Below are 510,287 nucleotides of genomic sequence, written 5' to 3' on the forward strand. Positions count from 1 at the left end.
GTGGGGGCCCTCTAGCCTGAAGTCCTACCTTCGTCAGCACAAACACAGTCAGCATGGAGAGAAAAATAACCTGGATCCCCTACAGAAGTAAGAAGTCCCATTTGTCTCAAATTTTGGCTTCGAGAGACTTGTGAAGCAACACATATTGTCTCTTTTAAAGCTGTGGTAACAAATGCTCAATAATGATTATGTGGGGTCCATATACCATCTTTTCTCAATACCCAAAACGACTTGATGTCTCTGTCAGCACGGTACCTGAGAAAGGCATTTCAAGTGTAACAACAAGTCTTTGAAATAACTCTGGGTCTCTGTGCCCTTGGTCAGCACGCTTGGCCGGTCCATGGAGAACTCTGTGCTTGGGAGGAAGTCAGCTGGGGTCCGCCCTCCAGGCCTGCTTTCTCGTAACTTCCTCTTCTCTCCTTGTTACCTGCCCACCAAGTACATGGAGCTGGCAGCACCTGGGCTCCCCAGCCGCCCGGGCATCGATCACTGTGGTGCTTTACAGACAAAACAAAACCAACTCAAGTCTAGGCTTTGTCCGGGCCCCGGAATCAGCTTCTGTGGGTGAGGGAGGCATCCAGCCAGGCACATGCATTTAACAAAACAGATTCGATGGGCAGTCAGCGTTGAGAACTACTGGTTGGCAAGATGTGAAACCTGGAGGATAAGTCAGTGAAGGGCAGGTAAAATAATTGGGGTTTACTGATTTCATGAGAAACACATATTCAGCTACCCAGGAGGAGGCTGAATCTTGAAGAAAGCTTTGCCACTCAGCTCCAGTGTCACTCTTCTTCTACCCAAATTTGTAGGAATGAGTAGATGCTGTGTTACTGAAGCCAGTCCCAAAGCTAGTTCCACACAGTGGGGGCCTGTGTCATGAACTGGTCAGGGGAAAGGAAGGATTTGTTCCTGATGGACGAGTACTCGAATAAGCCACTAGGGGGCGATATTGCCAGCCCTTCACTCGCTGTCACAGTAGCTAATTTTATTTTCATGCAAGGATTTTTAATCCCATTATAAAAGTAGTATATTTGCCATACACTTTCATGTTTATTACTTTATATATAATGGCTATTTTGTTGTTCCAATGAGTTACATCAATCCAGGTCATATATCCAGCCAGAGCACTGCATGGGAACATCACGTACATGTAATGGGTTTAAAAGGTGTTTATGCTACAGGTATAATGAATTTGAAGAAGCTAACCTCAAAAAGGTTTCTTACTAATTTGTAAACCAAAGGACAACCTTAATGACATTTTTCTACATTAGCAATATAACTTCCGCTGTGCCTCACAGCTATACAGAGATACTTGCGCAAAGATTTGTTGCAATATTTAGACATGGCAAACAAGACTGGAAATCATCTAAGTGTCCACCAATAGGAGATCAGCTAAATTATAGTACAACTGTACGGAGGACTGTTAGGCGGCTGATGGCAGGACCTCCACTGCTAAGGAAAGATGTTCCAGTGCAAAAACCAAGGAGTAGGACAGCAGGTGAAGTCTGATGTCATATTCCCTGTGGGCTGACAGGGAGCTGAATATGCGACCCAGGGATAAGCAGGCACTGTGCTGGGACAGGAGGGTTGTTTGGCTCTGGGACCATATCCTCGGGATCAGCAGAAGGGGAATTGTGGTGAGGTCATACCAGGCCCCTCCAGTTTTAGATATCAAGCCAGCACATCATATTAATTTTGGGCCTTATACCACACGCTGCTGCATGGAAGACTGGAGAGAGAGTCGTCCTTGATGGTGACAAGGGACCTGAGGCACGTAATCAAATGATTGTGGTTTCCTGCCAATCAAATGATGATGTTTCCCTGCCAACATGGCTGCTGGGTGTGTGGGACGGTGTGAAGGACGGAGGAGGCGGGACAGCCACCAGCACAGTGGGAAGGGCATGGACTTGGGAGCTAGAAAGGGTGGGGGTTTCATTCTGTCTCAACTGCTGAATTGCTATGTGACTTTGCACATTTTATGTCAATTTCTATAAAATAGGGATCCAGCATTTACCTCATGGTTGTAAGGACTGAGTGAAATAGCTGTGTACCTTTCTCTTAAGCTGGGACTTCCATTTTCTGATGGGAGAAATTGACTGATAGCTGAGGAGATATTTAATCACTGTGTTAGGGTTCTCCAGGGAAACAGAACCAAAAGAATGCATATATATAGAGAAAGACATTTGTTAAAAGAAATTGGCTCATGTGATTAAGGAGGCTGGCAAGTCCAAAATCCACAGGGTAGGCTGGCAGCCTGGAAGCCCAGGAAAGCCAATGTCGCAGTTGCAATCCAACGGCTGGCAGGTGGAGATGCAGCAGAGCCAAAGGTGCAGAGGAAGCCTGAAGGCAGTTGCCGTAGGATTCCCTTTTGCTTGGGAAGACGGTACTTCTTGTTCTATTCAGGCCTTCAACTGATTGGACAAGGCCCACCCACATTATGAAGGGCAAAGATTACTCAAAGTTCATTGATTTAAATGTTAATCTCATCCAAAAATTGCCTACAAATTGACACATGAACCATTACAACCACCACCTTGGTCCAACCTTGGGAATTGAGAATGCACGCAGCCTGGCAAGCTGACCAGCAGACTGAACCCTGAACAGCACTGAATCTGGATCCCTCATCCACAGCTAATTTGGTCTCCTAGACATTTAGGAGAATGCCCCTTTTCCATCCGAATATCCTAATGAACAAAATGAGAACAAGTGACACTCCGAGGACCTCCAAAAGAGAATTCAGGAACCACTGCAACAGCATGAAAGTGCTTTCCTGTGAGAGGAACCACCCAAATCACCTGTGAGTTAACTTGTTGCTGCTGAACCCAACAGAGCACAGGTTCTCAGCAATCACAGGGTGAAGGTCACAGCTCTGAGGCCGGCCAGCCTGCCTGGGCTTGAATCCTGGCTCGGCCCCGGCTGTATGACCCCGGGTTTGTTGCCTAACCTCTCTGAGCCTTGCCTTTCTCAACTGTAAGATGAGGTGACAGCAAAGCCCCGCCTCACGGACTTAGGGTGTGGATTAAATGAGAACCCATGGGTGGAGTGCATGCACAGTGCAGGGTGCTCCCAGAGTGAGCCTCAAAACACCTCAGCCATTATCACTCCTTTTCAGACTTCCATCACCTTCACCACTGAACGTGACCCCTCTGAGTGCATGTGCAATGGGGGTTTGGGTCTCAAACCAATCTTTGGGGTTCACATTGTTCATTCTATTTGACCTTTAAGATGCCAGAAGCTATAAAATTACTATCTCAAGAGCCTTTCTTGATAATTGGACACTGCCATGAAAGCTGGTGTCAACGGAACTCACACTAAACTGGGGAGGGAATGCTTTTGTTAGGATGGCAGGATTTGCACCGACAAAGGAGCACCTGCCATGAAGAGTGGGCTGCGTCCTGGGGTACTGTGGGGGAGGCGGAGCTGGGTTCTAGGACGCTGTTTGGGAGTGGGAGATGAACTGATTCTTGAGCTGTAGTCATTGCCCCCAGAGGAGATGGGTTTCTGGGGTACCCAACCAAGGAAGGCCAGGACATGGCCCTGGCGAAATGACTGATGCTAAGAGGAGCCGACCTTGGATGGGGTGGAGCTGTGAGTGGAGCCATGAGTGAGCCTATAGCAGCTGCAGAAATGACAACATCATTCACTTCTCTAGGCCTACAAGGCGCTCAGTGAGGCACGCTCTCACACAGAATTGTCAACAAGCGTTTAAAACAGTTAGTACTTAGAAACTAACCAAAAAAAAAGTAAAGTTCGATCCATCAAGCTGGTGTGAAACAAAATTGCAACCTATGTGAATTTATTTGCTAGGGCTGCTGTCATAAATTTTAAGGGTGTTTTAAAACAACAGAAATTTATTCTGTCACAGTTCTGGAGGCCAGAATTCTGCAACCAAGAAGTCAGCTCCCTCTGGGACTCTAGGGAGGATCCTTCCTTGCATCTTCCAGCTTTTGGTGGCTTCCGGCATTCCTTGGCTTGTGGCTGCATCACTCCAGTCTCTGCCTCCCTCTTCACGTGGGCTTCTCTGTGTCTTCTCTCTTCTCTTACAAGGACACCTGTCATTGCAATTAGGACACACCCTAATCCAGAATGATCTGGTCTTGAGATCCTTGATAATGACATCTGCAGAGACCCTATTTTCAAATATGGTCACATGCTGAGGTTCCAGGGGGACATGGAATTTGGAGGGACATGATTCAACTGTCTGTGCTATGTATGCCATGAGATGGACCTGGGAGGAAAGTGGCTGGAACATGGAGACCAGTTTCCCAGTAGATGACGACTAAACCCAAACCATGAAATAACTACTTTAAATTGTTGGAATGCGATTGCCTTGGGAAGTGTGAACTTGAGTAGTGCTGGCTGTGTGGTGTTAAAATTTAACTGAGAAAATTTGAAGATCTAATTGATTTTATTAAATAATTCATGAATCAGGCAGCATTGCGTCTAGCAAGCAGAGATACTCCCAGAGGTTACATAAGATGCAAGACCTTTATAGAAAGGAGGTAGGACAAGGAAGTCATCAGCAAGAGAAAAATGAAATTTCAGTGGAGGAAAGCAAGAGCTCAGGTGATGACGGCTTCTCATTGGCTGAACTGTGGCGTTTCTATTGGGTGGGCTTGTTGCTGGGCATGAGGAAAACCTTCCTTCCCCTTGCTGAAATAGTAAGGTAGGTGCACTTCCTGTTTGGGAGCTCTATTCCTGTTGGGGTCTGTAACTGATGTTTTCCTGCTTGGGGTAATTGACACTGATAAGCAGGGCATGGAGAGCATCCAGTACTGGCCTTCCCGACTCCGGTTTTAGTTGAGGTTTTCTTTAATTTTCACAGTGGCCATGGTATGTCGGCACCCAGAGGGACTGCTTTAGCTCACTGGGTCCTCACAACAGGTCTGGGAGGTATGAGGAAACTGAGGCGGGAAGAGGGTAGGAAATGCTCAGGTCTTAAAATTACCACTAGTTAACTGGCTAGTAGCCATCTGGCTCCGAAGTCTGTGCTCTCAACCACTCACTAGGTTACCAGGATTCTGTCTTTATATAAAGACGCCACATAAGTGTCCCAGGACCTGGCTTATCTGGGTGAAGGAGAAACTCCAGGAGATCAGGTGGAGTTCATCCATCATCAAGCACTGGTTTTTCTTTCACCATAAAGGAACTGAAAGACATTCTGTCTGGAGCCCACTCCCCATGCAGGCACCGATCGCAGCTCAGCTTTTCTGAGCCTCAGCTGTAAGACGAGAGTTGGACTGGGTCATCTCTAACCCACCGGGCAGATGGAGACACGGCCCGTGAGAGGGCCCTGAAGTAGGAGGATGAGGGCATGCGCAGTGGAGTTGGAAGTGAAAGAGAAAACAGTTTCCTGTCTAGACTGGTCCCCACCCCGTGGAGCAGGTGGTCCCAAGGGACAGCAGCGCCCAAGGACAGTGGCACAGGATAAAAGAGGGAAGACCTGTTTTTCAAAGTGCATTCACATAGGCCGGCGTGAGGGCTGACATTTAAGCCAGTACTTGAAATAGGAGGAGGGATGGGGTCGTCATTTTAGACAGAGGAAAGAGCCAGAAAGGCCCTGAGTCGGGAAGACCTGGCCTGTTTGAGGAATGGACAGACAGATGGACACCCATGTGGCTGGAGCTTTGCAAACCAGCGGGTTTATGGTGTGTGATGAGACAGCACAGTGGCTGTGGAAAGAAGCTGGAATGTATTCAAAGTGTGAAGGGAAACTTTGCAGTGACCTGCTCTCTCCTGCATTTTAGAGAGAACCTATGGACACAGCGTGAAGGATGGATTGTAGAGGAAACTACAGTCAGGAGGCTACTGCAATAGTCCAGGCAGGGGTGATGAGCTGGGCCAGGACGCTGGACCAGGGAGCAGCGGGGCGGGCACACCTGAGGAGTGTTTTGACCACTGCAGCAAGGAGGTCAAAGGAAAAAACTTCCAGCTATAAGATAAATAATCTGGGATGTAATGCACAGTATGGTAACTACACTTAACAGTACTGTATTGTATATTTGAAAGTTGCTAAGAGTAGATCTTAAAAGTTCTCATCACAAAAAATGGTAACTGTAGGGATGGATGCTAACTAAACTTTATTATAATCATATACGTATATCAAATCATGTTGTATACCTGAAACGAATACAATGTCATGTGTCAATCATATCTCAATAAAACTGGGGACAAAAAATGGCAACTGTGGTTATTTGCTATTGGTGTGAAATTCTAGAACTCCATTGTTGGAGGGTCCTACGGATTTGTGTTCAGAGCAGGAGGCAGCCAGCCGGGTGGGATGGCTCATGTCTGCCCCATTTCCCTTAACCCTACAGGAGAAGGGGGGACAGAAGCCTGGAAGCGTAGGTGCCCACACTGCCTATACGAGGGGCAGAAGCCGAATTTGCTTCCAAGAAATGGAGCCCCAGGGCGGGCTCTTTACCACCCACAGTTCTTCTCATAATCCACCCTCCTCCTGGTGCAGGGAGACGGTGCATCGCTGCTTCATCTCGCTTCGCCTCAGCTTGAACCCTTTCAGTGACGGGAAGCTCACCACTTTGTGGGGAAGCCGGTCCATATCTACTTAGCCTAGGTAGCCAGTTCTCCCACCTGTGGCATCAACCCACTTCTGGTTGTGTCCTCTGAGCCACAGCAAGTAGCCTGCACCCTCTTTCCAGTATTTCAGATAATACTACCTCCCCGTTTGGGACTTTTCTTTTCCAGGCTAAATGCCTCAGGAAGAGCGGGACCTCCTAACCTGTAAGCTGCCAAACCACCGCACGGCCCTGGAAGGTGGGACCACTTCAGCAATGGAGGAAATGACAGCTTCATAGGCAGCCTGGCCCGAATGACAAAACCGGGTCTGTTTGGTCTGGGCTCCAGTGAGTCACTGGCTATTTTTACTTCTAAGTCCAGAGCTTCAGCTTAACTGGGGGCCCCCCGTTTCCTGGCTGATGAAGCAGATGGAAGAAACACAATCTGGCGGCCTGTGCAAAATGCAAGGCCCAGCTGGGCCTGGGGGGATGCCGACTTCGAGCTCAGCGGGGTGACCCAGAAGCCACCTCTGTGCTGTCGTGTCCCCCGCACCCTGCATAGCCTTTGCCTTGTCTTCTGCTTGGTCTCTTGTGCCTGTCTGTCCCCCAGGGAGACAGCATGGGGAACTGCACACCAGAGTTCCATTTCCTGGTGCAACGTGGGGTTGTTTATTGTGCTGAATGAAATGAGAAAATTGAAAATGGAGCCTTGGTTGAGATGCCCCCAAACACCACCTTTGAGTGGGAAGCTGGTTTCTGTGGGCAGTCTGTCCTCAGCTCAGCTCTGTGTCACCAAGGAGTCAGGACTGGTCTTCTTTATGGTCTCCTTTCTGCCCCTGGATATGCCCACTTCAGGCTTTAGTGCTGGTAGAATGTGCAGTGGAGGTCGTGGGTGAGCTCTGCAAAACCCAGAATGTTCTGTGGAGGGCCTTGAACACAGCCAGCAGAGGGAGGATGAGGCGCAGGCTGAGTCTCCACCCCCACCCTACCCCCACCCCCGCTGCTTTGATGGATCTATTGGACTTCCCTGGGGCCAAAGAACTGGGATCCCTGGGATCCTGGCCCGCTACTGGGCAGCTGTCGCCTTGGACAAGTTACGTGGGGTCTCTGTGCCTTGGCTTCCCTTAGGAAAGACGAGTGTGCTGATCTTTCTGTTCAGTGAGGATGAAATGAGAGTGCAGAGCTTTCTATGTAAAAAGCACTCATCGAGCATCAGCGTTTTGTTTTGCTTTTATATTTGAAAACCATTGATAGAAAATCTATCTGTTATCTCGGTCTCTTGGAGCTGGCCCGTGTGCCTGCCCAGACGACTCCCACACCCGTCACCACCAACAGAGTCTCCAGGGGCTCCTGGGAGCCTCCCCTTTCCTGCCCTTCTCTGGGGTGGAGGCTGCCACCAAGCTCACCACCAAGGGACATTTCCAGAGGGGAGGGCACTTTCCTCCCGTTCCATTTGTCCATCACCCCACCACTCCTGACTGTGAGCTCACAAAAGCCGGGACCATTAAAAAAACAAAATTGCTGGTGTGTGTGTGTGTGTGTGTGTGTGTGTGTGTGTGTGTGTAAAATTTACTATTGTAACCATTTTTAAATGTACAATTCAGTGGCAATTAATTATATTCTTCATGTTGTACAACCATCCATCCATCCATCCACCCACCCACCATCCACGCGTTTGCCCATCCATTTCCAGATCTTTTTCCTGACCCCAAACCGAAACTTTGTGCACATTAAGCATTAACTTCCTAGTCCCTTCCCTCTGTCCCTGGTGACCTCTATTCTCTCTCTGACTCTATGAATTCTCCTGCTCTAGATATTTAAGTGGAATCATATCATATCTGTCCTTTAGTGACTGACCTATTTCAATTAGCATGTTTTTGAGGTTGTTCGTCTGTGTCGCAGCACGTATTAGAACGTCATTCCTTTTTTGTGACCGAATACTATTCCATGTGTGGATAGACCACATTTTGTTTATCCTTTCATTTGCTGATGAACACGTGGGTTTCCACTTTTTAGCTATTGTTAATAAGGCTGCTATGAACACTGGTATACATGCATCCGCTTGACTCTCTGTTTTCAATTCTTTGGGCTGTATACCTAGAAGTGGGATTGCTGGCTCATCCGGTCTATTGGGTTGAATTGTGTTCCCTGAAAAAGATAATGTTAAAGTTCCAATCCCTAGTACCTCAGAAGGTAATTTTACTTGGAAATAGGGTTTTTACAGAGGTGATCAAGGTAAAATGAGGTCATTAGGGTGGGCTCTAATCCCACGTGACTGTGTCCTTATAAAATAGGGAAATTTAGACACAGTGACAGACACACACAAAGGGAAGACACTGGAAGAAGATGGCCACCTATAAATAGCCAAGTAATGCCTGAGACCACCAGAAGCTGGGAGAGAGGCATGGAGCAGATTCTCTCACACAGCCCTCAGAAGGTACCAACCCTGCCAACACTTTGACCTTGTACTTCTGGCCTCCAAAGCCGTGAGAATAAATTTCTGTTGTCTAAGCCACACAGTCTGTGGTACTTGGTTACGGCAGCCTTAGCAAACTAAGATAGATGATAGCTCTGGATGTAGCTGTTTGAGCACCTACCAGACTGTTTTCCTCAGAGGCTGTACTACATACTTTATATTCTCACCAGGAATGTATGAGGGTTCCAATTTCTCCACATCATCACCAACACTTGTTGTTTTCCTTTTTTTTTTTTTTAAGTTTAGCCATCGTAATGGGTAAGTAGTGGTATCTCATTGTGGTCTTGATTTGCGTTTCCCTAATGACTGATGATGCTGGAATCTTTTCATGTGCTTATTGGCCATCTGTATATCCTCTCTTCCTCTTATTAAAATCCCTAGTGCATCGCATAATGTCTGATATACTCGGTAAATGTACTTTGATTTGTGACCAGGACATCCCTGGTCTTGAACTTCCCAGCTGCCTTCATGAAGTGTAGACACTACCTTGGGAATGTTGCAGAGCGCCATCCAGTTTCTTCTCAGTGTGCAGAGCAGCGATGCCAGAATTCCTCGTGCAGCCTGTGCGATCAGCTCCCACACTCCCCTCTGACCTGCTTCTTACATCTTCTCTCTTCCATTACTATCAGGATGACCTAGAAATACATTGTCCAAACTTTTGTGAGGGACATTGGGATAACAAGCCTCACCTGTCCCAGCACGCCAGGTGATGAGGTCAGCCTGGTCATCACACTTCAGCCACTCTGGCCGCCCATCTTCCTTGGAAGACCAGCTCTTTCCCTGTGCAGGGCCTTTGCACCGGCTGTTTCCCGTGCCTGGAGGCCCTTTCCCTGCCCTTCACCTGACTGGCTTTGTGCGGGCCTCTAGGTCTTCAGACTCGTTTTCTAGCTGAGACCAACCCGTCATTCTCTCACTACTCCATGCTCATTTTCTTCGTAGCTTGGATCACAGTTTATGCTTAGAAATGCATTTACTTTTTGCCTGCTTACTCTAGACCAAGTATTTCCCTTTCATATGGAAAAAAAAATAGAACCAACTTGTTGCATGGTGCCTGACAAAAGCTAGACAACCAATAAATAGCTGTTGAATGAATGAATTGTTCACTGAGGTAAGGACGGCCCTGTTGTGCAACTCTACAAATGACAGCTGGGAAATAATGAAAACTTGGCTGAAGAGACACATTCTGTGAAGAGTGAACTCACAAGCTGGAAAACATTAAACCAGCAAGGAATGTTTGTCTCTCAAACTTCTCTTTAGCCAGAGTGTTTGCTGGGTTCATTGCAAACCTTGGTCATTTCTCTCTAAAAGCTGTTATGCAAATGGCTTCTTCACAGTAGCCTCTCACTTGTCTATCCACCTGTTCACCTACCACACCCACCATCTACCCCCCCACCATTCCAGCCAACAGCCGTCTGTCCATGCACCATCTACCTGCCAAATAACCTCCACCACTCACCATTCACCTCCCTCTCACGTTCCACCCTCCCATTCACTGACCACCACCTACCCATCCACTCGCCACTCACCCTTTACCCACCCATGCACCTCCCATCCCACTCATTACCCATCTCTGGTGCTTGGGCACATGGCCCCTGTTGGCTGTAAATATTGCCAGTGGGAGCAGTAGTTTCCTTAGGGCAGTTTCTATTCGCGGTTACATGCATTCAAAACAAGGAGGAGATTTCTGAGCTTTCCCTCCGGAACTCACTGGTTTGGGGATCAGGAAGACCCTGGCCCAGTCGCAGGTTTGGTTACTGTAAAGATCAGCCCATGGGTGTGTCTGTTTGGACCCTGTGCCTAAAATCTCCCACCCACGGAGAGAGACATCGATGGCCCTTAACGGCTCTTAAAGGGCCCTGGAGCTGTGCCCTGCACCCACACCCCCAGGCCCCGGAGTAAGAAACAAAGTGTTTGGATTGTTGGCCGAGACTTCAGAGCTGCTGTGTCCGAGCCCTCATTTACAGAGGAGGAAATCTGAGCCCCAGTGTCTTAACGTCCACCGGAGCCAGGAGCTACCGTTACCAGCGCCCAGCCTGAGACCTGGGGACCCTGCCAGGCAGAAGCCCAGCCTGAGAGGGGACACGATTCTGCTTTCTGGAGGGCTTCCCTTGCCTCACACCGCACGCGGACTAGAGAGAGCAGCGTGCATACATGCCTTGTAGCTGGGACCAAATGGGGACTTGCTTTGTGTCTTAACATAAGGATGATGACACCTGTTGAATAAGTCACATCAGTGCCATCTGGGGTTTGGCTTGCTCTGGCTTATCTTATCCCTGAAAGATAATGTTAAGTAAGAGTCCATGGCAAGTGGAAGCCAAAGCCCTGGTTCAGGAGGGAGAGGTTTCCAAGAATTAGCCCGGTGGGTTAAGGGCCCACAAGGCCCAGTAAGGGAGTCATACAGCCCCATGGGCTCCCGCCTGCAGCCTCTTAGCGTTCACCGACACCCGCTGAGCCGTGTGCCTGGACCAAAGCACCCTGCGGAGAGCTGGGCTACCCAGTGTTATTCTTCTGGCCAGAAAAACTCAGGCTGTTTCCCAAACTCAAAAGCACACCTCGAAAGAGATTGCCTGATCAGCTCCCTGGCAAGTACATTGCCCACCCACCCACCATGTCCTGCTATGGATTTGACCTTTCACGGGCTTATTTATTTAGTCCACGTAGGAAAAAATGTTCTTTTGGACATAAAAGGTAGGGAAAAGAGAGGAAATAACAGTAGACATGCAAAAAATCAAAAGGCAGTGACTGGCAAGCGTTAATGAAATGCCTGTTGGAAAGGTTCTTTTCTTCCTTTGTAACAAGTCCAAGGTTTGACTGAGACTCTCCCCTCCCCCAATAATGCCAATGGTCAGTGGAAAAAACATGTTTTTCCAAGTGGGCCCTGTTTGCAATGACATTCTGAAACACGAAACACTGCAGCTGACGTCACTGGGCTCCTGGATGAAGGTACCTACGAGCTACGTAACCAGTGAAAGTTGAGATTTCTCCTGCTGTGTCTGTGATTGGCTCCCATTTTCCAGCCTGGGGACCACAGGTGGTGTCAACTGTCGGAGCATCGGAACAGCTCTTAGATTTATGAATTTTCTTTTTTCCTTTAAAACAATTGAAACAGGGCCCAGTTAGGACTCCCACAAAAGAGGCTTTGCAGTGTCCCTGGCCTCACTCTCCCTGCCATGGAACTTAACAACTGAAAAACCCCCTCCTTACAGTTTGAGCTTGAAATGTCCGCTGTCCAATTCCTTGCTTTAGATAATTACCATGAAACTTGTGCTTGCTTATGATCACAATACCCCTCGGTTACTGATCACAATCTCGATGGCCTAGCATCCTTTCCAGGTCACTGTCATCACTGCTCCTGGGTTGATGACCACGTTGGAGCCACACCGCCAGAGGGAAGACTCCATGCAGACCCCTGGCACATCACGTGGCCTCTGGAGGAATGCCCAGATTTTCCGTTAAATATCCCAGGCTGGTCTGAGAATGGAAAGCAGTTTTTGGAGCTGTTAACCCGCTGCGTTCTCAGACCACCGGTGCTCTGATAATAAACGTTTATTCGATGACCCAACTCCTGTGTTGGTCTATTGGCGGAGCGGCGCAGGCAGCAGGAGCCCCGGACTCGTTTGGCCTCCTGTTTCAAAATCACTCTGGCAGACCAGCATTCAGGCAGATTAAGGGAACAGGAGAGGATCCCATGGCTTGATGAGTTTTGAGCACATCTACATGTCTGTTAACAGCTATTATAATTTCCAATTTAGTCGGCAGGTGGGGGTGTGAGGGGTACAGAAGCCAGACCTGGCATGCTGTAAGATATCAACAGCTAATACTGGTCTCCTGAACAAATGATGACTGATGAAGTAAACTTCAAATTGTGGCTTAAAAAGAGGTCACCTCACTATATATATTGAAGTGAATTCCAGATAGTTGAAGGGTTTAAACATAAAAACGACTTCATGTGTGCTGCCTCATGGTTACAACGTAGCTGCACACCTCCAGCATTACATCTGTGTTCCAGGCATTGATTAAAAAAAAAAATCTACTAAAATGACTTCCTTGAAGCTTTCGCAACTTCCATCTATATTTAATTGGCCCAAATCTAGCTGAAAGGAAGGCTAGGGACTATAAATGTATTTCTTTGGGAATGTTGCTATTCCTAAACAAAACTGGAGTTCTGTTAGTAAGAAAAAAATCCTATTATAGAAAGGATAACAGGCACACTACTAGTAGCATCTGCCCAGCGTTTTGTTGAGTGATTGTAAGGAGAAGAAAGAACCGAAAAGACCGAGAGGTCAATGATACTGTTTTCTGCACCGGGGGATCCTAGGGCTGGAGGCCACACCGCTATTTGAGCTGTGTTGCTTGAGGTGCCTGTGATACTTCCGAGTAGAGAAATCAAGGAGGCAATGGAATACACATACCTGGAGCTCTGAGGAAATACAGATTTGAGAGAGAGCAGCATATGAATGAAATTTAAAAATCATTGGCTGGATGAAATCACCAGGCACAAAAGAGAAAGTCAAGGAGAGTGGCCTGCATCAAGGAGGGAAGGAGAGCTCAGAGAGTGCAGTAGAGTGAGCAGTGAGCAGGAGAAGACCAGGTGGTTGCAGTGTCCCCAGGCTCAGGAAGAGGGTTCCAGGAGGGGGGAGTGGTCCAACATGGGACTTGGCTGCTGAGATGGTGAATGAGGACAGAAGACTGAGCAATAGTTTTGGCAAAGTAGGGCTGCTCTGACCCCATAAGAGCTTTTAGTAGCTGTCTGCTGGATTTAGCTTGCTTTATTTAACTATTCCCCTAATGGTACACGCTCAAGTCATTGTTTTTTCTCTCCTTTCCCTTTTTTGCTAATGGAGACAATGCTACAATGAATATCCTGCAGATATTTTTGCAAAGGTGAAAATACTTCTTTTGGGTGAGGCCTAAAACTGGTGAGTCAGAAGCTATGCATGTGTTACATTGTAATCCTTATTTCCAAATACCTACAAACTGATTGTACTGACAAACTGACACATTGTTGGAGAGAGTGTACCACTAAGTTAAATCTTTCCTAAGCTGGTAGTAGGGAAAGATCTTGTTTTCATTTGAATTTCTTTTTTACATTGGTCATTTCTATTCATATCTTTTCCCCACTTCTCTTTTCTGTTGTTTTTTAAAATTCTTGTTGACTTGTCAGAGCTCCTATATATATGTATTAAAATTATCTTCTTTATGGTTTTTGTTTTTTTAAGGTTTTTTTTGCCAACTTTAAATTCTACATTTATCATATAGATAAATACTTTTTTTTTCTTCCTTTCTGCTCAGAAAGGCCTTAATCACCCTAAGATTACAAAAATAATCATTCCCTTCTAGGTTTTATAATTTTTTAAAAAAAGATTTTTATCAAAATATAGCTAACATACAATATTATATTAGTTTCAGGTAACATCATAGCTATTCAACAGTACACACCTAGCACTATACAGAGTTATTACCACATTATTGAATTACATTCTCTATGCTAAAGAAGTGATCACCATGATAAGTCCAGCAACCATCTGACACCACGCTATCACAATATTATCGATCTTTTTTACCATTTAAAAATTGTTCAGTTAGACTGGACATTCAATATTATTTTACATTAGTTTCAGGTGTATAGCATAGTGGTTAGACATATATATAATTTAAGAACTGATCCCCCTGACTGGTACCACCTGGCACTATATATAGTTATTACCATATTATTGATTATATTTCCTATACTTTACATCCCCATGACTATTTTGCAACTACCAATTTGTATTTCTTAATCCCTTCACCTTTTTCACCCTGCCCCCAACCCTCCCTCACATCTATCACCCGATAGATCTAGTACCCATCTGACACCATACAATATTATTGACTATATTCCTTATGCTGTACCCTATATCCCCACAACTACTTTGTAACAACCAATTTGTACATTAATGGGAAGGACTGACCCTCGGGTTCATTGGTTGTGAGGACTGGCCTTGACTACAGTGGAAGAGTTGTGGTGCAGGGGCTGACCCTACAGAGCAGGGTCTACCTCAGCTGGGCTCTGGTGCCTGCCCAATCCACCCCTTGGATTTGTTGTTCTTGAAGGTGTCTGGGTGATGCTTCAGCTCATTTTGAAGCTGGCCACTGGGGGCGCTAGTCCCAGGACCACCTTGGAGAGGATCTGTTGCAGGTAAAGTTCAGCCACAGACCATGCCCCACCTGGGGCCACCCAGTGGGAGCCAGAAAGAAATCTGCAGATGGCTGCCGCCCGTACTGTGCTTGGAAGCGCCTTGACAGGCCAAGTTGAGAACCAAGGCTGGCTGCAGCTCATGCTGGCTTAGGGCTGCTCAGCCAGAGGTACGGTGCACACTCAAACCAGATGCTGGTTGTTTGGGTTCCACAACCTTTGAGAGACCCTAGGAAAGTCTGCAGCATGAGCTAAGGCAGGAGGTTTATACAAAAAAGTCACTGGAAGAGGCTTGGGTGCGTCTGAAAGTTGGGTGGGGCGGCATCTCAAATTGCCAGGGCATGGGGAAGGAAAGGTGGAGACTCAGCTATGGAGGCTGCCTGTGTCTGCACGCCGAAAGGGGGAGGACTAAACAAAGCAACAATGGCCTCCACCAGCTCATTTGTCCAGGAGAAAGCTGCCTCTCCAGCCCCCGTCCCAAGCCAGACAACTCGGTTCCCCATCATATGTCCCTGCTGTCTTTCCAGGTACTACCCCAGCGCTGGAGCTCAGGGTAAGTCCTTGTGCGCTGGAGCTCAGAGTAAGAGGAGCAGCTGGGACTCCAGCTGCTGTCCGTCTCACTCAGTCACAATCTCCACTGGTTTTTACAACCAGAAATTATGGGGTCTTCTCTCCCCATCACTGGAACCCTGGGATGGGGTGGGGCTGGGACCTCTCGCTTCTTTGGGGGTTAGGGGGTACCTCCACAGCCGAGATATACCTCCTGATTTTTAATGGTCACACGCAGGTGTGGGACCGGCCTGTTTAGCGTCTCTGCCCCTCCTACCAGCCTCGAGGTGGCTTCTCCGGCATGTCCTTAGCTGTAGGGCTTTGGTTCAGCAAGATTTTAGGTGATTCTCAGCGATGGTTGTCTTGTAGTTTAGTTGTAATTTTGGTGTGGCTGTGAGAGGAGGTGAGCACAGCATTACATACTGTGCCATCTTGACAGGAACCCGGTTTTATAGTCATTAAGAGTGAATATTTGTTCTATATGAAATTTATTTTGGTGTCAGAAGTGAGGTTCAAAGCCAAGCTTTATTTTCCAAATGGTTGGCCAGCTGTTTCTACACCATTTTTTTGTGTAATTTATCTTTCCCCAATTAATTTATGTTTAAGTGTTTAATCCATTTTGATTTAATTTTTGTGTATTATGTTAGGTAGAGGTCCACTTCATTCCTCTGCATATGTTTATCCAGTTTTCCCAAGACCATTTGTTGAAGAGACTATCCTTTCCCCATTAGATGCTTTCGGCTCCCTTGTCAAATATTGGTTGATTGCATATGTGGGGGTTTAATTCTGGGCTCTATTTTGTTTCATTGGTCTATGTGTCTTTATGCCAGTATTATACTGTTTTTATTTCAGTAGCTTTGTAGTATACTTTGAAATCTGGAAGCATGATACTTCCAGCCTTGTACTTTTTCCTCAGGATTACTTTGGCCATTTGGGGTCTTTTGTGGTTCCATACAAAATTTAGGACTTTTTTTCTATTTCTGTGAAGAATGCCACTGGCATTTTGATAGGGGATTGTGTTGAAGCTATAGATGACTTTGGATAGTATAGACATTTTACCAATACTAGTTCTTCTGATGCGTGAACACAGGATGTCTTTCCATTTGTGTCCCCTTCAGTTTCTTTCAGCAAAGTCTTGTAGTTTTTGTTATACAGATCTTTGACTTTCTTGGTTAAATTTACTCCTAGGTATTTTATTGTTTTTGATGCTGTTGTGAATGGGATAGTTTTCTTTCTTTTTCTTTTCAGATGTTTCATCCTTAGTGTATAGAAATGTAATTGATTTCTGTATGTTGATTTTCTATCCTGCAACTTTACTGAAATCATTGACTATTTCCAACAGTTTTTTGGTTGAGTCTTCAGGATTTTCAATATATAGAAGTATATCATCTGCAAATACTGACAATTTTACTTCTTCCTTCCCAATTTGGATGACTTTTATTTCTTTGTCTTGACTAAATGCTGTAATTAGGACTTCCAGTACTACACTGAATAAGAGTGGTGAGAGACCCATAATGAGCAAATAAATCAGATCATTAATCAAAAACCTCCCAACACAGAAAACCCCAGGACCAAATAGCTTCACTGGCAAATTCTACCAAACGTTCAAAGAAGAAATAACACCAATCCTATCAAACTATTTCAAAAGATTGAGGGGAAGGAAATACTTCCAAACTCATCCTATGAGGCCAGCATTACCCTGATACCAAAGCCAGATAAGCACTCCATAAGAAAAGAAAACTATAGACCAATAGTCCTGATTGATATAGAGGTAAAAATTCTCAACAAAATATTGGTAAGCTGAATTCAAGAACACATAAAAAGGATTATACACCATGACCAAGTGAGATTCATCCCTGTGATGCAAGGATGGCTCAACATATGCAAATCAATAAATGTAACATATCACATTAATAAAATGAAAGATTAAAAAATCTCATGATTATCTCAATAGATGCAGAAAAAGCATTTGACAAAATACAACATCCTTTCATGATAAAAACCCTTGGCAGATTGGGTATAGAAGGAACATACCTCAGTGTAATAAAAGCCATATACAACAAACCCACAGCTAGCATTCAATGGAGAAAACTGAAAGCTTTTCCTCTATGTTCAGGAACAAGACAAAGAGGCCACTCTTTTATTTCTCCTTTGAACGCTGACTGTGCATTAGGTTCTGCTACCAGTGGCTTAGAGGGAGACCATGGGGCTGGAGGAGGGCAGACCTGTGTCTTCCTTTGCTTGCCCTCCGGGTAGTGTCACCTTGTGGGCCCTCACTCTGGCAGCAGTAGCTGGTACCAGTCTGCACTTCCTAAGCCAGCTGCCCTGGACCCATCGGAGTTCCCAGCTCTGCAGACCTGCCCTCAGAGCTTCCAGATGTCTCAGTCAGCTTCCCAGTCCTGCAGAGGACTGCTGCTTCTGGCACTTACTTTCTCTGCATTACCTCAGTGGTGCATTACCTGTATTGGTCTATGCCCACACATGCACATAAAAAAAAAAAAAAAGATCATTTTAAAGAAATATTAATCTAATCCTATTTTACTAAAATATTTTTCAAGTTTTAAGAACATTTTAACTTTTTAACCTTAAAATTATTTATTCAATTTTTAATATTTAATACATTCCCATGGTTCACAAAAGGTACAAAAGGCTATATAATAAGCAGCTTTAATAAAATATATTCTTTCCACCCTGGTTCTCTGCTTTCCTTCCCCAGAGGCAACTAAAGTTATCACTGTCTTGTATGTCTTTCCAGAGATACTTAATGCAAATACAAGCATCAAGAGCTTTTTTTCTGATTTCTTTGTTTTCTTCTTCTTCCAATTAGAAAAGGCAGTGGAAGCTTATCAGATATCATAATGGCTCTACTTGAGATAGTCATATTTTTTTGTTTCTTTTTTGACCTACTAAGACCTCTGAGATCTATTTTGAATTTACTAAATGTATTTTTTCCTTTTTGATCTATTTTGAATGAACTCATTTATGATGTATATTTATCTTTATGGGATCCATTTGTTAATATTTTATTAAGCATTTGTATCAATACTTATAACTGAGATACTGAGATCGGTGTTTGTGTGTGTGTGTGAGAGAGAGAGAGAGGGAGGGAGAGAGAGAGAGAGAGAGAGAGAGAGAGAGAGAGAGATTGAGAGAGAGAGCTTTTTAACTGACTTTGCCATTGGCGTTTGTGTTAGTGGGTCCAGCCGGCAAAACAGAAGCCATACTAGGTGTGCCCGTGGGATTTAACACAGAGCACTACTTGGCTGCCGATGGCGGTCTGAAGAGGTGCAATGAGGCTAGTACAGGTCGCAACAGGAGAACCTGGAGGTTGGAACCAGCAGCAGCTACTCGTTTCCCTCCAGCGCCTCCTGCTGGAATCTGAATGGCAAAGGGTGCGGGTCCCCCGGAGCCAGCCGACCACAGAAGGGTAATTTTAGACCCAGGAGACTGAAAGAAGGGGCCTTTCCTTCTTTTTCTGTGCCACTGAATAGTTAAAACAACCTCGAAAGCCCCTGTTCTTTCAAAGTTTGAAAGAATTCCCGTCAAACCATCTGAGCATGAGGCTTTTGTAGGGAAATAGGTCATACAGTTTATACAATTTTTACCTAAATTACTCCTGAATTACTGAGTCAGGCTTTCCATCTTTTCTTCAGTCGGTTGTAGTCAGATATACATACTTTCCTAGAAGACCATTGACTGGCATACAGTTGCCTAAAGTATTGTTTTATAATTATTTCCCATATTTAGTCCTGATTTTATGTATTTGTGCTCTCATCCCTTTAAAAAAAAAAAAAAGTAGTCAAGCTATTTTGTGGTCTTTCTACTTTGTTCTTCAAAAAAACTAAATCTTGAATTTGTTATCCATTCTTCTGTTTTTTCACCTTATGTTTTAAATTTTGTATTAATTTTTCTAGTTTTGCCCTTAGAATGCTTGATTCATTTTTGCATGAAGTGTTTAAGGATATGGTTATTACTTTGCCTTCAGCTTTAGCCCTATCCCACGGGGTCTGATATATAATCTCCTCATTATTGTAATTTCCTAGATAGGCTGCTGTTCTAGTTTGATTTCCTCTTTGAAACAAGGAAAAACATTTTTCTTCCATTTCCGATAGGTTGGGTATTAATATGTGTATATTTTTGCTTCAACTTTATTATTGTTAGTTTTATTGTAGCTTTAGAATGTGGTTTCCATTTCACTTTTTTGGAATTTATTGAGGTTTTCTTTGTGATCTAATATATTGTAAAATTATGTAAGTCCTTTCTGTTTCTGAAAAAGACAGTGTACTATATGTTTTCTTTCTTTTCAGGATACAGAATTAGATATGCATATGTAAAGTCAACCTTGTTCATCCTATTATTCAGACCATCTATATCTGTTTTTTATTTTTTGTTTTCTTGTCTTACTTGATGGTAGGGACTGAAAGAAGTGAGTTAAAATATCTTACTATGAATGTATTTTTCCATTTTTTTTAATAGTCCATGAGAGATATCTTTCCATTGTGAATTATGAAATTCATCATGATAAAGTGACACTTGTGTATAACTTAGTGAGTTTTCTTTGAATGCAGATTTCTCTGATATTAATATTATACACTTTCCCTTGCTTTATGTTTATTTACCATCATTTTACCCATCATCTACCTATAATTTTAGTTTTGGCTTTTCTAAGCCACTTTGTTTTAATATATCAGCATAGTTAGATTTTTAAAAATCCATATGAGAAATTTTCACCTTTTATTAAATTAATCTGATTATAATTATAAATGATTACATCTATCTGAAAACACTTTTTGATGTATTTTTAATACTTGCTGTTTTTTCTGTTTGCACCTTTTGCTATGTTGAGTTTTTTCTTCTTTGAATTTACAAGGCATATAGTCTGTTTGGGTTCTAATATTTACCTTTAAAACTTTAAATAGTGTTTTTAAGCCTATTTTTTCACAATATATCAATTTCAGTAGCATTACCATTTCTCTTTATTTTCTCCTATAAAAGATGAGAAAATTAGGGGAAAAAAAAAGGATGAGAAAATTAGTATTCTTGGACTATCTATTCCCTCTTCCACAATTTTATTCCTTATTTTGGAGTATTTATGCTACTTTATATCATTGTCAATTAAAAATGATTAAATAGTCTCCCCTTTCCTAAGAATTACAACAATTATATTATTGTTAGAATTTCTGCATTATTTGGATGTGATTTATATTTAGTAGATTCAATGCTCAGTTCTTGTTTTTCATCCTATAACTTCCCCACTTCTCAGTATTTTAATTTTATCTCTCAAACAGATTACATCGTCAGGTAGATTTTTTAAAAATTTTATTGAGATATAACTGAGGCACACTAAACTGCACATATATAAAGTATATAAAGTACACACACAAATAAATATACATCTGTGAAAGCATCACTGTGTTCAAGATAAAAAAACATTTCCATCTGAGGAAAAGCAATTATAGAGGACAGACAACACAGATATCCAAGTACATGTAATTTTGTAGATCTAAAATAATAGAATAGAACAAATTGAATAGAAAAGAAATTAAAAAACATAATGAAAGCCAGAATTCCTAAAATGAAGAAGGATAGAAATTTGTACATTAAAAGAGTTTATCATTTAGGACAAAAATAATAAACAGCTATACACTCAGAGTGAAATTATTGAAAGGCAAGGTTAAAGGTAACATGGCAGAGTTACTGTGACCTACTAAAGAGAAATTAGTTAACTTCAGATTTCTCCTTAGCAATTTTAAATGAAAGAAGAAAATGGAACAATGTAGATTGAGGGCTTTGTTTGAGGGATATTGTATGACCCAGTTTTTCATAGCCACCCAAGTAATCATTCAAATGACAAGGCAACAGAAAGATGTTATCAAATTGTTAGACATTCATGAACTATATCATTCGTACATTCTGATCTAAAATACACTTGACTGCAGCTAACATAATACCAAATGGTAGAAAAACTGAGTTGTTTTCTCCAAGGTTGGGAATAAGGCAAAGATACTCCTACTTCTATTCAACATTGTTCTGGCGGTTACAGACCTTGCAATAAGGCAAGAAAAAGAATGAAAAGGCAGAGGGGTCTCACCAGAGTGTCTGCAACGTTGTTCTATGTCTTTCATCTTCTAGTCCATGGTCCCCTTTTATTCGTATTTTAGTCTTTTTATGTCCTGGGATATTTTCTCTACTTTACACTCCAATCCTTCTATTTAATTTTTTTTAATGTATTTCTTTTACTTAAAATTTTAAATACTCTATTAAAACATTTTAAAGTTTAAGAGCCTTTTCTATCTTCTGATCTTTTCCATAACATTCTATTCTGGTGGATGAAAGAAGATCTTGAATTTCTCTGAGAATATAGAATAGAGATTTTAAAACATTCTCTTCTCTTCCTTGAATTATGCGCTTCCTCTGGTATCAGTTTTTTCTCTTTTTCTTTTCTCTCTCTTCCAGGCTACAGGTTTTCTTCAAATGTGTGATACTTCTATGAAGCACAAGGCAATACAGAGCTGGCCAGAGTGTTGTTTTTGTAGGCAGGGCTTGTCAAAGGAAGGCTTCCCTTTAGCCAGAGGGAGAAGGAAGCTGGTTTTACCCCAGAGACTTTTCTAACGCCAGAAGTAGAGGGCTTCATGGTGAGGTGTTAGCACCTATAGTAGCTGCCTCATGAGTCTCTCCCCACTTCAGTTGAATTAGAAGAATCTTCTGCCTGTGTATGGTGGGAGTGGTGAGAGCCAATAAACAAGTAAACCCCTGATATTTCACATTTTCAGCTCCACTTTCCTCCTCTTCTCCTTCTGTTTGTCAGCCTTCATTTTGAATATCCCTGGGGTCTGCCCTCGGTCAGGTTCATTCTATCAATTGCAGACCCTCCAAATGGACTTGTGTCTGTGCCTCCCATCACGCTGATTAAAAAATTATATTTTTCACATCAGCTTTCTGTCTTCAAGATGGCCCTTCTCCCATTCTCTTTGTTGTTATATATTTATCCTTTTGTCATTTACTATTATTTTAATGGCATCCAAGAAGGGATAGGCATTTAAACACATAAATTTAGTCTGCTCTCTTGAATTGGAAGCTCCCAATTTAAAAAGATTACTTTGGCTGTCTCATGGAAGGAAGTGGAAGAGTGAACAGTATTCTAGAACTGTCCAGAATTGTTATGACCCTTGCATCATTATGAAATGACCTACTTTATAGCTGTTAATATTCTCTGCTCTAAAATTTACTTTGTCCGATATTAATATGGCCACTCCATCTTTTTTTAAAAAAATTAGGGTTAATATTGTGTATTTTCCTATTCTCTTAACTTACTTTTTTTTTTTTTTTTTTTAAAGATTTTATTGGGGAAGGGGAACAGGACTTTATTGGGGAACAGTGTGTACTTCCAGGACTTTTTTCCAAGTCAAGTTGTTGTCCTTTCAGTCTTAGTTGTGGAGGGCGCAGCTCAGCTCCAGATCCAGTTGCTGTTACTAGTTGCAGGGGGCACAGCCCACCATCCCTTGGGGGAGTCAAACCGGCAACCTTGTGCTTGAGAGGACACACTCCAACCAACTGAGCCATCCGGGAGGCATCTCAGCTCAAGGTGCCATGTTCAATCTTAGTTGCAGGGGGCGGAGCCCACCATCCCTTGCGCAAGGAGTTAAACTGGCAACCTTGTGGTTGAGAGCCCACTGGCCCATGTGGGAATTGAACCGGCAGCCTTCGGAGTTAGGAGCATGGAGCTCTAGCCACCTGAGCCACCGGGCCGGCCCTCTCTTAACTTATTTTGTCTTTATTTTCAAAGTGGGTTTCTATGTAGATAGCATATAACTGAGTCTTGCTTTTTTATCCAGTTTGACAGTCAGTATTTTTAATTGAGGTATTTAAACCATTTACATTTAATGTAGTTGCTGATGTGGTTATGTTTACATCAAGAGGACGTAATTCTAGTTTATGCACCTAATAACAGGAGCTCTAAAATGCATGAAGTAAAACCTTATAGAACTTTAAGGAGAAATAGACAGATCTTCAATTTATAGTCAGAGATTTCAACACTCCTCTTTCAATAATTCATAGAACAAATAGAAAATCAGGAAAGATATAAAAGAATTGAACAACACAGGACAGGAAGAAATAGTCAAGGAGTCAGTCAGAAAAGTCTGGAGGGATTGGGGACCCTAATTTGTGTGAAGAAGACTTTTGAGAGGGAGAGGAGCTGAAAGGAAGCAGGAGAAGTTGGAAATAGACACCAGTAAGTCAGAGGATTTGGAGATTTTAAGGTGGGAGAAGGTTAAAGCCTTCTCTTTTACTTTCTTTTTTTAAAAATAAATTTTATTGGGTGATATTGGGGAATAGTGTGTTTCTCCTGGGCCCATCAGCTCCAAGTCGTTGTCCTTCAATCTAGTTGTAGAGGGTGCAGCTCAGCTCCAAATCCAGTTGTCATTTTCAATCTTTAGTTGCAGGGGGCGCAGCCCACTATCCCATGCAGGAATTGAATCGGCAACCTTGTTGTTGAGAGCTCGTGCTCTAACCAGCTGAACCATCCAGCAGCCCCTCTGGAAGCTCAGCGGCAGCTCATTGTCTTCAATCTAGTTGTGGAGGGCACAGCTCACTGGCCCACGTGGGAATCCAACCAGCAGCCCTGTCGTTCAGAGCTTCCGCTCTAACCAACTGAGCCACCTGGCCGCCCAAGCCTTTTCTTTAAATATGAATGAAAAGGCTTTGCTTTCATGAAAAGAATTTCGTGCATGAAATACCAGATATGTAGATGTTTTAGAATAGCATAATCGTAGGTCAGAGCTACTCCCCAAAGACCCTGCTTTGACCATAACTGTGACCTCACTTGGGCCAAATAGAAGAATGTGTTTCTCTCTGACATCTATTATTGACTCTCCTAGTGAAATGAGGTTTAGCCTCCACCTAGGAGAAAGGATGGGTTCTTGGGTGCCATACAAAATGCATCACCCTACATATTCCCCTCCCTTTCAGCTTTAGTCCTGTCTCTTGCCCAGTTTCCATAGAGTGGCCCAGGGTGCCAGGAGGCCTTGTTTTTACATACAAAGTATTCTGGGAAGTCGTGTGTAATGGATTTTTAAAATAAGAGAAGTCATATGTAAAGAGGAATTGCATATCTAAAGGGATTCAGTGGTGGTATGCTTTTGTAAAGCACAAAGCCATGCATTTAATCACGAGAAACTTGTTGAGGAACTACTGAGTATAAAGCCATGGGGATAGAAAGGTGACTAGAACGGAAGTTTCACCATCTATGGAGACGGGCACACGGTGAGTTGTAAAGAAAACAAACACAAAACATCCCAATTATAAGTTTCTACTAGGATAAATGATCGTAGAATGAATATAGCTGGGTAACTACCACCCAGGCCAGGAGAAGGAACATAACCAGCACCCAGACGTCCCCCAAGTCCTCTCACAATTACCAAAGTAATGGTACCAATTTACATCCTCCTTCCTGGAAATGTAAGTTGCAGTTGGTTCACCTTGTCCACACTTTTGTGTTGTCAATCTTTTGTCAGTCTTTTAAAATTTTAGCCATTCTAGTGGGCAGATAGAGGTATCTCATTGGGGTTTTAATCAGAACCAGATTTGATTTTAGAAAAACAAAGCATGTGATATTCTCATGCCTGGGCATTACAGAGCAATTCACAATCATTACAAAGGTGAATGATGCATCTCATAGCAGAAGAATCTGTGGAGCTAGGGATGGAAAAGAGGCTGCCACCCCCTTTGAGAAGGTTGTCTGGGAAGACGGCTGGGAATCAGGTCCCTGTTCAGGCTCCAGGACTCCCAGGTGTGGCCCTGGGCTCTCCATTCCCACCACCTCCTCACCGTCCTGCCACCAGCCCGCGTTCAGCAAGGTGGCAGGTGAGCTCCTCCCAGAGGCAGGCCCCAGCTTCCCCAGACACCTGTGGAAGCGACTAGACCAAAACTCTCCTGTGTTTTCCTGGCTGTTACATCCTGCCTTCTTGCTATTTATTATGCTGGATGGGAAGCCTATGCAAATGCTTTATTTTGGAAAAATGCTTGGGATGACTGAAAAAAAACCCCAGACCTCCCCAGAGCTGGAGGCAGCTGATGCTCCTGGCAAGAGCTGGTAGGCTGCCCTGCTGGGACGGAAAGCTCTAGCAGGTCAATCATTTACCCAGCGGGACGGCAGGGTGCTGAGCTTTCACATAGAAAGCCCCTCAGGAGAAAGGAATGAAAGTGTGTGTTGTGCTCGGCTTTCCTAGGGGAAGCTGGCAGAGCAAGAGGTGTGAGGAGGTCACAGGTGATTTGCCCGCAGGGGCTGGCCCTCCCAGATTTATGGGGCGATCTCCACCGGCCTTTCCTGGGCAGGAAATGGGCTGTTTGCTAATGCCTTTCCCCTGCCACATACACCTGCAAAAGCCAGTGGGTGGTATTTTAAAATAATTTACTAAATGAAATTTCTGTGTTTTCTTTTGGATAGCGGCCCAGTAATTGGCTTTGTGCTTTTTAATTCAAGAAGTGGCTTCAAATATACAGGACATCAGGATTCAATCTCTGTCTCTCTCTGTATCTCTGTCTCTGTCTCTGTCTCTCTCTCTCTCTCTCTCTCTCACACACACACACACACACACACACACACACACACAGACACCGCCCCCCGCCACATCCATACCTGTGTCTCCTCTTAGGTGAGAAAGGGGTGAGGATACCATAGGAGATGTGGGGTGGCATTTTTTTTTAATCCTAGAAGTCTTACTTAAATGTGTTGTACCCACTTGCCATCCCCCACCCCCATGCTTCCTCTACTTGCTCCTTCCTTTCCCCACAGTGACCCAAAAGCTATGGAGCATTGCTAATTCTAATTTCACTTGTCTAAAATTGATGTTTCCTGAAGAAAAACAAAAGTGCAATGGGTCTGCCCTTACTCTTGGCCTTGGTTTAGCAAGTCCCTTCCCAGGCACTTGACCTTTCTCCCTCCCACCTGTCTGTGGAATGTGCAGTGACAGCCAGTGTTACCTGGCCTGAAACCCATGACAGGGGTATCTGCTTACCAGTGGTCCTCCTGGCCACTAGGGGGAGCTGTCTGTGTGGGCATTGCAATTCATTTCCCCCAGGGCATTGAGCTGGCTCTTACTGCACGTGGGCAAACAACAAAGTTCCTAGGTTTATCACTGTATTCATTGGACAACTAGGGGCAGGGACACTTAGAATTCATGACGGACCAGGTTTCTTCTCTCTTCAGAAATGGTGCTCAGCTCCACCCTGCTGTTCTGCTATCCCCCAAACCCCAACACACACATAACATGCCCCCTCCCAGGTCCCTGGGTAGTCCTCAGAGTTTTATTAAATGAATTATCACTTATGTGCAGAATGAAATTTGAATTTCCGGTTGCATGAACATCTTCTTAAGTGAAGGCTTTTTTTTTTTTTTTTTTAATTGGGATAACTGACATGGTAGTGACATGGTATAAATTTCAGGTGTTCAGCTTTCTTATATGACATCTGTATACTCTATTGAAGTGGAAGGGTTTTAAATGTATCTTCCACTCACCTGAGCAAATTGCTTTACTTTGGAGGGTATTTTCACCCTTGTGACTATTACTATGGAAATCATACTTTCACATCAAATTACAGTTGTTGCAAATTTCTTAAAGTATCCTTTGTGCTCTGAAATTGCTGCTTTGAAATTGCAGTATTTATTAGACCCGCTGTTGGATGTTGTCACTGAGTGTATTAATAAAGGAGCAGAAATATTACTGTCACACTCTTCAAATATTTGGATAATGTATTTCAGTACAGCAGATTTCGTTTCGAAATCTTACGTATTTATCTTTCTTTGTATTTAAAAGTATTAATCTGAGGTGCAGTTTATAATCACAAAGGGCTCTGGGTGCTACTCCAAATTCGGTGACAAGACCCTGCTCTGTTATCTACGGAGGAATCTGTAACCCGGTCTGCCTAAGTGTTTACGCATAAAGATCAGGAACATACATATTTTTCTTCAGGGCAGTCACACCCTTGTGAGCTGGAAGCAAGAATGTCCTCATTTCCGTAAGGATGTTCTCATACAGAGTCGTTTACTCCGTCCGTTTAGCAGTCCTCAGCAAGTTCCTTTACTTTCTAAGCCCAGTTTCCTCGTCTGTGAAACGAAGCAGATTGCAGTGCCTCTATGTCCTGTTACTTGAAGGAGGTAACTGAACACCGCAGGTGGCTCCCTTCTTCTTGGCTTCCAGAACACCCTCCTTTTGGTTCTCCTAGCTTACCGGGCATGCCTCCTCTGGCTGCTTCCCTACAGCCTACATCCACCCCCCAGCCTCTAAATGTGAGCCGGTCCTCACACCAGCCATTGGCCCCTTTGATTCCTCACCTATGTTCACTTCTAGTGGCATCCTTTCTAGCTCATGGCTTAAATGAATGACATTCGTGGGCTGATGGCTCCCAAACTGATCTCTCCTTGAATTCCAGCTGTCTATGTCTAAAGCCCCACTGGACATCGTCACTGGAGATCGCTCAGACCGAACACATGTAAAATAATCTACCTTACTGGATCTGAACTGGTGTTTCCCGGCAGTAATTCCCGCCTGTTTTCAGGGATTTTTTTTGCTTTCCCGTTCCCGAATCCGGAGATATGAACTGTTTTTGGTTCTCCATGCTGAATCATTTCCACAAAGTGACAGCCAATAAATACTACCAACCACCTGGTTCAAGGAGCCGATTTTCCCGATTTCCCGATCAACTTTTCTCGGGATTTGGGAATGGGAAAGCGAAAAAAATTCCTGAGAACAGGTGGGAATTCCCACCTGGAAACCCTAATCAGTACCTCTTCTTTCCAGAGGCTTCCTCATTTCAGAAAACGGAACCCCATTCTTCCAGTTGACCCAGCCCCAAATCTTGACATCAACCTTTAAGCCTCTTTTTTCACACCCCACAACCAAGCTATCAGTGAATCCTGCCAGCTCTGCTTTCAGGTACATCCTGATCCCTTCTCCGCACTCCACTGCTACTGCCTGGTCCAGACCCACATCTCTCGCCTGGATTGTCACCATCCATGCTGTTCCCTCTGCCTGGCAGTGAGAAAGCAAAGAGGCACCAAGGCCGGAGAAGTGGGATGGATTTGTGGCCAAGCATTGGGCTTTGGGGCAAGGCATTCAGGGTGTGAATCCTGGCTCCGTCTCCAGTTTATTGCTGTCAAATAACAGACTGTTATCATGTAAATTGTGAATGTGCCATGGTTTTCAGACTATTTCCATTCAGGGCAACAGTGGCTGACATGAAAGCAGGATTCTCTGGGACATTTCAGAGGCCTTCAATTTCTTTTCTTTTTCAATTTTTTTAAATTAGTTTCAGGTGTACAAAGCAATGTACTAGTTAGACATTTACACCCCTCACAAAGTGATAACCCCCCCCAATGCACTACCCCTCTGACATCATATATAGTTGTTACAATATCATCGACTATCTTCCCTATGCTGTACTCCACATCCCGTGGCCATATAAATACATATATTTAATTACAGTTGACATTCAATATTATTCTACTTCAGCTTCAGGTGTACAGTGTATTGGTCAGGCATCTAGACAGTCTGTGAAGTCCAGTGCCCATCTGGCACCCTACATTATCTTTACATCATTGATTCTATTCCCCACACTGTATTTCATATCCCCGTGACTATATTGTGACTACTAATTTGCACTTTCTAATCCTTTCATCTCCTCCCCCGTCCCCAGCCATCTCCTGCCATCTAGCAACCATCAGTTTTTTCTCTGTATCTCTCAGTCTATTTTTGTTTAGTTTGCTCATTTATTCTGTTCTTTAGATTCCACATATAAGTGAGATCATATGGTATTTGTCTTTCTCAGTCTGACTTATTTCACTCAGCATAATATTCTCTGGGTCCATCCATGTTGTTGCAAATGGTAAGATGTCATTCTTTTTTATGGCGAGTAATACTTTATAATATATACATACCATAGTTTCCTTTTCTAATTGTCTGTCGATGGGCATTTTGGTTGTTTCCATATCTTGGCTATTGTGAAGAGCGCTGCAATAAACATAGGGGTGCATATATTTTTTTGAATTAGTGTTTTGGATTCCTTTGGATAGATACTGAAGAGTGGAATTGCTGGATCATAAGGTAGAGGCCTTCAATTTCAAAAGGCGAAACCCATGAGAGACATTAGGGTGTGTTGTCCGAGAAGGGGGGCATGCAGTTGCTTTGAGTGTAGGAGGGGCATGGCTCCATCGCAGGAAGTGGCTTCCCAGAGACGGCCTCGGACAAAGGTTATTTTTCTCCAGGGTTCCGCAGGATGGAAGATTCCAGTGCCTACTCACATACAGGGCCAGGGCAGGGCTGGGGCATGACCTGGAGGACTGTGGGGAAGGATGGGCGGGGGCCTTGGAACAGCATCCGTAGGTTCCAGGCTGTGAAGGCATTGGCGCCCGGCAGTCAGCAGGTAACCAGGGTGCCCCAAGGACCAAATACTGAGCCTCACCCCTTCCCCAAGTCCAGGGACCTCTCAAATGCAGGTGGAGGGAAAAAGAAAACATGGCTGGATTTAGACCTCTCTGAGCAGAGCCAAATTAGATTTATGAGAAGCCAAGAAATGTAGCATTTTTTTATCCCATGAGGGTCCTGTTGTAATTTATAGCCACAACAGTGGTTTTCTAGAAAACATCGGAGTCTGACTCATGTTTCCTTTTCATTCTGAAATTTGGGATTGTATATTGTACCTCCAAAAGGAGCCCATACTTTTGTCCTAACAACCTTGGCTAAGACCACCTAGTCCTGAAGATTTGGGCAGCAGCAGGCATCCACTAGTGATCCTGGGGGTAAGTGGCCAAAGAGGGACTTGAAGGATGTGAGGTTCTTGCCTTGAGAGTGAACGAGAGCAAAACAGCAAGAGGAAACTGCATTCTTATACCGTGTTACTTGAGGGAGGGAATCAAGGCCTTCTTCAGATCTACTTCCTACTTGGCTGGCCAGCTGTAGGACAGAGCTATCTGTGTGTAACTTCCTGTATGTCACTTTCAGTGTGTCACTTCCTGCTTTCTACAGGGATTCAAACTTGGATTTCTGAGTCTGATATCATGTTTCATCTAATCCAGCCACAACCAAGTTAACAGTAGCTCTGTGGAGTGATGTTACTGGAAAGAACCAAATATGGTCACGAATAATCCACTTAATTATTTGGAAGTAGTTTGGTCATAAAAATAATTAGACTATAACCTTTACTTGAGTTAACGTATTTGCCCCCTGCTTACCTGTCTGGGTTCGGATCCTGGGTCTTTTCCTTACTACTGTGTTTCCTTGAAAATAAGACCTAGCTGGACCATCAGCTCTAATGCGTCTTTTGGAGCGAAAATTAATATAAGACCCGGTCTTATATCATATTAAAATAAGACCGGGTCTTATAATTATTTTTGCTCCAAAAGATGCAATAGAGGTGAAGGTCTGGCTATGTCTTATTTTCGGTAGTTTTGTGACCCTGGACAAATAACTTGATCTCTATGTGCTTTAATTTTATCCTTTGTAAAATGGGATTAAGAATAGTATTTATCTCATTGAGTTCTCATGTATCTCATTGAATCATATTTGTAAACAAAAGTATTCCTGGCACATAGTAAGTGCTCAATAAATTGTAATCACTATTATTATTAGTCTTTTACCTGAGTAGGAGAGAGGGGCATGCTTCATTTTAGTAGTGACAATTTAGAGAAAGAGTTTGGAAAAAGCTATTTTATTTTTTCTTTAATTTGTAATAGGTCTATTAATTATAACTTTACTAAACATTCTTGATTGTGACCATTGAGATAGAACTGATAATATCATTCCGTTTTTAGAAGATTTTAATTCTTTTTTTTTTTTTTTTTTAAGGAGGGCGCAGCTCACAGTGGCCCATGTGGGGATGGAACTGGCAACCTGGGTATTATTAGCACCACGCTCTAACCAACTGAGCTAACCGGCCACCGCTTTAATTCTCTTTTTTTATTGATTCAGATTTATTTATTTTTATAATTTAAAGAATAGGTAAAAATTCCTTGTTTTTATCACAATAATGACCTTTCTTATATAAATCCCTAGCCTTCCAACAGATGGGATGGCAGATCCCAGCCCTTGTAGCTTCTCTGTGGTCAGAAAAAGGCTAAAATGCATGGCATCCCCTCCTGTCAAACAAATGTGGCACTTACTGGCTGGGTCAAGAGGTCAGCAAGAAACAGAAAATATGTGTAGGGCTATTCCTTAAACTGCCCACGTTTTAATGTCGTTAGGAAGTTTTAATGTTGCTAGATCTCATCAGTGGTGTGGTTGAGGAGGTGTAACTGGGAGACCTAAAGGACTCAGAAGAGGGTTGCTTGGGCTCCCTCCATGTCTACCACTGACGCACGATGGCTCTCTTTCCCACAGTGATGGCTGGAGCCCTGGTGGCCCTGCTCCAGGAGCCCTTGAGAATGGAGGGATTTCATGTACCAGGCGCTCTGTGTGCAGGTCTCGGCTCATCCCTTCCACAGAGTGGGGTGTTTCCTTCCACATTCAGTGCTTGAGGTTTAGACCACAGGCAGGTGCAGGGTGCCATCGGGGTACATCATGGACAAGGCTGTGAAATGAATGGACACAGAGCAGGACCAGGTTCCCTGGGCTACTTGGGAGTAGGGTGAGTGTGTGACCATTACAGCTCTCTGACCACGTGATTTAGATCACAGCCAGAAAGCATCGTCAGTGTTCCTAAAGCAGTCAGACCTCATCCGGCCCTCCCAGCAGTCTTTCCAGCTAAAGGAGCAGTCAGTAGACTCTCATACCTGCTCTGATGGCAGCTGCCATCATGCTTCTGTTCCAGAAAAGAAGCTAATGATATCCTGCCAGGGCCCTGAGAGTGGCAGTGCTCCTAACTGAGCTCCTTGCAATGCCTGGAGAGCCAAGCTACCAGGCACCTTTCGCTTTGTCTCTTTCTTCTTCTGACTTTTGCTCCCTTACTAGTGGGGGCCTACTGCTCACCGGTAGAAAAGGACATTGTCTTTACTTTGTGATTTATGGCGATTATCTTTATCCCAAGGAAGCCCTGCCTTTGGCGCCTGTTCTGGGTGGGTGTTGCTCAAGCGTCTTTTGGGTGAATATCAGCCCGGCCATCCTCTGATTTTCCCATCATGGGTGGGTCGGGGCCACTCCCTGAGTGTCCCTATGCTTTGCAATCTGGAGCCTGGACAGTGCACTGACTGTGCTCACCAGCCCCTTAGCAGATAGAATACCGCTTTGGAAACAGAAATGAGTACTATCCACTTCATAAGCAACCACATCCAAAAGGTTTATTCCTGTATTGCAAATAAACCCTACTCACCAAACTCCCATTCACTTTTAATTCGGCTGTCATTAAATCACCCCCATAAATATATATAATAAATACAAAAACAGAAAGGGTTTTTTTTAGTTTTTTTTTTTTTTAAGTCTTTGGTATATAGAGCTTTACTCCTCTCCTTATTTTCCCCTCCTTCCCGGTGTTCTAGGCCCATTTCCTCAGTTCACATTATTCCTTTGGACACAAAAAACAGCCCAGAAGTAAACTTTGTGCCGGGGTCCTGGGTCCTGGTGCCTTTTGGGGCTCCCGGACTTGGGGACTCACACATAGTCGTTCAACCTGTACCCGCTGTAGGAGGCTGAGGTGACCGAGGGGGCCCGGTTGTCCTTGTAGGCGGTGGGTGGCCGGTAGGAGGGCGCAGTGGCCGCGGTGGCGGTGGTGGCCCTGGGCTGAGCCTGCGAGGGCCTGGAGGGCGCCTCGTCCTGGCAGGCCAGGCAGAGCAGGGTGCCGCCGATGAGCGACAGGGACGAGGAGATGAAGCCGAGGTACAGGGCCTGCCCGATCTCGAACTTCATGCCGCTGGGCAGCAGCGGGTTGTAGAAATTCTGCACCACGTCGTTGGTGGTCCAGGACACCGCCACCATGCACAGCAGGCCCGCCAGGATGAAGAGCGCGCCGCCCAACACGGCGAACGTGGTCTTGGCCGGCGTGCCCTTGGCGCAGCGCGTGCACTTCATGCCCACCACCGCGCAGGCGCAGGCCACACCCGACAGCAGGCAGGAGATGACCATGAGCGCGCGCGCCGCCTGCAGGTCGCTGGGCAGCGCCAGCAGCGAGCGGTAGATCTGGCACTGGTAGATGCCCGTGCTGTGCCACACGCACTCCATCCACAGCCCCTTCAGGTAGGACACCGCCGTCAGGATGTTGGTGCCCACATGTGCTGTCCTGCGCCAGTGCGGCAGGATGGTGGTGATCAGTGTGCCCACCATACCCAGGAAGCAGAACAGGAAGCCCAGGATCTGCACGGCCGTGCTGGCCATGGCCCCGCCGGGCAGCTGCTGCGCTGGCTCAGGCACCCGCAGGAGTTCTAATGAAGACAGGGAGGCAGCAAGGAGAGAAAGGAAATGGGTTAAATATTATCTTGGTGTATTTATTCTTGCCACTGGAACTGAGTTTCCCATAGGCAGTTGCTATGACAATTCACATATTTAGAAAAGTAGTTTCTGAGACTTCATTGGGTGAAAGAATAAACTGCTCCTCTATGCTGCTTTCCCTGGAAGCAATGACAGCAGGAGCCTGGCTGGCCTGTGTTTCCAGGACCCCAGCGAAGGGCATGCCAGAGCCCCCATTTCTGACCTCTCAGCACTTGCCAGTCACGTTTGGTAAGTCCTACCTTGTGTCTACTCCCAAACACTTCTGACACATTTAAATCTCATTTCATTCCGTGCTGTCAGTAATCACTTCATTTGTTAAATCAACAAATGGACTGACAATTGTTAAGGTGTGTCTGCTTAGGACTTAGAAAATCGCCTTAGACTGCCTCCAAAATGAAACAGGGAGACTTCCCTATGTGCTCAGGTAGGAAGGGTTTAGCATCCAAAGGATGGTCAGATGCTGCTTTCCAGAATCCGAGAACTGGATGTGACCTTGAGAGACACCAGAAGCAGGGATTACCAAGGTCACCAGCTCCTGAGGTGTGCAGCCAGGATGACAAACCAGTGATTCTCCCCAAACCAGAGGCACCACCCCTCACACCACTCTGCAGAGGGGTGGGCTTGTAACAAAACAAAGACTGCTACCTGGCTTTCAGAGCCATTTTAGAGGTTTAAAAAAATTCTAAGCATGGCAAAATCCAGAACACTTCCTGGAGGCAAGGACCCAGCACCTATGTAGTGCCAGGCATATAGGGGATACTTAGGAAATCTTGGGAGGTAGGGAGGGAGAGCAGAAATACCTCAGTGGATACCACTAGCTGCTCTCTCCTGCCTGGGCACTGTGTCCACCCCACCCACTGGGTGACCTGGGGCCTCTCTCTGGGGCTCAGCTTCTCCTCTTTAAAATGAGGGTGCAGGGCTTCATGGCCCCAAAGTGTCTTCTGGTTCTGCAGAGAGATAAAGAAAGCTTCTGTGCTGCTGATGAATCACTTCAGCTCTAACCCCGGGAAGAATTCAGTAGGGACACCTGCTGCCTCCTTCTCCTCAGAGCAGAGGAACGCCTGGAAGCCTGCAGGGGTCACACCGTGGGCTGGCAGGGCGTCTCCCAGGCGAGGCAGATGCTCGCTGTGAGCCGTCCCGGGGGTGCCACAGGCCTTCTTGTCTTTAATTCTGGGCCCATCGTGAAGAAATCCCCTACTAGATCACGATGAAGGATTTGGTTAGTAACAAGCAGTCTTCCATTGGGAGCCTATACCATCACCTTTTTAAAAAAAATATGGACTTAAAAACATATCCAGGGCTTAAATGCCTTAGCATTGTAGCAGGCAGTCCTTAGCTCTGGTGCACAAACAAAACTAGGTAACAACAAAACATCGTGGCACCGCACAGGACGTGCAGTGGTCTGTCTGGTGTGGGGAGCAAGTCTAGGGATTTCGCCGACATTTTAAATGATTACTTATAGTTCAAGACCCAGTTTTCTTCACATACACTTCGTGCTGATTGGCCATATGCTTCTTGTCACCATTCTGCTTTCTTTCGGAAGTCGTCTTCCTTCCTGCCACTCAGCAAAGAGCACTATGTGCAGGTGCTGGGCTGGGGAGACCCTCCCCGCCCCCAGTGTCTGCTGCTCAGGGGAAGCAGTCCAGGGAGGAGGTGGGACCCCCAGAGGAGGCCGCTCTGACGTGTGGGGCCAGGGCTGCTGCCAGCCGACCTACCTACCCCATGCACGGGCGCCCGAGCAGAGCTGACACTGGAAGTGCCCATTTATTCCCCCCAGTAATCCAGTGAAGCAGCATCTGTTGCATTCCATTTTACACCTGGGGAAACTGGGTGCAGGCGATGGAAATCCTATGCCTGGTCTGGCTAGTACTTTCCACAGTCTGTTTCCTTCAAACACTGTCCTTCTCAATTCAGTAGGACTGAAGTTAGGCAGAGGGCCTGAGGCGGTATCACTAGTGCTTTCTGGGGAGGTGCCTCTCCTCCCTGAAGATATCCCGGAACCTTGGTTCCTTCGATCCAGTGGTTCGGTGGCCAGGGTGACCAACTCTTCTGGTTTGCTGGGGACTGAGAGGTTGCCCAGGACAGGGGACTTTCAGCATTGAATCCGGGACAGTCCCAGATAAATCAGGAAGGCTGTTTCCTCCAGGTAGTAGCCCAGACCCTGTGGGCTTCTCCCAATGGCCACTGAGATCCTTCCAGGCCCTCGTGAGGTGGCGTCCTGGCTGGTGGCTGCACAGGCTGTCCCTGGTCCAGGGCATTCTGACGCTTCTTACAGCCCTTGCTTGTCAAGGTCAACCATTAAGTACACTGATCCTAACTTAGGAAAGCAGGGGCGTAAAAGCTAAGCCTGCTTGACCCCATTAGTCTAGGGAAGTGGACCAGAAGTTTATTGGAGGTCTAAATGTTTATGGAGAGCAGTGAGGGCTAATTTTAGAAACCATTAGGTTGCTATTTTTAAACATGTGCTAGAAGGAGTTGCTAATTTAAGAAGTGAGTGTTAATGAGAACTCCCAGACACCAGCCCCCTGCCCTGCCCCCAGCCTTGAAGGTACCAGCAGCTTCCACTGGCATTAGGTCATAATTCAACTTCCCAGCAACTACTTTTCACTTTGGGGCCATTCATGGAAAAACAACTTCAAATGAATGTATCGCCTTGGAAACCACATAAAACGCATCCCTGATGCTCTGGAAGGAACTTGCCCAGGCGTGCCCAGGAGGGGCCATGGTGTGGGGATCCACTGGCCATGTAGGGGGCCTGGCTCATCTATGGGAGACCCTTTTCCTGCAGCCCTGTGTGTGCTTGTGGAAGCATTTGCTGGAGAGATGTGAGTCCAAGACAAATATGGTTCCAAGAATCAAGTTACAAGAAGATGGTGTCAGTCTGAGTGGGTGCAGCTGATGTAACAAGATGACACACTCCAGGAATAAATGTCAGGCCTTGCATTTGGATTCGCAAAGCCCCAAAGCACGATCCTGGGTGGGCAGTATGGGGCTTAGCATGTTTGAGCAGGATTTAGGGCAGTGTTTCCCAACGGCTGCTGCTTGGAACACTGTGTTTGCCAGATGTCTTGTGTGGAGGACATAAAGCCAGGTAGATTTGAGAAAAGCTGGTAACTGTAGGATTTCTCATCGCTCCGAATAAGCAAATTGTGTATTTCCCAGAAAAGTCTCCTGGCATTTTCTAAACGTACTGGGCTGGAGATGTCCTCCCCGCACTTTTCCAAGGAACAACTTGAAGTGAAATCACTTTGGAAAGTGGACATCCACTTTGGGCAAGAGGATGTAAATTCTTTGAATGTTTAGCAGAGCGATGAGGAGATAGGGCTGCTAAAAAAAAAAAAAAAAAAAGAAGGGCAATTTGGTTTTCAGGAGGGTGAATGAGCTCAAATAGGAGAGCCAGCTAGACGCTCTGATTTACCACTGGCAGAGGGTCAGCAAACCCCAGGGCTGCTAAGTAATGTGAAAATCTGTGAAGGACAGCTGCAAAAAACACCAGAGCTGCTGTCGGCACCCCCAAACTGGATCTGGTTTTGTGAGCACCAGATCTGAAAGGCAAGAGGTGTTTTTCCACTTTTACTTTGTCTCCTTCCTCTGTTGTCTGTGAAATGTCTCTGTAAAAAACATTGTCTGTACAAAAACCTTTTTTTTAAAAGGAAAGAATTAAAAAAAAAAGGCAGTCCCCTCCAGGACATACTGTGTTTCCCCGAAAATAAGACCCAATCTTATATTAATTTTTGCTCCAGAAGACACATTAGGGCTTATGTTCAGGGGATGTCCTCCTGAAAAATCATGCCAGGGCTTGTTTTCCGGTTAGGTCTTATTTTCGGGAAACATGGTAGTGGCGCTCCCTCTGTCGTGCTCACCTCCCAGCCTGCCTGGACCTCAGCAGTGTCAGCTCCAGAGCTTTGTCTCCAAATTAGGCGTCATTTGAACAGCAGTGGCCAGTGGGGCTAGCCTGGCCAGGACAAGGGACAGATGGGTTGTTCGCCCAGCCCCTGCTCCTGCCTTTTTACTGTTCGGTATCCCTCAGCCCTTATTCTGAAGAACTTTCCTCTGGACACACATTGCTGCCTTTCCCACCTGTGCTGCTGAAGGAAGTGTCAGACCCGGGTCAGGAGTGGAGCACGTCACACGGGGGGACGTCAGGCCCAGGCCAGGCAGGTTGGAAGTTTCCTTACCCAGAACCTGCTGGGCCCTCCTGTCCGGGTGAAGAGTTGGATGATTTGGCCACTCATGCCCTGCAGTCAGAGCGGATTTAGAGCCATCTGGGAACGGGTCATTACACACATGTCTGCCCCAAGGGCTCCTGACGTGGTGTTGGATCCATGGTAGTGACAGGTTAAAACTTTGTTTCCTAGAGCTTTATCGGGAAAACGCAGAGCTGCCGTTAAAGGAACGTGGCCCTTGGACTTGGCGAGAATGCAGATTTGCCTTAACTTTGATGTTCAGCAATTTAAGAAAATGTCTGGTTCAAAAAACTCTGTGTCCTTTCTGTCACCCCAGCCAGACTGCCTCTTCATTATTGTTTAGATATTCCATAAATGCTGGAGTTTGAGAACCAAGAACAAACTCAAGGGAAATTAGGATTCACATAAATGAGATAAATTAGCAAAACCACCCAACAGGAGAAAATAAAATGACTTTTATGCTATATCAGAATGAAATACCTCCAATGAGGAATTCCTAAATATCTGTTGAATACTGTGTTTCTTAATAAGGTAGAAAGCAAATGGATCTCTTTTCCAGAAGCTTACTCCGGAGGTGCTATTTTAGTACATCTTCCTATACAAGTATAAATGAATTATGAGAAAGTGATCAAGTAATGCCTTGGAAAAACCATTTCATATTCACTTAGGACGGGCCGTCCTGTGTGTTTTTGGGCTCTAAAAATGAAGTTTCCTTCATTCATATCCGAAACTTCCTGTAACTTTCCGTGGGTTATTTTTCAGACTGGCAGGCATGAGTATTTTAAATTTATGAGGACTTCTATGCCATCTACATACGGGACAGAAGAACTGCAGTCTTTCCGAGAGGCAGAGACAGAATAACTATATGACTAACTTATTTATTAACATGATAGTTAGGGCGTGCTAAGTGTTATTTGGGACGACCAATATGAAATATCTTGCCCAAATCATATATAATTGACAATTTAGTCTCTTTTGGATGAGTAAAGAAAAATCTATTTTTCATAACAAGAACTGGTTTGGGGAAAGCCACATTAATATAAGTGAAAATCGTGGTGTGTGGTTAAGTGCTTGCAGAGGCCATTGTCAATTCAGCGAGATTGAGCGAGCTATTGATTTAGTGAAAAATTGTAAGCTCAGTTACCACAACCATAAAAATCCTAAACCATTTCCCAGGAGACATTCTCTCTCTAATTTCAACTTACCAGATTTCACTAGACCCCATTAAAAAAGGCAGTAGTAGATCCACATTTTAAAATGAAATTATTGAATTTCATTTAATACAATACATTGCTGCCTTTGCATAGCTTCTTTTCCTGATATGATGGTTGTGTAGATTTGCTGTTGTTTTTCATTTTTCAATGAAAACTAAAAACCTGCTAGCCAAGAAAAATATTAGAAACGTAAAAAAAACAAACAGACAAGGTTCTAAGGGTATTTTCTGAACTGTTACATGATAATTAAATGAGTAATAGTTTAAGTGTTCTTTGGGGAAGCTTTATATAAGGGCTGTTAAGGGTTGCATTATGTCCCCCAAAGAAGATATGTTGAAGTCCTAACTTCTAGTGCTTCCAAATGTGACCTTATTTGGAAACGGGGTCACTGTAGACGTAATTAGTTAAGATGGGGTCGTCCTGGAGTAGAGTAGGCCCCTAAACCAATAAGACTGGTGTGTTATAAGAAGACAGCCATGTGAAGACACAGAGAAATAGGGAGGATGCCATGTGATGACAGAGGTAGAGACTGGAGTGCTGCAGCCACAAGCCAAGGCACACCAAGGACTGCCAGCAACACCAGGAGCTGGGACAGAGTCCTGGAACAGATTCTCCCTCAGATCCTTCAGCAGGAACCAACCCTGCTGACATCTTGATTCTGGACTTCCGGCTTCCTGAACTCTGAGACAATACGTTTCTGTTGTCTGACGCTGCCTAGTGTGTGGTACTTCATTTCGGCAGCCCTAGGAAACCAATACAGGGGACTAGCTGAATGACAGCATGGGGAGTTATAAGGAAAAAAGCACTCATGTCTGAAGACAAGAAGTGGGTCCCCTTCCAGAACAAGCATGGAGCATGGCCTGGTGGCTTCACATCTGTCATGGAAAACAACAAGGCAGTGGTTAGCTTCATGTCCCAAAGTGTGGAGGACAAAATCCAGGGAGAGGTTAGAGGACATGGAGAAGGAAGAATTTGGAAGGCCCTCTGTACTTGGGAAAATTCAAGAGCAAGTGCCAACTACAGTAAGCCACCCCTATGGTGATCAAATGACTCAGCTTCTCCAGTTTGGAAAAGCATATGAGTCCATTGATCCCCTGAAGAGTTTGGGGGCTCATTTCTCCAGTCTGGATATAATTGGCTGGGTCGCACCCAGAAACATGGCTGACCTTTTCAGGCTGGATGTCTGGTTTTCTTAAATCAACAGGTCTTGGTTTCATAGACCATAAAAACCCAAATTTGGGGTGCAGGCCAGTTTGAATAAGGTGACTCAGACAGCTGCCCAGGCTTTCCCTCGGAAATCCAGTAGAGCTCAGTGGGGCCTCCCTCTGGGACTTACATCAAAACAGAAAGGAAAACAAGCAACAGGACACTGTCACAGCTGCACTGAAAACCTCCATGAATCAGATAACTATGTTTTGCATTTTGTAAGCCTGTGAAAATTATGTATTTGAACATTGAACTGGGAATATATTGCAGTAACAAAAAATGTGTCAAAAGCAAATAGAAGACCGAGATTTACTAATGTTAAATAAAATACAGCTAAAAATGATGTTTGATGCTCATTCTCTGTAAATGTAGCCTTTCGAGCCCAGGTGCACAGAAGCTGTTACTATTAATGATAAGAGTAAAAATAATCACAGCTGAATATACCGAGTGTTTATGTAAATACCAAACGTGCTTTAAATGCTTTCATTGGCATTATCATTGGCATTGAGATCACCCAGGTAAGAGATTCTGGCAGGGACAAAGACGGCTGCTGAGAAGAGGTCAGTTTCTAGGTACATTGTGAAGGTGAGACAGGGAAGTTTTGCTGATGAGTTAGCGGTGGGGTCTGAGAAACAGATGTCAGTTGTGCTCCAAGGTGTCAGTCTTGGGCAACTGGAAGCATAGAGTTGCCACTTATTGAGAGGGTGATGACAGTGGGAGTGGGAGGGTCTCAGTTTGGAGGGTGAAGGGCAGAAAAGAGCGGACGTGTTGAGTTTGAGATGCTCTCACCACCCAGTGGGGCTACCATGGTTGGATATCTAAGTGTAGAGTTCAGGGAGGGGAACGGAAGTAGCGAAGTCCACTGGGGACTCAGCAGGATAGAGATGGCACTGAAAGCCCTGAGACTGGATGAGAGCCCCTCGGGAGTGTACAGCAGGAGCCTGACCACTGAGGCCAGGAACGCTCCAACATCCGAGACTGGAGTGAGAAGGAGGAGCGGGGACGAGGCAACTCAGAAGGAGAGTGGTGAGTGAGGACAGCGTTCCAAGTCAGAGAGAGTGATCCACTGTGTCAAGTCAAGTCATCAGATAAACCAAGTAATCCGAGCACTGAGAAATGACCACTGAATATAGCACCATGAAGGAAACTGGAGACTTTGATAAGCACAGTTTCGGTGGAGCGATTGGAATGAGTTCAAGAGAGAATCAGGATAGGGGTACAGGAGAGAATGAGCCCAGAGAATTCTTTCAAGGACTTGGACCATCAAGGGGAACCAGGAAATGAGGCAAGAGTTGTTAGGATGAGGGTTCTGAATCTGGGGTCGAAGCGCACAGAATGCAGGGCACCTGTCAACTGAATGAGAAAGAAAAGTTGCATGTTTTATTTCATCAACCTCTTGCTGACAATGAGCATTTCCTTGTGTTATGAATATAAGGTAGCCACCTATAGCAATATGACCAGTGCCTATGACTTTATCACCGATAGGAATCACTGACATTTTTCTCGTAGGGGTCCCAGACAACGGGAAAGATCGTTTACCATCGTTGCTGTTTCAAAATTATGGTAGGTGTAAGACCCCTGCGAGGTCCTGTAATGTGGTGTGTTATTAGAGAAGCACATAAATTACTATGGACAAAATGGTGTTAACATGTTTTGATCATTGTATTTCAATATAATTAGCTTCCTTGATAACCCTGTGTATTGTTTTATACATTTCAAAGCACTGTTTGGAGAAGAGATGCATAGGCTTCTCCAGCTTGCCAAAGGGACCCAAGGCAGAACAACAACACCACCAAAAACCAAAACCAAAATAGTTCAGAACCTCTGCCAGTGGGATGTGCAGTGAAGAGAGGATTTTTGTGTTGTCGTGAAGATGAGAGAATCTGAAGCATGTGTGTGTTCCTTTGGAGATGGTCCAGGAAGAAGGGAAACACTGGATGTCGGAGAGATGTCCTTGAATGGAGGACAGGTGCTGCATTCCAGAGCAGGAGGGCGCCAATGCAGGGAGCCTGTGAGATGGGGCAGTGGGCACTCGTGCACATTTCAGATTGTTCTAATTTTCTCAGGGAAATAGGAAGCAAGATGATATGTTGAGAAGGAAGATGGGGGAGGAGATGTTGAAGGTTTGAGTGGGAGGGGGAAAGGGTGCCATGGTCACCCAGGAGGACGAGAGCGTGACTGGACTAAGGGTCAGGTGTCCATGTGAGGTGCGGGGTCATGATGGAACAGGGAGATTATCAGCTGCTGGCCAGCCTCCTCCAGCACGGTGAGGGTGCCGCATGGACAAGGGGCTGGACTAAACTCAGTGGGGGTTTTTCTGAGAGAAAATGATGAAGGAGAGAAGGGAAAGGGTGATGAGCGTGTACACAGAGGAGAGATGATCATGGTGGACAGTGGACTCGAAGCTGGGAAGCAGGGAAGTGAGGACATGAAGGTGTGGGCAGGAAGGACAGGAGATGGCGGCCGGAGACTGGGACACGTGTGAGCGTGCTGGGCAAGCAGCAGAGTAAGACTATGGGAAAGGGTGGGACCACCACGGAGGGTGGAGGAAAAGTCCAGGGAGGAGAGCAGGTGGAGGAATTGTGGGAAGGACCACCCGTGCGTATGGCACCATCATGAATTACGTAGAACAAGTTGCTATCTGCTTGTTTCACCCATTGTTTGAGAGGTAAATCTCCCTAATCGTTGGCTTAATTTGTGCCTGTGAAGGTGAGATGAGAGAAAGAGAAATATGGCTAGAAAGAGGAATGGCACAGAGTGTGCGTGTCTGTTAAGTCGTCTCCTTGTTGTGGTCGAGCAAATGTTGGCCTCGGCCTTAATCCTGCTCTCTCTGTCTTTCATTCACAGGCCTGCCATGTGAAAAACGTGTCGTTCCTAGAAATTAGTCTTCAACTTCTTTTTTCATAAGCCATCCATCTTTCCTTGTCACCTGACACCTTGTTCTTTTCTGTAGAACAAGAGGGTCCTGAAGGATGGGGCCTGGCACACTGAAGGCTAGGAGGGAAGACCCTGGGGCTGGGGGTTACCTCGGAAGAGAGCCCGGAAATGCACATACTGTATACTTGTATGTGTGACCCCAGATAACTTTGAAAGATGAAATAAATTACAATTTCGTTTGTTCGATTTTCTCCTTCTCCTCTTTCACTCACAGTTGCAGGCAAGTCTTTGTGGGAAAGGAGCTTCCTGGTGTGTGCGTGGGGAGAGGTGGCTGGCCCTCACCCAGCTGGAGGCAGTTCTGCTCTGGTTTCACCCTCCTGCTCCCCCAACTCTGAGTGTTCCAGCCAAGTAACCCGAATCCAGTGGCTCTCCACCCTCCCAAGGTGTCAGCATCCTTGGAGAGCTTTAAAAAGATCTCGATGCCCGGGCCACCCAAGAGAGTACCATCCACTGAGTAGGGTGGGGGCCACACATGGGAACTTTTGACTCTCGCTCCCAGGTAATTTGAATGTGCAGCCAGATTAGAACCATTGTCTTAATGGATGTGACTTGTAAAGATCCTATTGGGAGCTTTAAAAGAGTTAGAAACTGTTCAGCACAGAGTTACAGCACAAATGTCCATTCCACTTGCTGGCTCTGCCTGTTGACTCTGCGCTTTCTCTGGCATCTCCCAAGTTGGGGACAGTTGTGCCCAGTCGGTTCTTCTCACTGTGCTGAGTGTTATCTGATCTCCCACAAGCCTTCGCTCTCACCCTGCCTCTGCTTCAGATCCTCTTCTCATCCACAAGTCCCACCTGTGTTCGACTCCCACACCCTCTTCATTCATCCTTGAACCTGCACCCCATCTACTGTGTTCTCCTTTGACAACCAAGCATCTAGAAAGAGGTGTTTTCCCTATTCATCGCTCTGCTGTCTGGCCCTACCCCCAACCTGTTCTTACCATCCAGGTCCTCTTTCTGGGGCCCCAGCCCCTCTTGGACACTCAGCTCACCTCATGTGTTACTCTTGGCCATGAAGTTACCCCTCCGGGCATTTATGTTACCCTGGCTGGCCCTTGGGAACAAAACGTCTCCTGGCCCCAAAGAATGACACTCGTGGTGGTGAAGAACACGACCGGGTCAGTCCTTGGGGGGAGGACAGTGATACTTTGATGTATGTGTATCTAAGACATTTCAGAAGTTTAGAATGAATTGTGTCAGGTGTGAGATTTCAGATTGCGGAAGTCCTTGTAAAAGCAAAGGCCTTGAGGTAAAATAGCACATGGCGTTTCTAGCTAATTCTTCAGATATACGCAGGGCCAGGTATTGCCTTTTCCCTGAAGGGTACGGGGTGCCATCGGGGATCTGTGCCTGCTGTTAGGACTGGCTACATAATTTACAGAACCCAGCACAAAATGAAAATGTGCGGCCCTTGTGTAGAAATTACTAAGAATTTCAAGATGGCAACCAGAGCGCATGAAACAAAGTGCGGGGCCCCTTCTAGCGTGGGGTTCTGTGAGACCCTGCGGGGGGCAGACCCAGGGAGCCTGCCCGCCTGTTACAGAGGGACCCAGGACCCCGACACTGGGGTTTTTCCTCCCTTCAACCGACAGATACATCTAGTTTGAATGTTGAAAGGACCAGCATTTTTGCAGTGTTCTGCAGAATAAAAAACATGTTTCCTCTGTTTACTTTTTCTTCATGTAAGTGTAGCCCAGATACCTCCATAAATATCTGCCATGGAGGAGCCTTTCGAAAACAAAGCTATTGCGGGTCTCCTGTGGCCAAGAGTGGCCGCCAATGGAAACAGACCTGGGGTTCTAAATCTCAGTTTGCATTTCTGCCTTGTTCTAGGGAAGCTGTAAGTGCTGGGCGAGTGTGTGTGCACATCCAAGCCCACAGTCCTCAGAGTGGCTTGCTTCTTGGCCCAAGAGACTCTGCTCAAAGCCTCCCTGAGCTCTGGCAGGGCCCCCCAGCCCCTAGGGAGGGAAGAGGACCTGGTGAATGTGTGCCAGCTTCTCCCTTCTTTCCTTTCTCAGAGTCACCAATAGGGAGGCTCTCTTAGCACAAGCCCTGGGTGCCCTCCCAGCAAATGGCCCCCAGTGGAAAATTCCCTGTGCGTTGCTGCTGTGGGCCGCCCAGGGGAAAGCATGTGGCCCGGGCTACCACTCGTCCTGCAAGTAGTGTGAGGACCCCTTGCCTGAGTGGGAGCTGTGATCAGCTGTAGGACGAGTGAGTTTAAAAACGCCAAGAATCACTCCTCAACTGGCAAGACTAACTGTCTGCTTTTAAGAAAAGACATCTGTAGAAGCCTTGAAAACAGGCTTTTAGATTTCTTGTTCTGTGTCATGGAAGATATTCTCTGATATAAGCAAGAAAATGATATTTTTAAACAACAAAAAGCAACATTCAATGGTATTGATCTTTTTAAAAAAAACACAACTAACTGGAAAACAGTAATTTTTTTGTGGCACCTAAAGAAGAATCTGTGTTGCTTCCTCTTTACAGATTTCTCTGCAGATGCAGAAGACGCATCGATCCCATTACACAGACAGGTAATACCCAGTAAGCGTAAGAGATTTTCGCAAAGCAGATGGAGCCAGATAAGAATGGAGGCCAGATTCAAGTCTGCCTAATTTTGGGCAAACAGCTCAGCCTTACGTGACTCACCTGGCTGTCTGCGTCCTAACAGCTGCTTCCCAGAGCCGTCTAGAAGATGCTGAGATAACGTATGTAAAAACCTGTCAGCCCCATAAGGAAGGAGACCCAGCAAATGCAAGGTATATGCTACAGAAGTTTTATCGTCGGTACAGAGAAATTGGTTCCTGACTCCAATGAAGCCGGCCCAGGTACAGGGCTGGGCCCAGACCCAGAGCTGAGGTACTGGGAGCACGTGACCAAGGGGCTGTTGTCTGGTTTCTAAGACTTCAAAGCAAAACTGAGTGATTAAGAGATTTTTGGCCTTAAGAACTTCAGGAATTAAATCACTTGGTGGAAATGTGCAGCCAAAACCCAGGGCCCTGAGTGGCTCCCAGGTTTTGGGACCCTGTCAGGGCACTAATCCCAGATCCCTTTCTACTTCGCCTGTGGCCCTCCCAGCAGGCCTTGGCCTTCCCGCCCATCCTGGGAAGACCATGGCAGCTGCTGGAGATGTGGGGCTCAAGGTAGCTGAAGGATTAACTCGCATATCAGATGGCGTGGAATTTCCCCTCTGCAGTACCGTTTTTTTACCCTTACTAAGAGAGATCTATAACTTTCCCACCCCTTCTGCCCTGCCTGAGTGTGTGTGTGTGTTGGGGGAGGGGTAGAGGTTGAGGTGGAGGATAAGGCTCCCCAGTCTGGAAGCTCTGACCTCTCACGGCGCAGACAGAACAGGAACTACGATGATGAGCTCCCCAAGCTCATTCTGTCTCCTAACACTCAACAGATTCCATCCTTGCTTGCAGACCCAGGCCCCGCCAGCAACAAAAGAATTCTCCACCTAAACACTCCGAAACCAGATTCTTCTCCTTCCTGGCTCCCTAGGAGCCCAGCTGCCTTCACACTCAGCCTTCCCAGGCCCAGCCACCTTTCTGCAGAGGGAGGCGATGACCACTTCACCTGAAGCATGCTCGCCCACCCACAGATCTGAGCACGAGGGGGGCCTCACAGTCCTGAGACAAATGACTGTCAACCCCAAACCCTCCCAGCTCATAGCCTCACCCCAAACTCACACGCAGGGGTTTTTGAGTCCCTCTGGCCTCATCAGGTCCCTCACCCGCGTGGCTGGCTTGTGTGAAAGGACTCCACAGGGGAGCTGCCGCTCTCGTCTTCCCTCTTCCACTGACGGGAAGCTTCAAGGCCCAAGTATTTGAAAGAAGAGTGTCTAGACAATTACCGTGTATGGCACACGTGTCATTTGGTTGGATGGTTAAGTGTCCCCTGTGTGACAGAAGGCAGCTGGGCCAAAGCAGACATTCAGGACCAACCAGAAAGGTCATTTCTGCACTTCGGGAAAATGCCTGATAAGTCTGCTCATACTGTTTCCCCGAAAATAAGACCTACCCCAAAAATAAGCCCCAGTTCAGATTGTCAGCCAGACGGATACATCTAGTACGTTATAACGATGTTCCAGAAGAAGATGACATGACTGTATTTGAATAAATGCAGATTGTTGTACATGAAAAAGTAAAACATCCCCTGAAAATATGCCCTAATGCGTCTTTGGGAGCAAAAAGTAATATAAGACCCAGTCTTATTTTCGGGGAAACATGGTAGTCATGTCCTCCCTGAAACACCCTGCAGTGACCCTCCAGGGCTGGCAGGATACAGCCTAGGCCGCCCAGCCCGGCTTTGAAGGCCGTCCACAGTCCAGCCCAGTGGCCCGCCCTGGGTTCACTGGCTGTGGCCACTCACACCTCTGGGTCATGGCTCCCCAGTGAACAGCCCACTTCCTGTGAAGCTGATAGCCCCACGCAGACTCTCCTGCTGCCCTGACCCCTGCTCCGCCTCTGAGCCCATCACCTGGCAGTTATCCCCACACTGCTTTGGACTTGCACCATATTGAGCTACTCAGTTTCTCAGCCTGCACTGGGTTCTGGACACGTGGCAGTGAATTTTGATCAATGTGCAACTGTTTTGTTTTTGTTTTTGGCTACAATTGCAGATGTGGGCAGTTTGGTGTTGTCTGTCGGTAGAGTGTGGGGCTGTGTGGGTCGTGTGCAGTATGGAGCGAGGCATAGTGTGCAACGAGTTGGAGATAAGAGACTTGGTGAAGAAGGGGGCTTTCCTGGGACACATGAGAAGTTTGTCCTGAGAGTCCAGTAGGGCTGGGATAGTTCTTCTGAAAGTTAGGACAGCACACGAGCGTGGCCGGGGAACTGGGCCATGCTGGGAAGGCCTCCAGCCCCGTGGGTGAGCGGCTGCCCCTTCTGGGATTCAGAATTGCCCAGAACCATGATTTGACTTGACACGTGTGTTCATCCCTGTCTCGTTGGTTCCATCACGGTGCTGTGAGGGCAGGGACCTGGGCTTCTGTGTTCCCTCTGCAGCACTCATCGATCTGTGTGGCTTGGGTTGGTGTTTCAGAAAGGACCCAGTGAAGGAACTCGTGTGTGCTAATGGCACTGGACGTGGATCAGAGCCTGTCCCTGTGTCCCTGGTGGTGATGGTGAGGAGAAGGAGCGTGTGTGGCAGTGCTGGGAGCTCAGAGCAGGAGTGAGTGCAGTGTCTGTTAAATATTAGTGACGGAGGATTGATTCACAACCCCAGTCCACATAGCGTTGTTTGGTCTCCTCTCTGTAAGTAATTGTCATAAACACAATCATCCGTAGTTCAGGGTCATTCATAGGCCCAGATCAACGTCTTCTAGTTAGTAAATATAATATATAGCAAAATGCACCCACACTGTAATTTGATGCTAGGAATTTTGGGGGAATTATTTTTATAATACTGCCTTTGAGGTAATTTGGCTAGAAATAATAGGTTTAATTTACAACTGCCTTTGATTTCTTGGCACTCCTTGTATATCCTTGGGAAATCCTGCAGAGAGAGAAAATGCAAATCCCAGATTGTTTTAAAATATTTTGATATTTTTTAGGAATACTACATTTAATAATGAATGAAATGGACATAATGTAATGTCGTCTAGACTTTTTTTTGTTAAACCTTTATTAATCTTGATTTGATCTGGAATGATTCATGCCTATTCTGGGCTGAGGTGTGAAACCTCCCAGGCCCATGGGCCTGGCCTGTGGCTCCTGATAGACGGAAGAACCTTTCCTGGGCCAGAGGACAAAGTCAAAGGAACACTGTGTGACCAATCTAAGTAAAAAGATGTCGACTCATTCTTCAGTCATCAAGTATTTATTGAACTCCAGCATGTATGAGCAACAGGGTCTGGGTGAGCAGGACGAACGCTAACACTGCCCTTCAGAGTGTGGGGTCGCAGGCCCCGCCATCCACACCAGGGACAGTTAGCAGGTGGGGGGTGAAGCTTGGAGGCTCCAGCCCTTTTCTCCCACCCAGAACCCTCATCCCCACTCTTCCCACCAGCCATCAAAGTCTGCCCTTGGATCTGTTTTTAAACTCTGGGGTATAAATGACTCACAATGGCTCAACATTTTATCCCTCCCAGGAGGTATTTTTAAGTCTAAGGGATAAAGATTTCACAGTGAAATTTCAAACACCAATCAGGGTGTAAAAGAAGATTTGGGGGAGAAGGGTCATGAGCATTTTCGTAACACCCCTAAAATCATTCCACTGAGTTAGGGTGACCTCGATCCTTATGGATATGATGGAAACCAGTAGATATTTCAGACTAGATAGTGGAGGGATGCATGAATGCATGGATGGATGGATGGATGATGGATGAATGGATGATGGATGAATAGATTACCTTTAGTCTGATCTCAACTGGTCTTGACCTATTTTTTGTTTCCTCATGGAAACCGGCTAGGGTCTGACACACATTAGGAAGTCAGTAAAAGTTTGTTGAGTGAACAAGTTAGTGAAAGGGTGGTTATGTGTGCAGTGAGCCTGTGGTTTCGGGTACTACTTTGGGCTCCTTTTGATTTGAGCAACACACAAGCAGGCAACTTGAGTCTGTAGTTAGAGGACTCTTAGCTATCTTACTGGGATGAAGACCATTGTAAAACTTGACCTTGCTCAACTTACCAACAGCTTATCCTGTCAAAGTCACTAGACTTCCATGGAAACCTTTGTTCAAGGTTTCATGTTAACTTTGCAGAGTCTGACTTTGGTGAATAATAACAAGGGTACTGAACATTTAATAAGCACTCGTGTGCTAGTTTTAAGCACATTACATATATTTACTAATTTAATCCTTAAAACAACCCTTTGCTTTACACACTGCTATTAATCCCATTTTATGGAGGGAGAAATGGAAATAACCTGCCCAAGGTCATGGTGGAGGCAGGATTTGAACCCAGGCCTCAGTGTCTGGGTTCATATAACCATACACCCGGGGGTGCCAAAAAAATGCCTACACATGACTTGTATTCATCTTTTGTTGTCGGTATATATTGAGTAGTACAATTGTAATACAGCTTTTTCCTTTCTTAAAATGTGTATACATTTTTTGGCACCCTTGTATATCATCTCTCTGAAATGAGCTGGCAGCTGCAAGCTCTCCCTGAAGCCCTGCTACAGCTCTCACAGTTCAGCATCACTACCACCTCGTCTGCACTGACAGGTGGAATTGTTTCTGGCTCAGGCCTGCCTCCCTCTCGGCGGGGTTCAGGGCATTGTGGAGAGGGCCGATCCCATACCAGCTACGCATCTCGTGGCCCTTGGCGGCACCGGGAGCATAGATGCATCATTTGCTTTCAAACCATGGATCTGTCTTCACAGGAACCGCCCGGCTGGGCCTCTGAGTGCTCCTGACCCTGCTGGGGTAGCAGGTCTGTGTCCAGTGAGGTCTAGAGGTCGTGTGCGTTCCAGAGAGCAAAGCTCCAGGCCGCGGCCCTGTCTGAGGCCTCTTTGGAGCCATGAGGCTCGTGTCAACTGGGGTACACCGTCAGCCTTGGAAAGGGAGCCCCCGTCTTTGATTAGAAGAACAGTGAGCTCAGGGTTTGGAAAAGATGTCGTTGAATGAGTTGATGGATGGTACCCATCACAGAAGGAGAGTTTTTGTCACCCCATCTTGGAGAGTGCTGTTGTGGGGGCCAGGATGCTAAGGTGCTGGTTTGGGGGCTTGGGACCTTTTGGGGTCCTGGCGTTGATGATGGTGTTATCTGGGAAGGGACCCTCTTGGTGGAGGAGACCCCTTCCAATCCTACTGTTGGCTTGCGTAGGACGAGAAGTCAGAAGCAGCTCACTTGCAACAAATAAAGAAGCAACGAACCTCAATGCCATTCTCACCCTGCACGGGCCAAGGGGACCTGGCAGGTCCGTGTCCAGTGTAGGGATGGGCTGTCTCTTCTCTTTACTGAGGAGGGCTTAGGAGTTGCCGATCCACTAGAGGATGAGGGTGGGGGCAAACCAGACCACCCATGCTCAGATATAGTCTGGATTTAGAATTGGGGCTCTGGGGCTGTTTTGGAAAAAAAGATACTTTCTCTAGGAAAATACCATGGAACTGCCCTAAAAACAAGTGAGGTAGGAACAGGGTGAGAATCTGATCATTTACAATGTCCATTAGATTCTAGAGTGAAAGCTTCATATTTTGGGGATTCAGGATCATACTTTTAACCTAACGAATGAATTGTAAAACCAGACTGTACAATCAGACTTAGAAGTTTAGTACTCTTTCACCAAGTAGTCTTAAAATTTGGCTGGTGTGTTAGGTTCCTGGGGCTGCCCTAACGAAGTACTACAAACTGGGTGGCTTAAGACAACAGAAATTTATTGTCTCAGAGTTCTGGAGGCCAGACATCTAAAATCAAGGTGTCAGTAGGGCCACCCTCCCTCTGAGACACTGAATAGAATCTTTTCCTGCCTCTTCCAGCTTCTGATGGTGGGCATCAGTCTTTGGTGTTCCTTGGCTTACAGCTGTGTCATTTCAGTCTGCTTGTTGTCACATGGGGTTTTCCCGTGTGCCTCCCTCTTCCCATGGCATTTTCCTCTTATAAGGACAACAGTCATGTTGGATTAGGGCTCCCAAATGACCTCATCTTAACTTGATGACATCTGCAAAGACCCTATCTCCCAAGGTCACATTCACAGGTACCAGGGTCAGGACTTGAACATCTCTTTGTGGGGGACAGAATTCAACCCATAACAGCCAGTGATAGCTGTGGCTCACTAGTTACTTACCTCTGGTTCCCTTATGTGGAAGGAGACTGATTTTCATTAGGAACAGAAGAATCTCATTTGTCAACTGTGGTACTTGAATACAGGTAAAATCAAGAGCGAACGGTACTGTATCAGAAATTGCAGCACTCAAGTTCACTTCCAAGTACAAAGCAAAAGCAAGATGCCTTCCTAATCTTATGCTTTGTTTTCTGAAGCTGCCCCTCGGGCTGCCCCAGGACACCCTCTCATCCTGAGATAAGTGACAATAAATGGAAACCAAGCAACTGTCCAGAAGCCACACAGCCTACTGTGGGAGGACCCCTCATTTGCCATCAACGATGAATTCTAATATTTTCCTGTTTCTTGAAATAATCCTTCACACGCAACTAGGGTTAATAATGCTTCATAGTCTACTTAGAAAGTGAGTCAGATAGAATTTTCCTTAGAACGGACATCTTCAAATAGAGAATAGAAAAGTCAGTTGATGACAATTGTATTTAACCGAGAAGACCAGTGGGGAAATGAATTAAACAGGTCCCTTTTATTCTCAGAGGCTAAGTGTGTTTTAGTTCAGATTGGCGTCCTCAGGACATAAATATGTTGGCTAAAGCTGCTCAGTTGGCATGGAATGGCACGTTATTGACATTCAAGCAACATGTCTGTGAACTATGACCTCACTTTTACTTACCTGGTGCCCATACTTTAGCTGACAACAGTCTCAGCAACAGACATTTTGACATAATCCTGTATTTGCTAATTGCTTTTTTTGTACTCTGGACATGGGAAGATTTAACCCTTTGGATGAGCTAGATACCAGTAACTTCCCAACCAAGGTGCTCAGGGGATCATCTGATAAAGGAAAACCAAAAAATTATGTCTTAAAATATAAAGAGATAAAAAGAATTGAAAGTGGGGACTCAAAAAGATATTTGTGCATCCATGTTCTTAGCAACATTATTCTCAGTAGCCAAGAGGTGGAAACAACCCAAATGCCCATCGAAGGATAAATGGATAAACAAAATGTAGCATATCTTTACAATGGAATATTATTCAGCCTTGAAAAGGAAGGATATTCTGTCACATGCTACAACATGGATGACCCTTGAAGACATTATATGAAGTAAGCCAATCACAGCAGTCAAATATCGTATGATTCTACATATACAAGGTTCCTAGAGTGTTTAGGTTCATAGACAGAAAATAGAATGACGGTTGCCAGGGGCTGAGGAAAGAGTGGACTCGGGAGTTAATGTTTAATGGGTGCAGAGTTTTGGTTTGGGAAGATGAAATAGTTCTGGAGATGAATGGTGGTGATGGTTACACAATAACGTGAATGTACTTAATGCAGCTGAATTGTCCACCTAAAGCTGGTTAAGATGGTGAGTTGTATGTTATGTGTATTTTAACACAATAGAACACACACACACACACACACACACACACACACACCATACTGGTCTTACGTCAGTCAGAGCTGGAACACCCCACCCAGTGTAGTCTTATTAGCAATCCATGAATTTACATGTAAGGCATTTCACTGGGATAAATGTTGTCAGATATCAATCAAAATGACACTTTTCTCCTATTTCTGGTTTTGATAATTCTGAGCCAAATGCCAGATCCAGCCCCTGACCCACCTGGGAGGTGACCTTCCTGCTGTGAGCCCTCTTTCCATAAGAGTGCACTGTGGTTAGGCCCGTTCAGCCCGGTGCGGGCAGGTCCAGCTGTCACACAAAGAGGCGGGACCTGGTGAGCAGGGTGGCGTCCGTCGGGTGGGGCCAGAGAAGACTGTCAGGTCATCCACCTGCCATCTGGACTTCTCCTAATTGCTACCCTCTTCATGCACAGGAGGTCTATTGACACTGAATATCACACCTCTGGGGTGCCTTACGCCTTATAATTTACTAAGTGCTTTTACACAGGCTGTTATTTAATCAGACAGCTCTGTGAGGCATCTGTTATTATCTCTAGGCATCTTGTCCAGGCCTCACAGCTGGTCATAGAAAGATCTGGGCCTCACCCGAGGCCTCTGGTCCAAGCCCCAAGTTCTTTCCTCCACAGGCGGCCAGCCCAGAGTTGCCCCGAGTGGGTTCAGGGTGGAGCTCTGTAGGCAGGCACTGCGCACTCCATCAAGGTTCGCTGAATAAACAAGTGTGGGTCTCAAGCACAATTTTCCGGAAGTCTTTTCTCCACTCCCGGTGCTAGCTTATGTCCACAACAGCGGAGGGACTGGGATGACTTTGCCAGGTCCTAGCTTGAAACACCTTGAAAATACCTGGGTTGCTACAGATTGGACAGTGTGGATGAGAAAGTCAGAGGCTCCTGACACACACTTAGGGACCTTCAGGCTGTTAACCAACGGGGAGGAGTACGTACTCTGAATACTCAGTTAGATAGTTGTGGAGCGCAGTCTGTGCCCTCCCCTCCCTTCTGCTTTCTGTCCCTGCTCTCTTTCGCACACACATACACGTGTGTGCACATGAACACATGTGCACACGTGAGCACGTGTGCCCAGGCACAGGTAGGGACACGTGCTCACACATGCACACACACAGACACACACATTCTTTCCTGAAATGACTCTGGATAGCAGCAAAGTCAAACCTTTCTACTTCTCTGTAAATAAGGTCAAAAGGATACCTTCGAGCCACAAGACCTTCCTTCCCATTATGTCAGATTAGGTGGCTGCATGGCCCTCACCATTTTCAGGAGGAAACATTGGGCAGTGGCTTCCCTGAACCGTCACTCCAGCAAACAAATTCAGGTCGCAGGGACTGCAGAGTTCATTCCCAGTCCATGAACTAGGGTCCTCAGATACCATGAGGCACTTCACTCACAATGTCCTGTGTAAGGTTTGTGCCCCAAACCAGCCACTTTAATCTCTATTGTCAGCTCCTCATAATCCAGAATCTCCCTTCTCAGCCAGAGGCCTCTTCCATAAAGAGGTTAACTCAAAAATGAGAAAGAACACTCAGAGCTTGGGAGAGCAGAACAGCCAGGAATGGGTGTGTTTCAGTGAGTCAGCGAAAATAAGAAAGGAGCCCAATGTCCGACCTAACACCACCATTTTAATTTCCAGGTGTTTTGGGGTTTTTTCATGTTGGTTTCACAGACATTTATGTTTGTGGAGAAGACTGTATTTGCTACAGAACGTTGCTGTGTCCATTTATCCAGGTAATAAAAACCATCTGCCTGAAATCCTTTTTGGAACAAGAAGGGATATAAACAAATAAGCAAATGGTCCTAAATGATCGGGGGGACGGCGCGGGCTGTTTCAGAAAGGGAGCGTGTGGGCGAGCCCAGAGCCAATGCTGCAGAGCAGTGTCTGCAGGAGCTGCTGACTTCTGAAAGGCTGTTAGGAAAACACATACAACTTCCAAATAAATACAGCACATCCTGGCAGGATGGGTGAGGAGCCATCATGCTCTTCCCGAATGCCCACTCTGTGCTTGGGGTTTTACCAGGGAAGCCAGAATGCCATAAAGAAGAATTAACTCAGGAGTTCCTGTATTGGGTTGAATAGTGTCCCCCTACAACTCAGGTCCACCTGGAACCTCAGAAGGTGACCTTGTTTGGAATCAGGGTCTCTGTAGATGTAATCAAGCTAAGATGAGGCCGTATTAGATTAGGGTGGGCTCCAAATCTAATGGCTGGTGCCCCGATAAGACGAGGAGAAGTCATGTGAACACGGAGACAGAGATGGGGGTGATGTAGCGGCAAGTCAAGGCACACAGGAGTGCCGGCAGCCACCAGAAGCTGGACCAGGCCAGGCAGAGCCTTCAGAGGGGTCGGCACGGCCCTGTAGACACCTTGGCTTTGGACTTCTGCCTCCAGAGCTGCGAGAGAATAAAGTTCTGTTGTTTTAGGCCTCCTACTTTGTGGTGATTTATTATGGCAGGAAACTCACAGGAAACTCACACAGCCCCTTTCTGGCTAGGAGCTGTTTAGGTTGGGAGAGACGGGCCATATTAGAACCAAGAAGTTGGTCAAATTCTTGGCCCTTAAGTTAGGAGTTGAGGGCCAGGGGTAGGACAGAACTCATCTTGAAAGAAGACTTGTTGAGCCAGTTTTATTATGTTTGTTTGTTTGTTTGGTTTCGTTTGGTTTTCTGCCACCTGAGAAGAGAGTGAGACTTTTCTGGGCTCAAGGAGGAAAGAGAGCAGCGTCAGAGTGAGACTCTGGGAAGGGGCCCGGTCCCCTCTTCCTGGTCTCAGGGTCAGCTCCACACATAGGCAAGGTCACCCTAAAAGTCCTGGCTGAGTTGGGGGTCTGTAAGGAGAGAGGGCTGCTCTTCCGGCTGCCCAGGTGGCAAGGCATGGAGGAGAAACAGCAAGAAGCATTAGGTTTGGGACTTCTGATATCCAATACAGGTTCTATGTTTGCAGTAAGACAGTGCTCTTGAAGGCCAGGCATTGGCAAGAGATGATTTTCAAAATTCTTTTAGTTCCTATTACCATGTAAATATCCAGGCCTGGAGATTTGATCTCCGAGGTTCATATAACCCAGAAAACCCAGGACACTGCATACAAGTTTCTGCCATGAGGAATGTGGGAAACGTAATTATTCCAGTCCTGGTGGATGAGGGCAAGAAAGGAGGCTGGGGTCATATACGTTTGTTCAATTGCCCCCAAATTGAACATCCTGGGGGACCCCAAGGAAAAGGGGGTTTACTTCTGCTCCTTGTTTGGAATTCTTGGAGGAGACGATCCCATCCCAACATGGGGGTGGGTGGGAATTGGGGAGCACAGCGTGGTTGCAGGAATGTGGGATGGATGAACTCAGTCAGTATTCCCAAGTGCCTTCATGCCTCTGCAGCATGGAGGGGACCCAGGGATCCTCGCATGTCCTCAAAGCAGGTATAGCATGCAGCTGAGTCCTACTGGGAGCCAATGGTTGTGAGGAGCCTGCCTTGGTCAGGGATGGAGTGGGTTATCTCACCAGACCGTGGGTGGGAGCTCCAAGTGGCGTGGTCACATGAGAAAGCCCCCAAGGCTAGGCCTTCAGCCCCTTTCCTTTGGCAGGGGCGTCACCTAGATGCTCAAAAGGCCCACATGGTTGGCTACCTGTCACATGCTCACCAGGACTAGCACGGCTTCCTGGTGGAAGAGGCCAGTGCAGGGACTGGACGAGGCCAGGAGACCTGTCCTCTCCCCGTGGGGACCTAAAGCCTCCCTGTGCACTGGCTGCCATCTTGGACATGAGGGTGGGGTGGAGAGAAAAAGCACTGATGAGCGTTGAACTCTACCAATAAATACTTCCCTAATGGAGCCCATTTTGATCAAAAATGATTGTTTCAACCAGAAAGGATGGAGATAATATTAATGACAAAGTCCCCTCTGCAACCGTGGGAGAGGGGCTCACGAGGAATAGAACTAAGAAGCTTCGTGGCCCCCGTACCCCTGAATGGGAGAAGTGACTACGAGTTCCACCACCGATGCATGGAAGGATGACGGTTATGGACTGAGCTGTGTAACCCCCCCGTCCCCCAATTCCTATGTTGAAGCCCTAACCTCCAGCACCTCAGAACGTGTCTGTAGTTGGAGATGGAAGCTTTAAAGGGGTGACTAAGATAAAATGAGGCCAGATGGGTGGCCCTGATCCAATGTGACTGGTGTCCTTAGACACGGCCACAGAGAGGAGACACAGAGGGAAGGCCATGTGAAGACAGGCACAGGTGAGAGTGACGCTGCCACCAGCCAAGGGACACACACAAGGATTGCTGGCCACGACCGTCCGACCAACTGGAAGCTGGAAGAGGCCAGGTGGGATTCTCCCTGAGAGCCTCGGCGCGAGCACGGCCCTGCTGACAACTTAGCTTCCGACGTTCGGCCTCCAGAACTGCGAGAGAATACATTTCAGTTGTTTGAAATCACCCAATTTGTGGTACTTTGTTAGGGCAGCCCTAGGAAGCTAAAATACACCTGTTCTGTAGAAATCAAGGTTTCCGAAGGAGGGAGCTCAATCTAAGTGGCTTTAGAAGCCTTTCTCCTGAGAGCAAGTTCCTGCATGTTTATAACCAGGTGGGAAATCAGGGCATGGGAGGCCTCAGGGCCCTCCCCAGCATCTCTGGTTCCCCTTCCCAGTGTAACTCATCTGACCTTCAGCCCTAAGAGCAAATGCTCCACATTTACTCAGGGCTCCCTCTACCCAATTGAGAAGGAAGTAAAAGAGACCCAGAAAACACAGGCTTTCTTTGCTCTCCTACAGGAAGCGGCTCCATGTTGGTTTTCTTTTCTCTTCCCTTTGAATTGATCTTTCATATCTCCAATAACTCTTATCTTTCAGCAAACTCAGGCAGGCCCAGCCAGAGCTGTGAAAATACCAAACTTCAAAGGTTTCGCACAAATCCCCTAAAAGGCCTGACCTCAGCCCAGGAAAGCCGGAACGAGGCCGAGAAATCACTCCTTATTTCATCGCCATGTAACCGAGACGTTGTTCCCCCTCGCAGGTCACATCTGTCACCTTAACTGCCCCCTCCGGCGTCCCAACCACCTCGAGACACCTGCGTCATCCACCCTGCAAGGACTGAGTTACGAGCCAAGCTCCCAATCTGCTGCCAGCGACGTGGAAGTTATTCCAGGGGCGCCATCGCTGGGGGGGCCTCGTGGGGTCTGTGGTTTAATTTCCTTTGCTGTTTTCAGGGTCCTATCGAAGGAAATTGAGGGAGGTGATGGTTCTCGTGGTGGTCACTCTTCAGCCCCAGCCACTGTGGTGACAGCACAATGACATTGTTGACAGGGAGGGGATGATTTTGTGAGCCAGAGAAGTGTGAGTGGGGAGAGAAGAAAAAAAGTAAAATAATAATAATAATAATAGTAATAATACTGCCTTCCCTCTGGTCCTCGAGGCTTAAAGGTTGACCTTTCCTTCCACATGGAGTCTGATTTTACTTCTCTTGTCTGGATTGAACTATTAGAGGCCAGTAGGATCACCAGTGGGAAACAGTCATGCGGCGGCAGGTTGGTTGAGACAAACGAGAGATTTCCAGTCTCAAACAGGATACGTGCATTTAAGTTCCACAAACATGTGGTGAGTATATACTGAGCACCGTTAGGTGATGGGAACGTGAAATCTGATGAGACTGACAGCAAACTTTCTTCCCCTCCCCCCTGGATAAGACACACGCACAGAAACTAGCTGTAGCATAAGGCAGGCCAGAGAAAGGTGGGAGCACCCCTTAGCTGGGTCCTTCAGCTCCAACAAAGAGATGATCAAAAAAACCTCGGTTCTGGATTGGGACCAATCCAGACGCTGCGGCCGCCTGTGCAGCGTCAGCGTGTACATACATGGACCTCATGGGGCTGAAATCCAACCAGGGCTCAGCTGGCCAAGCCTTATTCCCCGTAGGAGGGGTCATGTCCTTTTCTTCAAGTGGCTCACTCAGCAGGGGCACTTTTTGTAATTCAGCCACCCAGACAGGGGTGTCTTTTTACAATCCACCCACCTGGATGAGGCGCCTTTTTTCCTGATTTGCACAGTCTGGGTGTGCATGAGTGGCCCTGATATAACAGAAGGGCAACCTTTGTGTGGTTGCTTTTAGGAAATTTCATGGAGGGAGGGGGAGAGACAGAGAGATGGTATCAGTGATGGCAGGCCTCGAGAAGTAAGTGCCATAACACACACTGGTTTGCGGGTACAGGGGACCCTGAAACTCGGGGGAAACTAGTCTTTAGAGTTTTCGTGTGAATGGGGGCCATTCTGTCTTCAGCCTTCTCCAGTTCTGAATTTATAGTGGAAGTCCAGGACTATAATTTAGTGGGGAAAATGTGGGCATGGTGTTTTCTCTTTGAAACAACCCCACATCTAAATGGAAAAACAAGGCCTGTTCTTTACAATCACTTGGTACACATTTAATAACCAGAAAAATTCTTTCATTTCCGGAGGAGGCTCAGAAACCTTTATTAAGCATGTGGCTACTGTGTTATCTGCTTAGGAAATCGTGGAAGAGGGAATAAGAAGGTGTGCAGGGAATTCAGAGTGGGGGGACTGCTGAGTCCACCACTTCCTCCTCAGGGGACTTGGCCCCTTGTCCTTGGGGGACACTGTTGGAGGGAGATACGATGCCTGCGGGATCCCTGGGGCTCAGCCTTGCCTCAGCAGACTCCGCCAGGGCCCTACCATTCTGTACTCCCAAGACACTTGTCCTCACTTTCTTTTCTTCCTCAAGTCTCCTGCATAAGTTTCCTGGGGACTGCTCTACCAAATAACCACAAACTGGGTGGCTTAACACAACGGAAATTTATTCTCTCACAGTTCTGGAGGCTGAACGTCGGAAATTAAGTGTCTTTAGGTCCACACTACAAGTCCAAGATCAAGGCGTTGGTAGGGTTGGCTCCTTTTGGGGGGCTCAGAGGGAAACATCTGGCCGTGCTTCTCTCCCAGCTCCTGGTGGTTGCCCGTAATCCTTGGTGTTCCTTGGGTCGCAGACGCATCACCCTGATCTCTATTTCTGCCATCATCCTTTTCCATGTGTCTTTTCTCCTCTTCTTATAAGGACACCAGTCACATTGGAGTAAGAGTCTACCTTACTTCCGGATGGCCTCTTCTCAAATCTCCTAATTCCATCTGCAACAGCCCTTTTCCAAATGAGGTCACATTCTGAGGTTCTAGAAAGGACATGAATTTGGAGACGGGGACACTATTCAACTCAGTACACCCCCATTCGCCACTGACATTGAAATCCATGGAATTCATCCCTGGCAGCTCTAAGCCTCACAGCTCAGCTCATCTCTGACGGCGCCTGTCCCAGCAGCTTTCTCTTCTGTTCCAGAAGAAGCCCTTCTCTTAGCATTCTGTTCCTTGTAAGAAATCCATTCTCCCTTTACCTATCGAAGCAAGACTAAACTCCACCTGAGTTTTCAACACCCCTCCGCACCCCAGGACATGCATCGTCCTACTTGATGTGTTTCCCACCCTCCACTTCTTCCAGCTCCTGCCCTTCTCTGCCCTCCATCCAACACACCCTGGTCAGACTGCTCTCTTCCTCTCTTCCAGCTGGCCCTTCTTTCCTCAGTGCTGCTTCTGCCCATCAGGTCACCGTGCTGGCACACAGTAGGTCTCCGTCCATGCTTGTTCCATGGAATGGGATTCCCTGCCCTCTTTCTGGTTCCAGCCCTGAAAGTGAGGCTCCTCTGAATTCTCCGTCAGTCACTCCATCTCTGAATTCCCTGCTGCCTCTCCAATTCGCTGGTGTTTCCCCAACAAACCTTTCCCCTAGGTAGGTTTTAGGCTTTTTGAAAACCAAGATGATGACATACCTTCTGCCCCCACCGCACAATCCAGGGACTAAGAAGATTCAGTAAGTTTTCACTTAAAACATACAGAGAGGCAGCCCTTTTGCTCTATGGGCCTGGCTCCCTACAGAGAATTAGCCATTAGGGAGTGAGTCCATTTGGAACATGAGGACAACACAATCGGGGTTAGACTCGAGTTGTTATATACGTGTTTAGCGTTTCTGAAGGTGGACCTGGGGTCCCCCGTTTTTGTACCTGTAGGGTTGCTGAAAGGTAGGTTCCAGGGCTCCAGCCCACACCTACTGAATCAGAATTTGAGGAGGTGAGTCTGGGAGTCTGTGTTCCTGCGTCAGCCCTGGCCCAAACCAGGCGAATCTTATGCATGGTAAAGTTGAGAATCATGGATCTTGACATGTGGACAATAAATATTGATTCTAGATGCACTAGTGGAGCTGAAGATGAACTTATAAGTGACTTCTTATAGCTCATGGAACCAGGGGGGGCAAAGCCAAAAATGACTTTTGCTTCCTAGGTGATCAGTTGCTTTCAGGTGTGCCCGGTATCCCAAGGCAGAGTGACATTCTCACAAAATCGGGGACAGTTGGGAGAATCTGGAGGTCTCCTGAGTGACCTGTGGACAGTGTGGAGCCCAGAGCCTGCCCTGGCCTCAAACAGGGTCGCCCTGTCTTCCCATCCTGGTTCCCCCAAGGGGGAGAATCAGAGCCACTGCTCATTTATAATATTTGCCTTGCTTTGGAAACACCTCAGGGCAACTCAGGATAGGTTTTCACAGCGGTGTTTGACTTGGCTTAGTTGCACAGTTCCCGCTTTTTAGTCTATTTATTGCGTTAGCACACGGCCCCATATCCAGGAGCCCAACACCAGGCCTAACAGAAATCAGGGGTAGGCAATTGAAAGGAAACGCTGGGAGGTGCTGAATTGTACTTGCCCATACCACCTTCTCGGCCTGGAGTAACCTGAGGTCAGGCTGGGCATCTGGCTGCCTTGGACTTTGCAGCCTCCGACCTCTCGCTGCAGCCTGGGGACAATATGACCCATCCAGCCACTGCCTGACCTACAACAGGGTCCAGAGGATTATTTCCCCAAAAGGCGATATAGTCCATTTTTTTAAAGCTTTTATTTTGCTTACATATTTACTCTTCTTTTATAAAATTTAACTACCTTTCAATAATAAATTGCTGATCCCTCTTCATGTTTATGCTCAAGCTTCAAATAGATGTCACATTACATTTTAATATTCTATCCAAGGAATCCAAAAGGGGTTAAGCTATTGATTAAACACGGATCCCCATGCCTTGACCTTGCCCCGCACAGCTGTACAGGCTGGGAGAGGCGGGCCGGGAGGGGTTAATGGTATTATGCTGCCTCGAAGGTGCTGGAAAACACCATCTCCTGACTTTTTGCAATGAGCCAAAAGCAGGAAGAAGAAACGACCCTGAGTAACAGTCATTGCTATTGCACCGGCTGCCTATTACGTGTTCCATATTTACAAACAACTCTCACGTCCACAATAGCTGAAGTTGGTGTTGTTACCCCAAATGTGCCTGTTGGGGACCAAGAGATTTGGCGACTTCAGTGACTTGCACAAGATTCCAGAGTTAGCAAGTGGTAGGGCCCGGAAATGAACTGGGGCCTTGCTTCTCCAAGCTGTTGCTCATGAAATGCTATGTGGATTCCTTACGAGATCTGATGAGGCATCTCACATTCTACAGAATTCTACCAAGGTTAAGAGCAATTGGGCAATCCGTGTAGTACGCTTAGGGGTCAGTCCTGGAATTTGCAGAGTTCACTCTCAGCCAAGGAAAGAGGATTCCAAGGAAATGATATCGTAGGTATTTTTTTTCCTTAGTGGATAGACTTTGCTAGAGAGGGTTATGGTCTGTTAAAGGTATATCACTGTGGCATCTTGTAAATTTTATAGCTACTGTTTTACACTTCATCAGCATTCCTGATCTTGTTGTGGTGCCCACTTCAAACAACACTGTGTGAATAAGTATGTAAGAACCAAATGCAAGCTGAACGTTACTTGAGCATACGTTAAGTGATAATGTTTTTCGGAATAATTTTTCTCTTAAGTATCATGATTTTAGTGTTATCCATTATTGCTTTAATAAGTAGAGTTTCTTTGCATTCATAATTATGATAGTTATAAGAAACAAGAGTTGTTTACTGTAAAACAAAACACCGACTATTTCTCAACAATTAAAAAAATCTACATAATCTTGAAAGCATCTGGCTTGAATGAAGGAAAAAGTTCTCAGCCCAGGCTGCACATTAGAACTTAAAAGCTTGGGAAGCTTCTGAAAATTCCTAATGTGTGGGCCCTATTCCTAGACCAGTTGGACCAGAGCTAAGAAGTGTGGTCTGGCCAGTTAAAGTTTAGAAAACTCTGCAGGTGATGCTAGCATATAGCCGGTGTTGAGAACTGCTGGGCAATTACAGATTTTTAAATTCATGGAGTTAAGTCTGTCTGATTAATATGAATGCATTAATGTATCATAAAGGACAAAGATCTACATTATGCATTACAATTAAGAGTTTTGAATATATACAATTAAAATATATGCAATGAGTATAATATACGCAATGAGTCGATAAGTTACATATACAAAATATATGCTCAATAAATATTACTAAAAGTAATGACTGAATGAACATCCCACAAAGTTTCATATGAAATATCCTATTTTGACGAAACTAAGATGTTAACAATTGTAAGATGAAGTATCACTGAGAAAGAAAAAAAATTTTAATTAAACTATGATGTGCCATATATTACAAGCCACACCCCAGTTTAAAAAAATGTTCAAAACAAGAAAACATCTGAGTCTTATAATTGATGAAATACAGTACTTAAAAATTAACTATATTTTATTTTGCTTCCTAGTCGATTCCAACTGTTGTATCACTAATGTCCGCTAGATGCTGCTGTGATCTGCTACTTCAGGTCCCAAACGGAAATCTGAAAACCAGTTTTCTCAAAGTATTTAAAATTGAAACGGGCCGCCCCTTTGAAAGACAAAAGACTTAAAAATCTCATATTTTGAGAAGTCACTGCTTGTTATTTCCCTTGTATTAAGACCTATGGAAAGTAGTTCACAAACTGTAAAATTATGTAAAAAGTGAATTGAATTGTTTTAATGGCTTGATGCATTAAAAAAAGTACTATTGCTTCCTTTTTATCCACGTGCCCAGATTTTACATTTCACTTGTCTGCAGTGCATTATAGAGAAGAGACAGTAATAAGAAGGCTGATGTTAACTTTAAATCAAATAAAAAGAAAAGCTTGCAGGAAAGGATATCATGTCTCCTAATTTGAAGGCAGCAGATCATGGTACTCTGCACACGTGAACTCCTGCTGCCCACGACAGGAAAAGCTGAGTGGGAAAGGAACTGGGATCCACAGGACAGGCCCCCGAGCTTAAACCCAAGCCCAGTATTAACCCTGGGGATTGACCCAGGGCTTCCATGGCTGAAAACCTGGACAACTTTCCCTGTTGGATGCGAATCGCTCTCCCAGCAAAATGATAGAGACTTGAGGGCCAAAAGGAAGCCCGCAGAAGCTTCTGGAGATGTGCATAGGGCAGTGCCACTCAAACTGTTCCCCGTCTCCAATGAGACGAGAACAGAAACTGAGAGGAATTATTTCAAAACTTGTATAGCAAAATAACAAAGTAATTTGGGTTGTTAAATCTAACAAAAAGAAATTTGGCTTGTATTTTGTATGTCTTTATTTTTCATTGTTTGAGTACTTCAGTATTTCTAATATGTTACACAAGTATCGGTCTATAAGAGATTGGAATTTTTTTTTAAAGCCGTCTTTTAGTTCAGATAGCTTGGGAAGCATTACAGAAAGCCCACCCTGAGCTGTGGAGGGGGAAACCCAGAGCAATGGCCTTATCGAACCCATTACTCTAATAATTTTCAAGTGGACAACATAGATAGAAAAGGGCTGAAGAGTAGAAGCATTTTTATTGTGCAGGACAGGATGACTGGAGAAGTAAAAAGAAATCCTAAGATCAGCTCGCCTTGGGAAGCCCCAGGCTCTGAGCCTGCAGTTGGAGAACTCCCCCGGCTCTTCAAGCCTCAAAGACTCTGCACCATCACCGCCCCCCACCCTCCAGCTGTTCCCCTTGACCAATGCACACACAACAGCAAGTCTAAAATTGACCTTGGGACAAGAGGGACTCATGTGGCTGCAGTGAAAAGAAAATACAAACCCACTCAGAATTGCCCAAATCTTGTATATTTAGCTTCAGAGGAGAAACGCAGAGAGAAGTCTATAATTAAATTCCTTCTTGGCTTGATCCAGCCCAAATCAGCTGGCATTGACGGAAGGGATGCTTAAAACACCAGAGTTCCATTTATGGATAACTGACTTGGCTATTTTGCTTTTTCTAAAAAATGCTCGGTAGCATTGTCCTGCTGTTGGCATCGGTTTTTTTTTGGAAAGCAATTTGGTAATAATGATCAAAATGTAAATTGTGAATACTCATAAACCAGCCGTTTTTCTGCTAGAAAAAAACTTCCTATAGTTATACTCTTAAAGCAAAAAGGCACCCATGACACAATATCCAATATATGTTTACTCTTTATGAGAGAGGAGAAAAAAAAAACAGACTAAAGCTCAATGTCCTTCAATAAGAGGCTTGTTAACTTAGGGCACCCACACAATAGAACAGAACGCACCATTAAGAGTCATTGCTTCTCTAGTACTAATGCGGGTAGAGTCCCAAGGCACAATTTTAAGTAAAGGAAGCAAGCTGAAGTGCCACGGTACAGTATGATCCTATTTGTGTAAAAAGGAAGCATATGCATTTCGGTCATGCCGAGAACCTTTCCAAAAGCTGTTTAAGCAGCTGTTCACAGTGGTCACCTCCGGGAATTGGAGCTTAGTGTCAAGACTGGGGAGAAGTGCTTTCATTTCTAATATCACACCCTTCTATACTTTTTTTAAAAAATATGTATTAATTTAATAGGTAACATAGCATCTATTGCAGAGTATCAAGAGTTACAAGAACTGGCAACTATTAGTCAGCTAAAGATATAACCTGAAACAAGGGGTTGCGTAAAATGGTCCTGCTCCAAAGGCCGAGAGACATCGACAAAGAAAAAAACCACAACTCTTAGATTGTTCTTATCCATGGCCGAAGAATAGTTTTTAGTAACAGGCAGCACCAATCTCAGGGGACCCCATAAATGCATTGGAACGTGTGTGGTAAGGGACCCAAGGCTTCCAGCCAACATGGACACCACCAGGTGAAAAAGCCCAGAGACAGCTGCCCAGGTATATAATTACTATGTGGAAATGGAACGGGCAGAAAGGAGATTGGGTTGGTGAAATAAGTAAGAAATGGTTGCCTGGCCCTGCTTCATAAAGAGGGGCAATGTCGTAGCTACCAGCGGTGCTGTTACCTTTTATAAATGGGACTCACACATTTCCTATTTAATTCTACCCCACACAGTGCCAATGGTTGGGATACCATGGATTTTGGAAATACTTTTCTTAAACGTTACATATAACTACAACTACCACTACTACTACCTCCACGACTACTCCCGCCTCCCCCACGCTCTGCGTGCTCGTCCACGAGAGCTGGGGAAGGGGGATCCCTTCCACTTTGGGGCCTCTGCACAGCGCCCTGTGCTGTTAACCTCTCGGCTAAAGAGTATTTCCAGTGCTGTCTGGAGGTGAGTGTGTTCGGCGCTGCTTACTCTTTGGCCCTTCTTTCTGCCACTTATTTCATGATCTAGGTAACAGATTTGACCCATAGTTGCATGTAAAAGGTGTTCGAGTGATCGTTCTGGACTCAAAGAGACAAAGGAAGAATATTATGCTGGGTGTGAGAAAGCCAGTTTCCAGGCAGCTCGCGTTGCCTTTACGAAGTGGTGGAGGAAGCAGAGGGTGAAGTGTAGGGAGCCACGGGGGACAGGTGGAAATTCTTTGCAACTGTAATGAGTGTCGTCAGCAGCACTGCAAGCCTGGGAGAGAAGACCAAGGGCATGTGCAGGGCTGTCAAGGCAGAAGCCAGAATTAAGCATATAAAGACCCAAAGAGCAACCTTTCCCCACTTCTGGGCACCTTCTATGTCATGGCCTGTCTGACATACCTTGGGAGGCCCCAGGTTGCCAGGAGTGGTGGGCAGGGGGCAGGCGAGCACAGAACCTCCCCCTACAGGAAGCTCAGAGCGCTCAGGCCTCCCGGTGCACTTGAAAAGAAATCACGTTTCCTTTCCGCCAGGTGGGCCAGCTTAAGGGCTGCAACATCTTTGAAAACGGTAGCAAGATACAGAGACGTTAGTCTTTTCCAGACTGCCCTCAGGGGAAATGGCGGGGAGAGGGAAGGCACACTTGAACAGGGCCTGGGATGAAGGCTTCTGAGGGCATCACCGGGTATTGCCTGCTGACACAAGTTGGTGCCCTCAATCGGGGGCTTTTGTTTTGCTGACAGGGGGCTGCAAATTTCAGGGCCACAGATGAATTCTCTGAGGTGGGGGAGAAGCTGAGACTGCCCCCACTTCCCAAGCCTTCCTTCCTGTTGAGCCCTTCCTTTATTTATTTAGAGCACCCAGCCTTTCCTCTAAGTAAATGTTGAATAGATATTTTAAAAGCACCCATTTAAACAATGTCAAATTGTTTTACTGTCTCCACCTGGCTCTGGGCACGGCTGTTGTGCTTCCTGTGTCATGTCCTGACTTTCGTGGAGGAGCAGAAGGAGGCCCTGGCCCTGCTGGTGGGGGATACAGGCACTTCCGCCGAAGCTCATACCGGAAACCCACAGGGAGAATGGCCTGAGGCCTTACTTCGGGCTAAATAGGAGAATGGTAGAAGTTTGGCCATGCAGTTTTCCACAGGGAAGCAGTTGTCGAGACGGGATGGGATTGTTTAGACCCAGAGAAAGGGAGCCACGGTGACTTGGCTGAGCTATCTATTGAGGGTCTCCCATGAAGAAGATAGATGTGGTGGTGGGGACAGAGTCACTGTTGAGAGGTAGTGCTGTCCTACAGAAACGTTCTCTCCGTAACAACCTCAGAAGTCCAGAGCTTCCTCTCTTGAGGAAAGCAGTACTCACTCCCTTGAAGCACTGGTTTTAGATTGACAACTTAGAAACCAAAGTCTGTTTACCCGTCACCTACACAGGCTGGCAATCCCCAAAGAACTTAAAGATTTCAGGCCCTACTGTGGACATGCTGCATCCCCTTGGGTGTCACAGGCGATGTCCAGCCTCTACTATAGCAAATGGTATCAACACCCAGAGCCCAGTTACAGCCAGGGCTCCGTTAGCTCTTGTTATGCTCAGATGTGGTGAGCACAGCTGCGGGTTCAGGCCCAGCAAGCAGGGCTTCCAGGACATTCTCCCACCAGTCAGACTGGAAATACCGGAAAAGCAAAGGTAGCTGCCCTCAGAGGCAGTGCTGGTATTTTCTTTCCTTTTGGCCAGTTCAGTTTTAACTAGAAACTAGAATAATAATTATAATGATACATGTTTACAGATTTTAACTATTCCCTTGGAGTCCTCTTTTTGGGGAAAAGCGTTCTACCCACCTCATACATCAGGAAAACAAGAGGCCATATGGTCTGGCTGGGCTGGGTGGTCGCTGGTGTCAGTAGGAGAGTGGAGACCTGGACTTCGACAGTTCTTGGCTCCTTGGCCTGTGTCCAGATTGCTGGGCCTTGCACCCCCTAGAAAGGTAACACATGAGAAATTGAAGTGGACCAGATCATAAACTATCAGGAGCAGTTGGTTCTAGTTAGGAGGGCGGCCCCATGGCTCTGCCTGTGCCTGTTTCTCTAGGAAGGACAGGCCTGGAGAGGAGGAAAACCCATTTCTCCAGGACTGTTTTGCCCATCTTTAATGACCAGTTAAAACTAAACACTCTGTAGAGAAAACTCCTCTTAAAAGAAAACTCCAAGTTGCTGGGAAGGTTTCATCTTTCCCTTTTGAATCCCAAGTTCTGCTGCCATATAAATCAATGTTGGCCTGAAAAAATATATGTCTATGGAAACACCTACATGGGGTATTGGGGACACCAGTACCAGGGCATGGGGTGGAGTATGGTACCCCCAGCCAAATCCCTCGGGTCATGCTCTGACTTACTTATTACAAACCCTCTTAATCGTTTTTAACAAGAGTTAGCTAGGTTTTCTCCTGACTCTGTCTTCTCTGCCAGCAATGTTTGTGTCAACAAACTAGGGTGAGGTAGTAGATGTAGATCAAGGAACAAGGAACAAGGGTAATCAAGGTATTTGACGGTCATGGCTATTTAAAAGTAAGGAAGGTGGTAGAAACCCAGAGGGAGGCAGGTTGGGAAGCTTCCAACCCCAACAGAGGAAGACATACGCGTATATGAAACAGGCAAGTCAGCCAAGAAATCCAGGCTGTGTTACCAGAGAAAATAGCTTGTGTCTTTTATAAGTGAAGAGCTTGGGTCAAGCATGAGCCTTTCAGAGTATATCAAGGCAGATTACCAGCCCTGTTTGGAAGCGTAGCCTTGCCGTTACAACGGATTTTCCCTCCAAAGCCATCACAGGCATTTACTTAGTCTTGATTTCATATTGTCCAACTCTCATATGTGGACACCCTTTTTCCCCAATTCAATTTTAGACTTCTTAGTGATAAGGACCAGAGTTTTCATAATCAATATTAATAAAAATGATTGATCAAAAAGTTTTCCCTTGTGTGTTATTAGCCAAGGGACATAAAGTAATTTCAGAAGCCTCATTCCTATTGCTTGATTTCCTTTCATCATTCCAGGTTTTCTGTTGAAGTGCAATTTCTGAGAGTCCTCCCCAATGCAAAGAGCACATCTGGGAGACAGGTGTTTCTTTTCTTTGCTCCATCACAATGGTAATTTCTTCGGCTACTACAGGAAGCTTGGCAGATTCAGAAGTACAAGGCGCCCACCAAGGCCTGAGATGAGTTCACTGACGCTATCAGCAGGTCTGAATGTCAACATCTGCTTAAAGTGTGATTGCCCTGAGAGGTTCATCCCTTCCCAAATGTGGTTGGCCTGTTTTGAGGTGAGAGCCTCAGATTGAAGTAATTTCTCCCCACCAAAGGGTCTAGAATAGGTTTAGTTGTAATCTATTTTATGTAGTTGTGACTGCCTCAAGAAACCTGAAAAGGGTTATTAAGAGTGTGTGTCTAGGCATATGGATAACTGTTCCAGCTCAACAGTCTGCGAACACCATTAGTAGCCTTTGAAATGGTTTTCCAGGAAGCACAGGCTGTTAATAACTCTGCCTGATGCTCCAGTGTGAGCCAAACAACGAGATAATGTATAACTTTGCAAGTAGCCCCGGCCCTCTGAATTGACAGTCTGCTCGGAGACTGAGAAGGTGTGCCATATTGAGCCCAGCAAACGTTACCAGAGGAACAGTGGAGCATTATCAACTCTCCCTAACTGGTAGATTGATTTGTCACTGTGTTGATAGACAAAAGAGTGGCCAACCGATAGACTGTGGTGCTGTGTCCCTTCCCCTGGCTCACCTCAGCCAGAAGTGCTGAGACAACTTTTACGTGGCTAGCGAGAGAATCTTTCCATCGAGAATCATCAACTGACTTTCACTTTGTAGGAAAATACTGTATTAAGTGTTTGGAGATAGAAAAATATGCCCTCAGGATGTTTATAATCTAACTGGAGGGATAAGACCCAAGATTGAAAAGCTAGTGAAAATGCAAAGCAATGGAATATCCACCGTATGGGATAATATTCAGCGTCTCAAGTGAGTGAAGTGGATCTCTTAGTACTGAGAACTAAGTGGGAAAATGCCAAGATCTACGTGGAAAAATACCAAGATACCATCTATGTAAAAATTAAAGCAAAGCACCTATGTATGTATGAACATATGCAAATGCATAAAGGGGACAGGAAGAGATCACACCAAAATAGAGACAGAGTTTCCTCCTCGGGAGGGAAATGAGATGAGCGAGGGAGGTGAAGGACACCTTTCATATTTTTACTCCTCGTATTTCTGTATTGAGTAAATTATTTAGAACAAGAAAATATTTATATATTTCTTCTGTAAAAAAGGAAAAGAGTGAAAAATCTAACAACAAAGCAAGTACACGAGCGATACCAAGGGGTGACCCCATGAGTAAGTACGGTAGCCCCACAAACTCTGCAACTCCCCTGGCCCCCCTTCTCCTTGTCTTCAGAACCAAATTTTGCTCAGGAATGGGTGCATGTGTCTCAGATGATACCTAGAAAAAAAAAACACCGATAAAATCATGGTGGTCCCATCCCTCTGCAGTGGCTCCTTGAGCCTGATCATGTGGTACAATCAGGGCCAATGAGATTTAAGGGGCTGTCCAAGGGGCTGCTGGGTAAAGTTTTTGCTCTTCAAGAGAGGATTGAAGGACATAAAGCATCTCTTCTCCCTTCTACTGGATATCACAGTGTCTGGATGTGATTACTGGCAGTGGGGCAGCCATCTTGTGCCTCAGGGAGCTACCCTGGGGACCAAGTCAAATGCTGAGGATGCTGGTAGAAAGATGGTGAAAATCTGAGTCCTTGAAAACATTATGGAGCCACTGAATTAACCTACCCTGGAGCTGCCTCAGGACTTCTGTTCCAATGAGAAGACACATTTTTCTTTTTGTTGAGGTGGGATTATCTGTTGCTTGCAGCCCAATGCATCCTAACTGACACACCAGTCAGCAGGAACCCTGTCTGAGGCCTCAAGCCCCTTGGGCACATCTGGGGGTACAGTTGAGTCCTCAGGAGCATGCCCCCGGGCACTAAAACATACTCCAGAATGGAAGAGGGGTCATGAGTCCTTGTGGCTTGGGAGAGAGAGGGAGCCTTGGGAGGCAGGGAACTCATTCTGAGATAGGGGCACCCATTCCCCTGTGGGTGCCCCTGTCTCAGTGGGTGAGTGGGGCTGCAAGTATGAGGTAGGAAGATATCCAACAAGTGGTCCCTCCGTCCGGTCCATGGGGTTTGATACACGTTGCTAACAGAGGCAGGAGCTGCACTTGGGAGGCCTGAAGAGCCATCACTACCTAAGGCTATTTGGAGGGAGTTTCCTTCCTGCACCCGTGGAGTAGAAGCCCCAAACCTCTCCTGGGGGTGTGGGAAAGGAGAACATCCACAGTGAGTGTGGGGCTGGGGCAGCACCACCAGCAGTGGGGTCCCAGCATTTGGGAGGTGGCTCAAAGCCACCCCACAGTGGGGAGGAGGTGAGAAAGTGGGCAAGGCACCCCACTGTGGGGGTTCCCAGGACCCCCCAAGAATTTCCCCAGGAGCAGTGATGGTTTTGATTGGTTTGTAGAGGAGTCTATCTGAATTAAACTCCAGTGACCCCAAACTGCTGTTGATTTAAAATGCTTTAAACTGGGATAATCTCTTGCAGTGTTGGAACTGGGCCCCTGAAAGGAGAACAAGGAAATGAAACCTTACTTATTGCAGTTGCTTCAGAAAGAAAGAGAGAGAGAGAGAGAGAGAGAGAGAGAGAGAGAGAGAGAGAGAGAATGGGATGATTTCTCATTTAACCTGGTCCTCTAGAGGGGGTGGCTGGTTTCTACATGGGCTCTGAACACCAGCCCTTGCATGGAGGTACCTGTTTCCTTTGCAGGTCTCACCTCCAGCTTGAAATCAATCACCCCACTCTCTTGGAGTGAAGTCAAGGAAGGCTTTACTCTGGAATCTCAAACTCTGAGAGGGTAAAAAAGCCCAGCCCCGCCTTTGAAACTGATCTGTGGAACTTCAAGTAAAAGTGAAGGTGCATCAGGGGCTAAAAATGCTCAACTCAAATTGCATTAAAAAATTTTCCCGAATCACACCCATTAAGATGGCTGTTGTACAAAGCAAACAAACAAAACAAAAATGAGAAACAGAAGCCTGGTGTTGGTGGGGGTGTGGAGAAATTGGAACCCTTGGGCACTGCTGGTGGGAATGTGAAACGGAACAGCCACTGTGGAAAATAGTATGGAGATTCCTCAAAAAATGAGACATAGAACTACCACAAGACCTAGCAATTCTACTCCTAAATATATATTCCAGAGAATTGAAGGCAGGGACTCAAACAGATACTTGGACACCAGTGTTCATAGCAGCATTATTCACAAGAGCCAAAAGATGTGTCCAATAAATGGAATATTATTTAGGCTTAAAAAAAGAATGCAGTTCTGAGACATACCACAACATGGATGAACCTTGAAAACATTGTGCTAAGTGAAAGAAGCCAGACACAAAGATATTGATCTAGATATTGAGCTATCTAGAATACTCAAATTCTGTCTCTGACAGGAAAAAAGAATGGTGGTTGTCAGGGGCTGGAGAGGGAGGAATAGGGAGATATTTTTTAATGAGCACAGAGTTTCTGTTTGGGATGATGAAAGAGTACGAAATATGAATGTACTTAATGTCACTGAATTCTACACTTAAAATGGTTAAAAAAGTAAGTTTCATGTTACATGTATTTTACCACAATTTTAAAAATGAAAAATTATAATTAATGAAAAATATTATAAACATTCAGATGCCTAAAAATATGCTAACTGTTCATCCATTGGAGACCACCTGTGTATTAAATCGGATTTCCTTCTTGCTTTCTCTTTGTGCCCACCTGGGAATCAAGCTTCTTCCAGCATTTCTCTGAGGGAGTTTGCATCTATTGCAAATAAGCCAGTGGTGAGGAAGTTTGTATCTCCTGCATTGATCTTTTAAAAATTCAGATTTGATTTAATCCACTCACATAAAATTGTGAGAGCATAGTTATAACCTGCTCTTGTCACAGCCATAAGAGCCAGTTATGTAAAAACACCTCGTGATATGCCCGATCATGATATAATATTTGTCATTTATTGTAAGTTTTTGATGCTTCTTGTCTGACTTTTATATTTATGAATAAGAATATACATTACCATTAAATACTGTCAGTGGTTCTGCTTGGGAACAGAAACTTCCTTCTTTCTCCTCTTTCAAGCATCTGGACAGTTTAATCAAAGAGCACCCTGACAGAACCATCTGGAACTTCCCCTTGATTTCTGTACTCATCAAAATACACAAATGTTATCCATTTGAACTCGTAAAATAAAATTTTACTAGTAAAATACTATATTAGTTCCAAACATTGGGGTTTCTATAAGATTCAACTTCCAAAAAGTTTCTGCTGATGAAAAAAACGATCACTGTATTTGTTCAAATCTCATTTGGTTCAATTCAGTGAACATTGATTCAAGCCTTTGTTCAATGATTAGCTGAACATGCAGTGAGTTTGTGGGGGATGAAAAGTAAAAGAGTGAAATTTAGATTGTCTGCAAGTTATTTTATATTTTAAATGGTTGGAAAAAATCAAACGAAGAGTAATATTTTATGACATGTGAAATAGTATATGGAATTTAAATTTCAGTGTCCATAAATAAAGTTTTATTGGAACACAGCCACATGCATTCATTTATGTATTAACTATGGCTGATTTTGCCCCACCACTGCAGGGTTGAGTAGTTCTGACAGAGACCATACAGTCATAAAGCCTAAACTATTTACTATTTGGCCCTTTACAGAGGAAGTTTGCCAGCCCCTGCCTTAGGCAATAGCTGTATCCATGTGAAGTCTGAATACCAAGACCTGAGACACCCACCATTCATTCTGATGTTGCCAACGTTTTGGCAGCCTTACCACAGTTGGTCAATCTGTATCAATGCTTCTCTATCCTGGGATAAACCAGCCCCCAATGGGGCATTCAGAAATGTGTGGGCACAGCTTTTATTGTTACAGTGATAGGGACACCATAGGTGTTGACTAGACAGGAATGAAGGACGTTTAACATCCAATAATGTATGGGACAGCCTTGCACAGTGGAGAATAGTTCTGCCTCAAATGTCAATGGCATATCCATTGATAAACAGTGATCCAGACAATTACCCTGATGGTTAATTTTATGTATCAACTTGATTGGGCCAAGGTGCCCAGATAATTGGTCAAACATTGTTCTTTGGGCCTTGAGTAAAGCAAATGGCCCTCCAGAGCATGGGTGGGCCTCACCCAATCAGTTGAAGGTCCCATTAAACAAAGACTGAACTCCCTGAGCAAGAAGGAGTTTTGCCAGCAGATGACCCTTGGACTTAAACTGCAATGATTCTCTGAGTCTCCAGCCTGCTGGCCCACCCCGCAGATTTTGGACTTGCCAAGACAGCAGAACGATGTGAGCCAATTCCTTAAAATTATCTATCTATCTATCTATCTATCTATCTATCTATCTATCTATCTATCTATCTATCTATCTATTTATCTATCTATCTATCTATCTATTTATCTATCGTCTATCTATCTATCTACACAAGCAGACACACACACACACACACACACACCCCCTATGTGTTCTACTTCCGACTAATACAATTATCCAAATTTTCCGATTTCTGGTCTGAAAGTGATTTTCAGTCTACCTATTCTTGTGCTTTGCAAATTCACCCTTTTCCAATTTTCCAAACTTTAAAAGTGAGATAAAATTGCAAATTTCATCTTCTCAAATGATAAAAAAAAAATCTTTCACACTCCTGCACCTAGGACTTTAATTCAACAACGTGGAGTTTAATTGAACAAATGTGTGTTGAACACCAGTGACACACTTGGTAGATGCAGTTAGGGTGTGATGCAAAGATAAGCTATAGTCTCTGTTCCAATTCACTCAAAATGTAAAGAAGGAGACTGCTAGGCAACACGGTTCCATGGATACCAGGCTGGTACTAAGCAGCCCCACTACAGGAGTACAAATCGGGGCCTGCAGATGTGCTCGTGGGAAGAATCGTAACTCCGACCAACACGGCCGTGGTACCAGTGATGCCTAGTTTTATTTTTCTTCTCCTTTTTCCTTTTGGACTATTGCTCTCCATTTTAGAATTGGTAAAAGCAGTGAGCTTTTCTGGTCCAGATTCTGACCTCTGAACCCAACTACCTTCACAGCAGGAGGCCAGGACTTCACCCAATTCAGCTGCTGAAAAGGAAGGTACTATCTATGTTGGTTACAAACCCCATTTGTACCTGGGTGTAGCTAATTTTCTTTTCTTTGTTAAGATGTTCTTGTGTTACTTTTTCTCACCCAAAGTAATTGCACTATTACGTTCTCATGGTAAAGATGGAAACCATACGGCAAAGAAAGTAAAACGCGGAAATCTCCTGTTACATCCGTTCTCAGTTCCTCATCTCATTCTTTGTAGCGACAAAAACCTGTTGTCTGGGTAAGGCTTCTTTCTGGCTGCCAGGGAAGGAAACCTGCTGACGTGGGTGCCACTGGCCAGAGCAATTGCTCCCTCACTTCCAACCACTCAGTTCGGTACTTTGAAGAGAGTTCAACATGTACAGAGTTGTGTGAGGACATCTGATTCAAATGTGAGAGCCACTGACATCAGAGAGGGTATATCAGTTTCCTGGGGCCACCGTAACAAATGACCACAAACTAGGTGGCTTAAAACAACAGAAATTAATTTTCTCACAGTTCCGGATGGGAGTCTGACATCAAGGTGTTGGCAGGGCCTTGCTATCTCGGAACTAGGAGAGGATCCTTCCTCGCTTCTTCCAGCTTCAGGAGGTTGCCTGTGACCCTGGCATTCCTTGACTTGTAGACACATCACTCCAATCTCTGCCTCTGCTGCCACAGAGTGAAAGACATGTGTCCTGTGTCTTTGTGTCTAGGTCTAAATTGCCCTCTTCCTATAAGTATATCAGTCAATGGATGGTGGCCCGCCCTACTCCAGGCTGACCTCATCTTAACTGGATTCCATTTGCAAAGATTCTATATCCAAATAAGGTCACATCCACAGGCATCATGGATTAAGACTTGAATATCTTTTTGGGGGGGGGCACAATTCAACCCACAACAGATACAGGCTTCATACTTCTAAACAATTCACCAGGAGCCACAATGTTCCCAAGCAAGACATAAGGAAAGATCCGAGGCCTGTCCAGCCCTGCCCTCCACCATTCATTGTACGTGGGTGCCATGGCTTGAGGCACTTGTGGCCCCTGGGCAGAGAACAGAAAACAAGCTGTCCATCTTTATCAGACCTCAGACATGGGGCAGGAATGAGCCAGTATGCCTAAGACACTACCCTTCTTTCAGCTCTCCCCTTGGAGCAGGCTCACTGCTTTGTGGGCTACTGCAGGAGATTGCTGACGTCAGCGTGCGAGCTGGTGGAGCTGAGGGCTCCAAAGGGCAGTGGCTTCAGAGAAAGGCCAAACTTTCTCAAAAAGCTGTCATTTCAGAAAGGAAGAAAAAAAGTCTACCTTATTATTATTATTTTTCTTGATAGGTGCCGAGTATCAAAGATTTAAAAACTTGGCTCTGGCCACAAAGTGTCTGAAAACAGAGGCTGTTTTGTACAGATCAGATTCTTCTTAAACCCCCAGGCCATCCAACGGGCTCCTGGCAGCGTCCGAGGTACCACGTGGAGGTGGCCAGGGGATTGCTCCGGGAGAAGCAGAAGGTATCACATGGCCGCTTCTGGAATCCACCTGGAGGAGAATGGCCTGCTGGGGGGCAATGGGGGAGAGAACAAAGGTAGGGGGTGGGTGGGAGCATTTCCCACAGGGGGCTTTGCTCCTTTCCGGCTCACCGACACACATGAGAGGAGAGTTTACTGGCCTGATGAATATCCATTTAGTACAGAAATACAGCTTCAGACATACCGTCTTGTAACTAGAGCCACCCAAACCTCTGCTTCTGAATGTTCCCATGGCAAAGACACAGATTTTCACAACATTCCAAGAAAATCCTGAAATTGAGTCCTGTAGATGACTTGGAATTTTTTTTTTGGGGGGGGGAGGGGCAAAGAAATAATATTCCATGTGTCACAGGTTGCATCTGTATGCGTTGGTATTTGGAGAGCAAGGACTGAGGTCCAAGCTGGTGTTGGGGCTGGGGGACTGGATGGGGGAGCGAAGCGACCCTGACAGAGATAGTGCTGGGCTGGGGGCCCCCAGGCCGGCTGATGGGGAAGCATCGGGGTATGGAGGCAAGAATGCATCCATCATCCCACTTCCCCGCCCCCCACTTCTCAAGGGAAATGCCAGCATTGTTGTGATTTCCCTACTAAAAATCATGTTGGAGAATATTTAATGTTTTACATACGAAGGCCAGAGGCTGCTTTCATGTCCTTAGGCTGTAGACTTTTCTATCAATCGCAAAATGTCAGCTAAAAAAAAAAAATCTCTCTTATTATATGAAGTTTATTCGTGCCTGAACTTTAAAAAGTCAGGCCTGCACCTCCAAACGAAATCTTCGCTCTCCTCTGTGTGGATTACACTGACTCCCAAACTGAGATACTGGCAGGCTCCCTGGCACCTATGCTTATTATAAAATTCATCTTCTTTTCACGTCCAATATAATCAAGGCAGCCACACCCCACGCTCAGCCAATTTGGCCTTTCTTTCCCCAATTCCAGACCCCACTTTGGGCGAGAAAACATGTAATTACACTGGTGGGCTTGGAGCCTGTCATGAAATAAAGTGAATCAGAACCACAGGGGAAGCTCAAATGTGCATCCTGACTTGGCACACAGGTCCTTTCTTGTCCTTACTTATTAACTTTGGGGAGACACTGAGAGCTCTCCAGGATGGGCGGGCGGTGCAAACATTCTTGCCCCAAACCCAGAACTCCCCCGCCTCCGCCCCACCCCCACCAGAGCCTGTGGAGCCGGGAGTGCAGTCCTGCCCGGTCAGCTGCCCTCCTTTTCAGGAGCTCCAGGCAGCCGGCATCTGGAGGACGCGGTGATATATGCCTTCCAGAGAACAGGATACAGATGCTCGGGGGCGGTAACCTGAGAACAGGGCGCGAAGATGCTTCTGTCCCGGAGTTCAACACATAAATTACAAACCACGATTTCAAATTCGAAGGCAAGTATTGCCATTTCTCTCTCTCCCAAACTTTGACCTTTTGTACTCAAGGTCAGTTGGAGAGGAGTATAGCTGTTACCCCAAGAGGACTTCTCATTCCATTTCAGCCATCTGCTGGGTGCCCAGCAAACAATGAGTTGGTCTGTCTCCCGTGACTAGGTCGTGAACAGTGAGCGCCCCGCCTCCCCTGCCCTGGCACCGGCCAGGCACAGATCCCTCGTGTTCATGCCTGGTCTTTCCTGGGAGCAGCAGAAGGAATTGGGCAGGGGAAGGGAGCTGGGATGATATGCACACAGGCCGGCAGCTGTCCATGACATTCAGAGATAAAGCCTGAGACCAACCAGGGCACTCGGCAGGGGCCGTCCCCTCCCCACCCTGTTCTTCCCAGTGGCACTCACTGAGTGTCCCCTCTCCTTACCCCACGCTTCCAGTCTTCCAGCTCCAGGGAGCAAGAAATGAGCCCGAGTGGGGCAGGAACCCCACAAACATGAGGGCCACGGTCCCCGTGTGTATTTCTTCCCAGTGCCTTTGTGCAGAGCAAAAAGACTGCTTTAAATAACACATTGGTTTCCTGCACAGCTTGTTGTGGCTTTTCTATACTTTAGAAAGCACTGATCCATCTCTTGAAACTTCTTCTGGACACAGCTAAGTGGGGTGTATGTGAAAAGGAACATTCTTAAGCTAAATTTTTTAGATGGCTGTGTTCACCTCAATTTTTGCAAACAAGGGATTGCACTCAGGACTTAAACTTAAATTATGGGGTGACCGGATTGCTCAGTGGTCGGAGCACAGTGCTTATAACACCAACGTCGTTGGTTCGATTCCCACATGGGCCAGTGAGCTGTGCCCCCCACCCCCACAACTAGATTGAAAACAACAACTTGACATGGAGCTGATGGGTTCTAGAAAAACACACTGTTCCCCAATAAAAAACAAACTTTAATTATGAAAACAATCTAAGAGGTTGCCCAGTTTAGGTGGATGGAAAATGGGTCAGGTACCATCCCAAATGACAAATGGTAAAGGATGTCCCCATCATTTGACAGTGTGTTCTGAGATGCTCCAAACCCACTGGCCCCTGAAACATTATGTACAGAACAGTGGAGCCATAACATGACAGAATGCAGAGACATGTGACTCAGTCCTGGGGCGTGACACCACAAGACGCTCAATGTTACTGACCATCAGGGAAATGCAATGTAAAACCACAATGAGCTATCGCCTCATTCCTGTCAGAAGAGCCATCATCAATAAACCAACACACAACAAGTATTGGGGAAGACGTGGAGAAAAGGGAACTCTTGTGCAGTGTCAGTGGGATTGCAAATTGGTACAACCACTATGGAAAACAGTATGGAGGTTTCTCAAAAAATTAAAAATTAAAAAAAATTAAAAATATGACCCAGCAATTTTACTTCTGGGTATTTATCTGAAGAAATCTACAACACTAATTCGAAAAGATATATGCACGCCTATGTTTACTGCAGCATTATTTACAATACTTAAGATATGGAAGCAGCCTTAATGTCCATCAATAGATGAACGGATAAAGAAATTGTGTTGTATTTGTACAATGGAGTATCACTCAGCCATAAAAAAGGAAATCTTGCGGCGGCCAGATGGCTCAGTTCGTTAGAACGTGAGCTCTGCACAACAGGATTGCCAGTTCGATTCCCACATGGGCCAGTGAGTTGCACCCCCCACAACTAGATTGAAGACAACGAGTTGCTGCTGAGCTGCCACTGAGCTTACGGAGGGATGGCCAGATAGCTCAGTTGGTTAGAGCGTGAGCTCTCAACAACAAGGTTGCTGGTTCAATTCCCACATGGGATGATGGGCTGTGCCCCCCTGCAACTAAAATTGAAAATGGCGACTGGACTTGGAGCTGAGCTGCTCCCTCCACAACTAGATTGAAGGACAACGACTTGGAGCTGATGGGCCCTGGAAAAGCACACTGTTCCCCAATATTCCCCAATAAAAAAAAAGAAGAAGAAGAATGAAATCTCACCATTTGCAACAACATGGGTGGACCTAGAGGGTATTATGCTAAGTGAAATAAGTCAGACAGAAAAACACAAATATCATTTGATTCTCACTTATATGTGGAATCTAAAGAACAACATAAATAAAACAGAAACAGGCTAATAGATACAGAGAAAAAACTGATAGGTGCCAGAGGGGAGGGACATTGACACGGGGGGAATGGGTGAAAAATGTGAAGGGATTAAGAAATACAAATTTGAAGTTACAAAATAGTCATGGGATGTAATGTACAGTATTGAGAATATAATCAATAATGTTGCAACAACTATGTATCGTGCCAGGTGGGTACTAGACTAATCGGGGGGGATCACTGCATAAATTATATAAATATCTAACCACTATGCTGTACCCCTGAAACTAATATAAAATAATGTTGAATGTCAACTGTAATTGAAAAAAAAAATTAAAAAAAAAAAATACTGGGGCCTGATAGCCCTCTAGGAGCACAAGGAAGCCTCTTGTAGACCCATCCCCCACAGCAGTGCAAGCCCCTGGCAACATTCATCTGCCTTGAATTTTAACCTGCATGGGGAAAATGGGGGAGTCATTTATGCTGAGAAATTATGTTCCCTCCCTTTCCAGCGAGGCCTCACATGACCAAGGTGGAGGTCCAGAAGCCAGAGGAATGGTCAGTGTGAGTGCCATGCGATAGCCAGGATTATATATCCAGAACCTGTTGGATCTGGGCCCAGTAGGGTGAATGCAGCCATTTGGTATTCAAATGTTACATTCAGACACAGCCAACCATCACTTTCCAGCAGGACCAGTGGTGTTTGTTAGGACGTGAAACAAGAGCCATGTGGAGATGTCCTGCCAATGTCCTCTAGGCCAGGCATGGCACACAGCAGGACTGGGACTGGACCTAGGGTGAGTGAGGGTCCAGAGATGCACATGTTTTCTCAGGTCATTCTAGTACATGCCGGGGGGACAATGTATAGATGCAAGGTGCCTTCAACTTGGCCTTCCCTCGGCTGCAGGACCAACTTGACTCATGCCCTTGGAGTTCTGGGCCCTTTGAGAGCCTTCCTGATTTCCTGCTGCCCATGGAAGCTGCTCTGGGGACCTTTATACAGCTGAGCAGACCCTTCCCGCCCCCACACACAACTGCTCTGTGAAATATGCCAGGCAATTATCTCCCAGGGAGAAGAAATGCCATGGCCTCTTTAGCAGGGTTGCCCACACCACTCAATAATCAAATCACCACTGACTCCCTAGTCAAGGCCCAGCCTTGTGACCTCAAGAAAAATATGAGAGAGAGATCCTGATGTCAGGGATGTGTGATCAGGTGTGGAGCCAGAATCGTGCAGACAAGGAATAGATGTCAGTCTGCTGAAATATGCTGGAGGAGTTTGGGGGCAGGAGGGACCAGTGGGCTTCATAGAGGAGCTGGACACCGAGCTGACTCTTGAAGGATGAAGAGGTCAAAGCTAATGGTGGGGAGAAAAAGGAGGCTCTGGGTCCAGGGGAGCACAACAGTGGTCAGGGATGGGACACTGGGAGAGTCGGAGGGGTTCAAGGAATCCCCAGGCCAAGGCAGAATATGCAAGTGATAAAAGAGGAGATGGCATGAGGCTGGAGGGATCAGGAAGGCCAGACTCAGGGGGACTTTTGGAAACTCAGTGTAGTTTGGTGACTTCTTGAGTGGGCAAGTGGCAGGATGGGAAGGGTGGAGCTGGGTCTGGCAGGCACTGTAGGACGCTCTGAACATGGCTGACAGATTAGATACCCTCTGGTGGCACCAGGCATTCCCTAATGAAGCACCACTGACAAGATTTGACCCACCAGCTACATGACGGTGCTGTACGCGGAAGTCCAGGCTGTCGGAATGGTGCCAAGGAGCCACAGGTATCATTAACTTCTTTATGGGGAATTATCTGCTGCTAAAACGTTAGTGCATCTTTAAAACATGAGCTGTAGCCCCACTCCCAGCCCAGCACACTTCCATTATGGGCCCCCAAAGCACGGCCCTTGGGCCAGAGGGAAGCAACACCATGAGAAAAGAGGGTACATTTATTTTGGCCCATCCAGTCTCCTCTGTCTGACGTTTCCTCTTACCTCACTGCTGTCTCTTCCAGTGAGATATTCAAGGACCTTATATTCTTTCCTTCTTCCCAGAAAGATAGATTCCAGAGTTTTAAGGAATCTATACAGGGATCAACTAATCCAGAGGTCAGAAATCATTTCCTGTGAGCCAGATAGTAAATGTTTTAGGCTTTTTGGGCCACACAATCTCTGTTGGAACTGCTCAACTCTGCTATTGTAGTGTGAAAGCAGCCATGATGATACAGAAACAAACAGCAGGCCTGTGTGCCAATAAAACTTTATAAAAATAGCCAAAGGGCCAAGATTTCCAGTCAAGGTGGTGGAATAGGTAAATGCTGTGCTTGCCTCCTCTCATAACCACATCAAAATTACAACTAAACTAAGAACAACTATCATTGAGAACCACCTGAAGTCTAGCTGAACAGAAGTCCTACAACTAAGAATAAACAGAAAAAGCCACTTTGAGATTGGTAGGAGGGGTGCAGATGTGGAGTAGGCTAGTCCCATACCCATGTGTGACCCTTAAAAATCGGGACGATATCTCAGCTGTGGAGGTAACCCCTGAAGAACGAGGGGTCCCACACCAGGATCCCCAGCCCCGGGTTCCAGACAAGTCCCCACAAATTCTGGCTCTGAAAACCAGCAGAGATTGTGGCTGGGTGAGATGGAGGGCAGCTGCAGGCTGCCCACAGATGGATTCACTCACTGACAGACTCACTCACTCTGAGCTCCAGTGCTAGGGCAGCAGCTTGAAAGGTGCCGCGGACATATGGGGAAGAACTGAATTGTCTGGCTCCAGGGTAAAGGATGGAGGGGCAGCTTTTTCCCAGACAGAGGAGCTGGTAAAAGCCATTTTTTCTTTGTTGAGCACTCTCCCACACACACACACACACCTCGAGTTCAGACACAGGCAGCTGCCATATCTGAGTCTCCATCAACCTGGCTAATGCTGTCTGCCTCACTCTGGTGATTCTCTGAGGCTCCACCCCACCCAACTTTTGGACACACCCAAGCCAATTCCAGTGGCTTTTCCATACAAATCACCTGGTTTGGCTCATGCTGTGGACTGTCCTAAAATCTCTCAAAGTTCACAAACCCCAAACAAGCAGCATCTGGCCTCAGCCTACCCTGTACTTCCTGTTAAGCAGCCCCAAGCCCAGCACTAACGCAACCAGCCTCAGTTCACAGCCTAGCCTCTCCCAGGCACCTCCAAGTCCAGCACGGGGGTTGGCCATTTGCAGATTGCTTTGTGGTTCATTCCAAGTGGCCCTGGGCAGGGTGCAGACTGCAGCTGACCTTGGCCTGTGGTGGGGCCCTTCCCAGGAGGCCCTGGGGCTAGCATGCTCAATAGCCAGCTTCAGACCCAGCTGGAACACCAACCAGCTACCTCCATGGATGACACACCCAAAGGGCAGACTGGGCAGAGAGCAAAGCCCTGCTAAAGTGAGTTCTGTTCCATAAGGTCAGCCCCTACACAAGAGTTTCTCCAGTGTAGTCATGGCCAATCCTTACAACTAGTCAGCCCAAGGGATAATCCCTTATGTTGACATGCAGACAGCAACCAAGGCTCAACTACAACAGAAGGGCACACACAATTCATGCAGGAAACACACTTGCAGCACCCGGCTCAGTTGACCAGGGAGACTGTGCCACTGGGCCCATAGGACACCTACTACATAAGGCCAGTCTACTAGGATCGGAGACTACTAGGATAGTAGAGTCTAGTAGGATAGTAGCTCTACCTAATACATAGACACAAACACAGGGAGGCAGCCAAAATGGGGAGACAAAGAAACATGTCCCAAATAAAAGAACAGAACAAAGCTCCAGAAAAAAAAACCAAGATGAAACAAAATGGAGACAAGCAATCTACCAGACAGAGTTCAAAACACTGGTTATAAGGATTCTCAATGATCTCAGGGAGAACTTCAACAAAGAGATAGGAAACATAAAAATGGATAGAAAATATAAAAAAGAACCAGTCAAAGATAAAGAATACAATAACTGAAATGAAGAATATATTAGCAGGAATCAACAGTAGATTAGATGAAGCAGAGGATTGAATCAGCAATTTGGAGGATAAGGTAGCAGAAAACACCCAATAAGAACAGCAAAAAGAAAAAAGAATCCAAAACATAAAAATAAAAAAAAAATGAGGAGAGTAAAGGAGTCTCTGGGACAACATCAAGCATACCAACATTTGCATTATAGGGGTACCAGAAGGAGAAAAGAGAGAGCAAGGAAGTGAAAACCTATTTGAAAAAATAATGTTGGAAAACTTTCCTAACATGGTGAAGGAAATAGACATACAAGCCCAGGAAGCACAGAGAGTCCCAAACAAGATAAATCCAAAGAGGCCAACATCAAGACACATCCACAGCTTAAAATGCCAAAGCATAATGACAAAGAGAGAATCTTAAAAGCAGCAAGAGAAAAGCAGGTAGTTACCTACAAGGGGGCTCCCATAAGACTGTCAGTTGTTTTCTCAACAGAAACTTTGCAGGCCAGAAAGGATTGGCTCAAAATATTCAAAGTGCTGAAAAGCAAGGAACAGCAACCAAGATTACTCTTCCCAGCAAAGCTAGCATTTAGACTTGAAGGACAGATAAGGAGTTTCCCAGACAAGAAAAATCTAAAGGAGTTCATCATCGCCAAACCAGTATTACAAGAAATGTTACAGGGACTTCTTTTAGAAGAAGAGGAAGGGGAAAAAAAGAATAATAAAATAGCAATAAGTACATATCTATCAACAATTACTTTAAATGTAAATGGATTAAATGCTCCAAGCAAAAGACATAGGGTGTCTGGATAAGAAAACAAGATCCTTACATATGCTACCTACAAGAGACTCACTCCAGGTAGAAAGGCACACACAGACTGAAAGTAAAAGGATGGAAAAATTTATTTCATGAAAATTTAAAAAAAAATCTGGGGCAGTGATACTTATATGATACTTATACTAGACAAAATAGACTTTAAAACAAAGGCTATAAGAAGAGACAATGAAGGACCCAGTAATCCCACTTCTGGGTATTTATCCAAAAAAATCCAAAACACTACTTTGCGGGGACATGTGCATCCATAACTTGCAGCATTATTGCAATAGCCAAGATATGGAGGCAACCTGGGTGTCCATCAGTGGATGAATGGATAAAGAAGAGGTGTACATATACAATGGAATATTACTCAGTCTTAAAAAAGAATGAACTCTTGCCATCTGCAATAATATGGATGGACCTAGAGGGTATTGTGCTGAGTGGAGTAAGTCAGACAGAGAAAGACAAATACCATATGATCTCACTTATATGTGGAATCTAAAGAATAAAATAAATGAACGAACAAAATAGAAACAAACTCATAGATACAGAGAACATTTTGATGGTTGCCAGATGGGAGGGGGTTGGGAGGATGGGTGGAAAAGGGAAAAGGATTAAGAAGTACAAATTGGTAGTTACAAAATAGTCACAGGGATATAAAGTACAGCATAAGAAATATAGTCAATAATATTATAATAACCATGTATGGTGTCAGATGGGTATTGGATTTATCTGGGTGATCACCTGGTAAGTTTTATAAATGTTTAATCACTATGTTATACACCTGAAACTAATATAATATTGTATGTCAACTGTGATTGAGAAATAAAAGCATTAAAAAAAGAAACCAACAGTCAGAGGGCTGGTTCTGGCCTGTGGGTCATAGTTTGCCGACCTCTCATCTAGTGTTCAACATTCTTATTTTACAGACCACGAAGCTGAGCTCCAGAGACATGAACTTACTCAACCCATACAATTCAACAGCTGGAACCAGAACTCAAGATGCCAGGTCCTCAATCTAAGTTCTATTTTTACCACTGCCACAGCTTCTTCGTCCTGGCAAAGTGGGGTTCTGAGAAAGACTCAGAGGTTTGGAAATTCAGTGGGACCTGTGGGATGTTTGTATTTCCACTGAGGGAAAGACAATAAAGACAGATAAATGACTTTGTTATTATTTTTTAAAGTATGTTCACCCAAATAAAGTTAAACCCTGCTCGGCAGCTATGGGCGCATCATGCTCATGAGGTTGGCCTGGCCATGATACCTGAGACAAATTTCATTAAACCTGAGATGGTTTAAGTATAACTCATCTTTCCTCTGGGCCTTATCATCTCCTACTGAGTAGCACAATCCACGTCGCTACTGAAATCACCACTCTGTGTGGTGTACGAAACCCAGCAGAGACAGGCCCTCCTCTGCGTGGTGGGGCCACGAGGCCGACCTCCTGAGACATGAGACTTGGATGGGCCAAACCTTGGCTCTGAGGACCATGGGAGACGAACTGAGCTTCTCCTAAGTTTCGGTCATGTTCTGTAGTAAGAGTCCCTTACTATTGTCATTGTCAACTACAGGTATCGTGTGCCCCGAATCAGAAGAAAGCACTTTAAAGGGGAAAATTTGGGGGTCCATGATACACGGGCAATGGCCCAGCACTCTGAAGCTTAACTGTCTTTCCTCTCGGATGTGATAATTTCGTATATTCCGACCACCCTGTCAGCATGTCAGACTTAAAATATTACACGTGGAATAATGAAAAATTGCCAACATCTCACCACCATCTTTTGATTAATGGGTAGTTCCTCAGAGATTGATCAGTTTGTTTGATTTTGTTCCTCGGAGTGACTGATGGCTATTTTAAAAAATACTTAGCTTTAGCGTTACCCTCCGTGAGATAATTTTCCTATGCCTTGTGCAGCCCCGTCCAGAATAATTGGACTTTATTACCTTCCTTCCATGCATGAACTGAAGTTCCCTGGAGAAGCAAAACAGATTCAGACTTTGTTGCTTTAATATTTCCATGTAGATCAGCTGCTGTATTCATAGAGTGGTTCTGACCAGATGGCCAGCTCGCCTTGTAGTGCCATTTCCCATTTCCTGTCTATTACTCACTGATGGAAAATGATGTGACATGAATTCCCCATTTTGGGTAATATATGGTTATATTCTTGTTGTACCTGCACTAAAGATAAATGACTTATCATGCAATCAGTTCTTAAGTCCTTAGGGAGAACATAGGAGAAACAACAGTTCACCGTGTTTGGCAGGAAAAGGGAATTGCATTGTTAAGGCATACATCAGGACATCTAAATTTAATTTTCTAATTTTTTTTTTCTTATTGCTTATTTTTCTTTTCCTTAGAGGGGGGAAAAAGCCTTACTATTGCCGCTTAAAACATTTAAGCTCAGGTTTTAGAAGGGGTCCTCAAACACCCTGGTTTTGGTCTCATCCCAGGATGTCCCTTTTCTAGACACAAGTCTGATACAGAGATGAGGTGGCAAAAATTAGTGGAAAAAAGTCCAATTTGATCATCCAGACTGACTCAAACATACTTACTTCTTGTTCAAAGTTGTTTTAACATTTTTACTTTTTAAACATTAGTTATTACTTTTCAATACTTGTCACAATGTTGTCACTACTATAAGTTCACTCTTGATTTTCTACTTCTCTGGTTGATCTCACCCTTGAAGGTGATTTTCTTTTAGCTGTCACTCCCTTTAATTACTATTAGAGATGAGTAAGTAAAAATGATAACCTTATTGCTAAAATATGCATAAGTAAAACTAACATTTCTTCAACCCATATCATGTGTGAGGTGGTGTGCCAAGAGCATTCCCCACTTAAATCATTTAATTATGACCACTGTCCTTTGGGGTGAGGACTATTATTACCATCACTTTTCACTTAAGGCAAGTGAGGCTGGAGAGGAACACTAACCTGCCCAAGTCCCACAGTCCAGGGGGGATTTAAACCCATAAATCTGATTTCAGGCTTTTAACTTCAGTGCATTGAGAAAGTCAAGTGCTGGGCAACTCTCCTTTCTGGAACATTCCAACCTTTCCCTTTTCAAGAAGGCAGCTTATGACTTCCCGTTACTGCTCTTCCTCCTGGGATGCAGGTCTCTTCCAAGCCTGGTTCTCACTGAAGGAAAGAGCTAAGGAGCCGGACTGGGATTCTCTCCCCATCAGTCGAGCCTGAAAAATGTGGGTCCCTTGAGCTGTCCACCCATGCTGTTCCTGTCCTGGAGATGAGCGATTCACCCTGGACCCCAGGTTGGCTGGTAAATCAATTTTGCTCAGTGAAATACTCTCCATGTTGGAGGCAGCAGAAGGTTCTGGAAACGACTTCCTCCCTCCTCCTCTCCCCCATTTCTACCACAGGCAGAACCAGCTGCAGAGTGAGCTGCAAACTTGCCACAGCCCTCCATGCTCTTAGCTCAGGGAGAACGCAAGCCAGGATGCCCCTGACAGCGTTCAGCAAGAGAACTCAAACGTAGAAGGCCGCCTGTCCGGGGGCGTTGCCCCGAAGGTAACCCAAGCCTTTTATAAACTCATTTGTATTCATCCAGACGGCTGTTTTGGCTAGAAAGAAATGCTTCTTCCTCACTAGAATTACAAATAATTTGAGCAGAAAGCTACAGGCAAGACATATTAATCATGTTTGAAAGGATGTATCTTTCCATACAAAAGGTTCTCTTAAATCAATAAAAATTTCCCCAGTCTCCACTTATATCTAATGGTGGTTTCTAACGCAGAGAGAACGCACAGTTTACAGCGTACTTTGTTTCTTCATCTCAATCCCACCTCCTCTGCAGGTGAAAAATTCAGAACCTTACACCATATATGTCCCCTTTTCATCACAGTCTTCCTTGGTAACTGGTGTGAGGTTACAAGGGAGGAACCACTACGGAAATTTTTCCATAATATTTTCCCTTATCTTTTATTTGTATTTGATAATCTAAAAAAATTAGCACCATCTGATATATGAAATATGAGATATGGAATTTTTCCCATTATATTTTTCTTATTCCTTATTTGTATATGTTAGTCTAAAAAATTAGAATTAGCTGACATACGAAATAAATGCAGCAAACAAAATGTTTAATGCAGAGCAAAACACTGCTGTATAGTATTTATATTACGTTAATGATGGCGATGGCAGCCTGCTTGCTCTGTCCCCCTGCCATGGACCCAGCATACCAGATACCCTAGTGGGCAACTCCCAGGCAGGTGGGTTTTGATAGGATGATTCAAAACGTTAGCATTTCCGTTATTCGTTTATGTTACACTCTGCATTTCAGTTAAAGATTAAGTCTTTGCATCAGGTTTTAGCTGAAAGGCAGGCTTCGGAGGGATGTGAGTATATTCTTTATTTTAAAAAAAACAAACCCTCACAGATAGAGTTGGGTTTATTTTTAACAGAAGCACTGTGGGAAGCTGGTTTGCAGATTCCATTTCAGCCACAGGCTGTGCTCTGCAAACAAGGAAGCAGCCGTGAGTCTCCCTAATGTAAACGTGTATCAGGTGGTGGGGTCTCTGAGGGGGCGACCCCCCCTGCACAGCGATCCAGCCAGGGGCTGGTCTGCAGCAGCTCTGCCTTCTGTCTGACCTCACTTTACACAGTAGTTTCCTCAGACAAGCTCATGTGCCACTCCTCAGGCAGGCCCACCAACCTTCACTGAGCACTTACTATGTGCCAGGCATTGTGCATGGGTGCAGGGGAGATCAATAAACACAACTGTGTCCCTGTCTCCATACAGGTAGTCTGGTAGAAGAGACAGCTGTAGAAGTGAGTGAGGGGGTTCAGGGCCGATCACCCCAGCATGTGCCACTTTGGCTTGTGGATTATTTCGAACTGGAGACAATCAAGGCCCACTAGATTCAAGATGAGTTTTTACCTCCCCCCTTACCTGCCTAAAAAAATTTAGGTTGGGGCCTGAACCAGGAAGAGAGCTATTACCAGAGAGAACTTGCATCAAAAAGACTTATCTACATGGCATGACAAACGTTTGTTTACCGCACATCTGCCTTTCTCATCTTCCTGTCTTCCTCCTTCTGAAGTCCCAGACCCTCACCCCCGTCTCCTTAGCTCAGGATGGCATATAAGCTTCAATTGTCTGACTGTCAGAGAGGCTCTCAGGTCTTTATGTGGTTCTCATATGTACAAAATTAAATTTGTTTTTCTCCTGTTAATCTGTCTTATGTCAATTTAACATTTAGGCCAGCCAAAGAATCTAGAAGGGAAGAAGGGAAACATATTTTCCACCCCTACACAGTATTTATTAGGTTATGGTTAGGGTTTGGATTAGATTAATTGTAGTTATAATTAAGGGAAGGCTGTATGATACTAAAAACATAATTAAGCAAAATCCAGGTGAACAGCGATACAAGTGCAGGTTACAGACACAGTGGAGGGAATGATGAATTCTGACAGGTAGAGGGGCAGAGACAGCCCCTAGTACGGGTGACAGCTGATAGGGCTTTGAAGAATGAACAGGTGGGAAAGGGGCACTATTTCAATCAGTGAGAAAAAGTTATGTTCTAGATTCACTGGGTGGAGTCAAGGAGGACAGCCTGGAGGAGGGGGGATGGGAGACCACAGGAAATCCTTGAACAGCCCAAATAAAGAAATAAGTGCTTCATCTGCATCGATGAACATGGAAAGATGCCCAAGACAGACTGTTGACTGAAAAAACAAGATGTGAAACAAATTACATTTAAAAACCTCACTAAAAACCCCACTAAAAACATATATACATATATATGTGTGTGTGTGTGTGTGTATATATACATACACACACACACACACACACACACACACACACATATATATGTGAGCATGTGTGTATGTGTGTATCTTATATGTCTGTAAGTTCATTTTTTAAAGGTCTTTATTATGTGTATACTCCAAACCAATAATAGTCTCTATGAGGGGCAGGAAGAAATTAGGATTGGGGGTGGGGGCCAGGGTGAACTTTGTTTTTTTTTCTGTAATGTTTATTTTCTTTAATTAAGGAGAATATTTTTTGTATTACCTATGTAATTAGTTATATCTTTTTAAATTTAATCAATAATCTATTTACTTTTCATTATAACACGTGGCACGTAAGGATATTACGTTATGTCCGCCTACATCTAGGTTTGGTATTTCAAATTCAAATGGATTCTGGAGAAACAGAATTACTGATCCATAAAACCTAGAGTTCACTGAGTCTAATTCTTTCCTTTTCACAAGTGAGGAAATGTGGGTTTCTCATGGTCTTTTTGTTTATAGACACAGGAAGAACGTAAAATAATTCATGGAAAAGTCATTGTTGCCTTTAAGCTTTCCAGGATGCTATGAAAACTACATTAAAGATTTTTTTTCTTCAAAAAAATTCATTCGCCCAACCGCAAAAGCCACTTTCTCTGTAAAGGGGACACTCCATTACAACAATGCGTGAGTGTGACACACTAGTAACCCAGAAGCCACCTCAGGTCCAAGTGACCTTGACATAAGCCCACCTCAGGTCCTCATCCTAGCACCAGGGATTTTCCGAGCCCTTAGGAAACGCTACACAACAAAGGGGGAGCGGGGACTTTTATCATGAGGATAGAATTCTAGCCTTAAAAAAGTACTTCAAACTTATTTCAAAAGTGAGATTCTAATCTAAGTCTTGCAGGATCTCTCATTCAAAAGCTATTTTGGTGGAGTTGAGAAAGGATATTCTCTTTGGAGAATATGGTGAGAAAGAGAAATCAGTATTTAGACTAAAGAAAATATTTAAGTTATGGTCAGAAATATATTTGTGTATAAATGAAAAAAAGGATTTTTCCTCCTTAAATATTCACAGCTGGCTCTGACTATGTAAAGTTCCTACGCTACCAAATGACTCAACTTGTAACTTCTGTATTGGTAATTGACATAACGCATTAAGGGCTATCTAGCTCTTTGCGTCACGACACCCCTGTTTGATTAAGGTTTATTTTACTAGCCCAAAGAGACTCACATGTTTAACATCTGTGATGCTGCTCCTGAAATTCTGCGCCATAAAACAAGTAGATTCAGTATAGTCTGAGATTTCAGAGCGTAGCAACCAGTTGTACAGAAAACCCATTTAGAGGGGCTGGTGGGTAATCAAGCAGGGCTGAGCTCACGCGGGACTGCACATCTGGCCACACCTTCCCTCAGCAAGTGTGGGAAGAAGGAACTGGCGGCGCCAGAGTTCAGCTGGACAGAGAGGGTCGGGGACATTTAGCATGGGGAGGGGTCTGCTCTGTTGCCATGGGGTTGGGTGGGAGCTCCAGTGCAGTTCACGTCTTAGGTATTGGATTGTGGAGACAGGGTACGACCCACTCACACCCATGTTTTGTGGCTGTGTTTGCAGATGCTCACAGCTTACAGTCGTGGACTCAGTGTCCAGGACGAGAAGAATTAAGTCAGGCCCACCCACCTCTGGCCTATCACTGAGCCTTTAAAAATATGACTATGTAGACGCTGTACCAACATGGGCATGGTCAGACCAAGCCAGAGAGACAAAGAGGAGACAGAACCCAGGGCGGCAACAGCACTATGGGAACAAATTGGTAAGACCCGACCTGCTCACGCAGCCCAGGGCCGGAACCCAACACAGAAAAATTGCAATAGTTCAGTTTACTGGGTGAAGTGCTTCTTTTCTAAAAACATTCCATTCTATTCATTGAAATGAATAATTTTATGTTATCTGAATGGAAATGAATCCTTTTAAAGACAGAATCCTTAGTTTTTAGGAATCCTGGGGGACGTGTGGGGGAGGCGATGACGACAACACAAGGCCGAATGAGAAGAGTTATGAAAGGAGCCTCGGACGACCCTGTGGGAGCGGGAGCAAGAGCATGAACTTCACAGCTCTGACAAGTACAGGACGACAAAAACATACGGCTTCCGCACAACTCCCAGTGCCACGTCTCCCAGTGGGGCTGATCCCCAGACAACCTCCAGGTCACTCTTCCACGTGAATACACATTGTGCTTTAGGTGTAAATGCATCAGCGAGAGGCTGGGGTGACCGAATCACCATGGCACTGTGCCACCGAGATGACCCACAGACTGCTTCCTTCCCTGCCAAGGCCTGACCACACCTGCTCAACACCCTACACCAGGAGCCAGCAGCCTCTAACGTATCTGCCATTGCCAGCCGAGGTGACCCATTGTCACAAAGCTACCCAGCTCTGGGTTCATTCGTGTGATGGCCCATGTCCTTGTCCCTCCTCCAACACTTCCATTTCAATAACTTGACAAAGCTTTGGAGGAGCTGGCGCATCTTTCACAGCCACAGCAAGAAGAAATGCAATCACCTTTCCCCTGTGATGGCAGCATTGAACCATTGCAAACCAGGAAGGGTAGCAGCCAGCCGTGCTTTTATTGTTGAATTACAGCCACAGACGTGTGATTTGTGTAGGAGGAAAAGGAGGGTGACATAATAGCCTTTGTCTAAAAACAGGGCAACAGTTAATTAAATTGCAGTACATCTATTCCATGGAAAACCACTTATCTATTTTTAAAAAATGACTTTGTAAAGACTATGGGTGTTGGGAAAAAGCACACGATACAAAATTAGGTGAGAAAAGGTACAAAATTGTATTCAAATTATGTTTATAAATATGAAGAAATATCTTTAAAGACTGGAAAGGAATACAAGTGTAGATATGTGTTTATACATATACATCTAAATATAAATACATGTATGATCACAAGTTTTATTGTCAAAGGGAATAAACAGTGTGTTGACAGAGAACAGCGGGTTTGTGGAACGTCTGAGCAAGTGACTTAGTTGGCTTTCAGGAATCGTGGGATCATGAGGAGTCCTTTTCTCTATTGCCAAAAATTTCTATGACATCATATATAACATATAATCGACAAGTGATATCTGAAAGAACATGAACTTTGGTTTTTTGGCAGATAATTTCCAAAGTTCGAACAGACATATGAAACCGTGCAGGTTGCAAGGGGCACACTTCGCAGCCCACCCACTCCGGTGGCCTGGCTGGAGGTGGAGGCAGGACGGCCTGAAGTGGGCCAGACTGAGGCCCTCCCTCCTCAGAGAGAACAAAAATCCATCCTCACTCTCAGGCCTTCTCTAAACGTTTTCCAGGGGAGGGAGGAAAGCAGCATGTCTGTGCTGTTCTGAGCTCTGATTCTGCACTTAAGCAGACAGAGAAATATTTATCAGAAAATCTTGGTGAGTCTGCAGGTCCAGTGTGACCACGTCTGCACACAGGGTGTTGGACGGCTGCTGTCTGTCTTGGGGAGCTCACAGCTCAGGCTCTCTCAGCTTCATCTCTGGGGGCCAGCGTTACCAGCACTCTATTTCTCCCCAGAGTCCGGCGAGGATCCAGGTCTGGCTGGGACCTGCCGGCTCCTGAGGACATATCCAGGGGAACTGAGGACAAGGGCCAGGGCCGGGCAGTCCAACGCATCCTCAGGGCATGTCACTTGTCTGCCTGTATCAGGTTAGATGCAGAAATCCACTTATCTGGAGTGGACTCAACGATTTCACTGTGCTACATTTTAATATGTCCTTGGCATGGACTTTTGGTATTACAGAAGCAGCTCAATGAAGGATGTCCCCAGGGTCGGCCCGGTGGCTCAGGTGCTTGGAGTGCCGTGCTCCTAACGCCAAGGTCACCAGTTCGATTCCCACATGGGCCAGTGTGCTGCGCCCTTTACAGCTAAGATTGCAAACAACGGCTCTCCCTGGAGCTGGGCTGCCGTGGGCTGTGGGCTGCCATGGGCGGCCAACCAACAGCCGGCAAGCTGTGTCCTACACAACCAGACTGAGGAACAACCGCTTGAACCGGAGTGGGGGGTTGGGGAGATAGGCGGAAGAAGGGGGGGAAAAAAAAGAATGTCCCTGAATCATTTATGAAGCTATTAAAGTGCTCCTTATTTTGTTTGATGTCATTTGTCTAAGGGTCCATGGGACAAATTAACTTCATAAATCTAGTGTGAGTAAAGCTCATGTTTCCTGAAGATGACTTTTAAAACGTTTTTGTTTTCATTTTTGCTTTTGGCAACCAGAAAACTAAAGATTTAAATCTCCTGTTTAGTTACACTGACCACATTCATTTATGTTTATGGCATACTTGTCCCCTCCAGCCCATCTGCCATCCTCGTACATGTCAAAAAACATTTTTCTTTTATTCAACAGAATTTCTTTTTTATTGTCAGCTGCCATAAATCCTTTACAGGGGCACACTGTTTGCATGTAGTCTGCATAGCACCATATGTGGAGGAAACTGATCACTGATAGAGGCACAATCTCATACATTAAACAAGACTGTGAAGATGTTTCAACCAAAACCACATCCACATCCAGGACTAATCCAGCACACGGGACTTTCTATAAGACAACTGCACTGGACAGTTCAAAAGCGAAAGCCAGAAAAAGAAGGCTGGGAGACTGTTCTGGATTGAAAGAGAGAAAAAGACACAACAACCATTATGTTGACCTTTGATTGGATCTTGGTTCCAGAGAAAAAATGAACAGCTATATAAGACATTTTTGCTGCAACTGGGAAAATGTTAATATGACTGGATAGTAAATGTTGACGTCAGTTTTAATAGGTGTGATAATGATATTGTGGGCATATAGGAAAATGTCCTCCGGACAATAAAGCATTTATTACGAAGTATCATAATTATTTACGATTTACTTTACATGCGTAAGAAAAAACAAACAAAGCGTATGTGTGTATACATAGATACATATATTACCATGTACTATATACATGCAGAAAGAGAGAACAAATATGGCAAAATGTAAACTACCACTATACTCAGTCTGACAGTCTCCAGTCGTTCATTGCACTCTTCTTTGATCTTTGCTGTGTGTTTGAAAATTGTCACAGTAGGTTGGGCAGAGGTATACAAGAGTCCAACACTTACAGATCAACCAAAGATATAGTGAACCTGATGACAAATCATTTTCTGGACCCCCACATATACCCCAAGCAACTTAAAGGGTTGCGGCAACTGGTAATGGATTCAGGGAACAACATAATACTTAGTAAGAAAAAGGGAAGCAACATCACCACAATTTTGCCCCATCCCAGTATGTAGGGCAGATCGTGGAGCAGCATGGCAGGGAGAGGCAGGGGCTGGTGCTGCCCAATGGCCACCATCAGTAGGAGAGAGAACCGCCGAGCTCCCTCCAGGCTTTGTGCACCCGCTCCCTCGGGGAGGCTAGATTTGGCTGCCTCGCCAGCGGTCCAGCAAAGCACATGGATGCAATGGTTCAAAATGAAGCCACCTCTATTGAAACCCATTTCTTTCCATAGTCACCCAAACCCAGTTATGGACAGAAATAAAAGCAGTAGGAAGCCCCTGTCACCTGACCACCAGCACCTCTGCAAAGGTCCCAGTCAGATCCTTCTCAGATCAACCCACCTCCCGGAGGGTGCTTGTCACCCGTGCCTGACCAGGGATGCTTTCTCTGACCCACGTCTCTGACCCCGTGCCTGACCAGGAATGCTTCTCTGACCCAGTGCGGAGCCAGACATGTTATGTTGACCCCACTCCAAACGGTTGGCTGGAGAGTCGCTGTTGCTACTCACATTACTTCAAGGGGTGGTGAGAATGAGCTTTGAATCACTTATTCATTCAAGAACATTTGTTGAGCACCTACTATGTGCCAGTCACTTTGCCAGGTGAGAACATACATTTGTGAATTAGTCAGACAAGGTTTTTGCATTCATGGTGTCTAAGGTCTAGTGGGAGATGCAGGCAATGATAGAAGCAAACAAACAAATATATGTGAGCTGATCAACACATGCATATAGATACATCTCATTACAAATTGATTTATTCTCGAAAGGATATGAATGGGGTGCCATTGAATAGTGGTGTTTCCGTCTCCCATTGATGTTGGACACTGGGCAACCCCATGCTCTGAAATCTCGCAGCGCAGGTGAGAGCTGGGAGAAGAGAGCCCCAGGTGCAGCAGCTGCATGAGGTGGGCCAGGTCAGATCAGAGGAGAATGACCCAAGGTAAGCCTGGACAAGTGACACTGGCCAGACCTTATAGGTGGACAAGTAGCTGTGTTTATTCTAAGTAGATGGGAGGCCACTGAATCGTTTAAGCAGTGACTTAGGTTTTAAAACATCACCCTGGTGGTTCTGTGGGAAGTTGATTGCAAGTGGCAAGAATGGAAGCTGTTGCTGTAGTTCAAGTGACACCTCCATTCCTTACACTAGGACAGTGATCATGGAGTGGAAGAGAAGTGGGCAGATTCCACAAACATGTTGCCAATAGATTTGACAGGCTTTGCTAGTGGGTTTTGTGTCGGGGTGGAGAAAAGGGACACCAAGGGGGCGCGTCTAGGTTTCTAGTTTAAACAAATGGTGGTGCCAGTTAGGGAGAGAAGGACCGCTAGGAGTTTGCAGACTGCTGCAGAGAACATGGAAGTCAAGAGTTCAGACAGTTTTCCTTCTTCTGAAGGACACCTTCCTTCTTCTGGTTGGTCAGTTAATCAGTTTGGAATTTGCTGAGGGCTCACCACGTATCAAGTTCTACACATTTACCTCGGTCATTTTTTTTCTCAAAGCTGATTTGAAAGATCTTGCGATAAAAGTCACAGGTACAAGAACACTATTGGAAAGGGTGTGTGTGTGTGTGTGTGTGCGCGCGCGCGCGCACGCGTGTCTGTGTGTGTACCACTTGAGAGCTAGTGGCAGACTTTCTAAGATTTTTAATAAACCTCACACACCCGCCGCCTCCTGCCTGGAAAATTCTGACTTCACTTGCTTGGAAGAACAAACCTCACACAACAGAGCATCCGGACCTTGTTTATGTCACAGCGAAAGTAAACAGACATATGAACTCCTTTCTTTCTGTCCTCTGATCAGCTGATCCCCCTGTGACAGAAAGCCAGGGAGCCCTCTCTTACAACACAACCTACTTACTGGGGAACCCCAGGTGCTGTAGGCTCCTGGGGCTGGTCTGCACAAGATTCCATTCTAAATGTCCCCGAGGCTGGGGAGTAAAAAGAAACCCCGCTGCCTGAGTTGGAAGCATTTTGGAGGTGCGTGGGATAAGGTCACGCTCCCCCACCCCCTGACCCCAAACTCACCCCTCCTGGGAGGCTTCAGACCGGTTCATGGCCACTCATGGGTCTGTAGCTGGGACACAGCACGCCCCTTTCCCTCCTGGGAAGCCGTGCTGAGCCCCGGAGCAGTCCCAGAGCACTGGGGCCTTGGTGGCCCACAGGTGGCCCTGCAGAGCGCAGCAAAGGCACGGGATGAATAATTGACGTGTTGGGGTGGAATTACCGCAGTGGGTTCCGGTCCCTCCCGCAGCCCACACCTGACCTGTGGCTGCACCAGCCACTGCCTTGGGGAGTACTGCCCTCTCAGAAATGGCACCCTGGCCCGCACACGCAAAATGCATGGCCTTCTGGCTGAGAACATATTTACATACTCCATTTCAGGCTCAAGTGCTTGCGCATAAAACAGGATTAATTAGTACAACCTGGCAGGAGAGATGTGAAAATCCCAGCAGGCTGTGACCCTCACCCACCCACCCATGGGAGGGCGGAGGGACCCATCTGCTGGGTCTGGGGCGGCCCTTTGGGGGTGGAGGGAGCCCCAAATTCCAAACGGAGGTGCTCAAAGAACAAGTGGCTGCGCTGCCATTCTCTGCTTTTTCTTCACTAATTTTTCCCCCCCAACAGATATTTAGTGAGCATTTACTATGTGCCCGGGCTGTAAGGAGGAAGGGGAAAGGATACAGCAGTGAACAAAACAAGAGTCTGCTCTTCATGGAACCTCCATCTGGGTGGGGGCCGGGAGGAGGACAGAGACAAGCGATAAGAAAGTGACGCAGTGTGTGGGGATGATCTGAGCAATTACGGGGAAAGGGTAAGGAGAGTGATGGCGAAGTTAAGCAAGAGCTGCCTTTTCCGCTAGCGGTTAAGATTCTTACTGTAATTTAATCCCTCTACAGTTATGTGCTGATAGCGCTGTGACCAGTGCTTTAGCACTCTGGCTTTGTGTAATTGTCACAACAACCTAATGGCACGGGGAGCCCATTTTACAAAAGAGGAAATTGAGGCAATGGGTCCCCAGGCCACGTAGCTAATGATCAAGTTGGCACTCGAACCCCAGCAGTTGGCTCCAGAAGCCCACTCTAAAATGCTGTGCTGTAATATAGATAACAAATATATAATATATAAAAGTATGTGAATGTATATAACAAGCATATATTTTTCCTCCTCCTTTCCAATTGTGTGGTAAAGCCAGAAATAACTTAATATGCATGAAAGCACTTTGGTGTTTCTCCTTGTTCTTGCCAAAATTTCTAGTTGATTCCTAAAGTGGGCACAAGAATGTATGATTATAGGGGCCACTTACTAGGTGAAGAAACTGAACCACCCAAGAGACCCCAAGTTTCCTCCAGCCAGGGCCTATGTCACCGATTCTGCCTGCTATGCTGAGCCACACCTGCTCTGGCTGGGACGGTAGTGGCCGGGTTTCAATTTGGGGACCCAGTGGGTGACACTTGAGAAGACAGAGTGACACCAGCACCTGGCTCCCGCCAACCAGGTTTCCATTACAAGGGTGCTGCCTGCTAGCCAGGTGGGTGGTGGATGCCCCCCAGGAACAGTGGGAGATGGGGAAGGATAACCCCATGCCCTGGTCAGGTCACTGCCCTGGGTCCCACTCTATTGCCATGCACCACTCTTTGAGAGGACACAGCACTAAGGGTAAGGATAGTAGCCTTTTCCTGAGTGAAGGGTGCCAAGGAATCCAGCACCTGCGTGCAGAAGCAGGGACAGCCAAGACTCCTGGGCATCCAGACTCACCCACAAAGCAGATCTGGCTGGATTCTGGGGGCCCTAGAAATGTTAGCCCCTGAGCCTAGAACGAAGTTCCCCCAGACCCCAGAAAGTCACCCGTGCCCCCACCACCTGACTTCCCATTGGAGGAGTAAGAGCAGTTGGAAGGAGCAGTAAATCTGAGGCTGGGGACTGTCTTGTCCATCAACCACAGGCAGCTATTCCCTCCCCCACAGAGTGCACTCTCAGACACCCAATGGGCCAAACCGAAATTTCCCGGTGTTTTCTCCAAATATGCCATGGATGTTGGAATGAACTCTACTCCTCCTTCCTGCTGACCTGACTGCAAATCAGCTTTTGATGGGGTTGGACAGTTTGGAGAGACAGACAGCGATCACGCTGAAATACGATGACAGGAGCAAGGCTATAAGGACCCCAGTGAAGGAAGACATGTGCACTGAGCAGCCATGTGAAAACAATTAGGACAATAAATTTACTAATTGCTGAAAGTACCTTAATAACAAAACCACAGTGCTCTCTGCTATTAATCCTAGTAGCTGCTGCTCCAGCGGGTGCCAATTGGATTTTACTTGCTGGAGGGATTGTAAAGATCAGGACAGTGCAGGAGTGTTTGTGGATGTCAAGCAAAAAAGCTTGCGTGGCTTTTGGTGATTGGAAAGTCACAAGATGTGGAACATAGCACAGGGAGTAGAGTCAGTGGAATTGTAACAGCTATTTCCAATGTCAAAAGGGTAGTAGATTGGGGTGGGGGATTATCACTTTGTGAGGGGGGTAAATGCCTAACGAGGACACTGTTCTGTAGCCCTGAAACTAATAATAATAAAAAAAACATAAAGAAGAAAGGAAAGTAAACAACTCTCCAGCCTCAAACCAGTACAGGGGATTTGGGGTTTGAGGCGTTTCTTAAACCTATGGAGAGAGAGGAAGGAGGCAGGACCCTCTTGCCTGCTATGACTCTCTCTTGCTTTTTGTCAGAACTTTTGCACTTTGTACATTCAAACCAGAGCAATGGGAGTCACTTGGATTTTGGAATCTTAAGAATTGATTTTGAACAAGTAGAGATTCAAACACAGTATTTTAAAGAGTCTGGGAGTTTTAAGGCTGAATAGGTAGAAATGAGGGACCAAGTAGAGGCAGGGACACACAGTCTTTGGTTGAGTAAAGAGCCTTCAGTCTCTGGGTACCCAAGTCTTTGGGGGGCTGCTTGTTACAGATAACTCTCCATCAGAAATTCGGCACAGCTCCGTGGTCTCAGCAGTAAATGCAGTATATTTAGAGCCCAGGAGGGCCCTTATACCCCCAGAAGATCAAAGACAACCAACAAATGTGTCACCTTCAATAATTCACCGGTATACAGTTTCCCCAAATAGGTGAGTGCTTTGTGCCTGCATTTCTCTTAAAGTTGCCCAAGTCTTCAAGGATTGGGATCATTCAATCCTCATTGCTTTTCCTCTTTGAAATACTCAGAAAAATATAAGCCAAAGTATTTTTGTGAACTATGTTTGTATCTGCCTTCATATCTCTACGGGACGTTGCATTTACAAAAGCTGGGAGTTCTGTCGGTACTTTACTGGAATATTTTATCATTGCAACAAATAGTTTGTTTTCCAATTAAAATGATCATGGCCTGAAATTTTGGAGTTTTGAAGGTCAAGTTTGCTTCTGCTAGAACGTTCCCAGGAGATGTCCAGGCAGCCCTGTTGGGAGGCTGAGAGGACGAGGGCTGGGAGGAGTCCGCATCTCTAACTCTTCTTACCCATGAGACCTCACTGAGGATGGTCAGTTTCCCCAAGAGCCCTTAAGTCTTCTTACCAGCTGCCAGAGCAAGAACCAGCAGGGCCAGCCTAAACGGGTTTCCCTGAACAGCCTCCTTCCAGGAAATAGTCGGAGGTTGTAACCTTGGACTCCCTAACAGTTTGGAGAGAAATCATATTTCCGAGGCTGTCGAACCTCTAGCTACTGTGAAGTTTATTCTCGGATTAATCCAGCTCTCCCCACACCTGCATATGGGAGTGCCTTGTTTTCAACTTTTACTCAGTGGCACGGTAGTCACATGTTACTGACCCACTTCAAAAGAATACTTGTGAAGAAAACCAATTCTGAGGCAGGATCCTCGAGTCTGATTCAGCAGGTCAGGGGAGCCGTATCTGCCCTGCTTTGCATCAGGACAATTGCCCTACAATTCTTTCAGATTTCATTGCTCGAAAGAGCTGTGCGTGTTCTGAGCAGCTGGCTTATTTTTTCGTCACTAGACACTGATGCTTCTAACTAGTCTCGTTACATCTTTGGGTAGAGTGCAAGAATCTCCAGTTCAAATCCACCCCCAGCAAAATGGACAAGATCTTAGCACATGAGTTTCAGGTCTACTAATTAACCGCTTTTGCTGCCCTTGGCCTCTGTCACGCTTTCTTCCACATAGGCACTTATCCTTTTTATTACGAAAAATTTCAAACATAATGTAAACATTTATCTTTGTATTGTAAAAAATGTCAAACGGACATAAAATAGCAAACATACTATAATAAACCCTCATATATCCATCACCAACCTTAATGATTTTCAACTTTGAGCCAATCTGTAAATGTTTATTTTTAATCTTATTGGAGTTTTGAATCTTTGTAAGTCCCCCAGATTCTTTTTCTAATGAGAGGGAGAGTACATTTTAAATAACCACAATAAATCAGTGGTTCTCATCTGGAGGTGATTTTGCACACACACACACACACACACACACACACACCCCCCACACCCATAGGACACTTGGCAATATATGGAGACATTTTTGGTTGTCACAGCTGGGCGGGGCAGTGTGGCATTGACATAGAGTCAGGGATGCTGGTCAGCCTTCTAGGACCCACAGGACGGCCCCCACTGCAAAGAGTGATCCGGCCCCAGACAGCAATCGTGCCGGGGCTGAAAAACCTCACAGTAAGTGACAAGGAGTATTTTTCAAGCTAGAACATTCCTAGGAAATCAACTTTGAATAAATCAAACCCCGCATTTTCAAGTTGAAAAGTTTTCCAAACCCCACAGGTTTGGAGGCTTCTAGTTCCTTCGTGGTGCATGTGCTAGAACACCAGGAAGAAACTAGTTAGCAGGGGTTGTGTCTGGGGCGGGGAACGGGGGGGGGCGCCTGGCGGACAAAGCAGGATAAAAACTTTTTACTCTGTACGTGTTTGTGTCTTTCATATTTTATAGCGTATGCATGTCTTATCTGCTTGAAATAGTACCTTTGAATAACATGGAGGATGTGTTTTCAAAGGATTAGAAAACGCAAAATTCTTATTTAAAAAAAAAAAAAAAAAAAAGCTTTTTAAATGGTTGTGTAAGGAGACCAGAAAGAACCTTCCAAAAGCGCTTTCCTGTGTGAGCCTGTCAGACACAAGTGCAGCTCAGCAAAGCCCAGGGGCCATTAAGGGAATCAAAAACACGTGGAGGGATGGCAGCTTGGTCCCCGCATGATGGATCAATTGTGGGAGAGCGAAGTTAAACGAGATGGTGCCCATGCCAAGCCCTGACACTAATGACCCCTCAGCTCCGGGAGCGGGTCTCCCAGGGCCAGGCAGGGAGGGGTGGGGCGACCTGCAGCCTCGCAGGGCGGCAGTGCAGGCAGGGAGCAGCCCCAGGCCTTGAGGTTGCGCTTGGCCTGATCTGTCAGAGGAGACAGCTATGGTGAGTTGTAAATGGTGTTGGAAGTAAGGTGAGCCCCTTGCTTTTGTCAAAGACAACAGTTCTCCAATGGGCCAGCACAAAGGCTGCTGCTCTGCGCGGGTTCACAGGCCCTCCCACCTCTCCATCCTCCTCTTCCTCCAGGTTCTCCCTGCCCTCTCAACTCCAGCTCCCAAGGCCTTGTTTGAGTCCCTCGTATTCACCGTGCTCCCCTCTACCACGGGGCCTTTTCATATGCTGTTACTCCTCCCAGGCACACTCTTCCTTCCTCTCTTTCCTGGTTAATGTCTACTCATGTTCACCTCCTCCAGGAAGCACTCCTTGACTGCCATGGTAGGTCATTGGGACCTTCCTCTCCTAGCACTTAGAGAGATACATCTTCATACTGTTTGTGTAATTACTTGATAAACATGTCTCCCCACTGATATCTATGCTTCATGAGAGCAGGGTCTGAGTCTAGTTTATTTGCTTGACTGTGGAGCAGCACCTCGTACATACTTGGAACTCAACAAGTATCTGCTGACTAAGGGACCCAATGAGTAACAGAAACAGTCCTGCCCCAGAGGTGTGCATCACCAAAAGCTGGTCAAGGCACTCCTGGGAGAGCAGACAAGATGGGAGGAGCAAAGGGGCCTCCAAGATGTAGGAGAAGTGGGCAGCCTGGAATCTTCTGTGACTTCGCCAGGGGAGGGGGCCGACGTGTGGCCAGGTCTGTCTCTGGCAGAGGACACACCTGGATCAGTACCCTGACACACCTCCACTTCCGTTTCTCCCCTCTCCTACCTGGTCCTGATGGAGTAAAGTAGATGTCACTGACGCTCCAGTGATGAATTCATTGCCTCCCTGGGGTTGGTCAGGGGACGTGGAAGCCCAGGGGTGGAGGAGCTCAGATTGCCCAGCACAGTCTGGGGAACATGAGGAACTCCCTTCCAAGATGACACATGAGCGAGGGGACGGGTTCTTGCCTTCTCTAACCGTGGTGACCTCAGACTGCACTGGATGCCCCTTCTCTGGGCTCCCATAATGCCCTGGGCATAGTCCAGTTGCAAAGCGATGGTGATGGTGACCTTGTTATATGTCTGGTGCTCAACTAGGCTGTGAGCCCCTGAGAGCAAGACTGGGGTTTTCCCCTCCTTGTAATCCCCACTCCACGCACAATGCCTCAGTTATCAAGGCGCTCAGTAAATGTCTACAGTATGGGCTTCCCACTTTATCTTGCGTCAGCATGCCCACAGGGTTAATTTTTGGTAAGTTAAAAAAACAACAACAAAAACTTATCCAGCTTGCCATGATTTCTGTCGCATGAGCAAAAGTAGAGAACTGAAAGAAAGGGAGTTTTCTTCAAACGAGGCTTTTATACTCCTTCAGGTGTTCATTAAACACACACACGCACACACACACACACACACACACGCACACACACACGCACACACACGCATACACCTCAGCTACCGAGAATTCTTGTGGAAGCCAAAATGGTAGACGTGTAAGAAAATGTTGTAAAATGAGAAAGATGTATTTGGTGCTGAAAAGTGAATTGATGAGGAGAAACTCCGTGTGGGCTCCCGGTAAGAGGAGCTGCCCTTGAGACGCAGAGGCCCCACTGGCAGGTGTGCGGGCCTCCCTGGGAGAGCCCTGCAGAGGCCCTGGAGGACATTTTTCCTTCACTCGCTTTCTAGAGACCAAACCGCTTCTGGAATGTTTCCCATCAGAAGGGCATGTGGGGCGAGAATTGCTTCTGGGGTTGTCCCAGCCACGGGCTGAGCTGGGAAAGGAGAGGCCGTTTTCCGAAACCCCAGTCAGCCACTCACAGCCACTTTTAATCACACCAAGGGTGGGGCTCTCAGCTCTTGCTGACGCTAGAGGAAGTCACCTGTCCCAGGTAAGGACGCTGGCGCCAAGGACAGATTTGAATCAGAAAACTTTCTCTCTTCCTTCAGGTTTTCACTCAAGAGTCACCATCTCAGGAAGCCCTGTCCTGGGCAGCTTCCTTCATGCAACCCCTGCCTGGCCCCATGGCACCTACGTTCCCTTCCCCCATACTTAACTTTCCTCCTGAGCAGAGGTGGCTCTCCAGAGGCCATGCATGTTGCTGGTTTTCTAACATCTCTCACCTTCCTGGACTGTAGGCTATAATGAGACCCTCGTCTGCATTGCTCACTGTTCTGTCCCAGCATCCAGAACACGGCCCGGTACTTAGATGGTGTGACGTCCGTATCTATTGAATGGCGGAAACAATGAATGAACTGGGAGTCATGAGGGCTGCCTCTTGGAATGGTGACATCCCTGCATTTGGATTCATTTAAAAATATTGTCTTTTGAGATGCCCCAAAGACCTACATGGCCTCATTCTATATTTAAATTTCAGTGAATTTGAAGTATTTTTCTTTTGAAACTATATCAAGTATTTTACAGTGACCCCACGATAGCCAAGACATGCTGCCATTTCAGTGAGGCGTGGCCACTCTCACTGGGACCCAAAAGGTTGAGTAAACTTTTTCTTCATTGGTGCAGAATGAGATATTGTACAGACTTCGCTTTATACTTTTTCAGAGTGAGTGCCTCAGGGCAGAGTTTTAATCATTGAGGGAGAAACTGAGCGGCCCTAAGGTAAGTGGTTTGCTGAGAGTCATCCTGTCAAGAGAGATCAAAGGGGGTGGCCTAACCCCATCTCTGCTGGGGTTTCTCAGGTGCATCTGCAAAGTTGGCCCTTGCATTTATTTGTGTGCCCAGCACTTGTCCCATCCCTGCTCTTTATACAGAGCTGCCCCCGTTGCCAAACTTGTCTACAGCGTGGGCCCTGGACCACCTCCCCTGGTTCTTCCCAGTTTCAGTCTGCAGGTCACGGTCCTTATTCCTGGCCTTCTCCTGGCCTTCTTGGTAACCCGTGCAGAGGTCCCTGCTCCTCTCTTTCTGTCTCTGCTTGCTTCCTTATGTCAGCAAAAGCCACCACGCTAGACGAGAGACAAGTACGTGCCACATGCTCCCTACAGAGACTGTGGTGGGCGGTGTCCCCAATGATGAGAAAACAGCTACTCGGAGTTACTGCCCAGGCATCTGACAGTGTGACATCCCGTTCACACCCACAGTCTGGACAGTTCGATAAGGACGCAGCTTAGGCTTCCCGCCACAAGTTCCCACTTTGCTTTTCCCGGGGCACCTTTTAAAATAACCACTTAGAGCTGAGCCTGTAAACAGTTAGTGACCTGGGCTCCAACCACTTTATAAGTAACAGGTGTTTGCTGCCCTGATCGCCTCTCTCTGGACCTGGGACGGAGGACTGCCCTTCCCCCGGCTCACTGTGCCCCTGTTTCTGGGGTCTGTAAGTAACAAACCTTGTGACTTGACTTCCTTTGTGTGAATGTACTGACACTGTGCCTTCACTCAAAACGGCCCTGGGGCTTTCACTTCCCCAAAGTGACAGCTTGGATGCTGAGGAGCCCCCTGCCGACCCCGTGTGGGTGGCTGTGTCTCCTGCAGCAGGTCACAGTCTGCATGCTGTTCATTTAATACACCAGCTCCAGCTCCCAAACACCCCACCCCCCAAATTCATGTTCATGGAGAAGCTCAGAATGTGACCTTATTTGGAAATAGGTTATTCGCGGCTGTAATTAGTTAAGATGAGGTCATACCGGAGTAGGATGGGCCCTTAATCCAAAATGACATTGTCCTCAGAAGAAGGCTATAGAGAGACAGGGACACACAAAGACAGAGCGAGGAGACCGGGTGAAGATGGAGGCAGACACTGGAACGAGGCTTCTACAAGCCAAAGCCAAGGCTTGCGGGAGCCGCCAGAAGCCACGTGAGAGGCACGGGAGGACCTTCCCTCAGAGCCTCCAGGAAGAGCAGCCCTGCACACACACTGTGATTTCGGAGTTCCGGTTTCCAGACTGGGAGACAATCACTTCCTGCCCTGTGAGCCGCCCAGTCTGTGTACTTTGGTACGGCAGCCCCAGGGAACTAACACAGAAACTCCATGGCATTCTCTGGGCCTCCCTGCTGGGAAGACGGAGGCCCCAAACAGATAGGCTGTTGGCCCTCCGATAACTGTGTGCCCTGAGCCTCATCCTCGCACGCGCTGGCCCGTGGGACTGGGTCCTAAACCTCCTCTTAGCACTATCAGTCTTTCCACTGCCCAGGTTCCTTATCTGACTGCCCTCTTCAGCCCCAAAACCTTGATCATCATTTTGTTCTCTGCTTTGGACCGGGTGCCTGGCACGGGGTAGAGGCCCACAGATCGCTGCTGGATTACAGCCAGCACATTCTTTCGGGAGGAGATGGGTCACAGCAGTCAGGGAGCTGCTTTTCTGACCTGGGTCTGAGACACAGCCTGGGGGCCAGGCATCTCCGAACCCGCTCCATCACCCCTCATGGACACCCCCGATGCCCCAGGCACGATCCCTCAGCCGGTGGTTCTGCAGGACCACACCAGGGGGTCCAATTTTCATGTGCAAAGAAAAATCGTGTCGCAGAAAGTTCTCCCATGCTGTTAGAAGCCCTGCAGCAGACAGCAACTCAGTCCAACACTTTCTTGTCGGCTGGGATGCGCCCACCATGACCCTGTCAGTTCTGCCACTCCCAGCCGCAGACATCCTTCTTGGCTGCTGTTTCCATCATTTTGAAAGGACTGTTGGGCGGGGGGAGGAAGTAGGAAAAGAGGTTGTCTCATGTGAGATTTCTACAGTTTGCTAACAGTAAAAAATGGCAGACGTGATAAAGTTACTACGTCCATCAGTCATCCACCCCGAAACATTTGCAACTGATTATGTTGTGCAGAGTTGGCACGGAGTCCTGAGGTATTCTTGTAAGCAGCTTGCTGGCACGAGCCAAAGGCAGGGAAACTAGAAGGTACCTCTGAACGTTCAAAAGAAAAATTCTCCCAAGTCATAAAAAGGATATGGAGACGGGCAGTTGCTTTTCTCAGCAGCAAAACATCCAATCGCTGTAAAAAATAGTAAGAAGAATGGTTCTAGTGAAGGCAGAGATGTGTGTGTTTGTGCTGCCTACGTGAACAGACAAGTGGACTTTCCGAGGCCCTGTCCTTGTTAAAAGATGTCCCACGTGCAAAGGGGAGCTGATGGTTGTGTTGAATGGGTGGACTTTCGGACACTTGGGGCGCTAGCTCACACTCACCGCCAAGCGCGTGTTGACCTGATGCAGGACTCATTAACCTATGAGGGTCCCTGTTGATATTTGCTGGAAATTATTGCCCAAATGCTCTCATGTTGGCTTTCCAGAGATGGCCACGATTGAGCTGGATTAAGACTCATACCTGAGCCAAAACCCAACCCTACTTTTGGCCAAACTAGCTTTTACTGACTTAAGAAGTAAATTTGAACCTCTATCACACAAAATGAAAACAAAACACCTTGCTGAACTGGAAAGGCTCTCTGCATTTTCTAGAACGAATGTATTGGAATGCCCACAACTCTTCTCTCCACTGGGAGGAAGCTTACCCTCATCGCTGCTCTGAGTTTGAATGCCTTTACCTGCCTGGGCTTTGGGGATGCAGAGGCCCCTCCTGTCTTCATCTCTAGGTGGAGCATGTCAACTGTCTTGCCCTGAGGAGCTGGTAAGGTAAGACACGCCAAGCCCTGGGCACAGGCCTGACAAATGGTACTGTTTCAGCAGGGACTGGATGTGCACCGGTTCTTCTGGAGGCTGCTGAGCCGTGAGAGGCATTGCATCACAAGGTCGCTGTGCCCGCAGAGGAGCCTGTCCAGTGGGAGGACTCACTTCGAGGTGACCGAGGGAACGGGCAGCACCTGCTGTGGTCTTACTTCTTGCTTTGATGGGCTCCTGGTTTACTGAACTAGGAAGTACAAGGGCCAAGGTGAAGGTAGCTAGAGCGATGGATTTGAGCACAGCAAAGGCCGCAGCCCCAGAAAGGCGGGGTCCCCTCTTGTGCACAGACACTTGGGGGGGGCGGGTCTTCGGCCCAGCCAATGCGCCTTCCAGCACATATCTGCTTGGTGCCCCTCCTGAGCCAGCGTTCAGGGAACCCGACAGCCAGCCCCAGCACCTTTTCTCCCCATTTCCTGCCCCCACTTTCTGCGGAGCCCTGTGCCCACTCTGGAGACTCCTTAGCTTCCTAGAACCAGGCTTGGCTGCACTCAGGGGAGGTGAGTGAGTGGGACACCTCTCCCTTTCACGGTCAGTTACTCTCCCCAACATGGATGGGACACCGGTCTCCCTGGTGAGCCACTGGCAGGATCCTGCTACCGTCAATAGAACCTGGAGGGAGATATTCTCAGACTGTCCCAGTTCCTGTGCTTGAGAGGGATGAGGTGACGTGGCCAGACCACACCATTCCATCCAAGCCCTCCTGGCTCCCACCGCCTCCTCCAGTCAGTCCAGTTCTGTTCCTGCTCCCTCCTCCCTTCAAGGAACATTGATTGCTGCCTGGTCCCTGGTACTCCAGCAGCACAGACCCTGGCCCTGAAGATGGAGTTGTGCATGAAGAACTGCAATGCATGGTTAGAGGTGCCCCGTGGGACAGAGAGAGAGGTGGATAAAGGGCCAGTGTAATAACATAAATGACCAGACACAAGAAGTGCTCAGTGCGAATCAGTCCTGCCTTGTTCTGAGTGCTTCACTCACAACATCCACAGACAATACCTATTATTATTATTATTGCCATTTCCTAAATGGGAAAAGTGAGGCACAGAGAGGTTAAGAAACTTGCCCCAAGTCACACAGTTGAGATGACGAGCCTGAGATCTGAGGTCGGAACCGTTATTCTGGGGTTTACATAACAGTATTTCCAGCAGTACAGGCCTACCAATGTCCCACCTCCCCAACTATATTTTAAGTTCCTGAAGGGCAGAGGAGGCCTATTGGTCCCCACAGGATGTATTCTCATCCTGAAGGCTCTTAATAAACATAGATATATCCTGCCCCACATCTACAGCACTGAGATGCCTGAGGCAGCCTGGGAGGGATCCCCCAAATCTGACGGGTCTCCCATGACCCCTTCCAATTCTGAAACCTCCCCCAAATCACAGCCACAAATGCTTTTCACCAAACTCCATGTTTACAGGACTGTTTCCTCTTCTGGTGGGCATCCCAGCGCACTGCAGGTCCCCGAGAGCAAAGGTCAGCCTCTCTGACGTCTCCTGGGCTCCTGGGGCCCTCGTGGACATTTATCTAATGAACGAATGAACACCTCTAACTCTACGTGACTGAGGAGTCTAGCAGTCTGTTTTTCTAGAATGCGTGGAACAGCTCTGCGAACTCCGAGAGCGCGGCTGTTCTAGTATTTGGAATGCATTAGGAAGGGTTTCAAACAAATTGCCAAACGACAACAGGCAAAAACCGCCTTGGCTTTGCTAGAAATCCCTGGAGAATGCAAACCAGAGGCGGGGCTGTGGGCGGTGACCCCCGCGCGCGCGCTCTTCTCAGCGCAGGAGTCAGTCCCGGGGAAAGTGGGGTTTGGCTGCCTGCGCCCCGCCCGAGGGTGCGCCATTAGGCTTCAAAACAGAATTTATCAACGATTTAGTCTCATTAAGTTGTAAGAAAACAGACAGCGTGTTCCAAGGTCGTAAGTTTTCTCAAACGTTTCCAGTGTTTTGTAAAAGCGAAGGAGTGTGGGAGCCCACTGGGGCTTGCTGGCGTGATGGATGGATGTGGAATTTGTGAGCAGCTTTTGCAGGCCGTCTGGAAAGCCAGCTCATTCCAATACAACCCCAGGGGCTACAGGCGGTTTCTCTTTCTTAAGTGAAGACTGGTCAGTTGGTGTGTGTGACGACGATCTCCAAAGACATGTGGGTCCCACCTAGCATTTTTAGCGTTAACAGACGCTTCCAAGACAGCAAATGTGGACGCACATGGCCAGTCTTGCCCTGCTTTTCTGTAGGTGTGTGTGTGTGTGTGTGTGTGTGTGTGTGTGTGTGTGTGTGTGTGTTTACTTGGGCGCACACACACCCACAGTCCACTCTGCACAGTAAACCTGATTTGGGGGGCACTTCCTCCGGGTAAGGGATCTCAAGAAGTTTTGCTTTGATCATTTCCCATCCCGCATCTCCAGTTTTATCCCCAGAGAAGTCGATCCACAAACATCAGCCCCACATCGCAGAGTTCCTGCAAGGGCATTTTGCAGCCTGATCGATGGTGAGTAATGTCATTACTGTAGCCCCCGCCCCAGTGTGGGGGATACTTGCCCAGACCCTCACTGGCTGCCTGAAAGTGTGGATATAACCAAACCCTATTCATATGAACCAAACCGTTACATTTTTTCCTATACATACACATGTACTTATGGTAAAGTTTAATTTGTAACTTAGGCACAGTAAGAGACTGACCATAATAAAATAGAATAATTATAACAATGTACTGTAATAAGAGTAATGTGAGTGACTTCGTGGCCATTATTAAGTAAAAGCCAGGTTACTTAAACACAAGCTCTGTGATACCCCAACAGTTGATCTGATAACTGAGAGGGCTCCTAGGTGACTGGAGGGGGCGGGGGGGGGAAGGTGGGGACAAATGCAGTGTGGAAACACCAGACAAAGGGATGTTTCACATCCTAGGCAGCATGGAGCAGGACGGCTGCTCAGACGAGCACGCGATTTAAAACTTATGAATTGTTTATTTCTGGCACTTTCCATTCAATATTTTCAGACTCTGGTTGATGGCAAGTAACTGAAACCACAAATAAGCCGGGGTGGGGTGGGCTACTGTACCTCACTTCCTGATGTTGAGTGTGACTGCCTTATTTACTGGCTGGCAGAGGAGAGTGGCAGCTACAGCTCTTCTAATTGCAGTTTACGGTTCTCAGAGCAGAGAGACGTGTTGATTGCTTCTCTGGAGCCCTCAATTGACCAAATGTATCCTCCAGTATTTTCTAGTTAAACCAGCCTGCTTTACAGGTTGGAAAATCTTCCACTGATATCATACTCACCCAGGGTCAGACGTCACCTGAGTCAGAAGTCTACCCAGCGACAGAGGTGCAAAGGAGGGAGATGACCCTGGAAGCTGTGCACCTTTTGGTCCCCTCCATTGAATCCCTTTTCTTGGGGTGTCATGGCCAACAGATTATGGGTGTGGTCAGTGAACCACAGCTTTTGAGTCCAACAGACAGTGGGTTGGAAGTCTAGCTCTGCCCTTCCAGGCATGTGACCTTTGGCCAATTCCCCAGCTCGACTCTCTGTGGTCTCTTTCTGTGCAGAGAACGCTGTTGGCCTCAGCAGATGGCTGTTACCGTGTTTCCCCAAAAATAAGACCTAGCCGGACAATCAGCTCTAATGTGTCTTTTGGAGCAAAAATTAATACAAGACCTGGTATATTATATTATATTATAGCAAAATAAGACCAGGTCTTGTATTAATTTTTGCTCCAAAAGACGTATTAGAGATGATTGTCTGGCTAGGTCTTATTTTCGGGAAAACACGGTAGCATTAAACGGGACAAATGACATAAAAGCGCTTAGAACATTGCGTGAACGAGAGGTACCAGTTCCTGTGAGTTCTCTCTTTGCCTACAGTTGTCTGCCTGAAAAAAAGGTCTCAGTAAATGGAATTGTGTTAACTTACACCAGTTTTGTCCAAATATTTTGTCTCCGATTGATTTTCAGTTGAAGAGGCTCCGATGAGAGTATGTTTATGTGAGATGTTTTCCCTCACTTCTGGGGTGATTAATTATCTCCAACACATCACTTACATGGTTTGGGGAGGTTATTGTTTGAGGGAATCTGAGGTAAATAGATCTATCTGAATGTGCAGCATCCTCAAAATTCGAGAATATTCCTCGGTAACGGACTGGTCCGGTAAATGTGGGTTTTTCTATTAGGTTGGTGCAAAAGTAATTGCAGTTTAAAAGGTTAAAAATAATTGCAAACACCACAATTACTTTTGCACCAACCTAATAATATATGGGATCTGTATACAGATATTTGCCTTTAAAACGATCGCCGTTGACAACGCGCAGGTCGTGATCATGGTGCCCTGAGGCGTAAGCTTCCTAAACTCAGAACGTGATCTCCCTGCTTCGCGAGGTCTCACTTCACGGGGACCCCACTTGTGTACTCCTAACACATTCCTCCTGCGGGGCCAGCGCTCACATCTTTCAAGTCAAGCTTGGCAGCCTGTCAGTCTTAAAGCCCCACTCCAGTTACCCTTTAGGACATGCCCCTCCCCTCAGAGGGGTAACACGGGTTGTGGGCGGGTGAGGTGCCAAAGAGAAGACTTGAGAGATGCCCTGGAGGTAAAATGGGAAAAAAGTCATTTTTATTCCAATACGGAGTGCAGGCAACGTTGCAATATTGTTTATTTTTTCCAAATTAATCTGACCTTCCTCTGTAAGTCCCTAGTCACTGGGTTGAAGGGGGAGAAAAAAATGTAGTATTTAGTCTGGTTTACAACCTAGTCCCAGCCATAACCCAGTGATTCTTGAACTGTCTGTGTGGTAACGGAACCCTTTTATTTTGTTTGTTTCTCTTTAATTTCCAACTGGTTACAGATACTTTCATGAAATCCAATAGAAAAGAGTTACTAGATAATAAAATTTAAAAAGACATACAAAGTACCAGTCAATTTTGTTTCCCCTGATCGGTTTCAATAAACATGAAATTATCCTGTCAAATTGCTACAAGAGCTTCTGGATAGCTCCCCTCAGTTTTTGTACTTCTGTCATCCCCTGCTGGCAACAGTTTGAGGACCCGCCCCAGTCCTCAGACCCACTGGTTTAAACAGTCTCCAAAGGTTTATCTGGACCTGTCTGGTTCCATTCTCACCCCTGTGTCTCCTCCAAGGTGCTGTCTAGGAAAATGGAGGAAAGAGGAGGGCTCAAGAGCCCTCCGTTGTGGGAAGAGGCCTGGTACTAATACAGGTCCGTGGGTTGCAGTTGGCCAGCCAATGTTCATGGCTGATGAAACCTAGGGCTGTTCCTTCTTGACTAGTCAGGACCAAGTGGCCCTGTACCATGGCTTTGGGTACAGCAGAGGACATTCAGGGAGAACATTCTGGGGTTCTGCCATGGCCTCCATCTGTCTCTGGACATGCTCTGATGCACATCACTTGGTGCCCACCATAGAGGGCCACCTGGCAGACTCTGCCACTCAGTTAGCTGTCTAATGGCCTCATTCTGGTATCACTGGACTCTGCCAGACAATGCCCCTACATCCTCTTGTTTTGTCAGGGGCTCTCTGTGTTGGTGAGGGACCACCCAGCAGAGTGATGTCCCCCAAAGAGAGAGCGGCATGAACTGTCAGCCTGTGTATTCCCTTCAACTTAGTGCAAACACTTTCCTCCCTCTGGATCTCTTCCAGGAGAGGTGAGTTGGGACCCACACATTTCACTACTAATTCCTTCTGCCAGACACCTACGTCCCACAATCCTCCAGAGCTGGAAGGAGCAGGGGCCACTCCCTCCTTCCTTCTGAATATAAAACTCTATGATTTAGTCTTCCATGCCTGGCTCAGAGTATGCCAATGGATAGAAAAGGATTGAGGGAATGCTTTCTCTCAACAATAGTTTACTGTCCAGTTTATTGTTTTGCTGCAAAATCCTATTTTGAGTGGCAGAAGCTGAATATTGTTTTTTCATTTTCTTTGCATTCCTTCCATGATACTCTTAAATCTCTTAATGTATGAAAATGCCACTAGGATGATGAGGATTGCCATTATCACTATCATCTGTGAGAGGTGACATACCGGCCAGTTAATGTATTCGTTAGGGTGATTTCTCTGATTAATCCACCCGCATCCAATTTCACGTAGGGAAACAGAAATGCTGAAGGAATAGGACTAGGACAGGTAATATTTGATGAGACAATGGGGCCTGCACTGTGGGGTCCTTTCAGCAGACAGCAGTCACCACGAAGACCCAAGGACAGGAAGTAGGCTGCAGCAAAAAGGTGGGACCCCAGGGGAAATCGGAAAAGATAAACTTCGCCCACTTCATAATTCTGCTCCGGTTCATCCTTCAGCTGAATACTAAGCTTATTTTCACTTCTGGCTCAAAAAAACATAACCGTACTTCTTCTGGAGCATTCCTGGGGAAAAGGACCCATATTCCTTCCTAACATGAAGCCCCACCAATTCTCCACAGTGGATGGCTTCCAACCCACATGTCACCTTGTATTTATGATTTACTCATCAGTTTTGCTTTAGAAAATAATTTTTAGTAACCTCTAAAGAAATACTTTCTCCCTTATCTTTAAAATATTCAAATGACCTCCCCCCACCACCACCCATTCTGTGCTCTTTTTGCCTGAACAAATTACATCTGGCCTCTTTCCTGCCTGGGGAGTGGACAATGACCGTGTGGGAAGGAGACTTGGCTTGTTCTCAGCACAGTGTCTACTTGTCAAGCTGTGTAGTTTTGTGGTGAGCCCACTGGCCTGGGAATTCTAATAACCCTGGCTTCATGGGTAATTTGGGGTAAGTTATTCATTCTGTTCTTCATTTAGCTCCTCTGCAAAATGGGGCAAATAATAACAGCATGATTTTGAAGCCATAACAAGATGATGGAAATAAAAGTGGTCACCTTCATCTAACCATGAACTTGGGTGCCGCACAAACGTGGACTGAAATGTTATCATTCTTCAGGGGAGTCACATTTCATGAAGAGCTCCGTGTTTTACTTTTTTTTTTTTCTTAAATAAAAGAAGTAAAGAAAAAATAAACAACGACAGCAGCCTGAGATTCATGGGTTACCTTCTCTGCTTCTTGTTAGAACGGAAAAGTGTCACACTGCTTTGAAAAGTTAATCACAGAGGACTTTGAAGGGTTAGATCTAAGCACAGTTACAGGTACTATAGGAAAAATATTGTGGTCAGAGTATCTCCATGCATTATTTGGGTTTTAAATCCTAAATCACTACATAAAATACATGGTCTGGTTTAGGCTACCCAACTAGACATGTTGGCCTGGTTCCCTTTCTCCAGAGCTCTCTCCTAATAACCAAACATAAAAAAGCAGGGCTTTTTTCAAAGTTGCAAGTCAATGTGCTGTAAACATGGGTCTGAGGTTAGAATATTGAATTCCATGAATATCAACAATCTGTCTTACCCCATTAATCAGAGGTTTACAGTCTCTACAGTCTTAAGAGCCATGGGGCCGTCACTGATAATTCTCTGTCAAAGAGAAATGTAATCATCTAGACATGTGCTCGAAGAGGAATTTTTTCCCCTTGTTGATTTTATGTAGGAAATAATTATTAGAAAATGTTGGCTCACATGGTGGCTTAGAGGCTTGGGGAAGAGGCCTCATGTTGGGGATGGTGGAGACGTGGGTGACACACAGAACCCTTGGACAGGGCTCTGCAAACCCAAAGAGATTCAGCAATTTGTTGGGCTGGGTCTCCCTGCGCGTGGTCTCCTTTGGGACCTATTCCAGAGCAGTGAAATGAATAATCCTCCAATTCACTCCCTGTCCCCCAGGCGCTATTATCCTGTATTTGAATTATGTTATCAAGAGACAGATATTGGTTCAATTCCGGTCCCCCAAACTCTAAGGAAATATACTCCATTCCTGGCGGAAAAGTACATTTCATGACCTACAAGCCCGTGGTTCTTAAGTCTGGCCTCTCTGTTCCCCAGCCAGCTCCACCTTGGTTCTGTGTAGTCCTTGGAAATGCCAAAGATCGGGCAGGTTGGGAACGTGCTTCCGTGACAGCTCAGCCTGACACCAAAGGGGATTCCAGTCAGTGTCTAGGTCCCCCAAGGTCAGCACAATTAACCTTCTTTGCCTTCAGATATAAATTTCCCATTGCACGTTCCATGGTACGTGTCAAGAAGGTTACCTGACTGTCTAAGACAGGTGTGGTCCTGTGTGCTGGGCTTCAACATGTATGCAAGGGTGGCAGGCACCAGAGAACTTCTAGTTATAGCTAAGCCATGCCGAGCTAGGAACAAAGGGTACAATTTTAAGGAGTTTGCTTAACCATTTGGGGGAGGAAAACACTAGCACCTCCAATTTGGGGCCTTAAGACTACAGAGCTCTCAGAAAAACCCATTCCCAATGTCTAGGACAGACGTGTTTTCATCTCACATTTCGTTGGCCATCACTGAGAAGTGACGCTGAGGTACAGTCGTGTTAGTTAAGTCCCTCTACAACAGCAACAAATTATATGTATATGATTCTAAAGTCACTTTCAGAGTGTTTCACTGAAAACCTTAGGTGTCCTGTGTTGCTGCTGATAAGCAAAATAATTTCCCACCAAAGATGTCCATGTCCTAATCCCCAGAACCTATGACTGTGTCATGTTATGTGGCAAGGGCCAGTTTAGGTTGCAGATGGAATTAAGGTTGCTCACCAGCTGGCCTTATAATAAGAAGATTATCCTGGATTATCTGGATGGGCCCAGTGTAATCCCAAGGGCCCTTCATTGTGGAAGACAGTGGCAAAGGGTCAGTGTCAGAGTGATGTGATGTGAAAAAGACTGGACCAGCCATTGCTGGTGGAAGAAGAGGCCATGAGCCAAGGAATGCAGGCAGCTTCTAGAAGCTGGAAAATACAAGGCAATGGATTCTCCCCTAGAGCCTCCAGAAAGGAATGCAGCCTTGCTAACACCTGGATTTTAGCCCAGTGAGATCCACTATCGACCTCCACAACTGTAGAGAATAAATCGGTGCTGCTTTAAGTCACTCAGCTTGTGGTAATTTGTTACAGCAGCCACAGGAAAACTAATATAGTTAGCTGCCTCAATGTTTTCCTCTGATCGACACAAGTTACAAAAGAACGAATTTTGGTGCTTTCCAGGGCAAGTCAGGTGGGAACAGAGGTTTCGAGAAGAGGTTGGCTCCGCCCAGCACGGGATGGATTTGAGACAGCAGGTGGATAAGCAGTTTTGTCTCTCCACTTGCCTCTACCTGTGGTTTGTGAGGACAAGCATGAGGTCCCCACGCTCTTTCCCTGGTTCTTTTGAAAGGTGGCCGTCTTGAACACCGTAGCCATTCGTTCTTCAGAAGCAGCCCTGCAATCTTCTTAAGAGTACGGTTGACCTTGAACAACACAAGGGTTACGGGGACCAACCACCAGTGCAGTCAAAAATCCATGGGTAACTTTTAACTCCCCCCAAAGTTTATCAATAGCCTACAGTTGACTGGAAATAGTACCCGTAACGTAAACAGTCGATTAACACATATTTTGTATGTTACATGTATTATATACTGTATTCTTTTTTAAATATATATATTTGTAATTAAAGTTTATTGGGGCATATACTGTGTTCTTACAATAAAGTAAGCTAGAGAAAAGAAAATGTTAAGAAAATCATAAGGAAGAGAAAATACATTTACTGTATTTGTTGAAAAAAAATCTGCGTTTAAATGGACCCACACCATTCAAACCCGTGTTGTTCAAGGCTCAACTGTACTATGGTTTCCATTTTTCCCAATGTGTCTTTTTCTTTAAAAAATTCTTTTACTATGTAGCCCTGCCTTGCTGGAAAGATCCATAAAGTTCCAGACTTCCTTTCCTGGTGGTGTACTTGTCAGCCAGTTCTGGGGGTGGCAGAGTAGCCTTGCCATAGAGCATGTGCCAATTTCCATGGTGTAAATGCTTCCAAGTTAATGTCGCCGAATGCAGAGGTGGGAAGAGATGCCCACAGTTGGAACTGGACAGGCTCCAGCACGCCCTGAAGAATGTCTGAACCCCCCAAGAGGACTGTTTAAGGGCAGGGCCCCTGGGCCTTCAAAAAGCACCAGCCCACTGGCAGCAGTTCGGCCCTTAATAAACAGCAGTACGCAGTCTTTCAAAGCAGTTGTGCTTTGTTTTACAGCCAGTCCTGTAACTACATTCCCTCACCCGCCTGCTGCAGCTGCTGAGGACCAATGGGAATTCTGAAAAGCCAAAGAGCAGAGTCACAGCAGCCATGAGCTGATTAAAGACACTGGTCACTAGTGGTGAAGACCAGTTTCAACTCTGGAGTGTGCATTCTCTAATTCTGTTTTCCTCTTTATAGTTATTTTCCAGTCTAGCTTGATTCCATAAGGTTATTTGAAAAGCACTGAAACCTGAAACCATCAGTCTTTGGGAAATTATTAAGAGCGCTTTGATCATATAAGCATGTCTCATTTTATATCCATCATACCTACGCAAACTAGTAAGTCTCATTTCTACCTCTGACTTGTCCAGGATCTATTAGTAATTTGATATGAAATGCTTAAACCAGTTTGTTGGAGGAATTCTAACACACATATAGGAGACATCATATGTATGTAATAAAATGACCATTGACTAGCAATTAGGTATATGAGAAAGGGAATAATGTTACCTACTCATACGCTTGTTTGAAAGAGGAAGGGAGTGAATATTTGTCACTCAGGATCACAGTAGGTGCTTTAGAATAGTTTGTTAAATAAATATAAACACTTAAATATGACTTTTTAAAATTGAGAACTTAAGAGGTCTTTGACTTGGGAGAACTAGTCAAATATCACCCTACACTATCAATGCAAATCACGGCATAATCAAATAATTTCTCCCTTGCGTTCTTTTTCACTGACGCTTTTTTAAATTTTATTGCATTTCAGTGAAACTGGACACTCGCAGTGACTCTGTCCTCTGAGCTGGGCTCCTGGGGCCGTATGGTCACCGCAGCCCACCCGTGTAAGCTCTGACCATTAGTTTATGACCTGCTTCATGCAGCTGCTCTCTGCGTGATTTAGGTGGCCTTGGCTCCATATCTTCCAAATGTGGGCACCAGCAGGCTGCCTCATGCAAAAGCATTGTCTTTTTCGCACACCCACACAACACACACCTAAATGAGGGGGCCCATTCACCCTGGGCTCCACATTTCCCTCCAAATTAATTCCAAAGGCCAGGTGATGGTCTGGCCTCAGCAGGCCCCGCTCATTGGGTTCAGGATTATAAATCAGGGGCCTCACATCGATGGGTGAGGAGGCCGGAAGACATCTGTCTGGCCGTGGGAAGAAGGAGGTGCTTGCAAGCCACTGGGCTGACTGCAAACTCTTAAGCTCCGGGGACTGGGAAGGTTGGGATAAAAGGAAAAGGTGAAGATTAAGATGGTGGAGCTGCACTTTCCAGAGCATGTCTTCATCCCATTGTGAATTGATCTGCAGCCCTGGATTTCATCAACTGTGTAATACCTCAAAGACAGCCTGACATCTCATACTCACCAACAATTAGGAGGCTGATCCGAGAGGCCTGCCCTGCCCCAGGACGGAGCTTGGAGGGTGTGTGCGTCCTTATAGAAAAAGCTCTTGCCTAGAAATTGAATCCAGTTTCTTTTTCCTGTGTTTGTTTTGCAATCCACCCTTGGAAGGCAAAGCTGATGTAGGAAAGCCGTAATTCTCCAAGGCACACCGCTTCAATTAAGAGACAGAGAAAGCCAGAGGGGCCCAGAGCTTCAGGAGGAGCCAACCATAGATTAATGGATGCTCAAGAATGCTGCCTTCGAAGCGGGGAATTGCTGATTTATGTCTATTCACATATTCCGAAGCACTTAACTCACGGTGTTCCTTAATCATAGCGTGACTACACGACCACTTTCATTTGGGGGGGATGGGGTGTGAGGGTCTGTTTTGTTGGTTGAGCTTTGATAAGTTAGCTCTTTATTACAATGCTTTGGGTTCAAACCTCTTTGTAAACTGAGAACGCTTTCCATCTAGTCCCCTCTCTCCTCTCGTCCCACATCTAGCCTCCTTGGCTATTCTTCATATGCAAAACACTTTCTTCCTTTGAGCCTGAAATAGTCCAGGCTCCATGCACCTCAGTCCCAGGTGTATTTTACCCGGGGTGGTTTGAGCCAAATCAGCTCAGCCATTTTTTCTATGGATGGGGGAAGGAGGGAAATCAGTGTTTTCCCCAGGTTTAACCAAAGTCATCTATTTTTCTTTTTCCATTCATTTGTTTCACTCAGAGGACATTTCCTCAGCACCTACTATGTGGCAGCTCAATGCCAAGCAAGAGAGATCCGGTAAGAAAGAAGATTTTCCCCTTTTCACCTGAGCTCGCAGTCCGCTGAAGGAGACAGATGAGGAAACCAATAATTACAACAGTGACAGGCCTTGAGGAAAGGCAACTAGGAAATGCTTCCAGGATGAGAGGACCCCGGAGCTGAATATTAAAGAACTGGGAGTTTAGCGAGTGGATAGGTGAGCCAGCTTGGACACGTGAGGGAACTTGGCTTATCCCAGGAGCTGCAGGTAGCCTGGGCTGGATGGAGTGTGGGGTGTGGGCCTGGGCTGGTGACGTAGACAGAGGGTCCTACCTGCCATGCATGTGACACAGGATGCACTACTCTGAACGCCCTTCAAGAAAGGCCTCGCTGCCCCGAGGCGGGTCTGCCTCAGCTTTTGAGCCCAGGACACGCTGTCCTGAGGTGCCCCAGCCAATGGCTGAGCAAGGAGGAAGCACAAGGTCTCAGGCATTCCCACTCCACTTGGGGCTCCTCTAATGGGCAGTCTGTGCTTTGGGCTCCTCTAGAGCCTCTGGCATGGGGGTGGAGAGAATTTGAACACAGTACCACTCACAAACATACTGGACAAGCCATTTTATGGAAGTGACTGTCATTTGAATCCAATAACTAATCAACGTACTCAATTAACCAATTTGACCTTTTCTTTTGTTTATTGCTGAATTAAGTGGTACTATGTTAGTATGCTAAATCCATTTACACCAGGAAAAGGCAAATAGTATGGCATTTACAATATAAGGACAGTGAATTATTTTTATTTCAAAGTTTCCAGCTATTAAGACAACTTACTCTAAAAATTCGTAACAAAAGGAGAAATGTTTAGTTATTCATCAAAGTTACAAAATAGTCCTGATTTTGAGGAAAACTCTTCATTATGAAAGAATGCTAGCTAATAAATATCAAATAAATGACAAAATTAGAAAACCACCATTTTGTAATCTTGAACGAAATGACTCATTCAGCCAAGAATCATCAGTGGAGTTTGGAAATATTTAGGGAAGAGTTGATGGGGAAACTGATAACTCACAGATGCAGAGACTTGCCTGCCCCACAAATGACTTGCTAGTCATAAAAGTGAAAGATAATTTTATAAGGGAAAGATCTGTGGGAACCTTCTTTGCGCGAACATCAATCTTCACATCACTGAGAGTGGGGGGACCTGGCACCGATGTGATGCAGTGATGGTTTCTTGGCCAAGAAAAAGGTTTAGCCTGAAATAGAACTTAAATATATCCTTAAAATATAACTGCCACTGTACAGGAAGTGACTGGAGAGTGGATTGTCTGTAAAGACAACCAATGCAGTGCAGGCTGTGGCGGAATATATTCCTATTTTTAAAAGATACTTGCTAACTTACCTAGTAACATAGTGTCATTACTACATTATCGTAGTAAAGTCTGTAATTTATTTTAAATTACAACAACAACAAAAAAAAACCAGATTGTCCCAAATGGTGGCGTAATATAAACCGTTGTTCAATCTGGATGGTGAGTATAAGGTTGTTCGTTAGATTACATTGTTTTCTGCATGTATGAAATTTTTCATAATATAAAGTAAAAGAGGGAGATGCTCAAGATAAAAAAATTTTTAAATGAAAGCTCCTAGAGAACACACCTACTTTTTACCAAATATTTTTATGGTTCTGTGTAGAAAGCTGCATATTCTTAGGTTTTGCGAAAATGATATTCCTGGTCCAGTTTAGAAACAATTCAAATTGAAAAAATTAGCCATTCAGGGAACAGAATGCTCAGCATGCTTCCTATACCACCCTTGCTGCAGTATATTAGTGAGAATAATTATGTCAGGGACGTTGAAAATTATATAAGGTAGTAGGACAATTAAAGGCTTTTTAAAACCTCCGCCTCCGTCTGTTGTAACCCAGAGCTTATTCAATGTAATGGTTTTCCAACTGTTGTTTCCTGCGTTGTGTTCTCTGCCCACGACATGGTCAGTGGTGTGCAGAGTGGCATAAAAGAGCCAAGAATGTGTGTCCTTCAGTGTGCAGAGACAAGCAGTCATCATTCTCACTCCACTTCTACGGGAATGGACCCCAGGGTTCAGAGCAGGCCTTGGGGTTGGAAGATTTCCAGCAATGGAAGGGGGGAGATGCCTGTGAAGGAGTGAACTTCACACCCAACCGCAGACTGCAAAGATGGAGATTCTTGGAATGGAATGCCTTTTGGAGCTGAAGAACATACTGTTACCTCCAGGTGCCCTGATTGATGTTGAAGGACCCTGCCAAATGCCGTTCTCCAGACTGGAAATTCCAGGATAGTGCTGGTACTGGAGAATGACATTTTCTTGGAATGTCACCAGGAGTTATAAAGTACTCTCCCCACCCCTACGAGTCTAAGGTATGAAGGGTAAAGGTCAACATATAGAAAAGTTAAATGATCATAAAAACATCAGTATGGATTTAACTGGGAAGAATCTGCAAAGGATGGCGTCTCACTGAATTGTCTCAAGCCCAGTTCGTAAGGGCTCCCTCCTCCCTCAATCAAATCAGATGCAGCAACAGGACTGGCAAGTGGAGCCTGCACTGAAGCACAACAGGTTTTGTTTTACAAGTGTCTCTGATTCTGCAATCTGCAGCATACAGAGGACCCTTTTGCAATTCTGGTGCCAATGCTCCCTGGGCTTGTTATCCAGGCTTTTACTGCCCGTGGTTGGGTTTGTTTTGTTTTGTTTGGGAGTCGCTATGTAATTCCAACTCTGGCGTCATCCACATCTGTGCAGGGGGCTTGTGTGATTGTGAACTGGATGTGCTCCTCAAACAGCAGGGGGCACCCCGAGGGCACACCATGCACCCTTCATATGCAGCTTGATGTGGCCCGTCACATATGGATGATCTGCTCTCTGCGGAGGCTGGACTTGGAGCTGTTTCTCCAGACACAGAGCTCCACACCCTTCACACAGACCCCCATGGTGACGAGGGATTGAGGAGAGAACTTGGCCTTCTTAGCACCTCTCTTAGCTGACACAAAAGATTTATTACCACCCCTCCAACATTACATGGTAATAAGTGACAGTTGGTATCATTTCTTATCAGCCTAAGAATTTTCAAGTCTGGATAAATTCCTTTTTTCTGTACCCAGTGAGTGTCGGGAATTATGATTGCTTTTTAAACAGATGCTTTGGAAGTAATGGGTCAAAAGAGTGGGCTCCAAAGTCAAGAACTTTGATTCAAATTTTATTATCTGTGTGACCTGGCAAATAACTGAATCTTAGCCTCAGTTTTCTCATCTGTGAATTAAATCTAATGATGATACTAATTTCATAATGTCTTTGAGAGGAATGAATGAAGTGATGCATGTAAATTGCTTAGCTTGATTCCTGGTATACAGTCGGCGCTCTCTGAATAGTCTCAAAAATTTTTAATTTTGCTCCTTCCTGTTTGATGCAAAACCTGAAGATGTGATTTATGAAGTGACAATTGGAGGGTATTTCAAAATCATGTCTACTGTGCACACATAGGAAGTACAGTGTAAGAATTGAAGAAAAAAATGACAGTAGTAGGTATTAATGCTCAGTTACTGCAATTTGAAAGGTGTATAGACAAAGGTGTGAATTGTGAGTAGTTGCAAAGTCTTGGGGCCCATCTAAGACTGGGTGTTGTTTGAAATTTGGCAGTTGATATAAAGGATTTGTTTTATGAACTTTCCTCTGTACACATCATCCCATCAAAATTATCCACCACCACCACCATCACCACCACCACCACAGCAATAAAACCTTTAGAACCTAAGAGATATTAATAGATGGCTAAAACAGTAACACCTATATTTCTTAATTTATTTACTGTCTAATTAGCCTTAAATTATTTATTTTATATCAATAAAACCCTAAGGAGCTACAAAAAACATCACTAGAATTACATGAATTTAGCAAGGTCATGATATACAAAGTCAGTACATAAATATCAGTTATATTTTTATGTACCTGTGACAAATGTTTGAAAATGAAATTTTAAAAATCAACACCATTTACAATGGCATTCAAAACTTTAAATACCTAGAAATCAATCTACTGAAAGATGTATAAGACCTCTACATGAAAACTATAAAACATTTCTGAGAAAAATGAAAGAGATCTAAATAAATGGAATATTTCCATGTTCATCAAATGGAAGATTCAATATCGTTAAGATGTCTATTTTTCCTAAACTTATATATTGTTTCAACACAAACTCTATAAAAATTCCAGCAGGCTTTTTTTGAAGAAATAAATGAGCTGATTCCAAATAGATCTACAATACCCAAAATGAGTTTGAAAAAATAATACAAACTTGGAAGACTTAACACTATGTGATTTCAAGATGTATTATAAAGCTGCAGTAATCAAGACACTAGGGTATTGGCATAAAGATATACATATAAATCAATTGAATAAAATAGTCGATCAGTAGACTGACCTATAGATAGTCAATTGATTTTCCACTAAGATGCCAATGGAGAAAGAAAAGTCTTTGTAGTAAATATTGCTAGAAACGGAATATACCATATTTATACAATGGAATACTATTCAGGATAGAAAAGAATGAACTATTGATACACCCAAGAACATCCATGGTTGACAGAGACTCCAACCTCAAGATAAAACGAAGAAGAGGTGGAATTTATAAACCACAAGCGCAACTCACCGTGTTGGTGTCTCCCCAGCCCTGTCCGGTACTACATCAGCATGTTCTTCCGGGATCCTATTAAACATCTTACTCAGCCTCTGGCCCAGGTGCCCCTTGGCTCCCAACTCCTGCCTGGCTGGGTCGCGTGCGCTCTCTCCGTAGCTTCCCCCAGCTTGACCTCAACATCAATCAGATCCACCTGGCCTCCCGGCGTCAGGCCTCACATTGCTCCTTCTTCCTGAAGCCGAAGGGCAGGAGTCTCTGCTGGTACTCAGCTTGCTCCTGCATGGATGCCTCTCCGCCTTGTGGCAACACCTAGTTTCAGCTATCAACGCTGCCCTTTCAGTACCTGCCGTCTCAACTCTGTCCACTCTAAAAAGGGGCCAGTGTCTCTCAGGACCAGCTTAAAGAGTCACTATTCTCTTAACAAAAGGCCAATCAAATACTAAGATGGTTTCACTGACGTCTCTCCCGGCTCAAATGACCTGTTTTCTTAGGCCTCATTGTTTCTGGTCACTGCTGGTGCCTCTTGGTGTTCAAATTCTGAAGAAAGCCCAGACTGAGAATGGTGTTAGGAAACAGGAAAATATCCGGAGGAAAAGCAAGGGTGTGAAGGGTGGAGGAAAAGCAAGGGTGTGAAGGGCGACTCATGGAAGAAATGCATACAGCAAAGCAGTCAGCATTGAGGCCCAGAGAGAGAAGAGAGAAGAGACAGGGAAGAGGTAGCTGGGGATGAAATCGACCCAGGAGGTGAGAAGAAATACACATGGAAAGTGACTCCTTAAAGATAGGTGAAGGCCAGGAAAAAACAAGACCATAAAAAAAACAAAACAAAACAAAACAAAAAGGGAACTTGATGATTAGGGTTAAAACTTTTTTTTAGGGTTAAACCTTTTGTTGTCAGGGAAAGGTGAAGGGACAAAAAGCTTCTTTTCCCCATCTGTTTTCTGCCCGGGTGACTTTCCATAGCACACTCACCTCCATTTTCCCGCATGGCCTCATCCTAATGACCAAAGCCAAGCAGGCATTATAGTCTCAGTTGTTCAAGCTGAAGCCCAGGGTCTAGAAAGCTTAGATATCTTGCCCATTGGGAGGCCCAAAGTTAATCTAGAGCTTGACTTAAAGTTTGATGTGCTCTTCCTTGTTCGCCGTTCATTCCTACCTTGCACAGTCTGTTCTCCAATTCAAGTTGGATGGGCAATAGAACGCCTGCTGGCGTCTCCAGTGTGTGAGACTCTGTCCTTGGCACCAGGGCGATTCAGCATGGCGAACTTGCAAGCCAACCAGTCTTGGAGGTGGGCAGGTTTGGGTTTGAGTCCCAGCTCTGCTCCTCATTAGAAGAGGGTCATATGCACTCTGAATTTCTGTGTTGGTCTCTAAAATGAGGCTAGAAGTACTTGCAGGATTAAGCAAAAGAATGGGTATAAAGTGACTAGTGCAATGCCTTGCACTCAGGGATTATAAATGGCCCCCAATCTTCCCTGCTCCTTTGCAATGGGACAGGCAGCTTCCCATCAGAAGGTGGTGTTTATTTCTCCATTCTTTGACCTGGGCTTGGCAGGTGATTTGCTTTGGCCAATGAGACATTATAAAATGTGACACCAGCAGACATGAAGAGTGGGTATGCTGGGCTTGTCTTCTCCTGCTGCCTGGAATCTGTAACCATCATGGAACAAGGGCAGGCTACCCTCCTGCGGGATGAAAGACCATGTGGCAAGAGACCCCAGCCATCCCAACCTTCAACCTGAGGTCCCAGAAATGGGAGTGAGGCCATGCTTGACCATCCAGCCCCAACTGAGCTGGCTCAGACAAGAAGAATTGCTCCCTGAACCCAGAAAATCATGAAATCATAATATGCTGGTATTATGGTCGTCATAATCACAATAGCTGTTCATTATTTTAAGCCATTAAGTTTGGGAGTGGTTTGTTACACAGCAAAAGCTGGCTTGTCCAGCAGCTAATAGCTGGTAATGATAACCACCAGTTATTGAGACGTGATTAACACCAGGCACTCTGCTAAGCACATCCCAGTTCACCAGGCTGAATCTCCCTGGTACCCAGGAGAGACTCTTCAGCACCAGAGACGCCCAGTAGATATCATTTTAAGAATTTTTAAAATTTATTTTTACTGTATCTGAACCCAGAAAGCGTAACAGAATACAAAAACATAATCAAGGAGCACAAGTTAAAAAGAAAATGCAAGTGTGGGAGACATAAAATAAAACCAAGCATAAACAAAAAACAAAAGCAAACATAAATATCTATACGGTGGTTGTGGGGAGGTATATTAGTCTGCGAGGGCCGTCATAACAAAGTACCACAGTCTGTGTGGTGTAAACAACAGCAATTTATTTTCTCACAGTTCTGGAGGCTAGAAGTCCCAGATCAAGGTGTCGGCAGGTTTGGTTTTTCCTGAGGCCTCTCTGCTTGGCTTCTAGATGGCTGTCTTCTTCCCATGTCTTCACATGGTCTTCCCTCTGCGTGTGTCTGTGTCCTAATTTCTTCTTCTTATTAGAACACCAGTGATATTGGATTACAGCTTACCGTAAGATCATATTTTAACTAAATTATTTCTTTAAAGGCTCTATCTTCAAATACAGTCATATTCTCAGGTCCTGGGAGTTAGGGCTTCCACACATGAATTTGGGGAGGGGGACATAATTCAGCTCATAGCAGCAGAAAACCAACTTTCTCTAAGCTTTCCACAGCCAACACCCACGGGAAACCTAGACAATTATACCAGTTCATGTCCATAAGTTCAGGAAAAAGTGAACTACCTAGGAGCTAGCACTCAGCCCAGACAGAGTTTCCATGCGCATTCACATAAAATGGAATGAAACAACACCTCGATACTTCTGTTACAACAGAGACAATGGTAACTTACAAAAGGTGTCCTCTACACCCACTCTCAGCATGGGCCAGTGGTGCAAGACTGGAGAGAATAGTGGTTTAATTAAGTTTTCTCAGCTTTGTTAAATGAAGGAGTAGCCACTACACAGGGTGGCGATCAACCTCTGGACCAGTCTTTCCACTAGAGTGGCTCCATGTCTTTGGATATTAAAGGGGTTTTTAGTATTTAAAAGAAGTTTCCATTAAAATACAGCACCATTGTTGAAGATGAGAATGACCCAAGCCTGCCTACTGAAGACCCCAGAGGGCAAAGGGAGAGAGAGAAGTTTCTAGACCAGCGATGATGTGTGCCAAAAGCCAGCTTCCTTTATTTCACATTTTAGAGGACATACAACTTAAACTCCCAGCATCTTTCCCATTGTACAGTGGGCATGTTTATGATGACTCGCTCCCATGGCCCCTCCTAAGGGACGATAACCTTGGAGAGGCCCTCTGTAGACAGTTATGCACATGTCTGCAGCGACCCTCCTCTTCTTGGTCTTAGTTGATGATTGACTGACCCAGGGGCTCTTGACCCACGTATTGGCCAGAAGACCTGGCACAGTAAGATGTGCTTGGCCGATGAGATTCTCTGTCTCTCAGAGAAAATGGGCCAGATGGTAGTGCGAGCTGCTGTTGTAAAGTTGGACCAGAGCCGTCAAGGGTTCAAGCACAGACTGAAATGATGGGGAAGCAGGAACTACGAGGAAACAGAAGAAGCCATAAGGCATTAAAAATAACAGAGCACACTTCACACCCATTTGGAAGAGAAAATATTATCAAAAGAACAGAAAATAACAAGTGTGGGTGAGGACGTGGAGAAATTGGAATCACTGTGCATTGCAGGAGGAAATGTAAAATGGTGTGGCCACTGTGGAAAACAGGATGGTAGGGCCTAAAAAATTAAACAGAGAATTACCACGTGATCCAGCAATTCCACTTCTAGGTATAAACCACCCAGAAGAATTGAAAGCAGGAACTCAAATAGACACTTGTTTTCCATCCGTACCAGAAATTGTGAATTAAGAAATGAACACCGTCTTTGAGCAGAGTGAAGACATTTTATTAATCGAAAGCAACACACTTTGACGGGGACGATGGAATGTCCTGAGCTGAGGAAGGCTCCACCCAGGACTCACAAAATACGGGCTGGATGGCTGCAAAGGCGTGATGGGAAGGAGGGTGAGGCAACACCATAAATTTGAAGAAAGGGACAGATGCATATGTAACTTATAAATCTCAGAAACGATAAATAAAAGATTAGGAGTGAGAAATGGGATGGCTCAACAAGGTGTTATCTGAATGAATACACTGAAAAAATTTCACAAGGATTAGGTAGAAAAAATGCAGCGTTTCCCCTTTAACCAAAAGAGACAAGAACTCGCTGAGGAAATACGTTCTGCTTGAGAATGGCCGTGGCAATTTTTCAGTAATAGAATCAGACATATCTTTTTTGGAGGGAAAGGGAGGGAACCTAATAAATGGCCTCCATCTCTGTGGGCAGGATGTCGATGGACAACAGACGCCAAAGGCAGGCACGGATCCCAGAGGAGAAAAGATAAAGCTGAGATGAGAATCAGGCCCACGCCAGGGACCGAAAACAGGAACATCCAAGGTCAGATTCGGTCTTCTCTGCTCTGCCTCACCTCCACACAAGGACGGGGTTCCATGAGGCAGCTCCCCGACCCGCCAGCGTGTCCCAGTAAGTCTCCACCCCTTGTTGACCCAACACGCACCACTTCGCCTCAGACCAGGAATTTGACATAAGTTCTACCAACAGCAAACGGCTGCCAGGAAAGGGTTTTAAATCTCCAGGAACAGAAGCTTCTTTTTTACAGCACATTCCATTACCTTGAAAATTAAACTTGGTAATGACATAGAAAGAACCGCAGCTCAGGTCTCTGTCCCCAGCCCCCTATCCCCACCCCGATGACAGCAGAGCACCTGGCAGAGACCCTGAATGGGCTGTCAGCTCCTTAGCAGCACCTGGAAGGATAAGAGGGCGGGCACCTTGTCATGACTGTCCACTGATCCCCAGACACTCTCGGTCCACATGGGCTGTCCCCCACAGCCCCTTCCAGCCGTCCTGTGGTGTGCGGTTAAATTAACAGCCTCAGCCAGACTTTCCTTCCTGCCCAAGAGTTAGCCTGGGAAGAGAGTGGGGGACTGGGTTTGAGGGAGGAGTGAGAAAACCCCTCCTGCTACATGTGAAATGCAGGGAGAGTGTCCTCGAGCTTCCTGGACAACCTTTGGGGGCCTGCCTGGCCACTTTTCACAGCAGCCCAAGAGGAATCGAGGTATTTCCACAGACAAAGCGCTCCAATCAGGGCTGTGGCTGACAGACTGGGGAGGACTACAAATGTCTAGGAGACGTGGGATCTCACTAGAGTCAAGTCATAGTACCTCCCATTCCCTGCCATCACCGCGTACAGGTCCAACGGCATCTGATAATTGCCGTTCCTTCATCTTCTCTCCACAAAGAAACTCTACCTCCTCCACATGGGTGGCCACATGCTGGACTTTGCCATTCTGGGGGCTCCAGGACGAACACTTGCTCACCTCTTCTAGACCCAGCTGTTTGCTGGCAATCCTGGGCGTTGCCCAGCTCGTGGAAGCATCACTACAGTTTCTGCCTTCATCATCACATGGCTCTCCCTCACTGTATCTCTGTGCCCAAATTTTCCTCTTCGTGTAAGGACACTGGTCATGTGGAACTGAAGGCCCACGCTAATCCAGGAGGACCTTATCAGAACTTGGTTACATCTGCAAAGACCCTATTTTGAAATCAGGCCACATTCGGAGGCTCCAGGAGGACACGAATTTTAGGGGGATGTTACTGAACCCAGTACAGTAACTGAAAGGTAAGGAATGCTAGAACTTTCAGCTTTGTAGGCATAGCCAATTTTAATTACAGCGTCCTAGTTTCCTCCCCGAAGCAGTTTGAAAGGACCATGGTTCCCCCTTTTCCATTCAGTAAACCTGGTCTAACAGGCAGCCCTCAGTTTTCAAATAAAGGCGTTGTCCAGAGCTGCAGCGGCAAGGACAGTGTTAGCAGTGGCTGTTGGCCGGGCCAGGCTGGCAGGCTGAGGGAAGCCCCTCAGAGTCCTCCCAGTTGATGGAGGGTGTTAGCATAAATCCTGCCTCTCTTTGCTCCTTCCTGGTTGGTCAATTTGAAAGGAAAAACAGGCTGTGAGCAGTGAGAGGCCCCCGTTTTCGGTTTACTCTTAGGAGAGAACTGGATCTCCAAGGTGGGCTCTCCCTGTGGGGTGGGGGCTTGAGGGCCTGCCAAGGTCCACCGCACACCCCTGCCTAAATCTGGGCTTCGGTATTAGGGAGCTTATTTGTCACAGACACAAGCCATATTCTCCATCCTAGACTTTACCAGTGACAAAGGTGATCTTTGGGACGCCTTATTCCTTCATCTCGTTTCTCAGTTGCTTGAGAACTTGGGTAGAGAAGTGTCTTGGGCACCCCAGACAGAGACATGCAGAGCTTGCTTTTCACACTAATTATCTTTTGAGCACTTTACACACAATCCATCCACGTCAGCCTCACTCCCTTAGCACCAAAAAATATACCTGAGGCTGAAAAGGAAAGCGCCCCACCCTAGCAAGCTTGAACTTTCCATGAAAGGCCATGAGAGAATTGATTGTTCCTCCCGTATTTTATAAAGGAGCCAGGACAAGTTATGGAAAGGAGTTTAAGTGAAAATCTTCCAAACACCAAAATCTCAAAGGAGAGGAAGTAGCTGGCCACCCCCTCGGCTACGTTCATCCTAACAGAGCCTGTTTCTGTACAATAGGCTTCCACCATTATCTATTTGTAGAAATGTACAAACACAGCCAGCATACTCTGTGCCTGTGGAAAGGTCTGGATCAATATGAGCGACAGAAGAAGGAAGAAAAGAGAAAAGGAAAGATTTTATCAAGCCTATTTACTTTAAAGATACCTTAAAGACCTGCACAAACACACCTGCTTCTTCAGTGCCAGGGGAGAGGCGAGCAAACATGTCTCTCCTTTAAAAGAAATGTGTGGAGAAAGAGACATTGTAGCCATGGAGCCAGTCACCCCCACACCCCCCACACACACTAGTGCTTGCATCTCTGTAAAGGAAAGCTTAGAAGCCTACTCTTCAAATCAATTTTTTTTAAATGAGCCAGTGATCATTGTATTAACTAGGTTCTGTATTAACCTTATATCACACTGGGGACAGTGGGCAGTATTTAATAACTGGATTTCTAGGGAGGAAAACCCTGATTTGTAGCATCTTCCAATTTCTGTGGTGTAAATACTCCCAGAGTAGTTGATTTCAAGCTAGAATGTGAAGTCATTGAAAGGGGAGTCGTGAAGGGATGTGAGGTACCATGTGTCATCACACCATGCGTCCACTCTACAAATATAATGGATGCAAACAAGGTCTAAAGCATAGTAACAGGAAAATGTTCTAAAATAATTAGGAAGTCATGAGTTTTGAGGATTTCTTACCTACATTTTAAATATAATTTATTTCGTTGTAAGTTTATATATTTTAATTTTTAATCATGACTGTTTAACGATCAGCTCATAAAATTCCTGAAAATTAAAAAAATCGGCTGGGGTAGGAACAAGCCACTCCAGCACACATGGCAGCCTGGCGGGCTTTTTAAAAATACCAAAGACCCAAATATATGGTGATGGAAGGAGAACTGACTCTGGGTGGTGAACACACAATGTAATTTATAGATGATGTGATACAGAATTGTACACCTGAAATCTATGTAATTTTACTAACAATTGTCACCCCAATAAATTAAAAATAAATTAAAAAAAAGAGAACAAAAAAAAGAGAAAAAAAATACCAAAGACCCCTTTCTCCCTCCCACCCACAATTGCCCGAGTCCCACTGAGCCAGAATTCCCCTGGATGGGGACCACACAGGCATGGTTTCAACAGCTCACCAGGGGGGTTCTAATGGACATCCTCAGGTGAGAGACACTGATGCAGCTCACAGAAAGGGAAACTGAGGTTCAGAGGTTTAAATGTCCTGTGTGGTTAACATTTGACCAAGCTGGGGAATTACTTAGATTTTGTTTGTTTTACACCCCCAGCCCGCCCCAGCCCTGCCCACCCCCGTTACACGCAAGTTGGGTCTATATTTGAAATATTGTGCCTTGTATTATCGTCCATATAGTAAGACCTCATTACTTTTTAATTATTTTAACAATAGCTGAACTAAAGTTTACCCTGAAAAAAAAGACTTAACAAGGAAATTCATAGGTAAGCGAGACTAACAGGAGACCACATCAATGTTCTCAAGAAAGGTTTAAAACTAGCTTTGTATCTCTTTTTATGCAAACACTGTATATTAATAACAAAAAATTCTTATTCACTCACAAAAGAGGCAATGTTTAAGTTATTCTTTTTACTTAAAACATAAAGTTTCTCTGCATAGCAAGATTATGGATGGTTTTCATTTACTGTGATTTACTCTTCTATATTTTTTTCTGTTTTCTTCAGCAAGCATAATGTTGTAATACCGATATATACTTTAACATTTATTTTTATAATCAAGGAAAAGTTGACGTTATAAAAAAAATCGATTTTATTTCTTTCTGCACCTAGACTTGTCACAAATGCAGTCTGTACCCCTGCCCCCCACTTCCCCTAACAGCTATTCTGAAGAGAGCAATGAAAGGCGGCTGCTGAAGCCCCAGCCCTTCTCAGCTTTCCTTTTAGGATTTTTCCTTACTCTTCCCAGGGCGTTGAGGATAACCTCCTCCAAATTCCCCATCCTTCTCTAGGGCTGTGGGACAGGACATGGGACAGGACACAGTCTGTCCTGTTCCCCATGGGACAGGACACAGTCTGCTGAGTGTCCCACCCAAGCTGCTCATAGCAGGAGGAAGCCCCCAGCTCCCACGGGCTTGGAAATGGTTACCACGGAGCAGGCCCCAGGCCAGTTTCTCTCTTAATGTTAGTTGAGAGAACATCCTGCTACTAATTGTGAGCTCATCCCCTAAAGATATGAAATCTGAGTTTCCGTGGAAGCCAGTCCACTTAAGCCATGTACAAACAAGAACACGACTAAGCTAAGAACGAGGCCTGCTGATTCCGGTATCTTCCCTGTCCTCTCTCTGTGTGTGTTAGAAGAGGCTTCTCTTCTCGGTACTGAAGACAGGCCGCTGGAACCCTGCTGATCACCCTTGTATAATCCCACAGTGGAAAGAGTGCCCTTGGTGAGTATCCAGCTGGAAACCCAGGAGACCAAAGTCCTGAAGGGGACCAGCTTTTCACAGGTCCGTGGCTTCCTGAACGGACCTCACCCTCAGGCCAAAGCCGCTGGTGACAGCGCCAGAAGCTGAGTGTGCTGCACTGTGGGTGTGCTACGCTGCCTGGAGGACCTGCCAAGGGGAGGCCTGCATTGTTTTCCTTAGAAAAAGTGCACCCCCCTTATTCTTTTCTCTTCCAGGTGGGCCACACTCTTTGGTTCAAGAAAACTTGAAAACCATTTTCTTCTCACACTCCAGGCCGCTTCTGGTTTCTGCAGCCACAGACCTTCACCCCCTTCTAAGCCACTCTCGCTAAACCCCACTTATAATCCAGACTCTGTGACACTTGCTTCTTCCTGTGAGAAGGCCACGTCCATTGGCACACTTTCCCACCCTGACTCCTCCATGCCTACCCTTCCTGACACCTCACTAACACTGGGGACAGTCATGGGGAGAGTTGTGCCAGCATCCCCTCCTCTGCCCCATCTGATGTATATTGGGGAGGTAACCACATGACCTCTGAGCACCTCAATGGTCTCACTGGCCAGCTGGGCATAATGATGTCCACCCCATGGATTACGTGAGTGTTCAAGGAGCTACTGTGTATACAGCACTCTGTCAATGGTTCAGGCCACCCCAATGCCTCCTTCCCTGCAGACCCCTCCTCTGAGTGCCCTGGGTCCCTGTGCTGGCACAGTCATCATGTCTCCATGGCCTTCGTATTATCAGTAAGATTGTCAAATAAAATGCAGGACCCCCAGTTAAATTTGACTTTCAAATAGACAACCAATAAATTTTAGTATATGTGTCCTGTGCAGTATTTTTATTCACTAAACCCGGCAACCCTAATTTAATGAAAGTACGTGTGTGTCTTGAGGTTGGACACCAAGTCTGATTCATTTGTGCTCCCCACTCCCCCAGCCCTCCTTCCCCTTCCCTCTCTCTTTTCCCCTCCCCCTCCCCAGTTTGGTCCAGTGCCTGGCGCACAGAAGCAGTGTCCAATAGACACGCGGTTCTCAACAGGGCCAGTACTGCCCCCTAGGGGCTGTTTTGGAGATTGAAGGAGGCACTTTTGATTGGCCAGATTAGGTGGAGGGAGGAGAGGGGGTCCTGGAATCTAGAGGACAGGAGCCAGGGACATGGCAGGCCCCCTGAACAGTAGCTCCCAACAGAAAATTGTCCTTTGTCCCATGCACCATTGATGTATGAGTGTCTGCACCTAGAAACTAACTCTTTATGAGTAATTTTGCACACTATTTTCCAGGAATGCAGCTACTGTGTGAAGCAAGGGAAAACTGCATTTGTTTTGTTTGGAGCCAAGGGATCTCCATTATGTCAGAAATCATTGCACCTGTAGTTTTGAAACCCCGGTACCACACCCCCGTGTCAGTGCACCTTTGTAGCTATAGGTTCACCCCACTGCCTCTTTCTGATCTCTTTTGTCTTCAATGGCCAAGCACACCAGGCATTGAAGACACTTTATTTTATTACAAAAAACCCACTTTCCTTTTATTTCTCCTTTGTATTGCACATAATGTGTTATATAAATTTACTACACATATATATATTTATTTCAAATTCTGTGCTGTAATACATAAATGTGATATGAGGCTGCCTTATTATCTATGATTTTCATTTCAGGGCAGTAAAGGGATTGTTACAAAAGGTTACCCATGGAATCTCTATCTTGACTGTGCTGGTGGTTACGCGAATCAACGCAAAATGGCATAGAATTATACACACATCGTTCCGATGCTAAGTTCCTGGTTTTGATACTATACCATAGTTAGATAAGCTGTAACATTGGGGGACACTGGGGAGCGCCACACTGGAGCTCTCTGATTATCTTTGCAACTTCTTGCGCATCTTGAATTATTTCAAAATAAAAACAAAAATAAAATTTTTAAAGGAGGGGATGTCACCAACTCCGACTTCAGGTTGACACCCAATTACCGAGTTTCCCTGAAAATAAGACCCAGCCAGACAGTCAGCTCTAATGCGACTTTTGAAGCAATAATTAATATAAGACCCGGTCTTATTGTACTATAATACAAGACCGGGTCTTCAATATAATATAATATAATATAATATAATTAATATAACATAATACTGGATCTTATATTAATTTTTGCTCCAAAAGTCGCATTAGAGCTGATTGTCCGGCAAGGTCTTGTTTTCGGGGAAACAGGGTAGGAGGTAAATTTGCGTGGGTCCTCCTCCTGCCTGAAGGACAGCTCCGGTTCGTATTGCAAATCCACTGCTGGAATAATCAAGAATTCTTCGTTTTGGGAAAGCCTGCCGCAGGGAATGTGTAAGCACAAGAGCTCCATCCATCTCCTGCTGGTGTAAGTGGGGAGGTGGGTTGCCATATTCTTGCCCTGGTCCAGTCCTTGGTTGTTTGCCCCATGGTTTAGTGGGATCCGGGATTCAAAGGTCTGTCCTTCACACAAAACCCAGACCCTGTAGAAGTACTGCAAGTACGAGCAAGCTCAGAAAACCAAAATGGTCTTGGCACGCTGTCCCTTCCACGTTGGCCAAGACTCGTCCTCCATGACTTTCCCCCTTTCCAGCCCCTGGCCCGGAAACCTGACACAGACCCCCACCCCACACCCAGCCTTAGCTTTGGCTGTATCACTCCCTCTTATATTGGGAGTCTTCTCATCAGCCTGAGCTGATTCGATCACTTTACCCTCCAGGTCATAGACTTGGGTCACATCTTCTAGAAAATAAGGAAATGCCTCAAATGTGAAGTAATTTTATTTTGGAAGAAAAAGGGGGTTGAGAGAGATGCGTAAGTGTGCACTTCAGAATTCATGAAGCCCACTCTCCATCCCTGGCTCTGTTAGGCGCTGAATATACAAATAATGCACCGTTCACGCGTCTACCCCCCAAGGATTCACAGGCTGACCGACAAATCGGCCTGCCCTTCCCCCGCAGGTATTCCTGGGACACACACCCACCTGTGAGCTTCCCGTTGTCCTCATGAAATTAAGGTGGACTGCTTATCAGCCAAAGAGGAGAGCTGGGATGTACACAGGGAGAGGGAGAGCAGCGAAAAGTTGGGAAAGAAGGGAAAAAAGGAGGCAGGAGAGGTTGACAGGGAAGCCTGATGGTGTTTCCTAGACAACGTTTGAAAATGAAATGCAACCTGGTCTCTGTGGGCTAATGGCCAAAATGCAGGCCCCGTGGCTTGTGTTACAGGTCGAGGTTTCTCTGTCTCTCCCCTGTTTCTCTCCCTCTTCCCCTCCTCCGCCTCCACGTTATCCCAGGATGACCTGCCTTCCTGACAATAGTGTCACCCTGCCTAAGATTTGGATTTGGGTGTCTTATGAATAGATTTATAGGAGCGTGTCACAGCTTTAACAGTGAAATTCTCACGGCAGCCCTTGGTGAAAAGCCCCCGTTTCTGTCCCCTCCCTCCCTTCACAGTGTTTCTTCCCCTCTATTAACCTCTCACCTCCCATTTCTCTCTCACTTCATTTATTCCCTTTTGACTCCCTCTCCCTCCTCATCCCACAGCAGAAACTGTGCCATATTTTCTCCTCGACAGTTAGGCAGATTAATTAATTAATTTTGTGAAACACCTAGAACAGTACACGGGGACATAACGCAGAGGGGAAATGACCTGCCGTATTTCTCATTGTCCGTGCTCCTCAGGTAACTTCACAGCCCAGGAAAAGGCCTCATCTCTTTCTTTTACAGGCCATACAACAAGGGTCGGCAAAGTATTTCTGTAAAGAGCCAGATGGTAAATAATTTTTGGCTTGCAGGGCATACTGGGGTCTCTGTTGCAACTGCTGAATACCTAAAGGAACGAATATAGCTGTGTTGCAATAAAACTTTATTGATCATAACATTCAGTGGGCCAGATTTGGTCCACGGGTCAGAGTTTGTTGACCCTGTTGACCCTTGCTAAAGGAGGTTAAGGAATCTAAATGCCAGAAGCTTTTTTGTAGGAGTCCCTGAAAAGCAATATGGGGTCCCTTTCCTTTTTTCTAGCAGGGTATCCTGGGCTCTTCCTAACGTCGACACCCCAATGCAGCTGGTGTTTACGCGGTTCTGCCCGTCCCAGTAGCCGTGGGTCTTGGACACTGGCGAGGCTGGCTGTTCCTCATGCTCGGTAAAAACCCAGAACGCCCCTGTGGGACTGTGCTTCTCTCTGATGTGTCGTTCATAAACTCTCAGGAACTGGCCGTGGGTTTTGAGAATGTTTTATGACTACCTCTTGCTGAGCTAATGCCAAGCCTCCAAAGACAACGAGTGGGGAGAGCCTGCTCACTCTGCTTCATAGAAAGGGACAATCTCTTGCCTGTGAGCTCTCGTGCCCCCCTCCATCCCGGTGCATTCTTCAGTGGCCCACATAGGACCAGCTCCAATGGCTAATGACAAAGGATCCTGGTTGGGAAAGACACAGGCCCTCAGGGGTCTTGTTATGACAGAGGCAGTTCCCAAGGCAAAGGCTCCCTCAAGCTTTATTCGTGCGTTTTCTGACTTAGACTAACCCTCAGTGATAGATTACGTTTTCAAGAATGAGAGTGTTGGTCTCGCTTTAATTTATCCGATGAACAAACGGATGCAGTTAATGTTTTTTTCCTCCAAGCAAAGACTCTTCAGAACAGGATTTTAAAACTCCTTCAAGTGGCTTAGAGAGAGATTTTCCTCCGAGTTGAAGAGCGTATTGGACAGGTACTAAACATGCTGGCTTTCCTGAGTCGGTGATATGTAGCCTTGAAGGTGAAGTGAAAAGTCTGTAAACGATGTTTTGTAAAGGAAGTCGGAAAAAGATATGCAAGAAAGGAAGTGGGGTGGGGAAGAAAGGAAGCCAGGCTGGCGTGCAACAAGGTTTCACTCCCTACCTTCTTGTATTCTCTTAATTGTTGAGCCATATAAATACTGTAGCAAGACAGAAAACTGATTTAAAGATAGAATAAGAGTGATGCTGTTTATTGCATCTCCAACCCAGTTGGTTACTTGGCCACGTACTTGATTTTCTTCCTCTGCCCTGGTCACGGGGACACCCCTGTCCTATAATTACCCACAGAGTTTGCCAGGCATCAGGGTGGAGAGCAGCACTCACTGGCCAATGAGATGGGTCCTCGCTCTGGTATTAAGGATACTGCCTGGTTCCACCCATCACAGTTACCTGAAGGGCTACCGTGAAATTTCCAGAAACATTTGAGCTGGCTGATTTATTTGTTCAATGAGCTAAATAGCACTTTAGAGGAGCAGTCTAGTGGGTAGCCGGTTAGCTCAGTTGGTTAGAGCGTGGTGCTAATAACACCAAGGTTGCAGGTTCGATCCCCACACGGGCCACTGTGAGTTGCGCCTTCCTTAAAAAAAAAAAAGAATAGAGGAGCAGTCAATAGTTTCAACAGGGACATGTGGGTGTCATGGGGATCTTAGAGCCGTGTGGACTTAGGCAAGGAATTTGGGGTCCCTGGGCCTTCGTCTACTCCTCCGTAAAATAAGGAAACCTGGAGTTGGAAGAATCATGAGCCACTGTCTTTAAGTCCCTCAGTGAGGAGGCTCAAGCTCAGTAAAAGACAGAACAACCTTCTGGGGGGAGAGGCCAGGCCACTGCCACCCCCGCCAGCTGCTCTGCCTCCTTAGTTCCTGGGCTCTCCCATTAGATGGTCAATGGGCTGACCACTCTCTACCTCGTCTCTCTCCCCAGGCCTTCTCAGCCTGGGGGACAAGTCCCCTTTCCCCCTTTGCTCCCCCCATGACCAGCATTCACCACTCCCCACCCCCACCAACAGCACCCTGAATTACTTTTCCTGGTGTACCACAATCTGCCTTTGCACGTGACCTTGTTTGCTGGGTTGGAGCTGGCCCATCAGAGTCTCTCTCCGGAAATCTGAATTTTGAGCAGTGGAGCTCCAAATTGGAAAATGGTCCCCTCCCATTCCACCCGCCCCACTCGGTTCCAGGGACTCACCAGTTCCTTCCCACCTACATGCAAGTTCAGGCTCTTCCTCCGAGGATGTTCCTTCCTTGTGAGAAAGGCTCCTCTCCTCCATGCTGATGCCGCCAGCAGGATGCCTTCCTGGGGCTCGGGCTCTGGCTCTGAGGGTGGGCAGATCCCCTGCTGCACTGTGAAGCACCCACCAGCTTGCATCTTCTGGTAAGTGTGCACGTCTGTTTCCAACGTCGTGCCATGCTCTGGGAGGCTTGGGGCTGGGTGCCAATTATCTTCATACCCTAGCCTCTAGGACATTATATGGCTCATGGGCCCTAAAACTGTGCTTTGAATGAGGAGAATTTATTGTGGTGGCCCATTCGCTCACAGGAGGGCATTACAGAGCAAATGCCACCAAGACGCCACAGCCTGGCAAGTGTGGCATCCACCCTGGGCAGGAAATCCTCTCTGTGAGCTTGTGACAGAGACAGCCGTCCTGTCACGTCCAGCTGGAGCCCACCCTGCTCACATCACATCTGGAGAGCGTTAGGGTCCCAACACCTTCCTAGAAAGAAGTGTCACTTGGTGGAGGCAGTCGGGGACCACCCACTCCTGATCTGCTGTGCAGAGCCAGGTATTTAAGATGATCCTGGGTGCCCCTCCCACGGATGTGCCCTCCCACAAGTCCTACAAGGAGGAGCTCTAAGACAACTCAAAGGGCTGGCAGGGAGCACCAAGGGTCAGAGATGAGACCCAACCTGACTCCTGCAACCCTGGCTTCTTCAAGGCCGGGACATGAAAGAGGGACCCGGAGGAGGCACCTTCCAAATATGGCCCGGGGACCCGACTCCTGGACGGAGAAGCTGCCTTCTCGGCTGCCCCTTGGCCCTTGGAGGCCCCACCTTCACCTTCACAGAGCCAGGAGGGGCTGAGGGGGTCTGTGTGGGCTCCCAGGCCTGCCCACACCCCCACAACGGGGCCTGCAGAGCCCAGGCGGATCTCCAGATGATTCCGGCAGAAACTCCACCACAGCCAACTGGCGCTTGAGGAAACAGAGGGGCTTTTGACCTAATTATTCCCAATTGGTTGTTTCTATCGATCACATTCTCTTGATAACTGCCTGACTCCCCACTTCTAGGCGGGGGTGCAGTTCTCGCGTGGGATAAATGGGGTGTGACGCTGAGAAGCGTGCAGGCCCTTACTTTCCACACACTGGGTCTTTGTGGAGTACTGTTTTGTTTACTGCCATTAAAATGAAAGGAACACAACCAGGGAGCACGTGGGGGCCAGTGGGGCGGTGGTGGGGGGCTGGTGTAAGCTGAGCTGGGGCCCGGCCCCCGTGGGACCCCGCCATCTGGCCCAGACCCCGCTCACTCGGCCACTCACTCGGTGTTCGCAGACCCTGATCCTGTGCAGAACCCCGTGTGTGGTTCTCTCCCTGACTGCATACCAGGGCCCCGGCCTCTTGGCCTGGCCGTCAAGGCTCCGCCACGCTCCCTTAGCTCACGTCTCCATTTCATCTCCTGCTGCTCCATTCAAGCTCAGTCACTATTTCTGGAAGAGACACTGTGAATTGCCACCTCGGCCCCTTTGCCTAGGCCAGCATCTCTCAGCAGCCCCAGCCTTCCTGCTGTTCGCAGTCCACGCACCGTCTCTCCAGCCTCCGGGGCTCATCTCAGCTCTCGCCTCCTCCAGGGACCTGTGCCCACCACCCACCTGCAGCGTCACTGGCGCCTCCCCGCCAAACTCCTGAAACACCCAGCTGCTCATCACCTGACTGCGTTTGCTGTTCAGAGCCTGTCCCCTCGTTTCTGTGTCCTGGCTTCCCAGCCAGCCTGTGAACTCTCGGGGGGCTTCCTGTTTTGGTCTAGATCCCAGCACCTATCGACACATCACACTCATACAGCGCTCAGTGCACCCGTCTGCTGGCTGATAAAATAACTGGCGGACAGTGGCACTCCAATGGCGTCCACTCCCTTTAAAGAGCAGACCCAGGCTTCTGCGCTCTCCCCCAGGCCGTCCTCTCTCTCTCACAGGGACCCACTTGGCTCCAATCCCACCGAGCGTCTGATGCGTGTGAGGCTCCCAAAGCCAGCCCAACAGGAGGCCTCAGCGGACTTGAGCTTCACCCCAACTCGCGCCTGATTCCTCTGTGCGGACACGTGCCTGGACAGTCGTCTCAGGACTCTTTGGAAATGAAATGCAAACAAGATGGGTTGGGTCCTATGGGGACATTGTCATCGAATGCTACGGAGGACGTGCAAACCGACCTCCTTGTTTTCATCTTTTCACCACAGTCACCAAGAGTTGAGTTGATTGGACAACTAGGCCATCTCTGTCACTGATGTCACCGTCTCCCAAATGGGCATCTCTACCCCTCGTGTCAGACTTGGTGAGCTTCAATGAACCTCAAAACTTCTGTGGTATAACTTCTATGTTCCCCTAAATCTGTGGCTCTCAACCAGGAGGGATTTTGCTTCCCTGCCTCCCGGAAACATTTGGAAATGTCTGGAAACAGTTTTGATTGTCACAGCTGGGGGGAGGGGTGCTACTGACACTTAATGGGCAGAAGCCAGGGGTTCTGCTAAACATCCCACAGTGCACAGGACAGTCCCCACCACAGAGAGTGATCCGGCCCCAAATGTCATCAGCGCCGAGGGTGAGCGCCTGGCTAGGATTCTGGGGTGTGTTCAGGAATGTCCCACAAAGTGAATCTTCTAGATGACCCATCTGTTTGATTTCCATGGTGAGTTGACACCTTCTGCCGCTGCCAACAACATCCCAGTGGAACGAGGAAGGAAGACCCGGAGGAGGCTTCTAGCTTGGAGAGGAGCCAAAAGGCGCACACCGCCCACCGTAAATGAAAGTGGAGGGAAGCGCAGGAGGGCCACTGCCTTTCTGTGAGCCTCCCTTTGTCACAGGAGGCTCCTGATGAAAGGTTGATGAGAGACACGGAAAGAGAGCACTTTTGTTTCTAAGCTTACAGGGAAGGGCGGAGACATTTTCAATGGAGCCAAACCACACACACCTCTATTGGGCCATGAAGAATGTGCACATCAGTGAGACACAATATTGCACGTGACTCAGCTTTTCATGCCCATCGCACACATGGCTTACCAAATGAAATGCAAAGGCTTATTTGTTTAGTGGAAATTCTCAAATAATGGCTCTGCCTGTTGCAGCAGGTAAAACGTGTAGTTTAATTGTACTAGAGTTTTCAACACAGGATTTCTCTGTTTGACAATATTTGAACAGATGGTGTGTGTGGCAGCACCTACGACAGTGAGATGCCGGAGTGGCTTCCAGCCCGAGAGCCGGATCCAAATGGCTCCTATTGTTGGCCCATATGTTTACAGAACCCGGAAGACTCAAAGACCGTGCCTTCTGCGTTACTCATACACCACTGGTCTCATTTTTGCCGGCACTTTCCCCCTGCAGTTTATAGAGTGCATCGGTTAGGATAGCTTTCAGCTGCAAACCCAACTAAGACTGGCGTAAGCAATAAAGGCAATCGATTATGTCAGGTCACAAGGAGTGAGAGAGAGAAAATCCCAGGGCTGTGGCCACGTGGCTCATTGATATCACTGAGGACTCTTCTTCTGCTTAGGTATTCTCAATAAGTTAGAGTTTCATCTTTAAACTCATCACCTCATGGTCAGAAGATGCCTCTGAGGCTGCCAACATCTCAAACAGGAAAGAAAAAGTGGTCAGCACTTAGGGTGACCAACCAGCTCCCTTTGGCCAGGACTGAAGGGGGTTCCCTGGAAAGTCCAGGCAGACTGGAACAAGTTGGTCACCCTGTGGCCCTCTTTTATGAGGGAAGAGCATCTCCTCCAGATGCCCCAGCACATTCTGCTTGTGTCTTCTGAGCAGAACTAGGTCACAACCTCATCACTAGCTCAGTGACTAGAAAGAGGCCTGGGGTTCCCTGTCAGGATTCACCCCCAGGGTCAGGGGGGAGGGCCTCCCCCAGGCTTGCCCAACACTCCAACAGAGTTGGTGTTCTATTAGTCAGAAAGAAAGAGAGGCACCGAACTTTGTCAGAGTGCTCAAGAAAAATGTAATTTCTCCAAGTAATCAAATCTTACCAATTGAGCAAAGTCTTATAGACTGCTCATTCATTCATTGAACAAATATGTGGTGAACACCGAGTATGGACAAGCCTAGCCTGGGTGCTGGGAAGTGTGATGAGTAGTTCCAAGGAGCAGAGTTGCAGGGCCGTGTAACAAGAGAGCTAACTAGTCAGGGAAGCCTTCCTGGAGGAGGTGACTGTGATGCTGAGACCTCAAGGGAGGATAGAATTTGCTAGGATATGGGCAGGAGAGGAAGAACAAAGGGGAGGAGGGCATCCACTGCTCTGCCTGGGGGGGTAGGAGGTGGACGGGTCTATGTTGGAGGTGCCTGGCGGGTGCTCTGGGGAGACCTGAAGGATTCTAGAGAGGGGCCCGCGTAGGTAACTATACCCTGGGTCCCTGGGTGTGGTCTGCTCTGCCTGCCCCAACCTGAAGCGGCTTCACTGCTTCCTCTCACTCCCCAGCCTCCTGCAGAACAGGCCTTGCTCCCCCACTCCCAGGTGTCCTGAGGGTGGCTCTTCCTGCCCCACCCCCTTCCTCATCTCTGGAGAAGGAGTGCCTTTCCAGAGCAGATGGCTCTCTCCCTCTCTGCCTCTGGAAAACCAGCCTCCTGTGAGCGGGTCAGCCGTGCTCAGTTTCCATGGGACTCTGAGGAAGACACTTGCCTCCATTTTGTGGCAAAGGATTATGGGTTTCATCATTTAAGCAATGGAAACGGTCCAGGGGTGTTAATCAAGGGAGCGAGGGAGTCAGAGATGTGTGTAAAAACCATTCTGGCCTCAGTGGGGACACAGTAGTATCCCCGCTTTCTTTCACCCTTTTATGCCCTTGACAAAGCCACCTTAAATCTTTTCAGAACAACATGGCTGTAAAATACCACAGTTTTTAAAAAGGGTTTTCACACATTATCTTATTTGAACTTCAAAACAACCTCACTTGAGTGCAAATCCCCGCACTATCGATTACTAGATGTATGACTTTGGCAAATTAACTTCTCTGTTCTTCAGTTGTTTTCATCAGTAAGATGGAGATTATTATACTTATTTCAGAGGGCTGTTGTAAGAATTAAATGGCTTAATACAAATAAAGTTCATAGAGACTGTCTGGCACGTAGAAAGTGCTCAGTAAGTGTTACTGCTTGTGGTAGTTTTAAAATAGGGCCGCATCTTTTTTTCACTCCTCCCTTTGCAGGGACGAGGCAGGGGACACAGTCTGTGTCCCCTCTGCTTGAATCTGGGTGGGATTTGTGACTGCCTTGGACACTATTTTACAGAAAAAGCGTGACTTTCAAGGCTGAGTCATAAAAGGTCATGCCCTTCTTCCTTGTTCACAGGGAACACCAGCTCTCGGAGCCCAGAACACCAGGTAAGGTCGACCTCCCTGACACCGGCCACGTGGGGGCGCTCTGGTCCACAGTCCCGCTGAGGCCAGCCTCCTGGGATCTCTGACAGGTGCCAGATATCAGAGTCCCTCCGTCCATACCAGCCCTTCAGCTAGCTGAGTGCCACCAAGGACTTCCATCCATCAACACCATGTGCAACAGAAGACTTGCCCAGCCAAGCCCTGGCTGAATTCATGACTCAAAACCAGGCGCTATAATAAAATGATTGTTTTAGGTCGTACAGTGTTGGGGTACTTTGTTACACAGTATGGATAACTGGAACTCTACTACTACAAATACTGTTATTAGTAATGCTAATACTATTATTACCAGTATCAGTATTAAAAGACGGAGAAGACAGGTACTATCGTGCTTTCCTAACAGAGCAGGAAATAAAGGACAGAGAGTTAGGGTTTGACCAGGTGAGTCATGAACTCAACTAGTCTCCGGGGTTGGGCGTCCCTCTCATTGTCCAGCACAGCCTTTCCATGGAGTCTTGAACAAACTATTTCTGGCTGGTGAACTGCCCTGTAGAAAGCAGCAGAAATATTCCTGTCAACTATTTTTCCGGGACTCAGCCCCCAGGAAAACTACTCATCTTATCTGATCTGGCCCCAAAGAGCACATCAGATCCCTATATAGTAAATACCACCACACTAATAGTCATCGTTAAAAACACTACAAAATTCAAAGCCAATTCAAATGCCAAACTAAGCACTCCCCTCTTTTTGAACTGAAATAATATAAAATCTAAATTCCTGGTTTCCCCTGAATATAGAAGAGTCTTGACAAATCTGACTTCTGTAATACACCAGCCAAGGAGGTGTAGGGCTCTGATGACTGTCTGTCTATGCCTTCCATCTGTCAAAGTGAAAGAAAACGACACAGTGTTTTTAATCAATATTTATGTAACACTCACCAAAAGCTGTACTTATTGAAGTAAAATATAACCTTTCTTTCTTTAAACACCTTTTACTTGTTATTCACATAGGAAATTATTCTTTCAGAATTAGCTACATCTGTCAGCCCAGCATTCCTGGCTGCCCCATAGAAAGTTCTTACTCTATCCCACCTTCTCAATAACTTTCTCTTTAGCTTAGGTTTTATTTATTTTTGACAACTCCCCAGGGTTTCCTGACAGGAGAAATCTTTAGGACTGGAGTAATGTGGTTTTTACATTTAGGGCTACCTTATTATTATTTTTTATTAGTGTTTTCAACTCAGAATAAAACAGTGGGACAAAGCCACGCCAAACGCAGTTTGTTTTTTATTAACGGTTCCACGGACCAACATTTATTTTCAGCCTTAATGTTCCAAGTTTCTCGTCTCCTTTGTCGGTTTGAGAGGTTCCCTGTGTATTCTCAAATGTGTTTTTGTTGGATCAGCACAGGTTACAGCTCTGTGGCAGGAAGCAGGGGTTAAGTAGATGAAAATTCATCAGATTCTGTCTGTGCAAAGTTCTGTGCATTCACTTCCATTGTTTCCTCATGAGCGCTATAAATTGATCAGCATGGAACCGTCTCCTTTCAACCATCCATCACGGTTTAGAACCCCTTATCAATGGGTGGGTTTTCCAGCTTTAGGCCTTAGCTAAAAAACATGGATTATTGCCTTCTGCCATCTGTCCCATGTCTAACAGTCCCCAGGCTCTCCCATCTATTGAGCCTGTCCCTCCCTGTAATGCCCTAACCCTATCTTTCCAGTGACTTGGAATTACTTAGGTTAGTCTTGGAGACTTCCAAAGAGAATGTCATCCCCTCAGGCAATGGCAGGGTGGAGATCTTCCTTACCCACTTGGAAGAACATATAAAGAGAGCCACAGTCTAGCTCTGGGGGAGGGTGGTCCCTGGAGAGGCTGGTGCTTCACTTAGACAATGGGTTTGACCAACCTGCCTCAGACACCGGGAGGCTGTGTGAACTCCCTTTGGGGTTTTCTGGAGGCAATATGATGTAAGGGGAAGCCGGAGATACAAACTGTTTTCCCAAGACTAAAAGCAAATACATTGATTGAGGTCTTAACCTTGCTTTTTCCTTTTTTTAAAAAAATTTGCAAGCCATTCTTACACACACACACACACACACACACACACGCAACCATTGCTAGGTTCTCTGTTGAACACCTAAGGTGGCCTAGGCCCTAACTTGCAGGCTTACTGTGATATTTTCCAGATTTAACTTTAAAATATATATTATTTATTGTACGCTGTCTTCTTCCAGAGAGGGTTTAAGGCAGCTCTCGGAAATATATAATCATGAAAAGCTGATTCAGCTTCTTGGTTTCTGATGTTCTGCTGTAAATGGGAAAAAAAAAAAAAGTTTTGAAGTCCTCCTTTTCATTATAGAGTGAATTATTCAAGATGATTACCTTATTTTACAACAAACAGACGTTTTCAGTAATTGAATGCAGTTTAGTATCTGTCCAAAATTTCCTTTAGACCTTATAAATTATAGCTAATGTATGTTTTTGTTTCTTGCAAACCACCAGGAAATCTGACGTCATCGTGTTAATTATGCAGAAGGAAATGCTTTGCATGGGCAAAATTGGACAGTCACAAGATTTGGATCAGTGCCCACAGGACAGGTCCTCTGTTCTGACCCCTCCCATGATGTATCCAATTGTTATTTTATTTCCTTCAACGCTGAGGCACAGAGCTTCCTATGAGCCACTTGAAATCTCATACATACTTCTGTGATTTATCAAAATATTCAAATGTCACTTCTTTACGTCCAGTTTATAAATAAACTTTTGCCGTATTTTTGGGCAGAGCTGAGTTTACGTACTCGAGCCAGGTCAGGCTTTGCGGGGACTCCACAGCACTTTGTGACCATGAGGTTAATTCCACTCGACCAGTCATTGCTGTTTCCTGAAGTGTCTGCCGTGTCTCTTCCCAAACAGCCCTCCTGGATGGACAGATTCTAGAGAAAGAAGGAGAGGAGACATGTTATGCCATCTGGCATGGACACACCCACCTGCATAGCCACTCACTTCCACCTTCCTACTTTTGTTCAGGTAGGGATGGGGAGAGCTACTCTTGCCAAGTCATTCACACTGGGCAGCAGGTGGGTCCCTCCAGAGAGGAAGTAGCTCCTATTGGTTTCCCTCATTCCTACACCGGGCATTTCTCAGACCTTGGCTTTTTTTGAGAAAGGCAAGCAGAGCTACCCGGTGCCTCCAGGAGCCCAGGGCGCTGCAGGCCCACCACCTGCCATGGGTCTTCCTGCCCTGCTGTGTTTGGTGACTTTGACACACAGGATCTCCCTGTGGACGGGACACTGTCACGCACATTTTACAAATGAGGAAATGAGGACCTACAGACTCACAGAAACCAGGATGCTCTAAAGATGTGCCTGGGATTTGTTTTAAATGGTTAGACATGCAAACACAGAAATGACTGTCAGGAAGGAAGGAGTTTATACTCACAGCTCCCTAGAAACAGGAGGCACGATGCCAGGCAGGGCCACACAGGGAAGCATCAGAGTCGGTCAGGAGGCAGAAGGCAGGAGAGGGGAAAGCACGGCCCCTCGTCTTTCCTGGGGCATGCGGGGAAGGCAAGGCAGGGAACAGTCAACACTTGCCCTTGGCAGGTGTGAATCATTACGGTGGGCTCTGGATTATAGGGCTGTCCCTTGCTGTCTGGTCTCCGGCCCTGGTGTGATTTAGGGCACAAGGAATATTGACTTGGCTGTGCGAGTCAAGTCTAGGAGATGGTTGAAGTGTGGGCTCAGGGTTAGGTGGTTTGTGTATCAAAAGCATGCTTGCAAGAGAGTCGTTTGCTTCCTCTAGGAATTAGCTAGTCCTCGGAGGGGTAGTCTCTCCAGGATCAAGGCCCCAAATGCAAGAGCATCAATAATACAGAAAATTGAAAAACAGTCGGTACATAGAGCTTGGCTTAAGTGTGTGCAGCTAATAAGGAGCAGAGCCAGGGTTCAGACCCGGACTGCCCAACTCCAAATCTTCATAGAATTCAACCTGTGAAATGTTTCTCAGCCCTGCTACCCACAGCCAGTTAACAGGAGCATGGGAGCCAATGAAGGTGTGTGTCCTACTCTTGGGGGCTTGTTCTTGTTAAGGAGTAAAAGACAGAGAGAAACTCAGAGGCAAGTTTAGGATAGCTGTCCTGTGGAAAAATCACCACAGTTGATCAATGGTACTTTCAATACCTAGGGGACATGGATGTGTCCAAGGAGGCTTATGATTCATCTTTTCTATAAATTAACAATCTACTCTTCCTGCTTTCCTTCCTCCTTTTTCGTGCATCTTTGGGCGAGGAGTCAAGTTTACTAAGAAGGACACATTGGTTTAGCCAATATTTATGTGCACACCTAAGAGATTTCTGAGGCAGAAGAGTGGTTGTCAGAGCTCAAGTTTCTAGAGAGTTCTCCCATATGTTGGAAAGTCATCACTCTAGGTTACTTCTGTGCCATCATCCATGTGCATACCCACTGTGCCCCTCGACTGACACATAGGTGCACAGAGGTCTGGGGACCAGCAAGGGACACATGAGAGGCGCACTGAGAGAAACAAATTGGTCTAGGTCAGCACTGCCCCGTAGAAATACATGCACACCACAGAGGTAATTTTAAATTTCTGTGAGCCACATTAAAAAGATAAAAAGAAACAGGCCAGATTAATTTGAGTAATCTCTTCTACTTAATCCATTTTGTCCCACATATTATCACTTCATCATCTAATCAATGTGAATTATTAATGAGATGTATTTTACGTTACTTGTTTCTCACCAAGTCTTGGAAATCTTTGTGTATATTATCCTTGCCGCATATCTCCGTTCTCACAAGGCACGTTCAAGTGCTCTGCTGTCACGTTTCATGGGGCTGATGGCTGCCATCCTGGCCAGTGCAGATATAGATAAACAAATCCGAGGACATTGGTTCTCTCGGTTTCTATGGGCGGGATAGGGAAGAATTGTCCATCTGGACATAAAGAATTTAAGGAAGCTGCTGGGCTGACGATGAGCATTAGAACAGAAATGAGACCGAAGAGCCAAATGTATTAAAGACGGAAATAGAACACGCAAGAGAAGCTCAGAAGAAGGAAGACTCGGAAATGCTCCATTGAAGGGCTTTGTCCACTGTGTAAGCTCTGAAGACACATCACCCCACGAAGTTCTCACAGCTATCTCTGTCATCTGAGGAAACTGAGGCCCACAGCACACGTACAGCTAGGAGGTCGGGACCACAGGATTCAAAGCCACATTTGTGTGACTGCGATGCCGCCCTGAAGTTTCAGTAAGGCACCACGGGGATCAATTATGTTTGCGCCAAGGTAGAAAAGTTTCTGCTGGAAAGGTTTGTGAGTAAGTTACTATGGATTTCAAAGTAACTGGTTCTGCGTGGTTTTCATCCCAAGACCGACTGGAAAATTTAGGCAGAATAACATCCTCATTGTAACTAGAGGCCAGGCATCGCTCGTCGGCAACTTTACTCACTCCTTCGGCAGAAAGGCATTTTTGAATTCAGAATGGAAATATCTTTAGTGTTTTATTTTTAAAGGAAGTGCATGTCCATTATAAAATGTCCAAAAGCATAAAAAAGAAGAGCTTCCGAAATTCCTCTTCCCATGCTGCCAGAATCACTACAGATGGTTTTGTATAACTAGAATAAAGAGGGTCCACACAGTACGAACTATTGAGTAGCTGCTGTTTTCGTTGCACATCATCTCCCAGGAGGCTTCCCATGGCAACACCTTCCATGCAGCTTGTCTTTCTTTAGGGCTGTAGACCGTTCCGTGGATGAATAGGCAATTTCCGTTTTCCTTTCATGTGCATGGGAGTTGTTTCCAGTGTCCAGATATAGAACCACCCCCGCAATGAGCATTTCCCAAATGCTCATCCATCTCATGTGTCTCGAGGTATTTCCTCAGGACAGATTCACAGGGCAGGTTTTAAAAGATTGGTGTCACCATGCAGGTTAGGTTGAGCCACACCCACCGAGGGTAAAATATCCCCATTACGGTAACAGTACAACCCGCATTCTTGGCTTTGTCTGTGCCCACCATTGAAGGATCCCCCCAAGCCTCCTTGAAGCATCCCCCAACAATTCTACACCTGGGAGGTGGCACAAGGGCCTCTAGGCCACCTGCAGCCTCCTCCACTTTCTTCCTCTCACCTTCCCTGTGCCGATGTTATGAGATGTCAACAGCCCAGTTCTCTGTGCTGAGGACCCAACTCCCACCTCTGGTGCCGCAAGCCTCTGAGCTGACAGAGGAACGGCAGAGTAGTCCGCCTGCTCTGTCACATACAGTCCAAGCGCAGCACTGCCCTGGCTCCCGCTGTCCCCATCCACAGACATGACAGTGTAGGCAGACTGGAAGAGTCGAGAACCCACGTGCTGGGGCAGTATTATTATGCTAAGCTGGTCTGGCAGCTCTGCTGGCTCTTACCGTTGATGGGGTCTTTTTATGGGGTTCCTCAGGCCTCCAGACCTCTAGACTCGAGCACCCACAGGCTTTGGAAATGCCCAAACCCATCAAAATACTAGAGTGAACAGGCTTCTTGCTGTGTCCCCACCACAAACTGTTGACCTTCAGTCTCTGGGGGAGTGACAGGCGCCAGTGGAGGTTTGGTGGGGAGGAGTATATGGGCATCTCCACATGCAGAAGGCTGATGACGATGGGGAACTGGAGGGGACATCTCAGGGGTGAGGCCAGATGCATTTAAAAATGTTGGAGTAACAGAGCTGGAGGGAACCTGAGCTGGTGTATTAGTAGGTGTCGCTGCTGTAACAAACAGCCCTGAATTCTCAGTCGCTATAATTGCAAACCTGTCTTCCCCACTATGTTACAGGGTCTGCTGCTGTGGCCCTGATTTATACATCTTCTCTCTCCAGGATCCATGCTTAAGCAGCCCCATTCTGGCTGTCAATGCAGAGGAATAGAGCAGCAGGGTGGGTAGAAGCCGCGACAGAACTTTTGCTCACGTGTGGCTGAAGTCTCATCACGTATGTCCCATTGTGAAGCAATCCCATGGTTAGACCCTAAGCCAACGTGGCAGGGATGTAGGACCCTTTAACAGGGAAAGGAGAGTGAATAATTGTGACGCCAACTCTAACACATGCAGAAGGCACATTCCTAACTCTGCTATACACCTGGAGAAACTGAGGCACAGTGAGGGGAAGTGGCTTGCCCAAAGTCCATGTCCACTTAGTAGCAAAACCAGGTCTGACACCAAATCTCCTTTCAATCAACCCAACGCCCTTAATCCCACACCCAGAGTTTCCACAAATGTCTTGCAAGAGATATTGACAACAGTTTATTATAAGACAGAATCTCAGAGCCTTTAATGCCACCGAGATTTATGACTCTGCAAGTCAGAGAAGTGGGCTCTAGCTTTTCCCAACTTTTCCCAACTTCTGACCACAAAACCCACAGAACCAGCTGAGGAGAAGCTCCTGGGGCTGGCACTCCCAGGAACACACTTTGGGAAACAGCCGTACCACACCAGCTAATCAAATCGACTCTAATGCACCATGAAAAACATGGAACTTAAAGTTTTATGTCACTATAAGGAATGTTTTAAAATAACATAACCGTCCTATAAATTCTTCACAGCTTAGAAATAGACACAACTTTCCTTTTTAGAAAGTTCACATTACTTTGTAAGGCCATCATTAATTTTGATTATTTTTTCCACTTTCATTTCTTTCTCAGTTGCAGCCAAATATGTAATAAATGTAATGAAATAGATATTCATACAGTCTTTGGTGGATGAATCATGGGTCTCTGGAAAATGTGTTTGCCTCTCTAATACAAGTCTTTTCTTTTTTCTTTGATAAAACAACAAATATTACATAGCATTTCTCAACAACAAAAATATGTTGTAACAAAACGAAAACCTGTGCTTTGATGTGATAATGGCAACACATCATGTCATTCTCAAGACATCTTAAAGGGTCGTAATAGCCCCTGGTTGGAGATGTGGAACTATTCTGAAAAAAGCTACAAGAATTAGATCATCTCAGATCATTAGCGTATTTTTTTCCATGATGATTCTTTTGATCTGTAACATATGTGAAATTAAAATAAACTTTATATGGTTTTGGATTTCTCCAAGCCCTTCAAAAAGTAAAATCCTATTCAAATGGCTCAAAAATAAAACTGAGATCCACTCCACTCACCCTTTAAAAGAATTTTCTGACATGCTGGAACAGGCTAGGACAGTCAGCTCGCTTTGTGCTCGCAGGTTCCTGGGTTGGAAGAGGCCTGAAGGCCCCGACTGGCTCCCCCAGGGCCTGTGTCTTCTCGGATGCATCCCTCCAGGTCCCCACGCAGGCCCCACGGACAGAGCTCTTTCTTAGGATAGGTCGAGTGGCACAAAACTGCCCTTGCATGCAACCCCGACACTTCCCTACAGTTTCCATTTCTCGGGTAAGAAGAAAACGTGTCTAATTCCTCTGTTCCATGAGTGTCCGTTCAAATATTTCAAGACCATCATCTTCCTCCCAATCTTCTCTTCTCCAGTCAAACCTCTGCAGCTGGGTTGCTCCCGGCGTGAAGATTTCTGGGGCCGTTCAGCTGCTGGAGACGGACACTGGCTTAAAGGAGCCCCATGGGCCCATGACACCAAGAAGGGGCAGAGACGTCTAGAACTACTGCACCCCAGCAAGTGGGGGCCAATTGAGGGCAGGTGGTGTCAGAGCCACGCGGGCCTGGGGGGCCTCCCCTCCCTTACTGCATAATGTTACCGTGACTGTGCCCCACACTGCTGTGGTGACAGAACAAGACCCAGCCTCTGTCTACGTGGCCTTTCCTCTTAGGCCGAACAAGCTGATGCATTTAAACGTGTGGGTGCATTAGCATCATTTGGACATATCCTGAGTTATCTATATAACCTGGTAACGTAATGAGAAATGTGCTTGTCACTGAGAATTCGGGGCTGTTTGTTTCTGCAGTAACTCTGACTCATACACCACCAGCTAAGGGCCCTTCCAGATATAGATATATTTGTATATACACAGAGACAGACACACATACTATTTAGATCACATCCATAGATTTGCGTAATGTTACTATTACCAGTCCAGGATGACGTGGTTTGTCATTTTTATTAGCAGTCTGCATTAAATCCAAGATTTCAGTTTGGGCGAAGGTGGTCAAAAGGTACAAACTTCCAGTTATAAGATAAATAAGTCCAGGGGATGTAATGTACAGCATGGTGACTATAGTTGACAATACTGTATTGTATACAGTGGTACCTCGGTTTTTTAACGTAATCCATTCCGGAAGACCGTTTGAATTCTGAAACGTTCGAAAACTAAGGCACAGTTTCCCCATAGAAAGTAATGCCAAATGGATTAATCCATTCCAGACCTTTAAAACCCACCCCTAAAACTGCTATTTAGCATGAATTTTACTATCTAATGATACCATAGATCCATAAAAATTTATAGCGTTCATAAACCGAAATGTTCATCAACGGAGATGTTCGAAAACTGAGGGACTACTGTATTTGAAAGTTGCTAAGAGGGCAGATCTTAAAAGTTCTCATCACAGGAAAAAAAATGTGTAACTATGTGTTGAGATGGATGTTAACTAGACTTCATTGTGGTGATCATTTTGTAACTCATACATATATCAAATCATTATGCTTAACACCTAAAATGAATACAATGGTATATGTCAATTATATCTCAATTAAAAAAAATCCATATAAAAAAGGATTTGTTTTCCAGATAGCATTGAAAATATATTTAACATATTATAATTGTTTTAGACTTGGTGTCAAAATAAAAGTCTAACCCAATTCCTGTTTTACCAGATCACAGATTTTTCAGATAATATATGGGCTTCTTTCCTCTTCAGGGTTCCTTTTGGAATCCCATCCAATCCTGCTTCTGTGACAGGTCGAGAGAAAATAAAAGTAGGTTAAAGAAGAGAGTGTGGTCAGTCCTGCTTGGTCTTCATCAGGGCCTGCTCAGGACCCTGGTGGGGTTTCATCCTGAGAGCCGAGAGCCTGGCATCCTCATGTCCACACCTGCGTGAGCTGGGAGTCTCTCTACTTGCTGGGGTCTGACCACCTCCCGGTCCCACTGGGAACAGTAAGCCAGTTTTGTGAAGGAGAAAATAACGTTTTAACCAGCGCACACACCCTCACCTCTCACGCCCACAGTTTCTTCCTAGAGGGGACACTGGGGACACAAAACCCAGAGGTGCTGAGTGTCCCTGAGGAGCCCACTCCTCCAGCCACACCTCTCTCTTCCATCACCACCATCCTGCAGGTGCCTCCCTCGGATCCCCAGGTGCACCGTTCTGCCGAAATTAGACTCCATAGGACAGGACTGCAGGGTGTACGGGAAGCCACAAGCAAAGGCCACTTGCTTTTTCTCGCTGCTGGAGGGGAAGTGGCCGTGGAGTCAGTTAGCCACTTGGACTTGCTGGAAATCACAAGATGCTGAAATACCTTATGGGTGATTAGTGTTGTGGCAGCATCTGCTTTGTTAGGAGAATCCTGAACTCGCCTGCATGATGCCCAGGGTGCCATCTACACCCACCCCACTAGGGAGCACAGAGCAAACAGTGTGTGCTGGGTGCATATTTTTCTAATGGGACAGTAAGAAAATACCTGCTACCTGAGAGGTTTCTGTAAGGCAGTGAATAAGCAGCTCTACATGTGGGTTGCATTATCCTCAGAGTGGAGCCTGGCTTTCTAACACACACTAAACAGAGTCTGCAGGAGGGTGAGTTTAATAAAAACGGGAACTTTCACTAGTACTTACAGGCAATAAAGATTCAAGCATCTCGAGTGCTTAAGGACAGGCTAATTGCTGTGTCCCTACACCCCTAAAGAGGCTGTTCCAAAAGACGGCTGGACGCAGGGAGACAAGCGCCCGGCAAGCCTGTGGTGAATGCAGCTTGTGAAGGTTCTGAAGCGATGCTCCCTCGGAGTGCTTTGTGCAGCTCAGAAATCCCTCACCGTCTGCCAGGCCAGGCCCAGCGATAGTCTCCAGTCCTGTGTGAATCTCTGTTCTGTGTTTATGATGCTCGCTCACGAGGAACGCATCTATCTGGACCCCACTCGTCTGGCCCTGGAAGAATTGCTTCCATGTGTTTGTGTTTATGGTGATGGCCTAGATTTAACTGAGGTCATCGCAAGAGGCAGCTGGATGGAGATAGCTTCTGCATTCGGGCTGAAATCATTGTCAAGGGCGGGGCTCCTTTTGTCACCCGCAAGCCCAATACAAGGTCCAAGGGAAGATTTTTTTTTTTTTAAGAATATACTGCCACGGGAGAAAAGGCCATTAAAAGATCGCTGGCTTACTCTTCCTAAAATGAATATTACACAACCCAGTGGCTGCTACTAGGAAGTTTATAGCCAATTCAAGGACAAGTCTCAGTAATGACCTGGGCTCTGCTTTCTATATCCGCTTCCTCCTCATTTGCACGGTTTTGGGGTTTTTGTTGCGTTACCATTGCCATACATGTTATTTGGTTTGCTTGTACCAGCAGCTTCCAAGCCTTATTAGATAGAGATGGCGTATAAATAAATAATGCTAGATATTGCTAACTCCGTAAGTAAGTTTTGTTCCGTACGTCTGCAGGAGATCACTCTGGTGTCTGGAGACACCCCCGTGGCACCAGTGCATGGTACCCGCTAATAAATGTCTCCAAGACATTTCCTAATCTAGAAATGTGGGGAGAAGGAATCCTGGTTAGCTTAATGCAGGAACCCTCTGATTCTGTGAATGGAGGGCGTAAACACCTAAAAAAGTCTTTTGCAAATTGCAAGTGTCCCCCCAATCCTGGAAACGATGGGGCACGCTGTCGTCCTTTCTATAAGAAATCTTTTCCGTCAGACTGTACCTTCACCCTACCCCTCCCAAAAATATTCATTTTGTAAAAATTCCTAGTTAGAACCTTTGTGTTGTCACTGATTACGAGAAGAACAGTTCCTAGAAGATAATTAACACACTGAAGCAGAAACCTCTCAAAAAGGGGATTAAATGTTGTGGTTTCCCCTATTTTCCACGACACCGCCTAATGACTAACCTATTGTCAACCACACACAGGAGCCGGAGAGGAGCTTAAAATTAACCCCACCCCATATCAGTGAAATCATACGGTTGTAACAATTGTCACCCCAATAAGCTTTAATTAAAAAAATTAACCCCACCCTAATTTAAGATTTTTCCAGTTAGAGACATGAGGAGCTGGGAAGAACCAAGTTCTGCGTGATGGTAAGTTATTCTCGATGTTCTGATAGCGAAGGATTCTAGTCCCCACTCTGTCCTTAGTAGCTCTGTGACCATCGAATGCCACTTTTCTTCCTGGCCGTGTTTCCTTATGTTTGATATCAGAGACATGTCTTAGATTATCTTAGTCTCTTATTCTGAACCTACTGCCTCCTGGTGGAACCAGCCATTCCTAGAATTGCTGGCGTGCGTCTTCCTAAGGGGAGTATTCCAAAGTGTCCACCAGGCGGCGCCTGACTCACTGCAAAGACTGGCTAGAGGACAGGACAAATTGGGCAAGTGGAGTGACCCCAGTTCTCCCGTTCACTCCCAGAACAATTCCAGACATCCAAGAATATGAGGTCCTCCTAGGGGCTAGGCTAGAAATGCACCGTCTCTACCAACCTGTTTTGCAGTTTATCCACACCTCTGAGCAGCTGGTCTGGACACCTCTGTATTTCGGAAATGTCTGGCATTTGGGGTCAGCTGCTTATGTGAGAAACAACATTTCAGTCCATTCACTTAGGATTCTAGAGGAAGCCAAGAATCTGGGAGCTGGTTGAAGTTGAAAAAAAGTCTCTGTCTCTTACCTTCAATCCCTGGACACAGAACTGGGCTTGTGGCCAGCAAGACCACTGTCATTTAGAGGAGTGGTCAGGGGGGTCCTGGGTGGTGGAAAGGAGGGCAGAGACAGAAGGGTGGGGGGGAGTGTGCCAGTGCTATTCTCCCAGGGTGTCCTGAATGCACATCCATTCATGGAAGTGGTAGTCAACCGTGGATAAAATACACTGTTTTGGACACTGCTATTTGCTGCTAGGAACTCATGCCAAAAAGGAAGTCTCTGTGGCTCCAGTGAGGCCTCTTGGATTCTTTGGGGTGCTGTCTAAGGCTTGTGAAGAACTTCCTGAGCTGTCCCATCGGTTGTGTGTCCCTCAGAAAGACGTGTGAAAATGGGAACCATCAGTACCTGTGAAGGTGACCTTATTTGAAAATCAGGTCATTGCAGATGTAATTAGTTAAGATGAAGTCATTAGGGTGGGCCCTTAATCCAATATGACTAGTGTCTTTATAAGAAGAGGGGATTAGGACACAGACGCAGACACCCAGGGAGGACGCCATGTGATGACAGAAGCAGAGGCTGGAGTGATGCGTCACAAGCTAAGGAACCTCAAGGATTGTCGGCAACACCAGAAGCTGGGAGAGGCAAGGAAGGATCCTCTCCTCTAGGATTCAGGTGCTGACAGCTTGATTTCAGACTTCTGGTCTCCAGAACGGTGAGAGACTACATTTGTGTTGTTTTTAGCCACCTGGTTGTGGCAATTTGTGCAGCGGCCGCAGGAACCTGATATACAGTGGTCTTCCTCTTCTGCTCCAAGAATGATCACTGTCCCTTCCTAAAATACTCTTCAGACTCGGCTGCTGAGGCTCCATCCCAGTTTTCCTTCACTTGGTGAATACATATTTATTAAGCACCTACTATGTGCCAGGTACTCTGCTAGGCCAGGGCCAGGGCTACAGTGACAGAAATGGTCTCTGCCCCAGGGAGCTTACGATCTTCTGCTAATTTATGTCTCCTCCTTTCTTCCTTGTCCCACCAACTAATGTGGGGTCCTCCAGGTTCTGCCACTACCCTTTGAAGCTTCTGTCACAAGGACAACCCCTAAATATATACCTCCATCCTGTCCCTCCATCTCCTCTCCTCCAGACCTGCCTTCAATCACTGCTCCACGATTCCCCCTGGGGTGTCCTGCCAAGGCAAATGCCTTCCTCCCTCGGGCGTCCCTATTCCCATCACAATAATCACCTTCTCCGGGTGGAACCCCCTACCTGGCAGTTGCCCTTGACTGTTCCATCTGATGTGCCCCCCCAGGTCCCCCCAGGCTTCCTTCCACCTCATTCACTCCCCCTCCTGACTCCCCCTGGCCCGTCTCTCATCACCTTGATCTGTGTGTGCCATTCTGATGTGGATGAGTCGTCTGAAAACCTCACTTTCACACGCACGCCTCACATCGAAAACCCCTGATGGTGCTGGACTGACTCCAGAACGGTGCTGGGCTCCTTAGCAGGGCAGCCAGGGCTCTCCTGACTGGGATCCCAGCACCACGTGCCCCTACAGGCATCCTCCATCTCTGCCAACCTGGGCCACTCGCCATCCTAAACACACCCCAGCTCCATCTTCCTTCTCTCCTCCCTTCCCCACGCCCTCAAGCTTCCATAATCCAACCCTTCCATCCACTGGCCCAGCGTCAATCTCGCCTCCCTGGGGAATGTGTTCTTTCCTTGTCTGGAATGCTTACGGGGTCTGGAGCAGGCCCTTACCCGTCCTCCAGGGAGCCTGCCTCCCGCCTCTCCGTTCTGAGAACCTATTTTGAGAGCCATCCCAGGACACCATGGCAGTGCCACCTGCCCACCCTCTCCTGGCCACCATTATAGGCCTGGACCTAGTGACGGGCCTCAAGGTGGTCAGAGTCCCACAGAAAATGTGGAATCAGGATAGGAGATTTCAGCTCTTGGGGAAGATGTTATCCTTCGTGTTAAAAACGAAGGTCTTTAAGACAAAGATGGAAATAAGGTGACAAGCTCAGTGTGGTGCTGAGAATACATACCCGTCCCCTGGTGACCTCTACTGTCCAAAACCACCTAGGCCCCCCTGCTATGGGTTGAAGTGTGCCCCCCCCAATGCACATATTGGCGTCCTAACCCCCAGGACCTCAGAATGGGACCGTATTTGGAAATAGAGTCACTGCAGATGTAATTAGCTACGATGAGGTCACCCTACTGGAGAAGGGTGAGCCCCTCATCCAATGACTGGTAGCCTTAGAAAAGGGGAATTTGGACACAGACATGCTTAGAGGGAAGATGACGTAAAGACAGAAGACGGCCATCCACAAGCCAAGGAGAGAGGTCTCAGGAGAAACCAACCCTGCTGGCACCTTGATTTCAGACTTCTAGCCTCTCTGTACTGCAAGACAATACATTTCTGTTGTTGAAGCGCTGATTTGTGGCACTGTGATACAGCAGCCCCAGAAAATGAATACACCCCCGTAGGGAAGACCTCCTCTCCCCACCAGCTTCTCCTGGGAGTCAGACGTTAGGCTGGGGAGGGATGAGGGAGGGGGTTGGGGAGGGGAGAGGCAAGGGGTGCGAGCAGCAGGTTGGTTCTGGGGACAGAGAGGCATCAATTTAGGAAGAGCAAAGCATTCTTGAAAAGGGGTGGGAGTTCAAGTCGGGAAGGAGTAACGGAGGGATACTGGCAAATGCCCTCAGAAATCTCCCAGCCCTTTGCCCTAAAGGACAGCATTTGTCCCCAGTGCCCTCAATCAGAGACATGCTCACTTCCTAAAGAGAGTTACTGAGCTCTGCTTTTCATGGGTGGAGTCGGGGAAGTGGGGATGAAAAAGCTGCCGTCTTCCTTCTCTGCCCTGCTTTTCTTCTTCCATTCCTTGGTCATTTCTCCATTCACTCAACACTTAGGAAGACCGGCCATATGCAGACACGGTGCTGGCCGTTGGCTCATGTGTCGCACCCTGACATGGAACGGACATCAGGGCACCTTCTGAAACTCAGCATGGCATCCACACGTGTGGCTGGTCAGCAGGCAAAAGCCCTGTGACCCTGAGGTCGGCCCTGGGGCAACAGTTGCCGGTGAGACTGTGGCTCTTCTCGGGCACACAGCATTTGGCATAACTATTCTCGTTTTAAGATGCTTTTCAAAGGAAAAGCGGAGACCCCGTCTCTTGGGACATTCCAACCCACTGCGGCAAAGGGTGAGCACCATTTTCCCCGAAGGGTGGGCTGGTGGCTCATCCTAGAAGGACTTCCTGGGCACGGCGGCCATCAGCAGCTCTGGCTGTGAGTCTTGAGACCAGACATGACTGGCCACTGGGCAGGGAAGGCCAGGAAGCCTGAGGCCTGTGCCCCAGGTGTGGCAGGTGGTGAGGGGCAGATGGGCCCCCGGGCTGGAGACAAGGCCATCCCAGAAGCAGAATGCACTGCGTCCAGGCCCAGGGACAGGGCATCCCCGCCAGCAGGGAGAGGCCTGGCCGACCACCGTGCAGTACTGGGGAGTCCTGGCCTGGGACCCAGGAGGAGCAGCAAGTCCGGGATCTGGTGAGGAAGACAGCTGGGCTGGGAGAAGGCCACAGCAGGGACAGGCTGCAAGGCAACAGGCCACAGATCAGGAAGCAAAGGGCAGGCCTGGGAGAGGGGCAGTGATGGGAAGCAAGGTCAGGTCTCCTGAGGATACACTGGGAAGTTCACCAGTGGGAAGCCGCTGCCCAGGGAGCAAGACCTCAGTCGAGCATCCTGGCCTGGATACTCCAGAAGAATCACATCTCTGGGGGGAAAAACCACGTTTTCAGAAGTGGACTGGCAGAAGGAGAAATTTGAAAAGCCAAGCTTCTTAGTGTAGGGCAAGCCGTCCTGCCTGAGGTCAAGACCCAACTAGGAAGGGTGGGGATGTGAAGGGGCATGGGGGTGCATGGAGCAGGTATGTCAAGCAGTAGTGGAAGGAGGCTCGGACACGGCCTGCAGCCAGGCCTGGGTCCGGCCAGGGGGAGAGCCAAGCTCTGGGGAACCAAACATTCCAATGGTCTTTTGTGTCGTCCCAAAAGCTATTGAAATGCTGCCGACAATTCAGTGTCTTAACACCTGCTCTCAGAATGCCTTTCCCCCGCTCCCACCCTGGCCACAGCAATCTAGGAGAGCCCTTGGGTATAGAAAACACACTCTTTTTTCTTTCTTTTTTTACTCTTTAGGATTAACATGATTTAATTTCATTATCAGTCTTACAAGTTGCTGAGGTTGGGCAGAAAACAGACTCTTCTTAATGCCTACAGACCTGAAGTGGGAGAACTGATTGGCCGTCAGCTCCCAGCGAGCCCATACAGGGCCAGCCCGGGGGTGGGGGGAGCCGCCCTGATAAGGGAGGAGAAGTCTTATTTGGCCTCCATCAGAGTTCTTGGGAGAGATGGAAAGAAGTGGGTGGTTAAGCAGCTGACATTGAAAATTGACCTACGTTGATGTTTGAGTTACAAAAACCCATTAACGGAGAAGGCTAATGTTTAGCTTTCTGCTGCCATTGATAAGGGCAGGGAGCTTGGAAAGTCACACCTTTTACCATTTCCTGATCTGGAATAAAAACAGCTTCTTTGTCCCCACTGTAGACAGACAAATTTGGGGTTTTATTCTTTAGTGAGTGTGATCAATCTACAGATAGTTCGTCTTTCCTTGTAATTCTTAAAACACAAACAAACAAACAAACAAACAAACAAACAAAAGCATGCCACGTGCTACCCTGTAAGGGAGAATGTGTTGGCAGAATGGTCTGGATTTCTGCAACGTCGCCCTTCTCCTTCTCCTACCCTCGGCCCACTACTCCATTTTGGAGAAGTGTTGGCAGAGGTGACTTCTCTGGATGATAAATTCCACAGACTCCCAGCTCCACAGTCTCAGCAGGCAACACTCATACAGGCACGTAGGTGAATGGCTGATTCTCATTAAGTCTGAACGCCAGAAACTTCTAAGCAAAATGTCCCCTTCTGCTTCTGGAACTGATTGGTCAAGGAATCAGGCAGCCGGGCCGATAGCAGTGATGACACACCTTTGCCTCGGACACAAAGGCTGGCTGAGGACCTAAGACACCTGGACGCTCCCCATTCAAGCCCAGGCACCCAGGTTGGTTTCAGTCACTTGGGTGATGCAGGTGCAGTGTCGCCTGAAACAGACAAAAACAGTGAGTTGTTCCGGTGGGAATTACCTGAACAACAATCACACTGGGGCTCTGGGTTCTTTTAATTTTTTTTTCCTCAAGAGAAGCAGAAGCTACCGGGCCTTTATTTTAGCTTTATCACACATAATTTTCAAAATGTTTCCACATTAAAACGATAGTGACTTTTCTTGATTTATCGGCTGTAGACCAAGATTTTATAACTTACAATGATGAAAGATGAGTGATTTCACTTATTTATAATAACCCCCAGCACCTCCACCCTCTCTCAATTTTTGTTAGTTGTATTTTAGTTTTTGTTCTTTGAATGATTATATTTAATAACCCTAAACCAGTAATTCCCAACCAGGGGCCATCCTCTTGGGTGTGTGTGTGTGGAGGTGACATTTGGCAATGCCTGGAGATAGTTTTTGTTTGTTACAGCTTGGGGGGTTGTTAGTGACATCTAGTGAGTTAACAATGCTGCTAAACGCCCCACAATGCACCTGACAGCCTCCACGACAGACAGTTATGCTGCCCAAGTCACGACAGTGCCAAGGCTGAGAAACCCTGCTTTACACAATACACTAAAAATCTCTTGATCCATCCATCACCTTTAGACAATATTGGACTTTGCATCATCTATGATGAAGAAATGTGGCCTCTCTCCTTCACTTCATCTCTTCCTTCTTTCCTTTCAGCCAAGTCAAGGTTTGATCATCTGCGTTCTATTTAGAACAATAACCGAGAGTTTGGTCTAAAGGTGAGTTCTAAAATCCAAAACCTGACAAATAGTGTTTACATCATCACGATTATGTAACTACCGTGTTTCCCGAAAATAAGACCTAGCCGAACCATCAGCTCTAATGTGTCTTTTGGAGCAAAAATTAATATAAGACCCGGTCTTATATTATATTATGTTAAATAAAACCGAGTCTTATATTAATTTAATTTAATTAATAAGTCTGGCTAGGTCTTATTTTGGGGGAAACATGGTGTGGATTTCTGAACCTTGTGATGTGACCCAACCCACAGAGAAGGAAATGGGATCCTTTGCCACCAACTTGGGCCCCTCCAAGGAGACTGTCAACTGGATTCTTTCTTCTTATCCCCCATCCAAAGCTCCAATCATTCCCCCACTTCGGTGTGCTTCACTTTGAACAGTGACTTCCTTGTACAGGTTCTTGGTTCTGATGGAGTTTGAACTATCTTTTTAAACGTTTGTGCACAAAAGAAGCAGGTTCCTTTGCCCGACCATGAGGTCATCTACTGTGTTTCCCCAAAAATAAGTCTGGGTCTTATATTAATTTTTGCTTCAAAAGACGCATTAGGGCTTATGCTCAGGGAATGTCATCCTGAAACATCATGCTAGGGCTTATTTTCTGGTTAGGTCTTATTTTCGGGGAAACAGGGCAGTCACACTCTTTGTTAAGAGAACCTAGTTTCACCTTACAGCTGTACTTCCCTGACACCTTCTTTGCAATGCTTGCTTCCTAGATCTGGTTAGTGCCTTTCATCCTCATATGTCTTTTCCATTTTCTCCTGGGATAGGGTCATTTTTTACTGCAGCCTTGACTTCCCTTCATTGGATTCTTTCTAAATCCAAGAGATGGTACGTCCAGGGTGGGTAAGTGCCAGACTGGAGCCCACTCTCCAGGGTCACTACCTAGTACCTGCGTGACCCTGGACAAGTTACCTAATCTTTCTATGCTTCGATTTCCTTCTATATGAAATGGGGGGTTATGATGACAAATGTAGTAATCTAACTAAGGGTAGGTGTGACGGTGAACCTAGGTAATTCATATAAAGTGTTTAAAACAATGCCTGGCATTTAGTAAGGCCTCAATAAGTGCTAGTTATTATTGTCACTATTTTACTGGAGTATATCCTTAAGTAATTTTTCCAGACAGAGTATGTGGCTGGTAAAAACTTCTGAGTCTTTTTATGTATGAAATGTCTTTATTTTGCCTTCTCATTGGATTGACAGGTTGCTAGATATAAAGTTCTATGTTTAAAATACTTTCCTTCAGAACTTTGAAGTCATTGTCCCACTGTTTCCTAATATCCAGTGTTGATGGTGAGAAATCCAATGTAGATCTGAGTCTTGTCGTTTTGTATTTGTTCTTTGCATTTGTGAGTTGTTAGGTTCTCCTATTTATGTTTGGTTTTCTGAAATTTCACAAGGGTGTGTCTAGGTGTGAAATGACCTACTCAACTTGTCCAACATTTGTTGAACACTTTTTAGCTGAGCTTGTGTTTGTCTTCCACTCTAATAGGTTTTAAGCTCTAATAATTTCATTCCATTATTATTTCTCTTGAATATTTCCTCCTTTCTATTTTCCCCTTTTGTATTTTTGGAACTGCCATCTGATAAAATCCTGGACTTACTGAATTAATCCTCTATGTCACTTACGTTTTCCTTCTTATTTTCCATATTTTTATTCTGGAAGATTTCCTTCCTTTACTTTATCTTCTAGGCCTTTTATGCAAGGTTTTATTGTGATAATAATATTTTTAATTTTCAATAATTCTTCCTTGTTCTCTCAGTGCTCCATTTTTGGAGCAATTGTACTATTTTTTGGTACAATAGCTTCTAAAATTTTTCTAAGATACTTAGTAGAGGCTTGGGTAAAAATTTTGTTTTGAGTTATTTGTTGTCTAATTTACCTATGCTTTCTCTGGCATCAATTATTCTGTTTGTCACCTTGATCCTCCTATTGGTTTTTGTTTGTTTGTTTTTAACGTAAACTAGTAAAGTCCAGTAGGTCTGACCATCTGCCTGGAAATTGTGAAGCATTTGTTCTTTATCATCTCACCTTCTCTCCGTCTCTCCTTCTCCCTACATAGACCACTCCCTCTTTCCCTCTACTGGACTCTTTCCCCAGGCAATTAGCCCACCCAACAATTCCAACAAGTCCACACTTATAGTGTGAGCCAGCCTGAAAAATCTCTGCAAGGGTTTCAGTAGCAGTGAGGCAAATACCCAAGGATACCCCCTTCGTTCCAGGTTATCACATTTCCCAGGTAACCAGTAGGTACTTGTTGCCTGTCCAAAGTGTGGACCATCATTTTGTGACCAAGATGTTAGAAGCCCTGAAATTGGTACACCCAAGCAGCCCAAAGTATCCTGTACAGTCGGCTAGCATCCATACATATAATCTATCTGGATGTGCTACAACCTAACTGACCAGGCTTACGAGTCCATTTGATACAGTGGTCCCTGGTGAACCATATGGCACAGTCAGATTGCTAGGGGGTCACGCATAGCAATCAAAGCAAATCCTGAGTGTGGAGACTTAAGGCACTTGCATGCAATTTAGCAATAGTTCATAGTCCCAGATTCATGCCTAGAGCAGAAATGCTATTTTCATTTCTTTATACCTTTTAGATAAAATGGGATCTCAACAGACTGAGGGCTGGAGACGGAGATTTCAAACAGCCAACAGAATCCTGTGATTAACATGGAAGGTTGTTGGATGTGTTTTCCGCTCCAAGGGGGCTGCAGTGGGGACTGAGCAGAGGTTATTTATTACCAACTAACTGATTTACTATCAACTTTAATGCAGAATTACATTAAAGCTCAACTATGAGAAACAAGAGAAAGAATGCTGCTCAAGAGGGATTTTTCAATGAAAGAATAAAAAAATCTACTGGTTTCAATGGCAGTAGTGAAACAAGAATATTTTAAACTCTGTGCAACCAAGGAATTCAACGTTTACCTGCATGCCATGTCCAGGTCGACCATTCTCCAGCAAACTAGTAAACTCCAGAAATGGGCTTGAGAGTAAGAGCAGTGTCTGGGCCTTGGTCTATATTCTTTTTTGTTTGTTTGTTTGTTTGTTTGTTTGTTTTTTAAGTGTGTTTTTCCAGGATCCACGAGCTCCAAGTCAAGTAGTTGTTTCAATCTAGTTGTGGAGGGCACAGCTCACAGTGGCCCATGTGGGGATTGAACCAACAACCTTGTTGTTAAGAGCACTGCGCTCTAACCAACTGAGCTAACTGGCCTCCAGTCTGTATTCTTTTATTGACTAATTCATGGGATCCCTTTGACTACTATTAATATGTTTTTCCACTACTTAAAAAAAAATAAGTTCAATTTAATTATTCTGGGTTAAATACATTTGGCTCTCAATTTCTCCTAGAAAGTGGAAGTTGAAGAATCCTTTTGCTGTTCTTAATGAGCTACCTTATCCGTTTCCTAGGGTTTCCATAACGAAGTACCACAAACTGGATGGCTTAGAACATCAGACACTTACTCTCTCACCGTTGGAGAGGCCAGAGGTCCAAAATTAAGGTGTTGGCAGGGTTGGTTCCTTCTTGGGAGCTCAGAGAGAGACCTGCTGCATGCCTCTCTCTCCTCACTTCTGGTGGTTGTTGGCAACCCTTGGAGTTTCTTGGCTTGCAATTATGTAACTCCAATCTCTGTCTCTATTGTCACGTGGCCCAGGTCCCTCTGTATGTCTATGCTTCACACGGCCGTCTCCTCTGTGTGTGTCTCTGTGTCTATTCTCCTTTTCTTATAACTTACATTTTAGTTACATCTGCAAAGACCCTGTTTCCAACTAAGGTCACATTCACAGGTACCAGGGGTTAGGACTTGAACATCTCCTTGTGGGGACATAACTCAACCCACAACAACTGCCTCCCAAGTCCTACAAACACTACTTGGGTTCTATCACAGGAAGCGTGGATCCAGGGCCTTCAGAGGAAAACTCCTAGCTCCCGATCCCGAGTTCTCAGCCCATGACTGCACTTACTGTTTCTAACAATGACACCCAAGGATCCTAAAGGTTGGTTATGTTGAAATATGTCAAAGATGAGCTCCAACCCTGATGTACACAGAACCTCCAGAATCTAAGCTCTCAGTGCTGGTTCCAACCAGCAGGCCATTGTCTCGGCCACTCGGGTATGTGGGGACCTGCCCTGATGCTCGCCTTGCCACAAAGCCAGCATGATATGAGCCGCCTTCCTCTGCTCGCCTGTGAAACCCTCCATGACATGTGGAGCTGTTGGGAGCATCTAACAAAGGGCAGGATGTGGCTTTGCATGGTAGTTTGAAATGACTGAGAAAATATATACTGTGTTTCCCCGAAAATAAGGCCGAACCAGAAAATAAGCCCTAGCGTGATCTTTCAGGAGGACATCCCCTGAACATAAGCCCTAATGCATCTTTTGGAGCGAACCTTAATATAAGACCCGGTTTTATTTTCGGGGAAACACGGTATATACCAAAATGTGAGCTGAAATAGGCTGTCCGGATGCTGAGTGTCAATGCCCAGTGGATCAGTGTTTAACAACTGCGGCCACAGGCCGTCAGTTTCACAGGGCTAATTTGAATAATGTTCCCAACTGTGAAGGCAATGCAGGAAAAAGTGGTGCATGGATGGGCTTATGGGTAAACATAGAAGTGATGGGGAAAAGAAAAAAACAACCCCGGGGGCGGGGGGAAAGGCTAAAAAGAAAAGTAAATGTACAAGTGTACCTCTAAAGTCCCACAAATCTGTAGGGATTTGTAACTCAGGAAAACCCTAAAGTGAAACACAAATCAAAAAGGGACCAAGAGCCATAATCCACATTCCTAAATAAGTTGTCTTTTCCGGTAATGAAAAAAGAATAAGACTGCAAACATACAATATCTCTCTCCATCGTTGCAGCTTCTTTCATTTCTTTCTTAAAATATTACAAAGCAAACAATTCCTGCATTCTAATCCATTATAAACCAGTTCCATATCTAATCAACTTGAAGCCAAAGCCATATGGGCTGTGCAAACATGAAAAAAAAAGTAATTCTAAGATAAGCAAAACAGGAAATTGGAGGTTGATGATGAAACTGATACCCGAATGGTAATCTGAGCGGCAAAGTCACTAAACCCTTCCTGCACCATAAACAGGATTTCTCGGGATGTTTCCTTTCCCTTCCCTTGCGATTTGGCAGTACGTTGCACCAGTTAGTGCAAATCATCATCTTTCTCTTTCTTACCTCCCTGTCGGCAAATTGTGCCCCGGCTGCAGGATCCGTGCACCAGGCGTCCCCATCTGCTCTTGCTGAAGTCTGTGTGGTCCGCCCTTCAGCCAAAGCTGCCAGGGAGAGGGCAGATGGATCCACCTTGGTTTCCCAGTGTCTGCTGCAAAAGCCAGTCTGTCTGTCTAGACCAGGTGCTATTCACACTTTGGTCTCAATCACTCTTTGTCATGGGGTGTGTGTGGGGGGTGGCGCGCTGTGCTGTGCCTTGTAGGATGTTTAGCTGAACCCCTGGCCTCTACTCACTAAACGCCAGTAGCTCATCCTTCAGTGGTTCCGATAAAAAAATGTCCCCAGACAGCGGCAGTGTCCCTGGGAGGGGGCGGCCAATGGCCCAAGGCTGAGAACCACTTACTGTGAAGGAAGCTTGGCTAGAATGAGCTCAGATCATGCATTTTGGATAGTGTTGTTTCATTGGCCTTCATAGACAGAATTAGTTACAATGTCTTGGACTTGAGTGTCACCTTCTCCCTGAGGTCTCTCCTGATTGCCCTATGTACACTCACCTACAATTTCTGTCATTTATTTACCAGGTTTGTTGTTTACTATTCTGTCTCTCCTGCAAGAATAGATGCAATTCCAGGCACATAGTGGGTGCTCAAAAAACATTTTTCCAGGAAATCAATGGATGAGAACTAGTCCCACATGATGCAGGCAATGAAGAGATGTGTTCTCCATGCAGCCAGGGTGCTGGGTGACGTAGCTCTGGGTTCTCTGACTCAGCGGGGCCAGAGCCACAGGCTCCGGGGTCCTGTCCCCTGCTCTGCTTCTCACCCAGATACATCAATGCCCACAGCAGGAGAGGAGGGATGGTTCCTCCCCACCACCCACTCCCCAAATCTCTTTACAAAAGCAAGGCACTCTTCCATAGCCCCCAGGCAGGTCCCCCCCCCCACACACACACACACACACACACACACACACACACACACACACATCTCATTGGCTCAGACTGAGTCCCAACTTCACCCCTGAATCAATCGTCTGACAAGGACATGGAACAACCTTGGTCGACACAGAAAAATCAGGTTCACTCCTCAGCTGCAGACGGAATACTTTTCCCCGAAGCGTGGAGACCTAACCAAAAGAAGCAATAAAGAGGACGAAGGGGGAGGTCACCAAGCGCAGTCAGGCTCTAGGAGTGAGGGGACAGAAAAGATAGGTGCCTGCGCAAGTCACGCAGCCAACACAGTTTTGCCCTGAGTAACACTCCTCCTCCCCAGGTCCTGCCTCCTCTGGCTGCTTTTCATCTTAGTGCTCATCCTGTGGACCCTTCCTCAGGGCCAGGGTGCCAGCAGTCACTAACCCTGACCCTAAGGTAGGGATGGCTCACGGTGTTACCTTTCCCTGGAGATATTAGGACTTTCCTGGGCACCTCAATGTCTTAAAAGTCTTTCATATCCAAAGGAATTAATCTCTAATGGCCAAATATCGAATTAGTGGGTGCGATACATAAGGATAAAGGAATTCTCTAAACATCCCTCAAAGCACCCCTCAAAGGCTTAGCTCCCTCTACCATTTCATCAAGTCAAAAGAGAGTCCCCACCGTCTGTGACCAAGTTTTCTGACGCCCCTCTGGGCCCCCTCACTGCCTTGCTCCCACAGCACCCCCATGCTGATCCACAGGAGGGGCTAAGTATCTCTGTTGAGTGAATGCATCAACTCCCTTTTTTGGAGTCAAGGCTTCTCTAGTGCAGGGCATCATAGGACCTGAGCTACTCATTTTTCCTGCTGTTTCCAGGATGGTACCTTGCTGAAACCCTCTGGCCCTATGGCTGGGAGAGACAGAATCTGAAACCTGGGATTCATCCAGATTCCTATCCCCAAGGCTATTTCCATCCCTTGTAGACGGGCAACAGTGTCCACAAGGAGGCTGACACCTGGGGTCCTGTGCATCCCCCTTCCCCAGGCACCAGATCATCTGAGGAGGACACTCCTGCCAGCAGATGTGGACAGTGCCAAGCCTTGGCCAAGGACCAGGAGGGCTTATTAACCAGAGCAAGCAGGCCTGCATTGTTCCAGCTGAAAAAATGTCCCAGGTTTCCGGCATCTGCTGGGTGGGGGGCAGGTGATGTAGTGGAAAGGGCTTCTGGCTGGGACCCCAGCCCACAGAATCCCACGGAGTTACAGCTTCCTACCTACCTGGTGTGTCAGTCAGGGCTCCCTAGAGAAACAGAACCAATAGGATGTGTGTGTGTGTGGAGAGAGAGAGAGAGAGAGAGAGAGAGAGAGAGAGAGAGAGAGAGAGAGGTTTATTATTATAAGAAGAACTACCTCATGCAGTTATGGAGGCTGTGAAGGCCCAAGATCTGTAGTCGGCAGGCTGGAGACCCGGGAGAGCTGATGGTGCCATTCCAGTCTGAAAGCTGGCAGGCTCAAGACCCAAAAAGGGCTTATGTTTCAGTTCAAGTCCAAAGGCAGGAAAAGAGTCAGGTCAAGGCAGTCAGGCAGGTGGAGTTCCCACTTCCTCCTGGGAGAGTCAGCCTTTTTGTTCTATTCAGGCCTTCAACTGATTGGACGCGGCCCACCCACATGAAGAAGGGCAACCTGCTCTACTCAGTCTACTGATTTAAATGTTAATCTCATCCAAAATACTGTCACAGAAACACCCAGAATTATGTTTGACCAAATATCCGGGCACCCTGCGGCCCAGTCAGGTAGACACCACCACACTGGAGACCTTGGGAGTCTCAGTTTACTCAACGATACAGTGGGAAAGTAACGGCCCCCACTTCAGGGGCTGTTGGGGATTAAATGAGATCGAAGGCATGAGGTGACCGGCATCTGATAGGCAAGCAGGGAACCCAGCTTTCTTCCGATAGAGCATTCACAGCGCCATTCTCCGACGGCGCTCCCTGCTGCATCGACTCCACGGGCCTGGACCACACCCTGTTCTGCCGGTGGCCTGAAGACTTGATCTCAGCAGCCTCCTATTTTGCTCTGAGGCCTGGCTTCATGGTAACAGACCCAACCTGCCAGCCCAACCCCTTGGCTGCCTGGCATGTGAGCTCAGGCTGCCCCACCTCTGGCCAGCACCCTGGGCCCTTGTGCAGCTGGACCTGAGCTGGCGCTCCTTCTGCCATCCTGGGACATCCGAAGAGTCCCAGAGTGGATAGGGCAGCTCCGCTCCACATGGTCACTCGGGAACCCAGGTGCCTTCCCCTGTGTTGTTCCCCAGACCCCGGTGGCTTTCTCATTGTCTATGTGCCTGAAGCTGAATTGTCACCAAGTCTGGATTCCAGCCAGCAGGATGGGAAACAGCATGGAGGATATGAGACCTGGGTAGGGACATTGGTCCCAGACTCAGAAACAGCACTGATGTCCCCACTCATGCTCCATTCGTGGGAATTTAGTCCCGCAGCCACACCTCACTCAAGGAAGCCTGGGAAGTTCAGGAAGAAGGGAGTTGCGATTTCGGTGCACAGCCAGCCGTCTTCACCAAGCTGTTTTCACTCATTTCCTGAGTGCTGGGCCCGGCTGTGGGGACAGAGGGACACTGCTGTGTGGCAGCTGTGCCTCCAGGGACCCAGAGGAGGCACAGACCTGCTCAGGGAGTGGTGATGGTGTTGCTGTGTGACTAGCACCCTGGTCTAGGATTTCACCAGCTGAGAAATAGCGCTGATAAGTACAAAATTATATAAAAAATTAATCCTCTTAATAAATAGTAAAAAATGATGACACCAAACCATTTAGTCATGAAACATTTAGATTAACTTCCAATTCCTTCAATATGTTACTATTTCTCTCTCTCTCTCTCTGTCTCTCTCTCTCTCTCTATATATATCTATATATATATCTCCTATTGGTTATATGTGTATATATATGTGAGTATATATGTATATATGTATATTTCCTATATCTCTCTTTATTGATTCTATTTCTCTTGAGGACACTAACATAGGTGTCATTTTTATTTCAAAACTTTCCTCCAAATTAAAGAGACAACTGACATAGAGTTTTGATGATAAATCATTCCTACTCATTAACATTTGCTTGTTCTCTACATTTAAAAAATTATCTTTCTTGTTTCTTATGTCCCTGAGTTGACCACCAACAAACTCAAAATTATTCTCCTCTTATCATATGATCTCACTTATATGTGAAATCTAAAACAAAAAAATAAATGAATAAACGAAACAAAATGGAAACAGACCCATAGATACAGGGAACAAGCTGATGGTTGCCAAAGGAATGGGGGTGGGGATGGGAATTTTAAAAAATAAACAATTAAGGTAAAAATAAAAATCGACTTTCTTTTTCAGCAGCAAACTGGAAATTGTCCTTCTAAAAATTTCTGTCCAGCCTCCTGCCAGAACCAGGAAAGTACTGATACAGCCAAGCAGTAAGTAGCATCCATTCCTTCTGTCAGCCTTTACTAAGCACCTACTATGTGCAGGACCTATGCTACGTGCTCAGCAAAACCAAACATGGCTCCTGCCCTCCCAGCAGGAGGCAGGCATGAGTCATATTTATTTGGGATTTTTAAATAGTCTCAGAGTCCCAGTCACAGAGCAAAGATTCAATAAAGATTTTAAATTGTGCATGTATGAGTAAAAACAAGAGGGAAAAAGAGGGAGAGAAAAAGAGTTAGCTCCTGACATGCCCAGTAGGAACCATTAAAAAACAAGCCTCCATCATTAGTTTCTCAAACACTTCATTAGGGAGAGAAAAACAATTTGTTTTCCTCTTGAGAGTCAGTACAGTATTGTTTTTCAATGTTTCAAACCCATAAGTAAACACCCTCATTTATAAAACTCCATTTCATCCAGAATCATCTGAAACGCACATTTATGCCTCTTGGCCAAAAAAAAAAAAAAAAAAAAAAAAATTCTGAACAGACTTTGGTGACCATTTCATCAAACCTGAGAGGACAGAGGGGGCTCAGCTTTCAGTCTTTATCAATGTTGGAAGCAGTTCCACGCCTGGGTGTTACCTGATAGCGTGTACAGGGCACAGGAAATGCTGCCAGCCAGGGACAACAGGGGTGAAGGTACCGGGGGAAGAAGGGTCATGAAAGAAATTTGGAGCAGGACATTGAAAGGTAGAGAAAAACCCTTCATTGTCAAAGCGAAATAGGATTAATAACAGCCTTACAAGTAGTCCAAAGTGGGAGACTGTTTATTTACGTAATTCCACACCAGCGAGAGAGTTCCTCAAACAGCTTATTTTAGGAGCACACCCCAAGAACACTAACTGAATTACCTTTCCCCTAACCTGCCAGAAACCAAGCTCCAAATTTATTTCTCTGCTTACTGTTTGCTTAACTTTGCAGGGTCAAAACGCCATTCATAGCAGTGGATGACCCATCAGCTCAAAGCGCCTGCATCGCAAACCTCACTGGCAGCACAATTTTACTCTTGTTCCTAACACACTGTTTACGTGCTGCTGCAGATGTTTCTTGACAATCTTCCTCTGGCCCGTTGTGGTTCCCGGGTGTAGGTGGAAGGGAGTTTTGCAGTAGTATTTAATCACTTCCCGCCGAGGGAGTCACCTTTTTCTGTGTGCATAAAACCAGGCAGGAGACATAGAGGCAAAAAGGCTTCCTGGTCACAGAAGACCAAGCGTAACAGAGTCAAAGGCAATTGTTAAAAAAGAAACCACATTCCATATACTCAGCCGTGGAACATTACTCAGCCGTGAAAAGGGATGAAGTTCTGGTGCCGGCTGCAACAGGGGCGAACCTTGAAGTTATTATGCTGAGGGAAAGAAGCCACGCACAAAAGACCACATGTTGTACGATTGCATGTATATGAATGTGCAGAAAAGGCAAATCCATGGAGACGGAAAGCAAGTGGTTGGTTGCCAGGGGCTGGAAGGAGAGGGGGATGTGGGGCAACTGCTCAATGGGTTTCTTTTGGAGGGGGGGTGATGAAAGTGTCTTGGAACTAGATAAAGGTGTGACTGCGCGGCATTGTGAATGTACCAAAGGCACTGAATTTTTCATTTTAAAATGGCTACTTTTATGTTGTGTGGATTTCACCTCAAAACACACACACACACACACACACACGAACACACCCTCATTACTTACAACCTGAAAAGAGGCCATGATTTTAACCTTTTGATTTCACCCGGGTGTCTCTTGCAAGTTGTCCTTATGTCTTCATAATACAACTCCTTTCCAGTAACACACAAGATACATTCCTAAATTCTGATAATAATTTTTTTAAAGGAGAGTAACATCTGATGTAGGGGGCCCAGTTTCTAATTCTCTAACTGCAGTGGAGTCACACACTGGAAAGTCTTGATGAGAACAATTTGCTTGGGGGGTGGGGAAGGGCACAGTTCCACAACATCACAACTCAGAAGTGGGGGTGTTTAAGGAAGAACATATATGTTGAGGTGCTCCCACACATTCTGTGTCCCCGATACACACCTGATGTCCCTTTAATAGAATGTGACCGTTACAGCAGCTTCTTTGGGAAACCACACTCTGCCGGTTGACTTCCACATCTGTGCTAAGGGGTGGATGACATGCAATTTCTCGTTTCAGCGCTTGAAGAGTGATATGGGACGTCAGCTGTCACGAGACATTACATAAAATCGCACAGAGATGGAAATTGGTACCGTGTTTATTTGGAAATGCCAGTGGCTGCTTAATTGCAATTTGTAGAAACAAGCTATTGGCTGAGAGTTATTTTTATCAGCCAGGTTTTTGGTTCCTGCCATTTCCAGTGTGAGCCTCAAGTCCCAAGGCTTGTCTGAGACTGGCATCATTCCGCAGTCGGGCTGGGGCTGATGGCATTTTGGTGAGGAGCTAAGTCACAGGTCCTTCCCTGGGGACCCTATCTTGTCTCACTGCTGCTCCCCAGGCTGCTATCCTAACTCACCCCAGAGAAGCTCATCGCTCATGCCCCATGTTAGATTCCAAAGCAGACTTACCCAGTTTGGAATTAATTTGGGGTTCTTGCTTCCTTTCCCTCCCCTTCCGTCTACTCCCTTTTGGCTTGATAGCATCTCTGCCAAAGGGCGCAGACAAGCCAAAGAAAAGAAAAGAAAACCAAGGAAGCCTTTCTCCCTGCAGGAACAGGACAAAATTTGAAGGGGAACAGGCTACATAATTAGCGAAGGCCAGTGCAAAATAAAAATGTCGGGACACCTATTCAAAAATTACTAAGAATTTGAAGATGGAAACAGAACTTAAAATCAAGCATGGGCCCTTCCAAGCAGAGGACCTGTGGGGCTGCATGGGTCTCAGGCCCCTGAAGCTGGTGAGGCACTGGGGGTGATAGAAAGGATGATATTCAAGATACCAAGCCTGAGTTAAGGGGTATCAAGTTCTAGGAACAGTACTTAAAATTGGATAGATTAATTGACCTGTGTTCTAAGCCTAGACTTCCACCCACCAAATGGTGAGAGAGGGCAAGGGCTGCTGAGCTGACATTGGAATAGGCTCGGCACAAGGCAACTATTAGAGATGCCTGTGGAGAAGCCGAAGTGGGCGACAGAACAGCCCATGACCTGGAGTTGTCCAGCCGCCCTGTGCCCATCTGCCTAGCACAGCAAGTCCAGCAGAAAGAGATAGTCTCCCCCATTCTCTGCGGTATAAAATTCCCAAGGAACACTGATGGACCCAGCTTCAGTCACATGACCATCCCTGAACCAATCACTGCAGACATGGTATTCTGATTGGCCAAGTCTGGGTTATGTGCTCCATCCACGTGACCAGGAGAGGATTAGGTACCTTGATTGACAGCTCTGTCAGAAGCCGTAGAGAATAGAGGATGGTTCCCAAAGGCAAAATGGGTGCTTGTACTAGAAAGGCAATGGAAAATGTGTTGGACACATAAAAAATAAAGCAAACAAAGCCAGCTACAATGACTCAAGGTCAATTACACAAAAAAAGAAATTTAATTGCATAGAAAATTGGGAATTCCTAGAGTAGAGCTAGCTTCAGGGATTACAGAGGCCTACATGTTATTACCAGATGTCCTATCTATCTGGCTAACTGCTCATCCATCCGTCTGTTCATCCATCTCTCTTATAATCCTGCTTCCCTCTGTATATTGTGAAGGAGCAAGGCTCTAAAGCCCAACTATTGGGGTTCAAGTCCAGATTCCATAACTTATAGCTGTGTGGCCTTAGGGGAATTGACTTAAACTCTCTGTGTCTCAGTTTCTCCATCTGCAAAATGGGGATAATAACCTATCTCATAAGACTGATGTGAGAATTCATTTATTCTTGTAAAGCACTCAGAATAGCACCTGGCACCTAGTAATTGCTCCATAAGTGTCAGCTCTCACTGTCATTACTGCAGATGGGTTCCTTGCAGGTGGGTGGGAGTATGCGGGGAGTGAGAAGTAGCCACAGACAGCTCCAGTTCTATGCTATTCCATCTCAGCAAACCTCAAGGACAGAGAGAGCTCACTCTTCCCAGTATCCATACATAAAACTCCAGGAAAGGACTCTCGTGCCCATGTCTAGGTCACTCGTTATGGCCAGAGGGTGGGGTACCAGGATTGACCAAGCAGAATTTCTGTGTCCATAACTGTGCCTAGGGTGTGTGATTGGCAGTCTCACCAGAACCAAACAAAGAGGAGGCAGGGGAAAGAATGCTGGGTAGACAAAAGTCACATACCTTTTGGAGGAACTTCAGCGCCTCTGAGAAAGTTGTCTCTTGAAAGAATTATGTATGACTATCATCCTTTTTGGTCAGAAATAAAATTCATAAACAGCTACAGAGTGGACTATGCTGAGCCAATATTTTAGATCCATCCTTCAGAAATCCCTTCCGGGTTCCAGAGCCTCTTCCCCAGCTGCTAGCACAACGGCCAGCACACAAGGGGCCCAAGCTTGTGATGCTTCTTTTCATGTCCAATCATTGTTATGAGCTTATCTTCATTGAGGATTGTTTCTTCTGAGAGGCCTCTGATTCGTGGAAATGGCCTGCCAAGCAACTCCACCTTTACTTCTGTGAAGTGCCTCATGGATACACTAACCAGACACCAATTTTATGTAATTCTCAGATTAAAAATTACTCACCACACAATCGAGGTAAATTTATGTGGTGAATGGCATCTGACTTGGACTTAAAGTTTCAATTTCTCACTGGATAGCTTTTCTCTGCCACATACATCGTTCGATGGAGAAAAACTTTCCTGGCTTCTGAGTCCCCCGTTTACAGAGGGGGGACCCTGCCTTTGGAGGGTCTGAACTTTATGCAGAAGGTCTGAGTTTCAGGTCACCTGTCCTTAAGTGGCTGTTAAAACCAAGTGCTGGGCCCGCCCAGTGGCTCAGGTGGTTGGAGCTCTGTGCTCCTAACTCCGATGGTTGCCGGTTCGATTCCCACATGGGCCAGTGGGCTCTCAACCACAAAGTTGCCAGTTTGATTCCTAGACTCCTGCAAGGGATGGTGGGCTGCGCCCACTACAACTAATAATGGCAACTGGACCTGGAGCTGAGCTGCACCCTCCACAACTAAGATTGAAAGGACAACAACTTGACTTGGAAAAAGTCCTGGAAGTACACACTGTTCCCCGATAAAGGCCTTCTCCCCTTCACCAATAAAATCTTTGAAAGACAAACAAACAAACAAAAACAAGTGCTAAGAACTAATTCAGGTGAGTCTCAACCCTGGAAGTTCCACCTTCAGTGACAGATGGCCCCCTTTCTTTCTGGCTTTCAGCACCCTCTGTGTTTCTAGCACTAGGTCTTTCCCTTTCTTTCAGCCATAACTTTTTTTTTTTTTTAAAGATTTTATTGGGGAAGGGGAGCAGGACTTTATTGGGGAACAGTGTGTACTTCCAGGACTTTTCCAAGTCAAGTTGTTGTCCTTTCAGTCTTAGTTGTGGAGGGCACAGCTCAGCTCCAGGTCCAGTTGTCGTTGTTAGTTGCAGGGGGCGCAGCCCACCATCCCTTGCAGGAGTCGAACCGGCAACCTTGAGGTTGAGAGAACACGCTCCAACCAGCTGAGCCATCTGGGAGCTCAGCGGCAGCTCAGTTCAAGGTGCCGTGTTCAATCTTAGTTGCAGGGGGCACAGCCCACCATCCCTTGCGGGACTCAAGTTGTTGAACCGGCAACCCTGTGGTTGAGAGCCCACTGGCCCATGTGGGAATCGAACCGGCAGTCTTCGGAGTTAGGAGCTCGGAGCTCCAAATGCCTGAGCCACTGGGCCGGCCCATCCATAACTTTTTAATTGCTTTAATTATCCAGTTTTTGTCAGCATTTTTATCTAGAACTGTTTCATTACAGCTTGGTCCACCATGTTACCCAAAATATAAGTCCATTGTATACACTGCGTAAAACATTGCCAAAATTCAGAATAGTGGAGAAACATACCAATGACTTGTTAATTCAGAAAAAATGAGGAGCAATGGTTAGGTTGCCTGCCAGACCTATTGTTCTCCATCTATCTAAATGACAATATAGAGACTATTACAGGGGCTGCCCATCTTTTCCTTTCCCTTTTGGTTTACGAGTTTGCCCTCATCCACTAAGAGACAAGAACAGCCGCTGTCGTGGACATTAGCAACAATACAGATGGCCACCGTAGGCAGCATTTATTCAGCATGCAGCAGACTTTAGTGGATGCTTTATACCCATTCTCTCGTTTGATTTGCATTATAATTCTCTGGAGTAGTGACAGTATTATCAGTCGCACTCCACAAAAATCCTGAACCTGTGTGATCCGCAGAGGTAAAGCCACAGCTAGTAAACAGGTGTGCCGGGATCGCCCTCAGGCCATTCAGACATCAAAGTTGGCCTATTTCCAGTAAAGAAAAACGAAAGCAAAATGGCTAAGTGGATGGAAAATGCTGGATCTATTCTGACTTATATTTCTCTGGCAGTCACAGACTCCATGGTGAGAACACAGCACGCTGGTTCATTTCCTTCAGTCCTCCCCTCATACCCCCCCACCACCACCTCCTCCTACCGGTACAGAACTGCATTAATGTTTTTTGGATTCTTTCCTTGGCTCAACCTCAACCCTACCCCACCCCCACTTGCCAGTTTCTTTTCCCTGCCCTAGAGTCAAGCTGCTGAGGTCCACGATCTCCCGAGCTCTGGTCCATGAGTCTATGGCTCATCGTTGGAAACGTCACAGGGCGATTACTGTCAGTGATGCCCTGTTGTCTCCCCTAGTCTCCCGTCCCCACCCCCAAGCCCAAGAGCAAACCATGGGTCCTGTGTCTGCACCAGAAGGTAAGCTGGTCTTATGGTACTCCCTCGCCCGGAGTTCACATATGAGTGGGCCCCTTCCAGGTGGCACAAACACAGAATGAAGTTTGCCTTCCAGAGACCAAAGTCCCAGGGATAGGAGGCGGCGGGCTTTCCACTACAGCAGTCCGGATCTCAGTCAGATCAACAGAGACCTCAGGACTACCTACCTGTCCAGGAAACTGTAGGGAATTGAAGGAGGGGTGAGAAGAGACCCAAAAGGGTCTTCGTGCCACAGCATCCAACACACTGGACTGGAACCACAGGGGTGCTGGCCCCTCCGTAGGCCTCTGGCACCCTCAGCCCCTTGCTTCAGAGCTGCCCAGGCCTCTCTTCCAATAACCTCCCCTTTTCCTGGATTTGTTTTCCCCTCCGAGGCTTGATCCCTCCCTCATTGTGATCTCCCAGGTCTGAATCTAGAAGAAATGTGGGCAGACCCTTCTCCACATCATCCACCGCAGCACCACTCCACCCATCCCCCACACACACACACTGGACAGTTGACAAAGGTAGACACCTCTGTCTGTCATTTACTGGAGACCAGTGGCATTTTAAAAGGTTACGTCTCTTACAGTAAACTGGGCAGCCCCGGGGCAGTCACCTTGTGAGTTTCTTTATTCATGAATCCTCACTCTTCTTCCCAGGATTGATGGGTGACAGCTCCCCATTCGGGGGTCTTTCTTATATATATTTACAGTAGTTTCTGAAGTATATCCTTAATCAAAGGGGCCATGACTCGTTGACACATCTTTGGAATATTACTGAGTAACTCATTAAAATGTTAATAGCTTCTGTCCGGATATATTGATCGTGATGTCAACTATTCTTGGAATAATAAACAAAGTTGAGTCTTTAAATTTTATCTTTCAACCATGCTGAGTGATAAGCCAGCCAAGAAATGTCTGAGGGGAAATAAGTCACCTTGGAGTCCTCCAAGTGAACTGGGATCAAATAAAAAGGGATCTATTAAGCCATGTGATGAAAAATGTCATGGCAGACAGAGTTAAGCTCAAATTCAAATAGAGAATAGGGGAAAATACCCCAAATCCATGGACCATGGTTTTATCGCAGATGCTTCTAAGTAAACCACTCAACCAGGATGATTTTGAATCAACAACCTGAAAAAAATCTCTGTTGGCTTCCCCAAGTGCTCTCAGGAGTGATGGCTGGACAATTCCAGGTTAAGAGGAGCCAGCATTCCAGAAGCTGTCTTCATTTTCCCCAGACTAACATCTAGGGGAGGCGTCTCTGGCACCCTGGCCACCTGCCCCTTGCTCCCTGGCTTCTGCAACACTAACCTCTCTACCTTTCTGATCCTTGAACACACTGAGTTCATACCTCATTGGCCTTCTGCCCTGGCTCTTCCTTTTGCCAGGAAGGCTGTTCCAACCTGAGATGCTCTATGAGTCTTGGAAGGCTGGTTCCCTCATGCAGTCACCTCTCGACACACCTGTCCCTCCTGAAGATAGTTCCTGGACTTCCCATCCTGAAACACTACCCTCCAACACACGCACACAAACCCCAACCAAAACCTTCCCTAACAATGTGGGCTTTCTTGACTTTTGGTGACACATCCCTCTCTGAAGTCATCTTTGTTCTTTGTCAACTTGGTTTTTTATTTGTTTGTTTGTTTGTTTGTTTGTTTTTCATGTCTCCTTCCAGGAGGGTAAGAACCATGTCTATCTTATCCCTTCACTGTAGCCCCAGCATTTGGTCCCAGTCATGAACATAGTAGGCACTCAACAAATATTTGTTGAATATGAATGAAAGGTCCCCTAAAATAAGGAGGGGATCCTGGGATGCCCAGAAGGAAGTCAGCTGAAAGGTTTCTACTAAGAAAAGCAGGGGAGAGGCTGGGAAGGGACTGATGGGGGGAAAATCCCCAGGAAACGTTTCCTTTTCAGAGGAAGGGGAAGAGGAGAGGACTTAATTGGGACACACATCTAAAATGCCCATTACTGTTTGGAACGCAATTCGAGGGGGAAAATCCTTCACATGGTTCCGTGACTCAGGGCCTAAGCACCATGGTTTAAGGACATGCTCAAATCCTAAGTCAACGTTTCCAGAACAAACACCCGCAACCAGAAGTGGCCAGGGCTGCGGACACATCATACCGCTCTCTCGGCCTCGGCCTAGTCCTGTTATAGGAATATTATTATCATTCCTGACCATCCGCCATCCCAGCCCTGGCTGCTGTGATACCTCATCAATGGGCCCATTCAGACGGAGCCCCGTTTTGCATATTATTCTTAATAAACATTCATAGTACAAGCCATAATGGCCCTTTCAAGGCTGCTGCTTTGAATGCGTGTTAACAACAGAGTGCCTTTGTGTACTTACATGTAAAAATACACTGGCCACCCTGTTGATAGGCAGCGTATATATTTATAAATATTTATCACCTAGTCATGGCTGACATTTTCAAAATGCTGCATTTGAACTAGACCCCGTTTTTTCTGTCTCCCAAGCTGAGAGGCCAGACGAGGTTAATTAATCCAATTTTGCCTAATAATGTGCGGCGTAATGATCTCCATGCCCTGGTTTTATTTGTCAAGGGGGAGGGGACGCCAAGGGAAGGCCTCTGTGACTCAGAAGGAGGGGTTTTCCAATCCCAGGCTTGATCTCAAGCCAGCCTGGGGTGATGGAGACGTGCCCACAGCACCTTCTGGGAAGCGAGAAAGAGAAGAAGCAAGTCGCAAAAGAAATCCAGGGTTCTGGACTTGGGTTATCCCCAGGGCAGGGGATAAAGTGGTTTAACCAGCTTCTCTCCCGATTCCATCCCCCTCTCCTGCCGAAGACCCTGGGAGACTCCAATGATTCAGGAGTGATATTCCAAACACACTCTGATGGACTGGGCTGGAACCCCCCGCCCCCAGCACCCCCACTCTTCATGCTGCAGTTGGTGTGAGAACTCTTGGGCCCACGCCTAGGGTGAAACAAGTATTGGATCTGGTAAAATCGGTCAACCTGGTCTTTAAAAAGGTGATGAAGTGCATGATGCAAACACTTTGATTTCTTGGATTAGCTTGGTTTCACAAACCGCCATGCACTGAAGACCTCTTTGCAAACCTGATCTCTCTCAATTACCCCAACAAGGGTCTCCTGGTCTATGCATGGTGACCCATATTCACACTTGTCTTCTAACTCTTGAAGCTGGGAGGCTTCAAAGCCAGGACAATATCTCGAAAGGAGGTCTTCCAACCATATCTAAATTCCTGAGCCCCCAGTCGTCCCGACTCAACTCGTTTGGGGTTCAGCATTCCCTCGGTATTGCAGGTGGGTCTCTCTCCCTACAATGCCTCTTGGTGTCTTAGGAATCCTGCCCACCAGCCCCTGCTCTCCACCCCCATGTGGCCTCCCAGGTCACAGAACAGACCTCACACACTCTGCTCCAGGCTCATCCTGCCTCATCACCTCCGGCTTGTCCCTGTCTAGATCTGGGAGACCAGCAAGGTTTCCCATCACCTACCGCCCTCCTCCCTACACTCACCTTCACCCTCCTTTCACCTCCATCATGCAAACCTGGCTGCCAAACCCCAACATGCCAGTCCCATTTAACACTGACTCAGCCACAACCTAAGGAGGACAGTGAATTTAAAAAAAAAAAAAAAAAAAAAGCCAGGTGCAGGCCAGAGCGGGTTTAGATTTTAAACCATCTGTTCTTCGGGTCACCGGTGGGCCAGAGGCTTGTCAGCACCTGGAGCTCATTGCTAATGGTGCTTGAGCTGCAGATATCTTACTCAATACACCCTCGCAAATGGCATGACTACCTGGTACAGTCACTGGGCCCACGTTCCCTCCCTCGTAGCCTGTGGCCAGTAAAACAGCAATGGACTGGAAAGTCAGCAACTTGGGGGAAATCCTAGCTTTGCTGCCTGAAAGCTTGCGCAAGTTTCTCTCAGCTTTCTAAGCCGTCGTTGCTTCAGCTCGGCAGTGGGGTCATAAACTTATCCACAGGGCTGTGGTGAGCGCTAAGACAGTGTAGGGACAGCACCCAGCACACAGTAAGTCCTCATCAATCTCTGCTGAGTCAGCGGCTGAGGAAGGGTAATCTAGAAATGCCTTTGTTTCTGTGCCTCAAAATCAGGTTAAATAACACCTTGGTCGCTCCAGCGGCTGGACCTTCAAACTCATAAACTGAACAAGCATTTGTAAACATGAATCTCACCAACAATTTTTTAAACAAACGTTCCCCCACCACCTGGACCCCGTGGCACTTCATTTGTGCTCTCGGGTATATTGTTTTGTGCCAAACTGGACCCCCCCCGCCCCCATGAGATGTATCATTAATGCCCGTGCTCTGATTTGTCTTCACGTTAGTAGGTAACTATTTATTTACATGTGAATGTGTCCCTCAGATGCTCTCAGCTTCCCTTCCTCCTGGGCCTTCAGCTGCAGCCTCCGTCAGCCTCAGTGGCAGACAAGTTCACTGGGCCCCTGAGGTTTACCGCCTGAAGCCAACCGGCTCCATGCCTAGAGCCTCTGGCTCCTCCTGACACCAATGGCCTCACTGAGGAGGATGCCATCCACACCGCAGGGCATGGGGTCTGACTTCCGCCTGGCTGGAAAGAAGCCACATGAGGCAACTGATGGTGCAGGAGAGCTAAGCTCCTGTGGGCACAGAGCCCCAGAGAGCAGTTTCCAGGCTCTCGGCCTCACGTGGAAAGGTGCTGGCTTGGGTAGTACACGGCCATCAGCTGTAACTAGTTGGCCACCAGCTGTAACCAGTTAGCCTTTGGCCACTGATATAACTGCCGTGGCTGAACTAGCAAGTGTGGATTGCAGTTAGCAAGGGGCTGTTGGTTTGTTGGTTGGTCGGTTGGCAGAGAAGCAAATAGTGGATTGCGGATCATATGGATCCTGCTTCCTGTGTCTTGCCTGGCCGCCAGCGAAACTGGGGTGCAGGAAGATCCCCTGTTGGGGTACTGGCAGATGTTTGCTTTTGTTCTTCACCAGACGCCATCGAGAATATAGTGGTGTGACTCCCCTATCTGTGGCTCCGTGGGTGTTCCTTTTTGGCCTCACTATAGCCTGCGTTCTTATGTGGGGAGTGGGACCAGAGACCCTGCATGACAGCCCCCTAGGGGTGGACATGGACCGAGGGGAAGCAGGAGATTGGAGGAAGCCGAGGGGATAAACGTCTTCTCTCTTTCTCTCTCCAATGGACTCATTTGAGACGCAGTGATGTCCCATGAAACTGACGTGGACATTGGCTGAGCAACTAGCTCTGTCTTCATGGCTCACCGCATTGCTTCCCATACTCCTTGCCTCAGTTCCCTTTCCCCAGTCGCACTGCCCTGAGATTGCACTTCCCAAAGAAAGCATTAGCACTTAATCCTTGTCTCAGGCTCTTTGTTCTAGGGAACCCAGACCAAGACAGGTCATTTGAAAGATGCACAAGCCAAAGAAAAAAGGACAAGGCTTGTGAATTGAGACTGTGTAAGAGACAGAGGCCAGGACTGTGAATTAGTCCACTCAGTGGATTTCATGAAAATGCCTGGTTAACATGATGCTATGGGCTGAATATTTGTGTCCTCACAAAATTCATATATGGAAACCCTAATCCCCAATGGGATAGCATTTGGAGGTGGGGCCTTTGGGATATAATTAGGTCATGAGGGTGGGGCCCCCATGAATGGGATTAGAGCCCTTCAAAATGAGTCACAGGAGAGCTTAGCTTGCTTTCTGTCTCTCTCCACCATGTGAGGACACAGCAGGAAGGCTGTGCAGGCTGTGAAGCTCTCTGCAAACCAGCTCACCTCACGGGTTCTGAGCAGGATAGTCCACAAAACCTGCTCTCAGTCCCTTTGTGTCTGGGGCCGGGTCTACATTTAGCTGCTCACACTCAGCGGAGGAAACCCAATCAAGGACAGAGCATCAGGACACTCCCTCTTTTTTGCCTTGTGCTATTTTAAAATAATTAGTACACATATGGTCATATAGAAAAAAGTGTCATTCTCGTGTAATGATGAAAATATGAACAGAATAATCTAGGCGAGTGAGTTGGGCAGGCAGAAGGCACCCCATCTGGGCATAACTGCTCACCCTCTCTCTCTCTCTCTCTCTCTCTCTCTCTCTCTCTCTCTCTCTCATTCTCTCTCCTCTCTCTCTCTCTCTCTCTCATTCTCTCTCCTCTCTCTCTCTCTCTCTCTCTCTCTCTCTCTCTCTGTCTCTCTCTCTCTCTGAGGTAGGCTAATTCACAACAGTCTTATTTTTGTCCATGGAAGATTCATGAGGGCACATGCCTGGCTGTGCTCCTTGACCAGGCCCTGTTCTCTATCCCAAAAAATGGGGAAGAAGGTGGTTCCTGTTAAAAGATCCCGACTGAGGGTTTTCATAAGTAAATTATCAATTAAATTCAGAAGGAAGTAGACTGTTACTTTAATAACAAAAACAGGAACACCTACCGTAGCTGTGTAGCATCATGCTGTTTTCAACATTCTTTTCCAAGTATAATATTGTACAGTTTGATTACAACTGCAGAAACCACAAACCTCTGTAGCAGCCTTTTATTAAGTTGAACAATATGAAACAGCCGGTTGTGTAAATCAAAAATGGTTGCATCTAGTTCAATGTATTCGACAGCCAGTGCCCAAATTCTGGAGGAGACAGCAACGTGAGGAAGCAAGAGGCCTTGAGAAGGTAAGAGCTGGAAGAAAAGATGCAGAAAGAGGGGAAAGGAAGAGAAATGGGCAGGAAATTAAATGGCACCAACAATGGTGACGTTTCCTGGTAATAAGAGTTCAGTGTGGTTTTGAGGTTTGGAATTCGATCTGTCTTCTGTCAACCAAAGAATCTGATTCCTACAATTAACACATTTAAAAGTAGGTATTTTACAAGTATTTGCTGACTGGTGAGTGGATATAACAGTCAACATTAGGGAAGAGGGCTACAGCACCCCAACACAAGAGACGGAAAGTAGAAACATGGCTTGTTTGCGCAATAGCGGAGCTTAAGCAACTGCGGTTTCTAATATGGAATAATTTGTCAGGTGACCTCGAATGGAACTGTTAACCCTCTTTTTGTTGCCATGAGAAAGGAGGATAATACTTATTCCATACAGGGCAGTGCTGCAGGCGGGTAATCACGATTGATCACTGTGAGCTTGGGGAAGGAAGACGGTATAAATACTAAGTATAATAGCCATGCCTGGCTTCTGAGAAAAATGCCTTTTAAAAACAGGAAGGAAGGAAAGAAAAATTCCTCCCAAAGAGGGCCTTGCGGGGCAGCTATGGGGTGTCATGGCCTCCTGTTCCCCTGAATGAACCCAGCGGGAAAAAGGCTCAGTTACAGTTCACAACAGCCAGAGCAGGCAGAAAAACTTAATTTTGAAAATTCTCCTTACATAACTTCATTTCATGTTTTGATTGTCGTACTATCACAGTTTTAGGTTAACAGCTTGGAGTCAAAACTTGCCGGAAAGTATACATTTCTTCGCTTTATTTATGTAAATGATAAATGTAAAGGTCAGAAGTGGGCCCCATGTAATAACGCCGATGTATATAATGACAGCTATTTCATCAGTACCTCTGGGCCCCTTGCAGACGCTCGAATCCTTAAATGAATTCCTTCAGCTCGCCACGGCCTGACGACTCCACTCCCATGTCCCACGACACTCCACAGTGCAATCCTGAGACAAATGGGAACACGTTGCCTGGATTTTCAGGAAGGATTTATCAACCCTGTCGCCCTTGCCCTCTCAGTTCTCTGTTTTCCTTCTCGCTTCTCCCCAACACACATGCGGTTTACAGGGTTTCCAGCGCAAACACGGCAGGCTCCGCAGGGAAGGGGCTGACTGGTTTAGAGTGCGGGCAGCCCCGGAAGGGTGGTAATTGACACTTTAACATATGACAAGTTGCATTCCTTCATATCGCAGCAGTAATTGAATACACATGAAACCCCCCTGCACTGGTGACCCCGGAGTGTGCCACACACCTGGAAATAGTGAGGTTCAATTAATGTGTCACCGCCACTAATAGCGGCTACCAGTGAGAACCACCAGCAGCCGAGGAACAAAGCAGAGAGCAAAGTGGAGGGAACCCCAGGAGCCGCTGCTCCCGGCAGGGCTGCCTTGGACCGGCTCTTAAAACCTGATTTTCCCAGGAAAACTATTTGCTCTTAATTACTCCAATTAATTTTACCTAATGGCTTTGTTTATCTCTCAGTGGAAGAGTTATTTGTGTGCTAAAATACCAAAAGAGTCAACCTAGAGGAAGTAACAATGGCCTGAGTACATTTTTGTGATAACACTCAAAAAAAAAAAAGATGAGAAATTAAATATGATCTGAACGGTGGGACCCAGACTGAGGAAGTGCAGAATGAACGTGACGAATTCCACCTTTCCCTTCTTTTGTTCATTCCCTGAGTGTTTGTGCGTGCTTCCGTGTTTCCGTGCTCACCGTGCCCCAGGGACACTCAGGGACTTAGGGCAACATGGCCCCTGCTTTCGGAGAGCTCAATGGGTGAGTCAATACAATTATGTAGGACCAGGCCTGGGAGGCAGGGGAGGGCCGTAGGGGTGGGGCGAGAGGAGCTTGAGCAGTGACCTGCCCCCCGCCTGTCTGCAGACCCAGGAGGATCTGGAGGAAATGACATCTGAACACAAGAAGGAGCAGGAGTTCCCCCGGGAGGCAGGACGGAGAGGGACGAGTGTTTCAGGAGACACCAGTTAGGGCAAAGGCGGGAGGACAGAGAGGAAATGAAAGAACTTATGGTGGGAGACAGGATGAGAAAGAAGGGGGCCAGGCAGGAGTTTGGGGGCTGGGGCTTTGGAAGAAGAACATGAGGAGAACCCAGCAGACAGCTACCATCTCCCAATCTTCTGGAGTGTGGGAGCTTGGACTTCTGTTTCTAGTTCCACTTCTTTCAGAACCTTTCTCTTCCTTAACACACAAGATGGAGCAGCACACTAACAAATTAGAATTCAAAAGAGGGGTAAGGTTACAATTTGATGTATTCTTGGAGGAATGAAAGGAAAATTAACACTGCATTTTGTATGTGATATGTTACATTTAATTAATTAACCAAACCTTGCAGCAACACACCAAAGTTTTGAAAGGCAACCCTGTGCCACAAAATTTGACAACTTCTCCCTGACCTCACCCAGACCTCATCCTCCCTGACCACGTCCACAACTCTGTCGTTTCGCCGGTGCCACTAACTAGCTTTGGTTCTATGGGCCTCAGGCTCCCCTGTAAACAAGGGGGCTGTGACTTAGGTAAGTGTGCACCTTGACACTTTGGTTACTCTCCAGGGAGAACAGGGCCCTCCAGGACCCCCTGACCCACTCGTTGCCTGTAAGCCCCTGAGGAGGAAGGTCTCTCCCATATAGGAAGCAGTCTAGGTTACCCTAGACATCGAGCGAGGCGAGCTTCCGGGCAAGCCTAGCCTCTGGGACACACACATGTTTATCTCTGCACTCTCCTCAAATCACTAGAGTGACAGGAAAGACAGAAAAACCAAGGAATGTCCCCAAGGACAAAAAGGTCAGGAGAAGAAGCATCAGATGAGAAGACAAATTAGTATTTTGAAAGGTGAATGGACAATCGGTGTCTGACTTAGCAGGAGGGAGAAAGATGAACCCTACCTGCTGGAGCGGGGTGCAGGGAGGGAGGTCAGTAAGAAACAAAATTATCCTGCCACAGAGCCGCAGGAGGGCTGGGGAACTGGGGCCAGGAAGGCCGGGGAACTGGGGCGCAGGCATTCCGAAGGCGGGAGCTCAGGAGGACTGGTTGAGGTTGTCCAGGAGGGGTGGGACTCCCAGGTCCCCTCCAGTGCACGTTTGTTCTCCACCTGGAATGGTGCGCTTCTCGCCCTCGCTCTGAATGTCTGCTCCCTGCCCACCCCTTCAGAACAGACGTTTCTCTCTGACCAGTCAACCCAGAGAGACTCCTAGCACTGGAGCCCACTGAGGGTAGGACAAGCAGAAAACACGCTCTGTGAGCAGGGAGACAAGCCTACCCCCTCTCATGGCATTGCATTGTGGTGCCATCTTGGAGGGCAGAGGTGTTCCTAAATTTGCAGTTTGCAAGTTATAGTTTGTCCCCTTTCAAAACCGGTGAGCTGGCTGCTTGCTCTTCTCATATCTATCTCCATGTGTTAACATGCTCAAGAGCCTGTTCTACCCGGGGCAGGGGTAAGGGAGTCTTGTGTAGGGGCCTGCAGGGGAGAGAGCGTGGAGGACCCAGCAGAGAAGTCTCCCAGTCCCCTGGGCTGGATTGCGTCCCAGGGGAGAGGAGTGTGAAGACTGAGCACAGACAGGGTGCCTTTGAGTTCTCGTTCAAGGTGTTAGCTGCCCTCACTGTATGGAGGGCTATACCGCCTCACCCCATCAGCCCTGGGGTCGGCCAGTGACGTGGGGGTGGAAGTGATGTCTGATGTTTCTGAGTTGAAGGTTTAAGAGCCACTTTCGGGGTGCACAAGGAGTACACTTTTATAGTTGTGGGCATCTACAAGTTGAGGGATTGTTTGTTACTACAGCATACCCGTAGCAAAAGCTGACTGCTATAGCCCCAGTGACAATTGCAGCCAGGATCGTCAGGACGGGCATTGTCTGTCTCCTGCATGCAATGAGCATCCTTCTTGGTTCCTCAGAGACAGTGAACTGGGCCACACCTGAAGATGGCACCCTTGGCCTGGACGCAGCCACCTTCACAGAGAGTACAGGTACTGGTGGCATGAAGAAGCACCTCCCTCTAGTGGATCGTGGGCTGCCGATGGCACAGGAGGCCAGAGAGAGGGGACACAAGTAGGACTTCTCCTTCGGGGAATTCCAGCCATACCCCAGGACTCTGCAAGGCCTGGGGGTCCCGTGTAGGGAGGTGGGCACGATAAATGACCAGGAAGAAACTGGGACTCTGTTCCAATTACTAAGCTTTGCTCTCTCTGGTCTAATCCTCTCTTTACACTGTGCTTTTTGATGCTAGAACAGGGCTCTGTGGATTCCATTGCTTTGCCATGTGTCTCTATCATGCTCAGCCAATAGGAAACCGCAAGGTTTGAGGAGGGTCTGGGGGACTTGCTCCTTCCGGTTTGCTCTTCCTGATGGCATTGCCTTCACCTCAGCAGCTGCAGTTGGTTCCTGATTCTTCCATGCTCTGGGGACCAGGCTCATTGTACCCACTCAGAGGGACAGCACTGGCAGACAAGTACCCCTCCTCAGGGCTCTGAGCCCCTAATCCATGGGTCCCTCTTTCGAGCCTCTATTCTGATAAGCCTACCCTGTCCTGTTTTCTGACTGGCCTTGCCTGGTACAGTGATACTGACACCTCCTTGCAGGAGGCTGAGGACACCTGAGAAGCATGGATAACTTCTCTGGAAGGGGAGCCTTCTGTCCTAAGCCCCACGAGCCAGGGACTGATCCAACAAGTAGTTGTTGGGCACCTGTTATGTGCCCCAATTGTACTGTGCAAGATACAGGACATTTAAACTACAGTCCTGCCCACCAAAGAGTGCAGAAGGGCTTCCTAAGGCCACATGCAGATCCAGGGAAGGAACAGGTATGAAGGTCAGAATGGTCAACAAGTTCACTAAAGCTTCTCACAGGCTGATCGGGCTTAACCCAGCAACTCCAGACATCTTCAGGGAAGATAGAGGTCAAGGGTAATCTGTTCAATTTCCTGAGGGAGAGACAGAGCATATCCCTTTTCCAAGACAACAGAGAAAATTACAGATGGCCAGGGATTGTGTCCTAGTCCCAGGAATGGCCTGTTTTTTCCCCCCAAAGAGCTACCAGAATGGCTAAAATTTAAAGGATTGACAATATCAAGTGTTGCCAAAGATTGGAGCAGCTAGAATGCTGACATTGCTAGTGGGGGATGTACGTTGTTGCAACTGTGGTGGAAAAAGTGTGGCAGAGTCTACTCAAGCTAAGTTTGCAAACAGGCTATGCCATGGCAGTCCCACTTCTGGACACGAGTACTTATGTGCACCAAAATCCATGTACAAGAAGGTTTACAGCAGCTTGATTCACAATCACCTGCCGCAGAAAACAACCCAAACGTCCATTAATAGTTGAAAGAGTTTTTTTAATTGTCTGAGTCATACAACAGGATAAAACATAGCAGCAAAAAAAAAAAATTTAAAAAAAATAGCAAACTATTTCTGCAGGCGATAACGTTTCACAGACACGATGTTGAACAAAAGCCATACCCCCAAAGAGTACATACACACTGTGTGATTCCACTTATATGAAGTTCAAAAACAGGCCAAGTTGATCTATGGTGATAGATGTGAGAATAGTTACTTTTCAGGATGTTATTGATAGTGGGGTGTGTGAGAGAGTGGGTGGGCCATTCCTTCCTGTCTGGCTTTGTGAACCAAACACGAGACCCCAGGAGGGGCGCCAGAATTTGACTGTATGCACATGGGTTCCATATGCATGACCTAGATCCATGTTTCACCCAGGCTGAGTCTGGGGAGGCCAGCAGAAGTTCTCCACGTTGAAGACTCAGGTTGTCACGGTGCTTCAGAGATAGCACAGTGGCAGGGCGCAAGGGGTACCCACACAGCCACACAAAAAGCCCTGCATGGTGGCAGCTGTGGGCAAGGATGGTGTCCCTGGCCTTTGTCGAGGCTGGCTCTGCCAGGGCCCATGGATGACAGTTCTGTGCCAATGTGGGCAATAGTGAATATGTAACGAGCATTTTTCTCCTCCTCAATCTAACATTAATGGCATTGGGTACCAAACTGACGATGCCAAAATGTGGCTTTATCCTCAGGTGACTGAAGTAGTTTTACAGAGCCGTGGAACCATCAACATCTGAAAACTGCTGAAGGTCTCTTCTCTCTAGAAGACTTTTCTTCGGCGTGGGTCACAGAGAATAGCATCCCTGTTCTCTTTTTTTTCTGTTAAAGCATCTGTTTCTCCTTCTTCTTTCCAATTCTCTGCCTGTACTGTAAAACTAAAGCTAACCAAATTCAGAAATAGGAGAGAAATCTTGAACCCAAGGAAGAACAAGTTTGGACATGCACTTAAATGAGATGGAAGAGAATATATATGCAAACAAAAGGGCAAAAGGAAAACAGAAACGGCCAAGCAGTCAAGGGTGACAAGCAGAGGAGCTGAAGAAAGACTGAAATGAGTGGGAAAGTGATGACAGACAGCTAAGTAGAATCACGGTCACCGGAGTTGTAGCAGTGGGAACCCAGGTAGAGGGTGTGTAACCTGGGCCAAAGGAGGCTTCAGGTCCCCCCACTTATGGAAGCCCATAAAGCAAGAGGAAGTTGACACTGACCACCAACCCTGAGCCTTGGTGATGCCTGACTCAGTTTACATGCCCCCCCCAATCTGTCAGCCTTGCCAATCTCGTGGCCTTAGTCTCAGCTAAAATGGCCCCAGCAAGGACACGTGTCATCCCCACAAAGCTGCTCTGAGCCTGCCGCAGGGGTGAGGCCCGAGCACAGCCTCCATTGTGCCCCTCTACAAGGCGGGAGCTGCAGCAGCTCTGGCACCCAGATCTGGCCTGGCCTGAGCCACGAAGGTTCTAATAACTGATGGGAGCTACAGGAGGATGGAGTGATTTTTGCCCAGGAGAGACAGAGGGAGGAACCAGTAGATACATAGTTGCCCCACCTTCTTTCCCCCAGGCCTCCTGCCCCAGCCACTTCCAAGCAGCAGTGGTTAAAAATGGCCTCTCCTGAGATGCATCCCTGGCCACGCAGCCATGCTCTCCTGGGAGGCTGTGGCCAGCTGGGTAATACAACACCTTATATTTCCTTCCCTCCTTTATGGCCTCAATTCTTTTTCTCCTTAATTCTGGTTTCCTTGGAATTGCATCACCACCACCCCAAAAAGTATTAGCATACAAGCTTAGCTACAGGCTCTGTTTTCTAGGCTACCCCAACAGCCTTGCCCCTGCAAAAAGGCACCCCTCAGCAGAGCGCCGAGGGGATGTACACTGTAACAGAAACTGTAATCTCAGTTATTTCCTGCCATGGATGTTAGAGACACAGTCCTCTGTATTCATTTCCTGGGGCTGCTGTGACAAATTACCCCAAACTGGGTGGCTTAAAACAACAGAAATTTATTCTCTCACAGTTCTGGAGACCAGGAGTCTGGGATCATGGTGTCGGCCGGGCTGCATTCCCTCCCCAGGCTCCAGGGTAAAAAATCCGTCCTTGCCTCTTCTGGCTTCTGGCAGCTACTGGCAATCCTGGGTGTCGCTTGGCTTATGGCCGCATCTCTCCATCTCTGCCTCCATCTTCACATGGCCCTCTCCTCTGTGTGGCTGATTTCCTTCTGCCTCCCTGTTATAAGGACTGTGATGGCATTTAGGGCCCAACCCAGGATGGTCTCTTCACCTCAAGAACCTTAATCATATCTGCGAAGTCCATTCTCCAAACAAGGTCACACTCACAAGTTCCAGAGATTAGGACCTGGACATATCTTTGGCAGACCATTTCCCAACCAACTATACCATCCTCACTCTACTGGTTGAAATTTACAGTGTGGGGGTGGGGGGGTTTGAAATTCTAACGTCACCACCAAACAAGTCTCCGGAGAGAGAATCACAGACAGGAAAAAATGCTAATGTTCCCATTTCCGGTGCCGTCTGTGGCATAAGAGGGATCCCACCTTCAATCTTTATGTCAACGTGTGTTCTTTCTTTCTTCGGAGAAACAAAAACAAACAATCCAGTATTTGCTGAGTGGAACAGCTCACAAGTGGATGAGCTGAACTAGCTGTGTGCCCCCAGCTTACAGTGATGAGATTCGCCCACCCAGCCTCTCCCCTGCCTCTCCACCAGCTCATTTCAGCTCCTTGGGCCCCCAACCCAGCCATAGCTGGAGTGGAACTGTCAGTGCCCCATTTAAAACCCATCTGTGAGAGGTTCATAAATCACACCCTTGGAAAACTCACTCCTCATTACAACCCAGCAGAGAACAACTCTGTTCAGCAATTTAAATAAATGTGAGTGTGTAGTAGGTTGTTTGTTTTTTCAGCTGGAGTCATATGTAAGGGGATTTTGCATCATATTCTTTCAGCTATGTGTGTCAGTAAAGCCAGGAATAATTGTAGGCATTTTCCCAAATGGAACCGTCTCTATTGTCAGATTAAGCACGTGGCTGATGAACACTCGGCAGGAGTGGGGGACCCTGGGGGTGGTGGACGGGCGCAGAAAGGCTCAGAATCCCAATACTCCTCCCCTGCTGACCCCGCAAAACAACTAGGTCAATGTCCCAAAGTCTACGATTAGAGTTTCCTTCCTTTGGGTTTGTCCCTGCTCAAAACACTAACAGTCTGGAAAGCACGGTTTTATTTGTACATGTATCCTCGCATTTTCTCAGAGCAAGTGTTACGGTGGGAGTGTGAAGTAAACCATCAGGTAGGACAGGAAGACACCACTAAGGCTGAAAATGAGTCATCAAAGGCAAGGCTGAGTGTGGGCTGTGGCTGGAGAAGATCCTTTGTGACTCCAATTTTATAGGTGAACTAAGATCTACCACGGGCCGGCCCTGTGTCCGGGGATGTGTTCTCCCCCACATAGATCATTTCATTCACTCTCACACCAGCCTGTGAGGTAGGCACTGGTGCTCCTCCATGAGCAGGGTGGGATCTAAGAGCCTGTACATATGTCCATTGTGCCAGTCTACAGAGACACCAAACAAGTGACCAAAGTGTACGCGTCCACAGAAAGTTAAATTTAAATCTTGCAAAAGAACTGTGTTCAGACCATGAAAAACTAAGTGCTTTGAGGCTGGCTTGCTCCACAACGAGCTCTCAGACATGACATGTTCCTGAAGGTGGAAAAGATTTCCAGAGATGCCACAAAATAGGCAGGCAGATACAGGCAGACATAGTAAAGCTGAGCCTGAAAGGGGGTTGGGAGGGAAGGAGGAATATGGGGTTTACTACGCTTTCTTGGTCAGAAGCTGAGCAGGAATCACCAAGGACTAGGGCAGCAGCGGGCTGAAAGGCAGGGAGACAGGGCTGGAGTAAGTGGGAATCTGAGTGGCAGGAACAGGCTTGAACCGATGGTGACAGGGACAGGGTGAGGCTGCCCTGACATAGGGTCCCATAAGAGGACCCCAATCTGAGATTCTTACTCTAGAAAAAATCTTCAAAGAATTCTGAGATGATCTTGGTACGAAGACGCGGAGCTTCCCTTTCTACTGGCAAAAGCAGATGTGAGTCCTCTTAGGAGGAAAGGTTCCCCAAGTTAATTTGCAAGAATCCCACAAATTAAAATAAAGCACGACCTCACAAACAAAAATCAACATATATTTGGGAAGGCTAGTCACTATGGATGAAAGCTAACAAGCTAAAGGAACAAGAAACAACAACTTTAGACCCCCAAGAATTACAGGTGCTTTTATCGTAGCAACAGCATGCAGAATAGTTAAGTATAAAATGTCTAGAGAAGAAAGGATTCACTTATAAAAATGAATAAACAACAGGAAACCATTGGGCATGAACTGGTAGAGTCAGGGGTAAAAACAAATGGAACTTCTGAAAATTAATAATATGACCGTTGAATAAAAAACCCAATGGGTAAGTTAAACAGTAGATTGCACTGTTAAAGGGAGAATTAATGAACTGGAAGACATATCTGGAGAACTTATCCAGAATGCAGCAGAGAGGGAGAGATGAAAATATGAATACGTATAAAAGACATGGGGAAAAGAATGAGGAGGTCTACCACAGGGGTGGGCAAACTATGGCCTGTGTGCCAAATCCACCTGTTTTTGTAAATAAAGTTTTATTGGTACACCACCAGTCATTTGTTCATGTATTACTTATGGCTTCCTTCACACTACAATAGAGTTGAGTGGCTGTGACAGAGACTGTATGGCTTCCAAAGCCTAAAATATTTACTCTCTCATCTTTTACAGAAAAAAAGGAAAGGGGCCTACTGTCTCCAACTTATTTTCAAATGATTCAGAGAGAGAGAAAATGAATAAAAGATAAACAATTGGTGAATCAAGGTAAAGGGTATGTGAGAGCTTCTCATACTATTCTTGCAACACTTCTTTAAGTTTGAAATTATATAAAGATTGAATGTTATAAAGGTTCATTCATTTCATTAAGAGTTCACTTCCACAAAAGTTTGCATTTTATGGTTAAAAAATGTGGTTTTACTAAAGGAATAAATGAACAAAAAAGCAAAGTAACACAGAGGCTCAATAGTATCTACCAGAAGTAGATTACAGGGTAATAAACCTCCCTAAGCCTCACTTTCCTTATCTGTAAAATGGACTAATACTTTTTTAAAATTTGTAAATAGTTCAGTATGTATTTCTAAAAGAAGTATTTGAAAAGTAACTATGTAAGTACAATATCATTATCATAATTTTAAAAATTCACACTGATGCTTTGATAGCATCAAATATCCAGTCTTCACATTTCCCTGATTTTTTCAGACACTTTTAATATGTGATTTGCATGAATTAAAATGCAAACAAAGTCCCTGTTTGCATGAGGTCGATGTGTCCCTTAGTGTCTTTTCAGCCACAGGTCCCCTCCCCCATTCTTCCCTTTTTTCCTTGTCTTTTATCTGTGGAAGAAACTAGGTTGTCTTTCCTATAGTTTCCCATATTCTAGATTTGCTGGTAACATTTCCTGATATCTTTTACCATGCTTTTCTGTCCCCGTATTTCCTGAAAACTGGTAGTTAGAATGTCTAGTCAGGGACTGAATCAAACTCAGATGTTTCTTGGCAAGACTACTTTACAAGGGATATATACACTCTATGAGGAGGTGTGTACAATCTCTGAATTATTCTGAAGGTACATCTCACTCCCTCGTTCCTCCCTTTCTCTCCTTGGCCCAAGGTTAGCAGCCATTGACGATCAGACGAGCAGTGATAAAATCCACAATTTCATCAGAGGTTGACATTTTGTATATCCTAATTCTATCCTCCCTTCGTTGATATTAGACTATTTCTATGGAGATAAAATTTCCCTCATTAACTTTTTGTTTACCCTTAGATATATTTCTAATGTTGTATTTACAACGTTTCATACATGTGATTTACTATTGTGCTTTTCTTTCACAACTGAATCCACAGTTGGGCAGTTTAATTTCTTGGGGTGTCTGGTTGAGCCTGCAGACCCAAACTGTCACAACATCTAATGATTCCTTTCCAATTCTATTGTGTTGCATTCACGAGGTCGATGGTTTTTCTTCACTTTCCACTAATGTTTCTAAATTAATTAGGGAAGGATGCAATAAAAGATTCAAAGAATGATGCAAACTTTGAACAAGTACTGAACAAGCAAAGAATGCAACAATGTGGGCAAGCACGAAGCACCACAAGACAATAGTTCAAAATGGTCCTTCATCAGCTTAATATGCACCTGAGGCCAGGTGTGATGGGTCATGTACAGTGTGTGAGTAGACACTGCACAAAGCCAAATATATGAGAATCAGGGGCGTCTGCGATCTGGTCATGTTAGGAGCACAGACCCTCTGAGGTGCAGAGATCCGCTCCTGAAACATGATTCTGTACTCTGCTGGAGAGTCTTGTCCTCAGTGACCCCAGGGCCCCTGCAAATATCAGCTGAGATATTATTTCTCCTTAAGCACAGGTGTTTCCCCCTCAGCATGGAACTTCCTCATTTCCTACCAGGATACAAGGAGGAAAACTGGTAGACACGGACACCTCTGCGATACACACTTCCTTAATCCAAGTAATTGATGTTCAACCTATGTATCTTTCAACTCAGACTATCTAGGCACATGCAAGTATTTTGTTTATTTTATGGTTATTACTATATGGTTTTATAGTCTTTTACCATTTGACATTGAGAGTCAAACTCATGTATAATGCAGAACTCTGGGAAAATTTGATAGATGGGATAGATTGCTAATACATTTAAGGAAGAGCTCACAATTCTCAGACTGGACTCAAAACAATGGAAATTCTCTCCAAGTAAATGTGTAAGTAGTGAATCTCTATAAACTGAATAACTCACCAAGTACGCTATAGGAAGGGAAACCTCTCTGAGAGAGTAATCTTGGCTTTGGCTCATGCTCCTCCTGACCCATTAAACTGTACAAGGGCACAGGTCATTAAAAGCTAAAATTAACACTTCATAGGTCTTGCCAGAGAGTTCTGATATCTCCAATGGGAGCCTTCCATATTCCTGTGGCAGACCAACATCCATTGGTGGTGCCATGGGAAAAAAATAAGAATTGAGTTTTCTGCTGTGGTTTTTCCAGCAAATGCCATGTGGGCAGCCTGTAAGTGCCATGTGATAACCCCACTGTGGTCACACTGAGTCAGCAAATATTTATTGGGCATCCACTATGTGCCTGGTACAATGCTGGGTGCTGGGGGTAAAGAGGTACATGGGACAGAGCACATGCCCTGGAGCCAGGAGACCTGGCCCCCTTGACCAGCCCAGGTATTCACTGGTCATGTGGTTTGGGGCCAGATCTCAAAAATCATGTAGATTCTAGGCACTGGAAGAGTTCCTAGTGAAAGCAACACTCCACCCCAAGTTAGTAAGAGCTGGAATAAATCCCAGTTCTGTCCCTTATCAGCTGTGTGGTATGACTTGTGGTCATTTATAAATGGCCAGAAAAGACGAAGCAGCAGCTGAAATGGGAGAGTGATAGGGACATATGAGGGAAAGCACAGGGTTCTAATTTCTTCTTCTTTTAAAATCAGTTTGTAACTTTCACATAGTGAAATATAATAACACACATTTTTAAAGTGTACAGCTTGATGAGTTTTCCACATGAATCCCATGTAACTGCCACCTAGATCAAAATCCAGAATATTTCCAGCACCCCAGTACATATAATTTTTAAAGTGAAATTACCAAAAGTCAAATCTCAGGACTTAATGTCAAGGTTACCACAACCAGATCTACCTGGCTGCAGAGCCACTTCCCAAGGAGAGGACATAAGTTACAGTCTCTCTTCCCATCCTTCTAGTGACCAAATGTGCCACTTACAGACTGGTCGCTGGGGTACATGGAGCCTGTAAATCTGGCTTGGAACACAGTTTTGATGTACACTAAGCTAATTGGCCAACCCAAGGATGAAATCTACAATCTTGTCCTCTTTGTAACACCAAATGCAAAGCATTAGTTGAGTACTACCCAGGCCAGTTTTTCCTTGTTGTAAAATTTATTGAACATTTATCATAAAATATTGCACGACAAAAATAAAGTTGGAGGGATATAGCAGCATTATGCATAGTAGCCAAAAGTTGGAAAAAACTCAAGTGTTCGTCAATGGATGAATGGATAAACAAAATGTGGTCTATCCACACAATGGGATATTATTCAGCCATTAAAAGGAATGAAGTGCTGATATACACCACAACATGGATGAACTGTGAAAAGGTGATGCTAAGTGAAATAAACCAGACACATAAGACCACATACCATATGATTCAATTCATATGAAATTCCAGAATAGGGAAATCCATAGAAATGGAAAGTAGATTAGTGGACACTTAGGGCTGGTGGTACAGATGAAGGATACAGAGTTAATAGCTTAATGGAGTTTCTTTTTGAGGGGATGAAAATGTTTTAAAACTGACTGTAATGATCACTGCCCATATCTGTTGACTAGTGTACTTTAAATGACTAGTATACTTTAATTATATCGTATGTGATTATATCTTAATAAAGTTGTTATTTAAAAAGAAAAAAAAATGAAGGCAGTGAAATGTAAACTGAACAATCGTTCATAGTTTACTACCCAAAGAAACTCACCATCAATACTTTGGAGAATATCCTTCTGATACTTTTCTATATACAGTTTTGTTGTTTTACTTGATTGTGATCACACAATATATAGAGTTTTATAGTACTGGCATGATTTCCAATGTACATGAGTCAGGCTTTAGTTGCCAATAACAGAAGTTGCTCGAGCTATTTTAAGCAGAAAGAGAATTAATGGAAGACTTTGGTGCCTACAAAATCGTTGAAAGAACTGGAGAAGAGGCTCTTGGCTGGATCTCCAGGGATAAACAACCCTGCAGAACTGACCAGCCAGGGCAGCTGCTAGCATAGCCAGTCAGGAAGGTGGGGGTCAGGAAGCTGCCACTGGAACTGCTGAATCCCTTGTAAGCAGTGAGCCAGGGACTGGAAAACTACCACTGGAACTGTTCGCTTCAGACCAATGTCACTAGGACCTCTGTTAACATTGCCCTCCCTAACATACCCACATGCATACACATTATGCCTACTAGCAGAAATCACAAAGCTCACAGAAGTGTGACTTCCACTTTACTCCTCAAATAAATGCATTTAATTGGCTACACTTAAGTCGGTTCAGGAACCCTAGCTGCAAGGGAGTCTAGAAAATATGATTGCCACCTTTCCAGGATCTGTACTCTAGGAAGGTATTTGTCCATGTTGTTCTAAAATTTACAATCTTTTTATATAGCTGTATAATTTTTCATTGAATATATATAATATATAATATATATGTAATATTTTACATATATATATATAATATACATATATATGAGGTCCACCAATTAAATTTGTGAACTTGTTGCAATGACATTGCTAACCTTTTTTGATATTAGAGGAATTATTCATTATGAATTTGTACCAACTGAACAAACAGTTAACCAAGTTTACTACTTGAAAGTACTGAAAAGGCTGCATGAAAAAGTTAGACGACCTGAACTTTTTGCCAACCATTCATGGCTCTTGCATCATGACAAAGCACCAGCTCACACTGCACTGTCTGTGAAGGAGTTTCTAGCCAGTAAACAAATAACTGTATTGGAACACTCTCCCTACTCACCTGATCTGGCCCCCAATGACTTCTTTCTTTACCCGAAGATAAAGGAAATATTGAAAGGAAGACATTTTGATGACATTCAGGACATCAAGGGTAATATGACAACAGCTTTGATGGCCATTCCAGAAAAAGAGTTCCAAAACTGCTTTGAAGGATGGAGTAGGGGCTGGTGTCGGTGCATAGCTTCCCAAGGGGAGTACTTTGAAGGTGACCGTAGTGATATTCAGAAATGAGGTATGTAGCACTTTTTCTAGGATGAGTTCATGAACTTAATTGTCCGACCTCATATATATCAACACTTAATTCATCAACTCCCACCCATTTAGGATAGTTTGATATTAAAAATATTAATATTCCAAAGCTTACTATTATCAATACTGCTGTGATGATAATGCCAATAATAACAGCTGCAATTTATTGAATGCTTCCTTCTCCCAGGCAGTGTGTTAGGCCCTTTATCGTCATTACATTTGTCATTCATTTTTAACACTCATAAGCTCCTTAAGAGGTCGCTATTATCCCATTGAACAGACAACAAAAGTGAAGGTTAAAGAGAAGTCAAACCTAGACTTGACACCAAAGCTTGCAGCCTTAACTATTATACACATACTCATGGAGGGGAAAGGCTCTTTTCATATTAGAAATAATTTCAATAGGACAAATAATCAGAAATAGAATTAGTGGTTCCAAAGCTGCGCACATTTCTAAGGCCCTTGAAGCACATTAGCAGGCCAGACCCCCCAAGTCATTATGGTATCCGGACTGGGAGTGCTTCAATGGCAGGAACTCACTGTCATCATGCAGATGCCTCGCAGGTTGCTGGCACACTGTGGCCACCCCATGAATGAGTAACAATGTTTGTGCAAGTAGGAGTTTATGAGAGCTCTGCAATTAGAAGAAATGCATTCCTTTTGATGGGTAAGATACAAGCTGCCTCTAGGTTAGCCCAGCTCTGGACTGCACATGAATGAGTGCCTGGAACAGGCAGCCCTCAATCTGTTTGCTTTAGCCACCTTCACATGCCAGGTGACTCACCACACAAGCCCCTGAATCAGTTGACTGTGTAGAGGTCTGAAATGACCTAATAAGTCACGCCACAGCTCATCTGAGTGACCACGCACTGGCTGGAAATTGGGAGGATTTTACATAAGTGCAACTGCTTCCATTTGGATTATTTAATAAGTTAACTGCCCTATTAAATGACAATTTTCCATATAAATATTAGCAACTGACATATATTGTCATAGTCCGCCAACGCCCAAGGAAAGTTAGACCGTAAATCCAATGCCTTCAGAAGTTACATTAACCAGTACAGGCCCCAAAAAAGCCTTGATAAGCCCTGCCCTACTTCTCTACCAGGAAGAGGAAGCAGCATTGGTACCCACATAACTACCAGCTGAAGGACTTTTATTGCTAAAACCTTGGGACTTCAATGTACTGCTTTTCCCTACAGAGCAAAGTTTGGAGGCAGGATGGTGTTCGTCTTGGGAACTTCACCAAGATGACAAAAGACCTGTTGAACGTCAGTTGGCGTATAACCAGGTGGGTCTATGTTCTGACGGGTTCTTCTATCTTTCGGACTCTATCATGTGAGGTTTCCACAATTTTTATTTCCCCCAAAAAACATCCTAAGGTTTTTAAAGATACTCCTTTTAGTGCTACCTGACCTACCTGTTGGACAATACTACTCAAGAGTCTTTAAAGGGATGGTTTTGCATTATCAATATAGAAAATACCTGGAGAAAAATCAGATATCCTTCGGCTAACGTCCATCAAACTGCTGTCACATCTATGAAGCTATAGCAGGTTCTGCTGACGAGGTCAGAGGAAGGCTGGGAGGCAGTATTACCCAAGTAGACCTTAATAATTTTATTTATTCCACATGGCCTAAAAACATGCTGGAACACAACGTGCCATAATTTTTCTGGTGAATTCTATGAATCACTTTTTAATTATGAAGAATGTTTTTAGAGACACTGTTGAGAAATTTTACCCAAGGTTCTCTTGACAACCATCCCATAAACCATCTAAAGTGTAGCAGCTTCCACGGCCAACACAGAAAATCAACTTTAAAGCAGGGATTCCTAAAAGATCCATTAGTCATCTTTGCTGAGAACGAATCTCACGATTTACACATGCAAAGGGTCACTGAGACATTTAGATCAACAAACATAACTAGAAAAATACATTTACTGTCAAATAATATTCAAAGGACTTTGTAAAATATAAATTTTCTAACTTCACTTGGAGCCTTTTTTTTTCTTCCTTTCCTTCTAGCTAGGAATTTTCTCTCTGTGTCTAAATAATTGCTTTTCACCCTCAACGGAAGGTTTTTAGCCTCTACAGGATCTGCTATGTCTTCGGCTGGAAGGATCCTTCCCTCTTGGCTCAATCCAGGCCACTCGGATATTAAAATGTTTGTGCAAGATACTGGGCGTGAATTTCCATTTCTGGAACTTACTTTCAGAATATTCAACTGCTGGATCTCAAACAATCAAGTAGGGTCCAAGTACAGTACTCTTAAAGAACAGATGGGCGGGGTTGGCCCTGGAATTCCAACAGTTTTTGCAGGTGCAGCTCTCCTGGCTTCCACTTTCCTTCATTTGTCAGAGTTGACAGCTTCTCCAGAAATGATGGTGTAGGCATCAGGCTAAATAGAAATATAAATAAGTCAATTAGCTTTCAAGGGCGCACCTTGTATGTTGCTTAAACAGGCAGGTATTTTCTGGTGAATTACTTTAAGTAGAGTTCAATAAACACTAAAATTATTTGTGCATAGGAAAAAACGGCGCTGATCTTTTTCCTTCTTGGCCCTCAATTATCCAGGAAGTAAAGCAAATTCACATACGAGCTTTCCAGTATTCACTACCTTGTTTAAAGTGCTCACAATGTGTTTGAGGCTGTCGCTTTCGGGACTCCGACACAAGTGGAACATGGCCCGTTGCCTCGCCGGGAGCAGCTATTAATCTATCCGTCACCGAACCGTGTTCACCTCCGTGGTTTTCTTTACCCCGACGCCTGCCTGTATTAACTCAAAAGTTAGATTTCCAAGTATCCGCCTCTGCTGTTCCCCTATGCCCAGCTCAGGGCCTGGCAATCGGTAGGAACTCTCCAAAGTGAAACGCAAGATTAAAACTAGGTTTTTCACAGCACCATAATAAAGCAGTTTAATTGGCTTCGACCTTGGGATCGCAGGAGTCCACCCAGCCAGGACCACACTCGCACCCTGGCCACCCCTCCCGTAAGTACAGAGGAAAGCGACGCGAAAATTCCCCTGAATGTGAAAACCTGCACGTCCAGCGAGGAAGGCGCCCGCCTTGTTCAAAACCTTCGAGAGGAGAAGCACAGAGAATTCCGTAGTTAGGTGAAATAATAGCTCTGTCTACATCGCAGGACGAAAAGAGCGTGGGTGCAATCACCGAGGTTATTTTGTTTCCGTTCTCTACAAAATGAAGACAGTGCTGGAGTTGAGGCCAAAATTATTCATAAGTCGCACAATTTGAATTGACCCTGTAGCTTATCAGCCAACCGATGCTTTTGCCAGGGAAAATATTCTTGGGTGAAGAAAAGGGGCTAATTTTAAAAGTCTTTCGTTGTATACGAAAATGTGCTCTACCTCTTGCGTTCTCCGCCGGGGTATTTGCTCTGGCACCTGGAAGGAATTCTGTTTCTGAGCAGTTAAAAGGGGGCGACGGACGACAGAGGGGAGTTGGACCTTCTTTCCCAATCGGGGACCACGCCGGGGGTCCCCCTTCACCACCACCTCGGATAACTAAACTGCCAGCAGGAAAATTCCACTCCGGCCCTGCCTGGGCTGTCTACATGCGCGCGAGCTGGAGTCGGCTCAAGGGGCTTTGGAGAATCCCAAGTGAAAGTACCAGCCTCTAATTCCCACCACACATCCCCCACCCACTTGTACCACGTCCCTCTCTCTCCCGCCAGCCCCATGCGGTCCCCAGTACTTTAAAGCCACAAACCGGTCACTTTGGTCCCTACCTCCCAATTGGAAAAGATCGGGGGCGGGAGAGTGGAGCGGAGGACGAGCGACGGGATTTGGGAGAGGATGGCAGATGGACACAGGTCCGCGGACAGCCCCACGCACGCAAGTGAGCGAGCGGCACGCACACCTCCGGACCTGCGCCGCAGCACGAGCCCCAGCACCCCGCACGCCCTGCGCACGGGGCGCAGTGAGGATCCCCAGTGTACACTGCGCCTCCGCGGGAGCACTGAGCGCGCGTGCTCTGGGGCTCTCATTCCCTGTGCACTGCGCCCCTCACCCCCGTGTGGACTGGCAACCCCCTTCCGTACGCTCGGATCCGCCGGAGTTCACGGAGCCCTCCACCCTCCTGCTTACTGAGACCCTCCTGCGGCCTTGCGCATTGCGCCCCCTTCCGCCCCAAGCCCAAGACCAGCTTCTAACCCCGCGGGCGATCCCGAGACGGCGCGCTATCAAAAGGCGGGAACCGCATCGCAAAGTATACCCGAAATAATCCCCTTCGGAACCCGCAGTCAGCGCCGGGAGTAGGTCACGAATTCCTTCTGTGGAATTAAGACCTCTGGCGACGGGGAAGCCTGACGCTGGGCCCCTTCCGGCAGTCTTGTCCCCGAGTGTGGCCCGCAGCTCCCACAGCCGGGTTTCCGCCCAGGGCGGGAAGGGCTGGCTAGGGTGCCCCCCCCCACCGCCTCGGTGCCTAGCCAGATGGGGTGTGGATCCCACAGCCATGGGGCCCCGCCGCCGCTCAGATCCGAAGTCCGGCTTTGGCGAGCGCGGAACCTCTGCGGTGGGTGTCGCCTCCTTCTCCTCACCCAAGGGCGAGTGTGTTCCCCGAGACACAAGTCTCGGGAAACCCGTCTTCCAGGCCGGCCTTTAAAAGAAAACAAATAAATATATACACATATGTGTGTATATATACATATGTGTATATATTCATATATATATATTCATATATATGAATCCGCGCGAAGCGGGAAGATGCTCACGCCCCGAGCTGGGGCGGTGGCGCGCGCCCAGGCCGGGCTGGAGGGGGCAAGTCCAGCCACTCGCTTGCCGGCTGGCCTTTCCGTAACTTTTTCTACTAAACTCCCAATGAATTAGCATGCCTCCTCCTACAGATTTGTTTAGATTCGGGAGAAGGTTCCCCAACGTTCGCTTTGCTTTGCAAAATAGCCCCCTCATATGAATTAAATGAAACGAGTTTGCGTCTTGAAAGCACTATAATAGCCCCATATTATAGTCAGCCTTATATTAAGGATTGCCTATTACTATTATTACCTACTAGGAAAAAAAACTTAAGTCCACCGTGTTTGTGCTTTCTTTGATATGCAGAAATATTTCTCTTGTAGATAGGTTTTGGTTTTTTAAAGGAAATTTTTTAGTTGATGTTTTTGAAAGGCGGTTTCTTCGCCGTCCTTAATGAGCTAGTTGGTTTTCAGATTACAAGGCGGTGTGTAAATGATAAAACCACTGAGGAATTTCAGTGCACATCAGACTATCAGACTCCGGCTCAAGGGTTTCCAGACACGATCCCTGGCTCCCTGGAGGCAAAAAGCCGGGCTTTGCCGGGGAGCGGGTGGGCGGCCTCTCCCTGAGCCGGGATTTTGAGGCCACGTTTCCGTAAGCGGGGCCAAGAATCCTCCGGGAGAGGACAGCGGGAGTTCCACGCCGCCGGGTCGTTGCAAGGGTGGGAGGAGGTCGGCGCAGGACGCTCGCTCCACTCTGTCCCGGTTGCGGGTCCATGGCCGGTCCCTGAGCTCTAATCCTGAGCGCGGGGTGCTGCCAGCACTCCAGCGGGATCCCTGCCCTCCCCGGAGGACACTAGATGTCTCTGGACACTGGAGGGGCGCGCCGAAGTCCCGGCACCTTCTCAGAGATGGGGGAGAAAGCGAGGCCAGGCTTGGGAGGCAGGGAAGGAAAATGCGGAGGAAAGGGCTACCCTCTCACCCCCAGGTAAAATTAGAACTTTCCCGCTGCGGTTTACCCAAACCAAGAGCAGCTTCGGTGGCTCCCTGGCCTTCGCTCAGGGACCTTCCTAATCACCATAATTAATTACCAGTGGCACTAACTGTTTTTGCGTCGCCTTGAGGGAGGAGAGAAGAAGGCAGCGGCTATTCCATTCCTTGGACAGGAGACACTGCCGCGACCAGCCCCCTCGAGCCCCCAATCCCAGAACCCGAAGTGTGCTGGACAAACAAGTCCGAGGAGAAGGACATCGCTCTTTTCGGAATCCCAGAGAGCAGAATCAGCCTGGAGCAGGGGTGCCTCCTTCCCTTGCCCGCGCCACCCCCTCGCTGAACCAGGACACCCCTCGCCCACGGCCGAACGCTCAGATGCAAAACAGTCCCAGGAACTAGTGCACGAAGGTCGGTCTGCCCTAGTTACTGCCATGTAATCAGATCAGACAGACGCCCGCTGACCAACCTAAAAGCAAGAACTTTCTGCAATGTAGTGACTTCCAGGGAAATGATTTATTAAAAACAAAACATAAAGATAAGTTCTCTCCCTCTACGACTTGGGAATGAGTGAGCAAAGCCAGTCACTGTCGTGACCGCTCAAGGAATGAATCGTTATGAAATCTGCTCTGGGTACCTATAATTACTTTTAACAATGAGCAGTAATATAGTTCTTGTCTCATCCTTTCTGGGATTAGCCGTGACCCCAGGAAAAATTGGTGATATCTCCATAGGGCTTACACAAAGGAAGAAGTGAGAAATCGAGGCACTCTTTGGGATAGGTCAGACTAAAAAAGGGTCCCAGCCATGAAATAGTCATAGACGTGGTACAACTGGGCGCAAGCCAGATTTCTGGAGAAACCATATCATGCTAATTGCCTGTGTAGATCAGGGCTTGTAAATCGAATGGGTTCATATCTCAGCCGTCCTGGATTTTCTGTTGCTTCCGCTTGCTCCAGCGGTTGAAGTTCTCCTTAATCACCACTTCAGAGAGGTTCGAAACTCCCTCCCCCAAATTTCGCTAGGAATGGAAGGAGTCCTCCCCCCCCAACCCCCATCTCTTTAGTGACAAAGTCTCTTATCCCCGTCTGCCACAACAGCAGCCTCAACAGGAGCCCAACCCCGGTGGAATATCTGCGCGTTTCCCACTGGATCTCACGCGAAGACCGGTTTCCGCGGGGGATGGGCCTCAGGTAGGCGCTACCCGCGGCCTGGGGAAAAACAGTTGCGGAGCATCTGAAGCGGAAAATCCAAGCAGATGTGGAGCGGCCTGGGCCCGCCCCTTTCCTCTCTGGGCCTCAATTTCTTCCAGATCAGTTTCCTAATGGAAAATTTCTAAGAGGTGGTGGGTAGGCGGAGGCGTGCTCGTGCGCCTCTGGGTGCTCCCAAGAGCGCAAAGCAGGACATGCTGGGGATGATGGCGCCCTGCAAATAGGCCGCACGCTCGAAGCTAGCCGCCTCAATGTGTCAGACCACTCTTCCCATCTGTCCACTTCCTGCCCCCAACTTTCCATCATTCCAGATTCTGCGGGTTCTTTCCAGGCCAGTAGGGGAACCGCCGGTCCTGGGTGTTGTCCCGGAGTGGGAACTCATTCGTTGCGTATAAGCCTCTCCCCTAGGTCTGGAAAGACCAGTCTCGACACTCTGGGTGAGGCGCTCGGCTTTAGGTCCAAATCATAGACCAGGAGGGAGGTACTCCCCGCACCAAAAGCCCAAGAGCGAGGGACACGCAGCAGGTGCCCCAATCCGAGGCCACCGCAGTTCGGCCTGATGACTCCAAATAGCACGTGTTTAGTGCATTTCCCAGTTTATACAAAGGTTCTAGCCTGTGCTTAGTGTCCTGCTCGGAGATAAAAAGAGAGCCCTGGTATGGCCCTAAGCAGGCGCTGGGCGGCGGGGCGGGGGCGGGGGGCGAGGGCCGGGGAGGGTTCTCACTTCACTATTCCACATAGACATTACTATCCTTCCCACCTGGGAAACCTCGGCTGCGCCCAAGGACTTTGGGTACTTTTGGTGGTGCAGTCGGACAGACCAGTTCATCTCCGTGTGTGTGTGTGTGCACGCGCGCGCGCGTGCTGAATGAATGCGTTTGGGGCGGGATACAATGCCCGCTTGGGCGTTTGTTGGGGCAGGCTTTGGGCCTGAAAGTACCCTACACCACACATCTGCGAGTCTCCAAACACGCCTCTGCTACCTTTGAAACCACGCGAGTCGAGCCTGTCTTGCCGGGGCGAAAACAGCGGCTGTCACTGTGAAAAGCCGGTAGCCAGATCTCAAGTACGCTTTCCACAAAATCTTGGAACTTCGGTTTGAGAAAAGTTTCTGTATCTGTTTCTTGTCGAGTTTCTCCCACTTCCACTTAGCCATGTTTCTGCGATCTGGGTAATCCCTTTCAAGCCCGGGAGGAATTCTCCCGAGTCCATAATTGAGGATCGGAAATCTGGGGGTGAGGGAGCGTTAAATCCTCCCCAAGCTAGGGAGGTGCCAGAACTCACTCGGGGGCGGCCTGCGCAAGTGGCGGCGGGGCCCAGCCCGCAGTCCCTTCTCTCTCGGAGCCCCTTCTCCCGGAAGCCCCCAGCCGACAACTGTCCACGCAGCCCCGCGCGGGATTCGGAGCAGGAGGGCGGGCCGCGGGCGCTGCGTCTGGGCACCGCGTAACCGCGCCACTAGCGCACTGCTGGAAAAGGAAAAGCGCTAGTGGATCCGAAACCCCAAGGGAAAATACCGGTTCCTCCGTGCGCCCGGTGTTTGATAGGGAGCCCCCGACTTCGAAGCTTGAGCGGCTTTGTGCCTTCAGAGCTCCAGCCCTGAGAGCCAAGGTCAGGGCTTTAGGTTAGGCAGGGTGCGGGACCAGGTGAGGCCCCAACCGGGGTGTGTGTACTGTCCCTCCCACCGAGGGAGCGACGTCGCCTCCAACCACCGTCGAACTTCTGACCTTAAGAGGGATCCTTGGAAAATATCCGGAGAGCCTGCTACGGAAAAGTTGATCGTAGGCCCGGCCCTCCAGGCGCGAGGGAAGGAGAAGGGTCCCGGGTCACCATCCGGCTGCGAGCGCGCAGAGCCCCAGGCTTCTCCCTTGCCGGGAGAGTGAGGTAGCCCCGAGAACTGAGATCTTAGCGCGGGACCCGATGGCCGCGGCTTCTCGCCTCCGGGCTCCAGGTCAGGCGCCCACAGGCCCACAGCCCTCCAGCCTTCGGCACACGGCGGAGGGACCCCCAGGACCCGGCGCCCTGAGTCCACTGTTGTTGCCCTCTGACCTCGCGCGCCAGGGAAGCTGTCGTCCATCCCGCGCACGCGTCTGCACGGCTTCTGAAGGGTTCAGACTCCTAGAAGGGGTGGGGGCTGTGCGACTGCGGCAGCGGGATGTAAGGAGGACCCCACCCCCGGGTTGCAGGCGCGGGGAGGGTCGGGGGTGGTACAGGAGGGCTCTTGCCCTAAGGGAGAGCCCGGAACACCCCATGGTCTCCAACTGCGCCTCCCTATTCCAACTGTCTCCTGTCCCATCACCTTGGCCCCCATCAGTGCTCCCCGGGATCCTCGCGTGGCGATCCCTGTATCTGAAGCGACCTCCCCAGCCCGTATTCCCCCAAGTTCCGGCTCCGCTGGGTCGAGCTGTGGGAGCCCAGGCTGGGGGCCATGTTTCCGCCGCCGCCCTGGTGGAGGCCTGGCCGCTAGGCTCGGCTCTCCGGCCCCCTCTCGGTATGGCCCGCGCGTCCCCGCGGCCTCTAGCCCCTCTGGGTAAGGCGCTCATCTCCTTTCGCTCCCAGGTTTCCAGGAGAGAAGGGTCACTTCCGAGTCTTCCCTCACCCTTTCCTGAGACGGGTAACGGGGGGGTCGGGGGTTCTTCTCTTCTGGTCTCCCGCGCATTTGGCTCTCGAACCTGCGTGGGATGGGTGAGGGCGCGGGACCTGCGCGGGCTCGGAGGACTCGGTCATTCCCCGAAGGGCACTTGGACAGCGGGACGCGCCACCTCCCCGGCCCTGGAGCCACAGAGGAGGAGGTCTCGGGATCCCTCTCTCCCTCCTTCTCTCCTCCCCGCCGCCCTTCCGAGCGCCCAGGTCACGAGACCTGCTTGCAAGAGCCGGTCCCCGCCGCGCGCCGTGTGCACTCACCAAGACTTCCTCGAGCCCGGGCTCGCGCCGGTCTCTCCTGGGAGAGTCCCTGGAGGCAGAGACGCGGAGGCGCGCCTGTAACTCCCCGGCCGCTGCGCGGTCGGGAAGCTAGGTTCGCCGCCCCCGCCCCCGCCGCGGTCCCTCCCCCCGCCCCCCTCCCAGGGCCCCAGCGGCCCAGTGCTCCGCCCGAAGGCGGGTCCGCCATAAACAAACGCGGCTCGGTCGCACGTGGACCGCGGAGCTGCTGTACCTCCCGACAGATCTCGGGCTGCGGGAGCCGCGTCTCCAGGCACCGGGAAATCAGGGAGGGCAGGAGAGCGCGCCCGGCCCGGCCCCAGCCGCGTCCGCCCCGGCTCCGCTCCTCTCCTCTCCCGCTCCATGGCTCCGCGGCCGCCGCCGCCCACGCCGCCCTCCACTTCGGAGGGGCCTCGGGGCAGCGGGTACGAACACTCGGTCAAGGACTAAACTGCACAGCCGACTCCTCGCCGGCCCTTCTCCATCCCCTACCGAGAGCAGAGGCGCGGGAGAAAGCAGGAAGGAAGGAAGAGCGAGAAGAAACGAGTGGGAAGTCGGGGCTCTGGTCGCCGCGGGACAGTCCAGCCGGGAGGAGGCTGCGCCCGGGGCGGCGTCGCTGGGTTGCACGGAGCTCCGGGGCTGCGGCTGCGGAGAGGCGTTCCGGTGCTTCAGGCCGGCCCCGCGCACCTGCCCGCGGCCCGCGGCCCAGACTCTCCTGGCCCTCGGTAACCCCTTCCCCCAAAGCCACCGCTGCAGCCGGAGCGGGGCTCCGCGGGCCTGGAGCACGTCCGGGTCTAATATGCCCGGAGCCGAGGCGCGATGAAGGAGAAGTCCAAGAATGCAGCCAAGACCAGGAGGGAGAAGGAAAATGGCGAGTTTTATGAGTTGGCCAAGCTGCTCCCGCTGCCATCGGCCATCACCTCGCAGCTGGACAAGGCGTCCATCATTCGACTCACCACGAGCTACCTGAAAATGCGCGCCGTTTTCCCCGAAGGTGAGGTAGCCGTGGGCGGCTGGGAGCGCTGGGCAGTCCGAAGGCCTTGGCTCGAGACGGGAGCTGGAGCTGGACCCGGGGGGCCACCTCAGCCTCCCGGGCAGTGCCAAGTTGTCTTGGGGAGCCCGCACTCGGGGGGATTTAGCTCCTGCTCTAGAGAGGGGCCAGGGCCTTGGAGCCCCGGAGACCAGACCATCTCCTGGCCCAAGGCTGAGCTGGGTGGAACCAAGAATTATTCAATGAGAGTGTTAGTCCATTCTGGCTGGCCTTCTTTTCTTTTTTCATTCTTTAACTCTCTCTTTTACTTTTTCTTTCTTCATTTCTATCTATTTTTCTGTGGAGGGGAAGCATGTGCACCCCTGTGTGGGGTGAAGAACGCTTGCTGCTTCCAGCTGGGGTGTGGGGTGAAGAACGCTTGCTGCTTCCAGCTGGGAGAGAGTGGAGTGCACCAGAGCCTGGGTTCTGCAGGCCCCAGCCTGGAGCAGGGCACTTGTGGGGGGCCTGGCCTCAGACTGGGGCCTCTCAGACCGCCTCTTCTCAGCTTGCCTCCCTTGGGGCTGGGACTTGGGCGGTCAGGATAAGAGAGAGGGTGAGTTGGTGAGCCCAGCCTGGGCAGGAGAGAGGGAGAAATAATTAGTTCAAAAATGGCAGGCAGGCCTAAATACAGTCTCTTTTTATCTGGATTGGAATTATAAACCCGGAGGGGCAGGTGCTATGGTGGGCAAGGGTCTCCGAGACCCACGGGTCCAGCAGACTTGCAGTGGTAAGAAGTGGTGGGGTGCTTGGACCGACATTCCCTGCCAGCACTCGGCCTGTGGGTGACCGGCAGCCAGGCTGGGCGCCTCTGAGCAGCAGGCTGGGGGAGGCCTGGTCACCACAGTATTTGCTTTTGGTGTCCCGGTGATTTTGAACCAATCTCCTTGCAGCATATCTGTCCCCTACCAGGGTCACTGTGGCCTGGCGCCAGAGATTGTGACACTTGGCCTGATGGGTGCCCCAAGACCTCCTGTCCAAGGATCCATGAGGGCTGCTGCATTGGCCTCTGGAGCTCCAGAAGCTGGCTCAGGAGTAGGGAGACAGCATCAGCTGTAGGGTACCGGAGGGTCTCTGCCGTGAAGCTACAGGTGTCCCTTTCCCTGGAGGACGGGAGACTCCATTAAAGGCAATTCCCCAGCCAGGTGATCAACCCAAAGTCTGTAAGCTCAACATTTTGCAGTCGGCAGTGTTATTTGTAATCGTCTCTGGGTCTGGAGCTGCACTTTACACCATGTCCCCAGTGGAGCAGGGGGAGGGGGCTGTCTGCCAGCGCAACCTCCAGCTCTGCAGCGTGGCTGGCTGGTGAGCCGAGGGTGCCGGAAGCTGTGGCCCGGGCTCTCTTATGCCTCTCAGCTGGGCCGGACAACCTCTGGGCGCTTTCCTTCTGATAGCAGGAGCCCGTGACCTGCCGGCTAGAGCCCAGCACACATTCTTTCCCTTTCCATCCCTCATCGCCCAAGGTGCCCCCTCCTCCAACCCCTTTCGCTGGAAGCTGTCCTCCAGTGGTCACTATTTATCTGCCCGAGGGTGACACCTCCACTGGAGAAGCAGAGGTGATTCCTCTGCAGCTGAAGGTTCAGTGAAAATTAAAAGAGAATTAAGTTTGATGCTGGCCAAATCTTTCCCATCCGGGAAGGAGTGGTGGTAAGTGGTTTGTTCCCATGAGCTGTTTCTTTGTCCAAATGGTACAAAGCAGGTGTGGACCAGATAGGGCGCACACCTCGCCCGCCCCAATTGGAAATAAAAATGAATGAAGAAATGATCCGAAGATTACATGATTTGCAGCCAGTGATTTCAAATAAGCCAGAAATTAGAAAGAGAGGTCTAGAGAAAGAGGGCTAATTGAAAACCATATGTTGTTTGGGGGATTTCCAGGAAAGCCTGCTAAAAATTGGGAACTGGTGGGTGTACTGCTTCTGCAGATATTTAAACTGGGTCTGTGCGTTCTAGCTCTGGAAAGCGAGTCTCCAGGCGTGTGGGCCCAGAATTGCTTGGCTCAGAGCCTGTTGCAGGAGGGCTGGCTGGGGGTACAGGCCTTGAGCACCAGGCCCCTGTACTTTGTACACTAGTGGCCTGGTTGAGGGGCCGCCTATGTGTCTGCAGGAGTGACCATTGAGGTTGGAACTCTGGGAAGGTCTGAGAGGAAGCTGTTTGGCCTTGGAGTTTTGGAAATGGCCCTGAACCTGTGGGAAGTCGATCGATAGGGGACCGGGAGGAGGTGGTGGTCCCGTGCTGGCTGTCCCGAGACGCTGGAGCAGGCAGTGGGGGAGCTGGCCGGGAGGGGTGGACAGACAACCTCTGGACTCTTCTTTGTGCTCAGAGGCCTCTGGCCTGTAGCTCTCGGGGCAGCAGCACCGTTTCCAACTAAAGCAGTCTTGGGGCAAGAATTGCGAAGCCCGGTCCTGGGAGAGGAGAAAGATGCATATAGAAAGAGCTCAATTATTCAAAATTACTTGCTCGCCCCTCTGGTAGCTCCCAAGGGCGAGGCGCGGAAGCGGACCCGTAATTGATTTAACCTGTTCTCCGGAACTCGGGTCTGCGCTGGGTGATGTGGTATGGGATTGGGATGGGGTCTGGGAGAAACGCCGGAGTCAGGACGCGAGCATTAGGCAGGTTTTAGGGACAAGGCGGTCCTGGGCGGCGGCCGGAACTCCCGAATCTGCCGGGTTCTTGCCCGCGGATGGAACCGATGTGCCAAGCGCCGCCTCATTATTCCATAGCCCCAGAACAGGCGGGATCCCTGGGAGAAGAAGGATCTAGGATTTGGGGCGTCAGAAAAAGAAGGAAGCACAGGGATCACCAGCCTAGCCCTTCACACTTGAAGAAATTGAGGCCAGAGAGGAGTGGGTCTTCTTGTCCCACACCCAGGGCAAAAGCAAGCCGTGGCTGCCTTTGTGCCGCCTGCTCTCCTGCTGTGCAGCAGCAAGCCCCCCCCCCCCCCCCCCGCCCCCATCTCCTTTCATCCAGAGCATGTCTGGGGCAGGAGGAGCGAAAGAGGAGCCACCAGGAGTCCCTCGCAGGGACAGAGAAAGGCGCCCGGAGCCAAGGTGGACACTCCAGCCTGAGCCAGTCTGTAGGCTTGGGGCTGCTGGAAAGTTTTACAGCCTTTCAAGGCTCTGCTCTGTCAAGCTGCCCCGCTAGACCCCAGTTTCCTTGTCTGTAAAATGGGCCCATTAGCAACTCTATGGCTGCGCAGGATTCCTGGGATCACTGTGAGGGCTCTGGAGGTGCAGGTGAAAATCTAAGTATTCTTAAGGCAGTCATTCCATCCTGGGAGCTCTCCTGGGAAACAATGTTTCCCGCCATATTTGACATCCAGTGTCTCACTCGTGGACCGCTGGGACTCAGTGCCCAGGCTGGAAAACCCGCTGTTTCCTGGACCCCCATGTTTTTTCCCCCTTTAACAGCGAACTAAGAAGTGGGAGGTAGATGGGCAGAAAAGAGGGCAGGCGAGCAAGTCTACCTTGGGAAGTAGACTCAGAATTAAACACTTAGTGAGCTAACGGGTAGTTGGGAAGGCCGGGTACACACAGGGCTGAGGGAAGCCTGCCATCTTTGTAGTGTGGCCTTCCCTTCAGAGGTGGGGGCACTGTGGAAACACAGAATCCCCCTGGGTGGGCAAACTCTGCTGCTTTCTGGCCACAACTGCATGGTGACCACCCCAGGCAGGACACAGGGCAAGTTCACCATCCATCCGGTGGTCTACACTGGACTTCAGAAGGTGGGAGAGATTTCAGGGCTGCAGGAGCTCCAAGGTCGAGGGTTAGGTCCCTTCCTGAGAGTAGTGAAGGATTTGAACGCTCAGCAGAGGGGCAGAGCATGGAGTTTTCCCAGGGCCCTTGCACACAAAAGGCTGGCAGGAGGAACTGACCAGAGGCCCCACTTCAGGAATGGAGTTGGAAACTGAGGCTGACTTTGGAAAGGAGAACAGAGCCCCCCTTCCCACACTCCCAGACCTGAAGACCCAAGACAGGTGTGGGTGAAAGATGGGGAAGGGCCTGGAACACTTATTACAGTCATTTACTTAAAAGAAGTGAAGACATCATTCACAGATAACAAGAAGTGGGGTTGGAGGCCTGAATTATGCCAGTGGTGGGATTTGTCTGCGTGTAGATTCAGGGAGGGCCTCCCCTGCAAACACACACACACACACACACACACACACACACACACACACACACACACACACACACACACACACACACCCTAGCACCATGAGGAGGAGGGGCTGTCCTAGAAACTGTCAGAATTGAAACGCTTTGATTTAGAGGGTTTGATGAGGACAGACATCTGTAAACAGAGGTGGGGTTACAGGTCCTTTCTGTGCTGCAGCCCGAAATAATGTAGATTTTTAAAAGTTAGACTTATTTTTTAGAATAATGTGGATTTTTACACCCTCTCCCATCTCTACTTGGAAGCGGGCCAGGCTGTGCTCCCGAGTCCAGGAGGGCAAGCTCACAGTTGCGGAGCTTGCGAAGGGAGCTTTCGAAGGGGCAGTGGCGAAGGGAGATCCAGGGATGCGGAACCCTGACGGTTCCAGGCGAGGAACTGGAGTGCGCGCACCGCAATTCAGTCCCCGGGGGCCAGCGCCCAGGACCGGCCCGGGGGCGCGCCAAGGCGCCGAAAGGAAGCCGGGTCCCGGCGGCGCTGTGTAGCCGCTGAGGCTCCACCGCATCCTTCAAGATCTACGCATCGCTCGTTTGGGCTGCGGGGGCCTTGCGTCGGTTGTCCGAGCACCGACAACGCTGGCTAGCGGCGGGGCAGGACCAGGCTGGAAGCCCCCTCCATTCCCGCGGCCAGTGGCGCGCAAGGCCTTCCTGGGGCGCTCCACCTACAATTCCCTCACACTCCCTCCCCCGGGCCGCGTTGGGAAAGGGCGCAAGGGGGGGCTTTCCAGGGACCCGGGAGAGAACGAAGCCTTCCGAGGCGGGCGAAGGACTGAAGTGCGCAGAGGGGCCCTGGGACCGTGACGATTTACGAGGGTCCGGAGTCGAGGCAGGAGGCTTACAGGCGCCAGCTCTGGACTCTTCTAGAACCGTGAGGCGGGGGGAACAATCTCTCCACATTACAACCTTGCACAGGCTCGCAGCCTGGTAGCCCTGAAAAGAGCCCTGTGAGCCTGTCGCCCTGTGGGTGGTCATGCACTGAATTCTGGGTGGTAAACGCCCGTCTTGTGTGACAGGCGTTAGACGCTGGCTCCTTTGTATGGGGAGAGGAGAGATTGCAGTGGGGAAGAGGGCCAAGCAGCCAGCCAGTCCTTACTTCCCCACTGCCCCACACACCCTTCTTGATTTTGGAGTGGTTTGCAATCAGGAAGTGTGACCTTGGGTCCTCAGATGGCCCACAACGTGCGAGAGGCCACGCTCTCCACTAACACACCCCCTCCCGGGAAGAGGGGTAGTAATTGGGGGTGGAGAGACAGAGGAGGGAGCTGGAGGCAGAGAACGATGGAGTGGCAGAGCACAAGAAGGCTGGACCAAGGTGGTGGCAGCTACAGCAAGCACAGAGGCCTTCCGAGAGAATGGCCTGTGCGCTTAGCTCCTTTAATCTCCCAACAACCCCATTTTAGAGGTAAGAAATAAAGGTTAGCGGTCAGTGCACTTGCTGGAGATCAGACCATCCAGACTGGCCCAGCTGGCATCTCAAATACAGGAGGGGGAGACAGGAGGAGGAGAGACCCCTGCGTGTCCCCGAGGAGGTGGGGGGCTCCAGAGGGTCTGTCCCCGTTTTTCACAATCCCAGAGCCAGTTTTCCAAGGAAGGGTTGGGGCACAGTCATGCCCCAGTTATATGCCCCATTTAATTATGGTAAGATCCATATGAGCAGTGTTTTTGTTACTGGTTTAGATACCCAAGGCTGCGCTCCGGGAGGTGTGAGAGCTGCTACGTAGCCATCCTGGGAGTTCTTATCAGAAGTCCAGACCCTTTCTCCAGGGCAGGACTCACTGGTTACTGGCCATAGTGAGTGGTGCTCCTGGGTCCAGAGGAGAGAACAAATGAGCTGCCTCCTTTCGGTCTCAACTCATGTGTCCCCTCATCTGAGAGGGACGACACTACTTCACAGTGAGGGCACCCCTCTACTAAGTCCCCTTCCCTGGGACTCTACTAAGTCCCCTTCCCTGGGAAATCCTCTTATTTGTGTGGTCCCATATATAGATAGCTTCTGTGGCAGGAGAGCCTGGTGGAGTTTAAACTGAACAGCCAGCTGAGTGTGAGTACCAAGGTGCAGGCACCCACAAACCCTGGAAGGCAGAGGGGGAAAGGGGATACCTGGCTCCTTTACCCTCTGACATAGTGGCTGACCTTCCTCCCCCCACCTGGCCATCTGCATTCCCAGTAGCAGGGAGTCACCAACAGATTCCTCTGCTGACACGTGTAGGGCAATGGGGTTCCCAAGCGCCTGTGGCTGCAATCACTAAATGGGGGGCTCCCAGGATCAGGCAGGGCAGACCGCCAATGGCTGTTACCCTGGAGGAGCTAAACCCAGTCTTTTCTTACACCCCTCCCCTGGTGTTTCAAACAAATAAAGCCCTTTGTTAGGTCAAGATAAGGGCCACACGCACAGTGCCTCACTTTTTCGGGAGTATATATAGCTCACAGTACCAAGATGATTTTTTTGGTTAAAAACCCTATTTTATTTAATCTTTGCGTTCAGCCCAAAGTAGTTTTTATGGGCCTAGTATAAAGGCCTCATGCACAGCAGTTTCTAATGGAAGAGCTGGCAGCGCCATCCACCCGAGGGACATGACACAGGGGCAGGGATGCTTGAGGGGAACGTCTCACCATCCCCACCACCTCCCATTAGGTCAGGAAGGAGTGTCCGGATCAAATCTTCTCTGGAAAAAACGGAGGCTTCAGGAGATCACAGGAAAAATTATATTAATCATGTAAGAGAACAGGCACTCTGGAAGTATCTGGGTATTTGAATTACATGGAAGATTGTCCCATGTACCCACTGCCCTTTTGCATGTGAGGCCAGAGCCTTCAACAAGATTTTTAGGAGAGCCAAGCCGGGGAGTCTGGTCTGGGGGTCATTCCCAAAGGTGCAGATTTCCTCGGGCCACTAGACCGGGGCCCTACAATAAGCCAAGACCAGGAGGCCACGCTCACTTTCCCCACCAGGGAAAGCCAGGCCAGGGTGCTTTAGGCCAAACCTGTGAAAGCACCCAGGAGTAGGGTAAAGGACAGTTACCAGAGTGTATCTGTCCATTTTCGGAAATCAGAATTCCTGGGTCTTTATTAAATTCTTTCTTCGTTCACACCCCAGGGCTTTTACATTTTGGTTCTTCCCGTTTCTGTTCAACGGAATACCCCCGGCCACTGCCAAGCCTGCTGTCTGAGTGTTGGGGAATGACGACCTCCCGGTCAGAGCCAATGGCCTGCTAGTATGGTCACTGCGGTTATCCTTGCCAGAGGGAGCCTGGTGGGCACTGAGTTCCTGAGGTTCCAGAGAAGCCTCTGTCCACGCGGTGGAGGCTTAGGTGCTGCGATCACATCTGGGGCATTGGGATATGTGAAAATTAGCCACTTCCTTTTGGGGAGGCCAGGATAAGCCCCTAATTCCTAGAGCCCAGGATGAGAAATTAAAAGTCATCCCTTTTTAGTTGTCCAACAGATTTGGCAGAGAGAGGTCTCCAAAGCCGCGGGGGGGGGGGGGGGGCATGTGCTCTGGGCCAGGGCAGCTCCCTCGAGCTGGGGGTGCGTTTCCCACCTCCTGGGGTCAAGACCACCAGAAGCCACGGAGGCTGGGCTCCTGCAGGGACAGTGGGGAGACCCAGGGTTTCTGCACAGTGACTCTCAGTCCAGTCAGTCGCTGCCACCCTTAGAGGGGCTTTGTGATCCCAGGAATCGTCCCGGAATTAGCTGGGGCTGGGCGAGGTTCCCCGCCCCGAGTGCCGGGCTCTGGCCCCGCGGCGCGCAGCGGGCAGGGGGCCGGTGTGGCCTGCAGTTCACCAGGGAGGAGGCAGACGCGCCAGCAGGGCCCACAGCCGACCCGGCACCGGTCGGCGCCTGAGGGTGGGCGGCGCTCGAGTGGGCCTGAAGTCTGGGGGCGCGTTTTTCACGAAGGGGAATGGGGCTCAGGCTGAAACAGCGGTCGCTGGCCTTCGCCATCGCTCGCCTGCGGCCGCAGCGCTAACTGGAGGATAGCTGGCCAGGCCCCCAGCGGAAGGACTCCAGGAACCGACTGTGGGTTCTATCGGGTGGCGCTTAGCGCCGCCACTTCACCTGGCTTTCCTATTTCCTCCAGCGCCTGCAGAGGAAAGCCTGGGACCTCCGGGGTCATAGCCGCTGAGCCAAGGGCGCAGGAAAGGAAGGCTCTGCTGGACAGGGCGACCTTTCCGTGGGTGCGCTTTCTCAATACTGGTGGCCTTCGTGGAAGCGATGGGGAGAAGCAGGAGGCCTGGGGGAGCAGTTAGGAAACGGAGGGGCTGGAGAACCCCAAATATGTGACAACAGACACCTCCCAGTTACTGCCGAGTATAGAGGGGGCTCTCACCGCCTTTGGCTCATCCCCTCCGGCCGGTAGCGCGTTTGGAATTTGCCCTTGGAAAGCCCCCGGGTAAACCGTTCCCAGGCTGCAACTCTTGGATTGGAAGCCGGGACGGCGCACCCGGGGCGCCTGTGAGGGCTGGGGAGCCCGAGGGGAGTTCTGTGAGGTTGAAAAAGACCTTCCTTCCTCTTTCCCTCCCTCCCTCCCTTCCTTCTTTCCTCCATTACTCCCTTCCTCCCTTCCTAACTTCCTTCCTTTTTTTTTTTTTTTTTTTTTTTTTTAATGCAGGAAAAGCTGCCACCTGGACGGCGAGGGCTTTTCGTCTGGGCTTCTCCGTCTTTGGGAAAATGCATAGTTGCGGGCGATGCGGGGCAAAAGAGGGAGGGTTCTTGGGGGAATAGTTATGGGTCAAATCAGTATCCCGGTTTAGCTACGAGGATGGCCGATTTTAAAGCAGATTAGATTACTTTGTGGCGTTTCAAATAAAACGGCAATTTCAGAGCCGTGAGCACGTGGGTGACCTACTCGAGCTATAGGCCAGGCAGGCTCAGTGCCCTCCGGGGCCCTTGGACCCAAGGTCCCTGCGGGAATTTCTCCTTTGGCCTTTTTCTTTTTAATCGGGGGCAAAAGGGGAAGACGGCGAGGGCACAGATGGTGGCCTGCCGGGCCCGAGGGGGCGGAGAGGGAGGCGCCCGGGACTCCCTGGCGGCCAGGGTGCGGTGTGCGGGGCTTCCATGCGCCCTGCTCTGCGCCTCGGCATCTGGCTGGGCGCTGAGGCTTACAAGTTTGCTTTATTCCCCCATCCAGGTTTAGGAGACGCGTGGGGACAGCCGAGCCGCGCCGGGCCCCTGGACAGCGTCGCCAAAGAGCTGGGGTCGCACTTGCTGCAGGTAGGACCGCTGCGCTAGGGGAGGAGCGCCGCGCAGCCAAGGGCGGTGGCTGGCGCAGGGGTGGGGCTCCATTGTGACCCCGCCATTCCGGTCTCGAGGTGTTCCTCCCCAAGGAGCTCCGGATGGATCCAAAGGCCGCCACTAGGCTGCAGAGGTCGCCGGGAGGTGAGAGGTAGCGCCCAGACCTCCGGGCAAGCGGTTTCCTCCCCCGCCCGCCCCCCTTCTACCCTCAGGGCAGGGACCAGTGTGGACTCGGCTCAAAAAGAACAACTTAGGGCCGACCCCTCTCCTCCCCTGCACCTCGAGACCCTCAGCTCCAGGATTCTCTACCCCACGGCCGAAGGCCGCCCCTGAGCGTGCTGTCCTTTTCAACGTTACTTCCTCCAACAAACTTTTATGGAGCCCTTGCTCTGTGCCAGACGCTGTGCCCCGCTCTGGAGCCAGAGAAGGAACGATCAGGACGCTCTGAGCTGGAGTAGGGCAGCTCTAAAGTTTGACAATTTTGTGTTTGGAAGGGTTGCAATAAAGGACAGCATGAGTAATAGACTATTAATAGTTGCCATTACTGAGCGTTTACTACGGGCCAGATTCTGTTCTAAACCTTACTGTATCATCTCGCTTCACCACTCACCTGAATGGGTTTTATTTTTAACTCCGTTTTTTCAGAGGAGTAAATTGAGGCACTGAGAGGTTAGCAAGATGACTTAGGTCACACAGCAAGCAGTGCAGCCGGGTTCAACCAAAGTGGTCCAGCTTACGACAAGGTGCGGCCTTCGGGGTCATCCGGCTCACGGGAGGGAGCCCTTGCTTGATTTGTGGTCAGCCGCGTAGCGCCGCCATCCGGGAGCCATTCAGCCCGCGGTTGCTAAACACCCCCTGACCTCGGATTTCGCCCCTCAGTGTATGGGGCGCTGGCGGGGAAACCGTGCGCACAACCGGCCAATTTCAAGTCGGTGGCTGGAGCTAGATGGGGACAGCAACGCCTCAAGTCTTAGTCTTTCAAATGCCCTTTACAGAACCTCATCAACGACCCGATTCATTCCCCCCTCACGTCATTTGTCTCTGCCATCAAAAAATGCCTACCGAGAGCTATTTTGCATTTCCTCCCGCTATTTTGTGTTTTCTTTAAAAGAAAAAAAAAAAGTTGGCGGCAGGACGCAGTGACTTGGGTCGGAGTCAGCCACGAGCTCCACATTTCGAAAAAGCAGATCGTTTCAAAACTCTTTGCCCCAAATGTCCTAGTGTGATTTATTTTTTAAAATTCGTGCTCTGGGGAAGAGAAGATCCAGGGAACATTCGAAACCTGAAGCTTTTACAATGTAAAGCCAACGGTGCGGCAGCAGGGCAGTTGGGTAATGGTGCTTTTGGAGTCCTTCCCGCGCTCTCTGCACTCTCCCCCTCTGCTCACCTCCAGCTCCGTGCACGGTATTTTTTGCTGGTTACACACTCCTACATATTATAAGTGGCACTAATATCAGGGACAACTAAGTGCCCGCAAACTCCAGGGAAAACCTGGCAGGTAAAGTCAACATTCTCAGGTTCATCCACTGTACATTTCTTTAATTAATTCCGCAGTGTGTGTGGGGATGAGTGTCTTTGCAGTTAATATACATGCAAGCTATGAAGGCATACCCAACATTTTCCGTTAAGAATATTATTTTTAGCTCCTGCTGGCAACTTTCAGAATTTGATTATGATAATTTTTCTCTTGTACTCATATGGCTCACTGTCAGTGCTATTTCTTTAATGATTTTGGAGTTAAACAAGAATGCAAAATGTGCCAAAACGTTTATAAGTTTAGAAATTGCTGTATAGTTTATATTTTTGTAACAGAGTTTAGCTGGGAAAATATTTTGTGGCTGAATTAGAAATGTGAAAGTAAGGCTTCTAATCAAGATGTTGATTTCAACCTCAGCTTTGGGAAAGGTAATGATCGTTTAGCTGGCAAAGAATTTTTGCAGCAAAACTGTATTTGAGACAGCAGAATGTAAGGATATCTTTCAAGTTTCACTTCTACTACATTCTTTTTAGGCCCCCCTCCAAAGAGGAGGCAGATTTTAAAAAAACCCAAAGGTAACCTGGTTTCAATTACATGGCGTAAAAATAGAATTTGTGGCCAGAAATTAATTTGGAATATTTTTTACGGGGGCAGTATTGTGGGTTGTATGGATCTTTCACCAACTTTATTGCTTTTCTTTGGTTCGGGATCTAAAATATGAATGGGTAAATAAAATGCACTTTTCTTTTTCAAAAATAATTTAGTCTTTTTTATCCTTGCCACATATGAATTTAACCAGTACCTTTTTGTTTGTCTTAATTACCGCTTATAATGTTACGTTATTTTTTTGAGGACTAGCCAACTTAGGCAAAATCAGAATATCATTTAGGTAGTTTTACTTTTTCAGAATTCATACTTTTTCTCCTTGAATTTTGCAGAGGTTATTTGATCTCTTGCAAATTCAAAATAATTCTGTAGACATAGTCTATTCAAATAACCTGGTATTTTCTTTTCTGGAGAGTGGTAGTGATCAGAATTTATTATTCAATGGTACTTACGGGTAACTAGAAAATTGTGGCAAATAAAGCATATGTCGTAGTGGTATAAACACTGCCAATTATGACATAAAATGGTCTATATAGTGGTAGATTGTCCCCTAAGTACCACAGAACTCCGGATTTGTGCTAAGTGCTAACATAACCCCAACAATAAAGCTGCTACACTTAAACTGGGTATGATAGGAATTCTCAAACGTTTGGCATGCCTTTTGGGATGTGGACGTAAGACTGTTTTTAAAGTGCTTCAAAAGCATTCGAGAGGCTGGTGAGGGAAATAGACCTTGAGTGTTGTGACTTACAGTCCTTATGGCCCGGGGCTCTGTTTTTCACGTTTGATAAATATCTGTTGATGATAATATTTTATACGTTCTTCCATCCCAGTGACAGTACAATTATTAGATTTAACTTGAATGTATAATGATCATCTCTTACCCTGACACTTTTTTTTTTTCTAGACTTTGGATGGATTTGTTTTTGTGGTAGCATCTGATGGCAAAATCATGTATATATCGGAAACAGCCTCTGTACATTTAGGCTTGTCCCAGGTAGGTAGTACCTATTTTTTTTTTATTGGGTAGTACTTAATTTTACGTGCAACCAAAATATTAAGTGCTGGTGGGTCTTTCCAGCCTTACCCACCTTGAAAATGAGCCTGTTCAAGCATCTGTTTTTGTGTATGAACATAATCCAAAATTGCAAAATCTTCTTCTTAGACCCTCCTACAGGCCTTTTCTTCTCCGTGTTACGTTTCACTTTTTTACTTTCCTTTTCCTTTGCGGTTAATGGCTGGTATATCTTTGCAACAGTCAGCCTTGTTCTGAGATTCCGTTCGATAGCCTGGACTCTGCCAATACTGGAACACTCTCTGCCACTAACGAGAGCTTCACAAAGGGAGACTTTTCAGTCCACACTTGATGACCTGCACGTGGTATTGTGAGCCGCTGTGAAAGCGAGAGGAAAACTGATGTAGATAGAACGTGGATTTTATGCAGACTGTGTGTGCTTTGGGGAGAGAGAAAGGGGCAGATTTATGAGTGTTCACATGGAATTCAGGGTAATTTTTCCTGAGTTTTTCCAGTTCAGTGGACATTTCAGTAAAGCATTTTATATGCTTGTGATAGAAACTCATAAAACTAAGTTTACTACTGTTTTGCACAGCAAGATCCTGGTTTCTTTAGAACATTTACATATTACTGATTTTTCTGGAACCATTTTCTTAAAAGGGGTTCATCCCCTAGAGAAAAGAGGTTCACTCAGCTTTATCTATCATGGTCCAGCTGACGGTTTGGTGGAGAATTTGGCTGCAGTCTGGGCCGGTGGCCAGTGGGTCCGGATGGGGGGAGCCTAACTGATTGTTGCCATTCACATTTCTGGTTTAACAAGTGGGGATCATGGTTCTAAAAGTCACAGTTTTTATGCATATAGGGACTAAGTGTTTCTTTACATTGTGAATTATCAGAGTGCTCTTTTTCATCACACTAGAATTAATTAGATACAGGAAATGGGCTCCCAGGAGGCATGGGAATAACCTGTATTACACCAGCCTTCTCATGTAGTTAAGCCAAAATAAAACATGCCAGTTAATGTGGTTTGGGTTTTCTCACCGAAAAACAATATTACCAATTTGCAAACCTGCATCTGATGCATTTCTTTTCTTTTTCTGCGTAGAATTTTTAAAAACTTGTCATTTGTTTACAGCCGTCTCTTCCAGTGTGTGTGATTTTTTATCCCTGTGCTAATGCATTTCTTGTGCAGTCTTCTAAAGTGAATTCTCATATTCAAATTGTTCAGTGTTTCCTTTTCCCTTCCTCTTCTCTTCCTTTATGAAACCAGGTCTCCTAAATAAGATTTACTAAGACGTGGCTCTTACACCTATGTGACTCATGGAATTAGTGTACTTGTAGATTGGGAAATACTGTTCTGAACATGAAAATTACTATTTTTCATATTTTCCAAAGTTGTTATTCTTTGAATTTCCACCTGGTCCTATTTAGAATTATTTCAAACTCTTTAGTTGTATACAGCCTGGTTTCTACTCCTGGCTTGGTCTGTGGCTGATTGACCTTGATCAGATTACTTAACTTTTTCAATTATAATTTATAAAACCTTTGATCAGTCACAATAATGTCACAAATAAGACAAAACAGTTCATATAATTTTAAAATGACTGGCCAAACATATTTTAGAATAGGTAAAATCACTGTTATGGAATATTAAACTTAGTTCTGAGCTCCCTAGCAGTCAAAGTGAAAAGGGAAATACCTTCAGTTATATGGTTTTCATGGTTCGATAGGGCAGGTACTTAATTTCCCTGAACCATAACTTAAATAAGAAAATAATGCCTGCTCTACCCCTCTTTTAGGATTGTGGTAAGAAACAAATCAAAATGCCCATTTTATGTGACTTATAAACTATAGGCAGCTACACAAAACCCAGGCATCACCACAGTTTCATTAGTATTGTACTTAAAATAGCACAAAAGTTGCTTCAAATAGCGTCCTTTGGTGGGCAAATAAAGGGCTCTTAGTCATGTGAAATGTCCTAGCACATCGTGAGGCACTGTGTACATACCAGGACATTCCAGATCATTCCACCAGGCTGCTAAATCTAGCATCCCGCATCTCTCTTGCAGTTATTTTTCTCTTTAATTAAGAGCAGCCAAAATATTGGCTAGGTGACAAACATGCCTCCTCTTCATGATTAATTCCACAAAAGGAAATCTAAGCAGAATCACAATTAAAATTATATTTTCTTTTGTATCATAATTTTGAAAGGGGAGAGCATTATATACTACCACTTTCCAAGAAAGTTATAGAGATGTCTTTTGTCTATATGTTGCTGGGAGAAATGTCAATTAAAAAAAAAAGATAAGTCAAACTGTGCAGAAGGATTGATTTTTTTTGTTTTCTGATCTCTCGGCAGGACTGTCTTAGTATTAGTCTTCAGTTACAAAAACACTTTAATACAGACGTGAATCCTTGCTAGCCTCTGGGGAGTGTTCCATGCTGAACTATTTAAATAAGCAACAACAAACTTTTCCCTCAAACCTGCCTCCTGTTCACGATTAAGTCCACAGAAGGAATCTAAGCAGAATCACAATGTGTATTTTTGTCTGTCTTCTTTACTTAAATAGTAAAATAAAGTATTGAAAAGGATGTCAAATACCCCAACTTCTCTTTTTAAAACATATTTTGCACCTTTTAGATTATTTTTATTAGTAGTAAAAAGTCATGCACATATATCAAACGTGAAAATTTTATTAAAATAGGCTTAAAGATTTTTTTTTTTAAATCACCGGAGACAAAAATGTTAATAAAATTTTACCCAGTAGTCAGAGTAACCTTTTAAACAAGTTTTCCGATGAATAACGGTAGTAGTAATAGTTTATATTTACGTAGCGCCTTTCTGTGTTCCAAGAACTTTCAGTTACTCTCAGTGACATTATCTCATTAAATAATGACATCTTTCACATGAATTCAGGGTTAAACTCTATGTTAGCCACTCCTACGGAACACAAGCCCCTTTCCTACGTTTGCCATGATTGTGTGATCATTCAGGGCAAAGTGGTGTTTTGGTTTGTTTTGTTTTTAACCTGCACTAGCTAAATAACTATTTGAATCATCTATTTGAAGGGGCAAAAATGATTATCTGTTATATGCCCATCTCAATTCAAAGCGTTTTATTAAACTTAAAAAAAAATAAGTGTTGCAAGAAGAAATCTGCTTTACATGCAGAGTTATTAGTTTATTTTTGCTTTTAAATGAATGAACATAGAAACTTGATGTCAGATTTTCGAACCAAAAAATGACAGAGACAACCACAAAATGCAAGTTTTCTCCTCAGCCCACAGTCCAAGTGTTGGGAAATAGAGTCAAGCTTCTGGCTTGAAAATTCTGTTTAATGTATACACATATGCATAGAACATAATAATCCATGTAGACAAATTTATATCTATTTGGAAGAGGTAGAGTTGGGGAAGCACTCTTTATTCATCAAGTTTATTAAATGATTTAGTACCATGGTGTTTTGGTTAATATAATTAACATAACATATTTGAAGAAGGAAAAAATCTCTATATACATACCTGCTATGTATTTCCTCAAACATTTTAAAGTATCCTTGTGGTTTAAATTTCCTTACCAACGTTGCATACATTATATAGCATCTAGGTAACTAATATACATTTTCCAATAAATATAGATATGTATGAAATAGCTGTTCCTGAGACATAGAAAGGAAACCAGAATATTTGAGATTGCAGCCGGAACCACAACTATAAAAATAGCCATAGCGTTGTTTGGGGCCATAAGACCTAATCCTTTCACTTTTGAAATAAAGAGAAAGGACAGCGTTTCATGTTTGTTGACATAACTTGAACCCTGAAACCCAAACCATCTTATTTTAAAATGCTTAATTTACCATAGTCAGCAAAACACCCAAAGCAAAGTAATGTGCGTTTTTAGAGTACTGGGTGACTTTCCCCTTCCGACCCAGAATACATCCATTTAGTGTGTATTTATCCTGTGTAGTTTTCTTGGCAGGAAGAAAAGCTATTCAGCAAAACATAAAAAAGCTCTTAGTAGGAAAGCAATTCATTTCGTAGTTACCAGGGTTTTACCAATACTAAAATATCACATTGAGGGTCTGTTTTAATAAGGCTGATGTATGAGACCTGGGGAGTTTTATAGCGAAGACCATAATTTTTTTTTGAGGTAGTCACATTTCTTTCAGCATTCAAAAGCACGAATAGATATGTAAATACAGGAAACACCGTGTCAACCATAATTTTGAGTCAAGGTCAGCACTGTTTTATCATTCCAAAATTTGTTCTTTAAAAACATTTCCGTTATTTGAAGACTGTTTTACTTCCTAGGCAGCCTTCGAGTTTTATAATTGACCTGAATAGTCAGAAAATCAAGCCTTTAATTCATGGACCTTCACTCTTGTCATTCTCCAAACATACAAGATGAGAATGGGATCTTTGAAAACAGATGAAGCTATTTTGGGATTAAAATGCAAATGGAATCCCTATTAGCACAGATGCAAGTCTTTTTGCAAGTATATGAAACTATTTCTCTAAAAAGACACTAGTTAATTTTTTCTAAATAAGATCCTGGAGCAAATCAGAATTATCAATGTTCCCTAAAAATGAGAGTAAGGGAGAACCTGTAAGCCAATACAGACACAAAAATTCTGTCATTTTAAAATAAGTCGTTGAAATTGTGAATTAAAAAAATACCTCCCAGGTTTATTAGCCTTTCTCACTCTCCACCTGACAGCTTCACAAGGAATCTCTTTGGCTGCTCTCAGCGGAAAAAAAAAAGAGTGTTCTGTCCCAAATGGTGACTTAAATGTTGCTGGTTTACTTACACTTTGTAAGGATTAGCAGGAATGACTTCAAAGAAGAATGTTTAGTTTTTATCACTTATTTTTTTAATGAAATCATGTAATAGGTTTTTTTTACCTAGGCAAATATCCATTTGGGTCATTAGGAAAGTGCTAGGTTTGGGAGGTGGATAAGGAGGGTTTCTGTAATAATTGCTCTGTTTGCATAATATTGGAAAGAAACATTCTATGAATAATGCAGAAAATAGAATTGTAAATGCCGTTTTAGGGACAAGATTACTTAGCAGACCAGAAATGGAATTTGTTCTGAATAAAAAGGCAACTCACATATCTTAACAAATTGGGAGAGCTGGCTCAGAAATTACTTCACCTCTCCGTGGCCCTTTGGTCCCAAGTAAAGAGCTGGTGGCCTTGATGCTAATTTGGAACGGTGGAGAAATTCTCCATTAAACCCTCTGGCTGGGGTTGTCCTGTTGCGTGAGGTGGCACAGTCAGGGCTGCCCCTTTGCAGGAGATCACATCCTCTGTGCTCTGATTGAGAGCAATGAGCCTCCCAATGAAACACGCGGTGCAACACACTTAAAAATAACAAGGGGTGGTTAGGGACAAGGCACTCGCAAGCCTGCCTTTGCTCTTTAGCTTGCCCTCTGCCCTTGGGCAGGGCTGAGAAAGAGTTCTGCAGACCTACCCAGGGTTCTTTGCCATCCAAGGGCATTGTCTCACGCACTTTGAGTTTCTTCCCACACTGGGCTGTGGTAGAAGAACCATCGCTACCCTGGGAACCCTGACCAATACAAGATGCACTGATTCACTGTTTCATCTCTAAAATAGGATCTACCCACCTCTGCCCCGAAGGCTTCTCTGATGGTGGTAGTTTCTAGAACATTCTATGCCATTGCCCATTTCAAGATGGGTGAGGGGGCCCAGGTCTTGAGACTTTCTATCATCCTATCATGGCACTTGTATTTGGGAGAACACAGAAAACTTCTCAGGCATAGGAACTAAATCACTAAATCACTGGGACCTCTGTGTAAAGATCATAATGATGATATTTTCCTGGAGCTCCCCCTGCCCCCTGTCCCTGAAAAGCAGGGCCTTGTCCAACGTGGACATGGCCTCTAGGCCTGCTGAGGTGTCCTCTGTGGGGTGTGCCCGGAAGAAGGTGGTGTCCAAACCCAGGGTCACGTTGTTCCCTGGAGTGGGCCCAAACCCTCCTACAGGTCACGCAACCACCTGGCCGCACCCATGGGCAGGACCCAGGGGATTAGCACAGTCAACTGGACTAGGAAGGCCAGAGACACGTGTCTGGCCACGTGAAAGTTCTGGCAGAGGCCTGGCAGAGGGGCAGAGCTGCCAGGAGAAAGGGCCTTTTCAGGGTGCAAGTTTTCCTCAAGTGCAGTGGAGCCCATGGCCCCTGGCTCTCCGCCTCTGAGTGAATGAGGCTCTCCCGGGGACCACACTCGGGACACGTGGCTGGTCTCCCAGCCAGCCAGTCCCCTCAGGCAGCAGGAAGCACGGTTCCGATCTGTTTTAAGCGATGTCTCCTGTATGAAGGATGCTGCAGGCCATTAGGGTCACCCACCTCCATGGCACGCCATTGTCATCCTTCACTTTCCAGCTCAGGACTCTTTCAGCGTTCAGTTCAAACCTCTGCTCTCTGGCCTTGTTGGAAAGTGTGGGAGACAGTTCAGAAGCGCTGTTTGAGAAAAGACCCATGTTTCTGCGCTTGGAGAAGGTGGAGGTGGTCGGCAGAGATCAAAGTCCTGTCTCTGGCGGGTGTATACCTGTGACACAGGCACCTTACCGCCCCACCCCCCATCGCGGGCACTCCTGGAAAGGATTTCTGACCCTCCCTTGCCTTCTGCCGCAGGTGGAACTCACAGGGAACAGTATTTACGAGTACATCCATCCTTCCGATCACGACGAGATGACGGCTGTCCTTGCAGCCCACCAGCCTCTTCACCATCACCTGCTCCAAGGTATTTATTTCCTCCCGACGAAAAGTAAGCAGAATGAAAACAAGGTGATGCTTTTGGATGTGACCTAGGTGTTTTGTTTCCCAAACTGCCATAGGGAAGAGTGACTAGGGCTGCCCAGCCAGGCCTCCAGCAAACACCCAAGTGGGGATTGGCTTTACGTCTCTGTCCTTTAAAGCAGTGCTACTGATCCCCTGTCAGGAGCTAGAGACTCTGATAGATGCTGGGAAGGAGATAAAGAAAAGTGGTCAAAGGCGTCTCCCCTAATGTGCTCTTGGTTTGGCCTTCCGGTGACACAGGTCTAGACCTGGGCTTCTTCACCAAAGGGTCGGAGGGGAGAACTTGGGGTCTGTGAAACTGCCTGGGGAAAATTATGTTTTATCCCTCTAGTTGAAATTCAGCATTTCCTGTGCGTATAGGTTGTAGACAGCACTGTCACTAATACCTTTGCTATTTCGAAATTTGAGTTCTGAAGCCTGCCACTGGAGCTCGTTATTTAATGTGTTCATAGAGCAGCACATTTGCAACCCTCTCACCACTTGTTTTAATATTTTGATAACTTTTTCGATACATTTGTAATACATCTATTCGTAATCTCATGTATTTTATTTTATGCACTTTTTAAAAATGTTATTCTGAGTGGAGGTCTGTAGGTTTTGTGCTGTGGCACAAGTCAGTTCAGAAGCCCTGGCCTCACTGGCCTGGCTCCATCTGAGGGCACGCTCCTCCTTCCGACAGTCCCATCCCATCAATCAATACGTATTGATTGGGTCCCTACTGACTTGTGCCACAGCACAAAACCTACAGACAGACAGGGCGTGATTGTTCAGTAAAGGATGTGGACACATCCTTATACAAATGACACCTTAAGTGACAATTGCAATTCATGCTTGGAGGACACAAAAGAACTTATTCCAGGGCCCCTGGGCTTGTCACTCCCTTTGACAGGTCAATGAGTCCCACCAGCCTGTTGACCAAACATCTCCTGTCTGCTTTAGACTTTGGCGTCCCAGCTTGGCCAAAACTTCCCAGTGGGAAAAATGACTCTGAAGAAGTAATTTCTATCAGAACGAGGGCTAGGAGAGAAAGTCGCACCAGAATCTAATTCTTTCACTGGGGGGTCGTTTAAAGCTGGACAAAGACAGCAGAAGCCTTAGAGAATTTCTCCAAATGTTGTGTTGTTAATGTTTTAAAAAATTACACAGTGTGTCAATTGCATGGGGATGGGCTTTGTCCCCTTGGCCCTGGTTCCATTCTACCCTTGCCTGGCCTAGCTTTAAAAAAAAAAAGTGCTTAGAAAGTGACAGCACATGAGTCTGGGGAATATCTTGAGTCCCCTCCACCCCCAGTTTCCATGGGGTTCAAGTCTGAGGTGTAGCAACTGTATGAGAGGAGAAACAAAAGCGTCCAGGAGAGGTGGGGTCACCCACTGATGACTTCCACGGCCAGCCGAGTGTGCAGGGTTTGAGGTTCACAAGCGCTCGGTTTTCTCCCCAACGTCTCGTCTGCAGTGTTGGTGTTCTGTGTCTGAACTGGCCCCGTTGTGTATAATAATTGCGTGAGAAATGGGCCTTCCCAGAACTTATCAATCCGTGGGTGGTGATGTTTAGACCTGAGCATGCTTATCTGGCAATGGCATAGACAGGCACTCACATGAGAGGGAAGCCTGATGGCCCTTGGACCCAGCCTGCTGTGCAGAACTGCGGGTGAATATGGCAGCGTCTCCAACCCGGGGGAGAGAGGGCCTCGGAGGCGCTGCCCCTACCTCCGCCAGGCAGTGCCCTCAGGGAGGAGCGGGAGGCCGCGCTTCCAGTCCTAGTGGTAACGTTTCTTTAAAAATTAATTTATTAACCACCACCAAATGGCTGTTTACGTAGAGTGGAGTGACCTCGTTCTCACCCAGGGGCCGGACACTTTATCATTCGTGCCTCAGAGAGCTGGTGTCACTCACCAAAGCAGAGGGTGTTTCCTTAGGGTGTTTCATTTGCCTTTGCAATAGTGAGGTCAGAGATTTGTGTGTGAGACCTGCAAGAGGAAGCGAAGAAAGGCTTTGGCCCAGTCAGAAAAAGGGTGGGGGGGGGAGAGTGAGAGCCAGAGAGAGAGAGAGAGAGAGAGAGAGAGAGAGAGAGAGAGAGAGAGAGAGAGAGAGACCTGTCCAGGGCTGTCCGTGAGGATGAAAGCTCTGATTTGGCCAGTGGGCCTGTTGGGTTCTGTGCCCCACTCCATGTTGCTGGGCAGTCTCAGTGCCCCTGGGCATGGCTGCCAGGAGGTGCCTGGGGCTGGCTCCCTCTGCCAGGGGAAGCGGCTGTACTCCTGACTTTTCCTCAGTATCCGCTCCCCTGAGGGAAGTCAGATGCTTCCGGGCCCCCCTCGCAGAGTCAGGCACCTGCCCCAGCGTTGGTCAAGGTGATTCTCCTGGCAGAGAATCCATGAGGAGACCACGGGCAGGTTGAGCTGGGCTGGGCCCACTGCACATACAGCCCTCACCTTGACCCCAGGCTGGCGTTTCCCACGTTCTCACTGTGGCCGTGTTTGGAGCTGCCTTCCTCTGGGGCACGTGGAAGCCACGCCAGGATTGGGTCAGTCTCCCCCATCTCACCCAAATCCCAGCCTTCGGCGGAAATTCTCTGGGTCAGGATCTGGGCTGCTAAGAAGAGGCCTCTGGCTGCCTGACCTGGTCTTGAGAGTTTGTTGATTATTGTTGGGATAAAGATGGGGGAAGCACCGTGGGATAGTGGCCAATCTGACCTCACTCCTGCTTTCAGAGTATGAGATAGAGAGGTCATTCTTTCTTCGAATGAAGTGTGTCTTGGCGAAAAGAAACGCGGGCCTGACGTGCAGCGGATACAAGGTAGGGGGAGCCAAGGTAGGTGGGAGGGATGGAGCAGGCGCTCGTGGGTCTTCCCTGTTTTACATTTTGTTTCACACTCAAGCACACCTGCTGACCGGAAGGCACAGACCCAAACATTTCATACCTCTTAATGGAGAACTTTCTAGTGCTGCTGCTCAAGAGATAGCTGTGAGAGCTGGTGTCTTATAAGGATATTCCAGGAGGACTGGATTTTGTCCTGTGAGACCAGGAATAAATGTGGCTGAGGGTTGAATTTGACCTTGGCAGCTGTAGGTTCTACTTTGCACACAGGTTCAGTTCCACAGGAGCAGGTGCCCCTTGAGGTAATGAGAATCCATATTCCAGGGCAGGATCCTGGGCCAGCAGTAAATATTCAGAGCTCAGAAATGCCACTCTTACCCTCAGAATGTTCAGCATGATAGTAGTAATAATACAGTGATTCTGAGTGCAAAGTAGAGCTTTCGTCTGCAGCATCTCGTCTAACTTAACTGATGGTCATGGCAGCCCTTTGCGTGGAGTGTGGCCCTATTCTATCCTCAAGGACGTGAACTGAGAAGGGAGAAGGGCCCAGCAGAGGGGCGGGCAGTCCCAGGGGCAGAGCTGGGGCCTCTGAGCCTGCACTTCATTCCTCCCTGGCCGAATTTCTCTGCCAGACGGGGCCACTTACTCTGGCTAACTGCAGAATCCGGGTGTAGACCACCTAAAGAGCTTGTGGGCAACGCTGCACCTCAGCAGCAGTCAGCCATTCCCAGATGGAAGGGCCGGTTTGGCAATGTCCGAGCTGAGCACCCTGCTTCTACCCGTCTGTCTGACCCCTCTCTGCAGCTCCTCACCCGCCTCCCAGGGGCCTCCCGCCCCATAAGCCCATCTCTCCGGAGCTGGAGACAGAGGGGAACCTTTGAGCAGAGGTACTTCCATGTTAGAAAAGGAAGGAGGGGAGAGTGACGAGGAAGGGGACAGTTTCGTGCCTCTGTAACTTTGTCCTCTTTCTGGAATGCTCCCCCCGACCTCCCTCCCAATGCAGGGGCTGTCTCAGCCTCTCCGTGGCCCCCGCCTTTGAGTCCCACGGGAGCTCTTCTTTTTGACTTTACCTCATTCTGTTTTATAATTTAAAGGGTACATTTTTTATTTGCTGTCCCAGCCTCTAAGCCTCTTTGGGTCAGGGGTGAGGAACCCCCAGCACCGCCCTGCACCTAAGAGACATTCTTCTGGACACGGGTCTTAAATTGTTTTTGCCACTTATTAACTGTCTGTCTAATCTTAAGCAAAACCCATCACCTGTCTTGTCCTCAGTTTCCTCATCAGTAAAATGGGAGAATAGACTAGAAAGATTTAAAGATTTGTTCCAGTTTTAAAGACTGTGAATACACTCAGGAATCCTGGAGGAACACTTTTAAAAAGAGCATTTACGATTTTAGTTGTTCATCCCTGCTGTTATGACTGTGATCCTTTCAAGATTTTACTGACTGTAACTTGTATAAATGCTTCCGATATGGAGGCTTAAGCTGCACAAATGTTTCTGTTTGACATGTAGAACACTACACATTTTCTCTTGTATGGTTTTTTGTCTATAACGATTAGAAATGTTTCTATGTAGTCACTCTGGCTTATTGCTTATTACAAGGGGATACAATCTTGAATTATAAATAAATAAAATAAAACTACATTAAAAATAAAGCTTTTTTTGATTGAATGAATTCTGAATTTATTGGAGTAATTGATATAGCTTGTCAGGTGATACAAATGTCAAGCCAACATGTCAAGTGCAATCCCATTGGAAGATAAGCATTACAGTTACTGACGTGAACATTAGGAAGCCAATGGTCAGCTCCCCCAAAGTGCCTTTGCTGTGCCATCTAATGGCAACTTGGTGATGAGACAATTACGTATAAGACCGTTACATATTCAAGAGCCTTAACTTGTGGAGTTACTCGAGCGTAGTCAATAGGATAAGACAACCCTTACATTTCATTACGAGACTGTTTTCTGAGGAAAAAAGCACCGCTCTGTTTCTTCTGAGCAGTGACTCCGGCATTCAGCCATGCAGCTCCGTGGAGGCTGGGCTGGGAGGTAGGACAGCGTGTTGAGGAAATGAGCAGGCCCCGAGCTGGGAGGAGTGGGTGGCAGTGGAACCCCTGGCTTCTGGAGGCTGACCCTGCCCTCTGCTTTCCCAGGTCATCCACTGCAGTGGCTACTTGAAAATCAGGCAGTACATGCTGGACATGTCCCTGTATGACTCGTGTTACCAGATCGTGGGGCTGGTGGCCGTGGGCCAGTCCCTGCCACCCAGCGCCATCACCGAGATCAAGCTGCACAGTAACATGTTCATGTTTAGGGCCAGCCTTGACCTGAAGCTAATATTCCTGGATTCCAGGTGAGTTTGGCCCTTGCTGCTACTACGGCATTCTGGAAGATATTGATGATGGCAACTGGCCCCTGTTAAACTGAGACGTAACAAGGAATAAGTTGTGCTAAGAATGCGAATTAGAAAGGGATGTAGTGAAACCAAGTCATGAATTGAAAGAATTACTGTCAGCCTTAGTACTCAGGCGTAGCCAGCTTCTTCAGCTTATAGGTACTTTAAACATCCTATTTATTTATATTGCCATCATCTCACTGGAGTTTGAACTGGAAATATGTGCTGTGGGCACAAGTGAGCCTCTTTTGAAGGCCCGTGATGTCAGGATTCTCCCTCGCTTCTCCAACAAGTTGGGAGAACTTTAAAACAACAGAAGGTCTCTGACTGAGTAGCATGTGTTGTGGGAAGGCCGTCCGGCTCAGGCTATCAGGAAGCCATCTGAGCTATAAGGACCACTGCAGGGCTGAGACTGGGAGCAGACAGGAGGCCTTCTCTGGGGCAAAGCTGTGACCACAAGCTCAGCGGGGTACCCGGTCTGGGCTGGGAGGTCGAGTCTGCCACGTCCCCAGAACTATCTCTCCAGCTCTCCTTTCCTCTCCTACCTGGGGAATCCCTGTCAGCTTGAGACTCTGCGGAGAGACGTGAGTGAGGCAGGCAGAGCGCTGATTCGTGTTACCTGGGTTTGGGGAAGCCTGCTCTGGAGGGGAGTTCTGTGCTGGCATGGCCTTGGCTGTCCCCCAGGGGGGGTCACAGGCCTCACAGGTCTTGAGGCCTTAGGCCTGTGGGGCCTTTTCGGACTTCTGGTTTCTTATCTGGAAAAAAACAAAACAAAACAAATCAAAAAACACAGCCATGCCCCGCCTACTCTGCTACCCACAGGGCTGTTAAGAAAGATGAAATTAGATAACAGATATGAAGCATTTGTAAAAGGAAAAAGCCTGATATACCTGCAATGTGAGTCCCTGGGCCTCTTAGCCTCCTAGAAGATTCCTCAGCTGTACAGACAAGAATAAGTGTTCAGGGACTCCACTCCTGACTTTCAGTGTGTGTGGCTGAGCTTTCCCAGAGAAGGGAGTGTGTGTGAGTGTGAGTGTGAGTGTGTGTGTGTGTCCTGTATGTTCTGAAGCTAGGATTTATTGATTCTTTTTTCCCCCCACTTTTTTTGGTGGTAAAATATGCATAACATGAAATTGATTATGTTAACCATTTATTGAGTAGAAACAAATCTACTTGGTTAGGGGTGGAAGGTGAAGACACACATCAGTCTAGATCGTCATTCACGCACCTCAGAACCTTCCAAGGGTAGAGAAGTGACAGAGTCACCATTAATGCTCCCAGAGACTCCAAGCGAAGAGTAAAGGTAGCCTTTTAGGGGACGGATGTGGCACCTCTTGAGATGGCCAAAGGCTGACAAATGCTGTTTTCCTGCAGGGAGGGGGGCCCTGGGCTGGCCAGGGGCCCACACAGCCTGGTGTGGGAGAAGGGAGAAGACTGGTGAAAGACCAGTTTTTTCCAGATTCCGGAGCCACTTCTTCAAGTGGACTTAGAGAAAACCCGGCTATCCAAGTTTGTTATTTTGGAAGCATGGGAGGATACGACTGGTTTCTCCCTTGTTTTGTCTCCTCGTATTTCTTTGACCATTCTAGCAATCCCCACCCCAAGACCTGGCGAATTCTGTGGAAGAGAGGGGTCTCCCCAGAGGAGAGGTTTCAGGTCTTCTCAAGTGGTTCCATCCATACACCTCTGAAACTCCAGAGACGAATGGAGGGCTTCACAGAAGAGGGTGCACAAAGCTGGATTGAAGGCCAGGGAGCCCCTGAAGGGAGCCCGAGACATGGGCTTCCGTGAAAGCCAGTGTTCCTCTACTTTAGGATGGGAGGGACATCTCCTGAAGTGAGTAGAAGACAAGAGCGGTGGGCTTGAGGAAGACCTCCTGTCACCACAGAAGACTCTGCATGCAGTTTTTCCTGCTAAACACCAAAAAACTCCTAACAAAGTCTTGAGGCTTTTTCTAAACCCCGGTCATCTAGGAGGTGCTTATTAAGGGGGCCAGAAATGCACTGGAAACTTCTTCACACTCCGTCTGGTCTTCAGGCTGTTGCAGCTCCACGGTCTTTGACAGGCTGCCCGGCCGGAGCACAGAGGGGCTGGCCCAGCACCGGGAGGCCAGCAGAATGGCCCAGCGGGGAGGGAAATGGCAGCTCCTACTTTAAAACCCAGGAGCCACGGCGAGGGCTTGGCCTGAAGCCCAGCAGCCCCAGAGTCACAGGGGCCAGTGGCCCCCCACCCAGCATAATCCCAGACACAACTGAACTCAGCATAACCTGAAATTTGGTTCATAGGGGTTTTGTGGTATTTCACTTTGAAACTGTAGCTGGTGCTTTTGCTAAGGATGGGTGAACCGAGCGATGTTTGGGGTTTGGCAAATCCCTCTGACAGGTCGTCAGACACTAGAGGGTTGGAAAAAACCAGGAGGGAGTGCTGCCAAACCCTTCCCTTCCCCTTTAATTTTTAAAGCCATGTGTACTTTGATGAGAAACTTAATACATGTGTTTCTGATTCATTTACACGTTTGGGGCCGTTGTTCTGAAACTTTTCGTCCAAAGGGTCTGTGAAGCCTCTTTCATCCCCACACAGGAGAGATGCCTGGTTTTCTTTTGGGGGAAGCCAGACGTCTCAATTTTCCTGCCACACAGAGTTGGACTCCAACGGGGCTTGAAGTTCTAGGTGGCCCTTGGACAAGTCCCCCGAGCCCTGGAAGGCTCTGGCCTGTGCACGTTCCCTTCCACCCACCTCGAGCCCCGTCTCCTTCCTGCCCTGGAGGAACACCATGGAAATGTGTACACCAAATAGTGAGCCATTCCAGGGAAATATGAGGCTCTCAGAGATTTACAACCCAAAGCCCGCACAGAACTCAACAGAAAGGGGAGCGGGTTAAGGAATGAAAGTGAGGTCAGGTTTTCCCCGTTTAATTGACAGCTAACGTTTCAGATCTGGACCTGCAGGGCCACCAGTCCCGGCCGTCCTCAGTCCCTGCTGAGTCCTCACGGTGGCCTCAGCTCCTTCGGAATCCCCTCTTGTCCCCTTCTTTCATCTGTTCTTGAATATCTGTCACCAGGACGTTTGGGCCACCTCCTCCCAGGGCATGGTTCCCAGCAAAGTTGCCACATGCAATTTTCACCTACGGATGGAGTGATCCAAATGCCAGTGACGATGTGGTCTTGGATATTGAGAGCCACTTTCCGTCAAAGAGCTGAAGTGGGAAATTAATATGCCCAGGACTTGATGAGAATGAAGAAGGGTAATGTCATATGAGCACCGGGAACATGCTTCCATTGCTCCAGGGACGGTGACCTTCTCGTCACAGTACTTAGGGGTGTATATTTTCTGGGGGGTCGAAAACAATCCTCCACTGAGAGGAGGCTTAAATGTCTCCAGTTAGTCCCCAAATCCCATCAGTAGGAATTGCCTAACCGTATGTTGCCCTGAGACCAACGGTGCTAATTAAGAATGTCCAGTGTGGAATGGAGATTTAAAGCCTCCCACACACAACGGCCAAGATGTGGAAAGTACTCGCCATCAGATGAATGGATAAACAAAATGCGCCATCTACATACCATGGAATTTATTCAGCCATAAAAAGAATGACAGTCTGACAAAGGCTACCACATGAATGAACCTTGAAAATATTATGCTGAGTGAAAGAAGCCAGTCACAAATGGACAAGTATTGTATCACTTCACTTAGACGAAATATCCAGAATAGATAAAGTCATAGAGACAGAAAGTAGAGTAGGGGTCTCCAGGAGTTGGGGAAGGGGGAAATGGGGAGTTATGGATTAAGGGGTACAGAGTGTCTGTTGGGGGTGACATAAACTTCTGGAAATGGATGTGACAATGGTCATACAACATTGTGAATGGAATTATTGCCACTGATTTGTATACTTAAAATGGTTAAAATGGTAAAGTTTATGTTACGCATATTTTACCACAATAATTTTTAGAAAGTTTCACACAGGACTATCCCACAAAAACCTCCAGAGAGTGGGTTCTTTCTCACCTTGGCAGCTTTCTTCCAATGTCAGTATCAGAGTTCGCTCTTAAGGGTCCTCAGATAAGCTTCGCCTTGAAAAGGGATAAGATTTTAAGCCATCCCAAACATTCTTCCAGCCAGTGGTTTCAGGAGAACATTCATGAATAGTGCTACATCCTGCACTGGGCTAGAGTTCAAAGACTTTCTTCTTGTAAAAAAAATCATTCTTAGTTTCCAAAATCAACATTTCCCCACCACCCCAGCCTTTTAGCACTTGATTAGTTGGCAAAACCAATATTAGTTTAAATGAAAAGCAATCTGCAGAGCGGTGTAACTCCTGGAGTCCCCGTACTCCCCCAGGGTGACAGAGCTGACCGGGTACGAGCCGCAGGACCTGATTGAGAAGACCCTCTACCATCACGTGCACGGCTGCGACGTATTCCACCTCCGCTATGCTCACCACCTCTGTGAGTACCGCTCACTGGGTCCATGGCGGGTGGATAGCCAGGGAGAAGGTGCCGAGGACGGAGCAGGGAGAGCGTCCCTCGTTTGGTACGATAATCGTCCATTGTATGCACGTGTATTTTAACCCTCAGGCCTGATTCCGTGCATCCCTTGATTTGAGCACAGCTGCTCGTCAGTACCCAAACATCCAGTGAGACTGGCCGGTGTGTGATGGGCAGCAATTGCAGGCTTCCAGGTGGTGGAACTGAAACCCAGATTTCTCTGTGATATCTGGACATGAATTGCGAGGAAAGGCAATAGCAGTAGAGCTCATACAGAGCCCTCACTACTGTCAGGCACTCATTTAGCTTATTAAATATGTAATCAACCCAGTGAGGGAGAGTCCCATGTTCACGATCCTCCTTTCACCTTGAGCCTGCTGTGGTTCAGAGAGCTTAAGCCACAGTCATGTAACAAGGAGGTGGCAGAGCTGGGAGCTGCACCCAAGCAGCGACTGGCCTTCAACCACTGTCCACCATCTGGCTGGGGAAGCTTGGGGGAGACCACAGCTTTCTAGGATAGGAGAAGTCTGCTTGGAAAGAGTGAACCAACAGTATTCGATTTGCCAACAGGGGCAGTTTGGGGGAACATTTGGATTGTGGGAGGTACTCTGGTCACTGCAATGCCTAAAGAAGTGACATTTCTAGACTCCAGATTGAGGCAGCGAGTAATGGGCATGGAATAGAACACCTCATCCTCCTGTAGCCAGCCCCACCATGCCCACGGCGGGTCCAGGGGAGCTTGTTAATGAGGTGCAGACGGTTGGAGGAGCCAGATCTTTTGCAATGCAGCCCAGATGGCATGTCCTCCACTCTTGCTTTGCTTTGTGTTGACTAAGAGGCATTAGAGGACACGCTGCTGGTGTCGAGTTGCAGTGGGACGGCCAGTCCAGGGACTGCTCTGTCTGCGGCCACGTTGTCTGTCTGGCTGTTCGGTGTGGGCTGGGCTCCAGGGAGCATGGCAGTTACTAGGGTTTGCTACTCCCTCCTCCCGAGTCAGTATGGGCAGAGACCTGTGACCTGCGCAGACTTAGATTGCTGCTTCCTGCTCCTTTAATTCACAACAGTGTGAAAAGGTCTCTGTGCATGGAGAGACTCAGAGCCGTGAACAGCCTTTTTAGTTCTTTTTTTTTTCGGTAATGTATGAAATGTAATAAAAAAAATTAACATCAGGAACCTAACAGACTGAGGGAGGCAATAATTATAAGCTAGGTCAACAAAATTTTTTAAAGATTAATAGAGGAATTAAAATAAACAACAAAATTAAGGCTTTAAAATAAGAGAGAGACAAATTTGAGCACTTTACCTCCTGTGAAGCAAGGTTCATCAAAGTAAGACGTTTGTAAAGTCCAGAATGTCCGTACTTTTTCTTCTTAAAAAGAGAGTACCTTAAAAAACTGCTTTCTAATACACTTGTAAGATACTTGGGAGAACTGCTTGATTTGTAAATGTTTTGGAGGGTGATAGAAATGATCATGTGATTGAGGACCTAATCTATATCAGGCATCATAAGATATGTTATTATTCTTTTTTAATCCCCACTGCAATGCTGTGCAATATGAGACAATATCCCCTTTGGCAGATGAGGTGAGAAAGACGTAAAAGAACTTGCCCAAGATCACACAGCAAAGTGATAGAGCTGTGTGTGTCCAAATCACAAATCTGAAGTCCTTCTTTTTTTTTTTGAACTCTGCCATCTTACTTCTATTGACTTGTTTTTAAGTCTCCTTCATTTCTTTAATTTGTTTTAAAAAAAAATAATTTTTTTACACTATTTATTTATTTTAACATTCAATATTATTATGTATGAATTTCAGGGGTACAGCATGGGGTTAGACATTTGTATAATTTAAGACGTGATCCCCCTGACTAGTCTAGTACCCATCTGGCACTATGAATAGTTATTACCATATTATTGTCTATATTCCCTATGCTGTACTTTACATCCCCATGACTATTTTGTAACTACCAATTTATACTTCTTGATCCCTTTACCTTTTCACCATACCTCCAACTCCCTCCTGTCTATCACCCCGATAAATCTAGTACCCATGTGACACCATACATAGTTATTAAAATATTATTGACTATTCCTTATGCTACACCCTACATCCCTATAACTACTTTGTAACAATTTGTACTTCTTAATCCCTTCCCCTTACTCACTCACCCCAAGCCCCATCCCATCTGGCAACTAATGTTTGGAACTCCCCGTCTGGTAAATTGCTTCTCTCCATTTTGTTTAGTTTTTGTTTTTGTTTTTGTGTTTTTGTTTTTGTGTCTGGAGCTTTGTTCTGTTCTTTTATTTGGGACATGTTTCTTTGTCTCCCCATTTGGGCTGCCTCCCTGTGTTTGTTTCTATGTATTAGGTAGGTATGCCTCTCGGCCTTAGTAGAGTGGCCTTAGGTAGCAGGTGTGCTGTGGGACACAGCGTGCAGTCTCTCTGGTCACCAGAGCCAGGTGCTCCAGGTGTGTCCCTTATATGGGTTGTGTGTGCCCTCCTGTTGTAGTTGAGGCTTGGTTGCTGTTTGCACGTCAGTGGCTCAGTGGGAGGGATTGACCCTCTGGCTGATTGGTTGTGAAGACTGGCCATGACTACAGTGGAAGAGTGTGCTGCAAGGGCTGACCCTACAGAGCAGGGTTTGCTTTAGCAGGACTGTTGTGTCTGCCCAGTCTGCCCTTTGAGGGTGTCATCCTTGGAGATGGCTGGGTGATGCTCCAGATTGGTTTGAAGATGGCCCCCAGGTGTGCCCTCCCTGGAGCCTCCTGGGAGGGGCCCTGATGCAGGCTAAGTTTAGCTACAGTCTGTGCTCTGCCCAGGTATGAGCCATAAAGCAATCACAAATGGCTGCTTCCTGCACTGGGCTTAGAGGTACCTTGAGAGGCCAATTTGAGAACTGAAGCCAGCTGTCACCAGTGCTGGGCTTAGGGCTGCTCAGCAAGAGGTACAGGGCACGCCGGAGAGGCCAGATGCTGCTTGTTTGGGTTTTGTGAACCTTTGAGAGATTTTATGAAAGTCTGCAGCATGAGCTAAGACAGATTGTTTTTATGGAAAAGCCACTGGAAGAGGTTTGGGTGTGCCCCCAAATTAGGTGGAGCGTGGTCTCTGGGAATCATGAGGGTGGGGCAGAACAAAAGTGATAGCCAGGTTCATGGAGACTCAGATATAGGTCTGCGTGCAGGGAGGGGGAGGGCTCAACAAAGAAACAGTGGCTTCTACGGAGAGAAAGCCGAGAAACAATGGCTCCATCCAGGAGAAAGCTGCGCCTCCAGCCCTCGCCCTGAAATCAGACAGTTCAGTTCCTGGTACCTTCTGAGCTGCTGCCCCAGCGTTGGAGCTCAGAGCAAGTGAGTCTATCAACGAGTAAGTCCGTGCACGATCCCTTTAAGAGGAGCACCTGGGAGTGCAGCTGCCATCTGTCTCACTCAGCCACAGCCTCTGCTGTTTTCACAGGCTGAAGTTGTGGGGACTTCTCTTCTGGCACTGGAAGCCTGCATTGGGGAACCTGGTGTGGGGCTGGGAACCTGTACTCCTCCAGGGGGACCTCTGCAGCTGAGCTGTCCCTCCTGATTTTTAATGGTCACACATGTGTGTGGGAGCAGCCTGTTCAGCATCTCTGCCCCTCCTACCAGTCTCCATGTGGCTTCTTCTGTATGTCAGTACTTGTAGGGCTTCAGTTCAGCTAGACTTCAGGCGAGTCTCAATGATGGTTGTTTGTAGTTTAGTTGTATTTGATGTGGTCCTGAGAGGAGGTGAGCACAGCGTTTACCTGTTCTGCCGTCTTGACCAGAATATCTCAGCTTTTTTATTTCTTTTTTTAAAATGACTACATCGTTATTTCATCTCAATATCCCTGTCATTCTGGAAACCAAGCTTGGTAGGGAAGCAACTGCCTAATGTTTGGATGGGGTCTGCTGGTCATTGTCACGGGGGTATTGGAAGGTGGGTGAGTGTTCTGAAGTGATGAGCGTAATTGGGAGACAGAAAAGGCATCCACGTGGAGGGTGTGGAGCAATAGTGATCACCCCAGAATGGTCTACAAGGGAGGACAAGCTGGGAAAAGGAGAGCAAACGTGAGTTCACAACTCTGCGCCTTCCAGCAGCCCCTAGGAGGAACATTCCACCACTGTGGGAAGGAGAGGGCTGGCCTGCGGCTCTGAGAGAAAGCCTCAGGCCTGGGGGCTCCGAGCCCCTTCTGTTGAGACAGGAACATGCTGGGGAGAGTCTGATAACCAGCATGTGAACTGAAAGCAAACCCCTGAATTACATGAAGGGGGAGTTTTCTTCAAAGTGTGGCTGCCATGTGGGAAATTAGGCCTCGGAGCACAGAGAAAGAAAACTTATGAAATTAGAAGTCTTTGCCTTAAATGTCATTTTTTTGAATCTCTCATATTATCTGGTTAACAGAGGGGAGCAGGGGCTTTTTTTTAGGGGAAATCAATACAATTTGTGTTTTGGAAATGTAATGAAAGCCACAATTGTGTTTTGGGAATGTGATGACCAGTGGGGGACCCCTGTGTCCTCTGTCACTGGCTGGATGCTTTTCTCAGATGGACTGTGACCTTTGGGCCGTGTGGGGAGCTGGGCCAATCTTGTGTCCCTTGAGTCAGGTAGATCTGGGCCATTTGGCTCTCAAGACTTCAGCTGTTCCCACCGTAGATGGGTCTCAAATGTGGAGCTGGGGCTGGTCTTTGTCCCCAGGAGCCCCAGGCTTCCCTGCACGTCCGGCTTACCAAACCTGTAAGGGGCTTTTATTCAGGAGGTCTCCTGTGATTTAAAGGACAAATTTGCCCTCCCTTCCTTGGAATTTGGACTCTCCAGACATGGCGATAGAACCTGAAGGGGAAGGTGAACACAGGCTTCCAACCCACATGGAGAAAAGGCGGAGTGTTCAGAAACCAGAGGGAGCACGGTTCTCTTTGCCAAACGGGCTAGAACTGGTAAATCAAAGAAAACAGGAAATAGCAATATTGACAATGTTTGCTACTGTGCTGTGACTCTGACCTTAATGGTGGCCAGGAAACCGCCGAAGGGATAGGAGGCGCAGAGCACAGCCCAGCCGGGCGGGGAGCTGAGCCTGCCTCAGTCTCCCCTCCGCCAGCTTTTTCAGATTTAAACTAGAGGAGCCTGACAGCAAGAAACGAGGCTCTGACCCACTCAGGGGGTGGGGATTCGCCTCCCAGAGCTCACGCCTTGGCTCCAGCGCCGCTACCACCTTTGGAGTGCCCCTTAGGGCACCCATGACATTAACCTGGGTGTTTCTTTCCCCTCCAGAGTCAGAACTTTCAGATGAAGAAAGGGAAGATAGTCAAGGACCAGAGCATAGTTTTGGAGGGCAGGGTCTTCGCAGCGTGGGGCTTGGGCAGCTTTGACACCTGTCTGTCGTCTGGTACCTGAAGCCTCATGTCCTTCCCAGGCACAGACCTGGGCTGGAGCTCCCCAGTCCCACCTCTCCACCCCCAGGGCTGGTTGGCACCTGTTTAATTTCCTTAAACTTCAGAATCTGACCCCGAGTCTGGAGTTCAAGTGCAATAGTTTATTTGACAGTCACCGGAACATGGGTAGGGAGTGAGAAGTGAGCCAGGAAAGAGAACGAGCCAGAGGGTGGGTGTTGTCTGCTGGCTACTGCCACGGGCGACTGGTCTCATTCCCCCTGGGGACTCAGTTATGACGCCGTGGGGAGCATGAGCGGAGGTACTTATAACCACTCCTGCTAGTCTCAGGGCTGCTCTTGGGGGTGTTAATTCCCCGGCTTTCCCACATCTGTCAGAGGGGGCTCAGCCAAAGAAAGGCCTCAGGGGGGAGACGGGGTGCACTCCATGGTGAGGGGGAGGGGTGGGAGAGGCATGGCCAGAGCAAAGGCTCACTCTTCACAGTGTCTCCTCAGCTTCCTCCCTTCCTTGGCCTCCTGGCTTCATGAAACTGTCCTCCATTCAGCCGGCCACCCCCAAGCTGCTGCTCCTTTCCCAGCCCACTCCACCATCTTTTCCTTGCACACATGGGTCACCTCTGTCTGGGGGTCCTTGTTGCCCTCCCTGCCCAGGGTCCCTGCTGGCTGGAAGGAGTGTCCTCCATACCCAAGCCCCTGCCCTGCGAGGGCCGAAGCAAGCTGAGTCTCCCTCGCTCTCCACTTCTGTCCCCACTCCAGCGTGGTGCCACGGCTGCTGTCTCGACCCAGGGGAGGCACGTCCAGCTCCTCCAGCCCTGCCCAAGGGACTTAAGTTCTTGTTTCTGGACAAAGCTTTCACCTCATGCTGTTCAGATCCTTATGGGACTACGCTAGTCAGCTGTGGCTGCTGAAACAAAATGCCACAGACTGGGTGGTTTAAGCAACAGAAATTTATTTTCTCACAGTCCTAGAGACCAGAAATCTGGGACCGAGTAGTTGGGAGTGCTGGTTTCTTCTGAGGCCTCCCTCCTTGGCTGGGGCGGGGGGGTGCCTCCGCCCCTGTCGTCACATGGTCTTCCCTCTGTGTGTGTCTGCATCTTAACCTCGTCTTGTAAGGACACAGTCTTACTGAATTGCGGCCTGCGCTCATGGCCCCATGGTACCTAAGTTGCCTCTTTAAAGGCCCTATCTCCAGACACTCTCATGTCTTGGAGTGGGGAGGTTGGGACTTCAACATAGGAATCTGGGCAGATACAATTCAACCTAGGACAGGGACTTCCTTTAATATCTCTGTCGTCGCCCAAGGAGTGGGCACAGGCCCTTGCACACAAGTGAACTGGACAGACTGGCTTGGGGGGAACAGGTCAGAAGACTGAGAAGGCAGGATGTGTCATTACAAAATGCGACTTTTCAGTCCTGTCCCCTGGTGCTCCGGTGACTGACAGCAGGGATCAGGGGCGTGGCCCAAGGGGAGGGCGGTGGGGCAAGGGCTTCCTCTTCCAGCCTCCTGCCCCCCAGCTCCACCTGGACCCCAACAGAGGCCTCTGCCACCCTGGGACCCAAGTCCTTCCACCCAGACATCTGGAGCTGGCCTGGTGGTTGTCCCAGGAACACGGCCACACAGGGCGGCCTTTGCTGCTCGCCTTCCAACCACCACAACTGAATGTGGCTGGAGGTGGCCAGCAGCTCTGGTGACCCACACATCTGGGCCCATTAGGACTCCAAGGCCACAGGGGGTGCCTGGCCGCCACCTCCTACAGTGAGATGTGCAGGCACATCTGTGGTGGCAGTTTGACGGGCTCACTGAGCACAGGAGCAAAGCAAACAGCTGCCGACACCCAGGACCAAAGGGAGGTGACTGTCCTATTTCCCAGGCCAAGCTTTCTCCACACCGTGTCCAAATCCCACGAATCTCTGTCGATGAGCTGAAAGGCTTTGCTGGACGTAATTGGACGTGGTATTTCTGGAGTGGTATTTCTGGAGGAACGTAGGCAGCCAAATGGTTTTCACACATTCTTCAAACTATCGTAACTGGGAGCAGGAGTCCACAGGGTGTGACGAAAGCATGGCCCCTAAAGAAAGGGAGGTCAGCGCCTTGCAGAAGGGCAGCTTCCTGAGGGGAAGCGGGCTGGGCCGTGCGGGTCTTGGGAGCACTGGCGTCCAGAGGTCAGCAGGACGGCACCTGGCACCTCAGCCTCTGGGTGGGTCACTGTGGGCCTGGACATTCCCAGGTGAGCTGCGCAATCAGACCATGCCAGGCTTTCCCCAGAACCTTCTGTAAGGAAAGGTGAACATGGGGGACGTCTTTGACCCTCCCAGTCCGTTCCCTACCCAGCCGCCCAGCCGCCCTGCTGAGTGTGGCCGCAGGGCAGGCATGACACAGTAACATGGCCTGAAAGAGAATTCTCTCTTATACATGGGGGGCGCCAGCAGAGGGCTGTGCTCTCCTGACCTCAGGGCCTGGGGGTGGGCTGGGGCAGTCTGGTGCCCAGGTGGGGAAGGGATCATGTTGCTAAACTCAACGATTTGTGTCGAGGGACACTGGGCAGATTTCTTGTGGACACTGGTTTGGAAGAACCATGGCTATTTGTGGGGGGTAGTGGAGAATTTCACGAGACAGGCCCCTGTCCAGTGAGGGCCAAGCCCAAATCCCAAAGGGAACACAGGCCAGGTCCAACTATCAAAACACTTCAGTGTCACAGAAAGGCTTCAGACTGAATATGTGGTCTACAAATTTCAAGCAATAACTGTTAGGACAGAATTATAGGACAGCTGGTATAGACGCAGGGAGGACACACTAAAGGACATGCAGGAGTCACAAACTCAGATGCTTGTGGGGCCAGGAGGCCAGGCACATAACAGGAACGTATGAGAGGGCAAGGGTGGGGCACGAGGGAATGGGACAGCTGGCGACTAAGTGGAGGCTACACGACCCACCCAAAGGCTTTCTGAGTAACAACAAGGCTCTGCCACTAACAAAGCCGGTCTGTGGGCACAAGTGGTGCATGGGATATCAGTTTGCAACTATTCTGTAGCACAGCTATGGACCAGGGACTAAGGTCGTGAAATAGGTGAACTTGAAGGGCGTTTCCAATCACTGTGAGGAGTTGTGATTCAGCCTCTGCTGCTGGCCCCACTGGCCTCTGGCCTGGACATGGACAACGGAGCTTAATTTGTCCCTCCTGATCCTTGTTAGATGCTTCCTCTGAGCCGTCTGGAGGTGGAAGTGGCTTTGTCTTGCTGATGAAGGTGTGGGGAGCCTGCGCATTTGGGGGAGCCATGAGCAGCAAAACAGGAAATGACCCTGGAAAGCACGGTGTGGTAAACACGTTGCTCCCATCCCTGGAAGCAGTTCTGGACGTGGATAGTCATAGATCGTCCCTTCTGCTTGGTGCCAAAGGGGACTCGCTGGGTCAGGCTCAGTCTGTCTTCCATGGTCAGTGTCACTTTGCAGATGGCACACGATATGGCCCTGTGGAAGTTTCCCCCCTCAAAGTGCTTCTCTCCTCCCCGGGGCTTTCCATGTCTTCTTACCAACAAAACCACCTCTGGCAACAGGCGTGGAGCGGGGATTGTGTGGTGACCACGCCGCAGCCTGGAGACCCGCTCCCCAGAGGAGCACGTGACTTGTGTCCAGTCTCAGGGGCTGTACCCACCTGGCAGGCGAGACAGGAGCCAGCAGGAGCACAGGGACCGAATCACTGACCATGTCTTCCATGGCGGTTGGTTTTGTTTCCTGGAGCTGTTGTAACAAAATACCGCAACAGAACAAGAGCATAGTTTTGGAGGGCGGGGTTTGTGGCTTAGAACAACGGAAATGTGTCTCACAGTTCTGGAGGCCGGAAGTCCAAGGTGTGGGCAGGGCCGCGGTTCCTCTGGGGGCTCTGGGGAAGGATCTGTCCCTGCCTCCTCCAGCTTTTGGTGGCTGCTGGCATCCCTTGGCTTGTGGCCACATACTCCAATCTCTGCCTCCATCTCTCTGTGTGTCTGTCTTCTCCGCTCTGGCTCCCCTAAGGACACTTGTTATTAGATTTAGTGCCCACCCTAATCCAGGATGCGCTCATCTTGAGATCCTTAACTTTATTATATCTGCAAAGACTTTTTCTCCAAATATGGTCACAGTCACAGGTTCTGGGGGTTCGAATGTAGAACATATCTTTTGGGGAGATACTGTTCAACCTAAGACAGGCATTTTTGGTCAGCTCCTTCTTAGCTCTTCAAGTTCAAAACTGAAATAGAAATTGTGCTGTAGGCCGAAATGACTTTCCTCCCAGAGGCTGGCTCCTGGTCATGGCTGCGCCTTCAGGAGGAATTCTGGAGGGAAGCAGAAGGCCACCTACTTTTCCGGAGAGCACATTGATGGAACTAGAATTTCCATCCCAAAGTGGCCTTAGACAACTGGGACCACTGGCCTTCATCTAGGCCTGGTGTTGGACATCTTGTGGCACAGAGGTGCAAAGGCGGGGCCTGAGCCCTCAGCAGCTTACGGTTGGGGCACATCTCCCTGCCCCGTCCACCACCCCCATAAGCGGGGTCATGCTACATGTCACTCTAGCATGGGATCGTTTCTGACAGCTAATTAAGGACGACAGACTGGACGGGGAGCTACAGCAAATTGAAGAGTGTTGTGACTAAATGTCTAGGATTTCAACGTGGACTGATACGTTGACTATCTTCATGGGTCATAAAAGCAAAAGCAAAACAAAACAAAACAAATTATGTCTATGTTTGGCCTCTGGATTTAAGCCCCATCACAGCAGAGTCAGGGAGGTTCAGAAATAATAAAATCTGTGCAACTTCCGCCATTTGAGTCCTAATGTAAAATATTTGGAATAAACTGGCTTCATTACGTGCCGCTGTAAGATGATTACAGGTAGGTTTTAGTTGTAAGAAATAAGAGAAAGTATAAAGTACAAGATAAGAAACAGGAAAAGTGCATGGTCCTCCCCCCAGGGGCTTTACAGACGCTGCCAGGAAGAGATTTCAAAGTCAAAGAGACTAATAAGCGTTTCTCTTCAAGAAAGAATGACTTCTTGGGGAATCCACAGATGGGACCTCAGTCTGATTGTGTTGCATCCCGTTTGGGGCCATAAGCACATTGGTTAACTGAGTCTCCCCTAAAAATTGCCCCCCCCATACAGCTGCACAGAGCCTTCTGGAGGGCACTGCCCCTCCCCTACAGTGCCCACTGAGAAGTGGAAGGTCAGAACCCCCGGCTGGGACCCCAGCTGTGTCCTCTAGCTTTGTTGGCCCCAGTTTCCTGGTGATGTCCACCTCCCACCGTTGTAGTGGGGGTAAAATGAGGCAATGTGGTGAAAGTGAGCTTTGTTGTTAAAAAGGCAAACCCTAAGAGAAGAAGTACTGGAAAGGGTCTTTCTTACTACCTTGGTCGGCACTCTTCAGCATGGGATCTTGTTCCTGCCAAGTGAATCTACTGTGGCGCACATGGTAAGCATGGGCAGAAAAGACTGGGTCTCTGCGCTGACCCAGAGAGGCCTGCCTCTCCATCTGGGGGATGGTTGTTACGCAGCAGTACTGCCATGTTTGTCCCTTGCTTCATCCCTGGGGGGTGTGGGGTCTAATGTATGTTGCATTTCCACTTCTCAAACCTCATACAAACGGCTTGCTCATGTACAAAATAACGAATTTGTCATTCTGATTACAAAATGAATGCCTCCTCATTGTTGGAAATTTAGAAAATCAAGGAAAGGAAATTTAAATGACCTATAATTTTATCAGTCTGATAGTGAGAGTTACTATGTATGGAGTCCTTCATGCATATCTGCCACTGTTTTAAATCTTCACATAGATTAGCTAATCCCCACAACAACTGGCTGGTGTAGGGACTGTGATTATCCTCTTGTTATAAATGGGGAAACCGAGGCACGGGGGGTTAGTGACTTGTCCAACATCACACAGTCAGGTGGGGTATGTGTGTGCGTGCACACTTCTGCATCATTAAGGTTTTTCTCTGTGCAGTTCTGAATCTTGTCTTTCCTTCACTTACCAGTAAGTCATACACCTTCCCCATAATGTTACAAATTCTTATTAATCATCATTTTAATGGCTGCGTAGTACTTCATAATTTATTTACCCTTTTCCCAGTTATGGGACACTTAAGTCCCCCCTCCCTTTTCTCCTGAGTTATAAGCAGGACTGCAGTGAGTCTCTTTGTACACGAATCTCTGTTCACGTTACTCGTGATTCCCGTAGGGTCAGTTCCTAGAAGTGAATTCGGTGTCAGTGGGAGATAAAGTTTGCCTAATATAAAATTCACCACTTTAACCATGGTTGGTGGCCGTCAGTGTCTTTACAGTGGTGTGCAGCTGTCACCTTTATCTAATTGCAGAACATTTTCTTCATCCCAAGAATGGACCTGGTCATTAGCAGTCACACCCAGCCCCTAGTCCTCCAGCCCCAGGCAACCACGAATCTGCTTCTGTGACGCTGCACGAAGCGTCTTCTTATGGGATGGATGGTATCTAGCCCTGAGTCAAACAAATGAGTTGAAATGTGTTTACCGTTTATCTGCATTGTTTGGCGAGCTGTGTGTTCCTGTCCTTTGCCCCATTACTTGCAGGGTCGGTCTTAGAGGTTTTTATCAGTCTGTTTGAACTCTTTCTATAGTAAGGCTAATAACTCCTTGACTATCATATTTACAGCAATTTTTCTTCTGCACCAGAATATTTTGCTGCAGGTGTTAAAGTGGATGAGAAAGAGCCACCCCAAGGGGAAAAGAAGTCACACAAGGCGATAGAGAGGGTTTGGGTGGAGGAGAGGGAGGGGCTCTAGGTACTGCACAGCCTTTGAGAAGCAGGAATGTCTTGTAGCCACAAGTGACCTGAGCCTCCAGAAGTGCCTTTTTACACTTTCACTGGCTTCCCCCTCCCTGGAGAAGGTTGAGTCAGGCTCTCCCTTTTCCACTACCCACCCAAAGCTTCTGGCACTTTCCTCCCCCTCTAAGCCTTCCCAGCTCCTGGCTCGCAGGCCCCAAGGGGGATCAGTGAGGTTTATGGTTTATGTGCAAACAGAGGCGTTGGCAGTGAGCTGCTCAGCAGCCTGGAGTTTGCACTGTGCATAGAAGATGGGCCCATAGGCCCGGTTTTCAGGAACTACTAGTCAAGCAGGGGTCTGTCCTGCATGAGCAACGTAGCAAATAAATGGGCCTGAGGGTTAATGGGAAGAAAATATAAACAGAGTAACAGTTTCACTGTGAATACACACATGCGCCAGGGAACAGCAAATATCAGCAACAATGTGACACTTAGTTGAATGCATTCACTTATATTTTGTTTAAGTAACTGCTTCCCACCCCTCTCCCCACATACACTCTGCCTTCTAAGGATTGGAGGGATTATAACATAATCACGGCATTTTGGAAACTAAAAAGCAAATCCAATTTTATCACTCTGCCAGGTGCAAATGTTGTTTCGGGGACTAATTAATTGTTTTTTCCCAATGAAAGCAGTGACTTAAATTTGAGTTCTTAACAGGGGAGGGGAGAGATTGATTGCTCCTTGGACCCCTTGGAATCGTAGGCAGAAATGTGTATGTGTTTGTGTGTGTGTGAAAACTTCCCTGCAGAGAAAGCCACCCTCTTTGTCAAGTTCTCCCAGGGGTCCTTGACCCCAGACAGGTTCAGAAATCGGGCTGTATGTAGGTCACGAGTGGGGCAGTGTCCCCAAAGGCGAGGCCGGCGAATTGTCTCTAGATTCACATCACCTTGTGCTTGCAGTGCTGGTGAAGGGCCAGGTCACCACCAAGTACTACCGGCTGCTGTCCAAGCTGGGCGGCTGGGTGTGGGTGCAGAGTTACGCCACCGTCGTGCACAACAGCCGCTCATCACGGCCCCACTGCATCGTGAGTGTCAATTATGTCCTCACGTAAGTCAGACGTATTTGTTTCTCTCCTTGTTCTGTCTTTTCCCTTGTCCCTCATCGCTTGCTCCAATAGTTCTCTCTCTCTCCCCCCTCTCGCGTGCTCTCTCTCTCTCTCTCCCTCCCTTCTTCTTCTTCTTCTTCTTCTTCTTCTTCTTCTTCTTCTTCTTCTTCTTCTTCTTCTTCTTCTTCTTCTTCTTCTTCTCCTTCTCCTTCTCCTTCTCCTTCTCCTTCTCCTTCTCCTTCTCCTTCTCCTTCTCCTTCTCCTTCTCCTTCTCCTTCTTCTTCTTTTCTCTCTCTCTCTCTCTCTCTCTCTCTGGAACTGTTCATTTGTCGCCTGTTTTGTTTTGATTTGAACAATCTGGTCGACTGGGAAGGTCCACACTATTTCTCTATTCAGCATTGAGGGCAAGGTGCTAGGAGTAGGCAGCTCCCCTGCGGGCATAGATTAGGATGGGATCGGAACCCAGGCAAAGGGTGTGGGTGGGCAGAGGCAGGGGTCTCCCCCCGCATCTGGAAAGGGGATGTGGGTCCCGGACCAGGAATACAACCTTATGCTCTCGTGCCCACACACGGCTGGGTCATCTTGCATGCTCCTGCCATTGGGGGCAGGGCTAGCTCCCATTTTCCTGTCTTCCTATATAATGCAATATGGGGAGAGCAAATGATGGTGAGTATTTGGTCCCTTTAAAACGCCAGAAGGTCAATTTCAGTGGCAAATACTATTAACACCATTAGAAGCAACAGGACATAAGTATACTTAAGACCATATATTTCTCTCCACCTATGTTAAATCACCTTGGGCCGCCCCCGCCCCCCCCAGGCCCTGAACTTGATAGCCTTGCAGGTCCCTCAGCCTCACCATGAAAGGGCCCTCGTGTGTGCTAATGCAGCGAGGAGGAGGCTCTGTGCTCTTTCATAGAATGATTACCAGGTCACTGGGGGTTTTGTTTGTTTGTTTTTGTGTTTTTTAGAAGTAGAATGCTTTTAGCAAAACTGTAGGACAGAAAACGTTTTAGCCTCTTAATGGTGCTTTCTGAGCAAACAGGTGTGGACCAGTAGCTGGGCACCTTCCCCTCCCATGAACATGACGGCACTGAGCTGGGTTTTTAGGGCAAAAATGGGTCCCTGGAAGCCAGGCTGCTGGCCCCTCACAGGTTCCCTCAGTCACAGCTCTCTGGGTGCTAAACAGAGAAGCAGCTCGGCCAGCTACTCAAATCGATAGTGTTTCTGCCTTTCCTTTTTGCGCTGATGCCTTCCTCGTGGCCCGTGGTGTCCCCAGGAACTGTGTTTGTGACCTTATGGGAGTGGAGAGAGCTGCACTGATTCCCTGCCATTCCTGCTGAGTAGCTGCCCCCGCTGCGCCCAGGCCTGCAGGATGGCTTTTACAATGAGGGTGACCTGTCCTTTTCTCAAATCCCACCTCCATGTGACCTCAGTGAAATGACTCACTGGAGCTTTGATATGAGCTGGCTCGGGGGTGGTGCCCGGGGAGCCACTCTGCCTGGCAGCCTGCTGGACACCACTTGTCCCCTTCTTGCCTCTCAGGGATATTGAGTACAAGGAACTGCAGCTGTCCCTGGACCAGCTGTCCACGTCCAAGTCCCAGGACTCCTGGAGGACTGCCTTGTCTACCTCACAAGAAACTAGAAAATTAGCTAAACCCAAAAACACGAAGATGAAGACGAAGCTGAGAACAAACCCTTACCCCCCACAGGTAACACACACGGCCTGCAGGGGTGGGGTGTGGCTGACATCTGTCCCGGGGCTCGGGACACCGGGGTGCATGAAGGAACAAGCAGACTCTGGTGGCCTAGCAGAGATCTCCCTGCCTGGAAGGTCCCTTGGAGTGAAGCAAAGTCCCTCTGGGATGTCCTGCCCACACGACAGAGACGCAGCCTGCAGGTGTGCCGAGCCAACATCCGGGTAGCCCTGTGGGGTCTAGGAAAAGGAAGACTCAACGGGGAAGCCTCATCAGCTGGCTCAAGTCTGTGGAAACGTGGGTCAGAGCACTAGTGCAACATTTCCACAGCATTTGTTTCTGTTCATGAAAACCTTCCCTCTTTTTTTAGTTTGTGAGCTCTCAGAAATAGCACATGGCTACGTGTGTCTGGTGTGTTGTCAACTTTGGGTGGGGAGATCTCTTTGCACCCAGGGGGTGGGTCACTGGGGTACTATGTGCTTGTTAAACACTGTCCCCAGTGGGGCCTCGCAGTGGTGTCTGGGGTGGGGTGCAGCCCGGGGATGGGGTCGGGCAGCGGAGGCGGGAAGGCAGCTCCCCACTGGCCCCTCAGCTGGTCCTTCTTCTGTCTTCTTTGCCGTGCAGCAATACAGCTCGTTCCAAATGGACAAACTGGAATGCGGCCAGCTCGGAAACTGGAGAGCCAGCCCTCCGGCCAGCGCTCCGGCTGCCCCAGAACAGCAGCTCCATTCAGAAGGCGGCGACTTTCTGTACGCCCCGTCCTACAGCGTGCCCTTCTCCTACCATTATGGACACTTCCCTTTAGACTCTCACGTCTTCAGCAGCAAAAAGCCGGTGTTGCCAGCCAAATTTGGGCAGCCCCAAGGATCCCCGTGTGAGGTGGCACGCTTTTTCCTGAGCACGCTGCCAACCAGCGGCGAGTGCCAGTGGCATTACGCCAACCCCTTAATGCCTAGCAGCCCGTCTCCAGCTAAAAACCTTTCTGAGCCGCCGGTGAACACTGCTCGGCACAGCCTCCTGCCAAACTATGAAGGTGGGTCATGTTTGCTTGAGGGGAGGGGGCAGGGCTGTGAACAGCAGTGGTGGCAGCGGTGGGTGGCACATGGAAAAAGGGTCCTCACACTTTGGGTAAACTGTTCCTTTTTCTGCTTCTAAGTAGGGATTGCTACGCTTTTCCTGCTCTCAATGCGAGTGTTTCACGAGAGTGAGTAAAGCTGGGTGACTGAAACCATGTGCTTTGTGGGCACAAGTGACAGTATAAAGGCCAGAGGAAACCACCCTCCAAAAGGGTTCAGCCACCCTCCAGCAAATCCTGGCTGCTCCCCAAAAGGGAGACAAAGTGATTTTCAAAAATCAGCTTCCAGGTACTGAGACTGGCCCAGCGGCATGTATTTTACAAGATTACGTTCCACTACATCCAAAAATGAATATGGGAGACTATTGGTTTTCTTCCCATGCCAGTTTTCAAAGTATGGAAAACAGTGGTGGAAATTCCTGGGCTCAGGGACAGAAATGCCACTCCCAACCCAGGGCACGTAACATGCCCCACCCAGGACTCTGGTTCGTCATCTGTAAATGGGACCATACGCTGTGGGATGTGCCCACCCCAGGGCCGGCACCATAGGTGCCTGCCCAGCACATACTAGCAGGGGTCCTCTGTGGAGGCGCCACCAGCGATCCCAGGCCCGGACAGACTCCTGTTTGCTCACTGGGCCAACCCCAGGCAGAGGGTAGAAGGTGGGGCTGAGGATTGGCTGCAAGAGGTATGTAGAGTCCTGTTTCATCCTGACCGAGCTGCTGCTCACAGAATAGGCCTATACAGTGCAAGTGTCCCACGGGGACCACTCAATACCTGCTGAATGCCATGTGTCCCAGAACCAGCTGCTTAAAGAGGAGAGCTCTCTGGGGTTCCCTTTGCCCCGTAACGTCCTCTCTTTGGAGGCAGGTAGGGCTCTGTTCCTCCTCCAGCTGCTTTGGGAAGCTTACTCAGCTCTGACCGACTTTCCTGGGCTGTGGAGCGTGGGAGAAATCCAGCCTTGGAGATTACCAGGACGTTTCTCAAAAGTAGCTAATTTAAGAAAAGGACGGACTGTACCAGCCCGCAGGGCAGTGCACCTGTTCCCTGAGCCAAACTTCTCAGATTGGGATCCCCAATACCCATCAGTGCACTGACTGAGTCCCTCAAATAACCAAGGAAGGGTTCCGTGAGGTCTACAGAAAGACAAAGCAAAGGGTTTTGATAACAGCTGCAAGTATTATCCACTTGAGAGTGACTTGAAAGAATTATTTTTCTTTGTGTGAGGAAATTGGCCAGTGATACAACACAGCGTTTGATTTTTTAAATTGCTATTTTGAAAGTGAAAGAGGTTAATAACCACCTCATTTGTCATACACTTGGTAAAAAATGGACCAAAGGTGCTAATTTGGGGCAATTTGTGATCGACTTCTTAGTCTTTTTGCTACTAAAGAAAGACGAAGGTTGTCTTAAGGTAAAAGACATAGGGAATAATTGATTGCAGGCATCTAGTTAGTGAGGGTGGTTATTATTTTAATTGTGAAGCACTGAAGGGAGCGGGGTGATTACTACTCCACCCTCCCCACCGAGGGATAAGCCAAAAAAAAATCAGGGCTGGCTAGGGCCACCTAACACTAGGGCGGTGGAAGTCTCCAGACCAACGCTCTCCAATTTGGTGGCCGCTAGCCACGTGTGGCTACTCAGCACTGAGATGTGGCAAGTGCAGTGAGAGGTGCAGTAAGTGTCTGCATTGCATTTCAAGGACAGAATCAAAGAATAAAATATCAATAATTTAAAAATATTGATTACATGTTGAAATATTTTGGGTATGTTGTGTTAAATTATGTAGTTAGCATTAATTTCACCTGTTTCACTTAGCCCTTTAATGCAGCTACTAGGACGTTTCAAATTGCATCTTGCGCTTAGACAGCGCGGGCCTGGGGCGCACGAGGAGCAGGGACCGTGGCAGCTCCGTGGGTTGAGCGCGCAAGCGCGCGACGCGGGTGGCCGAGGGGTGGTGGTGGTGCCTGAGCTCCCCTGGTTGCTGTTGCTTTGGACATGTCCCCGTCCTCGCCCGCGCGGGCGTCTAACGTGTCGCCTGTCCCCGCAGCGCCCGCCGCCGCGCGCAGGTTCGGCGAGGACACCGCGCCGCCGCCGCCGCCACCGCCTCCGAGCTTCCCGAGCTGCGGCCACTACCGCGAGGAGCCCGCGCTGGGCCCGGCCAAGGCCGCCCGCCAGGCCGCCCGGGACGGGGCGCGGCTGGCACTGGCCCGTGCGGCGCCCGAGTGCTGCGCGCCCACGGCCCCCGAGCCCCCGGGCGCGCCGGCGCAGCTGCCCTTCGTGCTGCTCAACTACCACCGCGTGCTGGCCCGTCGCGGGCCGCTGGGGGGCGCTGCGCCCGCCGCGCCCGCCCTCGCCTGCGGCCCCGGCGCCCCCGAGGCGGCGGCCGGCGCGCTGCGGCCCCGACCCCCGGGCCCCGCCGCCGCCTCGCCGCCCGGCGCGCCCCTGCCGCACTACCTGGGCGCCTCGGTCATCATCACCAACGGCAGGTGACCCGGCCGGGCCGGACCGAGGGGTCCTGGGGCCGCCCGCAGCGAGAAGCCATAGGCTAGGCCTCTTTGGCTCCTGTTTCACAAAGTCCAGCCGAGTTCAGAGGGGCGAGCTGTATATGCACGATTTAAATTAATTTATACAGAGACAACTATTTTAATAGAACTCCGCAGCCGACTTTTAGATTTTTACCGTAGGTGCCAGAAGGGCTGGTGTAGAGGACGGAGACCCACCTGACGTGGGGGAAAAAGGACCGCCAAACTTTTGTTCTCCAAGAGCCGGGTTTTCCGAAAGGGCAGATCTGGGCGTCCCTGTCGTCCCACGAGTGACCTCAAACAACCCCGTTTGGGGGCACGTGGTTTCCTCACCTTGAAATCAGGTTTGCATGCCTTGCCTTGTCCCTGATGCTCACCAGTCCCCCCGGGGGATAGAGGAGTTTCCGCTCCACGCGCGCCCTCCCCTGTAAGGACACCCCACCCTGATGTGGTCAGATATGCCAGGCGGGGCAGACCGCCGGTATTCACAGCCTTTCAGATTCTTAAGTCCAGGCAAATTGTGATTGTTTAAGTCCCACGAGTAGAAACGATTCTACTGTCCTTTAAAAGTCATTCGTGAGTCTCATTAAAGGTTGTTTTAATTTAACCCTTTCTTCGATACGAAAACCAACAAGCCCAGATCAAGGGGGCGAGCACGGGTGTGCTTCGTAAATCCATTCACAAGCTCTTCCTTCCTCCTAACGCCTATGAACTCTTGATAACACCAAGAATAGCACCTTCAGAATATATTGAATAAGCATTAAATGCAAAAAATATATATAGCGAGATATTTTATGAGGACATGTGGATGACTGAGGTGCGCGATGCTATTGGCTGCCCCTGTCAACTGGTTCCAAGGCAGAATCCCTCTGGCCACACACACCTGGAATTCCCTAGGCTCGTGTTTGCTACAAGCAGTGCTAATAGTTAAATTGCATGTGCAATATGGAAAATTGTCAATGCGCCTCGTGGAAGAAAATGTGCTAAAGGGATGTAGTGAAAATGATATATACGTTGTTTTAAGCGTTTTCTGCATTTATACATAGCAAGACAACTCCATATGAACACATCATGTGTGTAACCGGTAAACAGAAATCTTTTATAAAGCACCAGCGGTGTTTTATAAATACACTTCCATTAATTTTTTATTTTTATATTTTCGCTTCAAGATTTCACCATTTAAAAATCACATCATGGCTCTGAAGTGGATCGATGCTTTGAACCTTCGTCTTCCAATTTGCTCCACACTCTAAACACTCCATTTTGCTGATGTTTCAAAACGGTTTACTTTTAGGAAACTCCACTTTTTTGAGTGGAAAGGTTTTCCACAAATGCCTTTAACTCATTGTTCTAGAATCAAAGTGCACCTTCATCGATTGTTCGCCAAAATGTGAAATGATCTGTTGCCAAGCCAGTGTCACTATGAGGACTTGCCTTGTTCACCTAGCAGGGTGTCAGTTATCTTATGGTAGGAGGTGAAATTTGCAAATTTAGGAGCAGGTGTCACGCAGCCGAGGGCTGGGTCATAAGAATGGAAGGCACACACCTCTTACTGCGCTCAGCTCTGCCTCCGTTGTGAGTGGCGTGAGTGTGTCCACATAAAATAAGCCTGAGGTACTGGTATTACTTTTTATGCTCACGAGTCTCGTAGTTAAACCATGATTCCTGGAAGGTGCAGGTGTGATGGGCAAGAGGTACCACCTGACATGTTTCAATAAAGTACCGCAAAATGCCTTTGTGTCTACCTTGTTATTAACCATTGGGGGCCGGATTTAGCAAACACAAACCACGAAGGCTTTCTGAGCAGTTTAAGATCAAAGGTTACTGTGAAGAAAGACAGTTAAAGATTTACGAATGATAACGTAAATAGGCTTAACAATGAGTGTGTATGTACTTGAAAAATGTGTGCTAGGGAAAACTTACTTGTCTAAGCAAACATCACAGTTTTCATAGCCTAGAACGTGCAGGAAGGTTCCCAAGCAAGCTGGCTTTGAGGCGGTCAGCAGCTCAGTGCAAAGTTAACAGAGCAGTTAGTTACTATGGCAACCTAATATTGTTACCTCCATCTTTAAGACTGCACAATTTAAGGGGGGGTATTGCTTCTTGACTTCTATTGAGGATCTGGCAGGGGAAGAGGAAGCATTTTAATTAATATGCCTTTCACACATACACACACACACACACACACACACACACACACACACACAAATGAAAAACATTATAGTGGGTCCTAACATGTTGACAAAAATGCCAGATAGAATGGGTTTGAGAAATAAGCCCAGTTCAAGACGGGCTGGGGCCTCCATGGGGCCTCCCAGGGAAAGGAATTCCTTTATGTTCATGGAAGCCCTTTCTAGAAAAGCCATTCCATTCATACCTTTGTAGAGAAGTGAACAGGGTATGGAGAAGGGCTGCTCTGAGGAAATCTGCAAGAGCCTGTATTTTCTGCCCTCCCCCTCCCCCTTTTGTCCTTTTAAAGTCCTGTGGGCCATGTCTTCCTCCCTGGGACCCTAAGAGGGGGCGGGGTTTATATGGTCAATGAATCCTGCATAAAGTTTATCCGAACTTGTCATTTATTGTAACTGTAAGACAGTTAAGGTAGACTGTAGGAGCTGCTACAGATAAAGATGGAACAAAAAGAACATTTTCAAATAAACGCCAGAAAATTACAGTAGCTTAAAATTTTAGTCAATCGTAGCCCTTCGGTTATCTAAATTGCATTACTCAAGCTGTTCCTAAACTTAAATATGATATATAAGGTTAAAAATCTTAAAACTGTCAAGACAAAAGTCAAGCAGTTTCACAAAATAGTAAAAATTCTGTAAGAACAAAATCTGTTCTTAAATTTGTTGTTGCATTAAATTTATTTTTAAATTAAAAAATTACATTAAATTGTTATATTAAATTCTTCATCTCAAACTTTTATTTTTGCTTTTTGGGTTTTGCCAACTTTCATTCTTTGGAATAATAAGATTTCTCTTTTGTATGATGCAGAATACAGTTGTCAAAAATACATTTAAAAAAAAAGCACCGGCTTCTTAATACTTAGAAATACATACATATTCCTTACCTTGTAAAACTATTTATTTTGTAAAAATGTTTAAATATGAATAAAAATACCGTAACCAAAAGTAGTTGTCTATTTATAAAAATGAAACTTGTGGTAAAAATGACAATGAGACCAAACTGTAGAAAGTCTTCAAGTTTATTTTGGTAGACTTACTTTTTATAGGCATTGGCTTAATTACTTTTCACAGATGATTCTTTGAAAAGCTAAAAATGCAAAGGCTGCCACTTTCTTCTAGTTCAAATATGCATTGTAATTACCCAGGAATAAGGATTCTCCATTTCCTGCATGGTAAGAGTGAACACATCTGCAGAATATAAGTCTAAAATATCTCCCTTTTGCATTGTGAAACCAGTGGGTGAGGCTGCTGCTCTCCCGGCCCCCAGACTCTCAGGTGGGTGACCTCCTCTTGTGTGTCGGGGGGCGGGGCGTGCTACGGGATCTGAGCCTGCACCTACCCTTCATGTCCCACCATTTGTTCCCACATCAAGCAAAGTGAGTGCTGCAGCAGCGAACCCCACGGACTGTTTTACACTGGACACAAATCCTACTCTGCCCACGCCCTGTGAACGCAGCCAGGACCTGCCAAGGACCACGGCTCTGGCAGGGCCACCAGAAGCCCAGCCATGGCTGTGTCCTATTTTCGTGGACACTTCCCGGAGAGTTCCCCTGAAATCTGCTCTTGGCCCACAAGAGAAGAGGTCTTGCCCTTTACATAACCTGGTAATGCTCGCTGCACAGCCTCTAAACCGGGGGACCTTTCGATGTCCTCAAAGCACACAGCAATCCAGAGTGTAGTGGCCGTGTTTTAAAAATCATGAAGAACACGCAGTTTCTGTTAAGACTTTAAAAGCTCCTTGAGATCAAGATTGCCGGGTGCATCAACACCCCAAATGATGAGTGCAGTGTACAAGTGGATGGGTTTCCCTGATGCTGACAGCTGTAAGTAAAGTGCCTTACTTCAGCTGTTGTAGACGAAGCAGAGTTTCAAAAGTCTTTGGTTCATCTGAGGCAAGATCAGGTTTATGAAAAACACAGCATCTGCTTCAAGTCCATTTTGTCTCCCTTAAGACAGCTGCATGTCGGCACCAGTAAGAGCAGTCGTGCGAGAGGGGGCTAAGCGCCATGTTGTCAACGTCTCTATCTGCTTTGACACGGCCACACTTCATTCGTTTTAATTTACAGAAAGGAAATTAAATGATAACATTTTTCCCCCGAAGCAGAACTGTCTAGAATAGGGCTTCAGCTTAAAACAAAACATAGCATGTTTTTCATTAAATAACCCCCAAAGAAATTCAAAAAGTAATGATGGAAGCTCGGAGAGATGACTTGCCTTATATTACAAAGTTTGAGAAATGAAACTGGCAGCATTCGCCTGAGATCTTTCTTCTTGATGATGTTTTGCAGATGCCCTCCCAGGGGTGAGTCCATTTTGTAATTTTGGGGTGGTGTGGACTTTTACTTGAACTTGTCACTAACTCCAAAACAAGACTTGGGCATTTAGGAGAGTTGTTATTATTATTATTATTATTATTATTATTACTGGAGAAAAATAATTCTAATTGAAGTCCTATTTGCAAAAATTAACTTTTGAAGTTCTTTTAAAAAGTTACATTTCCAAAAAACACATATTGGGTTGGTGTACTTAACTAAACATGTTCTTTTTTTCCCCTTCTTGTGGGGCTGTCTGTGCCTGGCTAAAGGTAGGCAGATTTTATACTGGAAACCACAAGTTTCTGGAATTAGCCTGAGTAGCTAAGAACTGGATAAAGATGGCACCAGTGTACAAGAAGGGGATTTTGTTCAAAGCTGAGAGCTCCATCAAGTTTTCTTTCCACTAATTTCAGTTGGGCCTGGCAGGAAGAGAGAAAAGTGGGCAACAATTGGCCTTTTAAGGCTCCAAAGTAATGTGTATGATTCACAAGTTCAGCAGAGATAGGAGTTACATGGAAAAAGCATGGAGTGCATCTGGAAATAGCAAATGTATATCAAAAGGCTTCCTTTCGTTTGTTCTTCGATGGAGACTTTTTATCAGATTTTGAAGGTCTTTTAAAGCTTCTCTCTCTTTTTCTGTCTCTCTCACACACACATCCCTTCACATAGAGGTATTGAAAATACCTCTTCAATAATGGTATTTTGTATCAATAACATTTTCTCTCTTGGCAATATGGGGAAAAGGGGACAAAAAATGACTTACAAATAAAATGCCATGTACTTCTGTATTCTTGCACCGCAGTCTTGCAGGAACGTTCCACATTTCAAAGCGTGCCTGAACCGGGCTTGAAAGCTCCAAATCCTGCCTTGCGTGTGGTATGAGAGAGCCTTCATCTCCAGCTGTTACAGCCAAATCCTGCCCCCCACATTCAAGCAAGCAATGCGTAATCAACCCTTCAAGCATCTTGAACTTGATCCCATCCCTTCAGAATATGCAGTAAATTTAAACTTATGAAAGGAGAGCTCAAAAATGAATCTCAAAGTAATTAACTGATTTCCTCTATGAGACCATTGCAACCGGACCAGCTGGACGCATCTCTGTAGCCATTAGACGTTATTACTGGACCACAAACCATCAGGTCGAGAGCAACCCTTAGAAGTTGATCTTCTCTTTTCTTCATTCACACAGAAAGAAAAGGAGGGAGAAGTGCCAGTGCGCGTTCCCGTAGGCGGCCGCCGCCCTGGGTGCTTAGCTTACACACAGCGTCACCATAGCTCTAAGTCACCACGGGCCCCACGCTTCTGTTTTGATTTGCGTTCTAGTAGTTTGGGGGTAAAGATCTCCACTACTGAGAAAATATTTGAATTATTCCATTGCTATTTCCACCTAAAAACATTTTTGGGGGATGTGGGTGGGGCCATAAACACACAGCCGAGCCCAAGAGGGGAGAACAACGTCACAGCCACGTTCGGGCTTCGCCTGCACTAAATCTTCCACTGGCCAACCCTCCAGCCGGATCCTCTTCCAGCACCGAATGGAATGGCCACCGACAGGGCAAAATGAAAGAATGCACAGGTTAACTGGAGGGAGAGAAAAAAACATCGCCTACAACTCTCAAATGGGTTTTGCAGATCCGTGGGCCAGGACAGGCGGCAGAACCGGAACGCGAAGGCTCGCGGCGGGGTCCCGCGCGGGCGTGGGTCCCAGGCTTCCAGCGCGCGGACTAGTGCTGTTTGGGCACGATGAGGTTACGCAGCATGTCGAAGGAGTTGCCGTCCGGGTGCACTGTCATCACCTCGCCGTCCTCCTGGTGAACCTGAAGGAACCCGGAATCATCCAGGCCCACGATCCACACCTGCGGGCCGTCGGCGCTGCCCAGGCGGACGCGCTGAGCACTGAAAATGACGCACAGTCAGAAGTCAGCGGGAATGCAACGCGGGCGGCTTGGGACAGTCAGTGAAGCTGTCATCCATCCTGCAAAGGGGCGTGGGGGTGCCGGGCCTGGGGTAGGCATGGAGCTCTGACGGTCACCGGGCCCGCAGGAACGAGCTTGGTGACCGCCACAATCACCGCGTAAGGGACTGTTTGTCTTAGCAACAGTGTCACTCCTCATGCTGATCGCCGGGGGGCCTGCACCATTTGGGGGGCTGTAAAGAAACCTTGCAGCTCTCTAGGGTTTTTATGACTGAGATTGGGGAAGCAGAAGCTGAGTGGAAAAGCTTTACCTTGTAAAATAAAGTTGGGTGGCATCTGCTATAAGTTAAACTCATTCTAATTGTCCTTCTTCTGAATCTATTCCAAATGGACCTGTTGTTACTTCCTTGTGAACATTTAAAAAAGTATAGAATCCCCCCCCCATTTTTATTTGGAAGAATTTCAACCCTACAAGAAAAGTTGGGGGGAAAAACCCAGTACAATGAGCCTCATATTCTTCCTTCACTTATATTCACCACAACTGATAACATTTCCCATATTTGCTTTCTTTCTTCACACACGCGTACTTTTTTGGGGCTGACATTTAAAAATAAGTTGCAGGCATCATGACACTCTATACTTACCTACTTGAGCACGTACCTCCTAACAAGAAGAACAATCTCCTACAAAACCCTAATACCGTTATCACCTTCAAGAAATCTAATCTTGCTACAATAAATCACCTACTATACAGTCCGTGTTCAAATTTTCCCATTGTCCCGTTAACGTTTTCTGTGGCTATTTCCTCCCATCCAGGATCTAATTATGAATCACACATTGCATTTAGCTGTCATGCCTCTTTAAAAGCTCCCATCTTGTTGTTTTTTAAAACACTGACATTTTTGAAGGCTAGAGGCCTGTTGGTGCCGTCAGGCTTCTCAAACTGGAGGTACCTGAGCACCCTCCCAGCACTTGTTAAAGTATGCACACCGTGCTGGGTCCCAGCCTCCGAGTTTCTGATTGAGGAGGTCCCAGGTGACACTCCAGCATTGGCATTCCTAACAAGTTCCCAGGTGAGGCTGCTGCTGCCCACCCGGGGAATCTCGCTTTGAAAACCACTGTTATCTAGAATGTTCCACAATTCAGATTTGGCCGTTTCCTCACAATTAGATTCAGCTTAAACATGGCAGGAATGGTCCTTCCCACTGCATCCCACCTGGAGGCACGGGATGCCGGCTGCTCCCATCACTGGTGGTGCTAAGTTGCTCCAGGTGGTGTTTACTAGGTTTCTCCATCAGCAAGGTAAAATGATCTAGACCGGGGCTTAGTTTCTCATTTTCAGATGCTGACCTACTGACTTAGCAAAGGAATTTTAAAAGAATGAAGGCGAACCAGCACTGACCTGTGGACCCAGTATTTATAATACAGGGGAAGAACTCCATTGGGCCCTTTGTCCTGAAACGTGTCGATCAGTCGCTCCAGCCTGGTGACCGTCCTGGCGATGAGACAATCGGCTCTGAGGGGCTTCAGGTCTGCCCCGTGCTCCTTATTGTACGCGGTGATGAGGTCGTTGATGCAGACGGTGGGGTTGCTGTTAGTCACGTTAAATCCACAGCCTGATCAAAACACGTCAACAAACCAACGATGAAAGACATGAGCAGTCCCCCTACTGAGGGCATCACTAGTTCCTGTTCCCTGGAAAACGTACGGCTTTCCCGTCACCTTCCTGATTCCTTGGCCTCTGAATTCTGAGTGTGTTGTCTCTGGCCCCTTAGAGAATGACGTATATCTTTGAGGCCATCCTCCTGGTTTTCCTTCCTTTATTATCCTCATCAAGCCGGACCATCCCACCTTACTGCCAATGAGCTGGGAAAAAGCAAGCCACTTTGCATTCAGTTAACCGGCAGCCATGAATGGGACAACACTGCTTAAGAGTTGCTCCCAAAACCATCTCTCATATGGTCTAGTCAAGAACGGTAGCTCGGCACTGAGAATCTCTTGTTTCCTTTCCTACGTGAATTACAGACACATTCTTGAAAATAAAGAATTTTATTCAGGTCTTAAGGAGTAAACTCCGGATTCAGAGATTTCAAACCTTGGTCATGGTCTAACCCTAGAACACATCTTTTAATACTCTGTCCTTGGACGTCTTTGGGGCTAGGGTTACGCTGTTGGCAAGGGGCCAACCCACGTCCAGGCTCCAAACCAAGGCTTCAGGAAAGCGAGTTACCAGCAGTGGGCTCTGGATAGGCTTATCTCTGCTGCTACTTAACACCACCACCCTCTCCGGGAGGGGTGAGTCTTCAGAGAGGCCGAACCCTGAATCACCCTCAAAGAGGTCTTCCATCAGAAATGAAATACTGCAAGAACTAGGCAGCAAGCTACTGTGTTTTCAGGGCCTCTGAGAAAAAAATTCCCACATGCTCTCCTCACACAAACAATGACATTTACTGTAACAGTATTATTTGTAACTATTCTGAGCCATTTTCCGGGTGAAGGGAAGGTTTTTTTTGTTTTTGATTTTGTTTTAATATACTGCCTATTAAAATACAAAGCAATGTAACTACAGCAACAGGCGCAGAGTCTGCAGTTGTTTGTTCATTCCTTCAACAACATACACAGTATCTGAAGCACCAATGGAGTGGAAGGCATGAAATAAGTGTGTATGGCGTGGAAAAGACTCTCTTGTATTCAGAAAATTAAAAGTGCTGGGGAAAATAGCAACACCGACTACTGTCAGCTTAGGCTGTGTCCTTCCAAGGATCAGAGAGCACCCCTGCTGGTGACCCTGAATCTTTCCTGGGTCAAAGATGCCCCCGCCCCCACTACCTCCCATGGCCTTAAGAATTTAATAAAAGCTCTGGATTCTCCCCACAGGAAAATGTTTCATGTCCCCACGCTGACAGCACTCCTTGGCTCCCTGGAACCATCCCGGGCCCCCTTGGTATCTGTGGACCCTACTTAAGAATCTCTGTGTTTAACCCAATTGCTCATTTAAAAGTGGATAGCAGAGCTCTGAGGGTAAGAAAGAGCTTGCCAGTTGGCAGCAAAGCAGGAAACATAAGCCTTGTATTCTTTGGCTGCCACTTCCAACACACGGTCACATGTTTTCTGTCCATTGCGGATGCTTGCACACCCACCAAGCTCGCCTCAGCGTCAGGGGAAGGCTGGAGATTGGATGACCAGGGGCCTAAGACTTTCTAAAAGTGATTCTGAATCCATCGTCTTGCCTGACACGGACATACTGAGGGAAGACAGGGTTCTTCACCCCACCCCGACCAGCCTGGAGCGTCAAAGAATGGAACCTTGTCATGGCCGGGGAAGGTCAAATGAAGAATGGAAGACCACCAGGAGACTCGCCCTTGAAATTAACTTTGCTTATTACAAAACGATACAGTAAATGTTTATTTTTACCATTTCTTTTATTTCCTTTTTTTATTTTTATTTTTACAGAAATGATTCCATACACAAATGAAATCATACGGTATTTGTCTTACTCTGACTTATTTCACTTAGCATAATGCCGTCAAGGTCCATTCATGTTGTCACAAATGGAAAGATTTCATTCTTTTTTAATGGCTGAATAATATTCCAGTGTTTGTGTGTATATTGATCACATTTTCTTTCTTTTTTTAAAATTAATTAATTTATTTGATTAGTTTTATTTTTTTATAACTTTTTTTTTTTTAGTTTCAGGTGCACAAAAAACAATGTAATAGTTAGACATTTATCACATTTTCTTTATGCATTCATTTGTCAATGGACGTTTAGGTTGTTTCTGTATCTTGGCTATTGCAAATAATGCTGCAATGAACATGAGAGTGCATATATTTTTTCAAGTTACTGTTTTCATTTTCTTCAGATAAATACAGAAGTGGAATTGCTAGGTCATAAGGTATGTCTATTTTTAATATTCTGAGACCTTCCATACTGTTTTCCATAGTGGCTGCACCAATTTACATTCCCACTTGCAGTGCATGAGGGTTCCTTTTTCTCCACATCTTCACCAATACTTGTTATTTCTTGTCTTTTTGATAATAGCCATTCTAACATGGGTGAGATGATATCTCATGGTTTATTTTCACCATTTCTAATTTACTGAGAAGCAGGAGTATGGAAAGGTGTAAGAAAATGCATTTAATATGATACCAATTTGGTTTCCATGGTCATACATTGAAATTTTAAACCCCTTGAAGCACTTTCAACCAACCTGCCTGTTTTGCATATATTTTGTATTCTATATCTGTAAGACTCAAAGTAATCTCATATGCTAATTCACATCCCCAATATAGCCATGTAAAAACCATTTTTATTTTTATTAATCTAAACTTGCTGGGGAAAGGTCTTTAAAAACTTACCAATAAGTATATAAAATGTTTCTCCCATAAGCGTTGAGTTAACCAGAACTCCGCCAAGCTTCATGAGATCACTGTAATAAATGTCATTGGGCCACTTCACTCGTAAGTTGATATCCTGAAGGAAAATCTGCATATTAACCAAGCAATCATAGGGCACAAAGGGACCACTTGAGGTCATCCAGATAAAAGGAAGATGACTCCAATACTCTGGAAACTAACAGAACATGGGGCCTTGGCCTCTCTTCTTTCTCAGACAGCTAATCACGTCTTTGGGACAATCCAGTGTTAAAGTACCTCTTGGGACTGGAAGGAAAGACACTTAAAGAGCATATTCGGCAGCGATTCCAGCCCTCTCCCCACCCATCACTGTCCATCGCCACCAAAAGCACTTGTGAAGATGCCTATCTCGTAAATTAACTTCATTATCTCATGTTAACAACCTGAGTGGAGCACCTATCGTGCTAGCGGCAGGGGCAGGGAGCGGGTGGTACTCCCAGGGTTCCGGGAGCCCATGCTCGGGAGACGAAGATGGCCCTGAACTCACGGATACCACAGAAGGTAGCTAGGCAGACGCGCTTTGGGTGGAATGCCATGAAGACACTGAGGAACTTGTGTGACTGAAGCGCCAGAGAAAGCCTCGAAGAATGCCAGGGCAACCGGGGCCAGGGAAAGGGACTTGTTCTCAGCCCACTGCCTGTCCATCCTGACGGGTATGGCCTGAGCAACTCTATCTGTGCCTTGGTCACAGTGGGACAGTCCAAGGGTGGACACTGCTTCAGCTGGGCCACCCACACTGGGTTAAACCCAGTCAGCTCCAGAACCACAAGGTCTCCGGGACTTGCAGCTGGCAGCCAGGCTGTGCCATCTGTGAGTAGAGGAAGCCCACCTGGAGACATGAGGCTGGAAGAGAGATACTCAGCGAAAAAAAACGAAGACCAGAGAGTAGCTGATAGCCTCTGACTCCCATGACGCTGGCTCTTCCTGTCCTGGGGGCGGGGCCCGGCCCGAGCCCCTTCTCAGCATGGGTCTGTATGTCACACCTACCAAACTGCTACGTGGGCAGTAGTATCATCTGTGTTGAACAGAGGGGGAAACTGCAGCCTAGAGACTGCACAGCTCGCCTGAGGTCACAGCACTTGGATGAGGCAGAGCTGGGATTCGAACCCAGAGCTTTCTGACAGCAAGCCTGGTTGCCTAATACTATGCTGTGCGGCCTGTTGCTTCTAAGAAACCCCCGTCTCTCCTTCCAGCTCGGCCGTTACCACCCCGGCCATTTAGAGTGTGTTTCTGTTCTTTCCATGCTCATCTGCCCTTACATAGCTCTCCAGGCTGAGAGAAGAAATGCAGGAGCACAAAAGAACAAAAGTATAAATAAAAAGCGTGGTGTTCACCAGCTGCATAACTGATAAGGAGCTTTGTATTTCTTTCTACCTACAATAAGGTTCTCAGTGGGGGGTGGGGTAGGAGAGGCATTTTGCCCCCAGGGGACATTGGGCAACATGGGGAGATATTTCTGATTGTCACAGCTTGAGGGAGTCCTACTAGCATGTAAGGGATAGAGGCCAGACACGCTGCTCCACGTCCTATAATGTACAGGACGGCCCCCCAATTAAGATGTGGGGCCCAAATATCCACGGTGACAAGGGGGAGAAACGCTGGTCTAGAGAACCTGTCACGTGGAGACTGGTCTCGTTCGTCCTGGCACTTCCCTTCTTTCTCCTCACCCGCCTTCCCCTGCCTCACTGTACCCAGCACAGCCCCTGCCAAGGCTCAGAAGCAGGTGCCTCCACCCTGGGGGCGGCATTCACTTCTGCACCAGGCCTGCTCTCGGACGCCCATGTGAGTCCCCACGTTCAGATCGAGTTAGTTAATGATGCAGCTTATGAAATTTTGGGTTCTCACGCAGGTAAACAGGGAAGGCCGCATGCATATTTTTCATTGTCTCAATCATTGACTCAAATGGCTGCTGAGGGGCTCGCGTCTTAAGCATTAGCTAGGATCTCTGGGGACCAAAATAAAACTAATCCTGCATTCAGGGAGCTCGTTACTTTGTAGGAGACAGAACAGGAGCAGAAATAACTCTGCTTCAGAGCAATCCGTGGGAGCTACCATCAGAGAGGCTTAGACGTGTGACGTGCCGTACAGTGTTACAGGAGGGAGAGCGTGTAGCTTGAGGGTTCAGGGACCGGCATGTGGGCTAGGCGCCCCCATGACGAACAGAATTTCCAGAGCAAGAGCAGGAGTGTGTGTGGGGGGGGTTGGGGGGAGGAAGGGGAGGGCTGTAGGAGCCCCCGCAGGAACCTCTCCGACAGAAGAAACGACAGGAACAAGGGCAGGTGGCCTAATGCTGCCAGTTCTGGAAGAAAGGGTGAGCTTTACAGTGAAGCTGCATCCGGTCCGGGGAGATGAGCGTGATTTGTATGCTGACGGTGACCGGGGAAGGGACAAGATGGGGCCCTAGTGAAGGACATAAGAAAGGTGAACACTATTTCAACCTGCGGCCGCACTGTGTCAGTGAACTGGTTTATGTTAAAAATAAATGCAAATCCAAACCGAAGCCACAGCACACAGGTGAGGCTGAGCTGGACCACTGTGGAAACAGGATAGGGACTTTGGTGGGAGATTCTTAAGGAGAACGGGGGACCCCCCATACCCCGTGCACTGCTAAGGACAAGCTTGCCAGCTCCCATCCTGCTGCCCCCAGTGCGTGGCACAGCCTTCGCACACAGCAGGCCCTCAAGGAACACTCGCTAAATTGACAAGTAAGGCTATAAGGTCAAAAATCAAAACCATGAAAAAAAAGCTAAACATATCTAGGCTCAACATTTTGCTTACTTTCCTAAGACTAAATAACTTATTGCTAGGGTTCAAAATCTTTCTCCCCCACGACAGAACTTTATCTTCTCAACTGCTTTCTTCCAGATGAAAAGTCCAGCTTGGGGGCTACAGGCTGGGCCTGCGAAGGTCTATGACCATCTGAGGAGCCTAAACCCACAAGACAGAAGGACGCTGAATGCCTGGTCACAAATGTCATGTTCCAGTGTGCATGCCGGTGACTGGACACGTCCCCAAGTCTTCTACAGAGTGACCATGAGGGCATGACCACTGGGGACAGAGCTGAAGGGCCAGTGAAGAGGACAGAGGATTGCTTCTGTTGAAACAGACTGACAGGCCTCCTTTGAGAGTCATGAGCTTAGGGTCTGGCTTCGGGAATTAACACATTGATTGTTTTTAGCCTGGCATAAGAGCTGTAGGTCAGAAGGAGGCGGGGGTGGGGTGGGGTGGGGGGGACGCCCCCTTTTTACAGCCATGTGAAATTCTTCCAGAAAAACTGAGGAGGGGGACAGAGTAGGTGGGGGCTGGGTATGAGAGAAAAGGCTTTAGTCACTCTGTTAATTGCTCTCTTTTAGGTTAATTGTATCTTAATCGATACCAAAGCATCCTCCAGTAACGATGAAGTGGGCACATCTGACCCTAGAGCTGGACGCAGAGAGTCCCACAGGGACCTGTACGTTGAACTTGCACAAATGCAGACCCAGCATAGCTCTGCTGAGCACAGGCTGTGGTAATGAAAGTAGGAAATGAGAAGGATTTTTTGGGTCTATAACAGAAGGCTTTCCACCAGAAAATACAAACAGCCCCATCTAGTCCAATGTGCGTCAATGAAAAAAAGAAAAAAAGAAACAAAGTCTCGCCCTTACCAGGCGGTCTGAGAAACCTGACCACAGGACAAAAAGGGAATCCTGGGGGAGAAACACATTCGGGTGAGCCTGAAACAGCTATAAAACCTGATGGTGCTTTTAAAACTCTAGGAACACTGCGGCCAGCTTTGCAAGGTGCTACATGCAGCCATCACGCAAATAAAGGCTACAAACAAACCCAAGCCAAGATCTGTACACAGAGTATGGACGTAAAGCTGGGGAAGCTGCACGTACCTGGTAGCCAGGAACAGACCTGACTGCCTCCACGACAGCCAGGGACATCAGATGCTGGACAAATGGGATCCTCTGTCCCAGCCGGGACTTCAGTGGGATGGAGACCAGGAGGGTACACAGAGCACATCCCGGGGGGCTCAGCCATGCATTCTTTCCTCGCCCTGGAAAACAGGCCCCACCGGGAAAGCGGCCACTTTGCCACATGAACAGACTCAGATGCATGTTGTGCCAGAAAATGTGCTCGAGGACTCGGAGCCACACCCTGAAATGCGCCCCACCTGAATAATCCGGGACTGATTAAGACACTTGGGTATTCTGGGGTTAATAACAGAGGAGCTTTTCAAAGTCTGAAGCACTGTCGCTAACAAGTTTCCAATAATTAGCAGACTGTGCTGCCTCTGTGAGCATCTCATTTATGCTTTGATGATTCGAAGTCTCACTGTCAGACATCGCTGTCTAATTACCATATGGTGATGGAGGTGGAAACAGACAGGGGAAGCGGACTGGACCTGTAGTGGGCCAGGAGAGATCCGGGGAGCCCATTTTAGAAGTGATTCCCAGCGTGGTGATGGTCACGGAATCTTGTGAATATATTCAGAGCTGTACACTTTATATGGGAGAACAGTATGGTATGTGAAGTATAGCTCATACGTATTTAAAAAAAGGAAGCTGAATTGAAAATGTGATTCCTGATATGAACTCTCTGAGGTTGTTAGTTTTCTTAAAATAGAAGTCAGGAAAATAAAATAATCAAAATGGGAGGTATACCTAATCAAGGTTTTTCTATATCTTTTTTTAAGCAACCATATTGAGCCGCACAGCTTTTGACAAAATGATTTTTTTCTTTTTTATGTTCAAAAGACATGTTTGAGAGAAAGAAGCAGGAAACAGGGGATTCCTTATTTCTTTGCTTTCTCTGGGAGTTAAAAGCACATTTGGATCAGCCTGGCCCCAGCTGGGGGTAGAGGGGTAGCGACCCTGCACCTCCCGCATGACACGGGGAGCAGAACAGGCTCTGGCGAGCACAGATACATTCTGGGAGGATGTGGGCTCTTGCCTCGGAGCTCACTCTGCGACGGGCGCTGCTCGCTCGAGTGCCCCCCTCCATGCCAGTTCCAGCTCCACCTGGGGTGGGGGCTGGCGGATGAAGTCCCCTCCCTGTGACAGTATAGACACAAAGGGCCCGTCACAGAGACTCTCAGGAAAATAAATGTCTCTGTAACAGTTATGATTCACAAAGGGCAATGCCTAGGACGCATCAGAGAGAAGAATTTACAAGTCACAGTGAACCAAACGTTAAAACCATCAAGTGATTAACAAACAGCTCGCTTGGAGAGAATGCTTTAATTCTACTAAGGCCCAATCTTCTGATCAATTTCACTCCCTCTTCTTCCATTTGACCCGGGGGTGTGGGCATGAAAACAAACGACTTCTAATTCACGTCATCTCCATGATCAGCACACTCAATCAATCGGCTCTCTAGCCTCGAGAGTCACAGATTTTAGAAAACAGACACAGCAGAAACGATAATAAAAGATGACTGACCTTTGCCTTGTGTTTGTCGGCCTGCGATGGCTATTAAACCCATTTCCTGCGGCATCTCAAACATCAACCTGCAAACGGTGGGAAAGGCTGGTCAGCCAGAACAGGGCCAGGGGCAGGGGGACCCGCAGTGCAGGCAAGAGGGGGACACGGTGTCCACGCATCTGTGAATGTGGGGAAGGGATCGTGCCCCCATTGCCAGCCTCCGGGAACTGAAGTGGGGGCGGCACGTGTACCTGCCTGAGCTGTTATCCAGTTTATTTAAGACGTTGTTAGATTGTATTTCTTTGAAATATCCCATCAAGTTCTTTCTGATGTGGTGTCCCTTCTTCGAGTGACAACTAGCAATTCCTGACATTTGTTTCTACTTACAGTGTGTTTCTGTTCGAACACTAGAACATAATCATAACAGAAGTTTCTGATTATTCAGAAAACCAATATGGTGGCAATAAAGCTGTTTAAAAGATACACTCTCCCCTGAGAACTAATTATGTTTTAACTATAGTAAATAAATCTACACCTTCTGAGAACTCAGGAGAACCTTGGATCATTTTAGGCTTGAGTTCTGCTTTTAAAATGGTTTCATTTAAAAGAATACAAACTTCCCTTTAGGGGATAGGTAGAAAAGTGCCCTGTATCTCCACTAAACGCGGCAACTGTAACTTTTTTTCAGGAAAGGAAAGGAAAAAAAGCCCCACTCTGAGAATTTCCTCCCAGCTACATTCTATGGATTTTAACTCCACGTTAGGCAGTTTTTCTGCGCAGTCCCAGGTGCTGACCAAGTACTGAGCAGGCATAGTTCACGGTAGGATTTACTAAACAAAGCGTGCACACACACACACACACACCCACGTTTGCCCACTGTCAGTGCAGCTGCTGGGGCCTCTTTGAAATACTTTTTCGGGGAGGGAAGTGACAAGGGCATGGATGACAGAGAGATGGTGCTTCGTATAAACATGAAGTTTCTCACAATAGTTTCCAGGGTTCCATAGCCATCCTGTGCCGAGGGGACACAGCTCCAGAGACAAACCACGCTCTGAGCAGCTCTTCCTCCTCCCTCCAGGATCAAGGAATGGGGAGAACTTTACAAATGGTTAAGAGAAGAAAAATACGTAAAAGCAGAGAAAACCGACAGTGTCTCTCTGCATTCCTGGCTCGCAGAGCTGTGCCCTGGGGTGTGTAGTCCCCGGTAACGGGGAGCCCAGAAGACCCCTTTACTTGCTAAGAGCCTGGCCACGTCGGGCAGAGGGCTGGGCCGGGCCACAGGCACAGGGCTTTCCCGGCGAGCAGGCCGCCCGCCGTCCGTGTGCCAGGCCCACTTCCATCTCACATGAAATACAGCTGCAGACGTATTTCTCTTGGACACCATGAATAACCCATTGAGATCCACGGTGCCTAGACACCCTCGGGCTCCAAGAAGAAAGCGTCCTTTTCTTGTGTTGGACCGGCAGAGAGTCCTAAGAAGGAAGCTTTGTTCTTCGTGCGGGGAGGTAAATTGTCTTCTAGGAAGCTCTGCTTTTCTGGAGGGTCCCGGTAGCCCCTTCTTTACCTGAGCAAGGCTGTGGGCTCTCGGGGAGGGTGGCTAACAAAGTTTTCTGTGGGAAGTGGGGAGGATTTGGCATGTTGTGAGCAGATTGTGAAGGCTCGCTCCACGGCAGGCAATCTAGGATGTTCTTTAAATAGATAGTAGACAGTCATGTGCTATAGCCAGCGACGGTGATGGTGGAACGGGAGGTGGGCGGGGGGGGGGGGGCAGGGTTCAGAAACCAAACACAGACTTCTAGAACAAAGAGAAATGATTAAGGGAACATATGCACTAAACTGCTGGAGGTTTGGCAGCAGTTAACAGGGCATATTGATGAGAAGACTGGGTTTGTGCCGCCGAAGGCCAAGAGGAAACTCTGGGAGGAGGGAGACAAACGGGGGAAGGGGCCAGGGCTGAGCTGGAGACAACGGAGGCCGCCAGATTTATTTGTGCTATCTGAGATAACTCTGGGGGCCAAGCCACACGGCGCACGGGCAACAAAGAAGCATTTATGGACTGTGTAAATGCTGCATCTCTGAAAATGAAGTCGCTAGAGTTTGCTGTAGCAGAAAGGAGATACCACCATAAACGCGTTTCCATCCTGACTTGACGATGTTCTCACAAAGGGAAACAGAAAAAAAAAAAAAAAAGGAGGGGGTTACATAATGATTACCTCCCTGCCTCTGTATATTTTCTTTCCTTGTTGGCAAAGGCTGTGGAATAAAAGTCTTCTGTGAGTGGCAGCTGAGCGCGTTCACTGTAGTTACCAACTGGGCACGCAAGAAAAGCATTCTGTTTTTGTCTGAAACACCTGGAACACCTGGAATAAGGGTGCCTTTGCGAATGGGACAATGTCCTGGCCAGTTAGGTCCCAAGGACATCACGGCACCTACTGGGTGCTCTGCCAGTGGGATGGTGCTGAATTTCATGTGGTCACTAGAATAAAGCTTCAATAATTAAGACTAATCTAGAAGCCAGGCCAGGATGAAATAATGACAATTCTAAAGGAACAAAAATTTAAATTCAGAGCTGGTCAATCCACTTTGGGGACCTGAACCTAAGGAAATGGTCCATTCACCACAGAGCTATAAAAGTAAAAATTAGACTAATTCACAGTTGTTAAAAATGATAGTTACGGGCGGCAGGATGGCTCAGTTGGTTGGAGCGTGAGCTCTGAACAACAGGGTTGCCGGTTCGATTCCCACATGGGCAACTGAGCTGAGCCCTCACAACTAGATTAAAGACAACGAGCTGCCACTGAGCTTCCAGAGGGGCGGCCGGTGGCTCAGTTGGTTAGAACGCCAGATCTCAATAACAAGTTGCCGGTTCAATTCCTGCATGGGAGGGCAGGCTGCGACCCCTGCAACTAAAGATTGAAAACGGTGACTGGACTTGGAGCTGAGATGCGCCCTCCACAACTAGATTGAAGGACAAAGACTTGGAGCTGATGGGCCCTGGAGAAACACACTGTTCCCCAATAAAAAATTTAAAAAAATTTAAAAAGATAGTTATGAATACTATGCAGCAACACAGAAGAAACACTTGCAATAGAATGCAAAATAAAAAAGCAGCCTACAAAAAAATACGTACACTTTTATTCCAACTCTGTAAAATTCATTGAAAAGAGCGGGAGCAGGATTTGACAAAACCTTTTATTTTTAAACTTTTCTTTAAGATGATTAGTTAGCTTGAATTTTAAATTATCTTGAAAAATTTTTGGAGGGAAGCATGGTTTGTATGTTCAGATACAATATTTGTAATTAACTGTTCATAAATATTTCTAAAAGATCTGCTTTAAAAACAAATATGACAATAACAGTTATCTGTAGCACTATTTTAAGATAACCAACGAGTAATTAATGAGAAGAAATTCCGAAAACTAGTCTTTTCGTATGCAATGAGAACCTTAAAACTTTTATGCCTTCTGACTCAGTGACTATACTTTTAGGATTAAAGCCTAAGAAGTATTCAGATAGAGAAACAAAAGAATTCCGGGGCACAACTATTCATCACAGCATTACACTGTGAAAAATCAGAATAATACCAGCAGTCTGATAGAGGAATGGGAAAAAAAAAAAATCACAGCATCCCTCAAGAAAGAGTTATTTCACGTAGCCTCAGTGACACATGTTAAGGCAAACTGGACACCGTCAGGTCATTTAATCAGGATGCAAAGCCGATGGACAGCATGGCTCCAGTGATGTTTTAAGACATACTTTTTAAAATGGTTAGGACACATAACGAAATACTAACTGTGGTTAAAATTATCATATAATTTTGCCTCCCCCTTCTGGACAGAACCACTGCTAATATGTGTGCTTCTTATTAAAAATATACATATTCTTTTAGACTTTTTCCCCATTTAAAAAAATACACATACGAGATATATTTTATAAAATAAGTGTCTGACAACTGGAAAAATTCCTTATCTGACGTTGCTGACACAGTTATGCACATTCTTCTCACGTTGATGATTAAAAAGGAAGGCTTAAAAACAGCATCAATGGCCCCGTTTATGTGGCTATGTATTCCTATGTGCATTTATAGAAGAACACAGGACAGATATTAACCACGGGTATCGCCAGAAGGTGGAGGCAGAATTATATGGTAATTTTAGCATCTTCTTCATGTGGTTTTATGTAATCTCTGGGTGGTAAAATTTCAGTAGTTTTTATTTTCTTTATACTTCTCTGCATTTTCCAATACTCTTACACGTGGAATACATTCATTTTTATAACCAGGGAATATGCTATGAACAAAAAGATTTATGAAACCCAACTTTTCCGTGAGTAGGTTCAGCGCTCATCCATCAGCTCTCTTCTCCTTTCCAAGAGGTCACAGATTCACAAGGCAAAGGCCGCCAACTGTCTGAGCTTTCACAGGCTCACTGTACAAAGCCTCCTCTCACTCACACGACACATGACACATGTATGGCCGTGCCTGTGCCTTGCACTGGATGCCTGGTAGAGTGTGTGGCCTGTAGAAAGGTGGTAGGCTGGGTGCTGGTTCTGATCCTCGCACACACGGCCTCTGGGCTGGGGAGACCATGTACACGAGGCTGCCAGCCTCCTATCTGAGTCTGCGAGCCACATGGTTTGTTGTGACTCTTGGACCTTGCAGTCCCTGCCCCAAAGCAGCCATAGATAACATGTCAATGAGTAAGTGTGGCTGTGTTTCAACAAAACTTTATAGACACAGAGATTTCCATTTCACATAATGTTCATGTGTTCCAATATAGTACTTTTTAAAATTACTACTTTATTTTTTGAGCGGCTTTAGGTTTACAGGAAAACTGAGCAGAACGTAGAGTTCCCTTCCCATGCTTCCCAAACCCCCCCATTTCCCTACTATTAACATCTCATACATTTGTGATAACTGATGAACCAATGTTGATACATGATTATTAACTAAAGTCTATAGTTTAATATCAGGGATCGCACTTGGTATTGTGCAGTTTTATGGGTTTTGACAAATGTATAATTCCGTGTATTTACCATGACGTGCCATACAGGACAGTTTTACTGCCCTGAAAATGCCCCGTGCTTCACCTATTCAACTCTCTTTTCCTCCCCAAATCCTTGGCAACCACTGATCTTTTTACTGTCTCCATGGTTTTGCCATTTCCAGAATGCCATATAGATTTTATTCTTAAAATATTTTTTTCCAAACATTTAAAAATGTAACAAACATTCCAAGCTCATTAGTGGTACAAAAACTGGCAGCAGGTCAGATTTGGCCTGAGGAACACAGTTTGCCAACCCCTGATCTCCAGGATTTATTCAAATTTCATTCTAATACTATGGCCTTGATAACACAACACAATCTCCTTTATGGATTAGGATCTAATCCAGAATCATCTGCTGCATTTAGTTGTCATGTCTCTTCTAATCTGCTTCAGTTCTTACTTAGTCTTACATTGTCTCTCAAGATCTAGACATTTTTTGAAGAGTGTTAAGACATTACAGTTATTTTGTAAAATGTCCTTCAATTTAGGAGATCTGAAATCTCATGATTAGACTCAGGTTAGCAGTTAGGGCAGGAACACACGCAAGTCAGTTACCAAGGATACCCATTGTATCCTTCTCAGCACGAGGTACCTGGAGGCACACACTGGTGCCTTGTCCCAGCATTGGTGAGTTACCTTGGTCCACTTGGTAACGGCTGCGTGTGCCAGGTTTTCCCACTGTGAAGTTACTGTTTTTCCATTGTAATTGATTAGTACTTGTGGGGAGATAAATATCACGCTTCTCATACAATTTAGTCTACCGGTTTTAACATCTGTGGATGAGTCTTGCTTGCATCAATTATTTATTTGATGATTGCCAAGCAGTGATTTTTCTGATTCCATCATTTCTTTCATATTGGGATGCTCCTGGTTGGGATGCTACTATAAGGAAGAGCGGTTTCTTCTCCCCCGACGTATTTCTCTAATTATTTATATCAAAATGGACCTACGGATTCTTACACAACACATTACATACTCTGTTATCATTATTTATTTTGAAGCCCCAGATTCGACAAGTGGAAGCTCCTTCAAGCTGGTTCCTGTGTCCTACTGACACGTCCCTCTCATCTTTCAGCATTTCCTTACTTTCCAGCATAAGAACACGTTCCAGGCTCTTTCTGAACTTTGTCAGCCCCTAGAATCAGCCATTTCTCCAAGGAGCGCTAGTTCCTTTTGGGGGGGGAATGGTATTTATAAAACAAATCTGAGTGCTAGGAAAAAGCTAGAAAATGTGTTTTCCTTCCTTCCTTCCAGCTTTCCTCCCTCCCTCCCATACATCCATCTACCTTAAAAACTGTTTCTGCATAGCCTCGCCACCAGAGCATGATGTCACTGAAAACTCCAATTCCAATCCAAGACCACAAGGTTTATTCTAGTCTCCCCTTTCTATATTTGTAACTTCCTTCTCCAATAATGGGAAATCTGGCTCCCATTATCTCAAATATATTTACTTATTTGCTCAATACTGTAAGACACAGAAAGTGGTTTCAGAATTGCTGACCCATGCTACTGTGAAAAACAAACTTACTGAGGAGGGTTCAGTAGTTATCTACAGCTCTTTTTTTGTCTTTAGCCTGAGGGTATATAGTAAATATTGTGTTTCAAGGTTCCTTGGGCTTGTTCCTTTTGCTTTCACTTTAGTGTGGTTATGTCATTCATCTGAAAAAAGGTTAGGCTTAATTGTACTTCTGTATTCCATTACAGGGTTCACCCTCCAATTCTTGTTTCTTTTTTCTTTTTAACTTGGATCCAAGTCCGCACGGTACAGAAAAGCATGCTCTGGGAACTGTCACACTCCTGCACCCGCCCCTTCTACCTACAGATCTCCCCTGCCTTTCCTCCTTTCTGTAAATAACGATTCAACCAATCTCGCTAGTTTCTGGTTTATTCTGTCTGTGGTTTTTTTTTTTCCTGCACAAATGAACAGACAGATGCCTATTTTCTTATTTCTCTTTCTTCCTTACAGAAAGTTACCATTTTGTAGATACTCCTTTGCTTTTTGTTTTTCTCACTTACTATAACCTGGAAACATTCTTTATAAGTTCAGAGAGCTCTTCCTCATTCTTCTCTACAGCTGAGTAGTACCCATTGTGTCAATGAAGCACAGTTTATTCAACCAGTCCTTTGTGCAGAGGCATTTAGGTGGCGTCCAAAATGGCAACGTAGTGAACCCCTTGTTCACATGCAGTTTTGTATCGTTGGAGGTGTATGTTCAGGATGAATTCCTAGCAGTGGGATGCTGGGTCAGAAGGAAAATGTGTATGCAGCCTTGTTGGATATTGCCAGACTCCCTTCCATGATGAGTGAACCAGCCGTGGATGGGATGTCTGTTTCCGTGTAGTCTCGCCAATAGAGCATGATGTCACACTTTTTTAGTTTGTGCCAATCTGATATGTGAGAGATGATATTTCAGTGTAGTTGTAATTTGCATTTCTCTTATATGTGAGGCTTTCATATGTTTAAGGGCCATTTAGTGTCAATTACCTGTTCGTGTCTTTTGCCTATCATTAAGAAGAGTTCCTTACATATTAGGGAATATTAGTGCTTTATCTGTGTTATCTTGCCAATATTTTCTCCCAGTTTGTTGTTTGTCTTTTGATTTTGTTTATGGTGTTTTTTATCATGCAAATTTTTATTTTTATTTTTATGTTGTCGAATGTATCAACCTTTTCTTTTACTGTCTCTTGTTTCCGTGTCATTCAGAGCTTTCCCTTATACCCAAGTATAAGGAATTCATCTACTTGTCTCTAGTACTTAAAGAATATCACTTTTTCAATTTAGATTGCTGATCCATTTGGTATTTATTTTTATGTATGGTGAAAGGTAGAGATCTGATTCTATCTTTTTCCTCAAATGTCTATCAAATTGTCCCAGGACCATTTCTTTCTTTTATTTTCTTTTATTAGTTTTGGGTGTACAAAACAATGCAATAGTTAGACATTTCACCCCTCACAAAGTGATAACCCCTCCCCCAATCTACTACCCCTCTGACATCATACGTATCTTTTACAATTCCATTGACTCTATTCCCTAAGTTATACTCCATATTCTGTGACTATATATATATATATACACACACACACACACACACACACACACACACACACGTGTGTGTGTGTGTATATATATATATATATATATTATTATAGTTGACATACTGTAGTATTCAGCTTCAGCTTCAGGTGTACAGTGCAGTGGTCAAGCATGTACACCATCCATGAAGTGGTCTCCCTAATAAGACAAATACTCATCTGACAACCTACAAAATCTTTACAACATCATTGATTATATTCCCCAAACTGTCTTTCCCCGTGGCAATATTGTAGTTACCAATTTGTGCGTCTAATCCCTTTCTCTTTTCCCTCACCCCACCCCCTTCTCTTCTAGCAACTATCAGTTTTTCCTCTATATTTCTGAGACTATTTCTGTTTACTTTGCTCATTTATTCAGTTCTTTAGATTCCACAGATAAGTGAGATCATATGGTATTTGTCTTTCTCTGACTGACTTATGTCACTTAGCATAATGTTCCCTAGGTCCATCCATATCATTGCAAATGGTTAAGATTTCATTCTTCTTTATAGCTGAGTAATGCTCCACTGTATAAATGTACCACAGTTTCCTCATCCTGTCACCCAGGACCATTTCTTAACAAATCTACCTTTGGCCTAGGAATCTGAGATGCCCCCTTTATTATACACTAAATTACTATATGTGCTCAGGTCTATTTCTGGACTTTCTACTCCTTTCTGTTGGTCTCTCCATTTACTCATGTGCCAATATCACACTGTTTTAATTATAGAGGTTTAATAGTATGTTTTAAAGTCTCGCAAGACTAGTACCATCCATGGCTTTACATGGCTTTACTTTTCCATTGTTTTCCTAGCTATTCTTGCATATATACTTTTCCAAATGAACTTTAGCATCTACTTGTCTAGCTTAATGATTTTAAAAAACCAACCACCTTCATGGTGTTTTTGTACAAATGCATTAAATTTATAAATTAACTTGGGGAGAACTGACATCTTTGTGATGTTGAATTGTCCTGCCTATGAGCAAGGGGTGTCTTACATTTGGTTCAAGTTTACTTTTGTGTCTTTCACGCGTGTCTTAAAGTTACCTTATGCAAATTTGAACGTTCTTTTGTTAAATTGATTCTTAGGTATTTTATCTTAGTTGTTTCTATTATAAATCATACCCTAATATCCTTTACTGGTTATTGTTTGTGTATACAAAGACTATTGACTTCTGCATAGTAATTGTATATCCTGCACCCTGACTAATTCTCTTACTGCCTGACTGCATCACGATTTTCTAAGGTTTCCCAGATACACTGTCATATCACCAGCAGATAGTTTTCCTTCCTTTTCAATTATGTCTCTAATTGACTTCTCTTGTCTCTTTGGATTGGCTAATATCATCAGCACAATGTTAAATAGAAGTGGAGATAGTGGACATCCTGGCCTTATTTCTGATCTTGGTGGAACCCTTACTTGTTAGGGCTCTACCACTATGTAAGATGCTACCTGTAGGACTCACACACACACACACACACACACACACACACACACACACACACTCATGTTAAGAAAATATCCATTAATTTCTATTTTTTGGAATGTATTTATGAAGATAGGCAGTTAAATTTAAAACAACGCTTTTCCAGCATCTATGAAGATAATCATATGCTGTTTCTCCTTCAGTCAATTAATATATTAATGAATTAATATATCTATAATATATTAGTTTAGTTTTTCTAATATTGAACCAACCTTGCATTCCTGGAAAAAAATATTTGATCATGATGTACTACATTCTGTATGTGGTGTTAGATTCTGTTTATTAATATTTACTATTTCTGAATAACTCAGAAGTTATACTGGTCTGTAATTTTCTGTATTGTCTTTATAGATTTAAGTATCAACATCATTTACTCCATTAAAAAGAACTTGAAGTTTTTCTTCCATTTTCTATGAGTCCATGCTGTTTTCACTGAAGTACTGCCTCCAATAAGACTAAAAAGAAGTTTCAGCCAACGATCTTATAGGGCAATTCCAAGGTAAATGTTTTTGATTTCCTCTAGAAATGGCTTTAGTCCTCACGGTCTGCATCAAATGTCTTTACACCCACAGCTCTGGGTGAGCTTTTTGCAATTCCTGGGGAATATGTCATGAGTCACATTCACATGGACGGAGTTCAGGAATTTGTGCCCAAGAACCTGAGTCGAGGCTTCACTTTCACCCCCAGAAAGACAGTCAGGCTGGAAGGACATTAGACCTTTTCGGGAAGGTATGGACCACGTCTGGTAGAGTTCGGCCAGAACGACCAGGGTTTTTGACATCCCACAAAGCATTCCTCATGTTTATGAAGAAGACAGGAGTCATAGAGGAACTGTTTTAGGACACCTCAATCATCTCCATTAAAACTTCAGAAAAAAGTGAGAACATATTTAGATGTTTTACACTCAGTTTTAAGAAATGACTCCGTCATTGCTAGGAACCAGCAAGCGCAACAAATGTAGGGTCTTGACCATAGAATCAAGGTCACAGAATCTGCCTCTGGGGCTAGGACCTCTAACAATGTTGCACGTCAGAACCACATGTGGAGTTTTAAAAACAAAACAAATAGATGCTAAGGCCCATCTTAGTCCCACTGAATCCCAATCTCCAGAGCCAGAGCTTGCGTCTGTCCTAAGCGATTAGAATACAGCTGGTCCAAAGGCTGACGTTCTGAAACCACTGCATCCAAAGCTATTTCTCAATACATTCTAAAAAACTGTATTTTTTGAAAACTCCTTTGCACTACAACATCAAGGAGCCAATAATTCTCCTCTGGCCACCACGACTGCTGAAAATAAAGTATTGTATTCTTTTCATGTCCTCTAGGGTAATACAGAAACAGTCCCACAAATGGAGAGATTTTATTTTCTAGAGCTCAGGTGACGATTGGTAGTTGAGAAAAAGGAAAAAAGGGAGAAAGGAATAAGAGATTGGCAGTGGGACAGAAAGTATATGCCTGAGAGGGCCACTGTGCCCAAGAGCACGACTTAGTGATGCCCAAGTTCCCTGTTAGTGTTCTGTCCCCTTAGAGTGGCTTCATTCAGTCACCAGATGTCAGGTCTGTAGTTTTTAGCCCCATGCAGCACGCCAAGGGCTGGGTCGCGCTCTCTCTCTCTCTCTCTCTCTCTCTCTCTCTCACACACACACACACACACACACACCAGTCTTGACCGCTACCTCAATATGACAGTCTTCCAACAGTCAGTACACCAGCCAACACGGCACCGTTTTCCCACTCACTCGACAATTTCTCCAAGGCCTTGTGAACTAATTAATGGATGAGCCATGCTATCTGCAACTATAGGTAAAGAATGGGATCTTCGGGTCCTCAGAAGGTACCACAAAGTTCAAGCCTGCATGTAACATTAACTGAACACCTGACCATGTGCTGGGCCCTCGGTGTCAGCGATTTTCTCACTTAAACACTCCAGCGATTCTCGTGATGGTCACTGCCACGTGGTCTCACGTGACTAAGGAGGAAGCAGAGGTGACACAGGTTAAGGAGCCCAGCGAGGTCCCAGAACACTTAATCAGGGTTGCCTAGGGCCGAGCCCCACTTCCTGAGTCGCTACCAAAGAATATCTTCCTTTATCAAAACCAGATTTGAAGGTAGACATGCCACCATCCTCTTAAAATGCTTTTTCTAGTTGTGTAAATTTGAAGGTCCTGGGGCTTATACATTTTCTGGAAAGTTATGAAAAGGTAGGCCCAAAAAGTAAAATCAAAATGGGGTTCTTCCATTTTTTAACAACGGAAATAAAGTTATCTTAAAGTTTTAAGAATTAGACGCCACGCCACTTGTGCCAAAGTTCATTAGCCCTGACTTCTGTGCCTGAGTGGGTGTCTTCCTGGCTCTCTACATGTTCTTGTTTCGAATATGCCCATCACTCCTCACCCAATTACATAAACTACTATAAGAAGCAGTTTCGTTACCTACAGAGCCCAGGGGCTGCTGAAACATCTGGGCAGACAAAGCAACACGAAGGTAATGAATTTCTTCCTCTAGAAGGGAAGCTCCACCCTGAGGGAGGACCACTCAGGCCCTCGCCGGGCTCTTTCTTTCCACCCCAATAGAGCTGCTGCTTCAAGGGTAATTATGAGGAAGAATTTCCTGCCCCTGCCAGCTGGCCTCAAAACCATTGCTTCTTTCACCACCTTGCTGCCCTGGGTATCACCCTTCCCCCTTCCGTCTCATGGCTCAGACCTCTCTCCAGAGGCTTCCTTGCACCCCACCCTGCCAGAGATCAAGCAGCATGCCAGAGCTTGTTTGACCAGAAAGCTTAGCACCAGCTTAACTCTTCACTCAGTGGGACAAGGGGCCTCTTTCTTTAATGCAGGGCTTTGCTCCATGATATGCTGGGTTTATGGCCCCCACGAACTAAACCTGGTTCAGAATCCAGTTCTATAAAGATTTTCGTTCAAATGGTTATTTCCCAATCACCCCTCCCCAATTCTATTTTCTACCCAATTCTGTTGCCCCTTGAGGCTGGCTTATGGTCAGGCTTTGTCCTGGCAGGACATTCTCTGTCCTGCGTCCTTACTGAATTCTTTAGTTGTTTCAGTTAGTTTCACCATTGATTCTCTAAGGTTTCCCACGCATACCGTCATATCTACTTGCAGACATAGTTTTACTTCTTTTTCAATTTGTAACCTGTAATTGACTCTCCCATCTATTTGAAATGGCTGATATCTCTAGGATGATGTTAACAGAAGTGGAGCGTGGGCATCCTGGCATTGTGCCTGGTCTCCGTGGAAATGTTCTTAGGGCATCCCCAGTAAGTGGGCGCTAGCTTTACGACTCAGTGGAGCTGCCAACATTGCACTTCGGTCTCCACTCTCACCGATTCTCCAAGGGGCTCAGGAAAATACTATATCCTCTCTTGCCCTTGCAGGCCTGGGAGGACGGGGCAAAGGATTCCCTCTGCGGCTAGTCCTGGGGACGCCCCCAACGCAGGTATGGTCCTGTCACCCTGTCCTCACCCCATAAGCTAGCCCTTCATCTCAAGGGGATGCTGTCTGGCTCTGATGACCGCAAGTACTGACCGTGGGCCCACCAAAGGCAGAGGGAAGTGCAGTGCCCGAGACCCTATTTCAATAAGAAACTAGTGTGCAAAAAGGACACTGAACACAGATGAAAAGTCAGCTTTTCCTGGGGTTTCCTGAAACCCTTCTCTCCTGGGATCTTTGTCTTCAGCCTGCCTTTTCCTGCCCCTTTAAAAAGAAAGTACTTCCCATTTGTTAATTTTTGAGAGTTTTTATTGCCCTTTTATTTTGCTTGACATTTTATAATCAATCTTCTGTATATGTTTATATATGCTTTTCTATTTAAACTTTTTTTTAAAATCTAAAAACCATAGTACCATACCGCCAAAGGTGTCAGGAAACACGCTCAAATAAGGACGGGCTCCAAAGACGGCTCTGCCAACAAAATGCCAGTAAAATCTGAAACCCAGGTTCAGACACACTGGGAATGGTCCAAAATTTAAAACTTAAAGAACTTCTTTATTCCAGTAAATCAGCTTCCCTGCGAATACCATCAAAATCCTATGTTTTAATGAGTGAGGGAATATCAGAGGAAGGGGTGGAGAAGGAAAGGATTTGGACGAGTACAAAATTTAATTTAAAAACTATTATAGAAGTTTAATTTCCCCCTCCCCCAACCAAATACATAAATCTTTTCCATGCATTTTCTTTGTTTCATTTTTCTTTAAAAATTCTTTCAAAAAGGCATCCTGAATCATCTGAAACAATGACAGAGAAAGTCACAGGGCAGGGACTAGTGACGGCTAGTCCTGGGGATGGTGGTGGCAGTTTTTAACAAGAAGTATTTATATGCTAGATTCTAATTAATTAAAATACCACATTTGCACCACGAGAGAATGCAAACAAATCTTAAGGAAAGTCGAATTCTCACTGAACGTTTAGTCAAACCAGGGAAAGGACTTGGACAGGAACAATGGTCAGCAGTAGAAGGCTGAAGGGTCCTTAAAAGACTTACGTAGAGACAATCCGATGGGGTCAGAGCTCAGAGGGAGTCAGCTCACTTCACAGGGGTGGGGTGGGGGGTTCAAGGCACAGCAAGCCCTGAATTGCGTCTAAGAAGTGAACACGTGTGGAAGAATGCTTGGCTTTGTTCATCGCTTCATCTACATACCGCACTGCATTCAACCACCTTTCAGAGCTGGAACTTATCAGGGCCAAGAAGAACTGAGCAAATCCCAGGAACACAGATCACTCCGATTTTTCGGTGGGCGATGTTTGTGTGCACGTGCACGTTGGTTTGTCTAGGACACTGTCACTTCTACTCCAAGTCCCATGCAACTCCGTTTTGGATGCTCTTCCAAGAGCATTCCCCAGGGCCACGATGGGATGAGGCACCACTTTAATCGTTACCAGGAAACTGGCAACTCAGCACCTACTTTTTGGGGGAGTGCTGGGCCCCACTAGCTCCATCCAGCACCACCACCATTCAGCAGGCACGCGCTCCATCCAGAGGGTTCTGGGACCCTCTGCCACAACAGGGGCGGCAGGAAGCCCAGTGCAGGTGCCTTCCTGGGGCTCCCCTGAGGGGTTACATGCTATGCAGACTCCCCCTCCATCTCCTCAGAGATAAATTTTACCCCTTAATCTCACTTGGCTTCATGCGGAATAACTGCATCATCCTGCATGGGCACACCCTGGCAGAGCACCTGGCACACTGTGGGCATCTAGTTAATGTCAGTTCCTCCCTCGTTTCCTCTCCATGATCAAACTGACGTGATGGAAGGAATGAAAAGTCTTCATGGTGGTCGGTATCTGTTCTAGGGGCGGACAGCTCTCACCTTCCAGATTAGGTCATTTTACAACAGGGCATACTTCAGCCTTGTCTGAGGTCCTCTATCACAGCATATTCTGAAAAAAGAGGAATTAATCACCTCATGTGGCTGTAAGGAATAAGAGAAAAGACCTACTAGGAGAACACCCAGGAAAGCTAGCAAGTGCTATGCCGATACTGGTGGTTGTTACCCTCTCCTGGCCGACAACCAGGACAGAAGCTGCCTCTGTCTGGGACCACCCACCCGAAGGGGGTCAGTGCTCCTGGAGGAAATGTCACTGTCTTTTGCTTATTTCCGTTGCTTGTCATCCCTCTGGCTGGCTTGAGTTTGATCCTAGCTTTCTTCCGTTTCCATTTTGCTGCAGTGCTCCACTCCGTCAAGCACCTAGAAAACTGTTCAATGACCCCTCCCCAGAAAAGATGAAACGGTGGCATTTCCCGGAGATGGCACTTTGTCTTCCTGAAGCTGTACTGTGCACGCATCCCCCATGCACCCAGGCTAAATACTGGGACAAGTGTCCTGCAGAACCTGACGACCAGACACAGCTGGTGAGACCGAGGGGCAGAGCTCACTACGGCAGCCGCGTGCTGTGTTCACAGAGCCAAACGGCACAGCACAGCCACCCTCGGTCAGCTGAGGGACCTGGTGGGATCTCCAGCAGAACGTGGGGACTGACATACTTACTGCTAAATGCTGTCCCAGTGAATGACCCTCATAAAGCCAAGAATAGTAAACAGAGCTTAACATTCTAATGAAATCAAGATTGCCGGGTGTACTTTCACAAAATGAAACTGCCTGGAACTTCTCATAATGCTTTTTACGATAAGCATTAAAATGCGAGGAGGAAGATGAAAGTTCCTGCTACAGACCAGGTCTGTAATGAGGGGCAGAGGAGGGCTTGTGGGCGGGGCTGCGAGAGAGGCGTATGCGCTGCATTACGGTTGGAGATTATTATAGAAAATGAGTGTGTTATTAAAAGGATCCTGCAGTTATAAAAACTCAAAGGAATTTTTAGTGAGGATGAATAACTTCTTTGGTAAAGATGAATAACTCATTATTATAATACGCTGGCGCACAAGGGAACCCATGTACGGTCACCCCATTTCCTACAGACTGGGGTGCAGTCATATACTGGAGGTCTTTAACCGCCAGTAGTTGGATTTTTTTTTTTGGTAGGGCACTTTGTGTGTGTGTGTGTGTGTGTGTGTGTGTGTGTGTGTGACTGTCAAGATCAGGAACACATTCTTTGATTAAGAAAGTTCTAGTAGGTATGAGAGTCTCTCCAGTTAGTAAATGAGTACCTTCATTATCCTACTAGAATAAGGCAACAAAATGACTATCTACAGCCTCATAAGCCAGCGGACACGATTTGTTCTTACTTCTTAAAGAGTATACACCACCTCCTACACTTAATGTCACAAAGAGAATGAAATCGGAGTCAGACAACTCTAGTCTGATGGGGTGGCAAAACATTACTTAAATGCATTCAATTAATTAAAATTGTGCTAGAATGTGACTTCAGGCTTGAACTGCTCAAGTAATTCAAACATTTTCCCAATAACTTTGTTTGTGCCCATAAACAAAGGAAATTCCAATTTAATCTCTGTCCACAGAATCATAAATTTTAAATCAGTGAAGGCCAAAATAACATTTCCTTTACCGTGGTCAAAAGTATGTAGGATATTTGATTTAGAAAAGTAATTGTGCTACAGATACTTTGGGAAATATTAATGAAAGATGTCATCGTTCATCCTGACACAGCTATTATCACTTGTCCATTTTTCCTAGTTCTTTTCCAGATGCATGTTTTAGGATTTTAATCTATGAGCTATTAATTTATTTTAACCTGCTTTTTAATTGATCTGAGCATTTCTCATATTGTTAGTCTTTCTGTTGATGGGTAATAGTCCACTGAAGGACTGTACACAACGTATTTAATTGTAAATCTTCATGAGTATGGGTTTTCCTGTATATCTGAGTATTTCTTAAGAACAGATCACCAGTAGTAGGACGACTGGGTCAAAATGTACCCTTCGTATGCTTCCTAACGCCTCCTATGGAGTTGCTTTCAAAAGGTTGTTCCAAAGTACACTCCCATCAAGGTTTAAACAAGGGTTTAAGAAGAGTACCTGTTTCATTATATCCTCGCCTGTCTTGGATAGTGTCATTTTAAAGAATCACGTTATTTGTTTGGTTTTTTGCTAATTTAGTGAGTGAAGAGTGTTCAATGCATTGCCAAGGATTATAAAGTAGGGTCCTATGATATTATCTTGGTTCCTATATTCAGAGTAAAGACATAACAATAATTACAAAGTGTGTGTATGTGTGTGTGTGTGTGTGTGTGTGTGTGTGTGTATTCTGCATTTGGCTGCCTTTCTCAGAGTCTTATGTTTCCACTCACCCACAGAGAAAAATCCAGAAGGCAGAAAGAAGACTCCGACATGATCTGTCAAGACTCAGACAGCAAGGGGGCTTCCCTACACTGGAAGATTGGGTAGGCCATATGACCCCGCTAGCAGGGTGTCCTTTCAGCCAGCCTGCAGAGCATTGGAGTTTCCGAAAAGCAGGAGATGGCACAATTTCGGTGTTCTCTCCATTTAAAAAAGTTGTGATGTTGGCAGAATTCTCTTATGCCATTCCATTCACCATCATTGCCCATCTGTGTTGATTTGGCACTTGTGTGGCTTCTGATTCTTTTTAAAGCAAAGAATGAGGGTGTTGTATAGTGTGCTTTGTCAACAGAATAAAATGAAATAAATTAAGGTGTGCCTTAGTTTGAGCTTACTTGTAGCTACAGTGGGTTAAATATGCCTAGCATGAATCATAATAGAAATGATTTCACACGGGGAAATTATGCGCCTGTCCCAAACAAAACCTATGTCCACCTCGCTGTACCTTGGGTAACCCTAAAAAATCTCTTGATTACAAAAACATTCAACCATGCAGCAAGAAGCATGTCAGGAGCCCCATGCATGCTATCAGTGTCAACAAGCAATAAGCCCCTTAATGCATACAAACGGGGGGGGCACCCCCACCGCTCCCCAGCCCTCCTTCCCCACCCACCCGGTCTTTCCAGCAGCCAGGGACGCTCAGCGAGGCAGCTTTCAGCGTTTGGGAGAATCAGCCCAGCCAACTGCCAAATTCCTGCTGGGTCGGCCAAGAGTTATGAACCCAAAATGAAAAAACATGAAGGATTTGGTTTTTAAAAGCAATACATCAAACATAAAAAGAGCTCTTTTGTATGAATTTTCGGTGTGGGAGCCAGAGAGGAGAAAATCATTCTGCCTCCCGGGAGGAAGCAGCTTGACCTCACCTGCGACTTTTCTCTTACCGTGTGGATTTTTCTCACCCCATTAAATGTAACCTACTCTAGGTGGGTTTGTACCGTAAGAGAGAAATAGAGAGTGATGGGGAACATGCGATGGGCAGCCTGGGGCCGAGAGCAGCGCGGAGCCCCCTGGAACGGGGGCCCTCACAAGCCACGTAAGTGGGGGGGGGCCCATAAGCGGGGGCCCATGGGGCCAAGTGGAATGCGGCTGTTTCAAAGGGGCCTGTTTGCTAGACCACGAGGATTAAGTTTCCATGGTTTCAGAAACCTTGCAGGGCTCTCCCTTCCCCAACACACTCTTGGCAAAGGGAAAAGAGAGGGGAAAAAAGAAAAGAAGAAACACAGCTTAGAATGGGGCATCCTCTCCCACTTAAAAAGAGAGGGCCGGTGGGGATGGCGGTGCAGGTTTTACACTGTGACCTCCGCAGGAGAAGCTGCGGGACACGAAGAGCAGCGCCGGCAGGGGCCAGCCACAGCCACGGAGCATGCGCCTCACGCCCCAGGCGGAGGACACGCGACCTGTCATCCAGACGCTCGGGACTATGCTGCACAGACCAGGAAAAGGCAAGCTCGGTGCCGGGTCCCTAAATCCCCACTCCATTAACCAGGTGCCAATAGTGAAACCTAGGAACAGACCCGGTTAAATCACCTGGAGGCCACTGGGCAGGCTCCAGCGCTAATCCCTGGGGAAAGGCAGCCTTTTCTTCTGTCACAGGGCAAGAGGACGAGCTCACTTTGGCATCTGTGTGACCAGGGACAGCTGCCACCTGTTTGTAATCTGTTCATTGTACTACGTCGTGTCAGAGCCTGAGTATCGGGTGGAACCGTATGCAGTCACTGCTGAGATGCCACCACTGGAGACCTGCAGAAATGGCACTTCCGCGTGACTCAGACTAAGGAGGAAGAGAATCAGCAGCTGATCCTGTTCCGTCAGTGCCGGTGTGAGCGGCTGTCGGGATTCCATTTAATCCTGGGGACAGTGCCCCCAGCTGGGGACCCTGACAAACCCATTTGTAGAGGAGGCAACTGGAGTAACGTGTCCAGGGTCACACAGCGAGTAAGGGACACGCCCAGCACACACGACAAATAACTGCTCCCCGATAATGAGACCAGCAGTCCAGCAGTCAATGTCTCATCTCGGAACCACAGAGCTGGGGAGACGTGCAGTGCCGCCTGGAATTGCAGCCAAAAACAGGAAAAGGAAGATTCACGGGAGGGTCTGGAGAAGGCTGTGCCCCGCCAGGCCCCGGGGCCCTTTCAGGATGACCGAGACGGAAAAGGCTAACTACGCCTTCGCCACGACATTCATCCTCTCCGTTTGGTTTCACTTCCCTCGGGTTTCCTTGTGACGTCACATGCCAAACGTCCTCGGTGGTAACCGCCTCTGTGATGCCCCAGCCCGGGGGGCTGCTGTCCACCACTGGACAAGGGGGGACACGTGTCATGCTCCCTCCGGTCCCCCATTAGCCAACTCTGCACTCACGCCCCTATCCTTGTAGCAACCGGAAGCCCTAATGTACTTGCATCTCTCGTTAAACGAATGGGTTTCTACTAAGAGGAGACACGTCACCTTTATTTAGACAAAGGTTAAAGTTGTTGAGATCTTTAGGTCAAATCACTACGCTTGTATTGTTCTGTTCACATCTGGGCGTCTCATCAGGTACAGCGGCATCTCTCTGGAGCCCCCGGCGCCCACGGGAGGGCGCACGGAAACGCAAGACAACAGGCGCCGTGTCACGAGTGCATCCGCCTCGCTCTGAGACGCAAAACGGCTGCGTAAGTAAGCTGATGGGTTAAAATATTATGTTAAAGCAAATACGCACGAGGATTATGGAATAGAAACCATGCAAAATTTGTGAGAATGTTAAAGATACATCAGACTTCACAGAAATTTGCCTGTAGCCAGAAGTTCACAGCTAGAACAAGGCGGTTGTGGTCTCTTTCATCTCCAACATTTTCCAGCCCAGAGCCTCGGGCAAGTTACTTAACCTTGAGCCTCAGGTTCTTCATCTATCAAATGGGGATCATCGCTGCCTCGTTCACAGAGGTATTATGAGGGCCACTGAGTCAGGACAGCTGCCCAGAAGCCCTGTAACCCCCTGTGAAAGGTGCGCTTCTCCTCGGACTGTGTTCAGACTCACCCTGGATCCTCAGGCCCTGCTAAGGACGAGTCAGGGATGCGAACTGGGCCTTGCATCCTGGCCTCCCCAGAGGAACCTTCCCAAAGGGGCGATCTCTAAGTTCCTTGGAGCACATCAGCCCAGATGTAGATGACTCAGGGAACGCGTGCTATGTGCCAGGCCCTCCTCTGGGCTCTGGGATTTTACAGTGAAAACGATCTGTCTCTGCCCCTAAGCTGGATTCTAGTGTCTATACGGGGGTGGGGGCAGGTAAATACATAAGGTGTCAGCATGGTGACAACAAAGCAGAGTAAAAGGGATAGAGGGGGACAAAGGGTGGGTGCTGGTTTTGTGTGGAATGGTCAGGCTAGGCCCTCTGGTAAGACATTTGCTCAGAGAGGAGAAGGAAGCGACAGAAGAATGCCATGAAGACATGTTGGAGAGGAAAGTGACAGGCAACGGGAACAGCAGAGCCAAAGGCCCTCAGTGGGTTTGGGGAAGAACAAGGTGATCGAGGCGTCTGAATACACTGAGTATGTGTGTGGGGGGGCACTACAGGAGTTGGGGGTCAGATTTAGAGCGTTGAAGGTCTGAATTCCGGATTTTATACTGAATGAAATCAGAAACAATGGTGAGCCGTTCTAAGCAGAGGGATGATACAATCCGACTTGTGTTTTATGAGGGTTCACCTGACTGCTACACAGAAAACAGTGTGGGGGGCGGTGGTAGTAAAGGGGTCCGCTGGAAGGCTGACTGCAATGAAGCAGGCAGAGAGGCGAGGCTGCATGTGCTGGGCTGGGAGTGCCAGGAACTGCAGGGGTGGACGCATTCTAGATCCTTTCAAAGTCGAAACAACAGGATCTGATGATGAACTGGGTTCCAGAAAGAAAGAGAGGTGTCAAGGATGAGTCCAAAATTCTGACTTGCACAACTAGAAAAGACGGGAGGTGCCATATGCTGAAAGGAGGAAGCCAGGAGCTGAGCAGGTGGAAGCTGGAATCAGGTTTGGATGTGGCAAGTGTGAGACGCCTGCCGGACAGCCCAAGGAATGTAAGCAGTAGTCTGGAGTTGAAGGGAGGGAATACTCCCTAGAGAGGTCTGGGCGAGGCCACTCTTTTGGGAACCAATACCATGGAGAGGGTTTAGAGCCGTGGGACCAGGTAAGGTCAGCTAGAGAATGAGTCAGACTACAGAGGGAAGGCGCCTGATGAGCACGGCTCTGCTCTCTGGCAAATCCAACAGGTTAAGAATTCAGAAACCCACACTCTTGATTTCCTTTCCGGAAACACAAAGCATGGCAACCATGCCACATCATCATACCTGAGCTGCAAACACTGAGAAAAGTACCCCCTTCTCTGCTAAGACACATGGATAGTGCTCGTTCACAAGCATGCGCGTGCACGTGTGCAGAACAGGGCAGGAACACAGGAACATAGGGACCCCCCTGAGAAGCTCATGCCTTCAAACACGTTTAAAATACAGTATTAAAAATGGGGGTAAATGATGATACTATGCAGCTTCCAAAATACTGACCACCTTTGGCACAAACTACTGAAATCAACTTCAGTTTCTACGCCACACACATTGCCTAGTGCATAGTAGGTACTTTATAAATAGTTGAATGAATGATGATGTATATTTCTAACTGAAACTGCAAAATTTGGGACCATGACTACTGTAGAGCTCAACAAATATGCAAAATTAGCATTCCATGAGAGACAAATGTCTGAGGGTCCCAAGTGGTCCAAGCCCTTCCTTTCATGGAATGAGACATGCTGTCTGGTGAACGAGATCTGTTTCTCTTCTGGAAGAAATGAGGGAAGGACTCTTGCCATTCGTTTCTCCCCCAGGGCCTGGGATAATGCCCTGTGCAGAGCAAATGCCCAATAAATCCAAATGAATGTCAAATGAATGAGTGAATAAATATTCATTAAAAATTAACTGAACAGTTAATTTAGGTCACTCACTGGAAAAAAGAAAAACAGTGAAACTAGAAAAGTATCTTTTTAATTTAAAAGGTTAATTAAGGACAAAGCTTTAAAAAAATATTTTGGTGGCTTAAGTAAACCAAACACAACTGGGGTTCAAGACAGCTGCAGTTTTTAACTTTGAAAACATTCCATTATGTTCCACAAATTAGAAAAAGAGGAAAAGCTGCCTGACTTGTTTCATGATTCTAGAATAATCTCAATTTTAAGTACGTAAGCAAGAAAACAATAGGCCCTCTTCATTCACAAACACAGATGTGAAAACCCTAAATGAAATGCTACCCAACTGAATTCAATCGTGTATTGTATGTATTAATACATTTTAATCAAGTAGTGTTTATCCTAGAAATGCAAGGATGGTTTATCATCAGAAAAATACATGGGGGGGGGGCCAGCTAGCTCAGTTGATTAGAGTGCGGTGCTCTTAACAACAAGGTTGCCAGTTCGATCCCCGCATGGGCCACTGTGAGCTGTGCCCTCCACAACTAGACTGAAACAACTACTTGACTTGGAGCTGATGGGTCCTGGAAAAACACACTTAAAAATAAATAAAAGAGAAATACATCAACGTCACATGAGTGGGTGAAGTGAGGAAAATCATGTGACTCTCTCAATGGATGCAAAAAAGACACTTGATAAACGCCAATGGACCTAGGTCAGTTTTCCAAATGACATATTAGCCAGATGATCAATTTCCTGGATTTACCAAATTTACTGATCCCCAAAAGCATGTTTATTTTTACTATTTAAAATATGATAGGAATTTGTATTAGACGTACTGGCAGGGCCTGTGAGAGCTGCGGGGACCAGAACTCAATCAGAACACTGGCAAATCATCCCTAAGTGCTTTTTCCCTGTCTCCCCACAGAAGTCATCAGACTGACCTGGGCCACTCAAAAGGAGGGAAGGAAAACTACCTGATGCACCACATCCCCCCCTGATCTTTCTCTGCAGGGTATGTGCTGGGTCCATGCTCACGAGTAGTAACTTCCAGAAGGAAGAATTCAGGAATGGGGGAAAACAGAAATGCTGCATGTACAAAGATCATCGGACCTAAATCAGCAAGTTTATTATATAAAAGTGACTTTTGGTCGCAATCTCTCTTAACACTGTCCCTACATAATTTATGGCTGTGCCAGCCAAAGCCAGTATTTGTGTTATGTCTAAAAGCCTCCAACCTGGCATTAAAAGAAACAAATCTTCAGCAACAGAACAGAATGATAAAATCAGAAAACAGTACTACTTGCATGTCCACAGTTATTTCAATAGCATTTAAGTCCAACATTTTATAAATACCACAATTATTTTCTCCTAGGTTTGCCTTATATTTTTGTTTCTATAAATGGGGGTGGGGGGAGGAGGACTAAGTAGCCATCATTGTGCCCCACGTCATTTGAGAAGTTTCTGTGTAACAAGCTCTATTTGAACACCTTGGCAAAAAATGTTGCGGATTTCCCGTTTGAACATATTAAATGCATCTGTACTCATTCCTGGGGTGCTTTTCGTCAGATTCTCCGAGCTAAGCAGTCAGAGCCTGTTCCGTGCATGAATGAATGAGAAAGCAAAGGGAAAGCTGCCGACACAATGCAGTGGATTGCCCACATTCCTAATTTTGTACATTCACTGTTATTTATTTAACAATTACTTATTGAGCAGTTACTATGTAACACTTCTAGAACACAGAAATAATAGCCATAAACCAAGCAGGCTTATATTCTGGCAGGAGGAGGCTGATACTAAACAAATAAATACATGGTATATTAGGTAAGAAGATTAGAAAAGGGGAGGTTGATTCTGTTTCATATCTTGTAAAGAATGATTAGGGAAGCCCTCTCTCATACCTGACATGTGAGCGGAGACCTGAAGGAAGTGACAGCAGGAAAGATATCTGGGAGAGGGGGGCAGGGAAAGAGCAAGCATGAGGATCCAAGGCAGGGTGTGTGTACTTGCCATGTCTGAGGCCCACACCACGCGTGTGCGTGCAGGCATGTGTGTGTTGTGTGTGTGTGTGTGTGTGCACCAGCACGAATAGGTCTGTGAGGCGGGATGAGGGGAAGAGACAGGTAGGGCTTCCAGGCAGGTAGGAACCATGGATTTTCACTTAGCATAATATTTCTCAGACCCACCCATGTTATTGCATCAATCTTTTGCTCCTTTATATTGCTGAGTAGTATTCTGGCAATTTGTTTATCCATTTACCAACTGATGAATACTTGGTTGTTTCCAGTTTGGGGCTATTTTGAATAAAGCTGTATGAACATCTGCATACAAGTCTTTGAGTGGACATATGTTTTCATTTATCTTCGGCAAATCCCTACGAGTAGCATTGCTGGGTCATAGAGTGAGTGTATATTTAATGTTCTAAGATATTGCCAGAATGTTCTCAGAAGTGGCAGTATCACTTTACATTCCCACCAGCAACATATGAGAGTTCCAGTTTCTCTGCATCCGTGCCAACACGTGGTACTGTCAGTCCTGCTAATGAGTGTGTAATGGTATCTCATTGTAGTTTAACTTGCATTTTCCTGAAGCCTAGTGACATCGAGCATCTTCTCATGTACCTTCTGCCATTCATATGTTTTCTTTGATGAAGTGTCTTTTCAAATCTTTTGCCTTTTAAAAAAAAATTGGGTTGTCTTCTTAATATTGAGTTGTAAGGTTCTTTATTTATTCTGGCTATAAGACCTTCGTCAAATAAATGTTTTGCAAATATTTTTTCCCAGTCTGTGGCTTGTCTTTCTATTTTAAATATGCCTTATAAAAAACAAAAGGGTTTTTATTTTAATTAAACTAAGTCCATTTTAATCACATTTTTCTTTTACAATTCATACTTTTTGTGTCTTAAGAAATATTTTCCTACTCCTATATCACAAATATTTTCTCCTATTTTTTTCTTTTAGAAGTTTAATAGTTTAGCTCTCATACTTAGTAGATTTATGATCCATTTGAGTTAATTTCCATATGGTATCAAGTAAAGATTGAGATTCACATTATTTATTCAATAATTCTTTTCCATATAGATACCAAATTGTTCGAGCACCATTTATTAAAATGACTATCTTTTCCCCCATTCAATGACCTTGACACCTTATCAAAAATCAATTGGCCGTATAAATGTGAGTCTATTTCTGAACTCTCTGCTCTGTTCCATTAATCTATACCTCTACCCTTAAACCACTACACACTATCTTGATTACTGGAGCAAGCTAATTTTAAGATGTCTTTTGGAAAGGTAAAAATTAGATAGCTAAGTCTAATTATAATTTACATATCATCAGCAAATAAATATAAGAATCTAAAGATCAGTGGAGAGATTGAAGATGTAAATTTGGAAGCCATCAGTTTAGAGATGCTATTTAGAGCAGGGGGTCGGGGGCTCCCCAAGGCGTGGGCACCCACACGCGGGCCCTCTCTCACACTTTGGTCTGCTTCTGTCCCCTACCTCTCGGATCTGTAAGCAGTTAGGTTCCATCCTTAGCAGTGTCCACAGGGTCTGATACAGCTCTTTCTAATTTGGATCTGCCAGATTTCCAAGGAGCAAAAAACTGGACGCTACAAATAGAGTCCCGGATTCAGCCTGCAGGCTCAGGAAGTCACTCCAGTTTTGCAAAGCCTTAGTTCTTGAATTTGGAAAAATGGCAATTCAGCAACTAACCCAAATCACAAGGTTAAAAATAACAGTAAAATGTAAACACTTAGAAACAGCCTCATGAGGAAAAGCTAGCCATCTTTCTTTCTTCTGAAGGATATCTGAGTTTCATATACCTCGTGTCCATATTTATGAACTGAGCTTAATATCAGCTGCAGAGAACTGCAAGCAAACAGTCTGGACATGTCCTCTTGGGCCCAAATGCCCCACAGACCGAGGCCAATTTGACCCCATCACGACATCCCCAAAGAGGACCACAGTGAGCGCCGGGACAAGCCACACCTCATGCTGACCAGGCAGAGTCGGCCCCGCCCACTGTTTCCGACTGAAGACAGAGGACGCACGTGGACGTCCTTGGAACGCAGTCCTGGCACAGCGACCAGCACACAGCACGCACTCCATAAACACTTGGTGAACAAACAGGCACACGGGAGAGCAACAGACATTCGTACGATAAGCTGAGAAAACAGAGAATCTGTAATCGAGCTTTCCACTAAAGCGGAAACAGACACTGCATACGGAGCACATGCAGACACGGCGGTAACAGTTACAGGAACCGAGGAGCACCGCTCTCTGCAGGCGCTGTTCTCAGCATCGCACAGGAAACGAGTCCATCTTCTGAGACAGCACTACGCTTCACTCTATTTTACTGGTGAGGAAACAGAGGCAGCAAGTACTATACTTAGCACTAGAATTAGTCCCGCTTTACAAATAAGGAAACTAAGACGCATGTAAGTGCCAGGCTGGGACCTGAACCCCAGGGATCTGGTTGTGGGGTTCCCCAGCCACCATACTCGTCTCCAGAGTGTTTCATTCACCTTAAGTTTAAGACAGTATCTGAAAATCTCTTTTCCATCATTTGTCCATCTTCAAATAACCTCACTCGTACAACTTCAAACACAAGCCCCATTACTATGGATCCCACGAAGACTAGTACGTTCCGTGTTGGCTGCAGTTTACTTTGGGTTGTGAATTCTGTCCCCTTATTTTTGGGGATGGAGAGTGGTGTCAAAGGAAAGAGATAAAATTGCAAACCTGAAGTCAATTCATTATAAAGCACGTGTGGTTGCTGGGCCCGTATCCCCAACAGCAGCATTTGCCTCGGTGGACCCTATACTGCGGCTATAACGCTTGAATGCTTCATGCAGATAGATGAAACATGCAGGAAACCGTATTGGGCTGGACATATTTATACAAGAAAGTTAAAGAACAGACTGGTAAGCCACGGCCCCCTGAACAATTATTCTTGTTCTTCACGCCAGCCAAAACAGACGCAGTTCACAACAGAGACACGTGTAATTTTTCAATCTGCAACAGTCTGCCAGAATTTGATTTTAGTAGCTGGCTGCCCTATGACATTTTAGAAATTAGGTTCTCATACATAATTAGCTCCCCAGCTCAATTCATCTGCGCCACATTCTACTATAACAATGGTGTAAGGGGCGTCTGACAATCTAGAAAAGGAAAAACAAGCTTTGTCTCATAATTAAATTTTAATAGGTATAAAAAAATGTGAAGGAAAAGGCAAATGTCTCATTTTCGGCACCTGCCTGTCATGTCTGCGAAACTCTTAGCACAGCCCGTGTGGCGTACGGTAAGTGCTCAATCAATCAATGGGAGTTCATCTTTTAGTATTATTATTGTCTTGAGCAGGAACGCACCTCTCAATGAGTCTCTTAACTTCCCTTGTTGGTCAAGATATGCACAAAAATTTAGTCAACTTCAAGATATGACTTTGCTTCATTGTGAGCAATTGTGTTCTCTTTATAAAAATTGCAAATAGGTTGATTTTCATTTGCACTTTTAGTAACAATATTGGATATATAACATGACATAAGCAGCCCTAAGCAATAGTGCATTATATTTATAATGCATAAAATGTAAGCTATATAAAATACAATTACTTTCTATGCTAAGAATAGCAAATAATATCCTTTTCCAAGTTTGTGATTAATCAGGGGAGAAGAATATTACCTGAAACAACCCCAAGAGCAGTGGCCAAGTCCAGGCTAGTCAGAGGGCTCTCCTCCAAGTGCTGAGTCACAGACAGGCCTCTTTCACTTCTGACACCACCATCTTCCCACATGACTTTCAAGATCGCAATGGAAGGGGAAAGTGAGAATCTTATGGGCCAGGCCTGGAAGATGGATACTTAATGTCCATCTTGACCACTGGCCATCCATGGAACATCAGCTGAGCTGAAAGGGGAACTTGTGTGTCCTCCTTGCTAAGAACAACAAATAATATACTTTTCCAAGTTTGTGATTAATCAGGGTAGGCTGATACTACCTGAAACAACCCCAAGGGCAGTGGCTCCAGTACTAGGGAAAATGAAGCAGGGTTGGGAATCACGTACTTTTTTCTCTAGCACAAACATTACATATACAATGAACATCTGCCTCGTATTTTACAAATGTTCACATGGCACTTTTCATCTACGTCTTATTTACTTGTCACTAGAAAAACTTGAAAAGTTGCTATTGTTATTGACATTTTACAGATGAAGAAACTGAGGCTGGGAGAAGTCACTGAGTGTCTAAGCAGAAGAGTGACTCAGACACATGTCTCTACCTTTTGGATCCAAATTTCAAGCCCCTGTCACTATTCTTTGCACTGTACTAAACCTCAAGAACGATGGAGTCCTGGGATAGAACAGACTAACAACAGACTGGGGTTACCTTTTCATCTCAATATAATTCAATGTCATGTAATTCCATAAAAAAGGTACCATCCCTAAACAGCTCGTGAGGGTGGGATCCACAGAACAGTCTGAGCAGCCAGCCACCTTTTACTGGTAAGCAGTTGTATACTAGCTATTTCAGGGAGTGTTTAAAGAATGAACAGGAGTTAATACGACAATAATCCCCAAATACATATGACCCTAATTCTGGAGGTCAAGGACGTAGGTATAGATATGGGTATATGAGGAGAGAACGCTGTGCAACAGAGTCAAGTTGCTAACCCTAGACCCTTAACTGAGTGAACTCCATGCTTAACCCTGTTGTCATGGTGACAGTGAGAATGATGGAGTTTGAAGACAGGTCAGGACACACTGCTAGGAACTCAAAGTCGGGGTATCCTGGGCTGGCCAGGGGAGCAGCTGCTTGGCACACGGTCCTCCACAGAAAAGATGGCCTTCTTGACAGGCCGAGGTTCAAAGCACAGGCTCAGGGTAGGCAGATGACCTGTCTAAGCTTCCTTCTCCATGTTCCTTCTCTATGTCTAGCCTCAATATTTCCATGTTCAGGATGGAACAGATTTACCTAACATTTCAAGTAATGATTTCCTCCTTTCAAAACAAGGAGGAATGTGCAATATTAAATCCGGACTCCAGAAACCCTGGCATAGGGCGACCTTGTGTCCAGAAGTTTATTGCCAAGGTTCCAGTTTATGCCCATGAGGCCCAGAGCGAGGTTCCAGATGCGGTGGGAGCTTTTGGCTCCAACAGGTTTTGGCTGCAAGAACTACCCAGTGGCTGATTTATTCCTCAATTTCAATTCTTTTTCTCTCCATCAAAATAATCCTACACGAATCATTTCCATGTTTCCAAAGCAAAAGTATAAAAAGAAAACCACATGTAAAAAGACATTTCCTAGGTAAAAAAAAAAAAAAAAAAGCCTGCAAACAAGGACGGGTTTGGTATCCAACACGCCTTTCAGGAAACCATCAGATGGAGTTCGGCAATGTAATGGGCAATTGGGTCTCGGCTTCCTGGTCAGGAACGGCGCCTGCGTGCACACATATACACAAATACACACATCCATTCCCAAGCGACGCCCCACATCAGACCGTGAGCGTCTGGTGGGACCGAATTCTGGCCAGGAGGGCCGTTTCCTTTGCGCTATACCAACATAATGCTTCATTACACCAAGACGCAGCACTTTCCGATCTGCCGGGTAACTAAAGAACAAGCTTCAAGTTTACAGTAAGCTTTAAAATGCTAAGCATTTGCATCTTAAGTGAATGGGTTCTACCAACCCCTCCCCGGCCTGCATGTGACTCTCCCCGCGGCCGAGGCCCCAGCCGCCCACGAGGCCCATTAGTTCCTCCTGGCCGGTCCCCGTCCCCCGGCCCCCAGCACACTGCACCGCTCTCAGCAGGTGTTGGAACTGCCGCTCACTTAAACCTCACAAGTTATTCTGCATCACCGCCGACAAGGGCATGGGGAGCTGCCTCCACGTTGGTTTTGGGGGCTATCTGATCACCAGAAAGAATTTCGAGCCACCTGTGGTAAATAAATCCAGTTTTTCATCTGGGAGAGGGAAGACGCTGGGTTCGTCACGTACCATCAGAAGCTGAGCTTGCCCAGAGGGAACTGAGGAGTCTGCTCAAGGACTCTAGGTGGACGGTCCCCAAATCATCTGCCATGGGCCCGGGAACTGACGAAATGACACAGTCCAACTTCAGTTTAAACGGCGCCTGAGGGTCTCACGACAGATGTCACACTGAGCTGAGAAACTCTCTCCCTTCCCCCTCCTACCCAACTGGCCCCTCTGTCTACCGCGGTTCTCAATGTGCATTAGAGTCACGTGGCCGAAACTGGAGGAAGTGCTTACATTTATCTGTCATTTATTAAATGCTGCAATATTTGATAGCATTTCTAATAAAATGCAAACATCCAGCAAGAACACCAGTGTTCTCTATGTGACCATTAAAATAAATACCTACTTCAGCTATAATGAATGGTTAACTCAAAGGGACCTGATCCTGGCATGCCATAATTTCACCTCAGACTTGCATAATGTTTGACAGTTCACAACTGCTTGCTTCTATATCAGATCTTCCTAACAGCTCTGCTAGGTGCACAGGCCAGGTACAATCACCTCCACTTCACAGCTGATCAAGCCGTGATTCGGAGATGAAGTAAGGCCTCGAAGCTTGCGAGGTCTCGGGCTGTCTCGGTTTCCACAGCTGGCCCTAAGCGACGTGCTCCGAAACAGGACGACACGAGGCTGTTTCTGACAGCAAAGAAAGCAAACCGGTACGATGTCCAGCTTGGGAAATAGGAACTTGGCAAAGACAAAAAGATTTTAAAGGGGGAGAGGGGAACCTCTCGGTGAACTTTCACTACTCTGTCAAAAATAAAAGCAACGTTCGGGTCTCCCCTGGACGTGGGTCGGGCTGGGGTCTGCACCATCTTCCTCATCCCGGGCCACACGGATGCCCCTGCCTGACTGTGGGCTCTGTGTTTCCAGGAGGGTGGCAGGAAGGACATGACCACCTCAGCCCCGCGGCGGGTTAAGCAGCCTGATTGAACGTTGCTGCTAATCAAGGGCCCCTCTTGTCTGGCAGGACCACCGGGGTACCTTCTGCACTTGTTCATGACCACAGCACCTCACTCAGACATTAACTCGTGATGAGTGCAGACAGGGGCCCAGCTGGCCCTCCCGAGTCCTCCCAAGTAGATAAATGAAGTGTAATAAGAATGCCGCTGACTGCCAAGGGAAGAGGGGCTCTCCGTGACCTCTGGGTGAAATCCAGAGTATGCTTCCACCGTGCCTTAATCCTCTGCATTGGGGATACTTAATGCGCCAGGAACGGTGTGAATAGGCCCGTGGCCACAGGGAGGGCACTGAGAAGTCCGTCACCAAATGTCCACTTCGTTCAGTACGTACTAAAAGAATAAGGAGGCAATTGATGAGAAACTAATTTTCAATTGGCAGACATTTTCATCAGGTGAGATGTGCTATTTCCACCCCCACCCCCAACTCTTCAGAGCTCTAGGGACAATGGTGGCTTCTATTATAGTTTGCAAATTCCGCTCAGGTTTAAAATATGAAACACGTATTTTCTATCACTTACAGAGGGATTCTTTCCCTAATGCTCTGGTTAAGAAGAACACAGTGGTTATTCTTATCCAGGCCTTCCCATGACAGATACTAGATGGAAAGACAGGGCAAAGCTGTACTGACATGGGACTAGAGTCCGGGGTCTCACAAATCAGTTCAGTGCGCTCTAGGTCAGAAAATTTTCCAGTATCTTCTCTCAGTAAGTCAATCAACATGCAGCCGATGGTGAGGGGGCACCTGGGTACTGCGCCCGCTCCCTGGATGGCCCGCTGTTGGAGTCCACAGTGAACAACACACCGTGGGGCTCTTGTATGTGACATCCTCCTCGAGATGTGACAAAGGTACCAAAAGCAGGCTGCGAACCCCTGCTCTGGGCTCTAGGTGACAATGAAGCCACATTCTTTTATGGCTTTTGAAAGGCGCAGGGGTGGTCTCCAAAGAAACAGATGAAAAGACTGCAGTAGTCAATGTGCTATTTTTTGAGAATGTAGCAAAAAAGTGGTGACTGGGCTAGAAGAAAGATGGAAAGATGAAGAAAAGGGCAGAAAAGGCATTTGATGCCTTGATGAAAATTTGAAATTGAAAGGGTACTATACAGAAAATGGAACAAGTCCTCAAGGACCAAAGGTAGGAGGGATGAAATGAGGGGGGAGAAATCAGTAAAGATACTTAATCGCTTCAGAGAGTGTACCTATTGTTACTTAACAAATTAACCTGAAACTTAGGAGCTTAACACAACACACGTCTCTTATCTCGTAGTTTCTGTGGGTCAGGAGTCTGGGAGCAGCCCAGGTGGATGCCTTTGGCTCAGGGTCCCCACAAGGTTACAGTCCGGCTGGTGGCAGGGGATGGTTCATCTCCAGACTTGACAGGGAGAGGGTCGACTCCCAGGCTCAGTCACATGGCTGCGGGCAGGTCTCAGCTGCTCCCCGGGCCGCTAGCCAGAGACCTCGGTTCCGTGCCATGTGGTCCTTGCCATAGAGCCTCTCACAGCAGGTCAGTGTGCTTCACCCAGAGCAACAGCTGAGAGAGAGAGAGAGACAGAGAGACAGAGAGACAGAGAGAGAGAGAGAGAGAACGGGGAGTGGGAGAAGGCAAGCAGGAGAGAAGTCACAGTCTTTTTGAAACCTAATCTCAGAGGTGACATCCCATTACTATTGCCATATTCTATTTGTTAAAGTGGGACATCAGGTCCAACCCACGCTCAAGGGGAGGGACTTACAGAAGGGCGTGACTCCCGGGCGGCAGAGGTCACTGGGACCATCTCAGAGGCTGCTCGCTGGAGAGATTCCCAAAACCCTGGACAAACTTCGAGCTTGATTCTTCCATAGGGAGCCTCTTCGGACTATACAACTGGGCTACACATCAGCCTTACCCTCTTCACTTTCCTCATATATGTTCACATAAGTAAGAGCATCATCTAAGGTGTGGGGTGACTTACAGGAAGCACATAGAACACACGTGCCGGACTGATGGCGATTTAAGCAGGGCTGCCGACAGCTCGCCCCCAAGGGCTGACAGTCAGTGACTCTTTCCGTGGGATCTGCCCACACAATGTGGTAGCTGCTGCCCAGAGCTCAGCTCCGCGTCCTTCCAGAAGGAAAGCAGGTATCACAAGCTTCTATAACCACTCACATTGGCTGGGAGCATATGACGGCCAAGTCCTGAGCTGAGACTTTACAGTCCTTCTCACACTTAATCCTTCCTCAGAGCCTGCACTGTAGCGGAGGGGGCAGCGAGGTAGGTACCTCGGAAGAGGAAGTCCCATTGTTTGGGACCCACCTATTGTTGTGATTATGCTGATATTATGCTAATTGGCTCCTGGGGATTCTGGGTACCTGAAAGTAGCAGTTAGCCATCAAGGGCTCTCCTCACTGAATGGTTATATTACGTGCACATCACATGACTCTGTGCTTGGGAAATCTCAAGGACTCAGGGACAAGCCTTAGAATAAAAATTAATTTAGTCAAGTATACAAAATGAGAGTATAGCAAAACTAAGTGTTATCGTATGACTATATACTAGCAACAGCTGAAACAGATTTTGTGATAATTCATGCTCTTTGTAGAAAATTTGGAAAATGTGAAAACACAAAGACTAAGACATTAAGTCGCCAATGGTTCTACTACCAAAAGGCATTTTGGTATATTTTCTTTAACCTTTTTTTTAATGGAGTATGGCTATCTGAATATATTGTGATATCTTTAAAAAAGTCATACTGCAGTGGCTGAGTATCCTGCTTTTTTCACTTAACACAACATTGGAAGCATTTTCCCCCACGTTAATAGTTAATAAATGTTTTCCAAAAAAATTCAACTTTACACAGCTACCATCATACTATTATAACCTAAATTAAAAAAAACACACACAAAAAAAGATTTCCTTTTACTCACTTAATGGGTGCAAAAAAAATCAAAACTTTGTTCCTCTGTTCCTCATTTCCTGCCTTTTAAAAAATTATTTGAATATCCATTTCAATTCTTCTGTTGGCTTTTTAGCCATATTTCTTTGTGTTTTTTAGTGGCTGCACCAGGGATTACAATATGTGTCATAACTTTTCATAGTCCACTTACAGTCCATATTATACCACTTCCCGTAAAATACAGAAATGTTGCAAAACTAGAGATCCCTATTTAATCCTATGGTTGTTACATGTACCATATCTCCAAATGTTATAAGCCCCACAAGCAATATTATAATTTTGCTTTAAGTAGTTGTATAGTTAATAAATTGAGAAAGAAAAGCACAAAGAAAAAATAGTATTTTGTATTTACCCAAATATTTACCATTTCCAAGGATCAGTGTTCCTATCTGGTGTCAATTCCCTTCAGTTTTAAAAAGTTCCTTTAGCTTTTCTTTCTTTCTTTTTTTTTTTAATACATGACTTTTATTGCATCTTTAAAATATCACAAATAAGTCTGAGGAATCACTTGACATCTTGGTGTTTCTGTCGCCAGACAACTTAGATCTTATTCCTCAGCCTGCTGAACTGTTCCTTTTTCAGAAACAGATACCATCCAAAAATTTCCTGATATCCTTGTTTTTGACCGTTGTGGCTTGTTGAACCAAAGCAGCTGAATTTGATACAAGATCAATACCATTTCCTTCAGAATTAACTCATCTCTGGGCTTGAGATACTGAACAAGCAACAGCTGACCTCATCCGAGCCCTGCAGATGTATTTTTCGCCCAAGAAATTTCGGATTTCAACAAGAGACCATTCTCCTGAATGACGACATTGATGGGGAAGTGAGCACACACAGACCCCGTCTTGTAACGGATGCCCAGGTAACACCCTTGACCGTGTTCTGTACGTGACCACAGAGCGCAGACAGCAGCCAGTTCCTTTCTATTTCCCACCATGTGTCAACCCAGAGCCTCTTCTTTTTCTTTCCAAGGAGACTGAGCTCTACATGGATGTGATTGAAGTCCCTCCGCAGGGTGCCCCTGGGGCACTTACAATAACGGTGGGCCCTTCAGAGTGATGTCCACGTTTTCTGGAATGTCCACCGTCTGATTGCTGAGAATGGTCTTCATTCTTGCAGTAGATGCAGCAAAGGGCTCCTTTAGCATTTCCTGAAGTGCAGATTGCTGGTAATGAATTCTCTTAATTTTCTTTTATCTGCAATGTCCTTATTTTGCCTCCATTCTTTAAAAGCACTTTTCATTGTGGTAAAATATACATGACATAAAATTAACCATGTTATCGATTTTTTTGAAGGTACAATTCAGTGGCATTAAGTACATTCACATTGTTGTACAACCATCACTAATCCATCTCTAGAACCTTTTCATCATCTCAATCCCTTCGTTCTCGAACAATATTTTTACTGGATACAGAGCTCTAGTTGAAAATTGTTTTCTCTCAGCACTTTAAAGATGTTCCACTCTTGTCCGGCCTCCATGGCTTCTGAAATGAGCCATTAATTGGATTATGGTTCCTTGTATTGTTTCTCTCTTGTTGCCGTGGAGGGTTGCTCTCTATCTTTGGTTTCAACAGTTTGAAAGACTCAGTGTGGGCGTCCTTGTATTTCCTATGATTCATGTTCCTCGATCACCTTGTATCCGTAAATTTCTGCTTTTCATAAAATTTGGAAAGTTTTTGGCTTCTCACATGGTTTCTGCCCCGTTTCTCCTCTGTCATTTCCATTCGACTGTGAGGTCCACCCAGTGAATGTTTTGTACTGTATTTTCAGTTCTATAATTTCCATGTGGTTCTTTTTAAAAATCATTTGTATTTCTCCGCTCAGATGGCCTATCTTTTCTTCATTGTCAGCACACCCTGTTTTACTTCACTTAGAATAGTTATAACAGCCACAGACAGCAAAATCCTCTTCTGCTCCTTCTAATTCCTGCTTCACTGGGCGTTGGACTCAGTTGATTTTTCTTTCTTCTGAGAGAGTGTTCTATTTTCTTGGTTCTTCAAATGTTGAGTTCTTCAGCTTTGTGTGCTAGACACGATGAATGCTAAATTATAAAGATTCTATATCAATAAATCAACAAACAAGTGTTGGTGAGGATGTGGCAAAAAGGGAACCCTCATGCACAGTGGTGGGATTATAAAGTGGTGCAGCCACTATGGAAAACAGTATGGAGCTTCCTCAAAAAATTAAAAATAGAACTATCTTATGACCCAGTAATTCCACTTCTGGGTATTTATCTGAAGAAATGCAAAACACTAATTCAAAAAGATATATGCACCCCTGTGCAGCATTGTTCACAATAGCCAAGATATGGAAGCAGCCCAGATGTCCGTCAATGGATGAATGGATAAAGGAGAGGTGGTACATACTCATATATACAATGGAATATTACTCTGCCATAAAAAAGAATGAAATCTTACCATATGTGACAATATGGATGGACCTAGAGGGTATTATGCTAAGTCAGACAAAGACACATACTATATGATTTCACTTATATGTGGAATCTAAAAAACAAAATGAATGAACAAACAAAACAGAAACAAACTCACAGATAACAAGAACAAACTGATAGTCACCAGATGGGAGGAGGGTTGGGGGAATGGGTGAGAAAGGTGAAGGGATTAAGAAGTACAAATCGGCAGTTACAAAGTAGTCATGGGATGTAAAGTACAGGTTAGGGAATACAGTCGATAACATTGCGATCGCTACGTATGGTGTCAGTGGGTACCAGACTAATCAGGGTGATCGCTTCGTATGTTACATAAGTGTCTAACCACGATGTTGTACACCTGAAGCTAATATAATATTGTATGTCTAATACAACCGAACAATAAATTTTTAAAAAGGACAATTTTTTAAAAGATTGTCCAGATTCTAGATCTTGTTATTTTTCTTTTGCTGAGCATTGGTTTTTTTGTTCTGGTTCACGATTATCCGGGCTGAACTGAAGTGCAAACTCTGTTCTTTTGGGCAGCAGCTTCAGTCTTAGACCTCCTCGCATTGCCTGAGGTGCTTTCAGTGTACTCCATGCATGTGTGGTTCAACGGTCAAAGACACATGTGTGTAGACAGAATTCAAAGGTCCCCTCCCTGGTCTGGCCCTCCCCTCACTTCGCACAGCTCCAGTCCTACGCTTTCCTGGGAGGTGCTCCCACCAGAGCCTGCTGGTCTCTGTTCAGGCTTCAGCAACTTCAGGCAACTGCTTTTTTGTATAATGCTCAGTTTTCACAGTTATTTCCAGGGGAGGGCAAAAAGTCTGGTAAGCGCTCGGTCTATCATCCTGAGAAGGATAAGTTAAAGATCTTGGTTTCTAAAAATCATTCTCCACTGACAGGAACCAGAGTTTCTTGTAAAACTGTAAAATGTAAAAATGTCCAGTTCTAGAGCCTGGTGCAAGCCATGTGCTTGGGATCTTGTTGGGACAGAGACAAGGAAGCACTCACAGACAAATGAGGGCACACAGGACCCTAAGTGACATGGGAGCCTGCCTGAAAGGCTCTCACTGGCCAAATCTGGGATAATTTAGCAGAGAATAAAGACCATAATTGATTATAAAATAATTCATAAGTCCAAAGCACTGCGGGAGGGAGAGGGAGAGGCGAAGGGGAGGGGGGGAGGGGCAAGAGACAGTGAGAGAGAGAAAGAGAGAGAGAGAGAGAGAGAGAGAAAGAAGAAGCAGCAAATTCCTCATTTGCTGCTCTGGAATGATTATGACATCAACTTCCTATTCTGAAAATGATTCTTTACAAAAATAATACAAGCTAATAAATGCAGAAGGAAAAACAGACAAGAAAATTCACCATTTTGCAAATCTTGCAGAACTGATCAGGCAAGGTTATAGAGAACAGCCTACTGGCTGGTACCAGGGTAACAGATTAGTTACAAAGACAGCCCTTCCCGAAGGAGAGAGCAGACACTTAGCACTAAACCAAGTGATCACTTCCTTTTACTAAGACTGGCACTATACGAAGTGATACAATAGGAGGTATACAATATCACGTAGGAAGCTTTCTTGCCCGAAATATTTAACCTGGGTCAAATCAAGTTTTTGAACCTAACTTCCAGTTTACAAGAAATCCAGGGGCTGGAGGGACAAAAATGTCACCACAAGGAAACAGTGAAATCCAGAATGTGGGGAACTCTTTCAGATAATTGGCCTGGTCTCCACAAAAGCACTTGATGTCTTTTTTTTGTTTGTTTTTTTAAGGATATGAAAGAAACAACAAACTAGTGCAATGCACAGTACAACCATGCTTGGATCCTGGTTGGAAATAAATAGCAACACAGGACATTTTTATACAATTGAGAAAATCTGAATATGCACTAGATATTATTGAATCCATGTTTATACAAACAAATATTAGTATTGTTCTTATGTAGAAGAAAATTTTTATTGGTAACTGATGCACGCTGAAACATTTAGGGGTGATGTGTAAAGATGTCTACAACTTACTTTCAAATATTCCATCCAAAAAGAAGGAAGAGAGGAAGGAAGGAAGGAAAGAAGGAAGGAAGGAAGGGAAAAATGGAGGAAGGGAGGAAAGGTAGGAGGGAGGAAGGGACAAAATGTTAACAACTCCCGAATCCAAGTATAGATATCTTGGTACTTACTCATTGTACTGTTCTTTTCAACTTTCCAGTATATTTAAATTTTTTCATTATAAAAATTTGGAGAAAAATTCTAGTCCACTCTTTGAATGGTTATGACTCTACATGAGGGATAAAGTTAGATGAGAGTGATTTTTGTGGTCAGTCTTGCAATGGCATCTAGGTGACAAGCCAACCGCTATCCCCCTCCTTCTGAAAGTGGCTTAGAGGGAGAAGATTGACTGGCAGGTAACACCAGTCCTTCCATGGTCAATAACTTGTTGACCCAAGACACTGGGAAAATAAAACCGAGTACCTCCGAGAACAAGGTGGGCGGGGAACACTGGATAAAAGCAAGGTTTCAATGCTATTAATTCACATATTCACAATAGGTACCTCTTGGTTAAGCACTGAGGCTATATCCCAGTGGGAGACAAGGACACAGGCCATCACAAATCAGTCGAATCAACAGGATGATGAGTCAAGTATTCCAGAGCACAAAAACAGAAGGGGCAGAAAACAGTGGTGGGCATGGGGAGACGCCACTGAGACCGCCTTCAAGAGAAGCTCGTGGAAGGCCTGCCTCCGGCTGCTGTCAGGACACAGTGCAGTCCTACAACCACGTAGCGGGGGCTCAGTCTGCATTTCACGAACAAATAAATGACTCTACATTACCCGTGCTCTCCTTGGTCCCCAGCACCACTTCAGACAACTGTGACGCTCACACAGGCCTCAGTTCTGGTCACCTACGTGTGCCCCATGACGAACCAAACCAAATCTGCAACCGGAGCCAGCTGGAGCAGGCGTGGCAGCGGGGACCGCTGTGCTGGGCGTAGAGGACCTACCTCCAAGGTGCCACATGGCTGGCATGGCGGTGCCCGCTGGGGGCTCAGCTGAAGCTAGTCCAGGGGCCCAGTTCTTCTCCGTAGAACGGCAGGGGCTTCCGCGTAGCATGACATTGGGTTCAAGAGCAAGTATTCCCAGAGACAGGAAGTGGAAGCCACCCATTTCTTAGGCATTGGCCCAGAAACCAGCACGGTGTCACTTCGACCATATTCCATTGGTCAAAGCGGTCCCAGAGCCCACCCGAACGCAAGGAGACGGGACATGGAGGCTACCTCTCCATGGAAGGATCAATTCTAGCACATTCTCTTATTTTGAAATAGGCTGTGTAAGAACTGAAAAGTATATTTACCTCAAACCATAGTACATACACTCACACACGTGCACACACGCACACACACACACCCCAATATCCACTGTGGATGGCACTGTTACTGAGCCAGAATACTATTCCCACTCCCGATATAATGAACATGTCATCCAGAGACTATTAGGAAAACTAGAATCAGCTGTATAGCTTGGAATTTGGGAGACAACATGGTTTGCCTCTTCCAAAGATAAATACAAAATTAGGATTCATTGAGTAGTGGTCCTTAGAGAAATGTGGTTCAAAAGTTAAATAAATTACAGAGACCTCTTTTCCAGTCTATCAATATTTTAGAAATAGCCAATCTATAAACTTTTGAAATGCTTGCTTTCAGTGCTCCCACATGCTCTGAATAGGACTCCCGGAGGCCAGCAGCATGGGACGGTGGGAGACAGTTGAAGGGGCACAGGACCAGGAGTTGGGGGTCACAGCAGTCAGTGACCCTGAACCAGGTGAGTGACTGGAGAGGTGACTGCCCCTCCCTGAGCCTTTGTTTCTTAACCTGGCAAACCAGAGGGTTGGGTGGAGGTAGCTCTGCCCCTTCCTTCTTTGATACTCTGATTCTTTATGGTCCTAGGAATGAGCGTGACACCTAGAATTAGGATCATTCTAGGATCATTCTGCTGAAGTAGGAAATTGCAGGAGACGCAAACTAGCCTCATGAACACAACAGAAGGGCACGGTGTTTGTACAGTCAGGTCAAGGTGAAAAGTACTGTGTTTTATGGAATCAACTCTGTATCTAAAATCTATTTAGTAGATGTATCCTCCCACTGGGCTTCTTAAGAGTCTGATCAAATTCAGAGGTAATGGATTTCCAATGGATTTCATGGAAAGAGAAAAAAACATCTACTTTCTAGGGTATTATTTATCATTTTTATAACACACAGAGCATGTTAAAGTTTTAAAGTTCCATATCCTTTTTATCACTCATGTTACACTTTATGCTTAGATTTTTGATCACCTGTTAGTTGCAGAATAAGACTGCCTAATACTGAAATCTAGCAAATTATGTCTTAGAATTTTAATTTTTAAAATAAGTTTAAAAAATACTTGTTTTCTTGGGGGGGGTATCACTTTGTGAGGGGTGTAAATATCTAACTATTACATTGCTTTGTACACCTGAAACTAATAAATAAAAATTTAAAAAATAAATAAAATAAAAATACTTGTTATGTGAGGCTTCATAAGCTCCCAAATGTAGCTCTCATTGTTTTGACTTTAATTGCTGAAATTGCTGGAAAATTATCTCAACAAGCAAATACCAGTTATCAAATCGAGTGAGTTTAAATGGGAAAATAAGAAATTATAGATGAAAGAGCAAGCCAGAGACAAGATACAGAAAAGATGGAGCAAAAAACTACATTTTTCGTCTCTGATTTTTCTTCCTCTCAAAAAAAAAAAAAAACAGATATAGCAAGGAGTCTTGAAATCCTGTTTTCTGCAATATTATGCTACACATATTTGCAAATACACACACTGCATGGATAATTCTGCTGCAACTAGGAATATCTTTTTACCAGATTATAAATTCAGTCAGCATCCCTCTGTACAACCCACTTCATGATACCAAGCAACACAAATACACTGCTAAACAACCAGCGTTTTAATATCCTAACTTCCATTTCTTCCACCACATAATTTCCTGTAATAACCTCATTCATGCGTGAGGTCCAAAGACATTCTTCTTTATGCTTTTCAGGTCAGTGTGCCGATGGCAAGAAGGCCCGCTCTTGAAAGGCTGAGCTTTTCAAATATGAGTCCTGAAAGAATTCTACCAACACCGCATACTTCCCAAGTAGGGATAATATAAGAAAGCAAATTTTTAAGGAAAATGGTTCTAATGCCATTTTCAGTTAAAAGCACTGGGAGATTTACAATGATCAAGTAATATGCCAATGTCTTTCAAATGCTGCCAACATTTGACGCCAGCACAATTACAAGTTGGAAAATGTGTAATGTACAAGGCAGCTCATAATTTCCCTTAGAATATGTATGTACAACTTATTAAGTGGCATGAAAAGCAAAGAGTCATGGCAAATGTTGAAACCTTAAATCCAAGTTTCATTGCTTCAGGGCATTTGAGTCAAACTCCATCATCTGGAAGTAGCTAACAATAAGAAATATTAGGTCACGAGCTGCTTTAGAAACACCTGCAACACCGTCCCCTAATGAGGTGAATAAGCGAGAGCTTCGTGTTCCTCGTCAAACAAGAAAACTTCATCGTTAAGTCTGACATAATAAGCCCAAACTCGAACCCTGTAGAAATGAAAATACTCACACGGAGGGCATTTTCTCTTCCAAATTTTGCTGTTCAGCTTTGCCAGCTCCCTCCCCTAAAGCCACCTGGTGGAAAAATGTGCCCCTAATTCTGGGTCAGTATGGGTTTTTCCAGAGGATGGCTTAATTGGTTGGACTGTCTTTGGGGGCTCAGAAAGAATGAGGTATAGTCTCCTCTTCATGTCCCCTGTCTTCACCTTCCCTGCAAACACACCCCACACCCACACCCTGGGTAAAGAGGAAGATACCACTGATAGCTTGTTCAAATCCTGTCCTTTTCAAAGCACTAGCCAGGCCAAAGGCAGGAAGGTAAATGAACGACTTGCCAGGCTTCCCCGTCTAAAAGTGCTTATTTATCTTTTATACTATTATTTTCTCCCCTAAAGTGTTAAACTTTCATTTTCTTCCCGCTAGGCTTGCCAGATCTTACAAATAGAAATACAGAATGCCCAGTGAAATGTGCGTTTCAGGTAAACAACAAATAATTTATTAGCATAACTATGTCCCCAATATTGCATGGGATATACTTATACTAAAAAATTATCTCGTTTATCTGAAACTCAAATTTAACAGGGTGTCCTATATTTTCTCTGGCAAACCAATACAGCAAGTTCATAGCACTGCCAAAGAGAAACGAACATCTCTTCCTCTTTCTGACAGTCCCGGAAATAGAGAAAAGGCACCTAAGAGAAGGAGCGGGGGGGTAGAGGTGAGGGAGGAGAATGTGTAAAAAAAATAGGGCTTTAATAGAATTCCTTGTGGTGCTTCTCAAACTTGAACCTGCACCCAGTCACCCGGGGATCTTGTTAACTTAACCTGTGCACCCTGGTTTGGTCGGACCTGGGGCCTGGAAGCACCACTTCGAACCCCGTCCCAGGGGACGCTGAGGCTGCTGGTACAAAGACCACGCTTTCTGAAGCCACCGGACAAGGCGAGGGACGTGCATGTGGTGCGGATATGTGGTTGGTAAGGAGGGAGACCAGAGATTCATGAAGCTTTTCTAGCAGTTAAACACAAAGATTTGGCCCCTTCCCAATTTCTTTCTAATTCCTAACTGGGAGGAAAATAAAACCATTATCATCATACATACTAAGAAGAAAGTTTTAAGCAAAAAATATTTTTTTTAATTAATTAAAACTTTTTGTAGTTAATTAAAAATTTTTAATGAAGTGTGATGGTCAAGAACACCAAAGTCAAACTGCTGTGCCAAATCCTGGTCCAATGCTCACCCCTTGTACCCCAAGTTACATAACCACTCTTAACCTCAACTTCCACGTCTGTAAAAAAGGGGTGAATACAAGTGAGTCCGCCACTGGGTTCCTGTGAAGGATAAATTAAATAAAAAGGATCAAGTGCTTAGCACAATATCTAGGAGGAGCTCACGAACCTCCCCTGCTAATATACCACCATTACTATTTCAGGTACTGTGATTTTGCTACTTTGTATTAAGGTCTGAATTGCTATCACCCCGAAACCATCGAACCTTAGATCACTTCCTCTCTCTTAGCCTCCTAGTGATAAAGCCAAATCTCTAACTGGGTCCAAGAACATACAGTGTTAGATGTACGTCAATGTGGCCAGTGAAACGGGTTGATAGATATGATGAGTTATCTCAAATTCTTATTTTGGGAAACGGAGATACACAGCTCTGGTCGGTACATGCAAAGGCCTGGTCCAATAAATCCCAAACGCATACACATAAATTTATTTTTATTATAAACAGCCTGTTTTCTGACTCATTAGAATGCAATGTTCCAGATGCAACTGATGAGCCACCTAACTAATTTCAGACACAGATATTATTTTATCCAGATGACGAGAGCTATCTCCCCAGCACTTAAGAGATTATGTCCCAAGAAGGAAAGGTGAGAGGCACAATGAAACCTGTTTTATCGTTAGCCACACCCACAAGTAAAAGTAGCAAGAAAAGCCTCCCCAAGTTCCTTTCCCTAGACTATACTGATGGAAGGGACACCTGGCATTCGAGCGAGGCACCTTAGCGACCCCAGACGAGGGTCAGACGTGACTGCCGTCTGATGGATCACGATGATGACAGCAAGGACCGGAAGGCCCGGCCGGCCGCTAGGACCCTAAGCACGCCGTTCTCCCTGCTTTTGCTTGATACCCGCAGATGTGAGAGAAAGAGGTGCTGAGATTTCCTTTTCCACCCACTAGTAACCTTTTAAAAAAGCCTAATGATGACACTAATTACTTAAGGAAAGGATCAAAGAAAGCAGCTGCTGCCACTGCTCAGTTCCCAGTAAGACTTCCATTAGCAAAAATTAAGCTTGGCTTTCCTCCTTCCTGGCAATCGTTCAGAGCAACTTGGGCTGCAATACCCCACGGGCCGGCGCAGGAACTTTCCAGAACGAAGAGTAAGCATTCAGTAAAGATTAAGATTAGATTAAAAGGAAACATGAAGCATTTGATAATCGGAGGCGTCCCGTGCCATGTTATTTTCTACATAGAAGAAACTACCGACATGGAGTCCTTCCGTGTAAGGGCAGATTACACACATTGATCATTTCCTTTCTCGTCGCATTTGGAATTACTCTGGTTTCACCATTCGTGTCCTTACTGAGTCTGGACTTAACTGGTTTCTCTGACCTTCCCTATGAAATTGAGTCTTTATCAAATGACCCTGTCTTCATCTTAATCTGATTGTGTGAGTTTACAGTGTTTTCATCTTCTAAAAACCATTACTTACCTTGTGCCATAGCTGTGATGGCTTCTCCAACGTGTGTTTGGCTGTGGCTCAAGATTTCAAAGTTTTAAAAAAGCCGAGGAATTTAAATCTCTTAATTCTCAAGACTCACCTCTTCTGCACCCACAGGGTATTCCTCGCCCTCACCCCACGCCTCCACCTCCTTCCCCACCCACCACACTGGGGATGCTTATTTTGACATCATGCAATTCCCCGAATAAAGGAGGCTGGAGTTTTGTTACCAGTGAAACGCACTTTACATTAGAGACATCCAAATTGTGTGGATTTGGTATAAGCTTCTTTCAAAAAGTATTACTCCATTATTAGGAATGTTTATGCCTAAAAAGAAGATTCTGTGTTCTATTGTGTCAGAAGCTTTCAAAGTGCAATTGTTCAATTTGCAAACTGCAATTGGTTAACCAAGCTAAACTTAATTAGTCCAACGATCCTACAGCCCACATCAAACCCCAGTGTTTGATGTATTCTGCGAGGTGTCCAAGCTGCCTACAGCTAAGTGCCACAATGAAAAGGCAGCGAGGCTTAGGTCTGGGAACTGAAACGAGCTGTTCTAAGTGGAGCTTTTCTTCCATTTTCTGAGGCTGCACCGCTCTGACCTTCTCCAAATCAATCCTTTGCGGATTAACATGTAAAGCAGTGTCGAATTAATTTCAGAAAGGGAATATGAGATCAGCCTAGGATCATACAAAACATCTAACTCCTAAATACACTAATGCTTCTAGCCATTCAATAAGAAGCTGTCAATAAAGAAAAAAAGTCGGGGGCGGGGGGCGGCCAGAAGGATTTGAAGGTTGGAGCAATCTATCAGACTGGTTAGCACACTGCCTACTTCTGTGGCATGGCTAATGCATTCCTCTAGAAGTTAATCCTATTTCTAAAGACCCTCCCGCCAGGAGCACATAGGCCCTGATGAATGAGAACTAAAATGCATTAAAATTCTCAACAACTTCACCAAAAGGCACACTATTAGATCCTGAGTGTCTACAATAAGACGGTTCATTAGAAGTGCAGGTCTCCAAGAATCCGCTTTTGTCCCTACACACTGGGGAGAGAGGGTCCAGGGTGTCACTTGTGACACCTGCAGCCAAAATATTTTTCCGTTGGGTTGTCCAAGTAATCATACGCGAAACACAACATGAAATGGAAGGGGAAGGCCCTTTTCAACGAGCAAGCTTCAATACCGTTATTATGCGCCCACATTCGGGAGGACGTGCGTTTCCTCGGCGCTGGCCACACAACTGTCATTAAACCCACTTTTAAAAAATCAGACACGAAAGAGCACTTACTCAATTTCCCTTGAAGAAGCGGCAGTGTTTGAACACTTCTCTTTTTCTCCCATTGTATTTCGCTTGTACTCAATTAAGAGATAATTTAGCCATTTATCAATGTAATGAGGGCTGAGTATTTATACAGGCATTTAGTCCAGCTTTTTCTGACAGGCGAAAATCTGTAACTACCTCTAGAAGACAGTTAATAGTGGTAGGCCTAATATTGACTGGAAATTACATCTGGAGGAGCCAGTTTTTAGTTCTTGTCAACAGGCCTGGGGAACGGCAAGACTACCCTCAAGAATGATTGTGACAAATTACAAAGCAATGTCAATTCTAACACCAGAAATACCAAGAACAAAGCACTGAGAGGCTATGGAACCAACAGGACGCAGCAGCTGAGGAGGCTCCGGAAGCCAAAATCAGAGACGAGGGAGGCAGCCTACAAATGGGAGGGACTCCACAGAGTATTGGTTGAATGAATGAATGAATGAACGAATGAAAGAAAAATAATAAATAGGAGTCTGACTTAGCAACTGGGCTCCGGACATTTATAGCAGCTCAGTCAGCTCATGTTTTGCAAGGGAGAAAAGCACAGATGGAGGTGTGATCGTGTCTACTTTGTTTCCATGCTTCATGACTTACATATGTGCTGCATTTATTCTTTGCTATGAACCAAATGCTATGCTGTAAAAACTTGAAAATAATAGCCACCCCCTCTGGCCTTTCATTTTCACATCAGCATCTATCACTTCTGTGTGATTTAATCACACCCACTCTAAACCGTTTCTCAGTCTACACCGTGTTGCCTCTGAACATGGTAATAATCCTGGTAATGGCACGAATAGTCTCACTTACGGAGAGCTTCTCACAGAGCATCTGTCGTACACACTTTGTCTCACACCCTCACAGGCCTTCAGGTAGCTGGCCTCTTAGTCTTACAGATAAAACACACGAAGCTCGGAGGGGGCAGGTTGGCTGTGAAGGGTCACCTGGCTAGCAAGTCCCAGAGAGGGGCTGGACTGGCGTCCGTCGGATTCCAAACTCTAAGCTTCTCTATAAAGAAAACACTGGTCCATTCTAGAAGAATTAAATATGGAGTAACCGAATTTTTAAGAATCACAAGTAATTCGACCACCTCATATAAGGATTGGAGTGGAACTAGATGGAGTCCCTTATCCCAAACTATCTGCCATCCATCGTGTTAGGTTCCACTCCCAGACTTGTACTTTGTGGGACTAAGCAGCTTTCCCTTTTAGATTACCTGCGGGAGGCAGCCAAAGGCTGAGGAACCAGAAGTAGCTCTGACAAGTGGACGAGGAACAGCAGGAGAAATACAAACCAGCACGTGGCATGATGAGTGAAGACTGGGAGGTGACACTGTGGCCAGACTGGGGCCAGCCCTTGTGCCTGGGACGTGGGGGCACTCCGGCAAGAGCGTGTAAAAAGATAAACCAATTATCACTCAGGGAGGCATAATGCCCATGTAAGAAAGGCTGAAACAAAACACACATTCACTTTACAGCATGAAGGACTGTGAAATGCGACACAGTCCACCTGTGTGTCAGTAGTTTTATTTCACTTGGGTCTTGCATCACCCTGGAAAGGTGGCTATTGTGAGGGGCAGGCTACACTCTGCGTCCCATAGAGTTTTTTCTTTGGCTGATCTGTCATAACTTCCATGCTCTCTCCATCTGACTTTTGTGCATAGTAACAGCACATGGGGATTAGAAGAACAGAAAAAACTACTGTTTCAATGGTTTTTTTGAACCACTACCGAGAAGACTTATAAAAGTGAGTTAACTTGTTAAGACATTCATTCATTCATTCATTCATTCATTCATTCATTCAGCTGGCATCTGCAGCTACAACCAAAAAACAACCTGGGAGATTTGGCCTTTGCCAACTCTGCAGAACGCTGTTCCCCAAATCTCACGTTTTATATTTTGCTGTAGAGGTGATCTCAATGTTACAGATTAAAATAAGGTCTCCGAACTTCTCTAACCCACATGTCCCCATTGTCACGCCCTGAACACCCCATTAATGTCCAATGTGGTATTTATGTATGGGTTTACAGAAAAAAATTTTTTTTTAAGTATTTCATCTGAATAGGCTGATCACTTGTTGCTAAGTTTTTAGTACAAAATAGTTAATGATTACCCTAAAACTGACGTATGTCTTAAGATAGAAAGTCTAGGCTGTAAGAAGCAGAAGAGAGAAGAATAAAAATGTATTCTTTAAAATGAGAACTGTGACCAGAATGAAGGAGGGAAGAGAAAGGAGGGGATAGAAAGAGGAAAGGGGAACGAGGGGAGGGAAGAGACAGAGGAAGGAGGGGAGGAAAAGGAGAAACGGACACCAGGCTGGGTGGCAGGTCCTAGGGTCAGCTCAGAACCAGCAGGCAGCTGCCTGCTGAGAACGCAGAGCAAAACCCAGCTGTCCTCACCTTCCTGTGTTCACCAAGGAGCTACTGTCAGGCCGTGAACACGTCATTTAAATGACTGTGGGCATATCTTTCTTGTAAATGCTATGTGGTGACAAAGAGTCAATCCTCACCTAATGGATGAGGCACAGACTTCACAAAGCATATATCCCTCTGACCGATGGTTTCTTTTTTTTAAATTTTGATTTTGGAAAATTTTACATTTACATTGTTTTAATGTGATGGCAACTGCAGTGATTTTCTTTGTGACGAGCTTAGCACATGTGATGGCCACCAGCACGTACATAGACACACACCCTTCCAGATCAATCCACCAACACCTTGTTCAGGGCACACAGATACAGACGTGGATATAGGCAGATGCAGTACCTAGATAATCCTTACTGTGGATTTTACTTCTCGTGCAGAACTATGGTTATGTAGGCCAATTGTCCATGCCTGGAAAATGCTCAGAAAATGGAAGAACAAGAACAGGACAAGATCTAACTATTTATGTTTAGTCACAGCAGCATAACAATTTAAAAAGAATAACTAAAAGAAAAAAAAAACCCAAAAAATAAACAATAAAAAACTACCAATAAAAATAACACTTAACTCAGAGTAAGGTTAAAAGAAATGAAAACACCCAAGTACGAGTGAGTGTCACCCACTGGTCCCACGTGTGCAGCAGAAGGGCATAACCACTCAGGTTTTCTTGACCTGTGAGCCGGAACTTCTCTGCTGTTGTTTTTAAGCACTGCCAAGCACAATAACGACCGATAGCTCTTTTATCTAATCTAAGACCCAAATACACATGCCAATTCCAGAAGTGTTAAAATGTGTGTCTTAGAACTGCTGAAACAGTAATCAACTTAAGTCCAATCCAACCAAAAGTACCTTTCCTATGTATTGGATAATGAGGTACTATTTGCTGACTCGATGGACCGTCTAGGAGGTAATATTCATCTGTTAATCGGACTTACTTGCAGTTTGCTGACACACCATCTTCACTCGCCTCTGTGTTTGCCTATGCCTCTACCACCTCCTTCCTCATCAGGAAAAATCACATCAATCCTTATGGATACCTTTTCACCATACATAATAATTCCCATGTAAACTAGAAACACTCATTTGTTAACTTCCTTCAAGGATTCGAGCGGACTCACTGAATGCTCCCATGGACTCTGGACTTGCAAGTAAGTGTATGTGAACTCGGTGGATGGCACAACTAACAACAGGCCCTCTGCCAGCTTCCACGCACAGGTGTGTGCTCACCTCCTTCCCCCGTTTCTGCAGTGGGGAGATGACGTGTGTGCACGTACCCAGGACGGCTTCGGGGCAGGGCACACGCTACGTGAGTGATTGACGGGCCTCCTACCAGAGGTACAGTCAGGGCTACTTGTGTACCTTAGACCCAACTGGATTTTGTGTTGGCAGTATCTAGATAAGTATTTCTCTGCATGTGACCTATGTAGACCAGGCGTATGTAGCTATTTCCCCCTCCCATCCATGGAGGACAAAACTCCATTTGTTGCCCTCAGAGAACTCGATGAGTCAAGAGAAACGGAAGACAGTGCGGACGCCATGCTTGCTGGAACCCACAGGGAGGACGGCGAACAATGAACAGAATTAGTCCTAAAATATCAACTCTCCACAGAAACAACGGGGGAAAATCAGCATGTCAGACGCTCATTCACAGGCCACTAACCCTGCAGGCTCCTTGGCAGGGCAGGTGGAGAGAGAAACCTTCTTACTGCACAACCATGGGAACCGGAAGTCGCTGACGGCGGCCCTTTCACAAGCCCCTGACTGCCGACCCTCTGCCCTCCTCCCCCGGCTTCCTTGCTGCGCTACAGGCTGCTGTCTGGTACGGGCAAGGCCAACTCTGACGCCTCGTCTGCCACCTCACGCAGAATTTCTGCTTCCTGTAGGCTTTCTTTCGTCCGTGCCGTGTGGGGGAGCTTATGAGAGCCAGAACCACAGGCAACAGCCAGGCGAGAGGCACATGCACAGCACAGACACATGTGTAACCTTCCTAACCAGGAAAGAAACACACATCAAAACCGTAAAGACCAGCACATTTTCCTCCTCGTCAAGGACCCACGTTTAAATCACTGAAGAGGCGGAGGCCAAATGGCTACTCTTACAAGTTGGTTGTGCTTTAAGTTCAGAGCAGCCCTTTAGGGAAGTGACTTGGTCTACAAGTTTACAGTCTCTAACTCGGTGACCTTGCTCCTTGATTTGTCCTAAAATTTCTTTTTGAAAGAAAGAACAGACTTCGGCATTAAAATGTTCAATGCAGTTTCAGAACCACGTAAATTTGAAATTACTTAAATACCCAGCAGCATGGAGACTGCTAAGAAAAGGACAACTCACTGGGCCACTCTGCCGATGGTCTTAACCTTAACCCTCCCCCGAAAGGAGCCTGAGGCCAGGGCTTCAGTGCAGGTGATTGTTCTGGAAAGTGAAGCTGAGTAGGCACTGGGAGCTGTCCAGAACATGCCTCAGACCTGTGTGCTCAAGGGTCAGAGAAAGGAAGCACTTATTCACCTGCTAGCTCCCATCCCGCTGGGTCAGGGCGTGTCCAGTGGGAACACCTGCGTGAATGCCAGGTGGGCACCGGCAGGGTCCCACATTGCACGAGTTAGAGAAACGGCAGGAACCCTCCTCACCATGGGAGGGCAGTCTGGCTGCACCTGTGCAAAGCTGGCCAGAGAAACAGGCACAGAAGAAGTCCAACACACCTTTGCTGTAATCTTGAACTACAAAGGAGAGGTCCCAACACTGGAACATTTTCTAGTATAAAATTTGGTGAAAAATAAACCACACAATATTCTTGCCACACTAAAACTGTAACACCATCAATTGGTTTTTGCTGATGAACTTGGCCTGGAACAGCTTTTGGAAAAAGGAAAACAGCTGATATATTAACTTAGGTGTGATAATGGAATTTTTTCTTTTATGGTATTTTCATTACAATATAGTTTGTACAATAGGTATGAAACATTTAAAATTTAATCAACCAGGATTTCGAAGCACTGGGGTAGCTCTATGATTCTGAAATTACAGGGCTCCCAGGAAGGTTCCAAAATGAATGTTTCTGATAATGTTCCAACGATTTTAACTCAGTAACTGACATCACCATCAATCATCATCACTGCCAAAATTTGTTGAGTAATTAATTAGCACCTGCCCAGGCTGGGCTGGGTGAGCACTCGGTGTGCATTATTACATTTAAGCCTCATTTGAAATGAGGTTCCTACGACTGTACTTTTATTTTACAGATGACTGTGGTTTAGAAAGAATCCGCAACTTAACGCTATTAGCAACTTAAAGCTATTAAACAGAGGTGCTTCTACCTGAATGCTGGTTCTGTGGTTTTGTGAAAAGCTCTTAACCGTTATTATATCATGCAACCCGAAGTGGGGGAGGGGATCCGGTGGATAATGAGCTTTACGGGCCTCGTTAGAGCAGCGTTTAGCAAAGCAGGGTGCATATACCACGGTGGTATGTAGGCCCTTTTAAAACATCAGGACTTTCAAAGCCCAGCTGTCAAAAGTCACCAGGAACCCATGTGAAGTCAGAATGGAGACTGTTCCGCCCGAGGCTAAAGGGAGTGCAGACACCCCGGGGGGTCTCGTAAGAGGGAGGTGGGAGCCCCATTCCACGGTCTGAGCTGGTGCTGCTGATTCTGGGGGCAGGTATGGGGAATAGTGTCCCCCTCCTCAAAAGAACATGCTGCAGTCCTAACCCCATGCGCCCTAGAAACGTGACCTTATTTGGAAGCAGGGTTTTTACAGAAAAAAATTAAAATAAGGTCATTGGGGTAGACCCGAATCCAATACAACTGGTGTCCTTATAAAAGGGGAAATTTGGACACAGAGGCAGACACACACAGAGGGAAGATGATGGGAAGAACAGGGAGAAGAGGGCTGTGTGCCTGGAGTGATGCAGCCACAAGCTAAGGGACCCCAGGGACTGCTGGCCACCATCAGAAGCTACAAGAGACACGGAAGGATTCTTCCCCGGAGCCTTCAGAGGGTATGTGGCCAAGCCGATACCTTGATTTTGAACTTCTGGCCCCCAGAACTGTGAAACAATAAATGTCTGTTGTTTTGAGACAAAACAAATTAATTAGCCATTTGAAAACTCTGAAAATTATATGGCCTAGATTTCAAATTCCTTTAGTTTTGAATAAAAAAATAGTTATAGCCGTTGTGGACACCCATTCTCGAGACCAGTTTGGTTCTGACATGTGCACACACCCGCACATGAGCCTATATATTGCGCTAAGTGATTTTAAAAAGATGCGCTTCCTTTGTTCTCCAAATCAGTTAGACATCCTGATTCCAGTAAAACGAAGGAGGTGGTTCTGGTTCTGTGGGTGTTGCTGGCATCTGGTGGAGTCCCCGGGGCCCTCCCAGCCCCAGGCATCCCTCTTTCTAAGAGCAGAACGAGTATAACTGAGCACAGACCCGGGAGCCTGTCAAATGCCGACCGAGTATCTAACATCTGAGATGCCGGAGCACAGCTCTGGGGACGTGGCAGCTAGAGAACAAGTGGACAAGTGACAAGCTGGGAATCAGCACCATTGAAAGGATAACAGATGCCTGCTGAGGAAACATGGCTTTAAACAATGAAGATGAGAGGGAGAAATCTGGTGTCTGGGGGACAAGGGGCGGGCATGGAGGAGGGAGGGGCGTCTTCCCCGAACAACAGAAGGCTGGGAATACGGGCGGGGTGGGGGGTGGTGGGAGTTTTCACCTGGTACAAGGAGTTGAAATAGAAAATGATATAAAATATTAGGAAAAAAGAATAATCCTATCAACTTCCATTCTTTGGACTAGAGTGATGATGGAAGTTGATCGAAAACCATGGTTTTGCATTACATTGCACACTCATGAAATCGTTCTTATCAAGCCGAGATGAATTTCAGTTCTTTGAAGGTGATATCTGAAATACATAAACCACCTTTTACTACTATTGATTGAAGTAGTTTTTCCAGTGAAGGAACCTCTTAATCTCTTCCCACCCCCCACCCCGTCATTCTTTATTATTATTCTCATGTGCTAAGAGTTCCAGGAGTTGAGATTTCCCCAAAGAGGGGCTGGCCACGTGACAGAGCTCTTCACTTCTTGATCTTTAACATTGGGTGTTTGGTTTTGTTCTTAATTCCTCTATTTTCCATTCTACTATGTTGCTGCTGGGTTGTTTTTCCCAAATACATTAAAGGTATGCATCAAACCCCAATTTTAACTTTAAAAAGTGAAAACTCAATCCCATGTAAATTTATTTGTCGTTTGGTATGAAAATATTCATTAAAATATAACTGCAAAACATACACATAATCAAGTGTAAGCCTGACCGGCTGTGACACAAAGAGAAGCGGGGCTTGTATAGTTTCCCCTAGGAAACAAAGGCCGTGCGGTGGGCGATGGGGAAAGAGCATTCAGGCCCGGGATGCCGAGATTTCGATGAGGATGCAGAGGCAACAGCAAGAAGGCACATGAAAGAGTCGTTAGTGGTTCAGTGTGAGATGAAAGGTAGAGCTGGGCTGTTTGCAGAGGAAGAAACACAGGAAGCGATAGATCTTCAGTGCCCATATGAAGCATCTTTCAAAACAAAAAGAGAAGCTTGGATTTGGTCCAGAGTTTGATGAAGATCTCGTGGAACTTTACAGAGGAACGACCTCAGGGGAAGGATTGAGGATGAAAGTGAAGGCTCCAGAGTTAAGAGGCCAACAGGACGGCTTTTTCTGAAATGACCTTTGGGGCCAAGATGAGAAGCTAGAAGAGGAAGGAGGACTTGATCACCCAAAGGTGCAGAGAACCGTGGTGGACTAACCGCAGCCAACCTAGAGTATGTCCCATTGATCCAAATACCATTTACCCCCAAAGCCAAGGCAAAGCTCTCCTCCTCTAAGAAGACTTTGCAGACCCCCTGGGGTAGATAAGAAAAGGATTGGAACCCCACACCCTTCCAACTTCCTTCGGGGTGACTTCCTACCCTGCAGAGCCTGAACCCATTTAAAATGGTATCCTCAAACTCCCTATAGGGAAGGCTTTGGAGGGGACTGACACAGGTTTGCCACTCAGATGCACTCCCACGAGATCTGGAAGAGGGAAGAGAGGCAGAGGCACCCTCCTGCTGCTCTGGCCTTGTGTCCAGTCCCCAGCCTGGTGGGGACAGCCAGACCGGGCATCTCAAGGCCACCAGCTTCCTGTGTGCTGCCAGCAGGTGCAGTGGCCGTGGGGACCCGAGCCCTGGTGTGCCCCTACAAGGCAGCACTGCCAGTAGCACCCACGAGTCCTCCCGTTCCTCAGCGGTGGGTGACTTCCAGGCTGTTTTCTAGGTCGTTCCTGGAGCTAACCCAGCGACAGTGCTCCGGCCCTCTCACTGACCTCCAAGTACCCAGTCGCCTGTGTGCAACCCCTTTCGGCTCCAAGGCCTGGAACTGAGCCCTGACGACTACGATCACCATGTGTCCTCCATCACCTCCAACGTGTGCTGGGCAAACAGTCACGTTCTACTGTGTGGCTCTTTCTAGAATGGCTACAGCAAAGGGTATGTCAAGCCACGTACTGTGAACTTTTCACAACACCAGGACTGAAATACATAGTATCATTACTCCCATTTGACAATTGAGGAAGCTTGTCCAAGTTTATACAGTTAGGAATGGAGCTGGGATTCCATTTGGCTATACGGCTCCCAGTAAAAGTTTACGTAGTGAATATAGAACAACTATTCAAATGAGAAAAGGGGGGGAATGGAGGTGACAGAGGGCCCAGTGTTAGCTTCACACGTATAAATATGGTCTGAGCGTGTTTATAGGCAGAAGGAGTAAAGTGCAGAAACAGCAGAGGCAGGTGTGAGGATAAAAAGAGTGCTCGCAGTCGATATAATAACTTAGACAAGCGGGAGGGTTAAGAGACAGAAGGGACGGTGTATTCAGGAGACCTGAGGGATACAGGGGAACACAGGTGGCTGGTGGCAGCCTGGGAAGCGGAGATCGCTTGTAGAATCCATGAGGAGCTTGTACTCGAAGTCCGTCTTGAGAGTAAAAAAAGATGAGGGTGTAAAGTTAAGAAAAGTACTAAGTCACCAAGAGTTTTTTAATGAGCATATTCGACTGCGAAGTGAAAAATACTGCCTTGCTGGAAGAGATGAGTGTAGCATTCTCATGGCATAAAAAAACTCAGTGATGACTATTTTTCTACAGTTTTTCCGGGTTTTGAGAACTGAAGAAAGGATATTGAATTTTGTTCTATGTACAGGTTGAGGTCTGATTCAGTCGGTGTGAAAGGAATTGAATAAAACCAGGTACCAGCACAGAACAAATCAATGAGGCCAAACGTTGCTCATGGGACTAAATTTCTTAAAAGAATATTCATACTTGTAGCTCCAGGAGTTCAGTATTTGGTATACTGGTGGTACTCAGAAGTGTGTGGAATGAATGAATGGTTATGCTTCCCTAGACCAGGCAGGACCAACACCCCGGAAATGATCAAGCATATGCTGAACAAAATCTGCTCAAGGCGCGGGCTTTCCTTTCCTTTATTCTTCCTTCTTTTTTTTTTTTTTTCTTTTTACAAACGGGTAACGGTCTACTCAGCAATTCTTTTTTTTCTTTTTTCTGACTATAACGTATAGTATAATACCATATTTTCACTAACAGCACAAACAATTCACATTAGAAGAGGCTCTTCCATCTGCTAGAGTTAATTTTTTAAGTGGATAAGCAATTAAAGATGCCAAGTAGATTAAAATTGATCCCTAGCATAAAAGTTGTGATCAATAAAAAACAATCTGTAAATTTGATTGCATAAATCCTTTTTACTTAAATCCACCATAAGCATAATTTTCAGGATCACTCCTTTGATCTCACTTACTGGATAACAAAACATAATAAAAATATTGCTGCAGAGTTTCATTTTCAGAAAATGATAATATATTTTAAAATTTTGAACCACTCACGGAAGACAAATGTGCGATTATCAGCCCATACTGCTAATCATGGAAAATGTGTGATTAAAAAGTCTCTTGGAATTTGGCCAAGCTCCTAAACTAGTATAAAAAATACTCTAAAAAATGCAGTGTGCTTTCTTTAACTGGTTCCAACAGTCTCTTACTGGTTTTCATTGTTTGGCAGCTGTACGGTGTCTACTGGCTTCCTGCTGTGAGGATGTAACTCACTCACCTGTCGTCCGTCTCTCCTCCCCGCTCACTCAGTGGCCAGTTCTACTGACCTCCTGTGGAACTCCAGATAACATATCAAAACCCCACTTATTGTTTAACCGCCAGACAGAATGTCTTGCTGTTCAGTTTCTGAGAGAAGCACATCAGTGCTCAACTCTTCATTCCACTTCTCACTGGCTTCTCCTCTCACCTCTGTGACCTTTTATTATCAAATCTAAGGACATTCATACTGGGTTCAGTAGCAACTGCTGTATCTTTCAGTACTTGTCTACAGGTTCATTCTAAAAGTTGAAACATACCAACTTTTCATGTTACAACACATAATTTACATCATTAACTATATAGATAGTATTTATTATGAGCCAAACAGTATTCTAGGATTACATTTCCTTTTCAGTGCTTCACCGTGCCATTCAATGGAGAATGTTTCTAGTATCAAAATAAAAAAAATGCTTTTTTTTTTCTATTCTAACTGGCACCATTATGTAGTGGGTTGAATGGTGGCCCCCACAAAATACATGCCCATGTCCTAATCCATAGAATCTGTGACTATTACTTTGTTTGAAAAAAGCTTCTTTACAGATATAATTAAGTTAAGGACGTTGAGATGAGGTCACCCTGGATTACTCAGGTGGGCCCCAAGTCCAATGACAAGTGTTCTTATAAAAGAAACAAGAGGAAAAGACACTGATACACAGGAAGATGGAGGCAGCGACTGGAAGTGATGTGGCCACAAGCCAACGCCAGAATCTGGAAGAGGCAAAGACTAGGTTCTCCCCCCGGAGCCTCCAGGGTAGCACAGCCCTGCCGACACCTTCAGTTTGGACTTCTGGCCTCTAGAACTGTGAGAATGAATTTCTGTTGTTTTAAGCTGCCCAGTTTGTGATAATTTGTGACAGCCGTCCTAGAAAACTAATACACATATCCAGGTTTACTAAACTCTCGTTCAGTACACACGCCAGCAATTTCTGATTTTCTTCCCAGAGATTTTCCTCCTGGAGTGCTCTGTCCTGTTCTACTATGAATGGGTAATCTAGGTCTCCTCTACAATTGTCTTCCCAGGACTTCTTTCATTGCTTTTATGGGTTGGACCCTTGGATCCACTATTTCCTGAATCTCATGTTTTTCATTGCTCTTGGTTTCCTTTCTTGTTTTGCTAGAGCATATCCTTAAGTAACTTCCTAAGAAAGGATATGCATAAAGTTAACTTTCTGAGTCTTTGAGTGCCCCCAGATCTCTTTACCTGTGTTCAAATTTAACTGATTGTTTGGGTGGAAACATAATTCTAGATTTAAAATTATTCTCCCTCAGAACTTTAGCACTACTAATTCTCATTCTCTTATACTGTGTTTCCCCAAAAATAAGACCTAACCGGACAATCAGCTCTAACACGTCCTTTGGAGCAAAAAGTAATATAAGACCCAGTCATATTATATTACATTATTTATATCATATCATATCATATCATATCATATTATAGACCCAGTCTTATAGTAAAATAATACCGGGTCTTACATTAATTTTTGCTCCAAAGGACACATTAGAGCTGATTCACAGCTAGGTCTTATTTTTGGAGAAACACGGTAGATGGATATCTGTATCTACCCCTGTCTGGAAGTTTTTAAAATATTCCTTTTATCCTTGGTTCCCTGAAATTTCACAGTCTTGTGTCTAAGTGTGTCTTTTTAAAAATCCACTCTGCTTGGCTGTACGTAGGACCTTTCACCATGAAGAATCACATCCTCATGTATTATTTATCCGAAAAGTCCCACACCTCACCCCACCCCCTTTTTCTCTAGCGTCTCTTATTGGCTGCCAGGGCTTTCCAACTTTCTGCACTGATGGAAATTTTCTGTAAGTCTGCACTGTCCAGTATCGTAGCAGCTAGATACATCTGGCTATTGAGCAATTGAAATGACGCTAAGGAACTAGGAACTGAATTTTTTAATTTAATTTTTATTAATTTAAACAACCACATACAGTTAGCTTTAATCCTTATTTAGAACATTTTCTGGACTGTAGCCTCTTTATTGATGTTTTAAATTTTGGCAATCACTTTACGTTTCCAATATTGTAACTCTCTAACAAATCTTATTCTTGCTTTAAGGATGAAATGTTCTTGACTGCAGATTCATACCCTAATTAGCAGTTTGTAAATTCTACTCATTTCATTGAATTGGCTCTTTTCCTTCAGTAGTCAGTTTTCCTGTTTATCTTGGCCTTTTTCATGGCAAGTTTTAATGAGATGCTTGGTAATCCCTGGGTTTCCATTCATGTTCAAACTTGAGTAATAAAAAGACTGACAGGTATGGGAAGACAATTCTCCAGGAATATTTTCACATCAAAGAGTGCTGGCCAATGTGGTTACAGGATGACTGAATAGAAAACACGCCTTGGAAGCTAGAGATAGTGTATGGCTCCACAGGGATTTACATGTACCTTCCTGTGAAAACCCAGGGACCTTCAGCTCCCTTTCCCTGCTCCCCCCTGCCCTCCCCTCCTGAGAGAGAAGACTGCTTATGTCCTACAGTCAGTCACCATCTCTTTCGTTAACAGCGGGGGGCTCTGTATAAGACACAGGGCCTGTCAACAGATTTCACTTGAGCAAAAGTAGCTGGGGCGCCCTAAATGCCGGGATGAAGAGGGCTTCTCTCTAGAGGACCAATGTCATAGGAACTAACTGCCCAGTTATCACCAGGAAGCCATTCCATTTCTTTACATATAAGAACAGATGAATACTTTGCTGGAGGTAAAACTACCTGCCATTCCGCAGAGGCAGCAGAGGAGAGGGGCGATGAGAACTGAGCGCACTCTGAGCCCTAGGTGCTCAGCCCTCCGAAATAGATTCAACCCAAGTTCTGAGCTCGTGTGGACTCTCTCTCCGCAGTGGCAGATCGCCACGTGCCCCCGAGACTGCCTCAGCCATCAGACTTCCATCTGCTAGAAATGGGTTAAAATCCCATCTGCTGATTACTTTCTTTGATGTTGCAGAGGTTTAACTATTCCTCTTACAGTCATTCTACTGGGGGCTCAGGGAGAGATGAGCACACGTGCACAGGCAGCCATCTTGAACCAGAAATGCCAAGAGTTTTTCTTGAATATGATTTCCTAATATTAAATCAAAGAAGAGACCCAGTGTTAACTTGACTACAATGAGCACTCTCAAATAGCTAAATAAATACTTGACAAGTTACATAAAATAATTTTTTCAAACAATATTGAAAATTTTTAAGAAAAATCGGAGAAACAGAAATCTTTGAGGGTAGCCCAAGGGAAAGAAAGAAGTTTAAAGTTTCAGAATATAGAAACAAAGTTCTCATATGAAAAGAGCTATTTGTCTGGAGACTGAAAAATAATATGATATGTAGGGATTGAGTATTTTTGAGTTAGGTGTTTGCAGATACAAAGAAATATATATATATATTTTTAATTTTAAATAGTTTCCTAATATTCTCGGTTCCAGAACTGGTTTCTGAATCATCAACTCTCAGGAATTTCACTAGTAATGCTCCCTAATGACTTGCCCTCGTCTAATAGCATCGAGATGATTGAGTAGATGTAAGACAGGCAGCTGAGACAGGACACACAGCTAAGTTTTCACAGCTCAGATTTTCAGCCTATCACCATAGTGGAAGAAAACAAAAACTTCTCTTAATTCCCTGAGGGATGTGTTCTTGCACAGAAACTGGCATTTAGGCTCAATGAGATACCAAAGGCCTGGTCCTTTAAAGCCAAGCAAGACAGCTCCCGCCAGGCAGGTTACTGCTGCTATATGTGCATCAGCACCTCTCCTCTATGTCCTGTCTGCTGCCTGGCAAGTGGTCTTCTGGCTTTTATGTGCTCCGGCTAGGTCTTATTTTCGGAGAAACACGGTAGATGGATATCTGTACCTATCCCTGTCTGGTACAGGGATAACCTAATGAAAGGGTGCAGAGGTGAAAGAAAGGCCTGAAGAGAGGAACAGGATGGAAAGAACACAAAGGTTTACTTGTCTACTTGACAGAATCCTAGCAGTCAGAATATCATACTAGGGCATCTCCATGACGGATCTAACATCAGTCACATGACTGGGAAGCTTTTTTTTTTTTTTAACAGGTAAGTCAGTTAACGTTTGAAGAGAGCTGGTTAAAAATCAAACTGTAAAGTAAGTGAGGACGAGAGCTCCCCGACCTCCCTTGCAGCCTAGACAGATTCCTGCAGCCACAGGTAGATTCGTGTGTGTGCCAGACAGGATTCTGAGCACTTTACACCCATTGCTCATTTCATACTCACGACGCCTTATCGTCACTTTATAGATAAGGATAATGAGGCAGAGAGAGGTAAAGTAACTTGCCCAAAGTCACACAGCAAGTAAGTGGCAGAGCCTCAGACCTAACATTGAGAGTTATTCCCCAACTCCCAGTTCATTGTTTGTCAAAACATGAACTTGCTTTCTCTCATTTAACAAATGAATATTATGCTAACTCAAAAGTCAGCAAAATGTGTGCTCAAATGTAGGTAGGGAACACAAACAAACAAACAAACAAACATGTTCCCTTAAAAAGTAGCCCTCGTTGCAGCATGAACCTTGGAAGGACTGTGAAGGATTCCCACGGTCACAGCTTCCTTCTCTGGCACCTGGCTTTTGGTTTCACTGTTTGGATGACTAAGAGGAGAACAGGAGTTTGCTCTTTATTTCCTGTGAGCCTTCTCCCCTTGAAGGAAACCAGGACACAGAGGGAGCACAAAACTCCCCAAACAGGAAACCTTCTGACACACTTTTTGAAACAAACGTACATAAAAATATTTGATTCAGAACTGATTCTATGGAACATTCGGTAAAGGCAAAATGTGATATGGAACTATGTCATGAAAAAAAAACACAAAAAACAAGAGGATAAGGCAGCAGCCAAACCAGAGAGGGATAAATCAGATCAAAGGGGAAAGTTCCAAAGTAAGCAGGAGGCATAGGACACAAAGACTTCCGCACCAAAATGATCACTGAAATACTGCAGCTTGAAAAGTATTTCCAGTGACCAATATGCTCACAAATTTTGGACTCAAGTTTGAGAAGAGAGTCTTCTCCTTCACATGTCTGCCCAGATTGAAGAAAATCTGCTAGAATTCAGTATTTATCACCCGATGCATTGTGGCTCTTCATTACTACTTAGTCACCTAGTTTCTTTACACTGAGGTTGTTACCTGATTCCAAATGTGGAAGTGACTTTTCCTGTGCTCTAATTAGGAGTGGGTGGGTCTGAGAGAAAAGAGACAGTAACTCACCATGGGTGACCCAGTACGAGCGTGACCGACAGAGCTCGAGGACCAGAGAGAGACCCACTGCAAAAGAGACTGAGTGCGAGAGCAACCAAGCACAAGTGTGACATCCAGTGATAAAGACCGAGCGTGAGTGACCTATCACCAGATGACCAAAGGGGAGTGTGTCCTGTCGCAAGAATATCGTGTCAGAGACCAAGAGCAAGTGTGAGCGTGTCTCAGTGCCCTGGGAGGTCCAGCCGGTCGAGGCTACATATAAAGAGACTCTTCCAGCAAAACCTTCTAAGGCCACATATCCGGAATTCAAAAATAAATTTCGGGTTGGGAAACGAGAACAAGTTCTTAAGAGCAATGATCAGTCAGGAACTGGGTGGGATCAGGAGCAGTACCAGGACATCTTTTAGACACAAAAATGCTTTGCCAGCTGGAAGTCTTCTCAAGGCGGCGGTGAGCCTCCTGGGTGCTCAGATGAAGGTCTTCGGCCTCGTCTCCCATCCCCAGTGTCCCGACTGCCTGGAACCCCCCCACGGAACCCAAGGTTTGGGGAGGAGCCATTTCCAGCAGAGCAGGCAACTGCTTCCAGGATATAAGGCCGAGGGATTCCAGGGCATCTGACTCAGATTATCAGGAAAGCAATTTGCCATTTTGTCTTTTCTAAATATTGTGGCAAAAAATTTAATTTCGCATTATGTCAGGAGTTTTATGGAACCAAGAAACTTCCCAGTGCTAAATACTCCTGTATGAATCCCACAGAAACCAGGCAGCAAACGCAGCAATGTAACTATCACCTTTTGGGTCAAAATTTTGATTAAAACCAACTGACAACTAACATATTTTATTAGTAGTAAGATTAAATCCAAAGCACATGTCAAAGCTGTAATATGAAGTCACAATTTCTCTGGATTACAGTTGGAAGCAGTAATTTTATAACTCAGTCCCTCCCTAGCCCGTAAATCCAAGTACAGTTCAGGCAGCCATTCCGGACTCCTTGGTGATATCCTGCTCTGGGCGAAAGCCCGGAAGGTGCTCCCCTCTCTATGGCTCCCTGCTCCCCCGTTCACGGATGTGGGTGTGTGTCCCAATCCAGGGCTGGGGTCACGTGTCATGGGATCACGGTGTGCCCGCTCGCCCTGGATCAGCTGGCCCCCTAAGCAGACGAGCCACTGGGGTGGTCTAAGAGGCCATCATAAAGAGGTCATGTTTTGCTTGCAATAATCAGTACCAGGACATCTTTTAGACACAAAAATACCCCCAGGCATGTCACAGGTATATGACGCCCTCTTTCTGGGCCTTTTCAAGCTTCGGGGACAGCCGCGAAGAGCTGATCCCATTTAGGAAATCCAGCCATGACTCACCTGGCTTGTATTCATCCTCTGGCCGACTGTGCCCATCTAACTCATCTTCTTACTCAATAATGTCGTACAAATATGCCCACGGCCTCTTCCCCACTCCTATACCCAATGCCACTGTCTGAATTCTCATCCTTATTATGATTTGCTTGGAGTAGTAGAGCTCTCCAAAAAAATCCCCGAGTCAATCCACAACACTCCTCCTAGCCACGATTACAAGATTATTCTGGAACGCAGCCCTACTTCCATCCTCAGAAGGGCCGAAGGGCCGCCACGGTCAGGCCTTCCATGCAGGCAAGCTCATCTGCTCCTTCCATTGTAAACCAGGGCGGACAAGTATGCTCGCCCTGAGGCGAGGACAGGACTACTATTGTGGTTACCAGTACAGTGAAAATCCTGACGTGTGCGTGGGGGGGGGGGGGCAGGGGGAGGAAGAGGCGGGGAGGGCACTAAATGCCAAGGCGTGAACTCAGCTTCTTTCCCATGCAGGAAGCACTGTATCAAGGACATTTGCTGCCTGATGATACGGGGACACAAACTGCATGGCCCCTGACGTTCGTAGGACTGGAATCTGATCTGCATATTGTTCGGAGAGCTCTTTACAAAGGTTTTGTGAAGACCTACGGCATTACCAAAACTGTACGCTACGTTATATAGGTTTTTATAATCTGAAGATCCTTTGAAGTAGAAACCTCTATTAATAGGCAGTTCAAAATCCCCTCAAATACACTCTGTTCCAAGATTTAGACATTGAAACATACAACACAAAAGGCAGCATCTTGGCTGTGTCCATGCCAAGGAAAAATCCAAACAGAATGATAGAGGCTGAATGATAGATCCCAGCGAAAACACTTCATTACTCAAGAGGGCATTAATGTCTCACTTATCTAGTGGGTGCTAGTATCACAAATCCTGCATCTCAAATGCACAAAATTATCAGCGGGAATGGAATGATGTTTGTTTAAAAAAAAAAAAAATTCTTTCCCAGTAGGGTTAGTCTGTAGAAGAACAAACATTAGTAAGATCCACAGCAGTCAAACGGGAAGAAATGAGTGGTAATTTTTACACATTGGACGAGCTGGTTTTTCATAAAAGTATAATTTGAGAGAAATGTGTAAGCCAGCTGCAATCATGAGCCTTGTATGAAGCTCAGTAATGAAGACCACTTTTGTCTTGGTGGGCTCAGGACAGCCCCACCCCTGCTGAAACCCTGATATGCTGTACAGCTAATCAAATTCTTACACTGAGGGTGGGGGCGGGCGGTGGCAAGAAAATATACATTGAAAACAAAATGAACATGTTGCCTGAAACAAAGCCAAAATCTGAATAATCTTAGGCAATGACTATGCAACTGATAGTTTCCCCAGTTTTTCTTCCCCCACTTCTTAAGTAACATGGAAAGCTGGGCCAATTTTAAAGCCAGAGCATAGTTAGGAATTATTTTTTGGTCATTTCATCCCATTTTTAATTGACTAGTGTAACCTAGGTGACCGTTTCTTTTCAAAGCAGCCGAGGAAGGCATGCCTGGGCTCTCTGTCTGCCCGGCTCCAGGATGCTTGCCTGCACCCACCCAGTGGGCCAGTGAGATGCCATCGCCCTTCCTGCCATCAGCTTCTTAGTAATGCCAGTTTTCTTTCCTGCCGTAGTGGGTTGAATGGCAGCATCCCCACCACCCCCAAACATGTGTCCATGTCCTGATATCCGGGCCCTGGGAATGTTTTCTTCTTTGAAAAGGGGGTCTTTGGAGATGTAATTGAAGACGGAGGTGAGATCATCCTGGGGTGGACTCTAAATCCAAGGGCACATGTCCTTCTAAGAGCAGAAACAGAAAAGACACAGGCACACACAGGAGAAGGCCACACGAAGACAGAGGCCGGGCTGAAATGATGGCTCCACAAGCCAGGGCACTCCCGGAGCTGCCAGAAGCTGGAAGATGCAGAGAACAGAACCCCCACCACCCCCACCACAAGCCTCCAGAGGGAGTGTGGCCCTGGTGACACCCTGATTTCAGGCTTCTGGCCTCCAGAACAGTGAGAGAATAATGTTCTGTTGTTTTAAGCCACCCAGTTTGTGGCAATTTGTCTCAGCAGCCCCAAGAAACAAATACATTCCAGATACGCATATCTATGATTCTCATTTCTAAGCAGCGAAGAAAGATCATTTAAACAGTCACAGGGACCAGCTTCTCATCTTGAGTGCAATCTAAGCATGTGGTCTCTGCAGGTAGGTTAAACGGGATTGAACAGGGGCACTGCTTCACAAATTCAGTTGGTCAAAGAGACACAAGAGGTCAACGCACAGTGTTGGCAGGTCCACTTCATTTTAAAAATGATACAATTTATCCAATTATGTGGCAACCTTGTATAATAAAAATTTTGTTTAAAGTTAAAAAAATGACACAGTTTTCAGTGTCACTTTAATAAATAACTGCACTGAAAGGCAGAGAAAGTGTTTCCGTCACACGTGGATGGCCATCTTTCAGAAACGAAGCTGTAATTGTTGACCATCTTCTCAGAGTCACATGTTCGGAGGTAGGGTGGAGAGATGCCCGACTGTAAGATCTCTGACAGTCACTTTCATGACTCATTATTTTGTGAGAATTTGCTTTTCTTTCTATGTACAAACACAATCACACTCCGTCTGAATTAGGGAGTACAATTCTTGAAAGAAGGTAGAAGAGACAGGTAGCAACTCAGAGAAGAGAAGAATGTGGGAGAACAGACCACTGAATGCCTAAGAGGACAAGATGTACATGGCAAGATGGAACTTCAAAGTCAACGCTCAGAATACGGGGCAGGCCATTCACAGGTGCAGCACAGATGCGATCCACAGTGAGAAGACGGGCCGACTCACTGTTAGTATCTTACACGCTGGGTTTTCAAATTTCATGTTTTGAGATACACAGAAACTCCTCAATCCCAAATAGGGACCTGTAATGATGTTATATGGTGTTTTCCAACGCAACTACTTTAACACAACTAAAACTCAAGATAGTAGCACAATACAGCCTATTAACTCGAATGACAAACTCTAAAGTTAACATTTCTTTCTCTGGATGCCAAGACTACTGAATAAAAAAACTGCTATTTAGCTTATAAACGGTCCACTTATAATTTGCTAGCACAACTTCAGAAATGTTTTCCAAGGGGGGAAAAGCTTCAAAATATAAATAAACTCGAATCTTCAGTAAAACTCCATTAGTCATACTAAAGGTTGGGGATGGGTCTGAAATAGTTTATAAACAGAAAAGGTACGTATGGATTGTTTTAAAAAACCTATAACATCTTATAGATTTACTTATTTCATCACTAATTTTTACATAATCATAGAACTGAGATAGGTACATTCCTTGACACTTAAATTTGGTTTAAGGCAACAATGATTAGTCCCAAATGTAAAAGCAACCTATCTCTAGAAAAGTGTTGTGTGTTTTTTTTTTAAATCAGTCTACCTTTACTGTTGAAACAGTATTGCTTCTAAAACTATTGACACAAACTCTCAAAAAACACCTTCCATGGAAAAATATTCAAATATCTAAAAACAAAGATTCCTCTGAATTTTAATATGTTAAAATATTACTGATTAATCTTGATATGTTAATGATTTCCTTTGAAGTATTTTTAGATTGCTGACAGTGAAATTATGATACACAAAAGTGATAAATGTCTCCCACATTTTAAAGTGACTTGTCATCATAGTAAAGATAGGAGGAGATTATAAAATAAGTTCCTAAAAGATGAGAAGGAAATACAGGCTAAATTACAATATTGCTTTTAGAGTAAATTTGTAATCTTCATTTTAAAAAATCCATTAAGCGTTTTCATTGTTCACAGAGGGAGAGGGAAGCAAATATGAAGAAAAAACTTTGAGGAGGATGAATTTTATAGTACGTGAATTATATTTCAATAAAAAAATGAGAATGGCTTAGGCACACACACAAATAATGTTTGGGAGGCATTTATTTACTCATATTTTCTATCTTACTGCCATAAATTAAAAGTGTTTCTTAATTTGTCCAACATATTTGAACTCAGTTGGCTTATACTTGAGTTTTAATGGACTGAAAGTAAAACCAAGGTAGGTATTGTGTTGGCTTTGAGGTAACTGCAAACAAAACAAACAAAATAATAAACATTGTTCGAAAATTAGGAACAATTTACAATGTGTGTAAAGATCTAGATTTCGTAAAATTTGATAATAAATAGCCCCGAACCATCAGCACATAATTTACTGTTACTACAGTCATGTTAAAATGATATGTACATTTGAGGCCTGGATAAAGAATAAAGATAATGGCCTCTCCATGCTATCTAGAAGTCAGATAATGCAACTTCTTTGGAAGGCAAGAGAATTGAAAACACGGCGAGCACTGCACAATATGGTGGCTAAGAGCCTCGGCTGGGATTTGGGTCTGTCCTGCGCAGCATAAAACCCTGGACAAATTATATCATCTTAGTTGTGACTGGTGACCTCCCCTGTAAAATGAGGACGATACAATGGATGAGCCATGTGAATTAACGCATGTGAGAGCACGAGGCGAAGGCTTGGCACCCAGTAGGCAATTACAAACGTCAGCTGTGGCCCCAGGTTGGCTTGGCTCTGTTCCTCAGCCACACGTTAGGCCGGGCACCCCACCAATCCTTCTTGTTGACAGCACGGGGTCACTGAGTAAGAATGCTAGCGTTGATTTTGAAAGTACTGAGCCTGAACTCTCATACACGACTGGCTGAAAACTGGCAGGCTGACTAGAAAACGACTGAGGCTGACATGTGCACACCTTACAACTCGGCAATTCTCTTCCTAGGTATATACTCAACAGAAATGTTCACCAAAAGAACCAGACTGTTCATAACGGCGCTATTCGTAATAGCCCCAAACCAAAAATGACCCAAACGCGCATCAACGCATAAACAAACTGCAAATATTAGCCGATGGAGGATTTCACAACAAGGAGGATAAACGAACTAAGCAGATGTAGTGAGGTCCATGGTGTACGTTTCCATTTGTATTAAGTAACAAAACCATGTAAAAACTCAGATGGTGTTTGACGTCAGGATAGTTAGTAACCCACAGAGGGGGACAGTAACCAGAATGGACCCTGATAGGTGCCTCTGGGATGCTAGAACATTCTATTTCTTGATATGGTTATATGTATGAGTTTAATTTGTAAAAATTAAAATGCTGAGCCCTGAGGATACGTGTACTTTTCCCTACGCATTTTACACTTCCATAAAACTTTTTTAAAAATTCTACCTTTACTGCTGATAAAAACAGAAAGTCTGCACCCCACTCAAGGGCATGTACCAAGAGCAGCCCACACCCCTTTACTCCCCCAGCCCTGAATGCCACCGGCCTCCACCTGTTGGGAGGAGACATGGGCCAGATGCAACACCTTCTGCCACCCATGATTTCTTCATTCATTTCTAAGCCTGGCATCTCTCTGCTGTTTTCAAATGTTTGAAACTGGGCACTTTTCCCTGCCATATTTCTTCAATTCTCGACTTTGGCTATCATCTGTATGGAAGGAATTCACGATACAGAGCTGAAATGAACCTACTGACACCAAATTCTTTCCGTAAAACATATCTTACCTCAGGCAAGTCATTTAAACTAAGTATCCACTTTAAAGATACAACTTTAAAGAAATTAATCCTTAAAATAATAATTTATTTGTAAACTGGAACTACCTTATGACCCAGCAATTCCACTCCTAGGTATCTATCTGGAGAAATCCAAAACTCTAATTCAAAAAAATTTATGCACTCCTATGTTTATTGCAGCACTATACACAATAGCCAAGACATGGAAACAACCGAAATGCCCATCGATAGATGACTGGATTAAAAGAAACTGTGGTACATTTACAGAATGGAGTATTACGCAGCCATAAAGAAGAATGAAATCTTACCATTTGCAACAATATAATGGACCCAGAGAACATTATGCTAAGTGAAATAAGTCAGACAGAGAAAGACAAATACCATATGATCTCACTTATATGTGGAATCTAAAGAAAAGAATAAATGAATGAACTAATCAGAAACAGTCTCAGAGACACAGAGGAAAAACTGAGGGTTGCTAGATGGGGTGGGGGAATACGGGGGGAGGTGAGGGGATTAGAAAACACAATCAGTAACCACAAGATTGCCACAGGGATACAAAAGTCAATTTGGGGAATGTAATCAATAATGTTGCAAAGATTTTGGAGGGTATCTGATGGACACTTGTCTCATTAGGGAGACCACCTCAGGGATGATGTAGATGCCTGATCACTGCACTGTGCACCTGAAGCTGAAGCTGAACAATAATGAATGTCAACTACAATTTTGTGTGTGTGTGTGTGTGTGTGTGTGTGTGTGTGTGTGTGTATTTATAAGAAGTAGAGCACAGCATTAGGAATAGAGACAGTAGAAATGTAATGGCTGTATGCGATGTCAGAGGTGTAGTAGATAGGGAAAGGGGGTTTGCACTGTGTAAGGGATATAAATGATAAACGTCTATTACATTGTTTTGTAAACCTGAAACTGATTTTTAAAATAAATTAATTAATTAAATTAAAAAAAAAAGAAGAGAGAAAACAGCGACTGGACTTGGAGCTGAGCTGTGCCCTCCACAACTAGATTGAAGGACAACGACTTAGATCTGATGGGCCCTGGGGAAACACATTGTTCCCCAATATTCTCCAACTAAAAAATTTTTTTAAAAATTAATGTTTTTAAAATTTTTTCATTTATTTAATGGAAACTTGCCTATTTTTACATCTTGCTTATTTATTTTATATTTTTAAAAGAAGACAGTATTCATCTATGTATTTTGCGTAACAATTATATCAAGTGTAGGGGTTTTATATCATGTTATTAAAATCAGTTCAGCAATCTTTAAAAAATAAAAAATAAAAAAATATAATTTATTTGTAAGCAATTGAAATGAATGCTACCGATTTATAGAATTTTCTAATTATTAGGCATACATCATGCCATATCAACCTTAGTAAAATGTGTAAGGTATATGCAATGTTATGTTAAATTATAAAGCATATGAAAAAATAAAAGTTCTCTGAAATTTTGTACAGTCAGTTCTAAAACATCCATATATTTCTTTGGACCGCTATGCATGAGAAATAATTTATTTTGAGAGTGAACATGTCCTCATATAAGAATATTTCAGTCAATAATGTTCCCTCCCATAGGTGGAGCCCAGGGGATTTTTTTTAGGTCAAGAAAACTATTTTATGACATTACAGTGATGGAAACACGTCATTATACTTTTGGCAAAACCCATAGAATGTACAACACCAAGAATGAATCCAAATGTAAATGATGGACTTATAAAGAATAGGTATCAATACAGGTTCATCAATCATTACAAATGTTATACAAAATGTTACGCGTTGTTGTGTAAGACGTTACAAAATTGTTACACATGATGCGAATAACGGGAAACTGGACCAGGGAGGAGGAAAAAGGGAAATATATAGAAACTCTACTTTCTGTTCAATTTTTCTATAAACCTAAACTGCTCTAAGAAATGAAGTCTATTACTTAAAAAATAAAATACAACAAATAATGCTCCCTCCCAGCTTTTAAGATTTGCACATTTTATGTTGCTGGTTCTGCAGGAAAACCCCTAGTTTAGAACACAAAAGCAACAGGGAAAAACAAAAGCTTTCGCACATTTTCAAGGGTTTACAATTGCACATGCAAACATTTTTCACCCATTATTAGTGACTCTATAGACACGATTTTAAAAATTCATTATGGAGAATAACTATCCTGGGATTTTTTTATTTTTTTTTTTGGACTGGGCTGACATACTGTTCTTCTGTGTAAAAAAATATAAAGCAAAATGTATTCAAATAAAAGCAAGAATAAGGGTCGACTTTAATACCTTAGGGAGAAACCCGATCGATTGGGTCCATAAGGAAAGATGTATGCATTAGGTGCTCCCTAATTACAACTGCTTTGGTGGGCAGCGGCGTTGGGGAAACAGATGTTGCAGACCTATTAAAGAAGGGGTTTCCAACATCTGCTTACAATTTTAAGGCAATTGTAAATACAGCACAGAAGGTCAATTGGGCCAATTAAGGCCGATGTGCAAATCCACCACTGCAGGCTTCTTTTCAAGCTTACATGGACTCGGTTTTGCACACTTCTATTTTCTCCAACCACAATTTTGTTTAAACACAGAAAATAAGATGAATAACTTTTGTACATTTCAACTGTAATTTTTAAATACATAGCAACAAACTTTCGGTTTAAGGCATGACTGCACCCTCACCGACGGACGTTCAGCTCCCGGCAAAGGGGCTCCAAGGGGGTCCACGGTCACAAGTTACCAGGGAGGTGAGGGATAGCCGGAATGAACAAGGGCAAGTGTCACCTTCAGAGACACCGGTCCTGTGACACACTAACAGTGCTCTGAGCTGTGCTGATGCCAATACCACCGGGAGCATTTGCTATTTCTACCACGGGCATCTTCAGCTCCCTTAATTAGAAAATCGTGGCATTTCATGTCCAGTACCGCAGTGGCAAATGGTCTCGCCCTAATCTAGTAAGGATGCGAAAACTCATCGCACGGCATGAGAAGCTCGTGCACATCAGAGGTAGTGCTGGGAACACGCAGGCAGCACTCTAATGACACGGCTTCTTTGCTGTTCAACAGCTAGCCTGGGGGTTCAGAGAGACTCAGAGGGAGGCGTGAGGTCAGCGACGAGGCGGGTGTCCACCCCAAACATGACTAGGCAATTTTTCTTAAAGCTGAAAGTTTAAGTTTGATGTTTAGGATCACTGCGTCGGTATAAATGTCCACGTGTCCAGGGAGCAAACCGGCCTGCTTTGAAAGGGATAAGAAACAAGCCTGACCCACCTTCTTTCCCTTAATATCAGAGTGATGACCAGGGAAGTATTTTGCCCCTTTTTTTGGTGGCCCAGGCCACTGAATTATTCTCTTTATAGAGCGGGGTGCGGAAAGCTAGGTTAGAAAGACCTAGATTCAAATTCCGATCTGCATTCTCTAGTTCAGTGACCTCCAAGTTTGTGTTTTCATCTATAAAATGGAAATATTGCCACCTGCTAGACCTTTAAGAGTTGTATACAGTAGGCACTCAATACATGTTGGGTTTCTGCCCTCCTTCTGAGACCTTTGGGACTGCCATGAAGGCATTTCTAGAGGGCCTGAACCCATGTTCCCAAATGGAGGGGACAGTTCTCTTAAATTTCCATTTGTTTATTTTGAGTGAAGGTCTATTCAGTTTGTGTTGTTGTTGATGTTGTTGTTATTATTATTTGCTTTGTGTGTGTGGGGGTTTTTTTTTGGTGAAACAAGAAAGATAGTGGATAACGAAAGTACGCAGAGAGTTCTAAAGAAAGAATCCTTCACTCAGTCGGCAGGATGGAAAGAAATAGCATTTGGAACAAAGACAATTCTCAAGGAAAGTCAATACTGCGACACAGAGAAATCTAAGTTGAGAAAGAACTTTTTTCTTCTTCTGTCCCCTTTTTACTTTTCAACCTTAAGGCTCAGCTCACTTGGGTCTGAGCAAGAATAAAGGATCCTGCTTGTCTAAACAGCCGCTAAATCTGAAAGCAAACAGCTCAGCTCCGTGAGGTTTTTCTGCAACATTCCTGTCAATACAGCCGCCTTTGCTCGATTGGCCCAACAATGCCAGGTTTAGAGCTGTCCTCTCAGCCTTCATCCCACATGCAAGGGGATTTTCAAAGAGCCATTCCAACAACAGCCCTCATAATTTGTGTAGCCTTTTCAAAAACACAAAAATCTAATTCGTCTGGCTCACTGTTTCGGCTACCCAGCTTAAACTCATTTAAAATCTCCCCTTTTGTAAATAGTGATGTTGGGGACACCACCATTATAAATATAAAATGATTGTGTGTGGGTTTTTTTTCCTTTTGCAAAAAATTACCATAATTTAATCATTGAAAAGCTTAGGCAGAAACCTTAGGGAGTGGCAAAACTACCTGGGGTTCAGAAGATACAAATGGCACCAGATACTGGCAATCTTTTTAGCAACGAAATATAAGTTTGGAGGGCAAAATTTCCTTCTGTTAAAAATATCAAATGTTTAGCACAGGACCTGGTATAAAAAGGGACTGATAAGTAAGAGCTGGTGGTTGTAGAAGTCCCCTAGAATCAAGATGATCTGAATTCTAGTAGAGACTCGTTTCTATGAATCATTTAGAAGAAATGTCATAGTGTAACAGCATCTGCACAGAAAGTTACAGTAAGCATTAAAGTAAATATAAATATTTTTACTTTTTATACTTTATGTAGTAGATATAAATAGCATATTATTTACCATCCTACCAATTGGTCTCAATTTATTAGAATTGCATGTAAGCTAAGTAACTGATATCTAGGTAACTCATGAAAAACATTCTCAAGTCATTTTTATTTTACATTTTGCATATGCTAAATTGAAAAGCCAAAACATTTGGGTCGAAACTCCAAAGACGTGGTATCTCTGAGCTAGAAAGAGAAGACCAGCATAAGGAGAATCCCCTCCCTAATACTCCACCTGCCAAAAATACTGCCACTCTATTTCTTTTGATAGGATTTGGTTTTTCTTCCTGTTTTACAGCAGCAATACCTATTCATGGAAAAAATTTTAGAAAATTCAGAAATTCACAAAGCGGGGGAAATCCCCCATAATTCCGCCCCTCAAAGAGAACTGCCTTTAAATAAATTCTGGTAAACTTTGTCTCATCGTCTTTCAGTGTATGCACAAACCTTTCTATTTCTTTACTTTTTTAAAAACAAAAATTGGGTCATACGATGAGTATTGTTTTTTGATTTGTTTTTATGGTTTTTACCAGCTATACAAGAGTTCATCAAATGATATAACAATTAACCTTTCAATTTTAGGTACTGAGACTGTTTTTCTGTATTATCAACAGTGGTGCAATGAACATGCAGACATATGGTATATCTTTGGGCCTACTTCATCTTCTTGAGTTAAGTTCCTACAAACTGAATTGTCGGGTCAAAACATATACACATTTTAAGGTGTGTATCACACAAGACACACCAGAAAGGCTACATTATTCTCCACCAACAGGGTGACAATACCCTTTCCCCTGCATCTTTATGCAAATAATTTTTTAATCGTCACAATTTAGCATGCAAAAAATTATGTATTTTTCCATTTTTATTAATAATGATATTCAGATGTTTTCCCATATTTTACTGTTCCCCTGATTACTTCCCTTGGGAATTGCTCCTCTCTTTACCGATTTTTCAACTATAAAAAAATTATGTACTGAAAATATTAATCTTTTCCTTATAATTTATGTCCCAAATATTTTTTTTCCTCCATTGGTCACCTGACTGTTTTGCAGTATTGCTGGGCATACAGAAATTTACTAATATAGAGAAACCTATCTTTTTCTTTTATCATTTTCTTTTGGATTTTTAAGCTTAGACAGGCCTTTCCCAAGAGCAAATAAACAATCTGTTTTACATATTGAACTAATATCACGAGGGCACTGAGTTTGATTGAGAGGGCAAAACAGAGTTAAGGAAAGAAAGAAGGAATCCCGAAGGAGTGAGAAAGAGGTGAGAAGGCTTCTAAAAATAACATTCGGCAGACATTGGCTAAACTCAAGTCTAATTTGCTTCTTAGTTAATGAAGGAGAAAATGGAGATGATGAAGGAATAAAAGGTCCATTCTAGAATAAAATCCTCTCTGAAGACAATAACAACACTCTTGTTATACACGGAAATCTAATCCTAAAATAATAAAGAATATATTGATATAACAGCACTGTGAATAAATTCCATTTAAGCTCTGTTATTTTAAAATGACCCAGAAAATGTTGAACTAAAGTAGTTTGTGACATGCCCAGTTTGGGGAGGATAAAACCCCCTTATAGAACCACAGGTTCTCAGTAATGTACCTGGAAAAGGCCTTTTGGTCTGCACTCAATTTATCAATAATTGTGTGCCGATAGGCTAACTCATATATTGTTTATAAAGAACCTATACACAAATATATGTGCATACACATATAAATTTTATTTATTTCAAAAGGGAAACAAATCTAACAAATCTCATTTTATTCAGTCATTAAATGTAATCATAATCTCATCAGGGTTCAATAGAAAAGAATGACTTTGGTGGCTTCTGGCCACGCCCCTGCACCTCCTTCCTGTGAGAGGAAAAAGGGCCCCAGGGAGCGTCGGGTGGAAAGATGCCACGGTCCCAGAAACTTGCTAGAGACTCTGGCTAGAGCCCTGATGGTCTAGAATTCCTGCTGGGGGCAGGGGCAGCACACCCAGCAGCTTCCTCCCCAGACTGGACCTGAGCGGCTGGAATGCTGGCTGTGCTCACCCTCGCTTCCTAACGTGCTTCCCCAGCCTCCTCCTCCAACCTTGCCCTTAATCTTCTGAGCCCAGCCTCCCCTACATTTCTCTTCTGCTCATGTTACCCAAGTCAGTTTGTTGTTTGCAATCACAGGTCTTGACTTGGACAAACTCTTTTTTTTCTCTTCTGACTAGTTCATTCATTTATTCTTTTCTTTAGATTCCACATATAAGTGAGATCATATGGTATTTGTCTTTCTCTGTCTGACTTATTTCACTTAGTATAGTGTTCTCTGGGTCCATCCATATTGTTGCAAATGGTAAGATTTCATTCTTCTTTATGGCTGCGTAATACTCCATTGTATAAATGTACCACAGTTTCTTAATCCAGTCATCTACCGATTGGCATTTCAGTTGTTTTCATGTCTTGGCTATTGTGTATAGTGCTGCAATAAACATTAGGGTGCATATTTTTTGAATTAGAGTTTTGGATTTCTCCAGATAGATACCTAGGAGTGGAATTGCTGGGTCATAAGGTAGTTCCATTTTCAGTTTTTTGAGATACCTCCATGCTGTTTTCCATAGTGGCTGCACCAATCTGCAATCCTACCAATAGTGCACAGGGGTTCCCTTTTCTCCACATCCTTTGACTTGGACAAACTCTTGGTTTAAACTCTTGAGCGCTCACCTCCACGCAAAATGGCCTGACCCCTGAAGGACGTATCAACGAGCTACCTTGTTTCGCCTCTCTCTTTCCCTGTACATCTCACAGGGTTTTACCCTTGATTTTGTTCCTTTCACTTTCTCCTCTTCGTGCTCAACTCCCTTCCCTAAAATGGGCCTGGTGGGAAAGTGAGGGGACAGAGCCCGCAGAGGCTAGAAGAAATGGAAAAGACGGTCACGTCCCAATCACTTTTCAGAAAACATGGGTGTGGCAGCAGCAGCGTTCTTGTAGTTATCGCTGTTAGAGGCTTAACTTTGTTTCTTAAAAATATACTAAAAAGTGAGTCAGATGTGGATTTGTACCTTAATGTTATTGCTGATGTTTCGGTACCTATGTGTTCTCTCCTATTGCCGTGAAAAGGACTCGGAGGAGAAAGGGGGCAAAGGGGGTGATATGGCAGTGAGCCCTGGGGGCAGCTCACCCTGGCGGCCTCCCCACCCCTCTGGGGGTTCACCGTTTAGAATGGGGCAGGCTGTAGCACAGGTCACTGCTCAGTGCTGTGGGACCCCTGCCCAAGTTGGGGAGTTGGGGAAACTAAGGGGGGAGAGGGGGTGAGTCTCTACCCTGTTTCTCAGAGCTCCTGAGAAGCCCCCTCCAAGAGGCCAGTCCCAAATCAGCGCAGGGACTGAGCACAGACTCAGGAAGGTGCTGCCACATGCTGCACGGGGGGGACACACACGTACACCTCTCAGTGCCCTGAGCCTTTTGGAACCCAATTCCTTCCTCACAGAATGGGGAAGGGAAGAGAGAGATGCTCTCAGGACAGGTTTTGTCTATGGCCCCCTCTCTCAAGAGGATTCTGGGATTGGGGGACAATAGGGTGACATTAGTCCTGATTGAACTCTAGCCCTCAGATGTTCCTGCTGCATTTTTCTGTATTCCCCTCACCCCCCAACTCCAATGTGACCACATTCTGGGGCAGACAGTTCCCCAGGCTGGCCAGGAAGCAGGGAAAGGAGGAGATGGTGACATCCCAGGACACCCCTCCCTAACAATTTGGGTGCTGGCAGCTTCCCTGCCCCAGTGGGGACGTGGGGACAGATCTAATGTCCACGGGGTGACATGTGGGCTGGGAACCGGGCTCTCCCAAATGGGTTGTTTTTTGCTCTCTTCAGCAAAAGCTTCTTTTCTTCCCACCCCCACCCCTGACCCTGATCAAAGCAAGAGTTATGGAATAAAGCAAGATATTTCAACAATTAGGTTAAATGACCTTCTACATTTCTGAAACATATATTTGAAATTTTTTAATTATAGCAAGATATTTCAACAATTAGGTTAAATGACCTTCTACATTTCTGAAACATATATTTGAAATTTTTTAATTAGAAAAAGAACTAAATTTACTGCATTTTTTATATTATGATTCCTAAAATTTAAAGTGTTGTTTTTTTTTAAACTAACAGATCACACAGGACAACGCCACCCTGTGAACTCAGTTGTGCCCTCCTTCCTTAAAGAGGCTTGGGAGGATGCTATTCAGTCTCACACAGCGTCCTCGGACGGTACGAGGACCCAGAAGAAATCCCTGTCTAATCTCACCTCTAGGAATAATTCTATTTTTTTCTAAGTGTCTCTCTATTTTCAATCTGTAACTTGGTAAGAGAGCAGATTTTGTTTTTTACATTGGCTGTTAGTAAATTTAAAGAAAAAATGTATAATTGTGATGAAGCAAGTAGGATTATCACAAAATCACCCATGAGCTTCCTCTGCGTTACCTGACAACAAGCCACATGGGACTGAGGGTTCCTCCCTCTGTCAGCTTCCTATGACACCAGAGGTTTCCTCTGCTGGCAGAAAGGGCCACCCCAGCTTCCCTGGGCTTTCAGGTTCCCACGTGCGATGGGAAAACCCCGAGTCCTGCTGCTCGGTACCAGGCCATGTGCTGTCCCAGTGCAAGGGGGCTCTGACTTGTCCTAGAAGAAGGGAACAGTGTCCTTCAAAGCGCAGAACACATACTCACTGCATTCCAGCGGTGCTGGGGACACGTCTCCCAGGGGTACCAGAAGGACGAGGGGACCTGGCCTTTGGCTGGTAAGTTTCCCTCAACAGCCTATTTCTTAAGCCATAGCATGTGACCTTGAGATCCCACCCAAGTCCGGTGTACCACAGGCGCCTTTCGCAAAGGGGGCGACCTGCCTGACAATAACAAGTGCACAGAGTGGAGTCTTTATTTTGTACAGCATTTCTGTTCATTCCTCCCATCGCATTAGGTATTTTCCCCACCTTTGTATGTCTCCACCATTGCTTCCCCTTTTGTATCTCCCAATTTCAATTCAGGATCTAATAGATTTTAACATCCTTGTAAATTGCCTTAAATCATTTCTGGGACAGAGCAGGACAGCAGAAGGGGAAAGAAAGAAGGGAAGAGGGAGGAAAAGCACAAAATCTCTGACACAAGCACAACTTTCTTACGTGTTCTTTGGCTTTCTAGGACTCAGGGCACACCCTCACTAAAAGACTGTCCTGATTAGCGAGGATGGAAAACGTCCTAACTTACAGCCATCTTCAAACGGGGGCAAAACACCTTTCAAGAGGGCATGAAGGAAGAGATCCCAGATGGCGGAGGAGAGAAACTGTGCCTGCTTCCTTCCGTGAACACATTAAAATTACAACTAAATTACAGAACAATCAACCTGGAAAACTGTCTGAAGTCTAGCCAAATAGAAGTCCTATGACTAAAAGGAAGAAGCCACATTGAGACTGGTAGGAGGGGTAGAGACGTGGAACAGGCTTGTGGTGGTTGAGAATCCCATTGTTTGTGGTGGTTGGGAATCAGGAGGGATAAGAGGATCCCCCCGGAGGAGCAAGGGACCCCAGTCCCCCACACCAGGGTCCCCAGCTCGGAGTACTGATGCCAGGAAGAGGAGCACCCACAACATCTGGATGTGAAAAACAGTGGGGATTCCAACTATTCAGGTGGAACGGAAGGCTGTGGGAAACCCAGGCATCCTCTTAAACGGCCCGCGCACAGACTTACTCACCCGCAGGCACTCACCTTGGGCTCCAGCACAGAGAAGGTGACTCAGGGGGCCTTGAAGACACATGGGGGGGCAGACTGAGAACTGTGTCTTCAGGGGTAGGACTGGAGGACTCCCGGCATTTTTCTGGTGAGGGGTATCCTTCCCAGGCAGCCGGCAGGCAAGCACCATCTTTCCCATGTTGAGCCCGCCCCTACAGGCTAAATCTGAACCTGACTGGCCTGTGAGTTCTGCTGCTTCACCCTGCTGACTCAGCTGGGACCCTGCCCCACCCACCTCGCACACAGCTGGAGGCACTTTCTCCATGAGCAACCAGCCCCTCCCACTATCGGAGTCCATGGGCCCCAGGTGGGCAGTGACTGGCCTCGGTGTGCTCTGAGACTTTTGCTGAGTAGCTCCAGGCTCAGCACTGGCACCACCAGAGTCTACATTAACCTGGTGACCACAACTCTTCCCACTCTAGTGACTCCCTGAGGCCCTAACTCATTTAATTCGAGTACTGCATGAGGCTTTATCAGTGACTGATCCTTAAGGGAGATGGCAGGCAGCAGCAGGCCTCCAGGTGTTCTGGCTTTTTGCGGAGCTACCGCAGGCCCAGAACTGGTGGCAGCCATCCTCGGTTTGCAGTGTGGCCTCTCCCGCGCACTTCCAGGTTTAGCACAGGCAGCAAAAAACTGCGGATCATTTTGTAGCTCCTACCAGGTAGTCCCTGGCCAGTCACAGGCAGTGGGTGACCTAGGCCTGCTCGGAAGCCCCTCCCAAGAGGCCTAGAACCAACATAGTTGGAGGTTGGCTTCAGACCACAGCAGAGCACCTCCCAATTAACTCCACAAGTGGCACACACAAAGGGCAGTCTCAACAGGCAGCAGAGCCCCTCAGTGGGGTGAGGCTCCCGCACAGCAGCCCATAAGCTATGGACATGGCCAAACCCCACAGCCAGTCAGCCTGAGGATCAATCCCACCCAGTGATGTGCCAATAGCAACCAAGTCTCAACTATAGCAGGAGGGCACACACAACCCACACAAGGGACACTCCTAAAGCACCTGGAGCAGGTGAATAGGGAGACTGTGCCACTGGGCCCCACAGGACACCTACTATATAAGACTGGGAGACATAGCAGATCTACCTAATATATAGAACATAGAAGCAGCCAAAATGAGGAAACGAAGAAATGCATTCCACCAAGTGAAAGAACAGGAGAAAAAATCCAGAAAAAGAACTAAACAAAATGGAGGCAAGCAACCTACCAGAGACAGAGTTCAAAACAGTGGTTATAAGGATGCTCAAGGAACTTAGTGAGAACTTCCATATGAGATAGCAAGCACAAAAAAAGACATAGAAACCAATGAAAAAGAACCAGTCAGAAGTGAAGAGTATAGTAACTGAAATGAAGAACAGACTAGAAGGAATTACCAGCAGACTAGATGAAGCAGAGGATCAAATCAGCAATTTGGAAGACAAAGTAGCAGAAAACACCCATTGGAACAGCAAAAAGAAAAATAGAATCCAAAAAAATGAGGACGGTTTAAGAGACCTCTGGGACAACATCAAGTGTAACAACATTAAGGGATTAAAAAGTACAAATTGGTAGTTACAAAATAGTCACGGGGATATAATGTAAAGCATAGGGAATACAGTCAATGATATGGTAATAACTATGTATAGTGCTAGGTGGGTACTAGACTAGTCAGGGGGATCATTTCTGAAATTATATAAATGTCTAACCACTATGCTGTACCCCTGAAATTAATAAAAAATAATATTGAATGTAAAAACAAAAAAGTGCACTTGGCAATAGAAAAAAAAGAGAGAGTAGGCAGGCATGAGCAGTTTTAAAAGAAAAATTCCCAGAGCTTCTTCTGTCCACATGTACTCTTCCTAGCCCAAGTATATGACAGAACAGGCTCGGCGTCCAGGCGCACACAAGCTCCACTCTACCTCCCCTTAAACAACGGCCTGCCTCCACCGTGATGAGGAAAGGAATACCTCTCACTCTCCCCGTGACAGTAAAAAAAGATCCTTCAATCAAACACCATAAACCACAACTCGTTCCCCAGCTTCGACACGTTTAGTTAAGTGCAAAGTGTGCATTTAGAAATGAGGCATTTTGATCCATGCTGCATCGTTCTTGATGAAGATGTAGTCTCGGGCCAGGTGAAGGGAGTACAGACAACTTTCACTCAATAGTCTTACCTTTTCATAACCCATCTGCTATCCAAGAATGCTTTACTCTCAGGAAAATGCCAAAGAGAACTATTTAAGGTGGGGCACCTTATTTCATCCAGGGACCACCTGCACACTCATTTGTCCATCTTCAAATTAGAACAAAGAGGTGAGATATGGTCAGTGGGACCTGAATACTAACATGTTTCTTTGACTTGAGCAAGGAAGGTGGACTTTCTAACAGAAAGTTTGGTTTGGCTACTTGGTTTGCAATGAGGATTGGCTGTGCCAATGGGGCTATTTGGCAGGTACTTTCCAAAAATTGGAAGAGTTAAATCAGCAGCTCCAAGGTTTATACAAAAGTGTATTTAAAACATGGGATAAAATAAAAGCGTTTTGTTTTAAAAGTATATTGTATTGATGAGGATGTAAAATTAAGTATTTCCATTTTCTCAACTATTTTTAAGTAGATTAAATTAGGAGTCTAAATAAAGCATTAATACGTATAATTATAACAATTTGATACATCACAATAAAGTATCTTAGGTAAACTTCAGATATTAATAAGTGAATGACTCTAATGACTAATAACAAATCCTTCTGTAAATTAGGTTGTTTCCAGTTCTTTGCACTCAACAAAACTGAAGAAGGACCTACTTGAATTAATGACTGGCAGATTGAGTGGAAAAAAATACTTGATGATGAGTGATCAATGTAATTTTGGGCATATAACTTGAAAACATTTCCAAAAAACTAAGTGATGATACTATATGAAAAAACAAAAAACTTCCTTCCATTTCATCTACTTTTTTATGTGAAGAAAGTTTCTCATTGGTTACATATATAGAAAGAAAGAAGAGAATTAGTGCTGAACTGTCTCATTCTATCAAAAAGTCATGTTCAGACACAGATAAATAAACTAATTGACACAGATGACCACATCCATCTCATTCAGAGGTATATTTCCAGTGAAATGTTTAATAACCATTCATCAAAATTTATAATGCAGTTGTTTTTTGTATATTATATACCATGATGATCATAAGAACTCAATCTGGAAGAATTTTTGTATCTTTAGAATCTTAAATTCACAGAAAATTACATGTTTTTGTTGCACAGAAATATCCTAGGAAGATTGATAAAAGACTTTAAAGAATAAAAATGTAATTTGCCAATAATACATACAACTTAACACCAAAAAGACAAACCATCCAATTAAAAAATGGGCAGAGGACCCAAATAGACATTTCTCCAAAGAGGACATACAAATGGCAAACACACATATGAAAAAATGCTCAACATCATTAATCATCAGAGAAATGCAAGTTAAAATCACAATGACACATCACCTCACACTTGTCAGAATGGCTATGATCAATAAATCAATAAATAACAAGTGTTGGTGACGATGTGGAGAAAATGGAATCCTCATGAACTACTGGTGGGATTGCAGATTGGTGCGGCCGCTATGGAAAACAGTATGGATGTTCCTCAAAAAATTAAAAATAGAACTACCAGATGAGCCAGGAATCTCATTTTGGTATTTATCCCAAGAAATCCAAAATCCTAATTTGAAAAGATATATGCAACCCTATGTTCACTGCAACATTATATACAATAGCCAAGATGTGGAAGCAACCTAAATGTCCATCAATAGATGACTGGATAAAGAAAAGTGGTGTATATACAAGTATTCAATGGAGTATTACTCAACCATAAAAAACAGTGAAATCTTACCATTGGTGACAACATGGATGAATCTAGAGAGTGTTATGCTATGTGAAATAAGTCGGACAGAGAGACAAATACCAGGTGATTTCACTTACATGTGGAATCTACACAACAAAATAAATGAACAAACAAATCAGAAACGAATTCACGGATACACAGAACTGATTGTTGCTAGAAGGGAGGGGGGTTGGAAGGATGGGTGAAAAAGGTGAAGGGATTAAGAAACACAAATTGGTAGTTACAAAATAGTCACAGGGATGTAAAGTAGAGCAGAGGGAATATAGTCAATAATATTGTAATAACAGTATATGGTGCCAGGTGGGTACTAGACTTATCAGTCTAGTAAGTTACATAAATCTCTAACCACTATGCCATATACCTGAAACTAATATAATACTGAATGTCAACTGTAATTGAAAAAAATAAAATAAATAAAAATTTTAAAAGAATATAAAAAAAGAATAAAAACGTATGACATCAGTATAAAATTCTATGGGGCACCTGGAATAGAAATATGAGTTTGAGAAGATCAAATAACATAAAATTTTGACTATTAAAGAAGAGCTTCATATAATTGTTAGTGGATGATGGTAGGTCTAAAATAGGTATGGCATTTAGATTCACTGGATGAATCTTAGAAAGAAATGTTACTGATTTGAACATCAATATTTATCATATGTTGAAAATTACCCCCTTTGCAATTACTTAAACTTGTGATGAACATTGTTACCTTTCAGCTTAAACACATGTACGGGGATTTGTAGATTTTCAAAATTATTTTAGGGATACACAAGTGAGAAAGTTTAAAAACCACTGTTATACACAACCTTCCAGTTATAAAATAAGTAAGTCACAGGGATGTAATATACAGCATGGGGAATATAGTCAATAATACCATAATATCATAACTTTGTACAGTGACAGATGGCTACTAGACTACCGCAGTAATCACTTCATGGGTACATACATGTCAAATCACTGTGTTGTACACTTGAATCTAATATAATATTGTGTCAATATTATAAAAAATAATAAAAAAATAGAAAAATATAAGTAACGCAATGTACTTTTATTTAATAAAAAAATAAAAGTAAAAAACACTACTATAACACCGTCCCATCACTCTACCACAGAAACAAACGCTCACTGGGTTCCTAGGGGAGGCAGGCACGTCCTGGGCACGGTGACAGAGGCTTAGGAGGGTGCTCACATCCAAAGAAAATGTATAACATGCAACAGTCGCCAAAAAGTATCAAAAGGAGATGCAGATTGTAGGGATCCTCGGAGCTGTGCCAAAGGAGTGACTTCCCGGGGTGGGCCTGAGAAGGAAACATTTCAGAACAGAAGGGGACTTGAGCAGGATCTTGGGGGTGGGGGGGTGAGTATTTCCTTTTCACCATACCTGAAGAAGGTACCAGCTTTCTTCCTGTTTATGACAGTTTGGCCAATAATTTGAACAGTTCGAGGAGAAAAAGAAAGCATAAGTAGTAAGAGATAGCTCATTTGATGAAGCAGATGTCACAAGGTAGGCCCCAGAGGAGAGGCCCTGTATGGGTGCAGGAGTGCCCCCTAGGGGACATTTCAGAACGCAATTTTTTTGCTGTTGCAATGACTAGAATTGAGTGCTCAGAGGGATTAACACTGTCCTAGAGCTCACAAAGGACAGTCCTGGACAACCAGACTCTCCCCTCCACCGAGACGAAATTGTAACGGCCTGCTGGTCACTCAGGTAGATGAAAAACCTGTTCATAATGATCTGACATGAGAACCTGATTTTATTTTTACATGTAAACAAAAAGTATTTTCTGTGCAGTTGTATTATACTCCTAACTTCCCAAGGACGTTACTAGCACATAAATCAAGAGAAGATGTGTCAAGTGCAAAGCACGGAGTTGTTTCCCATTACGTAAAATCATGTCATCCAAGGCAAGACCATTCATGGTGTCTGTAACGCCCAGGGCAACACACCTTTATGAGTCTGTCTGGCAGCCGACAGCCGTCATGTTCATGATTTTACATATGGGGGGGGGGGGAGCGCAAGCATCTAACTACTTCATTATGTCTTCTTGAACAGTCAGACATGAGGACATATTAAGATGCGTATTGTTTTACTTTAACAACTTCTTTTTATTTCTGTTTTATTACATTTAGAATATTGAATGTTTTAATTATGTGTGGAGACAGGTTATATAATCTATGAATAACTTCAAGAGGATGAAGGTGGCAATATAAAATATTTATACTCATACTTATGCTCAGTGAAAGAAGCCAGACACAAAAGGCCACTTTACATGATTCCATTTATATGAAACATCCAGATTAGGCAAATCGATACACACACGAAATAGATAGTGGCTGCCCAGGGCTGCGATGGTGGGGAGGGATGGGAGTGACTGTTAGTGGGCCCGGAGGTTCTCTTTGGGGTGACTGTGGTGACAGCCGCCCAAGTGTGAATATACTGAAAACCACTGTATTCATTGTATACTTCAAATGTGGCATTGTATCGAATGAGAATTATAGCTTTAAAAAGCTGTTAAAAAAAGAAGCAAGGGTCACCTCTGGTTGGAAACCACGCCTCTATTTTGAATTACTAGCATTGAGGAGAGCAGAAGACAAGGCAGGTTGGGACTTCGCAGTGGGATTCCTGGCGTTACAACTCTGCTGTGAAGTGACACTGAGTACGTCGGGTATTAGACTGTGGACGGCTTTGGTTTTACAGGACATACAAATGGCAAGCACGTATGTGAGACTTTCTAAAACAGAATCAGTGTCAGACGACAAGTCCCGTAGCTTCCATGGGTCAGAAAGACAAAGAACACATACCACACCAACAGCAGTCCTTCAAAACCCGCCATTAACACACTGGAAAAGCATTAAAATGTAACCTGTTCTAGGAAGTACATCATCAGGCAACACACATCATGCAGTCCCCACAGCAACAAAAAGAAAATGAGAAGGAAAAAAAAAACAAAACATGAATGCCCAAACAGCACCCACCACCAATAATCACCTTGTTAAGAGAAAACCACATCTAGGGATCGTGTTCCCTCACCTCCAGTTATGAGGTGGGTATGAGCCAGAGCATGAAATGGCTAATGTATTTCGAAATCAGAAAAGCAGCGCAAAGAAATTAAGATTTACTAGCATGTGAAACCACACACACACACACACACACACACACACACACACGCACCATGTACTTTTGCCCCATGCGGCGTCATACTCTGATTAACTAAAATGTACTAATTTGTTAATACACGCAGTTCTTCCTTTGTATGGGACCACGGTAACTGAAACTCATGCACATGGGAGCCATGTCCTCGGAAACGGTACATAGTAAGGTCACTGTTCTGACACCCACGGGTTTCGGTTGACATGGTGCCATGCAAAGCAAGGAATGCCTGAACTGAAAAACAGGTCAAATGATGTTTTTCAAGGGCTCCGCAAATAAGGGAATTCGTTTAAAAACTCGTGTCAGGATGGCGTCTCCTGCTCCACGTTGCCATCTCAGACCTGAGGCACACAGGGAGGTTTTCCAGGTCTACGTTAGTTGTATTGAGCGATACAAGCCTCTAGATCTTTTCTCTGTCCCTTTCTTCACCCTTTCTTTCTGTCCGCCCGTACCCCAAAGCTGGAGATGGGAAGGCCGAAGGAAGAAGGCAGGAGTGAGGCAGGAGACATACAGAGAAGCTTGTCTCTTACGATGCACAAGCCCTGTTCCAAAGTAGCCCACGTTGACTCACGCGGTTTGCATCTTTCTCTGTGTACACTGGAGGGAAGTGAGCTGAGCTATGGATGAGACCAGCCAGTCTGGGTGCATCCAAGGCCCAGCACTGGCCCTGCTCCACTCACCCACCCCTAACCTCCAGGGCCCTCTCTGGCTTCCCAGAGCTCAAGCCATGCTGGCATCTCACGTGCCCACATGCTGGTTGCTTCATGCAACCTCTCCTGATCAAAGCAGAGTGGCCCTGTTTTCTCCACAAAAGCCTAGTTCTCCACTGGTTGTCATTTAGTTTGAAGACCTGTTTTTGTTTTTGTTTTTTTATTATTATTGTATTCTAAACATTTTCAGTAAATATTTAAAGTTTCTATAAAAATCTTGTTCATTGCCCTTAAACTTAAGAATTCTTATCTCATCACAAGCGTGACTATCTATCTACTTCACTGTCTTCCCCTTTCTCGTGTTTTCATATTTAATTCTTTAATTCACCTGGGATCTATTGTGATATAGCTGCAAAAGATAGAAAACTCCAAAAGCGGCTACTGGCTAAGCACTACTTGAAATACAAAGTCAGGACTCTCTCCCTAACCACCAAGCCTTGTTTCTAAGAGGAACCACGATTGGCAAAATTAAGGTTGGAAAGATCACGCTCTTATAAAAAACAGAGGATTAAGGGGAAACAATCAAAACAGCCCTGAATGTGTTTTCTGAATGCATGCAGTCATTCAACAAACATTTACAGGGCCCCTGCCTCACCAGGGCTCTAGGGATCAACAGTAAACAGTAAACCTGACCTTGGGAGGTTTTCGTTTTAGAGGGAGCGAGACAGTGACCAGGAGGCCAGAAAGGAATGGACAGATGGTGCTTGGGTGAGGCAGTGCCTGCTGCCATCAGGAGGACGGGAGCTGGACTGGCCGTGGGGACACAGCAGACACCCGCAGGGAAAGAGAATGCCAGCACATGCGTGGGGCAGAGCCTCCGGCAAAGGGATCGCACGTGCAGCACCCCAAATGTCTAATACACCCCTGTCCCGAGGGAACCTGCTTGCGAGCCCCCTCTCTCCCGGCTCAGGACTCCTGCATCAGGCTGTGATCAGCTGGGGCCGGTTTCCCACGGGCTTTGTGATTTTCTAATGCCCCTAAATATCCATCATCTGGCTGGACCTTCATTCTCTTGCTCTCCCATTCTCCCCATTCTGATTTGATTTTCTGACATCTCAGCAAAATGCCTGTGAAAGAAACTCCCCGACTTTTCACAAATGGTTTATGGATCTGGCTTTGCAGCCCCCGTGCACCCCACAGACACCCACATGGTCCACAAAAAGGGGGAGATCAGAGCAACAGCTGTCCTTTCCTTCTTTTGCTTAATTGGACTGAAACTTCACAGAAGCAGAAAGATTGAGGATTCTGATTTTTTCATCTCAAAACGTGGTCTCAGACTCCGGCTGGAGGGGCCTGCTTGCACGGTGCCAGGACTTCACAGTGTCAGGGCCTCACGCCCTTCGCTTTCCCTTAACTGCCTTTAATACACTTGTATTGTGTGCGAAGAGCATCCAACTACAAATCCAACATTATCCCTCAACTTTCTGAATATAGTTGAGACTGAAACTGGAAGAATTCTATACAAGGCCTGTAAGTGGCCTGGAGGTGGGCTTCACGAATCGCCGCTCCCAGATGTGTACCTGCTACGGCTTCCAGCAGCAACCCTGCACAGATGCCAGTGTTCTGGGAGAGGGGGCGGGTGGGCGGCAATCTGCAGGCTCACCATGGACGCCAGTGTCCGCCTGAGGGCCAGGCTGACCTTGACCCAATCCCAGAATTATTCTTGCAAGTGACATATTTACTCAACCAATATTCATCCAGAGCTCACTGTATGGCAGGATTCAGGTCAGAATTAGCAGGACGAGAATGCACGGGAATCCACCCATGTGTGCACACATGTGCCCTGTATGAAGCACGTGTTGGGGGCAGGGTTAATTCACATGGAGCACCTGCTCTATCCTTGGTATCAAATTTAGTGTTCGATTTCATCTTCCCCTCTCTGTGTTGGTATTATTATTCATGAATTTTCATATGAGGAAACTAAACAGAGAGAAATCATATAACCTCCTCATGGTCACCCAGGTAGTAAATGGTAGAGCAGAACTCAAGCCAGGTTCATCAGAATCCAAAGCCACGCCCCTGGGAAGCCACGCCCCCTGGAGGCCACGCCCTTCCCAGAAGTCATGCAGCTCCTTCCCCAAACTGTCCATGGAATACAAAGTTGGAATTGAATAAGTGAGAAGGGCCAGTCAGGGAAAGCTGCTGCTGTTTCATTGCTAAGAAGACCCCCAAGTCCAAGTTCTAGTTGGAGATACTCAAATTTTAAGCTATAGCTAATTGAGAAAAATATAATATAATGCTAAAACACTATTAATTTTTGCATAAATCAAATAAACTAAGCCAAATTACAATTTGAGTTGTAGTTTAGAAGGAACACAGGCTAAAGAAACAGGTAATAAATAAAAAGGAGAAATTATTTCTCTTAGACATTCACCTCATACGGGGATTACTGCATTTTCTGAGCCATGTCTCATTGAGACGTGGCACATCTGGTATGATAGATGCTGTGTACGAATGGAAACAAGTTTAGAGTAATAAATGTTTCCCAGTGTTAAAATAAACACCTCAGCAGTTCAGATTTTGGCCAGGCAATTTCTCCACAGTAGGAGGCACTTATCTACTTTAACACTTTGCTACTTAGAAATTATCACTCAATCAATTACCTTCCACACGGGTTTATTTTTACAGAGAGCTTCAATAAAATGAGTGTGAAAATAAGTTAAACACATTCTATTCATTTTCTCAATTTTTCACCTCTCCCAATGGTGGGTATGTTGACAGAAAAATTACTTCATTTTATTTCCACAGACATTTACGGAATGCTGACCAGGTTCCGTGCAAAGGGCTCGGAGACAGGATATGACAAAGAGGAATGAAATGTGGTTCCCCATCGTTAAAGAGCACGTGTAACCCACCTTAGAACATGAGCCGTGTCTGTACAGCTCAAATGAAGGCACCTTCTGTGGAAATTCTGGACCCAACAAGCTCTACGGCCCTCCATTCTCTCCCCCCACCCAAAACCATCGGCACTTTGTCCAAATAATTTACCTGTGAGTGGTTATTCTACGTGGGTTGTCAAGCTACTCTCAGCTACTTCCAGATGTGGAAATATGTTTTCATCAAGAGATGTTTATTACATTTTATCTTTGAAGAGTACCTACCTATTACATCATTTCTGACTTATGCTTCTGCATTTCTACACCACCCTTCGCTTTTTTAAATAACAGCTTTATTGACACAGAATTCAAATATCATAAAGTCACCCTTTCAAAGTGGAGGGCTCAGTGGTCTTAGTAGACTCACAGAGTTGTGCAACCGTCACTACTATCTAATTTGAGAACATCTTCATCACCCTAAAACGCACCCATACCCATTAGCCGTCACTCCCCGTCCCTTCTCCTCATCCCCTGGCAACCACTCATTTACGTTTTCTCTCTATGGATTTGTCTGTTCTGGACATTTTATATAAATGAAACCATACAACATGCGGTCGTTCTGTCTGGCTTCTCCCACTTAGCACAATGCTTTCACAGTGCACCCACGTGGTAGCGTGTACAAGCACTTCTTTCCTTTTCACGGCTGAATAATATTCCACCGTGTGGCTGGACCACATTTCACGCACCCACTCCTCCCCTGATGCACCTTTGGGTTGTTAAGCTGTTGTGAATAGTGATGCTATAAATAATCTAGGCACACGTTTCTGTGTGGACATGTTTCATTTCTCTTGGAGAGATACCTAGGGGTCGAATTGCCGGCTCATACGATATCTCCATGTTTAACCTTTTGAGGCCCCTCCAGACTGTTTTCCGAAGCCACTGTAACATTTTACACCACCATCAGCAGCATAGGAGGGTTCCAATCTCTCCACAGCCTCACCGACACTTGTTATTGTGTATTTTTTTATTGAGCCACCTTAGTGGATGTGAGATGGTGTGTGACTGGGGTTTTGACTGGCATTTCCTGGATGGCTAACAACACTGGGCACCTCTTATGTGCTTATGAACAGATCTGTTTTCCCTCACAAATATTTCGGATTTTATGTATTCTCTTAAATTTCACGTTGGCTTCCCAGGTCAGCAGCCTCTCCTCTCGCCCTCTTATTCCCTCAAGTGTGCTTGCCTGCCTTTCTAGTTGGGGCCTGGATGACCATCGGCTCACACATGGCCAGCAAGCCTTACAGAGCCTATAATCTCAGCTTTCAGACCTGGAAAGGGATGAAAGGCCCTCTCATCAAGCACGTATTATGTTTGATGGACAGAGAAGGAAGCAGATGAAGGCCTGCTGGCTTGCCAAAGGGAAAGCACTTCAGTGATGGCTGATGTGGACCTCCAGGCCTCTGGACTATTCTTCCCACCAAGCCATGCCATGCCCCTAATTCAACACTTACCATTTCTTAACTGCTACTCATTCTCCAAATCCCATGAGCCAAATGTACATGGAAGCATAAATATGAGTGCTCGCTGTTCTCCCAGGCTCGCCATGGCACATGTAGAACTCGGTCTGTGTCGGGGGGCGGGGGGAACACAGCACACAGGGGCCACAGTGAGGCGGAGACGACACACACAGCTTAAGGAGGGAGCCGCTGACTGCCTGGAGACACGAGCAGAGAGTCCTGGAGTCCAGAGCAGAGAACTGACTGAGATTGTCCAGAGGGAATGAATCGGGTGGAAAATACCCAGGCAGTGGGAACAGCACACTCAAAGATCCACTTTCAGGAAATGGCAGGTGTTTAGTGAAACCGAAACAAAGAATATCAGGGTCATGAGCAGAGCCCAGGCTGGAAAGAAGGGTTGGAGCCAAGGATTCCCTGGCATGCTACAGGTTAGGGTTTTATAGCTTAGGAAATGGAAAGCCTGTGAGTTTTTGAGAAAGGAAGAGACACAGTCATGTTTGCACTTAAAAAGCTCTCACAAGGGACAATGGCCCTAAACTTCATACGGATAGATTTTTTTCAGCAAAGTTAGGAAAAGTGAAAATGACTGTCAAAACAACACTCAACTTGTTCAAGATTCTCATTGTATTATTTCTTCTTGGAGAAGTTTTGCTGCTCAAGAACCAACAAGCACGTCTGCCCCTTACCATGGGGTTCAGAAGTGCTACCATGCCATGTGGTCTGCAAACCTTTGGCCTCATACCCCTAAGAGAATGGCAAAAAAAACTACGAAAGCTTTACATAATTTTAAGTTGAAATATAAAGTTTTTCAGTATATGTTTGGAGGGTTGCAAAGGATGAAATTTCTGGCTTAAGGTAGACACTGATATTGTAAATAAAACTATTATATCACTCTTCTAAACCTAGTCAAAGGAATTGAGGTACCATAGAAATGTGTTACCCACTATCATCTACTTTAAAAGTATAGGAACAAACTTCTTTAGTCAGAAATTTTCATTCCTTTTTCTCCTTCAACAAAGTTCCACTTCACTCCCAGAATTTCATCCTAATATAATTAATTTAATACTTGAAAGTCTTAACCTCCATAAAAACACTATGTAAATAATTGACATTTTAATTGTTTTATTTCCTATATCCATAAAGCTCTTAAGTATTAACATGTTTTACTACTGTGGGTTGGTTTATAGTTACAATTATCAATAGTACAGAATTGATAAAGTATGTTACAAATTTTGATAAAAATATCACACATAAAAAACTTGAAATCCACTGGAAATACATCTCTTCATGAGATGAATGGATCTTTTTTTTATTTTATTGGATCCATGGATGAATATTACTGATTGCTAGGCTGAGACAGCAGTCACTACCAATTCTATTCCCACTTTCCATTTTCACAGATGTAAACACTGAGGAGCCTTGTTCACATACATAAGTACAAGGAAACAGGAGTTTTATTATAGCAACGTCACCCAATTCTTTAAACTCCTTCCAACATATTTGCCAAAAATCACACCCTGATCTATCATCAAAAGTCTTTTTAATGATCTGTCAGCTGACAGATGGGTTGGGTCCTTCTTCGATTTCATCTGAAGATTGGAAACTACCTGACGTGCAACAGGAACTGCTAGTGTCACACGCTTTCCACACCAATACTTCACACTGTCCTTTTGTTTGCCACCCCAGAGGTTGCTCCCTGTCAGACAAGGCTCCATCCACATAATAAGATGAGGGATGGGTGAAAAGGGGCGATGATGAAGGCGGGTGTTGGAGGATGGGAGAATAAAGCAGGCCTGATGCCCCTCCCCAGGCATTGGCTCCAGCGATCAGTTTCAGGAAAGAGTCCAGATGGAGGCTGAGGGTCTGAAAACTAAACCCCTCCCCACACCGTCCCCCAGAATGCGCTCCCAGCCTAAAGCCCACCGCTCCAGAGCACGCGTTTGCAGACTCCCGGGTCCAGCACGCTGGTTAAACCTTGAAATGGAGGCTTTGTTCCTATTGACACCGAGAAAGGATTGCGAAAAAGGAACGAAACACAGGTGGAAAGGATGAAAAGTGTTAGGAAAGGAAAGAAAAAAGAAAAACGATTAATAGAGAAAAGCTCTGTCAGTTACGCAATTGTTTTGTCCCCTTTGGAAGGTGCGGGGAGCTGCCACTTGCCACAAAGTCCATCACATTCAATCTGCCTTTTCAACGAGCCCCTCCCCAACGCCTGCTTCGCCCTAAATGCATTCACAGAATCTCTTCAGTCTTTGCACTTGCTTTGTGCTGTTCTCTCGAAATCACAGGGTCATCATTACCACCCAAGTTTTTCCAAACGAATCGTGAAATGCGATAGAAAATTCTGAACATTCCACCACCAGTGATCCCTACTATTCTGATCTGGTCTAATAACTCAAATTATTCCCTATCATACGCACTTTATATGACATCAGCTACCACACAAGTTTTTAATACACAGTAAGCAGGTGGCCCCAACAAGTTCTCTTATACCTCACATCTGGTATTGTACTCCATAGAAGGTGCTGAGTCCGATTTTTTAATAAAAACATGGACTGAGCTTGTAAAAGTTCAAGTAAAATATACCTCTAAAACTGCTGTATTTAATTTCCAGTCATGAAAGTCTAAAATTATTGTAAAATAATACTCAACCTTTTTCATAGATCCGTTCAATGAAGTTTAAAACTACTTTCCTTTCAGAAAGGAAAAGAGCTTCATAACTAACAGCTTCTTGAATTCACATGTGCTGTCTTACTTCTGTGAGCCTGAATTGCATAAATTTTATAACCTTTCAATCTGGACAAAATTAGTTTGGTTAGCAGTACAAAGTAATAATACATTTAAGTTTCTAGATGGAGGTTGAGGTAAAGGGAAGAACAGAAATGCTGAAAATTAAATTAAATCAATAACCTGAGACTTGAAGAAATCCATCTTTTTCTTCAAAACTGAAATTTACGATACACTAGGAAATAAATATGTCAACAGATGCATAGATGATTATAAACATTATCATGTAATCAAAGAAATAATCATTTTGACCATGTTAATATTATTATTATTATTACATTTTAAATGAGGTTGGTGTAAAAGAGTATCTACAAAAGTGGTACAGGCTTCTGCGAGTTCAAATTTATACTAGTGCATCTGACGAGACATAAGTTGTTGCTCTAGCACTACGTCTCCTCGCTGCTCTGTGAAAGGCGGAGTCCCTCTAATTTCGATGACTATTTTCATGATTTGAGCAAATCCATAGCGGAAACACAGGATCACATTCCTTCGATCATAAATTCCTCAAAAGCAATCTTGCTCTAAGGCAGCTGGTGCTAAATCAAAAGGCAACTTTCATTTCCTTTAAATAACTCAGTTTCATCTTTAACTATCATCTTCAACCACAGATTTTTAAATTGTTACTAAATTGAATCACCAAATAGAAATAAATTAGTATTAGATGCAGGCTGTAAAACAAAGCCAAGAACTTGAGCTGTTTTTAAGTGTTCTGCTCTAATGAATCTACTCCACAATAAATATTTCTCCAAAGAACTTTTATACGAGTGTTTCATTTTTCTTTTTTGGTGGGGTGGGGTGGGACTTTACTTAAAGTCCCTCCCTTGTTGTCAGAATTAAAATGCAAGAATCAGCCGACAGGCCATAGTAGGGAAACAGGTTCTCTCAAACCCCAAGGGGTAACTGGTATATCAGCCCAGTTTGGTGGGCAGTTTAACAAAGGCTGTCCGAGCTACAGACACATCCTGATGACCCAGTTCCCACAGGACAGAACATCGCATACGTGCATAACGGGCAATGCAACCTTGACTCTAAGAGCAAATGGTGGAAAGCAGCTAACTATCCATGAAGAACGACATGGCGAAACAAACAGCAGCATGTTCTCACTGTGGAATGTTATGCAGCAGTTGGCAGGGATGAGCTAGACTGATAAGCTATAATGGGGAAGGCTCCAAGACGCATGGTTGGATAACGGACTAATGCAAAAGGACAGCACCCCCACATCCATTCTCCCCTTCTTCCCGGCTGCACCAGGCATCTCCCCGCGCCCCTCCCCTCAGCCAGGCTGGTCAGGACCAGGTTCTCGCAGACGGAAGGTGAGGGTGTACCACTTCAGCCTCGCTCGTTTGAGAGAGAATCTCTGGCCCTCCACTTCCACCCTTTTGCTCCTCCCGCTGAGTGGAACAGCAATGCCCGGACTGACCTAGGAAGCCACATGGTAAAGACGCAGAGCCACCGTCAGCCTGGGACCCGAACAACTGCATGGAACACGGCAGCCCAGCGAGCAGACTCCTTATCCTGGACCATCACATGAGAACCAAGTGCCTTTCCTTTCAAAGCCAAATTATTGCTGGGTTTCCTGCTATTTAGCAACTTAGTCTTTTATACCAATATAGAAACATACGGTAAGGCACCTTTTAGAGAATGTTACATAAAAAGTCCTTGAAAAAGAAAGATCGACGTCCCAACAGTGATTGCACAGATAGGAATGAAGGACGGGAAGTGTGGGGGCAAAGGAGACACCAGGATGGGTGCAGATATGAATATTAGTTGTAGTTTTTAATTTTATGAAAGGAAATATAGTTATATATTACTTGTATAATTGAAAGCTGATAACAATCTATAGATAGGATGATTTTGAGTACCGATTCCATTATTCTTCTAAATTTTGCATTGAGCTTGTATTTTGATTCGAATGTAATTCCAGTATATGTATCTTTTTGTAAATACAAAAAGTAGAAAGACTATGACAACCAAAATAAAAATCATAAACGAAAAGAAGTATCAAGGAACAATGTCTGCCTGCCACCCCTACCCTCCAAAGGGGACAAAACAATTCCCTGGCACAACCAGAGAACGCCTTCTCCAGGAGCCCTTGACTGTACCTCACTGCAGGGTCTCCAGACTTGGGGGCAGCCCATCCCCCCGGCCAGGAGAACACTGGGCTTGGTCAGCAGCTGGGGTGAAGGACCAAGGGTGTCCCACCTCGGCCTCCTGACAGTGGTGAGATTTAGGGGAACCCTTCCTTTCTCTGAGCTACAGTTTCTTTCCATGAAAAATCAAGAGATTGGATAGGCTGTGTCAGGACTCTAATTCCTCCGATTCAAGCCTTAGCTGGAATGTTCTAAGGGGAAAATTACTTTTTTAAAAAAAAATAATCTAAGTCAATTTATTATGGAAGGGAAAGAGATTTAACTTTACATGAGTTTCTTTCAGCAGTTTCTTGATGTGCCAGAAAAGAGATTTTCCTTTTCAAATCTCATTTCTTTCCTACAGATGAACACAAACTGCATTTTGTGTTTTCAAAACGTCCTTTTTTTAAAAAAAGCACTGTGAGAGTACAAGGCGTGCTTAAGTTTCATGATACTCAGAGAAAAAAATTCTATCTTTGATAATTTTCATCTTTACCAGATTCATTTAGTCCTATTAAATTCTCCAGTCAGAAGAAGGTGTCTTTCTGATGCCCCATCTTTACTTTGTTCATCTTTTCCTCTAAATTTGCTGACCCCCTTAACCTTGTGTTTCTATCAGCCGTGTTAAAACCTCGCTCTCAGAACTTCAGCACCACCTCGGGGATAATAATGTACTTATTTAAAAAAAGAATGGAGGTCTTCCCACCTAGGATCATTTTATGAATAACAAGGGCACTTAACTTCTGGAGAAACCCTACATTGTTGCTTTGGAATCTTCTAGGCATGGAATAGAGATGGAACAGCAGAGAACCACCTTTAAAATAAAACCATGAACCCTAGCCATCGCACCAGCAAACTGCACAGAATCTAAGAGTAAAAGTTATTGCCATGATTTCAAAATTAGTTCCACACCAAAGCATGTGTGTTTTCATTTAAGGGGCTTCAGAAGTTAATACTGAAAGACTGTCAGGGGCAAGATCAGGCTGCTTTGGTTTTTCGCCCCAGCACTGTGTTTAGCAGCACCGCCTCTGGCTGCCACTGGCCTGCACGCACCCAGCAGCCCCTCAGAGGACCATGCGTCTGGGCCACTGCGTCTCCCCAGATGCACTTTGGGGTTCTTGTTACCAGAGGGGCGTGGGGAGGAATAAGGGAGAATATACGAGAGTTCTTATCAGCGGGCCTCATACAGTCTTCACAATCACTCTCCTGGTTATTAGCAATTCACTCATTACTTTTATTAGTTATTACAATTTTCCTCTCTATGAGCACACTTCTCATTTCTTCAAATAGCTTCCCAGATAATCGTTCATAAATAATTTAACAACTAGATTATCAATAAACAGAAAGAAGCTGCATTACTATCTGTGTCATTTCCAATGGTTATTGCTAAATTTGCTACATGTGGAGATATGAGGATTTTCATCTCAGTCTTCCTAGCAGAGGTCATTGAGAAGGAATCACAGTCAAATGTGTCTCTTAAAGTGAATGGAAAGTATTATGGGCGGGCGCTTCAGGAAAATATTATCGTATTGGGAAGAATTTCTTCAGGACTAGTTAACAGGAATTATCAATAAAATGATGAGCCAGAGATATCAAAGACTAACATCCAGACTCTAAGAGAAGAAAGGCAACTGCTCAGAGGTCTACAATGATGCTTTTAAAGGACCTGGGCAGAAGGATCTGGAAGAAGCATCTTAGGAGGAAGAGATTCGGCACCTACCCCCTCCATCCAGCTTAGGTTAGAGCCTCAGAGAGGCTCCTGTGAGCAATGATGATGGCGTGAAATTACATCAGAACATACAGTACCGAACACACTTGAAATAATGAGAATGTTGCTAATTATATCTTCTCCTTCTAACAGGAGGTGGAACGCTTTACGGCCACCCTGCGCCTGTGCCCAGCAGGGAGTCTCCCCCGTCCGCACACACTTGTAAAGGGCCGACAGCAGGCTGGACAATACGAGGTGTGAGAAATGAAAAACTTTATGTGCAGACAAATTTAGATTTTTAAAATATTTTCACTGAGGGCATAAAGAAAGAGAAATTAGGCCGCTGGGAGTTCAGAAAACGAGAATACAGACTGTGATTTTTGTTTTAAATTTTAGTACTCAGAAGACCCAATATGCCTAAGGAGTAAATAATCCGGCAAGTTACCAAAAGTTACAGTTCAGTTTGAACTTAATACTTTTCATACACTTTACGCTGGTTTGTTCAAGGACGGGGAGAAAACTGCACTTAAATAAGTAGAAGCAAAAAGACAAGGGAGGAAAATGTATGAGCACAGAAAACACCATACATTTCCTTTTGTGACGCAGTCTTTACGTCCATATACAGCTGGGGCTACCAAAAGACTTCACACAGATCCAACTTTTGTAAATTTAAATTTATTTTAAATCTACTATCATAGCTAGTTTTAAAATTCTTCCACAATGACTTACTTATAAAAATACTGACACGTTATAGAAAAGGTGAATTTTAGAGTGAACTCTCATCAAAGCCACGGCCTAGATTAGTACATACATATCTACCTACCTCCCTATCCATCCACTATTGCTTTATGCATCTCAACTTCAAGTACAGATATAACCCCCACCCCGTAATACTTAAGCCTGAATACCATTTAACTAGAGTTCAGTATTTTAGTTCTGATGTAAAATTTACCTATGGTGATACCCTAAGATCTGCTGGGTTTTCACAACTGTATTTACCTGTGTTACAAACAAACAACATTATCATTCAGAAGGTTCTTCATGGCCCTTCCCAGGTGATCTCGACCACAACCCCCAGAGACAACCACTCTGATTTCCTCCCACCACAGATGAGATAAGCCTGTTCTAAAATTTCATAAAATGGAATCATACAGTATGTACTGTTTTGTGGGAGGCTTTGTGCATAAAGTTTTTGAGATTCATGCAAGTTGATGCACGTATGAGTGGTTTGTTCCTTTCTACTGCTGAGTGGTGTTTGCGTGAATACGCTACAGTGTATCCATTCACCTGTTGATGGATATCTGGGTTGTTTCCAGGTTTTGGCTATTGCAAATAAAGCTGCTATGAACAATGATGTACAAGCCTTTGTATAGACACATATTTTCATTTATCCTGGGTAAATAACTCTGACTAGGATTGTTGGAAGGGAGGTACATGTTTACTTTTATAAGAAAATACCATATCAGTTTTTTCAAAGAGGTTGTACCATTTTATATTCCCACCAATAAATGTGATGTTTGGGAACTGTGCTTGTTCCACATCTCCACCAAAAATTTAGTGAGATCAGTGTTTTTCTTTTCAGCTAATCTGGCAGATGTGTAGTGATATCTCATCGTAGTTTTAATTTGCATTTTCCTGAAGAAAGTAAATGTTAAGAATCTTTTCACGTGCTTATTTGGCTGCTAGCATTCTTATTTTGTAAAGTGTTGCTCAAATGTTTTAATTGGGTCATTTGTCATTTTATTACTGAGTTAAAGAAGTTCTTTATATATTATAGATACCAGTTTTTGTCAGATACATGTTTTGCAAACATTCTCTCTGAGTGTGTGGCTTGTCTATTCATTTATTAATCGGTATCTTTTGATAAGCAGGATATTTTGATTTTTAAGAAGTCTAATTTATCAGTTTTTTTTTCTTTTAGCATCATTCCTTTCTGTAACCAGTTTATGAAACCTCTGCCTACTCCCAAGTCATAAAGATATCCCATTTTCCATTAGAAGCTTTATAATTTTAACTTTTATATTTAGGTCTATGATACAGCTCAAATCAACGTTAGTGTACAAGGTAGGGGTCAAGATTCATTTATGCTCCTGATTTCATTTATGCTCTAGGACTATTTCTTGAAAAGACTTCCCTTTCTTCACTGGAGTGCTTTTTAACAACTGTGTCAAAAATCAAATGGCCAATAAAGGGCAGGTCTATTTCTGGAATATTCTGTTTATTGATCTATTTTTTGTTAATGTCAATATACCACACAGCTTTGATTATCATAGTTTTATAGTATGTCTTAAAGTCAGGTAATATGACTTCTCCACCTTTTCCCAGAAGGAGAAGATATAATTCCATCAACCTGTTAAGAGTGTTAAAATCTCCAACTATAATTCTGGACTTGTCTATTTTTTTGTTTAATTCTATCAATTTTTGCTTCATGTATTTTGAAGCTCTGTTATTAGGTAAATACACATCTGTGATTATTATACCTTGTCAACGACTTGACCCTTTTGTCATTATGAAATAACCCTTCTTAACCTTCTGTAATTTTATCTTAAAGTTTATTTTATTGGATGTTAATAAAGTCATTCCAGCCTTCTTAACTTTACTGTTTGCATGGTATATCTTTTTCCATCCTTTTACTTTTAACCTATATGTGTCTTTATAACTCAAATGTATCTTAAAGAGAACACATAATCAGGTCTCTCTCTCTCTCTCCTCCCTCCTTTCCTCTTTTCCTTCCTCCTTCCCTCTCTGACATTCTCTGTCTTTTAACTGCAGTGCTTACTCCATTATCGTTTAATGTAAATATTGATAAGGCTAAATTAGGTCTACCACTCTGTTCACTTTTGCTTTTTCCTTCTATTTTTTATTTCTTAATTCCTTCCCCCTCCCCCAGCCTTCTTTTGGATTATTTGGATATTTTAATTTTTCTATTGGTTTTTTAGCTATCGCTTTACCTTATGTTTTTAGTGGTTACTCTAGGGATTAAAATATACATGCTTAATTTATATATCTACTGAGTGTATATTACACTAATTCACATTAGATATAGAAATATTGCACTCATATAGGTCCATTTACCACCCCTCCACTGTCCTTTATGCTAGTTGTCATATGTATTACATTAACATATGCAAAATAATGCAAGATGATATTATAATTTTTGCTTTAAACAGTCACACACATTTTAAAGAAATTAAATGGGGGAAAGCATTTTATATTTGCTCGGATATTTGCCATTTCATTCCTACTTAAAAATCCCAACTTCCATCTGGTGTATTTCTCATCACCTTTTGGCATTTCTTTCCAGCAGATCTGCATTATGACAAATTGTGTTAGTGTTCTTTCATCTGAAATGTATTTTACCTTCATTGTTGAAGCATAGTTTTACTGGGTATAAAATTCTGGGTTGACAAGTTTTTTTGTTTTGTTTTGTTTGTTTGTCCATTTGTTTTCCTTTGAGCCTTTTAAAAATATTGTTTACTCTCCTCTGGCCTCCAAAATTTCCGATGAGGTATCTATAATCATTCAATTCATAGTTCCTCTGTATGTAAAGTGCTGTTTTCCTCAAGTTGCTTTCAGTATTGTCCCCTTATCTTTGGTCTTTAGTAATTTGACTATGTATGTGCCAAGGTCTATTTTCATCATATTTATCCTGCTTGGAGTGTGCTAAAGTTCTTGAAACTGTCAATTTATGTCTTTCACCAAGCTGGGGGATCATTTGGCTATTAATTTCTCAAATAGTTTTTTTCCGACCCATTCTCTTTTCTCCTTCTGGGAGTCAAATTATACATATATTAGACATTTGTATATCATTCCACAGGTTCCTATGCCTCCGTTTATTTTTTTCAATCACTTTCTCTCTTCTTCAAATTGAATAACTATTATTGATCTGTTTTCAAGTTCACAGAACTTGGGAATATGAGGAAATATAATTAAATTCATTATGGCTGATCTTTGAAGGATTATTGTGAACTAGACAAGCTAAAGGAAATATGCCGTTCTAATTTTCAAAGGAAATTGTACTAACTAAAGATATCTTATCCCAGTTGAAATTCAAGGAAATAAGAAAACTACTATTATTGAGCACCAATACAGTATAGGAACTATACTGGCACTGTCATATATACCCTTCTATTTAATCCAGATCACAACCCTTTAATATAAGTACCACTGTTCATATTTTACAGTCAATGGTACAGAGGAACAAACAAGTTAAGTAACTTGTCTTGCTAGTCAATTCAAGAACTGGGACTTTAACTTAGGGTTCCCATCATACTTCATTCCAGCACACATCACATTAAAAATTTAAGAAAATCACCAATGTGATTTTAGACATGTCAGCTAACCTGACGTCCTTTTGTAACAAGAATAATATATACATAAATGTTGGAAGTATGGGGGATATAGTGTCTTAGGATTTCAGCAAAGCATCTGTTGGAGATAATATAATATCGGGAGCTAAGAATTAAGGTTCTCATGACAAATCTTTTAATGCTGCTTCCACCATTTAACTCTTTATGTGGCTTTGGTCAAGCTATTTCCAGTGCTTACGCAATAGCTCCCTCATCTCTTGAAATGGGAACAATAATGGTACCTATCTCATGCAGTTTTGGTAAAAACTGAATGGGAAAAATACACAAATGCACAGTAACTGCCACATAGTAAATGCCAAATTAATGTCAATTATTATTATTAAGGCATGACATCTGTCTGGACAAAATATAAAATAATGTGAGATAATTGTGTAATAGTGTTGAAATAATATGAAATATTGTAAATGACAACAAATATTAGCCTCATCCTATTCAACTTCTATCAATGTCTGCTTTTGTTTTATAATTTTTCCAATTATCTTTTGGAAAAGAAATATTGTAATAGGAACACAAAATTCTACAGAACTGCTAGCTCAAAAAGAAATATGCTTATTATTTACAATAGGGTGCTAAATATCGGAAACGACAGGAATCCATTCACAGGAAATTGCTAAACAAATTATAGTTAAACTATATATTGCCAATAAAAGACATGTTTTTAGCAGGCCATTTGAGTGCATGGGAAATGCTTATCTCATACGCAATACAATCACAGTTTTTACATATGTCGTACAGGAGGAAAAAAGACTAGAAGGAAATACACCAAGAGATTAGCACAATCGTTTATAGGTGATGGGTTATAAAAGATTTTCATTTCCTTATTATTCATTACTATATTTCCAAGTTTCTCATAATGAACAAGAATCTTCTTATAATTGAAAAATATTTTGAGAGAAATTAATTTGAGTTGTTTTATGTACCCTGACTGGCTTTATATCAAGGTTTTTAGTCCTTCAGACCTAAAGTTTTGATCTCCAATATGAGGATGTGAACAAATGTTTATTACTGAAGATCCTTAGAGAAAAGATGACGAGGGGATAAAGGAGGCCATAGAAACTACCTTCAAATACCTATTTTAACTAAGTAACTAATCTTAACTATCTTAACTAATTAACAAATATCTTAACTATCATTTAGGAAAAAGTTAAATTTTCTCTTTTTGGATCCATGACCAGATTTCCTTTTTGGAGTGGGATGGGTTTAAAAGGACCCATCCCGGGAAAGAGAGCTATCCTAAGAGAGCTGAAATGAGCTGCCCTAAGTTATAAGAGCGCAATAAAAATTTGTCACCTGAAGTGGCTCTCCATCCGGGTGCTCAGACACCTCCACACCAGTACAGAGGGCGTTCGGGCAGGACGTGAAAGTTGGCCTTTCGAGCACCTTGCAGCTCTGAGGCTAAGAGACTTTTGGTGTACACTGTTAATCTGATTTGGGGTTTAGTAGATGTCGAATCCTTCATCCATCCCAATTACGACAACATTGTGCTGGAAAATTTTGGTCTGTTTCATGACAGTTTTCCAGGTGCCGCAGTAAAAAAAAAAAAAAAAAAAACAGCAAAACTGCCTGGAATACTATAATGGTGCTCAATCACCACCGACCTGGAGCAAAAGTTCCAACAAGGCCTCTGGTGACTTTGAACAGGTGGGAGGCACTTACGCTGTGCATTAAAAAGAGAAGGGAAGAAACATACCTAAACCCAAAGCTACAAAACAAAAGGAAATTCTTGTAAGACAAGCTCCCCACCAGAGACTCAGAATCCTGGTTGGCAAGTTTCTTGCACCGTGCTACCCCCACGGGTACCACAGAACGCTACAAATCAATTCACATTTTATTTTGTTTAAGGTTAGAAAAGAGAAGGTGCCAGAGGATACTTTCAGAAGTAGGAAGGATACTGAAAGATTTACAAATAAAAACTGCAGGAAAGCAGGGAGAAAGCCACAACTTACATGAGTCCTACACCTCGAACTCTCTGCCATTGTTCAAGCCTATGCGACCCGTACGCCGTCCCACTCTCTCCATTAACGAGCCAAGAAAGTTTTCATGAAACTTCAAGATCTAAAATGTCAGCCAAGACCTTATACAGGACAGCTACATACCCCACCCCATCCCCGCGCGCGCGCACACACACACACACACAGTGCCTCTCGCCCACTTTACCTTCCCAGGGCACTCCTCAGGCTTCTGGGATTGGGAAGGAGGGGGTGCATTCATCACAGCTGACCATGGTGTCACCTCCTCTCGGATTCTGGTTGTTTGGGTTGCAAGCTCCTCCAGCAGAGACTGTTTCTCTGAGACATCACTCATCTCTAATTGGAGACATCTGAATAAGCACCTGGATAAATCACCCCCCAAGACCACAGCTGCTTAGTTTCTCAGAGGCATGGGACCCACGCAGGTTTCCCTGGGTTCCAGAAGGAACCAGTCACTCAGTTCTCACTACTGTGAGTATGGAGAAGTCACGGAACTCTGAACGGTGCTGAGTTTTATGAATAATACGTATATAGCTTTCACATGAGACCTAACAACCAAGAAACACAATGTATTCCATTTAGATTGTACAAGAGGCAGAAACAACTTATAACAGATAAACTTAAGTCCCCATTGCCTTAAATCCTCTTGGAATAAGGCAAGGTATAAAAAGAAATAGTCCAGCTAACTGGTCAGCCTGCCATTAAGATACAACCGTCCCCAGTCAGTTGAGCCTGAGTATCTTATTTGGAAGGACCTTGGGTACCTCTTGACACTCACGCCCTGAGGAACTTGGGCTCTGAGAAGACCCCCATCCCCATTTTTACAGTGGGGTATTTCATTTGAAAAGGGGCTTTATTGCTTTAAAAAAAAGTAGTAAGCCACAGAGTCTCCTACGACCCTCTCATTTGACAGAGGAGGAAACAGGCTCAGAGAGGTTGGATTCACCCAACATCATACAGCTGATACGTCAGAATGACACAGATAAAGTATAGCCTAAGTTTCCAGGATCATTACAGCCAACACCCCATGTGTAGTTGTATTATCAGGTAAATTCAATATGTACATATTATCCAGTTTTAAATTGTGAAAATTACATTAGCCTGCAGGCAACCTCTGGAAGCCAACTGCAGAAAAAGATGTAGGTACAGACCTCACCACAATTCCTCCTGCCTCCTCTACCCTTCCCACGTCCCAAGAAAATACTTCTCTGCCAGGCAATGACTTCATCATTTTCCTTCTCGCTAATTTGAATACTCTTGTGGGAGAGCCGAACAAAGAAGGAAAATGATGAATGACTCCTTGTGCAATGCAGGAAAAATGTGGCGTTTGGGCTCTCACAGTGACGGAATACCCCTCATGCAGAAACAGAACATGCTTCTCTCCGAAACAAAAAGCAGAAACAAGGGCATTTCAGAGCTGCACGTGTGTTTGGCCAAAAGGTAGGTGTGTAAAAGATCTTAAAGGGCCAGATGAAAGCAAATCAACCCTCACCTCCAAAGCAGGTAAGTGTTTTATTTGAAAGAAAAACAGACATTTTTCTAAATGAGTCACAAAGCAGAGTCAGGGGAGAAATGGAAATGGGGGAGAGGGGTGCCGAGTAGGGCGAAGGAAAAATATCTGCTCAATCGTCCAATACACAGATTTTTACCAAAACACTTTTTCTTAACCCTGAGCTCAGCCTCTATCTCCTCACCACGTGTACACAGGTGAGTGATCATACTTGAGTTACCGTTAACGCTAAATTCTAAGAATATTTAGCATGTGTCCACCTAGACACTAATGTTCATTCATAAACTGAGTGGGGGTTTTTGCATTTAGAGAAGTGTTTAACTGAAATGTATTTGATAGATAACATTGTGTAAATTTAAGGTGTAGCTGTTAATTTGATACATGTATATATTATAATTACCATTGTAGCAATAATTAGCACCTCTATCATGTTACATAGTTATCACTTCCTTTTAGTGGTTGGAACAATTAGGTTCTGGTCTCTTGGGAAGCTGATTCCAATACACTGTTGTTGTCTGTACCCACTGTACTGGGCATTCGATCTCGAGGACGTATTTACGGGCACACCTCGTTGGATTGAGCTTCACTTTATTGTGCTTTGCAGATACTGCGTTTTCATCAACGGCACGAAAAGAGCCTCCACCAGCAACACGATTACAACTCACTGAAGGCTCGGGTGATGGGCAGCAGCTTCTCGCAATGAAGTATTTTTAATTAAGGTGTGTACATTGCTTTATTCGACACAATGCTACTGCACATTTAATAGAGTACATATAGTGTAAACATACCCCTATAGGCAATGGGAAACCAAAAACTCCGGGCGTCTTTCTTGCACATCCACTTTTCTGCGGCGATCTGGAACTGAACCCGCAGGGTCTCTGAGCTGTCCTGTGCTCCTCCTTGCAAGTTGCTGCCCTTAACAATACCCGCTCCTCTAGTAACTGCCATTTTACTCTGTTTTCACAGGCTTTTCTAGATTCCACATGCAAGTGACACCAGACAGTACTTCTCTTTCTCTGACTTTTCTCACTTAGCATAAACGTCCATGTTGTCCCATGGCCGCGTGTTAGAAATCCTATTTTCTTATCGTGCGTTTCTCATGGCGTTAGAACCCTAGAACAGATTCTCGGTCTTCATTTTTGCAGTTCCCAAGCATGTGGCTGTCAGCCGTGCCCACGTGGGGAGAACACCCGGCGGAGATGGTAGGCAAAGGGGAGATGAAACCAGCACTTACGTACTGACCCCCTGCTCCGTGTCAGAGACTCTGCCAAGCACTTTACATTTCACAACTCCCTTTGACCCTCGCGACGTGAGTGGCATCCCTAGGAGCAGGCATCAGCACGGTTTGCCCATTCTAAGATGAGGAGCCATGGAATGTGCCCCAAGACAGTAGCTGAAGACGTGCCAGGGCCTGTGCTGCTGTCAGTATCCCATGATGCCTTGCTCAGTGCAAGCCAGCTTTCTAATGAGCTCACTCTGGGTACTGCAAGGCCGTCTAAGTGGCCATGTTGCTAAGAAATAACTCCTTTGCTCTCTATAACTAGAGTGAAAACATCCCCAACCATCAGAGGACGCAGCTCGCTTCTAAACTATACTGGACACGTGTGGCTTTCTCCCTAAGATAAATCTGAACTGGTGGGAAAAAAATAAATAAATACGCTTAGAGAATCCTCTGTCACCATGTTACTGATTGCCTCTTCTACCCCCAAACTTGCTTTATTACCTTTATGGTCTCTTATAACCTGTTTTACTATAACGGAGGCATTTGACAAAATGAACATCAGGTATACTATACAATCAAGCAATTCCACAGATACATGTCTGAGGTGTTTAAAGAAATTCAAGAGAACAAAACAAACCCATGCATTCTGACTGGCACAAAAGGTCCAGGGGTGTCGAGGAAGGTGTGGGTAACATGCGAGCATATCCACAGGAACGACATAAAATGTTCAAACCGTTAAAGATTTGGACTGTTGTTATCTATGAAAATCAGAAAGTGTAAAGATTTCCAAAGAGGAAGTCTAATGAAAAAGAGAACTGGATCCACATATTTTTAAGGGAAACACAAACATGGACTATGTTTTCTCACCTTTCAAGAAGAGCTGGACTAAAACAACACTTTTTTGCCAAAATAATAACCAGTGAAGAGCCATCGTGCTTTTAAGTATGACAAGAAAAAGCTGTGAAAATCTTCAGCACAAACTCTGTGCCAACAAAACACCCTGGGCAAAAGCCAGCAGTGATTTGTTTCATGGACATTCAGAGACTGCCATTGGAACATTCGCCGTGAAGGTCCAAAAGGAAGAATCACATCCAAAGTTTAAATAATGGTGAGAGTTCAGTAAATATGAGTGCTGTACTAAGAGCTTTCCAGACACGTTTCGGTGCATCCTCACCCTGCCCTGGGGTGGCTTGCAGGATCCTGGAGGACAGGTCCACATCTGCATTATCTCCACTGGACCCCTGAGCCTAGGGCAGACTCCTGCACACAGCTGGTACTGGAGAGACATCAGCTGAGTGATTGAACTCAAAAAGGAAAAAAAGCATAGACTATTGCCAGCTACATAATACAGATAAGGAAACAGAGGCCTGAAGGGTTACTGATTTGCCCAGGGTGACTGATGGAGCAAAAGGCAGAGCTGGGATTCCAGCCCAGGGCGGCAATACCCAACCCCAAGACCTAACCCCCAGGTCAAATCAAGATATTCGGTCCTCACCAGTGTGAGACGAGGGAAGTGGGGAACTGTCAGTTCTGCAAATACCTCCCACCACGGACAGCCTGTCTTCGTATCTAGTTTTTCTCCTAAAAGTCTGGTATACCCCCCAAAGGTTAAGGCCACCACCGCTGAGAACATACACAAGACTGTGCACTGGGTTTGGGAGAGGGCTCCCGAGCGAGCGATTCCCCGTCACGAGCGCAGCAGAACCCCGGCCACGGCTCGGCGCTTGTCCTCCGTGCGCCTGAGCCAGCGGTGCTTGTCACTCCCAGGGCATCGGCCTGGCGGTTACGTGCACCATCACTTCCTCTGCCACAAAACTTGGCACCTTTCAGGTTGACCAAGACTTAAGTGTTGTCCACTTTGAAAGAGAGCCAGAGAAGAAGGGGTAATTCTAATGAAAATGTCATCTAAACAGAACACACTGTAACCACCATAAAATGACAAACATCACGACATGCTTACGCCACTTCTAAAAATCAGTTACAAACCGATTTTCTTCACATCCTAGAATGTGAAAAATTAATGTGGAGCATCTCTGGAAAACCACAGGCCACTTCATAATTCAATTCCAGAACCTAGGCGTGTAAAAGGTTAACTTAATCAGGTGTTGAATTGGGACCCAAAAAAAGCATTCGATGGAGAACTTGACAGAATAATCCTTTAGTCATGACCACCAGAGTCAAAGGTTTATTCTAAACCTTAATTTAGAAGTAAGCATTAAAATGAAGCTTTCTTTAAAATTCTCCGATAATTTTCACTTTAAAAGGTACCAAATTGACCCATAAGAAAGCTCAAGCTAATTATTCCAAAGCAATCAACTTCTTAAAAACCCTTTATTTCACAATTACGCTAACATCCCATTAATTTGGGACACTTACCCATGTATTCCTTCTCTGCTCATTACCTGCGCGCACGATAAGAGCACACCAATAACACAATACAGGCATTAATATGTAAAACATCAACAAAAGCCATCTGGAAAGCTAATGAATAATCAAGGGATTTCAAATTAAACTACAGAATTTTCCCTTAGAATCTCTAGGACAACACTGTCAAGTTCAATCTATTCACTTCGCCTCCAGAATCAATTTTTCAAACTTTATGACAGGTCTAATCGCTTCCACCTGTGTCTCTCGCTTGACTCTTGACTGGCATGCTACCAGCCAGGGTGGAAATGTAGACAAAGACCCCTATTAGGATCCGGCTGTTTCTCTACTGTGAGGTCACTCAGCCATTAAATTAGTTCCAGCCCAATTTCTGTCCTCTCTGGCCTCCACTTCAGGGAGGAGGCTTGTGGAGGAGAGCGAGTTAGGGGAGCAGGATCGAAGAGAAGAAAAGGGGAAAGAGATGTTGGGGACTGACCAGATACGCGCGCCTGGAGGTGAAAAGCTGGGACTGGCCCCAAATTCTGAACCAAAAACACTGTCTTTCTGAAATGATGGCTGGCTAGTTTTCTCGATGCAATTCCCCCCAAAATGTTTTTTTAACTTTTTTTTTCTTTTCTTTCCCTTTGCGTGTAGAAAGTCAACTGTCGCCCACACGAGGTCTCCTCAACGACCGTGAGGCGAATCACAAAACCATTGCAGCCCTCCAGAGGGGTGGGAGGTCACTGGGGCACAGACAGGCTGGCGGGGTGGAAGGTGCTGAGTGGGAGGTCACCCGACCCAAGGAGAGGAGGGGAAGGTGCCTGGGGAGCATGAGGAACCCAGATCTCACAGCTGAGGGAAGCAAATCCCCAGGCTGGGGAGTTATACTGCGCAGGTTACAGAGCTAGTTGGTGCTCAAGTCTTCAGTTCCAGGATCTTCCCTACCAGACTGTGGGCTTTATGGCATTAGGAACAACGCCCAACACATAGCAACTGCTCAGAAAACATTCCCTGACCAGTCTGCTTCTCTCCCTCATCCTTTATCTGTGGGGCCCACTTCTCTGTGCCCCCACTCCCAGCGCTCAGACCAAGAAGGGTGCATGGAACTGGACAGCACGTGCATAGGGATTCGCTTCTTCCATTGCGAGGTGACACAAGGGGAGTCCCCTCTCCATCATTCTCTCTCCACTGCCTAACCCCATGCCTGGTATACAGGAGGCACTCCATCAGTGCTTATTCCATGAATGATGAAGGCAAATGTCAGCCTCAAACATCAAGGGACTTAAACAACGTTAAGGAAATAAACTTACTAGGCAAGGAAATATAAATTATTCCTTACAAACAAAAAACAAAGAAACAAACACCGAGCCAGTGTCCTCAGCATGACAAGTGTGCGGAGGAAATCAACATGAGTAAGTTTGTGGTCATGTGGCTCACCGCACACTCTGGCTTTACAGTACCCGACAGAGACTTGGTATCAGTCATCAAAAAAGATACAATTAGCCCAATAAAAGACGGTTCCAGAACCATGACAGTGACTCAGTTATCGCCGAGCTCTTGTGCTGTGGTCCAACCCGCAGCAGAGGGTCAAGCATTGCTTAGCAGGAAGTTACCCAGAATGTACAGCGCTGCCGCCAGCCTCACGGCAGTGAGCACTCAGAGCGGCCTTTCCAGCAGTGGCGATGCCCACCCACACCCCTGTCTAGCGCCAACCACCACCGACAGCTCACATGTGCAGAAGGCTTCCTGGGTCTGCAGCTGGAGGACGTGACCATGGCACAGAGTGAAGTTCACTGGTCCAGACACAGCACTGAGTCCATGCCCTTGGGACTCCAGCCAACCAGCTGAGCTAACAGGTCACAGGGAAACCTACCAGGAAAATGCACAGAAAGAAAACGAAAGGCATCTAAAGTCGACCAAAATCAGCACCACATCCAAAAGGCGGTACCCTGACAATCGAGTAGACAGTGCATTTCATGGTCAGAAATATATGTGAGAGAAAACGATGGGAGCAGGGGATACAGGTGAAATCACGTCTTCAACCAAACTGGGTGACGGTAACAGCCAAGTCAGACTCTGAGGGGAACATCATTCACTTACGTGGTTTTCACTTTTTACTGTTGGAGGTGGGGACCCACGGGCCCTTCAAGTGCCATGATTTAGTTATCAGCAAGCAACTCCCAGCTTTCCCTCTGCTCCTCGCTGTCCCCAGAGCTCTTTCCCTTCTAAGGAAGCACTGACATAGCTTTCCCATTCACAGGGTGGGGGCCAGAGGTGAAGGTGGTGCTGGTTCCTGGCTTCACCACCAGCCTGCTCTCACACCCAGAGACCCAACGAAAGCTTTCAGTGTCTACCTCAGTGCCAGCATAGCTTAGCTGGCTTTGCAGTCATAGAAGAAGATATGATATCCTCCAAAATATTTGTCGGGACAGAAATTTCCAAATCCTCCCAGATTTACTGTAACATAAGAAAAATACCTACAAGGACATAGGGCAAGCAGTAAAACAAAACCAGTGTTACCAGTGAAATAATTATTTCCACCTATGATTTTAAATCCTGTAGACATTGGGGCTCTCAAAATGTGTACACTACGAAAAGGCCTCCAGCTACTTTTTTTTAGCAGTCTGACAAATAGAAAGTACATGTCTGTGACAAAGATGTCCAATTGTCCTGTAATAGCTATATAATATCCTCCTTAGTACGAAAACCCTAGTGTTCAGCAGGATTCATGGATGCCGAGTATGACGACCTCATTGATTTCCTAGCCTTCTTGGTGGGTAGATATGGTCACATGACTAGGTTCTGGCCCAGATACAAATAACAATGTCCTCAGCAACTTCTGAAAACTCTGCCCAGACAAAATCTTTGATGGTTATTCACATGCAACCATCAGAAAGAGTCCATCAAGAATGGAGGTATGTCTTTCTTTACCCGCTCCACCTGCTTACTGGCTAAAACGAGAGCATAAATGCTTGGGTCACCTCTTGGACCACCTGCTGATGGTGGCAGTGTCAAGTGGGTCCTTGACACTGTGGGACACACACTGGCCTGGACCACCCATCTCAGTCCCTGTCATGTACAAGAGAAAAATCTCCTTTACAGGAGAGAAATACGCTTTTCTGATGTTTAAGCCCCTTTAAGCTGAGGACCTCTGTCTCACACAGCTGAACCTAACCGTAACTGACGTAGAAACTGGTGCCTGAATGGGCTGAGCTAAGGTTTAGATCTTGTGCACAAGGAACTTCAGGCCACAAGAAAAAGGCCTCAAAATGCAGGGGGATCTGGGGGGCGGGGCAGCTGGCGAAGACACAGGGCTCCAGGGTCACCACTGACAACCGCTGTCATACAGCCAGGCCCGTAGCTTGGGAGGGAAACCAGGTGTCTGATAGAAGCTGCATCCCTATAGGAAATAGCTCTGAAAATTCAAAACGTCAATCCTTCTTGACACTCTACGCAAAGTTCAATGAAAGAGAAACCATCTCGGCTAGAGCTAACCAGTCTTAAGTGGAAAAGAATACAGATTTGATAAGAGAGGGGCCCTGTCAGCAACTGGCATCTAAGTCGATTAACCTGAAATACGGTATTGGAGAAGAGCTGCACTACCAGAAAAGATGAACAAATGGGTGCTGGAGACATGAAGCCTGAAATATCACCAGAGGCAGCAAGGATAAAACCGAAGCTGTCCTTCTTGGGGCACATCGTGAGAAGGCAGTGTTCTTTGGAAAAAATAATAATGCTGGGAAAAATAGAAGGCAGCAGGAAAAGAGGAAGACCAAACATGAGATGGAGTGACTCCATGAAAGAAGCCATGTGCGTGAGTCCACAGGAGCCGAGCGGGGCTGTGGAGTGGGGACATCATGCACGTCACTCATTTGCAGAGTCACCAGGAGTGGAAGCCAACTCCACTGCACGTAACACACAGGTACTCTGCCTCAGGGCATGGGGGTGGGAGCTGGCGGGGGGGAGGACAAAGGATTTTAGACACCTTACAGTTAAGATCTATACCTCATTTAAATTTCACTTCTATTCCAGTCCATTAGGAAAGAGCCATTCGGTTGCCACAGAAACGATAGATGTAAAGAGAGAAACAAGCATGGAGCAAACCCGGTCCATGGTTTGGAAAATTCTTCTCGCTTCGCCTCGTTGGCCCACTGATGTGTTGTACCCTCTAATGATTATAAACATTCCAAAACAGGAACAATTCCACACACGGGTGTGATGACAGAGCTTGACTCTGTTCCAGTGATGACCCTAGGCACTGAAAGATGATGTATGAAATTAGTCGGTACAAGTAAAGTACATAAAAGCAGTGTCTGGAAGATAAAAGCTTTCAATACATGCTAGCTACTATTATTACCATCACAATGCTCTGTGTTTCCATAAGGATAGCTTATGTAGGATCAACTAGAATATTAGCCGGAGAAATGTTTTCGGTCTTACTCTTAGAAATAAGCCATATGTTTCATTTATTGACCTCATGGTCCCTTTCTGGACAATTTTGGGTCATTTTGGCACCAAAGTGACCTCTACATTCCTTCTCCTAAGAAAGGCTACAGCCCCCGCTCCCCTGAGACTTCTCAGTAGGTTGCAGTGAGAGCTTTACTCCTCGGTGTTAGAAAGGAACCCACGTGCGCAGTGGGAGAGGACATTGCGGGTAAGTTCTGATGAGCAACAACTATTTATTCAATATGTGCTCTGTGCCACAGAGGGGTTCATCGTTAACCATCGAAGCCATTTCACTCTCTGTGCTCTGCAGAGACCAGACAAGAAGACAAACAGAAAAGATTCCCAAACTCCCTCAGAAAAGTTAAAATATTTTTCTCTTTCGTATAAGAGAAACTCTCCATCCTACAAAAGGTTCCAACCCCACTATGGTCAAGCTCAGCTGTACACTTTTAGAGACCCAAGTCGCTTAAGACAGAATCTTATTTCTTAAAAGAAGTTCCATATCAAAAAGGAGCTGACTGATACTCAAGGGTACTAAAGCAGTGTGTTTACACGGCGCTGCTTTCCGTCCTAAACACAGGCTCACCAGGGTGTAAGGACACCCAGCTATCCCCTCCCTCTCAGTAACGCACTGCCCACCACCCAAGCTCAGAGCCGCAGTTCCCATGTTTCAAGATTGGCCAACATCAAATAGTCTTCACTTCGGACCACGGAAATAGCCACCAGGTCTGGAAGTGCCAATGTTTTTCTATCTGAATTTCGTGTCCCCAGATCTTGTGTTAAATGCCGTGCCTTGATTTTTTCATTTACAAAATGTTATTTTAATGGGGTCGCCCTTCGATATAACAGTGTTCACTCGAGTAACAAAAGTCTATCACAGGATTTGTACCAGCAAGAAATGACCGTTCTGTCTACAAAAACGGGCTTTTTCCTTCTTCTCTATTGGAAAGTGGGGGATTGGCAGGGAGAGGTGTGGAGGCAGGAGAGGTGGGAACACCGAGGGGGAAAGAGTTCCTATGACAACACAAAAGCACTTATCATGGCTTATAGTCCCCTACCTACTCCAGTCCGCTGCTTTGCCAACTCCCCCACACAAATGCTTTTGCTACATCCTATACACACTGAAAGTGCCATTTCCATGACTTTCAGTGGGAGAGTCAAGAAATCCTAAAGTTATCTCATCATTTTATATCAACATACTATTAAATTCCAGAAATTATAAAGACGAAAGGTCAAAATATTTCCATATGTTGAGTTATGCATCTACTTGTTCAGTCCCACGAGTTAAAGTGCCTAGAAACTGTAAATCCAAGTTTTGGGGAGTAAAGTTACATTCCTCACATCTTAGTCCCATGTTGAGGGAAGATGCTTTTCACACTCACTCCCTCTATACCTCTACTTTTTAAACTATCTCAACATAAGAGTGTTAATTAATACTGACTAATTTGGGAGTTAAAAAATTTCTTCCATCTGTTTTCCATTTTTTAACCTTTAATCAAAGCCCAGGCAACAGAAGGAATAAAAAGGAAAAATTACAACAAGAATAAGTTTTGAACATCCAAATGGGATTACAGATGCTCAAAAAATGTACTGGATAGAAACACATCAAAACAGGTTTTCAAAGCAAAAAGCTCTAACTTATTTCCACATAACACAGCTCACATGTTGTTCAGATTTGCTCTCCTGATGCCCCTGCACAATAGCTTAAACGAAATATTTAACACTGGTTCTAACCACACGGAAAAAAAGTGACATCTGGAACAATGACGCCACCTGGTAAACATGGGTTTTTCCCATAACGTTCTTTTAGCCGAGGACATTCTGAAAGGACTGATTAAAAAAAGCGTGACAGGCACAAAAACTGCCCATTCTCTAAAACACAAATCTTTGATCAAAGAACTTCATTTCTTTCTCTTCCGACATCTTAACTCTTCCAGGAAGGGGTACTCCTACCTTGCTAGTGCGTCTAAGAGCTCTTACGCTGTACGGCCTGCCCTTCTCCCCAGCACTGGTCAGAGAAAAGCTTCAAGATAGCTGGGCTCCTCCGAGGAGGTCCAGAGCTTACCCATCCAGAAGATTCATGGTGGTCGATGCCACTTCAGCAAACAGCAGTATTTTTCCAAGTTGCCTTGTCTGCAAATTTTGCCGGTAGATCTCTAAGTCGAAATTTTCTGAAGAGAAGGCGTCCGTGTCAGTCACCACAGGTACTGTAGTTGGGGTGATTTCGATTTCAGACGTGTAGGATGGAACAAACTTCAGGGAGAGTTTGCTGGATTTTATTATTCCTTCAGGACCCACATGTTTCCCTAGCCACTGCATAAGAGGATCCCGGATTTCCTGTGTCATAAAGAAAGACATGGAAAGGTCGTAATTTGGCATTACGTAGATGATGGTAGCTTCTCCTTAAAATGCCACTTTGGTAATATAAGTACCTCATAATTCATGACCAATAAAAGCCAGATTAACGCAGTCCAAACATTGAAACTACTACACAGTAGACAACAGTACGCTAAGCATGCTGATACTATAAAAATAAACTGCAGAAACCAGGATCCAAGGAAATAAGTAGAGCTCATTTTACTTTCTATCCTACATTAGAGCCTAAATTCTTGAAAGTGCCCTCCAGCTCAAGAGTTCACTAGTAATTCTCCAGTGCTCTGTGTATTTTACAGAAAACTTGTATCTTTATACGTTTGCCCCACAAGGAAATTCACTGTCCTATCTGGAAGGAAAAAAGAAAACCCAGGTGAAAGCATTCATGGAAGACAAAGCACGAAGATAGCAGAGCATTTGTCCTCATCCTGGGGAGGACCTCCACCTCCTCTGTCAAGACCAGTTGGTCACCACAAGCCACTGACTGGCCACCAACAAGGGAGAAACATGTTTTCACTCAGGGAAAGTAATGGGGTGCCCAAAAGCTGTGCTCTCTGTGCCCCCAATGAGGGACCAGGTCGGGGAGGTGGAATCTACGCAGCACCCAGAACACATTCGCTATCCTGCCCCTGAAACTACAAGGAGTCGGAGCCTCCCGGGAGGCAGCAACTTCCTCCCGAGGTTGCCGGTTCAACTCCTTGCACAAGGGATGGTGGGCTCCACCCCCTGCAACTAAGATTGAACATGGCAACTTCAGCTGAGCTGCCGCTGAGCTCCCGGATGGCTCAGTAGGTTGGAGTGCGTTCTCTCAACCACAAGGTTGCCGGTTCGACTCCCGCAAGGGATGGTGGGCTGTGCCCCCTGCAACTAGCAATGGCAACTGGACCTGGAGCTGAGCTGCGCCCTCCACAACTAAGACTGAAAGAACAACAGCTTGACTTGGGGAAAAAAAAAGAAAAAGTCCTGGAAGTACACACTGTTCCCCAATAAAGTCCTGTTCCCCTTCCCCAATTAAAAAAAAAAAAAAAAAGATAAGACCTGGAATCTCTTAAGAAATATACCCGTATACTATACATAATTTCCCTAAATATTTATATTCACTATAGTCAAATGCAACTTTAAGCCATCAAGTAAAACTGAGTACACAGGGGAAGTATTTAGGCTCTCCCATCTCCGTTACCCCTGGACAAGAGAATAAAATTACATTTGCAAGCAATATCAGAATTCCTACCTGTGTGATGCAAATCTGCCTGACACGTCCTCTCAAATGCACTCAAGGTACAACAATGACTAAAGAGCAACACCAGTAGCTGATGACACATGTAGGGAAAAGGAACAAGTCATGATTCTTCGGTTTACTCTACTAATGACCACTAAGAAAGTGTAGAAATGCTCTTGAAGAAAAAAGTTTGCATCATATCTATCAAGGCAAATGGGGCTGACGTAAGGAGTATTACCTAACCCCCGCCCCAGATCTACCTCAGTCTTTGAACCCAACTACCAGAACATAGCTAAAATGTCACTTCTTTAGGGCAGACTTCTCTGACCACAGCCTGTCCCAGTCTGGGTTAGGACTCTCTTTCATAAACTCTTAATGGCTTTATAGCACTTATCAAATTGTAATTCTGTAATGTGTTTAACCATTTATCCAATGGCCCCACTATCTCGCTACAATGCAAGCTCCATGAAATCAGCGAATGCATGTTCCTGTCTTGTTCCCAACTGTATCCATGGCACCAGCCGCCAGGTCTGGCAAATAGTGCATGATTAATAAGCATTCACCATATAAATGCATGTCAAATTCTTTACCAAGAAAACTCCACAAGTAACATATGTACATGTATGTATGCATATCAAGAGGTAAAGCCCCTAAAATGCCAACAATAAGAGATGGTCTTGATACGGATACATAAGCATCAAAAAGAAATCTGAAATCTTTGAAGCCAAATCAGTCTTTTTGGAAACAAATCAACTGCTATTAAATTCCACCCCAACGAAATTCATAAAAACCTTCTAATTAATGTTGTGTTTTTTAACATTTGAACTTCAAGAATTTAGTATTTACCTTTCTCTAAGATTTCAGGCTAATTAAGTACAATTTAGGTGGGACCAAAAACTGAGTGTTTTATAGTCACATAGCCCTTCTGAGTTAGCCACAGCACTAGGGAAACGCTAGTCATTTTCAAGAAAGGTGACTGTCCCTTTGTTTCTAATTGGGACATGTTGCACACAACGTGAAAACCCCAAGGAATCTACTAAAAAAGTACCAGGACTAGTAAGTGAGTTTTGCAAGGTTGCAAACTACAAGGTCAATATACAAAAATTGGGTGTATTTCTATATACACAAAAATTGGTGTATTTCTATACACCACCCATGAATATTTGGAGTCTGAATTATTTGAAAATACCATTTTAATAGATCTGAAACACTTAGGAATAAATTAAACAAAACGTACACTGAAAACTACAAAACACTACTGAATTAAAAATTAAAGAAGTGCTAAATAATTGAAGAGATATACCACGTTCATGGATCAGAAGACCAAATATTGTCAAGATGTCAATTCTTCTCCAAACTGGGAGTCAATGCAATCCCAATCAAAATCCTAGCAGGCTTTTTTTTTTTTTTTTGTAGAAATTGATAAGCTGATTCTAAAACTCATATAGTAATAGAAAAGACCTAGAATGACCAAAACAATTTTGGGAAGAAAAAAGTTGGAAGACTTACATTACCTGATTTCAAGACTTATTATAAAATTGCAATAATCAAGACAGTATGGTATTGGCATACACACATATAGATTACTGAAATAGAATAATGCCCACAAATACGGCCACACGTATATGTCCCACTGATTTGCAACAAAAGTGCCAAGGCAATTCACTTGCAAAGAGGATCATCTTTTCAATACATAGTGCTGAAACAATTGCACATTCATATGGAAAAAACCACCACCACCACCGTTCACCCTTACTTTGAATGTATATAAAAATTAACTTGAAATGAATCATAGACCTAAATGTAAAACTATGAAACTTCTAAAATAAAATGTTGGAGAAAAACTTTCTGACCTTGGAATAAAGCTTTTCTCAGTTAGAATAAAAGGAGTATGAACCATAAAAGAAAAAAATGATAAACTGAACCTCAAAAAAAAATTAAGAACTGCTACTCTTCAAGAGATAATGTTAAGAAAAATGAAGACAAACAATAGAGTGAGAGAAACTGCTCTCAGCACACTCATATATCTAACAAAGGACTTTGACCCACTTCGCCGAAGGGAAGTGTATATGTGAATTTTTTGAGTGAATTTTCTTAACACTTGTCATACTCTTGTAGTTGGGTGTATGTGAGAGAAACTGCTCTCAGCACGCTCAGATATCTAACAAAGGACTTTTTGTTAGATAAAAAGAATTCTTAAAACAGAATTATAAGAAAACAAACAATTCAACTGTCTGTTTGAAAAGGTTTGAACAGACACTACCCAAACGAAACCATCAGATGGCCAGTGAGCACATGAGAAAATACTCGGCATCATTTGTCACCCGGGAAACACAAATTAAAATGACAATGAGATACCATTACACACCTGCTAGAATGGTTAAAATTTTGATTTCTGACAATATCTAGTGTTGGCAAATAATGTGACGTAACTAGAACTCTTGGTGGGGATATAAAATGGTACAATAATTTTGGAAAACTGGCAGTTTCTTATCAAATTAAACATACACTTGCCATATGATCCAGAAATTCTATTCCTAGATATTTACTCGAGCAAAATAAAAACACACGTCCACACAAAGATTTGTACACGAATGGTCATAGCAACTTTACTCATAATAGCCCAAAAACAAAAGCAAACCGCCCAAACGTCCACTAACAGGTGAGTGGATAAATATGTATAGCATATCCACACAATGGGACAGGATTCAGGAATAAAAAAGAATGAATGACTCATACTGGGTTTCCCCGAAAATAAGACCCAGCCAGACAATCAGCTCTAATGTATCTTTTGGAGCAAAAATTAATATAAAGCCCGGTATTACATTATATTATATTACATAATATTATATTATATTATATAAATATTATATTATATAATACAGAGTCTTATAGTAAAATAAGACTGGGTCTTATATTAATTTTTGCTCCAAAAGACACATTAGAGCTGATTGGCCAGCTAGGTCTTATTTTCAGGGAAACACAGTATATGCAACAACATGGATGAATCTCAAAAACACAATACTGATTAAAACAAAAAGTAGACACAGAAGAGTATATACTGTATGACTCAATTTAGATGCAAGTCCAGAAAAGACCAATCTAATGGACAATAGGAGAACGCAGGTCAGTGATTGCCTGAGGCTGGGCTTGGGGTGGGAGAGTCGACGAGGACTGACAGAGAAAGAGAAGAAGGGAGTCTTGTGAGATATTAGAAATGTTCTCTGTCCTGATTTTGATGGTGGCTACTCAGGGGCGTATATGTTTATCAAACTCTACACCAAATATAAATCATACCTAATACTGATTTTTTAAGACATGCAAATAGCAAGAAGCTTGTGCAACACTGAACAATAACTAAAGTCCACGACACTCTGTTCACTTATGTCCAAAAGAACACCCATATCCCAACTCCTGAAGAAATGAATGCTTAAATTTACATTTGGTGCAAATACACAGCCGTGGCTGCTCTAGGGTTAGCTAACATATTGTAACATGTGCGACAGGGAGTACAAGTAAGATCAGAGACATCCAGCAGGCTCTGTCCCGTCACATGAGGGCCATTCCACCCTGTCACTCGTCTCATCTCCTAGGTAAGCCCATGTCACAAGATTCAATACTAGGTACCACATAGCCGTAGCTCTGATCCAGTGTTGGAGTCAAACTATGTGTTACCATCTCTGATGTGTGATTTGGTCCTCCTCTTCCCAAGAAACACCAAATCACTGATCTTATCCCATAAAGGTTTTCTATCTCAGAGACACATTTGCCTCATTGTAAATAATCAGATTAGTTGTGCTTCAGTCATAACATTGTAAGTTGCTAGGCAACCACAAGTGTATAAATCAGAAAATGAATCCACAGAGACATGGAATACAAGCTGTTTTTATGGGTGTCTCACTCTCAGTTAAACATTCTCAAGGAAACAGGAGTAGACACTCTTCTACTCTCATGGCTGAAACAACCCCTTTCTCACGACGGGTATTTTACAAACAAAATATTCACAGCCCATTTCACGTTGACTCAGTGTCTTCACACACGTGATAAGGACACACAGCCTCACTGATCTTTATAATCAAAAGGTGATGCTCCGGAAAGGGCAGGACTGACCTCTCTTAGGGTGGGGATCGCTCAGGTGTCCTGATGCCTTTAGTCCAAGCATCAGGACGGAGCAGAGCACAGCGCCAGGCGGGATCTGGGGTGTGCGCCTCCTCATCCGACTGTCCCCTGCATGGGCCGATGCTTCCGTCGCAGCCCCGCTGGGCCCACTGCAGTCTGACCAGTCCGGATTCCCCCTTTGACCACACTGCATCCCAGCCTGGGCGCCCATGGCCCCCGCCTTCCTGCTTCCCCTAATACACTGAGCCACCCATCCCAAGCACTGTCACCCAAACACGAATGCACCCGGGTGGGCTTCTAGCCTCAGGGACACACTGCTGAAACCAGTCCATCCCGATGGGTCAACCATCACCAACAGATACCCATGGGCCAAAATGAACCCAGGGACATGTTTTAATTGGCCTACCTATTTGGAATTAGTTGTAACACTTAAAAATTAGGACATTTCACATCAAATTTCTTGCTGCTTTTGGAGAAATGAAAACTCCTTCCCACATGGCAGTAACTGGCTGGGGCCCAGGAGCACTGCCCTCATTACCTGGGGACACACTCTCCGGCTGGACTCCTGTGTGCCACCCACCTCTTCCGCCCCTGGGCATCCAGGTTGGACGCCACTCATCTGGGCCCTGATAGCAAGTCTGGCACCAACCAGCCAGACTTCCCGTGGGGCCCTTGATGATATTTCTTCCCAGTTAGGTCTAGCTTAACTCATCGGAGTGACTCTAGTGCCTCTCCAAATAGCAGGGGTCCAATTTGGCAATTCCTCAAGAAGTTAAACAGAGAATGAACACAGGACCCAGCAAGTCCCAGGAATGTACCCAAAAGAACTGAAAGCAGGGACTCGAGCAGATCCACACACACTCACGTCATAGCATCATCGTTCACAACAGCCGAAAGGTGGAAACAGCGCAGGTGTGGACAGGTGAATGGATAAACAACATATGGTATATCTGCAGGATGGATTCTTCAACCATAAAAAGGAATAAAGTTCTGATAAATGCTACCATATGAATGGAGCTCGAAAACATCATGCTAAGTGCAACAGGCCAGACACATACTGTCTGATTCCACTTATATGAGGTCTCTACAATAGGCATATTCATAGAAACAGAAAGTAGAACAGAGGTTTCCAGGGGCTGGGGGCAGAGAAAAACAGAGAAAAATGGGGAGTTATTGATTAATGTGTACAGTGTCTCTATTAATGGAAATGAAAGTTTTGGAAATAGATAATTCACATATGATTGTGAATGAAATTAACACCATTGAATTGTACACTTAAAAATGATTAAAATAGCAAACTTTATGTTACATGTATTTTACCACAATTTTTTTAAAAAGAGAGAGAGAAAGGGTCAAGTTCTAAACCCCTTTTCTCCCAGAAGCTCCCTGTCCTCTTGCAATCAGTCCACTGACCCTTGTCAAATCGCCCTACATACACAGAGGAAATGGAGGGGCAGCCAGTGTAGCACCCCCAGGGGTCTTACTATGCTTTCCTCAGGGTTCCTCCTTGCCTAACCTGCAAATCACCAAGAGAGGCCACTCACGTGACTTCTCAGAACAAGTCTTTCCCCACGTGACTTTCCACCGAGCCGGAGGAGGGATTGGCAATGACTCTTGCTAAGTGACGTTAAGTTCGCTTTCATCAGACAGTAGACCAGGTCTGTGGTATGAAAACTGCCATGTGCTGCACACCACTCCACGTGGGGTGCTGTGCTGGGTGCTTCCAGCCCCAGAGCCCACCCCTCACTCAGCGAGAACACGTCTGGCCTAGAGCACCATCCACCCGGAGAAAAGAGGGCCTCCAAAGGCATGATGGTGCCCACACCACCCAGGGAGTCAGAGCTGGGACTGGAACCCACGAAACCCAATCTGTCCAGCTGCCAAATCCTCGCTCTCATTCCTATCCCACAGTTCTCGGCAGGAAGACCTAACCCAGAAGGAAGCAATGTAGCAAATATCGGCTTACTGTCATCAAAACGCCAGAGGCATCACAAATAAAAATATAAACTCAATATACGTCGCAACTATGAAATAGTGATAAAATAGATGTGTGGCTTGGAGCTGGGGAGGGGTGGGAGGGAGAAGGGGCGCGGGCAGGGGAGGGAGTAGAGCGTCTGGTAAGAGACACTTAAATTTGAAGCTTGGGTCTATCATTAACCAAATATTTGTGTCTACTTAGGCAAGCCTGTAAGGGGACATTTTCACAGAGACACAAAGTTGCATCACTTAGGTGAGTTTCCACTCGCCACTCTCTGGTGTCAGCCAGAAAGATGGCATATTCAACAAGATTCAACGGAAGGGCTACGTAAGGGAGTTAGGAGCAGAATTAGGAGAGTCAAAGAGCAGAGATGGGGAAGCACCTGGACCAGCCAGAGGCCTCAAGGTGCAAGAGGACAGAGCCACCCATAGGGGCCGTAAGCCCGGAGGGCAGAGCAAAGAAGAAATCGGTCCACCTTTCTCACTTCCTGCCAGTGCAACCTTGTGGCCGAGAGCAACCATAGCCCAGGAAGGGGCAGAGAACAAGGGGACGGGTAACCTGGACAGCGGCCAGCACACCTGCTGGGAGAGCGCCCAAGGCATGGCTGCCTCTCACAGGCCAGCCCTGAGGCACCAGGGCATGAATTTCTACACGTCCTGGTCCTCACTGGTGACCACTGCAGCTCCGAAGGATTTACAGCAGATGGTATGTAACTCTGACGAACAGGAGCTCCTCACAAGCTGAACTCGTCACAGTCATTTGTAGGTCCCCATGCCTGGGACAGAGTAGGCACTCAATAAACGTCTGTTAAACTGTATTCCTTTTATTATGTAAAGGTATCGCTCAGGCTGAGGCTCTGAAAGGCCATGGATTTACTGCATTTTTTGTTACCTGCCAACTAGCGAAAGAGCACAAAAGGCTGGGTGGACCCATAAAACAGAGGTAATGAATAAGTCATTTCTAACAAGGCTGGTTTTATAGGCATCACACCTCCGCTGGGCCAAATGGGCTCGTTTTAGAGGTGAAATCTATTCTGCAAGTGTGGAGACCAAAAGAAAGCCATGGACGGCACTAAAAGAAAGGGAGGCTTTACGGGTCGGGGCTCCACCATGGCTTCTCCAGGAGAGGCGCTAACTTCCACCGACGGGGCTTGGGGGTTTGGGTTCAACATCCGTAGAAGTCTCCAGAGCCTTCATTAAGGCTGCCTGTGTAAAACGCCCGCCATTTGTCCCAGGCCAACACAAACAGGCTCCTGACGTGGCGTGGGAAGCCAAGAAGGCTCTGCGTTGTGAGACCGGCTGCGAGCGGGACACCGGGGGGCTCGCCCTGGGGTGGCGCGTCCCAGCCAGGCTGACACGTGCACAAACACGTGTGCACACACGCACATGCACAGACGTGCATGTCCACACCACCACCATGCTGAGCGGGCAGCAGGCCTGGAGCGCCAGGCTGGCACGGATTTTGAGGACGTCACAAGGCCCCACCGTCCTAAACTATTTGCCCCTCATTTGTTAGCCTGGCCTTGACCCTCTGGAGAGCTGTGGGGGGACAGGAGACCCCAGCTCAGATTCAGGTCACCAGCTCTGCTACCTACCAGCTGGGAGGCGCTGCCTGTTCCGGGCCTTGGTGGCTTCAGTTTTCAAACGAGAAAACTGGAACATCCTCTCTTTCTTTTATTTAACATTCAGAAGTCAGCTTCAAGATTCAATGTTTAGCCCCAAATGTTTAATTCTTGGTTAAAACCAGAAGAACACCACCTCTAGGGTTCCAATATTAAAGTATACATGTTACCTGAAAAGAAACAAGGAGCCAGTTTGAAGAGGATTCGGAGAAAGCCGAGAGCTTTCTATCTAGTCCAGTTATTTTAGCAAAGGTTCATTTGTTCAACGGGCCAGCACCATGACACTCTGGAAAATTCTGAGACTACCAGGGAATCCCACATTGGTGGGGGGCCGGGGAGGAGCTTAAGTGCAAAAAGAGGGCAGACCTACATCAAGCATTCCAAGGAGAGGGTCTGAGAAGCCTGCGTTTCAGAAAGTACAGAAAGGACTGCGTGCTTACGGGCGCAGCTGACTGACCAGCAGGCCGTGGGTAGAGTTTCCAAACTGCAAAGCACGTTACTAAAAGATAAAACTCTTCCCACTTTCTCCTGACACTCCATCTTGTCAGTTTTCCACAGGCACATCAACAGCTGATTCTTTTCAACTGTTTAACATGGTTGTTGACCAAATCCCCATTGTACCTGAATAAAGGGTGAGTGAGTGAGCCGGACCGGCAGCCAGTGCGAACTGGGTGGGCCACCGACTGCGGCCTGTCCCCCGAGGCCCCTCACGTCTCTCAGACACAGGAGCGGAGGAAGCGTTTCACAACACATTAATGGGAAAAGCCAAACGCTTTGTAAGTGTCCAAACAAAAATGCCCTCACTAAATGCCTACTATGGGCAAAAAACTGGAAAAGTGATACAAAGATTAACAACATATGGTCCTGGCCTGCCAGTGATCTTGAATTACAGTTGAATGGGGCAGACAGATACATAAATAATACAACAGCCTGTGTACACTACTTACAGTCTGCAAAAAAAAAAAAAAAAAAAAAAACATTCTTAAGGAAGAGAGCAATCAGATCTAAGGTTCCAAGTCACAAGACGTGGGTTAGAAAGTTGAAAGAAAAATTGTAAATCCTGTAACTGGTGACGTGAGCATCGGTGAGATTTTCGTCAATCGGGGTAGAAGCCCTTTGTTGGGGATAAAAGATCAACTAGTTGTCCTCATAGCATATGGTTCTAAGATGTGTTGTGTGCTATAGTCTAAGGACTTCTAAAATATATTGTACTGTCAGAATTGTATACGTGCTGGCCGATGGGAAGACCGGATGCCCCCACACACTGGGAGGGTGATGACCAGCCATCCAGAACCATTACAAACCAGCAGGTTACTGGTTTGACTTCAAATAAACAAGCCCAGGGCCACGTGGAAACAACCACCACGACCACCACTCTCCCGCCAACTCATAGGAGCAAAACTGCCGCAGGCTCATGCTCTCATGAAGAACTCACGGAGAGTTCTATGCTTTGTGTTTTACATAAAGGCAATAACATATGCATCTTTTAAAACCAAACCCGCTTTATAAAACTGCGGCAAAATGTTAACTAGGGGTGAATCCAGGTGTAGGTTACGTAGGGTTTGTGTATTATTCTTTTACCCTTTCTTAGTTTTTAATTTTTTTTTTTTAATAAAAAGTTGGGAGGAAATGAAGGGATTTGCTCCAGAAACTCTAAGGCCCCTGCCAGCTCTGACCTTCGCTGTAGGTTTTTGTCCTGCTGTTAATCCTGGAATCATCAAAGACACAGTTTTTGTAATAAAAAAAATATATACCGGGGGTACCAAAACATGTATACACATGGAAACTTTGGTCAACATTGCTCAAGCAGTAGTTGCCGTAGTCAGAAGTGTCTGGACGCTGATGGCAACCACTTTGAGCACCTCTTGTAATTGCAGAAGTCAAACGTGACTTGTATTCATCTTTTGTTATCGATATATATTGAATATTACAATTAATACAGTTTTCCTTTCTTAATATGTGTGTACATTTTTTGGCACCCTCTGTATATATATCAAAAAACAAAACCACCCAGAACACCTTTTAGCGTTTCACATCTCAGTTCAGCATGACCCTTTGTGCTGTCTGCATTCGGAGAGGGTTGCTAAGGCCACTGCAGGCAAGAAAACCTCCCCGAAAACCCTGATTTGGATCACCAAGGGCCGTTCCTCCAGAGGCCCGGATGCTGAATAGTCCAAACGCAGGAAGTACTTTCCCCAAGCACAAACCCCAGTGCGTTTCATGAAGCTTTTCAGTATGTGTGGAATCAGTGTATTAATAACAGCTTATTGGCACTGAATGAAAAACACACAAGTCTTAATCTTAGGTCTTGAATTGTCTCCAGGTTCTACGTAATACCTGGCTGCAAGGAATAGAGCCATGAGCATGCTTGGTGACTGGAGCTGTGGAGTGAGACCTGGGGTTTGAAACCAGGATTGGTAGCTTAACAAAATTTACTGGTTGTAGAAAAAGTAAACTTGCCTCTGGGGAGGTGAGCTCAGCCTCACCATTCTGACAGCAGCCCCTGGTGGCCAGTTTAGTAAAAAGTGTTGGCTCTGATGCTGAAAGTTCTGACCTTGACTTAATGAAGGTTGCTGCAAGCAGACAGGCCATTCTAGGTAACAGCTGGGGGGTGACTAGGGAAGCAGCAAAAATCCAAACTACGATGCACCTTTGAATCACATAAATACCGAGTCATTAGGGTACCTGTCTTTTGCATTAAAAAAAAAAAAGCAGTACTGTCTTTCAAAACCATAAAATTTATTTTAAAAGGGCAAGATTATAATACAAAGCGGATAATACTTACCTTAGTTTGAAAGTGCTTTGTTCCTTAATTGTGTAGAAAACCTTTAAATATTCAAGGAGCCTGGATTCCTACACAAAATAAAGCATGTTTTGTTGACCTCCCCACACAGCTCCACCAGACACATACCAAATGCTGGGAAAGCCCACTGCCATATAAGGAATATGGCAGAAACTTCTAGAAAATGCTGCTACCACTCATTCAGAGAACAAAATCAAACAGTCAAGACTGCACCATATGGCAGGCACTTCTAGAAAATGCCGCTATCATTCACTCAGGGAATAAAATAAAACAGTGAAGACCGTGAGGCCTGATTTCTAGTGCCACAGGTTCACGCCATTTCACGGGATATAAATAGAAGAATGTTCAGAGGCTGACAGTTGGTTTCAAGGCAGACAACCACAAGGAGAAGCCGCAGCTTCAAGCCAACTTCTTCGTTAAGGTGCACTCTGTCCTCAGCCACAAGAACAATCTGGAAACAATCTTCTGGGCAGCTGCTCTCATCAACAAACTGTTTATTGTAAGAAAGTGGCTGGGTCAAAGGCTAAACATCAACCCGAACCGAAAGCATATACGGAGCAAAAATCAATCCCGCCTCTGCTACAGAAACCCAGGGCTGTGCATGTGGAGAAGGGAGGGCGAGGAACTCAGGTTTGGCTCTACATGGGCGAGAGTCAGGACAAAACTTCAACGTGCAGGGTGTGTTTTGCATGTTCTTACACATGGTTATTTGTTGCTATTTTCAGAATAGCCAAACATCGGGAGGGAAAATATGGCATTTCAAAGGAGGCACAGAAATCAACTTTCCAAATCACTTCCCCCCAAAAGTTACAATGCTTCCTTCTTGCACTTTTATAAAGGGACGGACACGTACACACAACGCACGGATGATACAGCCCATCTTTAAATATGCCTGATTAGAAACTGGAACTCTGACTGGGTGAGAGACTGTATGAGGGAATTGTTTTCTTTTAGGTGTGAGAGTGGTATTTGGGTTATGTTTTTAAACAGCGCTCTTATCTTTTAGAGACACATACTAAAATATTTACAGATGGAAGATCTGATCTGAGATTTGCTTCAAAATAATACAGAAAAGAGGAGTGGGTAGGAATAGTTGAAATAAGGCCAGAATGGAAAACTATGAAGCAGGGCAATGAGTACACAGGGGTTCATGACATCATTCTGTTTCTATCTTTTGTATATTTGAAATTTCCTACGAAACATTTTCGTTCACTTGTGTGTACAGTTCAACAGTTACTACGAAAGAATAAAAAATGTTTTCCTAAATATAAGAAAAGTATTAACCTACCAATGCAAATTCATTAATTCTCCATGAGGGCACATATACTACAGTATTGCTAGGTGTCCAACACGACTGTTTGCGAGCAATGTGTGAAATATAGGTGTTAAATTCTGAGTCCCATCCTGGAGAAGCAGCAAGAGATGTTCCGGGATCTCCCACTGCATGTGTGATCCGCAAGCCCGAATCTGTCAGAAACTGTACTGCACGGTGTATGTATGCCGTGAGTGAATTGCATTACGGAGCATGAAAACATACGTGAGCTGGTGGGAAAAGCCTACTGACATAAATAAGGGGCGCTGTGTTTTTAAAACAGCCAATGTAGCACACAAACTTTGAAATCGCAACTTGTTTGTAACTCTGAGTCTGTTATGCATTGCACTGATAATTCTTAACGGGGAAAATTTATTTGCGAAAGAGCCTGAAATAAATAAAATAAAGCAGAAAGTAAAACTTTCTTCATTGTGCTTAAATTAACTGGGAAAAGGAACTAATGATTTCAAATGGTTCCAGCATAAAGATGAAAATGGTTATAATCAGAGATTCTTAAAAAAAAAAAAAAAAGAATCCAAAGGAACTATTTAAAAAGTAAAAAAAAAAAAAAAATTGTTCGATATTTTTGTTTGTTTGGTTCTCTCTCTTTTTTTTTTTTTTTTTTTTTTTGCATCTAATTGCTTTTCTGGGACCAGCATAAATACTGCAGAGGCTGGAAAAGATGTGAAAGGTCATCTCATCTACCTTCCCCCACGAGAATAGAGATGGTTTGGTAATGAGAATTCAGTGGCAGTGGGCTGTCCTTTAAAAAGCCATCTTCTGTGACGAGCCCATTTGGCCAACCTGAGTCCACACCTAATCCCACCATCACGGAAGGAAAATACACACAAAGAAGAGAATGCTTCAAAATTACAGACCTTGGACCTTTAGAGCATTTTATGGACTAAACAGTCAAATAAAAACATAAATCGTCATGTATAGCGAGGCTGACTATGGGAAAGCAACACTCGAGTAATAGCCCAGGCAACTCTAGGCTGAAAGAGCCTGGATGTTTCCCATTCCCACCTCCCCAAAATGAACCATCATTTTTTCAATTTAGGAAACCACAGTTTAATGTTTTCTTTTAAAAGACATATTTCCGTATTTACTGACATTAAAAACAGGAAAGGAGGATTAGTGGTGGTTTCATTCAATCATTGTAATAACTGCTGTATGTAGGACCAGCTTTGCTCAAAGACAAGAAAACAACTTGTCAAATGCTTTCCTATGACACTGGGAATCAAAGCTGTACAAGTTTTCTAAGAAGAATATTCACTTTTAATTTTAATTTATCAAACTTTTACTTTGCCTGCAGGAGGCAAGTAGGTGTAAACTAAATGTTTTTACAGTTCAGGGCTCGGGAAAGACATGTGGTTTGAGAGACTGACAAACAGTTCGGTGCTGCGTCCATTTCAAATCTGGCAATCCCGTTGACTGATGATAGTCCATGCCAGTTCAGCGTCACAGGATTTTATTTAGAATTTGAATTTAAATCTTGGGGTGTGGGTGCTAAGGTAATTTATCTCTTCACCCATAATCCCTATCTCCCCACACTTGGACTGACAGACACAGGAGACACACAGATCTTCCACCCATACAACAAAATTATGTTATCCATTTCCATGTGTCAGTGGGAGAGTGGATTTCCTTTTTTAACAGAAATCTCTAGATATTATACCCTGAGTCTTCCTCATCCTTGGCGGCAAATGGGGAAAAAAACCTCTCCCCAGAGGAAGGTTCTATTTCAGCGATCCTACAGCGTTTTCTTGAAGGTTTAGTTAAAACAAACATGTGAATGTATATATTTTTAATTCACATGTTAAAATTGTAAAGACTCAAATACCATTAAAATATATCCATTAAAACCAATGCTCTAAAGACTAAGCTGTTTTCATTTAAATCCATGTTCCTCAATTGATCAAATAGAGTTTGACCTCTAGAATTTTTCCTGAGGAAGAGTATCTCCAAGAACCGAAATTATAGCCTGTAACTCCAATGTCTCTTCCACTGATCACACTATTAAACTGAAGCCTAAGGAAAATTTCAGAAAGAAAACTCCAACACAAGCAGTGGGTTCGTGCTGAAGCGACTAAAAACGTACAGTACCTGGCAGGCTGTGTGTGGCCACAGTCGGCACAGCAGCTCCTGGATAGATGCACCTACTGAGAGGCAGCTATGGGGGGCCCGAAACAAGAATAAAACTCAGAAAATGATTTGCATTCTCTTCCTGTCTCCAAGAGAAACAGAATGGTGGACAGACAGACGGACTGACCTGGGCTGAGTTTTCCTGCTGCCATGCTGGCCTGCTTTCACGAGGAAGCCACAGAAACCTCCACCTGGACTGACCCAGCCCACTGCTGAGACCGGCACGGCCACACCACCAGCCTGGTACCCGCCCAGGCAGGGGAAACAGGCATTTCACACCATGCGGGTCCACAAATTGCCTGTCAGTCTTGAAACCCCGAAACACGGTAAACATTTTTTCAGGACGGCCCAATTCTCGGAGCAGCACTCCCAAATTATTAGCATGAATGGAAAGACAATGTGGCCTCTCCCCCAATGATAATTCACATCCCCGAAAACTGAAGGACGACATTGATTGAACAGTGTTCAGGTCTCCGACCCCGGCATTCCTGAACCGACACGGCAGCTGCACCATCGGGAGAACCACGACCCAGGGATTCGGCTTTATCTCGGGCAGTGGCCACCGTGCCCACCGCAATCCCAGCCCTCGGCTGTGCACCTGACCACAAGGTGCGGGCCCTTTGATCAGGCCCTCTAGCCTGGTACCGGTGTGGGCTTACTCCTTGGGATGTCTTTTTTTGACTTGGGAGACAAAAATCTGCTCTTCAGAAACTGCAAGACTTCCCAGACAGCTTCAATCGACTTCCCCAGGAGCTAACGCCATACAGAATCCATACCCGCTCACACATGGCAGCTATTAGAGAGCTGGTGTAGAAGACAGAAAACATTTGGTCTTGAAGGATTTTTCATTCCAAAAGAGCCTGTTTCCCATGCACAAATCTGTGACTGCAAAGCGGTGGATATAAATAGTCTGAGGATATAAAACCGCCCTGCCTAGATAGCGCCTACCCCCAGAAAGAGACCGCGGGTCATGACGTGCCTATCAGCCAGAGACCCGCTTACTCTTCCCCAGACCGCCAGCGAGAAAACCCAAACTCTAACACCTCCAGTCAAAAGCAGAGAAAACCCAAACCGTAACACCTCCACTCAAAAGCGGAAAACAACCAAAGATGTGCTGCTATTTCCCACCGCATATTATTAGTCTCTGCCTTGATTTCAGCCCGGAGGCATTAACTATAAAGGAGCTGCTTTGAAACAATCTTGTGGAGAGTCAAAGAAGAATACAGTATACACAGTAGCTGAAAAGCCTCTCCCCCCAAAAAACAAAATAAAGGCAGCTAAGGAAAACACCCCGAGTGTCAATTGTTTTGCATTTCGATGTCAAAACCCATCATGTCACCTTTGCCACAGGTATTAAGGCTGATAACAGGAAGTCAGTTAAAATAAACAAAAAATTTCCAGTTTAGGTGAAGGGCGAAGGAAGAAAGAAAGGAGAGAAAGAGGTATATGAAAGACCCCTAAAAACATTCATAGCTATAAAAGCTTTTAAATGTTTGCTTTCATCTGCCAGCTGCTCCTTGGCTGGTGCCGTGTTGTAACACAGCCGCCAGGACACCACGTCAGCCACATGTCAAAAGCTATTCAGGGCGCACCTGGAATTCTAACTTTCTCTCTCATTTGGATCTCTAAAAGTTGGTTTTTAAGTTGTATTTCAGAGTAACACTAGAAGTTTCCCTCACTGTATATTCAAGATTCAGAACCAGGATTAAGGGGTGGGGGGAGCATTCCATACCAAATACTAAGCTAAAAAAAATGAAAAGCAAATATTGTTTTTAATTGGAAAACTCTAATTAACTCCACAACCCAGGCTGCTCTTCTGAGGGGTGAGGAGCCCTCCCCTGCCCCACCCCCTCCGCGCAGGGCTACTGTGGGACCAGATGAGATCATGACACGCGTGAAGGAACTGGGTTAACTATAAAGCATGCCATGAAATGAGACATTATCTCCTGTTTTCCAGAAACTTCCGCAGCAAGGTCCCACATTTAGTAGGCGTGCGATGTTTGCTAAATGAAGTGGTCAGTAAAAGAAGGAGGAATAAAAACCATATGGGATGACTTAGGCTGTTTCTTCATAAAGCAACCAACATCAGATAAGTAACTCCCTGGGTGGATGAGCCTGTACAGGAATTTGCTGACACCTTTCCAAGTATCAAAGTCAGCATTATGGACAATACCTGGTGGGGTTGTTTTTTTTTGTGGGGGGGGCGGAGGTACAGCAAAAGGTTTCATGGCAAATAATTTGGGGTTGAATCAGAATGCAATGGAATACTAGTTTTTGTTTTTAAGCATATATGATCCACCCCACAGCTCCTACACGACCACAGCTACGCGCACACAGCAGGGTGATTTGGGGCCAGTTGCTTTCATAACAAACCCAGTTGTCACTTCTTGTTACAGTTACACCTTGACCCTCCCCCACCCCCCAGGCAAAGGAACCACATACCCTCTAGCAGGGCAGCTACCAACATCCTGCCTGCTTCTCTCTCGGGTGGCCTCCACGTTTAGCCACCAGCCGCAAGGAATGCCCCAGAGAACCCCTACTTTGGAGTTTCTGAAAGAACCCCGAGCTCCACAGACTGGAGCAGGGACACCCCAGGTTAAGGGGCCATGCCAAGCTCCCCAAAAGGGTGGTGCAGGCCCGCCCTCCTCCTGCAGCTGCACTGGGGGATGGAAAGGGACCCGGCTCTGGGGCAGCGGGAGGCTGAGGTCGTCCTGCGTTCAGGTTCCCATCCTGGCTTGTCCACCAACCTCGCTGCCATCTCCCTCACTGCCATTTCCCTGGCAGAGATCAAAATGGAAATGGAGCCCAGAAAAGGACATAACAGGGTGAGTTTCTCAACTGGACTTTAGGTTCTGCAAGACAAAGTACCGTTTTTTTTCCGTAAAATCAGGGCCACTCACAAACACACTCATGTCCACAGGGGAGCTGTCTTCCTGCTAACTTCCCATCACCACCCATGGCAGGAGGTCGGGGTAGGGGCCGCCCCGGAACCTCACTCCACAGACCCGGATGGTCCAGCATGTAGCTCCTGGAAGGAAGTTCTCTGCTTGAAAGGACTCACCGTGTGATGGCAGCACACATGTGGTCCTCTGTGAGAAACAACAGTCCAAGGGGTTCTGTCCAGAAACTGCTACATCCAAGCAGGGGTGGGGCACCCCAATGAGGAGCCAGTAGAACCTTCCATCCAAGGGCGCCGAGGGACAGCTGAGGCCCCGAGACGCACACGTGTTATGTGACAGCATCACGTCATTTACTATCAAGACCAATGCTTTTTAAATAATTAATATAGGTGTCGAGCATTAAATAAAACATCAGTATCTAGAGGAGACTCCTTGCCTCTTATTCAAGCTTTGACCATTTACGGAACGCCTTCCAAGTCTACTGACACAGAGTAATTTGCTTTTTAATTTTTCATAACTGGTTTTGCTTGTTGTAACAATGATACATGTACATTATAGAAAATTTGGAAAATACAAAGAAAGTGTTAAAAGCTTATTAAAAATCACCCATTAGCCCACCACCCAAAAATAAGCCCTATATCTACATACACTGTGTATCCTTCCAGGCTTTTTTCTAGGATATAGGTGCTCGTGTTTTATCGGTTCACTTTGACGTAGCCCCTCCCAGGCGCCCGAATTTCCATCCTGCCCCTGGGAGGGTCTATGAAACAGGAAAACCCAGCTCAGGGAGGAAGTCCTGCTGGCCCACCAGATCTGCACCCAGGCAGGGCCCTGCTTCCTCTTCACGTCACGTGCGGTGATACCATGAAGTCATACGTGACTGGATTTTACAGCAAAACCACGTGCTGCTGTGGTGTCTGGGTCTCAAAGCACACCCCTGGCAACTGCTAAGGCTCCACTGTACTTTGGGTGTGTTTTCCACTTGGATCGCCGTGCTATTCTTTTTCATTCATATCACAGTAATATGGAAGCACATCGGTACCTCATAAATCTTCTGTGCTACAGGCTATAAAGAGCGAGTGTCTAGGCACCAAACTGTATAAACACAGCTGGTAAGCCGTAAAACTATTTAGATAACCAGTATGTATATTTTGTTCTTTCATATTCCATCCTGTAATAGTACCTAGTACAAGTAAATGTTTAATGAAAGATGAATATTATTAACTGTGACACTGAAATAATCTCTACAGAACCAAAACAAAGTGCCACCAGTATCACGGAAAACTACTAAATTATACTACGTGAAATTGATGTCGAGAGAAAAAAATTAAATGTCTGAACTACTTCACGGTTCCAGGGCGGCTGTTCACCAGGCAGCCCAGCTCAGCAGCGACACCCTGTGGTGAGAGATCTTTGATCCCCAACAGCACAGTATTTTTTGGAAGCAGAGAGCCAGCGCGGGCATCTGTAAGGCAGGTGACGAATAAGGATGGGCCATGGATCTATCACATCACAGGATCCCAGGATGCCAAGGTCCTCTCCACGTAACTTAATCCCATGGGGACCAATGAGAAGGCAGCAGGAAAGAAAAAAGCAAATAGAAAGCATTCCAGTCCCGATCCATCATCTATATCTATGATTACTGAGCCACCAGCATTAATGACAAGAAGATGTTCTAACATGTCTCTTCTTTGGCGTCAGAAGAACAGGAAGAATCACCCAGCTGCCCCCAGAAAGACTGTCACAGTGGGTAGGTAGCTACCTTCACACTCATTCTCATGATAATCCTTTAGTGAACTTTATTCCAGGACAACAAACTCTAAAATCCTACATTCTTACCTTTCCTTCAACGGCAGACACAAGTGCTCCGAGAGGAGTTACTAAGCACTAAGAAATGAGTGTATACACACCGGTTCTACACTCACTCAGTTCCTTGGGCTCCCAAAGTGAAACAGAATTCAGGGAGAAGCTCTTGGAGGAGAAAGTAGCCCACAGTAGAGCTGTTCAGGACAAGCCAGACCAAATGGAGGACCCGAAAAGAGAAATGAACATTGCTGAAAATTACTCTTTTCCAAAGTTAATATTTAATGAGGGCTTTGGTTGGCTTGGAGTCTGTGTGGAATATTTGTGTATGTGTATACAGAACAAATATCTGCTTTAATTTGTTTCAGCATTTCATTCTCATGGTTTGTGATTAGCGGTTACCAATCAATAGGGGGAAATGAATCCCCCACTTCCCCCCCAGGTAGTTTTAGAAAACAGAAAAACAAAAATATGAAGCTTCTACTGTGTATTTTAATATAAGGAGATGCCTGATACAAAGCGTTAGGTATTGCAGGTTACCCATCCTAAAGAAGACAGGAAAAGCCTTGAGTTCCAAACTTCTGCTCACAGAGAATAACCTGAGGTGACCCCTTCTTCTCCACTGTTACGTGCAAGAGTCAGAAGGTGCAAGTCCCAAGACCAGCATGGTCAGAACTACAGGAAAGGTCAAGAGCTCGGTCAAGGGCAAGCGTGAATCTGTCTCGTTCTCTGACCTTGGAGCAGACAGGCACCTCCTCCAATATCCAGCCTCGGCCCTCCCCACTCGGGAAGGAGCGAGAGAGAAGGTCTGTGAGAGTGACAGTCACACACGTGTCCCCTGGGGACCAGTAGCCCCTACCCATGTGGCTCTGCTCCATCCCTCCACAGGGAGGCCTGTTGGGGGGTCATCAATGAGAGTTGAAGCTCTGAGGACAAGCTTTATTTTGCTACTTTTTTGTAAGTCTCCAGACAGAGGTGATGCTTTTTCTTGTATTAACTGAACACATTAAACAGATAAATGACGTGGAGCTTTGATTTCCTGAGACAAAGGTGCAAACAAAAGTCAAACCATTAATGCTAAAGAGCACCCATTAAGAAGAATGCCAGCTGGCTAAACACTGTGTAATGAGAATGCAATAAAAGAATGTTTCTTAAATGAACAACAAAAAAGCACATCTATTGCTTTATTATTAACTTTTAAAATTAAAAACACCACTTATAACACCAGGCACTTGTGAGAAACTTCAGCCGCTTGTAACTTACTCAACCTCCCAACGATCTAATGTTATTATGAACAGTCGTACTATCTTTTAAATAATACAATTTACACAGAACTTTCACGTCTCTCATCTAGTCCTCCCATAATGCTATAAAACCTCCTAACCTTGAATGCTCCAGATTTTGTATCTGTCTCTTCCACGTGAGCACAGCTCACTCAGAGCTCACAGCTCTACTCTGCTCGGCCCTGCACACTCAGTTTGCTACGAGACGGAGCATAGCCAAAGCAGAGTTCCTCATCTTCTAAAATGACGGGGTAGGAGGTGTGCTGTGTGCTTTCCAAGGGAAAACAGCTAAGTTTGGTGTTTCGAGTCACCTGGACTATTAGGCATTTGCTGAATCTGCACAGTTATGTCCCTCAACTCACCAATTTCCCTATTTTGGAAAGACGACAGAAACAGGCCCACAAAATAATCTGCCACAATTAGAAAGAAATTGACAGCTTGGCAAAGCAAAGGGATTAGCAAGAAGACACACTTGGAGAATCTGGGAACCTGCCCAAACCAGGTGTCAACCAGAGGCATGAAATGCAAACACAAGGCCAGGAAAATTCCCACATACAACCCCACCTCAATAGGCATTATCCCGTTAGACACAACGGAAAAGGATAAACTAAAATCCAGAGCCCCCTTCGCCACAAGATGGCAGACGTGAGCACAAACGAAACAAACCGGGATTTTCCCTTCCAAAGGTTTGCAGAGAAAAGGCCCAAATCAAAACAAAGGGTTTTCATCCCAAATGCAAATACACTCCTGACACATAAAACAGTGACCCTTTTTCCCCCAAAGTGGGAAGGGCCCGAACCTTAAGACGTAACACCTTCTAAACATTAGTAGTCTTCATTCCCCTCTCTTTCACACAAACACCAAAAATATCCGTTATACTTGGACATCTTTAAGATTGTCCTGAGGTCAAACGAGAAATAGAAAATCAAAGTCGAAACCCACTGCCATGGCCGAGTGAGGAACAGGGGGGCCGTTCTGACGAAGAGCAGCTGGAGAGCACGCACTCACCTCCGTCGCCCACAGCAAGTGAAGAGGCGTTAAGGCAGGAACTTGTTTTACGTCACAGCTTAGGCCGAGGGCGGTCAGGATCTCCTTAAGGACTTCGTATCTTCCACTATTGCTGGACTTCAGCAGATTAAAATCCTTTTGAGTTTGCACTATTGAAGAGCTGGGAGGTAGTTCCAAGTACACCTGCGAGAGAGAGACACCACTCTGTAAACCGGGGGCGCTGAGAGACACTGAGAAACAGCGTCTTTACGAGTGTTTCTGAAAAGTTGAACATGAATCTTCCTCATTATCCACAGGATATAAACTTTGAACCTGAGTATTTGGAAAGTAATGACAAGCAATAAAAAGATTCAAATGAGCCTATCCAAGTGGCTGTCAGGCTGGGAAGCCGCTGTGGAAACAACCCTGGAATAGAAATCAAACTCTTTCCAGGCCCCAACTTGTATCACTAATCATTCTTGGGCAAGTCCCTTAACTTAGTGATGCAACCAAAACACTTAGAAATATGGTTGTGCTGAGATGCCAACTACCATGTTTCCCCGAAAATAAGACCAGGTCTTACATTAAGTTTTGCTCCAAAAGAAGCATTAGGGCTTATGTTCAGGAGATGTCATCTTGAAAAATCATTCTAGGGTTTATTTTCCAGTTAGGTCTTATTTTTCGGGGAAACATGGTATAAAGTCTTTATTAAACTCAGGAAGGCACGTGGGTCAGGCCTGAAACGTCACTCTCCCTACATATTAGTAGTAACTACTGGAAAACAACACCAGGGAGCAGAGCAGCCTTAGGCCCTGTTTTCAGTGTTTGCAGGAATTCAAATAGATGAGTGGGTTTGGGGGGACCCCAGAATGGCTGCCCCCACCTTCCTTCTTCACCTGACTGAATTTTAAGATCAGTAACTTCATGCATTTAGTTCAGGTTTTACTGCCCAGAGAAAATTAAAACAGCCCCACCTATCCATGAAAGGTCTGCGTTTTGGTATGGAGGGACGTACCAGAACTTGGAGCTCTCTTGAGATCAGATTTTAACTGTGCGTTGGAACCTGGAAGGTGCCAGAATACTGAGTACGCAGGAGAGCAACCTGACTGCGTTTGCTGAATTGTTTTGCTTGGGCCAGGGGTCGGCTATGGGTTTCCGCTGTATGCAGAGCTCCCGACCTGATGGTGAAGGAGCATTATGAAAATAGAAAGCATGGTGCCAGCGTTCAGGCAACTTAAAATCTCCCAATTCCACCCAAGCCCTCACCAAGCCAGAAATACTGTCCACATGTACTGTCCAAATGGTCAGCTGTTGAAAGTGGAGTCCAAACTGACAAGTGGGTAGAGCAGTGTCCACCATGGCGCCATACTACAGGGCCCCCCTGCCTCACCCCTAACCGAGCCCAGCCCCAGCAGCAGGCGGGTCTCTCCTCTAAAGCCCTGAAGAGAAGAGCAGGGAGAAGAACGAAACCTTGACAGGAATGGGAACCTACTGAGTCTCTCTCCTACCGCACGATCTTACCCTAAACGTGTTGTCTCCTCCCCAGTGGACAAAGCCAGGGCTGTGTGGGTCGCCAGTATAGCAGTGGCTCACGTTTAACTCACGTGGGCACGTGGCTATCCTGGAGATTGCCCCTTACAGGCGGCAGGAGTCAAATGAGCGAGGCTCTAGACCCACCTGGGCCCCAGGGAGAAGGGCGAGCATGACCAATGGCACATGTCCTCCCTGGGCTGAGTGAACACACAGAGTCCAGCAGCACACCCAGTGGGGTGCACTGAACTTGCTGTCACATGGGACACTCCGAGGAGGAAAAGGAAGGCTGGCCTCCTTCCCAGGACTCCAGCGAGAGTTCCACGAGAGAAGGGAAAAGACAGCCACTGATACTGTGTGAGGAGCGCATTTGTCAGCTGCCAAGAGAAAGCGAAAAGAGAGGCCACCGCTGGCTCAGCACCTCCCTTCACAGGACTGAATAGCAGAGTGTGTTCACGTGGGATTTGCACTCCTGGTCCCCTGTGGGATCTGACCAGTGTCTCGTCCTCTGGCTGTAATGCTGTTACCATAGTGATGGGCCCATTTCTAGAACTTGACTTCTTTTAAAATGAAGGCTTTTTGCGGCAGCCGGATGGCTCAGTTGATTGGAGCATGAGCTCTGAACAGCAGGGTCCCCGGTTCGATTCCCACATGGGCCTGTGATCTGTTCTCTCCACAACTAGATTGAAGACAACGAGCTGCCACTGAGCTACCGGAGGGGCGGCCGGATGGCTCAGTTGGTTAGAGCGCGAGCTCTCAACAACAAGGTTGCCAGTTCAATTCCCGCATGGGATGGTGGGCTGCGCCCCCTGCATCTAAGATTGAAAACGGCGACTGGACTTGGAGCTGAGCTGCGTCCTCCACAGCTAGATTGAAGGACAACGACTTGGAGCTGATGGGCCCTGGAGAAAAACACTGTTCCCCAATATTCCCCAATTAAAAAAAAAAAAAATTTTAAAAAAACAAGTCACAGAGTCGGGTTAAATGTTTAAAAAAATAAATAAATAAAATGAAGGTTTTTTGACCAGACCCAAAGGCAGAATTCAAAATGTCCCCAGTCACAAACAAAAAAGGCAGTACTAGGAGGGGGTGCTACTGGCATCTAGTAGGTAGTGCTAATAGCCTACAATGCAGAGGCCGACCCCATGGCGAAGAAGGATCTGGCCCAAAATGGCGAGTGCCACGGTGGAGAAACTGCTATGAAAGCAGAACCACTTCCCCGTGCGCTAAGTTAAATAAGAAAGAAATATATTTCTGCATGGTGCCAGAAGGGTACTAGACTTCCCAGGGCAATCACTTCATAAGTGATATAAACATCTAATCACTATGCTGTATGCCTGAAACTAATATAATACTGTATATCAACTGTAATTGAAAAAAATTTTAATCAAGTAAATAAAATTAATATCAGATGTTTGAAAACAAATATTTTTAAATCCATTTGAGAGATTTTATTTGGACAACTTCATGCCAAACTCCTGGCCCACTTGATAATCCAATGTCAGAATTAATCCACAGCGTTCATTTGCCCTGCAAACCTGATCAGTACAGCAAGTAGTATAAAATTTCCTTTTTCTTCCTGATGACGGATGGCAAAAGATCACTACACAGCTCCTTGGCCGGCAGACCACCACCTACTGTGCAGCTGTGGTTTGCCCTTGAACTATTTCACCACCTCTTACTCGGTTACATCATTACTCGATTTATTTCAAAGATGAAGGCTATGAAATTGAACAGGGAAAGAGGAAACTAACCAGCCTGTGATAGTATTTATTGGTTGATCTCGGTGGCGAGGTATCGCAGTGACACAGGCCTGAGGAGAAAACAGTGACCCTGTCACAGAGACTGGAAGTCATTTAGAATCAGAAGTGACTTTCTAATCCTCTGAATCTGATTTCTGGAGCTGCCTCATATTGCCTTTTTTCTAGAGCAAAGCATGCAGTATCAAATTTTATGAGAGTAATGGGGTCAATTTAAATGGGGCAGCAAGCAGATTTGCTGTGTAACTCAGAGAAACGGGTCGCAGCAGCGCCAAATCAATTTGGCGTACAAGTCGTACAAGTCTGTTCACCAGGGTGCTAAAATTCGCTATTCAAAACTGAAATACGGCCCTAGGAAGTCAGGTTTTTAAGTGGATTTTCTGAGAATGCAGTTACTATAGTTACTGTATTTGCAGAAAAAAAGATGAGACAAACATTTATTAGGCCTCCAAAAATGAATTCATGTGGTTTGCAGCCTATATAGGAATCCTGACTAGTTTGTCCATGTCCATCTGTCCTGATGACCAGATTTCTTAATTATATGCATCTTTAGCTGAGTATTAGCTTAAGAACAAATGAGTGGGAAACGGTAAAGAAACAAACCTAAACCTTTAAAGAATGTGTGGTCAGAAAACCTGAGGCTTGGGAGGGCTGGAAAGAGACACTGCACACGAAATGAAAACAACCAACAACGACAAAAAAGAAAGTTCTCTAACTCAATGAAAAGATTCCCATAATAAAACAAAATCTGTTACACTCATCCTGGGAACAATTGTGGACAAAATATCTGTATGTTCTTAGTTGTCTCATTAGATGATCAATCCTTAGGGACAAGTGTTCATCTTACTCTAACAGCAACTTTTGCCCTAAACCATTAAACGATTTGCAGTAAATGATCAGGAATTCCAAAAGTCTCTCCTGCTGCCACTTTCTTAAACAAACAAACAAAAACTAAAAGGACAAGGGGAGGAAAAAAAATTCCAGCAGTTGAGCTAAAGGACCACCAAAGGATGGGAAACAAGTAGCCTTTTCCTTTTGTCTCCCTTTCCGTTTTTTTCTTACCTACATATTAATACGCCCTAAATCTAAATCACTTCAACAGTTTCTTATTTGAAATTTTTCTTAGCGCTTAGATTTTAAGAGTGAGAAATCAAGAGAAAGGGATTGAGACTTTGAAAATGTTTTCAACACTCACTGCCCCCCAGTTGGGAGCATTCATGGAAACCGTGGACATCAATTATAATACTTTTAAAGTGATGGTTCCTAACCTTTGGAATCACCACCCCAACGTATTCAATAAAGGTTCGATTATATTAACCATCAATAAAGGTTCGATTATATTAACCAGAGTGTGCTTTGAGGCAAGATAGTGGACTAATGTATTTTAGGAAGATTATTACCAGTACAGATCAAAACAAGAAAGAATTTTCCGACTAATCCTTGGTTAACCAGCAATCCTAAATTAGCCAAAACACCTTCTGCCACGTTTCTCCATCAGGAGTATTTTGGTTAGACAGGATATTCAGGTGACAGGAAAGCCTGGGTCTAAACCGTCTACTCACCATCAGAAACAACTCCCAGCCAAAGGTCAAAAGTACCCCGCAGAGCAGATCCTCCAACCTTTTCATGTGCAGCCGCAAAGGGCGTGTTCCCCGTCAGATACCCAGAGACCATTACCTGGGCACCTGCCTCCGTACCTGGCAAAGAACAGCTTCTCCTCCATGTGTTCCAAAAGGCACTTGCACGACCAGCTTGTCCCTCTCCTCGTTCTCCAAGTGGCCCTGGAGCTTGCCCAGGCTGAGCGGCTCCCCGGGGCCCTCATCGTAAACGCAGCCACTACTCAGGACATTGAGCTTCACCTGGCTCTGGTCAGCCTTGGAGAAAACCAAGTTCTGGACTGTGTCCTGCAGTGCGTCCTTGCGTGTCACCTGGAAGCCAGCAAATGTGAAGGGGGAACACAGGCCCAACACCTTCCCTCCCTGAGAAAGATAGGCCATGAACTTCTGGTGCAGGTCTTCGGGAATAGGCTCCCTGCTGGCAATGACCAACAACAGACAGTTGTCGGCCCACGGGTCTCTGAGAGCACTCTGCCCCGGCAGGTGGTACAGCGTGTAGCTGTCGGCGTCCACACAGTCAGCCAGGACAGACCAGACCTGCTGGAACCTGTCCTGGGCTTCCTGGGAGTCGCAGCCCACATAGATGAGGATGTTGGGTGCCTTTCCCACGAGGTTGATTCTCCTCCCTTCTCTCTCCAGGCAGGTGGCATCAGCAACATCCTCCAAACTGCCCCTGGGATCGTAGGGAAGATCTGGAATGTTCTCTGCAGATGCAAACTTGACGGATTCAATGGTGATTTTCTCAAGCTCTAAGCACTTGTGGCAACTAGACAGATGAAGGTGACAGAGCTCGCTGGGCTCCCCAGCAGACTTGCCCCCAGAAGCCCCGCCTTTTCCCTGGGTCGATTCTGCACCAAGAACCTCAGGGTCAGCTTTGTCCACCTGCTCCATAACGTCTGGCTCCGGCTCACCCTCCACAGAAGATTCGGGGCTCCGCCACTGGATTTGGGCTGGCTCGTTTGTGGCTTGGTCCTTAAGTTCCTTCAGAGCGGAGTCCTGCAGGTACACGGCTAAAGCACGGGCAGAAAAGACACTCAGTCAACTCTTCCGGTTTGTCATGCGGCTCAGTTCAAACCTCATGGCCCGCGCTGAACTCCCAGCCTCACGTTCCCGGCAGCTGCCTGCACGGCTCCCACCTACGTACCCACCTCAACTCTGCGGCATTCTGTGGTACCACATCATCGCTCCCGCCTGCTAGGACGTGCCCCTCACCATCCCATAAGACATGGAAAAACCTCAGATCCTCTCATTGACTGGTGAGGAAAGTGAGATTCAGAGACGTCATTTTGCCTACGTACTTCTACATTCAATTTCTTACGTGTCAATCTCCTATAGGATAATGAAACTAAGAAAGAAAAAAGGCACACATCTAAAGTCTCTCCAAGTACACCCCAAGGAAAAGTCACTACTGGGACACTTCATAGGATCAACCCAGGAGAAGGGTCTGTCCAGCATCTTATCTCAGGACTGAAATACAAGTTTACAGTCATTGATTCAAAAAACATTCATTGAGCACCTGCAACACAGCTTACATGGTATTAGGCACAAGCACATGGCAAATGGGGAAATTAAGTGATTTACACAAATTTCCAGGGCTGGTAAGTGACACTCATTTGCTCGAGATACAAATGAAGACTTTCATGGACACAGAAAGCCTGCTTTTATTTTTTAAGATTTCTATTTAAAACATAGCTAACATACAACATTATATTAGTTTCAGGTGTACACCATAGTTATTCAACATTTATACACCTAAAGAAGTGATCACCGTAAGCCCAGCAACCAGCTGACACCGTCCCACACTATCACAATGTTACTGACTATATTCCCCATGCTGTACATTACATCCCCATGACTTACTTGTTTTATACTTGGAAATTTGGACCTTTTATTCCCCTTCACCTTTTCCCCCTCTTTTTAATTTTTTTAATTAGTTGACATTCAATATTATTGTATATTAATTTCAGGTATCCAGCATAGTGGTTAGACATTTATATAATTTAAGAAGTGATCCTTCTGACTAGTCTATTACCTACCTGGCACTATATATAGTTATTACCATATTATTAACTAATTCCCTATGGATGTAAAGGATGTAAAGACTTTACATCCCTGTGACAATTTTGTAACTACCAATTTGTACTTCTTAATCCCTTCCCCTTTTTTCACCCACACCCCCAACCCTCCTCCCATTTGGCAACCATCAAAATGTTCTCTGTATCTATGAGTTTCTGGGTGTTTTTTGTTGTTGTTGTTAATTTTGTTCTTTAAATTCAACATATCAGCAAAATCTCATTGCATCTGTCTTTCTCTGTGCGACACTCCACTCAGCACAACACTCTCTAGGTCCATCCATGGTGGCACAGATGGCAAGAACCCATTCCCTTCCATAGCATAGAGAAAGCCTACTTTTAAGCCTAATTAAGGAAGAACATTTTACATGTTTTCCTAAAAAAACAATGTGTCCCAAAACATTGCGGTATATACATTTCAAATAAAAAAACTACTAGATTTTGAACTTCATAGTAACACTGGCTATGCTTCCCATTCAATCAAACCATAGTCTAGAAAGTACTGTGTTTCCCCGAAAATAAGACCTAGGCGGACCGTCATCTGTAATGCGTCTTTTGGAGCAAAAATTAATATAAGACCTGTTCTTATTTTACTATAAGACCCAGTATAATATAATATAATATAATATAATATAATATAATATAATATAATATAATATAATATAATATAATATTACTGGGTCTTATAATATAAGACCGGGTCTTACATTAATTTTTGCTCCAAAAGACGCATTAGAGCTGATGGTCCGGCCAGGTCTTATTTTCGGGGACACACGGTAGTTATATATATGGCTTCTGAATTTGCATGCTATCTCATGGACAATGCAATTATGGGAAATCCTTGTTTAAGAATTTTAAAAGCCCTAATGATATACTCAGAGATAAGCATCTCAAAAAAATAAAATTCACATGTATGAATTTATACAATCATGGTTAAATCCAACCTGTTGACTGAATTAAACAGAAAATAAGCATCGCCCTTAAGTCATACCAAATATGTGTAGTCAACAGTCCTTAAGCTAATAACCTATGATGTCCTGCCACAATGAAAGAAACATTTTCTAAAGTTACTTACAAACAATCTTTTGGGGTACCAGTCCATTAGCCATCTGGAGTCTGTCTTCCATGAATGCCACCCCCAGCTTGCTGAAGTCGTCCACACTTGCTTTGGCAATTAATCGATAAGGCTCCCCAGGTCTGCAAGCTAATGGCAAACAACAGTCTGACCACTTCACAATCTGAGAAAAAAGTGTGAGGGAGGGGGAAGAGAAAGAGAGGTTGAGATTTGTCTTCTCTAAAATCACCAGATACTTTATTCGTCCCTTCAGCTCCCCACCGCTGCATTACTGTCAAACATAATGAATTACTGGGCCCTGCCTTTTAGTCACATTTTATTAACATGTTAAGGCTTGACCATTCTCATTTTTACCTGACAACAGGGCTTACAAAGCACTCAGTATAACTCTCTCATTTACAAGTAAATGAAGTCTCAACTGCTTTATCAAGGAACTCAAAAGGAGAAAGGGCCATTCTTCAGACACTGGAAAAATTTAAATTTACCCTTTAGTAACATAAATAGGAGTCAACAACAAGCCCACACTATCCAATGATTCATAACGGAGACCAGCTTTTCTCTAAGTGGGGCCCCAGACCAACTGAAACAGAACTCCCCAGGAGCACGTGAAAGCTGCAGGTTCCTGAGCATGACTCTGTCTGGTGCTTCAGACTCTCTGGACTTGCAGCCCCGGAATCAGACATGGTAAATATACTTTCCCATTGATTGGTGACACAGGACAAGGGCCAACGGTGCTCCAAGAGCTCCTACCTGTCCAGTTCACATTGCCACCACAAGGGGGACAAGGAAAATGAGAACACACAAAGCTCAGTCCTTTAAGCCTCCCAGTTTCATACAAGAATTTGAAACTGGGGCAAGGAAAAGGGGAGACCCTGGGGTTCAGAGCTTGGCTCTGGAGTCCGAGGACCGGGGTCTGGGCCAAGTCTCAGAAGCTCTCACGTCTCAGCTTCCTCAGTGGTAACACAGGAATAATGATATCGGCTATCACAAATCTGGCCTTAAGAGCAACAGCAGATATGGTGGTCCTTTTTTAAGATGCCATGAATAATGTCCATACTTCCCAAAATTAATCTTCTCAAGGATATACTGCCCCAAATTTCGTAATTAGAAATAGATAATTTTGAATTCCATTTTTTATATTGGTAGGCTAGATTTTTTTTAGAACTCTTGCTGAAAACAATGAAAACATGCTGGATAAAAATAAATAAAATTATCATCTTAAAAACATTGAAGAACTGACTAGATGGCAAAAAACTGCCAGGCCAAATGCTAAGGTAAATCCCGAAACTACAGCGCTAAAGGGAATTCCCATAAGCCAAACCACTTCTGCCTGATGGTAACTTGCTCGCCCAGGAAACCTGGGTCCAAGGTCCAACTGGCAGAAGGATAGACATATACGAGGTCAGACAATTAAGTTTGTGAACTCATCCTACATAAAGTGCTACATACCTCATTGCTGAATACCTCTACAGTCACCTTTGAAGTACTCCCCTTGGGAAGATATGCACAGACACCAGTGCCTAGTCCACCCTTCAAAGCAATTTTGGAACTCTTTCTGGAATGGCTATCAGAGCTCTCTTTGTATTACCCTTGATGTCCTGAATGTCATCAAAATGTCTTCCTTTTAATATTTCCTTTTTCTTTGAGTAAAGAAAGAAAATTTCTGTCATTGGGGGCCAGATCAGGTGAGTAGAGAGGGTGTTCCCATACATTTATTTGTTTACTGGCTAAAAACTCCCTCACAGACAGTGCCGTGTGAGCCGTTATGCAAGAGCCATGAATTGTTGGTGCATAGTTCAGGTCATCTAACTTTTTCACGCAGCCTTTCAGCACTTCCAAATAGTAAACTTGGTTAACTGTTTATCCAGTTGGTACAAATTCATAATGAATAAGCCCTCTGATATCAACATCTTTGCAACAAGTTCGCGAACTTATCTGTCCGACCTCATAGTTCAATGGAATAGAACTGAGAATATAGAAATAAACATACACATTTATAGACAACTAATTTTAGACAACATCAAGACAATTCAATGGGAAAAGAACAATCTTTTCAACAAATGGTGCTGGTACAACTGGCTATCCACATGCAGAGGAATGAAAATGGACCCCTCCCTCATATCATGTACACCAAGGACAAAAATTAACTCAAACAGGATCAAATCCTCAATGTAAGAGGATCTAAAACTACGAAACTCTTAGAAGAAAACATAGGCATAAATTGTCATGACCTTAGATCAGACAACAGTTTCTCAAATAGGACTCCAAAAGTACAAGCAACAAAAGAAACCATAAATTGAACTTCATCAAAAATTTTTGTGCTTCAAAAACCAGTTTCAAGGGGCCTGCCCGGTGGCTCAGGCGGTTGGAGCTCCGTGCTCCTAACTCTGAAGGCTGCCGGTTCGATTCCCACATGGGCCAGTGGGCTCTCAACCACAAGGTTGCCAGTTCAACTCCTTGAGTCCCACAAGGGATGGTGGGCTCCGCCCCCTGCAACTAAGATTGAACATGGCACCTTGAGCTGAGCTGCGCCCTCCACAACTAAGATTGAAAGGACAACAACTTGGAAAAAATCCTGGAAAAATACACACTGTTCCCCAATAAAGTCCTGTTTCCCCTTCCCCAATAAAATCTAAAAAAAAAAAAAAAAAAAAAAAAAAAAAACCCAGTTTCAAGAAAATGAAAAGGAATCCACAGAATGGGAGAAAATATCTTGCAAATCATGTGTCTGAAAGAGACTTGTATCCACAATAAAGAACTCCTATACCTCAACATTAAAAAGACAAATACCTAATTTAAAAATGGGCAAAGGATCTGAACAGACATTTCTAAAAAAAAAAAAAAAAATACACAGGTGACAACAAGCGCTTGAAAAGATGTTCAACATCATTTGTCATCAAAATAACAAAAACCGCAATGAGATGAGACACTTCATCTCTACTAGGATGGTTATAACCAAAAAGATTATAATTGGGCGGCCAGTTGGCTCAGTTGGTTAGAGCGCAGCGCTCATAACACCAATGTTGCCGGTTCAGTTCCCACATGGGCCAGTGAGTTGCGCCCTCCACAACTAGTAGAGTGAAAACAACAGCTTGACTTGGAGCTGAGCTGCCAGTGGCTGACTGGCTGGTTAGGGCGCAGTACTCAGAACACCCAGGTCACCGGTTCGATTCCCGCATGGATCAGTGAGCAGAGCCCTCCACAACTAGACTGAGAATAACAACTTGACTTGGAGCTGATGGGTCCTGGAAAAACACACTATTTCCCAGTAAAAGTTTTGTTTAAAAAAGAAGGACAATAACAAGTGCTGCTGAGAATGCTGAGAAATCCAGACCCTAATACATTGCTGGTAGGAATGAAAAATGGCGCAGCCCCTTTGGAAAAGAGTTTTTTCACAGTTCCTCAAAAAGTTAAACAGAGTTACAAGTGACCGAGCAATTCCACTCCTAGGTCTGTACCTAGCAGCACTAAAAATGTATGTCCACACACAAAATTTCTACACATTATTTACAATATCCAAAGAGTGGAGACAACCCAAATGTCCATCAACAGATGAATGGATAAATCAAATGTGTATATCCATACTAGGGATTCAGCCATGAAAAGTAATGAAGTACTGATACACGAGTATGTCACAACATAGATGAATCTTGAATACATTATTCTCAGTGAAGGAAGCCAATAACTAAAGGTCACACATTATATGATTCTATTTTGATGAACTATCCAAAGCAGACAAATCTACAGAGTTAGAAAGTAGATTAGTTTTCACCAGGGGGTGGGGACAGAGAGAGTGGACAGTGGCTGCTGATGGGTACACAGTTTCTTTTGGGGGCAAAAAAAAATGTTCTGGAATTAGATAGTGGTGATGACTACACAACTACTGAATTGTAATCGTACACTTTAAAAGGATAATGTTTATGGTATGTGAATTACATCTCAATTTTAAAAAGCAAAAGAGTCAAGGCAGTTTGCTTGGTCCCACACAGTTCCCAGATAGCCCAGATAGTAAGAGGACTCCAGAGTCCGATTCCCAAACTTGAATCCTGGCTCCTTTGGCCAATAGCTGTGAGACCCAAGCAAGTCAGTCAACTTCTCTGTGCTTGGGTTTTCTGTCTGTAAGTTGTTGATGAGAGCACCTACCTAGGAAGGATATTGGGAGAGCTAAACGGGGTAATGCATAAAGTGTCTGATCCATCAGGGGGCGCTCTTATTCCAAAACATGGAGTCTTTAGAGCAAGTATTCTCAGCAGGGAATTGTCTGGGAGCAGGGGGTGTGTGGGGAAAAAAAATCCTAGCTATCACAATGATATTGTCCCTCCAAAGCTCAACCCTACCCCACAAAATCTTAATCCTTGGTATTTCATTTCTCTCCTTAGGGAGAATTCAAACTGAATTGAACTTTTCTCCTTAGGGAAACAATAATTTAAAAAGTTGACAAACACTGTCTTAGAAGGAAAAATAATAAACGCAAGTATTTATGGTCAAAAGGTTGAAACCCACCAATGGGACTAGAATATTTGGAGAAACAGAAACCTCAGGACTTTCTTTTAGCTCTACTTGTAGCTTTCCCTTATTTCATCACCTACTTCTCCCACCTTCTCCCAGACACACGGCCAGAATGAGTGAAATTTATCCGCAGGGTGGGTCCTACCACTGTTTCAGAGGGAATCTGCATTTCAAACACGACATCTGTGATCAGATGAGAGGTAAATGACTTCGAGAATGGAGGGGCGGTGTCAGCTCAGGAGGATGAGAAGATAAACTCTTACCTTGACAAGAGCTGACTTTCAGACGAGGGTGAATGAGAACTAAGAAAAGGAACAGTACCACCTCCTGCGTGAAGCTAAAAGCATCTTCGTTCTCAGCGCTATCGCTGGCAATCAAAGAATGAGGAGAAATGCCCACCAGTGGAGGCGTTCAAACATAGATTTGACACCCGGCGGAGCTATGCCTCAAAGTAAGCACTTAGTGTCAAAGGAGACAATCATTAACTTCGGACTCACTTCTGAAGGAGCAGAGAAGCGGGAGATGAACAAAGCCCAGGGAAGGGCAGAAAGCAGCCAGAGAACAATACACGCCTGTCCCGATCAAGTTTCTCAACGCGCCCAGCCGTTTCCTCCCCAAAGTGCATTTCCTTTTTCTAGGAACCAGGTCCAGGAGCCACAGGCCATGCAAACTCCTGCGAACACACTGCGGGTTCCGATCAAAGCAAAGCTGCAAGGTCACCCGTTGTCCGTCCAGGGCTAAAAGCAAACAGGGCACTTCCATTTTGCACTTCGACATGGAAACAAAAGGGTAGAGAAAGAAAGGGGAAGTCAAGCAAAAGGCTTACTCTCAAAGATCAAAGCTCAGGAAGCCCTGTTTGTCCCTAAACAAAAGGATTTCCTCTTAAAGCAGCACGCAGGAATCCCTCTCCTCACCAAAGCCCTTGATGTAAGGCTGCATTGATGACAGCACGCAGTGATGTGTCTGCTCCATCAACTGACCACGCATGTCCACGAGGAAAGCCCAGGACCAAAAGGCACCAGGTTAGATTTGAGGGGGTGTCTCCTGAGCGAACTGGCCCTCCCGAGGCTGCCTGCAGCATGCGGGGAGCTGAAGTTCTGCAGGAAACAGGGGGCCAAAAATCTCAACGACCAATTAGGTGATGGTTAATTCTATATATCAACTCAGCTAGGCCTCAGTAGCCAGATACTTGGCCAAACATCAGACCGGATGTGATCCGTGAAGTTTTTTTTTTTTAGATGAGATTAACATTTAAATCAGTCAATTTTGAATAAAACAGGTTATCCTCCATGTGGGTGGGCCTCATCTAATCAGTTGAAGGCCTTAAGAGACAAGACTGAGGTTCCCCAAGGAAGAGGAAGTTCGGCCTCCAGACGCCTTGGACTCAAGCTGCAACATCTACTCTTCCCTTGGTTCTCAGTCTCCCAGGCTGCCCTGCAGATTTTGAACTTGCCAGCCTCCACCATCATGTGAGCCCATTCCTTTAAATCTCAATCTCTCCTTCTGCCCCGCTTTCCTTCTCCCCCATCTATCCGTCTATCTATATCTATGTATGTATGTATGTATGTATCTATCTATCTATCCACCTACCTATCTACCTATCTACCTACCTATCTGCCTATCTATCTATACACACACATCCATGGCTTTCTTTCTCTGGAGAGCCCAGCCTACTACAAGTTACAATCAGTTACCCAGAATCAGATCATTGATGTGGCTAATTTTCCTGGCTCTTGTTTCTCTCTTCCAAATCAATTTAATTGCATGTTAGGTTTCTCTAAATGTCTGGTAATGAATTGGATGAAGGAGGACTCGACACAGGGATGTGAAGAATGTGAAACAAAGAGCATAAAAGGAGGAGGGTATTCCTGACGTTCACCCATCCTCACTGCCTTTCGGGTTTGGAAGCGGAGACGATAAAGAAGTACTACAAAGTTCATTTTCACTCTCTGTTATTTAAAATCATACGCCCTCTGGCATTTTTAAAAGAAGGGTATTGGGGGGAAAAAAAATCAAGTGACAGTGTCAGAATTATCCCAGCTCCATAGCCAGTAGGAGCTGAAACAATAAATTGACGCAGGTGAACGCTGAGAGGTCCTGCACAGCTCTGCCTCACCGGCACTCAAGGAAAAGGGTCGTCTGGGTGCTGGAATTTTCTGACCAACTGAGAGTTAATCAGAATGCAAACACCCGTTATCACAAATCTTTTCGTGTTATTTGTGTTCTTTATGTGCAGGAGCACCTGAGGTCCACCAAGTGCACTTGCGAGCACCCACAATTGCTCACTGCCCACTCTGTACCCCACCCACTGACGCTGGTAAGCAGAGGAAGAGCAGAGGTTTCAACTGACACCCCAAGAGTCCTGGTTATCCATCGCTGTGTAACAAAGCACCCCAAACGCAGTGGCTTACGCTACGCACTTATGTTGCTCCCAGTTTGGGCACAGTTGGACAAGAACAGCTCAGCTCTGCTGCACGTGCCATCGGCTCGGGCAGCTCCACTGGGCCCGAAGGTCCACTTCCAAGGTGGCCCCTCACACAGCTGGCAAGTTGGAGAGGCCTGCCAGCTGGGAACTCAGCCAGGACTGTCGGCCTAGGTTCTTCTTCCCATGAACCTCGCCTCAGGGCAGCTGGAGCTTCATCACAGCGTGGCAGCTGGGTTCCAAGAGCCCAGGAGGAAGCTGCAAGGTTTCCCGTGACCTGTCCTTGGGAGTCCCAGAATGTCACTCCCGCCACATCCTATTGGACAAACAAGTCACTAAGGTCGGCCTAGATTCAGGGGAGGAATATGAGACCCCCCACCCCACTCCCCAGAGGAGGAAGGACTTGGCAGTCATCTTCAGTCCACTGCACTGAGTTTCTGCCCGCTCTCTCACTCCTCCCTTCTGCACGAGAATGGCATGTCCCATCTCCTTCAGCCTGGGTCCCCACACGAGGAAGATGCAAGGAGCAGAGCCCAGAGCACAGTCGTGGCTTGAAACAGCAGTAGCAAACCTGCTGAGCCCACGTGCACCATGAACAAGAAGCAAAGGTTTCAAGAACAAGAAGCCACTGAGATTCTAAGGTCATCTGTTACTTCAGCCAAGATGCATTCCCTACAGTGGCCCCTGTACCGAGCTTCAGAATGATCCCCATCCATCCAAAACCCCTCATCATCTCCTAAAAAGCTCGCACATCCGTCTCCGTGTCACCCTCCCTGCTACTGACACTCTTTTCCCACGTGGAGTCCAGCCTCTTCCAGGATCACTTCCCTCCGATCCACTCTCCAGACTGCCGGCATTGTAATCTTTCTGAAAAGAAAAGTTTTCACCCTCGGATGTCCCCTAGGATGAAGCCCACATTCCCATTTGTGTATATGATCCTTTCTCGATCTGTGTAGTAGGTGTATTTGCGCACAACTAAAGAATATTCAGTGCTGCTACATGGGAACAAGAAAAACCACATGGATGAAACTCGTAAGATAAATTAAGTCAGCAAGTTGCAAGACATGCTAAAGATAGGTGAAATAAAGGGAACATATGTGCGTTGAACACAGATTGAAAGGACAGAACAAAAGAGAGTATTCCTCCTCGGCAGAAAGTCAACTACACCTGAAATATTATTAACACACAAATCACGCCACCGCCAGATTGACAGGTCATCCCTAAACAGGCCACCCATTAAGGCCCAGTGTATATTCTGCCTAGAAATACAGACAAAAGCACCGCTTCCAAGCAGATCACTGGGAAGCTACAGCAATTCCAGGCATGCAGGTCCCGAATCTCCCCCCAGAGCCAGTGTATGCTGGCCTTGGGCCCCTCCATCTGCAGAGCCCCGAGCACAGCGAACCCCAGCTCCGGTCCTTGGAACTGCACCCTGGGTGGGGAAGGCGGACACAGCAGAGTGCGGCGGGCTGTGTGAACACTGCCTAGCTCAGGCATCAGGCACGTGCTCCTTCCATCCCTCCGGCTCGCCATCCTGAGTGATACCCAACCCCAGAGCTCTCTGCTTGTTTCTTGCTGTGTGTTTTGAATGGATTTAATAAACTGTGCGATTTGAGCATCTTAACTTGGTCTGGAAGTCTCCATCCTGAGACCGCTGGGAGAGCCTGCCTGGTAGCGTCCTTGGAATCTACCCCTGCACCAAAGTAACGTGCCACACACCATTTCAGGCTGTCTGTCCCCTCTGGCCATCTCTTGGCCCACTCCCACATTAATGCGGACTCCAGTTGTACGGAATCCTGTGTGGCTCCAGGTGCAAATGCTCTGCGTGCTTCTGTACCTGTTGCTATGCCCGCAAAGCCCTTTCTTCCTTCTTCTCCTAATTCCCATTTTTCCTTTAAAACTCTAAATATTATCTCTCCTGGAACGACCTTCCCAAGCTCACCCCGTCTAGATAGGTTCGCCACTGCTTCCTATCCCTGCCTTCCTGTAGCACTTATCATGGGGAACTCTAATTGTTCATCTGTCTTCTCTCCCACACGGTGAGCTCCTTAAGGTGACAGGGAATGTCACCTCTGAAAGCACCTTTCATCTTCCATATGAGACATGTCTCCAGCCCAGCACCCAACGGGGCATATGACAGGCACTCAGTCCGTCTGGGAAGAATGAATGAATGCCTTACTAGAGTACAAGGATCACAAGTGCATTTTCTGTAACAAAAGAATCGTGTAAGTTCTTCGGGTCATCCATTTTTTCTAAGTAGGACTGTTAATATAATTACAGAAGATACTGGAAATGGAGTTGAATCTGCCAAGAGCCACTGGTATTTATTATGGCACCTCGCAGAATAACTGGCATACAGCAGATGTTCAATAAATATCTGTCAATGAGTGAATGACTAAGTGAAAATATGAATATGTGAATGCTATATTTTTTTAAACTGAATTCCTGAGAATCATTTATTTGTTGTTGGGAGCCTACAGAATGACGACAAATGAAAGCCATAAGAGAAATCCCCAATTGGAAAAGATATCATTTTCAGTATCTGTAAGAGCTGTATAGTCCTAAAAAAGATGAAAGAATGTAAGAGCTCATCAAGCTCAAAAGTCTCTCTTACACATAAGGTATTTATTTATTGAATATCTTAGGATCCTGTCAAATGCAAGTGACTCTAGAGTTAGGTGAGAAATACACATACAGATTCATAAGAGCCCCCCAAAATGCAAAATCCATCAAGCAGTCAACCTGAATGGAACTGCAGACTCTGTGAGAACACACTGAGCTATGAGATCAATTCCTTTTTAGGTTCCGAAGCCCAACTTATAAAACAGAGCTCAGTGTAATAGCCAGAACAGTCAGAAAAATAGCTCTAGATATCTCAGCTCATGGCTGCAAGACCCACCAAAGTGATCCAAAATGAAATGAGTTAACTGGATAAATACCCTGGGTGGGTACGCATCTTTCAACCCCCAGAAAATTAAGAAGTAAGTAACTGCCATTAATTGAGATCTTAATTAAATCTTACTTAGAAGGTAAATTAAATGGGATAACTGTGGCAGAGATGCTAATTATCTCCCAATAGCTAGTCTTTCTCTCTCTCTGGTAGTAACAGAACTCCAGGTTTTCTCTGAACCCACGGCTGTCCAGCTACGAAATGCATTTGTCAGCTTCCCCTGCAGCTGACGTGATGGGAGCAGAAGTGACATTTGAAACTTCTAGATCTGATTCTCAAGCGGAAGCTGCTGTCACCCTCCTTCGCTGTTCCCCGTTCTAAGGGCTGGAATGTGGATGAGGTCGACCGCCGTGGCAGTGGCCGGGGAAATGGGAGCCAGCTTCCCCCAAGAGCGAGAACCACCACCTACGACGGCAGAGAGGAGATGATGCAGCTACAAGACAGAAGGAGCTGGGTCCTGAACAGCCTTACAGAGCAGAACTACCTCCCTGAGACAAGTCTCTCTGTTACAGCAGCTTAGCCTGTACCCTATACAATACAGTAACGATGTTCCTTAAAACTGTATGTCTTTTAACCCCATAAAGATGTTCTATTAATTCATGACAATTTAGGGAATTACGAGCACAGCCGTCATATTTTTGTATTAAGTAGGAATCTGTGCACATTTGATATTTTATGTAACTGCAATAAATTTTAGAAACATTGGCCTTGGTTTTAAGTTAAAATCTTGGTAAACATATACAATATTAGACTATATAAGAAAACTTCAAGCTTACTATCTTTACAAGCTTAATAACTAATAAGAATTATATAAGTGGTCAGAAAGCTGGTGGTGTTCATCCAGATAACTTAAATATCTGAAAAGAAATGGGGGCGGGGGGGGAAGGCGGAAGAGGGGAGCGAGAAAGTGAAGGCAGACGCCACAGAACAGGGGGATGGACTTTGGACGCTGTGGGGGGCCCACATAGTACACATTCTAGCCATACTGACTGGTGAGTTCATGGGTATTTCTCACATAATTTCAAATTCCTAAGTGAATGAGGGCCGTGCACCAATGATGAAAGTGCATTTTAATCAGGATTATGATTAATCCAAGTCTGTGTACCTAGAGTCCAAAAATAAAATGTTTTATGATATCTGAGTTTTGAACAGGATAACTATTATTGAAAAATCCCCTGAAAAGTGACCACAAAGTTGTGCTAAACTTACAGGGATGGTAAGCTAGATTTAAAAGCCTAAAGAAAAACTATTAGGTTACCATGTGAAATGGACTCTTCATAGGTTTAAAAAAAAAAGTCAAATATCAGCAATTTCATGATTCAATGTAATTGATTATTTAACTTGTAATTTTAAAAATTGAAAAATTGGTTTTAAAACTAAAGGTTTCTGAACAGTCTTTTCTGCTACAATTACCCTTGAGTTTACCAAAAGCCTTCACATCAACAATTGGGTCTCTTTCTGCCAAGCACAGGAGAACAACTGCAAACACTGCTTGACTGAACTCAGGTGAATATAAGTTTTATTATTATGACCACGGCATCTCAATGCCTACATCTCTATAAAACCATTCATTTACAGCTCTGGCTATTAGAAAGGGTATGGATGGTGGCTAAAACCTTGCCTACCACTTAGCAGGGGATAGCTTTAGAAATGTCATCTAATCTTATGACTTCAGTTTTCTTATCTTTAAAATGATAATAATCGTATCTTGCAGAGTTGTAAGCATGATGGGTAATGTATGTAAAATGCCTCATAGGGCTCAGTGAATGGTGTTATTATCTTAAGCATCTAAATATATATGGCTAAATAAAATATTAGGAACCTGCAGGAGAAAATATAGTGTCATAGCACCCTGGGCTGGTCTCAGGCCACCTGCTAAATCCTACACCCCTTTTGAGTCCCAAACACCGCTTCTTGCTCTCCTTTACATATCTTTGCCTATCTCATAGCTCTTATTTCAGTCTACTTTGAATTCTAGTCAATTATTTCTAGTCTTATTCCTCTCTTCCTTTTCTCTCATCCCAATACAATGCTTTAAAGACCATGTTTGTGGAATGGAAATCCAGTGACTATGGCTCCCATCACCAAATCCCTACTGGATTATTTACTGGCTACCAGGGAACACAACACAGGGTGGGTGAGGGAAGAGGCCCACAGGGCGGGTGTCGGTCAGGCTTCTAAGAGCCTAAGGGCGTGAGTGAGTGACGGGAAGGCATTCATCGAAAGCTTCGCTTAAGCAAGAGTGAGTCCAAATGGATTTGCTCCTAGAAAGATAACTCTGGCCATCAAGAAGAAAACATTCGGAAGGTACACAGGGTAGAACACACTTTCCCAGTTTACACAAAACAGGTAACGAAGATGGGAATGAAATGAGGAGGAATGGAAAAGGAAAAAGTAAAGCTGAGACACCTGGGGAGCGGTGTTAGTAGAACTTAAACTTAACAGCAGCAAGGAGGCAGGAAGTGGTGAAAGATTTTGAGATTTGGGGTGTTCAGCTGAGATTTTCTTTTTTTCAAACAGACAAATATAAACAACTAGTTTTGAACATGTTTTTGAGTTTGTTTTCAGAATACTTGAGATGAGATGTCTAAGAAGTACATGGCAATATAAATTCAACCATTCAGGCTGATTTGGGGAGCAAGAAGTTGTAGGTTGTAAGGCTGAAATTCAGGGAATCAATAACGTAATTAGACTTAGCTACCGTATTTCCCTGAAAATAAGACCTAACCAGAAAATAAGCCCTGGCATGATTTTTCAGGATGACATCCCCTGAACATAAGATAAGCCCTAATGCATCTTTTGGAGCGAAAAATTAAGACCTGGTCTTATTTTCGGGGAAACACGGTAGTTTTGCAGTTTCACTCACCCCATAGATCGCATCTAGCAACCTGTAATTAAATTTAGCTAGGTTGCGGTTTGAGCCACCCTGATATTCAGCTGTTTCCTCTTTGTTTCTCCTACTATGACTTAACTCTGTTCTGTTCCCTTTCTCAAGGCTACCCACACCTCGTGAAGCCATTTAATTAACAGAATCCTAACCCAAAAACATCAATTTCTTAATCCTCAGGCGCCCAGATACCGGAATCCACTTTGCAACTCCCTTGCAGTTTGTACTGGTGACATAAAAAGCCCCAAGGCTGCAGTGGCTGGTCCCAGTCCTGAGTCCGGAGATAACAGCCCAGACCCCAGGAAGCGATGTCAGCCCTCAGACCTGCCTGCCTGACTCCCCCTTTCCTATGTAAGAAAAAGCTAACCTAAAGTTAGGTGCGGTTGTCTAATCTCAGACTCTGCGCCCTCCCCCAAAGGTGTTTCTCTCCTGACTACCTGGGGCAGCCATCTTATCTAGACACTGCCACTGGCTTCCTAACTTTAATAAAACTTTCTTTCCTCTCCTGCTTCTCGGAGTCTTGTTAATTCTGTCACATTCTGCAAATGACCAGGGGTAATTCTACACCAGTACATAGGGGACAAGAGAAAAATTCTGAGATGTCTTAAATTAAATTCCAGCAGGCCAGAGGGTAGAAGAGATAGGCATCAATCAGTTAACATACTACAGGTCGAAACCAAAAAGACTGCTCACATTCCTGAATGTGTATTAAAACTTTAAATCAACTTCCAGGTGGCTATCTAAAAAAAAGTTTGCCAACCATCAGATGCCACCACATCTGCTTATGCATGAACTCTCCAGACTGTTACCCGCAACCATCCAGGAGGAGGAAATGCCTACCTAGAACTGCATTTCCTTCATCCTTTCCACCCCCACCCCTTATCTACAGCCCCTGTAAATTCTTTCAAAACAACTTACATCTTTCTTTCCCGAACTCACTGTGTAAAAGAGCCCTGTCAGCCCCAGGGCAGTGGACATGTTTGTCTTCTCCACCTAGCCACCACTGCTGGTTTAAACTGCATACCCAGAACCTGGCCCTTTTCCGGCAAGCATATGGCTCAATAAACCCTTTCTCTTAGGACATTAAGCCTTGAAGGCTTCTGTTTTCCATAGGGATGGACTAGATGATCTAGGGGACAGACTCAAGAGACGCTGCCCAATTAAAACATAATGTGAGCCACAAACACAAGCTACACAGGTAGTTTTAAATGTTCTAGAAGCAATGTTAAAAAAATAAAAAAACAGGTGAAAGTAATGTTACTAATATATTTTAATTTAACCCAAAATGTCCAAAAAGAAAGGGAGTCACAAAGGCCAGGAATGAACACTCATTAAAAAAAAAAGAACTAAAAAAATATGAATTTAGTTTTAAGACTCACAGTTTCCTTATGGTACATAAGTGAAAAACACACATTAAATCGTCTTGAGACAGGTTAATTTTGCCCTACTGATGATGTGTGACAATGAAGTCATAAGGAAGTGATGCAATTGTGAAATATTTAATAAAGAATTATGAAACCTGGATCATTTTCTAAAAAAGAAACACGTTACTCACCGTTTCTGAAGAGGAAGATGGTCTCTGTAAATTCTCACCTTGCACCCAAATGCTCTCTGTCACAAATGCTACGTGTTCTGTTTCAAGTATAAAAGGAGAAACAAGAAACAGGGCCCATTTGTTCAAGTCATCAATGGACTGGAGAGAGGGAAAGAAACACAAGAAAAGGAGGATTCAGTATCACTTCAAACCACATCTGCTACTTACATTAACATCTGGGACATGCTGTCCTCTGTAATTCCAGGTGGGATCTAAAGAAGGTTAACTGGTGCCCTCCTACAGACCATTCACCCTTCGTCTCCTGTTGAACTGACTATTCAAACAGCGCAAAATCCCCTCTATGACGCGTGACAACTTTAACATCTCTAGACATTTGTTATCAAGGACTTAATTCTGATTCTGGGCTCAGCTCTACCATTCCCTGCTCAGAGCATGGGGGAGCTCTCCTTCCAAGTGACAACTTAGAAGGACACTGAAAGATGAGGAGGCTCAGAAGCGCATCCCAGTTGGCAGAGTCCATTACTAACAGAAGCTTGAAGGGCTGTTCTTCCATTTCCTCTCGCCATTCTAGCATCAAGATCAGTTAGCAGGTTGGTTAAATCCACTTATCTCTGCTCTCCTTCCTGAAATCTCTCTAGAAAAACAGCAAATTAAGTTTAAGGCTTTAACTCACAAAACACATGACACATCCAGAGCAGAAAAAGCTGAAATCTAAGGCTGCAGGGGGCAAGCCTTAACATCACCACCAAAAAAAAGGCATTTGAGTCAGGCTCTGAAATGCTGCTTATCAGTTCAAATCTGCCCTTGCTGGGAAGATCAAAAGATGTTTTCAAGGCCTATTGACCTGGAACATAGTAGCTGCTTATTATCTGTTGAACTAATTAATTAATGAAAATTTGGGGGAGAAAAAACTCTTCTAAGTGGGTAAATATAATTATCAACATAGGAGTTAAAAACAAAAAACAGATTGTCCACTTTAATCCAACACACAAAAAAAATGTGTGCAATAAACAAAAAGCTTAAAATTTCCAGTTTGTCTAAAGTATCATTGCTTATACTTATCAATTCTTGTGGGACCTTCAATTATATAAACATACCCATTCCGTATTTATACATCTGATTTTAAATATATAAAAAAAGAAGACAATAAAGGCATAAATTCAGGTCTGTCAAGTTATTTCAGTCCAGGCAGACTAACAATAAGGCATCTAAATCATCATTCCCATAATATTTTAAATCTTAAAATAACAGTAGCTAGTCACAAATAGTCAGGCTTTCCAATTGCAAGCTTTAAACATCAGAGCTTCTACCCAACAACCACTAAACACTCCTTCATTCACTGAAATATTGACAATTACAGGTCAAGCTTCTAAGCTAAACAGAACCAGTCCCTAAGGAGAAAAAGATAAAAACTGGAAATACGAATTGTGGTTTAAACTGAGGGCACAGAGCAGGCCACTCCCATCTAGTCTGGGTCCCTGAGACAGTGATGAGCAAAGCCCTGGGGTAAAGTAAACTACTCCAAGAGCAGGAGCACAGCAAGTTACAGAACCCCTTAAAAGCCCAAGGCCCTTTTGGCTGGGATGCCCCAACACCGGGCTAGAGAATTGGCAAGTGCTGAAAAGCTGGATTTATAGTTAACCAGGTTAGCAGAAGGGCAATCAAGTCACAGAGATGTTCAAAAGTAAAACTGTCTTCCAAAAAGATTAGACATTTACTTCTCAATATTTTCAAAAGTTCAAAATTTCCACTCTAATCCAAACCTTAAAGGTTCTCCTTTCAGTAAATTTATCCAGTTTGGAAACCAGTACAATAGAAAGACCCACCCCTCAAAGTTTCACTTTGTCACCTTTCTCAATCAGGGTTCCTTAGGAGACTTAAGACCTCTTGCCCTCAGGCGTCCACTATATGCAGTGAATAAACTTCACCTCCTTGCATGTGAGGGATCTAGACCCGCACTTTCTTGGAGAGACCTGAGGAAACTGTCACGCTATTTCTGTGTTCCAGGAGACTAACAAGGTAGGGTTATTTATGACTTGCTAGCTCGTATAATCCCATAACCTCAACAAAATATTCAAACCTGAGTTCAGATTTTAATTCTATTCGGGGTGTTTCGGTTTTACACACGTGGAAAAATCTCATTTTAATGCTAAATATGAGCCAACTTCCCAGCAGGACAAGAAACATCTTTAAATGTTAAGGAAAACAATGTCAGTGATGTCAATGGAAATTTGCGCAGAAATGCATCTTGAAGTCAAGTCCATTTCCAGTAGCTGAAAGGAAAAAACTATTGTTGCTTTTCACCGAGAGCAGAGGTTTTTGCAGAGATTAAACCACGGAACCGGCTGAATTTATAGCCATCAGACTAAGTATTGGGCCAAAAAACAAAGTCTGTGTGCAAACGGAAATAAAACAGATGCAAAGACTACCAGTGGGGTGCCCTGCTTGGTAAATGATGCAACTGACAGGAGAAGGGGCCAGGGTAGTTTCTGTCACCTCAGAGATATGTGACCGAAAGCTAAGGATTCGCTGTCTTTCTCTGAATTCAGGTTCAACCAAACTCCAGCCCACAGTGGAAGAGATGTCCGGAGACGCTAAGTGGGCAGTGCTCTCGGGGTGCAGCGCTATTCGCCATGGCACGGACACACAGGTAACGCGCCTATTTTGGAAAGAGCCAATCGTCGATACTCTCGCCCTGGCGCGCCGCGGAGAGACGACCAGGTCGCCTGTCACGGATTGGGTTCTCTGGTCGCGTCATCTGGAGCCCCGCTGGCACCGTGCTGAGGGGAGCACCAAAGCGTGGCGCTCCCGGGAGCCAACGCCCGCGGCCTGGTGCGGGAGGGGAGGGCGTTCCCAGGTCTCCCGCGCGAGCGTCAGGTCCCGGAGGGCGCTTCCGGCTTGCGGAGGCCGGAGGCCGCGCCCCCCGCCCGGCCCCGCCCCGCTCCCCGCCAGCCCCGCCCCGCACGCGCCCCCGACCCGCGCCCGCCCACCTGGCTCTCGCCGACGCAGAAGACTCGGCCGCGGTGGCTCAGGCACACGCGGGCGTCCTGGGGCCGCGCGGCTGCGCCGCAGAAGGTGAAAGAGCAACGCGAGGCGCGCAGCCGCTGCACCGTGGTGCGCACGAGCGCGGCCGGCCGGCGACCCCAGCGCACCCACAGGTACAGGTAACACAGCGTGATGAGCATGGCCGGCCGGCCGGCCGCAGCGGGACGCGGGCCCGGGACACTTGCACCAACAGCCCCGACCCAACCCCTCCCGCCGGGCTCCGCCTCCCGCCGTATCGCGGGCCGGAAGAGGCCGAGCCGCGGGGAGAGTCCGCGCGGAGCTGGGGAGGGCCGCGGGGGAAGGGGGTGTGTGGTGGAGGGAGAAGGCCGGCTGAGCCTGGAGTGGGGAGTAGGGGGTCAGGGAGACAATGGGGAGAAGGGATGCCGGGCTGGAGGGGCGGAGTGGGAGGGGCCGGGAAGAGGCTGCTTGGGGCCAGTATGTGATGCAGGGAGAGGGAGGCTGTGGGGAGATGATAGATAGATTGAGGACCGGGTTGGTAGGCCCAGGGGCTGCCTGGCTTGTTTAAGCCAGAGTCTGGCCTCCCTTCCATGACGGGTAGGAGGCAGATTGAGGAAGAGGCTGTGTATGTTTATTAGAATCAAAGTGTGCTAACAGCCTCTAACTAGTCCAGTTGGGAAAATAAAGTGAGGCCTTCTTGCAAAAAAGATTTTAAGTAGTTTACATTAATTCATACAGTGCAACAGTATATTTTGTCTGGACTCTATATTTTAAAGTAAAAGCAGGAAACCAGTTGAAGACAGACCAGCAGTAAAAGGCTGCTTGGTGTTCTTGTATGTGTGAGTTACCGATTTGAAGGTGAGCATCCTAAAAACAGTAGGAAAATGGAAACATCAGTTAGTGTACTTGTCCCCTAAGAGAAGCCTACTTATTCCTGACACTGACAGCGATTCCGTCCATGGAGCCTCGTTTTTTGTTTTTAAGGCAGCATGTAAAGAAATGTTGAGGACTGGACACTGTGAACATCACTCACTCATAGCGTCACCAAGAGGTGGAGCCAAGTCAATGGCAAGTGAAGAACAATTTCCTCAACAACTCTGAAGCAGAGCAGAGATTTTCCCTATTCTGGCCCTATTCCGGAAGTGGACAGCACAATGCAGTAAAAGCAATCAGGTACACCCTTGTCTTACTTAATCCAGGGGCAGATTTTTAAAGCACCCTGACCCTTTATTCATCTGCTTTAAAATAGCAGTATAGAATACCCACTTTCACAAATATATGGTGATGGAAGGAGAACTGATTCTGGGTGGTGAACACACAATGTGAGATATAGACGATGTGTTACAGAATTGTACACCTGAAATTTATGTAACTTGACTAACAATTGTCACCCCAATAAACTTTAATTAAAAAAAAAATACCCACTTTCAGAACCTCAGACTTCTGGTAATATGACATAGGAAATTCTACCCATTGCATATAGCAGCGATAGATTTAAAAAGAGAGAGAATCCAAAAAGAAATAACAAAAAACAAGATAAGCATCACAGTGTACCAGAAATAGAAAAAGACAGTGATGAGCGGGGCTGGAGCCATAATCCTGCAGTGGCAGTTGGGAAGTGGGTTCCTACTCAGTTATAAGACCTAAAATTGTGTCATGGAGAAAGAAGTGAGTGAGCCCCTCAGAGGAGGGACTCAATCCCTCCTTGATAACACAGGGCTGCAAGTCAGGAATTAGAAAATGAAAAAGCTTAACAAAGTGATAAACCCTAATGTTTTACTAGACGAACACTTCAGATAGACTTCTTCGAGTTTATTGAATTATGGCTCTAAGGACCAGTCTCCCCTTTCCTGCTATTAATAGATATGGAGAGATCATCTCTTCTCCCTGAAGGTCACAAGCATCTAGTTTTTCCAAGTTCCTTAAGGGCTTTGCAACCTCACCTTCCCACAGACACCATGAGTCCTCTGGCCCTTAGATGCCTCCAGATGTCATGGTCTCAGAAGACATCATGGGAAAATGTAGGAATCAAAACTGTATACCAGGTCTGGCTTATAAAGAATGGGGACCACAGTGGGTCGACATGAACTGAGAAATGGGTGAGGTCCCTTCCTGACCCTTAGACTGAGGAGCACTGATACCATTCACGCCCAGAAAGGAGTACGGAAAGGCACATAAAAGAGGAGGAGTCAGAGAAGTTAAAGACTCACACAAGAGAGTCTGTTTAAAATGATGGAGCTTAGCTTCATCGTCCCCAGATGGCAAAGGAAAAGGGGAAGGTGGCAAAAATAAGACATCGGGGGATCTTACTGTGTGTATACCTGAGTCACACACCCTATAGTCCCTGGCTCCTCAAACTGTGGTCCTTGGTATCAAGCAGCATTGGCATCACCTAGAAGCTTCCCAGAAATGCAGAATCCCAGGCCTCCCCTCACCCCTACCCAATGAGTCAGTATCTGCACTTTTTATTAGATTGGTGCAAAAGTAATTGCAGTTTAAAAGGTTAAAAAAAAAAATTGCAAAAACCGCAATTACTTTTGCACCAACCTAAACCTAATAACATAACTCCCAGGTGATTCACAAACACGTTAAAGCTTGAAAAGCACTGCTCAAGTCTACCTTTGTCACTCCCTGCATCTGGGTTGCTCTAGACTCTTAACAAGACTTTTCCAGTTTGTGGAGAATAAGATCACAGACTAGGAATTTAAAAACAAGACTGTATTTATAAGGCTGTCACAGTAGGAAGGATGGTGCACTCACAAGCTAGCAACTGAAGACCACCTCAGTAGCCCATCAAAATGACTGGCTTTCTCTAGAAAAAGCATTCCCAGACTCAAAGTCTCAGGTCTCGCTCACCCTTACGAGGCAGGCTTTGAAAGCGATGGTTTGGAGGACATGGCAGAGTGTAAACCAAAAGAATATTACTCCCCTGGAGGAAGCTGTCCTGCCCCCCATTAAATAGTTGACATCTCGTTCCCTAAGGAAGCCTCTCACATTGACCTTAGCTCTGTTTGAACTTGAGAAGCATTCAAGACGCTAATCAGTCCAGTGGCTGGAGCTGAGAAGCACAGTTTGAAATAAAGAATCCCAGTCTACTAGGAAGCCTTGAGTAGAGGCTGAAATTTAAATAACTGTACTGTAAATAGTTCATTTTAGCAGTTAAAGTACATAGTCGCTGCTTTATAGACAAAATAATCTATTCCCTCCATAGTAGTGTTGGAGTACTAAACACAGGTCTGTATTTAGAGTGATAATTTAAAATGATATTCAGAGAATGACCATCTGTTTGAAAAGGTGTCCTCTCAAAATAATTGATAGTTTTAATTGAAATCATGAGGTTTTTGTTGGTAAATATGAAGAGCTTTCCTTTGAATATTTGATTGTCAATAGTATGTGTGTTTATTAGCCAGGAAGTCAGTGCAATTATCTGCATATGCAGTTAACTGAGTTAAATTATTTTAAACCAGTAATCTTTTTTGTTATGGGTTTAAACTCAAAAAGAAAAATTCAATTTTAGACCAATAGAAACAAGCAGTAGGCGAAAGAATAGATTAGAAGCTTGGGCAGTGATCGGGCCCTCAGAGAGAAAAAAAAAATTGTCATCTAAATCTTGCTGATTAGTAAATGTCCAGGCCCTATAGAAGTAGGGCTCAAACCAACCACCACCAGTACCCTGGTCAAAGATTAATGTTGGATTCCCAATTTCTAAAAACATTGATTCCAAATAAGAAAATTTTGTATTAAATGCCTTTTAAATTTCCATAAATAATTTCTTATGAGCATATAATGAAACTAAGAATTTTATTATTTTAACTGCATTATATTTTGATACCCCTTGGTTATTTTCTGATATTGTTGCTTTCAGATGTTTTATATTTATCAAAAGGACTCCGAGTTCTCCACCGGAGTTGTTTGTAATTAAAAATACAGATGATAGTAAAAGCAAGGTGTGAATTTTGATCCAAGAATTGAAAGACGCTTTTACATAAACTTTAAGAATCTATATGTAATGTGTCATTATTTCTTAATTATATGAAATGCCAAGATAACAGCTATCTCCCTGATCTTGCAGTAAAAATAAACTGACTAGTAGTAGGTCAGATGAATGCTAACTGGGAGAATCATTTTAATTTATTCACGATAAATCTTGGTATAATAATATGTAACATTTTAAATTGGTAAGAGAATATCGCACGTATTTTAAAAGAAGACCTAAGTTTCAAGATAAGATTGAGCCTAGTTAAAATGTATTTACCAACTGTGTAAAATGTGTTAATGTTATCAGGAAGTAAATAATACACAGAACCAGTTTGACTAGTGAGCACACATATATGAGCCTTTTAACTATGTTTTAAGTGACAGTAGATGGATGTGATAGTGATGAAATGAAACTTACATGGAACGTTGTACCTAGACTGAGCTGAGTGATTTCAAAATGGAATTGCAAGATGGACCCTCCTCCCACCTCTTCCAGGAAGGCAGTATGTCGGGGGGGAGGGGGCGCTACTTGCTAAATTCTACCACATCCTAAAAACTTAAACCTGTCAGTTTTTAGAATACCAGTACATACCTTCAAGTTGAAAGCAAAGTGAAATAATGGAACCAAACTCCATCACATGAATATTTAAAGAGCCATGATGACTGAGAGAGAGGGAGTTACTACGCATCCTTACTGGGATACTAAGAACCAGAGGAACTATTAAGAACATCTTGCTCTCTATCCAGAAGCTTTAATGCTCATATTCATGTCACATTATTGTTTTGGAACAGTCATATTGTCAAACCAAACAAAAGAGCAATTTTATTTTATTAATCAAAATACAGAAGAAATATATAGAAATGAAAACCTTAATGGGCATTGGTATTGACCCATCATATTGACAGAGATTGCCTTCTGCATCACTGGGATGGTAGCGTCTACCCTCATTGCTCAAAACTCGAACCATTTTCAGTTTTCATCCCTTCCATCTTTCTGCAGCATTTGCCCCTGCGAGTCAGGGAAACAAACCACTCTAAATACTCAAACTGGGGATTTAATATTGAGACGTGGCTACAGGCACAGTGAAGGTGCTGGCACAGCAAACATGGGACAGAGTGGCAACCCAGAGAATAGAAATAACAGGAAGCTGCTACCCATCCCCAAGGAGGTGGAGTGACCTGACCGCTGAGGAGCCAGGGTCACCTGGTGGAAGCCAGAACCCGACAGACCTGTCCTGTGGGAGATGGAGCCACAGGTTCAACAGCTGCTGTTAGAGACCCTGCCAGAGCCAGAGAGAAGGGGGAAGGGGATCCCCCCGGTTTCTCCATGCCTCTGGCCTTCTCCCGTCCCATTGACTGAACTTTGCTGAAGCCAAACAGTAGAGAAGCCTCAAAGAGCCTCCTTCCTTGTGAATCACTGGGGAGAAGGGTACAGGCAGGGGGTGTGAGTGGATCTGAGGAAAAACAGGCCAGCTGCTGCTGCTGCTGTCCTTTCTGAAATTCTTCCTTGAGTTCTTTCAAAAGTTCTTTCTATTCCTATGTTATGGGCTGAATTGTGTCCCCCTCAAAAAAATCCCCATGTTGAAATCCTAACCCCCAGCACCTCAGAATGTGACTGTATTTGGAGATGGATCCTTTAAAGTGGCGAGTAAGGTAAAATGAGATCACATGGGCAGGCCCTAATCCAGTATGACTGGACTCCTTGTAACAGATTAGGACACAGAAGGAGGACCATGTGAAGACACAGGGCAAAAACGGCCATCTGCGAGGCAAGGAGGGAGACCTCAGAAGGAACCAACCCTACCGGCACTTGGATCTCGACCTCCAGACTGTGAGGAAATAAATTCCTGTTGTTTAAGCCACCCCGTCGGTGGTAGCTTGTTATGGCAGCCGGAGCAAACTAATCCATCCTAGTTCTCAGTGACCCCTTCTCTGTCTCTTACCCTTCCTTGAACCATTGGGCATAAGTGATCCTTTGCCCCCAGCTTCTGCCCTCACCTACGTTCTCTTCCGTGGTGGTTCCATTTTCCCGCTGGGTTTCAGTGGCCACCCCTCTGGTATAATGCTCAGATCCTCATTGCCAGCTCCAGCCTCTCCCAGACTCGTGCCGCAATCATCCTTTCTGCATACCTCTATTTGGATATTCTGTCTCAGGAGCAACATGAATAAAACTAAATGCATTTTTCTCCCACAGATTACTTTGCCCTGATTTCTCTGTTAATGACATCACATTCTCCTTTAGTCCTGGACCTAGGACTTAGTCATGTTGGAGTCCCAACTTCTCTCCACCCGAATCCTGTTTATTCCAGTTGGTGATACCTCCACACAGTCTCTCAAGAGTCTCATCTTTCCATCACCACCCCTCTGCTGTCATTGGAACCGACATGGTAGCCTCCTCAGTAATTCTCGGTAGCACCCTAGCTTCCCACTGCTCTGCTTGATCCTCCACATTGGACTTTCTAAAGTGCAGCTCTGGTCCCATCACTCCCCTTCTCAAACCCTTCAGTGCCTGCCCCTGCCCCCCAGGAAGCTCGGGGCATCTTGCTTGGCATTCAAGACCTTCCACTGCACCCACCTCATCTGGTCTCCCCTTAGGGACATCCATCCATCCATTTATTCATTCCCCATCTCTGCATACTAAGCCCTGTGCCAATCACTATGTACATTCTTTCATGTAACCCTCTCTATAATTGCACAGTGGCTATTGTCCCCATGTTGCACAGGGGGAAATTGAATTTAGAGCAGTTGAATGACTTGCTCGAGGTCCCACAATTCGGTGGGGAAGCTGGGACCTAAATTTATGTCTTTCTGGCTCCAGAGCCCTTCGCTAGATAAACCAGGCACCTGAGAGCTAAGAATGTCCCTTGTACAACAATAATCAACTGAACTGAGACTCAAGATCCAAGAGGGAATGGTGGCAGAAGGTTCGGGTGTGCCGCTGCTGGCTTGACAGCCTTCTGTTTCTAGATCACACAGGCCGGGATTGTCCAGAACTTGGCCACTCCCAAAAAGCTGCGGGTGGGATTTCATGGAGTTCACCAGGGCACACGCCTGGCTCTGAAAACTCACAAAGCAAAAGACAAAAGAGGCATATGGTCCACTGTACAACAGCTGAATGTCACTAATTCATTACTGTTCTAAGGAACCTCAAGTATAGGAAAATACAAAGTAAAAATTCCAGAGTCAGGGGCAGCAGGTTAGCTCAGTGGGTCAGAGCATGGGGCTCTTAACAACAAGGTTGCCAGATCCATCCCCACATGGGCCACTGTGAGCTGCGCCCTCCACACCTAGATTGAAACCACTACTTCACTTGGAGCTGATGGGTCCTGGAAAAGGACACTTAAATAAATAAATAAATAAAAATTCCAGAGTCAAAATGCAATGTAAGTATCCTGGACTGGATTCTGGAACAGAAAAAGGATCTTAGTGGGAAAACTGGTTAAATCTGAAGTCTGTAGGTTACTTAATAGTATTGTATTGCGCTAATGTTAATGTTTTCTTTTGCTAAATCCTTAGTTGTGTAAGATGTTAACACTGTGTAAGATGTAAACACATGGTTGTATAAGATGTTAACACAAAGTGAAGGAACTCTACTATTTTTGCAACTCTTTTGTAAGTCTAAAATTATTTCAAAATGAAGTTACGAAAATTAGAAGATGACCTTTAACTGAATTTCATTGACATTTCCCCCCTGTCCCTAACAGGCCGTGTGGTGCTAAGCACCTCATTTTGTATCTCTGGGTCACAGTTTTTCAACTGTTGAAAAAAGGAGTGACACAAACCAGATCCTCTCCAACTTCCCCTTGGAGGTCTAAAAGTCTGGAATCCCAATACATTTACGTGATTCACTTTACAAGGATTTGACTTGCAGCAATGTCTTATTCACCTTCATGTCCCTGGCATTTAGGGCTGTGCCAGCACATAGCAGGTGCTTAATAAAAGTTTTGGAAACTAAACTAGGTCCTACCTCCATTTGTAAAGTGAGGTATCACTGTTACCTCTTTACCCCATTGGCCACTAGAGATAAGTGCTCACAAAAATTTCTCTACTGTCAGCAAATTTATCTTCTTCCAGCAAAGAGGAATGGTCCCTCACCTCCCAGGCAGACTCCTTCCTGCTTGGGAGAGGGGAGTCACCATCTGTGAGCAGTTTCCTGCTAATCAGACAAGACCTCCAGTTGGGGCCATTAGTACCATAAGCTTCTACAAGATCACACACACACACACACAGCACTCAGACTCAAAAGTCTAAATTACCTTAAGGTAAACTGTAAACAGGTGAGCCCCCTTCCAAGTACATGGTTGTCTTCCTAACAATTCTGTCCCATTTCCTGAGTAACGGTCTCATTTTTAAAGGGCAAATTATGGAGGTCCAGTGAATGAATGTGGAAAGTGACTATAACCCTTACAACCAAAATGAGAAAAAAGCATTAGCAGCGCACCTTGCTCCAACAGCCCAAGGCTGAGCCTGTGCCAGCTGCGCTTTGCATAGGGAAGCAATAGAGGCCACCATCTGGAGTCAGGCGTTCTGAGTTCAAATACTGCCCGGGCCCTGGCCACACACACACATGCATTCAGGGACAGGGACAGGGTGCCTCTGTTTACACAGCCCTACCGTGGGAATAACAGCATCAGCGTGGTACAGGTGGAGGATGAGCATACAGCACTGAGTCCCCCACCTAAGGATGGGTATATTCTGAGAAACGCATCGTTAGGTGATTTCATCTGCGTGAACATCACAGCGCGTTTACACAAGCCCGAATGGCAGAGCCTATTACATACCTAGGCTGTGTGGTACAGCCCATGGCTCCCAGGCCTGTACAGCACGTTACCATACAAACAACGTGAGATAAAACCAAGCACTAGAGAAAATGATACAATCAAGAAATGCAATAAACACGAGATGTATAAGACTGCTGCTGGCCTAACATGGCATACTGTTTACAGCTAACTTTGTAAGCAGAAAGAGTACACTCACAATGAAAGGTATAGCATAGTATAATAAATACACAAATCAGTAATAGTTATTTATCATCAAGTAGCATGTACTGAGTTGTACGTGCTATACTTTATATAAATGTCAGTGCAGTAGGTTTATGTACATCAGCACCACAGACGCGTGTCATGCATCGTATTACGTTATGGTGGCTACAGTATCTCTAGGTGATAGGAATTTTTCAGCTCCATTACGGTCTTATGAGACCATCATGTATACACTCTGTTGTGGACCAAAACATAGTTACGCCATGCATGACTATAGTGACCGTTCTGATGGAGGAACAGCCCACCTGGAGGGGGAATAGGAAGACAAGGAACTTTCATATCATCCTGCCAAGAACTCTTGGGGGTGGAGAGCATTACCTGGTTTTACCAGCACAGGAACCTCAGGCTCTGAGGTCCACACAAAACGGGGCTCCTTTCCAGTAGATGGGGATACCTTTCTCACAGAAAAGCAGGTCTCGCCTAAATATTTTTTCAACTGGTCAGTCACTGTGCCTAAGGTCTCTACCACTTGAAATACTCCAGGTTAAGTCGTCTACCAACAGAATGAGATTTAAACGGAAGCCAGTGTCAAGTCCTGGGCGGCTGCTTTTAATAGTGTGTCACAGTAAGAAAATTCAGAGTAGAACCCTCCCGGTGTGTAGAAACATCCGCTGTGAACTGCCGCCTGATGAGTTGGTAGGTGGAATCCTGGACAGAGCATATCTGGGGCAAGAAAGACCACGGGGACTACCAGAGGACTATCGGGGACAACCGGGAAAGTAAAAGGACTGAAGGGTCAAAAGCCAAAAGGGCCTTCAGAGTGCCCTGGCAGTGTGCTGTCACCCAAAGCACACAGGAAGATTACCCACAGGAAGATTACCCAAAGTACTCTCAGCAGGACGTCACAAACACTTAGGTAACACCCAGCGCAGACGCCTTCTTGTAGCTGAAAGCTCGGTGAAAGGGGACCGAAGAGTCACATGACAGCTGAATTTTTCTCTTCTCCTAGGAACTAACACTTCCGTGCTTAGAAAAAGCCAATCACTGCTTCAGGAAAAGAAAAAGTCGTACCTATTATCAACCTTTCCTACTGGACATTTCATGGGGCTGGGAAGAAGTTTGGTAGGCGAACGAGGTCGTTACCCACAGCCCCTTATATTCCCAGACCGCGGACTCGCGTCCTCGTTTTCACTGAATGTGCGTTTCCTGAGAGGCACGTATCGGGTCTCCAGCAGGGGTCCCGCGAAGCTGCAGTGCCCCCTATTGACGCCCCAGTTCAACCTGGGATTTTTAAACGCGTTTTTGCAAACCTCACTTTTTTTAGCCCCACAAGCATTGCGGGCAGTTTATACTAACAGTAAATCTGGTGGAATAGAAAGAGAAATTAAGAAGAGGCAACTCAGTACCACAGGGCTACGTATGATCCGCGTTTATAAAATGGTAAAGCTCTAGAAACAGAACAAGAGCCCTTTCCTGGAGAAGCCAAGAGCAGATGATGCAGCTGAATTGGAAGTGTTTTACGCCGCCCGCTTTCGACAAGATTCCAGCCCTGGAAAGACGATTGCATCCAGCCCCCACGCAGGCATATTGAATCAGAAAAAGGCAAAGCCAGAAAAGCTAGCGGGGATTAAACTATTTCTTTCTATAAATAGCTCCCCTAGGGGATAAACAGCAGGATCCAAGGCAGGCGACCCGAGACGGAGAAGCTGGCTTTTTCTTGGGAAACCCACCGACCAGCATGCGCCTATCTGTACCCCGGTGGAGCCGTGGCTCCGGCGCCTCTGCCCTTTACCTGGCGAGACGGAGCTCCCCGAATCGGTGCCGCACGTACCTGTGGGCCGCCCTGGACCCTGCGGCCACGCTCCCGGCCTCCTGGCCCCAAAGCTGCTCTCAGGCCCAGTGAGCGGCCGTCGCCAAAATTCACCCGAAGGGGGCGGGGGTGTCGTCGCCAACGACTGAGCAGGTGGCAGCCGGAGCCTGGGAAACAGACCTTGAGAAAAGCCGGATCGGGATACCCCTTGGTGGGGCCCCTCGATGGGCTCACAACACCAAATTCTGACCGCGCTCCCGCTGGTTCTGCCGCTAGCCACACTGGCGGGGACGCCTGGCTGACCCGCAGCTCCCTTCTCACTGCCGTCCTCCACTTGGTTGCGCAGGATACTACCTGGCCTGCCCCAACACCCTCCTACTTGTCCTTTAAGGACTTGCCTAAAATGTCAAAGTGCCACCTCCTCGGAAGGTCTCGCCCGAGCCTCAGGCTAGGTGAGACCCCCTTCCACAGCCCCATGCAACAGTATTCACCCACCTTATTGCTTGTACACGCGTCTGTCTTCCCTTGAGTTTGGTGCGCGCGCGCGCGCGTACACACACACACACACACACACACACACACACACACACACACACACACACACACACACACACACACACACACACACACACACACACACACCCCTAAGGCGAAGAGGCTGGATCTCTATTCCTGGCACATACCGTGTTTCCCCGAAAATAAGACCTAGCCGGGACCATCAGCTCTAATGCGTCTTTTGGAGCAAAGATTAATAAAAGACCTGGTATTATATTATATTACCCAGTCTTATAAGACTGGGTCTTATATTAATTTTTGCTCCAAAAGACGCATTAGAGCTGATGATCCGGCTAGGTCTTATTTTTCGGGAAACACGGTAGTGAAAGTGGCTGAAGGTTTTGCTCAATGAGAGAAGAGAAGCTAACTTGGGCTAGTCCTGACAAGATGTTTTGTGAAGAAGGTGCAGAGTATTGGCTTAAATTGTTTAGTCAGTGGATTTCTTTTCCCCGTGTTACTCTTCCCTTCATTACAGGAGTAACTGAGGTCTTCCTTCACCGAGGACACAACCAGATTTCCAGTGCTACCCTCAGGATGGGTAGTCTTCATTCTGCCCTATGAGCTCTGAAGCCCTCAAGTTCACCTTCAGCACTGCACTTTCAAGCAAGAACTTGAGGCTTCCGCTTCCGTTTGGGGGAACAGGGAATTCATGATTCTGTGGTGGGACCCAGACTGACACATGGTGTCAGAATTCTCCCCCCAAAGACAGGGAAATAAATGGGAAGACTAAGTAAGCATTTGGGGAAAGGAATAGTGTGTGACCTGGGGGAAGTGCTTACGGATGGTCTATGAAATAACTCCAGGTCAGCTGAGTTCACCAAGCTGAACACCAAAAAAACCTGAGCAGGTAAAATTCCTGTAAGATGTTAATGACTCTCCCAGAGACAAGTTACCTTTAAAAATGGAACTCATCCAAATTAATTTTAATTATTAGAATTTGGGGGTGATATCTATATTGTTCCTCCTTCCCCAAAACACTTCCAGGACAGTGACAAGTGAGAAATGGAATATATTGGTCTCTCTGCCATTTTGGTTTTCATTTCCCTTAATATATGGTCTCTAGTAGGAAACGTAAATGATTTTTATCATCCTATTTATGACCTCTTTTACACCTTTTAAAGGTAAAGCATCCTCTCTAATTAGTGCATTAGTTTTTAATGAACCGTCTTAATTTTTGTATTGAAAAAATAAATTTAAATGCATGTTCATCTAAGAAACGCTAACTAACATTTATCCCTTTTGCAAAAATTCATCAAGCATTTATTTTAGGCTAAGTATTGTTCTAAACTCACATATAGTAACTCGGTTCATTCTTACAACAACATTATGCAGGAGGTAATATTATTTCCATGGTTTGCAGATGAGAAAACTGAGGCACAAGAAATGTAGATAACTTGCCCAAAGTTACACAGGTCCCAGAGCCCAAGGTTCATCTCCAGTGTTCTAAACAGCAAGCTGAGCTCTCCCATCACTGCTGAGGTGTCCGTGAATCCGGGAGAAGACCCTCAGGGGTGATCATAAACAATGTTTTCAGTAACATGATTTTTAATGGCTACAAAATATTCCAGGTTTGAATGTGCTATGATCCATTCAGCCATACCTCTGCTGTTGGGCTGTTTTTTCCCCCATGTTTGCTCTAATAATGCTGAGGAGAATAGTCCTGTACAAAACTTTTAGCTACCTTTCTGGTAATTAAGATGTATTCTTATACTCCTGTAAGTGAGTTTACTGTGTCAAAGGATAGGTACCCTTGGAAGACTATTGAAACACAAGGCCAAATTTATTACCTCAAATGTTGTATGATTTTATCTTCTAATAGAAGACTGAGGGCTTATTCTCACTCACCCTTATCAACATCAAGTGTTATAATACAGTACAAGTCTTTTAAAATATTTGCTATTTTGATTAATGAACAATGATGTCTCTCTTTAAAGATTAGTTTTTCTTTTCTTTTGAATTACTAGAAAAACATTTTTTTCAATTGTTTTACTGATCATTTGCATTTCATCTATGAATTATCTATTCATATCCATTGCCATTTTTTTTTTTTTTGGTGTTAGTATTTTTCTTAATGATTTTATGGGTTCTTTATATATTTAGGATATTAGTCCCAGGGCTGTGATATGTGTGGCATATTTTTATCCTACTTTATCATTTGCCTTTTAACTTCATTTTAGATGACTTTTGTGCACCAGGTTTTAATTTTAATTAAATAAAAACTCTCGATTATTTCTTCCTTGACTTTTTCCATCAATTTTATGTTTAGAAAGGCATCCCCAATTTCTCAAATGATAAATATTCGCTAGTACTTATAATTTTTAAATGGTTACATTTCAGATTAACCATCATCTTGAAGTCCTTTTCCGATTCTAAAACTTTATGGTTTTCTGATTTTATCTACATTGCTGTTTTTTATTTATTTATTTATTTATTTATTTATTTATTTATTTATTTATTTATTTTGTTAAAGATTTTATTGGGGAAGGAGAACAGGACTTTATTGGGGAACAGTATAGTTCCAGGACTTTTTATTGGGGAACAGTGGTGTGTTTTTTTCCCAGGACTCATCAGCTCCATCCAAGTCAAGTTGTCCTTTCCATCTTAGTTGTGGAGGGCACAGCTCAGCTCCAGGTCCAGTCGCCATTGTTAGTTGCAGGGGGTGCAGCCCACCATCCCTTGCCAGAGTCGGCAACCTTGTGGTTGAGAGCACACGCTCCAACCAACTGAGCCATCTGGCCACCCGGGAGCTCAGTGGCCGCTCATTGACTTCATTCTAGTTGCGGAGGGCGCAACTCACTGGCCCATGTGGGAATCGAACCAGCAGCCCTGTTGCCCAGAGCTCACGCTCTAACCAACTGAGCCACCCGTCCACCCAACATTGCTGTTTTTAAATGCAACTTACAAAAACAGTAGGTACCAGTAGTTTTTTTAATTTAACATATTATTCAATACATTTAATAGAATTTCTGTAACCTGAATGTAAGTTACAAAGTCTAGTAATAAGATGAACACTGTGTACCTACCCCTCAACTTAAGAACTAGAATATTGTCAACACCTCTATATTTCTTGTCTATCCCATCCCCCTGGATCCCCATTCTCAATTTTACATTTATTGTTCCCTTGCTTTAAAAAATAAATCTTAAATACAAATGAATGCACAATACATTATTTTTGCTTTTTAGCTTTATAAAAAATCATACTGTTCAATAAGTAAACTTCTGATCCTTGCATTTTTTTCCAGGCAGTATGTCTAAGATTCACATGTATAATTGAGCACAGCTGCTCTTTATTCATTTCACTGCTATATAATATTCTATTGTATGGCTGGAACAATTTGTTTAGCCATTGTTCTGCTGATGGACAATGAGTGATCTCCAGTTGGCTGGCTCTAAGAAGCTATGCTGCACTGAACATCCCTTCTTGACTCCAGGGCCCAAGGCCAGCGTTTCTCTGGGTATGAACCTAGGAGAGGAATTCCTGGGCCGAGCTAATGTTCAGTGTTAAAAGAGAATGCTAAACCGTTTTCCAAAGTAGTTATATCAGTTTACACTCCCATCACCCGTAGTTTTTATTTGTTTTCAACTCAATGTCTTTTAGGCCACACACTTTTTCTTTTCAATATTAGATTTATACTGATTTTCACAACTGCCTCAGAAAATTATGAGGTTCTGGAATACAAAATTTCACATTGTGGTTCTTAGGAAAATCCTCTAGTGGCAACGAGCCAGCTAATCACAAATCCCTTATTGTCCAATACCTAAATTCGGGTCTTGGTGGCTTGGATTAGACCCATGGGTCTAGAACAATGGCAGGGGTGTCACTAACCCAAAAAGTCTGCTGTAAGCTTGGTGTGGGGAGTTCCAGTAACATGAGACAGTCCTTTGCACAATAAATAGAGCAGCTGCTCTCAGAATCTCTTGCTATTTGTGGCTCCATGCTCTCACTTCCCATGTTACATACAACCTTCTGCTTAAATCAGCCATACTTGGCCTCTTGCTTCAAGGCCATAAAAACACTTACACTCTTTGATTTGGTATCCATAATTCTGGGCATTTATCCTGAAAATGGTAACGAGAGACGAAAAATTGTATTTGTAAAGATATCAATAGCAACATTGTTTATGAGTGATTCCTTTAACTGAAAAATGTTAACAACAGAGAACATAGGCAAGTTGTGATATATCCACTCAGTGGCATTAAGGATAGCAGACTTTTTTCTTACCTGAACTATGTAAGTTGCAGAAATCATGACTTTTCACCCCAAAGTACTACTTCAGGGTGTATTTCCTAAGAACAAAAACATTCTCTTACATAACCACATTGCAATGATCAAATTCAGAAAATTTAACATTGCTCCAAAGGTAATATCTAGTCTTTAATCCATATTCACATTTTGCCAGTTGTTCCAATATCATCCTTTACAGAAATATTTTTCCTAGTTCAAAGTCACACATCTCATGTAGTTGTCATGTCTCTTTACTCTAATATGGAACAGTTCCTTAATCTTGGTCTTTCGTGACCTTGACATTTTTTAAGAGTCGGGTCCATTATTTTGTAGCTTTTCCCTCAATTTGTGTCTGTCTGATGTTTCCTCGTGATCCAGTTCAGGTTATGCATTTTAGACACATGATGTCAGTTCATCCTGTATTAGTGATGCTGACTTTTTTTTTTTTTTAATTGGGGAACAGTGTGTTTTTCCAGGACCCATCAGCTCCAAGTCAAGTAGTTGTTTTCAATCTAGTTGTGGAGGGCGCAGCTCACTGGTCCATGTGGGAATCGAACCAGCAACCTTGGTGTTATGAGCACTGCATTCTAACTAACTGAGCCAACTGGCTGCCCAGTGATGCTGACTTTGATCACATGGTTAAGGTGGTATCCACCAATTTTTCCACTATAAATTTTCCTTTTTTACCTTTGTAGTTAATAATCAGTGGAGGAGTGATACTTTGAGACTGTAATATCTTATTCCCCAACAAACTTTCACCCAGCAATTTTAGCATCCATTCATGACTCCTGTCTGAATCAGTTATTGCTGTAATAGTTGCCATATGGTGACTTTTCTAACTCTATTGTTCCTTTTGCATATATTGGTTGACTTTCTACTGTAAAGAAGAGCTGTCCCTTTTACCTCTATTTATTTATTTGTAAGTTTATTTGTTTTCTTGTATCACTCTGGAGTCATGGATTCTTTTTTATTCACTGTGATAATTCATTACTGTCGTTACTCATTTTGATGTTCAGATTGTTCCGCATTTGACACTGGAAGCCCTGTCAAGCTGGCTCCGGGTTCTCCTGATCTGTCCCCATCATTCTTTGAGTACCATCTCGCTTTCAGCTGGCACAACAAGCTGTTCCTGGCTATTCTGTCACTTTCTGTGCCACTCCCTGAATGAGCCATTTCTCCAGGGAGCTCTGGAGAATATTTAGAAACCGAGATATGGACACGAGGAATGCTATGACTATTGGGATGTGCCACTCCTGAGGCTTTCAGCAGACATATGCAAAAAATAGATTCCAGGCCACAGAGCTCTTGCCTCCCCGCCCTCCATATTTGTGTCACCACCTTGCACAGTGAGAATCCTGCCTCCCCACAATATTATTACATTTATTTACTGATTTGCTTAGTCCCACTGTACACAAAAACTATTTTCAGAATTGCTATACCACATCACTACCAACTAAATGAAGTTCAAAATTTTTTTGTAGTTTTATTTGCTTGTTCTACACACCGAAGGTGTACAGTCAGAGAGCTGTGTTCACAAGTAACTTAGGTTTCCTTTTTCTTCCTGTGGGTAATTTACTATACAGTTTAGTTCATTTGCTGACTTCCATTTGTATTCAATTTTAGGTTTCTCCCCCATCTTTGTTGACTTAATTTTATTGTTTAAATATTAGAACATTCACGTTTCTAAGTCAAAACTACCGAAAAAGGTCAGTCTTGAATAAGAGTCATTTCCTCTTAGACTTTCAGCCCATTCTGAGCAACCCACTGTAAGTAACCAATTTATTAGTTTCTAGTTTATTCATCCTCAGTTTTTAATTTTTGCAAAATTAAGCAGATACTCGGATATTTTACTATTTCCCCTATTGTATACAAAAATAGTGCAATATATGTACTCTTTTCTATTCAGCTTTTTTACTTAATATATCCTAGGAATCACTCCATATCAGTTCATAAAGATCTTCCTCACTCTTTTTTATAACTGCATAGTACTCCACTGTGTGCGTGTAACAGGGATTTTTCAACCCGCTGCCTATGTGTTGGCATTGAGGTTGTTTAACATTTTGTCATTGCAAACAATGCTGCAATAAATGACCTTGTACATATATATATATATATATATATATATTTATATTGGTGTGTTTCTTGAGGGTGACTTCCTAGCTGTGAATTGCTGGGTCAAAGGGTAAATACATACTAAGTTTTGTTAGAGATTGCCAAAGTACCATCTTGCATTCCCAGCAATGTATCAGTGCCTGTTTTCCCCACAGGCTGTCCTATTGCTTTTGACTTTCTGTATAGAAGTGATAGCTCAGAGTAAGGTGCAATTCATTATGAGAGAAAAATAACATCTTTTCATTTAAGGGCCAGTTTTATATCATTTTTTGCAGATTGTCCATGTCTTTTGCCTTTTTTAAATTGGATTTTTGGTCTTTGGTTCCCTTAATCTTTGTTTATATATAAATACACATACATATATATGTATATTTGGGATAGTAACCCTTTATCTGTCATATATGTTGCCAGTCTTTTATTTATGGTAGGCTTTTGTTTGCTTGGCTACAGGGTTGTTTTTCAATGCTGTCAAACGTAGCACTTTTTTTTTTCTTGCATGTGGATTTTTGATTATTAGAAAGCCTTTGCCCATACCCAGGTTATAGAATTCACCCGTGTTTCCTGGCCGTGGGTGGACCAGCCCTGTTCCTCGTCCCGAACTCATGATTCTGGGACACGTGTGTCTGGGAGTGCCAGGAACGCCCGCAGCGTGTGGGGTGGCGCTAGAACCCAGGCTCTCGGGCGCCGCGGGCCGCGCATGCGCACAGACAAACTGACCGAGCCAGTTTGGGGACCAACAAGGAGTAGCCGGTGTGCGGCATCGCTGCCCGGTTCCCGATGTCCCCTTCGCGGCCCTTCCGGAAACCCCGCCCCCTTCTCACGGCTGGAGCGGGTCTCCTAGCCTTACTTGCTGCAACCCCGCGGCCCTGATCAACGACACGGCCCACCCCCGGGCAGCCGCCCGCCAGTGCCGCCTGACCCCGACCTCCGCCCTCATCCCAGGTGCCCCGGGGTACTCCTTCCCGGAGTCGCTCCTTTGCGCGTCCCCGCCACTGCTGCGCCCCCTTGCGGGCTGGGGCGGCGAGGTCAGGCGGAGAGGGCTTGCAGACGCCCGCGCTACTGCGACACCCGCAGGCTCTCCAGCGTTAGACGTTGGACCACATTCTTAGAGGAGACAGGAAACCACTCGACGATGCTTTTCTTCTACCAGCCTCTCCCACACTTGCCTTGTAGACCTCTTTTTTTTAAAAACGTCTTTTATGCAGCCCTCCAGTCTCGCACCCCTTATCTCTAAGCTTAATGATCCGTATCTCAAGATGCTTGGTAACAATAGTGGCCCTCCGTTTACCTTCTGGTCTTCCTCCTGGAGAGGTTTCTTCCACTTATGCCAAACATAAGTGGTATGCCCTTTCCAATACCCTTTCCAATGGTGCCCTTCCCAATACCAACAACCAATTCCCCAATTCTCGCCCCCACCTTAGACGCCAGCCACAAATGAGGTACCCGGACTACCCACATTTCTGCCAACCCCACTACAAATTCATGGGTTCACACAACCGACCCCTTAGGTTTGATAATTCCCTAGGACACTCATAGAACTCAAGAAAGCGCTTTACTACTGTTCCTGGTTTGCTATAAAGTACACAACTCAGGAACAGCTAAATGCAAGAGATGAATAGACGGGGAGGTGGAAGTGTAGAGTTTCCTCACCCTCTTCAAGGGTCCCATTCTGGCACATGAGCTGACCCCTTTGTTTACCATTTTTTATGGGGAAGGGAGAGCTGAAAGTTCCAACCCTCTCTAATCTCTTGGTTCCTTTGGCTACCAGCCCGGATCCTGTATGGTACAAACACACCAAATATTGTCATCTCATTAGCATACACTCAGATACGATTGAAAGGGGCTCATTATGAATAACAAAGACCTCTTATCACTCAGAAAATTCCCAAGGTTTTAGGAGATTTGTGCCAGGAACTGGGGACAAAGACCACACTCCTCCAAACCCCATAACCTGATAATCATGGAAAACATCAGACAAATTCCAGTAGAGGAACATTCTACAAATTACCTGAACTGACCTCAAAACTGTCAAGGTCATCCCAAACAAGGAGAATCTGAGTAATTTTCACAGCCAAGAGGAGCCTAAGGAGATGGTTACGTGTAATGTGGTATGTGGAGTAGCATGTCCTGAGAACATGGAGCCTCCCAGTAGGTCAGACCTGTCCCCTCCTCCTCCTTCTCCCACTCAGGATGGAGACTGAGTCAGTGGGGGCATGGAGGGGAACGGGCAGGGCACCAAGGAGGTCAGCAGAGAGCGGAAACCTCCAACCCCACCCCCTTCCTGCAGGCAGGCAGCTGCCAACCTCTGACCTAGCTGGCTGGCCTTGGAATGGATCAGGAAGGAGTGATTCATAATTAGAACAGAACATGCTAGCTTCTGAATTGAGAATGACCTTATATGAATTAAGGTGACCCTAACATTGTCTCCAACCTAAAGTGAGTGAGAAGTTTGGGGCCTATGTGATTGGTTGAATTGTGTCCCCTCCCGCACCCCCCAATCCCCAAAAGATATTTTGAAGTCCTAACCCCCTACCACGTGTCCTTATTTGGAAATGGGGTCATTGCAGATGTAATTAGTTAAGATGAGGTCACACTGGAATAGGGTGGGGGCCCTGATCCAACATGACTGGTGTCTTTATAAGACCATGGAAAGACAGACACCTAGGGAGAATGTCATGTGATGATGAAGGCAGAGATTGGGGTGATGTAGCAAACCACCACCAAAACTAGGAAGGCCAAGGAAGGATTTCCCTACAGCTTTTTAGAGGGAGCATGGCCCTGCCCACACCTTGATTTGGGACTTCTAACCTCCAGGACTAGGAGCAGGTCAAATTCTGCCTTAAGCACCCAGTTTGTGGTACCTTTTGCTACAGAAGCCCTGTGAAATTAATGCAGCCTATTAGAGTTTTCATCTGAAGCAGCTGAAGATAATTTCTCTTTTTTTTTCTTTTTTAAATTTTTTATTGGGGAACAGTATGTTTCTCCAGGGCCCATCAGCTCCAAGTCGTTGTCCTTCAATCTTAGTTGCAGGGGGCGCAGCCCACCATCCCATGTGGGAATTGAACCAGGATCAAACCTCTTGTTAAGAGCTCACGCTCTAACCAGCTGAGCCATCCGGCCTCCCCCTGAAGATAATTTCTATTAGATATATGTTAAAGAGATAGCAGAATATAAAAATATGTTCATCCTATCCCATGGGTCATGCGTACAATGTGCCAGTTACTCCAGTTGTGCCATGGAGTAAATCTCTCCAAGGGACCAAGGGGGTATGACAGGCCCCTGGCATAGAGGCCTATGCCGGTAGGGGGTACCAAAAGAAAGGGGACCTAGCGTAGTGAAACACTCAAGCACCCCTGCTAGAAACTGTGCCAAATGGTATACGTATGTATAAGGTTATTCACTGAGGTATTGTTTGTAATACAGTAGTCCCCCTTATGCACGGTTTTACTTTTCATGGTTTCAGTGTGGGGGGAAGGTGAGGGGAGGAGGGGGCGGGGGGAGGCGGGGAAAGAAGTACCAGGAATATAGTAACTCTACTTTTCGTGTAAAAGGCAGGGTTCTGATAAGAAAATGTAACTGTAATTACTTATATTTGCATAAAGAACCGTGAAGCATGCACAGGAAGCTTTGAAGGGGGGGCAGAGGAGTGGAGAGAACAGGAGCAAGAGTGAGAAGGGGACTTTTTGCTCTGTCACTTTGTATGCTGTGCTTTTTCTGAGCTATGCAAACACATGATCTACTAATAAAGTAAAATCTAAAAATAAATGAGGAGACCATCCAGACACCAGTTTTCCAGAGTGAGAAGTACATGGAAAATATTGATAGCAAGAAAGTGTGGAAATCCTAGAATGTTCAGCTGAAGGTTAGGAATTGATCCGAGAGTCAGCAGATGTTCTGAACCAGGACATAGCATCAGGAAAAATCATCTCGAGGCAGGGTGTAGTCTGGATCAGAGGGAGGACAGGCCCACATGGGGAAGGTGTGGCACTCTCCAGGTGTGAAATGATGCGGGCTGGGACCAGTAATGACAATGAGACTGGAGAAAGAAATTTTCAAAAAAGACCCAAAACGAAAAATTCCAGCTGAACTCCTTGCCTATCAAGTGCTGCTTGAAATAAATGGGACATAGTCGTAGAAGTTATTTTTGCCATATGCGTGTATTTACTCTAATTGTTTTTGGCATATAAAATACTGCTTAAGGCTGCTTACATTTTAGACCTTTATTTTCATCTGGATTTGAAATTTACATTGACATCATTTGTATATTTCAGCTTCCTAAAGTGTATGTTAGCTAGTTTGAGGTTTTTTTCTCTACGTCCTTATGTTTAGGTATACGTTTTTGAGTTGTTTCCTCAGTTACAAAATCTAACAATATTTTCTGTTGTGTTCAATGAAAATCTTTGGCTCTATATGTGGTAAATATTCCAACTGACATTCATAAAAACTTACGTGCTTCAGGAGTATTTGTAAAATTAGAGATCCTCATTGCTCCCTGAAACTTTATTGTTATTAATATATTCTTAATTGATAAAAATTTCAATAATTCAGCAAATATTTATTGAGCATCTACTATGAGACATGGCATGGTAAAGATTTCTAGTTGTTTCTTAGTATCTATTCTCTTCTTTCTCCGTAATAACAGAATATTCAGCTGGACGCACAGTAGTCCAGCCAACCTTACAGTTAAGTGTGGCCATGTGACCAACTTCACAATAGAATGTGAGCAAAAGTGATGTGTGCAACATTTGGGTCTTATTCTGAAAGAGAGGAAGGAATCTCCCCCACCACATCCTTCTGCTTGAATCACGGACATAGTGACAAGCCACTTTGGATCATGAAGATGATGGCAGCTCCTGGGGAAGGTGGAGTAGCAAAGTAGAAGGAGCCTGGACGCTGCACAACCTCATTGAGCTGGGCTGCCGACCAGCCCCAGACCACCTTCTTCTGGACTGTTATATGACAAATAAAGTTCTGTATTGTGTAAGTCACTGTTATTTGGGGTCTCTAAAGTGTAGCCAAACTTATATCCACGCTCATACACAGAGATTGTTCTGGATTCTGGTAATCAAAAGGAATAATACAGTTTCACTGTATTGAGGAAGATAAGTACTTTAAAACCTAATGCAATGTGTTCATTTAAGAGGCATTTGTTGTCCACTACATACCAGGCACCTGTTCTAGGAGCATCCAGCCGAGGATGAATAAGGCTGTGGTCAAGGTCATTTGCCAGCGATGTAAGGGGAGGCAAACTCACATAGTTCAGGACAAATGGCCTGAGAGGAGGCTGGGACAAGCGGAAATACCAAAAGCTCTGTATTCATTCCCTAAGTCTGCCATAACAAAGTACCACACATTGAAGGATTGAAGTCACAGGAATTGATTTCCTCACAGTTCTGGCAGCTAGAGGTCTGATATCAAGGGTTAGCAGGGCTGTAATTTCTTCTGAGGGCCTATACTTCTTGGCGTGCAGAGGGCCATCTTCTCCCTGTGTCCTCGCCTCGCATGGTCTTCCTTCTGTGTGGATCTGTGTCCCGATCTCTTCCTATAAGGACACAGTCATATTGGATTAGAGCCCACCACAGTGATCTCATTTGACCTTAGTACTTCTTTAGAAACCCTGTCTCCAAATACAGTTACACTTTGAGGTCCTGTGGGTTAGGACTTGAACATAGGAATTTGGAGAGGACACAGGTCAGCCCATCACAAGCCCCTTTATATGGGGAGCAGGCGGCACAGCACAGCGCCATGCCTGCCACCCCTGCAGAGAGGCCAAGAGGCTGGCACAATGGACTCAGTGGAGCTTCGAAGGCTCTTAGGCATCGTATGCACAGGCCCCCTGCTGGAGAGCCAGACTAGGTCCAGCTGGCCTGTAGCTGGTTTCACTGTGGACTCCTGGGGGCTGGAGACAGGTGACGTGGGCAGGTCCCTGGAGCTCCTGGATGGAGACTGAGCCCAGGGATGAATGTATACAATGATTCTAGTTCCATTTCCAATGTGTGTGGGTTTTTCCCACAACAATAAGCAACTGTCAGACACCAGTTGGATGTCCTACAATTCAGCTCAATCCTGACACCATCTACCTGGAGATAATACCACATTCCACAGGCTAAGGGCTCAGGCCTACAAGATTGCCCCCCACCACACACACACTTCAGATGCCAGTCACAAACCCAGGTTGTCACCTTCTGTTTTGTTTGGGCCAGAAAATTAGGCTCAGAAACTGAGATTGTCTTTGCCAATAATTTATTTAACACAGGTTGATTTCAGGAATTATAATTTCACAAGCCAATGTGTGGGGACAGAGCCAGGAGTGCAGTTTCCAGGCTCTCGGCCTCACATGGAAAGATGCTGGCTCAGGTAGTAAATGGCCATCGACTGTGATCAAATGGCCATCAGCTGTGGCTAGTTGGCCGTCAGCTGTAACCAGTGAGCCATTGGCCACTAATATAACTGCCGTGGCTACACCAGTAGGAAAATGGGGGCTAGCAAGGAGATGGTGGCTGGCAAGCGCGGATTGCAGTTAGCACGGCGGAGTGTCGGTTGCGGATTGCAGAGAAGTAGACGGCAAGTTGCGGATAGTGTGGCTCCTGCTTCCTGTGTCTCCGACCGAGTGATATGACTCCCCTATCTATGGCTCTGTGGGTGTTCCTTTTTGGCCTCTCCTTATCCTGCGTTCTTATGTGGGGAGCAGGACTAGAGACCCCACAGGCCGTCCCACGTGACAGGCATTGTTTTACAGTTCTGCTAATCTCTTTAATTTCTCCCTTAACAGAAGACTGCTGTACTCTGTCTGCGTCTGCTTTCAGTCTCTTTTAATATCACGTATTATGTAGCCCCTGGAAAGCTCCACTGTACACGCATGAGAGACTGACATAGTATATTAAGCAAATAGTTTTAGCCTTGTGGATCCACAGGAAGTGTCTTGCAGATGCCTCCGTGACCCCCAGGTCCCCAGGCTGCATTTTGAGTACTGCTATTATAGCCTGAGTCTAAGGTGCTTTCCATAGGTGATTAAAATGGTGATGGTGATACTTGCTTGAGGCTCAGGTGATATTCCTTACCTTCGTGTGTCCCCACACAATTGAATACAGGATAATGTCTCTTAAGCTAATAAACAAATAACATATTCCAAACCAACAATAGATTAATTACACTATTGTTCCAGGCAAGGAGGACATGAAAGAAACAAAGTCCAAGTTTAGGGTTGTGGGGACAGAATCCCAGAGAGCAGTTTCCAGGCTCTCGGCCTCACATGGAAAGGTGCTGACTCAGGTAGTAGATGGCCATCAGCTGTTACCAGTTAGCCATTAGCCACTAATATAGCTGCCATAGCTACGCAGGTGGGTTGGTTGGCAGAGAATCGAATGGCGGATTGTGTGTCATGTGGCTCCTGCTTCCTGTATCTCCAACCCAGCCTCCAGCAAGACTATAGTGGTATGACTTCCCTATCTATGGCTACGTTGGTGTTCCTTTTTGGCCTCACCATATCCTGCGTTCTTATGCGGGGAGCGGGACCAGAGACCCCGCATGACAAGTGTGACGTGTACCTTTCTATGATGTGTGCCTTGGTTCTCAGGAGAATGCTCAGCCAATGAGAGCTGACGCTCAGCTGCCAGCATGCTGTTGCTAGAGCACCAGTTGCTAGGGAATGAAGGCACCAGTGTTGGTGGGCAAGATAATCTCCTTCCCTAGATTTCACCACTACCTGAAAAGAGCCACTTTACCACAGCAGGAGCTCAGGCTCCAAGGTTTCCAGAGAGCTATTTAGTTCAGCAAGGAGTTGCCTCGCCCAGTTCCAACACTCTCTGGAGAGTTCACAAAGTCTTGCTATTTATAATCTAAATGTCCCCTCACCATAGCTGCTTCTTCATAGGTTGTTAACAATAAGCCCCCAGGGGCGCCCCTCACAGCTGAGCTGCGGAGTGCTTAGGGACAAACACAGCTGTGGATGACGACATCCTGACACAACAACTTCACTTAGAAAACAACTTCATTTTTGTCCTAAACAAGTGGATTTGAAATCATATCCAGTACACAAGAACTATGCTTCTGACCGACCACCCAATAGATCAGAGGTTCCGGGGACCCCGTCCTTGCTCTCAATTAATTTGCTAGAGTGGTTCATGGCACTCAGAGAAATTACAAAAGGATATAACTCAGAACAGCCAGATGGAACAGATGCATGTGGCAAGGCGTGGGGGAAGGGCACAGAGCTTCCATGCTCTGAGCACACCACTCTCCCCATACCCAGGCTCACCAACCCGGAAGCTCTCTGAACCCCGTCCAGTTAAGTTGTTATGGAGGCTTCATTATGTAGGCATGATTGACTAAATCATTGGCCATTGGCGGTCAGTCAACCTCCAGTCCCTCTCCTCTCCCCAGAGAGACCAACCATGTGACCAACCATCATGTGACTAACCACATGGTTGGTTCCCCTAGCAACCAGCTCCCTCCTCCCCTCATCCTTAGGTGCTTTCCAAAAGTCACTTCATTAATGTAAACTCAGGTGTGGTTGAAAGGGGTTTGTTATGAATATTGCGATACCTTTATCACTCTTAGGAAATTCCCAGGGTGTTAGAAGCTCTGTGCCAGAAACAGGGACATAAACTAAATATATATTTAGTCACAATATCTCAATGGATGACAGTGTCCGTGGAAATGAGCAAAGCAGAGGTGCCGAGTCAGATCAGAGGAGCAGGGTTGAAGTCCAGGGCAGGTGCAGGGCCAAAACATGCAATGGGGACATTAGAAAAGACCGGGGTCAGGTGTGGGGACAGAGCCAGAGTGCAGTTTCTAGGCTCTTGGCCTCACGTGGAAAGGTGCTGGCTCAGGTAGTAAATGGCCATCAACTGTGATTGGATGGCCATCAGCTGTGGCTAGTTGGCCGTCAGCTGTAATCAGTGAGCCTTTGGCCACTAATATAACTGCTGTGGCTATGCTAGTAGCAAAATGGGAGCTAGCAAGAAGATGGTGGCTGAGCTAGCAAGAGCGGATTGCAGAGAGGCGGCTGCAGCCAGCAAGAATATAATGGTATGACTCCCCTACCTATGGCTCCATGGGTGTTCCTGTTTGGCCTCACCATGTTCTGCGTTCCTATGTGGGGAGCGGGAGCTGAGACCCCGCAGGCCACCACGCACGACACAGGGATGAGTGGATTCATCCAGGTTGCATCCACATCAGCAGAAACGTAAGCTTCCAGGTACCATCAGCTCACCTCGAGGAGTTGTATTATGATCTCAGGTCATGACCTTTGGGACAAGCCCCATCTTCATGTGTACCTATGGGCATGTCACTCTGGTCCATGGAGAGACAATGTCCCGAACTACATGCCTGAGCTATTGCCGGCCTGGGACAATGAAAGACTGGTGCCTGTTTTAGGTGTGGGACCCGACCCACCTAACTGAGCTGACTGGTGGAGACCACCCAGAAGGGTGCAAACCCTTAATTAAAAGCTACACCCAGTCTCTGGCATGCTCCCTCACTCTTCATCAGAGGGCAGTAAGCTGGGCAAGGTCACTCCGTTTTATTTCACTGGTTAGGAAAAAGTCATTGTACATTTCCAGGAGCCATAGATGCCTAGGATTGTCCAGCCTTTTCCTCCTCATGTTCTCCATTTCTGTCCTTGCTCCATTAAAATATAAACGTATACACCGAAAAGTGTTTTCACTTTCAAGACCTAACCCACCCTGACCCCAGAGGCAGGTGAAACAGGTAGGGTCTGAATTTCAACCTATCAGAATAAAAGCAGAATTTCAGCATGACCCAGATCTCCGAGGGTTTCAGCTGGCGATGATGACAATGCTACGGGCCTTGCTCCCATCATCCATTCACCTCCCCGACACAATTATGTTCAGAAGGGTAGCATCCTGGAAAGCCAGCATGACTGTAAGGTGAGATCAATTTTATTCGGTTGGTGCGAAAGTAATTGTGATTTAAAAGGTTAAAAATAATTGCAAAAACCACAATTACTTTTGCACCAACCGAATAATAGAATGACTGACAGGTGACAGGCATTTTGCCTTCTGTGTCACATACTTGCTAAGCCCCAGATTCTGGAGTGAGCCTGCCTGGGTTCATGTTCCAGCCCTGATTTTCTGGGTGACCTTAAAGTCATGATTTAAGTGCCCCGTGACTTGATTTCCCCACTTACCAATACAGATTCTACTACTCTCTCCCTTATATGTTTGTGAGGACCAAGTGGTTAATATCTATAAACCACAGTGCCTGGCATATAAACACTCGATACATATTAGTCACGGTTATTGTTACTATATTAGCCATTATCAGTGCAGGACATAAGTCATTTCCTGAGCTTTTGTTACCTGGTCTGCGAAGTGGGAGGGAGCCAGGAGTGACACAACAGGTCCCTGCTGGCTCTGAGATCTGGGGTTCTGGCTTTTCTGATATTGATTGGTCTTCCCCCCCCCCCCCCACCACAGCACTGCCAATGACCAGGTCATATGTAACTAATAGGTGTTTCTTTGTTTTCCTGGAGACACAGCTAGAAGAGTGAATGTCATCACAGTGGTAAACTCAGGGACTGTTGTAGATACAACTATGGACTATGGGGGTGGATGTATTAGTTTCCTGTGGCTTCCATAACAAATTACCATGAACTGGGTGGCTTACAATATCAGAAAATTAGCCTTTCACAATTCTGGCGGCCAGAAGTCGGAAATCAAGGTGTCTGAAGGGCCGTTTCCTGCTGGAGGGTCTCAAGGAGAATTCACTGCTGCTTCTCTTCCAGCTTCTGATGGCCGCTGGCAATCCATAGCATTCCTTGGCTTGTAGGTGCATTATTCCCCATCTCTGCTTCTCTGTCTTACATCTCCTTCCCCACATGTCTGTGTTTCAAATCTCCCTCCACCTTTCTCTTCTAGGACATCTGTCACTGGGTTTAGGTCTGCTCTGAATCAGCACGGTCTCGTCCTTAATTCCATCTGCAAAGCTCTTTTCTCTAAATAAGATGATAATGACACTGACCTGTACACTTAAAAATGGTTAAAATGGCAACTTTTATGTTATTCATATCTTACCACAATTTTTAAAAATAAAAATAAATTAATTTTAAATACCAAACTACCAAATATATCTTATTCCCATGGATTAAATACACATTTTTGTTTTGATTTCAAAATCTTTTAGACAATAACAATATCAACAGCAATAACAACATTTGGTAACTTGTAAACCAGCTCTCAGAGCTGCAGAGCACTTTGTGGAGCGGATAACAGGAAATAGGGTCTGCCTAAACAGAAGGGAAGGAAATGGTCTTTCCCTGCTTGTCTTCAACACTGTTTATGTAAAAATATTCGGCCCTCTGAGATGTTTTGACTTTTGGTATCCTCCTCCTAGGCAGGCCGGAAACCCTGAGAGTTAACATCTTTACTCTTTGTTTCTAAGCAACGACTGAAAGTCAGCATATGAAAAAGAATTTTTAATTAAAGAGAGCAGAGCAAGAAATAGAATCTCAGTTTTATCTATTTCCCACATCACCTCCCAGGCAGGAATTCACACAGTTGAGGTTATATGATTTTTTTCTAGTGTATAAACCAGGGACCTAATTAAGTTTCTTAAGATTTCCCCTATACCCTTTGCCAAATTACTTCCTCTCATAAGGATCTTCCTTGGACCCCAAAAAGCTTAAGTTTAAGAAACAATTATAACATACTTGATAACACAAAAGTACTTTGAATTCCCAACTATCTCAATAGCAATTTATTTCTTGTACTGTATATTAATTCTTCTAACTGCAGAAAGAACTTTGAAAAAAAAGAAAAGCAGTATCTTTATTCTATATTACCAATGAATTCTATACCAATGAATTAGCTACATGCATAGCTAATGATTTTAATTATGGTTTGTGGAGTTCTATCTACATAAATTATCTGGAACTCTTCTGTTAAGAACACCTGCCTCTTCTCCCCATTTATTCAATACTTGTTGATATCAGTATGAGCTCACTGATATTTTATACTTTGGGTTATAATCTCATACTACCTTATTTTGTTGCTCAAATTGTCCCAGCTTGGGCTATGTGGTCTTACATGTACTTGGCAAAAGAAAAATCAAAACAAAGCAGAAAGAGAAAACTGGGGGCCTACTGTGTGTGTTTGCTGTCTTGGGTCCTTTCCCTCTTTAAATTTATTTTTAGTGGCATCCAGTTTCCAAAGCCCATGTACCCCACCGTGGCCTCAGTGCTGCCTATCAAACCAGATGGGGACTTTGCACCAGTTATTTAACCTCTCTGAACCCCAGTTTCTTCATCTGTACAATGAAGAAAATGCTATTTGCACGGCTGCGTGAGGATTAAATAAATAGCTTATAATATTAATGTATGCTCCACCAAAGGACAGATGGTTCCAGTTATATGAGGTGCCTAGAAAATTCAAATCCAGAGAGATGGAAAGTAGAAGGTGATTACCTGGAGCTGAGGAAAGAGGGAAATGAGGAGTTAAGGTTTACTGGGTACAGAGTTTCAAAAGTTCTGAAATGGATGGTGGTAATGGTTGCAAAACAATGTTAAGTATACTTAATGCCACTGAATTGAATTTGCAAACGATTCAGATGGTAAATCTTATGTATATTTCACCACAATAAAAAGTAATATATACTTATTGTTAAAAATTTAGAAAACATTTTTTGTTTTAAATCCTTAATAATCCCAGTACCCAGTGGCCACTTCTGTTTTGTCACTTGCAGCCTCTGTATACAGTGTGGATCTTACTCATACAATTTTGTTCTTTTTAGCATTATATCATGTATATTTTCCCATGCTATTCAAAACTCAGTACACATTTCTATTAACTGCATGATATTCCACCATCATTCATTTAATCATTGCCATATTTTTAGACATAATTTTCAACCTTACAAATAACACTACAATGAACCCCTCCCTGTGATTAGATACCTCTATTCCCATCTCGAAATGCATCTTTAGTATAGACAGGGAAGTAGAATTCGTGAGCCCAGAGCTGACCCTTTTAAGGCACATGATGATACAAGTTGTTATGCCTTCTCAGAAAGGTAGGCTGATGACACTGTGGCTAGCTACCTGGAAGACACTCATCTTTTAGGCAGCCATACTCAGTCGCCCTCTCTTCCTTTACAAAACCCTTTCTACCTTGGTAGATGAAATATGGTAACTGTCGCCATGTTGCCTCTTGATGTTCCTTGCCTTCCCCTCCCCCGTCGTTATACTTAGTGTCTTTTTAAATCATTTATATAAATATACAGAAAGGTTTTTATTAATTTCCCCCTTCTTTGCCTTCAGTTAGGTTTAATTGTTGTCAACATCTGTTGCTCTTGAAAACAGTGTAAAGATTTTAATTTCTGAAGTTTTTTGATTTTTTAAAATCCATTCATTTAAATTACATCAAGTGAGCTCCAGTTCTCCAACACAGCGTCAGGGTGGCACCGAGGAGCGGATCCCATCTGAGTGAGGCCCGCAGCCTCCCGCGTTCTGTCGCCGCGCACCACAGTACAGGTACACCCGCATTGCGCCCATCCTGACGCTGCGCTAGGGACGGTGGCAGCCGCGCTCCGGCGCCCCCGCGAGTCCTGCAGCCCGGGGAAGTATCCCCAGGGCCGGACACGGGTGCAGTCCAAGCCAGGCCGGGGCTAACCGGCGGAAAATCCCACCCACCCCCATAAAAAGCCACAGTGTTTCCCAGGGCGCCCATCGGTAAAAGAGTGCTCTCCTCGTCTCCCTCTCCTCTCCGCGGCCCTCCACCCGGTTCGAGCATCGCTGTCGGGGCGTCCCGGGCGCTCCCAGTCCACACCAAAGGCAGGGCGGCTTCACACGGTCCCGAGGCCTCTGTAGCCGCCCCCAAAACCTCAAGGCCGTTTTACAGTGCTGGACGTGAGGTTCCGCAAAACCTGGGGACCTAGACGCTCGCGCAGGAACCAGAATCCCGAGCGCCGCTGGGAACCCCAAAAGGGTCGGAAGGAGCCAGGGACCCCCACACTACGTGGGGAGGCCCCTGGGCAAGCACGCCGCCACCCCCAACCGGGGAGGGAGGGCGCCCGATGGAAACGCCCACGGCTCCGCCCCCCCACGTGTCCTCCTCCCTGGGCTTCCCGTGTCACTTCCCGCCGTCCCCTTCCCAAGCTTCCTCGCCCCAGCCCTTGGCGACCCTCCCTAGGTTTCCTTTGTCCCCTCCCCATCTTTGCCCCCGGCTTCCCGAGTCTCCTCCCTGATACCCCTCCTCCCCGTCTGGGCGCGGCGCTCCCTCCTGGAGCCTTTCTTGTCCCCTCCCCCTGCCCGCCTCCCCCGTCTCCTCCCGGAGCTTCTCCGGTGCCCTCTCCGCCCCCTCCGGGTTTCCTTGTCCTCTCCCCTCCCCGCCCCCGTTTTTAAACCTGGCGCGGAGCGCGCTGGTAGGTAAGCGCCTTCGCCGGAGCGGTTACAGGCGCGGCCGAGTCTCTGGCGCCGTTGCCGTGTCGCGGGCTCCGCGGGCACCATGAGACCCGAGTCGGCGTCCGGAGCCCGAGAGGCGCGGGGTCGCGTCTGTCACTGCCCCGCGGACGGTTCCCGGAGGCCACCGCCGCCGCGCGGGCCCGAGAGGTGAGGGTGTCCCCGCTAAATGCGTCCAGAGTCGCGCGACGCCGTGGTACTGGGAGCGCAGAGCGGGATGCTCCGGAGGCGCTGAGTCCCCGAACCCCATCGCGACGCCGAGCAAGTTCCTTAGCCAGAGGCAGGGGCGTAGAGTCCCCTGCGTTCCAGAGCACAGTTCTCAAGTGCAGAGGTCCAGGAGGTGCCCGCGTGGAAACAGGCCAACGCTTTCGTTTGTAGATCTGAAATTCTCCGGGCTGAGAACTTCGACGTCTTGGGACCCCTCAGCTTGCCTTGCAACGGGGATCCCCTCACGTTGACTGTCACAGTCTTGGTGACAGTCTTTGTTTGCCTTATACTTGGGGCTCAGCGTTCGCTGACTCCGTGCACCAGCCCTTTTCGAGGCAGTAAAGCTTAAGGAAATCAAACTAGCTGGGAAGGCGTGGAAGGGGCTGCGTGGCCAGGCAGCCAGAGAGGAGACACAGATCCCTACTTTGAGCATCGCAGAATCATCTCTGTAGAGTCAGAATCCTTCAATAACCGAGGTGATGCGTTTGAAATTAATGAGAGACCAAGTAGCCAGCAGTGGAGGTCGCGGGTAATCTGAATTGAAGAGTCTAGTCCGGCGGGGAGAGAAATCCCTGAACTAACGTGTCCCCTGGTAATTGTATCAGATTTGGGACTTCTCAAAGCCCAATGAGGACAGAGAACTGGGAATGTGGCAGGAGGAAAAAAAACAAATGACATTTGTAGGCTGAGAACTTGGGAGGACATTCTGGGGTGTCCAGTGACTTTTTTCAGGCAGACATTAGAAATGATAAGAATAACTCTTATGACATTTTAAGAGACAGCAGAGAATACTGGGGTTCACTCCTGGTCCCTGCCTTTCCAGCCCTACACCATGGAGACCTTGGGTCCCGACACCCAGAGATGCTGAGCGGACCGGAACTGGAAGCCCGGTAAGGTGAAGTGTGGGCGTTGTAGGTACCACCAGTTCAGCCAGAAAAGTGGCACCACCTCTGAGATAAAGGAACATGAAAGGTCCCCTTGGCCTGTCCCTCCCTTGGTCGTTTAATGCAGAAGCATCCAGGGTCTGCAATAGGAGCCTGTGAGCCAGGTGTTGATCAGACCTGAGTCACATGTAGACTGGGCTCCTGCTTGCTTTTCCTTTTTTGAAAAGCGAGGCCACTCTGGCATAGCTGTTTCACGGGCATTGTAAGAGATTTCTTCCATGTCGTGCTTTTTCCTGCATACCAGCAAGTAGAGAGGAGGGGAGAAGGCTGCCTGTCCCCTGGCCTTAGAGAAAAGCTGAGTGTGCCATTAGCGCTGGGCTGGTGCCACAGCGCAAATAAGGGCAGAGACCAGTTTGGGGTGCCCACAAGGTGTGGTTAAAAACCCTCACCTGCTGTCTGGCCCTTTCTGAAGCACTTTCGGCCCTGTCTGCAAGCACTCCTGGGGTAACTCATGTTGTCTGAGCAAATACACTCCAGCGGACGGCTTTGTGGGCGAAGATTAATCGCAACCACTATTCTTTTGTTTCCTGCATGGGTAACTACATTGCTTTATACTTAATTGAAGTAATGACTTGCTTTCATGGAATGTACCTTTCTTTGTTATATTTTAAAATATAAATGGATGACTTTTAAAATGCTGAAGAGTTAAGGAGACTAGGAGGACCGTGTATTTAATTTACATAACACAGGTGGCATATGTTTTAGTGTGCAGTGATTTGTAATATGATAAGAAACTCAGGTGGGGGAAAGCAGACCTTTCACTGTATTTTGATATTTTGATATTTAGGCTACTTTATTAAATTAATCTGAGTAATGGGAGTTTTAATTCAGTTGCTGTCATTTAAAGAATGGTGCAAATAAAAATTAAATTACTGAGGTAGATATGATTTTCTGTAACCCAAATTATTATTAAATACATGCAATAGCTAAATAATGGAAATCAAGTCCTTCTTTTGCATTCAAACCTAGATTCTTAAATATAAGACTTAAAAGGTGCTTGGGAGAGAGAATATAGAAGCTTACAATTATCCAATTTTCTTTTAAATGAAATGTATATGGAGCTTATCAGTTGCAGGAATAAAAATACTGTAGCATACTTCCTAATGTAAGGCCGTTGTTTTTTTCCCCTATTGTGATGAGAAGGCCATTTGTGAGGAAAATGAAGATTACAGGAAAATGTTAAGCTGTAGCAACTTTCTAGTTGATCATCATGGCACGATCATCCTTGGATGGAGCAGTTGTGTTCAGGGATTTGGTGGGGGGGAGGGTAGAGGCTGAGTGTTCCGTAGGGAAGGTAGCGCTCGCTGCCCGGCTCCCCGGAGCTAGCTCTTTGCAGAGCCCAGTTGGCGGAGCGGAAAGGTCAGGGGCGGGCGACTGCCGGCCCCCGGTACAGCGCAAGGTTCCCCGGCGCCCCAGCCTGGTGATCGCCCCCACTCCCCTCACGCGCGGGAAGGGAACGCTTCTTGCTCAACAGCGCCCTCTCCCGACAATGCAGGAGAATTCCTCGGCTCCAGAGCCCTCCTATGCATTTCTCGAGAAATTCGAGGGAAGGCTTAAAAAAGCCCTGTCCCCTGAGCAGCCGAGTCACCCTCACCCATTTGGTGTCCCGACATCCCCTTGAGAGCTGTCTCCCTCCCTTGCCTGGGGAAAAAAAATGAGCGACAACTTCAACCTTTGTTGACCTCTGTTCCAGGTCCCTCCTGGCTATTTGTTGGCCCTGCAAAGGAGGCAATTTCCTGGAGGGAGATGTCAGGGACTGTGTTCTCCTGGGCCCATCCTCCCATCTTCCAGCGTTTCTACCTCTTTGCTTTAGTGGAATCAGAGGCATGCACGGGGGTGGGGGTGGGGGTGGGAGAGTAAGAGAAGGCAAGACCCTCATGAAAGTCTCTGCTGGTACTTGTTGTCTCGCCCCTAAGAACACACACACACACACACACACACACACACACACACACATCTTAAACACAGTGGTCACTGTGTATACATTTCTGTTTCCCTTAAATTATCAAAGTGTGAATATTTAGACATTTCCACCATCATAAAATGATCTTTAATAAGAGGATATTTGTGATATAAAGTTTTTAAAGCTGTATATATTTGTGGGGTAAAGTTTTTGCAATTTATGAAGGTGTACCGTGGGTTTCACAACATCTGGTTAGAATTACTCAGTTAAAGGAAGCTATTTTTCTGTACCGTCGAACCATGCCTTTTGGTGTCCACCAAAGATTGCATCCTCGCATTGGGTCCCTCCTGTCCAGGGCGTAAAACCACCTCTGACAGCCCAGGACTGCTTAGAGTGGTAGAGTGAGCCTGAACAGTCACAAACAGAGCTGAATACAGACGAAATTTCCCAATGCCCCCAAAAGATTTTATTCCAGAGAGCCTCATTTTATTTTCCCTAGCTCACCACAGCATGTTGTAAAACTATGGCTGGTAAAATGCAATGATGTTTGCTCACAAAAGCCACACATACACACCCAAAGGTCCCCTAAAAGCTGGAATAACATGGTGAGCGTTGGTGTCAGACAAGCCTCAGTCGTTCGTTCTTGTCATGCTCTAGAAAGTTCTGTGTCATTCCCTATCTGGTTCCACTAAACTCCATGCAAATCAAGGGCTCAGGGTTTCTGATCCTTTGCCCCAGCCCATTTCAACTCACTTTCAAGTCGTCCGCAGATGGTCTAGAGTGTGACTGTCCCTCCGCCTCCTCGTGCTCACACCGGTCACAGGTACAGGACCACCCTGGCTGTCTCTCTGCTTGTGTCTCATCTCCATCAGTGTTGTCCTTAGCTGCGGAGACTAACTTCCTTGTCCTCCACTCTTGTTATTCAAGTGGTCACGGGCCTTTTGGATGCGACTGAAGTGTCCTTGGAATCCATCTTTCCTTTCCCTTCTGGTAGCTATTGCCTGAGTTCAAATCTTCATCACCTCCTGCCAGGTGCCTTCAAGCCCTTACCTCCACGATCTAAGCTTTGCATTGCTGCCGGCTGCCCCCGGTTACCCTTAAAACACAGGTCTGACTGTTGAACTCCCAGCTCAAAAAATCAGTAATGGTCTTTAGTGCCTGTCTCAGAATGAAACTTAGATTCCACAGTGGGTACTCAAGACGTTCCAGTAACTAGGACTCCATTTTCTGTTGGAGCCCTTTTACCAACACGGCCTCTCGTTCATTCCACACAGCTCGTCACCCTACCCCACCTGGGCTCGATTTTCCCACCCCTCGGAATTTAATGATCTCCTCCACCCAGAGTGGTCTCTGAATTTTACACCCACTGGTGTCTCTGCCGGCCCCCCCCACTCCGTGCCGCTTTCCTGATGCCCCTCCCACTTAGAACCACGAGCATCTTACTGGGTGACCTTTTGTAGTGCAGTTACTTGTCTACAGGTGTGTCTCTCCCCACTGGGTTCAAAACTCCAGAACTGAGGGACTGTGTGGGACTCCTCTTTGTCCCCTTTGAATCCCTCCAGTGTCCTGGACATGGCTGAGGGCAATAAGAGGAAGACGGCTTCTCAAATACCGTTGAGACGGTCAAACTATCTCTCAAATCTACTGATACTAACACATGCAGGCTACTTAGATTTTGTTTTTTTAAATTTCAGGATGCTACTTCAGAGGCTTCTTGACTATGTGTGTGTTTGTGTGTGTCTGTCTTTACAGCTTCAGCCTGGGGGTGACCAACAAACTTCTGGATCAAAGGGGGCGTTTGGGTTTCAGCACCCTGTAAGGTAACATGACTTCACAGTAAGAAATCCATTAATTCCTTTTAATATAAGCCTTAATACACTTTTGTGTCTTCAACTGTATGCATTTTCAACAAAGGGGTAAATAATTCCGTATTCTCCATATTATGTAGTTACTATTTATCCAAGGAATTTCAAGGAGATTGTGTGGGATTTGTAGAATCCATTCATGCATTCAGTGTTTCAGTTGCAAGTTGGAATTGGCTTCTCTTTCCTTTATACTGCTGTTTTATACCTCTCATTGCATATTATGTCTTGTGTTAAATTTAATTGAATATGAATTGTATAAGCATATCGGCTCATTTACTTAGATATTCAGGTACATTTCTAGTTCTCTTCCAGTGGATCAGTTAGTATATTGTCTACGGCAAAGTGGTCATACTCATACGTGTTGACTGGCTGAGGGGTTGGGTGGGTGCCCCCACAATTGGTTCCCCTGCCTCTCTCAGTAGTGCCTCACAGTCGTGGCGGGCAAGGGACTCATGCTTAGGACTTTGACTTGTTCTTCTGTCCCCGTCTTTCTCCTATTCCTCTCCGGCTGCCTCTCTGCATCTCTCATTTCCTTCACCAGAATGAACCTAGTCTACTCTCCTACCTCTCCTCAAAGAATTTTTACGCCGTGTATCCTGGGACAGTGGAAACTCTGATAAAACCCAAAGATACTGGTAGGTTGGTGCAAAAGGAATTGTGGTTTAAAAGGTTGAAAATAATTGTAAAAACCGCAGTTACTTTTGCACCAACCTAATTGCTGGAGATGAAGTTTACAGCCCCTCAGACGGTCAAAGAGTGACTTTTGGAAAACGGAAGCTTTCCTGGTGTCCGTTCTGTCAATGGTTATTAATCCTCGTGGAATCACTGGGGAAGCTTTACTGGTACAGAAACAAGGATTCTGACACACTTGTGCTGGGGAAAGGCCGCGGTGGGTATTTTTATAGGCTCCCTAGGTGAGCCCGACCTGCAGCTGGCACAATCCCCTCCCTCAGGCCCTCTGAGCGTTCACCTGCAACACCTGCCGCCGGCCTGCCTCGCCTCGCCGGACGCTCTGCGGCTGTTGCTCCCCAATTTTTGATTCATTGACCATGCAGCGACTGGTGAGGCATGCGTGGCAAACTGAATAAACTATTTTATCTTACCTCTTTATTAAAGAAAATATACACAAAAGTACACAGAACAGCACAATAAATCCCCATGTGCCCAGTACCAGTCTCAGTAATTATCCACATTCTTCGGATCTGATCATGTTTGTCACCCTCTCCCAACTCTTTTTTTTTTTTTTTAAATTGTTTTTGGATTATTTTAAAGCAAATTCCAGACACCCTACCCATTCAAATTTGCCTGCAAATACAGTAGTCTCCCCTTATCTGCGATTTTGCTTTTCACTGTTTCAGTTACCGCGGTTCACCACAGTCCGAAAATATTAAATGGAAAATTCACTTAGTAGCTGACTCGGTTACTAGATCCACTGTCGAGGTGTCACAGTGCTTGTGTTCAAGCGACACGTATTTGACTTAATAATGGCCCCAAAGCTATTACCATAACTGTTATTACAGAATATTGTTAGAATCATTCCATTTCATTATTGTTGTCAATCTCTTACTGTGCTTTATTTGTAAATTAAACTTAATCGTAGGTACATATATATGTATAGGAAAGAACATAGCATATATGGGATTTGGTACTATCCGTGGTTTCTGGCATCCCCTGGGGGTCTTGGGACATAGCCCCCACGGATAAGGGGACTACTGTACATCAGCGTAACACCTAAGTTTTAACATAGGCAACCACTAACCTATGCTTGTATTACTGAGATATATATATCTCCTCAGCACCATTGACATTTTGCACTGGATCATTCTTCGTTGTTAGAAGCTGTCCTGGTCCTTGTAGGGTGTTTAGCGACATCCCTGGTCTCCACCCACTACATGCCGGTCCCACAGTGCCCCATGTCCCCTGGAGGTGGAAAATCACTGGTCTCTTTGAAATTTTAGTTCAAAATTGTCATGCAATATTCATAGCAGGGTGGTTTCTCTCTCCTTTTTTCCTCCTCTATCCAAAAAGGGGGAAATTGAAACCAGCTTTGCAAAGAAGCAGTGATCAACTGATAATCCCTCTCAGTTTTTCAGAAGACCACAGGAGGAAATGCAAACAAATTAGTGAACGACACAAGGATAAGAGAGTATGGAGAGGGTGGGGGGTATTTGAAATACTTTCCCATGTATAATTGGAATCCTAAAACCACAAAAACCTGAATTTGGAGGTTTCAAATTTTGTACATTTTCTTTCTTTTTCTTGCCCCCCTCCTTTTCTTCCTTCCTTCCTTCCTTTCTCTCTCTCTGTCCTCAACCCCCAATCTGTCTATTCTCTTCCTACTAAACAAAAAGCCAGAGTTGCTTTTTTCTATTATGGAAAAGTGAGGACGCCACCCTTATGGCTTCTTTATGGCAACATCCAGAAAGGTCAGCTGCTTCTCTTCTAGATCAGGGTATCAGAGTCAAATGTCCTCTAGAACCCAAAGGGCCACAGCGTTCCCCATGCTTGGGGGCGTCACCTAAATAGGACATTAATTCCCCCGTTGAGTCAGGTCCCCCATGTGATCAGAGTCTCTTAATCTTGGAACTAAATGTTTTCATTTCCCTTTACCTTCATGGAAGCACATCCTTTATCCTCAATGGATTTGCTCACTCAGATTATAGCTGATTTTTGAACGAGTGTGGGGTTCCTTACCAGTTCCCCTCATCTGCCCATAGTTTTGTGTTCTGGTGACTTGAAAATCAACCAACCAACCAACCAACAAACGCTGTGTGCAGAGAAGGCAAAATCAGAGAGGAAGGTTGGGAGTTAGCTGCTTCCGGGGAAAAAGATCCTCTAGATGGAGTTCAGGACTCTTTCAAGTTCATTAATGCTGTATTTTCTTTTCTTAAATATCAGACTTTATTTACCCATTTCAAAGCGTCAAGAATATTTGCAGAGTTCCGGGGAAAAAGTGCTGGCCAGTTTCCCAGTGCAAGCCACCATTCATTTCTACAACGACGAATCCGACCCAGAGGATGGAGAGCACGAGGAGGAGGAGGCCGAGCCCTGCGACCTTCGGTGCCAGGACGCGGAAGGTCCTGAGGAAAACGGCCTAGGAAGAGTGAGCAGAGAGCGGCTGACACACCCAGGACGGACATCCGGAGGACGCAGTGGCCTGGGCGGTAAGGGTCTGCTTCCCGACGACGGTGGCTCTCCCGGGGGTGCCCAGTGCGCATGAGTCATCCAAATAGATGGGGTCTCCCTCCCACGCCCGAGCTGCCTCACCTGCGCTCATGGAGACAGGTGTGCCTGGGCGCTGCATTTCCCCTGGGTGTACGGGGGGAGCAAGGGCTACTTTGGCCGGCACTCTACTCATGGCAAGACCTCAGCTTTCACTTTTCCTTCGGGTGACTCATCTTCAGAGCGCTCAAGCGTACTGTTGAGAAAGGATTCTAGGACCAAGAGAAGGTTTCTGTCAACATGGGTTCTTATATCAGGTCGGGCCAACTTTCAAAGCACATTCTGCATTGTCGCTCTGTTGATCAATTGACAGATTGCTCCAATATAGATTAATACGCCACCCATGCCACTCACTTAACCGGAGACTCATCGTTTAGCTATTTCTGCGTTGGTAAAAATGATACCGTACTGTCCAAGGGTTGATGTAGTTGCTTAGTGGCATTCTGGAAAAAAAAAATTATTTCTGAAAAACAACACACAATGATTCCTATAAGAATGACAGAAATAAAAAGATACGGATTTTAGGGGACCGTTCTGGATAAAAATGTATGTGATTGTTGTCTAAGGGTTGTGTGTTTGAATAGAGAGAAAACCTTGAACTCTGTTGGGGACTGCTTTGGCCTTGTTACTTGAATAACACTGTTTTCAATCAAAGTATCTAATGTAAAATTATTTTCACTTTTTAAATATTTGGAAGACCAAACGAGTGTGCTCGTCAAGGTTTTTTTACTTAACTATCTTATGTATGCTTGTCTTCCTGCATACAGTACATTGTATACGTTTCTACTTGAAATCAATGTTTTGAAATAAAAAATGTTTGGTAATCACCTTTTTTGTTTAATATATTTTTAGATTTAATTAGTTCTTTAAAGCTTTTAAAAGTCTGTCAGGATGTTTCTATATTTAACTCTTTAAATTATATTTATTGTTTTTAAGAATGTAGAAGAAGTATTAAAAGGAAAACAAAGTGGTCTATAACCTCAATGTTCAAATAATCTAGTAATACTAAAAAATAGGAGAAACACATGCAAAGACTTTAGTAATTCAGACAGTATAGAAAAATATACATCGCTAAGTAAAAGTCACCCTCTCCTGTCCTTCTCTTTAAAAAATTACGTTTTTCTTTTTTAAAATTTTATTATTTTTCTTTTTTAATCTTTATTATTTTATTGTTTCTTTTACATATCTAAAGTACTTTTTTTTTCAAGCTTAAAAACAATTTCACCTGGGCTTACTTCAGAAAGGATTTAAAATGGCCTCCTATTTTGCTGCGCTTTAAAGGAAAAATATTAGAAGCCTTAGTTTTACTCTCTCTTCATGTGGTGCTTGGGCTGGAGCTTAAGTCATCACATTTGGCTTTGTTTAGTTTTCTTAATAAATCAGTTTTACTAAAAAAACATCTGACCCAATCGCCAGCTTACCATTAAGAAACCAAACCTAGTCTGCAGGCTGATGGCACCCAAATTTAAAATGTGCTGCACAGTACACTTGTCTTAAATTACTTAGAAATGGCCAGTTTGGGGCAAATCTGGAAAATGGCCAGGGATGGAATCATAAATACTGGGAGTCCGGTATTTGTGACCGGAGATGGTGATCTCTGGACTCCTCGGTTCTCGTGGTTATTGCGGAGGCGTGGGTTGGCTACATAAAGGCCACACCTGCACAAGCTCCACGCATTTGATCATGTGTCCCTGTCATTAAAAGAAGTTGACTCCTCACCCTAATATATATTCACTTATAAACTGTACCATTTGACCCATGTTCAGCTGTTTTGACCTATAAAAATGGCAATTTCATATGATCAATTTACAGGCTAATATGCACATTACAAAATATACACCACACACTACAGATTTTTAAAAAGATAACACAAATATCAAATAACCATTTTAAATATAATTTTTGTTAATTTTTAAATCCTTTTGCTCTCGTTAAATAAATATAAATAATAATATTTAAATTATCCCACAGAGAAGCATAGATTCAAATGAAAGAAAAACATCCTGCACTTTACTAAAATCACCATATTTGCTTTCAGTCCCATCCACCAATTTTGCAGAAGTTTTTGTTGAAATTTGATGAGTAAAGTTCTATCTTCCCTGATGTCAGTTTGTTGTTTTTTAACCCAGCTGGAAGATGTTGCATTTTGTGTTTATTTGGCTATATAATATAATATGTGTTTTAGCCAAAGGATTAAAAAATGCACTGAAACTTCTTGGCAGACTTTGAAACAGTTTAAATGTTTTGCTTTTTGGTTGAAGATATAGAGACTTGGTGGGTTTTTTAAAGGTAACACATCAATAAAATGACCTAATATTAGAAACAATTCTGAACATATATTTTCACAAGACTTTTCATAGTAGTTTCTTGTGATCCAACACTTACCTTTTCACTATCATCTTTGCATTGAAGAAACAAAGTGGGTTTTGTGTGTGTGTGTGTGTGTGTGTATCTTTAAAAAATATTAGCTAACTGGCATATTTCTAACAATCATTTAGCCCCCAAAGTTCAGAAAAATGTAAAAAAAACCCCTTAAGTTTGACACTCTTAGGATTGCCAAAAGATAACTAACTTATGTTTAGTCCAAAAGACTGACATGGTCGCTCCCCATATAATGTCAAAGGCTTGCAAAAGTTCCCACTTTAAAGTTCTTATTTTTATAAAATTAACCACATTGTCTAAATTTTCTGAAGGAGTCAGGAGGCTACCACTGGCTTATGTCTATCCTACAGCAAAATACAGAGGAGCGAGAGAGAAGACTGCTCTTCAAAAGATTCATTTTACTTTCCTGTCATGTGGGCTTTAAAAATCAGGGGATTAAAAGGGGGGTGGGGGATGGGAGATGAGGGTAAGGGGGATCAAATATATGGTGATGGAAGGAGAACTGACTCTGGGTGGTGAACACACAACGGGATTTATAGATGATGTAATACAGAATTGTACACCTGAAATCTATGTAACTTTACTAACAATTGTCACCCCAATAAATAAATTAAAAAAAAAGAGAGACAAAAAAATCAGGGGATTAAAAAAAATCAGGGGATTTCTCTTTAAAAATCTGGATCTCTGGCAATGCTTGCCTGTGTTCCCACATGGGACTTATCAGCTAGATCTGAGCACTGGCCGGCTCATTTAACAAACTTGCTCTGTTCAGTTCTCCATAGTCTCCACCATTCTTTATTGCTCACACCTCTGTTTCTGTTCATTGATGAATGAATGAATGAATGAATGAATGAATGAATGAATGAATGAATGAATGAAAACTTCTATGATATTTTCTGAAATCTGCATTTCTCCTTCAATTTATTTTCTACAATAGCTTGCCTAATAATGATGCAGTAAATGGATTTCACATGAGATGTCATCTTTATACCTTTTCTCTGAAATCTTTTTAAAATTCTCATCAAAGCAGCCACTCCAACAATGGTTACACTTAGCCAGGTTTCCATAAAATATATTACTTTGAATAAGTCACTTATGGTTGAGGCTGACTTCTCTGACACATCTTTCTTTTAGTGGCCCACAAAAAGTAGCTCCTAATGAATTTGATTATTGTAACAATCAGCAAATACCACAAGCTGAAACACGTCAGAAACGTTTGTACTTTCACCCAGCTGTATAGCAAACCTCCCACAGTGGGTAATTTGTTGCAATAATTGTTTCTTCAAATCTCCCATTTTCACTATCTTCCATCAGATTTACTAGCAAAAGAATGGATTTCCATTTGGTGCCATATTGTTTCTGGCTATTTTAACCAGTTTTACTGTGGTAGGAAGAATAAGTGTTTTCCCAGTGGTATGTTTCTTTTTGAACTTCTGTAGTGAGAAATTACAAAACAATCTGCTAAACATTTACCATTAAGTTTGGTGAAACTTTGTAAAATGCTAGATGGTAGATCACATGATCTTAAATATGATCATTAATCTCTTAGGTATATGCTTTGCTTGAGTGTCAACGATAACTATGTCAATAATTCATTTATTTTTCCTGATAATATCAATTAATTTTTGCTAATGTCTTGTCAGATCTTTTTTCTTTATGGCTGAAGATGAGCTTGTGAGAAAGCAGATGTGTCAGCCTTGTCATTTTCTTGTGGTTTACTTGTGCTTGCATTACCTGTATTATTTTCAATCTCATTTCTTGGGCAGAAATTGTTTTGTTGTATTATAATTCACCTACTATAAAAATTATCCTTTAAAAGTGTACAATTCAGGAGTTTTTTTGTATAGTCACAGAGTTGCATAACTATTACCACAATTCCATTCCAGAATATTTTTATCACCCCAAAAAGAAATTTATTTTTCAGGACTTGGGAGTAAATTCTGGTGGGATTCATACAAAGGAGTTGGAGGTTTCATTTTAGGTAGATTTCTTATTTTTAATTTTTATTGGGGAATATTGAGGAACAGTGTGTTTTTCCAGGACCCATCAGTTCCAAGTCAAGTTGTTGTTTTTCAATCCAGTTGTGGAGGGCGCAACTCACTGGCCCATGTGGGAATCTAACCAGCGACCCAGGTGTTACGAGCACTGGGCTCTAACCAACTGAGCCAACTGGCCTGCCCATTTTAGGTAGATTTTAAAGAAAGACATAAAACTGCTTTCTGAAATTACACAAAAGACTATCATTTTTCTTCATATTCCAGAGGTCTATGAGTATTTGAAGAATATATTGAAGAACACAGTTTATTAGAGGAAATTTCAAAGTGATTTTATTATAAATATTAACATTAAGAGAATAAAGCCATTCTTCCTTCTAGGCTAATTTTTAAATGTAAAACTTTTATTGAAAAATAATACATCTACAGAAAACCTACATAGGTCATAAGCTTGACATATTTTTACAAAGTTAATATGCTCATGAAAACAGCACCCAGATCAAAAACAAGATAATCCCCTGTGCTCCCTTCCAGCCCCTCCAACACTGTAGGTCCCATTTACCCCGTTTTGAACTTGGTATCAATGGAATCACAGGGTATATGCTCCTTTGTGTCTGCTTTCTTTGCTTAACAGTAGTTTGTGACACTCGCTCACACTGTGTGTGCAGTTGCAGATGGCTCATTCTCAGTGCTGAACAGAACTCCATGTGTGAACACACCACCATTCATGGGCCCTTTCTCCTGTTGATGAGCACTTGGTTAGTTTCCAGTTTGGGGCTATTTGGAATAACACCCCTTGGACCATTCCTGCATATGACTGTTGGTGGACATAGGGACCCACTTCCACTGTGCGTGTGTTTAGGAATGAAGCAAGAGCACAATTTTTATGAGTCCCCCTTGTATATTTCTGGTCTCCTCCAGCCAGAAAATCATTTCAGAACTGGGGAGAGAGAGGCAGAGACCAAGACATTCTAGAGGAAAACAACGAGGTTACCAAAAAGGCCATTCTTTGAGATCCTTAAAAAATGGGCTGGAGCTCAGAGGTGCTCACTATTGGACCCACGAAGGGACCAGATTCCGTGGAACCTTTATTCGTCCTGAGTTGGGATTTTATAGTGGGATCTAGGAGCTTACTTCATTAGGAAATGGGATGTGAAATGAAAATGTGAAAGGAGACCTGGGATAGTCAATCTCTTAAGATCCTAGAGAGAAAGTCTAAGAACTCTTTTCTGCAGGTTTCAAGAAGTTTCCAGGAGCTTACTAAGGCTTCAACCAAGCTCTTGAAAACCGCTAAAATTTTCCCATTATTTCATTTTGGGTCTTGAACGGTCAACTGAACTCACAGAGTTTTTTTTGTTTGTTTGAGCAATTTATTTTTATCACCTTTTTTTCTGTGATAGGAATATGATGTATTTAAGCAAAAGAAAAACTGCCCTAGACAGAAACACCACAGGGAGAGCTGTCTACTTTCCTGCATGGCAAAAATCATGCCTGCATGATTCATTTTTATAGAGTTGTCAGTGAAAGACAAAGTCATAAATACACATAGGTATTCTTTTATGATGATCATGAACATGACGGATGTTTATAAAAATAATTTTGACTGCGTTAGAGGTTGCTACTAGGCAAATCTAAAATGCAGAATTATTTTAATATTCTGTTAAAGTAATGCTTACATAGTAATGCTTACAAGCACATTTCATTTTATAGTTTCAAGTATTTCAAAAAGTTGCTCAACATCATTAGTCCTTACAGAAATGCAAATTAAAACCACAGTGAGATACTGGCATGTACCTACTAGAATGGTTACAATTTTAAAAAGGCAGATAGTAACAAGGATTGGCAGGGATGTGGAAAAACTGGAATACCCCTGTGAATGTAAATGGTAATAGTTTGGCAGTTCCATTAAAGAGTTCAACATAAATTTATCATACAACCCAGCAGCAATTCCTCCCCTAGGACTCTACCGGGAGAAAGAAAAACATTTGTCCACAAAAAGACATGTGCACAAGGGTTCATAATAACTCCACGCTGGAAACAACTCAAATGTCCATCAGGTGGTGAATGGATACATAAAATGTGGTATATCCATGCAATGGGATATTATTCAGCAATACAAAGGGATGAAATAAAGTATTATTACATGCTGAGACCTAAGGGGACCTTGAAAACGTGCTAAGTGAAAGAAGTCAGAAGCAACTGACTCCATTTCCATTTATACGACATGTCAAGAAAAAAGCAGATGGATAGCGACATAAAGCAAGACAGTAGTTGCTTAGTGCTGGGCATTGAGCAGGGAGGAACTGTCAGTGGGTACAAGAAAACTTGTGGGGTCCTGGACTGGGTAGTGGTGACTGCCGCACGATTCTATACATTTACTTAATCATTGCACAGGGCTCGTGGTGAATATATACCATACAAATTATGACCTAATAAAGCTGTTTTAGAAAGTTTAAACTTCTATGAAAGCAACATATGTATCCTTTTTCTTTAGTCATCGAGGCACTACAGGAATAATACAATCTTTTAGGGGGCGTGACAAAATTTAAATTTTTAAAAGTCACCCAAAGGAAAAAGTTCAAAAGAACACTTAGTTTCTTCCCTGACACTTAGTTTTCGACTTTCCTGGGTCTACCCAGGTTCTGTCTTGTGCGCATTTGCAGTGACCTCTGAGCCATCCATCACATGAAGGTAAAGAGGTCCCAGGTGTACTTTTAGGATGATGACTTCAGTTCCAAAATAAGACACGAGGGGAAGATCAATTGCTGGGATCCAAGTCATCATTAGGCTAGATCTTTCTGTGAGTATCTTAAAACTTTACATTGCAGGATTATGTTGTTAAACAATGTGGTAGGGCTAACACCCAGATTTAGTTTAAGTATAAGTCTCGGGGCTCCAGTTATCAACAATACCATACAACAGAGTGGTCACCGACTGTCCTCATTTGGGGTCTCTCCAGATACATCAACACTACACTGCAAATCTGGAAGTTTGACAATTTTCTACAACAATATACTGGTCCTAACAATAGTTTGAGCTACCATATAGATCATTAAAAGATATTTTTAAAAAGTTATTTAAGAATACATTTCTTATCAACATACAAGATGTAGAAAATTACGCAAATAAATGATAAGTGCTTGATGAATTTTAAAAGATAATGTACTCTTGTATAGCTGAAACTAATATTGTATGTCACCTGTACCTTAATTTAAGTATGTATACATATAGGAATAGCAAAAAAAAAAAAAAAAAGATTATCACACCTTTTAAAATACCAGTCAGGTTAGGAAGTAGGAGATGACCATCACTCCAGAAACTCCTCTTTTGCCCCGTCAGCTACCACACTCACCTTCTTCCCCAAGGATTACCACTGTTTTCACTTCTAATACCATAGATTCTATCTTGCCCACTTTTGAACTTTCTATAAATGGAATCATACAGTATGTGTTCATTTGTGTCTGGTTTCTTTTATTCAACACTGGACATAAGAGTCACCGACTATTCTGTGGTATTCTCTTGTAGGACTATTCCACTATTTATTTATCCACTCCATGGTTGATGGACATTTGGATTGCTTCCAGGGCTCCAACTATTATGAATAATGCTGCTATGAACACTTTTGAATATACCAGTTGTGCACATCTGTGTGCATTTCTGTTGAGTAGATAACCAGGAGTGGTTGCTGGGTTGCAGGGTATGTGTCTGGTTAGCTTTAGTAGACATCATTTTATTTTGCTAAAATCTAGAAAGCCACTTAAAGTGATTTCAGAGTAAACATAGCTAAATGCAGAAATTTCCTAAATATAAACACATGTTCATTCTTCAGAGCTGACCTGTGCAAACGCTGTCATAGGCGGGCCCACTGAGTATCAGTCACAAAGTTGCTGGAGTGTGATGTCTCACAAACAGCTTCTGAAGACATCTCCTGCGGGTTACGGCCCCTGGGAGATGAGGCCGGTGGGAACGCCCCGGCATTCCTGCAAGCTGCGGGGCGAAGTCAGGATGAGCACCGCTTGCATCGCTACCTTGGCTTTGATCCACCAGGAGGCATTATGTTTGTTTGATTTCTCCCTATGGTCTGCAAATCGATTTATTTGGGGTTTTTAAAAAAGTCCGAGGTAATAATCAGCACGGGACACGGGGCTAATTATTCCGGTTCCTCGACGGCACTTCTCTGTTTTCTGGAGTTCTGTGGCGGTCTCTGGGGAGGGCTATAGGCTCTTGCCTATAACCAGTTCTCCTGGGGTAGCTGTGGGCTCATAAACAACCCCATGTCATAGCCCGTCCCTGACCTGCCACCTTGATATTTGAATTCAAGCCAGCGAACCCTGATTCAGTCCACAGCACTTTCAGGAGAATGTTTTTGTGGCACAGGTTAATCTTAGAAATCCAGAGAAATCTAGAAGAAACTTGCCAGGGAGCGTCCACGTCAATTTCACTTCCTGGTCTCTGGATTGGGTGTCCACCTGGGTTTGGAGGAAACTCTCTGAAAACAAGGGACTGTCTGGCTCGCTATCTGCCCATGAAAAGTTGAGGGACCCACCAGAATTCCCAAGCCTCAGGTGGTTTATACCCCCTAATGGACCAAACTGTAGAGAGGGCTCAGTTTTGTTTTCTTTTAACCTCTCTTTTGGTTTGGGTTCCTTCTGTGGTTGCTTGATCTTTTCCAAGTCTCTCAGTTACTTTATTAGCATATAGTAGGAGCAACTTCTTGAATAGTGTCCATTATGTCTTCGTGTTTAGATGGGAAGCAGTGACTGCATCTTTTATTTCTTTTCTACCAAACCCTAGTGTCCCAAAGACAGAGGCTATGATCCTAACTTTCAGCATCAGGTTCCCACATACTCTGAACTTCCTGCATTTGTTTGCTTTAAAAATGGCCATCATTGTTGACATTTTCATTTGCCAGTGGCGGAACAGAAATTACATTTTCCAAGCTTCCTGAATCCTACATCTCTTTCTATTGAATATTTGTCATTTTACAAATAACAACTTTTCCACAAAACAGGTCCTGGATAGAGCTTTAGAACACGGCCATGGTTTATCAAAACATGAAAGGTGTGACCACATTCAGGGGGGCCCTCTAAGCTTGGAGAATTCACCTACTTGCTTAGGTTTATGACATGGAAAGAAATTAGTTTGGATCCCATACTGTGGGATAACTTAACATTTTAAAACAATTATTTATTGTTTAAGATGTGATCCAGTGAATACAAATTCACTCAACATGAGAAAACTGGCTTGACAATCAATACAAGAAGAAAAGGCTTTATCAGGAGACCAGCCAGGTCAGTCAGCCAGCACTTCTCAGTTTTCCACATTTGGGTTTACCTAAATGTGGATAATATAGATAGCTTTTTTTAAAATCCAGTTTTCATCTATGCATGCTGCCATTCGTTATTTTTAAAGCATTTTTATTGCGATAGAACGCATTATTTAAAGGGTACAATTCAGTGTGGTTTAGTATATTCACAGATATGTGCAACCATCACCACAGTCAATTTTAAAACATTTCATCATCTCAAAAAGAAATTCCATATTCTTTAGCTATCAACCCCTTATTCTCTCACCCCAGCTTCTCTCACCCCAGCTCTAAGGAATCCCAAATCTACTTTGGGTCTGTATAGATTTCCCTATTCTAGACTTCCATATGAATGGAATCATAATATGTGGCCTTTTGTAACTGGCTTCTTTCACTGAGCATACAGTTTTCAAGGCCCATTCACGCTGTAGCATGTATCACTACTTCCTTCCTTTACATGGCTGAGTAATATTCCATTGTATGGATAGACCACATTTTGTTTATCCCTTGTTCATGAACATTTGGGTGGTTTTCTATATAGTTGTTTTTTTGTTTTTTTTTTAAGGAGGGTGCAGCTCACAGTGGCCCATGCGGGGATCAATCCGGCAACCTTGGTGTTATTAGCACCACGCTGTAACCCACTGAGCTAACCGGCCACCCCCTCCAGATAGTTTCTTAAAGTTCATCCTGGCCTTGCAATCCTGTTATCCTTAAACATGAGACGGTCCTTTCCCAGAGGGGCATAGAATCAATAGAAGAATTGTAGAGGGGGCCTACGATTGTACGCTTATTTGGTTTTTGCCAAAGAAAAGCTTTCTGGCCCAACATTTGAGGCTCCGTGTATATTCCTTTTCTAACTGTTGAATCCTAAATAGAAACGAATGGCACCTGTTCCTTGTTTAAATGAATTGCTGAAACCATTACCTTTTCTCCCTCTTCCATTTGCTTTTCTGCTAGCTCTTTTAAATAAAAATAAAACAGGAGATTTTCGTGCTCAGCCATGAAAATGAGCACAATTATTTTCTTTGCAGACAAGGGAAGGCCACAAAGCTCATCCTCATACTTGTTTCATTTGTTAACTCTCTTGTCAGTTATTTTAATTACCCAAGGTACGTTCAGTACTGTCTGACCTTTGCCAAACACGTCACTTCAGAAAAGCTACCACAATGGCCTTGTCTTTTACTCATACATTCAACAAAATATTTAAAATGTGACAAGAAGATAAGAGTAGATACAGTAAAAGTAACAAAAAATTCAAAATAGCTTCTAAATATTCAAGGCCCCAGAGATTGGAGCTGGGTCTTTTTTTTTTTTTTTTTAATCACAGTCTGTTCTGGTTGTTATTTAGAGTGCCAGCTCTTCAAAATTCAGGTCCAAATAAAAGGAAACATTGTTTTGTATTAGTCAAAGAAGTGCCTTAAATTAAATCTATTGGTAGTGACATCCAAGCTCACAACAGTGTTTTGCTTTAGCAACTTCTCCAGAAAGGGCAGAAATCCAACTGTCATTTTGACATCAACGTGTGAAGAATTCCTGCTAATGCTCTCTTTTGTCCTATAGCAGACACCTTTTGGGGGATATGTCCAGCTCACAATTATTTCCTTCTTCTTTGGGGACCATCCCCCAGTTCACAAGGGAAGCCAACAAGGAACAGGGCTGCACCTGTAAGATGAGCATTTAGGAGCTGTGGGTGGACACATCGGGCCCTGTGGGTTGAGGAGTAGAGCAGGCTGGCCTGCAGAGAGACCAAAGTGACAGACGTGGTTGGAGGAACAGAGAGGAGCAGCTGAGAGACCTGTCGGAGCCTGGTTCTTGGAGCCACTGCATTCCTGACACCCCGCTGCCTTCCTGCTCTGAATTGCAGGAGAAACTCTTGTGTCTTTTCAAGAACAACAACGATATTGTGGGGACAGAGCAAGGAGTGCAGTTTCCAGGCTCCTGGCCTCACGTGGAAAGGTGCTGCCTCAGGTAGTAAATGGCCATCAACTGTGATTGGATGGCCATCAGCTGTGGCTAGTTGGGCGTCAGCTGTAACCAGTGAGCCACTGGCCATTAATATAACTGCAGTGGCTACGCTAGCAGAAAATGGGGGCCAGCAAGAAGATGGTGGCTGAGCTAGCAAGAGCGGATTGCAGCCAGCAAGTGAGGTTGGTTGGCAGAGAGAAGTGGTTGTGGATAGTGTGGCTCCTGCCTCCTGTGTCTCCAACCCAGCCACCAGTGCGAGTATAGTGGTGTGACTCCCCTACCTATAGCTCCGTGGGTGTCCCTTTTTAGCCTAGCCACATCCTGCGTTCTTATGTGGGGAGTGGGAGCAGAGACCCTGCCGGACGCCTTGCATGACAAATGGCGCAGTGAGCAGGGTCCCTTGCATGACAGATATTTATATAATTATGATTATATAACCCAAGTTGAATCCTTATTATGTGCCAGGTGCTGTTCTAAGGATGTCTCTCATGTCGTGCTCACACGGACCCCAGGACCTAGGATGCAGCTAACATCATTATCTCTGTTTGGCAGCTGAGGAAACTGAAGCATAAGCGATTCATAACTTGTTCAACTTTCATAGGGGACACTTGGGGGCAAGTATCCGAGTCCTGGGTTGTGTGCAGGAGAGGTGGCCCTGCCAGAGGACATTGAGGAAGGAGCAGGGACTTGTGGGGACAGAGTCCCAGAGAGCAGTTTCCAGGTTCTTGGCCTCACGTGGAAAGGTGCTGGCTCAGGTAGTAGATGGCCATCAGCTGTGACTAGTTGGCCACCAGCTGTAACCGGTTAGCTATTAGCCACTGATAGAACTGACGTGGTTACGTTGGTTGGTTGGTTGGTTGGCAGAGAAGCAGATGGCAGATTGCGCATCGTGTGTCTCTGGCTTCCTGTGTCTCCAACCCAGCCGCCAGCGAGAATATAGTGGTATGACTCCCCTACCTGTGGCTCCGTGGGTGTTCCTTTTTGGCCTCACCATATCCTGCGTTCTTACACGGTGAGCGGGACTAGAGTCCCTGCATGACAGACTCCACAGCCCTGGATTAGCCTGAGGACCCCCATATGGAACAAGAGCGTGTCCTTTCATCTCCAGGTAAGTGAGCATTTCCCCAGGGAAGCTTTAGTGTCCGTGTCCTTTCCCGTTGCCACCCAGCAGGCTGACAACAGAGGGGAGGGAAGGGGAGACTTGGGGCCAATGAGGATGTGAGGGAGCAGCTTCTCCCACAGCCGGCAGGGCCGGGCCCACTGGCAGGAGGGAAGGGCCGAGGGGCTGTCCTTGGCAAGCCGGCCCCTTCCCAGCTGGCACTTCTGGGGGCACGCCTCAGCAGGTGGGGCAGCAGCAGAGGGTAGGGTGGGCGTCCTGTTGTTTCCTTGGGTGGTCTGGGACCGTGACGCTGGGCATTCCTTCTTCCTGAGGTGCTGAGTGTGGTTGCTTCCAGTTGGCGGGAGCGGGCAGCCTCGTCCCACCAGGGGTGCTTGGACATTGAGTGTTGGGCTGCTCAGGATCATCAGGGTGGGAAAAAATGACTCACGAATCCAATGAAAACCAACACAGACTTACATTTCCTACGTTACAGACGTAGCTCTGGAGGCTAAGTTTACACCTCTGGGATCACAGTCCAGCTGCGTGGGCCAGCCCTCCTGAGACGGGTCCAGAGCACCTGGCGGCTTAACCTGGAAGGGCCTGGCCTGGTGCAGACCACCCGGAATCCGTCCTCCTGTCAGAGAACACCCCATACCTTTGCTCTTCCACGCCAGCTCCCCTGGTCACTGTCTCTCTTCCCTCTGCTTCAGGACATGCAGCCACTTTCCCTCTTTGTGGCTCCATCACCTTTCTGGTCTCTGGGGCCCGGCTGTGCTCCACACCCAGACCTGGCTGCCCTCTGCTTTCTGACCTGGCCCCAAATACATTCCGGGGAACGATGGGAAATGGCTGGTATTTGACCATTTGACCCCAAATGGCACTTCTACATAGGTTGACCTAAATATAGGCCTTTTATATTTCAAGTATTGTACTGCTGATTGTGATAGGGAAAGAAACACAAATGAAAATATTGGGCACATAACACACTCCCTAGAGATTGTACAGGACAGTTTTCCTGGCTGGGGCCTTTATTAATAGTGAGTTTTAAGGTCGTTTCCCAAGGTTACTACACTGTCTGATGTGGCTGTAGGACCAGACAGCTCTGCTCCGACGGTCATGGGGCCAGGCCCAGCCTCGGAGAATTCCAGGGCCTTCCCTTCCTGCGTCCTCACATCTCTGCTTCCCACCTTCTCTCCTTCCTGCTGTGTTTTCGTTCTGCAGCAGCCGCTTGGTCCTGCCGGGGCCTCTCCGTGAAAAGAGTCCTCACTGCTCAGGCTTCCCGTCTGACCTTACCTTCACCTCCTCCTCGAAGGCCCCTGGGCCCAGCCCCTCCCCTTGCCCATTTCTCTCTGTCCCGTGTGTTTTGCCCACAACATTTCTCCTGGCCAGACTGATAAGTCCAGCAAAGTTCAGTTCCCTTATCTCCATTGTGGGTTTATATCTGAGCCTGCTCTCTCTTGAAGTTCTGTGTCTCTAACAGCAGGGACCACCTCAGGAAGCCCACCAGGCTTGACTCAGCTGTCTCCTACCCTCCAGGCCCTGCAGATTCTGTGGTCCCGCTGAGAACCTGGGGCCCCGCTGGCCTCTCTCTGGAACCGTGTGTCCAGGTGCCCACTCACTAGCAGAGGGCTGCTGAGCGCCAGCCGATGCCACCTAAACTTGATTCCTAGAGTCTGTCAATCGCTCCTCACGCAGCTCCCCACACCCACCCAGGTCATGTCAGTGGACTTGGAATGGAATTTCCACCCAGAGTCCTCATAGGGAATCTGGTCAGAGATGAGAGGGACCACCAGTCAGAGCATGGGGGTAGGGCGCAGGCTGAGCTGAGCTATTGCTGCACTGGCAGAGAACCTGCCCAGCTGACCTCCGTGGGCCTAGGCATGGAGAGTGTCATCCCTGCTAGACACCCATAATGCTTCAGACTTCACGCCCCCGCACCCCGTCACACAGCCAACTGTGGACCGCCCAGTGGACCCCTCTTTGCTAGACACCCTCCTTTATTTGTGACTGTTCATTCAACCACTCAAGTTGTTCAGTGAAAATATATATAACACCTACTACCATCCAGGTACCATTCTAGGCTTTAGGGACATGTGGTGAATAAGACAGATCAGGTCCTTCCCCCAATGGACCTTACAGTCTAGTGGGGACAAACCAGTGATTATCAGAGAGGGGTCTAGGGTTGGGCCACAGCCTCTGTATTCCCAGGCTGAGACAAGCTAGCACAGAAGATAAGAGAAGTGTTTCTAAATTTTTATAGCAATTTAACAGTAATTTGATGCTTGTTGAGTTTAATTCAAAAAAAAAAATCAGGCTGCTGCTGTTTGTCTTTTCTCCCATCTCATTTTTCTAGCAATCTATCTTTATCATATTTTGTGAAAAAAGATCCATCCTATACCCCAGAAACTTTGAGAATCATTGTTCAAAACTATAAATTACAATTCGTGCCATGAAAAACATGATGGAGAATAACGGGGAAAAACCTGGTCTAAGGAGGGTGGCATCTGATAAAACCTGAAGGGTAGGAGGAACCAACCAGGCAAAAAGCTGGGGCAGGAGCTTTCCAGGCAAGGAAACAGCATGTGCAAAAGTCCTGAGGTGAGCGAGAAGCTGGAGGGCTGAAACAGAAAGAAGTCAGTGGAGTTGCCCCACAAAGAGCAAGGGGGTGTGGTGGGAGGTTGGGAGGGCAGGCAGAGGCTTGATCATGAGTGTATTCTGAGGGCAAGGAGAGGATAAAGAGGTGCTTTAAATGGACACCCCTGGAATCAGCACTTGCTAACTGCCCCCTTCTGGTAACACATGCAAAGCAAAGGGCAACCTCATCCTGGATTCCATGGGAGGGCTTACTTCTTGTCAGACCCAGAAGGACACTGTGGCAGCAGTACTTCAACTAAAGTCCAATCCCAAGACAAGGCTTTCAGATCAGCTTTCCTATAAAGTTCCCGCATGCAAACCCTTCTAAAGAAACCTCTGTGCACCTACTTATTGAGAAAGATGTTACCGAGATGATATTTGACTTAGAGAAGGATTTCCTCAAAGATACTATACAACTATGGAAAAAAGCTAAAGAATGGAAAAGAGAATTCATAATTTTTCTGAGAAATAAAGAGCAGGGACTGGGTGATAAAGTTGGTTGATCTGACCTTCTACCAATTGATGCTTATGTACTTCAACTACTGAGTGATAAAGGGGTGCCCTTGACCGTGATGCTGAGGCTCTATAAATGTCTAAAGTATCTTGTAGATCCCTAAAAAGAAAATTAACATGATTTAAGCATAATTTTAGAATTGTGTTTTCTATATCCTGATGTTAACACTGCGGCAAGCTGTCATTGAGGCCTATTTAAGAGGATGGTCTGTAAGTCTTCAATAACTTGCAAATGTCTATAATCAGATCACTGTATTTCTTCTCTTTGCGTTCTGTTACTTTCAAAAGAAGAGTTTGCTAGGCCACTTTCATTGAGGCCGAAAGTTTCTATATTGTAGGAAGTTGCTGCGAATCGTTGACAAAAGATGCCTTAGGCAGGTTTAATTTTTTTTCTTTTATAAATTTTATTGGGGAATACTGGGGAACAGTGTGTTTCTCCAGGGCCCATCAGCTCCAAGTCGTCTTTTAATTTAGTTGTGGAACCGGGAACCTTCTTGTTGAGAGCTAGCACTCTAACCAACTGAGCCACCTGGTTGCCCCGGCAGGTTTAATTTTTGAACAAGCCCCATAATCATTTTTCTTCTTGCAAAAGAATATATGAAGGGAATTTTCTAAATGAGTTTGAAAGTTTAAGTTGTGCCATACAAATAAGTGATTTCTGCCTCCTAGAGCTGCCAGGAAACTCTTAATACAAGTTTGCTAAATAAATAAGTCTCATTAAATTCCTGCTAGCGGGCCAGCCCAGTGGCTCAGGTGGTTGGAGCGCCGGGTTCGATTCCCACATGGGCCAGTGTGCTGCACCTTCTACAGCTAAGATTGTGAACAACGGCTGTCCTCGGATCTGAGCAGCCAGAGCTGGGTGTGGGCTGCTGTGGGCCACCATGTGCTGCCTGGGAGACCGCTGTGAGCGGCTAGTGGCCTGCCGAGGACAGGAGACCGACTGCCTCAGCCATAGGGAGTGCAAGGCTCATAATACGAGCATAGGCCAGGGAGCTGTGTCCTAGGGCAGAAAAAAAAATTCCTGTTAGCAATCTAAACTGTACTTTTTAACTTGTTTAAACTTATTTCATTATTCTGAAAATGATCATGGAAGACCCACTATCACTTTCTTAAATAAGTAAAGCTTAATATGTATGTTAAATAAATAGGTTATCAATACATGATGTTGACAAGTGAACAGTCATACTTTGCTAGTGGGAATGTAAAATTGAGTCTACCTTCCCAGGCAATTTGGCAATAGGTAATAAGAGCTGTTAGAATATTTACCTTTCTATAAATATTTCCTAAGGATATAATCAGAGATAAGGACAAATATTTTTGTACAGGAATATTTGTTATTATAATATTTATAAAAATGAAAACTTAGGATCATCCAACTAGTCCAATAATAGGGAATTTGTGAAATAAATTATGGTGTATCCATATGACACAATATCATGTCGTAGTTAAATGTCCAATATAATGTCATTTGAAAAATGAGGCAAAATTATATTTACAGTGCAATTTTTTTTTTAAGTTATTCTAAGGACACACACACACATCCTTAGAATAACTTATACAAGACTATTAGGATTAATTATTTTGGGGTGATGGATGATAGGTAATTTTATTTTTTGTTTTCTATAGTTCTAAAATTCTATACAATGCATACGTACTATTTTTAAAATAAGTGACATTATAAACAACAATATTTAAAACATTTAAATATTTGGAAATATTTAAGGCATCAGTCATTCGATACCATTCCATATTCATTTTTTATAATTCTATAATCATGAAATAACCTTAGCCATAATCTTGCAGACTTATCAAGGGTATTTCTGCAATAGTCTATTATTGATCCATGGAATGTGTGGTTGGATTCATCAGTACTTTTCATTCACATAAGTTATTTGGCTCATGGCATTTTCACAATTAATCCAACATGAAAAATCTGATTTAGTGCAATGCACTAATCTTATTGGTGACAAGAAGGTCCCGATAAGGATGGGTTGTAGAGGTGAAAATGAGGGCAAGTTTTGGGATTTAACTTCGCTGAAACCATTTCCTTTGAGGGATTGGATATCTGATCTGATTTCGTTTACTTCAGATCTTTGAACAAATCATTACACAGGTATGTTTGGGAGGGAAGGAGTTAAGTCTAGAAACAGTGCTTGATTTAGGATTTGTTTTGGAAATCACTTATCTATTGGGTTGCTGACAGCAATAAACGTTTTTTAAATACCTAAAGGAATGAAAGTAGATTGTCTCCCAGTAAGAAGGTGGCAGACGAAACCTGGTTATTTCTCTACCTTCATTCAGATAAATGTTTGAATAAAAAAACAAAACAGAACAAAACAAAAACCACCAAAAACCCTGGGTCAAAACAAAACAGATCAAAGTTATCTTTTGAATTTGTCATGTATCTGTACCTGGTGTGTGGCCCTCTCTAACTTCCAAGATGACCTACAAATATATTTATTTTGTAAAATAAAGTTCAAAAAGGCAAAGATATCATCAACTTAGACCAAACATCCAGTAACTCCTGCAGATGGATGGTCAATAGGCATTGACACACATTCCTTATTTTGGCCAGGAAGGGGTAGAGTTATTCTCAAGGTTAAGTAAAGGTCATCTCTCTCTGCCAACTGCCACTCAGTGGTGATGGAAAAGCAAAGGCTGAAGTTGGGTGCCTGGAAATTTCACTTAAGAAACAAATGGCCCCAGTCTGTCTGTTCACTCAGGCCATTTATGTTAGTTTTCCCATAATTGTCCTAGATCACTAGTCAAGTGAAATGACTGATTCATCACTGATAGAATCTCTGTCGTGGGTTGACAATTCTTTAACTTGTGTGTCTTCACGGCCAGAGGCCATTATTTCCAACTGCCTTTTCATCCTGTAGCAGTTCATCTATCTTCCACTCGCATTAAACATAATCTTTACGTTAGATGATGATGGGGAATTTGGTCTGGACTAGCTATCGGACTAAGTTTCACAAACTTTAGTAACTTCAAGGAAAACAAAAATCTTAAAAGACTCATCAAACTTAAAAGTAGAAAGCAAATAATAATGGCTTTCTGGTAATTTAAAGTTGTTACAAGATCGCCACAGTGAGAATTCTGATTATTTAGGTCCTTCAATGATTTGATTCCTTAAAATGTGAAAAAAGTTTACACCTCTTTCATTGTACCTTCAAGACAATTTAATTGTAACACTTCTAATGATTCTATTAAGTGGGTGCAAAAGTAATGGCTGTTTAAAAGGTTAAAAATAATTGCAAAAACCACAATTACTTTTGCAGCAACCTAATAGATAGGAGCCTCTGAACTTTTTCTTCTTCATTCAACAACTACAATGTTTCCTCAAAAATAAGACCTAGCCAGACCATCAGCTCTAATGCATCTTTTGGAGCAAACATTAATATAAGACCCCGTCTTATTTTAATATAAGACCTAATATAATATAATATAATATAATATAATATAATATAATATAATATAATATAATATAATATAATATAATATAATATAATGATGTAATACTGGGTCATATTAATTTTTGTTCCAAAAGATGCATTAGAGCTGATGGTCTGGCTAAGTCTTATTTTCGGGGACACACAGTAGTATCACACTGAGGGTTAGGGATTTCAACATATAAGTTTTGGGGGACACAAACCTTTAGTCCATAGCACCATGTGGCTGCTGAGGCAGAGACTGGAGTGATGTGGCCACAAGCCAAGGAAGGCAGGCAGCCACCAGAAGCTGGCATCTTGCTCAGTTTTTGGTGCTATAGATTCACCAAAGGAAAAAGAGTGTCCTTTCTTCTTACACAAGGGTCGAGGTTTCCTCTGGTGGGGGTGGTATGTGAATGTGTCTGGAGGAGGCAGTGTGTAGGAAGAACAGTAAACAGAACTTTTCGTGCAGATAGAGGAGAATGTGTAGCCGGCAGATCATCCCTACCCAGGCTTTTGGTTTCGAAGTCTCACCATCTCTCAGCATGTGCTCCCCCGCCTAGCCCCATCAGTCTCTAGGACGTCTGTCAAAATGCACGTGCCAGGGCCTTCCACACCTGTGAGACTGGGAACTTACCCTTTAACAGCCCCTCAGGTCTTCCTGGCCACTTCAAAGGTTGAGAATAGATACCCAAGCCCATTCTGGCAACTTGCAGGATTATCCCAGCAGGGCTGAGAGAATGTCTTCATACCTGGACACTGAAGGGAGATGTATTGTTGGGTTTAGGTTTGGCTGTAATTGGATGACCCAAAATAACAGTGGCTGAAACAAGACAGAAGGAAAATTCTGTCATGTCCATGTGCAGAGGTTGGTCATCCGGGTCTGGTATGATGATGTCAGGATTCAGGCTCTTTCTATCTTTCTGCTCTGTTGCTATGTGGCTTTTATTCCTAGGGAGACTTCATGCGCATGGCGGCATCTCGATTTCCAGTAATTAAGTCCACATATCAGGTGTCAGGAATGAGCAGGGCTGAAGAAGTCATGCTCCTTCTTTGAAAGACACTCAACAAGTGACACTTATGCCCTCCCCTTCCATCCAGTGCATTTCCCAGAAGAAACTGAGGTCACACTGCCTTGCTGCAAGGGAGAGAGCTTTACTCTAGGTCACCTTGTGCCTCATTAAAAATGGGAACCATTTCAAAGGAAGTTGGTGGGATGGAACCCTGGGGAGATGTAGAAACTTCTGCCAGGTGGGTGCCCAACCCTAGCAGTGATGCCTGGATGTCCTGAGACAGGGAGAGAGGAACGGATTACAGAGACTTGGTGTGGCACTCAGGGTGGGGGGCCTTGAATAGGGGTGGTCAGCTGGGGATGTGTAGACACTGAGCACAAGCCACATGAGCCTGTGGTGGTCTTTGGGGGTGAGTAGAGGGTGGACCAATGAGCCACATAGTCTGGAAAAGGCACAATGGCTGGGATAGAAAATACCTTGGACTGAAAGCCAGTATTTTCTCCTACTTTCTTGGAGAGAATAAGCATGAACAGCCCAAGAGAGGGTGAGGAAGTCTTCCAATGAATCATTCTGAAATTCTTGTTGATGATGGACAGTGGGATATCAAAACAGATTTGGAAAAATGGTACCCTGTGACATTTCACATACTCCAATGTGAGGAACACTTTTTTATACCCAGCTGTATTAGTCAGGGTTCTCCATAAAAACAGAACCAACAGGATCTATATAGATATGAGGAGATTTATTGTGGATTTATTTTGGTGCACATGATTCTGGAGGCTGAGATAGGCCACCATTTGCCATCTGTAAGATGGAGAACTAGGAAAGCTGGGGGTATAATTCAATCCGAGCCAGAAGGCCTGAGAACCAGGAGCTTCGATGTCCAAGGATAGGAGAAGGTGGATGTCCCAGCTCAAGAAGGAAGTGAACTTACCCTTCCTGTCTGCCTTTTGTTGCTATTATATGTGGGTCCTCCGTGGATCAGATGATGTCCACCCACACGGGGTGGGCACATCTTCCTTACTCAGTCTACTGACTCCAACACTAACACTGTCACAGACATACCCAGATATGACATTCTACCAGCTGTCTGGGCACCCCCAAGCCCAGTCAGGTTGACACATAAAAGTAACCATCACACCAGTATAAGAGTAGTACCCAATGTTAATGAGTTACAGGGAGTGTGTAAATTGATGTGACCTTTTTAGAGTATCAGTCTGGAATCACATATTGTCTTAACAATGTCCAGGCCCTTTCTTTGACCCTGTAATAATTCCAATGTAAGGGACCTAGCCCAAGGACATAATTTCACAATCCTGTTTTTATCCACAAAGATGTTTGTTGGACCAATTACTTAAAATAGGGGAAAACAGGAGACAACCTAAGTGGCCAGTGTAAGGGAACCCTTGTTTTTCTCCTCATATTTCTGCCTCAGTGATTGAAACACTTCTGCCTTCTTGGGGAAGACACTTCTGCCATTCTTTCTACCCCATACTCCTTACACTCAGGGAAGAGGTGTGATGTATCAGATGGTGAAAATGGGCAAAGGTGACTGACCTCACATGAGTTGCCTGTCATCGGCCTGGACCTCCAAGGATGCAGCCCATCACAGTCACTTGTGTGTGCAGCTGATCGGGCCCAGCCTCTTTATACCAGATTTAGATAAGAAAGCCTAGTTTGGGCTTCCAGAACATGCCAACCCACGGTGCATTAACTGCATACAAAAGTGGTGCTGGAAAGCAGGGCCAGAGCTTCATGGGCCGCTGGAAGCAGCCTTGCAGCTGATGCAGGTTAGCTCACTGCTGCTGCTCATATTCAGAGGCCACGTAAACAGGCTTTATAACTCAAGTGGAGCTTCCTGGCCGACTACGGCACAAAAGTGACATCTCAGTCACTGTGAGGCTTGGGCTGGCGTCATCCAGCCTTGATCACGTGACCCTGTGACTGTGACCTATACAAGCAGAGCTCGGGCACTCGGGATTTGCAGAAATAACCTGAGACAGGTATTTTATTATTGTAGAGGGTTTTCCCCTGTATCATGAGACACGGATGTAAATCATGGCTCACAAACACTTGTTTAAGCATTACAACTGTGTTTTGCATAATGCCATCAGTTCTGACTCCATGGCTCTTTTGGTCCCTAATTGAGGTTCCCATCCCATCTCTGGCACAGTGAGACTTCTGTGATGATGAGGCACAGAGGGGAAGAAAACATTTTGTCCTCGGTCATGAGTCCATACAGGTGACCACTGAGACATCAGCTGTCTGTGGCCCCCCTTCAGATTTGGTGGCTATCTCAAAGTGCTGTTCTTTGAAAAATGAACTTTTGTTGTGTCTTGACTTATAGACTATCCTGATTAGAAATGGTGGGATAAGAAAATTTCTGCCCATTCCAAAGTAGTAAATGGTGTCAGTTAACCCTGCTGAGCTTTACCCTGAGTGACAGAATCCTAACACTGTCCCGGCCTGACCTGTATCCAGGGAAGACAAATCAAGAAGAATCCCTTTCCTTTGCTGCCTCCCTTTCCCCCACATTCTATCCAGTCTTCCCTTTGGTGATAGGCTGGGGGTGGGGGGGGTGTCTGTACTATCCAATGCAGTGGGTTCTGGGACAACTGCTATAGCAGTTGCTTTAGTTGGATTTTCTAAGTTCTGTGCACATGGGGCTGGTAATATAATGTCATGTGACTCTTTGAAAAAGTGGGACATACAAGAAATTTTGGGTTGCATCAATTTGCTTAAGGAGTGACACCCATTCTAATGAGACTAGCCGGCAGCTTCTTGAGGAAACCCAAGCACCTGATCGAGATCCTTCTGACTAAAACAGGGCAGGTCAAGAAATTAGGGGGGCAGATCTTTGACTTTGAATTCTGTTGGCTTTTCATTTAGGTGATTTCATAATTGGACTTTTAGTTTCATTCTCACTGAGAATCTAATTGCTGGAGGTTTTGTTAAAATCAGAACATTTTTATATTACTGACCTTTTTTATTTGGAGTTTGTATGCTGTTATTTGGGCAAAACAGTGTCTTTCAAACTGTTTTCTGAAATGATGGTAGGCAGGAGGAAAATGCATTTGCCATCATGGCCTTATAACCAAAGCAATGTTATCACAAAAGAAAACCATCTCAGCAGGTTCCTGAGAGCGGAGCCTGTGAGTAGGCAGTTTACTTGGAAAGTGACATTAAGGAGGGGTGGGGAGGAGAGCAAAACAGAAGAGGAGCCAGTACAAGCCTGTGTTACTGAGTTCACCATTGCCATGGCGACCGCAGCTCAATCTCACAAGAGCCCATGACATGAACCCTCTTGTTTCATCTCTTCAGGTGATTAACAATGGCTTCCCCCGCCCCAGCCCCAATTGGGCTCCAGGGTGTCCTTGAGGGTATTAAGTCCCCATACTTCTTGGGCACACTGTTAAGTGGCCCTGTGTGGCCCTGGTCAAACCAGCATCAGTGGCTGGAATAAAAGGTGAAACAGAGAGGTGTTTAATCAAGATATTTACCCTTATCAAGTGCAACACACTCTGCCATACTGTATTCTACTCTAGTTCACACACACGTGCGCACGCGCTAGTTGAGGCCCACTAACCAGTGGTTCTCAAAGAATGGTCTGGAAACCCTGTTTCAGGGGGTCTGTGAGGTCAAAACCATTTTCATAATAATACTAAGATGTTATTTGTCTTTTTCACTTTCATTGTCGAGCGTGTGGAATTTTCCAGAGGCTTTAGGACGTGTGGCATTGGAACAGACTGAATGCAGAAACAGGTATGAGAACCCATCTGTGTTCCATTAAGCCAGACATTAAAGAGATTTGCAAAAATGTAAAAATTTTACTCGTTTCACTAAATTTGTTCTGGAAAATAGTTATTTTTCATAAAGTGTTATTTAAATGTATCAAATAAAAATGTGTTTTTATTTATAAACATGTATTTTTAAAACTTCTATCTGAATTTCTAAGTATAACCTGCATACACAAAAGCTCTTTGGGGCTCTCACTCTTTCAGAGTATAAAGGGGTCCTAAGATGAAAAAAAAAAGAAAAGCAAGCATCGCTGCACTGATTAGGACCCTCAAAAGCACTGCAGCCCAGTTTGAAAAACACTGGCATCACCTCTTAAGCCATTAAGAACGATGTGGTTGGGGAGCAGAACGAAATGAACTTGAGGTTTAGGGGACACTGCGGTACTGGCGGGATTTTAGGTCCTTTGCGGACCCATCTCAAAGCCTTCTCAGGCCCCTCACTGGTCCCAGGGGAATATAAAGGAATAACGTTGACCTGGGCAGGACTCTTAGGTGGGAAGTGGACCGCTTTGGTAACTACTGCCTTCCCTTCCAAAGGGAACAGCCACTCCCCTGGTTGACAGCAGGCTAAGTTAAGTCCAGTGATTGAGGCAGAAGTTCTCAACGCTGGCTGCATGTTGCAAGTGTCTGGGAGGCACTAAGAATTACCCCTGCCTGGGCCCCACTTCAAACCAATGGATCAGAACTTCAGGGGGTGGGGCACAGGTGCCCTTCTTTACCTTTTTACTGATGTATCACTTACCAAGAGCACAAATCTTAATAACTATGATTTTTAAAAACATGTTATACCCAGCTGACATACTTTTTAAAGCATATGTTATACTGAGCTCAGGGTGTAGGGTGTTTCTTTAAAAAGTGATTACCAAAGGGGAAAAAAATAGATGTAGGGCGTTTCCAACTTACCAGCAGGCTCTTAGCCTCCTAGGTAATACTACCATTCTAATATTTATCACCAAACATTAGTGTTTCCTGATTTTGAACTCTGTAATGGAATCATACGGTATATACTTTTACGTCTTTTTCCCTGAAATTGTATGTGATATTCATTTCTGTTGTTAGGTAGAGCAGTAATTCATTCGTTTCACGTCTGTGTGGTTTTCCATTAAATAAACAGACCACAACTTATTTTCCATTCTACCCTTTATGGAGTTGGCAGGTCCCCTCAAGCTGCATGTTCTTCCCATAAAATAATAAAGGGACTGGGACACACGGGGGAACAGGAACGGCCGTTTCATGTCACTTAGCTCGTGCTTACCGGGCAGAGCTATGGTTACCGAAATGGAAGTCCTAGCTTTCCTAACTACTTAAAACTGTTAGTTTCTTTTTATTGCAGAAAGTATGGTTAAATCTATATAGGTTAAGAAGTGTGGCTCCAGTCCTGTGCAGAGATTTAGGGTGTCAAAAGTTAGGTCTTGAATGCTAGATGACTTTAGATTTGGTCCCGCTGGCCAACTGTGAGTGTACGTATACGAGTTACATACAGTTTGTTTTTTAAAAAACTTGTATCTATCTGAGCTTCTTAATCTTAGATGAGACACATCCAGATATTAATAAGGCAGTGTCATTCAAACTAATTCATATACCAAATCTTCCATTCTCCTCAACTGCGCTGCCCCAAACATGGTCTGCTTCAGTAAAAGCATCGCCATCCACTCAGTTCCTTAATCCGTAAAAACCCAGGAATGACCCTTGATCACAACTTCTCTCTGTGGCCTGCCACCCTGCACAAGCAGATCCATGTACCCAGGCCATCAGCTGTGTCTCCAGCGAATGCTGCAAAGCTGTCCCCTCCGCCCAGCTCCGCAGCTACCACTGGGCTCTGAGGGGCATTTCCTGCCTGACTCAGACAATAGCTTCCTGACCTGTCTCCCCTCCACACTCTCGCCCCACCCCAACTCCCACCTCCTGAATCCATCCTCCATCTACCAGTCAGTGCCTTTTCTTTCTTTAGGAATATTTGATCTTTATTTTATCTATGCATTGTGTGAGCCAGTGGCTTTTTAAAATCATAAATCGGGCTGTCATTTCCTTCAAGCCTGCCAGTCACTCAGTATCTAAAGTGCCGCCAACTCATCACACTGGCACTTAAATCCAGACTTCCTACACTGGCCTACGGAGCCCTCCAAGGACAGGGCTGGGGCTCTCCGGGCTCACCCCAGACGACACGTCCTCAGCAACATGCTTGGGGCCCCCTGCTGGCCTTCTGTCCTTAGGCCACACCAAGCTCCTTCCCATTTGAAGGTCTGTGCCCTAGCTGCTTGGAACTTGGCAACTCATCCTGCCTCTCCAATATCTATATGACTGGCTCCTGTTTTTGCTAATTAAATCTCAGC

At 45.4% G+C, this 510,287-nt stretch overlaps 4 protein-coding genes and 1 long non-coding RNA gene across 11 annotated transcripts; 3 read left to right on the top strand and 2 right to left on the bottom strand.

Annotated features, from left to right (window-relative positions):
* Positions 1–33,035: 33,035 nt before the first annotated feature.
* CLDN14 (claudin 14) lies at positions 33,036–127,759 on the bottom strand. 3 transcript variants are annotated; one of them, XM_033132942.1, is made up of 3 exons: positions 127,376–127,759; positions 69,183–69,320; positions 33,036–34,061 (listed from the first exon to the last, which is right to left on the bottom strand). In XM_033132942.1, exon 3 carries the CDS (start codon positions 34,012–34,014, stop codon positions 33,295–33,297), a length of 720 nt encoding a protein of 239 aa, XP_032988833.1. In that variant the 5' UTR covers positions 34,015–34,061; positions 69,183–69,320; positions 127,376–127,759; the 3' UTR covers positions 33,036–33,294. The 3 variants fall into 3 exon arrangements, with proteins under 3 accessions (XP_032988833.1, XP_032988842.1, XP_032988850.1); XM_033132951.1 differs by lacking the exon at positions 127,376–127,759 and adding an exon at positions 99,464–99,587; XM_033132959.1 differs by lacking the exon at positions 127,376–127,759 and adding an exon at positions 79,264–79,313.
* Positions 127,760–214,919: 87,160 nt separating this feature from the next.
* SIM2 (SIM bHLH transcription factor 2) lies at positions 214,920–266,081 on the top strand. Its single transcript, XM_033127425.1, has 11 exons — positions 214,920–215,699; positions 225,033–225,115; positions 228,127–228,216; positions 234,888–234,996; positions 237,759–237,844; positions 240,019–240,218; positions 244,596–244,702; positions 257,864–258,011; positions 259,554–259,722; positions 260,332–260,740; positions 262,833–266,081. Exons 1-11 carry the CDS (start codon positions 215,525–215,527, stop codon positions 263,273–263,275), a joined length of 2,019 nt encoding a protein of 672 aa, XP_032983316.1. The 5' UTR covers positions 214,920–215,524; the 3' UTR covers positions 263,276–266,081.
* On the bottom strand, positions 240,994–454,918 carry HLCS (holocarboxylase synthetase). 5 transcript variants are annotated; one of them, XM_033127384.1, is made up of 11 exons: positions 443,590–443,951; positions 440,600–440,737; positions 426,277–426,439; positions 423,211–424,139; positions 418,245–418,427; positions 395,746–396,017; positions 279,562–279,629; positions 278,017–278,177; positions 274,082–274,196; positions 271,126–271,339; positions 240,994–241,015 (listed from the first exon to the last, which is right to left on the bottom strand). In XM_033127384.1, exons 1-11 carry the CDS (start codon positions 443,782–443,784, stop codon positions 241,012–241,014), a joined length of 2,442 nt encoding a protein of 813 aa, XP_032983275.1. In that variant the 5' UTR covers positions 443,785–443,951; the 3' UTR covers positions 240,994–241,011. The 5 variants fall into 5 exon arrangements, with proteins under 5 accessions (XP_032983275.1, XP_032983303.1, XP_032983294.1 ...); XM_033127412.1 differs by lacking the exons at positions 240,994–241,015; positions 443,590–443,951 and adding exons at positions 266,495–269,704; positions 454,868–454,918; XM_033127403.1 differs by lacking the exons at positions 240,994–241,015; positions 443,590–443,951 and adding exons at positions 266,495–269,704; positions 454,394–454,724.
* On the top strand, positions 443,627–451,247 carry LOC117034485 (uncharacterized). Its single transcript, XR_004425095.1, has 3 exons — positions 443,627–443,757; positions 444,587–444,775; positions 448,581–451,247. It is a non-coding gene; the product is annotated as an uncharacterized LOC117034485 (long non-coding RNA).
* Positions 454,919–475,458: 20,540 nt separating the features above from the next.
* Positions 475,459–484,436, top strand: RIPPLY3 (ripply transcriptional repressor 3). The gene is made up of 4 exons (XM_033087706.1): positions 475,459–475,830; positions 476,711–476,777; positions 480,487–480,554; positions 483,498–484,436. The coding sequence occupies exons 1-4, from the start codon at positions 475,727–475,729 to the stop codon at positions 483,817–483,819; spliced, it is 561 nt and encodes a 186-aa protein (XP_032943597.1). The 5' UTR covers positions 475,459–475,726; the 3' UTR covers positions 483,820–484,436.
* The last annotated feature ends 25,851 nt before the right edge of the window (positions 484,437–510,287 follow it).

The sequence above is a fragment of the Rhinolophus ferrumequinum genome, chromosome 2 (genome assembly GCF_004115265.2).
Source record: "Rhinolophus ferrumequinum isolate MPI-CBG mRhiFer1 chromosome 2, mRhiFer1_v1.p, whole genome shotgun sequence".
Lineage (NCBI taxonomy): Eukaryota > Metazoa > Chordata > Mammalia > Chiroptera > Rhinolophidae > Rhinolophus > Rhinolophus ferrumequinum.

Coding starts and splice junctions, on each gene's coding strand:
- CLDN14 (XM_033132942.1), bottom strand. CDS start 34,014: ATGGCCAGCACGGCCGTGCAGATCCTGGGCTTCCTGTTCTGCTTCCTG.
- SIM2 (XM_033127425.1), top strand. CDS start 215,525: ATGAAGGAGAAGTCCAAGAATGCAGCCAAGACCAGGAGGGAGAAGGAA. Junction 228,217..234,887: donor TACATTTAGGCTTGTCCCAG/GTAGGTAGTACC, acceptor CTTCTGCCGCAG/GTGGAACTCACAGGGAACAG. Junction 260,741..262,832: donor CCTCCTGCCAAACTATGAAG/GTGGGTCATGTT, acceptor CTGTCCCCGCAG/CGCCCGCCGCCGCGCGCAGG.
- HLCS (XM_033127374.1), bottom strand. CDS start 443,784: ATGCTCATCACGCTGTGTTACCTGTACCTGTGGGTGCGCTGGGGTCGC. Junction 278,178..279,561: donor CCGACAAACACAAGGCAAAG/GTCAGTCATCTT, acceptor CCTGTTTTCCAG/GGCGAGGAAAGAATGCATGG. Junction 269,705..271,125: donor TATAAATACTGGGTCCACAG/GTCAGTGCTGGT, acceptor CGTCATTTTCAG/TGCTCAGCGCGTCCGCCTGG.
- RIPPLY3 (XM_033087706.1), top strand. CDS start 475,727: ATGAGACCCGAGTCGGCGTCCGGAGCCCGAGAGGCGCGGGGTCGCGTC. Junction 475,831..476,710: donor CCGCCGCGCGGGCCCGAGAG/GTGAGGGTGTCC, acceptor CTGCCTTTCCAG/CCCTACACCATGGAGACCTT. Junction 476,778..480,486: donor GGACCGGAACTGGAAGCCCG/GTAAGGTGAAGT, acceptor CTGTCTTTACAG/CTTCAGCCTGGGGGTGACCA.